Source organism: Mustela erminea, chromosome 10, assembly GCF_009829155.1.
Source record: "Mustela erminea isolate mMusErm1 chromosome 10, mMusErm1.Pri, whole genome shotgun sequence".
Taxonomy (NCBI): domain Eukaryota; kingdom Metazoa; phylum Chordata; class Mammalia; order Carnivora; family Mustelidae; genus Mustela; species Mustela erminea.
The window spans coordinates 59,806,222-60,375,709 of record NC_045623.1 but is presented as its reverse complement, the minus strand read 5'-3'; the positions used below and the strand labels follow the sequence as shown (position 1 = coordinate 60,375,709).

Here is a 569,488-nt window from a genome sequence, read left to right as displayed (position 1 = left end):
GGGCTCTCTGCTCAAAAGCAAGTCTGCTTCTCCCTCTCCCTCTCCCTCTGTAATCTCTCTGGCTCTCACTCTCTCTCAAATAAATATTATCTTTAAAAAAGAAAAAAAAAAAAGAATCAGGAATGCATAACCTGAAGGTCACAGGACAATGCAGTCAGCCCCTACCTTGGCTCAGCTTGGTTCTCTAAGCCTTCAAATGTGCTTTTGTAAAATAAGACTAAAACCACAAAAACTGAGTCTTTTACTGAATGGGAAGATGAACTTGGCAGCCCCACAGGAATGCCAGAAGTTATGCTCATAAGAAAGAAGCAGACTGAAGACCCTAAACAGTGCTTCTATTACCTACTGCTGTGCCCAGAATCCTGCCATTAAATGTCTACTCTTTGGATTCAGAAGGCAATGAATAGCGATGGGGGAGGGGGAGCTCCAAAGGCAAACCCTCCCTATTTCATAATGCTGTCAAATACTGAAGCATGTATCATTCTCTCTTTACTTTGTTCTCTCAATTCTAAGGCCTCCTTCCCAGCATCTTGTAACTTCACAACCTGGAAAATACCCATCAAGTATTATACTTGGTTTCCTAAAGTGGTAAGAACCACTGGGCCCCAAACTCTCACATTCTCCAATATGCTTTATGGTCCCTGTCTTAGACTAAATGGGCAACAGTCCAACAAACCCACGAACAGGGATGTTATTCTGCATTTTTCTTTAATGTTGGCAGGGAGCTAAGTCCAGCTGTGTGATTTCTCTGGGCCTCAGTCTTCTTATCCCCACAGTGGGATTCCTAACTCCTGCCTCACAGAGATTTTGTGAAGTTTAGACTTAAAGTCTATAGTGTTCCCAGTGTGACACCAAGCAGAGAAAGGACAGAAATGGCACGCTAGTGCCCTTGTCCTATCTGTAAGAGGAAGGTGCTGGCTGAATCATTCATTCAACAAATGGGTTGTGAACACCTTCTCTGTGGTAGTTGCTGCCCTAGCACCCACACCTTCAACATTTGACTCTTTGATAGGAAAAAGAGTAAACAATGAAAGTCTGAGGGACTCCATGAAGGGTCTACAACGGTCTGCTTGTCAGCCTACCATTATTCATACAAAGGGGAATTTCACGAAATAAGGCAGTCAGAGAAAGACGGATACCAGATGATTTCACTCGGATGTGGAATTTAAGAAACAAAACAGGAAGGTGTGCCCGGGTGGCTCAGTTGAGCCTCCGATTCTTGGTTTCGGCTCAGGTCATGATCTTGGGGTTCTTGGGTCAAGCCCCACGTCGGGCTCTGTGCTCAGCACAGAGTCTGCTTGAGATTCTCTCTCCCTCTGCCTCTGCCCCTGCTCCCTCTTGAGTGCACTCTCTAAATAAATAAATAGATAGATAGATAAATTCTTAAAAAAAAAAAAGAGGAAGGAAGGAAGGATGGACGGACGGACAGACGGAAGGAAGAAGGAAGAAGGAAACAGGTGAACGAACACAGAGGAGGGGAGAAAGGAGAGAGAAGGAAGCAAATCACAAGAGACTCATAACTATAGAGAACAAACTGAGGGTTCATGGAGGGAGGTCAGAAGGTGGGCAAGATATGGGTTAGATGGCTGATGGGTATTAAGGGGGCCACTTGTTGTGATAAACGCTGGGTGTTTTATGTAAATGATGAATCACTAAGTTCTACACCTGAAACCAATTTTACCATATGCGTTAACTAACTAGAATTTTTTTTTTAAGATTTTATTTATTTATTTGACAGAGAGAGAGAGATCACAAGTAGGCAGAGAGGCAGGCAGAGAGAGGTGAGGGGGAAGCAGGCTCCCTGCTGAGCAGAGAGCCCGATGTGGGGCTTGATCCCAGGACCCTGAGATCACCACCAGAGCCAGAGGCAGAAGCTTTAACCCACTGAGCCACCCAGGCGCCCCCATACTAGAATTTTTTAAACTTGAAACAAAAAAGTAATTAAATGGCAAATATCAAGGCCTCTCTAGGAAAGTTTATACTTCATACTTTTTTATTCCTCGCTTTCATTTATTGCTTTATTTCCATGATTCTAGCAAGTATTTTTAATCAGCTGCAATATTATGACATGACTTTATAATGCAAAGTCCACAGTAGTTCATGTGGATGGCTACTACATGGTAGACAAATACTCATTATTCTTTTAATGCCTTCCCTTTAATGCCCAGGAGGCCCCTCCCAGGACTCTCTGGGAGCTGTGGAGGTCTCAGAGCTCATTAAAGGAATACAAAGCATCCACATTATTAGTGTAACTTAACTATTTCTATAACATGGCAGGTATGCAAAATGTTCTCTGATGATATTTTTTTATAACTTTCTGGTCTGAGCATCAATTTTTTATTTACTATATTGTTAGGATCAAATCATACCATGGGGTAGACTGCTTCATCATAACAACCTGAACCAGCTACTCCAATGTCCTCCCTAGGAAGGAAAAAAAAAATTCTTTTTTACTTACTTACTTGTGTATTTGGAATCAGAAGTAATATTTTCCAAAGCACATTGCAAAAAACATCAGTTACCTAAGAGCTACTCAAAAAGAGTTTCACGGTCCAGCAAGCCCAACACAGTGAAATAGATAACTTGTCAATTCACAGTAGAATTTTAGTTTGTGGCATTTCCTAAAATCATAAAACCAATATGTTGAAGACATACATGGAGATTACATGGAGAGTAAACATGAAAGCACTTGTGGGTGTGCGATTTCCAATAATCCTTATAAATTTGTTTGGGAGGGGTCAAAGTCATTCCCCTGCACCTGGTGGAAAACTCAAACAGTTCTATGACTTTTCTGACAACTCATACAATAACTCAACTTTGAGATGCCGATATATCAACAAATACTTCAATCTTCTGGGTCAGCTACAGGAGGCGGGTAGCATGCCTCCACACAATGGGTGTCCCTGATTTTGACCCCCTCTGTCTCCTCCCTGGGGTTGCTTATTGTGACATCTGGCCCCTCTGTGGTTGGGGCACAGGGCTGGGGAATTGGGGTGGAGGGAATGTGTAGGAAAGTTCCTCCTTGATAGGAACCTTCATAAGACAGCTTTGAGATCTCCAGGCCTGTCAGGTGTTAAGAGATGACTTACTTGTCATGTGTACTTTTGTGGGGTTTCAGAGGGTCTTCCGCTAGGCTCCCAGCTACCTTTCCCTCTATCTGACCCTCAGTAGCTATAGCCACTGATGCACATCACTGATGTCCTCACTTTGAAAGCCTTCTCCATTGCAGGCTGCCCTTTGGAGTAGGAGCCTTCTTAAAGGACCCTGAAGGAAACAGATGGAAAACTCCAGTAGAGTCACTGAAGTGAGTTTAATGAAGGGACTGTTCATCATGGAAAGGGCAGGAGAGAGCAAGACTATCAAGAGACCAGGAGTGACTTGAAACTGGCAAAAGCCGAGTATGTTTCCATCGCTAATCCTAAAGGGCCATGTGAAAGGAAACCTATAGGAGATGGCCACCTTACTGTGGCCTTCCATAGCAGATCTTGCTAGCCTACCACCCATCCAGGAAGCAGTCCAGGGAATGAAAACCCCGACCTCTTTCCTCACATGCACCCATCTCCCCTGGTGCCACCTATAGGGGAAACCCAAACAGAAGTCAGAGGGCAAGGAGATATCAGCCCCCTAGGACACAGAGCATGGGACACAAGGGTGGAGAGCGGATTTAGAAGGGCAAACAGCGTATCCACACATGACCTCAAGAAGATATTCTTAACACAGTCTCCACCAGAGTCTGACCCTCCCCTGACTCTCACTTCTTTGACTGAATTCTCTCTTCATCTGCCTACTCCAGATGTTTCAGACATGTCTCCATTGCTCTAACCATTCCCTTGTTCCTTCTACCTGGAATCCTTTTTCTCCACTCTTTACATAGTGAAAGCTTTTTCACTCTTTACAATTCATTTTAAGCATCACTCAGGGAATTTGCCATAAATTTTTTTGAATTTAATTGAAAAAAAAAAACTGTACTTCTTTTACACATTACTTTGTGCATTTGAGATTCATTGATCATTTTCAATGACAGTCATTTCTCTCTTCTCCTCTGGATACAAGCTCCTTGAGGGCAGGGGCTTGGTCCAGGGAAATGGGCTACTTTTTCCTGGAGTCTCACACACAGAGGGTGCTCAGGAAGGGTCTGACAAGGGATTGGCTTCCCTTGTTGGGGCCTCAGTTTCCTTAGTTAGAAGACGAAGGACTTAATGCAGCTGAGGACATGAAAGGCCCCTTTGAGCTCTCAAATTCTCTGAAATGTAAATGCTATTCCCCCAGGTGAGACCCTCTTGACTTCTCTGTCAAGAAACTTCTCCCAAGTTTATACATTAACCAGAGAATACAGTAGGGGGAGAAGGTTAGGAAATCTCAGATTACTTATGAGGCAAAAAAAAAAAAAAAATCGCATTACAGTGGATGTATACAGTTTCACAAGGAAATGAGCAATCTCTTCTTTGATGGAATATGTGAAAGCTAAACTGGAAGGAATAATTAGATTAAATGGTGATGTAAACTGGAAAGGAAGCCTTACTTCCTGCACTGCTCCAAATGTCTTACAGGTGTCAGCAGGACCCACCGGCTCAGTAATTAGAGTGCTCTAACTGTCTCCACTTCACTATGTGCAAGTGATTGAAAACGGGAGTTTCATGGGGCCCCTGGCACCAGAACATTTTGGTGAAATGAGCTTTGTTCTCGGTTACGAGGGATAAAATAAAAAACAGGAATCGTGGTGCATGGGTGTTGTAATGGCTTCTCTTTTACCCCATGCGGCCCAGAGTTCTGCTGGTGCATGCGCAGGAGCCTTGAAACCCCAAAGAGTGCAGAGTGCATAGCCAAGGGGTGTCCAAGGGTGAAGTTGGAATGCAAAGCTCTGACTTAAGAGTCAGCAAAGTTTTATCAAGAGCTGGCTCTTCCACTGAGAAGGTGTGTAGTCTTTAGAAAGCCAAAGCCTGAATTATCTGATGCACGCAAGGGCACGGTGACATTTCTGATAGAGAAAGTTTCTGATATGCAGTGGAAGCCCCATAAAATAATGAACAGGGACACCTGGGTGGCTCAGTCGGTTAAGCATCCGACTCTTGGATTCAGCTCAATTCATGATCTCAGGGTTGTGAGATCGAGCCCCGAGTCAGGCTGCACCCTGGGTGGAGAGCCTACTTAAGATTCCCTGTCTCCCTCTTTCTCTGTCCCTCCACTCCCCTGCTCATGTGCTCTTTCTCTCTCAAAATAATAATAATAATATAATGAACAAAATTCAGCTTTGGAGCCAGGCAAACTGCATTCTAACCTAGGGATGGCCATTTGCAATGTGGGGGACCATAGGCAAGCTACTTGTCCTCTCTGAGCCTCAGCTGCCTTATATAAAAGCTTGAGTATAATAAGGCCCATATCACAAGCCTGCTTAAACAGTGACTTAGTAGGTTCTCTAAAACATGGTAGCAATAACAAAGCTCCTCCAGGAAGTGGACAGGTCAGCCCCTCTCATATCCAAGAAGCTGGGCTTTTATTTTATTCGTTCGTTTATTTATTTGGCAAATATCTACAGAGTACCTACCCTGTGCCTCGTCCAGATTATACAGTAGTTAGCAAGGCAGCCATGGTCCCTGTCTTCATGAACCTTGCAGACTAGGTGAGGTAGGAGAGCACAGACTTCAAATAAACAGACAAGTCTATGAAAGAAAATGCACAGACCTAGGAAAGCAATTAAGGCAGAGGCACCTGGGTGGCTCAGGTGGTTAAGAGTTTGACTCTTGGTTGCGGTTCTAGTCATGATCTCAGGGTTGTGAGATTGAGCCTGGAGTGGAGTCCGCTTAAGATTTTCTTTCACCTTCTTCCTCTGCCCCTGAGGGAGAGGGTGGATAGGGGCAGAGGGAGAGGGAGAGAGAGAATCTCCCTCTTTCTGAAGAAAAAAAAAAAAGAAAAGAAAGAAAGAAAAGAGAGAAAAGAAAGCAATTAATGCTAAGTATTATTTAGATGATAGAGCTCTTGGAAGATTGCTTTGACGCAGTGACATTTAAGCTGAGAATTAGAGAATAAGTTGGTATTATACAGGTAAATTGTGGGCAAAATAATTGCTCCAGACTGTGAGATCAGTGAGTGAAGCCTTGGAGGTGGGGAGGTGGGAATGAGGCCAGGATGGCTACAGTTTTGTTAACAAGGGGAAGAAAGGGCGAGCTCGGGCTGGAGAGGTGAGCAGAGACCAGCTCCAGTGGGATGATTCCTACATGCAGAAGAATACCACCCCCCATAATCCTTGTATGAGACAGAGTCTGTGCCTGGGTCGCCGGCTCCATGATGACCAAGGCCTCCAAGGAGAGCAGACCAGGCCTGGTCTGGATGAGAGAAGACCTGGGTCCTAATCTCCTGTTTGTCACCTAATCTTGGTAAAGCAGGTCATCAGCACACAGCTTCATTCCCGGAGGCCTCTGTTTTCCTCTCCTCAAATAAGATGTATTGGGGCAAAATCATCCAGCCTAAAGTACTCAGAGTCTCCATTTCTTGCTAACTTCTTTGGGTGTCATGGGGAAACAAACAAACAAAAAAAAGGGAACACACGCTCTGTGCAATCCTGCCCCCTGCCATCCCTGGAAAGTCTCAGGAGAGGTGCTTAAGAACAAAGAGGAAGCCCCAGGGCCCCACAGAGGATGTACTGTCAGTCAGGTCAAAGCCGTCAGGGCAGAGAGACTGTTCCACCAGCCTTTGGGGAGGAAAGAGAAGCATCCTGCTCCTCAGGAGTGAGCCTGCAACGTGATCCCTGAGAGGCGGAGCCACTCTGAGGACACCTGGAACAAAGGGGCCCTTAGATTTTCCGGTTGGGCCTGCTTAGGCCTGTAATCGGTTTAGCTTCCAGTCTACCAGTCCTGAGATTAGTCAGACTTCTAGTGATTTTGGCTGGGTGGGCACCGGCTAAGTCAGGTGGAAAGTTAAGACAATTACCCAGATGATCCAAATCTTGCAAAAGGAGAAAAAGTACTGAATTCAGGGCCTGGCGAGGCTTGGTTCCTGTAAGCATCAGCCTTACCAGATCACTGCTCAGCCCTTCATATCACTGGGCTAGGTGGTTGTGTTAATCCAAGGAACTTTTATGGAAAATTAGAATCTGAGAGAAATGAACACAATTCCCCCAGCAAGTCTCCGGGGAGACTTACCATGCACTCACCCTATGCTAACCCCTAGAGCAAGAGTCTTGATTAGCCTCTATTGCTGAGAATTAGAAACTTATTACTTGGGGCGCCTGGGTGGCTAAGTAGGTTAAAGCCTCTGCCTTCGGCTCAGGTCATGGTCTCAGGGTCCTGGGATCGAGTCCCACATCGGGCTCTCTGCTTGGCAGGGAGCCTACTTCCCTCTCTCTCTCTCTCTGCCTGCCTCTCTGCCTACTTGTGATCTTTGTCAAATAAATAAATAAAATCTTAAAAAAAAAAAAAAGAAACTTATAACTTAGTCAAGTGATAAGTAGGAATTAGTAAACTGTAAGATAGTCAACCTTAAGTATTGTATGATTCTAATGGTTATGGGGTTTGGAGAAAGAAGCTGCCAGTAGGGCTCAGGTCGAAGAGGACAATTTGCAGAGGTAGCCGGGTATAAAGGAGAAACCTTCCGGCACAAATGAAGGAAGAGGATAATCCCAATTGTGAGTTACATAAACAAAGCAAGGAGGTGAGAAAGAGTATTGAGAATTTGGGGTAGGGAGAGAAGCAAGGAGTTACTACTGAGAAAGTGCTGAAATTTTTAAAATACAAAGTTTAATCTGAGTTCCCAGCTGTAGTAGGATTCTGGCTAAGGCTGTGGGTTGAGTTGTATTCCCTAAAAGGGTCTGTTGAAGTCCCCACCCCCCAGTACCTGTGAATGCGACTTTATATGGACATAGGATCGTTGCAGATGTTAAATCAAGTTAAGATGAGGTCATTGGGGTGGACCCTAATTCGATATGATCGGAGTCCTTATAAGAAGAGACACACCTGTGAAGACGGAGGCTGAGATTGGAGTGGGGCTGTTGCAAGAAAGGAATGTCAACAAGACCAGAAGCTAGGAGGACTCAAAGCAGGATTCTCACCCACAGGTAGCAGAGTGACCCAACACCATGATTCCAGAAGTGTGAGACAATAAATTTTAGTGTTTTAAGCCACCTAACTTGTGGTACTTGTTACAGTGGCCCCAAGATACTTGAACATCCTCCTGGACACTGGTTTAGTCTCAGCCAAGGTGCAACCACCCATCACACAGACCACAGGAGGGGATGGGACACAGCACCTAGAAAAGTGCTCTGTGCTCCCGAGCAGGAATTCCATTGCCAGAAAAAGGGACTGTCTTCCCACAGCCTGGGAGGACATGGGCTAGAAAGGAGCTAGCAGCTGACAAGAGAAAGAATGGAGACACAGTCTGGTTTGTGGGAAAAGGTATGAGCTTTAGAATGAAGTGGGCCAAGACTCTGTCTCCTACAGTCTGTGAAACCTTGGTCAGGTTACTTCCCCCTGGGCCTCTATCTCCTCAGCTAGAAAAAGGAGATGATAATTGAACGTAGTCCATAGAGGCAAGCAATTTTTAAGGAAAAAATACATACATAGAGCCTGACCCCGCCCACTTTCCTTGGCCCAGGCCTTATCTGAGGGACCTCCCAAATGCTCACACTTCTACGCACAGTGCTGTCTTTGTCCCCTCAAAATACACGGATTTCAGCATCAATCCAAACACTTCCAGCCATCTCCCCTTACCCAAATGTCCCCCAGCCTCTGGGCCCACTCTTGTCCCCTTGACCAGTCTAGCCAAATAACACTGGCCTCCTCTGAAACCTGTAACACATAAGAGCTTTTACCACCATGAGACACTAAAAATTCACTTGCCTTTTTCCAGTATGCTCTGCCTCCCACCCAGGTCACTACCCTCACAGGAAGCCAAAGAAAGGAATTCAGCACCCTCCAATGCTCACTCGAAGCCAGACCGTTACATTCTTTATCATTTAATTTAATTTCACTTAATTCCATTCTCATGCTACCCCTCTGATGTGGCTCTAACCTCTTTGTCTCCTCGTGGGAGAACAGCACCGGCCACATAAGTAGGTGCTCAGTAAAACCCGTTCTCCTATGCTAATGCCCTCAGTTTGCTTGGGCCAGTGTGAGAGAAGAACCAAAGAAAAGAGAGAGGACCTCTTGTGTCTCCAGAAAACTGTTCAATGCTGGCTGCAGCCGGCCAAAAGGGAAGCCGGCCAAAATTTCTGGCTCGGGAGCCCAGAATTTCCACCTGAGCCTCTGCCTAGCACACCTTGATTGGACTGTACTTCCAGCACTGCTGCCACCACCAAGCTAACCATCAAGAGAATAATTTGGTTATTGGTAACCTCTTCCCAATACACCCTCATGGCAGGACAGCCTATTAGGCCGTCGGGCCTTATTAGTGCTCGTGGCAACTCGGTCGAGTGTAACTGGATCCCGAGCCTTGTGCTAAATGCTCCATCTGGAGCTACTCTCTCTGAGCCCAGATGAGGGCTGCTCCCTCCTCAGCCTTAAAGGTCTTCTGAGGAGTGGCTCAGGTTTCTGAAACCTCCTGGAAGTGAAGATAGTGCCCACAGCGCCAGGGTCCTGACTCCAGTGCAGAAGAACCAAGCAAATGAAGGCAGAGATCTGCTCTTCCCAGTCTCGTTCCTGAGATGGGCCCTTGGACAGTAAATGTATGAATGCTCTGTCTTCTGACAGATTTACTTGGCAAATATTTTATTGAACAGCAACTATATGGCAGGCATCGCTCTGGTACTGGGGTTGTATCAGTGACCAAAACAGAAAACGATTTCTGCCTTGTGAAGCTTGTGTTCTAGCAGGGAGAGATTGAGAAGAAGTTTAACTGTGGGAAAGGAAATGACAACGAATGTGTATTAGTTTGCTGGGGCTGAAGTACCACAGATCTGATGGGTTAGATGACAGAAATGTGCTGTCTCGCCTAGAGGCTGGGAGTCTGAGATCCAGGGTCAGCAGGGTTGGTTCCTTCAGAGGGCTCTGAGGGAAGGGTCTGTTCTAGGCCCCTTGGCTTGTAGATGGCGGTCTTCTCTCTGTGTGTCTTCCCACTGTCTTCCTTCTGTGTGTATTTGTGTTTACTTCTTGTATTTCCTGTTTTAGTAAGGACACCAGTCATGCTGGGCTAGGGCCTACCCTAATGGCCTCACTTGACCTAGACTACCTCTGGGGTGAGGACGTCAACATATGAATTTGGGGGAGGGAAGTAAATTCAATCCATAACAGTGCTAGAATAACGTTCTAACTTAGAATGATAACTAAGTTAGGTAACTAACATTATCACCTGGAAATACGTGCTCTGGCAAAATGAAGCAGGTAAGGAGGATAGGAGGGCCGGGGTATGAGGGAGTGTTATTAAACAGGGCAGTCACGAAAGACTATTCTGGGCAGAAGGAAAAGCCAAAGCAAAGGCCCCAGGGCGGGGTCAGGACTGGAATGTTCTAGAAAAACAGAGCGATGCCTGTGGCTGGAGAAGAGTAGGAGAGGAAGTCGGATAAGAGAGTGAGGAAGGGGAAGACCATGTACTCAAGCCACAGCTTCAGCGGGAGGGTTGGAGGAGACACGTGGCCTGGCTCTGCAGGACGGCAAAGAATTGTTCTCCTGTAAGTTCTGGCATTGGGGTAAAGAAAGAGATCTTCCCGGGAAGAGTTCCTGTCTGCAGTTTGTACACGGAATGCTTGCCTCACCTTCTGCTCCACTGACTCTGGGGCCCCGAGATCCAGGGCTCGGGTCGCCGATACAGGATTCTCATGAGGCCACGTCTTCCTTTGTCCACAAAGCCATTTCCTCAGACTTCTTAGCTCATGAACATCACAGGCCTGCTGCCACACACACCAAATTGGCCGCAGTGGACCAAAATGTTTTAACATTCCCCATCATCCCACAGTGCAAAGAGAAGCAAGCACCAGAGTAAGAACCAGAAATAATAAACACTTCAGAAATTGCCTTCCTAGAAAACGGAAGCCTATAAAAGCTTTACTGACTATACAATAAAAGGTGGAAACAGTTACACTCCCAGACATGGCCGAGTGGGGTGTCATTAGAGGGAGCCGTGCTTGCTTCCAAGAGCCGTCCCCCAAACTCACGGTGAGTCTGGGAATTGCCTCACTTCTTTCTCCTGAATGGCCCCAGGGACGTGGACCCCAAAGGGGAGCTGTTTATCTTAAGAATTGCTAATATTGACTGAGGGCCTGCCATGTGCCAGGTACCTTATAAACATCTGTTCCTTCAATCTTCACAGCTATTACTATAGGTATCACTATTCCCATTTTACAGATGCAGAAACTGAGCCTCTGAGTGGTTATTTTTGCCAAAGATCACACGAGAAAGTCAAAGAATGGTGGCGCTAGGGCTTGAAGCCGGGCTTCAGAACCTGTTTTTATTTCACCCTCCAACACATCTTGTAATGTCCAAAAACCTAATTCGGAAAACAGAAGTCTCTACTTAAAACTTTCTTTCACTTAGCATGCATGTGAAAAGTTTCTTTGTATGTTTCTCCTCTCTCTGATTTAAAAGCTTATCTCACTATGAAATACCAATTTTCAAACATTAAAATAGTATCCTACTCTTCAATGTCTATCTCCGATATTACTCCTTTATGAAGCCTTTGCCCATAGTCCGTTTCCCCCAGCAAAATCTGCATATATTATTCTCTCTGTACTTTGAAACACTAGTAAAATAAATGTGAGTATCAAATCAAATGGACCTGTGGCCATAGCTGAACTTTGTGACACTGAACAAGTTATTTATGTCCCCTGAACATCATCTCCTCACAAATACAATGGTGACTAAAATTCCTAACTCAGGGGCGCCTGGGTGGCTCAGTGGGTTAAAGCCTTTGCCTTCAGCTCAGGTCATGATCCCAGGGTCCTCGGATCAAGCCCCACATCGGGCTCTCTGCTCAGCAGGGAGCCTGCTTCCTCCTCTCTTTCTCTCTCTGCCTACTTGTGCTCTCTGTCTGCCAAATAAATAAAATCTTTAAAAAAAATTTTAATTTCTAACTCAGAAAGTTTTCATAAGGATTAAAAGAAATAATGTACAGCAAGTAGCTAGCCACTCGTAGTTGCTCAGTGAATTCAAGCACTTTCTCCTGCTCTCTTAGAACCCTCAAAACGTTCCATGTCATAGAATCACTATGTAGGGCTTGCCTTTGAAGGTACAAAGCTCCCACTGGCACTCTAGACGTGTTTATGGAATTGGTTTAATTGGCAAGTTACTAACACTTCCTGGAAGGAGAGAAGGAAGGAAGGAAGAAGGGAGGGAGGAAGGGAATCCCATGAAAGCACTAGAAGGAAGAGAAACCCACAGACGGAGACTCACCCAGCCCAGGAGGTTGAGGAGTCACAAAGGCAAACTGAGCTTGTTTTCCAGAGTTGTCAGGATCTAGCCCTATCAGGGGCTGTATCCTTTGTTATCCACATACATACCATATAGAGTGACTCTATAAGTATCAAGAAGTTCCATTTTGCTCTTGAACCAAACCTCACCAGAGAAGACCCAGGTAGACAGGTCATGGCGAACCCAAGAGGCCAGCACCAGGGACCTCTTTCTCCCGGGGTGAAGGAAAACCTAGTCTCAGGCGAGAACTGCAGAACTTTGCTCACTCTCAGTCCGATGACAGCAAGTGAAGGAGAAGAAATGGAGCCCTCTGCCCCCACTTTCTCTAAGTCAATTAGAACATGCTGATTTCCCTAACAGGATTATCTCTGTCCTTCCCCAGAGCCTTTTCCATTAATGAAGTGATCAATGATGTCTCCATCACTCACACATCCGACTCCTTCGTAACACAGAAACCATTTAGTAACCTAAACAACCAAACACAGAGTTAATAATTTTTACTTTTAAAGCCATCTTTATGGCCATTTTGCTCCCTCCAAAAAAGTATTTTAATGCTAATGAAAATACCTCTTTTTCTGTGTGGCATTATTCCAGTGTTTTATTACTAGGCTCCGGGGTGAGGCATTATGATTCATTTCTAGCAACACCAGGCAGGAAAAGAGAGGGAACTGACTTCGTGGGATGATGAAGAGTGTTCCCCAACCCCTACCCCAGCCCATCAGAAACTTGGAAACAATGGATGAAATAAACTAGATAATCCATAATTCATGGGGAAAATGTAATCATATGTAAGCAGACATGAGACATGTATCTATAAAAGTATTAGTACAGGATACTGGAAATCCCCCAAAGCCTTCGCTCCAGAGTGATCTTCCTAAACCACAAATAGGATTACTTCACTACCTGCTTAAAACTTTTCAATAGCTTCCCCTTGTTATGAGGACAAAGTCTTAATTCTGTAACAGGGCTAGGAGACCTTGCAGTTTTCCTCTCCTGCTCACTTTCCTAGCCTAACCCCTGTAGCCTCCTAATCCTGTCTCCATCATGCCCCCCACACATACCCCCAGATGCACACACACGAATACACACACAGATGTCCGACACACATGCATGCATATGCATTCACAAACACACACAAATACATGTGCACCCCTTCCCCTACTCCTACTGATCTTTCAGGCCCCAGAGCAGACATCACTTCTTCCAGGAAGCCCTCTAGAAATGTAGGTGAGATGCCTTTCTTACAACTCCCCAGTGGTGCCTCATACCTCCCTATCTTAACCCTTCTACACCATTTTGTAATTGCTTACGCACCTGTCTAGTTCCCCTAACTAGATTATGGGGTAAATATTCTGTTTACTGTCTACCACTACAGCCCTGGGATCTAGGACAGGGCCTCGCTCACTGAATACTGGCCAGATTAAGCATCATTGAAGAGACTGAATTTAATAGGACCTGGAAAACCTTGGGCAGGCCTAGCACATAGTAGGTGCACAGTAAACATCTGTCTTGCTGAGTTGAATTAAACTGTCTATGACTTGGATCTTCTCAGGAAGGCAAACAGATGAATTGCATTTCAGGAAGCTAGTAGATGGTTCATAGAGTCAAATAGTATCAGCATATGTGAGGGATGAAGGTGTTCACTCAAGGGAAGAGGTCATAGTGAAATAGGAAAAACAATTAACATGTTTAACGAGAGGAATGGGTTGTTTTCACCTGGCCCCGCTCAAAAGAAGAAGTCAGTGAACCAACCCCTGACTCCAGCTGGCCGCTAGACAGGCTGCTCGGCCGGAGCAGTGGACTCATCAGGCCTCATCAGGCCTCATCATCCCTCACGATGCTTGGCCTCCTTTTCTCAGATTCACTCTTCAGCCAACAACCCATAAACTTTACCTGCGGATTTCCCACAGGGAGGCCATGGATGGATCCCAGTATGCCTTTCCTTTTGGCAACTCCATTTCTCATTGTAAAGGACTATATTGGCCCTGATCAGGTCCTGCCCCCTTGAAAGCCAGGCTCGTGGGATTCTGTCCTGACCTCGGCTCCGTTCTGGGTCTAGGAACAAGTTGACAGAACTGCCCAGTCTGAGCGGTCAAGGGTGCCCTGCCCCACCCACTCCCCGGATGACCCTGCTGTCTCATGTCCTCTAGATACAATAAGAAGCAAACCTGGGACACGCAGAGCTCGGTGAACACGGGCTAAGGGACCTGCCAGTGCCCCGCAGCAGGCTACACTGGGGCAATCCAGCAGTAAAGGCACGACCTGAACCCTAGCAGGGGCAGGTGGACATTCAGGGGGGTCACACAGGGCTGGAGATAGTCTTCGGTGGTAGGACCCTGGCGGCTGGACGGGTGTTGCATGCAGAGCTCAGGTTGTGCGGAGGGGCACAATCAACATTAGGAGAAAGACGTGGGAGTAAGATTCCATTTGCAGGCAGATGGAGTAAGGAGCCTGGGACGATGGCAATCCCGTTCTCATCCTGGTTCCCTTTTGTTGAGCACGGTCCATGTTCTAAGAAATGTTGTTGGTGTCTTTATTTTATTTTTTTGAAGATTTTATTTATTTGACAGAGAGAGATCACAAGTAGGCAGAGAAGCAGGCAGAGAGAAAGAGAGAGGGAAGCAGGCTCCCTGCTGAGCAGAGAGCCCGATGTGGGGCTCAATCCCAGGACCCTGAGATCATAATCTGGGCTGAAGGCAGAGGCTTAACCCACTGAGCCACCCAGGCGCCCTCGTTGGTGTCTTTATAAACATTTTCTAGTGATATCTCCCAAGAACCCTGTGATCCGGGCACCAAAAACACCCCGATTTACAGTGAAGAAAGCACTCTGGATAAAATTGCCCATGTCTGACTGTTTTTTACCTACCAAAGAGCAATGGCAACTTCCTGTGGCTCAGTCCATATTGGCCGTCTCCATGAGCGCTGGCCTAGGAGTCTCCTCAGGACGAGCCTGTTGGCGGAAGGGAACAGAGAGGCTAGAAGCGAACCGGGGGAGGGGTCAGGAAGGCACAACCAGCTAGGACTCAAGGGAACGATGGCTTCAGTGTGGCTAAGGTCCAAAACTACCGTTGTCAGGCCCCCAGCAAGCAATTGCAGGGTCTCTGGCCAAGGGGTCCGTCCCACAGATAAGCCAGCTGTTGTTTACCAGTCAAGTCACAAGCGAAGTCCCAGACGAAGCTGCCCCGTCTCCCTAAATACCCAGAGGCCCAAACAGCCGTTCACGTCTCTGTCAGCCCTCACTGAGCCTCTTTCTGCGAACAGAAATCAGATCACATGTTGCCTGAAGTCAGATATGTGACCAGACTCAGTGCACTGTGCAAGATTTCACCGATGATGAAAATAACTTTCTCCTGCTGCATTTAACATCTGGTGTCACAGATTTTTGCTGAGAGCCATAAAATCACTAACTTGCAGAGAAAACCTCATTGTTGAAAAATACATTTACGGAGGGGTGGGCGGCAGCCAGAGCCTGGCTCTGCTCTGGGGCTGCCTGATTGTCCACGGTGGGCCTTTGTCTCCTCAGCGGATGATGACTCCCACAAGGCCTCAGGAGGAATCGGGGGCAATGAAGACAGACTCAGACTCTGTCACTGACTAGCTGAGGTACCTTGGACTGGTTCCTTAACCTCTCTGATCTTCCATTTCCTTGTCTACAAAAAAAAAAAAAAAAAAAAACCTAGATCCCTAGATAAAAATAACCACCTGCCAGGGTGACTCTGTAGATTCAATGAAATGACATATGTGACAGTGCCTGGCACAAGAGTAAATGCTAGCTAGCTTCTTTCTCCTTTCTCTTCCTTTTCTTTTTTTGCTCTCTGACATTTCTTTTCAGACCCAAGTCTGCTTGCACACTGTGGCATTTGTCAAAGACGTGTACATATAACAAGCTTGCCCAAGCTACAGCTCACTGGGACCCCCTGCTCTGCTCAGAGTGGAGGTACTGGTGCATTAGTCCGTCTTTCCCAGTGACATGGAAGTTCTTTGGGGAAGGGGACTGTGCCCATTTCCCCAGAAACTGACACATAGTAGATGCTCGGGCACGAACTGAATAGAAGGGTGAACTGTGTGACACCAAGAAGCAGCAGGAAGGGGGACGCTTGTGTGGCTCAGTTGGCTAAGCATCTGCCTTCAGCCCAGGTCATGATCCCAGGGTCCTGGGATCGAGTCCTGCATTGGGCTCCCTGCTCAACGGAGAGCCGGCTTGTCCCTCTGCCTGCAACTCCTCGTGCTTGTGCTCGCTCTCTCTCTTTCTCTCTCTCTCTCTCTTTCTCTCTGACAAATAAATAAATAAATAAATAAAATCTTTAAAAAAAAAAAAAAGGCAGCTGGGAGGAGGTGGTACCACTATGTGTGACAACAGCCATCACTTACCTAGGAAACAGGATGCAAGATCCTGTTCTGTCCAGGTCCGAGGTGAGGCCTGCAAATGCAGGGATTAAGTGATTAATGGGTGAGCCCCGGGAGCCCCCTCAATTTACCTAATAAGTGGGGGCTAGCATGGGAAGGCTTGCTCCTTGTAACTGGAATCCCAGACTAGGGCACCTGCCTGCTGCCAGGCCGGCCACGTTTGAGACATCCTCTCCCCTGCTTGTCATTCTGGTGACTGTCCTCAAAATTCACATTAAGTCGAATTTCCCTTGTGCCTACTTGTTGCTGTCGGTAGAGCATGCAGAGGAAGCAACAAGATGTGACTGACCCTGCCTGGCCCTTCCCCACAGCATGGCCTTGATCTTTGAAGCCACCCCAACTGGTATAAGTATTTGTTCAGAGTAGGTTCCATCTTTTCAGAGTAGGTTCCATCTTCCGTGTCTCTCTGTCTCTCTCTGTCTCTGCATGTATATGTGTTTGTGTGTGTGTGTGTGTGTGTGTGTGTGTGCCCACGCACGCGTGTCTCTGTCTCCCCACCCCTCCGACTGCCACCTCAGTGTGTGTGTTTCTGTCTCTGAGTGTGTGTGCGCTGTCTCTCATACACCCTTGTGTTTCCGTCTCTTTCCATTTCTCTGTCTGGCCATTTCCCCATGACCTGTGTCTCTGTGTGCGGGTGTCTCTCTCTCTCTCTCTCTCTCTCTCTCTCTGTCTCTCTCAGCCTGTCTCTGCCCTCCTTCCCCCTCCGCCTGCCCCTCCCTCAGCCCTCCCATCCTGCCCCTACCTGAGCCCCTCTGCCTGGTTTCGGGGGGGGGGGGTGCCACACACAACCCAGCCACTCAACGCATATTTTTAACTCTCACTTATTATCTCCACCGCCGCCATTTCTGGCTGCAGGCCACAGCAAACAGAATGTGAGAAAGCAAAAACTAATGAGCTTCTTCAAGAGAGGATAGGGAGCTTCTGTTATTTCATTTAGTCCTCAGAGTTTAACTTCTGGCACTTCCGTCACATCTCCAAATGGTAAGTGAAGGTTGTTACTTTTCAATTTGGTTGGGCTGTGTCGCACATTTCATCAATTAAAATGCACTCTCAGTGCAAAATCACAACAGGGCCGGCAGGAAGGGTGCTAGTGTGTGAGGGATTTTTTTTTTTTTTCAAAGTTACTTTTGTTCCATGTAGTTAAGATCTGTTCAAGGCACCCTTTTGCTCCAAACACCACCACCGTGCGAGCAGAGCAACATGTGTGCAGATCCGAGGCAGGGCAGCACCCTGACTGGCCAAGGACTCTGCATGCCCTGGACAGCTGGGACCCACGATGAACCCGGGGCTCTGGATTTAGCTCTGGCTCTGCTAACCAGTCTCCCAACCTATGGAGTGAGTTGGACAGGTCATTCAGACGGTGTGCACCTTGTTCCTGACTCAGCCATCCGTCACGCAGATGCCCCAGCGGGAATTCTCTAACTGGAAAACTCTTCAGAAGGGGAAACGAATGAGTGGAATCCTAGGTTTCCTCGACCTCCCTGATATTTGTTCATTCAACAGATACTTACTAGACATTTACTGCATGCCTGGGGCTATGCTGGCCTCAGTATTTGGAGATAGAAGATTCAAACACTTCATCTTTCTCTCCATCCTTCCCTGCCAAATTGGGGTTGATGAATTTGAGTCGCCAGGGAAGTGTATCCCCTCAATGCCCCATTCTTATATATAAAAATTAAATGGAGGGATAAATAGGGATGGACCTTTTAAAAATTTATTGCTGTTTCCTGATTATAAGAGTAATATCTTTATGACAACAACAAAAAATTTTTATTACAGATCAAAAGAAAGAACACAATTTAAATCAGTCCATATCCTTCCTCCCAAACTCACCACTATTTTCAAAGGAATGTAATTTTTAATGTCAAAAGAAAACAGCAAGCCCACTCAAAGAGAGCTGAACTCTGTAGAGAAAAACCTAAGTTTCATTTAACACAATGACTGAGCACCCAACTTGTGCCAGAGGCCCTTATGGGTTTACAAAATTAGCAAGGTAGGGTCTTGCCTTTCCGGGGTTTGGGAAGCACAGACTTACTGGTAATTTTTACTCACATGTTTTAAGCTCAGATCTAAAGTCTCTAAACCAAGAACATAACAGGAATGGGCTCCATAGCTGATTTTCAGTGAGGGTTTCTTACTCATTCTAAAGTTCCTTCTCCCATCTCACTTCTTCCGCTATTAGTACTTCCCCACCTCACCCCCCATAGTTCACCCATTTCACTTTGACTCTCTTCCCCATGTTTCCCTTTCAGAAATTGTAAACTCTTGGCAGCCTTCGCCCTGTGCAATGTTGAAGAGATTAGCCCTACATCTCGGGCAGGCTATGAATGATAGAACAGAGCAGGTTGTATAGTGAGCAACGTTACGCTTTTACAAGGCTCCTGCAGCTGGTGTCTTCTTAACCCCACGTTTAGAGCTCATAAATGCTCTGAACTAGGCAGGACACGAAGAGCATCCCAGGTCTGTTCCCAAAGCGTGTTGCTCAAAACTAGAGTCCCTCGCAGTGTTGGAGGAGAGGGAAGGTGGCAGTGAAATACACGTGAGAAAGGCTTCTGGCCACATCCCTGTCACAAAGCACATTAACCCATCAAAGGCTCTGAGAAATCCGCTGAACTCACTTTCACCCAGCCATCCCCAAACCTCTGACCATGGGTGTTGGAAACACTCAGAAACAACCTAAAAAGCTCACACGGGGACATAAATGGCAGTTATTGTTATTGTATAAGTTATTCATATTACGTTAATGTTACTAAAAAGGAACATTGGATCTGGTGTTATCGACAACATCCTTCTCTTACCGCTGCTAGTCACTGCTGCTCTCTTATACAAGGTCATCACTGGTCTGGCGCCTGCCCAGTTCACTAGCCTCAGCTCCCACCCATCCCACACTTCAGTCTTGCCAGGTTGCCTGAAATGTCCCCCAAATACACATGTGCTTATCATGGCTCCCTCACTGCAATGCTCAGCTAACTTACCTACCTACACAGTCGGCTCCTACCCATTTTCTAAGGCTCAAATTTCCTCCGCAGGGGAGCTGTCTCTGAACCCTCCAGGAGCAGGACACCCTTCCTTGCTTTTTCCTGGCATTCTGCATAGACTTCATCCACTGACTGGGAGGGTTTGCTTCCATTCCTGTCTTCTCTGCCAGGCTGGGAACTCCCACGGGACGAGAATAGTGGCTTATTCTTCTTTGTACTCACAGGATTTAGCGTACTGCCTGATTCATAGAAGTTTCCAAATAAAGAGACAAAAATGGACCCGCATCCAGAGGTCAGGCAAACCCCAGTGAAAGGGGGACAAAGGGAGGAGATGCATGAAATAGGAAGAAAATGTAGGCAGGGGAGCAATTGACATTTGGAAGCTTCAGCTCTAAGTGACATCCTGGTTTTAGTAGTGTCTCAACAGCATTGGCAATATCCAGACATGTGGGTGGTCTGTATGGGGGTGGGGGGTTGGAGAACAGATTCCCAGGAAACTGAACCTCAGACATAGTACCAGGAGGTCACAATGGGGTGAGCCCAAGAAAAAACAGAGGAACTGAGATGCAAATCTCGGTCATTGGGAACCAGACATAGGGCTGATTGAACTAACAGCACAGAGTTCCTTAAACTCCCCTTAAATGGGGAGAGGATTGAATCCAGATTCGGAGGCATAGCTGAGCCCACAGGTGTAGATTAAGCAGCTGCACCTGGAGGATTAGTGGGCTGCAGGGACAGGAAGCCGAGCTGATCATTAAGGCTTCCAGGTGCTTCTCTCCACATGGCCTTAATCTGGTTTGCCTCTGTCTTTATGATACAACCTCAGACCTCCCCCCACACGGCAACCATGGATTTCTACCTTCAGATCACCATTCCAGAAAAGTGACTTCAACCTACTTTCAAAATCATTAGTGCCCTAGAGTTTCCATTCCCGCCTTCAGACTCATGGAGTTGTAATCCAAAGATCTCTTCACCACAATATACCCAAAGCCAGGCTGGGAGCTTCAGTGACTTACTAATAATGTAAAAACTACATATCCAATAGTTTGGGGATAAAATGAAGATAGGCAATAAATATAATTGGGATTCTTTCAAGAAAAAAAAACTGTTTGTTTTCTTTTAATGGCTGAAGATAAAAATCTCTCAAGTCTCCATACCTATCAGAATAGTTAAGGAAAAAAAATACAAAAGATTCAGGTCAAGCTAAGAGGATTTTAAATGTAGTTTATATTATTCAATAGCTTCCCAAAAAAAAAAAGTTTTACATTTTTCATGAAAAGTCTAAAGGATGAAAGAGGGTTTTCTATTTTGTTTGGGTTTTTTTGAGGGGGCAGGGGTTTGGTTTTGGTTTTGTTTTACTTTCTCAGTCTGGGCACCTAGAAAAAAGAGAGGAACACAGATGCAAATCTCAGTCATGGGAAACAATGGGAACCAGAGAGCCACGAGAGGGAGAAAGAAATAGTGGAATGCTGGGCGAGTGGGGGCCAGACCGAAGGATGGACAAATGGATGGATGGATGGGTGAATGGACGAGTGGGTGGGTGGGTGAAAACACAACATCTTGGAAATGTAGATAAAGTGGGCAAGGTTCTAACTCGGGCGCTTGCTTGGTGTTTTCCCCCAAAGGCCACACATAGTTTCTCAAAGTCTTTGTGCTTCGTGGGATGGTCAAGACAAACGCCATACCAACTCCAGCGTGCACTAGGATCACTCTGTCCTTTGAGCGTCTATTAACATTGCTGAGACATTACCTCCATGCCATTCCTCATCAAATCTCACAGTCTTCGCAAGATTGCTGTGGATTCTAGGGTTTATATGTTCTCAATCTTGTTACGCAGATTCTCTGTTTCAGCTACATCTAGAAAGCACCGTGTCTATCCTCATCTCTCTGTTCTGACTCAGAACAAAGTTCCACATTTTCTCTTAATTTACCCCAGGCACCGCTCCTATACAGTTGCTGAGAATATAGGAGAACATGGACAGGCCATGGCACAAGAGAACCACATAGCAGGTGGTGTAGTAAGAGTCACCACAGGGCCATCAGGCCATCCGACGGACCTGCTCCTCTAATCTCACAGCCATCCCTGCAGGAGGGAGTTGCTTGCTCACTTACCTTCTCCTCAGAAGCTCTGGCCTCCTGTTACTAGTTGCTTCTACTCTCTCCCTAGATTCCTCTCATGTTGTCCGTCTCTGTCTGCTCTCAACCCTGCACACTCATGTCTCTTTCATATCCATTCAGATTTCTCTTCACTTCCTCCCAACAGCTCTCCCCGGCTGGGCCACAGAGGCTCCTTATGATCCAACACACCCATGAAGGTGTGTCCGAGACAGAGACTTGTCTCTCTGTGACAAGGATCAAGTTTGTCTCAAAGTAGCAATCTTCTCCCTCCATCCCACCACCGCACTTCTACCCCAGCAATAATCCTTAGCTACCCAGCAACCATTATTGTTAGCCCTATTCTAAGTCAGGGGTTGAAGGTCTATGGTCCTGACCTCAGTCATAACCCGACCCAGTCCAGTCCCATCTGCCACCTTCTCCTCCCGTGGCTCCCTGAAATCCACTCGGCACCTGGGATTCTTAAAAACCAATTATCTTGAAACATGAAGTGTACACGGGGCCAGGTAATGCTAAAGCCATTTGATTTATTTTGCCATATTTAATGTCACAGCAATCTTACTAGGTGGGCAGTATGCCCGTTTTACTGATAATTAGACTAAGGCTCAGAGAGGTTAAATGATTTTCCCAAAGTCACACAGTTTTCTTCCTCCCAATTCATATTCATTCCTGTAGTTGAAATGATCTTTCATATCTGTGAGCAGAGTTACTTCTCTAAAAAGGAAATGTCATCTGTAGTTAAGAATCTCTTATGGTTTGCCTCAGGAGACAAACTGAGGGTTGCTGGAACGGAGGTGGATGAGGCGGATGGTCTAACTAGGTGATGGGCATTAAGGACGGACTTGATGGGTGTTATATGCAACTGATGAATCACTAAATTCTACCCCTGAAACTAATAATACATCATAGGTTAACTAAATTGAATTTAAATAAATTTTTTTTAAAAAATAAGTAAAATAAAATAATAAAATAAAATAAAGTGAAAACGTCACTCTCTTGCTTAAACCTCTTCAGTGGCTGCCTACTGTCCTCAGGGGAAAATTTATCCTCGGTCCTATCTTCCTCCAAGCCACCCTCTCCTTGATTCTCCCTACCCCTTTGGACTCTAGGTTCTAGCCACACTGAATTATATGTTGTTCCCCAAACACGCCTCCTGTTCTTTGTACCTGTTTTGTCCATCTGTCATTATCTCTCTACTAGAATGAAAGCTTCTCGGAAGAAGGAACTTTTATTTGCTCATCACTGCTGTAACCTTGTTATCTACAAGAGTGCTTGGCACACAGTAGGTCTTCACATCAGCGGAAATAAGTCAATTGCTCACGTTGATGGAGAAAAATTGTAGAGCTTAGAGTTGAGCCCAGGTCTTTCTGACTCCAGGGTTGACTCTTCTTGCTTTGTCCCAGGCTGCTTCTCCTGAACAGGGCTCTCCATAGGGGGCCTTGAGCACAAGTAACATAAAAATAGGAATAGAGGGTGGAGGAGATGCAGGTAAAAGTGAAATGGAATTAAAGGAGGTGTCATGGCGTTATTTCCCAAATAACTTGGGGATCCTGCCCAACGTAGTACAAGATCTTCAGGCTAGGAGCCCTGGTTCTCATCTCAGCCTGGCCCATAACTAGTACTCTTCATGCAGGAAGTCACATAGTTGTCAGACTTCTGTTTCCTCCTCCAGAAAGGTAGTCTGTGGAACAAGGTGATCTAAGGTCTTGAGGACCTACAAAAAGCAACAGCAAAATATGCCTTTCATTTACCACACCATTATTGTCTGAATTCCTTCCTGGAGAGCTTAGTATTTCCAGACTGCAGGGTTCACCCAAAGAGCCCTTCTTTCGCTGTGTTATTTATCTATATGGGCCCAGGTACCAATGGGCTAAAGCCTTGATAGTTTGCTAAGGGCAAACTGTGGGAGCACACTTGTATAATGCCCTGTGGGTAGGGGAGCCTGCCTAGGTCTCAAGAAAGACATTTTCTTTCTTTCTTTTTTTTCCTCAAAGATTTTATTTATTTATTTGAGAGAGAGAGAGAGAATGAGCAGTGGGGAGGGGCTGAGCCAGAGAAAGGGGGAAGCAGACTCCCTGCTGAGCAGGAAGCCCCATGCAGGGCTTGATCCCAGGAACCTGGGATCATGACCTGACCTGAAGGCAGACACTTAACCGACTGAGCCACCCAGGTGCCCCAGAAGACATTTTGATTTAGTCAACATAAAGCTACCAAGGCCCTGCACATAGTGCCTGGTAAGTAACTATGTAAGGAAGTCACGTTCCATTCATTGAGTCTCTTGGGGAGCCTCAGGCGCTTTAGGCAGGGAAGTTATACAGTCAGATTTGTATGATGCTTGCCTCTATGTGAGTCACAGACAGCAAGACGGGAGGCAGAGACCGGTTAGAAAATCCACTGTGACAATCCAGGAAAGACTTGATGAGGCCCTGAATAAAGTCCAGGGGATGTGGACAGCCCAACACTCCTGGGAGGTGGAGAGCAATTGAGGGGAGATTCGACAGGGAGGCACCCCTGTGGCCGGCATTGCTGGGCAGGAGAGTGATTAGTACTAATCACCAGGCTCGAGGCTTGCTTGGTTCACCCATCCAGGAAGGCAAGATGCCAAGAGGCACAGGTGTTCCAAGGCGGCCTCTGCCTCTCCTGATTGCATAAACAGGCCTCCTGCCTTCCTGCCTCCTCCACATCCAGCATCCCCGGGGAGACCTGGCCTCCAGTCCAGGGTGCTCGAGGCACAGAGGCAGAAGGGGTGCAGGGGTCCAAGAGAGGGTGAGGGCTCCTTATGGGCATTGTGATTCAGACTCTACCAAGTCCTGGAGGGGCTGGTGGTCCCTCCCGTGGGCCCAGCTCCGTGTGAGCACCCGCTCGCTACCATCTGCTTCCCATCGATGCTGAGCACGAGCTCATGCGTGTGGTCACAAACACCCAGAAAAATCACTCTGCCAACAAACATGAAAATGCTCCATTTCATCCTCTCCTTCTTTTTCTCTCTTTTTGACTGACTTACTAAATGGACGTTGAAAATATTGACTCTTTATAGAGTGCCTCCCCAAACCCCAAGGAAAATATCATGGTGTCCAGTTCCCCTTGATATCCACACTTTATTGAAAGGGAGGGGGACCTCACTGCACACATACAAGGGCCAAGCCAAAATAGGAAATATGAGCAAAGTGGTTGCATCCTTTTGCAATCAGCTATTATAAAAGCTGACCATTCCCTGTTCAATAAGAATACATGGAGTTTCCACCAGGCCCAGTTTTATTTTACATAATTGTAACCATCTCGCATGTCAATTAAGATAGAATGTTACCTTTGGGATGGGATCAATTAGGGCCCTGTAGATTGAATTTAGAATCATGATTAGTCTGTTTTACATTTTGCATTCATTTTCCAAAATATACAATTGTCTGATTCAGCCCAATTTTTTAAAAACATATTGTAAACTTATTTATTTTTTTAAGCCAAAACAGACGTGGGAGGCCTGCTAGTAACAGAAACCCTAGCAAAATGGAGGATGGGGGGGCTGGGGTTGCTATTTGATTAGAGTCGATTCTTAAATTTCCACAGCAAGAAAATATTGAATGTGGTGTAATGGTTGCTGGATTTTCTTAAGAACTGAAATCATTACGCTCTGGCTACGATCCAAGTTCTTCCTTTTTTTTTTTTTTTTTTTTTTTTAGGTTACAATTTGAAACGGTGCAGAACATGCTATAGTGTTGTAGTCATTCATGTAATGTCATTGAATCGAGCTTCTGGAAATAGACAAAGGACTTTGTGTCCCAAAATGTTCTTCTGGCGGAAAATTGATAGCAGCATGAGATATGCTATTACTGGGTTTGGTTCTGCCTCCAAATTTGTGCTGACTAAAGTGATTTCATGAGAGAGAGAGAGAGAGCAAAAGAGAGAGTGAGAGAGAGAGAGAAAGAAAAAAAAAGAAAATGGGTAAATGAGCTTGCCACTGTGTGGGGGAGCTAAATGCTTAAAATAAACGCAGCACAGAGGAAAGACGCACATTTCCCAGCAGAGACACGCAAGTTTTTTCAGGGGTCACTAACATAATGTGAACCTCTTTTGCTTGCTTTTCTGAAGTTGTTGTTTCCCAAACGGAGATGATTAACAGGCAAACGCATGGCATGAGCCCCCAGGGTAATTCCCCCAAGCCCCGCCCCCCCGCCCCACCGCCCACCGCCCAGCCCTGCTCTCCAAAGTGCTGTCCCGCTCATTGTCACCCTTCATCTGGCGCTTTTGCCAGATTCATCAGGACGACAGGCGAGGCCAGTTTCACCAACCAGGGATGCGGCCTGAATGCAAATCAGGCCTCAGCCTGGACCCTCCAGCCAGGACCTATGGTGTTGGGCACAAGCCCAGGCCCGGCCCATTCTTTGCTTCCTAAATGCCTTTCCAAGATTTGCCATCTTCATTGCTGTAGCCCCTTTCAGAAGGAAAAGCTAGAAGTGTTTGTGCATGATGTGAAAGATATGTCAATGAAACCCCTTTCCACATAAATAGCACATCAAAATATTACCAAATAATGCTGGTGACTTTGCCGGCAGGCAGAGGACTCCATCTGGAGATAATATCTTCCAACTGAGAGGCGTCCAAGGTGACCTTTCCCAGGCAACGGGCAAGTTGACCATTCTGGGGCTGAAACCCACCCTTTCTATATATGCAGGCTTTCAGCGATCCCCCTCCTGCCCGTTGGTGCTCAGACCACCCACGTCTGCTCCCCACCAGAATGAACACCGTGATTCTCTCTCCTCAGGGATGGCGATGGCATGATCCTTTTCTGACCGCACTCCAGTGATACACAGGTATCCTCCACAGGTGCCCATAAATAAGCACATCCTGGATTCTAAGGGGGCACAGAGTGGGCTGGCTGCACCACTATTCCCCATTCATGTGCTTCTTTCAATCCAGTGACTACAGCAAAACTCACTATTGGGTCGGCTTTCTAAGGTGTTCGAAGTAACAGCTTCTGAACAAAGTTTCCTCACTTTCTCCTGACTCATGGGTCTCTCCCTTTGGTTAATTCCTATATAATTAGAGTCTGAGCCACCCATACTCTCCTTAGTCATTCAACAAATGTCTGCTGAAGATTTATCATATACGAAACCCAGCAAGGCAGCAGGAGTAAGCAGAATATCAGTGGGGGTCCCCCCTGTATATCGCCACACAAGTTTACCCTTGAACAAAGTGGACTTGAACTGCATAGGTCTGCATGTGCAGGTCATACACATTTTTTTTTAACATAGTACTGCAAATGATTTTTCCTTATGAACATCTTAGTAATGGTTTCTTTTCTCCAGTTTACTTTATTGTAAGAATACAGTGCATAATACACATAGCACCCAAAATATGTGCTAAGTGACAATTTCTATTATTGGTGAGATTTCCAGTTCACAGTAAGCTGTGAGTACTTAAGTCTGGGGGAAGTTGAAAGTGATGTGTAGATTTCTGACTACCAGGGGCTTGACACCAAACCATCCTGTTGTTCAAGAGTCAGCTGTTATCATTGTGGATCCCAGCGATCTGTTGAAGTCCAAAGATTTCTGAGACTCCTTTGAGAGGTTTGTATTCATGGTCACCCAGGATCCCTTTGTAAGTGTCCTCCCTACCTAGCCCCATGTCCACCAGGTCATGAAAGAAGTCATTTCTACTCATTGTGCATGTTTAGCGAGTTGGTTTTTGGGAGAAATTGCTGGGCTTGTGGAAGACCCAGGAGGGAGTGGTGCAGTGAAGCATTCTGTATAAAGGTTGGACCATCCCACCAATTATGGATTTCGACATTGGTCTTCCCTTAGCTTTTTAATAATTCACTCATTTCCCTCCCACCAGCTCAACCTCCTCCTTTATGATTCTCTACCCCTTTGTACTTTTCCTTCTCGGGAGGAAATAATAACAGTAATAATAATTTTCTAGATGCAACTGTTTGAACCATCCCCCTTTTCTTGGGGAAGGGAGGTATTGGGCTTATGACAACACTCATACCCTTTGATCTCAAATATACTCAGTGAATCATCAAGGTTATTTTCCCAAGCAAAGAGAGTTTCCTCCCTAAGAAAAATGTTCTACCAACTGTTAAGATGATGCATATTTCTCCTTATTATACAAAGGGGTGTGACACAATTCAATTCAGTGTCACTTGCCATTCTCAGAATACATTCACTGAATCCCTACCAGGACTTACTGTGTTGGAGAAACTGAGCAGTTTCATTGTCTGGGGCCACCCAGATCTGTGTGATGGTAAGAACTATTCTCTTAACTAATAAGTAAGTAGCTCTCCTTCATACAATGTAGCAAAATTAATTATTTGCAACATTCAATGAGAAGTACAAAGATAAAAAGGCATGACCCCAGCACCAAGTGACTTACAGTTTGGTGATCCATAAGAAACAGAAAGAGTGACAACTTGGAGATGGACAGACCTGGATGTAAATCCTTGCTATGTTGTGAATTTGTTGAATGACACTGAGCAAGTTACTCAATCTCTCTGAGCCTCTGAGCCATAGTGTCCTCAAATTAAAAAAAAAAACAGATATGATAGTAGTACATACCTGCTTAGGTTGTTTTGGGGACTCCGAGAGATAAGGCATGGGAAGTACTCAGTGTTGTGCTTGGTGCATGAGGAATCCCAAAAGAACGCTATCTTTCATTATTATACAGAACATATTTTATAGCTTGCTTTGTGGATTTAGCATTTTATAATGAGAATCTTCCTGCTGCTGAATACCCTTTGAAACATCATTTAGATGGTTACATACTGTCTTATCACATGGCACACCATAATTCATCTCACTCTTCCCTTGCTTCATTTGTCTATTGGGGAATAATATTGTCTCTCTTCTCAATATGTTCCACGTCTTATATACTTAGGCTGTTATGTCTCTCTTTCTGTTTGCCACAATTTTTTCCAGACATTTGTTTGCCCTTTAATTTTGTTTAAAGTATCTTTTGACACACAGTTATTAATTTTTATGTAAATTTAATCTAAATTTTCCTTTCTGATTCCTTCCATTCCTTTTAAGTTTAAAAAAATCCTCACTGTGCAGCGATGACAGGGTCATTCACTGCTATTTTTTTGTAGTGTGGGGATACATTTTTCAATGTAAAGTGATTCCTAAACCCAATAGATTCTGAAATTTAATGCTGTTGGTTTCATCGACCCATGAGCAATCTCAAAATCCCATGACTTGAAGGAACTTGTAACAGTGTTAATGATGATTTTTTTACAACATTGTTTGGGGAATTAAATAAAAATTGAATTTGAGGGGTGCCTGGGTGGCTCAGTTGGTAAAGCGTTCAGATCCTGGTTACAGCTCAGGTCATGATCTTAGTTGTGAGATCAAGACCTATGTCAAGCCCCCTAGTAGGCTCCAGGCTCCAGGCTCAGGGTAGAGTCTGCTTGAGATTCTCTCTGCCCCCCTCCCTCGCCCTCTACCCCTGTTTGCAGACAGTGTGTGTGTGTGTGTGTGTGTGTGTGTGTGTGTGTGCAAAATAAATAAATAAATCTTTTTTAAAAAGTCAGATTTGAGGGACACCTGAGTGGCTCAGTCCGTTAAGCATCTGCCTTCAGCTCAGGTCATGATCCAAGGGTCCTAGGATTAAGTCCCAAATTGGGCTCCTTGCTCATGGGGACCCTGCTTCTCCCTCTGCCTGATGTTCCACCTGTTTATGCTCTCTCTCTCAAATAAGTAAATAAAATCTTAATCAATTAACTAGTTAATTAATTAAAATCAGATTTGAGTCGCTCATCCTGAGTGAGTTACTCCACTACTCCCTTCTCAAGTAGAGTGATTACTAAGATCTAAGAAGTTACACAGATCTCCAGAAATGCTTTCATGAACATTAAAGCTCTTCTTAGCATAGCTCTGGCCTTCAAAGGGCTCTGTTTTCCCTGAAATTCTGAGTAATTTGGAAAAAAGACTTTGGAGTGAGGCTGACCCAGATTCAAAGTTCACCCTTCCTCTCAACACTTTGATTATCTGAACCTATTCTAGGTAAATCCTCTGAGCCTCTGTTTCTTCATTTACAAAACAGAAGAAAATAATAGAACTGACTTCAGAGATCTCCTGTAAACATTGAAAAAAGAAATCCATGTAAATCTCTTAGCACAACACCTGACAAATAATAAATGACCAACAACTGTCTGTTATTTTTCCATTTTCTATACCCGGGGATGCTCATTGTTGTTCTTGCAGTCTAGTTGCCCAGCACAGACCATGGACTAAGATCCCTCAGAACACTGTAGCAGGAGCCCTTCCACTCTGGGAGAAGTCTAGACTTACAGCAGACTGGGGCAGCAGTAAGCCGGAGATACTGGGTCTAAAGCATAGCATTTCCTGGGATGGCCATAACAAAGTACCACGAACTGGGTGGCTTCAAACCACAGAAATGTACTCTGTCATAGGCCAGAGGTCTAAAAATCAAGGTGTCTGCAAGACTAGGGGCTCTGAGAGAGAAAGAGCCCTGTGCCTCTCTCCTAGCTTCTGCTGGCTGCCAGCAACCCTGATCTTCCTTGGCTGGTGGACACATCTCTCCAATCTTCCATCTTCACTTCACCTTCTCCCCGGCGTCTGTCTCCTCTTCTTCCACAGACACTTGTCATTGGCCTTCCTGGGTCAACTAATCTTGAGATCCTTAACTTCATTACAACTGCAAAGACCCTTTTCCTGAATAAGATCACATACACAGGTTCTAAACACATATATATTTTGGAGGGACCACCATTCAACCTGCTCTACACAGGGTCCTCCCCGTTAAGAGAAAGAGATGGGGTGCAAGGAAGTACTATTCAGCGATAGCTCAGGCTATAACCTTGAACACCAAATGACCAGGACAGCATTTTCATCACCTCCTTTACACATCCAAATCAATAGAAAATACAGCTATTAAAATGGATTAAAACCAGAAGGGTAAAAATGGTTATTGGCTTACTAGGTCAAAAAGTATATCCTTGGAGGAATCTATGGTCACCTGCTGAAAATTGCAAACATGAGAGTCAGGAATCTCTCCCGGTTTGTTTTGAAAAGGCATTCCCAACCTGACAAGGGTTTCTTTATTCTTTCTGCTGCTGATATTCCTATTGATTAGAAAGGAAGATCCCAGGCAAGAAACTGTCAAGGTGATCGGAACAGTGCCTTAAAAACGTCAATGCTTTGCAAGTGCTAAAGATAAAACATGACAAACAGAGAGGAACAATCCTCTCTGTTACTCTCCCTAAAGCTATCTTCTGCCAAACGAAATAAATTGTTTATGTTGTGTGCGCTATGTTTATGTATCTTTACTTCCTCTTTCCTGGCCAGTGTTTTGCCAATTGATTAAGGTTGTTATAACTGTGGTTCCTCAATTTCAAGCCCCATTTTCCTTTTTCCGGGTCAACTTCAAGTGAACTTTAAGAGATTCCTCCTTATTGGAAACTTGTAATGCAAATGCAATCCCCCCCCCAAAAAAATGTGATTTAAAAAGAAATGTTAGAGGAGAAATTTAATGACTTCACATCTGTGGTGTCATTTGTGAATATAAAAGGCATTCCCAAGTCCAAAAAAATAACCAGATCTAGCTGTTGGTTTGTATAAATTGTTCTGTCTTTCCTATGTAAAGGAGGAACATTAAACATTACTTACATGTGCTTATTTAATTCTGTTTAAAAAAGTCTTTGAACCCATTCATTTTCTTTTCAGCAAATTGTGCTGAGTGCCTACACTGTGTGCTATTGCCAGTACTATTTAGGGGGTATAGTGGGAAAGTCAGACACATGCCTAGTGTTACCCAACCTAGGTGACCCAACCTCTTCTAGATCTCCCACAGTGATGGAATCTTCCCTGTCCTTCTATAGTAGCTCATGCCATTGTTGAACCTTCCTGGACTCCACAGGAAGTGGAAAACAGGTAAAAATGCAGATTCCTGGAGCTGCCCCCAAAATTCTGACTCAGCCAGTGACCTGAAATATTACTTACTATACACCCTGGATGACTTGCGCAGAAGCTTCCCAGGTGGTCCGCAGCCTGTGTGTTGAAAACTATTTACCCAGTGAAAAGGGAATATCAGCCACGCTGCCAAATCTGACTTCTGTTTAAGGCTGGCACAGGACTGAGCCTCCTCCTAGTTAGTCATAGGGATACAATGGGTCTCAGATAATCTCCCTGGAATTTCTACCCATTGTCAAACTTCCATCTTTTGGAGTTACACAGAAAAAGTCTTATCTTGGTTCATTTTCTCATCAGCTATTTACTGAATGCCAGTTATATGCCATGTATGGTTCTGAATGCAGAGGCTCCATCAAATAATAAAAAGCCCAAAACCCCACTAGGAGCTTATACTGGAGGGGAGGGATCCTCAGTTCTCCTCCTTTCATTTCGTGCACACACATACGCATCCATTTCACAAACACGGATTGGACCCGGCATGGCGGAAGTAGACCCTAGTCCCCCACCCTTCCAAGGAGACTGTAGTCCAACGTGAGAGACAGATAAGTTAAACCCTGTAAGGCAGTTTATTGTGTGCAGAGAGGGAAGAGTCTGCAGATGTTCTAAGAACTTAGAAAGGGGCAAGCAAAAAGAGGATCTCAGAAGAAACGACAGTAGACCGAAGCCTGGAAGAACAAGTAGGAGTTCACAGCAGGCACAGGCTCATCTACATGAGAGAGACTAAAAGGAACTCAATATGACTGAAGCAATGTGGGGGGGAGAGGGTGGTGTACGCAGACAGAAGGATGAAGCACAGAGAGGTAGCAGAGACCCCAACAGTGAAGACTAGATTATTTTTTTTAATATTTTATTTATTTGTTTGACAGAGAGAGAGAGAGAGAGATCACAAGTAGGCAGAGAGGCAGGCAGAGAGAGGGGGAAGCAGGCTCCCTGCTGAGCAGAGAGCCTGATGTGGGTCTCGATCCCAGGACCCTGAGATCATGACCTGGGCCAAAGGCAGAGGCTTTAACCCACTGAGCCACCTAGGTGCCCCGTGAAGACTACATTATTATCCTAAAGTCCATGGGAAGCCACTGAAATGTGTCCCCCCCAAATGGAGTAAACTACTCTGATGTATTTTAGGAAAATCTCTGTGGTTTTGGTGAAAGGAATGTAATTAGAGAGGGGAGAGCAGAATCATAAAGTGAGTTAAGAAGAATTTATTCCGACGGAACAGGCCAGAGTCCTAAGAGTCTCCAAACACAAAGGCACTATGTATGTGTTGAAAAGGGAGGCACAGGGTTGAGAGATATTTAAGAAGTAGAATCGGGAACGCTTGATGACCAATTAGGTGTCAGGAGTATGGAAGAGGAGGAGTCCCTAAAATAGTGGGATGGCAATTACACTCCCCAAATTTCTCTTCATTAGCCTTTCCCCAAGATTAATAACCCAGTTTTCAACTTTTAAATCACCCCTGTTCCTCCTATCTTTATTGCTATTGACAATAAGTGAACTGAATTAATGGGAAGCTTGACCATGGTCTCTGTGGAACAACATCCTCAAGCTGAAACCACCTACTTAAATACCCCAGCCTTGCTTAAATTATCTCCAGAGGGTCAGATCAACTAATGAAAAAGGAACTGGGGGATAATCCAAGGCAGAATATCTGAAAGAAGGGGAAATTCTCCTTGCTGAGTAACTGAATCTAAAGTTCATACAAACCAAATTACACCCTATGGCCTTTAGAAAATGATGGCAGGCTGGCGGTAATCACGAAAATCTGGAAGAGTGATTACCTGAAGGAGCAGTGGGGAGAGGGGGTGTGGTGAGGGCAGGAGGAATACAGTTAAAAAGAAAGGGTAAGCAGAGGCCTTCTGTTATGGTTATGGTGATGCTGATGGTGGGCACACGGGTGTTCAGTTCACCATTTTATACACTATTTGATGGGCCTGAAATATTTCAGACATATCTATGATCACATTCTGCGTCTGTTCAGGACCGCTGTGATCTGGGCCAAAGGTTTCAGAAGAACCTGCTTGCAAGTTTAGAGACTTTAGCCTGTGCTAACTCTCTTCACTTGGGTACTGGTAGATTTTTGTGTATCTGAGGGGATCGTATGCATAGAAAGCAATGCCCACCGCTAGTTTGTTTGTTGATTGCTTCTTGGTATATTAGTCACATGTATCTAGTAAATAAAACTTTGAAAATTAAAAGAAAAGATAATAGAGATCATGATTGTATCACATGGATCACAATGGATCTAGTAAATAAAACTTTGAAAATTAAATGAAAAAGAAAAGAGATAATAGAGATCATGACTGAAGCCAGCGGATTTTACTCAAAACCCTAGACATTCTTTGGGGAGTGGAGAAGGTTGAGGGACCCAGGCTAGGAAATTTCTCCTTCACAACCAGATTTTAGGCCTGCCTAGTTCACCATATACATATACATATATAGAAATGTACACATATTCATATACATGGCTTATACACATACATAAACACACAATAGGGTTAAAGACCAAGTGGGTCCAACAAAGAGGGGCAACACAAAATTACTGAATGAAAATCCCATTTCCCTGTTATTCATCAAAGGGAAAAATCATGTTTTTCATCTGTGCTTCTCCATGAAGTCTTTCATGATTCCTGTAGGGACACTAAGCTCTCACCAAGGACGGGTACCTGTAGGTGTTGTCTTTTTGCTTACAGTCCTCACTCTACTAAGCCCATAATTACGGCTCAGATACTCGTCAAGCGAGCAAACAAATGAGTGAATGAGAAATGAAAGAACAAAATAGAAAACAAATAGGTGAATGCTTGGACAATTTGTCTAATCAATTAACTCACAAATAAATTATGCCATGTGCTCATTAAAGCTCTATGTCATCTACAATTTGAACACAAATATTAATTTCTGCACATGTTCATTTCCCAGCCAGAATCCATGCCTAACGACATTGTCGTGTGTGAACTCTTAGAATCAAGGCAAAAGGTCTCCTTTAAACCAACATGATTACCCTTGACAGTAGCAGTATAAACAGACTCATGTCAGAAATTTGTTAATTATCTTTCTCCTGCTCACATCTACTTGGTTGATCTGCTTTACCATGAGAAGGCTTTTTTATGGGGCAGCATATGAGGGGCCTCCTATGTGGAAATCTGCTAGAATGTAAGCAAAGACTATCTAATTGCATACTTTCCCTTCACTTTTCTTTCACGGGCAAATCCAAAGGCCAACAAGTCAGCCACAGTAGTTTCTTCAATCAACAGAAAGAAATGAAGACCTAAAATTAAAATCCAATTTGGTTATTGTTGGACACCTCCCAGCAAGACTGTGATAGATGGAATGGTGAAATGCAAAGATATCATCAAGAGGTTGAGCATCTAGGAGGGCTGCAGACATTTCATTCATTTGTCTCCTTGCTTAACTATTGTTTATTTAACATGTCCTATGAGCAGGGCACGTTGGGGAAACCCTGCTGATAAACATAGCAAAGTGCCATGATCCCCACCCAGAAGGGGTTTGCAGTGCAATGGGCGAGGCAAATAGGAAGCAATGAGCTTATATGAAATGTAATGTTATACAAAATGATACAAAATGAAATGTTATATAGGAAAAGTAGGAGATTCTCTGAAAGAGTATAGTAGGTTCCACAGAAGCTAAAAATAGAGCTGTACTATAACCCAGTAATAGCACCACTGGATATGTACCCCAAAGATACAGACATAGTGAAAAGAAGGGGCACATGCACCCCAGTGTTCATAGCAGCAATGTCCACAACAGCCAAACTGTGGAAGGAGCCAAGATGTCCTTCAACAGACGAATGGATAAAGAAGATGTGGTTTGTATATGCAGTGGAATATTACTCAGCCATCAGAAAGGATGAATCTTACCATTTACATCAACAGGGACGGAATTAGAGGGTATTGTGCTAAGTGAAATAAGTCAATCAAAGAAACACAATCATCATACGGTTTCACTCACATGAGGAACATAAGGAATAGTGCAGAGGACTATAGGGGAAGGGAGGGAAAACTGAATGGGAAGAAATCAGAGAGGGAGACAAACCATGAAAGATTCTTGACTCTGGGAAACAAACTGACGATTGTGGAAAGGGATTGGATAAATTTGGATAATATACTTTAAAGGGAGAGTTCAGAGGTGACCTCTCTGATAAAGTATCACTTGTGCTGTCCCCTCTCTGTGACCCCTGCATTCCACGGTAGAGCAGATGTAGTAAGAGCTGACACAAGATGCACCAAGCTCTGTAGACATACAGGTCAAAAAGGCACTTACCTCCAATGAGGGGATGAGCCCTGGAAGAGGTGCCCCTTTTAGATCTCCTGGGAGTGTGGGCAAAGATTGGACATGTGGAGAAAACTGCATGAACAAAGAAACAGAAGAAAGAAAGCAAATTGTGTCTTCAAAACAGCAAGTAGTTGAGCATAGCTGAGGAACAGCGTTCAGGGAATGATCAAGAAAGACCAGACAGTGGAGGGCCTGGAATGCCAGGCCAAGGAATTTGAACATGATTCTATAGGCAGTAGGGAGCCATAGAACGCTTATGAGTGGGGTAGTGGGATGTTCAGACCTGTGTTTTCAGAAGATCAGAATGGCAGATGAGTGGAGAGTGGATCAGAGGGAAGGACACAGCAATGTGGGCAGAACAACCAGATCCAGATGGGCTTAGTAAAGACAAGCAAGACTTCCATGGACCGCTTGAGAATAGGGACCTAAAATGGGACAGTGAGTGCCATAATGAAGAAGGCATGACAAATGCCAAAGTCAGCAAGGTGATGTGCCTGGCTGGCCAGGGTCCAGTCCTGATTGGCCTTGGACAGTGAGAGGGTAGCATCAGTTGAGATTAAAGTGCCTTGGATCTCTGGGACCAGGGAGAGGGTGGTGTCACTAAGCAGACAGGTATCAACCAGGAGGAGCAGTTCTGAGGAAGAGATGCTTCATTTGGTTTGGGATATGCTGTTTTGGGACTGGCAAGGCCTTCTGACCAGCAGGCTCTATACATTCATATCTGTTGCACCCAAGCTGAGAAGCCCAAGCCAGAGGCTAATGGGTAGACTCAGTGCGGCAGCCAGAGTCAGGGCCTGGAGCCCCAGGGCTCTGCATCTGTTCTGTTTAGCTGGTGAGTTATCATGAAGTAGTTACTGTACTCAAGCCTCCCTGAGCACAGGGACCAGAGCACCTAACCTAATATTCTCTGGGATTATTACTGCTAATAACTCTTTATTGGGGAAATCAAATAGCTGTAACTTTTCACTGTTGTTGGAAAAGCTTGAGGGGTGAGTCATGTATTACCCACAGAACCCTGCCCACGCTAGCCACATAGTAAAATTAAGTTCAAATAAAATGGTTTGGAAGAGTGTTTCATTTCAGAAAGGCTTACATTCTTCCTCTTACTGGAAATGAGTGTTACAGGGCATTAAAAAGCTCTATGCCCTCTGTGGTGTTTAATATAAGGGCTCCATTTTTTTCCTTCAATCTACATGAGATCAATACTAAAATGCATAAGCAGTAAAAGCAGTTACAATAGGCCTCTACACTGATAGCACTGTACCCTTTATGAAACACTTGCCAATGTTACACTTCAGACCCTCAAAACAATCCAACCGGGTTACTGTTGCTGTCCCCACTTTCCTTCCAGAGAAGCTGAGGCTCATAGGGGTCATACGAGGTGCCCAAGGTCACTGAGACAAGAAGCATTAGAGCCAAGATGGACTCTAGAGTTCTGTCCTGTTTGTATCATACTGTATATTTGTACAGCATTTCATGGTGTACAACACACCATCGTGAGAGCTTAGTAGATCTTCTGGGGCCCTATAGTTGACCATTATGGACTTCCCTCTAGGGTAGAGGGACCTGAGAGGCAGAGAGACTGCATGGTGCCAGGAGTCCTGGCTTGGGCTCTCTCTATCCTCTCTCCACCCTCTGCAGAACTCCTTCCAAGACACCCAGAGAATAGAGTCCATTGATTATTGTCACTGTCAGACAACTGGGACTTCCTTCTGTCACATACTATAGGACTAAAAGAGCCCCCTGAATTCTTCCTTCTTGACAGTCGCCAACCCTACATGTACTACGAGAAAGACACTTTAAAAATGCTGCCCTTTAAAAAAAAAAAAAAAAAATGCTGCCCTTTTCTTGAAATGCTTCCAAGGCTTCAGATCTAAGAGCCCCCTGATCAAACTCTACCCATCCATACCATCACCAATTTCATCCCCCTGAAAGCCACTCAGTCTGGTATGCCAGGTGATGTCCACTCCCGTCGGTCTGCTCTGTTCATCACCTGAGCCAACATGAAGAGAATACAGAGTAACCCTGCCAGGTACAGAGCCTGGAATATAATTTGAATGTCACAGAGCTACTTTGAGCCACTTATCTTGGAGCCTCTTATCAATGGGTATCACAAACCATACTCCAAAAATACAGGTTTTTACCAACGGCTTCCTATTGGAGGTGGAATGGGAGGTTTACATTTCGTATCACAAAGTAGAACCTCCTCTAATTCATCCTTGGAAATCTCCCTGCTCCCAGAAGTGCCTTTCCCTGTAGTTGTGGCTACCCCTCCCGCTTCTGCCTGCACCTTCTCTAGACTCTTCCCTTCCTGTGGCTACTCCCGCCACACCCTATAGCTCTTCTCTTTGTAGAGCAGTTGCATCCCCATCCAGCAGCCCCATTCAGGAAACCTGGGAACATTCCTTGGGATCCACTCTCTTTAAAAATTTGGGAACTTTTGAGCAAGAAGGAGACAGAGCTGGAGAAAAATTCTAAAAACTATTGATTTAATTATTGCTCCTCCCTCCAAAGAAACACACAATATCCAACAATTTCTGCCTCAGAGTCTTTGCATACGTTCCCCCCCCCACCCCCGCCAAGTCTCAGAACAGCCCTGTAAGGCAGGTATCAATCCCCATTTTACAGATGAGTATATTGAGGCTTAGGAAAATTACGCCACTTGTCAGCTGCAGCTGCTGAACTACAGACCCAGGTCTATCGGATTCCAAAAACCATGCACCCCCTGCATATTAGACAAAAACAGAAATAGCAGGCTGCTTTCCTTTGGCAGCCACCAGCCCTCTCCTTCCCAGCTGCCCAGCTCAGGCCAACAGCAGCCCTCCCCCTTCAATCCCCTGTTTCCTCTGGCCAGAGGCAAAAGGAAGCTTATTACCTTTTCAGCTGATAGACCCACTTCCTGAGCCAGCCCTGGGTGCTAATGCACACATGGCCCAGCTCCCTCCTGCCCAGAGACCTGCTCACCAGCCTCTAGTCACATCTGGAACATATTTAAAGTCAGCTCTAACCACAATGGCAAAAACAAGGATTTTTGAGTCAGATAGCAAGAGATGAACCAAGTGGCTGAGGTTTACTCGCTCAAGTTCAGCACAGATCTGCATCCTCACTCGTTCAACTTTCACGGGTTCTGCCAGACAGCTTCGCATGGGGAGTTGGATCCAGTTGGTACAGGGGATCATAAACACTCCAGGTCTCCTCTGGGCTCAGGGACTCCCCTTGGAGAGGCAGGAGCAGTGGGAAGTGGTCTAAGATGTCAAGGCATCAGCTTTGGAACCACACTGACCCAACTGCGAGTCCCCAGTCTGCCACTCACTGTCCATGTGACTTAGGGTGAACTCCCTAAGCTTCCCAAGCCCTTGCTTCCTCAGCTGAGTAAGAGAGGGCTGTTGGGGATTAATGAGACCATGCCTGCACCTAAAACAAAGTCCTCAGTAAGCGTAATATATCCTTAGTGTTATTTCCAAGGGCTGCTTCAGTTCTCCTGCAACTTCCCAGACATTGGGGCGGTCGTTAACCCCTGGGCTCCCAGTTTCCTCACCTGCACTGGCAGGTTGGGCTCAATCACCTCTCAGTCCCGTCCTGCATTGATTAGTTATGAAGCAACCTCCATTTTGCATTTTCCCCCTGATTCATTGGATGAAAATAAAATCACTCACTCCCAAAACCTCTTGGAAAAAGAGGAACTCACTTGGCATGGGCTTTTCACTGGAAACAGCTCGCCTTTTCCAGAATTAGAATGAAAAGCATGTGTTGTTTACTGTTTGTTCAGGTTCAGAGGGAAAGAGAAATGGTAGAGTAGCTTCATGTGACAAGGAGATCTGGCCCAGGAGGCAGGAAGGGTTCACAAGCCAAATCCACAGTCCAGGGCCCCAGACGGTCTCCTACTCATCACATATTTGCCCGGAGAACACACCCGTTGTGTGATAAGAACAACGGAATTCTCAGAGATCTCTCTCATCAAGTGGACCTCTTCAATCAGAACCCAGGGAGTGATGGTCAATGTTGAGGGGTGCCACGTAGGGGAGGCAGGGAACCAATGAGATGGCAGATTAGCCCATGATAGGGGAGGGAAACGCAAGAGAAAGAGAAATTGTACAATGGTCTGGTCTCTGGGCAGCCAAGCCCCTGCTGTTGGCCAGGCAAGCAGCCCTTGTCAGCAGCTTCCTAAACTCATGTACCAGCCCCAACCAAACTCCCATCAGGAGGCATCATCACGGACAAACGACTGTCTTAACTGTACTGAGAACACATGAAAGGAAAAGGCTTCCTCCCCTCTCTTCTGCAAGAGTTTTGCCCTCCAGACAGATTTGCAGGGTCAATTTCTAACCTGTCTCTGGAAAAACGATGACTATCGGATCCCCTCCCAATTTCTTTGCTAATGGAAACAAACACTACATATCTTTATTCAAAATACAGACTGATGCCCAGTCCTAGCCCTCAGGGAGCCCTGCTACCTTGTCTCTTGTGTGTTCCCTCTGCCCTTTGGCCACTCTTGAAAAAGAAATGTCCCTCTAGTTTAGGCATGCTTGGACTAATTAATTTATTTCATCTGTTCTTTCTCTGGAACTTGGACCATGACACCAAAGGTTCCAGAACAGATCTGGTTCCTGTGCTGAGGACCAGGTCACCGACAATTGCTGGAGAGGAGAGTGTGGAGGGCTGAAGGAGAGGAGCCGTGTCTTCCCCACCCCCTCCGTATGCTATGCAATGTGCTGATCGATCCAGTATGTTAAAGGCACAGAGACATCTAAAAGTGTCTAAGAAAGAAGCTAGCCTCTGCTTTGCCAGGGGATTTCCTAAATCCCCTTTTCAAGTCACCTGTAGAAGGAATGGGGAGGAAGGTGTGCAAACAAACTCACAAGGGCTCGTGGAATGAAAGAATAAACAATACTAATTGAGCAACTAAAACGGACCAGTATCTTTACCAGGTTACATGCTCTTAATACTCAGATACGCTCGTCAAGAGCTAGAGTGACGCCCGTGTCAGAGATGGGGCATCTGTGTGTCAGAGAAGTGAGATAACCTGCCTTGGGTCAGCCAGGCTCTGACCCGAGCTCAGAGCTCAGATCTGCTCCTACCAAGTCACACTGGGAAATACACTTTTTTTTTTTTTTTTTTTTGGGGTGCATTTTCCAAAATTTCTCATGATTCAGAGTTTCCAGCAGGACCCCATCGGGTCTTCAGAGGTGGGGAAAATAAGTGAACAGGACCCGTGTGTTACGAGCTCTCCCTGACAGTTTCAGAGAAACAAATGTGGCCTTCCACACACAAGCTTCCTTCATGAAGTTAGTCGCCTTTATTTGAAGTCGAATGCCCTTGATCTGAATTGACAGCAGGTTTCTGATCAAATATTACTGAGTCTTCCTCTAGGTGCGAACCTGAGTGGGTTCTTCTGTTTCCCCTTGGCTAATGCCTTGTGACTCGGGGTGCCAGAACGGAGCAGTTTGCGTCCGTCTAACGCGATGTGACAGCTAACGTCCAAAGGAGAAAACAGCTTCTCTCGGCTCTCTCCCATGTTCCCCATGTTTACGGCGTGCGCATTTCAAACCCAGGCGGCAGTGAACTTTTTAACACACCAGGTGTTGCCACTTGGAAAGGTCACTTTTACATTTGCAATCTTTGCATCGCGTTCCCGCTAGGATTTGTGGAGCAGAGGGGGAAAGAGCCTCATGGTAATGTATATTCAGTCCCTCCCAATACCAGGAAGAGAGGGGCACCCGGGCTACAGGGACCGGGTCGGTCGGGGGAGACTGCCGGCAGCCAGGCTCAGTGCCGCAGGGTTTCCTGGTGCCTCTCCGCCAATGTCCAGGTAGTCGGCCGGAGTCAGGACAGATTTTCTCCAGGCCAAGGGCAGCACCATTCCAGCCAGATTGAGATAACCTTGACAGTACGAACAATGAACCGCACATCGTTTTACCGAGGATGCGCCGGTACACAGAGAGATCTCTGCCAAATCTCGTCCCCTTGCCAAGGCTTCCAGGTGTTTCTTTGTGTTCGTGCAGAGAACTAACATCATTTTTTCCTTCAGTTCAGAAGAGGTGGTCCAAACTGTTTAAGCGACAGTAGTTGCAACATGTCAGACTGGGAATTTATTATCTCAGCCCCAATAGGTCTTAATAAGCCTTACACAACTGTTTAGGCATTTATTCTATTAACGGCTGTTCATTCTGGTGGCTTCACCTGAATATTCATGATCTTCCTATCCCCAGAGCTTCGGCATAGCAGCTGTTTGAAACCCGCAGCAAATGTTCAAGAGAGCTCCACAAATATAAACACCCTCACAGCTGAACGTTCCAGCCCCGGCCTCACAGAGGCTAGCCATGAAACATTTATGTCGAGTGGTTTTTGGAGGGCAGCGTTTACAAAACTTAAATAATCCTTCCCGCTTTGGGGAGCCCTCCATTCTAATTGGGACATGGCCACACGGACAAAGAATCGAGGAGAGCCCACGTCCACAAAGATGACTGCCTCCCGCCTGGCTCCCTCCTCTAGGGGGAGGTTCTGAATAAATCCAACTGGAAGGGAAGCTAGGGCAACCTGGGGGCTGGGGCGCGGGTGGGACGTGTGCAATACACTTCTGGGGAGAGTGCTGACTTGCTTGTCTGAGAGTGAGGTGGCTGTGAGGGGAATATTTTTAGCATGAAAATATCAAAAGAGAAAGGATTGGTGGTGGTTTTCCAAAGGGATGTAACTAGGAATGACAGGATTAAATTAGCAAGAGGACGATCTGACATGAAAGTTAGTGAGATCTCCCCCTTGAGCATATGTTCTCTGCCTTTCAAGTCAGAATGCAAAGTAGAAAAAAGTTCAGGCCCATCTTTATGATTGAACAAATCTCCCCCTTGGGCAAGTCACTTAACCACTTTGTGCCTAAATTCGTTGCTTATAAACTGGGGGCTGGGAAGGGGAGCTATGGCGTCCGAGCAGATGATTACACGACTGCATTTTATAAACCGGCATTTTACAAAGATATTAATGTACTACAAATATATCCTATTGTTTTTAATTTACCCAAAACATAAAGCTAAAGATGAAAGAACATCCTTTTTTAGCCTTGTGGGAAACCAGGGTCACTGGGACCAGCAAGGTCTGGAGGGCGAACAAGGATGGGAAGTTGTAACACAGTTCGCTGGAGAAGACCGGATGTGGTTGTGGAGTCATAGTAACCTATATTATGGATTCAAACCCCAGCACTACCACTGAGCAAACCATGTAATTTTTTTGAGCTTCGATTCCTCCGATTATAAAATGTAAAGAATATCTAACATACACTTTCATCACTATGTTCCAGAAGGTATGCATAGCTGCTCACCAGATGCGGGTCACTTCTCCCAACTTCTGCCCCTGGAACACAGCTTGCTTGCACCCCAGCACCCCATACCCCCCACCATGGGCCCTCTGCCCTGAGCTGTGGGGATTTCAGAACCCGCAGCTGGGCAGATGGACGGAGCAGCCCTCCAGTCACTGACCTCTCCAGCCAGAATACCACCTCTGCAAGCCAAGAACCTGAAACCAAGAGCAGGGCTGGAGAGAAGATTCTCTGCTACCTTGTTTTTAAGCCTGGCAGGTTCATTCTTCCCTTGGAAATTGTGGAGTTGAAAGGGAAGTCGGGAAGTAAAGGTTCTATTGCAAGTTTCTTTCGAGAGGTGAAAGTAAATTGGAACTTCTCAAGGAAGCTGGTCTCATCCCTGGCTAGGTTCCCTCCTCTGTGCCTCCCCAGAATTCTCACCACACATATTGTCATTCTTTATTTTTATTTTTATTTTTTTACTCCATTTCCATCAGTAGACAAATACTCTACACTTTTTGTAAATGCCACCTTTGGATTCACGTGAAACTCTCAAGTCCTCTCTGGTAGGAATTTCAAAATACAAGAATTCTCATGGTTAAAATCAAATCAATGCAAGGCGCCTGGCTAGCTCAGTCGGTAGAGCATGAGACTCTTAAAATCAAATCAATGCAATTATAATATCAACATGTTTTTTTCAAGGTACACGGGCTTCCTTCCTAACACAATCCCCTATCCCAAGCTTGGAAAAAGTCATAATATAATGGAGAATGACAGAACCCAACACGGAACAAATGAATTAATATAACACATGTGAATGTTTTCATAGAAGAATAGAGCAAGTCCTTGGGAGCACAGGGGCGTCTGCCTTGAGAAGTGGGGAAGGCTGTGGAGAGGCATCAAGATTTGAGTAGGGGGTTTCTAGATGGACAAGATGGAACAGGCATTACAGGCACAAGCAACGCATGGGCAAAGGTCTAAAGGAAGCAAATGCAGGATAAGGCAAAGAAGTGGCAAAAAGTTCTTTGTGGCCAATGCGGTCTAGTAGGGAGCAGAGGCCAAGTGGATTAGGACCCCTTACAAGGTGCTGGCCGAAATCCTATAGGCTGGGGTGGGGTAGCAGCATCAGAATTTTATTGTAGAAGGAAAATGCATGCATGTTTGTGATAAAAGAAATGAGTTGGGGAGCCCATAGATTGGGGGACCCTATGCCATTTACTTAACCCTCCCGATAGCCACAAAGGGGAGCTATTATTTTTCAACAAAGACAAGAAGCTCACACCTTGCTTTTTTCCTGACAAGTGTCAGAGCTGGGACTCAAACCTGGGCCCTGTGATTCCAAATCTAGGATGCTTTTCACTACTTACTATAACACATTAGCTACTACAAACATGGAATGCAGACCCTGACTTGCTTTCAGGGGTTCTTAACCTTTTTTGTACTGTGGACCCAATAAAACAATTTGGTGAAGCTTGTGAAATTTTGTCAGAATAAATTTTTTGAATGCATAAAAGAAAACCATGGAACTACCAAAGACACTAATAATACTGACACCTAGTTAGCAGGATATTTAAAACCCGGTGCTCTGGTAATGTAAGTGCTTCTTTATTAACACATCAAGAAGGAACTTCCAGGGGCACCTGGGTAGCTCAGTTGCTTAAGCATCTGACTTCAGCTCAGATCATGATTGCTAGGTCCTGGGGATCAAGCCCGGCAATGGGATCCCCATTCATCAAGGAGTCTGTTTTTTTCTCTCCTTCTGCCCCTCCCCACCGCTTGTGTTCACGCATTTTCTCTCTCTCAAATAAATAAGTTAAATCTTTTAAAAAAAGAAAAGGAAGTTCTATCAGAGAAACTAATGACTACCAGAATTTCAAAATAATAGTATATGTGAATAATGTTTTGAGATACAGTCAGCAACTGCAATGCCGTATGAAAATCGCTGTGATTTCTATTAGGGACATAATCATGGGTCTTGCTAATATGACTATGATTTGCCTATAATCATAATTACTAAAAATAACAAATTTCAGTTATAGATTAGTGAACATAAACATGTAATTTTTCCCACTCAGATTCACAAATCCCTGAGTAATACACACAGACCCTGGCTAAACACCCCAGAAAATGTTTCAAATTTGAGATAATCTGTAAAAGTGACTTCTAAAATATTGAGAAATGGTGTCCTTTTCTTCAAATGAGCTAAGAAACAGAATTTCCTTGGTGAAATAACTCAACATAGAAGCACTCTGATTGAATCAGAGTATCGAGGACTTGGAGACCCACCCCCTGGGGGATCTCTGCAGAATCCCAGGGCTCCCCAGAAAATACTTTGCTGAGTTTTCCCAACACGTATCGGCAGGGCTCAGCTTTCTCAAGACAGAGGTCTGGAGTGTTTCCTCGTGATAATAACCCTTTCCAGAATCCACACTGCCAACCCACTCTCAGGAAACCCTGCTTTTTAAAGGAAAGTTTCTGAGCAACTGTGGATCCCCAGCAATTGTCCAGACTTAGCATTGTTCAAGCGTAGGCCGCTCCCGGTGAACAGTAACGGTTTCAGGCTAATAAGGAAATAATCCATTTTCAGCAGATGAAAGAAGGGGGATCAGAAAGGTAACTTGAGCCCAGGGTAATAGCAGTGCCAAAAACTTATAATGGAAACTATCTAAAGAATCCAAGACCCTTTGTTAGATATGAATGATTTCTTTTTTCTGGTGAAAAGTGTATGAAGAACTTGAGAAGAAAGGCCTGAGTGGGTTTTATGAAACAACCTCTGTCTAGGGAAGAAGGGCTCGAGGTTCGGTTGCAGCCCCCACTGTATCCCTAGGTTATGTAACAGGGAGGGAGTTGAAAGATGTTCAGACCAGCACAATGTGATGTGCTCTGTCTTTGAACTCTTTCCTCCAGGTTTTAACTGTAAGTCCATACCCGATTCCTTGCAATACCTCCCTGACGAGGTGTGTAAAATATAGCAGAGACAGAAACAAACTTAATTAAGGAAGAATTCTGTAAGGGACGCTACACGCACCTGGCACTCTCCACTCCGAGTGCCAGCATCTTCACTGTAATAATCAGGAAGAATTTGCCTACCCAAGATACCCATGTACGACAATGCTTCGGGGTTTTTCAAAGCAAGATTTAAATGTGTGTGTGTGTGTGTGTATAATATTATATATGTGTGTGTATGTATATGTATATATAAAAAACATTATATATATCCCGTTATATATATGTGCATGTGCATGTGCATGCATATATATATATATGCACATATATATGTGTGTGTACACACACATACACACAGTCCTCTTCTGAAATAAGAACTGGAATCTGTTGGCTCTACCACAAAAGTGGAAAAGGTCTATAAACAATATATTGTGGGTTGTGGCATCAGTTTGTAGTTTCATTCATGGTTGATGGACTAAACTAGGTGCCCAGACAAGATCTGGGCCTGCATCCCCATGGGACACTATTCTAGAGAGGAGACAGATAGTAAACCAACACTTACTCAGTTCCTCCCAGAAGACCTGATCCTCCATCTTCGGTGTGACTGAGAATCACTGAGGAAGCGGGTTAAAAATACATATTCCTGATTCAGCAAACCTGAGGCAGGGCTGAGGAATTAGCATTTTTAATGAGCAGGAGCTCTGCAGCAAGCCCAGGGCAGGTGGTTGGCAGGCTTGGAAAAGCTAGTGCAGCAAAGGAGGCTCCAGAACCGCCCCGCACCCTGGGTCCCCATGCCCTAGTCCCATGCTCTGCGTGCAGGAATGCCCATTTCTTGCTTCAGATCCCTTATGGATAAGCCTTAGTCTTGGCCACACACTTCCTCCCAGCCTAACCTTTGAATACTAGATCCCAAGGGCTAAATAATTTCTTATTAGAGAAAACTCTGAGTCTCTCCAGCACACTCTGAAAATACCTGCAGTGTTTTGCTGCAGCTCCCTGTCTCTCTAACCTGAGCCAGCTGCCCGCTGCCCCCCACCTCAACCCCCCGCCATTTCTACACAGCTGCATCGCTTCTACATTCTGTGAGCTTCCACAGTCGGGGGGCAGGTTTCACACCCCTTTGAGTACTAATAGTGACATTCTGCTGGGAAAGTGCTCGAGTGTTTCCAATGCCATGTAATACCCCATCCTGCCCGGGATTATCCAAGGGCATGCCTATTTGATCTCCTTATGCCTCATATCACCCACACACACACACACACACACACACACACCCCTGTGCAAATAAATAGGTTTGCATATAAAATCTATCTAAATAGGAGCACCTGGGGGCCTCAGTCTGTTAAACGTCTGCCTTCAGCTCAGGTCATAATCCTGGGGTGCTGGGATGGAGCCCTGCATTGGTCTCCTTGCACAGCGAGGAGTCTGCCTCTCCCTCTCCCTCTCCCTCTGCTGCTCTCTCTCTCTGCGTCAAATAAAGTCTTTAAAAAAAAAAAAAAGAAAGAAGGAAATCTATCTAAATAAAAGCTGCCATTTCCTTAATGTTATCAAGAAGTCTTAATTTCCAAACTCTCAATTATAAACTACATACAGCTAATAACCCACACAAGAATTCGGCTCAGTCAATCCTATTTCTATAAAGGCACCTCAAAATGACAAACTCTGTCTCCAAATGCAATGGCCTGTTCTCTTCCCGTTAGCGACAGTGTGAGGATTACCCTGGACACAACACCTTGCCTGGCCCGTGCTGTGACTCAGCCCAGAACTCCCACATATTAGAGCAAGACCAGCTTTCATCATTCTCTGAAGCACAAATTGTCACTGCAGAATCATCTCTGAACCAATTAACTGTATCGTCATGGATTGTAAGCATAACACTTTTTAAACTTAGTCCTTATATTTTTTATTTCTTCTTAATCCAGTAATACCTTACTAATAAAAAATTAATTGCTTAGGGTTGAGTTAAATGAGTGAAAAGTATGGATTATAAATTATGTCTTCCCCGAGCAGTTTTGTTACCATAAAATACAACTAGATTAAATAAATGTTGCCAAGTAGAAGGCATGTTGCCCTGCCCTATTTTAATGAGTAGATGAGACTAATTTGTAATTAGCATGTGAAGCCTGGTAAATTGCTTTTTAAAATGTTCTTAGCATAGGAAGCACATGCTTCCAGAGCGCACATCACAGGCGTTATCCAAAGCTGGCTCTCTGAATAATCAGTAAGGGTGTTATAGCAGATTGAAGCCCTAGATAATTTTTTGAGGTCCATTTCAGCCTAAAATACCCACAATCCTCTGATTAACTGCATTTAAAGCATTTTTTGTGTGTGAAATTCTTTTTGTTTTTAAGGGGTTTTTTTATTTATTCATTTGAGAGAGACAGAGAGACAGAGACAGAGCATGAGTGGGGAGGGACAGGGGAGAGGGAGAAGCAGGCTCCCTGCTGAGCAGGGGCCCGATGCCAGGACCCTGGGATCATGACCTGGGCCGAAGGCAGACACTCACCTAACTGAGCCACCCAGCTGTCCCTTTTTTCGTGAAATTCTTTTAAAAATTATCATAAATTCCAATTTAGTGAAGCTCAAATTGATAGATTTTGCTGAATCCAATTATTCTATCATTTCCTGATTTTCATAGGAAAGTTAGTATTTGGTGCCCCATCAAGAGATGTCATATTCGATGACATCTCAGTGGGAAAAAAGGAGGAAATTTCACTCCAGAGATGTGGAAAGTGATACAAGAACAAAATTACCAGTTGTTGACATTTGTATCATAGTAACTATTTACTTCCAAATATACAGTATCTTTTTGCCTTTACACTTATTCTGTGCAGTAACAATAGTTGTTATTAACAACACTGGGTTAAAGAAAGAGAGCTCAAGGTTCTTTGAGGTCTTTCGGGAATAGAATTCAGGTCTTCCGACTCCAGAGTCTACCTGGAATGTCATAGAAGTTAAATACGTATTGGTTTAATAAATGAGAAAATTGATCATCAGTCAATAAATAAAATTAAAGATAACCTATCTAATTAAAAGAAAGCCCTTGAAGGCCAAACAAGACAATCATTCAAGCACCAAACATCTTTCTGATACTGAGGAACGCAAGAATCCTATCAGGATATGTAGTCAGGGCTGGCTTTCCAATTTGAGGGGCCTGGTGCAAAATGAAAATGCAGGGTTCCTTGCTCACAGCTCATTAGAGATTTTAAGGCAGTGACAACAGGTTCTTAAACCAAGCACAGAGCCCTTCTAAGATCCAGGGGTCCTGTGTAAATACACAGACCCCACGCCTGACAAGCCAACTTTCACATCATGTTTCAAAGCTTAAGATACTGGTTCTCGGTGGGAATGGTACCATCCTCTAGACAGCATTCTGGATCCTGCTGGGTGTGGAGGTTCTTGGTTGGCACAAGTGGAGGCTCTGCTGGTACATAGCAGGCATGTGTCCAGGACTCCCGAGATGCTCGTGTCAGGGGCAGGTCTGCACTACAAAGAATTTTCCTGCTTTCCAGAGAACTTCTGAAAATCCCACCTGATAGTCATATGGTGAAAATCCTGTTTACAATGATCTGAGCTTATTATTTCTTTTACACATCCTGGATTCTCCTGTACATAACTACTCTGTCGGTTCCAGAAACACTGCACGGTGCTTGTTTGAATCTTTATCGTTAAAAACAGTTTCATCAACAATGGCAACACATCATTCAGGGGGTCTCATGGATGTATGTACAGGCATCGGATCCCTCAGTTTTGTCTTCTAGTGGGGTCCTAGGCATGCTGTTACCTAAAGGAATGTGTATGATATTATAAATTAATTTCCTTGTGTATTACAGTCAAAGCATTAGTTTTTCTCTAATTGTTTGGGGGTGGGTCGTATTAGGGGAGCATTGCAGGTCATGTTGGCAAAAAGGGGATTTCAAACTACTTGTACACAAAGTAGCTTTGGGTATGAAAGAGTTGAGAACCTAGGCTTAGAGGCATAAGATTACCAAATGTTTCAGCTGGAAGGAATTTGAGGGATTATCTACTTCATTGACAGATAAGGAAATTGAGGCTGAAATTGATTATAGATGTTGCCTAAGGTCACCCTGCAAATATTGGTTATGCCAGGACACGACCCTGTGCTCATTTCTAGGACTATATAATTAATTCCTTCCTTCCCTTCCTTCCTTCCTCCTTCCTTCCTTCCAACAAACACAGCTGTGCTCCTACAGCCAGGCACTTTGTGGGTCCCGACACAGAGGTGTCTAAGTCACAGGTTCTGCCCTAAAGAAGACCATAGACTGGCTGGAATGAATAGAGCAGCAACCAGATATGGGGCAACATAGCTTGGAGCAGATCTGTGTTCAACATATGGCAGGGGGTAACTGACTGAGTTTATACAGGGGATGGAAGGTTTCCCAGCAAAGGTGGGATTTGAATCTTGAGATGGAAGAAAAGCATTGCTCTGTAGGGACAGGGTAACCCTCATTCTAAGCAGTTGCACAGAGCAGACAGAGACATGGTGGCGAAGCAGGGCCATCTGTAATCAGATACTGACTGTCCACAGCCCTTAATGTCAAGGAGTATTTTCCAGAAGCTTAGAGCTGGTCATTATCCTGCCAAATACAGCCAAGCAGAGAGCAGAGCTGGCGCACAAGCCTGGGGACTCCCTGAGGTCATCGGGGAGAGAGGAAATAGAGGGGGAGGCCTCCACGTTGCTCCGTGGGCGGTGAGGGCTCTGTGGGCACTGGCCAGAGTGCAAGCTAAGAAAATGGGTCGTTGATTGCTGAGGTGATTAAGTGGATCACCTTATTGATTCTCACCTAGCTCCGAACAGACCTCAATAACCAACATCAAGTGCTTTAATAAGAGCAAAGGAAAGATTTACTGGATGCAAGTGCTTTTCATTAGAGAGGACCAAGGGGAAATAAAACCCGCTGACCCACCCGTGAGGGGCCTCAGCTCGACTTCCAGCCTGGTGACTGCCAGCCAGACAGGAAAGTGAGTAAGAGGAAGTCAAATGAGACAGCCTCTGGGCTGGTGCTTATCAGAAGTGCTAGAAAAGACTCTCCACAGATTGCCAGATTGTCTGCCTCACTTCTCCTCTTCCTCTCCACACTGCAAACCCGGTCACCAGGGAAGCCGGGAGACAGGAGACGTGGCTGCCGCTTCGAAAGCCCCAAACCAGCCACCGGCTTGGCACCATCTGTCATCATCAACCCTACAAGAGATTAATTATTTTCTCCACATTGCAATGGAGGACAGTAAATCCCCCATGAAGGGACTCAGAAGGGCCAGGGCTAGGATTAGAACCCAGGTCTCTCTGGAAGCAAGGCCTCTGTGCTTGAGATTTTTCTCTTGGAAACACAACCTGGTGGGCATCTATTTTTCCTTTCCAGGTTTTGAGTAGAATCCGCTCTACCCTGCATAAACTGACCAAATTTTAATTTCAACAGAGCGAGCAATTGCTGTATATCAGATACCAAAAAAATACGGTGCCATTTGGTCTTCGTAACCAGCTAAGGAGGTTGCTGGACTATTATTATCCCCATTTTAGAAATGAGTTAACTGAGGCTTGGAGAGAGTTACTCAGGTAGCATGTGGCAAAGTGGGACCTTGAACACAGCATTATCAGATTCCAGATCCCAGGCTCTAATCAACTGCAACCTAGATGCTTCTGGAAGAAAAGGATAAAAGAAAAGTATAGCAGGCAATCTAAGTAGACCTAGAAAGGACTTCCATTCCTTCGAATATTCGACCAATATTTGTTGAGCTCCTACTTCATCTCAAAGGATACGGTGATAATCATATGAATAACATTCTTTTGGGGGCAGCTTATTATAAATGAGGGACAAACAAGAAAAACCAGAAAAGTCCTGAGAGGCATGCGTACGATCAAGAAAATAAAACAGGGCATGGTGGGTGGATTGACTTTCCAGTGGGTGGTCAGGGCGATGTCACCTGAGAAACTTGCTTGTAAGCTGAGTCTTCGAGGACAAGAAAGTTGTAACCATGCCAGAATCTAGCTGAAAAGATTCTAGGTGGGCAAAATGGCGAGTACAGAGACATAAGGCAGGAAGGACCCTGGTGCACCCACAGAAGAGGAGTCCACTGTGATTAGAATATACTGACAAGACAAGGTGTGAAAGGAGGGGTACCAGGTCTCCTGGGCCTGGCAAGCCACTGTGAGGCATCGGACTTTAAGCAAGAGGGACAGATATGAACGTGTTTTAAGCATTTAAAATGATTTGCATTTTAAGAAACATAATTTGGGCTGCTGTTTGGATGGATCACGAGAGGAGTGGGAGGCCATTGCAGGAGTCCAGCTGGAGCCCTGCTGTTGGCTTAGATTCAGGGCAAGCTGGAGATGTAAAGAAGTAGACACATCCTAAGACTGCCTTGAGGGAGACCTGAACTCACTTGCCACCTCACTTTTATAAAACGACGGCAGGGGGGGGCGCCAGGGTGGCTCATTGGGTTAAGCGTCTGTTTTCAACTCAGGTCATGATCCCAGGGTCCTGGGATTGAACCCCACATCAGTGGGGGGAGGGGGGTCCCTGCTCAGTGGGAAGCCTATTTCTTCCTCTCTCTTTGCCCCTCCCACCCTCAATCATGCTCTCTCTCCCTCAAATAAATAAATAAAATCCTTTTTAAAAAAATAAAATAAGTTAAAGGATAAGAGCTGCTACTTTTTTGACACCCTGGGTGGTGCCTCCTACCAGTGCCTCTCATTGTGTTTTGACTGGCTTCTGCCAAATGAGACAATGAAAACTTGACCAAACTAACAGAATGTGATGCCATCATCTCCCTGCTCACTCCAGGAGAGGGTTGCATGAAGTTTCACAAAACACAATGCCTGCCGGGAAGCCAAACACCTCCCCTAACCACTGCTCACTGTGGCCCAGCCAGAAGAGAAAACCCACAGGCAGAGAATTCCTTGTTTTTCTAAACCGGGCTCAGTGACAGCTTGTCCTGTCCACTGTAGTCAATATGGCAGTTAGTTTAGAAGAAAGAGAAAATGCCGTGAACTAGGAGAGACACAAGGTCACCGTGACGTGCCACCTCATATATTTGAAAGCAACTTTGGAGGGTAGTTTTCCTCATGGTGTGAAAGTGAAAATATGAGGAGGGTCTGTCTACCCCCAACAGGTTGAAGTGCCCTTTGTAGAAATCAGGGAAAATTCACCCGAAGGCTAGTGAAGAATCTGACAGGGAAGTGTTCCTTTGTGTCATGTTCTCAGGAGGGAAACCAGCCGGTGACATGCGATTGTCCCCAGGTCTGACTCCAGGAGACAGAAGGCTGGGCACAAGGCAAACCGTCAGGAGAAAAAAGAAATTGAGGGAACCCTGGAGAAGATGAGCCTTGTACATAATTGATCTGACAGACCACTGCCCACTCCATCATGGCAGCTGAAGTATGGCCACTCTCCCATGTGGGAGCCCATTTGCGTTTAAGGGCACCAGACTCCAGCTATTAAGAAAAGTGTTTAAACAGGAAGGAGAACCTGAGTGGATGGCTCTGGAAACCCAAGCACCATGTCAGAGCCTCAGGATTAAATAAAATGTATATCTAGCCAAAATCAAAAAGAATTTTGTTTGTCAAACCCGGGAAGGGAGTAAAGGGCTAGGACAATGGCCCCTCCTGACTTTGGGTTGGTTAATTGTATTCAGAGAAAAAAAAAATGCTGTGCGCTCTGGGGAACTTCCTAAAAAATGACAATGGAATTACCCTCTCGGCACTTGGTTCTGCTTTCTTCCTAAGGGTAGGAGAAATAGATGTTCATCACTTAATCAGTCAATAAACATTTATTTAGTACCTATCACTTGTCCATCATTCTGCTAAGGATAGCATAAAGACAAAATAGGGGGGCGCCTGGGTGGCTCAGTGGGTTAAAGCCTCTGCCTTCAGCTCAGGTCATGATCTCAAGGTCCTGGGATTGAGTCCCACATCAGGCCCTCTGCTCAGCGGGGGGCCTGCTTCCTCCTCTCTCTCTGCCTGCCTCTCTGCCTACTTGTGATCTCTGTCTGTCAAATAAATAAATAAAATCTTTAAAAATACATAAATAATTTTAAAAATTTAAAAAAATAAAAACAAGATAGGCACACCATCCCTGACCTCATGGACTTTGGTTCGGTTTCTAGTCTTTTTAGATATTTTGACAGTTTGGGGACAAAAGAGTAAATTCAGGTTAATTGATCTCTTATTCTGAGTAAAGCAATATGAAGACTACTTATTCATTCGACAAACATTAATAAAAGGACATGGGTGATAAACCATGATTATATTTTGGGAGATACATAGTGGATTTAGATCTGGATAGCTGCCCCAAGGGGCCCCCAGAATGGGAGGAATGATAAGATAGGTATATAGATATAACTAAAGCCAATGCTAGAAAATGATAAACAGCATCGAAAAAGAGAAGTTCAGATGAAGAACTTTAACAGGAAGGACGAGGGGATGACTAACTCTGGGAGACGGACAACATCTATTCTCTGCCTCAGTTTCCCAATTCATTCATTCACTTACTCAACAAATAGGACTTGAATTCTTGCCACATTTCAGACATTGTTTGGGGCTAGAATGAAAATCAGACTAGAAAGGAGAGATGTGAGGTGACTGGGTGGCTCAGGGGGTTAAGCCTCTGCTTCAGCTTAGGTCATGATCCCAGGGTCCTGGAATAGAGCCCCACATCGGGCTCTCTGCTCAGCAGGGAGCCTGCTTCTTCCTCTCTCTCTGCCTGCCTCTCTGCCTACTTGCGATCTCTCTCTGTGTGTCAAATAAATAAATAAAATCTTTGAAAGAAAAAAAAAAAGAAAGGAGAGATGTGCCAATTCACTGGGATAAACACCTTAATCCAAGCAGGGGAATGCAGTGGGAAAACCAAGGCGGGAACTTCCAAGTCTGCCTGTGGTGAGAGACAATTAGCAAAAGAAGTTTTTTGCTAGTAGTCAAGCTGTCGCTGGGTGAGAAAGAAAATGAACATCTCAGGAGAAAGAAGAGAGAGGACTGGGGCTTCGGGCAGAGTCATTACAAAGACCTGCAAGTGGGAGATGCAGAGGGAGTTGAGGGTGAGTTTGGGAGGCAGGGGAGGAGGCCGAGGGAGCTGCTGGTAGTGTTCCTCATGAAGTGGGAATGGAGGTTATCAGGTGAGAAGTAGAGGTAGCATGGTCTAGGGAGACTGAATGGTAGGTTATGTTCTGTAAAGCTGCTTTGAGAATGTAAGAAGATACTATTAAAGAACAAGCCAAAGTAGAAACAGCTCTAAAGTAGAAACCACAAACGTGGCATAAATTCCACATAGTAATGCAAAATATTCTAATAGTACTTAGTAGTCTGGGTGTAAGAGTGCTGGGGACCTAGCACTGGACAGACACACCTAGTGCATGTACAACAGAACAGAGCCATTAGGAAGACCTCAAATCAACCACAGGGTCCAGCCAGATGGGCTGAAAGAAAATGGTCAAGTCATTGGAGTAGGAACAGTAGATGGCTTCCATCTCAGGTGTCAGCTCCAATTGATAGAGTCCTACGCAGAGAAGGATTCCAAAATTACCTCTCTGCTCAAGAGGAAAGAGTGCATAATCAGTCAGGAACGTTCCCCACGGGCCCAGAAAGGATGACGGCCCCCATGCCAGATGTTCGCCATCTCCAGACTGGAGGCCAGATGAGGCTGGGAGAGAAAAGGAGTCAGAAAGCTGGCAGGAGGGGACGGCAGAGAAGGAGATATGGGGACCTGAGGTTGCCAAGGTAGAATTCTCCCTGGAGCTTTCGGAGCCTAGACCTTGGCCACAGGAAGGCTTGGCTGAATAGAGGATAAGGCATGGTCTACGGAGTTCAAAGACCCGAACACAGCTGTTTTTGTCTCACTGGAAAAGAGAAGTGTCTTCAGGGGGAGAAAAGAAAATAAAAGACATTGTGCCTTAAGAGAAGGACAGATGACTGAAAGAGAAATTGGCCGTTACGGTGGAAATGGAGGAACGCGTGGAAACGCCTCATTCCTGTACAGTCAGCCTCCTCTTTGAATGAGTCAAAGAAAGCAGGGGCATGACGCCTGTGTGGGCCTCCTCTACACTCAGGGCTCACACTGACCCATCTGCACTCTGCAGGGAAATCAGCCCTACAGCAGGGCAGGGTGCTGAGCCATGAGCCAACCACCTCTCCTCCAATGACCTGAGACCATGACTTGTTTTAAATCATGGTGAGAACATTTAATATGAGATCTACTCTCTTAACAAATGTCTAAGTGTAAAATACAGTATTACTGACTGTGGGGATGATATCCTGTAGCGGATCTCTAGAACTTTTCCACCTTCGTTAACTGAAACTCAGTGCCCTCTGATTAGTGACCCTCTTCCTCCTGCCTCCCCCAGGCCCCAGCAAAGGCGCTCCTTGACTCCATAAATTTGGCTCTGTTAGATACTTCATGTAAGTGGGAGCACGCAGTGTTTGTCTTTCTGTGCCTGGCTTTTTTCACTTAGCTTCATGTCTGTCTTCAACGTTCCTCTGTGTTATCACATACTGCAGAACTGCCTTCTTTTTTAAGGCCGAATAATATCCCACAGCGTGTGTATACCATGTTTGTTTCATCCGTTCATCCGAGGACGGACACTTTGGTTGTTTTCGCATCTTGGCTCTTGTGACTCATGCTGCGGTGAGCACGGGAGTGTAAATATCTCTTTGAGATGCCGACCGATTTTTCTGGGTAAGTACCCAGAAATAGAATTGCTGAATCATACGATCTATTTTTAACTTCTGGAGGAGCCTCTGTAGCAACTACACCACTTTGCATTCCCACCACCGGGGTGCCAGGCTTCCAGTTTCCCCCTTCCTCCCCTGAATCTTTTTCTGGGCTCTGGAGTGACCGCGTCTCAGGAGGGTCACAGGGAAAGACCATCCCCTCCTCACGGACTCAGTGCCGCCGTGGAGGGCTGAGCCCACATTTCCTCCATGCTTCCTGGTCTACCATCTTGCCTCATAGGTAAATGTAGGGAAGGAATCAGGATGCATTCATGGCCGTAAAGAGCACGTCTAAAAGGGTTTGTCCAAAAAAGAGTTAATGACTGCTTCTCTGCGGGAAACCCTAAAGAAATGAGTGTTCTGGAGTGTAGAACATTCGCTTTTACGGTAGGTGGTGTTATTGTTACATGTTCATACAGACAGTGCTAATTAACAATCCTAAAGGCCACATCATTAAATTATTTCTCAGCTTAAAACCCTGCAATGTTTAGTGCACTTCAGCAATTCAGTGATATCTAAGACACCAGCCTGAATCCCAGGCATTATTCTGCGGCTGACAAAGTGCAAGTTGTTCCTAAGTGCAGGTGAGGCTTGAGAAAGAAAGAAAAGCGTCTGATGGGCTGTTTCCCTGGTCCTTGCCCTGACACACACTCCACATGGGGAAACAACAATAATCTTCAAAGAAAACTGAAAGTGGACCTAATCTTTACCAGAGAGACAAAATGTAGACTACCCATTTTTTCCATATGTGCAGATATGAAGAATCTAATCAGATTTTCCTAAAGACTTTACCTGAGAAATCAAATCGTTACCCTCACATCTGTATAAGGTCCACTGAGGATGGAAGGCGATTTTCCTCTGGGTGCTGCCACCCAACCCGTTGTCATTCCTAACCACCACAAATGGCCTTTGGGGTTTGAACCTGGGGCAATGTCATGGCTTTGGGCTGGGTTTTCCCTGGATGTATATCACAGTCAGCACAGAGCACTGAAGAGCACACAAAGCTTCTTTGTCTCCCACCCAGTGAAATATCTTAAGTACAGAGTGTGGCGAGAAAGGGCTTCAATCTAGCTTAAACACCCACATATACACAGACACACAGACAGACAGACACACACACACATACATATACACACAGCTCTTGCCCTTCCCTGCCACCACCCACCCCCCAAGCCTGATCTTCTTTGTGGTGAGACAGTTCTCTGCACAGGCACAGAGCCTGGTTCAGCCGGCCAAGTGGCCTCAGTCCTCTGGACAAGATTTGGCAGGCAATACCATGACAGAACCTCCCGCTTGGAAGATGCTGGTGCCGAGGACGCATCTGGGAGCAGCACATATGTGATTCCACTGGTTTTCACACAAAGAGGCAGACTGTGCCAGTGGCCAGCTGGGCACTCATCTGTAGCCATAGAAGCAGGCGTGAGGGAGCAAACTGGCGATTCTCTTTGCGTGGCCTCCCCACATACCCTGTCTCTGCATAAACCAATCTCCTCATTACTCTCCTTCCTAACATCGTGCCAGGAGGGTCCTTCGAGAAGCCTCCAGTAAACGCTACGAAACCGGGAGACATGTATCTCTTTAGTCCATACCTTAACCACACAGCCTTACACAGAGCATACTTTCAATAAAGGTTTGTTGAATGGAGGGAGGGAGGGAGGGAAGGATGATGGATGGATGGATGGATGGATGGATGGATGCACGGGTAGAAGAATAAAGCAAGCCAAGATGCTATTCCCCCTCTCTGAAAGAACTGAGTCCTCTCACCGACAGCCTCAGTCTGGACTCTCAATCTCCAGAGAGGCAGTACCGGCTAGGGTTGGCCGAGCCAGCAATGCCCTTGTAGTGCTACCAATCCTCATTATCTCACCTACGGAAGACATCGCCAGCAGACCACAGTATTCTTGCCAGCAGCTTTAAGATCTTTCTTCTCAATTTTCCTCACTAGTGGTCCAGGCAGGATGGAGGCAAATTTCTGTCCCAGGGTTAGAATATCGGCTTTGGGGTCTGAGACCATTGTTGGATCCTGACTCAATCGCTTTCTTACTGTGAGACTTGGAGAAAGCAATTGAAAGCAAGATATCCCAGAATGAAGCGTTTGTTTGTTTGTTTGTTTGTTTGTTTGAATCTGTATAAAGGAAGATAAAGAACCGAATTTATAAGGTTCCTGTGGACCTTAACAGGAAAATTCAGTCAGGACCTGACACAGTAGGTGTTCGATAATCATTAGTTGTTTTTAACCAAGAGACTGTTTATGGATTATCAAGTCCCTCATTCAAGGGGAAGGTTTTTTCCATCATTGTTAAGTTCATTGCTCAGTTGCATATCTCCACAGTGGATGACAGAGAAAAGGCAGTACATGAATTCAGACTCCCTTGGTGGCAGAGAGTGGGACTAGCATGGACTGAGAAATTCTACTAGCCTAGAACAATTTGGACGGGCATCATTTGGAAACACAATGTAAAATGAGCAGATCTAGAAGTAAGGAGACCTGGGTTATAGTCAAAACCCTGTGCCCCTTGGGGTGCCTGGGTGGCTCAGTGGGTTAAGCCGCTGCCTTCAGCTTAGGTCTTGATCTCAGGGTCCTGGGATCGAGTCCCATATCGGGCTCTCTGCTCAGCAGGGAGCCTGCTTCCCTCTCTCTCTCTCTCTGCCTGCCTCTCTGCCTACTTGGGATCTCTCTCTGTCAAATAAATAAATAAAAATCTTTTTAAATAAATAAATAAATAAATATAACCTGTGCCCCAACTAACTAGAATCACATGAAGAGGTCACCTCATTTTTTTCCTGAGATAAAGCCATTGGATTGCCTAACTGATAAAGTCCCTTCAACCTCCCTTTCTGTGATTCTATGCAGTAGATATCTTCTCACATCCCCAATGAAGCTGGGCATGACCATTCCCACTGAAAATAAACTCTGAGAATTTTTAACACTTGCCTATGCTAAGTGTCTGGAAATTAGTCTACATCATGGCCCTCTTGTAAGGCTGATGATAACATACACTCAAATCATACTAGCCACAGGTCCAAAATGTGTTCCAAGCCACACACATATACACACCCTGTTGAATTTTCACAACTCTCTAACTATGAGGTAGCTAAGACCACAGTCTCATTTCACAAGTGATATACTGAAGCACAGAAAATAGAAAAGTAAATTATCCAAGGTCAAACAATGCTGGGGTTAAGTATTTGAACCCAAACTGTAAGGGTCAGCTGTCAGGAGTTAGTGATGATTTTCCTTGTCAGTTGGCATCTCTCTTCTCCCCCAGGAGGCTCCCTGAGTGGAGAGGCGGGCTGGTGTAGTGACTAAGGAGAAGGTTCCTGGCCTGCCTGTGTTCCAAGCCCAGCTCTATTTAACGACTTTTGTGCTTCCATCTCCCACACTTAAAATGAGGCTAATGAGCATACTTCCTCACACAGTTATTATAAGATACTATAATTATATTATATTATAAGTAAAGGCTGTCAAGTGAAGTGCAGCCCACAGCCAGTGCTAAGGGGGTGTACGCTCTCACTGTGCGTGGGAGCCCAGTCCCAAAGTCTCCGTACTCCTGTGCCTCACACGTAGTAAGTGCTCGTGAACAGGCACCGAGGGGTCAGATCGACCCACTTCATCCCAGCTCAACCACAACTCACCTCTTTGACCTCTGGGACCTGTAGCACATCAGCACTTCTTCTGGAGTCTGTTTTCTCAGTTGGTAAAACGGGAATCATACACGCTGCCCCGTGAACGCCACAGAATAATTGAGCTACTTCAAGTCGACAAGATGTGGGTGTACACAGTGTTTGAACTGTTAGATAAAGGAAGGGAGCATAATTAGTTCAGGTTTGATGAAACCACCTCCTGAGGGCCTCCAAAGGCCTCTGCTTCAGGGTCATTTGCACCATAAGGCAAAAGCAGAAGAGACGGTTGCCTCTAAAGGAGGCCTGTTGGGGAGAAATCTTGTGAAGCCAGGTAACATTTTCATGAAAGCATGGTGCAGAGAGGCCTCTGATCTTATTAAACTGGAGGACCCACTCCTTCGTGTCCAATATGGCGCAAGTCACGAGTTTGCTGCTCTCTAGGCGTATGTTCCAGAACATTCGAGGCATTCTGCCAGCAATGACACGCAGGTGCCTATTCAGTTTGATGGAAGTTCGGCAGAGCCTGATGTTCCAGTCCAAACAAGATTATGAAGGAGGCATTTACTTTAGTTGCCCTTTCCCTTTAGAGTTGGACACATCAGAGTTTCAGCGCCCATTCCATTGCTTACAGCCTATGTGTCCTTTCTAAAGCAGCCGCCTCGTGGAGGACAGTCGTCAGGACGCGAGACCTCACACAGACTCTGGCATGGGAGAGACACCCTGTGGACTGAGCAGTCATTGTTTTTATCATTTCCCTCTTTAGAGATTCCCAGGTTAGCTCTTTCAGACTGAACCCAGGGATGCCAGAGCCCTCGAGTTCTGCCTTCCTGTTCCTTCAGCTGCTCGAGGCAACTCTCCAGGGTCTAGCCATCATCTATTTCCTGGCTTCTGCCAACAAACCCTCCCCTGCCCCCTCCCGTCAAATAGACCAGTTCCCGCAGAGAGAGGTGTCTCCTAAATGCGTCCCCCATCCAGGTAACTCTTGCTAAAAGCTCAGGGCAGTGTGTAAAGATTCCAGTTACAGTCATTTTCAATCCCATCCCTTCAGCTCCCCTATTTAGAGGACGTTCCCTGCTACTCCTAAGGTCCTAAAAACTCTTCTCAGGAATACTCAGCCCTCGGAGCCACAGCCCAAAGGGAACCCTCACACAATAGAGAAAGGCAACAGCACAATGTGGAAGGAAAAAAAGCACAGGGTTTCTCACCAGAGAGATCTCTGTTCCATAGACAGCTATGGGACAAGAGCCCTTGTGACCAGGACCCTTGTTTTCTTTTTTCGTTTGTTGTTTTGGTTTTTTTTAATTTACTTTTTAAATTTCTTTTCAGTGTTCCAGAATTCATTGTTTATGCATCACACCCACGCTCCATGCAATCCGTGCCCTCCGTAATACCCACCACCAGGCTCCCCCAACCTCCCACCCTCCTCCCCTCCAAAACCCTGTTTGTTCCTCAGAGCCCTTGTTTTTTTATCCATAACAGAGGGATGGTAACATTTATCTCACGGGCTTATTGCGATAAGTAAGGGAAATTATGTATCAGTTAGCTTTTGCTGCTTAACAAACCACCCCAAATTTGGTGATTTATAACAACCTCACACTCAGCTCACAAGTGTGTTGGTGTGTTATTTGGGCTGGGCTTAGCTGAGCAGTCCCGTTAGGCTCAGCTGGGCTCTTGAGGCTTAGAACTCGAACAGCATCCACACCACATTCAACCAGTCAAAACAAATCACAAGGCTGGTCCAGATTCAGGGAGTAGGGAAACAGACTCTGCATCCTGATGGCAGTTGCTTAAAGTTATTGTGATAACTTTTTGTTTTTTTTTATTTTTTTTAAAGATTTTATTTACTTATTTGACAGAGAACACAAGTAGACAGAGAGGCAGGCAGAGAGAGAGGAGGAAGCAGGCTCCCTGCTTAGCAGAGAGCCCGATGCGGGACTCGATCCCAGGACCCTGAGATCATGACCTGAGCCGAAGGCAGCGGCTTAACCCACTGAGCCACCCAGGCACCCCCCTGTGATAACTTTTTAATTCTGCCATAGTGATAAATATAAAACACTTGGTCCTCAAACTAAATGAATAGATTTCTCTCATATTTTTGGTTCCGAAATTCTTGTAGTGGGCTTTTTTTTTTTTAAGATTGTATTAATTTGTTTATTTGAGAAAGAGAGAAAGCACAAGTAGCCAGAGTGGGAGAGGGAGAAGCAGGCTTCCCACGGTGCCGGGAGTCCAATGCACGGCTTGATCCCAGGACACTGGGATCATGACCTAAGCCGGAGACAGATGCTTAACAGATTGAGCTACCCCAGAGACCCTGAAGTGGCCTTTCATATAAAACCTAAAGAAATATTTTTGAGTCTTTGCTCTTCAGCACTGTGCCAAATACTGGCAAGGAAGCGAGGACTTAAACTATGTTTATGGCAATGTCTCTGCCCTCAAGGTGATCATAATCTAATTGGGAGAAAAAACATGCACACTCAAAGATGAGTTATAAGGCCAGAGTAGAGGAGTTGTGACAAGTCCAGACATGATTAGTTGCTAAATATAATATAGAGGCATTAAGTTCTGAGACAGAAAGGGGGAGGGGTGTGTCCAGAGTCATCAGGGAAGGCTTATTGGAGGGAGGATTTAAGCTGGGTCTCAGAAGACGGTTAGTTGGCACAAAGCACCAAAGTGACATGACTCCCTGACATCCTCTTTCTATCCAGTCTCCCTTTCTGGAGGTCCTTCTTTCAGAACGGTCTCCCTATATTCACAGTTGGCATGATTAGGCTCTGCTTCCAATGTTATAGGGTAAAAGAAGTAAGATCCTAATACTCAGAGTCATTAGTCGAAGGAAAGCTCTATCCTGGTGATAGACAGAATTATATAGTGGAAAGATTCTGGATATATTTAGTCCCCAAAGCGGGCAATGTATATTTGCTTTTCTTCTCCAAGACTTCATTCCTTTATCTTTATCTCTCATAGGGGGGTTTGTTTTTATAACAGTACATGGAACATCACAGAGGATTTGAATGTAACATTACTGGCACATAGTAGACAATAAATAAAATTTATTATTTCTCTTTCATGCTTCTCCATTGCCTCTGCCATCCACTTATAACTTATTTATTAAATTTTCTATGGGATACTTAGTAAATATCACAGCACTAGGCCTTTGCTGTAATATTTGTACAGCAAAGCTCATTCCAGGAGATCCCAGTATAGCACTGGGACACAAGAGAAGTGCCCAATAAATATCTTTCTGCTTGCAGTTCCTGAAACTCATCATGCTAACTCATATTTCTCAGCAAGTCACCCACATAGCTCCATCTGTCGTCCCCATACTCCATCCACCAACCTAACTAACGAGCTAATCAGCATTCATCTTTGGCAACTACCCCTCCAGGAAGACTTCCCTGCCCGACCTCCCACCCTGCTGCACTCTGGTTTAGGTATCTCTCCTACTGCTCCAATAATGGTACATGGAACAACGTAGCATTTCAGAAAATGGTTATGAAAGGATGGAAAGATGGCTGGATGGATGGGATGGATGGATGGATGGATGGATGGATGGATGGATGGATGGACGGATGGATGGATATATGGATGGATGGTTAGCTGAGAGCTGTCCCAATCAGAAATCAATTTGCTCAGGTGCCTGGGTGGCTCAGTCAGTTAAGCATCCGATTCTTGATCTCAGCTCAGGTCTTGATCTCGGGATTGTGAGTTTGAACCCCATGTTGAGCTCCACACTGGGCATGGATCCTACTTAAAAAGAATACCAATCTGCCAAAAGATCCTTCTTACACCTTTGGGTCAGTATAAATTGTCTCTTCCGAGACATACAATTCTCAAATCAGAGATGGAGGCTAAACTTTCTATGAATAGGGGGAAGTACATGATTAAGTCTCAGTCTCATAGAATAAAAGAGCTGCCTTGGAAAATCCCTGCACAGCACGTTGAACATTTAATACTCACAGGAAACAGCAGGTAAGCAACATAATTAGAAGGAGACACATAAACCCGAGGAACAAATGCCATTCCCCTCTGGAAGTGTCCAGGGGCAAACTTAAGACAAGGTCCATGGAGACAAGATTCTTTACCAACTGTCAGACTCAGTAAGCACAAGACCCCAAACTTGAAATGTTTGGGAAGGAAATGTTTCTGTCCATGGAGACTGAAGTTAGTAGCTCTGAGATCCCTAGCATAAATCATTTTCATCCTGCCAAGGCTTCAGCTAGCAAGGGGACAAGGCGAGCCCAGGCTCTCAGCTTCCTAATGCCTACTTTCTTTCTCACCCTACATAAAACCTCCATCCCCCCCGCCCCACCTCATTATACAATATGTCCCATTTTGAGATCACAGAAAAATAAACATTGCTGATTTTATTTGCAACATCATGACATTAAAAAAAAACTCTTAAGAATGAAACACAATAATTGATTCAAATGTTAAAGCCATGAAGAACATGTTATCTGAATTTAATAAACGAAATGTACACCATGAGTGCATGAGGTGTTAAAGAAAAGTGTCACACAAAAGAGAACTTAACTGATTTCTTCTCCCATATTTCCTCCCTTTGTTCTCTCCTGCGTGATATCCACACAACAAACATTTATTGACTGTTGTGTGCCAGGCAGCGTGGTAGGCCCCTGGATGTAAATTGAATGTGGCACAATTGTTTCCCACAATCTAAGGGAGACAGTGACAGGTAATACAAAGTTACTGTACCATGTAAGACATGAGGGAAATAGGTCCAGAGCCCAATGGGGCCACAGAGAAGAAACATCCAAATCAGTCTGATGGGCACAGAAGTCTCCTCCAGGGAAACAACCTCTGGAGGGTGATGGTGAGCTTTAGGATAAGAAGGGGTTTGTTTGCCAGGCAAAAAGAATGCCGGTTACACACAGCAAGAATAGCAGAAAAAAGCAGAACAATGAACCAGCATACGAAGAACTATGAGTTCCACATCATGACTGCAGGAATGGAGTAGGCAAAACAAAAGAGAAACACGGGAGTCAAATTGTGAAGTATCTTTTTTTTAGATGTACTTATTTAAGAGAAAGAGAGCGGTGGGGGGAGGCAGGGTACAGAGGGAGAAGGAGAGAATTTCAAGCAGACTCCCCCTGAGCAGGGAGCCCCAGGCTTGACCCAGACACCCCCAAATTATGAAATATCTCACATGCAAAACTGATTTGTATTCAAATATCTTACATGCAAAACTGAATTGTATTTTATCTTAAGAGCCATGAGAGCTATTGGAGGGCTATAAATAAGCAATACTGTGATGTGATTTGCATTTGGAAGAACAACCCATCATAGGGTAGAGCATGGACAGTAGGGGGACAAATCTGGAGGCAGAAAGACCACCTAGAAAAGTGCTGACGTAAGCTTGGTGAGAAAGGATGAAGGCCTCGTAGACCAAACCAATGGCCATAGGGGAAAAAATGGTTGAGAGTCTTTTAATTTGGGATGGAATCGTGTATTTTTGGACAAAACTTCCCAGCAAATCATATATTGTATAATCAGCCTTACCCTGGTTTCCTTTGAAATCCTTTTATATTTGCTTTCCACCAGTATCTGTTTCGGGGAACGATGATGTGTCTTTGCCATCGCTGTGACCAGAAGCCAGTCTTATGTTCCTAGCCTATCCAGTCACTTACTAGCTTATTCCTTTGCATGAGTCACTTTTCCCTGAGACTCAGTTTCCTATTGATAAAACAAGATTGTAAAGCTTGTCTTCTAACCTTGCACAAAAAACCAAAATAATTTAATATAGTATTGTTTAAACACATATATTGCAAAAATGTCGTAAATCACCATGCAATGTACTGCGTTAGGAATATTTTGGATGCAAATGACAGAAAAGCCAACCTAAATGGGCTCAAGTGAGGAGAAGAATGTGGGCAGATCAGGCTTCAGACACTGCTTGACCAGGGATGATGACATCACCAAGGGTCTGAATCTTGGGCTCCATTCCTCTGGCAAGAGCTCCATCCTCAGATTCCCACTGTAATCTCCTTCTTGACCACTAGCAACTTCAGACACACAGCATACCTCCCAACCCTGTCTCTTCTGGTACGTTCTTCAGAAGCCTGGAACTCTCATTGGACCAAATGGAATCATGTGTCCATCCCTACAGCTAGAAAACAGAACTGATACATTGACTTATCTCTACAACACATGCTGCACCCCTGGGTCACTCAACTGTACAGGATGAGAATGTGAGGGAAGTTCTCCTAAAGCAAAAGTGAGGTCTATAGGCAAAGTAAAGGGAAGATATGTGGTGGGCAAACTCCAAGTGTCCCTTACACACACTTCGTAGTCAGGCGCCACTCAAAGCCTCTGGTTACTAAGCAGCTGCGTGGAGATTAACTGACCTCGATGTGGTTGCCACCATTCTGAGATGGAGCACTGGAGAGATGTGACCCTTCCTTCCACTTATGTCATAATCGTAAAACAGTTATTTATTGCCAAGCTTTCAAGTGGTCTTCCAAATGCTCTCATAACACCTACAAGCTATTCAGGGATCACCAGGATTCCACAGGACTCATTTAAGAGGCACTTCCAGAGGTAATGTGAGGCAGAGGGCAAGAAAGAGCTTCTAGCAACAAGAGAGGGCCTAATGGGCAGGAATCAGATAAAAGAATCTGACCATAATCAATAGTAATTGTATTTATAAAGGCATCCTCTTCCACGTTGGAAAGTACCTTCTAGCCCCTGGGGACTTACCTCATTTCTATAAGCTTTAAATCATTTCATCAATCTTTTGCATGCAGCCACTGTGTGAGTGGACCTCAAGAGTTAGTTGCCATTATGTATACCACCAGAACATGTCCAAGGGCAGGGAAGCACACAAAACGAGTAATTGCCTGGCCATCAAGAAAGGTGACCAGCAATAACTTAGAAGGTGGCTGCCATCATTCGTTGGACCACAGGAGAGCAAACAGGGGATGAAGATTATCCTGCCTTGGAGGTGGCAATGTAGACAAACAGAACGCCTCCTTGGAGGCTAAGTCTCGGACTCAGTTTCCTTTAAACTTTATTCCTGGATATGTGTGGTTCATTCTATTAGAAAGCAAGCTCCTTGAAGACAGTGGCTATATCTTTTCCATCTCTAACTCTAACACTTAACCACTATGCCTGACCCACGGAAGGTGTTTCACAAATGTGTGTTGAATCAATGAATTCACTGCGCTAAGCACTGGCAAATATAAGGATCAAAAAGTCAGCTCTGTGCCTAAAGGCCCATAACCTGGTGAGGTAGAAAATGAGAACATAACGGATTTGAAATAAGGGAAGGCATTCCATGTGTACCATGCACATGCAGGGCCCTTTCCTGTTTACAAAGCACCAAACCACATCCATTTCCTTATCTGAGTCTCCGGACACTCCAAAGATGTTGGCATAGCAGATCCATTAGCCTCATTTTACATCATGATCAGTTACTTGGGATGCAAGGGGCAGGAATGTTTAACCCAAGTCAGAGGACTTATTATTAACAGAGTTTGGACTGGCTCTGAGTCCCAGGCCTGAACTTTTCTTATGATGTCTTTGCAGACTGAACATTGGGGATGTTCAACTCTCCATAACAAAGATGGCGGAACTGACTTAACTGTTAAAGAGAAACCTTATGTTATTTAAAGTGTTTTCTTAGTTACACTATGTTTCAGTTGTCACACTCAATTTGTGTAGTGACTTTACAGATAAAAGAACAGACAGCATTTATGTGTCCTGAATCTAGGCTAAATTATAAAACTAGTCAACAATTAGGTTAAAACTAGAATCTAAGTCTCCTGAGTTACCTACCACTTCCTGTTTTGCCCTCTTTCTGTCCTTGAAAAATCCAGAATCATAGATGGTAGGAATAGAAGAAACCTTAGGTAGTTTACCTTCTTATGCCATGCAGACATCTCTTCATCCAGCTTCTCCAGTGAGAACACATCACTCGCGACATCGGAATATAGGCCATCCACTCTTGGAAATCCCTAGCATAGGTCTTTCTGTCATTAGCAAATAGAATTCTGACTCTCTGCCATGTCCACTCATTGGTTCTGCATTGGTCCAATTTCTGTTTATGTTTATTGGGTACCTGCCGTGTGTCAAGCCTCCTGTAGGATAGGTACTATTACCTTGGGCCTTGAGAGGCTAGAAAACTTACCCAAGAGGTTAGACCGGGTCTGCTGCTAAAAAAAGAGAGTGCTATCTGTGGCTTGTACTTCAGAGACACACAGATGAAATGCATGCCTGTCTCCAGATAGGGCAGATAGGACCTGTTTTGTAGACATGTCTCCCTCTATGCTGCTCTCCTGTTTTACAAGTCAGTAAATGTTCAAGAGCTCCCAATCCAATGTATGAGGTTAATTAATAATATGTAAAAGTTTATAGTTTATACAGTATAATCTCATAAACATTTATTAGTATGCTAATAGAGAGTAATGGCCATGTGAGCATAAAATGAGACAGGGGCTGGATGACAGCGTGAAAGAGCTGTCGAAAAAGCGTGGTATCATTTTTTGCCAGAAAGAGCATTTCAGGCATGATCTCCCTGCAGATTCATTTTCCCAGTTGCACATCTACATGACCCTGACACGCTTGAAAGAATGCTGACCTTAGAATCGGGAGATCTGAGGTCTGGTCCTGACTCTGCCCTTAAAGAAAGAAATGGAATTAACCAGTATTGAAACCTACTCTGTGTCCATGCTCTGCTAGGGTCTTCCCCAGTGACTTCTCCATTTGCTCAACGTGGCTGAGCTCATGCAATTGCTTGACACATAACACATATTGGATTCTATTTATTCAGGGGTGCCTGGCCGGCTCAGTCTGTAGAACATGCAACTTCTGATCTCAGAGTCATGAGTTTAAGCCACACATTGGGTTTCGAGGCTACTTAAAAGAAAAAAAATCGCTTCCCAAAAATAAAAAGATACAATTCTATTTAGTCAATGATGCTGAGTTGAAATGAAATCATTCTCCCTCCCTGGGATATCTTCTCACCCTATCTCTAGGGGTCTTTCTGTATTGCTCTCCTGATTCCAAGGAAGCTTTCCACCATCTCTTCCAAACACATTAGGCAAATGACATAAATTTTAACTTATTCCAAAGAGCGATGACATTGAAGACGGGGCACCTGGAATCTCGTCGGTCCCTGTCCTCAGTGGCCTCAGTGGCAAGGTACTTGATACAACGTACTACAGTTAGTTTCCTCATCAGAAACACAGAGATAATAAGCAGCTCATGACATGAGAACGTCATGAAAAATGTGGAAGTATCCAGAAACCCCATGCATGTGCATTTGTCTCTCTGCACCACTCTTTACTGAGCACCAACAATAAATAAGCTGTCAGGTTGGGACATCAGGAATGCAAAGATGGCTAGAATTTGATTTCCGCATGTAAGAAATTCATGGTGTACATGTAATGGAGAGTGGAGGGCAACAAGTGATCCTTAAACCAAAAAAGAAAGAAAGTTCTATGGGGAAAAAAGAATACTTAATTTCATAGATGGGATTTGCCAGAGAATGCTTCATTAAAGAGAAGGATTACATTTTTAACCCAGCCATGAAAACGAGCAATTTTGCAACTTGTCTTTTTCTTTTTTTAACCTAACATTTCATTCATTATGCACCCAGGTTTTATGTATTTTAACTCCAATCTAGTATTTGGGTTTTTTTTTTTTCTTTGAACCACAGCATATTTTTATTTGCCTACTAAGGGATAATTAAGCCCTTACTACTTGTGAACTTTTCGATTGACTATCACACTCTTTGGGCACACGTGAGATATTTCCCTATCAGGAACAACTGTGAATATAACTACTAGGTATCTCTAAATAGCTTCTTGAAGGACATGGGTAGATTAATACAATGATGCAAAATATAAAATCACATGAACAATGTGTATTATTTGTGGATGCATTTAAATATAGTAAATATAGTAAAAGCAAATTGGGAACGATTACTTCTGACTTCACCATGGAGCTCACCTCTGGGGAGGGGAAAAATAAGGACTTTAGTTAATGTCAACATCTCTTCAAGCTCAATGATAGGCATGGGTTTCTGGCAAACAATTTCTGTTCTTCTCTGGATGAAATGTGAACTAGCTCATAATCAATCCTGTTTTAAATTAGAAGACCCAAATCAGGCTCAGAAATGGGCAGAGGTTGGCCTTCCCAGTTGAGGGCAGCATGGCCAGAGCACAAAATAATGCAAGCACAGGCTGGTCTGGCGGGAGCACGTAGCATAGTTTTGTTGAGAGTGAAGGATGCCGGCAGGGAAAAGGTAAATGGGAACCAGCTGTGAAGGTATCTGGTCTACCTTCTGAAACCAGTAGGAAACTGCTGCCAGGCATGTATGTTTCCTTTTGGCCTTTCCCAATCTCTAGACACCACCAAGTGCACCGACCACCCCCACCCTTGCCGCTCTCCTCCTCACACATCTCCTGACCTCTAGCAGATGCTGCAGTCCTGATCTAGAGAGCCAGGTGTTTGGGAGGCCAGGGCCCCCTCCATGGCAGCCCTTTGAGATGAGTCAGTTCAGAGCTGCTAACGTGGAAAATGTTCATTGTCTCACGCACAGGTGTGAGAACTGGGGGAGCTCTGAGCCAGTGCCGCCCTAAGCTCGATGAGAGTTCAAACAATCCCCAGAGCCAGTGAGAAGAAAATTGTCTCATAAAACTTCTCATTGATTTTAGTTGGATCCTTATAAATTCCCATGGGGCCAGATTGCTTTTAGCATGATTAATATCCCTGCCTTCCCTAAGGCACATTCGTTTCTCTCTCCCTCTCTCTCTCTCTCTCAGTCTCTCTCTCCCCAACCTCCCAAATGTGTATGCAGCCACACCACACACTCACACCCTCTCACACACACACACTTCCTTTCACACGCACTCAGTCATGCTCCCCAGCAGGGACGTGCGCACACACAGAGACACGTGGTTTCTGTGTGAGTGTCTCTCACACTCCTTAAACATAGGGTTAAATGTTTCCCTTGTCAGGAAACTTCGAGTCTGTTTCCTTTTGCAATGTGTTTTTCACACTTATCTCAAATCTGGCTAGGCTTTGCCTTATGACCAAAACTTTCCCTTGAAAACAGCCTGAGTTCACATAACCCAGAGCACAGACCCTGCATCAATCATGGGGCCCGATGACTGGTGGGTCGGCCCCATGAACCAAAACAAGCCACTCAGCAGCTTGTTCTCAGCTCAGCCGGGGCTTCCCGGGGTTCATGAGGGGAGAAGACATCTCAGTGAGTTCTGCAGCCAGGGGAGCACAGAGCAGGGGCCAGATACATGAGGGGCTTCTGAAACTTATAAAGGAGCAAACATAGCTCTAGCCTTTGTTCAGGGAATCACCAGGAATCTGGAGAGGCTGAGTTACCTGGCCCTCTCCACAACACAGGGAAAACTCCAGATGAACTTATACTCAGAAAATGGTCCCAGAGGATACAGTTTCCAGCAGATGTCAGCCTTCAGGATTTGTTATTTTGGTGGAGAAATTAGTGTGTGTAATAAGAAGGGAAAACATCCGTAATAGTTCTTTTTCAAAGGCACACGGCTAAACAGAGACGTTAGCTCACATTTATTACCATCCGGAAAACCCACTTCTCGGTCAAGAAGTATTCCCTGCCAGGTACCACAGGCTGTCCACTCCTCAAGCCATCTCCTCCCTTGAGGTTCCCCATCCACTCTTCCAGCTCTTAGTCTCAACCAAAACCTACCAGGAGAAGGTGGATTCCAGCTGGTAGGAAAGTACTTGCAAGAAACCAAGCTGCCCAGAAATGACAGGGAGCCCTTTGAGGAGTAGAAACCAATGGCCAAGAAGAAGAATGGGCAACCGCTTAATTGAGTTATGGAGAAGGGGCTTCATACATCTCGTGGTACTTTGGGAGATTTGTGATTCCAAGTGTTAAAAAAATAAAAGTCAGCTGAGTAAACTTGAAAGATCTTCTTGGCTTTATTCAACGATTCATGAATCAGGCAGCATGAAAGACTTTTATAGGCAGAAGGCAGCAGGAACAAGGAAATATTGGCCAAAAAAAGAAAAAAGAAAAAAAAGACAGATTGGTTATGACAAGGCTACTTTCCTTTGTGGCTGGCAGGGGTCTATCAAGCAGATTACCTAACTTGTGCTAGTCAGGGGCTTCCTGATTGACTGATTTAAGATTCGATTTCTAGGAGAGTCAAAACTGTAATTAAGTTAAGTCTCTGTTTGGAGATGTGGGGCTTATCATAAGTGACTTCATTTCAGGCCTATTGTCTTATTAATAACACAAGCTCCATCTCAGGCCTTACCTACCCCCTAGATGGCAGTAACACCTCCATACAGAGCGCTGACAGCTCAGCACAGACACCTGTGTCTTTAGTCATCTTCCCATGTGCAGAGATTGTTCTCAGAGGAAGTCTATGGAATTTGAAAGCACAAACTTCATCTCATTCTTCCCTCTTTCCCATACCTCCTCACACAGAGTTGGTACATGGTGAAGAAATTATTTTAAGAATTGGAGTGCTTTGGAAAGGAGGAGTATCCAAAATATGGTCCTGAGAATGTTCTTTCTGGATGATTCCTAGAAGGCAGACTATCCAGAGTGGGATCCTTTCAGGATCCCTTCCCATGATGGTAGCTCAGATCCAAACATGGCGACCCGCGGTGGACCTTGCCTGTGCATCAGTTGTGCCCCATATGGGATCCCATTGGAATATCTGCAGGTCTTTAACGCACTATCTCTTTTGTATAGCAAAGTAGTTAAGAGCAGACACCATGGGTACGGAGCTGCTTGTGGTTCAGATTCCAGCTTTACCTCTTATTACCTGAGTGACTTTGCGATCTCATTGCTAGAATAAGGATATGAAAAGTTTGGACTTCCTAGGGCTGTTGTGAAATTAAGAGCTTGGTTGCATGTAAATCTATTTAGAATAGTGGCTAGTGTATTTACCTAACAACAAATATTTACCATGTGTCAGGCTCTGCTCTAATTGCTAAAAAACAGCAGCAGATAAAAACAACACACAAAAAATCCAAGTTCTCATGGGGCTAATAGCCAAGTGGGGACATTGCCCTAAATATATATCATTGGTCTTCATAATTAGTTTATAGTATCACCTATCATCTCCCCTCCTGACCTGTATCTCCAGGCCTGGTAAAGTTCCAGGCACACAATGGCTCTTCAGTCAACAGCCCTTGCATGGACAATGACTAGATGAATCCATAACCAAAACATTGCCATATTTGTGTCAATCTCAAAATTATGTCAACCGTCATGGATTGAGCCCTGGTCTAGGGGCTTAAATGTTCAGACTCAGTTAATACAATAAACCCACAGGGCCAGTACTATTAGTATCCCCTGATATAGATAAGGAAACAGGCAGGCAAAAGTTAGAGATCTTGCTCAGGACCAATGAGCCAGAGTTCATGCTTCTAGGGCCCATGCCATCCTCTCAAGAGAATAGAATAGGCCAGATTTTTTTAAATGCACAATGAACAATCTTCCCACAATTAGGAGGAAATCAGTCAGCACTTGGACAATTGCAGCCACCTAACTCACCTGGCTGGCCTTGGTCCACCCCTCTTGCACAAAACAGCCAAGGCCGATCACCCTAAGTGACAGATCTGATCCAGTCATCCGGTCCATTCCCTGCTGAAACACCCAGGAGTCCCTACTGTCTTTAAAATGCTCCTCAAACTTTTCTTTTTCTACTGTTCTACTATAAAAAAAAAAAAATACATTTTACATGGTAACCCAGCACTTACAAAGACATATACATAGAACTGAAACAAAAGTTTTCAGAAGGAGCAACTTCCCTTCCTGTAGGCATGAAGGGCTCAATTATCTTCCCAGTAAAAAATAGAAACAATAATGATACCACCCAGCTCATACTCATATAGGACTGAATGAGGTTGTACATATTCAATTCCTAGAGTATGCCTGACAACTAGCAACATTCCAAGAAACGTTAGCTAGCATGATGATTATTTTGAGTAGAAATAACAATGAATGTATATTAATTTTCACTAAGGTCCTTTAATGCCTGGCTCTGGTTTAATGCAAGGACCTCAGACCTAGGAAGAGTGTCCAAGGTCTTGGAGCTACAAGATTCAGATGACTATTTAAAAAAGAAAACCAACAACATATTGTGTGAGGCAAGTTTTAAAGCAAATTCAGATTATTTTTCCCTACAGATCATCCCAAACTGTATGTTAGAAGACAACTTTTCAACCAAAGGACAATTTCGTCTCTAGCTGTGCCTTACTGGGTCCAGAGTCAGAAATTTGAGCAGGTGACATTCCTAACAGACTTAACTAACACCATGTTTCAGGTTACTGGGGAGAGAGGCCCCCTGGGTCTCCCTTGTGAGATTATCCTTTTACATAAGCACAAGCAATGGTTTTTTATTCTCCAAAATTCAGGATTATTCCCCAAAGGCAAGCACCCAGGTTAACAGCCAATGCTTAAATGCAAGGTAGTCTGTTAGGGCAGAAGAAAAACCCCAGGTTATAAGTCCCTTGGAAGCCTGTTTAATTATAAAATATGTGACGCTGAGTTTTAAATGTGAAGGTTCAAATGGGCTGTTTCCTGGGACTCTTTGAAAAGTGTTAACTAGTTATCATTATATGAAATTTATGAATGTACCAAGCCCAGTGCTATATATTATTTCTGAGGCTCCTCAATAATTCCCAGTTACGAGGAGCTGGTATTTACTACTTAGACATCCCAATGCAGGCACCAAATTCAAGGCAAAATCTTAAAAGCAAATATTTGTATCAACAGTTTGATCACCAAAAACTCTTCTAACTTTGGAACATGTTGAACTTCTGTTAATAATGTTTAAATAGCCACCTTCTTACCTTCTTCCTCCTACAGCTCAATGATGTGACCCTTCCTCCTGTCTATACCACACACACGTGCGGATGCGTACATACACACACACACACACATACACATGAACCCATTTTGAAAACATAATTACTACTGATAGAAACGGCCTGGCACAAAACATATTGGTCCAGAAGATCCGACATGAGGTGTCCTCAAGAACTCCACCCTCAACTGGAACCCAACTCTTCCAGTTACAAGAATGAATGGGGTTACAGTCTTTGGTGCTATTTACCTTTTCTCCATTTGTCACACTGTGAGGTCCAGTCAAGGGGAAGGGCTGGGAAAGGTTGACAGATGTTACCAGAAACCCACTTTTTGTAAGCCACATTCAAGTTTTTATTCTGCAAATGGGCTAGGGATAGGGCACCATAGAGAAAGGGAAACTATGTTCCAAAGATGAATAGAGGTTGGTCCCTACCCTTGACCTGGCCATAGAGCAGGAAAGGACACAATGATAGCCCAGCAACGACGAACAGTGTGGTCACTGCTAGAGCAGAAACCTGAGCAACTTCAGTATGCCACGCTGGGGAGCTGGACCCAGCGGGGTGCAAGGTCAGTGCATAACAACCAGTTCTCCACGGGAAAGGAAGTCTTAATAAGTTTTTCATGCCGATTGCCACAGTGTAAATCACCCCACTATGACCAATTTGAAACTAGCAACATGACATCACAGAACAGAGAGCTAGAAAAAGGTGTACAATAATACACCATTACCTGGCACTTCTGCCTTTTAGTTATGATGGACAGAAGAATCCCTAGAATGGGTCAGAGTGAAAGTTAATAAATACCCTGGAGGCAATAAATTTTGAGTACTTATTAACTCTGTTTTAAATATCATTTATTTGATTGTGAGTTAATATCATTTAAGTTTTAGTAGTGGCTACTAACTCACAAAATTCCTGCAGCTTTTAACAATTGACCTTGACCAGTGTTTCAAGCCACTTTAGTGCACTTGTAGATGGACATCACTTGGACAGAGGGGTGACCAGGGCACCAACACCTCTTGGGGATTCAAGAGGCCAGACTGTGAGCTGAGATCTTACTTGAAGCCATCTGCATTGGCAAGAGCCAGAGGTGGGGGACCAGCCAATATTTAAGGGGAACTGGAAGCCAAACACAGATGAGACAAAGTACCAACAGCAGACCACAAGGAAGGTGCAGAGCAGAGCTGATTTTAGGCCAAGCCATGGTCAGCAAGAGAACAAACAGGTCAGGAAAGAGTGAGGAGTTTTCAGGAAGGTATCACAGATATCTGAGAGATTGCATTGCTTATGTTGATTAATAAATAATCCTGATAATCATTCACGAGCACTTGATAATTATTATAGAGCAGTTAACATAGACTGGATGTTGTTTTAGTTGCTTTACATGCTTTCTGCCACTACAGATACCCCCATTTTACAGATGGAACAGACAGCCTAACTCCAGAATCTATGGTGGTCTCTGCCATGCAACACAGGTACATGTTTGTATTAGGCTGGTTTAAAATTTAAAATCCTGTATGACGGAGTGCCTGGGTGGCTCAGTCAGTTAAACAGCTGCCTCCGCCTTAGGTCATGATCTCAGGGTCCTGGAATTGAGCCTGCACAAGATTCCCTGCTCAGCTGGAGTCTACTTCTCCCTCTGCCCCTCTCCCTGCTCATGCTCTCGAGTGCACTCTCTCTGTCTCACCATGCTCTCTCTAAAATAAATATTTTTTTAATGCTGTACGGAAAACAAACAATACAATGAAGAAACATTTTAAAATGGAATAAATACACATTTTCAAGACGGTGTTCGAACAGTTGTTCCAAAATGGTATATGTGTTTAGAGCAATAATCACACCTTGCCTATGCAGAGAGTGAGAGGAACATGAAATTAAGCAACGGTTGCTCTTATCTTTTGGTGAACCAGACATGCTGTGAGTACAATGATGGAAAATACAAAAATGGCACCGCCCTCACAATGTTCCAGTCTTCACTCTTTTACCCCCACACCCAACCGCTTGGATCTGACGCTATAAGCAGTCTATGTTTCCTGAGTCTTCTTTCTCCAAGCACAGTGACTTTGGTCTCCCTTAATCCGAGACCAGTCCCTGCAAATCAGCCCAACCTGTTCCCAGCCCCACCCTGAGCAGAGTCCTGGGTCCTTTCTTGCCTCGAGGGGAGATTCTAGCCTCTGAGTTCCTTGAGGTTGTGCAGAAACTGTTTCAGAGGACCTAGCACTGTGCCTGATTCAATAAATACTTGAACTGAACATCAGATTTGCCAGAGCAGAAGGAAGGCATTATCACAGTTTCATATTTATTAGGCCTTTTCATTTTATGATTCACTGCATGGGACGGAAGCCAACTGCCCCTCTTCCCTTAGGAAGTGGCCTTCTAACTCTGAATGACCCAGTATTGCACATTCCCGACAGAGAACCACAAATGCCTCCCAAATGCTTCAGCCTGGCTGGAAGATTCAAACTGAGGCTCAAGAAGTGTTTTCTTTGCAGTTGTGTCTTTGGATCGTTGGGGCACGTGAGGAAGGGCTGTCAGGAAGGGCCATCATTGCGCACGCCGTGCTTCGGGGAAGTGAGTGGTCAGGTCTCACCCACCGACCTGGGAAAGTTTCCATGAATTCATTTTCCTCTCACCCTTCTTGATGCTCCGTTGGCTAACTCAGGCAGGGGAAGAGGTCTGTTTTCAATTAGGGCTTCTCAAAAAAGTGTTTTTCAATAGCCTGTAAAAATAATCCAATAAAGGCCTTAGAGGTGTGAGCTGTTGTCATCATCCTGTTTGGAAAACGTCACTCAGAATGCACCCAGAAGTGAGAGGAGGAGGTTGTGACGCCTTCAGAAAATTAATTTGTGAAATGAAGCTGCGGGATTAGCTGTCCCCCTTTGTGCCAGCTTTAATGTGTCCTCCACCAGGGAAATCTGAGGCTTTGGATCATTAGCTGGGTTGGATCACGTTACCCTGTTTGACTCTGCAGAAATCACACTTTTCATTTTGCCTTTAATCCTAAAGGTCACCGGGAAGGTTAGCCCCAAACACAAATGATACTTTGTGGTCTTACTTTCAGACAATTATCAACTCATAAATCTTGGTCAGACTGTAATGAGAGTGCGAGAAATAATTGAATTCAGTCCAGACGAGCAGTGTCAGAGGGGGAGACACCTGAGGGGGCCGTGAAAGGCAAAGGGGGGGTTAGGGGTTCAGGGCCTGGGAGCCAGAAAGCATTTGTTGACTCCCATTTGTCCTTGTTGAATCACTATGCTTGGAGATTTGGATGGATATGAGTGAGGCCATTAAAGATGGTGCTGGTCTACTGGGAGTTTGGAAAATAGAGGGTAAGACCTAAATAAGAGCTCAGAGGCAACGGCAGACAGTAGAAGGGAGAAAAGAGAGAAGCCTGGGACCAAGATGCTAAGAGTCCCAGTTCTGCCGATGACCATGCTGGCTGGTCGTAGGAGAACTATTTCACCCCCGGTGCTGGGACTGAAGCCAGTACTCCTACATCACAAGATTGTCACAAGAAGCACATGAGGTAATATACCAAAACTTTGGGTTTTTTTTTTTTTTAATCCTCAAAAGAGACAGTATTCTTCAGCACATTAACTCTTTAACCCACAATAATTTGCAGAAGACCCTGTTGGTTGTATATTCCTAATACATCTATAACTTGTCTACTTCTGGGTACCATCTTTTTACCCAGGTTGTTGGAATAGTCCAATAATCATTCTCTCTAGGAATGCCCCTCTTCCCTAACCCATTTTCTACCCAGCATGTAGGCAGAATCCTTTAAATATGTCGTGTTACTCTTCCAATCAAAACCCTCCAAGGGTTCCCCATATCACATGAGTAAAAGCCTAAGTCTCAGGATTCTCCTATGACAAGACCTTGCATAATCAGATGCCCATTTCCTCCCTGACCTCCCCACTGCACCCCACCTCGCTCATGCTCCTCCAGCCTCATTAGGCTCCTTGTTGCTCCCCATGCCCCCAGGGCATGCTCCCACTCCAGTCTTGTCTGACCCCACCCTTGGTATGGATGCCCTTTGCTTGGAATATATGCATGCCATTTGCCCATCTTGTTCCTTTTACTCAAGCTGCACTGTCCCTGACTAGTTCAAACTGCATTTAACTTATTGATTATATTTGTTATCTGTCTCCCCCACTACAATGTATACTGCGTGAGGACAAGGATCTTTGTTTTCTTTATTGTACCCCAGTTTCAAGAAGAGGGCCAGACATGGAACAAGCACCCAATATTTGCCCAACTGAAGTGAAAACTTGATTTCTAATGGACTGGATAGATTTCTATCTGACTAGAGCTCTCATTTATGACACTGTGTAGTTACTGAATGACTAATACTGCTACCTGAATTTCTAAACCACTTTTCTGAAACTACTTGAACAAAGCCTGCATGAGATGCCTAATTCTGTGGGTCTCTGTGCCCACCTATGCAATCCCTCCCCCAGACCAACATGCTCTACTTTCAGTTTTGTTATTCTAGTGACTCTTCCCAGCTTGGTCAGAGCTTAGAGCAGGTTCTGCCCATCTGGTTCTGACAGGGGACATATGTGGGCCAGCTTTCCAAGAAGTCAGGGCAGGCTGAAGCGTGAGCACATCTTGGTGGGGAAGGAGAGGAATTTTGCACACTGTGCCTTCCTCAGCAGCCTGGCTTGCCCCCCATAAGCATCAGCTGCAAATGCATAGGAGACTGGCAGCACCAATAGCAGAAAGCAAAGGAATCAAATCCTGCTTGAAGTCACAAGCATTTCTGTGTCCAACGACAAGTGTTGTAAGTGAAAACATATCTTATCTAGTCGCAGCACTTTGTAGTGTTTTTCCACATACAGTTTCATTTCACCTTAGCCCCAGTAGGGTAAGCATGACTGTAGTCTTTATAGACAAGGAGGCAGATTACGGAGTGAGTCCTTGGCAGAACTGTGCCTTCTACTTTCTTGCAGTTGTAAGTGAATTTAGTTTAGCCAGCATGAACATCAACAACCAATTTTCCCTCTCTGACATCCATGCTTCACAATTCTGCTGCAGTGACGTCTGTCTTGCTTTCTCTGCCCCCTCAATTAAAGGGAAGGCTATTTGAATGCAGTGACCACATCAGATCTCCCTTGTTCTTGGCACAAGGGAGCTGTGTAGTCATAGGAGAGGCTGTGGTATGAAGGCAACAAATAACTGAGCAAATATAGGCCCTATGAAGAAAGAAACCAAAGGATGCTGAGAAAGAGAGCATCTTCAGTAAAACTGATCTACTCTGGATATGGTAGCCAGGGAGGGCACCACTCAAGAGTTCACATTTAAGCTGAGACCTGATGGATGCCAATTTGCTCCCTGGCAAAGGACCTTGGTAGGCTAGAGATAACAAACAAGCTACCTGAAAGCTTACCATGTGTAGGAGCAAAAACTGTGTCCATCCTGAGAACAGAACCTCTGGAAGAAGAAAAAATGGAAGGTGTTGCCAGGAGAAAGATTACAAAGAGCCTTGTGCCTCATCAGGAGTTCGGTTTTTATTTTGTACCATGATAAGTCATTGCCTGCTTTGGAGGAAAGGAGTAGCATGACTGTTTTAAAAATACCATCCCGGCTTCTGTGTGGTGAATGCCTTTCAGAGGGCCAGGAGGAGCTAAGAGGGGGATGATAGTGGCATGGGAGACAGACTCCAGGACAGGGTGTATAGGAAGATGGACAGGCATGGAGTTATTTTTGAAGAAAGAGGGCACAAAGTTGTCTCTGATTCAGAGTGGGTGATAAGGAAGAGAGAAGAATCGAGGACACTATTAGGTCTGGGGCCTGAACAGTGGGGTAGATGGTGATTCCATTTCCCCAGATGGAAACCAGCAGAAGTCCAGGGTCTGGAGGGCAATGTGTTACATTTGGTGGAGAGAAGGGAGATGAGTGAAACCTGCCTGCTCCCTTCCTTCCCTTCTCCAGTCAGGTAAGTCTTTCTTTAGGAAGAAGGATAAGAAATGTGGACCCCATGCATTCTCCTCTTAGAGAGATAAGGGGAAATATTATCATGGACATGTAAGAAAAAGGTTATAAAATCTCACCCTAAAATTTAGGTTTTAATTTTAGTTCAGTTCACCTGGAGAAAAGAGTAGAGAGAGGGAATAGGGAAAAGACAGAACCATGTAAATAATACATCCCAAACTATCTTAAGTGCCAGAAGGAATCTTATCTTATTTATCTCTGCATCCCAACACTATGCCTGGCACAAAAATATTTGTTGGACTGAATTGTCATGGCACAAAAATATTTGTTGGACTGAATTGTCATACAAAGTATGACTAAGGAATGAGAGATGATTCTGAATGAGGGGATCAACAAATTCTTGGAAGAAGACTTAAAGTCTTACCTTGGCATATTCTTATGTCTATTGTTTCAATTAATAGGATTAATCAAATGTACAGTAACCTTATGATCCTGGTACTATGAAGAATGTACTTCAACAAATCAACGCTCTACCCAAAGATCTTGGGATAGGAGAGTGTATCAGTCAGAATAGTTCGAGACCACGATGTTTGTACAAATTAGGACAATATGGACTTTACACTCTGAGTCTCTTCTCTACCACTTACTTGCTGTGTGTCCTTGGGCAAGTTACTCAGTCCTTCTGTACTTCAATTTCCTCATCTTCATAATGGAGATTTCAATAGTGACCATCTCATAAACTTGTTGCAAAGACTATGTTAATATACCTAAATCATGTAGGATAATGCCAGGCACATCACAGAGATATACTGCTACTACAATAGGCTGTCTAGTGGACCTAAGGGTCATGGAATTTAATCTATTCCAAGATAAAGCACATTATTGAAAATGATGTCTTAAAACAGGAAAGTACAAAAGAGAAATGTTAAAATAAATGGTAAATGGGAAGATATCACATAAGCCAATAATAAAGTATTCTTTTCCACTTAAGCTGCTTTTAAAATTCAGGGAAGCAAACATACTTTTTCCTCTTGTACCCATAAAATTTGAAGATTCTCTCTTATCTATTTAACTGAGCAATGTAATCTTTTTTCTTTTTTTTTTCTTTTTTTTTTTTTTTTTTTTTTGGGTGAGGTGGGGATGGCACAGAGAAGGACAGAGGGAGAGGGAGAGAGAGACTCTTAAGCAGGCTCCACACCCAGCGCAGAGCCGGCCACAGGACTGGGTCTCATCACCCTGAGATCATGAACTGAGCCAAAATCAAGAGTAGGACGCTTAACCAACTGACTCACCCAGGTGCCCCAAGCAGTGTGATCTTTTTAATGGTATCCAAGACAGGTAAAAGTTTTCAGAATAAAATATGGCCTTAAAAGTGAATACCTTACAGACAATACCAAGTATCGGTAAAGATGCGGAGAAATTGGAACCCTCAAACACTGCTGACAGGAATGTACAATGGCATAGCTGCTTTGGAAAACAGTTTGGCAGTTCCTCTAAAAGTTAAAATACAGTTAACCAGATAACCCAGCAATTCTACTTCAAGGTATATAATCTAAGAGAATTTAAAACATATACTCAGGGTCACCTGGGTGGCTCAGTCAGTGAAGCATCTGACTCTTGATTTGGGCTCAGGTCCTGATCTCAGGATGGTGAGATTGATCCCCCATCAGGCTCTGTGCTCAGCGGGGAGTCTGCTTCCTCCCTCTGCCCTTCCCCCCCCCCAACTCATGCTCACGTACCCTTTCTCTCTCTCTCTCTAAAATAAAGAACTAAAATCTTTAAAATAAATAAGTAAGTATGTAATAAATAAATAAAACCTATATTCAAAAACAAAAGCAGAGAAAAAAATGAAGGAAGCATCTATTCGTATAAAAATGTATGTATGAGTGTTATTGCAGTGTTATTCATAATAGCCCTAATGTGACAACAACACAAATGTCCACCAGCTGGTGAATGGATAAACAAGAGATTATTGATTCACACGGTGGAATGCTATTTAGCCATAAAAAGGAAACGAGAAGGGCACCTGGGTGGCTCAGTGGGTTAAAGCCTCTGCCTTCGGCTCAGGTCATGATCCCAGGGTCCTGGAATCGAGCCCCACATCGGGTTCTCTGCTCCGCAGGGAGCCTGCTTCCCCCCTCACTGTCTTCCTGCCTCTCTGCCTACTTGTGATCTCTATCTGTCAAATAAATAAATAAAATCTTTTTAAAAAAATTAAAAATTTTAAAAAAAGGAAATGAGATACTAATACGTTCTTGGTGAACTTCGGTGAATCTCGAAAACACTATGCTAAATCAATGAAACTAGCCACAAGGGCCACATCTTGTAAGATTCCATTTATATGAAAAATCCAGAATAGACAAACCCACAGAGACAGAGAGCAGGTGAGTCACTACCGGAGGGTAGAAAGAGGGAATGAGTGAGTGACTCCTAGTGTTTACAAGGTTTCTTTTGGGGCTGACAAAAACGTTCTGCAATCGGATAATGATCATAGCAGAACAACCTTGTGAATATACCAAGCACCACAGAAGTATATACTTTAAAAGGCTGGAATTTATAGTATGTGAATTAATTCTCAAAAAAAATGGATTAAGAGGGCACCTGGCTGGCACAGTCGGTGAAGCATCCAGCTCTTGATTTCAGCTCAGGTTATGATCTCAGAGTTGTGAGATCGAGCCCTGCATTGGGCTCCTCACTCAGCAGGAAGTCTGCTTAAGGATTCTCTCTCCCTTTCCCTCTACCTCTCCCCCTGCTCACTCGTTCTCTCTCTCTCTCTCTCTCTGGAATAAATAGATAAGTAAATCTTTTAAAAAAATAAATTAGGGTTGTTAATCATATCCCTTTTTGACATCATTGTCAAGGATATAAAGAACATGGGGTTATTTAACAAAATAATATATGTAAGCACCCTCACAACAGATGCGCAGTGATTCTATCTTTCCCGATGAGACTGGATTCACAGGTTCAAGAGTTACATGGGCCACCGGACTGAACTCTGCGGAGCAGAGAACCCAATGGGGGTCTCGATTCCAGGCCCAGGGACTCCACTCTGCAAGTGATGGGAGTCAGGATCATAGAGTGGGGAAAATGGAGAATAGGGCTTAAGAAGATGTAGTCTGATTTAGGCTTTGCCTCTTAGTCTATGCCCTTGAGCAATTTACCTCTTTGTTTTGTTTCAGTATCCCTTATGTTAAATGATAGTTAAAAAAAAAAAAAACAGGGGTGCCTGGGTGGCTCAGTGGGTTAAGCCTCTGCCTTCGGCTCAGGTCATGATCCTGGGATCCTGGGATGGAGCCCCGCATCGGGCTCTCTGCTCTGCCGGGAGCCTGCTTGCCCCTCTCTCTCTGCCTGCTTCTCTGCCTACTTGTGATCTCTATCTGTCAAATAAATAAATAAAATCCTTTTAAAAATTAAATTAAATTAAAATTTAAAAACAGCAAAAACAAAACTTTTCTCCTACCTCCCAAGTATTATGAGAATCAAGTGAAACCAAGTGTCTACATTGACTCTGCAAAGTTGATACAGGAGCTTACTCACCGCAAGCTAAACAGCCCCTTAATGGAAAGGGAACCTTGGAGAATGAGAGCTAACATTCCGCAGAGGGCCTGTCCTGTGCCCAGTATGGTTCTAAGTGCTTTTCCTGGAATTAACTGGCTTAAAACCTACAACAATCTTCTGAAGCCTGTGTTATTTTTATCTCCGTTTTTCAAGTGAAGAACTGAGTATTATAAGGAGATTAAGTAATTTCTTAATGTCACCCAACTAGTAAGAGACTCAGCCCCATAGTAAGAGACTCAGACCCATGCGCCCTAACACCAAAGCTGGCACTTGTCACCTCTAGTGATGTTCAATGTATCCCCATTTTACAGAAGAGAAAACTCATGAGACCACACATGGATGGCAGTAGAAGGCAACAAACAGGGACCGGGAGCGCACCATGTGCCAAGTTGTTTCTCATATACTGCCTTACTGCCCATGGTAATCCCATGAAGCAGGTACCATACCCATGTCACTGATGGGAAAACCCAAGGCACATAATTCATCTACCCCAAGTCACCATCTGAATAAACCATAAAACTAGGATTTGAGCCCTGGTACTAAACCCCTGCTCTTTGCACACACCAGGCCTAGGTAGAATTTACCTTGATGCCAAGAATAATTCACACACACACACACACACACACACACACAACGTAATGATGTGGTATGCTTTTGCCAATGGGTTCAAAGTCTCATCTGGATATAAGGAGGGCAGCCCATTTTATGCCTCTCTGGCCAGAGATGCTAATATACTGGCAAATACTTCTTTTAGCCACTGAACAGGAACAGGCCTAGGACATGATGAGTTACACATCCCAGAAAGACAAAACCCAAAATGACGATGCTGGCAGAGCCGGCCCTGGTAGAACTAGCAGCAGGTGGTGCTGAAATTAAACAGTAACCGGAGAGCGGGGGAAATGGTGGCATACTTCATTTGGACTGATGGGCAATTTTTGGTCCACTCCCATGAAAATCACTTGGGGATAACCTGGAAGTTATTAAATGCACCAGGCTTGTGGAAAGACCCATTCATTACTGAGTCCCCACACCCAGGTTTCTGCTTAGCAAAATGTCCACATCCCCAGGCCTGATTTAAGCCAAACACAAGAGGCCACAGTAAATCCTGCTGCTTAGCAAAAGGCAAGAGAAGACAGCACCTTCTCAGAGATATAATGGGGCTGCAGACGCAGCATGCAGGTCCAGAAATAGCTAAATATAGAGAACACACTGAATACATTATTTATATTTTCCTGAAATGAAAGTTTCTTGTAATGAACTTTCAAGCCTTAGACCCTGCAATGGAAGCCCAGGCCATGACGTCACCCCCTCCACACCCCTGTCACTCCTGGGCCTCTCCTTTGGTCTACTGGTCCCCCCTACCCTTATGTCGAGGCCTCTGAAAGACAGGCTGCACACTCAGCTGTCCCGCTCATCACTGACCACGGTTTCCCTTGCACCTGCCGTAAATGTGGGAGCCATCTTGGCTCCTCACTTTCTTCACGACCCCCTCCCAGGACAGCAGGCAATTCTGCTATCTCTGCCTCCTAAAGACACACAGGACCCAGCCATTTCCATCACTGTCACCCTCATCCAGCTGCCAGCATCTCTCATCTGAACTGGGCAGCAACTTCTTAACTTGTCTCCCTGGTTTCGTCCCTGCCACTCTACAGCCTTCTCTCGATACTGCAGCTGCCATGATCCTATTAAGACATGAGTCAGATTATGTCGTGTCTTTGCTGAAGGCCTCCCTCCCATGGTTGTCCCTCAATGAAAGCTCCAGGTCCCGTATTTGCAGCGGCCCTCGATACAGTCATGGTGGGCCCCCGTTACCTACCTTACCATGAATGCCACCTCTTCTCCCCGCCTCCCCACACTCTCTGGACCTGCCCCCTTAGTTTCTTGCTGTTCCTCAGATGACCCAGAAGTAGGGGGTCACAGGAGCAGAGCCCACCAGGGCTGTGAATGGGCAGGGTATCCACCTTCAGGAATTCTGGTCTAGTGGATGGGACACAGTGTATTTGCAGTGAATGGAGTACAGAAATATGGCGCCTCTGGAGAGAGCAGGGATGTTGAGCAAGCAAAGCCATGGACAGCTGAGCAGGCAGGACTGAGAGGTAACAGTGAGCAGGCCGATCTTCTACTGGCTCTCTACCGACAGAGATGAGCTCATCTCCATGAGTTCAGTGCCCAGCGCCCATCCTGCTCTTCCCCCTGCTTCCTGTTCAGGCCATCCTGTGCTCCTAGGTCCCCTCCCGGGTCCCCCTAAAGCCGCCCATCCCAGGTTGCTCAGAGGTCCCCAAACCAGTTCCATACTGGAGAACCATCACATTCGCTATTTCACAAAACACCGATCCCTCTCCTTCTTCATTGTTCCCTCAATATTTAAAAAATCAGCTTCTGGCAAAGCCAGACTTCCATCCATGTCCCCATGCCTCCCTCACCCCCGTCCACACACATGTTCCACCCACATGCACACACCCCCACGTGATTTAAGATCCCCCTCCTCTCTGCTCCTCTAACGCTGCGCGCTCACAACTACCCCCCTGCCTCGTCCCCTGTGCCGTCGTGACGGACTCACTTATCCCCACCAAACTGTGAGCTCTTCTTTGGCAGGGGCTGATCTTGCGCATGCCTGTGTCCCTCGCGTCTAAAAGAGTGCCTGGCACACAGTAGGTGCTCTCTCAGCTCCATACACACGCACCAAATTGAAGGAAGGAATGAAGGCAGGTATCTTGTCAACTGGGGCTGGTGTGACAGCAGCTACTGGGCAAGCCCCATCCCCAGGCTTGGAGGTCTGAGCCAAACTCTGGCATTCGGGAGGCTGGAGAAAGCAGAGCAGGGGCTGGTCCCACAAGACACGGACCATGCCCAGGTCATCAAAGTGGATGCTGGGGTACAAGGAAGAGGTCAGAAAGTCGGGTGCCCCCACTGGAGGAAGACAGATGGGCTTGGTCTCAAAAGCAGGACAGAAGACTCCCAAGATGGGGCTGATTTCTGACAGCTGATGGAGCTAGGAGAAGAGGTGGGCAATGGACAGAGAGCCAAATTGCCCCTGTTGCTGAGAACAAAGGCGCAAGGAGCCTGGCCTGTCATTACGAGGTGCCTGTGCCAGCCTTCATCCACCAAAACGCGGGTGGGTTCACTAGTGGCAGGATCAACGGGCAGCCGCTCCTCAGCAGAAACTAAAACAGGTACAGTTCTATTCCCATAGTTGCCCTCACAGTTTTCTCCCTCTTTTTATCACTTCCTTTCCAAAACGTGCAAGGCAAGAACCCCAGTCACCACATTCACATTTTGCCAACAAGACTCCTGCGTCAGATTGCTTGTATTTAAATCCCAGCAGTGCCACTTGCTACCTGTGTGATCTCTGGCAAGTTGTGTGCTCAGCTTTCTCCTCTACCAGGAAGGGGTGATCGTAACAGCACCCACCACGGAGGGCTCTGTAAGGATGCCTTGAGCTGCATAAAAAGCGTTTAGTACAATGACTGTTGTACAAGGCTCAGCTACTGGAATTGGTGCTGTGCTTTTGTTCATGGCATAATGGTTATGAACACAGCCAGACTGTCAGATTCAAATTCTGTCTTCACCTGTCACTCACCCCGAGACCTTGGACAACTCACTCGCCTCGGGTACTTATCTCAGTTTCCTTACCTGTGCGATGGAGATGATAACAGACTTACCGCAGAGGGTTGTTAGGAAGATGAGTCAGTAATTATAAGGCCCTGAGAAGAGTGCCTGGGTTATCATCGATGCTACCTAACTGTTTGTGGAATAAATACATCATTCTTTTAAGGAACCCAGGGCTGATTGTGTCCCCATTTCCTGAGATACTTGAATTTTTTTTTTTTTCCAAAACGCCCAAGGGGACAGCAGTCCTTACCCTTGCAGCCTAAACCCGTGGACATGGATGATATTAGAGGTCATATTAGAGCCTGCTGGTATCCCCCCAGATAGCACCCCAGAATCATCAGCCCTTTCTCTGTGCTCCACCTCTGGCTTCACAAGTCCCAGACCAGACCTGAGCCTGCAGGGAAACCCAGGACAAGTCCTGACAACATATAATGAAGTGGCGGGAGGGAGCGGGGCCCCCGCTCAAAAGAGCTGACCTGGTAGACTGGCTTCTGCCACTGGATCTATTTCCCAGCGTCGTGGAAGTTGCTGACTTCAGCCTTTCCAGAGTAAAGCATCGTCCATGGTCAGAGACAGCACCGAAGCGAGCACGCAACACAGCTGTAAATCTGCGAGCCGTATTATTTAAGAGACCTGACTTTCTTGTGTTGCGATATTAAAGCAAATCTGCCTCCCGCTCATAAATCAGCAGGGCTATTTCTGTCCCCAGCCACTCCACTCAGCCGATTCGAGATGCACACAGCATACATTTTACTCACTTGGGAGGTGCGGGTTGACAAAGCAAAGGAAGAGATGTATTAACCCCCTCCCAAAACTCGGTTCTCACAACCCTGCCTTCATGCTCCTTCCTTGTCCTGACATCTAGGTCCCCAGCCTCCTCCGCAGAGCCATAGTCCAAGGTGAGCCCCTGAGACTTAGGGACCCGTGGCAGCTCTCTGAGCACGGAGGGTGGGTGCCGTGAATCCCAGCTTACAGATCATGAAACTGAGTCTCAAAGGGATTAAGTGAATTTCCCAAGATCACACTGCCAGGAAACAGGGCGACCTGGGCTAGCTCGTGTCTCCTTCCTCCCGCTCCAGTGCTCTTTTTGCAGCGTTCAGTGGCTCTTAGGAATTTCTTCATATGCATAAAGCAAAGAAGTGAAGGAACTCTCCTGGGGGAGGGGGGAGAGGGGGACGGGGGAGGTACTGTCAGCTCAGAGTTTTGAAATGAATGTTGATTGAGACTCTGCCACGTGCCAGGTGTTTTCCAACACATCAGCAAGTTGTGTGGCAACACCAAACCCTTCTGCAGTTCCCATCACCCAAAATGAAACCCAGGCCCTTAGCGTCATGTACAATGATCTTGGCACTGCCTATCGCTTTGGTGTCAACTCCTCCCAGCACAGATGACAAGCCTCACTTCATCTTTCTGTCCTCTGGGAGGTCAGCTCTGACCCACCCCCCCCACACCCTGCTGGATAAGGCGCTGGCTCAGCGTTCCGGGGCACCTGTCGTTCCAAAGGGCATTCTTGCTGTTCTTTACCTGTCTCCTCTCAGCGCTTGAAGGCAGGAGTATGACACAGCTTCAGGGAAAACAAATAGATGCTCAAAAAATGTTCCTGGACTGAATCCTCACTACCATCTTATAAATTTACAAATGAAGAAATGGAGGGGATCCTGGGGGGGCTCAGTCAGCTGAGCATCTGATTCTGGAGTTCACTCAAGTCATGATCGCAGGATCAGGAGACTGAGCCCCGGGTCAGTCTCCACACTTGACATGAGGTCTGCTTGAGATTCTCTTCCTCTCCCCTCTCCCCACTTCTACTCTCCCGTTCTCTCACGCCCCCTCTCTTTCTCTCTCATTCAAATAAGTAAAATAAATCTTTTTTAAAATGAGGAAAGGGAGGCTCATATCCCCTGAGTAACTGTCACCATTGGTCCTTCAGGAGGGTCCGCAGCTTGGACTAGGACTCAGTTCCCAACTTCACACTGCAACACCCCTCCCCCCAGCATCCTCTCCCCATTGCCTCACTCAGGCTCAAATGCGCCATCTGACTCCTGCTTTTCCAATCCGAGCTACACACTGAATTTGTCCCCTCCACTCCGTGTACCCGAGGCAGAGGATAATAGGAGTGTGTCGCTGGATTCTCACTCCCTCCACTCAGCACTCCTCCACCATCTCTCTGGAAAGGATGTTTGTGGGTGACCTTGGGAGGAATGTTGCTCTGTGCACTTCCTCAGCGGGCTGACCAGGACAATGCATGAAAACCAGAGGATAGAGTATGTTCATTAATTGACAAATATTGAACGTTTACTCTGCCAAGCATTTCCCAATAACTACATCTATTAGAAAAGAAAATAGACTGGGCCATGCTGAGAAGGGGGTCCTCTAGAAGCAGGGTAAGCACCTGCTTCTAGAGGACAGAGACAGAATGCTTCTGTCTGGAGACAGAAGGCTCTGTCTTCTGTCTCGAGGCAGAAGCATTTGATGGGGTTGGTCTTAGGTATCTGCGAGGTCACTAAGTTTGGCGCTTACCCCCCATAGCTCTAGGGGTCCTCTTTTTCCTGCCTTCCCTACCTCGACCCCTCTCCCACTCTCCTGAGCATTGAAAAAAGCAAAGGCTTTGGAAATGTAACTAAACTAATCATGTGGAAGATTCTGAAATGTTCTTTAAGAATGGTTGTAAGAGATTTTGTTTCTAATACTTGCTGGCAGAAAAATATTACCTCTGCATCTCAATGCAGGGGAAATAAGCAGGCTGCACTTGGCCAAATTCATTTATTTAAGTTATTTCCTAAAATGAGTGTAATTTGGAAATCACTAGTATTATTTTCTCCCAGTGCAGGTTAATGCCTTCTACATGGCCTCTGGAAGGGACACTTCTCGCATAGAGAGTTATTAGTTTTTTATTTAGAATGTACTCTACGGGTGATTTGTGGGTGTAACAAACCTGAATAATTTAAAGGAGTCTTTATTTGCTGAGAACCGCAGTTTAAAAAAAAAAAAAGTAGATTTTAAATCTTTAAACTTTCAGAGATTAAGAGAGATCACCCGGGGATTTATTTGTAGCAGGAACTTCTTTTTCTTACGCTTGCGTCTTTCCTGGCAAACATTCTTCTTTCCTGCCTCTGTCTAGAATCATGGAATGTCAGCACAGGAAGAGCCAGTAGACAGCCATCCTTTAGAGCCGGGGTTTTTCGACTTCTTTTATAGGCAAATCCTTTATGCAAAGAAAATCCTCGTACCAGTAGCAATAAAACAGGGAAAAACCAGGGCTGCTCTTGTTGGAGCTTCTTCCTTCCTTCCTTCAGCTGTCTACCCTCGTGCCAAGCCTCACAGAACCCCCAGGGAACACACTTTGAAAACCAAGACCCCTCATTTCACGGTCCAAGAATTGAGAGCAGAGGGTAAAGAACGCCATTGCCAAGGCTGTTCATCAAATACGAGGCAGAAGCAGGGCTAGACCCGTGTCTCCTGACCCCATCTGTCTAGATCTCACTAGCTCTAGCTGCTTCTTGCCCTTGGTTTTGCCATAACAACATAGACTGTCAACCATGCTTCATGTCCCCATCTCTTGAGGGGAGTGTGAAGAGTCTGCGCCGCTCAGGAACATAGTACAGATTTGCACTCTTCTGTGTCAGTGAGGATCATCATGGCAGACGGGGCCACAGGCTCTGGGCAGGGACAGATGCAGGACAGGCAGGCCCCTCAGCAGCCATCCTCCATCTCCGGCATCGCTTGGGAAGTTTTCCATTTCTAAGCAGGGCACGTTTTTCTGCAGTCCCCTTTCCAAGGAGCAAATGGTGACAGCAGCCCAGAATGCTGAATCAGCAAAAGAGAAGCCACTTCGCCTGCACGGGCCCTGCGGGGACCCACACCCTCTGTCTGTCCTCCCCATGCCTGAAAGTCCGGGACTCTCCCCTTGCAATGGGGGGACCCCGTGCCAGCCAGCACCCACCTTTGCTTGCATCCACTACCCCACACTGGTTCTGCAGCGAACCAAGGGCAATTTTTGTTTATTTTTATGCTTTTTATTTCTGAGGAGAGTGGCACCTTGTTACAGCAAAGGTGTTTCATTCTGCTAAGGCCCTTGATGAAGTTAGGTCTGAATCTTGGGGTAAAGGCTTAAGACACTTCAACCTCATTGCCTAAGACAATGGGATGAGTGTGGCGGGTTTTGTTTGCTAGAGGTGAGGGAGTGGACAGGAGAGAGACACGGGAGGGAGGGTCGAGTGTGTGGAGGCTCTGCACCTGGCAGAAGCCTGGGGTTCACTTTGTCAAACTGACTAAAAGGATTTCAAAAAAACAAAAGTCCCTCACAGGAAACTTTTAAGTTATCTACGCTGCTACAACCAAAATCCCTCCCATTTCCCCACAAACAGGAAGGCTTTCTGTCCACCCAAAGCCTTGTCGAGAGTGGATTTCCTGGCAGAAACCAAGAGAAATTGCTGAGTTTACATCTCGGTTGGTACAACGGGGAACCAGACACACGAGCAGGGTAGCGAGAAAATCCCTCAAGGGAGGTAATGAAATGAAAGCTGGAGCTCAACGCCAGAGCCGGCCACAAGAACAATTCTCCAGCAAGTCTCCCTCTTCTTAGGTAGAGCTTACCATCCACGAAGCAGGCGTTTGAGTCTGCCTGGCTTCCATTTGAGTGCTTGGGGAGGAACCATCTGATATCTAGTTCATAGATCCTCCGGCCATAGTATATAACACCATAGAAACACAGATCTTGCTGGCCCCTGTCAACGGACCTGGCAAGTCAGGACAAAGTAACAGTGGTTCATTCAAGTTGGCCACATTTGCTGACTCTCACTGCAAACGAGATGCATTCACAGGAAGTGTCTTCCTTTCTGTGTGGTATATGTGTGCTTGCCTGGGTTTGAATACAACCAGAAATCCTTCTCCAGCCCAACCCCTCTAAGTGCTGACAAGGGCCATGTGTGACTAGTAAAATCATGATCGCGGCAAACGGATTGTTTCACTCCAAAGCAAAAAAGCATAAAACAGACTGGCAGAATATTTTGCCTTTTTCCGATTACTCATGATCAAGAACAACAATTACACACAGATTCAGGCCGCTGCTGAGTGTGAGGTCTAAGTCAGATCCGATCCAGAGGAAAAGGGAGAATTTGCACCCCCTAGCAATTTGGGGAACTAGAGGAAGGACCTTAGTGTTCCCCCCCACCATGGTTCTCAAAGTTGAGACAGAAAAGCCTTCCCTAAGAAGACATCAGGGTAGAGGTGGAAAGGGGTTAGCAGGTGGCTGGGATGAGGGTAGAGGAGCTACCTATTTTCAGGAAAGAGCAAAGGAATGAGCATATCTAACCAAGGCAGGTAGGGCCCCAGAGTGGGGCTAGTTGGAAGCAGCGCAACCTTTGTCCCTCCACTGCCCAAGGTTTCCTCCAACAGGCAACCCAATTTCATTCCCCACCATGACATCTCTCCAATCTACCACATCTCTAGATGGGCAGCTCTGGGTAAAGACCACAGAGGTAGCCTCAAATCCAGAACTTTGGATTCCAGCCTCAACTCTGGCCCTCCCTGGTTGTAGGACCATGAATAGGTTATTCAACCCCAAACCTCAGCTGGTATATTATTTAGTAATGAGGTTTCCAGTACTTTCTTTTTTAAGGAGCAGAATCCTTTCTTCAAGTAAACTCTGATTCGGAAGCTCCAATATTCAAAAGAGATCAGAGCGGAGGTGGTTGGAAGAAAGTGAAGGTGACCATGGCCTTCCCTGAGTCACCCACAGACGCACAGTGCTGCAGGGCACCATTCCCTCGAACGTCAGCTGGGAGTACCCCCTCACCCCCAGAGCTGTGCAACGGAGCAGTCCTAACTCCGAAGCTCCACGCAGCACAGCTCCAGACATTCCTCGACAACAGACTCGCCCTCCAGTTCCAGCAGACTATGGGGACACACTTACTCCAAAATAGTCGAGCCACAGGGCTAATCCCAGTTCTCTTCGCCCCAGCTTGACCTAGTTGCACCCTAGGAGACTGGAGTCTGGGCAACTGCGGCTGAAAGGAGAAAAGAGAGGGCATCTGGGTGGTTCAGGTTATGATCCCAGGGTCCTGGAATTGAGACCCAAGTTAAGTTCTCTGCTCAATGGGGAGCCCACTTCTCTCCCTCCCTCTGCCTGCTGCTCCCCCTGCTTGTGCTCACTCTGTCTCTGTCAAATAAATAAATAAAATCTTCAAAAAAAAAAAAAAAAAGCCAACCAAGGTCCATCTAAGTGATTTGTTGTGAGTACCTTGATTCAAAGGTAAAACACACTGGTGTCCCTGGGGGTGGGGGTTGCTCAGTCAGTTAAATATCTCTTTTTTTTGTTTGTCTTTTTTCTGAGAGAGAGAGAGAGAAGAGAGAGTACTGTGATGGGGGAGGGACAGAGGAAGAGAGCGATTCCCAAGCAGACTCCCCAGTAAGCACGGAGCCCGATACGGGGCTTGATGCTACGACCCCTGAGATCATGAACTAAGCAGAAACTGAGAGTCAGACACTTAACCAACTGAGTCACCCAGGTGCCCCAAGCATCTTGATTCAGCTTGATTTCAGCTCAGGTCATGATCTCAGGGTCTGAGAATTGACCCCGCATCACCCCTCATTTCTGGGCATGCAGCCTGCTTAGCATTCTCTCCCTTTCCTGTTGCCCCTTCCCCCAACCTCCTGCATTCATGTGCTCTCTCCCTCTCTAGATAAACAAACAAACAAATGTAAACACACTGAAGGAGGAGATTGCCACTATGTATGGAATGAGATCTAATTCCTAAGACCCCTCCCACCACGCACCAGAGGTGTAGCCTCTGATAACTCACCTATGAATTGGGAAAGGAATAAAGGTCTGTTGTACTTGTCTGTTTTGATGAACAGAAGAGAAGTTTGTGTTAAAATATATGTCAACCATGACAGGTATATCGTTTAGACTCTATTATTACTGCATTATTGTTATCTTTAAATTCAACATCTTCCTAGAGGAGCTGTGGATTTTAGTACCATCTTTTATGCCATTGAATCTCAAACCATAAATTAGTTAATGTTTCAGGAGTTCTGTAAACAATGAAATCACGTTTTAATTCTTTAAGAAATTCTAATATTTTTAAACTATTATTAGAGGCTATAAAAGACAACTAAAGGGGCACCTGGTGTCTCAGTCAGTACAGCATCTGCCTTTGGCTCAGGTCATGATCTCAGAGTCCAGGGATCGAGTCCCACATCAGGATCAATGCTCAGCAGGGAGCCTGCTTCCTCCTCTCCGTCCAATCCTCCTCCCTGCTTGTGCTCTTTCTCTCTCTCTGTCTCAAGTAAATAAATAAAACCTTGAAAAGAAAAAAAGAAAAAGAAAGAAAGAAAGAAAGCCTACAGGAAGGGTGCCTGGGTGGCTCAGTGGGTTAAAGTCTCTGCCTTCAGCCTGGGTCACGATCCCAGGGTCCTGGGATCAAGCCCTGCTTTGGGCCCTCTGCTTAGCAGGGAGCCTGCTTCCCCCTCTCTCTCTGCCTGCCTCTCTGCCTACTTGTGATCTCTGTCTGTCAAATTAACAAAATCTAAAAAAAAAAAAAAAAAAAAAAAAAGAATGAAAGAAAGAAAGACCTTCAGTTTAACGGCTAGCTTATCAGTGACTTCACCCAAAGAGCTGGTAACGAACTCAGAAGGCCCTGGGCATCGGACTAGAGCTTCAACCACGGAGTCACATGCCACCCCAACTTCCACAGCAGAGGGGGGATCGCTGGGCTTCAGGTCTTGTCTTTCATTTTAACTTGTTTTCATATGTCATGAAATCAAACATTCATACACCGTTTCTAAATTAGAAGAGACTTTTAAAAGCATGTCAAAAGCCTTCAACTTCCTCTCTCAAACTCCATACCTCAACCCCCCACCCCCCACCCACTGATCTCCACTCTCGACCCCAGCTCCTCCTGCAACCGGTGTCTTTTCGCCTCTCAGACAACCATAAATGTTAACGTGACTCTTCCTTAAGCCAAAACCTACATCTCCAAAACATCCATTCATGAGCCTTAATTCTATTCCTCCGAGGATATACAGATTAAGTCTACTTCCTCTTTCAAGTAAGAGTCTGTCAGAAATTTTCTCCCTCCCTTTGCTCCAGGGAAATCCTGTTTCAGTGTTAGATTGGAAACTTGGAGTTCTATGCCCAGTGAAGACGCCAGCATCCCAGGTTCATGGGCACAAAACACAGCACTTGTAGCTGGCATCTATATGTCCTTGATATGTGCTCTAGGTCTTCATATGGGGAGTTTAGTAAAATAAACTTTTGGACCTTTGTCAGCCAGGGCTAAGGTTTGAGTTCAATCTGAAGTCTCCTGTAAAATATGTTTGGTGGTTTGAACTCCGACACTTGTGAATATTAGCTCACACAGTAAAACTATCATGACTAATTCAACCCAACTGGAGGAAGTTATTGGCAGGGTGCAGGGTAGCAGGGGTGACTTAAAGCGTTGCTTTTTGAGAAAGTAGAGCTGCATGAAGATTGAATGATTTGTTAACCCCCAGAGAAGGTGTTACATATAGGTCAAATCTGAGTTCATGGGCAGGGCAGCGGTGGTGAAGGGCTCCGGCTATAAATTCACTTTATTTCAGCATTTATAACACAGGGGCTCAGAAGAACTTTGAAGAGTGTCCGCAATAATTTAATAAAGCTTATTTTTGTTATATGGGTCTGCTTGGAATAGGGCTATGATCTTTAACTTTCTTCTTTTTATGACCGACCACTAGGCAGAGAGAATTCTTGCCCTTATTGTCAAAAGTATGATTCTCCTCATTCTCTCATGCAGACAACTGTAGCAAGAGAAGAAAAGTTCCGTGACCCCTTGAAAGCCTTGGTCACCAGTGTGGCATGCCACGGCAGTAATCTGGGGGCCACCCTTTGGCCGAATGCATCCACTTGACTTTAATTCTATCCCAGATGGACGCTTTCACAGCGTAATGATTTGTTCTCCCAGGCACTCTGATGAAATAGAAACAGTCCTCTAGAACCCAGTGCAAGTAGTTTTTAATTCCTCATTTCTGTTTCTAATTAATTGTTGAGCAATTAGATGGAAACTTGATCTGCGGCAATCACTATAAAATTGCACTGTGACAAAGATTCTTAATAATGATCTTGCATGACCCCTGAAAAGTCAGATGCGCTGGAGAAAGAGGGAAACACTTGGAGGGCCAGTCTTTCTTAATTCATTCAATTACAAACGCAATATTTTGCACTGAAACAATGCCTATTATCTGAATCAATTAGATCTTTCAGCAAGGACCCTGGCGAATGGGATGGATACAGGAAGAAGCAGAGGTTAAGTGAGGAAGTGGAGACTGAAGTGGTGGGAAGCCCTGGCAGAACTCATCAGGGGACCCCTCTTGCTAACTATCATAGCCCAGAGCCAACAGTCACAATCTAAATTAAACACCCCTAACCCAAGAGAGTCACAGAGATGTCACAATCACACCAGAAAAATTACAACTGGGGCTCGCCTCAAAACTCTGAACGCACATCAAAGAGAGAGGGTACCCTGTTCTTACCCTCGATTTCCTCTGTTCGAAAAATGACGGCAGTGCCATTTCTAATTCAGTGTTACGCTGGGAAGGTTGCAAATTAATTACAATTATGCCTTCTTTGTGCCAAGTGATAATTTACTGCAATTAATTATCAAAAGATCTACTGCTGTCAATTATGATACTTGCTCTTGGGGGAGAGGGGGGAGGAGTTATCCGTGAACATCTGAAATCTGTACCAAAGTTATGTTTTGCCCTTTTTTTTCCCACTTCCAATTAAGCTAGTATAATTTGTTTTCATTATGCCAAACACAATGGAAAAACTAACAACGTTACTCTAACCTTTTTCTTAATCTAAACATTATCTAGACTGCCACTGAGTCAACACGACTATTGTTACACCTGCAAGTCGTACATAGAGGGAGGCATACTTCAGAATTAATGAGCGCAGCTGTGGTCTCTCTTACATTCAGCACTTGTAAAATAGACCTCTTTAAAGTGCCATTATCACAATATTGATAGAGTTATTTATAGCATTGCAAACGCTCCCAGTCATAACAGAGGACTTGTTATCCACAGTGAGTTCATGCTGCTGTCACCCTCTGGCCCCCATCCAGCGCCGAGGAGCAGGCACCAGGTGGACCATCTTTCAAAAATGAGCTCTAAAAGGCATCTGAAAAACTTTTTTTCAAAGTGAACGCCATCATCAGGAGTCGGTCAGGTGGCCGAGCAAATGGGCCCGAGCCTAGGTCTAGGAGACATGCCACCTACGAACTGACCCAGCAGAGTTCTGCGGGGAAACGGGAAACTGAAGGGCAAGATTTGTGCTGGTTCTTTCCAAGTAAGTCAAACAGAGGTCCCCTGCTGTGGGGCAGCATCAGTAGAAGTTGTCTGTCTCCATACCTCTGCTTAGGCTCTCCCACTCAACAGAGGGTGATCTCCACCTCTTCTCTTCCATGCCTGGAAATTCTCATTTGCATATTTTCCCCCATGAAATTGTAAGCTGTTGGTGGGTGAGGCAGACACCTTATTTTTCCTATCATCCCATGTAATAATATCACACTCTAGCTAGCACTCTCAATTTATTTCAGAATTAAGAATTCCTTGCGGGGCACCTGGGTGGCTCAGTTGGCTAAGCAACTGCCTTCGGTTCAGGTCATAATCCCAGAGACCTGGGATTGAGTCCCGCATCGGGCTCCCAGCTCCATAAGGAGTCTGCTTCTCCCTGTGACCTTCTCCCCTCTCACGCTCTCTCACTCTGTCTCTCTCTCTAATAAATAAATAAAATCTTAAAAACAAAAAAAAAGTTAATATTTGAAAAAAAAAAAAAGAATTTTTTGCCAGGTACCAACCATGTGGTAAACACTGCCCAGTTCCACAAGACAACTGTGTATATGGAAGTCTTCCTTTCTTTGCTTAAGAGTCATCATTTCTTTCCTAGTCTAGAACAAGGTCCTGTGTTCCTCTGCTAAGGGGAACTCTGAAACCTCGCTGTAGAGAAAGCAAGATGTTGCTGGAGTAGAATCCATGTCCCCAGACTCCATGGCCCAGGGCCCGTACAAAAGTGGCTGCCTCAGAAGCCATCTGTCGTGGACTCAGACACCCAACCTTTTTACGGGGCTTCGAGGATCCCCTCCAGATGTCCCTGAATCCAGGTAGTAGGGCGAAGGGAAAGATCCATTCAGCAGAGGCTTACAAGGTCTCTGCAAAGTAGGTGACAGTCTGCCTCAACCCTCCGAGAAAAGTGACAGCAGATTGGCTGACTCCCTGTCACCTTCCAGGGTGCCCATGGAGGAGGGAAATCTCTAGAGTTTTGCACCCCGTTTTAAGGACTTGCAACCTTTTAAAGCCCAGTCAGCGATGCCCCCCACCACCACCACCCATGGGTGGTGGCTGTGAATGGATCAATTGAGAGAACGGTGTGTCAGCTGAATTAAAAATTCCCTGGGCAATGGCATGCTTTGGCACTGGAGAAAATGCTGTTTATCAGCCTTCCTCCGGGAAGCCCATTCTTCCTAAACATGTTGGCCTGGCTTACATGAACAGTTAAAGCTAGCCAGTCATTCTGTATTTTGTAAATGCATATTTCGATTGGTAGATTTGATTTCTTTTTCCCATCTGGCTTCTGATCAAATTCAGCCCACCTCCCCCACCCTCAGCCGTCCTCAGGCGTGTTCCTCGAGAGTGGGAAAGACGCACACATGCAGATCCAACCTGCCAAGTGAATAGGTCAGAGCCTTTGCCAGCCCCCTCCACGCCTGGGAATAACAGAAACCCAGCTGAGAGGGAGAGATAAGCCCTAATGCATAATCTTCCCCACCCATCCACATCTGAGTCTGCGAAGAGGCATTGGAAAGTGACCCTGGTTCAGAGGGTTTTCCTAGTGCTGCGTTCCCGCCAAGCCCTACCCTGAGTCTCATTCCCGGGCTACCCTGCTATCTCTCACCTGCACGGGCACCCTAAAGGGGGACACGGTATGCACCCACCCCATCCAGAGTAGCCCGTCACTTATCTCGGGGTGCAAGGACAAGCAGATGCTTAAATTGTAGAGACCTTGACATTAAGTCTCCTCAAGCCTTCCCCTTAAACCCTCCCCAAACCCCCCCCCACCCGTGTTTATGGGTGGTATTAACAAGGATTCTTCCCTTGCAAAGGGCAGTTCGGTAAGGCAGCTTCCTACAGCCTAGGCACACTCCATTCCCAAAGTGCTTCTCTGAGAGGCAGCTCCTCGCATAGCAAGAGCCTAGTGAGGCCTGGGACCCTGGATTCTAGTCCTACCTCTGATGTATTCTGGGCACTTTTTCCTCTGAGCTTTAGCTTCCTTGTCTGCAAGAAGAAGGGGTCAGCCTCGCTGAGAGAGGGCCACCTCAGCCGCCCTCTGGGACCAGGCAGACATACAGCACAGGAGAAGCCATCAGGGAATGTTTGCCTCTACGCACAACAGAGAAAGTCAGCCCCACTACAGAGGCATTTGTATTCTAAAAGTTAAAAATGTGCTCGGACAGCAAATGTGTCTGCGGTCTAAATCCATCCTGTGACTACTAGTTGCAAACTCTGGCTATTGGTGACAGCCCCAGATCAAAAGGATACTGCTAGAATCTCAGTGCTTATTTTATTTAAGGAGCCCTTTATTTCCGAAGGATTGAGAGTGTTTTAAATAAAATTGGTGAAATTAAATAATTTCAAATGTGAAGTTTTAGCTGAGTGCCCCTTGGCTGATACTGGTTCAGCGGCTGCCTTGGACATCAGCCCCTTCTGCCCGGGGGACCAACCATGTGTGAGGGAGTCAGGGTAGGAGGGCTCTAGAAGTTCTCATAGGGTTTAGTCCCCCAGGGCGGCTTTCAGGACCATGGGCTCTGGGCAGCTCCTCCACCCTGTCCAGGAGCTCCTCCTTGCAAAAGTTTTTACTTCTCTCCCATCCCCCAGGAGGATGGCCCTGCCTGCTGGCCGCACCCTTCCTCTGCTTGCCCAGGACAAAAGGAAGGCAGAGATGCAGATTCCATTCAAAGCTGGCTCTCCTTAAGAAAATTTGTTAGTGATATAATTTGATTTAAGAAAATTTGTTAGTGATATAATTTGATTCCCCACAGTTCCCCTGCCCAGCCTTTGTGCCTTTGGGATGGGAGAGAGGAAGGAAGTGCTGCTGCTCCCCATTCTTCTGGTAGCAACTATATGCTTACCTCTATCGCTATACTTTTCATTCTGCATTATTAGTTTTATTGTTCCTGTGTTTGTTTCTCCCACTAAAGCCAGAAGCTCTGGGGCGCCTGGGTGTCTCAGTCAGTTAAGGAGCTGATTCTTGGTTTTGGCTCAGATTGTGATCTTAGGGTCATGAGATGGAGCCCCTCATTGGGTTCTGCACTCAGCATGAAGTCAGCTTAAGACTTTCTCTCCTGGGGTACCTGAAGCACTGAGTGGGTTGGGCGCTGACTTCAGCCACCGGGGTCCTGATCCCAGGGTCCTGGAATCCAGCCCCATGCTGGGCTCTCTGCTCAACAGGGAGCCTACTTCTCCCTCTGCCTGCAACTCCCCCTGCTTGTGCTCTCTCCCCCTTCCTGCCTCTCTCTCTCTGACAAATAAATGAATAAAATCTTAAAAAAAAAATTTTTTTTTTTTAAGCCAGAAGCCATTTGAAGGTACTTTTGTGTCTCCAGTACCCAGCACACTGTCTAGGTACATTTTTTATATTATTCCTTACTTCTCGCTTATTGCAAGGATGTTGCATTTATATAAATAAAATATAAAAAAACATAAGGTATTCTGAGCTTGGGTGTGGGGAGGACATAAACATAATGCATATATATATTTGTGTTTGATGTTTGTCTTTTCTACTCCAGTGAATTGCCAGCACCTAGTGCAGTCCCTGGCATATGGTGGTGCTGAATTAATGTTTTCTGAATGGATGAATGAATGAATGAGAAGAGAAAAAGCATTTTGCAGAATTTCTGCTTCTGTTGGCCTACCTAGATGAATTGTTTTGGCTTCCCTGCTTTACTTGAAATCATCTACCAGCCTCTCCCATCTTAAGTAGTGTGTTGCTACTTCTCTATACCTGTGTTGGTTGAGAGTCTGAAAATCTTGAAAGAAAACCCTATAAACAGCTTGTGTACATACATGATAAACCAGACTGACTATTAAATCAGAAAGGTCTTTTTCATAATTTAATTAAACTACCTTAAATATAGACATTAGTCAGGGACAACATTATTGATTGAGTCTAATTGCATATATTTTCTTACACGTTTACTAAAGCCTTATGTTTTAAGTCACTTGAAATACTGCTCTCATTTCTAAAAGGGAACATGCCAAAGCAAGGTTTTAATTCATTACCTTTTGGACATACTGTCATTCCCCAGCTAGCACCAATCCATTACAGAATGTGATAGTGTAATTCTTATAGGACTCCCAATCCACCTCTTCATAAGCATCAGCTTCTGGAAAATTCTGAAAATCTTTCTGCCTTTCATTCATTTAGTCAATCAGTCATTTGACAAACATTTGTTGAGTCCCTATTATGTGCTAGAAATGAAGAGATGAATATACACACCTGTTCTCTAGGAACATCCGGTCTGAAGGGAGAGGCAGATGAACAGTTGATTTAGTGTAATGTGCACAATGAGTTAAGAGATTTGTACCAGACACCATGATAACCCAGAGGAGGACAGAGCTGATTCATGGAAGGGAAGTCAGGGAAGGTTTCGCAGAATGACGTGTGAACTGAGTTTTAAAGGTGATAGGAATGTGTCAGACAAATGAGGTAGGCTAAGGGCATTCCCGGCATTATAACCGCCCAAGTAGATCCATCCACCAGGGCAGGTGAACAGCAGCTAAAGCATGGTGTGTTGGAGGTGGAGGAGGAGCCGGTCACCAGGAAGGAAAGGCCTTCTGAGTGTGATAGGTACAGCTGGTCTTACACGTCAGAACAAGGACCCCAGCAGCTGGAAGGGAAATGCCTACAGGATGGTGGGGAGACTTCATACTCCTCGCTGAAGCCAGACCATGCTAGCATCTCCTTCCCCAACCTTCTCTGGACCAGCAGTGAGAATTACCCACAGACTGGAAAGAAGTATGGAGCAACACAATGCTTACCAAAAAATTGGACAAAGACTGAGGGGAGAGTAACTGAGCCCTATCCTTAAGCCTGACTTTGACAGTTGCCCTTTACATAACACTCCATGTCAAATGCTGTCTCATGCATTGCCTCTAGTCTTCACATCCACCATGCAAAGAAAGAATTTGCTTTCCCATTTCAGAGACAAGAAAACTGAGGCACAAAGGGACACCCTATGTCGACACAGTGGGAAGGAGTAGAGTTGAAATTCATGCCCCTGGCTAATAGTGCCTTCCACTCCTACACATTGACCATCCAAGGCTGGACTGAACCATTCTGAAATCCAATGAACTATCAAATGACTTTTTGAGCTGACTTTGGGACTTTGGTAGAGAATAAGAAGCCTCTATGGTTTATTTATCTAACCTGACCAGTCCAGTTCTACTGTCCTTCCACAATGAAATGCTCTCTGCTTCTCTGTAAGTCAATTCCTTTCAGGCCAACCAAGGCCAAAACACTACTTTCTCCAGAAGCCTTAAACCGGAGTGAAGACCCCCTTTTTTAGGCTGCCCAGTGTCTCTTCTTCTTCACTTTATCATATCACTTATCACAAGACTTTGTAGTTTCTCTTTAACCATTCTCGCCATCCCTGTCCTTCTCCCAGTCCCACTAAACCATGAGTTCCTAATAGTAGGGGCTGTGTTTTACTCATTTTCAATTCTCAGGACTTCACTCAGTACCTGGCAAATATATCCTACTGGCTGAATGAATGAATGAACAGGATGGTGGTGGGTTGGTTAATTCCCATAGACATAGGCTTTTTCATAGACATATTTAGTGTGATTTGCAAGGATCCAATCTGTTTGCTAGATCTGGAAATTCTGACACAGATGATTAATAACAAATCTCAGAGCACTGATCCCTAGAAAAGTGCTGACGCTTTTAAATTAAGTTTCCTTTGTAAGCTGTTTGAAGTGGAAATCAGGAGTTGTAGATAGGAGCTCTTGCCCTAACACTGCTACCTGTGTGACCTTGGACAAGTCATTCCACCTCTCTTGAGCTGAGGAGCTTGGTTTAGACAGTTTTTATCAGTTCTGTCTGGGACAGTACAGTTCATCAGGGTCACCTTCTCATCTTCCCCAAGAGCAGGCTTTGATAGTAAGGAGGGTTGGAGGGGATGGTGGATTTCAACCTTGGGCATGACATGTAGCAGCTGAAGTATACAGAAAAGGAATACTGCTTAGAGTGGATTTGTTCCCTGCCACTGCTGTAAGAGAGTACCAAAGCTAGGGTGGATTAAAATCACATAAATTTATTGTCTTACCATTCTGAGGTTAGAAGTCCAACCTGGGTATCCCCTGGTTAAAAATCAAGGTGTTTGCAGACCTGTGACCCCTAGAAGAGAGGCTTTAGATGAGAGTCCATTCCTTGTACTTCCTGTGTCTAGAGGCTACTTCTAGCCTTCCACTCTTGGCCACCTGTCCATCTTCCAAGTCAACGACACTGCTCATCTCTGACTGTCCTCCCATCCTCAGCTCTCCTCCTCTGAGTCTTCTCAGCTCCCCACAACAACCCCCCACTTCTACTTTTAAGGACCTTCATGATTACATTGGATCTACCTGGTTAATCCAGAGTCATCTCCCTATCTTCAAGTAAGCTGATGGCCAACCTGAATCCCTGTTTGCCATGGAAGGCAACACATTTACAGGTCGCAGGGATTGTGACATGGACGTCACTGGGAGACCATTATCCTACCATCACGTGGGAGAAGGGTGCAGAGCCAGTGTTAGGCATTTTGAGGAGGAAAGCATTATAGTGTGATGCAAAGAGCTCTTCCCCTTGTGGTTTTAGAAATTAGAGATCTGGGAGCAAACAACAACTCATCCACATGATTGTCCATGAATCTGAACAAATCATTTGATGTCTCTGAGCCTCAGTATCTTCATCTGTAGCAGGGATAACAATGACAACCTCCCCGGAAAATTGAGAAGATAAAATATTCCTTTAAATTAATAAAACAGTAGCTGGCCAAGACTAGGTACTCAGTGAACGAAGAAGAGCAAAAAGTTGGTTTCATCTACACCATTGAGCTAGCAGAAGAGCTGAAAGAAATAGAGCCTGAAAGGTAAGCAGAATCCATACTGTGAAGAGCCTGGAATGCCAAATTTTATTTTATCGACATGAAGGGCTATCAAAGGCATGGACTGGAATGGCGGTGAACTTGAACATTCACCGAGCAAGCAAGAATGTCTGAAGAATTAGAATGAGTAGCTTTGGCATGACAATTCCCTAAGGACAGGAATGCTAGGCCTCCTCACATCTAGATTTCACATTTTAAGCCAATAAGTAGAAATAAATCCCCCAATTCTGCTGCTGCCAGTGGTGAACAGCATGTTGCCTTCTAAGCGTTCAGTGCATGTTCACACATAATTTTAACTCTGCTTTAACTTCAGATTCATAGATTTCCAATTTATCCAACATCTGCAACACCAGGGGCATTGGAAAAGTCATTCTGGGAACCTGCCACTGACACAATGGTGCCTCAATAAACATCTGTTGATCAGAAATCCCAAACCTGGGGAAAAAGAAGATTTGGAAGCTAAACGAGGTCTTTTGGAGTGGAACGTAATTTGAAGAGTTTAACTGTGACCCTACTGAAAATCGTATTTTGCAACTGAAAATCAGCAAAAAACACCCAGGAGAGAAACAAAGAAAATCTAAAATCTTTGAGCATGAGAAGGGAACATTTTGGACTTATTTTCATTTTTGTCACAACCACACGCACTGATGCGCGCATGCGCGCACACACACACAAAACCTGGAGTCATATATGATTATGGTCATCAAGCAATAACTTTGAACATTCAGAATAAGTCTCCTTCATTCCTATGACTGTTACAGCACAAATATTCTTAACTCGTTTTTGCTAATCAATAATAAGTTGTTTTGTAAAATTCTCCGCAACCCACCAAAGTACCTTCGGCATGGTGTTTCTAGTTAGATGGTTAGTTCTACATAAATTGATACATTTTTGACATTTAAAAAATAATCCTTTTTAAATAACTATTTCCTCCTCATTATGTGATAACACACGGACACTGCGCTTACTGCACTGATGTTCTCTGCCAGTGATGTGAATCATTTTACACTCATGGGTAGCGAGTTCCACATGTGTTGACTTTGGCTTCCTGATTTAGAACGCTTGTCAGAGCCTTCATCACAGACCACAGTGTTGTTGTTGTCTCCAGAAGGTTCCTTTTAAAATGTACAGTTGTAGGCGCCTGGCTGGCTCAGCGAGTAGAGCACGTGACTCTTGATCTCAAGTTGTCAGTTCAGGCCCCACTTCTGGTGGAGAGCTTACTTAAACAACAAACAAACAAAGAACCTAAAATGTACATTTGTTCCTGAGCAAAGGGAAAAGGAGATAGAAGTGAATTTGTGGGACTGCTTTCTGAGCTGGCCTTTCATCGACATTATCTCACTCAGTCCTCACACCAACCCCACAAGGGAACAATTATGAGCCCCATTTCATAAATGAGGGTGTGAACCTCAAAACATTTAATATCTTGCCAGTGGTCTTTCCCCCAGTAAGTGACAGAGTCAGATTTGGACCCGGTTTTCTCCGCCATCAATGGCTCTAGTTTCACTTCCATCTGCCAAGACCATTGGAAAAGGAGCAAGAAAATAAAACAAGTCATTGGTTAACCCAAACACATGTTAAAACCTACAGGATGTGGTCTGATGGTCATCCTTTTTCTCTGACTTATGTTAAAGAAAACATCACTGAACTAGGAATTACTAGCTTATCTCTAAGACGAAACCAAGGAAGATTTTGGCCAATAGATAAAACCCTGAATTGCAGTTGAAAGCAGATACGAATAACAACCATAATCATAATAATGTTTATTATTTCCCATATGCCAGGCCTTCTTCTAAGCACCTTAGAGATATTAATTCTTTTAATCTTGCAACATCCCTGAAAGGTTGGTACCATGGTCATCCCATTTCATTGATGAGGAAGTAGAGACACAATGGGTCACAAGGTAAGCGGCAGAGCTAAGAATCAACACAGGCAATCTGGTTTCATCTCCCACACTCCTATCCACTCACTCATACTGCCTCTGTAAAGGGAATCCCAGATCCTACAATATCAATGAACACAGAATCACACTGATACACAAGGGTCTTTCATTCACAGAAATAGCGATGCCTGTATGTTTCCAGAACTTTGCAGTTTGCAAAAAAGGACTTGTTCATTATTGCACATATCATCCATTCATTATTCACTATCACAGTTGATTCTCATATCATTGTATATGCATTTTTATCCATACTGTGCAGAGTTTTGTATTCATTTTAACAAAATTGTATTGTGCTACCTATCAAGGTAGAGAAGTAATCAGAAAGGATCTCATCCTTGCCTTCATGGAGCTTACAATATAGAGGACAGGACATTCCTTAGGAAATAATCACATGACTATGTAATGACAAGTGGCGCTAAGAGCTTTCGGGAATTATGGGAGCGCATAACAGAGCATGACCTAGTTACACATTCGAAATCTCACTGATTGATCTGGTCTGGAAGGCATCCCTAAAGAAGTAAGTTTGAGCTAAATTATAAGAATAATTGAAGATAAATTTAAATTTCACCATATCAGTAAGGAGTTCTCTCCCAACCTATATAAAATTGCAAGCACTTTCCATACTTTCTACTATTCCATATCAATTATCATCTTCTAACATACAATATACTCATTCATTATGTCTATTTTGGTCTGAGTAACCCTCTCTAAACTAGAATGTAAGGTCTATGGGGTTCTTTAATTAGTTTCATTAGCTCAAGTGTTTGGCACTTACGGATACTCAGTAAATACTTGTTGAATGAATGAGTGAATGAAGGAAATAGGGGAAGGGGCCCGGGGTATAGAGACCAGTGTAAAGGCGAGTAGCTCAGTAGAGAGATCCCTCTTTCTTTTTTTTTTTTTTAGATTTTATTTATTTATTTGACAGAGAGAGATATCACAAGTAGGCAGAGAGGCAGGCAGAGAGAAAGAGGAGGAAGCAGGCTCCCTGCTGAGCAGAGAGCCTGATGCGGGGCTCGATCCCAGGACCCTGGGATCATGACTTGAGCCGAAGGAAGAGGTTTCAACCCACTGAGCCACCCAGGCGTCCCGAGATCCCTCTTTCAAAGGTCCTGAGCGGGAGAATAGATTTTGAAGAAACTCAAGAAGGCTGTCTGGAACATTGAAAGCAGAATAAGGGGGGAATTGGCAGAAGAGGAGATGGAAAGGGAAGACTAGGCCCTGTCATGAGAAAATGGGAAGTCACAGTATATAATCCCCCAAACCGAAAGCATACATGCATTTCACGTTAGAGCTAGCCGACTTTGCTGTCTCTTACGCTTCTCTAAGAATTCAGAGCTCTTCTCTCCTCGTAGGAAAAATAGCCAAGCTTGCAGAGGACAGGGAGCAGCAGAATACTCAGATGAGGGGAATATTTCATATATTGTTAAAATACGGTCACTTCACACGCTCGAGGCGGAAAAGCTTGATTTATGGTTGATTTATGAGCAGGTGGATATTAATGCATGGGGATGTCAAAGTGTGTGAATTGGGTAGAGTTTCCTAATTCTGGTTTGTTAAGATGTAATATTAAAAAAGTGGTATCCTAGATCATTACTGTCTCAGCTGGAGATAATTGATATGGTGGCAGCAAGCCAGCATCGTTGGAGGAAAGAAACCGTGACACATGGCTAGCCACACCAGACATTGCAGGACCCCCTGACAGTTTCCTACCTGCCTGCCCCAGAGCATCTTGGTCTTCCGGGCAAGAGCCAAGTGTTCCGTAGGACAGGACGGTGGACGGTACGCTCTTTTATGGCCCTCCACCTGGCTCCGAAGAGAGAGGTTTGTGTCTTTTAATTAAAACAGACCTTTGTCATACTAGTGTTTTGACTTGAAGCTGATTTAATACAGACTCTCAGACTACGCCTGCCATGTGGTAAGACTCGTGAAACCCTGTGGCAGGGAATTACAGGACGTGCTTTGGGCTTGCTTCTGTCAAACAAATTAAATGCCTGCACTTCAGACACTTTACAAGGCCAAATTAAACGCTCGTCAAAGGGGAGACGGCTTTTCGTGCACGATGCCTGCGGCCTCCCCGACACCAGCTAGCTTTCTCAACAAATCCTCAACTGTCTTCACTGAATACATGAGAACGGCATTTCGTCTCCTAGGCGGTCATTTCTAAGATTTAAGTCTTCCCTAAAAGGATGCTTCTTACGCGCACGACTTCAAAATTCTAGTTAGTACAGAGAAGATCTTAGCCACCACTGATATTCCTGCAAATAAATGTTGTTACAGCCGTCAGCGATCTATTTTGCCCGGAAGGTAATTTATAGTACATTAAATGGGACCGCCATTCCAGAAACTCTTCCCAAAATGCCTGGCTAAAAGCCTTTGGAGAATGGCTATTTGTAAATTAAGCTACGAGAACTTAGTGTGAGATTCCATTTTCTCACATGATCACTGTCTAGCTCCCTGTTTAGATTAAAATCTAGACAAAACCTGGCAGAAGCATGCCTGGTTGTGGTCACACCCTGGTTGTGTTGACTTGGGAAATTCTTTTAAAGAAGTAGGACCTGGTTCTAAGTTATCACCTTATCTTCCCCAGTCCTTACATTCATTCTGAAAGTTCACATGCCAAAGGCTCAAGGAGACCTTGAGAGAACATCTGGCCAAGTAACTCTCAAATACAAGTCAGCCAAACAGTTGCATAAGAATTACCTGAGGTGCTTATTAAAAACACAATTTTCCTGGGTGCCTGGGTGGCTCAGTCAGTTAAGCATCTGCCTTTGGCTCAGGTCATGATTCCAGGGTCCAGGAACCCCGGGTCAGTGGTGAATCTGCTTCTCCTCTCTCTCTCTGCCCCTCCCCCATCTGCATGCACTCTCTCTCTCTCTCTCTCTGAAGCAAATAAAAAAATAAAATCTTTAAAAAATATACAGTTTTCCAGACCATATCCCAGACCTACTAAAATGAAAGCCTTGGTTGTAGAACCTAGGAATCCACGTTAATAATAAGTTCCTCGAGTGATTTTGATCCTTAACCATCACAGTTGGAACCACTGAATTCTGTTCCAACCCTCACCCCTCAGTCAGGATGATGCATAAGGCCCCTTGGCAGAAGAGCCCCTATATAGAGATGCGATAAATACTGCCCCCTTTTTAATTATCATTATTTAGGAACAGAGAAAAGGCTTCAAGTTATCAACATTAATGTCACATCTTCACCCTCTGATCTGAGTTAAGTCAAGCATTACATTATAAGGAAGAGTAATTCAACATTCAAGTCAGTACACAAAGGGTTCGGATCCAGTGAGTGGGTTACCGTGGCTGGAGGTTCTAGGCAAGACAATATTCAGTATCAAGCACCTGACACATCCAGCCGGAGTAGGACTCCAGCAAGTAGCTGCTCTAATTAAAAAAAAAAGTTGGCCCCTTCACCTGATGAGGGGCCAACCCAACTTGGGTGAGAGCCCAAGATAAGTAATTATAATAACAGCTAGCATGTACAGGGTTTCATATGTGCCAAGCACTGTTCCAAACACTTTCCATGTATTAAATCATTTGTAAGCCTGACAGTGGCCCTTTCACATAGCCACTATTATTAACATCATTTTACAAATGAGGAAACCAAAGCCCAGAGGGGTTAAGTAACTTGCCCAAGGTCGCACAGATAGTGAGAGGCTGACTAAGATTCAGAATCAGGTAGAGGGACTCTAAAATCCACATCTTTAATCATTAAATCACATTGCTTCCTCAGAAGGCTGATGATAAGGGTAAAGCTCCAGTGAGCTGGGAAAGTGGAGCACTCAATGAGAGAAACAGCCAGAAGTTCAGATGAATGCTTAGGTCAGCCTATGTCATTAAAAACAACAACAATAACAACAACAAACAAACAAAAAAACTACATCTTGGTGAACAAGCAGGACACTTGAAGCACAATGAGTCTAGATGCTACAACAGCAAACCAATTCCAAACCGACCTCACCCCCAGAGATGGTATCTAGGGTCTCCTGCTGTCCCTGCTCTAGAAGGTTCTGGCTCAGGAAAGAAGAGGGCTGGGTGTTGTCTTAGCTCAGGCTGTCACAACAAAATACCATAAACCAGGTGGCTTAAACAATAGAAACGTATTTTCTCACAGTTCTGGAGGTAAAAAGTCTGAAATCAGGGTGCCAATATGGCTGGGGTCTGGTCAGAGTTCCCTTTCTGGCTTGCAGATGGCCACTTTCTCTCTGCATGCTCCCATGGCCTTTCCTCCATGCCCTGAATCTGACAGAGAGACAGAGAGAGAGAGAGAGAGCACAAGCAGGCAGTGTAGTAGGCAAAGGGAGGGGAGAAGCAGACTCCCTGCTGAGCAAAGAGCCCAACACGGAGCTCCCAGGACCCTGGGATCATGAGCTGAGCCAAAGGCAGTTGCTTAACCCACTGAGCCACCCAGGCGCCTCTCCTCCTCTCCTTATAAGACCACCAGTCCTATCAAGCAAGGCCCTCACCCTTATGACCTCATTTAAACTTAACAACCTCCTAAAAGCCCTAGCTCCAAACACAGTCATCACACTGGGGGCTAAAGGGGTCAGAGCTTCAATATATGGACACAGTTCTGTCCACAGCAGGCATTTAGATATAATGGGAACAACAGTGATCCAACACCAGCAATGACAATACTAAATCCTATCCTTTAGTTAACGCCTCCTGTATGCCAAACACTGAGCTAAGCACTCCATGCCTACCATCTCATTCACCCAATGCTCTACAAGCTCAGTTTTAATAAACCCATTTTTTAAAGACTTATTTATTTATCAGGGAGAGGAGCAGAGGGAGGAGATGAGAAGCCAACTCCCCACTGAGCAAGGAGCCCAACACGTGGCTCGATCCCACAACCTTGAGACAGCAACCTGAGCCAAGATCAAAAATCAGTTGCTTAACAGACTGAGCTACCTAGATACCCCCAATAAACCCATTTTTTTCTTTTATAGAAAAAATGTCTTTGAAAGTCTAAATAAAGCTATAAATCCTCTCCCTGGAAAAATTCATACAAACACAAGCTTTTATATACAATTTTGGGGGGTCTCCCAGTCTTCTAGAGTATAAAGTACTGTGGAAGCACAGAATAAACGTGGATTTTTCTCCCTATTATTGGGATCTCAAGTAGCCATGTTGGAGAGCAAAGGCAACTTTGGCATGGATTTCCAAGCTAAAGCACCAAACACCAAACAACCTCAATGTTACACAGGTTGTGCTGGGCTAAACCCCCATGAGAATAAGCCCAGGTCCCAGCTGGGGATAATAAGGTTGCAACAGCGCCCCACTCTCTGCAAACAGATTTGATAGGGGAAGAGGAAAATGGCTTTTTTTTTCCTTAGGATTTTATTTATTTATTTGTGAGAGAGAGAAAGTGAGAGAGAGAGAGCACAAGTGGGAAGGAGAGGGAGAAGCAGGCTTCCTGCTGAGCAAGAGGCCTGATGCGGGACTCGATCCCAGGACTCTGAGTTCGTGAGCTGGGCTGAAGGCAGCCGCTTAACTGACTGAGCCACCCAGGGGCCCGAAAATGGCTTTTAAAGAGGTGCCACAAGAGCAGGCTGAAGACACAGGAGAGCTGGAGTCTAGAATTCAGACACACACAGCCTGGGTCAGCAGAGAAGGAAAGGACTGAAACAGATCTGGCTTCCCAGGAAGGGAGGGGGCAGCTGTCATCTGAGGGGACCGTCCCTCAGCAGCTCACCATCACTGTGATGTGAGGACACATCTGCACTTTTTAGCACCAAAAGAATCCAGAGCTTTATGTAAAATCTCCCCTTTTCAAACGTCTGCCTCAGAAAACAAGCAGCCTAAGAAGAATCTCATCCTTTACAAGCCTCAGTTTCTCCGTCAGCAACATGATTATAGGAAGATGAGTCTCCTAGGGTTTTTTCAGGAGAACAAAAGAAAGAGGTATATAAAAATGCTTCAGAAGCTGTAAAGCACTGGTGTTAACAGGTGTTAACAGAGAAACCCCTAAAAACAAGTTCTCTCCCGGGGTCATGATATTGTATTGAAGAGCCACATGTCACACACCTATAGACTGTGCAACAGCAGGAAGGGCCTTTTTAAAATGAAAATCAGATGATTTCCTCCCTGGCTTACACTCTCAAGTGGCTCCCCATCCTACTTAAAATAAAACGAAAGCTATGTGAGATCTGGGAATCGTCCACCTGGCAGAGTGGACTTTCCCCTCATCAGGACGCTCTGACCACCGTGAGCTTGTTTCAATCCTTCGACCACAACAGGCGCTTTCTCCTCCTGGGGCCAGGGACCTAGGCAGCCTCTGGGCTGGAACGCGCTGCCTTTGACGTTCTGCAGGCGGTCTCATCGTGCATCTCTCAGCTTAACCTCACCTTCTGGAAGAGGCGCCCCAATCCAGGAGAGCCACGGATCACTCTCGGCAATGGCACCCTATTTAGTCAATGTTGACTGGCTGGCAGGGGTCTTGATTTTGACTGGCTTGCTTATTGGGCAAATGTGTCCTCCTACTAGAGAGAGTCTCGATTAGAAGGCACCTCGAGAGTTTTACTCACTAATGTGTCCACCGGTCTCTGAAACAGGTCTAGTACATAGTTGGAATGATAAACATCCATCAAAGGAATAAACTCTTAAAATTAGATTAGAAGGTTTAGTAGAAGAAAGCACACTGGACTGTGCCAACGCAGTTTCCTGGGCCCCACCGCACATTTACCAAATCAGAATCTCTACAGATGTGGGTCAGGCAGCTAAAGTTGTAATAGACGCCACAAGTGGATACTTCTGATGCAGGTGACTTCAGAGTACACTTTTTAAAAACACTGAATAGGGGCACCTCGGTGGCTCAGTCAGTTAAGCATCTCCCTTCGGCTCAGGTCATGATCCCGGGGGTCTGGGATGGAGCCCCACATTGGGATTCCTGCTCAGCTGGGAGCCTGCTTCCCCCTCTCCCTCTGCCTGCTGCTCCCCCTGCTTGTGCTCTCTCTCCAATAAATAAATAAAATATTTTTTTTAAATACTGGATTTAGAGGCCAAAGACCAAGTTCTGGATCCCATTCATTTCCCAGGGTTTTCATGAGGACTCTAAAGCCACCATGGCTGGTCAAGTTCTTTGCTTATGCCCAAACTTACAGAAATACAGAGCGAAGAGCTGTGCTGCCCTGGCTGTCCTGTCTGGAGCTTGCAATGCGTGCATTCAGGACCCGGAAGTTCCCTGCAGCCTGCGCCAGCCTCGTCCAATGTGGAGGCCTTCCTTTCAGCCTTCACTCCCCCAAGGATTAAAGACAGCTGAGAGGCTCCCTTCAGCATGCTAGCTTTTTAACCCTTCTTAGGCCATGGCATTCATTCATTCATTCATTCATTCATTTGACAGAGAGAGACACAGCAAGAGAGAGAACACAAGCAGGGGGAGTAGGAGTGGGAGAAGCCACCCAGGGGCCCCTTAGAGGATGGATATTTTACAAATTTATGAAATATTCTGCTATGGTCTGTTCAGCATAGTTGCAGGATATGAATATTATTTAATTTTTTAAAGATTTTATTTACTTATGTATTTGAGAGACAGAGCAGGGGAGGAGGGGCAGAGAAAGAAGCAGACTCTGCTGAACAGGGAGCCCTATGCAGAGGTGGGAAGGGTGTACAGGGTGGGGGTGGTTCCCCATCCCAGGATCCCAAGATCATGATCTGAGCCAAAGGCAGACACTTAACCCACTGAGCCACCCAGGCGCCCCATGAATATTATATTGAAATAATAAAAATAACTATGACTGTAGCTCTGGGATTAACCACTCAGGAATCTGATTTTTCTTTTCTCAGCTCACCAAGATGAAGTAGATTTTTATGGAAAGAATCATCTGTAGCCACAAAAGACTGATGTAGAAACTAAAAAAGCCTGTGGGGGGGTGGAAAGCCAGTGTATTGATCTACATATAATAAAGATAATGATAATAGTGACTAACATGTATTGTCCATCCCACACTATCTCATTTAATACCCATAACTCCAGAAGTGGGGATCACAAACCTCCCCATTCTATAAAGGAGAATTGCCAAAGCATTAGTAACTTGCCCAAATCATCATAGTTGGTTCTTTGCAAACTTGGTTTTAAGCACAGGCAGCTGGCTGACTCCAGGACCTGTGTACTTACCCACTGACTACACCGAAGTGAAAGGCTCTTATCCTCTGATACCAGTCAGTCTGCACCTCGACTTCATTTCCTATGTTTCAGGCTAATTGACCAATTCCCCTCGTCACACACACCCTCTCTTTCTAGATACTCTAGATTCTTTCTAGACCATGGCACAACAAAATTCCATTGATTTTCCCAGTGTCTCCTCTCGAATATACTTTTGCATATATTTAATCCCATCCGTTAGGTGTTGATTCTGTAGCTTAAGTCTTTAGATTGTGGCAGAGGGAGGGTCTCTTGCTGATGTCTACAACTTCCTTTAAGTATCGACTAAAACTCCCGAATACTTTTTCAGTCTGCTGATAGAAAGCTAAGCTTGTAAACTTGTGCCATTGTTTGTTTGTTTGTTTTAAGATTTTATTTATTTATGATAGAGAGCGAGCGAGAGAGGGAACACAAGCACAGGGGAGCTGGAGAGGGAAAAGCAGACTGTCCACTGAGCACGGAACCTGTCATGGGCTTGATCCCAGGACCTTGGGATCATGACCTGAGCTAAAGGCAGACACTTAACCAACTAAGCCACCCAGGTGCCCCTGTTGTTTTGTTTTGCTTTGCTTTGCTTTTAATCTAAATACAAAACTTTGCATATATCCCTCTGGCATTTCATCTTGTGGTTTCCAACCAATGTTGGAGCTTATCCAGATTATGTTAAATCTTGATTCTATCATCTGCAGTATTAGCTATTCTTCCCAGCTTTCTGTCATCTGTAGGTTTTATTAAATGAAGCATCCATTTCTCATACAAAAAACTGATAGAAACGTTGAACTATACAAGCCAAGTACAAACAGCAGAGAGGAGGGATTTTTTAAGTAAACTCTACCCCACACATGGGGCTTGAACTCACAACCCCAAGATCAAGAGTCACATACTCTACCAAATGAGCCAGCCAGGTGCCCCTTAGGAGGGATTTTCGTAAAAAGAATAGAGCACTGGACTGAGCGTGAGGATGTGAATTTAGGCACTAGATTAACCCCAGATGCACATCCAAGGACAAATATGCCTTTGGAGCCCTCTGTTTAGGTTCCTGGGTTGTGAGCTGGTGTTGGTTTCATGCACAACGTCTTTATACATGCCAATGTATACTTCGGATGATATACTAAGCTCGGTTCATACCCAAACTGGTTTGATTATTCTACTTTATCTAATAAGTTAGGATACATAGACACCATATGGAGAATAGATAGGAACTTCCATGATAGGTCAGTCAGGTTGGTTGAGAATGGCTGTCTGGGCTCTGTGGAAAATGGGACACAATCTATTGGTGATGTCTATTGGTCACAGGTGAACATGTGGTCATTGGAAGACACAAGGACCATACATCCACCATCCCTGATAGATATTGTCTTTAGTGTGGGTTTCTTAAAGATTATTGGCACAGACTAAATGCTCAACGTGGTCCTTCACCTTGTAAACTGTGTGTATGGGACTCTATCCTTTAACTTTCTTTAAAATGAAACACATATCTAAAGCATATTACTAAACAAAAATATGTAAGATATACATAAACAGTTCAACAATTTGTCCAAAGTGAACGGGTGTGATACTACCACCTAGGTCAAGAAATAGAACATGATCAGTTTCTTACAGACTCCTCCCTTTTGTCACCTCCTGCCCACCAAATCCTGGGTTTTTTTTAAGATTTTATTTATTTATTTGACAGACAGAGATCACAAGTAGGCAGAGAGGCAGGCGGGGGTGGGGGGAGCAGGCTCCCTGCTGGGCAGAGAGCCCGAGGCGGGGCTCGATTCCAGGACCCTGAGATCATGACCTGAGCCTAAGGCAGCCCAGGCACCCCACTATCCTGATTTTTAAGGATATCACTTCCTTACTCTCTTTCACATCCCCCCCGCCAAATTTGTTTCCCTAACACCAGAATTTGGTTTTGCTTTGTTTCTTTCCCTTTTTGGTATTTATACGAAGTGAATCACATACTATACATTCTTTTGTATTGGCTTCTTTTGATCAATATTATGTTCGTGAGTCTGGTCGACTTTGCTGCAGGCAGCTGTAGCTCATTCATTTTTCACCATTATATTAAAAAGTGTGACTATATGACAATTTTATTTATCCAATCTACAGATGATAGACATTTAGATTGTTATCAATTTTTAACTAGTTTAAATAATGTTGCTACAAACTTTCTTATACACATTTCCTGGAGCACAATTTTCTGTTGGATCTATGCCTAGAGGGTAATTGTTCGTGAGGTCATAAGGTATTCTTATGTTCCACCTTAGTAGATAATGCCAAACTGCTTTCCATAGTGGTTGCATCCATTTCCCTGCCACCAGCAATGAATGAGAATGTCAGCTGCTCACATCCTCACCCACAGCTGGTTCTGTAGTCTGTTCATTTTCTGTAGTCTGCCCTCTAAAATCTGCACAGTATTTTCTTGCAGTTTTAATGTTTATTTCTTAATGACTAATGGGCATCTTTCATATAATTTTTTAATATCCTCTTCTGTGAAGTGCCAGTTCAGGTCCATGTGTCACGTTCGTCATTTTCTTTTTTAAATTATAGGATTTGGGGTTTTGTTGTTGTTGTTTTTTTTAAGATTTTATTTATTTATTTTAGAGAGAGAGTGATCAGGGGGAGAGGGAGAGACAGAGAGAGACAGAGAGAGATAATCCCAAGCAGACTCCCCACGGAGCACAGAGCCTTACATAGGGCTTGATTTTAGGACCCTGAGATCATGAACTGAACCAAAATCATGAGTCTGATGCTTAACCAACTCAGTCGCCCAGGCACCCCTATAAGAGTTATTTTTATCTATTCTAGACACAGTCTTTATGAGTTATAAAGACCTTCTGTTATAAACATTTTCTTCTAGTGAGGTCCTCCTTTCCACTCTCCCAGTGGTATACTCAGAGGAAAAGAAATTCTTAATTTTACGTCACCTTTTATGTCAACATTTCTCTTTAAAGGCTGTGCTTTATTTTGTCCACTCTAAGAAACATTTCCCCATCTTAAGGTTGTAAAGGTATGCTATATTATTTTCTAGAGATTTCATTGTTTTATCTCTCACTTTTAGAGCCACGGCTACCTGGAATTTATTCATTTGTTTATTTCTTTCTTTGGAGTCTGCTGTGATGCGGTAAATCATCTCATTCTTTCTGAAAGGATGGCCAACTGACCCAGTATTGAAAAGGACTCCTCTGAAGCATTGTCTTTCTCTTGAATCAGATGGCCATGTATGTACAGGTTCCTGGGATCCCTATTTTGTCTCTTTATTCAGGTGGCAATGCAGTCTTCCCATCCCGTGGAGCAAACCCTCCCACTATTCCTCTTCATCAAGGGTCTTGGCTGTTCCTGGCCGTTTCCATTAACATGTGCATTTAGAATAATCTTTTCAAGTTCCATTTAAAAAGTTCTGTTGGGAGGGCTCCTGGGTGGCTCTGTGGGTTAGGGCCTCTGTCTTCACCTCAGGTCATGGTCTCAGGGTCCTGGGATCGAGCACCGCATCAGGCTCTCTGCTCAGCAGGGAGCCTACTTCCCCCTCTCCCTCTGCCTGCTTCTCTGCCTACTTGTGAGCCCTCTCTCTCTCTGTCAAATAAATTTTAAAAAATCTTTAAAAAAAATTCTGTTGGGATTTTAAATGAGAAGACATCTACGCATTCTATAGATCATTTTGGAGAGAAACAACATATTTATAAAAGTGTATTGTCCAATTACATACATGGTATCTCCTTCCTTTTGTTGATGCAACTTTTACACAATATTTTTATTTTCTTGAGGTTTATTTCTGAATATTTGAAATTTTTAGTATTATTAAAAAGAACACATTTTTAAATTTCATTTTACAATTGAAGCTGGTATACAGAAATGCTATGTTTTTGTATATTGATTTTGTATCTTGTGATCTGCTAGGCTCATTTGTTAATTCTAATAATGCATACATATTTTGGATTTCACATACCTAATGGCATCATATACAAGTAATAGTTTATTTCTTCCCTTCTAATCCTTATACATTTTATTTCTTTTGCTGCCCTGCTACACTAGCTAGGATCAGTACAATATTGAATGGAATAGAAGACTAATGATAGTAGTCATCGCATTCTCTGCCCAATCACAAAACTTTAAATATTTTATCATTAAGTATAATGTTTGCTGTTGGGTTTTGGTAGCTACCCTTTTCCTGATTAAGGAAATTCTGTTGTATTCCTAGCTTACTAGGTTTTTTTCTTGAATCATAAATGGATGTTGAATTTTATCAGACACTTTTTCTGCATGTATTTAGATGACCACATATTTTGCCTCTTTTATTCAGTGAATGCAGTATATTTGTTGAGTTTCAAATAGCAAATCAACCTTGAATTCCTGGAATAAACCCAAATTGGTAATGATTTATTATCCTTTCATTTACTGCTGAAATTTCTTTGTTAATCTTTTTATTAGAAGTTTTATAGCTATGTTCATAAGAGATATTGGTATATGATTTTTTTTCTCTTAACCTGTCCTCAGTATTTGGTATTAAGGTAATGACTTTATAAATCAAATAGAGTAATAATCCCCTTTTTCTATTCTATGGAAGAGTCTGGAAGATCAGCAATATTCCTTCTTCAACAGATAGGTAGAATTTGCTAGGAAAGCCACATCACTCTAGATTTTCTTTGTAAAAAAAGGTTTTTAAGTATGGATTCAATTTCTCTAATAATTATTATCAAACTATTCATACTTTCTCTTTCTACGTTTATCCATTTTGGTAAGTTGCGTTTTTTAGGAATTTGTCTTTCATCCAAATTCTCAAATGTATTTTCATGAAGTTCTTCATACTCCTTTAACTCAATTTTTCAAAGTATGTATTGTCTGTTAACATGTCTCTTTCTCATTTTTGACACATATTATTTGTGTTTTCCATTTCCTTTTTTTCCTCAATCAGCTTCATGAAGGACTTATCAATTTAATTAAACTTTCCAAAATAACTTTTGGATTTGCTCATTCTTTCTACTCTATGTATGTTTCTTATTTCACTTGTTTCTGCTCTTGCCTTTATTATTTCCTACCTTCTCTTTAATTTGAGTTTACTTTTCTGCTTTATCTCTAAATTATTGCAATAGATAATCAGCTCATTGATTTTCAGTTTTTCTTCTTTTCTAATATGTGCATATGAAACCAGAGGTTTCCCTCTCAGCATTAGCTGAATCCCACAAGACTTCATACATATTTTTCATTAATATTTAGATTAAATTATATTCTAATTCCCATTGTCATTTCTTCTTTGAACTAGGAGACTACAAAACTATGTTTATTAATTTCCAGGTATTTGTAGTTTTCTACTTATCGTTTTGTTATTGATTTATAGCTTAATTGCATGGAGAAAAAATTTTTTTTAAGTTTTTGATATTTTCTTTATGGCCTAGAATTTTGCATGTGTTTGGAAAAAATTTATATTTTGCCATTATTTGTTGTCTATTATATATATATTTATATAATATATAGAATTTCCCATTAATATGAGTTAGTCTATTTCATCTTTAAGTTTTGTCAATTCTTGCTTTATATATTTTTATGCCTATTATTAGGAACATAGGCATTTCCTGTGAATCAAATCTTTTATCAAGGTGAAGTGTCTTCATGTCTAGTAATTTTTATAAGCATTATAAAATATGTAGCTATAACATTTTATGTTTGGTTAGGGCTTATGTATAATTTTTTTTCTCCTTTCAACTTTTCTGTATTTTTACGCTTAGGTACATGTTTCACACATGTGTTAAACTTAGTAATTTTAAAGTTTATGTCTTGTAATTCCTATTTCTGGAATCTCTGTGGGTCTGTTTCTGTTGCTTATTGGTTTTGTTAGTTTCCATTCCTGTCATCTTATCTCCTCACATGCCTACTTATTTTCTTTTATTACATAATAGTCATTGTAATTGAGCATTTGTTTATGGAATTAATCTGTGGCCTAGGATGACATTATCTTCCCCACAGAGGATTTACATTTATCTCTGCCTTCAAGCCGTAATCACTTCAATCCAATTTAAAGACTATTCAAAACTAGTCTTCATCCCTGCTGGGCCTCTCTATTTCTGGTTCACTTACACTTCCGATTGCCAGTCTCTCTCTGCCTGGGCCCACCTCTTAGCTCCCCTCTCTAGAATGGCAAAGTCCCCTAGTGGGAAGGTAAGCCCAAATGCTGAGCTTTCTTCTTGGGCCTCACTCTCCTGTAGATCCTACCCAGGTCATTCTTCACTACCTTGTCAGTTCTCTAGTGCCTTAAAGCAGATACTGTGCTCAGCAAGACAATCAGTTCAAATTCGCTTGTCCACCATTACTAGTTAGACATACCAGTCTGTTCTACTTGCTTTGATAAAGCTGGGAGGATATAAGCAGTCATAATTTATATCATGTCAATATACGTGGCCTCATAATGAACTACATATTTTCTTGTAATGCTTTATTATGATTGTTTTCTTATTATAAAAGTTATACATTCCCACTGGCAAAAATTTAGAAAATAAAAACATGAATGGGGTGCCTGGGTGGCTCAGTGGGTTAAAGCCTCTGCCTTCAGCTCAGGTCATGATCCCAGGGTCCTGGAATAGAGCCCCACATCCGGCTCTCTGCTCAGCAGGGAGCCTGCTTCCCTTCCTCTCTCTCTGCCTGCCTCTCTGCCTGCCTGTGATCTCTGTCTGTCAAATAAATAAATAAAATCTTTTAAAAAAGAAAAGAAAAGAAAAACATGAAAAGGAAAAAAATAAAAATCACTTATAAGTTTACCATTCTGAAATACATTTCCTTCTTATTTTCTTCCTATGCATATATACATTTTTAACAAAAATAAGATCACACTGCTTATTTCATAATAAAATTTATTCATTTAATATATCACAATATCTTGATAGAATTATGGCATTCTAATATACATATAATAATTCATTTGAACAATCCTGTATAAGTATATATCAAAATTTTTCTAATTATTCATCATTATTATAAATATATACCATAATTCATTTGAACAATTCTCTAAAAGTATATATCAAATTTTTTGCTAATTATTCATTATTATGAAACCACAACCACAAACCTTATTTTGTCACGTATTTGAACAGTTTATGATTATTTCCATAGGATAAATTCCTACGAGTGGAGTTACTGTTCAAAAGCTAGAAAGCATTACATATAATCCCAAGTTGTCCTCCAGAAGAGCATTCTCAATGTACACTTCTACCAACAGTGTTTGCAATCAATATTGTTCAATTCCGACAATTAGATTAGAACTTCTGAGAAATTATTTCCTTACCAACATAGGTGAGATCTGTCATTTTAAAGCTTTTTTTTTTAAGATTATTTATTTATTTATTTATTTGACAGAGATCACAAGTAGGCAGAGAGAGAGGAGGAAGCAGACTCCCTGCTGAGCAGACAGCCTGATGTGGGGCTCAATCCCAGGACCCTGGGATCATGACCCTAGCCAAAGGCAGAGGCTTTAACCCACTGAGCCACCCAGGCGCCCCTAAAGCATTTTTAAAAGGATTCTAAATGTTCTCCATCCTGTCTTTGCTATCATTTTGACTTCGATTTCTTCTTTGATATGTAGAATAAGCCACCTGCTTGGGGATTGGAGGGATTTAGGGGCTTAGCATTGGAAACCAACCATTTTTAGGGGGGGTGAGAGGGCTGTGCAAAAGCCGGTTTACTGAGAATCACCAGGAATGACAACTGACTACCAGCCCACCTATGGCCAAAGTAGGGCTCCTCCTTCTGGTGGGTACTCACATACTCTCCAATAAAAAGCAGACAAACTAAATGAGTAAAATCTTATTTTCGGTAACTCAGAAATTAATATAATACCTAAGCAACACTCTAAAATACAGAAACTTTTGTTTGAACCCCGCTGTACTAGCAGAGCAAAGTCCAAACTGCTTAACAAAGCTTTCTGAGGTCTGACCCGTGCACACCTCTCCTGTTTAGATGTTCTCCTCCACCTCACAGGTTAACAGATAATAGTAATGACCTCCTTTCAATTCCCAGATAGATCCCTATAGTGGATATAGTGTCCTTTGCATGGAATGCCCTTCTACTATTCACTATCAACTCATCCTTCAAAATTCAGTTCAGGAGTCAGTCACCTCCAGCAGAAAATTCCCCATGACTCCCACAGCCTGGTACAGGAGCCACTCCTATCTCCCAGTACTCTCTATAATTCATCTCTACCACTCTACATGGCACTCCTCTGCTTACTAGTCAGTGTCACCCGCTACATTAAGAACTCATGGTGTCAGGGACTCTGTCTTATTTCACCTAATAACCCTGAGCACTGCACCTGGGAAAATGCTCATTAAATTATTTTTTTCCCCCAAAGACATTCTTCCATTCATTTCATTTTCTTTATTAAAGAAAATCAGGGGCACCTGGGTGGCTCAGTGGATTAAGCATCTGACTTTGGCTCAGGTCATGATCTGAGGGTCCTGGGATCGAGCCCCATGTCCAGTTTCCCACTCAGCGTTAAGATTTCTTGTCACTCTCCCTACGCCACTACGCCCCCCGCCCCCGCTCGTGCTCTCTCTCCCTTTCTTTCTCCCTCAAAAAAAAAAAAAGAGAAAGAAAGAAAGAAAATCAACCTAAAAATCTTGTTCCGATTAAGATAATAGTGGGATGTAGTTGCAAAACATTCTAAAATGATAAAACTCAGGGGCGCCTGGGTGGCTCAGTGGGTTAAAGCCTCTGCCTTTGGCTCAGGTCATGATCCCAGGGTCCTGGGATCCAGCCCGGGGCATCGCATGGCATGGCTCTCTGCTCAGCAGGGAGCCTGCTTCCCCCTCTCTCTCTGCCTGCCTCTCTGCCTATTTGTGATTTCTGTCTGTCAAATAAATAAATAAAATCTAAAAAAGAAACCATATTCTTTTTAAAAAATAATAATAAAATGATAAAATTCAGAGGAATATAAAAAATCAAAAGCCAAGTCCTTTACTTATATAGCAAAGGAACTGAATTTCAGGGAGCTGAAATGACTTGTTCAAGGTCATACTGCAACTCCAAACTAGAATGAGAATACCAGTCTTCTGATGTCTAGATAAATATGCTTCCCACTGAATTAAGGATCTTAGGAGCAGTAGCCCAGAGGAGATAATGTTTAACCACAGAAAGGAATCTCTGTTGGTAGGATGTTCAAATGCTATGGCCTCCCATACTAGGAAAGTTGTTGGCATCTCTAATCCTATGCTGGGTATGTCTACCCAAACCAAGGAAAGGGAAACTCTGCAATATTAACATGGAGAAAAAAGATTATGATTCATTGTATATTCTGTAAATAGGATTTTGTTCATACTGTACATCCTTATTAAGGTGTGGAAACTTAATCTTAGTTTTTTTGAAGACAGAGAAGTAGAAACACTAAGCTACACATGCTTTTCAAACTAGGTGTTGATGTGATCAAATCCGTGTTTCAAAACTTGAGTTACATTTCTTGGCTTATGTACTGTTAAAGAACTGCCCTGTGGAAAAGAGCAGATAATCTTTTTCTGAAGTGTATCATGGCATAAGCTGATAAGTTCAAATCAACAAAGATATCTACCTGCCAACTCTCTCTATAATTCCAATTACGTAATTTTAGTATTTTTCTAAATATTATTAGCGTGGAGGGCAAGAAATGTTGTATTATGGGGGCACCTGGGTGGTTCAGTCGGTTAATTGCCTGCCTTCCGCTCAGGTCATGATCCTAAGGTCCTGGGCTGGAGCCCCACACTGGGTTCCCTGCTCAGCAGGGAACCTGCTGCTCCTTCTCTCTCTGCTGTTCCCCCTGCTTGTGTGCTCTCTTGCTCTCTCTCTCTCTATCTCTGTAAAAGAAAAGAAATACTGTATTACTAAGGTCCCAGCTTGGCCCAGGGAACAGTAGAGTATAGTGGTAAATAGGATGGGCTCTAGAGCCAGACTGCCTTGAGTATGGACCAGCTGCTTTCAAATAACTGAACAAAATGCTTAGCATCTCTGTACCTGGGTTTTTCATCTGGACAATGGAGACGTCGATCTATGTTTCAGTTGGCTGTGTTAAGGGTTAAATGAGATAATACTTTGTAAAGTGCTTAGAACAATGCAAGGCAGGAGCTATGGCTTGGAGTTAGTTATTGTAGTGGGGGTTCTATAAATAAATGTTAAGTTAAAAGTAATCAACGGACCCATCTGGAAATGGAAGTTAACCACTCGTGCTCCAAAATGCAAAGCTCCTGTTACTGAAACAACTGAAAAATATAATATATCCCCCCCCACTGACTCCCTATGATATTATGCCACATGAGGCCCATGAAGGAAAACTTGATGAAATACAGACATTTAAATGTTATCACGTAACTATCCATAAATTCTGGATTTCCACAAAGCAGTTCTTTCGCATCATAATTAAGGGTTTGAAAGTCAAATGATTTAAGTGCTAGTTTTAATTACCGCTTGGTGAACTTTTAGTGTGTTAGAATTGTCACAACTTTCCTTAAGGATTACTCTGAAGCCAGGCAATACAGTGGGAAATTATTAACTCCTACTTTGGTACAGCAATTATCTGCATTACAAGGTTTATGCAATTAGCTGTTTAAGATGTCATTATATTTTGCCATCTGGTACACAGGAGTTTATGCATATGAACAGGCCGTGTTGAAGTGATTTTCACTATATGACTTGTTCTCAACCCAAGTCATCTCTCTAATGAGGGGAAGTTACCGTGCACCGTACATTAGCGGCAGGTGCACACTATCAAGCTTCATTTTCATTGAAGACCTTCATTTTTCCATTTTAAAGTATTCTGCACAAGTGCTGGAAAATTAATTAGTCGTTTGCAATTGAACAACGCCTGCAGACATGTTCCTTCGCAGTTAGAGGGGGGCATGGGTTCAGTTGGGGGCCACTCCTGCTCCTCACAAGGATGGTTGCAAGGAACCCTCGTTCAGTAACAAGAGCTAGGGCGTGAGACGCTGCGGTAGCCCGCCTCTGGCCAAGAAGGAAAGGTGGCCTCGCTGCAGGGCCCTCTGCGCCATGCGGGGTCAGCACCCCCACCACCACCACACACACGCGCGCGCGCGCTCTTTCCCCACAGGGGAAGCGCGACGGGAAAGGGGGCGCCGCGGCGTGTCCCCGAGATCGCAGCTCTACCCCCGGGGAGACGGCGTCCCGGCGCGGCCTGCTACCGCGGCTCTCCGGGAGCGCGGGTCCCCGACCCAAGCGCATTAAAACGGCGCCCTCTGGTGTCCGCTAGCGGCCTCTGGGTAAAAAGGAACGCGTTTAGGGGCCGGATCAACTTTTCACCCCACTCACATGCTGAAAGTCCAACTCGAGAAAGTGTCCTGCAGTTGCGCGGACGTGCTGCGCGCAAACTCCGCAGCTGAACGTAGCTGGGGTGCGGATAGGGACCAGTCCCCTCCCGGGGCACCGGGACAGAGTCCCGGGGCGCGCGGAGAGCCCGCGGCGACCGCGTCCCCCAGGCCGGGGTGCCGGGCTCCCCCCGGCGGTACCCGCCGCTGGACTAGCACGAAGGGTGAGCGGGACCCCACTCTCCGGAGGCAGGAAAGAGAGAAACCCCACCGCAGGACGGCAGTGGATGCGGGCGTCCCGACTCTGCCCCGCACCTGCCCCTCGGCCGCGGCCGGCGGAGCTCCGGCAAGTAGAGGGCCTGCGAGAAGGGGCAGGGGCGTGAAGGCCGTTCACAGCGTCTCCCCGCCCGCTGCCTGCCGTCGAGGCTCTTCTGGCTGGTTCCGTCCAAATCGCGCAGAGGCCGAGGCCTCCCGGGAAGGCTGGCGGACGCCGCGCCGGCACTTAAGCCCAGACGGCCCGCGCTGCCGCAGAAATGCGGAACTGACGGCGAGCGAGGCCCGCTGCTGACTTTGGGGGAGTTGGGAGTCGCCAGGGGCGAGTAATGTGGCTCTCGGGGTCCCTGAGAAACGTTCTTCCCCACCCTCCCCCCCCCATTGTGCCCCCCCACACACACATTGCTACCGTCCCCTGCCCCCTACCCAACACACACCCACAGCGCGCACGGGTTTCCTCTCTCCCGGCCCGTGTACGGGTAAGAGCCTAGTTTCAGCTCCAGAGGGTGTGGAGAGAAAGGACCTTCTGACCGCCGGGAAGTGTGTGTTTGTTAGAGCTGAGCCAGGAAGTTAGCCTCCTTAAGACTTTTGTTTGGGGACTGACTGCAGAGGTAACTTTTTTCTTTTATATTGGGGCCAGAGGGTGACAGGCAGGGGACGACGGGACCGACGGACAGACAGACGGAGGGAGGAGAATTTGGCTGAACCTGCTCTTTTTGCCCTATTTCTGCACCAGCCTTTGTTGCGGGGGACGGGAGGGAGAAAGCAGTGAGGACAGTTTGGACGCCTTATAAGCAACCAACAGATATTTCCCCCATAGACAACAATTTGCAAAGCACTGAACCAGGGGCCAGCAGTTATTGAGAATGAAAATAGGAATTTTAAAGGTGATTAGAGAGAGCAAAATTCAAAAAAAGGGGGTAAATTGGTTTGACCAAATATTCAAATGGTGCAGCCAGGCTGGGTGTACAAATAAAGGGCGAGTAAAATTTGACTTGCCTAGTCTCAGAATTTCTGTACCTGGGTTTCCCGGCAAGTGAATCTTAGGTTAGAGGAGTGTGTGTGTGTGTGTGTGTGTGTGTGTGTGTGTGTAGGCTCAGGACAGGAAAGAGATACTTAATAAAGTTTGAGATGATGGTACCAAGAAAAAGAGGCAATCATTCCTGTTGGTAAAGAAAGTTGGACAAGTAAATTGAAGCCAGATTGAGAAGGCTGAAGGGCTGGAAGTTGAGTGAATAAAGTAGGAAAAATGTGCTTTCAAACCAGGCTGGACTAGGTCTAAATCTCATCTGTCCTCACCATTTCTAATTATGAGTCTCTGCTCCCTTCTGTGAAATGGGAGAATTGTGCTGCAGTGGTTTGTGAGGAGTGGGTCAAATAAGACAATGTCCTTGGCCTAAATACATTCATTGTTACTATAACCCCTTTTTCTCTTTCAAATTTTTCAGAATTGCTCCCATGATCTCTACACTTCTTCAGGGCATCTTCAAAGTTTCTTCAAATAAACATGTGGCTATGCTCCTCTTGTCTATATTCAGACCTGTTGATTCCAGACATTCAGGAGACCATGCTATACCACTGTCTTTTGTAGCATCTAAGTTCTTTGGAAATACTGCTTTTTACTCCAGGCTTCTAGTAATTGACTTTCTGAGCAAGTATCCCATCAGATTGGGCCACCTAATGCCAATAATATGTAACATCGGCTTATTAGACTCTCACCAATGGCTTTCACAGAAAACTCAGTCCCCTATGATCAGGAGCAATAGTTCAGCTTCTCAAACAAACCCCTACACCTGTCTGTTGTAAAGAGCCACTCAATTTTATTAAATACATGCTTTCCCAGAGCTAAGCCTACACAGAACAACCTCTGACCTACAACTGACTTGGGAAGATACTCATATTCAGAAGTCCTAATAATACTGGGACTGGGGAAGGTAAACACTAATGAGTTTCAAAGTGACTAATAGATTGAACCTGCCCTTTCATTACAAAAAAAAAGCCCTGGGTTGCTCACTGTTGGGAGAAGGATACCAAAAAGAAGTAGCTAACATCTCTAGATACACACCCATACACAAACTGGGGCTGACCGATATGTGTTTCTGTGACATAGCAGCATAACTCCACCTCAGAGAATAAAATGGGTGTCTCAAGTACAATGCAGTCTCTTATAAATGTGTGTAGGTGTGATTGTGCAAAATGAGTCCATAAGCCATAGTTCTCACCTTTCCTAAAGTCTTTTCTCAATTCATTCATTTATATAACTATAGCTACAGATGATGAAATGAGTAACATTAAAATTCCAGGATGGGGACACCTGGGTGTCTTAGTTGGTTAAGCGTGGATTCTTGATTTCAGCTCAGGTCATGATCTCAGGACACGAGATTAAGTCCCATGTCAGGCTCCATGCACAGCAGGGAGTCTGCTTATGATTCTCTCTCTCCTTCTCCCTCTGTTCCTCCCCACCTCACACTTCTGCCCTCTCTCTCTCTGTCAAATAAAGAAATATATATATTTTTTTAATCTGGGATGAATGTAGTAATTTCAGAAGGAAATACTTCAGCTCAACATTTGTGCTAGTGTATATGTTCTTCGAACTTTAAGCCCATTGCTTTATTATAATAGCATGGAGGCATGGCTCTAGGGAGTGGAAAAGAGAAGTTTCTACCCTAAAGCTTAAAATATAAACTTTAATATCTGTTAGCACCTAGAACACTATGGAGCATGTAAAGTACATTCCACAAATATGTATTGGTTTCAACAGGTTTTTCTTCTTACCTAATTAACAACTGGTCCCCAGAAGCTGACAATCCAAAGCCATCTGACCTTGAATTTGGTACCTTTATACTGTTAGTTACACAGTGGGGTTTTCCTGCTGAAGAATCTCTTGCCATGTCTGTTTCAAAATGAAAATATATTATATTATTAGAAACAATGTAAAGAAGCTGAAGGTGAAATGCTGTTAAATTCTGGGGTCCTGATAATGCATCAGCAAGCAGGGGCATCATGGCTGGATGCAGAAGGAAAGAGAAGAAAGTGGGATGCACATGTTTACATCCAATGCCCCAATCCAAAGCACTTTATCATTTAACTCTCAGGCCTTTAGTATGTTTAGTTATTTTGAGGTGTGAAAGGGAGTTGTTCTAGGGAGGAATGATGGTTTGATTTGGTACTTAGGTAGGTAAGAAGAAAGGGGACTAATGAGTAACTACCACACAATGGAAAAACAAAAATAATGAAAGGACTATAATTCTCCTCCCTAAACAATCCAGCCCTTTCATCATAAAATGTTGCTGCTGCATGGACACAAACCAGCAAAAATATATAATGTACAAAATACTTACTGTAAATAAATTTTATAGCCAAATCAACAAAGCACTATCTCCCAAGGCCAAATGCCAGGATTAGGCAATAACCACATTATACCTAACTTCTCAGTGTAATAGTGTTTGTTGTAATGAGATTTGGTTGATTCAGTCATATTTATTTATTTAATATTATTCACATTTATAAAAGTATGCATAAAATGTATTTATAAAAATCAGCTCATTTTTTCGCTTCTTCCATCATACCCCTGCCCCCTTTCCCCACCATCAGTGTTTCCTTAAGAAATATTATCATACTTTACCATTACTAAGGCTTAAACTCCATTTACTATACCTGCAATGCAACAAAAACACCCAGTTGTCCACTTCTCCTGCCTGATCCTCCTGAATAACTTTTTAAAGTATCCTTAAAAAGCTATTTGGGACCATTCTAAGTCGTGGTACAGCAGAAGGTATCCAGAAGTGTAGTCAGAAGATCTGGGCTCGCCATGACATTGACTCCATCACTTCTCTTTGAAGTGGATCAAGGTTTCCTATTCTGTGATGAGAGAACTTGAAGTCTTACTTCACAGAGGTGTTGTGAGAATTACATGAGACCTCACATTTAAGATTATTTAATATAATAACCAAGCACATTGGAGCTGCTTAGTAAATTCATGTTAAAGGCAGATTCTGAAATGTCTGAAACAAGATTTTTTTTTAAGTTATCTCTATGCCTATCATGGGGTTTGAACTCATGACCCAGAGATCAAGAGTCACATACTCTACAGGTGCCCATGGAATAGGAAATTTTTTTAAGTAGAAAAAATAAAATGAACCTACTCTGCTTTATATCCTCATGTCTTTATTTTCTCATCTTTAAATTGGGTATAATGGTTGTGTAAGACTAATGAATCACAAACCTGTACCCCTGAAATGAATAATACATTATATGTTAATTTTTTTAAAAGAGGGGGATATGGAGATAATGGGGAACCTGGGTGGCTCAGTCAGTTAAGCCTCAGCCTTTGGTTCAGGTCATGATCCCGGGGTCCTGGTATCAAGTCCCACAAGAGGCTCCCTGCTCAGCAGAGTCTGCTTCTCCCTCTGCACCCCCTTTTGCCCCCACCCTCATGCTTGCACACCCTCTCTCTTCCAGAAATAAAATCTTTAAAAAAGTAAACAAAATAAATGCAGATAATGTATAAATGAGGAACTAGTAAGTGGTAACAGTAAGTAATCCACAAATAGGTTATTATTTCTCTGTGAGAAGGGGATTAGCTAGAGAGTAGTTATTAAAAACTCCACTAACCCATCCTTCTCTCCTGATCAGACACTCAAGCCTCTGTGTCTCTCTTTATCTTCTTCTAAGGCCCTAATCTTGAAGGAACAGAAAGCAGCTAGCCAAAGTCTTGCATGTTAGATTTCTTAGGATAAAGACCGTTTTTTCATATTAGAAATAGATGAAAACTCCCTACAAGGCACCTATAGTTTCTCACCTACATTATGTCATTTAATTCTCACAAGGACCCCCCCCCCAGAAAGATACATCCTCCCCCACCCTGTTGAAAGTAGAGCATTTCTATGAAAGCTTTTGTAAGTGGCAATTATCACTATAGTCTATGGGAAAATGTTAGTGCTCCCAAACCAGAAAATAAGCTCTCCTAGGCTTTTCTGATACCTTACTGCACATCTTGGTATGGGATGCACCAAAAAAATCAGAAAGTGTAGATGCTCAGAGACAGTTCAAAGCGTTGAGGGCTTGAAGCTGAGATGTTGAATGTAATTCTGGGGGCAGGAGCTTGGCCGGGTTAGTCTGGCTGCTGGGAAGGGTGAGGGCTGGGCGAGGGGGGGGGGGGTACCTCAGTAATCACCAGGAGCAACACAAACATTGATTGCTATTTTTGCTTTTCCTAAAAGCAAGAGTCCTATTCCATTTCTTTCTATTTTCGAAAACAGGTACCAAGCTAGGTCTTTCATAAAAGCTAAGTGGCTGACTCAAACTTCGGAAAGCGAAAGATGCCTGTACCACTATTTCTCTTTTAAAGGAGGAGGACACTGAGGCTCAGAAAGATGAAGTAGCTTGCCCAAGGCCACAGGCTACTCTCCTCAAAGAAACACTGCGGGCCATGTGGCTAGCCTAGAGGAGGTACTTCTTTGGTACTGGGATAATCCAGTCCCTGTATTTACAACCCCAATTGCCCACTCCCCAAAAGTTCATTCTCAGCGCCCTCTGCACGCTTGCTGTTGCCTACTGACCCATAACTCTGGAGTGCAGAGAGATGGCTCTGGGTTAAACAGGCTCTGCTTGGAGGGGCCCCAGTCCTTGGCAGGCGGCTCCCTTCTCCCCTCCTGCTACCTGGAGCTTGCCTGTAGGTGGCGCCCTGATTCGCTTAGGGGAACTTGGAGAACGTGGACACGGGTCACCAGCTGCCTCCCCTAAAGGCCAATTAAAACAGTCCCTTGGCTGGAGCTCTGCAAAGGAACCTTGGCAATGTGGCCGTGCCCCCCTGCCCGGTCCCTCCTCTTCTCCCCACCTCTCCGCCCTCCCCCACTCGGGGCTGGCGCGCCGAGCGAGCAGTTAGCCTGCGCTTCCTCCGAGGTAGGGCTCAGGCGCCGGATCTCTAAGCGCTCTAGGCCGAGCCAGCCACCCCTGGTTGGTGCTTGGATCCCGGGGGCCTTGGGCCTGCCCCCTCCGCTCCCTTCCCGCACCCCCTTAGGCCGGCAGCTGGAGTGAGGGTGGAGGGATGGGGGAGAGTGTGACCCCATGAGTGCTGGGAGGGGCGGGGCAGCTTTAAAAACTTCTGAAAGGCCTCGTTCAAAGACTCAAAGAACAGAACTTGGGCCGGAAGGCGGTTTCCTCGGAGGGGCCTAAAAGGGGGCGGGGGTGCACCTGCAGGGCCAAGAGCGCCCCTGCCTGGGAAGGGGGGGTCCGGTTGCCCGCGAGCCCTGAAGCCCCCACCCCTCCCTCGCCGCCTGGCTTCGGCCTCCTCCTCTCCAAAGCTCACGCCTCCTAGGTGGGGGGAGCCTGGGGCCCCACCCGGGACCCTTCGCTTTCATCCTCCCTACGGGAAGGCAGGACGGCGGGGTCGGGGTGTGTGGGGGGGTGTTCTTTGGCCCGCATACTCCGCAGGGTCTTCCTTCCCTAGGAAACCGAGATTTCGCAGCAAAATTGAATTCCCGGATTTTAATTCCAATCCAGCCGGGTAGGAGAAGGCTGAGCAAGTGGGCAAAGCGGGGGAAAGAACGTTCCCATTTTACATCCCATCCAAACCCCCCCATAAAAATCACTGGGGAGGATGAAAAGGAAGGGAGAGCAGGAGGAGTGCCCGCATGGAGTGGGGGGCGCGTGGAGGGGGTGACAAGGGTCGCGTGACAGCGGCGGGTCAGACAGTGAGTGGCCCCGGTAGAGTCAGGAGTCGCTGCTGTCGCTTTGCGCCCTGGTTGTGCCATCTGGGGGCAGATGAGGAGGCGCCGCCGGACCGCTGCTGGCCAGGGCCTCTCCACCCACCGCAGACGAAGAGCGGACGCCCGCCCTCGCGGGGCCAAGAGAGACGGACTAAGGGGATTTTCATTAGTACCGCATTATGGGGAATATCACCCTCCAAAGTCCTTCCTATAGAGGCTCTTGAATGAATTAGGTAAATGATTTCTCCATTCGTAGCCTCTGAGGAAGACATTTTCTCAGAACTTTTGAAACTGAGCGCTTTAGGTCCTATGTCCCTCTAGGAGGGTTTCCACTACCTGCAGAATCATCTGAAGAGCACTGCCCAGTGAGTCAGTGAGGACGCGAGGGGGGAGGTAGAGATGGAATCGCATGAAGCTGCGCGATTTAGTTAAGTTAGAAGAATAGCTACCGAAAATAGAGTAGCTAAAAAATAATCTACAGCAAGTTTATTCTTTTCCTCGGAGTCGTCTTCCTTGATCTGAGAAAATAAAAACAGGAGAATTGGGTGGTGGTGGTGTTTTTCCAATTACCATTTATTACACTTTCTCAAAGAACTTGAAAGAATTAGTTTGGTGAATTTTAAGAACAATAGCGGCTGTCATTACAAGCAGCAAAGATGTAGCGAACAGAACGATAGATTCCCGAAGAGTTTACTTGCAACATTAACTCTCCAATTTAGTGTCTACGTTATTTTAATAAAAATTAGGATGAGGTTTTTATTAACTCACTTCAGGAGGTAGGGAACACTGTGAAGGAAAGAGACCGAAGGAAAAATAGAGCAATGGAAACAAAAAGAGAGGCAAGATTAACTGTAACAGTCTGGCGTTCAATGAGTCCCCAGTCGGAGCCCCAACATACTGCACATTTCTGGTAGCATAAAACTTTATCCGGAATATTGGTGGGCCTCGTCCCTAAGCACTTCTTAAGAAAGGACAGATGTAAACAAGATGTTTTCCCTTTTGTGAAGGTCTAGCACTTTGCTTCATTAAGTAGCCCTAACGGAAAAGGGGGTCCTCCCGCTCTCGCTGGGCTGCTTTAAAATCTGCAGGTGTGCACAACATCCCCAACCAACGCTCAGCATCCCCGGCGCTGGAGGCGGGACCTGCTGGTCCAGGAAAACAGAGGACCCGCATGCAGTGTGTCCTGAGTACCCTGCCCTGGCATTTCAGCGAGCAAGGACTAGCATGTCCAAACTATCCTCCTGATGTTAGCAAAGTTAAGAGATCTGGTTTCCTACAAACTTAGCCACTTTGCCCCCAACACTCTTCCTTGACAGGATGAAAGCAACATTTTTATCCCTTAAGGCTAAAATGTAGCCTTTAAAACACTCCTAGTACAAGGTTGAAAGCATGTCAAGGGCTCAAAGGCAAGCTGGTGTTGCACACAGGGCAAGTGCAACTTTATCATGGTAAACAGCAAGAAACTTTGTAAAAGTTAGAGTGGCCATTCAAAGAGATAGTTTGAGAAGGTGCCGCAAAACAGCCAGGGGACGGAGAGAGGACCGGAAATACTTGGGGGATGCATGTGTGTTCCCAAAGACATGGTAGTTGAGACTTGGTGCACTGTTTTTAGATGTTTTAAAGTTTATGGAAAGCAGTCTTTATCCTTACCCTCATGAAGCTGGAAGGCTATACTTTCCCAGCAAAAGAGTCTGTGATTCCCGCTCCCCCACCCAGAGTTTTAGGGTCCAAGACCTCTTTTACAAGCTCTAAGAAATCAGAAAACTAACATACTGCAATTTTTCTCTTGAGTTCATTATACAAAACACACACAAAAAAACCTTCAGCTTAAAATAATTAAGGTGGTGATTTCTCAGAAACTCCAGCAAAAGTTTCTGGAGATGAGAGTCGTGTTAGGCCTGTTCCTTAGCAGTGGGGTGAGGGTTCACACAGCAATTTTGGCACAAACACACAACTTCACCTGCAAGGACGCCCACACTCTCCCCGCACACCCCCCCCCCAAAGGCTGCTGGCTAAAGAATGAGACCTGATTCACTTCAAGTGTGTAAGGAGTAAGGCTTTTCCCACATGCACAAAACATGGTCCAGACACACACCAACAAAATACAAAAGGGGAGACCTAACTTTGGCTGTTAAGGGGAAAGGCCACCGGAAAAGAAAATCTGGGGACTTCCAGAAAGCAGTGAAAAGAGCCTTGGAGGTCTACAACCTGTCCGCTTCAGAGGCAGCCACTACATTCCACCAGCCTCACAGCCCCACAGTGATCAGGGCTGCGGTTCAAAAGTTGGAAACTGTGGTTTTTAATTGGGGCTGGGTCCCGCCTTTCCCCCCTTCCTCTTCAGCGGTTCCTCTCCGTAAGCGGATTTGCTTTTCCATGCATCGCTGGCAAGTCACTTTTAGGAAACCTTGCCTCTGCAAAACCTTTTAAACGTGGTGGTAATATATTGCAGTCTTATTAAGTCTCCTCCAGAAGTGTGTGAAAAGGGCTCTGTTTCCCTGAAAGATGCAGGAGCTCGACTATCTGACCAAGGGCTCAGACCGGCCCAGGGAAGGTTTGGACTGACTCCACTCCACACTCACGTGAAAGCAGAGGTTTTTGTTTTGGGTTTTGTTGTTTAGTCTGGGCTTAGTTTTTTTAACGCCTAGGAGATTTTAAAATCACACAATACTCCCCCTGAAAGGAAAAAAACAAAACAAAACAAAACACATTGAACTTGTTCCCTTCATTACAAGACACCCTAGACGGCCGTCTGAGAGAAGGAGCGGCTGAGTTGGTGGAACCACGAATTAATGTGGAGAACTAGGCCCTCAGGGCCAAGTTCCCAGAGCAAGAAGACACTGAGGGGAGGGGACAAAAGTTTCTCACAGGTCGCCACGAGGGAAGGGGACCAATGCAGAGAGCCCCTTCTAAAGTTCAGTGGTGCTGGGCATCTGATCTTCCTTCCAGGACAACTCGCCCGAGAGCCCCGCGGGTTTCGGCTCCCACCACGAAAGTAAGGGTCGCTTCTGCCGCGTCGCCCCCTCCTTCTCCTAGGGCTGTGCCAGGCAGGCTGCCGAGAAGGGGAGCGCCGCGGGGCAGCTCCCGGGCCAGAGGGCGGCGCCCGGCCGCTGCGCGCCCCAGCCTTCTCCGGCGGCCTCACGGTCATGACCTTGCCGGGCAGTTCCTCGCCTCCCGCTTGGTCTCTTTACCTGCCCTCGCCCCAATCTCTCTCCAGGCCTGGAGTGGGGGATCCCCGTCGTCCTAGTTGGTGGTGATGGAGGGTACAGTTTGATTTACTTACTCTCAATTTCCCCAGTACCTGTAGAACTGGCAAAGTCAGCGGTCTTGTGGGCACTGACTGTGATCAGTGAAGTCGTTCCCCGGACAGTCTTGGAAAGTCTGCGAGGCCAGGCGCCACGGCTTCTGGATGGTAAATTGCGGAGGGCGGGGAGGAAAGAAACTCGCCAGATTTCTCACCTTTGGCACCCGAAATTTTTGAAAGTGTAGGTACCTTGAGTTTCCTCTCGGGCACCTTACAGAGACTCTGTAGAAGAAGGGAGATGCGCTTGTGCTAACGATGGCGGGGAGGGGGGCGGCGGGAGTCTTCACCTGCCAAAGTGTCATTCCGCCCCCACAAAGAGAAGGAAGAAGGGCAAGCAGGTGGAGTAGAAGGCAGCGCGCCCTCTTTTACTGATGTATTTATTTAGGATATTGTGTTAATCAAATTGACCAAGTGTATCTCGAGCACTCATGCTAGCACTCGGAACAAATCAACTTTTCTTTCGCCGCTCTCAGTAAGACGCTTTCTGTCTCAAGTTGAATTTAACCCCCCGGTGCCTGCAGACCTCGAAACGTGATACCAGACGCCACCCCGGGCATCCCAGGCCCGTCGGCCTGGTGTCTTCGCTAGCCGGGTAGAATGGTTAGTGCACCTGGGCTTCAGGTGCCAGTGAAGGAAAGAAGTGGGACATTGCTTTCCAACAAGCAGGGAACTAAGCCTGCCAGCACCTATCTTGTTCTGGAAAAACACCTAATCTCCATTTCCTCTATAAAGCTTAACTGCAGCTCGCTTCCAATCCCAAATTGCAAACACTGAGTGGAATTGCTCCCTTAAGCATTCCAAGCCTATGACCCTTCTTAAAGCCTTGTTCAAGTCTGCACTCTGGGGGTCATTAAGAGAGGAGAGAAATTCAGGATGTTGCTTTTCCTCTTTAAACTAATAATGACACAAAGGGAACACACCAGAGATCTGGGATTGTTTTGATTTCATAATTCAATGACAGAGGCTAGGCCTAAGGTAACAAGTTGTGTACAAAAAGAGTATCACAACAGAAAGAGTCAGGAAGCCCTGGAAACTTCTCTCCAAAGGGGGAAAGATAAGGGGGGGGGGGGGACTTGGCTTCCTCCCACCGTCAGAGTCAAAACACACACCAGTAAGTATGCACTCAACATATAGAGCCAATATTATATATTTGCATTGTTCTGGTCAAGTGGAGAATTCTCCAGTTTCACAACTACTGTATGTATGGGAATGGAGTTTGGGTAGGGAATGTTCTGGCCTATTCTTAATAATAATAATAAAGACTGCTGAGCTCCTTGCTTTAAGCTGACATAAAAGCCAGATAAAATAAAGTGCTTAGAAGCCTTAGTTGAAATCCAGGAGCAGCTCAAAGATTCCTCTATTATATCTGACCTTGCTTTCCCTGTGTTTACATTGGAGTCATAATAACCTCTAACATTTATTGAGCTGTTTGTTACATGTGCCATGCTCTGTTCCAAGCACTTTAATATGATAACTCATTTAATCCTGACAACAGCCCTATGAATTAGTTGCTGGTATAATCCCCATTTTAGAAATGTGGGAAACTGAGGCACAACTAAAGCAAATAATTTGTCTAGCACCCACACTCTTCACTACTCACTACAGAGATAAAGCAGTGGGGGGGGGGGAGCTGTCAAACAGTGGCCCCAGCCTGTCCCTGCTTGGAATTGTTTTCTGAAAAAGTTGATAGGGAGTAATTAATCCTATTAATTCAGTCCATATAGACAGCCAATCGGGTACAGAAGAACTCTTATGCCCCAAAAAAGTTATGTTCTCTGAATTATCCAAATGATTAAATACATTTCATATTAGACTACAAATAAATAAGAATACTGAAAATTGTTCCAATCCAAAAACACTTTTGGCTGACCTTTCCTCTCCCCCCCCCCAAATGTAATTACAGGATTACATTGCCATTCTTGAAGAGCATTCATTATACTGCATATACTTCAGAGTTGGGACAATAGCAGCTCTTAATATAGACACAATCTTTATTGTTAAGGACTCAGGCATACTAGACTTATCACTTTCATCACCGCCAATTTCAACAGATGCCACCTGAAGAATGTGACCTCTTTTTCTCTCTTCATTACTATGTCCCCCACCCATCATCATTCTTTCCTACGTAGAATCATGGAGTGTCCATGGGGGGTAGGGACATAAAACAAAAAACACAACACTTAGAAAGCATATGATTTGCTGCCTGTGATTTTACAAGAGAGAAAAGAAGGCCATAGGAAAAGTGACTTGCCCATCCTCACACACCATTGTGTCTGGGACCCAGGACTCCTAGGTCCCAGCTCGGTCTTCTTATCTCAAACTAAATTGACTTCTAGAGCTCATAAAGGTATTTGGATCAAGAGCACACTTAAAAAAAAAAAAAAAAGTTTTAACAACCCTTTTTTGACCCAAGATATATAAAGAAGGGGCTGTCTTACGCCTTTCTTCCTTTCAGATGTGCTCCTGGAATGTCTTCACCAGATGTTTACCCAAGAAATTACAGTCGCTGAGTCTTCAACATGTGCATGCATTTTAAAAGCAGCATTTTAGATCTGAACCCAGTTAATGATTTTCTTTTCTTTCTTTTATGAAAAAGGGAATTTTAGTTTTGCCTGCAAGTGCTCCGAGTCTTTACAGAGTCTGCGTTAACGTCACTCACTTTCACTCTGGGACGTGCTAGTCTCACAGTCTAGTTTTGTTCAGACTTTATTTTGCTCCAAGCTGCGTTACAAGCCACTTGTCCACGCTGCAAAAGGTGGGGGTAGCGGGCTGGGGTGACGGGCCCTTTTGCTCTTCCCCCCTCCTCCTATACCGAAGCAATCTGGAATCGTTCCACTTGGCTCTGCGCGCGCGCATAGAGACGCGCGCGCGCACACACACACGTGTGCCATGCATGTGTGGGGCCTATGGATCTGTGTATACGCGCGTTTGTGATTTAAAGTGACAGGACCAAGAGCTGGACTGGAGCAGTGAATTATTTTGCGTGATAAATCAACTTGATTGTCTCCACACTGTACTTCCATTATTCACCCGAGTGCTCGGTGGTTACGGCGGACGTGCACTGCGGCAAAAATGTCCTCGGAGCCGCTAATTTTGTGGCCACTGCGGCGGCTGTGGCGGCGGCGCGGGGGCGCGAGCACGGATTGATTTTTCAAGATCACGTCTCCTTCAGTGCAACTCGCCAAATCGAATCGAGTTGACTGCAGAAGCCTCACTGGATGCATGTGGATTGGGTTTTGTACCGGAGATTTTTTAAATACTTATTTTTTTCTTTTGGAGGGAGGAGCCGAGCTGTAGTTGGTTCAGGAAGGGAGATATACCTATTCTGCTTTATTTTCCTTTTACGCTCTGACAGAAAGAAAGAAAGAAAGAAAGAAAGAAAGAAAGAAAGAAAGAAAGAAAGAAAGAAAGAAAGAAAGAAAGAAAGAAAGAAAGAAAATGGCTATCACCGCTTCCTCAGTACTGGGGAGGCCAAACCTTAGCAGTCAGGGAGAGGATGCTTTAAATTGTCTTTTGCCCCTCTATCCTTCCCTCCTTCGCCCACATCCTCCTCCCGTCAGCTCTGCGACAGCCAGCAAGGGAGAAAAATGGTCATAGGCTCTTGTACGGGTCATTTGTTCTCACTCTCGCTTGCTTCTTTCTTGGACAACTAGTTACCAATTTTTTTTTTCTTTTTACAACCTGATCGTTTTTATCTGGATTCAATTTTTTTAAAAAATGTATCCAGAATATATTTCATCAGTCTTCTGCTTAGACACCAAGCGATCCAGCGGCTGAACAGCAACTTGGGGTGGGAGTGTGGACAATCTCGTTACCAGATCTGTAGAGATCACCTGGGGCAGACACAACCCAGTGGTTACACTATTTTTTTTTTTTGAAGGATACAGCTAATTACCAAATTGATTACCAGATGTGTATTGCTGCCTTCGAGTTTTACAAAAGCAGATCCAGAATTTCACTTTCACCTTTTTATTATTGTATAGCTCTTCTCTATAGCCAAGCATATGGATTATACCAGACTGATAATTTACATTTAAAATAGGGGATTCCAAAGACTTAGGAGAAAACGGTCTCACTTTGTTTGCAAGATAAAACCTGAGAGTTTGTCTGAGAGGGTGGGAAAACTTTTCCCTGCCTAAAGGAGAAACTGACATATTTATCCTCAATTTTTACTTCTTCTAAAGCTGCCTTCAAAGCTGTAGTGGTATTTGCCAAATTGGAAAGATAATTGCAATGTCCATGTGTGAGTAATGACACAGTGTTGCATAATAATAATTTAAGCAACTTTGTCTATGGTGATGTAACTTTCCTGAAGTTTGGTTGTAACCTTAAAGGGTTCAAGTGCAGAGTTGATTGCAAATGAGTAGCTGCCCTGAAGAAAGTGAGTTTAATACAGCAACACCCCCCATCCCCGTCCTGGGAGTGTGTGTGGGTGGAGGTTCTGTACTTCCTATCTTTATCTGCAATCCCAACCTGTAGGTTCCAGGGGTGTGGTGGAAAAGGACCCCATTTTCCTTGGAGACACCGAGAAGAAAGAGGCCAAGCCCATGACTTGACTTTACCTGATAGTGCCTGCCTGAATTGTCCATGATATGAAAGAATATTCCTGTTCAAGGCAAATTAAAAAGGCAGATGCAGCAGTGCAGTGAAAATCCAGCTCAGTTCAATGTGAACATATAACAAAGTTGAAATACAGCTTTTTAATGAGCACGTCTGCGTAGTAAAAATGAGTGCAAATGAATTCAAAACCAACTACCCCATTTGCTCCAATGTTTAAAGCATACTAAGCTGGTCATGTGTTTGAGTTGCCGTTTCACAGCCCATGATGTGTACACAGTGTACAATTTCCACATTATAATGACTTGGGAGATAGAGGGGTATTTTAATTCAGTCATTAGAGTAGAGACAAATGAAAGTATGTTAACATCCAGCTCCATAGAACAGCGGCCTACCAACTCAGAGGAAACCCACACTTTCCCTGGCATCAACACCTCCACTGTCTGTTTTTCTTAAAGACCCAGATTCCAGGGCCTCTCAATTGGGCATAAATCTGATTTACAAGTATAAAAGTGATATACCAAAATGTATTAATTCACATGTGAACATATTAAAACTAACAAAGACTGTTGGCCCTTAGGCAGGGCTCTGAACTTGGAAATGCTCCCCTAAGATTATCTGAATTAATACTTTTTGTAATATCTTCTATATAACTATGAATTGCCACATGGAAAGACCTATTTGGGCAGGAGAGTTAGCTTTTTAAAACTTTTGTGGTATTAAAGTTTTTTTTAAGGGGAAAAATTAACAACTAAGCTTTCTTATTATGGGAAATGTTTAGTAAAACTGATCATGTGTTGTTCCTTTAGAACTAAAGTGAACAGGCATTTCATTTGATGATACTAAGAAATATCTGAATACTATAAACATTAGTTATGGTGTTTTCTTAACTGATCATGTTTTTATTTTTAAAGTACCACAACATATGATAGTAAAACACTTCAGATTTTCTCATATTGGGATTTTTCTATCAGTGAAATTTTTTTTTAATTTTCAATTGAAGATTGTGATGTTGAACTTTCATATCATAACCTGTGAAAATGGAGAGGTTTTTTTTTTTTTTCCTTTTTGGCACTTCAAAGTTAATACAATTCTTTTATCAGCAGTCTACGGAAGCCTATTATTACTGTACCTAGCATACTCTATAAGACAAACAGTACATGATGTTACACATTTTTTTAAAAAAATTAAATCAACAGACGAGCAAATTGAAACAACTGGAGTGATCAAGTAACAATATCAAAATAAGACACTTGTAAAACTATGGATTTGAGTCATTATTTATATTCAAATTTACAAAAGAAAAAAAGAAAAGGGATGAGTTTTTATAAGCTTTTCAGTAGCTTTCCAATTAGGAACATTTCACTCGGGAAATATGGACGCATGTATCATTGTTATCTACTAAGAAAAATTCTCACCTGGTCATACTCCCCAAAAAAAATTTTTTAAAGAAGCATTTTATATGACAACTGATACTGTGATGAGTCTTTCAATTTTCTGTAACATAAAATTCAGTTGTCTTCTCAAATTTTGACTTTGAGAAACAAAATTGAACACTAATGGCTATATTTTTAAAGACACTTTGAAGCAAGTTTCATATATATATTATATTTTCAAAATTAACTCAAATATTATACTGTCCCATAAGGATACAGGATTTCTTGCATCTAATGTTCAAATAGAGACTTTCCAAAGATAGTCCTACTAATATAAGGCATTGGATTTGGAAGGAGAGCAGTGAAGTAGGATGTGCCTCAATATTTGGTATAACATAATATGTTTTGTGTTTTTACTGACCTGGAGAAGGCTATTCTGCCCTGGTTTCTGGCATATAAGGTAACCCAGCCTTGCCTAGAGTCACTTGCCTCTTTGAAGACCAGATCATCACTTACTTTTCCTGCAACCCCAGAAGCTGATACAGTGCTTGGCTATGGGGACATTCAGTAAATGTTTTCCAGACTTGAATTTACTTGATCAATTTTTTTCTTAATTTTTAATAGTAAGTGTAACTTTTGGAACTGAATAGGACTAGTAGAAATCCTTTGGCAGAGGACCAGTTGGGAAAATTGTGTTTCTATCTGCTATCTCATGACAAATTAAAATATGTTTGATTTATTGTCTACTTTATAGCTCTTGGGAGGACTATGAAACTCAGAGGAATAATGTTAAAACCAGAAACACTTACCATTCTTTGGCTTCTTTCTTGAAAAAGCACTCATTTTTTCAATATACCCAAAACACATACGAAGCACTGCACAAACTTTAGTTTTTCAGCTCTCAGCCTAGACCTGCTTGTAACCAACTGGCCATTTCAAGCACCCTTGACAAATTAAACCACTCTTTATAATTGGTTCTCCTTGCTCTCGTTTTGGTTTTCTCTCCTTGGTAAAAACAAAGTAAAAACTATGCCAAAATGCCAAAAATTATTCGAGATAAATGTCATTCTTTCCAACACTATTTTACTGAACAGGGCATTAATAGTTGAATAAATCTTAATATCGGCAAACAAGGTATTATTTTTGCATATTAAAACTTTGGAGTATTTTTCCAAATAATTAATTTCTGTACTCATATGATTTAAGAAATTAATTCTTCACTTCACCCATTAAAAATAATGTCCTTGAGGGATCATTCATTGTTTTCATAGGTATATAATCTGCTGACCCAACACAACTCATTACTTTCATAGTAAAGAAAATGAGAGGTATATAAAAAAACAAAAAAGCATCACTGTGTAATTTTGATTTTATAATACTACATTATTTATCTAAAGAATATTATAAAAGCCAGAACTAGATTATTTGCATCCCAGTTAAGGAAAAACTTCACTTAATCAAATACAAATTTTTAAGTTTTCTCATATAAGATAGTATATTAATATGTGATATTTAATTTTTTACCATTGTAGATAAAGGGATAATGATCTCCTTTCAAAACTTTTTAAAATTACCTTAACTTCATGGTCTTAAAATATTAATTGGCAAACTAATAACCTGGAGGTATTAATATACCACCAACCATGGTAAGTAGTTTCCCCAGTTCAGGGAAAATGGTGACTGAAATTTTTTTATTGTAAAGAGAAGTATAGTATAGTATTATTCTCCAAGATGAAATAATGTAGATCTAACTATCTTTTCTTCTGGGTTAGCTTCTGGGACATCTTGACTAATTTTCCCCACTTTCAAAGCAAAAGGGAAAAATGAGACAATGGAGTAAAGAAAAGATAGAGAGCTTGTCTCGAACCTATATAATTCATTCTCCACACTCTTGTCAGAGTAATTTTTTTTTTAATCAAACTGATCTTGTACCACCTTCTTTAAGCCTTTCAATGGCTCCCCATTGGTGTCAGGATAAAGTCTAAAATCTGAAAGTTGGTCACCAGGCCTAGAACGTTCCCAACCCATATTTCCACCTTCAGCTTCATCTTACTCTACTGGCTTATTTCTTCTTTCAACCACCACCCCAGCCATCCTCCTCCCATTCTGACTCCTCCCCCCATTACTCTTCATTATCTTTGAGGGGGAAGAAAAACCTGCTCTGGCATTCAAACAACTTTTTCCAAATGAATGATTGAAGACATAAATGGAAGAACCTGCACACCAAAGGAAATACACAGAATTATAGACCTTTAGAATTTCAAAGACCTTGGATACCAACTACTTTCAAAGATAGCATTTTTCAGATGAGGAAACTGAGAGTGGTCCTGATAATTCAAGTGACTTCCAAAGACTACACAGTTAATAGGAGAACTGGGATTAGAACCCAAGATTCCTGATATTCTCAAAATCAACTCCACAAAGGAAACAAGCCATTAAAGAATGTGTTCAATTTTTTTCTCCAAAGATAAACTAAGATAGCTATTTTCTCCTAAAAAAGTTAAAAATAGAATTACCATATGATTAAGCAATTCCACTTCTGATGTACATACCCCAAAACACTGAAGGCAAGGATCTGAACAGATACTTATATGCCATGTTCCTAGAAGCATTCACAATAGCCAAATGGTGAAAGCAACCCAAGTATCTATCAGTGGATGAATGGAAAAACAAAATGTGGTATATATATACCATGAAATATTTCTCAATCTAAAACAGAAGAAAATTCTGGCACATGCTACGACATGCATGAACCTTGAAGACATTATGTTAAATGATATAAGCCACGCACAAAAGGGCGCACACTGAATTGTTCCACTTACATAAAGTACCTCATCAAACTCACAGAGTCAGAAAGTAAAATGATGGCTGCTTGGGGCTGGGGGAGAGAAGAGAAAGGGAAGTTATTATTTAATAGACTTTAAGTTTCAGTTTGGGATGATGAAAAGTTTCTGGAGATGGACACAGATGATGGTTGCACAACAATGTAAATATAGTGAATGGCCCTGAACTGTACATTAAAAATGATTAAAATGCAAATGTTACATACTTTTAATCACAATTTTAAAAAAAACAATAAAAGATTACCATTTCCAAAGGGATCTACCAGTATAGTTCCCTAGCTCCCTACCCTGACCCACACAGGATTTTTCTTTCATTTCTTTTTATTCTTCTTTTTCTATTTCTTTTCCTCCCCCCCCCCACCTTTTTTTTTCTTGTAATGTTTTTGGTTGACTTGTAATCTCTTTGTTTTGTTTTGTTTTACTTTGTTATCCTGTTTCTTAGCCTACCAACTAGGCTTTGAGACAAGCTACCTGCTTGATTTTGCTTATGTGTCCAACACAATAACAATCCCAATTCTATAACTTCCCTTGCTAGAGTTCCCTTTCCTGATCCCATTTTGAGTCACCTTATGAAACAGAGAGGTCAAGAGAGGCTGGAGAGCTAAAGGACATGGGCTGGAAAAGAGTCTGAACTCAGTGTCCATGCCAACTGGGTTTTCCAGTTCCCATTTCCTTCCTCTCCATGCTATGTTTTGGGGGTGGGATGTGATCTTAGAAATATTACAATGACTGTGAAAAACCCCAGTATCAGAGAAGTCAACCTCAACTGGTTCTTTCCTTTCTTTGTTGCTGGTTTTCTGGGTCTAGAGACACTGTGGTCAAACTAGGCACATATCTAATTTGCCAGGTACTAAGCACTAGTACCATTAGCCCAGGGCACTAAAGATATAGCTGAGGAGTTCCTAAAATAGTAATTTTAGCAATTGCCATCCTTCCCACTCCCTCTGTCCTTATGCTGGCTGGAATTTCATCCAGGGACTGAGTACTTGTTCAATGCCTCATAGTAAAGATTAGTCTTCTTTATGACAATTCTGGTCTGCTTGTATGTATGCAGTAGTGGTGTATGCAGTAGTGTGGCAGGAGGTTATGGGTTCAGTTTTCTCAGACCTCAGAATGTCTGTGTTGCTTTTGAACAACCCTTCTTGACTCTCAATTTTATAATCATGAATATCATATATTTTATAAATTTTTACCTTTTCTTTTTAGAATTGGTTACTAGGAAACTCAAAGCCAAATTACAAGTCAACCCTGAAAAAGTATATAGAATTTCACTGCATGCATTTTGGATACTAATCTGGGTCTTGATTTCACCTTATTTCTATCTTAACAGTATTTTTCTTTCATATATATATATATATATGTGTGTGTATATATATATATATATGACTATATATAACTATATATATTTAGTTAGTTATATTTATCCTACCTCAATTTGAAGAGGTTTTGGAGTGAAGATTTTGTGTGTGTGCTTATATATGTATGCATTATAGATATGGATGTAGAAATAGATATAGATAAACACACACACAATTTCTACTCTAAAATCTTTTAGGATGCCTTGGTCGCTCAGTAGGTTAAGCATTTGCCATGATCCCAGGGTCCGGGTATCCAGCCCAGTCAGGCTCTTTCCACTCAGCAGGGATCTTGCTTCTCCCTCTCCCTCTACCCCTCGCCCCTCTCATGATCTCTCTTGTTCTCAATCTCTCTCTCTCTCTCTCAAATAAATAAATAAAATCTTTTTTAAAATAAATAAAAAATTAAAACTTTTGGATAAATACAACTACCTATATTCTTCATTCTGTGCTGTATTAGAAACAATTGGTTGTGGCATAGGCCTCATGGGAAAGAAACCTACATTTATTAACAGTTTCACATTCATGATTTCATTGAATCCTATCAAAACCCCAAGAAGTGGAGCTGATGATATTTACATTTTACTGAGAAGGAAACTAGAGGAAGAGATGGAACTGCCCAAGACTACAGACAGCAGAGAATAGAGAAACAGTTCAGCTCACATTTCTTTACACCAAGTTACAGTTCTAGACCATTGCTCTTATCCCCAATCTCCCTCATTTCTCCTGAAAATTACTGTTTAACTGTCTGAACATGTTTGGGTCCATCTTTCAGGAACCAGTTTGGATTTTATAGCCATCCCTTTGGTTTTTTTCTCCTCTCAGCTTCACAATTTCTTTACTTGCCCAGGCCTTTTTTCAACTTTGGTACCAGAGAGAGTTATTCTCTCTTTTCCGTTCCTCCAAAACACCCTCTGTGTAATGGAATGAGACTAGTTCTGGACTAGGGATTCATTCTTTACCAGCCGTGTGGTCATGAGCTTATGACTTCACTTTGCTGGTTTCAGTTTTGTATCTGTAAAATATGGTGGTTGGAGACTTCTGAGCTCCCTTTTAGCTTTCCTTCTGTAAATTGAAAACCCATACCTTACACCCCTGGCTTCAGTCCAGATACAGGCATCCTCTCTCTGACTATCATAACAGCTCAGTTGCATGACATCATCTGTGGTCTTCAGGCACCTCTGCAGTGGATTGTGGGGTGTGTCCAAGATAAGAAGGATGGATCTGTGGGGTTGAGGAAACAGGGAGCTGTCATTCAGTGGGTATAAAGTTTCAGCGAGGCCAGATGAATAAGTTCTAGTGATATGCTCTAGGAGCAAAATGCTTATAGTAAATAATACAGTGTTGAGACAGTAGACTTAAATATTCTTACCTCCAAAATGGTGGTGGCAGGGGCAAGGAAACTCTAGGAGGTGGTGGATATATCTTTTGTCTTGATTGTGGTTATGGTACTATAACCACTATAGTTGCTTGTGTATGTCCCAACTTATCAAATTGTATATATTAAATATGTGCAGTGTTTTGTTTATCCATTGTTCCTCAATAAAGCTGTTGAAAAGAAATGGGCCCATTTGTTTACCTTTGATTATGATAAGAGCCAGCTAAACATTAAAATGGTGCCTAAAAAATTTTGAAGCCAGACATAGCCAGAGCTTTGGGGAGGAATGTGAAATGAGTTGAATTCTAGTCAACCACTCACTAAGTGAATGATGAGTAGACTCCCTATAGTTTCTGAGTCTTAGTTTCCTCATTTGTGTTGTGAGAAAGACAGTGCCTGACTCACCTATCCAGAAGAAGGGTTAACAGTGATAACATGTGTGGAAGGTCTGTAGGAAGGAAGCTCTACGTCCTACTATTTATACTTAAAGTTTCCCTTTGGTGATAATGCCATGCCTTGCATCAGCCATGCTCCTGAGTCTGTGTTAGACAAGAGTGCAAGGCAGGAAAAGGTAAGCATTTGTTCATCTCTCCATTCACCAATTAATTTACCAAACATCTATTGAGAGTTATAGAAGTTGGCTTGTAAGGACACAAGGGTGAATAAAGGCATTGCACTTTCATGGAGCTCATAGTCTAGCAGACAAACACACAAAGAAATAACTGCCCTCTATTTGAAGATAACTGTCCTAGAGATGAGTATAAGCAGTTAAAGGACACCCAGGAGGGATTGGCCAATTCGGCCTGGGGGAGTTGGGAGCATTAAACTGGTTCTTGGGGGGGAAAAAAAAGAAGAGAAAGAAAGAAAAGAAATAAAGGATGGAACAGGGAGAAAACATGAGGGGCTTTTGGGCAGAAAAAAAATCCACAAACCAAGAAAGAGAGGGATGAACATGCATGCTGTGTTCATAGAGTAGTGAAAATAGAAAAGTGACTTATGGGGCGCCTGGGTGGCTCAGTGGGTTAAAGCCTCTGCCTTCGGCTCAGGTCATGATCCCAGGGTCCTGGGATAGAGCCCCGCATGTACTCTCTGCTCAGCAGGAAGCCTGCTTCCTTGCCTCTCTGCTGACTTGTGCTCTCTGTCTGTCAAATAAATAAATAAAATCTTAAAAAAGAAAAGAAAAGAAAAGAAAAGTGGCTCATTTAGTGTGTCTGGGGTAAGGGGTAGTAAAGAGAGATTAGGCAGGAGGAAAGACTAGAAAAGGAAGCTGATAAGAAAATCAATAGGAGAAATGGGTAAACTGATTTTTTTTGTTTTTTGTTTTTTGTTTTTTTTAGTTTAAATGAATTGGATTTTTAAAAATTAAAAAAGAAAAACCCCAAACCTAGATGTATTTTCTATTAAGCTGGGGAAAAGCCATAAGCTTTCAGAGAGGAAATGATCCAAAGGTACCATAAAATTATTTTATAATCTTGATGATGATGATGGTGATGATGATGATGGTGGTGGTGATGGTGGTGATTATAGACAAGGCTGAGCTGCTGAATCACAGATCTCAAAACACAGTGGCTTAAGGATGCCTGGGTGGTTCAGTCACTTAAGTGTCAGCCTTTGGCTCAGGTCAGAATCCCAGGGTCCTGCAATCAAGTCCCATATCAAGCTCCTTGCTCAGTTGGGATCCTGCTTCTCCCTCTGTCTGTCACTCCCCCTGCTTGTGCTTTCTCTCTGACAAATAAATAAATAAAATCTTTAAAAACAAAATTAAAAACAGAACAAAACAAACAAACAACAACAACAACAACAACAAAAAAACCATAGTGGCTTAAATATGATCTAGGCTACAGAAGCAGCTCTGCTCCATCAGGTCACGCAGGAGCCCAGGTTCCTCCACCTTGCTGCTCCCTTGTCTCCCAAGTCATTGTCCCTGGTCTTTGTAATTGAAGTTCAATCTCTAACATGACCTCACTGCAGCCTTTGGAAAGGCCACAAGTTTAGGACAAATTTATTTTAAGCAAATGACATGGAACGTTGACTCAATAATTCTCTCTATTCTATTGTGATCTTAATCATGTGTCATGCCTGTATGCAAGGACACTTAGGAGCTATGGGCTCTAAACTGTTCATTTATGCATCCAAGAATAGAGAAAGACAGATTTGGGGGGACAATAGTTTGCTGAAACTTGCTGATTAGGGAGCCTCATCAATTCCTAGATTTACATTTGCTTCGAGTATTTATCATTTATATTGTCATGTCGGTCCTCTAAATGCCAGTGTTGATTACTTAGCCTAAAAAGTGCCTTGGATGATCTAGGATTTACCCAGTCAAATCAAGAAAATGTGAAATGTATCCCTGTGGTCAACATTCAATGTAGTTCACAAATTAAAAAATACATTATTAGAGAAATACTGCAATTTCGAATCATGTTGCTAAATCTGTAAGACTCTGATGTTGTAGTCTCCACATCAATGCCCTGCAAGAGGATTAAGTTTTTATTTGGGTCAACAAAGCAGAATTCCTGGAAGAGCCTACTATTTTCAAGGCATAAAGCCAGCCTACGTGGAAACATGAGGCTCTCAATGGTGTTGGCAATCCAAAGTCACCCTATTGGATGTGCAGCTGATTTTCCATGGCATGGTGGGGCTGATGTTCCTGGAATGCAAATTCACAGGGTGAGAAAAGCCAATATAAATACTCAATCCATGTGTGCTATTGTTACTGTTATGGGAATTATTTGAAAATTATTTAACATTGGTAGGTTTGAGGATATAGAAGCGAGGTAAGGAAACCTCTTTCATTAATAGTCCTTATTTCATATCTTGTGGGTAATTAGACTTGAGATAGACTGGAAAAACTGCACTCCTAAATTGTCCTGTTAACTGAAGCCTCTAAAAGCTAGTATTAATGGTGGGTCTCTCTTGCTTTTTCTCCTTTCTCCCACCCTTTGCTCTTCCCTCTCCTCTGTCTTGCTCATTCATTCCTGCTGTGCACAGTTCAGGATTTCAACTTCTTTCACCTCTAATTGGTCTCTTTGTCTCCTTTGCTGGAATGATTTTTCTAATCTGCAAAGTTTACTTTGTGTATCTTTTATTTAAATACCTTTGATGTCTCCCCAGTCCATCAAGTGAAAGTTTAAACACCTCACAAGGTTTCCCACTATCTTGCCTCAGCCTGATTTTCTTACTCCATCTCTAGTTACTGTGATACAAGCTAATACTAGCTAGAGCAACTAGCCACAGTTGAATATATCCCCATTCTCTGGCCCAGTGCATACGCTGACATCACCATGCTATCCTGGGCAAGAATGCCTTGACTCTCCTTTGTCCACCTGACAAATGCATACTTCCAGCCCAATGCAATGTCATTTTCTCCTTCTTAGCCTTCTTTGACTCTCCCTCTCTATACACACAGGCAAAATCAGTTATTCCTTCATCTCTATTTCTATTGCCCTTTATGTATATCGAACACAGCAGTTATCACATTACATTATTATCTATTTGGGGATCTTGTCTCTTCAATGGGACTGAAACCTTTTTGAAGGCAGGGACAGCATCTTCTTCTCTGTGTCTCCAGCTCTTAGCACATTCAATGTGCCTATGGGATGGTCCATATTAAACAGAAACAGTGTTTCTACTATAGGTACGATATACTGAGCACACCTAATGTACCAGGTAAATTACATGTTGTCTGAATATCTCCCATTTTCCATAGGAGGAATCTAAATCTTACAGAGGTCAAATAATTTGTCTGAAGTCACATAGTAGGACCAACATTAATACCTAAGTTGGACTCCAAAGCCTATACTATGTTGCTGTTGACTAGATGGAGATATAAAAGGTCACTTTGGAAATGGTGCTAACCTACCACATTAAACTGAGTTAATGAATGACAGACAGGGACACAAAACTCACTGTTACCACCTACAAAAGCCTGATTTGCTTAGCATTGGAGATTATTCAGTATGGCATCTACAGAGCAATGCAGCAAACCTTGGTACCTCTTGTGCATTTGAAAGGCTCTTGGCTCTTGACAAAACAATCCTCCATTCTCACAATAGGTTGATGGCCTATTTTACAGGTGTAAACCATCTCAAGGTCACACAGCCTGGCACCAGTTGAACAAGCCTAGAAGTTTTTTGAGTTCCTTAAAAACATTTTTTTTTTCTTTTTACTTAAGCTACTATATCCCATTAAGTGTAGTACTTCTAGAGTGAAAGCAGTATGCCAAGCTGAAATGGATCCTTAGGAGAGGGGGCCAGGATTAAATGCCACAGACTTTCTAGAGCAAGACAGTATCTGAATCTGTAAGAGGCAGACCAGGACAGCAAAGCTTGTCTACCACCACCGATGGCCACAGAACCATACCTTTCAGTAATGCTGCATCAGTTAGCTTGTCGTAAAGTGCAAGCCTAAAGCCAAAAAATGCGGTTCAAAACAAAATAGAAGGTTTCTCTAACCTCTAATTTAACTGTGCGAGGTCCTGTTATTAATTAATAGGTACCTTCACCAAGGACAGTTGAGAAAATCAGACAACCACCAGGTTGCTTCCTATTCCTCTTGACTTCTTATTGGATAATTTTTATCAAGTGAGCTAAGCACACATTTTCCTGTAACTCAGTTATTCAGCAAAACGTCTAAAGCTACTTAACTGACGCAAAGCAAACAAACGCAAGAGCTCTGGTGTGATGCTTTCCATTTAAAGGGACACTCCCTTCCTTTAGAGCCGTCTTCCCGCACCACCACTGCACCAAGGGATAGTCTGTTGTTTAAAACAAACACATCAAAGATTGACATTGAAATGGTCTTAAAGAGCCCGGGTTAAGGAAACAAGATGAATCTGTTAGATGAGGTGCTTAATGTTCCAATAGTTACATTAACAGCCTCCCTCCTCCCCATTTCAAACGTCTGAACACAACCCTTCTCTTGGGGCGATGGGAGGTGAAGGGGGGCGTCAAACTTTGTGAATCCTGGTTTTGTAAGGATATTGACATAGTAGATGCTTGGCAATTAAGGTAGAATTTCACTGCATCTCCTGCTTTAAAGGAACAACTTTATTCTTGACGGAGCCCACCTAACAATTTTATGGCCAGTCATCTGCAGTGAGCAGAGCCAGTCTTTTCCTTTCAGAATCTGGAGTAGAAGCTTTATTTCACTGCAAGTTCTCTGTGACATTTTGCACTCTCGTGATTTAATGCACCAAAGAGGATCTTTAACTCTTGGTCTACACCAGTGCAAATAAAGGTTAAATCTCTCACTAACCATCATGAACTAGCCTAATAACTCACGAGAGGCTGTGGAAAAAGAAACCGAGAAAGCAGGTGTGCAGACTTGATTAAAACGTGCAAAACCCGCACAACCGCAGGCAAATGTACTTTATCCTCACATATTCCCTAGTACCGGCGGCGAGGTCCGCAAGCAGGGGAACTTCTACCGCGCCAAAAAATACGATCTTGCGAGCAGGGCCTAGTAACACAGGGGCTTTTCTTCCGAACGGTGTCCCGACCGGAGCTTGCGCTGAATGCCGGGGCTCCTATTGGCCACGCACCGTGGGGGAGGAGGAGACTGGCGGGGAGAGAGACGGGAGGAGGGGAGAAGGGGGCAAGGCCTTTTCCCTGCCCCCTCCTGGCCCCCTCCGCAGGCAGCCGCCCGGCGCCTCGTGCGTGGTTACTATGCAAATTGCACCGATTGCGGAAATAAACAAGGGGGTAGGGAGAGGAGAGAGGGACTGCGAATCGATTGCAACTTCTGCAAAGTCTCGTACAATCCAAAGCACACAAGACAAAACCAGAGAGAATCTGAGAACCAGCCAGCCCGGGTTGGATTGCTATCAAAAGAGGAGAGAGACAGTGAGAGAGGCAGAGAGAGCGCATTGCTATTGCAAAAGCCTTCTGATTTGGAGTTAAAAAAAAAAAAAAAATCTCCAAGAAGCCTGCAATTGGCCAACAGCTTTAAAAAAAAATCTCTTCCGGGTTTTCAACGGTTCCAAGTTTATTTAGATTTTTTTTTTAATGCATAAAAAGGGGGACAACAAATGAAGCAATTCGTCTGAACATTTTAAAGTTTCTCACGTACTCTTTTTACATTGCAATGGTACGTGGTACATCTTAAACTTTCTATTTTGCGTTTATACGATGTGTGTTTTATAAACAACAATAATGGCAGAATGATTTTGTTTAATGGCTAAGACTTTAAAATTTCTCTGGCTTGCATATGCGTTTTAGTGATTGCTGGGTGAATGTCTATTGTGATGGTTTTGTTTTAAAGACGTAGCTTTGTGGATGGCTTTTTTCTTTCTTTCTTTTTTCTTTTTTGCTATGTGCATCAAAGACCGGGTTTCCTTTTTTTTTTTTTTTTTAACCCCGAGATTTGAAAAAATTGCTGAGCTTGACAGATTTTTTTCCTCCTAGCGCTTGCTCGATTCCAGAAGGGGGGGAAAAATCCTGTACGTGCTCTGTTCTGTAAAAAGACGTCTGGCCTCAGCAGTCAACCTAACTCGAAAAGAAATGTCTGGACCCGGAGAATAATTGACGATTCGATCCTCTAATCAATGGGACAACATGGAAGATTGACAAAAGCCTTATCCAATCATGAGGAGGCTTGGGTGTACAATGGTTCTCAGTAGCCAGAGGGGGCGGGGCAGAAAAGATCTGAAGTTCTCTGCGGCTCTGAAGGGGATGGTGTGGTTCAAGCTGTCAAAGCTACAAGCTCTTCCGGATTTAGCAAGCACAATAGGAAAGAGTTTTTGAGTTTAAGAGAAAAAAAACCGGGAATTTTTGCATAAAGTGTAATGCCTCCTTAACTGGCTTTCAGAAAAAGTTAGAAAAATTCTTCTAGAGAAAAATTAACTTTGCATTATTATTTTTAAATTCGGGGAAGCTGTTGACTGTTGTGGAAGGGGAGGGTCAACTTTTAAAAATGCGTGGCTTAAAAACTTGCCTGAGCTACAGGATGGTATTGAGCTCTGGGAAGTAACATATTGAATACGCAGCATTGCAGAACTTCCCTGGTTATCTTAGAAGCTTTGACGTTTCAAGTACTTGGAAGGAATAGGAAAGCCTCTCTTCTTGAACTCTAAACAACAGTTTTAAGAGAGAGAGAATGTTTCACAGGTGGACTGACAGCTGTTTTATACATTTGAAAGGAAGAGGGGGAGAGAGAGTGTGTGTTTTCTCCACTTTCCTTGAATTCTGCTGTTTAAATATATGGTCAGTAGCAAATAGGATATTAAAACTGGCCAAGTTCACATTTGTTCTTGTTACCACAACAACCCCTGTGGAGGGTGTGTGTGGAAGATTGCTGACTTGCTAACTCTTAGTTGGAGGCTGGCCTCTTGGACAAGTCTTTGATACCAATCCAGTGGAAACCAACTGCAGTAGCTTGTCTTGGAGACAGTAACTGGCAGCCTCTGACTAAAGTACATCCATCTCTTCCTTCCCTCTGAGCATTGTAGACACCTAATTCTGTTGGGAAGTGAATAGAAAATAGTATGTGCTCTTTCTCATCTTTGGATTAAATTCCTATCGAGCTATTTCCCAAGGCTTTCGGCCTTCTAATCAAATCTGGTTTGGAAATTTGACGTTAAAATCCACTTGGATGCTCAGTTCAGCAACATTATTCAATTTCGTATTATATGCATCTAAGAAAAATCTGCACACAAGTGACCAGCAGGTCAAAAAACTAGAGAAAAATATTGGAAAATGCTAGTGATAAAGTTAGTCCTGGTAAGAACTACAGAGTTAATGGCATTGTCACTTATGAACCCCAATTTTATCTTTACTGCTTGGGGCATTAAAATCTAAATCATATTAAGATCTTCCTATCAAGTAACCTCCAAAATGAGAAGTATTTGAGCTATACATATAAGTGAAACCTTATTGACGTAATTTATATATCTAAGAGGATTTCACTAAAGCTGGCAAGGTAACATTTCTGCAAATAAAACACAGTAAATGCAAGGCTGGGCTCTGTGCCAGGAAGAATATGGATAGCAGAGAGCATGACAGGAGGCTCCTTTGCGCAAAGACAATCCCATTTCAAGGCAGCCTCCTAGCACTTGCAAAATAAATGATTGGAGCGGTTATTTCCAATAAGGGGTTTATCCTTCCTAACAATGGGTCATTTATATGATTGCAGTAAACTAGCTTTTGTACTTCACCTGTTTCCTACAACTGTTCTCTCTACGGTCCTTTCTTCCTTCTCTCCTCCTTCCACCCCTGCTCTCGCTCAAGTGTCTTGGTATCTTTGTGAACTCTGGACAAGGATTTACTTTTGCAACTTGGGAAGAGGGGAAAGAGTTGGAAATGTTTTTTACCCCCAGACTGCCCTTTGAGGAACATCTGTTTCTTTGTGTGTGTGTTTAAATTTATGCCTGTTGGAGAGAAAGTTACCAGAAGCCTTTCTGTAACTGTAACTCTTCTACTGTATTTTTCTCAGTCTTGTTTCCAAAGGCTGTAGTTGGAACTGTGCTTTGTAGTGTTTCCCCCGCCTCCCCCCCCCACCCCGCGGGGGAGGGAGCGGGAGCTGGCGGAGATAGGAGAGAAAGCAGGAGCGGATGTGAAGGGCTTTGGTGCTGAACTTGGATCCAGCCCTTGCCTAGAGGGCGCAAACAATCGTCCCATATCCAAAAGTCTTACGAAGGGCGCCAAAAGTTACTTAAGATAATATTGCTAACCGCAGAAAGCTGGAAATCGCGGGCACATTCACTGCTGCAACAAAAGAAGTTTTTAAACTAGAAATATCAGCATTAAATTACTTTCCCCTATTTTTAAAAACCAGGGCGATGTGCCAGTCTTTTTAAAAAAATTCCTTTTCTCTTTCTTGAGATTCAGTTAAAAGTAAGAATCTTTCTTGTTTTGGAAAGAGGCAGATGTGAAGTCTATCTTTTAATACAGAAAAAAAAAAAAAAAGATTTTAATCTGCTCTGGAAGAGAGCTTCCCAAGAACACACACGGAACAATAACTTCTCACTGTGCCTCAGTTACATGTTGGGACCGTCCGCCAGAAACTTCTATCGAGGAAACTTGGAGCGAGTTGAAGTTATAGATCCCAGCAAAGGTTTTTGTGGCCAGGGAGGTTGTCTCTGTAACTCAGCTTAGCTTTTAGGACGTTTCTCTTCTACTGAAATTAAAGAGGAACCAAGGGAAAGCAGTTGTTTAGTTCGGGGAAAATGGGACTCTCTCATTAAAGATTTAAGTCATTATCTCCCCTCGTCCCTTAATAAATAATTTCAGAGACTTCCAAGGATATTTAGGAGCAGAGTATGTGAACATGGGTCTTGAGCATTCAGAAATTCTTTTAGCCATAAAGTAACTGGAGAAGAAGCATCAAATGATTTTAGACAAATGCAGAATACTTCAGAGGACTGTATTTTGCTTTGTCCAGTAACATATTTCTTGCTCCTTACTTAAAAAAGGGGAGGGCGTGCGGTGGGGGAGCATAGTCTGGATGAGAGTGACCTTAGCATGTCACCTCACACTCACCTGCAGAGTGGGCATTCCTACAGGAGTTTCCTCTCTTCAGAGGCTCCCTGGCTATGTAACCTCTCCCAAAAGGTGCAGATTCTCCTGTCTGTGTGCCAGTGCCTTTCACCCTGATCGTTCCTTTTGGAATTTTGAGGATTCTCAGATGCAGCAGGCTTGCAAACTAGAGTGAGGAAGATGAGGAGGAGGGGATGGGATGGGGATCAGAAGGAAGAAGGGGTTTTTTGGTTTGTTTGGCTTCTTTCTTTCTTTCTTTCCATCAGGGAGGAAAGCCTGGAGAAAAAAATATGAGGTTAAAAAAACTGGAAAAGCAGGCTTATTGGCAACTTGCCAAACCCTAAAAACCACCCCTTTTTTCTGCCAAAACAATACTTTACCAAACCTAAAATAATTGCAGGAAGCTCTTTTCCATTTTAAGAACGATTACCTGGGGGAGGAAAAAAGAGGGGATTCTTAAAAGGCACCCTTCCAGAGGTGTCCCAGGAACAGGGACGGTAATGATAGCCTGTGTCCAGTTTTGGGCACGCGTTTGTGGACCAGAATATCTCCCTTCCCTTAGGGGACATCCCTTTCACATTTTTTGTTTCTCCTAAAAAGAAAAAAGATGTCACAGTTAAACCACTGTTGTTTCTGAACGTGATAGAACTTTTTTCTATGGCGTCTGTGTTCAGACCCACTAGTTTCACAGTCCTGGGAGGGAGAACGCTCATTAATCTCCGCCTCCTTTTCTCCAGACAACCCCCCCCACCCCCCAAATCCGGTGACTCTTCTGTGTGAAATTATTCCCCACCACCCCCGCTTCTGAATGCCATAGGACTGAAGCTGCACAAAGTTTGCAGGATTTTGTGCATAATTACCTCTACCGACGATCTATTCCCACAGAAAGCTCCGTTGGAGAGATTACAATGCTTTGAGCCGTACCGCATTTCAGAGGGGGGAAAAAAAGTTACCTAGGAGGTCTGATTTTTTTAAAAATTTGCATACATGCAAATTTGCACCCCGGCCTTCTCCTCGGTTTTCTCCGTGCCCCACACAGTGAACCGGGAGCGCAGGGCAACCTGGCAAAGTTGCCCAAGTCCTCCACCGAGGTCCGCGAAGGTCTGCGGCGGGGCTTGGGGGATGGGGATGAGGAAAAGTAGTTTTGTTTGCTTAAGCACATCCTGTGGCAGCCTATAGCTGCCCGGGAGTACAGACTGTAACTGCTCCTCACTGCGTTACCCAGTAATGCGCTGAGCGGGGAAGCGGGGGCGGGGGGGGGCAGAGGGAGCGAGAGAGCCTGCGAGCGAGGGAGCGAGAGAGGGAGCGAGCGAGCGAGCGCGAGCGGCCGCGGAGGCTCGGGACCCGGCTGGCCGCGCGGCGCCGCAGCCGCCCCCTCCCCCACGCACCCCCCCCCCCCCCGGCGGCGGCGCGAGCGGGCGGCGGCTGTGCGGTGCGGTGCAGAGCGGAGGCGGAGGCGGGCGCGCGGGCAGCTCGCGGGCACCCGGCCGGGCGGGCGCGGGAGCGGGAAAGGGTGCGCTATGCCTTTAACGCCCGCGTACAGTAGACATGTATAGTGGAGTGTAGGGAAACTCTAGGCGGGGTTAAAGTTCAGCTCATGGAGCGGCAATCGCGCTGGCTGGCTGGCTGCAGTTGAGCCGAGTTGGAAATGTGAACGCAAGAAGCAGGCTTGATTTTTTTTCTCCCCCCTTCTCTCTCTCTCTCTTCCTCTCTCCCTCTTTCTCCTTTCTCACCCGCACTCACGCACACCTCCAAACCGCACACCCAGACGCACACGCACACCCCACCGCCCGGCAGTTATGTATTCTCCGCTCTGTCTCACCCAGGTAAGCAGCTGTTTGGATGCGGCGCGGTTGGGTGAGGGGGGGGGCCCGGGGTTGCGGGGGTAGACCTGGGGCTGGGCGCGGGGTACGGGGGACAGTCGCGCCGGCCGGGCCCGGGGCATGTGTCTTGGTGTGTGCCCGTGTCTGCGCGTGTTTCGGCGTGTGTGTGCGCGTGTGCTCGTGTGGGGGGGGAGAAATATAGCTTTAAGAAAGTAACTTTGTTTCCATGCGGGTGCATTCCTCTTGCACGGCCATTTGTGTGGGCACATGGCTAATGGCGCCCTCTTATTAATGCGTTAATTAATATCGGGGCGACTGACTGCGGAACGGCGGTGTTTTCGGACGCCCCGCACGTGTTTCGGCGGGGTTGCAGCCCATGACGCGCTGAAATCTGGACTCAGCGTTTCTGCAGCCGGCAGGCCGGTTTCTGTAGTTCCGCGGCTCCCGGGGAGGGGGCCGCCGACGGAGCCCACCGCACACCCCGCACGCTCGGGGCAGCTGAAAGCCCCGGGTGCGGGAGAAGTCATGACCCTGCGTCCACGGCCCGCGCGCGGAGCCCGCGCCGCGGCAGCCTCCCTAAACTCTTACTTTGTTTATTGTTTGTCAGCCTTTGGGGTCCGGCCGCGGGAGGGACGCGGGCCGGCGTCCCGGGCCCGGCCGGGACAGCGCCCCTCCGACGCGGGCGGGCGGCGGCGAGCCGGCCCCCGGGCTCGGCGGAGCAGGGCTGCGTGGAAGCGCGTCCCCCCGCGCCGGCCGGGTGGAGCCTGCGTCCTCGCAGCTCAACGCCCGCTCGCTTTCCCGAGTGAAAGTTTCGCTGTCGGGACGAGCCCACGCTGCGCAGGGCGGCGAGCGCCGGAGGCCGAGGGCCGCGCGGGCCGGGGAGCGCCGGGCGGAGTTGGGCTCCCGGCCGCGAGCCCGAGCAGCAACCCCAGGCCGGACGCCGCTCCCCCCGCCGCCTCCCGCCACCGCCGCCGCGGGACTTGGGCAGCTCCGCGCGCAGGACGGGGGCAACTTTTCCCCTCCGACTCTGCTCAGAGCGTGGGTCTCTCTCGCCCCCCCACCCCCGCCCCTCCTTCCCATGCCCTCCCTTTCCATCCCTCTCTTGTCTGCACCACCCCTAGGCAAAATATTGCTACTCCACGGCTCCAAATCTGGTCCCTTTTGAATATATTATTTATTTTCTTTGACTAAAAGGCATGTAGTCAAAGTGATTTTGCGCTGAAGAAAATTTTTGGAAAAAAGTGTGAGCTTTCATACTGTTTTGGTACATTGCGATCTGACCATTAATCACCTACATGAAGTTGTATGCTTCAAGTAAAATGTTTATTTACCACTCCCTTAAAAAACCTGCTACCACTTACTGCTTTCATTTAGCAGGAGATAACGGTTTAACTGGAATACTTTATGGAAGGTTAGAAAGTATCAATAATTTTTTCCTTTTCCTCTCTAGATTCTGGATTTATTTCTCACATGACAGCCTTATTGCAATATCTAACAAGAATAATACTCGTTATTTGATCTCAGAAGACTCTTAAATGCATCTTTTATGTAGAAATGGTCTGTTTGGGATTTAGGCCTAGCATTAGTAATGGATAGCAGTTGCTTTTAGTTACTGTAAAAGTTTTTTATTTTTTCCCTAACAAACTTCCAAAGTTCCTATTTTAGTAACTTGTGGAAGTATGGAATGAAACTTTTCCAACCACTTCTGGCAAGGTTCACAATTGCATATGGATAAGATGCAAAGTATAAGAGAATTTGAATGAGTTATGACTACAGTGGAAATGCTGAGATTCAAAGGCTGAAGTTCTTGCTGGCAGAAGTTTGCAACATAGAGAACTTGTAGACAATACCAGGGTGCTGCAATGGTGGGGCATGACCTTAGCAGACACAGGAGTGTCTTCTCAAGTGAGCTCTGCAGAGAAAAATTTATATTTTGTGTTGGTGCATATATGAGGATACCTGTGTATCCAAGCAGGCCCAGGACATAGTCAGGTACCTGACAAAGCCGGATTCTCTTGGTTCACAAGCTATTATCACATTAAGAAAGTTTGTTTTTTTTTTTAAACATATTTGGCAGTGTGATTGATACATTCACTAGGCCTTCTTCTGGAAACACCAGTAAAAGAAACACTTAGTGTAACAGTTGGTGAAGAAATTGTACTTTAAATAGTGAATGAGAGCCACGTATTTTGGGTTCTTCTTTTAAAAATTGATTAACAATTTTATTTAACTTGCTGGAATACTTATAAAGTTGTAGAGCCAGTTTTAGAAAGAAAACTTGGGTAGTTTATTGGTCATTGAAGAAAGTCCAGTAAGCACAGTGACAGAAATACTCTAAATGAAAGAATAAACTCCATCTACGTGTATGCAATTTTTAAAACTTGATCAAGAAAATGTCAGCCGTCTTCTTTTTGTCCATACAAGTGTATCATAACCAAATTGTTTACCTGGCCATAGAATGATAACCCGGTAGAAATTTATAGGTGAACCTTTAAAAGTAGTTCCAGCAATATCAACGTTCAGTGGTTCTTAAACTTGGCTTACTTACAAACAGATCAACATTTAAGGTGTTGATTCAAATTCATACTGCTTTTGAAACAGGTTTTCAGGTTTGTTTTCATTGATGATCTATAACTTTCTCACTGAGTGCACGTGTAGAATATTCTTTATTGTCTCCTGCATATTTTGAAATAGTACGTAGCTTATGGCAGTATGTGCAGCAACATGATTTATAGGGGCTTACTTTTTTAAAAAATTAATTTATGCTGGGCCTCGACATTTCCTGCAAGTTAATGATTTTCTTTACTTTTGATGATCTGGACTACTTCTAATTGTGAGTTGAGAAAGATGACTAGCTCTTTAATAGTACATGTGAGTAAAGTTATACAAAATGTTGTGCACTTTTATTGGCACGTTCTTGAAACCTTTGGGGAGTAATAAGTTGTAAATACTTTTGATGCACAATTGGGGACTTAGATTATTCTTAATGATTAGTTGACATGGTTGTCCTCATTTGAGGGTTTTTATGTTTTTATGATGAGATATATAGGCATTTGGTTGGCAGGTAAACAAAATGAACACGAATGAACGCGGTTCGCAGTTCTGTGAGAAGCATACTAGGAGCCTCTTCAGACACTTAAATGCCATATTAGAATGTCTTTTTTAGGCAAGGCTTATTCTTATTAATGAAGCTTTTGAATAAGATACCATTTTAACATAAATGTGAATTGTTTGGAACTTAGTTGTTCTTTGCTTTATAAAACAGGCCTGAGATTTTAAGATGAAATCTTCCTTTTGGTGAAAGCTCACTTTGTAGTTAAGGTAGACTCTAGGAGTTCTTAACATAATACCACAGAGCCTTGGTCCCTAGCATGTTCTGTGTATATAAGAAAATAAGTCAATGTGAAGGACTGTTTCAAACCTTAATTTTATGTATTTTAGAACATTTCAAGGATGAGCTCAGAATTTAGTAATGTTGAAATGCTTTGCGGTTTGGTGTATACCTTATTAGATAAACTGTGACTTGAAAACACCCCCCTCCCCACCACCATTTCTCTCTTTTAAAGTATGGCAATAAGAAAGATTCTTAAACATCAGAAATTTAAAATGTTTATGGTAAAGAATAATATAATTCTTGTATTTTTTTCTGCTCCCTCTCCACTTGAAGAATGCACACATGTTAGAAAAGCTACTTCTCTTTTGGATTTTTATTGAAAAAGAGCAGTTTTCAAAGCTAAATTTGAAATGCAGAGCCTGAAATTTGTTCAGAGAGGAAAAAGATAAATGTCAATTATTGAAGTGATTTATTATATATTACATTAATATGTACTTTAAAAAATAGTCATATGTAGTGTTCAGATGATTGATTATAATTTATAATATTTTAACAGACTTGACAAAATTTTTTTCCAATTTTAACCACTCAGTTTACATTTGAACATTTAAAAATTTAATAATTTCTTTATAGTAATAATATTTTGGACATTACAGTTACTTGTGCCTCCAAAGTATATATTTAGGCGGATAGTACAAACTGAAAAAGAATGCATTTTATAATATTTGTCTGTCCTACACCCTTTTGAAAAAAGGCATCAAATATCTTTTTGGTGTTCTTATCCTCATTTATCTGAAAGTAAATAATTTATCTTCTGGAGGTTTGTGCGGTAGAGAGAAGTTATGTAAGATTAGTGTGGGTTGGTTAATCAAAAGTTAGATGTGCTCAGAAAGCTTTGTGGAGGTTACTGTTTAATTTTTCTTTAATTTTATATTTATATTTCCTAAGCAAATATCAAGTTAAAGAATCAAACATTTTCATAAGACAGTAAGAAAAATTTAAATGTTTTAAATTGAATTTTATTTTCGGGTTACTTGAATCTTAAGAGGCAACTGTGGGGGTTTTCCTGGAGTCTCGTAAACATTAAATGTACCAGGTTCTCTATTTCCTTGTGAGAAAAAGCCTGAAATACTAATTTCAAAAATTAAGTAAAGATTCTCTTTTTTAGGGATGATTATTACCGAAGGCATTTTACAAAATTAACTGTATTTAGTTGCAACCCTGTTGTCACAATGACGCATTCTATTTACTCTCTGGCATGTATGCTTTTCTTTGTCCCCCCCCCCTTTTTTTTCTTTTTGTTTCATTCCCATAGTATCAGCAAGTATGTCTTGGAAATAGATCTTTTATTTCAGCCTGAAGAATATGAAATTCATCTTTTGCATATGCCAGATTTTTCTAAGTTTTTGACTAAAAAAATTATATGCAACTGTAATCCTTAAGAAGGAATTAAGATGTTACCAAAATGCCTAAGAAACAGATTAGCGTCTCCATGCAGTATTTTTAGAGGGAAAGTCTTTGTTTTCATTGATCGGGGAGATGATTTTTTTTGCTTCTAGACTTCCATAAACATTGACTGGCATCTAAATGTTTAGGATTTGCCAATCTGGCGGCCGAGCCCTGGGTGTACTACAAGTAGTGAGGTCAAGGCTGGAGCAAAATTAGATATGCCTTTCTTGAAATAGGGTTAAGATTATATATTGTTATAAGCATTTCAATATATTTCTCTTACTATCTAAAGGACTTGGGACCTAGGCTTGGCAGGAGACCCCGGTGCACGTTGGTGAACATACCAACAGATTTTTAAATTTTTAGCCGTTTTCTTTTTTGAGATCATGAGGCATGATACTGACAGTTTTCCTTTTCTCCCCCCTCAGACTTCCCATAGGCATCCTCTGTGTAATTTTGGTACTGTAATGCTCGAGTCAGCTTTCAAGTGAAATAAGCAGTGTTTTGTTTTGTTTTTAAAATGACCATCTGAAGAAAAGTTGTTTCCTTTTGTTTTCATTATAGTTATATTTTTGTTGTCATTCATTTCTCTAGGATGAATTTCATCCTTTCATTGAAGCACTTCTGCCCCATGTCCGAGCCTTCGCCTACACATGGTTCAACCTGCAGGCCCGAAAACGAAAATACTTCAAAAAACATGAAAAGCGTATGTCAAAAGAAGAAGAGAGAGCCGTGAAGGATGAGTTGCTAAGTGAAAAACCAGAGGTCAAGCAGAAGTGGGCATCTCGACTCCTGGCCAAGTTACGGAAAGACATCCGACCTGAGTACCGAGAGGATTTTGTTCTTACAGTTACGGGGAAAAAGCCTCCATGTTGTGTTCTTTCCAACCCAGACCAGAAAGGCAAGATGCGAAGAATTGACTGCCTTCGCCAGGCAGATAAAGTCTGGAGGTTGGACCTTGTTATGGTGATTTTATTTAAAGGTATTCCGCTCGAAAGTACTGATGGCGAGCGCCTGGTAAAGTCCCCACAGTGCTCGAACCCCGGGCTCTGTGTGCAGCCGCACCACATAGGGGTTTCTGTTAAGGAACTCGATTTATATTTGGCATACTTTGTGCATGCAGCAGGTAAGTGCGATGGTGAGATGTTGTTCCACTTTCTTGTGTGTCTCTTTTCTGATGTCCTCTATGTGCCGGGCCAGTCCCGAACTGTCTGAGTTGCAGGCCACCGTGCAGAGAGACAGTGTTGTGCTTTCAGAGGTAAACCAGAGTCAGAACTGCCAGAAGCCCCCCTCCCCTCCCCTTGTCCGAGGGCACAGCTTCATTCAGGTGGAAAAGCATAGCTTTGAGAGGACTCTCACCAAGTTAAGGTCTTTTGGCAAGTCGTGTTATCAAAGGTGTTGGTAGTTGTGTGATATGTTTAAATCCCAATTTTCAGTGATGGGTGAGAGAAGCCTCATAAAACAGTTGGAATAAAGGGGATATTATAAATGGCAATGATCTCGTTTAAAAAGCATGGAGTTTGGTTGGTGAGGCAGTATTTTTAGTCGCTTATCTTCTGGGAGTGTTTTTAACCTGCTGGGGCCTCTTGAACCCCCTGCTAATTAAGAAAAGGTGGTGAGAGTACTATCAAATTGCTGATCATTTATGAAGGAAAAAGATTCACATGCATACACAAACGTAGTAGCTTTGTATTTAGGAATTCCTGTTGTCTAGGATAGCTGAGGGGGAAACAAACCAGCTCTCTAAGTAATTGATGGCAAGGTTAATCTTAAAAGTAACCAACCTGGGTTGTACATGAACGCACCGAGAAATCAATATTGATCATTGATTTAGTGAGTTGCTTTGATTGGTGATAAGATTCGTTATTGTTTCAAGGCTGTTTTCAAGGCATGTTTTACCTGTGTATATTATAGCATTCAGGCTAAAACTATTGAGCACTGAGTAAAAGAATGCATTTCTACTTTGTTTCTTTTGCCTTGTTTTAGACAAAAGGTTCATTGTGTTATGGGAAAGCTCAGGTCTTGTGTAACTTGTTGACTTTTTATATGTACACATTGGCCTTGCTAGATTTTACCTTCATGGCGGTTCCTTGAGCCAGATGGAGGAAAGAAGATTGTTGAATCCTACCAGTAGGCTGTTTTGGGGTTCATATATTTACATATTTTTTTCACAAAGGAGAAAGGTGCTACCTGTAAAGTCAATGCTGTACTGTTTTGCAAAATGTTTTTAATTCTAAGACTGAGATTTTTTTTTTTAAAAAAAGAAGTCAGCTGATAGCCTATTCTCTATTATTTTTCTCAATATATGTTTTAGAAAGAGAACTTTTGTTATCCATCTGTCCTTACATAAGAAACTGGAGAAATTAACTTTGCAAGCATGTCACATTATCATTTGCATTCTGTTGGCAGGGGATAGATGAGTATTTTAGAGGATGTGATCTGTAAGTGTTTCAAATATTTGGGTTTTGGAGAATGTATACTTAATTGTAAGGAGTGCCTGTTGCTGTAGCCTGTTCTTCCTAGTGAAATAAAAAGGCACCACCTCTCCATTGACCTCTAGACAGGAACAAGTATCCCTTTCTTAATCCCCTTTTCACCCTATTGTTACATTGTTTTCTCTATTGAAAAAGCAGAGTTAAATTTTTAAAAAAATTATTTGCGTGTGTAAGTGGAGGTTCTGACAGAGAAAGGCAGGGTACAAAAAAAAAAAAAAAGGATGGGTGTTAATCAGTGCTTTCAGGGAGGACTGCTTAAGATCTTGTGTTTAATCTTTTCAGTATTTAGAAAAGTAAATAATTTATCAACTCTAACAAATGCTCAATTGAACCAAAAGAGAAAAATGAGGGTGCCAACAGGTGGTACACATCCTGGTGTGTGCTTTCTCCCAAGGTATCTCGAGACGGAACACGGGTTAGGATTTTGTCGGTGGGAGCAGCGCCCGTTCTGAATTTTAGGTCTAAGTGTTTTCCTTCCATTCAAAGAGCTGCAGCCTTCGGAGCTAATGTCATCCCGTGTATTCTCTTCCGTCGGTGACCGTTCGTTACTGGGCCGTGGCTCCAAATCCCTGAGCGGACGGGGCTGCTGGTGGTTTTGGTACCCGAAGGGGTTATGTTGGTGAAGTGACAGGGAGAAGGTTGCTTGGGAGAGTTAGCATCCTTCTTGCTTATGAAAGATTTATGGACAGCAACGTGGATCAGACTACCTTTCGGTTTGGTTTTCCTGAGGTATCCCAGAATCCCTCGGTAGGCCTGACTGGGAGCCAAGTGTGAGGCCATTGGCTTTCACGGAGCACCGTGACGGCTGCAGCTCGGTGCACGCAACAGGGCGCTCGCACGAGAAAATATTAAGGGCCTTTTGTCTGAAAATATTTCAAATTTGATTTAGAGACCTGTGATTTGTGGAAGGGAAGCTAGTTGCCAATACAAATATGAGGTGGATCGGTCAACTTACATACAACTGATTTGACAAGCATCTGTTATAATACTGAAGATTTGTAAACACTAAACAATGTTTTTACCTCCTTAAAAGTTTTGAGAACTTGCCAGTATTGGCAAGAGGCAGAGACTCTGAAACGTGCTTCAAGAAACATGCCAAAACCATTGTGGCCTTTTCACCTATGGTGGATTTCCACACACACACCCCCACTATAGTCTTGTATTTTTTTTTTTCTTTCAAAATGCCATTTTTTCCCCTCTAGATAGCCCCCCAAATGAGATTTTTTTTTTCCTCTTCCAAAAATGTGTACGATAGTTACTGCTTCATGCCTCGGCCTTTTCTTTGGTAGGAGGTTGAAATCTTAGGGCACACTGTAAATATTGGAAGCCAGTGCAGAATCAGTCATTTTTTAAAAGTGCAGGTGATGTAGTCTAAAACTTATTGACTTATTGAGTTGCTAAAATACAATACCTAAACTACATTCTGATTTTTTTTTTTTTCTAAATCCGGTAGCATTCAGGCAGTGTGAATTTTGTGGCAGATAAACAGTAACAAGTGTAATGAAATTGGAGTGATTCCATAATCCTGAGAATTTCATCTCGTTAAAAGTATAAAAGAGCAAAACCATTTTATGCCCTTAATTTGGTCTTTATTTGAGTTGTCCTTCCATAGGTATCATATGACAACTTGAAGATATTATGGAATTGTGGCAAATGGTTTTCTTTGTGGGCGTGTAACAGTAAAGCTAATTTATGACCAGTCTTTACCAGATGATCTGTATCAGAATCTACAATATACCCGGCACGTGGCAAGGTCACAATTTAAGTTGTTAAGGTCATAACCTTAGCCACCAGGCATTTGACCTTTTAGATAAAGTTAACCTTTGTTCATTAGTAGGCACTCAACCGAGAACTTTCTGGAGAGTTTTTTTTTTTTTTTTTTTTTTAACTGCGTCTGTATACTTCTGGTAAGGTAATCAGATTTTAGAAAGATTCTCAGTTTAGTTAAGTTTTGTAAGAGGTTAGACTTTTTTAAGGACTCACCTCTTGGATAGAGGTAAGTTGCTGTGTCTACACCCCAGAATGACAGAGTCACAATTTATTTTTGATAGTTATTACCTGCTGCGAGATGGAATGAAACAATGAGGCAACTATATGGAGACAGTTAGAAAGTACAATTAAATAAATAGCATTATATTTAAATTAACTAAGTAAAGCCTTTGCCTAACTTTCCAGTGGCATTAGGCCCAAAAGCTAAATCGCCACAAGCATCTTCACTTTTTGCAGATGAGGACTTTTCTAAGATTGGAAATTTTTTTTTTAGTGGCTTTAAAATTTGCTTTGAGAGACTAATAAATGACCAATATTTGTCAGGTAATGACTGTCATTGTTAATTCTCCAGTGACAGAGTGGTTGAATTTGTCCTAAGGATAGCACGAGGAGTGTTAGTAGTAAGGTGGAGAGTGATCATTTTTGCACAGTAATGTTTTAGTACAGTAGCTACTGGTTGCTTCCACGCTACCCGTTACTGCCTACCCTTAGTTTTGCTTGGACCAGGAATAGTAACAGTCCTGCCACTCACTGAAAGAGCTGTTTGCAGTGTTTTGGAAGTCTGGTACCTATTCCGGAAACCTGTACAGCCAGTATTACTGATTACCACATTACTCGTACCATATTGTTCTTTAATTATGCTGTTGTGAATGCTCATTTTAAATTATTTACATTCTGCTAGTTTTGCTCTGATATGCCATGTATTATTCCATTTCAACAAAGACAGAGATACTCCTATTCAGGTGCATTTTAGTTTTATTTTGGCTCCGTGATTGCCATTCCTTCATATAGTAATAGAGAAAGCCGTGATATGCAGATAGACCAGATGGTCATGTTGACAGATTGAGAATTCACTTCCTACTGCTTCAGAGCAGGTGTAAGATTGGGAGTGTCTGTGTATGAGTGTGTGTGTGCTTCGTGTGCATGTGTGTGCACATTCGGGCTGCACACACAGGGCAGTTGAGAGCAGTGCAAATGATTTCTTTTTTAAAAAAAAATACTGGTACTTTACATACCATATAACTCTGCATAAGGTTAACCGTGCATACAGAATCATTATTGTAAAAAATTTTAAATGAAAATGTTAAATTGTTACAGTTTATAATTTTATGCTGAATGAGTTATGGTGATGTTTTAATTTTGGGCTAACTTACCATGTTAGTTTGTGGCAGTATTGCATATCTAAAATACATTTTGTTAGCAGGCATACCTGTGTATGTGTGTTTAACGCTCAAGTTTAAGGTTATACATTCATTATGTAATTAAACTTTTTCAGTACCTTAATAAACTCCCTAATAGAAAGTTCTGCAGTTAGTTCCGGTGATTTATAATAGTAAGCTGTATTTAGAAAAAGAAGGTGTAAGACTAACATACAGTGATGTTCAAAATTAAGACTAAGTGCCACCCTATCTCAAATTCTTACTCCAACCTTAAACCAAACTCAAGGTGGATTTTGTGGCTGACTGATCCATTTGAAATCATTGGTGTGTGCACCATTCTAAAAAATTTCATTTATCTTTCTATTTCTCTTTTAATTCTTTTAAGAAAATAGCACTAACAATCCACAAACTTGAGAAAATATGGCTTTTGTATCCTTGACTTTTAGGCGTAACTTGAGGGTAGTAACAATATCCTTTATCTAGAATGTAGTAACAGTATCCTTTATCTAGAATGTAGTGAAAAAGATGGAAATTCAAAGGCAGACAGGGTATAGGAATAGGGGGAAGGGTTGCTCTGGAGTAAACTTATGAACGGAGGTCAGCTCATTTATGGCTAAGAGGTTTGAGTGTTGGTAAAAAATTTCCCAATGCTGCTGGCTTAGATTTGCCTTGTCTTCTTTTCCACCCCAGTGATGAATAGCATTAATTTAAACCTATTTAGGGCTGGTGTGGGAGAAACCACAGCCTTTGTTGTGGTCACTGCTGTACACAGTAGGACTGGGTGTTTGACTTGGTGAAGGCCTCAAGCTGCTTCCAGAGGGTACAGAATGGCCTGTCAGTTTTTTAAAACTTGCACAGAAGCAGCAACAATTCTAATTGCTCGCAAATGTTAATATAGATTACGGAAAGCAATTTTGAGGTTAGAAGAGAGGAAAAAACATGAAATACAGATTGAATTCACTAACTGTGCAAAACACTGGTTTGTTACCATTTCAGCAATCATTTCCCCAATTTTATTTAGATATTAGATTTTGTTTTTAAATACATTATAAACTGTAAATCCTTGGGAGGTAGGATAAGGGGAAGGAAGAAGTCAGGTGGAGGAGGAAGAGAATGAATGAACTGGCATGCTTTGTTAAGAGAAACATAAAACCGTGAATTTAATCGCAAATGGAGATGCTCTCAAAAGTGTTTTGGTTTAAGTAATGACTGTAAAAGGATCCTGAGCAGAAGATATCAAGTGAAGAATTTTATAATCCATCTCCCCACATTTTATTGCATAGTTTGAGACGAGGAGACTATTTGGGGCTTTTGGAGTTTCTAATCAAATTTTTAGAAAAGAAAAGTTTTACAAAAATTCTTTGTATCATTTAAGGGTCTGGCCAGTAAGGGATACTGTGGCATACATAAACTTGGAAAAGGGGCTATTTGAGATATTTGCTGTTATTAACATTTTGCTTTTTAAGGTGATAACTTACAGTGTCATCAAAATTTTGGCTGTTGCTTAGGCAGCTGTAAGATACAAATTATCGATCCAAACTTTAGAGTCCCTGTAAACTTACCAGAATTCTCCAGCTGCTGCTTAGGCAGAAATGACTTTTACTCTCAGTTTTCCCCAAAATATTAGAAAACAGCGCTTTCGTGTTTTGTTACGATCATTTCACAGTGTAAGAGTATATTTTCTCTAACGGAATTAGCCCTCCTGTTAAATGTTCTAGTTAAATAAACATGGCTCACGAGGCAAAAAAATAAGTCCACACATGACAAATTGCGACAACTCTGTAGAGAGGATGCTTTTGCTGTTCTGTTTGTCAAAGAAACCAAATAAGATAAAATTGAGAGAAAGAAGTTCTTTTTAGTTAGTTGTGTATTTTGGCGAGCATTGGTCTTCTTTAATGTGTAAGATACTGCTAATCCAAATGCAGACCTGATCAGGGTGGTCATAATAGCTAGAGATTGAAGTGGACTAAGTTTAGTGTTCTTTGAGACCTTTACACTTATTTTTCTTCATGGCTTTTGCATGCTTTCCTAGTGGTAAATATTTTGGACCTAGATCAATTGAAAATAGAGAAAGGGAGACGGATGGAAGACAGGAAGGGAGGAAGACAGATAACTTTTATTGAGTTGTCTCTTTTGCGGCAAGCATTATACTAAGTTTTGCCATACATTGTAGCCCTCTCTCTCTATCTCTCTTTTTTTGCTTTTTCTTTCTTTCTCTCTCTCTCATTTTTAAAAAAATGCACAGTAATATTGCAAATAAGTAATGCATTCTCCATTTGTACAGGTGAAAATAAAGTCTCAGAATATCCAAGTGACTGGTGCACAGTAAGATGAAAGCCAAGTTTCTGATTCCAAACCCAGTACTCTTCACCATGTAGTTTAGATCCATTCTGTATCTCTCTCTATGTCCTATTGTCTGGGGGTTAGATGTCATTTAAATGGTATTACACACCAGCGTGAATCAGAGGGAAGGAAAAAGCGTCAAGATCCTGACCCTTCCCTTGGAGATATTCTACTGTGATGTCCAGTTCCTAGGCATAGGCTGAGGCCATACCTGGTTAGGAGAGGGAGAAAATGTTCTTATGCTTTTGTCAGGATTGGGGTTAAAAATCTGGAGTGACTTGATTTTTCTTGTTCTAAAAATGTTGAAGTTTGGTGAATAGAAGCATTATTACACAGGTTTAAAAAATGTTTTTTTCCTGTTTGTAAGATAGATGAATTGGTTTTAGATGCGTTGGGAAACCACTGAGAATTAAAGCAAGTGTTAGTTTAAAAATCAGAATTGCACATAATATTTTACTAGGTAAATTTCTGTCCATATTTTCTTATGTGCACAGGAGGTATATTTCTAACTTCCCTTAATGATTAGATTGAAAATTTTAAAATTTGCTTTACTCCAAAAAGACCTTCGATTCTGGCCTTGTGCATAATTATTTGAAAGAAAGCAAAAATTGAGTTTTATTAGTTTAAAATTGTTTTTTTAATTTAAAAGAAAAAGCAGAAAAATTGAAAGTAAGAACAGGGTTCATCTTAATCTCCTTAAATGACTGATTTATTGATGGATTTATTTAATGCCGTTATTTTCATTTCTTTAAGCAAGATTAGTTCTTAATGACTTCAGTGCAAAAATTCAAAGCCCCATTCAGTGTGAATTTTATAATTGTAAACAGAAAAAAAAGACCAGTAATTATAATTTATACTATATTCATTATATGTATATTAAGTCTTCTAGGGTTTATTTAAAAAATAAGCTGCTGAACTGAACTTATATTGACTAAAATAGAAATGTAGCTTTCTTTTTAAGTTTCTTTTTTAGAAATGCTCATAAATCTAAAAGTTGCAGAGTATCAGTTATGCCAGCAAGGGAAAACTGAAGTATGTAAATAAAAGCGTAAGCTGGAAATAAGAGGATTGGAATAAAAAAATTAGACTCACACCCATTGTTCTATACTGCCTACCTTTTGATGTCTGTGATGAGTATTTATGGTGGTCCCAATAATTTATGAGTTTCCAGACATAAATAATTTTCAGAGCATATATATTCATAAACATGCTTTAATGGGTATTTTTGAAATGCTCTATAGGTTGAAAACATGGCATGAAAGAAAAGTAACAATAAAAAATATTTTAAAAAGTGAATACTATTTAAAAATTTCTATGTATGCCTGTTTAGCATCTGCCATTATCAGGCTGTTGTCTTTGTTGCTATGGTTTGGGGGATTTTTATTTCCCTTTGTAATTTTGCCAGCCCATGATTGGGTAGTGCAACATGTTCATGCTGTTGGAGAAGACGTGTCTGTGGTGAGTTACATGGCTGGCTCTGAGTGGTAATTTCAAGTATGGAAAGGTATTTGTCAGTGGGTAATAGGAACTGTGTTGCTACAATATTAATCATCATTTAATTTTTAAAATTAGGGACATACCACTTATTATGGGAAGCCCAGAACTACGTGCCTGCCTCTTCCCCTATTGGAAGCATTTCGAACTCTGCGTGTTTTAATCTTAAAGGGATTATTTAGTTTTAAACTCCAACATAAAGTGAATATTCTACATGCAGGATCCCATCATTGTCACTTTCAAATATTCCATTGCCTTTCAAAAGAGCTGACATTACAAGTCCTTAGGTTGACAAATTCTCATCAACTTTTGTGAAAAATTTGGCTGCAGAAGGAGTAAAGTCAAAAGAGGGCCATAGACAGATGGATTTCAGTGTTAAGATGACATCAAGCCCTTCTTCGTGGCATTTTTAAACATTCCAAATGAGTGAGGAATGGAGATGCTTAAAGAGCTCACTATAGAATGAGTAATTAAGATCGTATGTATCTGCATGTAAACCTTCATCGCATACTATTAACAGAGCTGTATCTGCTCAGACATAATGGCAGATCACCAGTGAAAATCCTAAGTATATTTGATGCCGAACACAATTCATAAATAATACTAGACACTAAAAATGTTGTCGATGGAAAACAGTGTATACCTGAGAGAACATTTGTAGCATTAAGTAATTGGAAGTTAAAGACGAGTGGCTTACAGACGTTTAAGATCAAGCCAGGATTCTGGGCAAGCATTTGGCAAAAGCTGATCAGTATCTTTGTATGACCGTAGCGAGATTTTTGCATGGATGCATATTATAGAAAAAAATCACTAGGTTACTAAAGTCGCTGATTGATTCATTTAGTCGGCTTTTCCTCCCCTTCTTTTAAATGGTAGAGGTTCTCTTTTGGAGAGTAGTTTCAAGTAACTTCTGAGAATGAAGTCTTTGTAACTTGATGCTGTTCAACAGCATAACTATTGTTGTATGTTCCTGTCAGGGAAAGATAGTCATTGCAATACTTTTATTGTATGGCCTCTTAATATGTGACAAGGACTTTTATTAAGAATTCTTTTTTCTTTTAAATGTCCTTTTGGAAGTCCCTCCTCCTCCCCACCCAGTCAGGAATTACAGTGGTTTTTAACAAGAGTCATAGGAGTTTTTATTATCTTCTTGGTCAATTCATTGTATGGACAAGTCTTATTTAAAAAAAAAAAAAAGGTTCTGGAGTTCATGTCCTTTAGATTTCCTGTAAAATAAAGTGGGAGTGGTAATTAACAGAAAAGTGCCATCTCATCAGGCCCAGGATGTATACAACTCTTTGGAGAATGAGGTATTACAGCCTGAAATGTTAGGGCTGAAGAACTAATTGTTCTAAAGATATTTGCTCCTCATCTCAGAAAAGATGGCAAACATGCAAAATGGATAAATGTAATCCTTTGTACTTTTACCACCTACATTTTTAAACTACAGTGACTCTGATTTCTCTAGAAAGGTCAGAGGTTTCAGACAGAATGCTTTGTAATTCTTCAAAGAGAGACATTTTCAATTTTCCTATATAAAGCCTGATTATGCATAGCTTTTTACCTCATTTGCAGTTGAGCCTCAGAGGTTCTGGGGTGGGGGCAGTGCTGAGTAAGGGAAGCGGTGTCATGAGACGGCAGAATGGGACAGAAACAGATAGATTGGAGAGGATCATAGATTCACGTCTAGGGATGTACATTTTTGGCCCTTTATTATCCATCACCTTGTTTGAAAGTGAAGACGGGGCAGCTGGAACAGTGCGTTTTGCTTTGTACCAAAGCATTCTGTGATAGGCGCTAAGTATTTTGGGCCCTTCAAGGAGTTTATGTATCTGGGTGCCATTTCTTAGGATTGGCTTTGTTGGTTTTCCTAAATTGTGGATATGGGTTTCTCTGGTTTTATGTGGGTTTCTTTGTTTCTATTTTGTTTTCCTTTTGGACTTCTCCAAGTTTTGGAGAATTTTTCATGTTGGGTGGTGGGGGTGAGTAGAAGACTTTTGTTGAGTCACTTTCGTGAGTTACTCCTGTTCTTTAGGAAACAGGCTCACAGAGTGTTCGGAACTCAGTCAAGGTCTTGCCAGTAGTCAGTGGCAAAGCCAGGATTAAAGCCAGATCCATCAGAACCTGGACTTTTGTGGTTAACCTCTATAATATTTAAATTGGCTTTTCATACATATCATTAGCTCTTCATATAAACCTTGAACTTAGGTAGGAGAGGTTTTATAATTGCCTTTGTGCAGGTGAAGAAGCAGAGGGTCTGAGTAATATGTCCACACTAGGATGGTTAGTTAGTGGTTAGGGCTTTTTATCTCCAAGTTGCTCCCCAAGGTATCAGGCTCTCTCAGCTCTGCCCCTGAATTTATGGACTGAGTATAAGGTGTTTGTTGGAAGTACGGAATAGTGCTGAAAGCAATGGGTTTCTCTGACGTTTAAAAAGTAGTGAGCAGCTAGAGCTTTCTCTGTTTTGCTAATAGATTTCAGAGTTTCAAACCTTGAAGGAAACGGAGAGGAAACCTTCGTTTTTACAAGGTGAGGACATTGAGCGCCTGCATCCCAGGCGCTCTGAAGATAGAACATTCTTGTATAAAGCAGAGTGCAGGTTTGGCCTCTTGTTTTCACGTGCATCAAGGTGGGTGCTCTTTGGTTGGTGTTGGCATAGAAAATCTACCTTGGTTGCCTACATTGACAGAGTGCACCATGTCATTGGCGACTTGGTTCAGCAAACATTTTGAACGCTTACTACCTGGTAGGCACCATGCTGAGTGCCAAGCATACAACACTGAAGAAAAGACTGTGAGATGAGTCGATGCCAATGCAGATAAAATTTCTTCAGAAATTACGACTTCTAAAATTTGTTTGTTTGTTTACCTTTGAGGAGAGGCGGGAAGGGGAGAGGAGAGGAGAGGACAAGGAGACGCTGTGCTAAGCGTGGAGCCTGATGTGGGGGCTCCATCCCACGACCCTGAGATCGCGACCCGAGCCGAAAACAAGAGTTGGAGGCTTAACTGATTGAGCCACCCAAGCACCCCAGAAATTAAGATTTAAAAGCTTTTGATGTTGTTGAATTAGAATCCTTAGAAAGTAATAGCCCGTAGGAAGTTTTACACCTTTGCAGAGCTGGCTCTCAGTATGGTGTAAGGTCTTACTGTACAGGTATGTGTAGAGGAATTCTGTCATTTGATGGTACTTCTAGTAAGTGGTATGTGTTTTGGTTTCTTGTGTCAAAAATATCGATGTAAATGGAAAGAAAACCCAGGCAGATACAGGGCAGGGCACAGGTGTTTTATTATTTAATAGTTCACCGTGGCATGTTTTCTTTAAAGAAATCTGGTGGTGCACCAAAAAGTTCTATTCCTTGTTTGGAGGCCATCCTTCTAGTAATGCTGAAGTATAAAACAGAGTTATAGGAAAACTAAACAGCAGGAGAATGAGGGAGTGACAAACAGAAAGGAAAGGAAGGCCTTGGAGAGCAAGCCGTGGTGAATTCATTTGGCAGTTGGTAGTAGTTCCTAAAACACAGCCAAGTCTCAGTAGCATAGCCACTTACATTCTCTGTTTTGCTCTGTCTCCGAAGAAAGTTAGCAATTTTGAGACTTTTACACTGAAGTGGATTTTAGGTTGTCCGAGGTCTCAAGCTGCTTTGCCTTTCTCTCTCCTGTGAAAAGAAAACAGATACGTATTACATTCAGACAGAACGCACGGCAGAGGTCCTATATGTGTGAGTGTGTGTTAGTGTGTTAATGGGACAGCTGTGAGGGTCTTCTGGGAAAGTGTGTACAGATGGTGATAGGAAGGAGAAGAACTATCGCATGTCTGATAAATGAAGCACGGACAACAACCCCCAGATCTGGTGGTCCCAGTGTATAGCGGAAGTTTCTCTCCCCCTCCCCCCTCTCTCTCTATCTCTCCCTCTGTCCCCCTCCTTCTATCTGTTTATTGTTTAATCTGAAAGTGAAATCTGTTTGTCCGGCCATTAATATGTGTGCTTTTCTTTGAACAGACTGAAGAACAAACGATTTGTTCCGTAATTATTTTCAAAAGGCAGAAAATCTGTGTCTAACATTGAGAATGGCATGGGATTGTCATAGAAACTCACTCTGGACACTGTAAATAAAAATGGCTGGGGATTAGTCACAGTACCATGTGGGACATCATGAAGCTGAAGACAGGTTTCTTTGTTTTACAGTCAGTACGAGAAGTGAGGCAAACTTGATAGAGTTCCTGGGATGTTAGCGGTTTAGTTCCTCCAGGGAGAACCATGTTGTCTTCAGAGGAAATAAGCCACCTGGATACAGACGTTAGAATTTACCTGATGATTTTAACAATCGCTGATGTTTCCTTTTTTCTAAGAGTGTTTTATCTCCAAATAACGAAGATTTAACAAGTTTGGAAAATCTCTCTGTTTTTGCTACTCATCTCGAGAATACCCCCTCTCGTTTCCTCCCCCACACCTTCTTTTCTTGTAATCTTGAATAGCATTTTTACAGATCGGGCCTTATCCTGTTTTCTTTACTCTCCCCCCCCCCCGTTTTTTTTGTGAAATATGAATAAAACTGAACATATTAATCATCAGCAGAGTTCATTAATGTTATATAGTTGAAATTATATATATTTAGGTTAGAATAGTGAGTCTGCAATATAACACCCTTTTCTGTTTCTAAATCCATTATTTGGAAGGAAATTGTTTCAGAGTATTCTCATTGTCTGAGGCCAACATCTGGAAAAGGGATTGTTTGTCTTTAAATTTGGACTGAATCCCCAACTGCAGATTCCCACCAGGGTGATGTTTCAATAAACTCTAATGTGTCAGTTTTGGATCCTTGAACTTGTAGAGGTAGGAGCTGACCTCTGAGCGGGGGCTTCAGGATGTCAGGAACTTAGTGTGTGGAATGACTCATGCTTCTGACGAGGCCCCTTTCACGATGCTGTGCGTTGTTGAATGTTCCTGTTTGTCATCAGGAGAGTAGCTAGCTGCAGTATTTAAATCAGGGTAAGGTGTCTTTAGACAAATGTGGGGTAAAGTGAGTACATTACTTTTCTACATTATCAGCAAATACAGCTGCCCTTGACACTGGAGAGAGCACATGCAAGGACATAAATGAGAATTTTGGTGCATGGAAAACACAGGGGCAGGCTGTCTTCCTGCCTGTTTCCCCTAAGCTTCTGGCCACGCTTTATATCATAGTATATGCATATATATCGTGGTGGTGTTGCTGTTGCTCTTCTTTGCCTTGTATTATTCCTTCTGATGAGACTGTCCTCACTCACCTTTAATTGGTGAACGTTGCTTAGGTCTTCTTTCGCCCCAGCACTGGGCTAAGGGCTCCTTCCCTGCTTTCCCATAGTGTCTTGCTAGCACTGTGGTAGTACTCACTATTAGCTCTCCGTCTATCATAATAAAATGATCTGTTTTCCAAACTGGGCTGTGATTTCTTTATGAGCAGAGGCTGGGTTGTATTTATTTTTGTGTTCCCCATAGGGGTTCGTAGGGGCCCTGCACCTAGTATGTATTCAGTACCTTTGTTGATCTGGTGACTGAATGGAAAATCTGGGTTGAACAAACTAAAACAAAAAATGTGAGACATTTGTAATATGAATTTAAAAACTAGGTAATGTATAATAATATAGCTATTATTCAACTCAGGAACACTGAATTTATGCCTGAATTATTTATTTATTTATTTTGGTTAGGATGATTTTTCTCTTCTCACTTTATCATGTTAACTGACTTTTGTTTCTTCACCCAAATCTAGAGTTTCATGTTCACCTAAAGGAGTTATTGACATGTGAATAATCATTATTCTGAAAATGAAGGTTTTAGGATGCTACTACTTATAGGAAATGTTCAGGTTGTTTGTTTTCCTCTCGAAGATCCTGATCTTGACTTTTTATCTGTCCTGTTTAGCTAGAAAAGGTGGTTTGGAGATGATCAGGTAATACATCCATCGCTCCAGCTTCTTTGTGAGGAAATCATCTTCATACCAGCAGTCACTTACCCACTGCCTACTGTGTGCTAGCTATCCTGCTAAGAGGGGAAATAAAGGATTCTCATTTCATGCTTGAATTTTTAAAGAGTGTGATCTTGATTAAAAATGGAACCTCTTCCTCAGGATGCCACACTTTTTTTCTTTTTTCCTTTTTTGGGGAGGGGGTTGAACCCCACAGGGTCTTGCTCTGTAGGGAAAGCATTTGTGAATCATACCCTTAGTTCTTTTGAGCATTTGTGGGTTTGTCAGTCTGTCCTTCCTAAATAGGATACATTTTGGCATGGTTACTACTTAACCTATGTTCAGAGAGGCCAAAGGCAGTAGGAGTAGAGAAGTGAAAGTTCAGAATTAAGGAGGTGGGCCCGATTATGTGTGGGGACTCCTAAGTTCTCCTCCTCGCCAGTGCTGTACTCTCATTAAAACTGTTAGACCAATTTCATTAGCTCCAAAATGCACCAGCATATGTAAATCTTCTTTGTTTAATTGGAGACCTATTGATTGTAGGGTAACATAAGCCTCTCTAAGGGAAACAGAACCCAACTGAAGATAAGAGTTTCTTCCCCCCAACACATACAGCATTCATGATTTTATTTCTCTAGGCATGTTCATTATCAAAACCGTTCCACTGCAGATTTTCCCATAAAGTGTTTCCGTCTGGCCCCGTTTTCATATCTAAAAGCTCCTACTGGTTTTAGCAAAGGATAATGGAAGCATTTTGACAGAATATACATTTCTTTCTTCCATTTTTTTTTTTACTAAAACATTAAAAATAATGAGAAACAAAAACTTATCATATGAAAATTAATTTGCTTGAAAAAGACTGAAAATAAATCTTCTTTTGTGCTTTCATAGAATGCTAAAAGGGACCAAAATCTGGCCATCTTCTTTAGGTGAGCAATCACCAAAAATATTCCAGTGGGGAATGAAAACTAGATTGTAATTTTTTTCACTTTCATCCTAATTGGATCTCAAAGCTGCAGAGAGGATACTGTGCCAGCCTGCACTTTGCAAAGTGGTATAAAGTATGGGATTTTCCCAGTGCACTTCCTAGGATTGGAACATCTTCTAACTGTTAAACTAATGAGAAAACTTACATTTTCATATAAATCTTCTTGCAATTCCATTCTTGTTTCTGAAGATTCAGGTCAAGGTCAATGTATAGTTAGTTGCTTAGAGTAAGAATCTTAGGAGGGACAGAGATCTGTTGCGATGTTATAGATGGCCATACGGTAATTTAGAAATTATCTTTAAATGACAAAAGCCCCTGGGGCAGCTGGGTGTCTCAGTGGGTTAAAGCCTCTGCCTTTGGCTCAGGTCATGGTCCCAGGGTCCTGGGATTGAGCCCCACATCGGGCTCTCTGCTCAGCAGGGAGCTTGCTTCCTCCCCTCTCTCTGCCTGTCTCTCTCCCTACTCGTGATCTCTGTCTGTCAAATAAATAAATAAAATCTTTAAAAAAAAAAAAAAAACCTAAATGACAAAACCCTGTTCCAGACTGTATTGAAGAAGTAAATATCTATTTTTCCTTTCTTAAAATTATACTAAAAACTAAGTTTAAATAATAAGAGCTTGAATTAGGAAGCACTCTAATTTTTCTCTCCCTTAGAGCATTACTGATTTCTAAAGGAGATATTTAATTAGTGAAATTATAGCATCTGGAAAAAATTGGTTATTTTCCAATCGCATTCTGTAGTTGATGCTATAACAATGAATTCATGGCCTTTCTTGTATTCATCTTCTTTTGTTTGGTGTCGCTGATTGAGCACCTCTCAGGTTGTGAGAAGTGTGTGCTTAGATGGCATATAGTGGAGAGATCTTGAGTGGTAGACAGTAAATTTATATCAGCTGGTATAATGCTTATCAGTGAAATTCTAACTTATTTAATTATTACTTAATTCTCTGCTTATATTTTTGTATCTGATGATCACCTTCATTCTGGCAAAGTATGGGTGGAAAGACATTGCTATTTCATTTTCTTAGTTCAGTAGGGCTGGGAAGGCCTTTTGAAGTCGAGCATCTTTTAGAGAATAGTATAATTGATGCACCTATAAGAATGGATGTGGTGAAATTCTGACCTGGCTCCTGGTGAGATAGGGAGTGCCTCATTTCAATTAAATTCATCTTTGAGTTTTGCATGCCACTCATGCTCAGTCAGGTTTTTAAATTTTTTCTCGTGGAGATAATTCATAGAAACTCAGTTCTTTAACTGAGTTATTTATAATTAAATATTACCATTGGAAGGAAGCTTTGTACTCCTCTGTCATCCCCTCTGCCAAGCCACAAAAATACCACCCTGTTGATTTCTTCTCACATATATATGATAATATGATATGTGATATATGATATATGATGTGTGTGTGTGTGTGTGTGTGTGTGTGTTTGTATTACTGCTCCGCTATCTACTGTAAACTCGGGTCATCCTTTCTTAGTCCCTTCTCAGAAATAGAGGTTTCTTTCAAACCAAGTATAATCAGGACATGAAATGCAATATTAAAAGACTGAATGATACATTTTAAGTCCAACAGAAATGTGGATTATCTGCTGTTTGGATTTGTTGATACTGGAGTTTACCTCCTTTAGCATAGCATCTACCCTGTTTGTACAGGGAGCTGAGATTGGATTTAAAATACAAATTATTCACATCAGTCAAGAACGAAAGAATGAAGATTTTCCCTGCTAATTTCATTATTCATACAGTTTTTTGGGGAGAAAGGGGGCAGCATTATTAAAATAATTCAAAATGGAAATTCAGTTGTATTTTCTTTAAACCTTTTCAGGCCTGTTGCTGAAAGGTTCTAAGATATTGTGAAAAATGCTTTTGTTTTGATAAGCATTACAGGTTTGACTTCATTATTTTCACTTTGTTTTTCAATGGAAGAGTATATGTAAGATAACACATCATAATGGAGACCTGTGTATCTATCACCCCTGCCGAGGAGAACATTACTAGTACCTTGTATTTATTTCTATATTCCCTGAAAATATCATCCATTATCCTGAGTATTGTGTACTATTCCCCTCCTATAAAAGAGATGTTTTCATCACATATATGTGTACTAAATATGTTGTTCAGTTTTTCTTGCTATTAAGTTTTATAAAAATTACATGTATATGCATACACACACACACATACATACATACATACATGATTCTGGAAATTGCATTTTCAGTCAACATTATGTTTCTGGTCTTGCCACAGGTACTGAAATTTATTCTTCTTTCTTGTATAATATGCTATTTTGTGGTGAATTGTTGGCATATTTCTAGTTTCTTGCAACTAACAAGTGTTATGAATTATAATGTGTCCTGTGGAGCATGTGTGTAAGGGTTTCTTTAAGGTATGTGCCTAAGAGTAGAATTGTTGAATCACATGTTGTGTCAGTGTTACATTTTATAGAAAGATACTGGTAATTTATTAAGTAGTTATACCTATTTACATCTCCCTAGCAGTAGCACTGTACAGAAGATTCTTTTCTCTCCAATACTTGCCACTGCCAGATTTTTACTTTTTCCCAGTGTGGTGACTATAAAATATTTTATTCCAGTATTAATTTGCATTTCTAATTTGATTAATAATGAGGCGAAACATCTTTTTGTATATCTACGAGCAACTATCTTTTCTGTGAAATTATCAGGTCTTATACTCTTTTTTTTTTTTTTTCTGTTTTTTGCTTGTCTTTTTCTTTTTAGTTTGTTAGGAGTTCTGTATAAATCCTAGATTCTACTCTTTTGTGTTAGGTGCTTGCAAATCAGTTTGTGGCTTGATTTTTCATTTTCTTTAAGATATCTTTGATGAACAAAAATTTTTAATTTTAATATAGTAAGGTTTATTCATCTTTTGTTTTACAGTTGGTGCTTTGTGTCTCATTTGAAATACCCCCCTTACTTTGCATTTAAAAATACATGGTATTTTTAAATACAGCTTTAAATGTTCATCTCATATTTACATTTGTATTCCATGTGGAATTTATTTTTTTTTTTTTTTGTATGGTGTGGGGTAGGGATCCAATTTCATTTTTTTCCTATATGAGTCACAGTTTTCATTCATCACTTATTGAATAGTTTCTCTGTTCCCCAAATGATCTTTAATGCCAGCTCTATCATTTGTTAAGTTTTTATATTTGTGTGGGTCTGTTTTTGGATTTTCTGTCCTGTTCTAATGATTAATATGTCTATGCTATACTGACAACATTCTCTGTCGGTTAGTTTTGATATCTGATAAAGCAAATCCTGCACACTCCCCCCTACCCCCCACCCCCCGGAGTGTGTTTAGTTATTCTTGATCCTTCACCAGTTCATATATATTTTATTTATTTTTCTGTTATTTTATATTCATCAAGATGGGCCACAGAGATGTACACTCAAATAGGTTTCTAGTATTGAATTTCTTTTTACCTTTAGATCCCCTTCACCCATTTCTCCTATCTCCTGCTCCCCAACTCTGGCAATCACCAGTCTGTTCTCTGTATCTGTGAGCTTGATTTATTTTATTTGTTTTAGATTCCATATATATGAGAGATCATATGGTATGTGCCTTTCTGTGTCTGACTTATCTCCTATAGCATAATGCCCTCGAGGTCTATTCATGTTGTCATAAATGACAAGATTTCTTTCTTTTTTATGGTTAAATAATATTCCATTGTGTGAAATATTCCATTTCTTTATTTATTCATCTATGGGTGGGCACTTAGGTTGTTTCTATGTCCTGCCAGTTGTAAAAAATGCTGCAGTGAACATGAGGGTGCATATATCTTTCCAAGTTAGTGTTTTAGTTTTCTTTGGATCAGTATTCCAAAGTGTAATTGCTGGATGGTACCTCTACTTTTAATTTTTTGAGAAACTTCTGTGGTGGCTATACCAGTTCATATTCACTAACACTTATTATGTCTTGTCTTCTTGGTAATAGCAATTCTAATACATGTGAGGTGATAGAATCATTTTGTCAAATTTCATGAAAAATCCTGTGTAGATTTTGTTTATAAATGTATGGAATCTACATGTGAATTTGAATTTGAGGGGAATTGACATCATATTATTATCAAATCTTACTACGTCTATGAACATGGTATGCCTCTCCATTTATTTAGTTTTTATCTTTCAAGAAGTTGAATATTTTTCACCCAGGTCTTGAACATCTTATTTGAAACTGCTTTTATAAACTGTGTTTTTAAAAGTATATTTTCTAATTATGTGTTTCTTGTATAGCAATAGAGTTAATTCTTGTATAATGATTTTTTTTTAAGATTTTTTAAAAATTTATTCATTTGACAGAGAGATACAGAGGTAGGCAGAGCAGCAGGCAGAGGGAGAGGGAGAAACAGGCTCTCTGCTGAGTAGGGAGCCCGATGCAAGGCATGATCCCAGGACTCTGGGATCATGACCCAAGCCAAAGGCAGCCACTCAACTCACTGAGCCACCCAGGTACCCCTCTTGTATAATGATCTTACATCCAGCTATATTTACTTATTTTTAACCAATAATTTGTCTGTAAATTATTTTGTGTTTACTGTGTAGCTAATCATATCAAATGCAAACAATAGCATTTTCATTTATGCTATTCCAATCTTACATTTTTATTTTCCTTACGCTTCTCACTGCATTAGCTCATACCTCCAATTTAGTATTGAACTAACCTGTGAGGGTAGGCATCCTCGACTTATTCCCTCAGTTTCCTATTTATTTTTTATTCATGAATGAGACTGAGTTAATGCCTTACTATTTAATATTACATTTGTTGATCCCATTTTAATTAGAGAAAATGCAAGACCTTACCTATTTTTGTCAACTTTTTCCCAACTTTTCTTAATAGGTTTCTTTTGTTACCAATAACTGAAATGTTAAATTCTACTGGAAAATTACTCTATGCCAAATGATATATTGTAAATTATTGAATGAGTGGTGTTTTTAAGAATGTAGTGCCCTAAAATTTTAAAATAAGGGACTCAATTATGTGTACTAATAATTTTAGATTTTTCAGCGAAGAGCAGTACTGTATTTATATTGACTTGATATTCCTTGATATGGTGGTATGTAGATCAGCCTCCTAAATTTTGATTTGAACTGTGGAATCCTTAAGTATCATTTTTCACAATTTAAAATGCCTGGTTTGAATGGTTCACTTTCTCCCCTTTTGCTCATGCATTTTTTGTTAAGACTTGAACAGATTACTCCTAATCTTGTGAGCAGACTGCAGGAAGACAACTATTAAAAGTAGAAAGCTATTAAACAGTCAGGGGTTTATTATGCTTTAGTGTTTTGTTTAAGTCTGTTCTTAATTGGTTGATTAATGTACGTGAAGTCCTTTTCCCCCGTCCATCTCTCTACAGATGGCAAATGGTAGGTCCCAACTGTCATTGTTCGAAAAAAAGGTTATGGTTCAAAGTCAAAGATTCAGAGATACCACAATAATCAATCATAGGAACTTGTCTCGGAGCGCCCAGCCAGGCAAAAGTTAGGCAGAATAGTATTTACTTCAAATCCCTTAGGAGCATTTTTTTTTTCTTTTGGTGTGTTCTTGATTTTATTTAGGAAAGATTATTTAATTAATAGAAATGTCTCTGAATTTAGTGTCAGGCTTTTCAATTAAATATGAAGAAGAATGGTAGATAAGTTTTCTGTTTATTGGTTATCACATATTGCTGGAATTTAGGTGTACAGTTTTCAAATGAGTGTGATAGAGAAAGCAGCATTCTTAATATATTGAGATTAACTGAACATTTTTAAAGGAACACCTTTTTACCATTTTCATGTGAAGGTGATTTATAATGGTTAACTTCCTTTTTTTAGGTGGAAGAATAGAATTATGTCCTTGTATTGATCCATAAAGAGGATTTGCATTTTATTCATACTATAAAAGTACCTTTAATGGATACATTGTGGTAATTGAATCTATACTGTGTATCACTATCAAAGTATCTTTTTAATTATTTTATGTTATATAATTCAGTAACTAAATTTAAGTCATAGGGAAGGAGATGACTGTATTATATCTTTTAAGTATAATGTATAGCCTTTAATATTCTTAAAGTGGACAGCAGTTAAGGACATTTTTAGTTGAATGCCAGAGAGTGAGAGAGAAAGAGAGAGAGAGAGAGAAAAAAAAAAAGAAAGGGGGAGAGGGAGAGAGGAGATTCCATTACATTCAGCACAGTATGAAACTAAGTCAAAGGAGTTTTGTTAATTAAATTCAATTGCCATCCATTAGACCAGTGGAATGAGATGACTCTGCCAGGACGCTGACACAGCACAAGTATGCAATTTGGCTAAATGGCCATTTCTAAACCATAGCACACATTTCTCTACTTGTTCACTTTTTTTTTAAGTGAGAGTTTTTACTCTTAAAAAGTCAAAGAGTAACCAGTGCTTGCTGAAGGGTAAAGGTATCATTTTTATGCAGTTTATTGAGAAACAATTAGTTTGTTGGCTTGGAAATGTGTAGGTTGCATAGAGAGTTTGGGAGAAAATGATTCTTTCAAAAAGTATGCAATATCTATAGGCAAGCATATTTACAAAATGTATACATACATGTGTCAATATAGAGACATGTATGTTTTAAAATTTAGTTGTCTTTTAATCTAAAGCTTTTTTTTTTTTAAGATTTTATTTATTTATTTGACAGAGATTACTTGTAGGCAGAGAGGCAGGCAGAGAGAGAGGAGGAAGCAGGCACCCTGCCAAGCAGAGAGCCCCATGTGGGGCTCGATTCCAGGGCCCTGGGATCATGACCTGAGCCGAAGGCAGAGGCTTTAACCCGTTGAGCCACCCAGGTGCCCTTTAATCTAAAGCTTTTTGAGTCATAATTATCCCTTGAATTTTTAAAAGCCTCCTTAAAGTTGTAACTACAATCTGGATATATATTTGGGGGAAGTTATAATAATTATGGGAATTATAAAAATGAAATTTAGGTGGTGGGTACGTGCATCTACATTTTGGCATAAATTACTACTTTTAGAGGCTTTATATGTCAGACTGATAAGTTTCTTACCATGGTGAAATGACAAGAATACCACTCAGGCATTGGCTGACACATAATTTTGACAGCCAGCAAGATTGCAGTGTTGCTGAGTGCACAGATTTCCACTTCCTGCCAAGATTAAAATTGGCAAAAACCAAAAAGGATATTAGGGATTGTCACTTTAAGAAGAAATAACATGTTAATGCTCTGCATTTGCTTAAGAAATAGAAGGTTGATCTCTTGAACTGTAGTCTGTTGAAATCTACAAGTTTGCAATCAGTAGAAGAGTTTGATGAGTGTGCACATCAAAAATTAAAATAAGTTGAGGTTCTCTGACATTTGTGATAATAAGGTTCATTATAGTTTCACTTAATAGGACATTATTATTTCTGTATGAAGAGAATTCCTCACCAAAGCTATAAAATGAGTTGCCCAATAGCCCCTGAAGAACAAAGGTCTACTTTAAGTTTGTGAATTGGAAGACAGAGGCCTTACTTCCTGATTTTTCTTATTTTTTCCTGTGCGAGCAGATGGTTTTTCTTTTTATAAGTTGCCAGATCTTTCCTATAACAATAACTGTCATTTATTGAGAAACTACTATGTGCTGGGTTCTGCATAAGGCACTCAACCCTTTGACTTTTTTTTTCTTATTTACGAGTTTTTGTTTAAATCTGGACGGAAAAATGAAGGAAAATCTAGACATAAAAATGTGAAAGAGTCAGACTCTGCATTATGCTTATACTTTGCTATTTACAGTAAGTACTTTTGAAACAGCTGTAGACATTCAAATGAAAGTAGCAATGTGGAGTGGGAAATGTGGGAGCGTTCATTTGTGAAGACTTTGCATTTCTCCAGCTTTATAGCCAACAGAAAAGGAGATTGTTGTGCATTCTATTAAATACTGCCAGTATGATTAATTTAAAGGGTTACATTTTATTGAACCCTGGTGTAGATGTTCTTTGTCAACCCACATTCACAGCTAGTTAGAGTGTGTGTAGCATTTATCAAAACTTTCTGGAGCCCCTCTCACCTCATTAGCATCTGAATCTCTATTCAGCAGTTAATGTCCGTTACTGCTAGAGTGCTCAATTCTTGTTTTCAATAAGCCAGTTGTAAAATGTCAGACTGTCACTTACAATATAAAAAACCAAAAATGATGGTATTTGTAAAAATGTTATCACCTCATAAAAACAAATTGTAAAGACATGAAAGTGATCTTGCTATACTGGGCTTTCAGAAGGGAGTTGGTACAGCTACTTTAAATACCAGTTGTGTAGATTCCCACACTTTTCTACCAATGGAGAGGTTTACACAAGCATAATTTAAGTTACAATTACACTAATTAACATCTCATTTGCATAAATTGTTGAAGTCAAAACAACAAAGAATTGTCTAAGAAGCTTAATCCTATTTGTCCAAAATAGAAAGATTTTTCTAAAAAAAAAAACAAAAAACAAAAAAACAAAAAAAACAAAAAACAAAAAACCCATGCTCTAAAAATTGGCAGCTTGGTTATGTCTCTAGTATGTTGAGCTGTGCGGTTTAAAAAAATAAATGCTTTCTATTTGCTTAAGAATGTATTCTCTATTCTTTTTAGGATATTTCATATATAGTATGCTTTTAAAATAAAAAAAAGTGTACTTTGCTTCCTAAATCATTAATAACTAGAGATTAAAACCAAGATACAGTACCATTTACATGTAGTAGTGGAGAGTAACATGACTCATTAAATGCTTCATGGAGAATGTATGTATGTACATGTGTGTGTGTATGTGTGCACGTGTGCATGCATGCCTGTAGGTAGGAGCTTGTAAAATGTCCCTGTCGTTTATCCACAGTCAGCTAACATTTTTTGGGGTAGGCCAATCTCATTCAGATCGTCCAGGTGTTCCCAATGTCTAGTATTTTCCTTTGCATCGTGGTGAATGAGAGTACGTTAAAGGTAGTTTTTACTCAGGTCTTCCACGTGTGTGATAACTCACATCTTGGGTCAGAAAGCTTCTTTTTTAATGGCCACCCAAATGCAGTTAGCTGCCTGGGGGGTGATTTAGTACAGTAAACTGTCTTCTTCGCTAAGACCCATTTAAAATTAGGGACATGTTTGCATACAGTGGACTAATGAAGTTTTCATACTAACCCACAAACTCTGCTGTGCTCTTCTCTGTAGGTCGTTCATTCACTCATTTCATATGTAGTTATTGTTACCAGTGAGTTTGCATTAATAACATTGTGCATCTATGGAAATAAAATGTCACTGGCAGAGTTTAGGATTTTTTCATTATTAATTTTTATTGTCATTTGGGTTTGAGGAATTTAAATTATCCTGCTTAGTTAGTACTTCCAATGTTTTATTAGCTCTGAAATTGTGACAAGGTTAGAAATAAGATTAGAATGAAAGTTTTACTTTAAAATTGTAGGCCTGGAAAGCGTTTTGTTTGTAATAGTGTATCTTAATTTACTTGCGATAGTCTTTCATTTGATTCTTAAATGTAAAGTTTATAAATTACTGTCTTAGAAATAGTTATTTACACATACATATTGAGTGTCACCTGCATATACACCATTATGCTAGGTTTGTTGAAGGATGTAATCTTGTACATGCACAATGTAGTCCTTGCTTGTACGAAACATACATTTTTCTTGGGTCTGTGTAAATAAATACCAAGTGAGAACATGTTTTGTAGAAATTCAGAAGAGAATTTGTGAAGAATTAGGATAGTAGAAGGCTTTTGGATAAAATGAGATTCGAGCTGTGGGTTGAAGGATGGTGTGGATTCTCAGTGAGTGAGTGAGCAGGGGTGATGCTGGAGATTAATTAGTAGACAGAAGACCTGGAGAGGAGGGGAGAGGCAGGAGGGAGCATTCAGAAACTGGAATATGCAAGATTTGTTCCAGGTGGGGTCAGCTGACAAGTTTGGTTAGGAGAGGGGCTCATTCAGGTCATGGTGTTCAGTGCCAGGTTCAAGATTTAGGCAATAGAAAGTCCTGTAGGGTTTTTGAACACGAGTATGACATGTTTCAGGAAATGTTTTGGCAAAATTAATCATGAGGTGCAAATGTAGAGAGCCTTGAAAAAGACAACAGAATGAAGTTAGGGGCCGTGAGCAGCAGCAGCTCTTGTAGTTGTCTCGGCACAAGATTATAAATCATAGTGGTTTTCATTTCCTATGCCCTGAGTAATAAAATGAGCTAAATATCTGAAATGAAAGGGTGCTTTGGAAAAAAATAATTTCTGATTCCACGTGGTGCTTAAAACTTTAAAAGATGTATTTCCATATAACAAAACAAATTTTCTTTATTTTTAATAGTGACTAATTCTATACTTTAGAAAGGTATCCAAGGAAAACAGTGAACCTTAGTTCTTTTCTCCTTTCAAAGGAAAATGATTTCCAGAGTATTTTCCCATTTATTTTTTTTAAAGTTGGTTTTTAAGAGAACTCAATTCTGTTTCTTTTGAGTATGACCTAATCATTTCATTGTCAATATTTGATCTTTATTGGAAGTTGCGGCCATGTCTGAGTTACTCAGGAGAACATTCTGAACTTCTCTTCTTATCTTTTTTTTTTTTTTTTAAAGATTTTTAAAAATTTATTTGACAGACAGAGATCACAAGTAGGCAGAGAGGCAGGCGGGCAGAGAGAGTAGGAAGCAGGCTTCCCGCTTAGCAGTGAGCCCAACGCAGGGCTCGATCCCAGGACCCCTGGGATCATGACCTGAGCCGAAGGGAGAGGCTTTAACCCATTGAGCCACCCAGGCGCCCCTTCTTCTTATCTTTTAAAGGCTTACCTTTCATAAGGTTGGACATGGTGTGTCCCTGATGACTTTTATCATTCTTCTTGTCGCTTTCCTATATTTACCTTATTCATAGTATATAATTTGAGAGTAGCTTCAAGAGGCGAGAAAACATCTGGCCTCAGAGTCACCACTTGTAATCAGGAGAAAATTGGGTGTTGTAGTCAGACAGAAAGGTAGAATGGATTGGTATAGATAGAAGTGCTCGTTTTAAGCATTCAACAAATACATATCAATTTTCTACTAGAAATACGGTAATGTGGTGTATGTTGGTAGAGAAACAGAGGAAATCAGGAAGGTTTCCTTCCCTTCCACATGTTTGTAGACTGGTAGGGGAAGAGGCAAAACATGTTCAGTGGTATGTTTCATAGTAGAATACAAAGGACCCATATGACCTAAGAGAGGACAATATTGATTCTGAGTTGTGGAGAATGAGAAAGACTTCTGTCAAGGAGATGATGTTAAAGCAGGGCTTCCTTGAAGGTTGGCAGGAGAAATGAAGGGACAGAGCATGCAGATGGGAATGAATGGCATGGGTTCTGGAAATGTCCCATGGCTGAGATGAAGCACAGGGTGTGTAGTGTATGCAGTGTCTTCACTTCTGTCCTCATTCAGTCAGCAAACATCTGTCACTTACCTTGTGCCAGCCATGGAGCTAGGCTGCACACCAGGAATTCACCAGCTTCTTCGTGGACAAAGTTGAAAGGGTTTGTCCAATTGCCCTCACCCCAAAGAGAGAGAAGGTCCATGTATGGTACCTTTGACAATGATCCCTTGGCATATTTAAAGTTTGGTTCAAGAACATATTTAAAATTTCACATTCCCCTAACTAAAGTATGAAATTTTCGAAAATATAAAGAGCAGGTGAAGATCATTGGTCCCTATGTTCCTTCTCTTTCTTCACTTAGAGCCAGCTTGTTCTGCCTTCTCTCCAAGGATGATCTGAGGAGTATCTGCCACATCTTCTGTCCTTTCCTTGGTTTGAGGAGTCTCCTTCTTTGTCCCGTAAGAGAGTTTGGGTCTGATGCTGATTTCTTCTTATTCTGGAACTGCCCAGTTATAACAGATTTCAATGGCATAAATGCAAGGCCCAAATTAGAAATCCAAGAATAATGTTGGAGAAGGAGAATTCTCTAGTTATCAGTGGAATTATCTTATGGATTTGAGGAAACCCTTGTCTAAAGGGAAGACGAGACCCTGAGTTAATTAAAATAACTTCACAGGACATATCTGTCCCTGCCAGTGCTGTTACAAATAATTGCAAAGGTAAGGATTTTTAATAACTGCAAATATGCAGAAAACATGGATATTAGAGAGTTCAGATGACCATAATGAAGTAACAAAGTTGGCTTTGGAACTTTGCCTAGCAGGAAAGAGGTTTTGTGGATATGATAAACACTGTCAGTTGTTAAGGCATCTTCTGATAGGTGAAAAGTGGTTTTTCAATGCAGTGCTGCCTGGCATGCATCTTCTCTATGGTCTATTATCTTGTGGGAATGACATTCGTTAAGTTGGTATCTGTGTGCATCCCACCCAAATAAAGAATGTTTCATCAGCAAAGTGAATTGCCATATAGTCATCAGACTCTAGAAATAAATTATCAGCCATGACTGCAGTGGGTGAGGCTGTTTGTTTATCAGATCACTTGAGAAGAGAGTAAAGTGAGTTTCATATTTTCCTGAGTCTTGAATTCTCATTTTAGACATCTGTTCAGAAGCTTTCTAAGCCATGGAGTATTCTAAATGAGCATTTTGTTAAACGGATGGAGGAAGACTTAGTTTTCCATTGTTAGGTGAAACCTAATTAAACATTAAATAATGACCTCGTGTTGTCTTGTAAATTCCTTATTCCCGGCATGTGCAAATGTATTTTGTTAGAACATTCCATTTTAAAACATGCTTTTTTTTTTTTTTAACAATGAGAAATATTTCAGAAATACTGTTTGCTTTTAGAATTACAGTGGAGAGTCGAAGGGGAGTCTGTATTTGAGAGTGGAGGGTCTTGGAAGGTGTTAGAGGCATGTAGCTTCGTGAACTGTATTTTCTGTGACTATAGCAGAATTAGCTTAATTGTTCTGTTTCACCCTCTCCAGCAAGATTGCACCCATCATGGCAGTTAACAGAGGCACTGCTATTTGTGTTATGTTAGGAATTCTTTATAAACATAATAAATGAAAGTTTTTCTCTTACAGGCCTGATTCTCTGGTAGACTTCTGGTGCATTTGCATGGCTACCTTCGATTACTGATAATGGAGGTCATAGATATAATTCCCTCCGTATGATGGAAGAATGAACCCTAGAGAAAAAAGAATATTTGTAATGACTCACTGGATTGTGATACAGGATTCACGTGGTCTCCGTAATACTTTTTTTTTTCCTTCCTAAAAGTTTAAGGTGTTATGTTTAGGAACTAGTCTCTCTTCACCCTGATCTTTTGTGGTTGATTCTGCAATAATGTTAAGAACAGGAAAACAAAATAAAACAAAACAAAAAGCAGATTCATGGGTAGGCATGGTTTTGGGGTATGCAGTGACACAGCACATATATAATTTTATGTTTTCCTTTTACTTAACAGTATTTGGTAGACATAACTTTAATGTTTTAAGAGATCACCATATTCTTCCCTAATAGTAGTTGCTTAATAATTCATTGTTCCGACAGACTGCAGCTTATCATTTAGTATTAAAGCCCTCAGCTGTACTTATTGAGTACCTACTGTGTATAAGCCTCTAAGCTTAATACATCTGACATGGTCCCTATCTCAAATTGCCTGTCATCTTATGATGCAAGTTGAACCCAGTATTTAAGGCTCTTTCTTGTGGGCTAAGAATAAGGGCAAAGAATTTGGTGGCGTGTGTGTGTGTGTGTGTGTGTGTGTGTGTGTGTGTGTGTGTTCTCTCTCCCAGGGCTGAAGAAAGGAAGGCCCTTGTGGTTAGATGGTGGTGTGGAGAGAGTGGTCTAAAAAGAGATAACTAAGTTCCTCCAGGGAGGAAACACAAGATCTTGCCACAAGATCACATAGCAAGTCAGTGGGGGTGAAGGTAGCATTTGACTCGAGACGGTGCTAGTAGACTACCATGTGACGCAAGCACTGGAGGGTGAGTGTCAAAAGAGTAGTTGAAGAAATCGTTTCTGAGTAGTGGAAGAAATAATTTCTGCAGACATCTAGATGCTTTGATCTAGAGGAGACATTGGGATTCTCTGAGAAAATTTATATAGCATATGAAAGATATTATAGGTAGTTTCTTCCTATAATATAGGCAGGAAGTTATTCAAGCTAATTTTCAGATACATTATGATCTTGAGTTGAAAGATGTGATGTACCTAAAACCCTTTTTACTGGGTAATCTTTTTCCATGAAATTTCAAATATTTATCCATGTCTTTTGGTGATGATTTTTCCTGTTTAGGTATCTTCCCTCCCTAGTGACACTTAGAAAATCATCCCTACCCAACTCCCAAAGTCCACATCTTTGCAAACTTCCCAATCTCTGTTCCTGGGCCAGGTGTTCTTATTTTGTTACCAGGTCCACATAATTAATGCTTTATCATATGAGGTAATTTACATACTCAGCAAAACAAATGATATACACTTTTAGAAATAGCGCTAGAAAGCAAATGTGAACCTTAAAGTGTTTAGTGAGAGGAAATTTCTGTTTGTCTTTAATTAAGAGAAACTGTATGGAAATATAAACTAAGGGTGCATTAATCAGAGAAGTTGGCATTGCACTGTGTTATTCATTTTTATTTGGCATAGATTACATGGGTACTCATTAAATAATTTGTATGGATGAAAAAAATTCTTGTGATAATTCTTGCTAAATTTTTGCATCTTTCAGGACTAAAAACTCTGGAAAGTTAAAAAAATTCAGTCTTTAGGTTTGAAAGTTTGACCCATTTATTATAACTGAAAATCTTTATTGTGGAAATATATATTCATTATAGTGTTTGCTTACCTCATTGTTGGGGAAGAAATGTATGAGAGTCTATAAATAGTTAATGAAAAATTATTAATCCTGTAACACATTTATATCTGGGGAGTAGATATTTGTCCTCAATGCTGTTCAATTTTAGCAGCTTTGCCTCTGCCCATCTAATCTGTGATCTTGTCAACTTTGATATTGTTTTAAAAGTAAGGGTTGGAAGGAGAATGTTTGCACATTTAGAGGCTTGGTTGTTGATTCCCTTCATGGGTATATGCACATATCAGAGGGAACCTGATCCATATAGATAGCAAACTTTGCTCATCAAGAGCAAGGAAAAGAAGTCTCCCCCACCCATTTACATTTTTTGGTTTATATAGGTTAAACTAGATTTTTCTTTGGCTTGAATAATGTAGTGTACACTTGGCTGTAGGTTTGTTTGGTCTCTGTAATATTTGTAATCATGTGAGATGACAAGACTGGATTAACTTAATTGTGGAGTTTTACATAGTGTTTGTACCAGATCCTAATAAAATAATATGAAATTCAATGAGTAATGCCAAGTGGGACAGTGCTCCACTCACATAAGCTTACTAAACTTGATATATTCTTATGGCGCTTCTCCAGAATGTAGAAGAAACACATTTATCTAGGTGATTAGTATTCTTCCTGTCTGCCAGATTTAAGGATTGTTTGGAAATATTGTTAGAATCAAAATCAATGTTTGTTGCTACACAGGGTTGGGCATTCCAGGCAAACTCCGGTCGTCTCTAATGGTCTTATTGTTATGTCCACTTACTTCACATCTGCTACGACAGTGACATTTTCAGTTACACAGATCAAGTGCAGTTGATACACAGTATCATATTAGTTTCAGAGGTAGTGATTCAAAGTAGTGACTTGACAATTATGTACATTACAAAGTGCTCACACAGGCTACTCTTCGAAGACAGTTCTAAACTTAAGGAAGAATGAAAACACTAGAAAATAATAGTTAAAGGAGACTCTGGGGCAGATGATGCCTTTAAGTTTGTGACTGCCCAGACTGGATTTAACTTGCATGCAGCAATGCTTTGCATTTTACTATGGGTACTTGGGGCCTTGTAATATATTTTGTTAACAGTGTCTCTCAGCCATAACACCAGGTCCGGATTTAAAAAGCTCAAATACGTTTACAATAAATGTATTAACAAATGGTGAGGTCTTAAATTGACCTCCTGGACATTAGGAAATCAAATTTAAAGCATTGCATTGTCTGTTACTCAATGGAGTGGACTGAGGACAGCGTGTGACTTGTGTACTGCAAATGACGCAATCAGCTAAACATTCTGGTGAGTGAAGGTTGACTAGATGATCATCTTTAACTCTGCTTTCTCCGGGGGTTTTTGAACCCTTGTGTTTTCAGGTGATATTTTGTGCTGTATTGTATTGCTCTTTTACAAAAGTGTTCTCTTTTGGGCAAGAAAACATATAGGCTTTCTTTGGATTCTGGATGGAAATTAACAACCTTATGTTCAGAATGTAAAAGTATACTGTGTTATCACAAACTGACTCTCCTCCAAAAAAAAAAAAAAAAAATTCTAGGGAGTAAAATATATAAGCATATAAGCAAGACACCAGAAATCGATTTACAGAGTTACAGATAAACACACACACACACACACACACAAAACTTTCTTACATTTTTTTGTTCTGGAATTAATTTCAGTGAAAACGAAGACATTTTTTTTTCTACTCATCTGGAATCGGTTTTTACCTCATTAGCAGGAAATAGTGAATATACATTCAGCACAAATAGAGTTCACTTTATGAGGCAAAGAATTTGCACTCCATAAGTAGATGTGCACAATAAAAGACCCTTTCTGCTGTCCTTAAAGAGCACGGTGAAGGAAATTTTAATAGTAAATACCATCCGTCAGGTAGCTTTCAATGGTGTGATTCCGGTCCCCATCTTTCCCACAATAAATCCAAAAAAAGGAGAATTTTTAACTTAAGCTGCCGGGTAGTATTGCAGGGTAGCCTTTAGTGTAGGTGAAATTCAGCATTCGTCAGCTGGGCCTTGGTGGTGGTAGTATGTGGGTATGGGGTAGACTCTCTTTTCCATTTTCTCTTGATCTTAAAGTTACATAACTGTGCATTCAGCTTAACTCGTGTTATTGCAGTAGGAAGATGTGTAGGTGGAAAGATATTCTAAAGGGAGGCTAGAGCTACCTTCCCTGACAAGAAAAAATTCAGCAGAACAAATAAATAAAAATACACTCAAAAAATCATAGAATAGTATAGCCGTAAGGGACCTTAGGTTTCATTTAACCCAAATTTTAGCTTCAAGGCTCTAGAAAAGAATGTATATCCTGCGATTATGAGTGGCATTTTTCTGTACCTAAAAGTTAAATTCAGTACTGTGTCTGCTTGTTTACCCATCGTATATTTGTGGCTATTTTTTCACATTACTAGTGGGAACACATTCTGTACTGTAGTATCTTTTTACTTGTCTGGGTGCTTGTGTACACCTGTTAGTCGAGTGATACTTTCACGTGTGCAAACACACGAGAGCAGATGGCAATCCAGGGTTAAGACGTGGAGTAAAGTTGCAGTGCAAAAAGACTGGAGGAAGTGTGCTTTTCACAGTTAAGTTGCAGTAAGGGTCATATTTTAAAGTTTTAGGCTAACTCCCCTGTATCCCAGAGTTTATGCAAGGTCATTGAGTGTCTCATTAGACATACAATCTGCCTGCTGTTCTGTCCTGACGTATAAAACGGATATCATTGAACTGGCATCTAGAAAGCACTACAGATTTTTATCACTCGTTCCAAACATAGGAATTGCAAAACACCTTTCTTTAAATATTTTCTCTTCATGGTGCAACGGGGGAGGGCCAAATTCCAGCCTTCAGTAAAGCCTCAACCTGACTAGTTGACAGCAGTGGCAGCATAATAGAACTTACGGTCAAGACGCTGGGCTGTGTCGAGGATTAGACTGTAGGTTTGGGGCTGTTCCAGATGGGCTCCTCGTTTCTGCTCAATACACACATCCTTGGAGCCATGAGGAAATGGAGAGTACTACCTTTGGTTTCTTCTTCTGGAGATCTTCTTCCCCAAGGGACTCCTACACCCTAATCAGTATTCTTTTGTTGATGATAATCTCCTTAGATGATATCCTATCATCAGAATCCCTTTATAGAATTATCTTTGCATTGTGCACCTGTTCTCCCATTCTGGCTTCTGAAGGGGTTTTATTTATTTATTTAATCATTTTTCTAATGGGGACAACATGTAAATATGGCAGGCAGAGCCCATAGTCATGGCAGGAAACCTATATACAGTAGGGCTGATTCCCATACACAGTCCACCCTACTGGCAAGCGCTTTGCAAGCAGCTTCGGATAATAATGCAGAGGGTACAAAAAGAGACCTCTGCTGTGATTTCTTTGGTTTATATATTTTGCGTTGAAATTGTAGATTTTTTTGTTGGAATTTATTGGAGACGATTAAAGACATTTTGCAGAGTATTTAAATATAGGTGAAAGAATTTCAAGTTTGCTCATTTTGGCATAATTTTAAAACAAAAGTGTTACTGTTGGATCTGGGCATGTGATGGGTGAATGAGTGTTTCAATGAAATGACATAAGTCTGTATAATTTGGAGGGTAATGATGCCTTAGAACGAGAATAAATCTGGAGCTATGGAAAGGCTCCATATTCTAGATGAATGCATGCTTCCTCTTATGAGTCTGAAAAATAAAATTAAATCTTTATTTATACGAATCCACTGGGAAAAAAAGCTACATGGACTGGGTTTGTGATATATTTCAGAACAGGAATATTAGCCTTAACCTCTTTCCTCACATTGCATATGATATTTAATCCATCATCTTTGTTTTAAACAAACAATACACAAGCTGTTGCTGGCATTGGTATAAAGCTGATGGTCCATCTGGAGAGCAGGAATATAGATCAGGAAAATAAGAGAATTGAAATTGGGTGCAAGGGCAGATTTGCATGTGTAAAACCTCTCTGTTTACTAGCTTTTTATCAAATTGTTTAATACAAGGCAAAACAGATTCCTTTTTCTTGAATCTGAGAGACTTATTGGAGGAAGAGTTGCTTCAATGCTGACAGAAGAATAATTGGATTTTGAGGACCAATAAAATAAACAGCCAGTCCTATCGTCCCCTTTAGCATGGGAGAGTCCCCATGGAAGAATGGAGAACACTGCTGGGAGTGGATTGGGTTCTTGTTTTAGCCGTGTGAGCTTTGGGCAGTCATTTTAGCCTCTTTGACCCTTCAGTGTCCTTCCTTTGAGCCAGGTTAATTGAGCAGCTACTTCTTGAGGCAACCGTGAGAATCTTCTCTGAGCCAATCATTATGCTTGGCATCTTGGATCCATAGATGAGTCCTATTCTCAAGATGCTTAAGGTCTTACAGTGGAGACAGACATTGAAACTGAATAATGTCGTGAGTGTCATATATGAGATATGACAAAGGAAGGAAAGATTAATTCTGTGTGGAATATACAGGAAGATTTGTATTACAAATCTTTCATAAGGATTTTCTATTTTGACCAGCAGAGGAGCAGACATCCCAGGTATGTGAATAGTGAGAGGTTCAGAACAAATTATCAACAAAGTTCTTTCCAGTTCCACATTTGTGGTGTTATCAATGTAAAATTCTTTGAATAGCTTTCCACTGATGAGTTATTCGCTGAAGAGTGTTTATTGTCATGGTTGAAAGAAAATAATAATGAAAGAAACACTGATTTCCTTTAGTTCTAAAACTGGGGCTGGATGGGAGGAGGCAGCCAGTGTTTTTCTTTTTAATTATTGCCCCACTTGAAAAATCACCCCCCATGTAGGGTGGCAAACACTTTGCGTAGAGGCCTTCCTTCTTCCTTCTAGGGAGCAGCCGTGGATGGAACCACTGTAACCTGGCCTCCCGCCATGAGAGGAGGGAATCCAGGTGGCCATGTTCAAATGTGTCTGTATGCAGCAAGGCTTCTGAAATGACAGGAGAGCCCGGCAGCTTCCAAAGCAGCTGTGACTCTGGATCGCGCCCACCATCTCTGCTTCCCACCACGAGAGGAGCGAATCTCTGCTGCCTTAGGAGGCATGGAGCCTGGGACTTTTCTTCCTTTTTTAATTTTTCATTTTATTTTTAAAACTCTTGAGGGGTGGCTGATGCTTTCTTGACAAAAGAGAGTCCCCCCGCCCCCGCTTTGAGGTGGTTTTAACTCAGGATCTTGTGAACGCTCATGGGTTAGGAATAAAAGGAGAATACCTTCTTTTTGTTGTTGTTTACGGACGGCCAATAATTTATTCACATGTGACATTTGAGCTGGCATTTTTTTCCTCTAAAGATGACAGTAGCTTCCGCCGTTGTTGTATCCTGAAGCAAAGTCAGAGTAGCCCTTTGCTTTTGTCCCCATCGGTAGTTGTGTTTTGCCCTCTTGCCTTTTTCATTTAGACCTTCTGGTATTTCCTCACCCTCAGACTGTTTTGAAAAGCTTTGATTAAAATATGCTGATAAAAGAATTTGATAACCAAGTTAGGAACGACAAGGCTATCTGGAGAAGAACGAATGATTTGGCAGCCTAACAAATTCTATTCAGAGCACACAAAGAGATTCTGGAACGTTTTATAGGGACTCGTGTTTGGGGAACGGTATGAACTCAGGTTACCTGCTGAATATGGTGTCATATGGAAACATTTAAGAGCTTATGGAAAATTCTTCGAAATAAAGTGGAATGAGCTAGCAAGCATATAATACCTAAGAAGAAGAACAAGAGCATTTATTCTGATTTTTGTAGGTGGCTCCTTAAGGAAGGGGGATGGATGGAAGTAAATCATTTCCACTTTGTACCCATAAGGCAAAGGAGGTAGCACCTAAGAATACTTTTGCTAACCAAACCCTACACTTGAAAGGATATTAAAGGCCATTTTGTCTGACCGCCTTCCTCTGGAGGAACTTCCTGGGTGTTATCCCCCAAAGCCTCTGCTTAAATACTTGCAGAAAAGAAGGGAGGGACTGGGGGAACGAAGGTCGGCAAGAACTTATATGGAACACCTAATATCTACAGGGTACTGGAGCAGGCACTTTCTCACCGTCTCATTTGACTTACGTGTGGGTTTTATAACCTCCAGGTTACAGGTGAGGAAACTAAGTTATATAAGAGTAGAGAAACTTGCCTCAGCTCACGTGTCTAGCCACAGGCAAAACTGAAACCAGCGCCTACTTTCCTCTTTCTGCACTACACTAAACTGCCTCTCCAGTAGAACGGGAGCTCTCTTCCTCGTGGGGCAGCCCCTCTGTTGTCTTAATGCACATTGTTTAAAAATGCTTTCTTTTACTTAGCTGAAATCTGTCTCTCATTAGCATCTCTCCTTGACCCTGATTCCACCTCAGGAACTACACAGAGTTGATGGAGTTCTCTCCTCTTCTGCAGGTATGTTAACAACCACTGCCGCCCATATGGTCTCTGCCATCTTGCACTTCGTTGATTTTTATTTTTTGACAATGAACACACATACACACCGATGTCTGCTTGTTGATTCTTGTTCATCTTCCAACATATGGAGGTCTTTTGGAATCTTGAGAGATCTAGACTCAGAAGAACATGAGTGTTAGAAGATATCTTAGTTTCATCTCGCCCTGCCTGATTCATTGGCCAGTTTTTGGTATGCCATCATTTGAGCCATTAATAAACCATTCGATAAAAGTGACAGGATAAAAAGGCTAGGTGAACTTGTGGTCTGCATGTTAATGACGAAAACGAAATGCAAAATTTAGACCACCTGTGAATTTTTCTGGCAAGAGGGTTGGTAAAGATTGCCAAGTTTTTAAAAGAACTTGTTATCTTGAAAAGTTAGGAACTGTTCCAAGTAGAGAGCTTCCTCTGTTTTTCTTTGTCTTAAATTATAAGCCCAAGTATTATTCACCAGAACCTTACCTTTCACTCTGCAGGAACCTTTCAGAATGTGTGGGACCCCAATGAATATCCCGTATCCACCTAGTACTTACCCGTTGTAGGACAGGTGTTGGCTTCCTCCATGCCCTGGGAGATGCTCAAGGTCAGGGACTTTTGCAAGTCCTTGCTCTCACGCTCTAAGCCTCTGGCAAATACTAGATCCTTAAAGTTTATGCATTGAATGGAATGGTTCAGATGAAACTGCCTGTGTTTTAGGTTTGGGCCGTTTATTTTAGTCAACCTTATTTCATGTGCCTTTATTTTGGGTGAGTGGCGTAATAATACAATTGTACTGAGCACCTAATGAATTTAATAAAAAATGAAGAGAAAGAATAATGGGCCATAATGAGATGTGAAGAGTCCAGTTAAGAAATAGGAGTTTTACTAGGTGTGAAGTAAAAAATATGTACCCTGAGTAAAAGTGTTTATTAACATATTCCTTCATGTATTGTTTAAGATGAGCACAGGCCTGCAGGAAAAGGAAATTGATGATTTTACATACATAAAAAGAGCATTTTAAGTTTTGAAACCTTAGGGAGGTTAGCTGATACAATCCCTTACACTTCCCAGATAAGCAAATTCAGATTCTGATCATGAAGTGACTTTCCAAACGTCGCTCACTCAGGACAGTAGTACTCTTCCCAACAATTTTTTTTTTTTTTCCGTTAATCCTCCTAATGTTAAAAGTGCAAGATTAAGTAAAGGTCATTTTTTGACCATATGAAGTAGACCAGGATTAGTTTATTGTATTTATATCTGTGTTGTGCAGAGTAAGAGCATAAATCCGTTCAACTTGATTTTAAGGGACAGTTGCTTTGCAAGTCAAATATATCTATGGAAAGAAAGCAGTCATGTTTTCTTACCTGAGGTTACTATTTCTTTGCTGTATATCACATTAGGGATGTTTTCCAAGGGGAGTTTAGAGATAATGAATGTGCTGAAGATCAATTTATGAAGCGAGGAATTTTGAGAGACTTTCAGAGCACACCCATGCATTCCTTCAAGCTGTCTAGTAAGGGCCCCGTTCAAGTTAGAATCCTGGCTTGATAGGCAAAAAAATTGACTCAGCGTAATGGTTCTGACATTGTTAGGATGAACCTTTCTTGCCTCTCCTTCAAGAAGCCAAAGTCAGTGTCTTCGATTGTTGCAAACATGATTGTCTTGTCTCATCAGCCTAGGCTCCGAGCTTTTCTTATACTCCTAAAATGGCTTACTCAGTTATTACTTTTACTTTTTATTAAAACAGTTTTGGTTGTTGAAGTAAGAAGAAAAGACCAGTCCGTTTCCAGTTTGCTTGGGCTATGTTGATGTTGTCTTTCAGACTGCTAGTGAAATAAGAAAGATTCCTGGTTTTTATAACATCAGAGATGCTAAATGTGTGATGAAGACAGATGTTATCTTAACTCTTTTTGAGTAATGGACACAAAGACATGCCCGTTGCCCTGTAACTTTCAGATCTTCTGTAACCTTTTTAAACAAAAATGGGAGAAGCTGCTGCTTGTACTCAAGGGAAGAGGAAGTTAATGAATAGAAAAGACAGAATTTACTTAGGAAAACAGTGGAATTAAGCTCTGGACAAAACATGCATCAGTGATGCATAACATTTTTGTTAATTGGGTCTTAACAGGTTTCTGACTCACGTGGTAATCATTGTAGAAGTGGGTCATACAAGACCATGCCAGCAGCATATCCCGCAGCTATAAGAACTCTTACCTACTTGTGCATGTATACACCTGAGTTTCTGCAGGCATACATTTCTATAGCTTAATTTAGGTTCCACATACACTTCAGTGGTTAAACCTGAGCTAGACTCAAAGAGTTTGTTTCCATTAAGAAAATGAATCTTTTATGTGGACCAAGGTCAGGTTAGTTAATTTGTTTGCTTTTATTGGAATAACTTTTCCCATTCCAATTCATCACTTAATTTTAAGTGGTTCTACTAAAACACCCATTAAAGTCCCTTACATTTCTCACAGACCAGGGCTATGACAGGTTCATGTGACTTCTTTTTCAAGGCACAAAGGTAGTTTTTCTGGTCATCAGCCATTCTTCCTTGTCTGTAATTTCCCAACAATGAGGGAATGCTTTACATTATAAGAGTATGAACCCTAATCGCAAAGAGATCAAATGAAGTTTCACAAGAGGTAAGATTAGAATATAAAAATGTACCCAGCTGTGATAAACATTTCTTCTTTTTTTTTTTTTAATAATGTGACTCTTTTTTTTTTTTTCTAAATTCTTCTTTTTCTGCCCACTTCACCCTCTTCCCCACTGATGGATTTTCTAGCAACTCAAAGTTGACTCCTGCTAGTAAAGTAACTAAATGTGATGTTATTGCTCTAATTAGTGGTGACAAAAGATCAATTAATGTTATAATTAAAAACAGTGTCTAGATCTGTTGTTTGTGGTGAACAAATGTGACAATTACTTTGTTCATTGACATAGACGTGTTGAATTTCCTCTCTAGATTTTAAGGGGATGCATTTTAGTGCTGATGTGCGCATTTAACTGTGGACAGTAGGAACAAGGCAAGCATATTAGGGAAAGAATAGGGCCCCTAATGTCTAAGCTAGAGCCATATTTTAACATACTTGACACCTTTCTTTGGTGCCTGGTGCTATATCAGCAACTTGTACTCACTGGGTCTGGAGCCTCACGCTTTTAATATTTTATCACTAAATGCTTTAAGTGTTTATGTTGCAAAAAGGAAAGGAAAAAAATCCCACTTGGACTCTCAGCCCACATGAATAGGACAGTATGTGATAACCATGTCATTGATGATTTTGGTCTAGTACAAGGCAGTGATGTTTAAGTTGATGGGGTAGAATAGTGAGTATGTGATTTTTGCAAATCTGGTTGGATTTTCTTCTGATAGAGAGCAAGCTGTTTTTCATACATTGAAGCCTGGGAAAGCTATGTTACTGTAAAAAGAGTAACCGTATCTCTTTCCTGAGCTGTTGCCAAGCAGATGTAGACTTTTGGAATGTGCCCAGAAAACTTCTCCAGCTGATACTTTGGTGACTTGTTCTACTTCTGGCTCTACCAGCACCTATTTAAATAGATGAGGAGCAGGATTTTGTGTTGGTAGGTCACAATTTTATATGTTTCCTGGCAAGCAAGTAAATCTAGGGAAACTAGTATTGTTAGAAATGAAGTAAACCCAATTGCTTTTGCAGGATAGCATTTGCTAATGCCATTTTTTGACCAATAAGGAATCAAGAAAACCCATCTAAAAAGTTCTCTGAGAGATTGGCCTTGAATGTCAAATAAGGCAATCCATGATGATTACTAAAAGAATCTCACCTTTTAACTTCATCCCATAAATGGATCATGCTCTGTGGATATTTCTGAGTAGCACGTGGTTTGAGTTTAAATTCTTAGATTATTGACTCCCACTGTCATGCCTTAGTATTCTTTCTGCGGTATTACTACTGTAAAGGACATTAGAAATGGGGAAATATCAACAATGTCAGGTTCACCAATTTACCAAGAAATGATCACTTTCTGTAACATCAGCTCAAAACAACAAACACTAGTATTATAATCTTAGGTAACCTGTAGTAATGGAAATCCTATAAACCTTGAAAGTAGTGTGCTTTTGACATGGATGGTAAAAGAAGGAAGCGAGTTACATTCATTTGCTCTGTTGCTGGCTAAAAATGACAAACAGGGAGAGGAGGGAGTAAAGAAACTAAAATCTTTTTATTATTTTTAGGAGGAGTTAGAAGATGAGGAGTAATACAGCACACTAGATATATATGTTAAAAACTTAAAACAAATCATAGATCATCCTAAAGGATTACTGAAGTTTAAAACATGGCTGAGGGTGTAGATGTCAGATTTTTCTTACACAATAGTGGGTCTTTTGTTTCAGAGTTCACTCTTGGCCAGAAACTCCCTACCACTGTGTTAATTTCCTGTGGATCTTTCATTCAGCAGCAGAACTAGAGATGGGGAGCAGACACCCCCTCCCCAACCCCAGGCTTTTTAAGACTATGCTTTGTGTAGATTAAAAAGAAGAAAGAAAAAAGAACAAACTTTTTCCAAACAAGATGTCCATGTGCATTCTTTAAGATCCTGTATGTATGCTTAAAATGATTCTTAAAAAAAGCTCTCTCCATAATTTTGAACCTCTCCTTTCTCTAAAGACTTTTATAGCCATTTTTTTTTTCTTTCTCAGCATGTGAACAAATGTGTAACTCGAATAGATGTTACTTTGCTATTTGCTTAGATTGTTTTAAAAGGCTAGCTGTGTGGAGGAATGGAGAAGGAAGGAGGCTGGAGTAGCTGGAGTTTATTTGTTCTATGTTGACCTAATGAGTGCAGTTCTTAAAAAATAATAAATATTTATATGTGATCTTAATTTTTAATGAGTCTCATAAACTGGCTGGTATAGAAAAGTGTATATGAGAAGCCATATATATTAAACTATATGTATTGTAAATACATGCATATGAACACTAGAATGTTTTAGCAGGGGAAAGGCTTTATTGATCTTGTTCACTGTTGTTTTCCTGGTATCTAGAACAGTGCCTGACGTGTAATCAGCACTCAGTAAATATTTGTTGAGGTTAAAAAAAAGAGAGAGAGAGAGAAAAAGAAAAAGAAAAGTAGGCAGCAAAGTATAGCGGGATAACATTAGATTGGAATTCAGAGGACCTGGAGTTTACTTCTGCCGCTGCCATTAACAAAGTGTGTGAAGTTGTTCCTGAAGTCGTTTGATTTCTTTGCTCCTCTGTTGCTTAAAAACTGGAAACTTTGCCTTTGTGTTGTGTGTGTGTGTGTGTTGTGTGTGTTTATAATGACTAAATGATACCAAAGGGATACAAAAGTGCTTTGGAAACTACAGGGTGCTTTAAAGAGTGTGTGTGTGTGTGTGTGTGTGTGTGTGTGTGTGTGTGTGTGTACAGAAACTCCTTTATCTCTTTGCTTCTCAATTTCTTTTCTTAGGAAAATCAGATTATTTAAATCCCATTATGCACAGCTCTCCTCTGCTCTTCCTAAGCCTCTGTATTCCATTACCTCCAGTAAATCAGAAAAAGGTGGTGAGTCAGGCTATTGTAGAAGGCAAGGTCTGCTGTTTCTCATGACCATTTTACTGTGTGGAACTCTAAACTCTCCAGTGCATGTGTCTCATGGACTTTCTTACCTGTTTTAGTCACACAGGATGTAATTTTGACATGGGGACTCCTACAGATGACCACTGCAAGATTCTTTGATGACTAGGTTAAAGTATGTATTAGTTATTACTACTATAGATTGGTAATCGTGAATTTACAGAGTCTGCCTAACATTAGTGTCATGGAATTATCTGTAAAGATATATTTTTTTAAAATACAGGGTTTGAACTCAACACCCTGAGATCAAGACCTGAGCTGAGAACAGGAGTCGGATGTCCAGCCAACTGAGCCACGCAGATGCCCCTAGCTGTAAAGCTTTTTTTAAATTTATATATATATATATATTTTAAAGATTTTATTTATTTATTTGACAGACAGAGATCACAAGTAGGCAGAGAGGCAGGCAGAGAGAGGGGAAGGGAAGCAGGCCCCCCACTGAGCAGAGAGCCCGATGTGGGGCTCGATCCCAGGACCCTGAGATCATGACCCGAGCGGAAGGCAGCGGCCCAACCCACTGAGCCACCCAGGGGCCCTGTAAAGATTTTTTTTTAAATGTGTGTGTTAATGATAATATGTCCTGAAATTGCATATCTGGAAGGGAAAAGGATAGAAAGTAAAGAGTAAGTGGAAAGATATCAACAAAGAGAAAAGAGATCTTCATCAGGACACTGGGTTTTCATTTTTGAAACTCCTCAAGGCTTTACACTCATTCATTCTCCATAGGTATTCTTTGAATTAGGATTCTTTTTTTTTTTTTAAGATTAAAAAAAAAAATTATTTGAGAGAGAGAGAAGGGTGGGGGAGGGAGAACACTGAGGGAGAATGAGAGGGAAAAGCAGACTCCCTGCAGCGAAGGAGCCCGATATGCGGCTCAATCCAAGGACCCTAGGTTCATGACTTGAGACTAAGGCAGATGCTTCAGATGCCCTAGGATTTTTTTTTTTTAAGATTATTTATTTATTTATTTGACATAGAGAAAGAGATCACAAGTAGGCAGAGAGGCGGACAGAGCGGGAGGGTGAAGCAGGTTCCCCGTTGAGCAGAGAGCCTGATTCAGGGCTTGATCCCAAGACCCTGAGATCATGACCTGAGCCGAAGGCAGAGGCTTAACCCACTGAGCCATTCAGGCACCTCTGTCCTAGGATTCTTATTAAATTTTTAAGTACCGGGTAACCAATTAGAGTGGCCTTCATATTAACATACTGCCTTAAATTAGGAAGAAAACTGGCATGAAGGTTGAAGTAGACTTTAACAGCGTCACAGAACTTAGATTTGGAAGTAGACTGTTAGAGCACCATAGGACTTTTACGATTTTAGGAGACTGTTTAGTTCATTGTTAAAACTCATTTGCATCTTAGGAGCACAGAGGCCCAGGTAGCTCAGACCAGGAATCTTTTCGAAGGTCATGTGACCAGTTACTTTAGCATCTAGACTAGAGCCCTGGGTCTTCAGATTTCCAGGTTCCAACTATTTTTTCCTGATACCCAGCTGTCAGATTTCTTAAAACGGGAACAATAGGGCGCCTGGGTGGCTCAGTGGGTTAAGCCTCTGCCTTCGGCTCAGGTCATGATCTCAGGGTCCTGGGATCTAGCCCCACATGGGGCTCTCTGCTTGGTGGGGGGCCTGCTTCCCTCTCTTTCTCTGCCAGCCTCTCTGCCTACTTGTGATCTCTGTCTGTCAAATAAATAAATAAAATCTTAAAAAAAAAAAAAAACGAGAACAATATTACACACCCCATTTAGAAGAGCTTTCCTCAATATCGTCCATGTTGAATGCCTTAGCATTGCATTTGCTAGTGATGGCCGCTCAGGTTTACTGAGCTGGAAGCCTAACTTAGTAATGAGACAGATAGTGGTATCTATGTGCCAGCATCGTCTGGACATAACCACAGATAACACATTTTAAATCTGAAGGAGTGTAAGTAATTCTCCTCTCCAACACCCCCCCCCTGCCCCCGCATGACAAGGGGCTATTGACAACCCTCCACTGTCACTTGCGTCCATGTGGTTTATAAAATCTATACTGCTTATTGAAAGAGCTGTTGAGCTCACATGCAAGGAGGTATATTACACCATGTAATATGCCTGCATGTGTTCATGCATTCTTTTTGGAAACCTGATCTTATTTATGTCTGCTTTTACCAGATAGGCTAGGTTAAGTTACGTTAAACATGTTGTACTGAGACTGGTTTCACAGTGCTGCAGCCTGGCTTTCTTCCTTGATTAGCTTTAATCAAACCCTCCGCATTCCATGACCTTAATAAAGCTATTTTTCCTGACAACTGAAAACTGTCTTAACAAGCACAGCTCATCTGTGCTGAAACTAAGGCTGAGTTAAGATGGGGTTTAGGTGCTCATTAAAGCCCAAAGAATGGAGTATAAGAGGAAATGATGAAATGGTGCTCCCTGAAACATCTCTTCTTTAAATTTAATTAGACAAATTATACAAAAACCAGTAGATGCCCTGGGAAGGCAATCAACATTAGGGCTAATAAAAAGCTTGAATAGTATGAAAGGGCTGGGGTGGGAGGTGCTGTAGAACCTTTCTAACACTTACGAGAGGTAAATTAACACCAACCGCTAAGCACAGAAACTAGATGAGTTTCAACATTGATTTAGAAATTAATTTTATGGTGCCATTCTATGTACAAAAATACAGCTTATAAAATCTTTTGAAGTCTGGCATGTAGACACATGCACAAAGTGTTTTATGAATACTTTGTATATAAATTATTCATATATACTTTATATATGAACTGTGTTATACACTGGGAGATGCAGTTACGGCCTGACATTGGGAGTTTTGACAGACCTGCATCCAAATTCTTACACGTGCCCCCATTAGCTCCGTCTGTGTGTGTGCAGGCATGTGACTTCACCTCTGTGAAACCCAATTTCATCATCTCTAAAGTGAGATACTTCTTTTCCTGAAGAAGCTTTATAAGAGCTCAATGAAATTGGATTGTGTGTCTAGGATGCTTGGCACAATACCGGATACATGATAAGTGCTCAAAAACAGATGCCCTGTATTTAAAAGAAACTTCCACTTAGTCAAGGGTGGTCTTAAGTGAACGATCCTATAAATACGGGAGCGTTAGATTTTGAATGTAAATATCCTACACTTAATCTTATGGATCAAGATCATCTCTTAAGAGAAAATGCTAGAGGACAGAAGCTTGTAGTTTTTAGAATGAATGATGACTCACACGTACTAAAGGAATTCTTTGGGGCCTAGAACTGCCAAACAGAGACATTTCAGAAGGTTGAGGCATCTGTTAAGCATGGTGTCTTAAGCACCTTATATAACTATCTGAAGACCACTCTGCAAGGTCAGTGTTATTGACCCAACTTTATAGACAAGGAAAGAGAGATTCAGAGGGACTGAGTTGTGTGTTACCATGAATTGGAACTCCACCACGAGCCCAGCTCCAGAATGCCTGTTCACTGGGGCGGTTGGATGGCAGGCTAGGGCAGATGTGTGTATCCCTTTAAGAATCCGATAAGCCATGTAAGTTACAGGATATACTGTTCTCTCTCCTTTTTCATCCTTGGATGACTGCTAAATAAACTTATTTTCTATTGTGTTTAACCCTCAGGTCCATTGCTTTTGGACTGTGGGTGTCAGCCGTGGCGGCCCTTTTAGCATGACCTGGGATGAGATCAGGCATTAACATTTTCTAGAACTCTCCTGGTGATGCCTGGTGTGCAGCCAGGGCCAGGAGCCGGCATTCAAACACATCTACCTCCGACGGACGTAGGTATTTTGGTCGTCTTAAGCCCAAACGTCAACAGTAATTGGTCAGAGTTGATTATGATCCTCCTGCTTGTTTAGAGGAGGAAATAGGGAAGCCCTGAACTCTTCTCCTGTTGTGATAGATGTTGTTGCTTATGCGTTAACTAATGTGTAAAAATGAAATGTTCCCTATTCTTACTGTTTGCTCATTTATGCTTTTACCAGTTGAAGGAGGCTAAATAAAGTAGAGCGAAGATTATGGCAAGAAAAAAAAAAAAGAAAGAAATGCGATTATGGCACCTTTGCCCCTCAGAGAGCCAAAGAGCAAGAGCGTTCTTTCATTCATTTTTAGTCACACAAAACTTAATTTCAAAATAATGACCTTACACCTGCTCCCTTAGAAAAGGAAAGAACCTTGGGTAGTCAGACTGATTTGTGGATGAACCCGAGCTCTCACTTTCTTATAAAAGAATTAATCATTTTAAACATACGGAGTCTCGGTTTCCTAATCTGTAAAATAGAAATAATTCTTAGCTCATTTAGTTACTCTGAGAATGAAAGGCAGAAAACAGTTTGTCTAGGACAGCCTAGAACCTGACCTGCGTAGCTCCTCTTGCCAGGTTCCCAAGACGAAGTATCTTTGGATAAAGGTCAGGTTGAGCGTTTTCTGCGAGGGTCTGGGGGGCTGGTTGGTTCTGCAGAGCAAGGAGGTCTGTAGTTGACTCTTAATCCTGGATGGTTCCATTCCCAGAGACCTTTTTCTTTTTCCTAAGAGATTCCTGGGGGTTATCTTTTTTTACAGACCAGAAAGTAAGGAAAGAAGTTAGGGTACCTTCCCTGAATGCTGGTCTGGCGAGGGAGTTGCTGATAAGAATCAACTTTCCCTAACTTGAGATTTCATAACACTCTCTCCGGTCTCAGTTCTGAGTCACCAGTGCCTGCCCTGGTGGCATTATTAATGAACTCAGACAGTTACTGGGAAGTGATCTTGTGTTTCCTCCTGCCTTCAGGCATAGCTACATCTAAATTACCCCCAACAGCTGTAGTCCCATTCTTCTTTAAGAGAGTATGTAATGAGCTTAACTATTAAGAAGTGCATTCTGATTTCTGACATTGATAAGCAAGCCTATTGCTCCTCTCACCCTCTTCCACAGGGGTATGAAGTTGCGTTTATCCGTCTCAGGGACATTTTGGTGTGGGTTCATCAAAGAGTAACTTGTACTGCAGCTCCATGACCTGGTGGAAATCCAGACGTTAGGTTCCACCAAACTCGAGGGGTACCCAATAAACGAGGATAGGAAAATCCAGGAAGACAGAAGCCTTGAGACCGCTCCCTTACCGAATCCTTATATGACCCTGAGACAACCAGGCGGAGGGGCTGCAGAAGGGAGATAAGTGCTGAAAATTGGCCAGGGTGTTTTTTTTCTCTCTTTCTTTTTTTTAAATGTAGCCCTCTCCTTTACACTTTTTTCTGTACCTCTGCCCTGAAGGCTGCACAGCCTGTTACACACTGATAGCTAAGTAAATGCAATCAGCATTCCTTACTACTGTCCACAAAAATGACCTAAATTGTTTATTGGCCTCCAGGATGTTGGTAAATATCTGGCTGTTCTTTTTGGGGCGGCGTGCGGGGATGGGTGGGTAGAGCACTGCACAGCATCTAAATTTATATTATGGAAATACAAATTTTGTACCCTACAATAAGAAAGAAGTAATTGACAGTAGATCTGCATGGTTCCAAGACCAGCGGAAAAAATCATCTTGTTTTCTTGTGTGTGGCGCCCACCCACCCCTCGGTGGCTTTCCATGTGTTCTATAGTGCAAAGTGTTATTTATAAAGTAGCCTGGGATATGGAGAATCCAGTGATAAGAGGGACAGAACATGTCCACTCTTTTACTCTTGGAAGGTAGCATGAGAAAGCTCATTCCTAAAGGCTATACCTCTGGGCATTCTGGCAAAACTGGGGGCGAACTGGTAGGAATGAAATGAAAATGGGATGAAAACCCCTATTTTCTGTTAAATACAGGCAGGCTAGGCATGGGGCATTCTGCCTTTAGAATAGAACTTCATTATACAAAGGCAGGGTGGAGGAAACCTAATTTGACAGCAGTTGATGGGAAAACAACCCAAGAGTGTAAGTTGACCACAAGATTAATAGAAGCCAGCAGTGTGACATTGCCGTTCAAAAGGCGAAGGCTGTGTTGGGCTGTGGTCTGACCACAGCTGGAATATTTTTGCCCAGTTTTGGTACAAATGCTAAAAAGAATGCCAACAAAATGGAGTCCTGGGTGGATGCTAATGGATCAGGAAATCATATCATAGGGAGGGATGGTTGAGGAAAGCAATGGCTAGCCTGGAGGAGGGATTCTTTAGAATGACATTAAGAACGAGCTTAAATATTTGGTGTTTGGTGGGATAGTCTCTTTTGTTCTAGAAGACCAAAGTAGGAGTTAGGTCCTTCTCTGGAGCCTCAAAACCACACCTGACATGGGAAAAAAAAAAAAAAAAAAGAGAGAGAGACAAAAACCTGAGTTAACATCTTGCACTGCCTGACCCATTTTTCTAACAATCTGCTCATCTTCCCGTGTTTCAAAATGAGTGGCTGTCACCATTCTTCACCCTGTCATCCAAACCAGAAATCGGGCATTATCTTTCACTTATCCCTCTCAGGGCAAAAAAAACCCCACGGCATTCAAAGTCAGCACCTCTGGACTGGGCTTCTGTTGGTCTCCAATCATGCAGATGCTAATAACTCTTGATGGGGAGGCAAAAGGGTTAAACTGGATAATTTCTAAAGAGTTTTGCGCTACTTAGTGCTAAGTGATGCCAAAGGAAAAGAATATGAGCGTTATTCAACAGCAGAGGGAATAATTTAATATCCTTTTTGGGGGCCAAGGTTAAGTTCTGTGTGACTCAGCACATTATCATCCTATATGACCCTAAATCCCTTCTGTTTCCTGATCTGCTTGTCCTGACCTGTTTCATTTCCACACCAAAATAGTTTCATTAATACTATGATCATGCACAGGAGATAGTTGTTAACTGATGTAATTAACTGGTGTGTCAAAGGCTATTGGTTTATTGCATATGCAACCGTCTCTCCTGGTGGGAAGATACACTTTCTGCTGACATAATAGATCTGCAGACATGCCAAATTGCCAGATAATCTGCTGGGTGATGGTGAGGTGTTTGTAGTGCTTCCACTTGCATAGGCAGAATGGGGGGAACTGTTGCTGTGTTCTTCTAAAATGCAACCGGCCAAAGGTGCAAATTGTTCAACAGTTGAAACAGAAGAAGAGAAGGCAATTTACTTTCTGGCCTTAGTGAGGTTCTTTTCCTTTTCTTTCCTTTTCTCTTTCTTTCTTTCTTTTTTTTTTTTTTTAAATCTGTGCTTTTGGCATGCTAATGAATGCGTTTAGTCTCTGCAAAAAATTTCCGTTTAAGAAAGAATTTAAAAACACGAAGTGCTCAATCCATATCTCCTAAACAACTAAAAAGACTGCAATTTCAAATGAGAAATTATGTTGCAAAGATGAAAAAAGTTGTTTATTATGGCTCAAAATTTTAATCACCCAAGGGCTGTAAAGTTAAAAATAGACAATTCTGCCTTCTGTTTATGGTAAACTTGGCTGAGTCCCGGCAAATTTCAAAGCTGAACATACTGTATGTTATTTTTGCTTAATTTTAGATTCCACATTTTTAAATTATTTCTTACAAGAAGCATATTTCAGGATATAAACTTAGCCTGAAGAACAGTATTCTTGATTTCTGCCCATATTGAAACTCCTTTGAAAATAGTAAACTATGGTTTTGGGATTTTCCTGTTCCCAAGAGTCCAAATGGGTACCTTTCTAAGTCTTTTACATTATGAATGAACACAGGAATACAAAATTGTAAAGGTTACTTTCTGCTCTCCGGTTGCCTTACTCTGTCATTTTAGTTTTCTGCCCCATGGAATTTGCCGCAGCCCTGCGTGGTGGACATGGACTGTCACTCAGGGGAGGGGCATTTTTGTGTTGCCCTTTGTGTTTCAGGTGAGGAGCCTGGAAGACGCAGACGGAGACTCTTGGGGCTTGGAGAAGCCAAGTGCCTGTGTGCCAAGAGCTTAAGAGAGAGCCTGGGATAGAACCTCCCAGCTGTTCTTACGGGACAGTGTAGCCTCCTCTGATCCGTTCACACCTGCCAGGGGAACGTCCTGCGAGGTGACTGTTTGCCCTAAGAGCAAGGAGGGTTGTTGACTCAACTTTCTTCATGCCTCCTCAGAGAGGAGGAACACCTGGCTTCACCTGTTTGCGTAACTCTTGTTGATTCTTGCCTCCACGCTCTTCCAGACAGCTCCTTTGGGCCTTTCCACCCAGGGTTTTTCGAACAACCCTTTTGGGTGGCAAGAAATCTAGGAAGGGGATCTTTTTTTTTTTTTTTCTTTTTTTTCCCTTTTTTCTTTTTTCAACCTGTTACTCAGTGTAGCTTGTGAGAATCAGACATGCCCCGCAGAGTGACTGGCCCACTTGGTAAATATTTGCTCTATATTGTTGAGTGAACGGCTGTTTACTGAAGATCAAGATTTCTGTGATGACCCTGACAGAGGTATATTTGTGATTAAGGGGATCCTAGCTACTGTGGAAGAATTCTTACTGTGTGCTAGACTGCTATTTAAAAACTTCATATTTGTTGTTTTTGATCTTCTCAAGAACCCATATTATAAAAGAGAAAACTCGGCTTTCCTAGGTGAGGAACTTGCCCAGAGAGATTCAGCTATACGGAATTAGCTGGGTAGATTCTGTGCTTGGTAATGAGAGAATTAGCACTAACTCCATGTTCCTTCCAGTACACCACATCACCACAATGGAGGAAGGTTGTGGTAACAGTCCCCATATAGCGACACCATGCCTCTCAGTGGCGGAAGGATACATCACAACATTCACGAAGTGCTCACGCCCTTATTCATGAGATAATCTCTTGGGTCCCAGTTGGAACCCATCTACGTTAAATTTGCACACAATTTTAATGAAGTTGATGATCTGTTTTTCAAGTACACAGCAGATTCATTCACACAGTGAATATTTGCGGAATGCCTAGTATGTGCTAAGTGTTTCTCTAGAGACCACAAACAAAAAAGACCGAATCCTTCCCCCTTAGATTACATGACTCATTTAGATATCGGGGGTTCTCAAACTGTGGTTCTCAGACCAGCAGCAGCAGCCACATGTGGAGACTTGTTAGAAATGCAAACCCTTGGTCCCCATTCCAGAAACTTGGGAATTGAAGCTCCCTATTCTGTTTTTGAACAAACCCTCTAGGTGATGCTGATGTATGCTACAGTTTGAAAACCACTGTTCTGGAAAGCTTAAAACAACATTTTTGTGTGCTTGGGGCAGGTAGATCCGTAGACAATTTTGTTGCCAATTTTATCCCAACTCTGTGTGTGTGTGTGTGTGTGTGTGTGTGTGTCTGTGTGTCTGTCGAGGTCTGACTTCATGATGGCATTCAGTGAGGGGCTCTTGCTGGAAGAGGCTCTGGGACATTTATACAGGAGGGTATGGACCCTAGAGTCATATGTACATGGATTCAAATTCTTACTTTGCCAATCACTAGCCACAAGAACTCCAGAATTACAAGAACTCTCTAAACTGTGGTTTTCTCATGAAAATGAGGATATTAGTAACGAGACCATACCTCATACTTAGCACCACTGCTTGGTACCAAGAATATACTCAATAACTAATTATCATTGTGTTTTTATCTCTAGGATCTAGTACTGGGCTTGGCACAGGGTAGATGTTCAGAGAACATTCTTTAGAAAATGGATGGATATTTGTTTTCCTTTGTGTTAGTCATTAGCCTAAGGCCTGCAGCCATTTAATTCCTACCCTGTGTCTGTCTTTGGTGGAAGAAACCAGAATAATGAGACCGAGCTTTGGAGCTTACCTGACACACGAAGTCCCTTTGGAAATGTGTGTTGACCTGCCCCAGTTTATTCCCTGCCGGTACTTAATCCTCGCCTGTCTAAGTCATGCTGCCTTGCCCTCTAGCCCTTAACTTTGGGATATTTCAGATGCCTATAAAATGTTATTTAATTAAGGGTCTTCCGTACCTGCTTGCAGATATTTTATTCTTGGAATACTAGGGCATTAATAGTAAATCTAAGAGAATCAAACCTCTGCCTCTTTTATGCCATTTCAGCACTAAGCCAAGGAGAACAACTCTCAAGGAAATTAATGCTTCCCTCAAGTACAGTAAGAACACGAATCTAACATATTGCCATATAACCTGGTTTCACTGACTCTCCAAATTTTTGTTTTGCCATTTTTATCACACATCGCATTGTATGGCTAAAACCAGAAGTACAATTTCGAGGAGGCTGTGTTCTCAAAATCTGCAGAGTCTGCCAATCAGATAACCTTTCTGAAGAAATATTACCCACCAGAGACTTAGTTGTTATTCACAAATAGAGTATTTTTTTTTAATTTCCAGACTTTCATTAGTTCACTAAATATTACTGAGTAACTATCATGTGCCAAGCATTGTTCTAGGTGCTGGTGAACAAATGGGACAAAAACACTTGCTGTCCAGGTGCTTTCTTTTTCACACATGGGAGGGGGTGTAGATGTCTTTGGTGTAGGGTGTTCTACACAGACGCTGAGCCTGGAGGAGGGGGGACATGGCAGAGGCCCTCAAATATTCATCACCAGACACTAGATGACTGCTCGCTTGCAGTCCTGTCAACAACCACCTGGTTTAGGTTTTATGCGTGAAGTTCAACTCCTTCAGTAATGACCACTGACATGGTTTGTTCACTGGGGCCGCATCCTGGTGTCCCAGATTTGTGAGGTCAGGTTAGTGCGGGTTTAACTTAGCTCTTCCTCTTGCTGCAAGCCCTATGTTCTAGTTTCTTATTGCTGCTGTAACAAGTTACCATAAACTTAGTGGTTTAAAATGACATGAATTTGTTTTCTACAGTTCTGAAGGTTGGAGGTCTAAAAACCAGGCTGGTGTCAGCAGGGCTGGCTCCTTCTGGAGGCTCCAAGGAAGAACCCTGTTCCTTGTCTTGTCCAGCTTCCAGACGCTGGTGTGGCCCCCCTTTGGCGCGTAGCTCTGTCACTCTAGTCTCTGCTTCATTCTCCCCCAGTCTTTGATCTTCCCGCCTTTCTCACAGGTAACCGACCTTTCGATCACATCATTGGGCCTACCTGGATGATAGGATAATCTCCCCACTTTAAGGTCCTTAACGTGAGTTTTTGCTGTATTTTTACAGATCTGGAATTAGGACATAGCTGTCTTGGGGCGGGTGGAGTCATTATTCAGCTGACTCCGCTCTGCCAGAGATTCCAGTGTCTTTGGGCTCATTGGCTGAGAGGCAGGATTTTTATTTTATTATTTTTACTTTTTAAAGTTTTTATTTATTTATTCATCACACACACACACACACACACACAGAGAGAGAGAGAGAGAAAGAGGGAAAGAGAGGGGGAGAGAGAGAGAGGCAGAGGCAGAGGGAGAAGCAGGCTCCACAAGGAGCAGGGAGCCTGATGTGGGACTTGATCCCCAGACCCCTGGATCATGACCTGAGCTGAAGGCAGACGCTTAACCATCCGAGCCACCCAGGCACCAGAGAGGCAGGATTTTTAAAGTAATTTCTTCCATTCTGTAAAACCCAACCCAACAGAGCACACTCTACAATGCAAATATTGCCAACCTAGGACAGTCAATCATACATACATAACTACTTGAAAACCTCCTTACTGATTCCTCTTCTTTAAGACTGAGCTCAAAAACCCTGCTGCCAGGAAGCCTTCCTGGGTTACCTTGGGCCTGTAAGATGTTCCCCATTTGTGATTCTGTGCCCCTCTCTGTGTAAGTGACTAAGGGACAGCACCTTTGCTTTGTAATTGTGTGGATTTACATGCTACCCTCTGCCCCCACATCCCATCCTCTTCCCCAAAACAGTGTGCTCTTTACAGGAAGGGACTGCTTCTGTGGTCTCTAGAAGATACTTGGTAAAAGTTTCTGTAGCAATGAAAGGATTCTTTTCTCTCACACATTTTTGAAAAACCGTCTTAGGTGAGTTTCACTGAATTTCACTTGGTAAGTTATTCACTAGTAGTTGAGAGTGGAGTGTGGCCAGGTGGTTGGCATTACATGACTAACACTTTTTTTTTTTGGTAAATTGTATTTCATGTGATTAGGACACCTGACTGGGTGGTGAGTTAGTGAATCTTATGGACGGTTCTTTTCAAGTGACTGAATCTATGCACTCTTCTTTCCTCAGTGTCCCTCTAAATCTACGGTAAACCAGGTAGATTCCTAGTATTGGGAAATAATGAGATAAGTCAAGGTGAGTGGCTGAATACTAACATTAATTTCCATCACCAAAGAATAGATTCTGTGGCTTAATAATTTTTAGGGTTACTCCCATGGAGTCAGGTCTCTGGTAATTGAGATATTTTATTTTATTTCTATTTTTAAAATTAGAATCTTATTATGTGGGAAAAAAATGTGAGTCCTGCATGGTTGCTAGTGGAAAATCATTTTGCCTTCTTTTATAGCGTTCAGACTGATTTTTTTTTTTTCTTTGTAAGTAGACCTTGGGCTTTCTATGTTGTTGGAAAGCATGTAATTTTCATTTGCTTTTTTTTTCACCTAGTGGTGCTTAATGATACCATGTGAATTTTTATGGTCCCAGCTGCACCGAAGTGTGTGCCCTGAAACTTCCTTTGGATTAAGAACCTACCTTGGTGTGAGGGCTGAAATTGGAGAAATGGGAGAACACAGGGGGCATCTATATATGTTGCAATTAATATTGATGAGTGGGCAAAAGTCCAATGTTATCCTAGGGGGTTGGCTAATGTTCATTGTCAACCAATGCAAGTGAGTCCTTCCCCTGCAGGTGTGAATAGTTTAATTTAGTAGGTGGATTAGAAAAAGCAAGGGGGTATTTTCTTGTGTTGCAGTTTACATTTCACGGTGAACATTAACCAGCTGTGTAAGGTACAGCTCATCATTGAGTGGTGGTAACAGGTATCCTGAGACATTGCTGACCCATCTCCATATCTCTGAGGTTGAGCGTCATGCCTGGTGCATAGTAGGTGCTTATTAGCATTTCTGAAATGAATGGAAGAATGATCACCGTTACAAAGTCTTTTAAAAAATACTGGGCCTTGCTTACCTTTCAAGCCTTCCTCTACCTGCTAGCCAGAATATATACTTTATAGCTTGTGAAATGTTCTACATCCTTCTTGCCTATAGACCTCTTCACTTTGCATTTTCTCTGCCTCCCTTTGTCTGGTGAATTCCTGTTGGTTCTTCATGATTTAGTTCTAGAAGACTTTCAGGAGGCATCCCTGCTAGTATCTGATTGAAGGCCTGGTTTGTTTTTCATATCTCTGTGAACCCTTGGATATTAGCAGGAAGCTACTGGCTAGTGGAATTGTTGAAATCTGTGTCTCTGCACCTTCTTTTTAGGAGAATGTGGATCATCGTCAGATGCTTGAGTCATTTGGATTACATCTCCCAAACTCTATTAGGACTTTCCATTTAGGAATGGCAAAATATGGCTGTATAGTAACAGGAACAGAAATAGCCAAGTGAGCGGCAGATTCTCTTGTGTTTACAGAGAGCGTCAGCACTGGGGTAAAATGGGTTGATGAAGGAGAATGATTGATGAATTACCATTACTGTGCCTAATACCAAAGGGTCCAAAGGCAAATAGAAGTTGGGAAATGGAGCCCTTTCCTTTCTAATTCAATTTAGGAAAGTTCTGTGCATAGTAGGTGCCCAACCAACATTTCCTGAGGACAAAAGAATAAATGAGTCAAGTTTTTTGTTTTTTGTGGTTTTTTTCTTTTCTTTTCTTTTCTTTGCCCCTTTCCTATGTTTTTTTTTGGGGGGGGGGGTGAAGCGGGTGGTGTGAGGCTTTATAATAAGATTTAAGAAATTTTTAGATAGTCTCTTTCACTCCACTCCTTTTTGCCCACATAGCACTGGCCTCAATCTATACTTAGTGCTTTGCTGAGACTGACTCATCTTGTTTCTGATTGCTTTAGTGATATGAGCCTCCGGTATCCATGGGAATGGTGTAAGACTGTAGTGTTTTCGTGCTTGGAAAAATGTTAACCAGAAACACCAGCTACTGGTACCGGTACCACCTAATTCCTGAGAATTATAGGGCAGTATCACCCTTAAATTCTTAAGCCATTGTGGAAAAGAACATCATCTACTGGGAAACAAATCAGCCTTTGTGACAGATAGATGTGATTTAAACCTTGTCTCTGCTCCTGACGGGCTGTGTGACTGTGGACAAGTTGTTCTACCTCTCTGAGTTCCTTCACTCACACAGGAACTCACACAGTTCCTTTGTTTGTGTTTTGTTCTATTTTTCATTTGCAAAATGGGGGAACAGTATTAACTGACCATTTTGTTTTGCCAGTGTCCTAGTGTCTATTTGATGCTCAATAAACAGGAGGTATTATTATGACCACCATTACTGCTAGGAATCAGTCTGGATAGAGGCTCTCCAGGGTTTCCACAAGGACATGGTTAGAGATAGCCACCAAGATCAGAGCAGGACAACTGAATTAGATCTAAGCAGACTCTGTGTGTTTGCAAAGGAAATGTCTCCCCCCACTCCCACCCACTTTTCTGGGGAGAATTCAGATCAGTTTAAGAAGGGAATGGATTGTCTTCCCTATGTTCTGGGTGTTTCAGAGATGGCTAAAAATTGATAGTTACTAAGGAACAACTTTAAAAAATACACATGTTAGGAGGCAGGGTGGTGTAGAGGAAAGAGTGCTGACCCATGTTCCCCGGGGTCAAGGCTCTGCTCTGCTCAGCTCCATGTTCTCTGCCAAGTCCCCTTCTATCGCTGTGCTCTACATCCCTCCCCTGGGAGCACATCGGAGCAGACGATTATCCTGGCCCTCTGGTTTGCTTCCTTCCCAGGCAAGTCCTTCTTCCTGACTGGGAGTTAGTCTGGGTGGCCCTGGCTGGGCTGGTTTTATTGTTCTGAAAAGTGTCAGCAGAGGAATGGCTGGATCTTGGAGTCTCCCTTGTGATTTGACATTTGGGGACATCCTTTTATGGTATAAATATACCTGGCCCAAAAGTCTTCCAGCTCAGAAATTCTGTGAATGGAAACTCTGAATAAATGTAAACCAAAACGGGATTTTCAGGGTAAACCGAAAAATTCTCATGTGGGCTGGCTGTAGCAACTGCTTCTCACACTGGACTTCTTTGGGGGCATTGATAAAGCTTGCATTTGAAGGGGGAATGAATTTCCCAGCTTTCTGGGAACAACAATAACAAAAATTCCCCCAACAAACCCCAGGGTGTCTGAAGCTCCTGCTTTCTTCTCAAAAGAGCCGATCGAATGCTCTTCTCTCCGTTCAAGAGCTATCAGCAGTATTGAACAATTAGACTGTGAGGAACGGTGGTGAACGGTTGCTCTGCAAAGGCTTGGAAACTAACAAAGGCCATATTAGTAGGACCAGGGAGGGAGGAGGACGGAGAGATGGGGGCTGGGAGGAACAGTTCAGAAGTGGAGAGGGTGATTTGGAGGGGTTTGTTTCCCAGATAGTTTTCAAAGGAAAGAGATTCGTGAGGTTTGCTGAGGGGCTGAGAATGAAGTGCAGGCCGAGCTGATGTTCTTTTTTTATCCAACAATTACTTTCTCTGGCACATTCCTTTTGGGCTAACAGAGTGTCTTCCTTTTCTTTTTCATGGTCCTTGATAGTAAGAGCTTAAGGACTTTTTGCTTCCCAGGGCTGAGTCGGGTGGAGACAAGGACGCATGTAAGGGGGAATTGACATTTTTCAGATTTTCTTGAATTTTGTCACAGACAAGGGAAAACCATCCAATGCCTAGGGAAGGCCCAGGTTTTCATTTTAGTCTGGGGGTGATTGATTTCTCTCTTTCAAGAGGCTGATGGAGGAGGTCAGAGTCTTAGGGAAGAAGCCAGGGAAAAGGAGAAAAGAAAGAATGAGATTTATGGCCTTCTGGATCCCTGCTTTTATGTCGCGTAACCATTCCCAATACTGGAAGTTCATGACACCCTGAGAACCAGCCTTGGAACTCAGAGCGGTGATCTGCATGCAAAGGCGAAATTAAACAGTCCAGCAACTGCTTTGATTGAGAGACACACACAGTCCTATCCTGGATTCTGAGTCCTGCTTCCCTTTAGTTTGTCCTGTAGTCACAGAATCCGGCGTTGCACGGACTGATGAGACAGACCACCCAGGGCCACTCATGTTATACGGAGGGTGATTGACGATAGTGCTTATAGAGGAATTATTTCCACAATGGCACTTTTCCATTATTCTCTCTGCAGTCAGCCCTCCATGCCCAGAACATGGAAACCTTTGCATCTGTCACCAAAGAATACTAAACCAATAGGTGCCGCTCACATAGCCCCACCCTGGTCCCATAACCCTGAGCTAATAATGGAAGATCTTAAAAAATGTATGTGTCTTCCATTTTTATTCCATATGGCCCCTTAGGTAACATGACCCAATGTGGCCATTAAATGACCCCGCTTACACTTGGATTACTCAGTACAAAGCAAATTTATGGTTGTTTATTCTCTCCTCCTATCAGCTATTAGTGCCTAATCATATGGTCTATCGATCATGAGATTAATCGCCTGCTCAAAGAGGCAGCAGGTCTAGAGGAATGCTGCACTGCGCCAGACTGAACTTCAACCTTTTATACAAACTGGAGGAGTCAAAATCATCATTCACTGCCTGAAGCCCCTGGTCCCCGGGCCTCCTGAACCCCAGGAGGTAAATCCCTGCTTTTTCACACAGTGTACTTTGCACTTCCTTTCCCTGTGCAAAACTTCACCTCATTGATTCAGGCAAGCACTTGCAAATAAAATCATTTGCAAGGCATCCTATAAATAATGATCTAAGCTGAAAATATGTGGGTTTTATTATACAAAGCCCCATAATGCTGCCATAATTAAAGGTCTGTCAGTATTTCTATTACAAATTCTCATTTTGGAAGATTTATAACTGGGCCATTGAAGTTTTCTTAGGCTAAGACTTTCTGAGAGTGTCATGGTCTGAGACCCACCCCCCTTTCTGTAGAATAGATTTCGTTAGAGATAGAAAGCCCAGAAGCATTATCACACAGGAGTGCATACCTGCAAATATTGGACACTCAGATTTTGAGGACTGCATTCCTGACATGGCTTCTGGTCCCCTCCTCTGTACTTCCATTGCACACAGGAGAACAGAGAATCCTCGTAGTGTTCATGCTGTATTGTAATGTTTGTTTCCTGGTCTGTGTCTCCTACTCTAAGGAGAGTGAGGGCAGGCATCTTAAATCATTTGTCTTTCAAGCCCTGCTTTTTCCAGAGTGGAGAGCCCCATGTGTAAGCCCTGGGTTTGTTCAGTAAATGCACCCAAGAATGAGCATCAGGAAATATCCTTCCTAGTCCCGCTGGACTTGTTTAAGGTGGGGAGTAAACTCAGGCAGTACATTTAGGCAAGTCACTTTCCTTCTCTGAAAACAAGTTACCTGATGGGTGAAATGGGTGTGTTGAGCTCAGGGTTGGTAAATTGGCGTTCCGCGAGTTGAATGCTGCCCGCACAGTGTTCTCAAACATTTGGATAGAAATGCCTTGTGATGGAGTCGAGGCTGGGCTTTCTAGTTTGCCATCTTCCTCACCGTTCTCAGTTATGTTGTATGCGCAGCCCGCCTCCGTCATTCGCCTGCATGGTCTGTAAGTGTTTATGGTTCCTGGAAGTTATACCTTTATAATGTGACTTTTTGTTTTGTCGTTATTGTAAGGATCTAAATCTGAGATTCATTTTAATTCTCTTAACTTCCAATTCTTTCTATCATCAAGAGCCTCAACCATTATTTTTGATTCCCTGTTTTGAAAAGTTGTGTCTTCGAGACAAACTGCCTTGGTTAATAATTAATTTGTTTTCCTATTTTTAAAGCAAACAGACATCTGTAACTGAGCTCAGAGACACAAACAAGCCATCAGCAGTAAGGGCATGACATAGTTTCTGTGTAATGAGTTGGTTGGTGTTTTAGCAAGCTTGTGTAGTTGTTTCACAAGTAAGTGTATAGTTTCTGTTTGAGCTTTTGATATACTAAAAATAGCTCCTAGATCTTCCTGCCTTTTCAGACATGTGAGGTTCCAAAGACTCTAGGTGAGTGCTTGGTTTATTCCTGTAGGAGCTGCTGGGCTACTCTTGTCCTCAGAGCCTCAAGCAAATTATTTGTCTACATATGCAGTCCAGGTCTCTCAAAGTGTGGCCTTACTGGTCCCCTTTGGGAAGGCAGTCCCTGTAAGAGCTGGCTGTTACATTTGATGAGGGGAACAAGTTTACCAGCAGGCCCCTCTTACCTGTCCTTCCTTTAGTCAAGGACATTTTGGAACTTGGTGAAAGAAGAGCAGGAGACAGTTGGGCCGTTGACTCCCAAGCTAAGGAGTATCTTTCCATTTCAGCTCAGGCTGTTGGTCACTCCTGTGAATTGAGGAATTAAAAGGACACATTCAAACAGAGCAAATTAAAGATGTGTGGCATAGAAATAATCTGCATGTATAATCTGCATGCCAGTCTGAGGCCTGAGCTTTGGGGCTTGAAGTAGTCAACATCACACAAAAGTGAGGGGTGTTTGAGGAGAGCAACCTGGTTCCCCCAGATTCTCACAGAGCTACAGTGTAACAAGAGGCTGTGCCTACTCTGTGGCTAGGAGCTTAGGTTCTGGGGTTCCCCTCATCTGGGTTTAGTTGTCTCTTGGTTCCTTACCAGTTCTCACCTCGAAGAGGTCGCTGAACTGACCGTATGGTCTCAGTTTTCTCATTTGTAACTTGGGAATCATTATAGCATGTTGTGAGGAGTAACAGAGTCATTCAGATGAAGGATTTGTCATGTTGGTCATAGAATAAACAATGAATATTAATGATCATTATTAGCTGGGACATAGTTGAAACATATTTTTGAGCTTTGAGGTTTTCTTTTTTTTTTTTTTTTCAAGATTTAGTTGCTAATTTTTTAGAGAGAGCATGCACACATGCAAATGAGCTCGCAGGGGTAGGGGCAGAAGGAAAGGAGAATCCCAAGCAAACTCCCCGCTGAGCACAGAGACTGACCTGGGCACAAGGCAGGGCTCAATCCCAGGACCGTGAGATCATGATCTGAGCTGAAATCTGGAGTTGGGTGTTGAGCCACCCAGACTCCCCTGAGGTTGTCTTTTTAAGAGTTTAAAGATATACTTAAAGGTTTACTATCTTACAAGTGTCCATTCGTGCTGGGTCACTTATCTGCATTTCCAGGAAATGGTATGTTTTAGCAGTCCAACTGTGCTGCTTTCAGTTTTTTCAGGAAACGAGTCATGTTTGACTTTAAAAACCCGAAGCTGAAATCTTCTTTCCTACATTCTCTTTTCCCTCCAGATCAATCCAAATTAAAGTTTCATTGCAAAAGTTTCATGGCCCCTTATTAGGATTAATTATTGTTGGTGTGCTGGTAGGAATCCTAAAGTGGGTGCATTAAGAATTAAAGCCCTTGAGAAAACTTTAAACCCTCATGGACTCATAGAGCTGGAAGGGACCTGCGAGATCATGTCCCCTAAGCCCCATTTCACGGATCAGGAAAGTGTATTTTACAAGGTAAAATAAGTTTTGAATATAATGGCTTTTTAATTTGCACTCTCCCTGGAATCTGCACTTATTTGCCATGTTGTGATTATGTGCTTATTGTGGGACTTGTAGGTATTTATTCGAGGCTATTGAGATGTAGCATTGGGCATTACTTTTGTGGCAAAGGCACGGGGGCAGTAATCATTATTAATGGATTCCATTATTTGGGAGAGCATTTTACCGACTATAGAGAATTCATTGCATTGATCTATTGTGCCACATTTGTATTATACCAGGTAGTTTAAAATGATATTCTCTAAACTGTTAGGCTGAAAAATTGTCTAATCTTGGCAGTTATCCCATCAGTAAGACCTTCCTTTTCCTATCGAAAATACATAGTTCTGCTGAAAGAAATCTTTTGACGGGTCCCCAGTGCCCTGAATGTGTTTAAATCCCTCACTACCGAAATAGGAGGATTACTACTGCTATCATTGTTCTAAAACAAACTTCCTTTTGGACCATAACCGCAGCGGTAAATCAGATGTTGAAGAAAGTACCAGCTTAACTTCAGTTGGCTTTAAAAGGGTTTCCTCTTTAATTGACAAGTGTCACGTATAATGGAGCGTGGTGACTTCCATGGAAAACCGTGTGCCGGCCATCCGGCTGGGGTGGGAGCTCCTGATGAACATACAAGTGAGTGCACGGAGGCAGAAACGTAAAGCGCCCCAACTGTGGAGTGTTCATTCTGCTCGCTCTGGCCAGCGTGGCGATGAGCACCCTCCAGGCCAGCGACCGAGAGACCTGGACGGGCCATGGGGCTGTTTCGTTGCTGTGAGCTAGTGTGACTGTGGTCTTCCTGGTGACATCTTATAAAACAGCATAGAACCCGGTGCCCTCTCCAAGGAATAAGCATAATAGAAAGATAATACATTATTTGGAGCACCTGCCACCTTTTCACAGAGCAGTAGTTTTCTTGAGCCCTGGACCGCTTGTTCACACTGGGTGGTTCCCTCACATTGCCGTTCCCCTTTTCCTTGCCCTCACTCCCCAGAAGAGAACAGAACTGATTTTTTTTTTTTTTTTTAAAGAGGGGATGTTTACAACACGTGAATAAGCACTTAGACTAATGTCAATAGAGGAGGGGGGGGAGAAAAGGGTGTATTATTATCAAATTAAGTAATGGATGGGCAGTGATATTTTATTTATTAAAGCTCATCCGAGTACCACGGGAAACAGAGTATGTTGGTTCTCAAGTGCACAGATTAGAAAGGAATGTTGAGTTTGGAAACGTGGCAGCCTGCGGCACTGTGTATGGTTTAAATTAAACCTTTTTTTGGAAAGCAGAATAGCTCTAGGCCACATTTAAGGGAAAAGCTACAGCAGGGTAAACTGGCTGTGGTTTTTCTTTTACTCTGTAACCGGCCCACTTTCCCTTGTTTTAACACAGAAAAAAAAGACTCTGGACTCCTTCAGACCAACCACATAGCTTCTCTGCTGACCACAAAAAGGAAGTTTGGCTTAGAAGCCATAGGATTAATACCCACTGTCTCTTAACCCAACAGAGTGTGAAAACTTTTATAAGAGATTTCTCTGGGCAGACTGACACTGTGGTTGGACTTTAAACATTTTAAATCAAGAACAACTTTGAACTGCATTTTGCCACAGTGCTCTGTAAATTGTTATGTGCGGTCCCACTGTTAAAAGTTATTTACACGAATCCCCGGGTTTCAGAGGGATAAACCACTAACAGCTTTGTGTGTCTTGATAAAGAAATGCAAGGAGCATTAAAGGTATGCCCATGCCAAATTATCTCAGAGAGAGTAGGTAAGATCACAGTCAATCAGATTTTATTGTTCTTAAGCAAATGGAGACAGTTGGCTCTTGGCAGAAAAGGCTTTTCCTCTTTGAAAATAATAAGATTAAGATTGTGGATTCTATTAATCACTTGATCAACTTTATTAATTCATCACATTATTTTTAAACTGGGGAAGAAGGCTTCCTTGTAATAGATTCGCATCTTTCTAAAATAATAATTTTTACAGTGCTGTGGTGTAATTTAATATGCTGACCTACTCAGCTATTATAAATGGTTGTTTGTGTGCCCTGAGCATTAATTTTAATGATTGGATTCTTACTACCCTGATTAACTAATTATGTGTTTGCACAGAGCAACTCTGAAATTACCAAAAACCAAACAAAACCCAAACCAAAACAAAGCAGAACCCTTGTGTGTTCGTATTTATAGCCACTCATTTGAATGCCTAGGATTGATATATTAAAAAAAAAAAAAGTTTTTTTTGAATTTACATTTTGCCATGCTGAAGCCAGCAGCTTTTCACAGGTGCCCTGTATCAGCATTCTGGTTTCTGTTCCTCAAAGAATCTCAATCGAAAGAATTGATTTGAAAAGTTGAAGGAAAAACCTGCATACATGTTTCCCAACTCCGGTCTTACCGTAACCACTGAGCTACTTCTCGGTGAACCTTGCATCGTGAGAGGAGTTTATTTCCTGTCATTAGAGAAATCGGTCTGGAGAACACTTCCTGTATGTGAAGAAATGCAGTTGTCTTCTTGCCTGGACCATTAAAACAGTATTCGAACACTTCCAGTTGTGAGGAGCCCTGCAGTTAGGCTGGTTATTTTCCCAGGTGTCTCAGGAGCAGCTGTTTTGTGCTTTTCTGAACTTAATAGTTGAAGGATGTGGGAAAGAAATGGTGTACTTTCTGGGGAACGCATTTTAGCCACCCCGGAGTGGATGCATTGCATCTTGATCTTTTTTTCATCTCGGTAGAATTATACTGTAACTAATTGAATCCATTGATCACTGTCTTGTTTTTTTCCCCATCTTCTTCTCAGAGGATTCATTTCATAGGGGTCTATACATCAGTCAAGAAAATGACTACAGAGGAATTACCAAGACTGGTAATCAAGGTAATTTAACCTGGTTTAGTTTATTTATTTATTTATTTGATTTTTTTTTTTTTTTTTTTAAGGGCAAAACACGGCAAGTGCCCTTTCTGTGGTAAAACTTAACTTTTTAACCTGGTAAGAGTTACCGGGTAAGAGTTGACTTCTCAATTAGGTTATGTTGGAAGACAAGTCAGACTATGATACTGAGCAGTACTTTCCGAGAGAGAGAGAGAAGAGAAAGCATCGATTTTGGAGTTAGTTGACCTGGTTTGCAGGCTTCTCTGTATCAGGCATTACACGAATGCATGTGAATCAACTGAGGATTCTGCTAAAGGGCGGATTCGGACTTAGTAGTTCTGTGGTGCAGCCTGGAATTCTACCCTGCTGACAGGCTTCCTGCGACGTCCACCCTGTAGGGCCCCACACCACACCCTGCGTAGCCGGCAGGCACTTGCCACACTTGGTGGCTTTGGATGGAGTGTTTAAGGACTCTGCATCTTAGTTCCCTAATCTCTAGAATAGGGAGGTTAATCTTTGCTCTGCCTACCTCATTAGGCTGTGGTGAGACTCCAGGGAGATAACGTAGATGAAATTTTAAAAGGCTACATACGTATAAGACACCAAGGATCTTTGTTTATAGATAAAGACATTCTTGGCATACCTTTCGTCGGATCCATGTGAGCCTGGTTCTGTGATGGGAAGTGTCCTGAGCCATGAGATAGGGAAGAGGGACAAGAGTCCTCTCTTCCCTGGTCCTCTGGGGCCTTGGCCAGATCACTCCACCCTCCTGGTCCCTTGCTGCCTCCTCTTTAAAATAAGCACCGGACTGGGATTAGAGGGTCTCCAAGTGTGGTCACAAGTCCAGCTGACCCAGCATCACTTGGCATCTTGCTAGAAGAGAGGATGCCTAGTCTCTTCCCATACCTAGTAAATCCGAAATTCTGGGGGTGGGGCCCAGCAATCTTTATGTAACCAGTCCCTCGGGTGATTCTGATACACACTACATTTTGAGAACCACTGTGAAGTGTCACCCAACTTCGAAATGGGATTTGGAAGCACCCTTTTGATAGGTTCAGTCATGGGAAGGCCTTCTTGTGCTGTCTAGAGAGTGTCCTGTCTTGTAGGCAGAGACAAATTAGGAGTCAAGTATTCTCCAGAGGTGCCCTCTGAGCATATGGAAGGAGGAATGAACATCTTGGGCTTTAAGCCTCGCCTCCCTGGAGGTCAGAACAGATTATGACCACCCTGGGCTCTACCTTCCTAAGTCAGCCCAGCTTTGGGACTGAGTTAGTGGCCAGCTGGTGGCAGGGGGTTAAGCCTGAGCGGATCGTGCAGGCTGAGGGGTGCTCTCCCATTCTCTTTACCCTCCAGTCCCCCTGATGCTTGTCAGCATGACGCAGCACCAGCTCCCATTTTCCAGACATGTTAGGCACTTTCACAAAGATGATCACAATCTGTTTGCAGAGGGTAGATTGGCACGAGATGAGGAGAACTGAGAAAATAAAATACATCTTTTTCTTAAAGTAACTTACAGTCAGGCTTCCTGTACCTATGACTTTATTTTTCTGTTTTTATATTTGGAAAAGCATCTGATAACTAGAAAAATAAAAGCACAGCCAGCCTCCAGTCATCCAGAGTAGAGTTTATCTAGTCCAAGCACTAAAGCACATGCTCTTATCCTTGGAGGAGACCATCGGTGAAGCCGGACTTCTACCCAAGTCTGATTTTTCACTCTAGAGCGGCAAATAAAGTCCTAATGGACACGTGCTCGAGTGTGGAAAGTGGAAATGAACAAGAGGTGTTAGCCGGCAGCTTGAACAATGAGCGAAGACACGGAGATGCTGTCCCAGTAGAGCAGATATGAGGCTGAGAGGGTTACTAGCTTGAGATCATCTCTACAGATACACACATAAGTATATGTATATGTATATGCAATATAAAAACAAATATTGATAGATGTATATGTGTATATACAGAAATACATAGTGCACATATGTGTGCATGCATATATACATACATATATAGGCATACATGTATGTGTATATGATTCTATGTGTATTTATTTACATACCCATATTTATTTGTTATATGTGCTTACATATACATATCCTCTACACTGATATTCCCAAGTAATTTTTTTGGGTGTTGGCAGTAATTCAGTACTTTTGTGGAACTCATGTTCTTAATGATATCTTTAGGAAAAGATCAAATTACATTTCTGTGTATAAGGAGATTAGTTACAAATTACAGATTTCTCTCCACAGTGAGTTAATGTAGAAAACAGAGTCCTTAGAGTGACAAACGTGAGTACTTTTGTGAATTTGTAAACTCACGGACAGCTGTAGTTATGAAGGACCTTGTATCTTGTTTTATCCAGTGGTTTTTTTATTTTCTTTCCTTTTTTTGAGAGAGTGAGTGTGAGTGGGGCAGGGAGGGGCAGAGGGAGAGGGAGAGAGAATTCTTAGCAGGCTCCATGCCCAGTGCCAAGCCCAGTATAGGGCTCAAGCTCATGATCTTGAGATCCTGACCTAAGTGGAAGTCAAGAGTCAGACACTTAACTGACTGAGCCACCCACGCGCCCCCAGATTTTCTTTAAATAGGGATCTTCAGAACCAAATTCATGGGAGAGCCATACATACACGCATGCACACACACACATATCTATACACACATATATATGATGAAAATGTGTGGGGGTTCTGGATCCCTATTAGCTTGGCCCATCTATCCTTTCTTCTTAAAGCAACCCCCAGTTGATCCCTAGAGCAAGGAATCACTCAGGCAACCCTTTATAAGGAGATTATGATTCTGTAGGTCTGGGATGGGGCCCATGACTCTGCATTTTTAATAAACCCCTGAGGTGTCCAACATACACTGACCCTAATTTGAGTAGCAAGGCCCTGGGGGATCTGTGCAGATCGTTTGAAAACCTTTGATGGGTCAACCTCTTCATTTTACAAATGTGAAAAGAGAGGCTTAGACTTAATAAATGATTTGCCAGAAGCCACATGCCTCGTGAAGGTCTTCCAATTTCTAGTAAGTTCTGTTCCTCTACATGGCTGTGTCCTGACCCATCCAGTTGGATGAGGTATCTCATACCAGGCTTCCACTGGCACCCCCAGTGCCCTGCCCAAACTTAGTTTATCACTGTAGATGATACTGAGAATTTGTTCCCTTACAGCCCACTCTCTGCCCCATGGAGAAACAGTACTTTGAATCAGACCCCATTTAGGGTGGAACATTCTGATTAGCCAGCAAGGGCCGTTGGGCTGATAGCTGTGGTGTCTGCTGCCACAGCAGAATGGATAAGCAGTTCTCAGCGCACCCCCCCCACCCCCAAGCATAATCCATAAAACTCTTTCAACCTTTTTTTTTTTTTTTTGCATGATGTCTAGTGTTTGCAAATGGAAAATGGCTGAGGAAAAACAGAGTGAAAGTTTGTATAAAATATTTATACCTTAAAGATCTTTTATCTTGTGTCATTCAAGAGATAGAGAAGTGAAAAATGTATTGGGAGTACATTATCAAGAGTACATTATAAATTTAAATCTCAGATTGAATAATACCAGCTGCTAATGTGTGGAGCTTTGGAAATGAGTCACTTTTGAATCTTGAGAATTTACTGTACCAGGTCAGTTACACTTAAGAAGGAAGTGCCTTGTGAAAAAAAAAAAAAATCCTATACCGGAATTAAGACTTATGCTAGTGGGTATTAAAAATCAAATCTTTGGCATAATGTTCATGTTAGAATGTAGTGACATAGGAGTGAGTTGTAGGCTCTGAAAAATCATACTGAATATTTCTCAAAGAAGTCAGATCCTTTTGAATTTCTTTGTAAAGCAATATAGCCTGTGGTTGAATAGCATGTGTCTTAAGAGTCAGAAAGACTGAGATTCAAATTTTCCTTCCACTTTGTGATTTTGGAACAGTTACTTTCTCTGAGACTCACTTTCTTTATTTTTAAAATAAAGGTACTAGTACTTGCCTAATATCTTCTTCTTAGGATTAAGTGGCATAGTATTTGCAAAGCACTTACCACACTGGCTAGTCTCTCATAAAAATCACAGTAAATAGTGGGTATTATTACCATCATCATCACTATATATTGTCTTTAGCTCATATTAACCTCCCCCCTTCCCCCGTAACATACAGCCCCCTGGTGACATGCTCTCTTTCTTCTTCTCTCTATAGTGTGCTAGGAATTCAAAGCCAGTGCCTACTGAAGAAGTTCGTAGTCAGGAAAAGAAAATAGGTAGTCTGACTATGACTATCTATGCCAGGTATCTGGATTCCAGGAAGCAAAAAAAAAAAAAATTTTTTTTGTTGATTATAATAGTACTTTGTTTTTGTAGTGCCTGGTATACATTTACGTATGCTGTGGGTAGGGTCTCATGTTCACATGGTTGAAGCAGCCAACAGCTAGTGTAAGGAGCAAAGTAGTTTCTGGACAGACAGAACTCACATCCCGTTGGAAGCCGGTGAGTCCCCTTGAAACACCCCTTAGTTCCAGGTAGTCAGTGCTGGGTGTTTTGTGAAAACCTGGGCTTCATGTCCCAATTCTTCTTCTCCTCCTTTTTTTTTTTCAAAGAACCTAGAAATCCAGATTTTTCTGTGAAATAAATAATGTTTTAAATCATGGCAGCTGGATCCTGAGAAGCTGTTGGCTGCAAGAAGCAAAAATCAGTAGTTGAAATAAAGATTGATGTTTCTTACCCAACGGTGAGTGCACAGGTAGTAGCTAGCAGTGGTTCATTGGTTCACACATACTGGTAAGAATCCAGGCACTTTCCATTTTTCTGTCCTGACATGCTTATTTGTTGACCTGGAGTTTGTAATTCTTGTCATGTTACGGTTGCCATGTATATGCTTAAGGCAAGATGATGGGGGAGCTGGGTCATGCTAACCTAATTTGTTCCATTTATCAGAGAAGGAAAAACTTTTCCAGAAACTATACAGGTGGCATCTCTTTAGGACTCAGTGGTTAAAACTGGATCCCTTGCTGCAAGAAAATTCAGGGAAATGACTACGCACCTTTCTAGTCCCTGAAGCAGACAGCGATGAGGAGGTGGTAAATGGCTTCGGTATTTGCCAGGGAACGGGCCTGCCACAGGCACGAACTCAACAGGAAACCCAGATGCGGGGCCTGGGTATCCTTTGACCTCCAATACATATAGAAATTTCCCGATTGGACTATCATAAAGGAAAAGTATCACTTGGGGCAAGACCAGTGCTTTATTTTTTAGTCAAATGCTATTACATTATATGGAATAGGTCATTGTTAACGATGAACAAACTGTTGAGGGAACATTAAATGGATTTATGTCATTCTTGGCGAAGTTTATTTAGAGTTTTAGTAGAAAAGTTAGAAAAGAACATGCCATTTAATGTTCATTTTGTATTACTGCATTACAGTAAAATATTGAAGTTAACCCATACATATTTTCCTTTTTTTAAAATTTATGGATAAACTGCATTTTAAAAAAAAGTACTTTTAGTCTACAGTAAATCTGTTTTACAAGTCATTCGCATCTGATTTTAATAACTTCTATTGGAAGGAACTCTTTTCTGTCTCTTTATCTGTATATTTAACTCTTCAAACCCTGGGAGACTCTTCCAAAAATGCTTTACAAAAAGCAGCCATTTCACACTGATTAAAGAGCCTGTTTTATATGGATGTGTATAGTTGAACTGCTACTAAGCTATGTATATATTTTAGTTAATTAAACTCAAGAATTATAGAAGTTTGAAGAACTCTTAATCATAGGAAAGCATGCACTAAAGAAAAGTGGTATCTGTTTGATTCCAGCCCATTGACTCAACCGTAAAATTTTGTGCTCATTCCTTTTTGCAGTTTATCAGTGATTAGTTGCTCTTTAATGTCCTTGACAAATTCGGGAAGCTTCCACATGTCCGTAAGTTGAGACAAAAGATTTCTGCTTTCTTGATCCTGATCATTTCCTCTCAGGATTATAAATTTGGGTTTTCATGATCTAGATGTTAATTTAAAAAAAAAAAAAAGGAAGAGGAAAACCCAAAATCCAAACAGCAGCTCTGGATAATCTGAAGGGTTACTCCTTGATATAGGTAGGTATTGTAGAGTGAATTGGCCGCCTACTGAGTAGTACCCCAGAAGCATGGAGATCTTTACAACATTCATACAATTCCAACGTGTATTCACTTTGTCAAGCCCAGCAAGTTAGTGAAATCTCTCATAATGCTGGGATAATTAAATATTTCAGTAACCATAAGCTAGAAGGTAAAAGGCAAAACTGTTTTTTATTGGGGAAACTATGCCAAGACAATCCTTATGAATTACGGAAGGAAGTAAATAGGTATGTGAACTAGTCCACTACCCCAAGTAATCTATTTAGCATTAAAAATAAAATATTGTCCAGATTCTGTATCACAGTCTACTTTAGAACGGAGTTATAAAGTGGGACCCTAATTTTAGAGACAAGGAGAAGGACAGAGGAGTTGTTGGTATGGGAATATATTGTGTTTCCACTCAGTATGGACCCATAATGTGAGCAGGGTTGTGCCAGATGCGTCTAAGTTGTTCCTTCATCCTCATAGCGATTTCATAAATTGTGTATTGTGACCCCGTTGCCCTGGTGGGGATACCAAAACTCCGAGCCCTAAAGTGACTGGCCTGAGATATGACCATACATTTTGGAGTTGACCTTTGAACCCAGCTCTGTCTGTGATCCAAATGCAGTCTCTTTCCCCTCCATCAGAGGATTCACCCACTTTGCGTGAGTGAGATGCAAAATAGCAGATGGACTTAAATGTGGGTAAATAATGCACTTAACAAAGAAACAATCCAAACTATTTGTAGGATATGAGCTCTTAGCTGCTAATTACAACTCATACACACACACCCCAAAACCAAGCAAAACAACAAAACAAAACAAAAAAACCTGAAAGTCACTGTAGAGGCCATTGCTGGACCTGACCATTGACTTTCCCCTGTAGGCAATTAACTAAAGGATATTTGTTCATCACTTCTTTGTGTGAAGATGGAAAGAAAAGGTACTTGGACTTACGTCTTTTCCCATATGACTTTTCAAGTGTTGCTATAGGGAGTAAAGTCCCCAGTAAAACCTCTTTAGGCAATACATTGTTCTGTATGTGGAAAGGAAGGGTAAGTGTATGTTCATGTGGGATGACAAACAGGTTCAGAGAGTAACGACTAGAAGTTAGAATAAGTTTGCTTTGATCTAAATGAGGCGTTTTCTTTGTAGAGTCATTATGTTATTATTTCCTTGCTATTAAAATTTGCCATCTTGAAGCTTGGTTATTTGCTGAAAGGAATGAAATATTTATTAAGGTCATATCACTCTTGTGTACAAAGGGAGCCATGGAGTGATTTTTATGCCATGCTTTTTGATAGTGATGTTTCTGCTGGGTTGCATCAACGTCTGTAGATTTTATTGATTATAATTAAGTCAGTCTGCATTGTCTCTAAGAATTTTACATGGGTTTAAAAATCAATCCTTCATGTATTCATTTGAAATAATTTGAAAAAGGATCTCAGTAGAAGGGACAAATCTGCAGTGATTAATCATTTTATTTCTGTAAGCCAGGAATGGTGTTATTTCCCATTAAAACATTTGCAGATTTTAGGTGTTACGATCCTTTTCATTTTCTTTTAAATTTATTTCCTCTACCTCCAGTCTCTTCAAAAGCATGTCATAGCTTATCTTTATCTCCAGTAGTTTTCTGGGTGTGCCCGGAAAACCCCCTAGCTCAAATCTTAAATGGTATTAAATTCCAATATTGGATGCTCTTCATATGTACAGATTTTGATGTAAAGTTAATAAGGTATGAAGATTTCATGCCGGTTGATACCTTTCATTTATGTGATGGATCAGACAAAGGACTATGGAAGAGTTAACAGGTCTGAGCTTTAATTAGAGAGACATTATCAGGGCTTTTTACTAAAAGACTCCTGTGTTACCCTATGTATACATGTTTAAGCCAAGTTTGACAAAATACATTTATGTTAAATACTGAGGCATCAACAGTCCTACAAGCTTGTGGAATGAACTCATACTGATATATGTAAGCTTGTAACCAGTTGTGCAAGTGCCAACTGCAAGACCTGTAACAAATGCTTTTGTTGAAGTTCAAGAATTGAGTTATATTTACATGATTCTTCTGTAACAACTGATTTCAGGTGCATCAGCTTCTGCCCAAGTGCTCTGTCTCTGTGTGTGCATGTAGATCACAGGTATATTTCCAGAGAGAGAGATGAAGAGATAATAGTTTTTGACACACAAAAAAATATCGAAGTAAATTGCACTTTTATTTTTATGTTGAAGAAAGATTATATAAAAATAAAAGAGCATTATTTATAGCATCAACTCAAACTAAATATACAGCTGGGTGAGCCTTTAAAAAAAGTTTTTTTTTTTAGATCCCTTTAGGGAATCTTAAGTTTTAGCTTCCCAAATGATATAATGGAGATTATGGACACTAGCATTTTCAGTGGCTGTGATTCTTGAAAATATTCAATGAAAACGTCTCCTGTTGTATTTCTTTAAAATGACATTATATTTGTGTTATCCTAGGACAGTTTCATGCCTTTGCGATAGAGGTTACATGTCTCCTTCCCATAAGCACTGGCTGTCACAGTCTTGGTGTTTTCCTATAAGCTTAGAGCTTCGATCACAAGTGTTCAAAAGCTTCATTATGAATGACGGTTAAATATTTTTTCTTCCGCCCAATTATCAGCATTTTCCTTTTTTGCAGCAAGACTTGCTTCCTCTGCTTATGGAAGGCCCCATGCTTGTTTAGAAAACAAAGTCTGTCTTATCATAATTTCAATGGAGACAAGATATGGCTACATAAAACAAAGAACAGACCTGTGAATCTTTTGCTCCTTGTATTGGGCCTCTGTTCATGGGAAGCCTGAATGGATAAAATAGCAACTTATTAAACTTAGCCCTGACTCTGTTTAATTACAAGATTGAGTTGATTCCTCCTGAAAGAAAAATAAAGTAATTTTAGTGGGTCTGGATGGCTTCTAGATAAATACTACAAGTCCCCCCCCCATCCCCCGCTGCTGCAAGCTTAAAAAGCAACATAGACGGTCTGAAGCCTCGTTTTTCCAACTGTGTAACAAGCACAGAATAGAGATTCTAAATATGTATTTCCCCATCCCTGTCCCCTAATCTGTTCTGTGTTCCATCAATTTGATTATTTGCTGTGTGTTTCCAGGACACTTTTTCCGTGGTGGTCTTTCAGTCCCTCCAGGAATACCCTTCTTCCTACCCTTACTTCTCTGTTTAAAGGAATCCCCAGCCTGCATTGTAAATGTAATTTCTTCCTGAAGTCTCTAGACTCCCCAGCTTTCCCTTTTCAAAGAGGGTCTGTGTTTTCCAGTGCAATTACCTTACCTACTCTGTGATTGGCTCTACAGTATTCTTTTTCTGCCTTGTATTTTAGGTATTTGTGTCTTTGGTAGTGTTCAATGGTCAACAGGTATTTATTAGATGTTATATTACTTACTGGAGAAAACAAAAGATTTTAAAAATACATGGCCTGGGATGTCAGAAACCTCTTGTTCTTCTCTCTTCCCAACTTGGCTCCGAATTTCCAGTGGGTAGTAACAGTTTTGTGATTCTTCGGTATTCTCCGTAAATCTTGGCTTCTTGCACATAGTAACTCCTCGATAATTGTTCATCTAGTCAAATTAGTTGACTAAACCAGCTTTTTATTTTTCCCTCTGATTGATTTCTAACAGCAAAGGTTGGCTTTCCCCTTTGGGATTGGAATAAAAGTAATGTTATTTATGCCATCTCCAATTATACTATGATCTTTCTGTGGTATATAAAGGAAGACTTTCCCACTGTCCCTGCCATGTACTCTTAGATGTTCACTGTCTTGGCTTCGTAACAGCTAGCATCGGCCAGGCAATCCAAGTTTTACTGTGTACTAGTAGGCACTATGTTGGTCTCTTCATCTGGCCCCACAGGGCGACCCTGGGGATCCTTATGCAGAGACAGCTGTCTGTCTACAGCTCCTGGATATCATCAGCTGTAGCTTTCATCAAGTTCCCAAAAGCATCCATGACACAACAGAGGGTAAGTGAATGAGTAAGTTCCAATTGTCTCCCTGAAGGACCGAAAATGTAGGTGGCATTTGGACAGGTTCATGGTCACTCTGATCCATAGCAGTATATCAGAATTTCCTTCCCTTGCACAGGGGAGGAGGAGGGCCCGTAAATGTGGGGAGATAGTAAAACTGAAGATGACCTCTGTGGAGCTGTAGGGATCTTGGGCAAATTATGGCTAAGACCTACATGGCTAAGCTAGCCCCAGAAACCCAGCTTGCTGGTAAATGGTCCGTGAAGGTAGCTTACAGACTGACTGTAGCATTTGGCACTTTCCCTGTACTCCAGCCAGTGTAGAATTTCTGCGTGTTTAGAACCGTAACCTAACCTGAACTCTTGCCTGGGAATATGCTGCACCCCCCTGCCCCGCCCTCCCCACCCCCCAACCCCTTTCTTCCATCTAAATGACAAAGATAGTATCAGTAACAATGGAACATTCCTGCAAAATGAGGTTCTTTGCTGAATCTAATGGGAAGTATTATTTCTTTACTTTGGAACTTCAGAGGAGGGTCTGAGCTGAGCAAAAATTAATGTCACTGCCTTTCTAACGGCTGGACACTTATCACCACACTGTGCCAACATTAGTGATGGTGCACCCGCAAAGGTGTTGGGTCTTGATAAGCTTCTAAAGAAGCAGACTTTGTTTGTTTGTTTGTTTTAAATAGCTACTGGACTCTGTTTCAGTTTCATTTAAAAAAAAAATGAGAGAATTATTTCCTAAATAGAAAAGGACAGAAAATAATGCCTCAGCTACTAACACAGCATTTGCCTTTGCTCTGGGGTGTGTGTATCTGTGTGTGTGTTGGGCGGGGAGTGGGATGTGCACGTGCATACGTACATGTGACTGCTTGAGTTCATACTTAGTCTAAGCTCTTGAATGGATACCAGATTGGCTGTGTAACCTTGGAAGATTTATTTACTCTCTCAATTTCTTTTATTCCTGATCTTTTATCAAATACTGTTTATTATGTTCTCTGAGATGTTAAATAAAAGGAACTGTGGAAAAATTCTAAAATGCTAAATTTATTCCAGGCTCCAAGTATTACAATAGGACGATGTTGTTTAACCTATCTATTTGAAATAAGAAGCCAAGCACATGGAAATGTGATATATTTAAGAGGACATTTTTTAGAGGAAAAAAAAATGTTTGATGTTCTTTCTAGACTGACATTATTCATTGTATTTTTATTTTAAGCATAATTTGAAAATATTTTGAAAGTAACTATAGTGACATTTCTTCTCTGGTTGAGCCAAAGGATAATAAGAGATAAATGTTATCTGTAATGCAGGCTACATTGAATCATTAAAGCCCCATCTTTGTTAAAACATTGAATATCGGATTTGGGAGGAGGAAGGGTGGCTTATTTAGGAAAGACTTTTTTGTAGGTTGCTTAAAGAAATGAAGGAAGTGTGCTGCTGATCTAATCTCGGAAGGCGTAAGAGAATCACCTCTCTGCCACCGCCATGCCACAGTCCTGTGTTTGTATGGGTATGATGTGATGTGTGCTTTTGTAGGGGAAAGAGAACACTGGAGTAGGTTCATACATCCTTAATTCTAAGCCGCTGTACCTCTTAGGAACAGTGTGCTCTACTGGAGACAGCAACATGGGATCCTCAAAAAAGGGGGGATTTCCTTTGCTCCCCTTAGAGGTTCTCAGGGGTTGATGCAAAGGATAATTTCAGAGGATTTACCTCAGGAGCTTTGTCACTGAGTGCAGAGAGAGGAATTTCTGTGATGATTCCAAACTTAGCATAAATGCTGGGGAAGAATCCATAGAGCTCCAAGGACTTCAACCTCCAGGGGAGAAAAGCAGTAATTTATGGATCTCTCTAGAAATTATGGTTAGGTTCTTTTCCCTCTGAACCCAGTCTTCCTTAGTCATGTGACCGGAATTCAATTATCAGTGCCATAAATAATCTTGTGAATGGAAGCAGTGTGTTTGGCAGTGAATTTCTGCTTCCTAAAGAGAAAGGAACCTTTAGAAGTTATTAGAAATAATGCTGTACTAGCTATGATTCTGAAGGCAAATGGTCACAGAGGCACAGGACTGCGTCCCTGAAGACAGTGCATTTTAGATGAGTCAGATATGTGCTGGTGACGGATGGCATGAAGATTGGATGTGTTTTTTTTTTTTTAAATGCATATTTAAAGCAGGCTGTATTTAGAAGTTTATTTATAATTGGTTTTAGGATAAAGCCAGCCTGTTGATGCATAACGGAGTTGATCTTTTGGTTCCATTAGCATCCTTGAAATATTTAACAAGAAGCTGAGTTTAGCATATGAGCTGTTTCAACCATTGTTGGAGATAAGGCAGTCCATGTTGGATAATTCTTATTGTAAAACCAGCAGGCAAGCCCCTTTGTTTTTCCTTCGTGCCCCGTGCCCTGTGTTCTAGACTAAGGAAGGTCAGCTTTTTATAGCCCGAGGTCTGTATGCCTTTGAAAATAGCCATCCCCCTACCTATCCTCATCTAGTAACAATTTATGTCCCGAAGATAGCAAAGAGTGCTGATTTAATTCATTTTACAACCAGTGTCCTTTCATGGGAGTGCACAGGCTGGTAAAATTGTTTCAGGAACCAGAACATTTTTCTTGGTTATTTATAACATAACTTGACCATCCAGCTACAACAGGGCTTCTTTCAATTGAGAAAGTCCATTGAATCCAAAAATAATAATCCTTTCTATTTGTACAGTATTTGCAGTTTTATAAGGAACTCTGCACATCCATTCTCTCATTTGATTTTCTTGACAACTCTATGAGGTGGAGAGGGCAGCTATTGTTACCTCCACATTGCAGATGAGGAACCTGAAACCCAACTGCCTGTGAATCCTGCCCAGGGTTTCACAACCAGTAAATGCCTGGGACTTGAGCCCCCTAGATTTTATTCTGGCTCAAAGGCCAGTGCTCTTTCCACTGTTTGTTTTGATACCCTTGGAAGGTTCATTGCTCATCTAGGAAAGAAAAATTGGCAGCTCTTGCTGAGAAACATGGAAGGCTGCTGGGAAGGACAGATCTGAGACAGTCATACCGGCTAATAAGTAAATCGAGGAAAGATCACAGGGGTCAAGGTACTTGGGTTCTCTCCGTGGGTCTGTCCCTGTGTGACCGTGTATAAGTCACTTAACTTCTCCATGGCTGAGAATTCTCTTGCAATTTCTCCAAGATGACAGTCTCTAGCCTGCCCCAGCCATCCTGCGTATCTGTGGTGAAGATGATAGAGAAGTAATTTCTAGGAGGGTTCCTTGGGAAGATGCACATCAGAATGTAAAAGGTGGTATCTGTGTGCTACGTTTGAGGGGCAAGGTGGAGAAGCCACCATTTTGCATTTACAGGGCCCTCCAATCTACCCCCAAGGGAAGGATAAAGTGATTGCTTTCTTTGCCTTTGTGATTCTCTGGTGTTTTATTTTTCTCACCGCTCTGGACAGGACTGTGACGCGTTCCTAAGTATTTCCTGTGAGAGGTGAGGGTGTGCCACAGAAGGACACCCTTTTGAGGGGTACTCTGCAGCTGTGTGACCTTGGACAAGTGACTTCACTGCCCTTAGCCTCTTACTGCTCCTTCAGGCAGAGGGACAAGGGTGATACCTGAGGGGACTAAATGAGGTAATGGATGCATGGCGACCGCCACTCAATAGGCTCTCAGTAAATATTATTCTGTGTTAGGGACAAGGGAATAAAGATTGATGACAGGGGGCAGAGCTGATGAGAAGTAGATGGAGAGAGGGATGGCTTGGGGATCTGGCTATGTTCTCCACTTTAAGCAGTGTTAGTTATATTATCTTCCAGCCTTCATTTCGTCTCTCATCTTTTCTTCCTCCCAGATGTGAGGTGTCTTTTTTTTTTTTTTTTTAAAGATCTTATTTATTTATTTGACAGAGAGAAATCACAAGTAGTCGGAGAGGCAGGCAGAGAGAGAGAGAGAGGGAAGCAGGCTCCCTGCTGAGCAGAGAGCCCGATGCGGGACTCGATCCCAGGACCCTAAGATCATGACCTGAGCCGAAGGCAGCGGCTTAACCCACTGAGCCACCCAGGCACCCCCAGATGTGAGGTGTCTTAAAGGAAAAGGCTGACTGGGCAGTGAAGGCATGGTGCAGATTCGGGAGTCCAGGGCTCAGGGCACTTCCAGAAGCTCTGCCCTGGGTCTCTTCCCAGCCCTCCTTTATTGGGAAACACGTGCACTCCCTGCTGGGCCAGGGAATCTGGGGGAGTTTGCTGAGCTATTGGGGAGGCTTTCCCCAGGCAGTGTTACCTGCTCCAGAAGTGACGTGTGTGTGCCTCCGGAAGTGATGTGCATGCCGCTGTGTGTGTGTGTGTGTGTGCGCCTCCGGAAGTGATGTGCGTGCCTCTGTGCACTGCAGGAGGCGGAGGGTTTCTTTTCTTTCCCACGCAGTCTAAGAAGGAAATGGGCTTTTCATGGAGCGAGTTGGGGAATGCCACACTCAATTATGACTCCGGTGCAGGGTGGGGAGATGAGAAAAGGGAGGCGAGTGGACGAATGCCCCCGTCTGGTGCAGCACTAGCTGAAAGCCAGGTGGCTGCCATTTGCACAGGAAACTGAGAGGGAAGGGGGCTGTGTTTCTGGCCCCACGGGATCCCACACGATCGAGTGGGAGGGCAGGTTCTGTCTGATGACCTTTGTGTGCCTCTGATGGAGTAGGCACGGATAGGTGCCTCAGGTTTAAGAAGGGAAGACACAGATCTTGTCTTCGAGAAGATGCGTTTGAGCCACATCTGATGAGGCCGAAGTTATGCCTTGAATTGTAAAAGTTAGGATTTGGGTACGAACTTTTGATAGGGCAGCGATAAGAGAGGATTTGTTCTTTTGAGGGGTACCCTGGCCCATGGTGAAGAGCGCCCTCTGTGGCTAGAACAGGCTTGAAATACTGGTATTGTTGAAAATGTGGCTTCCTCCTGGATGATGGTGTAAAGGGTTTAAAAGAAAAAAATACACGACAAGGCTTGACCTTTATTGGGGATTCACAGACGGGTTGCCAAAACATCATTCATTCTTCGACTTTGAAACTAACCCTTTCTGTGTTGTTCGTTTATTTCAGGATGGTGGGAAATGTCCTGTAACCGCAGGGTTGTTGTCCCACCTTCTGTGTGGCATGTGCTGTGTTAGGCACACTCCTGTCATAGAGGAGCTCATACGCAGTCCCTTTTCTAAGGGACTCCTAAAGCATGGCCTGTGACAGACTTCCATGCAGTGTTCAGGGCTCTCTCTGTAAGAGGTTTCCCCTGGCTTAGTTGGAGAGGCTGAGTGGGAGCTGCGAGGCATAAAGGGCTGTTGTGAGGAGGGAGGGAGGGTAGCACACAGAAGATCAGAGGGTATGTTCCAGCCCTTTTGGCGGTTCAGCATGGGGCCCAAGGGGAAAGCAAGAGTCTGCTTGTGAAAGCCCATGTCCCCTTCTAAGGCCTTTGGTTAACTGCTGTGTCACCAAGAGCGGAAAGCTACCTAGAGGCTGGTAAAGGCCACCACATGGGCCAGACTTCCACTTTGTCAGATACTAAATTTTTCCCCTTTTTAAAGATTGCTGCTGTTTTTGTTATAAATGTCATTGTTTAAAGGTGGATCATAAACTTTGCAGGGTGAGGAGGGCAGGCATGAATTAGTGAATGGTAATGGTCTTGAAATCTCCTTATTAAAGGAGTCCTACCAAGTTGCTTCTTTCATCTCAATGGCTATTCTATAGGATAGAAATGAAAGAGTGAATTTTTCTCCCCCCTAATTATTTACTTCTACTTAAAGTTTTTTTCATGTAAAATGTGTTGATATTAAAAAACTTACTTCATTTTCTTTCAACTTATTTCTTAAACAGGTAATATTTCTAGTATAGAAAACCATAGGTGAATATTAAAATTAATTCTGCGCCTATTTTTTCCCTTCTTTCCTTCTATGCATTTTTAAATAAAAGAGGGATCATACTCTAATAAATTAATATTAAAAATCCATTTATTCAAGAGATATTTGTATTATTATGTTTCTGTGACAAAACAAGCCTTCTAAATCATTTACAGGAAACTCACAATCATTGGGAATATCAGAATGAGAAAAGTAGAATTATCTGTATTTCCCTCCTTATTAGCTTTCTGTATTTATGAGAAAATTCACAAGAAGCTGATTGAGAGTTAATTAAAAAAAAAATTCAAATGTATGTCACAGGGCTAAGTGATTCCAGTTTCCCATACCTTCTTTATATATGTTAAATAGTATTTAGTGAATTCATGATGATAGTCATAATAATAACCCTGAATTTAAAAATATTTATATAACATAATTTACCTAGTGATGTTATGTACATTATTTCATTTAATTGTTAACAATTCATTGTTGTTATCACTATCCTAAACACAAGGAAATTTTGAAGTGTTGAGAAATTAATCCTCTCTTGTAAAACTCAGGTATGTTCTGAATCATTAAAGGAGGTTATATTATATTTTGGTATAGTGCTTATGGTAAAAATGTTTTCTATCCCCTGTGGGTATCTTTTGGAAGACCATGCTTTATATACAAGTCCCCCTTGATTTTGAGCTAGTCAGACTCCCCATTCCATAATCCTCCTCCTCAAATTTAAGGTATCCTGAACAAAGAGGAGCTTTAATAAACCACCTCTGTTATTGGTTCTGTAAGACCTTGACGTTTGCAAACTTTATTTTATTTTTTATTTTTTTTTTTGTCTTTTGTCCCACACAGTAGCCACTCTTGCAAATCAACCTTGGGAAGTTAGCATTCTTAATGAAGATCTATAGGAGACTTTCTCCTTAGACAGTAAATCAGCTCTTTCAAGGCACCATTCATCTCTTCCTTCGAGCGCATGAATTGGTATGTGGCACCTTACAAGAGCTCATTTATCTTACGTGGGTCCCTAGTTATTCCCTCTGCCCACTTCCCCTAGATCGCCAGAGATCAAGGCTGAAGTACACTAGAGTATGGCTTTGTGCTTTGAAAGTTGCCAAGGTCAGCCGAGGTACCTCTAGCATTGACTTACAGAGAGTGGTGCCGAGTATCACCCATAACTTTTAGGGTGATACCACCCACACCAGCAGAGGAGTTAGTTTGCTAAAGCATTTAAATTACTCCTGGCTAATTAAAGGTGGTTTAGATGATAGACAAAACAGTAGGGGGGAAAGTTTGTTACCTTGTATCTTATCATTAGAGAATGTTTTCTTCTTTAACATTTCTCCACATCACATGGCTTCTAGTAGTTCTGTAACAATGATAACCATGAACTTTTATGAACCTAGATTGTATGCTAAGAGTTGTTACAACTGCCCTATTTTTTTTCTTACAATGCTGTGGTGATGTAGGAATCACTGCTCACATGAGGAGCTGATCATCACCGAGTGTCAATAACATGCTGAAGAACACACAAACACAAGGGCAGAGTCAGGAGTCAGAACCAAGTGCCTGCAATGTTTGCCTGTAGGACCATCTCTTTGGCAAGGCTGTGGTTTTATCAGAGTCACCCACCATCTGAAGGATGCTGCAAACTGTACATAACATTTTGGCAACAAATTAATCAAGGCAGAATATTAGTATTAGGTTACAGTTAGCCATGGACCCCAAAGCCAAGCTCACGTTGCTAATAGTGCTAAATGTTTGTTTTTACAGTTTGTGTTTTCTTGCTAGCAAACCCTGAGACAAAGGTTTGAGTGCAAATAGTTTATTTGGGAGGTGATCCCAAGGAGTATGGGAAGGAGGTAAGTCCAGTAAAAGACATTGTAATGAGCAGATTATTGCCGTGAGCAACTGAGGCTCAATCCTTCTGCCCACCCCTACTCCCCCTTAGAGACTATAGAACATACCCCACACTTGTTTCACCGAAGGCCAGATCGTGTCCTTCACTAGTTCAGGGTTGCTCTTAGGTACATTAATTTTCTCAGTCTTCTAGCCTGTCCTGCTCTGCCCTGTGGACAGAGAAAGCCCCAAGGCAGAGAGATTGAGGTGTTTGTGTTTGAGACTGGAAAGCGTGTCCAGCCGAGCTGCAAATGACCTCTAGGGTGGGGGGCAGCATGTGGCAAGGGCGCCAGTAGTTTCTGCTACATTTGTTTTTGAAGCCAACACTAGGGCTGATCCAGATGCATCTAGACTGGTGACCCCCACGGGGGGGGGGGTTGACAGCCTTATATAAACAAAGCAAGGTAGCAAGGGGGGCAGTGAAGATAAGATCAGACTTACAGAAGGAACAGAGGAATTGGAATAGTAGGACAATCTTGCACTTCGGTCCCAGTTCTGCCACTTACTAGCTCTGTGCTGGGTGTATCACTTAATTTCTCTGAACCTCAGTCTTCTCATCTATAAAAGTGGACTTAGCTGCCCTATAGCGTTCATAAAAGCCTTCGTAAACTATTTAACTTTTGCATATTGTTCCCACTGGAGCTCCTGATTGAGGCCTCCAGTGGAGTATTGGGTGCTTGTAGAATTTTGAGGGCCACTGTTTGCTTTACGTGAAACTCTTGGAAGAGTACCATCTCAACACCTCAGGAAGCCTGTCCTCTGATATTCTGACACTTCAGAAGTCATGGGGGAGTTCGCACTCTGGTTTCTGGCCAGCTGAGAATTGGTAGCCCCAATTCTGCATCCTAGTGAGATTGTGTTTACAATAGCTCCCTATGGAGTGCAGATGTGTGTGTGTGTGTGTGTGTGTGTGTTTCTTCTTCTCATGGTGATTGATTTGGATTTGCAACCCCAGGGGTAAAGCACTGGTTCTTCTAAAGTTCTACTGGGCTTTAGAAGATGTCATTGAAGCTCTCACCTCCCATTCTCAGTTTGGTTTCTGACCAAAGGCCAACTCCTGCATAGGTGGCTGATGTCAAGTGAATCAGGACTCTCTCCCCACGTAGCCCAGAGCTGCATGGATAGCTGGGAGCACATTTGGGCACCCACCCTTCAGTACTCCTGGCTCCTCAGGAGTCACACTCCGAGGAGAAGGGCAGCAGGCCCTGCATGTACAGCCTCACAGCCAGTGCCATGCCCGGGACTGCCATTCCTTCACCCCGCGCACCCAGTCAGATCCTGGCTTGAACTCCCATCACTCAAGAGGGAACATTAAAAAACCCACACCTCTGACTCATGCTTTGATTTTGTGGCCTAAAGAGGCAAAGATGCCGTGAGGAGCTTTTAGGGGCCATCACTATGGAGCCTCTTGACTGCCTAGCAAGAGCCTTAAATGATAATGGGAAACCTCACTATTGATTGGCTGACTCTTAATTCTTCCTCTTTGGGTTTTGAAGTAGAAGTGATGGTCCAGAATATTTATATTACTCATTGGATATATTAAATTAAACATATAAAAGTCCTGAAGCCATTTAAAATGAGGTTGCAGCACTGGTGAATAGGACTTTATTACCAAAAGAGGGAATAGTAGCTTTTAGTTGTGGCTTAGCTGGAAAGTATATTGATGATAAGAATGGCTCAGCAGAGGTCTTAGGGCTCTCCGAAGGGGCTCTGAGTGTGCTTTCTTTTAAGAAAGTTCTTCAGGCCCATCGTCTCTAAACACCCAGGTCTGTGGTGGGATGGAGGATGTGGGAACAAAAATGGAACTTCTGTCCTGCCTGAAGATAAGCCCCATTGATGTCATGGCAGAGGCCGTTTTGGGGCTATTAGGTGCTTGAATTCTGGAGGTGCAGGTCTCATAAGAAAACATCTGCTCACTTGAACTCCAACTTCACTGTAGTATAGGATTTAGATTCTTAATTTCTCTCTCTCATCTTAAACCCACTGGAAATCAGAATGCGCGATAGGGCTGGTCAATTCTGAGAAATGACCAAGCAGGCATGTAAGGGCTACAATTTTTGTTTTAAAAGATTTTGACCCCTAGAATAAATACAGGGCCCAAGGCAGTGAAATGGTTAATATGACTGCCTCCCTTACAGGTTTCCCCAGATATGCTTACTCGCTGTACAATGGATAATTGTTAGCTCTTGTTGTGCAGATGCTGTTGCAGATGGAGTCCTGTACCTGCATGCATAGCAAATGAATTAGACTGGCAATCCCCTTTATAAAGCATAAATATGTAATTTGTTCAGCTGTTGTAATTAAATATGTATGTGTGAAACAGCCACCATTCAGGTCATTAATGATGCGCCATGCCAAATTAGAGCTTACAGACAGTAATGTACATTGTTGTGCAATGAGGGAATTGCAAATAACATAACTAAGCCTTTCCTAGTAAAGTGATGCATTCAGCAGCTTTAAAAGGAATATTTACATTTGCAACATTTTTATTTAGAAGGTACACTTTTGTTCAGTGCTCAAGTCTGTAAGATAGAATTACTTTTATCACCAGTTTCGTTTTATTAATGTTTTAACATTTTATCGTACAAATGCCGCAGACTTTATTAAACATGCTGTTTGGTGATAAGTCTTAAGTATCTACTTCTATATAAAACAGCAGTTGCCCCTGGTTTTCTACATGGTTATGATAGAACTGATGTATCATAGCCTCTTGGAATGTCTTGATTATTTCATGGCATTAAAAAAAAAACAACCTCATAGTATTTCAACTCTATTCCCCACTGATAGATAAAGAAATTCCTCTGACAGTAAACAGAATTTTTATTTCCATAGAAATTGAGCTGAGAAAAATGCAGTTATCAAAATATAAACAAATAAAAGTGGTAAATTTCCCTCTTGTGCTTTAATTCCCAATGAATTGCTTGTGAATCCAAGGAATTTCCTAAGAAAAATGTCATCCATGGGTCAGAATGGTTGTTTTTAAAATTTTAAGGCTCAAAGTTTTGTGAAGTTAATACGCTTGGGAAAATTATTGTTCGGTCCTTTTTCTCCTTGGCTTCATGTTACAGTCTTTAAAATACTTGAAGCTGAAATTTAAATATATTAAAACTATTTTTATTTAAAAATTTTTCTGCTTTTATATGTTAGTTGCCTACAGACAATCTATTTTTAACATGCATGTTGTTTTGACGGTTGGTACCGAGACTGTAAGAGCTAACCATCTTGACCTTTCTGTCCATGAGGGCAGCAGGAGGAAGCGTCTCAGAGTTAATTCTGTCTTGTTCACAGCTGGGAACAGAACATTCCTCTGTGATTCTCTTGCCCATGATTCGTTGGGATCTCTTGGAAGCCAAACTTGATACTATAAGTCCTGGGCTTCTGAGGTCAAACACAGATCAACCTTAGTGACACATTTGGTTAAGAATTAGATTACACAAGACCGATGTAGTTGTTAAAGTTTTACAGACAATTAAAAATGGAATTATTGGGCATGTTATTTTAGTTTTGTGACAAATTCAGATGCAGAAATTTAAGCAAGATCAATCAATTTTCAGGACCTGGAATTTTCAAAGTTAGAACTCTGAATTGTGTACGGTTGTAACATCATCTTTATGTTCAACAAACAGCAAATGTTTCAATTAAGCGAATGTGTATTTTATTTGAAACAGATGAAATCATAACAGCTTGGCTTGCTTTACCTAAATTATTGTTCCCTTACATCAAAAATTTTACTTAAAAGGAGCTCTTACCTTCATATTCCTTGGTTTTTCTGTCTTGTGTTCTGCATAACTTTTCAGTTCAACTGAACAGAAGCATTTCATTTGCAACATTAAGGAAAAATTTGATTCATTCATCATTGTTTATGAAGATAGAAATGTTATGTAGATGACAATGATTTAAAAATTTTGTGACTTATCTTGATTGCATTCAAACTGCCCTGAATACTGAAAACCATGAAAGACTTTGCCCTGCTGGCTCCATGCTTAGCATAAACTATGAATTCATAACTTCCCTGAAAAGATTTTCTTCAAGATCCTTTTCTCATTCAGCTCCTTTATCCCTATTAAAGATCTTAATCTTTGATGGGCAGCTTCTCTTATTTCTCCCTATTTCAGAACTATAGAACCGGTAAAAGAGCATGGTGTACGTTTTGGTTTCTGGAGAGAGAATTTGAAATATTTAAATTTAGAATTATTTAAAATAGCCTGTGGTACCTATCTATCAGAGGTCTCCTAATTTATTTTCTTGCAGGAATTTCAAGGCTGTTTAAATTCATCAAATGATGATGATTTGGGGAATTTAATTACAGAATATATAGGGAGGAGAACTGGAGGTGTGCTGGCGGTGTCGGTTCTGAGAAATGCCAGTGGCTTTGTGAGGCAGGAGTGTGTGAAAAGGCCACGGGCCCTACCTAGGTAATTTCAAGGAGCAAATCCTTGTTTTGCAGTAGTGGTAGCAGGTATAGGGGTGGTTTGGCTCATTCAGGCCCCTCGCTGTGGAGAAACACATGTAAAACCATCGGCATGCCTCTTGGTCTTGTGTTAACTGTGGCAAGACTGTGCATTAAAGAACCCAACCATTACTGAAAGGGTGGGAACACCCCAGTGGCCAGTGGCCAGTGGCCAGTGGCCAGGTGCTTTATGATAACACCACACGCAGGCCCAGCCAATCAGATGCGATCTTTTGCTGGCAGTTGCTCCTTTGGCCACCACTGCAGTAAACACTTTCCCTTGGATGTTGGTTTTCTGTTGTGTCTGGCAGCCACACTGGGCTGCTTGAACTTTAGCCAGAGGCAAATATTTATACATCGGAGTGTGCAGTGTTCAACTGGTCAGGCCTGAGAGGGAGAGGGAGAGACCTCCGTGCCTTTTCGCCAAAGAGGATGTATCCTTTTTTTTTTTTTTTTCCTTCCCCTTTCCACTGTGTGACATGGTGAAGTGGGACCATCCTGGAAGGTCATTTGAGCTCGGGCTGCATGTGCTCCTTTGCAAAACGTATACAGGCAGCAAACTTGGGATATGCTTTCAAAAGGGAGGGCTTCCTGACATTTCTGCCTGCTCCTTTAATTCCTCTTGGAAAGTTTACAGTTAATATTTTCCCTGGAACATTGTCAAGCTTTTGACAGAGCCTGAGTGTATGCCGAACTGTGAAATTGAGCCGGAGAAGCAAGTTGTGAGAAATCTGTTTCTACTCAAATCCTTAAGGTTTATTTAAAAACAAAAACAAAAACAAAAACCTTCAGGGGGGAAATTGAGAGTGGGACTCAGCTTGCTTCTCCTGGTGCGGACTCAGGCCGCCATTTTAAGAAGCCAGCGAAGGGCGACGTTCCGCTCCTTACATGGCGGCTGTATTTACTCGGCCGCAGCCAATCACGCCGGCCGTGCCAAGCCACGTGACGTGCCACGAGGGCACGCACAGCCATTTCCTTGTTTCTAAAAAACTTGCTACCTCCACAGAGCACTTTACCTTGTTTTGCATGCCAAATGTTCCTGCAGAATGTGTCTAGCAGACTGGCATTTGTCCATAAAGTTATTTTAGTAGGTAAAAAGTCTCTGAGCACTTGAGCTTTGTGCATTCTTTATGTAAAATGGATTTCCCTTCTTGGCCAGAGGCCAAGGGTACAGCACACTCGCTGGGTGAGAAGAGAGCTTCTCTGCTGAGAAACTGGTGGACCGACACACTCTAATTTTTTGGCTTCTGACCAAACAAGCTAGATGGATGCCAAAATTCAACAAAATAACACATTATTGTGTGATAGGAGCCGTGCTCGAAGAGAGCAGGAACTCAGAGGAACTTCATACGGCCCCCCCCCTTTTTTTTTAAAAAGCATTGTCACATTGGGGAGCTTTCTTGGGGGAAATGAGAGGAAAATGGCAAAATGCAACCTAGAGAGTAAGGTATAATTTACACATAAACACGAAGGAAGGAACTGAAAGAAAACAGAGGCGTTTAAAATTACTTTTATGAACTTCTCCCAGACAGAACCCACAATTCTCTGACGTGACTCTACTTACATTCTTTTAACCCTGTAGGTACCATGTATGTGTCTGAGCCGAATGCTGGACTACTTAATATCCAAATGAGAATTAATTTGAGATTTAAACACTGTAAAAAGGCTTTGACATGTAAGGGTAGCTGCAGATTTCAAATACAGAATCTTGGCGGGCTTTTTAGGGACAACAGAAAAGTTTGTAAACTTATAGGTTTTATTATGCCTTTGCCCCCTGACATCTGACTTTGAGCGACGTCTGCTGTAAATCACTTACATGGCCTTATCCGTTGGGGTAACCTCTCTGTACCTCCGTTTCCACAAACATACAATGAAGACAATAGAGAAGAAATTTAAGATCTCTTTGAACTCTGAAGACACTAGAAGTTGAATGTAGATAGATAACTAGAATACGTATAGAACACGTGTCTCATTTTTGTATGAAAGTTTGTCAATCCAAAGGGGAAAAAAAGAGGACCCCTCTAGTCCTCGCCACCATCATCCTTGCTGAGACTACTTCAGTAATCCTGAGTATTGCTTCTTATTCTGTTCTTACTCCTTTACACAGTAGCCAGACTGGTCTTTAAAGAATTAAATTAGTTTTTAATCATTCCTCTGCCTAAAAACCTTTCATGGTTTCCCATGGACTTAGAATAAAATCCAGCTTGTTGCCATGGCCTACAGATACCACATGGTCTCCCTCTCCAACCTCACTGTATACCACTCACTCCTTGGATGCCTTACTGGTCTCCTTTTGATTTTTGGAACCTGCCAACCTCTTTACTACTTGTTGATTGCTTAGAATGCACTTTCCCCTGCTCTTTCTGTGGCTGGCTTTATTTTCACCCTTCAGGTCTCCGTTCCCATGATGTATGTGTGGAAGAATATTCTATCTAAAATTGGCCTTCGTATTTATGTTTTTTCATGGCACTTTTAGCAATCTGAAATGGTCTTGTTGATTTATGTGATCACTCATTTTATACCTGCTTTCAGTCCCGCAATGACAGGAATCCTATATACCACTCCGTTTTCTGCTTTTTTGGACTGTACCTAAGCACAGTGGGAATGAAATGTTGGGGCAAGTTAGGGCACTCCAAAATATATACTTCATTTACCTTAATTTCACTGAATAATCCTGTATTTTGTTACCTATACTCAGAAAACTTCCATAATAAAATGCCTCGTGAGACTAATGCTTTCAGTTCCCCACTGAGAGAGTCAGTAGATCACGTGGTTTCAGAGAGGACAAAGCTTGTGGATCTTCAGAGGGCCTGAGCTTGAGTGTTGGCCCTGCCACTGACTGGCTGCGTGACCTAAAGCGGGTGATTCAGACTCTACACCGCAGTTTCCTCAGCTCTAAAGTAGTATTCCAAACGATGCCTACATTATAGGATTATTGTAAAGATGAAACGTGATCTCACACGTAGAACTCTTGTCACGAAAATGTTAACTTTTGCTCCCGTTGTTACTGCTGCTGTTAATTAGTAACAGTGTGGTGGGCTCGGTCCTGGCAGGCACAGTGCAACTGTAGTAAGAAACAGTCCTCTGCGGTAAATAGTTCAGTCAGCGGAGGAGACATAGGTGTAAATTACCTACTGTAGGTGAAACACTTACAGTGTGCCAGCAGCTCTAACAATATGTGAACAGAGCATTCAACACGGAAGGGGGAGCAGCGTCCTTTCAGTAGACAGCGAAGGTGCTTTTTGGGAAGGAGCACATGAGCCAGATTAAGTAGCCCTTTAGGTAAAATATATTCCGGAGTGACAATAAGAAAATAATAATAGCCTACACCCATGTCATTCTTTTACTAATACTGATGAGTATTGAGTGTTTTACATCTATTATCTCATGGAGTCCTCTCAGCAACCCGGTGAAGCAGCACTATTATCATCAACCCCATTTTACAGAGAAGGAAACTGAGCCAAAGAGAGGGCAAGTGGCATGGCCAAGGTCACACAGCTATTAAATGTCTATCCTGGAATCACGTACATTTTTGTTGTCAGAACGCTGGCACCATGCCTACTTGGGCACTTTGGCATTCCAGGAGTGCTCTCCAGTGTTTCATGTTGTATGGAAGCACCAAAAGGATTCCTTAAAGAGCCGGTTTCACTCCGTCAGCCTTTTTGCCCTATTGGTAAAAGGTCCACCTGCCTTGTAGGGTGATCATGAGCTTACATGATATAATTCAGGTGAATTGCTTAGCATATTGCTTGGCATATGGCAGACATTGAACAAATGTTCCCCGTAAGTATTATTGTTATTATTATTTAGCCATATCGAAAGGAGATCCGTGATCCCCTGCGGCCAGCCTGTCTCCCCGTGTTAGCCTCCGTACTGGGATATCCGCCTCCAAAGAGAGCAAGCTCCCCGCAGCTGAAATGGCATGCTACCCAGGTTGCTAGCATCGTCCCTCAGCTGCCTCTCCAACTGCCATAGCTGCCTTAGTATTTAAAAATTACTCTTCCCGTTTTATATTTCAACTCTGAAATCGATGCATCTGTGAGGCAGTTTGTTTTCCTGGGGAAGTGTAAGGAGCTGCGGTGGTGGGATGGAGACGCGCTCGGTTTAGACTCAATATTGCCACCCACTCCCTCAGCAGTGTCAGAGAACAGTCTCGGAAAGATCTGTTCCTTCGCCTCCCAGACTTGGTACCACAGACTGGCCTATCCTCCATGACTTTGCGCATCTACAGCACTGGGGAAGTACTGGTTGCCCACCACTTGCCTCTGTTTCTTCTTTCTCTGGTGCACTTTTTTCAAAAGGCATCGAATGTTTCTCTCACTTCAAGACTTTTCAAACTGCCCATGTCCTGTGCCTGCTAAAAACGAGGGCAAGGCTAATCATAGCCCAATTTCTGGTTTCTTTTTGTCAAAGTGGGTTTCTGGGAGAAGGGGGTGTGCCCCCTCTCTGTGATGAGGACTAGGCAGTTCTGCCGGAGGAGGCTGAGCAGACCTCCCTCTTCCTTTGCTTTCCTGGTGGAGGTGGGGTCTGTGTTCCCAGAAGGGTGGGCCTGGCATGGCTAGTTGTTTAACTGAAAACAGAGTTAGCTTATCCTGGAAGTTTTCTTACACACCCATCTTTAGATTTCAGAGAAGGAAGAACACAGTCCCCCAAAGCACTGAGAGTTACAACACATAAATAGCCCAGCTGAGCCGAACAAAAGTGACCATTGTGTGGTGTACCACATAGCAAGATATGAACTGGGAACTAAGAACAAAATACTGGTGATTTCTTTTTTTGCTTTTAGCTGTAAAAATTTGTTTTCTCCGTATGTATAGTGTGTTTACTCTTGGGTCTGAAACAGGGTAATTTAATAATGTGGGTTCAAATCCTGGGCCGTTTACTGGGCAGCTATTTGATATTAGACGAACTAGGTAATTCTGTGCTGCTGTTATTGTTCCTGCTATTTGGGTGCATTTTTAAGCTTCTGGGGGCATTTACGATGGATAGAAATCTCTTCTAAGTGGCCAATCATTCACCGTACCTAAAAATTTCCTTCTTTAACAGCGTGGGCCAGTTTTAGTCATCATTTTACTATTAATTGTTGCTACCAGGCCATACCTAGTCGGTGTTTTTTCCAAGTTATATAAATCCATTGAAGTCATAGTAATTGGTGCCTGAGCTTGTGTTCAAAGCCCTGTAGGTCTGATTCTGTCTAGGGGTAGGTCGTTTAAGTACAATAAATGTTTCCTTGTCTATAAAATAAGGATAGTAATACATAACAGGCTCATAATAGGCTCATTGTGAAGATGACACATAATATAGGTTAAAAAAAAAAAAAGCTGATTTGGTGCTTTTCCAAAATTTGGGGGCATCGTGGCGGGTTAGACAGTCAAGCTAGTCAGGAGCCAAACAGATCATCTGTGATCACTTTAAAGTCCTAGAGTCAGGTAGTGTAGGCAGGATTAGGTGGTAGAAAATGTGAGTAGTCTTCTGTGGTCAGGAGAAAGCCAGGCAAGGGTGCACAAATGGAGAAAAAGCAGATTTGGAAACCAAGGCAGACAAGGTCAGGAGTCCTGAACATTAGAGTCGTGGGGCCTGATCTCCCAGCAGCAGCTCTTGGGCTTCTGCCTTTCTTTCTGCTCTCTGCATAGGGTAACACAGGACTTCGGAGCTAGAGGACAAATATAGAGAGAAGATTCTAAAATGTAGTTCAAAGATGTGCCATAGGTCGCTTCCCCAGTTTTCCAAGAAGTATCATATATCTAAATCAGGAAGCTCACTACCAATGTTTTCTTAGAATGGTTTGCTTATATTAAAGAAGACTTCCTTTTCTTCATACCTTTAAGGAGAGCTGGCTAACAGGAGTGCTAGGATGTTTACTCACAAGCGGGCATTAACCATTTGCTGATGGAGTGATTGGGTTTGGATCACATACATCTGGGATTGAGGGAAGCCTTGTTCATATTTAGTCTTGGGATAACAGAAAATGCCACATATTGCTATTTCTGATTATAATGCTACTGAATTTTAATAATATTAATAGCATTTATTGAATGCTGCTGTGTGGCAAGCAGGCAGTGTTTTATTTTATTATTTTTTAAAAAGATATTATTTATTTATTTTTTGACAGAGATCACAAGTAGGCAGAGAGGCAGGCAGAGACAGAGGAGGAAGCAGGCTCCCCACTGAGCAGAGAGCCTGATGTGGGGCTCGATCTCAGGACCCTGAGATCATGACCTGAGCTGAAGGCAGAGGCTTTAACCCACTGAGCCACCCAGGCGCCCTGCAGGCAGTGTTTTAAATCTCTGTGTCCATTATCTTATTTAATCCTCACTGTACTGAATGAGGTACTGTCATTCCTCCCGTTTCAGTGACCAGGACCTTGGCACCAGTTAGGGGACTCCAGAGGCCCTAAATCACCCTATGACACTGTTTCCACTCAGAATCATTCCATCTTCGTGGCATTTTGGACTAATTAATTCTCACTCCAGCACCATGTGGTTGGTGAATTCTTTCATCTGCCAGATATTTATTATTTCTGTGCTACCATTATTGGACTGGGCATGGAGTAGAATGTGGATTCACTCCGGGAGGCTAGATCATTCTCCTGGGCAGGATTGCTGTCAGAACTGCAATTTAAAGGTCCAAGTTCATGACTTCCGGTCTTATGCTTGTATAACCTACATACATACCTTATCCCATTTGTATGGTTGTAGTCCAAGAACGAATTGCATTTAATCAGACACAAGCAGGGCAGAGTGGTATTTAATTGTCTCAGGATTTGGTGCAAATTTTATCATTTAAATATCCTGTGATGTAACAGATTTGGTCAGACCTAGGGCATTCACCAAAACAAGCAAATAAAACACCTTCTGACCTTTAGAGAGTTACAAAGTTTGGGATTAGAATATGTGCAAAACCAGGACCTAGGAATATGAATTGGATAGTATATTAAAACATAAGACTATATTTGGTTGCTCCAGCACCAAGGATTTTAGTTATATGACTTAGACTTGGATTTCTTGCAAGAGTAGCTCCTTTTCTTTCCTTTCCCATCTGCAGGCTTTATATCATTTTTGGTACTGAGCACCAAACTCTTCTGGCACTTTTTTAATTGAGGTTTTGTAGTTTTAATGGTCTGGTACTATAAAAGCCAACTTTGTGCCAAAATTCTTCCAAGACCAGACATGGGTTTTGACACCACAATAAATTAAAGATAAATAAATAAAGAAACATGGCAGTGAAAATGCGGGAAGTGGGATTTTTTTTTTTTTTTCCCCAAACTAGCAAGTGGGGCCTACTTGTAAATTTCAGGCATGTTTTCTTAGTTCTCAATGTTACAGTGCTTAGCTACATTAATCTGTTACTGGGTAACTCTAGAATGAATGTTAGACGGAACCATTAGGAGATCAGTGGATCCCCCGCCCATTCCCGCCCCCCCACCCCTCCGCCCCCCCCCCCCCCCCCCCCGCTTTGAGCATTATTGAAATTTGACAACATTCTCATAGCCTCTGCTTTCATTTAAGGATTTGGCTATCAAAAATACCGGCAAAAGGAAAGGAACCAAGAGAAAGCAATGAACAAATGAATAGTAGTATTTAAAGGCTGCAGGTTGCTATGCTACAGACCTGGACGGATAAGGGCTCAACAAGATTTGCTTTCTGGAGAATGTGGGTGCCTGTTCCACCAATCCTGTTTGTGTCCAGCCCGCCTTGTTGGCCTCCTCCTTTTCCTGGCACCATTTATTTCGGTTCTGAGAAACAGCTTCCTCCCATTACATGTACCAATTCAATTAGGCAGGACATAGTGCTGAAGGTTTTTGATTCCATCAGCTTCTGGTGTGTAGGCAAGTAGCTGTTTGGGAAAACTTCATGAGCTGCATCTTTCTGGATTCTGATCGCTACTTGACCTGATGACTTTCAAATCAGTCACTCAGTTTTTCTCCCTTCTTTTCCCTCTCGTGCCATCCCTTCTCCATCTGTCCCTCCCTCCCCATCTCCCTCTCTCTCTTCCTCCCCCCCACCCCGCCATCACAAAAAATGGAGGTCGAACCCAAGATCTGTCTTGGTTCACAAATATTGGTAAATCATCAGGAAGCCATTAATTTTCTTCTAGCTCCTAAGTAGCAGTAACACCCTTTTGAGCATGTGAGGTTGGAATTGAGTTTGTCCCTGCAGGGACCTGTTTCCTCTTTCTAAAGTGTGTCTTAAAATTTACCAAAAAAAGGGCTGAACAAGCTTTGAAGCATATTAAAAATAACCCAACAAAAAACTTCCTTCTCTTTCTTTATTCTACTAAACTTTGTCTAATTTTAAGCCAGCATGTGGAACCGAGCCTTTATTGAGGTTTGAAATGTCAAAATAAGGAGGGATTTGTGTATATTTTCACTTTTGACTTCATTTACTGGAAGTGCTAAAGCACCAAGTGGGAGGTGGTTTTGGAAGTATTTCTGATCTAAAGAGGAAATTCCATAAATCATCCATGGTGATGTGTCTCATTTGGTATTCCAGGGAGGCGTTGGCCATTTTCATCATGGGTCCTGGCTTTTGACCACATACCTGGCTTTTAAAATATGAACATTTGTGTTTCTCACTCCTGAAAACTTTTATATTCGGATTCTTAAAATCTTCTTTTAAGTATTTTCCAGATTAGCCTAGAGTAGAGTTCAAAACTGGCAGGCGCTGTCAGAATCCTCTGATATGGGGGAAAAAAAAAAACATGGCTATTATCATTGAATATGCTTGTAAAACCTACCAAAGTTGGCAGGTGACCATGTGTTTGGTTTGGACCAATTTATAAAATGTTCATGTGTTTATGAAAATTTTAATCTCTGCACTTCAGAATAGTTCAGTATAAAATTGGGCAGACAAGCTTAAGAAAAGAAGCTTTCTGTGACTTCCAGTATTTCTCTTTTGATCACTGAGTGCTATCTGCAGTCTTTTTCATTTCCAACTGTTGCTAAGTCTCTTAGAGTTACATCGAGTGATAACTGAACTTATTCTGTGTGGTGTTCTTCTCTCTTCCATGATCCCCTCTCCCCCACCCCCATCCAGAGAAAGAGCAGTTTCTGAATTAGATGTGGCATATCAGTGGCTTCTAATATATAGTCAAAATTAATTCTTTCTCTATTGAAAAAAAATGTGCAGTCGGGGCTTTCCAGTGTTATTCTGTAAATGTTTTCTCTCTTCATGTGGGGCAAAAGACATGATGAAGGATCATCATCCAAAGTCATTGTGTTTTGCTTCTACCAACGATGATACACAAATGTGACGCATTTACTGGACAAGCTATAAATCTGCTGTATCCCAGAAATAAGTTGTGATGGCTGATGTTATTTATTTCATCATCTGCCAGCCTTTCTTTTTAAAAATCCCCCCCCCTTTAATGTCTTTATTGCCTTTAATGGAAATACCAAAAGGCAAGCATCCTGCTATTATAAGACTTATGATTCTAGTACAGATCCTTAAGAGTATGTCCCCTTATGCTTACATTTTTATTCAGGACATTGTCTATATACATACGAAGTCAGCTTAACTTTTGACCCAATTAACTGATTGGCCTGATGAATTTAATTAAAATAGGAAAGTGCTTGTGCAGAGAGGAATGGCATTAGTATAATGTGGTAGTTAGATCAGCAAGATTGATTTGATTTGATAATTAATTCATTTGATAATTTGATTAACAAGATAATTTAGTGTCAGTCAGAGAGAGACCTGGGTTCAAATCCATATTAGCTAGATGACTTTGCCTTAAACATTTTAAGTGTCATTTCCCCTCATCTACTAAAATGGTGAAATAACACCCCATGAGAATGGCATGAGGACTGGTGAAATCAGTCATGTAAAGTGCTTAGCACACTTGGCCCAAAGTTACTGGTGGACCATGGTACCTTTCATCATATTCTAGGATTTTAAAATGTGTGTCCTAAAGACACCACATTTCAGATTGCTTTCAGGACTTCTCTGAATGACAGAGTCCCTTCTTTTTTTGAAGACATCAGTAGCCCAAACATCATGTCGTCTCTGAATTGTGTCCACCTTTTGGCAGCTGAAGCACTCCTCCCTCCCTTACTCATGTCAACTTCAGGTCATAATAATCGTTCCTATATTTTAAAAAATAACATTTAATAATTTCTACACAAGCTTGCTTTATTCTTACAGAAACCCAGTAAGGGAGTCAAGGTAGAGATTAGGTCATAGAGATACAGAGTTTTGGAGCTGGAAGGCTTCAGCTCCACCATTTTTCAGTAAGGGACACAGAACTGTGTTCAAGTTCTGTGTAGTTAGTGGCAGAGCTGGTGAAGCAGATCTGAATTCAGTGCCCTTTCTTCTACACCTGCTGATCACTCCTCTTTTTAATTAAAAATGCCCTATTCCTGGCCTCTTATCGATGAGTTGCTCATAGCTCTTAATTTCTAGGGTTCTCAAAACTGTTGAGTGAGTGTATCTGGATTAAATCCAGGTACTCTGACCATATAGAGCTCCTTTCAGTTTCAAAGGTACCTCAGCAAGTACAGCATGGAAACCATAAAAAGTTCCTATCAATTTCCTCTTTTAAAAATCTTGGCTCTTTTTCTGTAGCCCTCTGAGAAATCAATTCTGTACACCTCTGTTTCCTTCTATCACCACTGCTCGTCACATATGCTCCTCTGACTGTAGCTGCCACGTTTAAGATAATGCTAGCTAGGAATCTAGACTAAAATATTTGCCATTAATTCTTACTTAGCCTGCTCTCTGGACATTACTGGGCTTCTAGGCATGCTTTCACAGATTTTCCTTTTCTGTTCTATTTTATCGGTTGTTAATTTTGTTCTACTGAAGTTCCTTTGTTAAAACTGCTCTGATCACAGGGTCTTATGCAATCACAAATACCTTCCCTTGTTAGCTAATATCATCTTAACCACGTAAGAAAATGACAAATACATGCAATTTGTATGTGAAATGCAACCCAAAGAGCTTTCACCTAAACTTCAATTTTCTTGACTCCTTTGTATTTTAAGGGCTAATCCATAGTTTACCCCTATAAACAATATTGTTCTTGTGATCTTCCTTGCATACTTGCCTCTGTAGGTTTATCTTTTTCTTATTTTGAGTTGTATTTTCTCACTAAAAGTTTAAGAAATTAAAAAAAGTTTATGGCCTTATCCATATTATCTGTATTTAAATTGTTTCAAGCAGTAAACATTTTGCTTTTGCATCAGATTTATGAATTTTTATCCTGATACTTTTTGCCTATTGAAAGGTGATACTTTCTGTAAATGTTCTGTAGTTTGCCATTCTGTGAGATTTGGTGAAAACTTTCATGTAATTAACACTAGATATTATTTAGAACCACAAGAAGTGTCTGTTTTAAATGTTACTTTATAAAAGTTCAGAGACTAGAAATTCAGTTTCACTTTTTATTAATCTAATTGTAGTGTTAGAAAAAAATTAATGTATAAATAAAGCTGCATGACATACTGTATTTGACAGTTTTTAATGAACCTGATTTTTCTTATAGAGTAAATGAATTTTTCTTTAACAGAAACTTGATCTTTTTGGATAGATTTTGCTTTGTTTGTCTGCATGTAGGTTCTGATTCTACTAATATTGATTGGAAAGTGTATTTTAAACTCACTAGTTCACACTTCTATAAGTTTTTAATTTTATAAAGAAAATTAAAACTAAGTTTGCTTTGTGGGTGTGTTCTTCTTTTGTGCGTAGGTGCTGAGGTGGGTTTTAAATGAAATTTAGTGGTATCTTTTGAGAGAATTATAGCTGTTGTGTGCTCTTGAAAACTTAGGGCTGAGAATCAGTACTCAGTTGATCTGGACAAGAAATTTGTATTTATTTGATAGAGGATTTTAGCAGGACAGAAAATTTGTGTCCCCAAGCCAGTATCCAGCACTATTTAGTAAGCTCCAAGGTCATAGCAGTGGAACCCTTCCTCAAGTTAAAGGAATCTTCACTTGAACTAGTTAAAGCTAGTTTAAGATAGATTTGGAAGGGATCTAGGATTGAGAATATATATTTGCCTTTGGTTTTCTCTTAATGGTACACTTGAGTGCATTTTTCTTTTTTTTTTTTCTTCCTTCCTTTCTTTTTTTTTTTTTTTTTTGGTGTAGAACAAATTTTATAAGCACTATGACTGAGCAGTAGTATTTTATTGCACAGAGCTCATGCTAATATACAGGAGGCTACAGTATTTTTTGTTTGTTTGTTTTATCAGCAAGCTCTATTTTTTTAAGGGTAGCTGTATGCAGAATGCATATTTGCTGTCCAAACTAGTTAATGGGCTTACGACTAGAGGGTGTAAATTCTAGTATCTGTATTTTCCAGCTTGCCGCAGTGTTGTCTGAAGCCTGAAACGGCTGATGTTAATCTTCTGCTTGTTTTGTTGCTTTCCAAAAATTAAGTTGAAGTAGAAATAAAATGTGATTAAAATGTGATGTAAATCAGTTGCCCTGCCTAATAGTAACAATAGCAGTAGTAAAAAATAAAGTGAAATCTATATGTCAACACTGTTTAAAAAACTTGAAAGCAGTATGCGTGTGTTTGTGTTTAATTGAATAGGAGGAAACAGTAAATTGCTGGCTTTTAATCAAATTGATGAATTTTGAATTTCCACTTCAATGATAGTTCTACCTTAAATTCATTTGGCTGATTTGATAGCAGTATTTGGAATGCAAGGAAGAGATAAGGATTTGGCCCTCGTATTTGTAATATCCCAGAAGAATTTCGTTGCTTATTGGCTAGAAACTCATACTTCCCACAGAGTTGTAGATGGTGCAATTTGGCACGTACATTTACTTACTCTGGTTCTTTATAGTCAAAAGATTTATAGCTTAGAAAGAGTTGGTAGGTAAAGAAGGATCTAAAGAATGATTCTCTTAATATTACATGGATTGGCAGGGAAACCATCTTGTAACTCTCTTTCTTGTGGGTCCTAGACTTGCTTAGAAACAGCCAACTTGGACTATTCCCATGTCAGATAGACTACATAGGCACAGTGGGATAAGGAAAAGCAGAAGCAGCAGCCACAAGGCAATTCATTAACCCATTTTAAGACATTTTCAGATGACTTGTTCAGCTTCAAAGGTCAAACTGACCAGCATTTAATTCATCATGGAAAAAAATTCCGGTAGCAGAAAAAAGTTAGCCAACTTGACCTTTAATGCTTAACAAGTTGTCTTAGAATGTTTTTATTCCATTTTGATACTTCGCTAACATGATTCATCTTCTAATCTATGTAAATGTGACTTTTAAATCATATTTGGTTTTATATAAGGGCTTAATGCTATGGACTTTGGAGCAGGTAACACGCTTCTTAATTGCCCTGCCCTGATGTGTCCTATCCCAGAAACACAACCCCTCCTGCTAAAGGGTGATTTAGTGTGAAGATCCCAGGGTCTCTGAAACTTAGAACTCACACGCACAAGAGCGCGCGCGCGCGCGCGCGCGCACACACACACACACACACACACACACACACACACAGACACACAGACAAAACCAATGGCTGTGCTGTTTGGGATATTTTCTGGCTTGAAACTGCAAATGGGGTGTGGGGTTTTTAATCTTTTCCTTTCTTTCTATTTGCTCTTCACTCTCTGAATTGCAGCAGCGGCCCCTGGCAGGCAGCGTCTACAAGCGGCGGAAGGCAGTGCTGCACAGGGGGTGATGTTGGCAGAGCACTTTCCAGGCATGCTAGCACCTAGCGCACAAGCGGAGAACTTTGCTTCTGCCAACTGTGACTTCAGAACCCAGGTCTGTTCCTGAACCTGGACGCCCAGCTGTCAGTGTGTCGCCATATGTCACCAGCACATGGCACCCTAATTAAAATTTCAAATTGTATGCATTTGTGTTTGCTGGCTGGCTTGCTTAAAAGGCAGAGACCTCACCACCCCAGCCTGCCCCCCTCCTTCATCACTCGGGGGTATTATGTTTGCCATCCCGAGGCATGGGTTGGGGAATGGCCTGTCCCCACGAAAAACCCATCATTCTGTCATTCGCTCACCTCCCATTTTTGAAGTGAGGAGAGTCCCTATTTTAAGAGACAAGGAGGGGTGTGAAAAAACGGGGCTGGTGGCCTCTATGAGAATTCTAAAGACCAGAAATGTGGTCTCTGTTTTACCAGGGGCTTTTGTGCAGATTACGCTTCAGTCTATGCCTTTCTTTTCTCAATTGAAAAAAAAAAGTGAATATTACTATCCCTTAAACATAGTATAAAAATTGTTAAGTGAAGCTTGTTTCTTGTGTTAAATATTTATCCCTTTGAACTGGACAGTGTGAGGTGGTGGTAGTGAATGCATGTATTTCTTTTGTGCTGTCCTCCCTCTGTGGCTACATGTGGCTCTTTGTTTACGTTGGAAATTTTAAGAAAGGATTAGATTAAATTCAACTGAAAAACAATAACAGCAAAATTCTATGGAAGTAGGTCCCTCTCATGAGAACAGAAAAACATACTACTGGTTGGAGACATCATTTATGAATAGCTACTATTTATTGATCATTTACAACATGCTAAGGGACATGCAAATCAGCATGCCTGTGTCACCTCATTTAATTATCACACCGTCCCTCCTGTATCACAACCACTAGCACCCTCATTGCAGTAACGGATTACTGTGGCTTGCTTAGGAAGCTTTTCCAAGTTAACACACTTAGTATGCTGCAGCAATGAAATTTGAACCCAGATCTGTGGGACTTCAGGAATTGAACCATGCAGATTATACTGCCTCCTCCCTGGGAAGAAGGAAATTTTTCTCTGGCTTTTTCGAATCCAGCTTTCCTCTGTGTGAGGTGTACCTCCAAGTGTAAGCATTTGTGTGTAGTCTTGGTAAATTCTGCTGATACGCTGGAGAATTGGAGCTGGAAGTATGTGATTCGTTTCACATCGAATTGTAGCCACCATTTGCAATGACGATGTGCCCGGGGTATTTTCACCTATAGCTGGGTTGGGATCATGCTGTCTCATGGGAAATGCACCTGTGGTATATTTGAAATTTCTGATGAACTTTAACATTAAGCTCTAGGAGGACACTATTACCAAAGGTTTGACTGTTCAAGTGTATGTAGCTGATCAAATACATGTCATAGAATTTATTTATTTACTTTCTAACTGGTGGCTAATGGTGAGAGCATTCACCTATAGAAATAAGCATTAAGAGGTCTTCTTTCTACCACCTATAAGGATGGTGACTACCTAAGGAGGGAGCGTGGTCATTAGTATGGATTCTGGAGCCTGATTGCTGGTTCAGATCCCAGCTTCCCTTTTTTTAAAATTTAATTTTATTTTTTTCAGTGTTCCAAGATTCATTGTTTATGCACCATACCCAGTGCTCCATACAATACGTGCCCTTCTTAATACCCACCACCAGGCTCACCCAAACTCCCACACCCCTCCCCTTCAAAACCCTCAGTTTGTTTCTCAGAGTCCACAGTCTCTCATGATTTGTTTCCCCCTCCGATTTCCCCCAACTCACTTTTCCTCTTCATCTCCCAAAGTCCTCCATGTTATTCCTTATGCTCCACAAGTAAGTGAAACCATATGATACTCAACTCTCTCTGCTTGACTTATTTCACTCAGCATAATCTCTTCCAGTTCTGTCCATGCTGATACAAAAGTTGGGTATTCATCCTTTCTGATGGAGGCACAATACTCCACTGTGTATATGGACCACATCTTCCTTATCCATTCGTCCGTGGAAGGGCATCCTGGTTCTTCCCACAGTTTGACGACTATGGACGTTTCACCTTACCATTTTAATAACATTACAATCTTGTGCAAGCCACTTGACCTCTCTGTGCCTCGATTTCTTCATCTGTGCAAGAGGGATAACAGGAGGAGTTAATCCACGTCAGACACTTTAGAATGTTGCTCCTGGAACACAAATGTTGGCTACAACTCATTGTCACATTTAACACCTGACGCAGAAAGAGAAGTTATTTTTCAGGAAGATTAATCAATCTAGTCTATCAAAAATTCTAATATTAAGACATAAAGTTTTTGAAAGCATCTGACTAAATAAAAACAAGTTACCCTCTTAATTCCATCTGTCAGTCGGCACATGTAGATGGCGCTTCTGTTGTGAAATAGTATATGGAATTTCCAAAATAAAAAATACTGTCGCAAACCTTGAAAAGCTACCAGTCATGTTGGGTAGACAAGACCTCTCCACTTACTTATGTTTTAACAAGTGCTGTAGAGTACTCACATATTCTCTACACTGAACACAACCATGTAATTAAATGTATACTCATTTCCCAGTCATAACAAAAACGGATATGAAGGAAAGCTGAACGCATAAACCAAAAAAAAAAAAAAAAAAAAAAAAAAGCCGGGAAATGCTGAGGAAATGCTGATACTCTACATAATGCTAATAATGATATTTCTAACAATGATAGTAGCAGTAGAAAGTGGCAGGACACATTTAAGTAGTTTTTCCTATGGCTCTCGGCAAGTTATTTACATACTTAGCAAAGTTATGAAATCCTATCATCTATAATCTTTTCAACCACAAACTATTCATTTCTTGTAAAACTCCCATGTATTCCACAGGGTTGCTGAAACACAGCAGAGTGTGAAGGGGAAAACAACTACTCCCTCTATGTTTTATTTAAAAATAGAAAGTTCTGATGACAGTCTGCAATATAAGCCAAGATATACTATTCAGATTTCACATACGGTCTCAGATTTGGCTCTTTTTTTTTTTAACCCCAAGTATCATATGGAGGGAAGTACATCCTGATAGCTGAAGGAATCAATATCCTTTACTACATCTATGGAAAAGACAGTGATTGCTGATCATTTTTGTAAGGTTCATAATTCTCATTTTCATCCACGCATCGTCCCACCTATAGCATCACTGCCTTCAGATAAAACTGGCTAATGACCCATTAACTGACCTGTTTTCTTTCTTTCATTGAGCTTTAAAATGTAATGCTCTCTCTCTGGTGTTCAAAGAGATATATTTGTATGAGCCTTTGTGTGTATTATGTATCATTAAGTAAATTATAAAGAATTTGATGAAAGCTCAAGGCAAACTCTTAAAACAGAATTTATCATGTCAAATTCCTGTCTCCTTTGAGGTAAAAAAAATTTTTTTTAAAAGAAAAAAGAGAGTACAGAAAGAGAGTGAGAGCCATTATGAGGATAGCAGGTAGTAAAAGCCTGTTTAATGTAACATCAATTGTGGAGAAAATATTAGGTACAATTACATAAGGATTGCATGAGAGGGAGCACCTTGAGAAGCGTAATTTAATTAGAATGAATTTATGAGAGAGGTCCTGTGCCATTAGACAAAGGGAAGGCGGTAGTGTTGCACTCTCCTTTCACAAGAGCATTTTAATGAGTTTCCACACAAAGTATTTCAGGTAAAAGATTTGTAGCAGGTGAGAATAGAAATGTAGCGCAAAGCAGAAACTGTCAAGTGGCTCCAGTGGCAATTTCTGAATTAAGAGTATTCAGTAAAATACTTGGATATTAGTGTTCCTTAATGGTGATTTTAGTCAACAACTATCACAGCAAGATAATCCAATCATCTTTTTTTTTTTTTTTTAAATCAGATGCCAGCATGTTCTTGAGTTTGTCCGTGAACATCAAACGGTAGCCCTTGCTTGACTCCCATGTTGGACATGTAATAGGTCACACCTGACGTAGCATTGGAAACTCATTGTCTGTCCTGAAATTCCAGGAGGATAGGTGTCAGTGAGGACTTTAGATCGAGAATTGGCCTTCCATGCCATACCTTCGGTTTCTGGTAAGAGGGACGTGTTTATCTCCCTCTAGTAACGGTGGTCATAAACTTGATCAAGATTCTCTTAAATAAGATTCACGTAGGTGAAAAGGAAGGAGAGCACTCTGGTGAAATTGAGGGAAGGAGGAAGATGCAATAAAGACATGACCTTAGCCTTGGTCAAAGTATGTTCAGTAAGACTCTGTAATAGCGTGTGTATTTAATATTCATAGGGAGAAGGCCTTTTTTAAAAAATTGACAATAGAATAGGATTTGTTTGTCTATTCCTCAGAAAGTATGTTTTAGGGATTTAGTGCAAGTAACTCTGCTCATCTTTTCTAGGTATTTGGGCATGCCAGGTGGTTAAAGATGGATGATACATAACAGGTCTATGGAAATGCCATAAATTATTACATAATAATATAAGTATTTGTGATATCCATGACTAACTTTTAGAATGGCCAAGTTGCAAGTATCTAGAAAGTCTATGTGCAGTTGTTACTGCTTATTTTGGCATTAATGCGTTAAAGAACATTTGTTTTGTTTTCCACCCTTAAATTTTATTTATAAAACAAAAATTTTATATTTGCACAGGAGAATTAGCAGGGTGTGAATTAAAGACCAAAAAAAAAAAAAAAAACCCTAATAGGGGAGAATATTTTAAATGTCTTGCAGGGAATGGAAGAAAAAGTTTTGCTTAAAAATTCCACCATATGCTAACTATATACAGCACTTCAAGTTTATTTATTGTTAAAGCCTCATGTAAATCACGTCATTCTGAAAGTCATGGAAACTGCACATTTGTGCATTAAACTATGTAAACAACAAAAACTGGTCATCCATCCAATTGTTGCTTCACTTATTTTGAATTATAGTGCAATTTTGTGGAGAGTGAAATGGGGATTGCACAATATAGCGATTTCCTGTAACACCTACATTTTTGCTGATCTAGCAAGGTCTGTTGGTATGAGAGCTTAACCTTTATTTTATTTCAAAATGTGTTTTTTATTCTGAGAACCATTGGAGCCTATGGTTTCACTTTTCTACATGAGCCACATTTTAAAGCCTGCCCCATCTAAAATGAAGGAGTCAAGGGGTAGAAAAGATGTTGGAGGCAGGGGAATTATATTGGAATGAGTTCAGGAATACTTTGAACCTATCAGTAATATTATTAATGGAGATAGAGTATAAATGCTAACATTTCCAATGCTCAAGAGGACACGTCAGAATTAAAGCATGGAGTTACAAGAGACCGCTCCCCATGGTCCCTTATTTACAAAAGAGATAGATCTTTTGGACCTGACTTGGCCACCTCCCCTTTTTCTATGCCTGTTCTGTGACTGAGGTGCTCAGTTCTTCCTGCTCAGGCTTCAAGCTGCTGCCAGTCTCTTGTGAAATAAGGAATACATGTTTCTTCTTCTGCCCCACCTGCCATGACTGGCCTTCTTCCTTTTCCTTTGACCCATTGCACAGGGCTTCTGTTGCCTTATGGCAGCGGAGTCTGCTTTGCATTTGCTGTTAAACGTATGAGAGTCAGTCTTCCACGCTGGACCTGTTTTCTTAGTGCATGTGACAGCTCTTGGTAATGGCGGATGCCCAATAACTATTGTGCGGACTGAAAGGGGGTAAAAAAGAGAGTAATCTATCTCAGGAGGAGCCAGGCCGAAAAGCGGTGAGGAAACATTTAGAGAAATCTGTACGTCTCCAGGATCATGGCTAGTTGCCAGGATCCAATGGTGCTGTTTGACCCCATGTCTCAGAGTAGAGTTTAAGGTGTGTGTATTTGCTGTGGCCTGTGACTACTCACTCATTTTTGACCAAAGAAGAAGTTGTTTCTTTACAGATGTTCCTGTGACTATCCCTTCTGTAAATTCTAAAGGACCCCCCCCCCCCCCCCCCCCCCGCCACCACAACCCCACTGGCTACTCAGCAATTTAAGAAATGTTGAACTGGAACAGGGACCTTTCTTCAAACTGTTCTCATCAAAGTGATCTCCACTTTTCCTATGGTCCTCTCAAAGTGGACCTAGTTTAGAAGAACCTCTAATGGTTTTTTTTATCTATTTTAACTATTTCTCTGTTCCTTAATTTATCTATTTACATTTTTATCTTCTTAGGCATAGGCTCAAAGGATCAGGATGAAATTTAAGTTGTGATTAGTGAACTGAAGCTGGTTAGCTGATGGACTGCAAGTTATTCAGGCTTGAGCTGATTCGTACTGAGATCTTCAGAGGTTGTCCTGGGCCACAGAACTTTCCATGGTCGGTCTGACCCGTGCATCAATTTGGATTTGGAGCATGTGTAGAAAGGACCCTAAAGGATCATACCTGATATAAGACGTAGCAGGAGGACCATCTTTTTAAAAAAGTGCCCTCACAGTGTAATCCTAGGTGATGTGTTAAGTGACTTTCCTTTTATTTGTATCTATCTTCATTTCTTATAAAGACAAAGAAGCAAAAAAGCACTAATATTTTATTTAATTTCTAGTTGTGGATATTTGACTGTACTGTGTCTGCCTTAGTCCACCTCAGGGCCCCCTTGGGTTGATGCAGTTACTGAAGATAGTGAAGCTATGTGGAGAATGGATGTTGACCGTCCCTTTAGTAGAACAAACTTAGCTGCTGTTCTTACCTACCAGGAGTGGTGAGTTGTGGACAGCTGCAGCCTGTGATTCTGTGATTGGCGTTCCTCTGGTGTATACTGGATGATACTGAAAACATTTGTGTAGAGCTGTTTTTTCTCAGAGTCTGCTCATTCATTCACTCAGCAGCTGTTTACTCTATATCCACTATCCTAGGCACTGAGGTGGTATTTACTAGCTCAAACACATTTTGCTTAGTGCTGGGACACATTGATTGGTTTCAAGCCTATTGCCAAGCAATCATAAATTAATTTTGCTGTCGGTTGAGTTATGTCCTTAGTGGCTACCCCATGAAATCACACCATTATTATCCCTGTTCAACGGTTGAGGAAACTGGAACACAAGAGCTGAACCCATTTACTCCGGGTCATGCTGCCAGTACAGAAGTCAGAGAACTGGATTGGAACCTAGCTAGTCTTCAACTCCGAGTCTATACTCTTCTTTTTATTTTTTTTTTTTGTACTCTTACTGTTATGCCAAGTTGTCTAAGGCTTTTCAGAAGACTTGCCCTAAATGTAATGCAGCATTTCAGTTTCTCTGAAAGTTCATTTAACAGATTTTCTGAAAAGCTAGCTCTCGGAAACGAGGCTTTCTCATAGGTATGGCGGTGATGATATCAAAATATAGAAAATTTAGAATCACGCAAATGTACAGCCCCAGAAGATCTGTCCACTGGATTCTTTATTCTAAAAATGTGGAAGTTGAAGGTCAGGAAGTTGTGAGACAGGCGCAGCTCAAACCCTCGGTTATTAGAAAAGGTGGGACCAAGAGGTTTGGCATATGAACTGAGAAGTTCAGTGATCCAGTGTTTGTTTCACTGGTGACATGGGTCTCAATATTTTATATCAATTCACAGTTTTACAATATTCAGTGAACATCCTACAACAAGTTGTTACTCTTTATTTTTTAGGATTTTTTTAGGCTCCAAGTTCATAATATATGTAAGACTTTCATGGGAGAAAGTTTTTTATTTTTCACTATTTTGTATTCATTTGAAAGCAGTCTTTTTGTCAACACATGGAATCTTATCCTAGTAGATGCACAGTTTCTTGCTGAGACTTTCAAAGTTCAGCATCAGCCATTATTAGGAAGAAAAGCTGCGGATACTACCTTGGCAGCTAGCAAGACTTGAGATCAGCCCAATTTCACTCTGTTGACAGGAGAGAAAGCTGGTTGGGCTTCTGTGGGCTTTAAACTGAAGCCAGTGACTGGCATGTTATCTCTTCCAGTCCTAAGTGTGATTAGAAGCCAGTCTGAAGATTTTCTTTCCTCCGTTTTGATCATTCTTGTCAGGGTGACCTCAGAGACACATATTTCCTCCTTTTCTTAGTGCTCTGACCTCTCTCCTCCTTTGGATGTTACTAGAAAGGTGTTTCTAGATAAATACAAGTTAACTAGATACTAACTTTTGCAAAGAATGAAGGCAATCACAGAGCGGTTCTTTTCCTCTTTGTCTTTCAGAACTATTATTTTCTGTCCATTATGATATTCCCAAACCAAACCTATGGCAAAACACATGCACGCGCGTGCACACACACACACACACACACACACACACACAGTATTGTTGCTCTTGCAAATCTTTGTGTTGAGACCAGAATCCCGGTTGTTTTGAGGCGCTGTCCTATAAAAGAATAAGCGAATTCTTGTTTGCTGCAGGTATATATTTAGTATTAATGCCTGGGAGTTAGGGGCAGACAGAAGTCAAGTCAGTGTGAAGAAGCTCGTTGTAATAACCAAAGAAATCCAACAGTGGACTAGACTTGTGGATAAGCCGGGGACCATATATCTGGTAAAGTGGTTTAGAGATTTTGTAGCTGAAATGGACTGCAGAGTTGGTTAAGACGACCTTCAAAATTTTGTGCAATTTTTAATGTGTTCTTTTTCCATGATTTTTTTTTAAGATTTTAATTTATTTGTTAGAGAGAGAGAGAGAGAGGGAGGGAGAACACAAGCAGGCAGACCAGCAGAGGTGGAGAGAGAAGCAGGCTCCCTGCCGAGCAAGGAGCTGGATACAGGACTCGATCCCAGGACCCTGGGATCATAGCCTGAGCTGAAGGCAGCAGCTCAACCAACTGAGCTACCCAGGCATCCCCATTTCCCATGAAAATTTAAAAACAGGACCACAACTTAAAACTGTTGAGCTGTGATGTCTTTCCTTTCCAGCATCATGAGTTTGTCCTGGAAAACGTACTCATTCCATTTACCTGTGACTCCCCTCCCAACCTGACAACCGTCCCTGAAAAGCAGTCTGGGTGCTCCTATGCCCTGGAAAGCTCGGTTGATTGCCTTGAAGTACGGAGGGAGCCCAGGAAATGATGTAGCCGTGAGCGCTCATGTTTGGCCACAGAGACGCTAGGCTGTTAAGATGTGCCCAGATGGAATTCCTGTGACTCTCTCTTCTGTGAAGTGGGACTTTTGTGGCACCGACAGCAAAGTGATTCATGAATGAAAAGCATTCTCTGGTGTCCCCACTGCATTCTCTGTCCTGCGGTCCTTTGCTTTTGCTAGGCATAGGCCTTTTATTGATTCACACACGAGTTTTTCAGAGATTAGAGTATACTTCCATGGTAATCCTATTCCTTGAGTTGCCATTTTTGGGCAAAAGGTGCACATTTCATCTTGGTGCTTGTGTGGGGTTTTGCTGAGGAAAACAGAATTGAGCAAAGTTTCACTCAGTATATTGGGTAGGTGGTATGCCTTGTAAATTACTAAAACCTTTTTTTTTTTTTTGGACTCTTCTTTAAAGATTTATTTGAGAGAGCATGTGAGAGAGAGAGAGCGAGAGCGAGCGAGCACGCACAAGCAGTGGGGGAGGGGCAGAGGGAGAGAGAGAAGCAAGCTCCCCACAGAGCAGGAAGCCCAATGCGGGACTCGATCCCAGGTCCCCGTGATCATAACCTGAGCCAAAAGCAGACATTTAACTGACTGAGCCACCAAGGTGCCTTTGACTCAACTTTTCACAAAAGGATAAGGTAAGGCACCATCTCCAGTATGTGAAGTTCTTTCTAAAACATGAGCGTTCTCATAGGACCATGGTATGGCAGGAGCAGGTCAAATGCTTCTTTTCTCTAATAGTTAGCCAAGGGAGACCACTTAGCTATTCTGAAGGTTTCCTTACAACTGATAATCCCTTTCTCTTCTTTTATTCACCACATTTTGATCAAACTCCTGTTCTCATACATCAGTAAGATCTTGCATCTGAAGACCCTGTGACCTGTACATTCTGACCATCTTGTTCTTTCTGCCATGCTCTGCTAGCGTGCAGCTTGCTCCAATGCCAGACTAAGAATGAGCTCAGCAGAAGAAGGAGAAATAGGTAGTGGTTTAAAAGCATGAAAAGGAAAAGAGTATTCTGGTGGCTTTTCTGTCTTCATGTTTGCTTTATGTTTTAGTTTTAAGAAGATCCAAACTCCAACTCTTTTTTTTTTTTAATGTTATATAAGTCACCATACAATACATCATTAGTTGGTTGTTTTTTGTTTGTTTGTTTGTTTTTACAGATTATTTATTTATTTATTTGACAGAGAAAGACAGCGAGAGATGGAACCCAAGCAGGGGGAGCAGAAGAGGGAGAAGCAGGCTTCCCACAGAGCAGGGAGCCCGACGTGGGGCTTGATCCCAGGATCCTGGGATGATGACCTGAGCCGTAGGCAGACGCTTAACGACTGAGTCACCCAGGCGCCCCACATCGTTAGTTTTTGATGTAGTGTTCCACGATTCATTGTTTGCTCCATGCAATTCGTGCCCTCCTTAATACCCATCACGGGGCTAACCCCTCCTGCCACCCGCCTCCCCTCTAAAACCCTCAGTTTGTTTCCTGGAGTCCATAGTCTCTCATGGTTCGTCTCCCCCTGGGATTTATCCCCCTTCATTTTTCCCTTCTTTCTCCTAATGTACTCCGTGCTATTCCTTATGTGCCACAAAATAAGTGAAACCATATGACAATTGACTCCCACTCTTTTATTCAGAGGGAAGCAGTTTGACATATGAGAAGCATGGTCTTTGGAGTCAAGAAGATCTGAGTGGGAGCTGTGCTTTGTGACCCTAGACAAGTTGGCTGTCTGTAAATTAATAGAAGTCTATCATAGGGTTGGTAGGAGGATTAAATAAGACATTGCATGGAAGGTCTATCGCATGTGATAGGTGGCTTGCTATTATTTTGTATTAACAAAGCTGCCCTACTTTTTCTTCCCATTATTCATTTTCATAAAATACATAGTAAGTTTATGATTGAATATGATGTAAAAATTTTAATAAACATGTCTAAAGCCAAAGATTTAAGACTTTTAAAAGGGTTCCGATATGATTGGTTTCTTGGTGATTAGTTGTGGACAGTGGAAGGCTGCTTATTTTATGAGATGTTTACGAGAAACTACTGAATGAGATTCGTAATGATAACAGCCCCTTAATTAGATGGCCAGATAGAAAGGTCATTCCCAGTGCTGTCCAGGAACGGGGTGAATTTCCTGCTGCATTTGGAGTAGCCCTGGGTAAAGGACCCCAGAATATTCCTGAGTTAAGAGAGCTTGGAAACTAAAAACACAAGTATTTCTTTTCTTTTCAGAAATTGACATATTGCATTCTAAAGATATTAAGTAGAAGTTGTTTTTCCAGAGGAAAATAGCTCTCTCTTGAGAGAGTTGCATTGTCTGTCAAATTTACATATCTGATTTGGTGAAACTGAAACCTGTTTATTCTATACAAGTAGATATTTGTGTCCAGATTTCCTCTTCTGGAATCCATCATTACTCATTTAGGATTAAATAGTTTTCTCTCACCTCAGAGGTCTTTGTATATTAGTGATTTTTTTAAAAATTCATTTTTCCATAGAATCTCTTCGAGAGCAAGAATCTAGGAGCCTTCAAAGTACAGGGATAGTACATACCTAGGCTCAAAATTAATGTCTTTATTTTTAAGTACTTTCATTATGAAAAGTAATATGAGTTTATTATAGATCATTTGGAAAACATAGAAAAATAGAAGTAAGAGAAATCATACACAGTTACGTCAGCTAAAAACAGTTACCATTAATACCTTGAGGTATTTCCTTCCAGATCTTTTGTATTTGTACAGAACACTATGGTAGATATTCCCAATTATAAATATATATATAGGATCCTCAAAGCCCTTCTCATGCTGATGCCAGTTGTTGTTGGACAGAAACTGATGGTAGCCAGGCAAAGCATATAGACGTGATAATAAGGATGACAGAATCACAAGGAAGGTTGGAATACCTCTGGTTTCCTCAGCCGAGGGCCTCCTCCTTTCTGCAGTGGGAGATGTGGTTTCTCCTGTGGAATAAGATTATAGAAGGAAGGTAGGCAAACTGAAAAGAAATCTCCCAATTGCCATAACAGTCAGGTAACAAGGACAAGAAAACAACCCAGTCGTGCTGTATTGTGATGTTCCTGTATTCAGAAAAAAGATTAGTTTGCACAAGCCTAAGTTCTGCATGTAAGTTTTCCTCCTGAGCATTTCTCATTAGGGCTTAAGTTATTATCATTAACTTTAAATGTGAAGAGAGGCACATAAACATGAGAAAATTGCAAATTAGTAGCATATACAAATTTTTGCAGCATCTATCACAGTCCTGAATCATGAAAAACCATTTTTTTATTGAGTTCTGTCTTTATTTATAGTTGCTTTCTGGTGTGGTCCATGCATCTCTGGCTTTTCTGCTGCTGAATCATACCTTATTCTGTTACGTGTGTGTGTGTGTGTGTGTGTGTATATATATATATATATATATATATATATATATATATATATATATATATCCCTTATTGTACAAAGACTGGAAGAATGGATATGACATTGGAAAATGTGCAAGGTTTCCAAAGATTGTAGTAAGAGATGATTTTATTGTAATCCTTCCTGTTATAACAAGCCTGTTATTCTTGTCTGCAACGTGAATGTTTTTATTCCTTTTCCCTGGGCTCCCTTTCTCCATCTGCATGCATTACTCAGGTGGACTTCTTTACCGAAGGGAAGAACATAATATTCTTCTAGTTTGCCTAGCTCTTTGGCATTTAAACAAGCTAGAGAGATGCATAAATTTAGTAAAGGATTGGGGCCAAAGTGATGGCTGAACTGGCATCATTTCACATTTTTCATGCTCTGTATTTATAGCAATAAATTGCAAGCAAGGAAATAGATTGCAAGGAGTATGCTGTATTAGGAAGGAAGTTTGTATACTTTTGTGGCTTATTGGTGTCTTGGTATAACCTTCTTCCCACTTCCCTGGCTGAGTGAACTGAAACGGTTAAGTTCAGAGACTTTTTGGTTCTTCGCATGTCCGGCTGGTTAAGGGATAGACTTTTTTTTCCCCCCTTCACTAAACTGGGGTCCCAGAATTATTGTGCTTGGTTATTTGTGACTTCTTGTAAGCAACTTACTCCATAACACACACACACACACTCTCTCTCTCTCTCTCTCTCTCTCTCTCACACACACATGCACACACTCACCATCACAACCCTTCTCACTCCTCTCATTCTAGAGCCTGAAGATCTCCTTTCCTGAATGCTGCCTCCACGCTTAGAACATGGAGGTTCTAAGGTTTTGCAGTAAACTGCATATGTTAACTGAAAAAACCAAACAGTACCCATTTATTGATGAGAAGCTTACAGTGGTGTAATAAAATTGTGTTTCCCAGTCATTGAGAAGCTTTAATAATATTGAGAAAATTTTGGTCCATGTTTGTCTCACTCTTTGAGTCAACGGTTAGTTACAGTTTAGAATAAATTGCCAAGGGGCATCCAGCTGGCTCAGTTGATAGAGCATGTGACTCTTGATCTCGGGTTTGTGAGTTCAAGCCCCATGGTGGGTGTAGAGATTACTTAAAAATAAAATCTTTTTTTTTTTTTAAAGAAGAAATTGCTAAATTACTATTTAACAGCAATAATATTTAAATGATGATAAATAGTAACAGCTTATTTTTTAAAAAGACAGATACCAAGCTAAATGCTTTCATGATGAATGAGCTCATGTAATTTGCTCAACAACCTTTGAAGTCTTATTATCATTATTCCCATTGTATAAACGAAGAAACCCAATTTTTTTTTTTTTCTTCAAGAGAGGGAGAGAGACTGTGCAAGCAGGGGGTAGAGTGAGGAGCAGAGGAAGAGGAGAGAGACTCCTAAGCAGGCTCGACACCCAGCATGGACCCCAACATGGGTTTCGATCTCCCAACCCTGAGATCATGACCTGAGCCAAAATCAAGAGTTGGGTGGTTAACCTAGGTGCCCAAAATCCAATTTTTTGAGAGCCTAAATTAACTTCTTTTAGAATGTAGGTTATGAATATCTAGAGTAAGTGAGTGACACCAGGAAATATTCCCCCCACTAAGCATGTTTTCTCCTACTTACTCCATAAGGTGGAGATTTTTTGGAAAAGGGACCTGTTTTTAAAAAAAGAAAACCCCAGTGGGGATTTTAGTCTTTGTTAATCGTACACACTTCAGGTGTGAATTTGAAAGAGCAAATTGGGCTGTTGGATATGTTGTAGGAGAATGGGGGTTGGTTGTGAGAGATTTAAAGGAGGGGTGATCGTTTTAACATAGAAGTCGGTTTTCAAAAGAGGGACACGCAAGCAAACTGGCTTTCTGCATTCAAGGGCACAGGTGAGGTAGAACGTCAAACACAGACTCCACTACTGCTAAAATGTCACCTTTTACCCCAATGAAAAAAATTTTTTTAAATGTCACCTTTGAGACACACACAGTAAAACTTCTTGTCCTATAGAGCTACCAGATAAATTATATTTCCTTCAAGGACAGTGAAATATTGGTTGAAAAGCATGTTTTAGATTTAGGAAACATGATTTTTGAATTCTCAGTGTTTCATCCCCAGTGTGGACTGTGAGCCATGAGGAGGTACTGAATTGTCTTCATCTCTATGTCTTGAGTGCCTGAGACTGTGTCTAACATATAACATGTAAGGATCTAATACAACTTTTTGAGTACATGAATGAGTGAAGGAATGAATGAACAAAATTTAGTTTTCTTCTTTCATCTACTAAGCATCTTCCTGTCATTTTACAGAACTTAATTTTATTTAACATTTGAGAGAAGGTATGTAACATAGCTTTTATTAACACTATCCATTCATAGATACTGCGATTTGTCCCTATTGTTAAAAGAGAACTTTGTGGCTTGGTTCATGAAAGAAAATTCACAATTCCGTAGAGTTGGGACCACACCTTCAGACACAGACACTCCATTCAGACTTGCAGACCCCCACCCTGCTCAGTGTCTGGGTCGTAGCCCAGACTGAGGTTGGGCAGTGGGAAGAAGGAAGCCGTGTGGTTAAACCACTTGGGATAATTGAAAGTCGACCATACTTATTTTCAATTTGGCAGCTGCATTAGCTTTTTCCTCAAGTGTGCAGTGTTCCCTGGCTGTCCTCACACTGTGGCCTGCTCACCATTTGTAACCTGGCAGAGGCATCTGGGGAGGCTCGCCACGGTTCTTCCCCAATGGTTTCCTCCTTTCCAGCGTTTTCCCTGACTTTGCTGTGCTCTCTGGTATAGGGGAGTTTGATCAGTTTCAGTGAGTGCAAAAGAAGGTAAAGAAAGAAAGAAAGAAAAAAAAAAACTCAGGAAAGCATAATCTCAAGAGCAACAGTAATGAAAATTTAAATTTAACATGGTGTGAGCATGGCTGTATGCAGATGTTTACCGCAGGTGAAAATGCTTCTGGTTCCTCCAGGCGTTTCACGTACTTTATTACAGACCCTTAGAAATTTTAGGTGGGCAGTTGATATTTGAGTCCACTGAGGTGTCGGTCCTGATGCTCCAGACTCAGAGACCAGTTTGTTTAGAGACCCAGCCTGCCTGCCGCAGATGACGTGTGAATGTTTCAATGTCATCAGGAGAGGAAGGTTGTGAAGATAGGTGTTCCCGTGGGATGGACTGCAAATCCAGATCTCCAAGGACGAGTTAGTGCACATAACCTTGTTCCTGATGGGCCTCTGGTTTTATTTATTTATTTATGTGTCCTTTTTTCGATTTTCATCTCAAGTTGATGATATGTCATTTAAATCTTCACTGTCATCTGGGTATTTGTTTCTACCCAAGTCGATCCTGAGTTCGAAGGACCTCAGCTCCGTGGTGATCTTCTTTTATTGTTTTCCTTGGGTAAAATGCCCTTGAAACCAAATAACTGTATGCTGAATATTTATTATTGCTTGAGTATAGTTTCTTGGAAAGGACATCAGGGGTTTCATAAAGGGGCCGTAAAGTCCACTTTTCCCTTTAGCATTTACCAAGAGCTTCGCAATTCGGGTGGCTTGAAACACGGTCAGAGTGCACATTACTCAATTTCTCCCAGCTGCCCCTGCTCTTTCACACTGCCCACAGATGATGCCCCCTGCCCCCTGCCAGTCAAACAGCCTAAGGCCATCTGATGTGTCAGGCGTGGGTAGGGCTCGATTATATGTTTCATAACTTGAGTGGGGAAGGATATAGGCCGGAAAAGTAAGAATCAAACTACTGATTAGAAAATGGCACCCCTGCATTTCATTGGAAGTATGGGAGGGAGTTTGGAGGTCAAACCTCAGCCTGCAGGTGGTCAACCATGATTGGGCTTTTCTCTTCAGGTGTACAGAGGGCATCATTTCCTGACTCCACCTGGGCCTGAGTGGACAGGTGATTAAAAGAGACAAATTTGTGGATGGCATCAGAGAAAGAATTCTACCTTGTGGTCAGAAGTGGGGCCCACTCCTGTATTCTACTAGAGCTGATCAGAACATTTCTTGCTGGAAGTTGTTTTTCTGTTTGGATTGAACCACTTGAGTTAATCGGAGCCCCACCCTTAGCTTTGCAAGTGAAAAAAAAAAAAAATCATGTAAAGTAAGAGTTATGCTAATATCTTGTGTAGGATCTCAGTGATGGGAATTGGGACCAGGAGCCAGGGAGTGGTGTGTGGCTGATAGAAGTTAGAAGTTGGGCTAATAGCAAGTTACATTTGTATATCAGTTAACAGCTTGTAAACTGGCTTACATATCTTATCTGAGTGTTATAATTGCACACGGAGGAAAATAAGCTGTTATTAGTACTTTTATCATGATCACCGGCATCATAGTCCATTTTACAGATGATAAAATTGAGGCTCTGAGAATTCAAGAGATTTTCCCCAGATTTCTAAACTGTCACTTCTGAATCTGGACATACAACGTGATCTCTGTCCCCAGACCCTGTGTTGTCATCTGTGAAGTATACTTTTGCTAAGCCTAGCTTTCTGAGGACTTCCCTGTCTTTTATTATCTCGTATTTGGCATTCTAGCAGAGCTTAAGATGTTTTGTTAATGCATATTTTATTTAATTCTTTTGTAGCCACTATAGGAAATGACACCCAAGTTATATAGTTTGCTTGCTAAAATCAGCACACCTGTGAAATCGACCTAAACTCCATTTAACTTTCTTAGCTCCTTAAGGCTTAACTTCTATATTATAAAGTTTGCAAAGCATTGCAAATACCAAGAGACATACTTTTCATCTTTCCTAACACCAGATAGTACTATGACATGTCTGGAGTCTTCAGCAAAAGACTTGGCCTGCAGTAATGTATTTATTAAAATTCAGTGTTTTTCAGTGAGTAAATTTCTTTTAAAATTGAAAAAAAATGTTATCTAGACAGAATATATAGCATTGCTTTAAAACGTGTTTTTAATGCATAGAATTACAAATTACATTTGATAGGTTCTTCCACAATGCCAAACTTCTACAAATGATTATACCATTATTTGAGGTATAAAATCTTTCCTATCACATACAAATGTTTCCATTATTTGTAACACAGCTGGGAAATTCTAATGGGACCATGTCCCTGCAACTACTGATTGTGTAATGCTATAAATTTTTGATAAGCATGTTCCAAATTTTCCTGTGTTAAAAGCATGAAAATCACCCACTGAAAAGACTATAACTTTTCTTTAGGAGATATTATTAGATACATTTAGAATGAGTAACACATCAAAACTAGATCAGAAATCAGAAGATAACCCCACTGATAAAAATTCAGTTACTCTAGCTGGTCAATAGGAGGTGCTTTCCAATAATGACTACTGAACATAGCAGGCTTTTAAAGTACATCTCACCATCAGTGTAGAAGTGTAACTTTCTCAAGTAGGTGAGATGAACCCTTCTATCAAGCCGTAAGCAAATGAGGATGATAACATCTGACTTATATATGACCTTTTTTTTATTCCTTGTGCAAATCAGGTCACTACATACAAAAACAGCTATTTATTACCTTATTTCAGTAATGTGATGGTCTGTAGTGTTTCCCGAGTTGTCCGTCCCTTTTCCATGTGACTCAGAATCAGATTTCTGCCCTGTGCTTGGCCAGGCTCATTCCCACCCTAAACGGATAGAATAAACAGGAGGACATGTGGGCTTAGGCGCATGTGAGCATCACGTATGTTCCTTGCTTTGGTTAAAGGGACCTTTTGCTATACTTGATTGCTTATTTACTGAGAACCTGATAATCCCCCCCCCTCCAGAGTGCTGGTGTTGCCAAGGGCAAGGAGAAATATTGATGGTTTGCACAGTGCTGCTGCACTCTGATAGTGCTATTTGGCACCATTAAACCTTCATGGTTCATTGTCCCTTCATTCCATCAGCCTTTAGGCCTTTAGTGAGCATCACTGTATGCAGTTCTTGGTGATACATAGCCTTCATTTCTAGTAGGGCTCCGAGGTTTGAGTAGTAATCTTGTGCTGTCGTCGTATAATCTTTTCTGGGAAAAAGATACATCTACATAGCCTTGATAACTTTTAACTTCTTGGGATGCCAAATTCAGTACTGTGGGTTCCAGGTTTTTTTTTTTTTTTTTTTTTCCCTACCACCCCCACAACCTCCAAGTTAAAAAAAAAATTAAGATGAGGATAGGACCTTCAAAGAAAGACGTTTACTTCTTATTCTGGTGACCAGGAGTAGATAGAATGTCATGGCGGAACATGGAAGTTATTCCAGTTGGCTCTTGAAACTTGAAAAAGTTTCACGGTTTCAGCTGAGTTGGATACTCGGTTTAGTTTTTAAAAAATTGATCAATTCAACAAGACATGATTGATTGCTCAGGCAAATTAATTGCTTCAGAGATAAATGTTTGGAATAATTATTCAGGTACTATCACTGGTATCAGTGTGTAGCAATAATCTTCACTGTGCTATTTTGTTTAATTGTCTGTGTATATATTCTCTTAAAGGAGGTTGATTAAACTATGAAGTAGCTTGTATCTATTGTATGAACTCTATTAATATGCATAATTATGCCTGGAAGAGAATTATAAGTAATTATAAAACTTATGGTCAGAACAGGTGATGTATACATTTTTTTTTTCTCTTTGGCTTTCTTTTAGCCGTGTTTTAAGAGCTGTTCTGGAGGACAAGCTTTGGTTAATAATCCATGACAGAGCTGAAGTCAGGAAGGAATGGTCCCATAGGACCTGAGCTAGATCTTGCTGGGAAAAACTCAAGATTGGGAAATAGAACTTTGGAGACACAGGTCAAAGGGGGATATGAAATATTTGCCCCACAACCCCATACATGACTAACCTTTATTTTGGAGAGGAAAGGTTTCTCAGGCTTACTGAAATAGCGTTAGATCAGAACAAACCTGACTTCAGTGGTTTATAAACTCATAAATGTAACAGAATAAAGGCTTAAGATCAAACATTGCTTTCAATCCAAGCTCTACCACTTAAGAACTTTGGGACTTCAGGCATGCTTCTTATTTTCTGTTAACCTCAATTTCTTCAAACTCTGCAAAAGGTAATGATAATATCTATATCATGGCATTGTTACCAAGAAGAAATGAGGTAATGTCTGAAAGTGTTTAACACAGTCACTGGCACATAGAAGATATTAATAAAGGTTGGTTTCTTTCTTGTTCAGCAGAGAAAGGAGAAAGCTGGTGGGGATGTTTATGGATTTCATTATTTCAGTAGCATTTGCCAAACATATTTACCTCACTGTTGCTTACGTAATTAAAACAGAAAAACACATATCTAACTCTACAAATACATATTCTGTAATTAAGGGACCACTCATTTCTGGTAGCACATTTGGAGTCTTAACATTACCTCTGCCCCTCTGAATATTTTACAATTTTAGGATATGTTTATAACCTTATCTGGCAGCCTTCTGATTGAAATGGGGCTTCTTTACCTCCATTTGTGTACCGCGTTCAGAACATCCAAGAACTCAGGGCACCTGGGTGGCTCAGTTGATTAAGCCTCTGCCTTGGGCTCAGGTCATGATCCAGGGTTCTGGCATCGAGCCCCATGTCAGGCTCCCTGTTCAGCAGAGATCCTGCTTCTTCCTCTCTCTCTCTGCCTGCCATTCTGCCTACTTGTGCTATCTCTCTGTCAGGTGAATAAATAAAAATCTTAAAAAAAAAAAAAAAAGAATAGCTGAGAACTCTGTTTGCGAGTGTACATGTTTTCGTGGGAAGAGGGGCCATGACTTTGACTTTCATCATTTCCAAAAGAGATACGAGAAGTTTAATATTGATTTTAATGATAACCTTCTGTTTGCATTTTTTGGTCTAAGAGTATACATATTGCTATTGGTATCTGTTGGAAGATTTATTGTTATATATTTTATGCTAATGGAAACTGGGCCTTTATGAACCACAAGCAAACAGAGACTCCTTAGCACATTCAGGAATGGGAAGCCAAGGCACGCTTTGCCATGACACTATGAAAGACCCAAACCAGGGAGGGACACCTAATTCCACTGTTCGCATTACATATAATTTTTAAAATATGTGACTATAATGATATAATAGCAATGTTATGTTTTCATACCAAGTGTAAAAGATATTAGAGGTTTTTTAAAAGCATTAAAAGGGTGTGATGTCAAAATGATCATTTCATGAATTGTGGTGTGTGGAATATACCTTAAAGCATGAACCTCTGTTTATTTGGAATTGATTAATTAACTAATTAATTAATCAATCTATATACCTAGGCATGAGGAATGCCATTGCCTAAAAGATTAGCTCCACTTGTCCTTCATTCCCTCTATGGGAGAGGAGAGGGGGGATAACCTATGGGAGATTCACATGGGTTAGAAAACCCACAGCAAGGAGTCTTTTGCTGTGAAGTGTCCCAGTTAAAGCTGGGAAAATTGGGAATAACACATACTGCCAAATATTTGGACACTGGCCAGTTTGAGAAAATCTTAAATATAGAGATTTAGCAAATTCTTAGTCTGTCGTTGAACTGATCCATCACATACATAGCTTGAAATTATCAAGGCTTGTGAGTTGGACATAAGATTGTGTTTGCCTTTATTAGACTTGTCAGCCTTACTGGACCTCTAGTGCAATAGCTCTTTTGTATCGGGAGTTTATCTCTATTGTATTTTAAACATTGTTTAAAAATACAGTCAGTCCTAGTACTGCTGCACAGTTAGTTTGAGTGGTTACCTGGTTGCTTTTGTATTGAGCTCAATTCAGACGTCTGGTGGAATTCTTTTCATCTCTTGTGCATTTCTTATGGTTTCTGTAAACTTGCCCTCAAACTTCATTCCTTCCCTTTATTTATCCAGTGTGTAAGTGTTGAACAGCTAGTCTGTCTAAGATACTGTTCTGTGTTCCAAGTATTAGTTCATTGCTTTTAAGAGTACACATCTGGACATTGTTTTAGAATGATTAGCTATGTTTTGTCCAGAGGAAGAGGTGAGAGAGAACAAGGAAATTCAGTAATTTTGTTAGTGTTCAAGCATCAAAAATGATGAATATCAAATAGAAATACAGGTCTGGGTATTCTGTTTCCTGACCGCATGATCCCCCACAGTTTTATATCTAATCTGCATTATGAAGTATGTGTAGTAGAATTGTTTTTCTAAAGCCATCTTTAGAAGATTATCTCAAAGGATTTTGAATTTTTAGGAGATAGAGAAAAATTTTACTTCATTTTGGCTGGAAATTTGGTGTCTCCACTGAAACCTGGAAACCAAACCAGACAGCTTTGGGTTCTCATTCATCATTTAGAATGTCAAAGAATGTAAAAGTGAAAAAGCCAATTTTGTTTTAATTCTGCATATCCATTATATTTTATTTTCAATTTTTACTGAATAAGACTGATTTCGCTTGCTTCTTATGAACTGAGTCCACTTATTGTATACTTTTCAACTAGCAGTTGAAAACCCGAGCCCAAAAATCATATACTTTTCAACTAGGTGTTCTATCTAAATTATGTATCCTTGAACGAAGTAACATAAGCGCTATGGCTCTCAGTCTACTTCTTGGCAGTTTTTAAATTCTGAGAGTCATTTTTTACTTAATTTTTCTATAAGAGAATTTCATGGTACTAATCTAATAATAGTCTGCATTTACTTTGTCTCTGAACTTTTCTTCCTTGTTTCTTTTAGAAATGTAGCACAATTTAGTAAGTAGTGATTAGCACTAACACACACCAAAAAACTTATGAACATTTCCTAAATGTGCCTACTATTAGGATTGAATTTGTCAGGAGTGATTTAAATGCCTAAGGCACAAATGCCTTGTATCATGGTATCTTTTTAAATAACAAGAAAAACTTACTTCTGTTTATTATTACAAGATTTATCTGCCATTGTCATAATTTGCATCATACATCCAGTAAAGAGAAGAAAATGGAATCACCTAGGGGAAAATAATATAAAGATCACCTAGGGAAAACCATTATTAAAATTTTGCTATTTTGGGGTTTAGGCTTCCAGATATACCTGTGTGTCTTTAAAAATCCTTCTTAAAAATGTAATACTATACCACAAACACCTTTTCCTGTCAGCATACATTTCCCAACAACATTGTGTTTAATGGTTGCATTATGTTTCATAATATAGATACACCTTTATTTTTGAAATCAGTTTTGCATTGGAGGCTGAGTTTGTTTGCTGGGTTTTGCTGTTATAACTAACATGGCAATTAATATCAACAGAGCACAATCCCAATTTTGTATTTATAGATCATCTTTATAAAAAAGCAATAGTTACTTGTGATTGAAGGTTTTTTTTCTTTTAGACAAAACTGAGGTGTATGGAATCGGTCAGTTCTCCCCTTTTATACTTTCTTATCGTTTATACACTTTGTAAAAACTATTTTACAAACTACTAGCCTCAGTTATTTTAATTAAAGCAATTTAAAAACATTTATTAGCTATATAGTTTTGATGTGTTGCGTGAGTAATCTAGTTTTTAAGCTTATGGTTATCTTATATTTAAAGAAATACCAATGATTTCACATTATTTTCACTAATAGAACAAAGTATAATAGTGTCTGTTTTGGGACGGCAGGTAAACTAGGGATATCCCATTGGCATTTCCATCAGTATATGGGAGCATGTTTATGCCACTGTTTCCCTGGAGAGAAGTGTGAATTTCTGGGTCTTAGGGAAGAAGAGGGACCACAAAATTCACAATAATTGTGTTTATATTTTTAAAATCACCTTTTACTTGCTGTTTGTTTTTAAAACCTATGAGGCTTTAACTGTATGTGTGTGTTTTTCCCGGCTCCTGTGCCTCTCTATCCCTCATAGGGTATCTTAAATGCCATTGGAATACTTTACCCTGTCCCCTCCAATTTGTGGGTTTGTGGGCTAGTCCAGCAGCAGGCTTTGGAGAAGTTACTTGCTACCTTATTATAACATACTTAAACTCAATAGCAATTCAGGCCTTACTGGGTATTTACCTAATTTATTGTGGCAATGCGGTCTTTAGACCACTGATTAAGTGAAGTCTGTCAGTATAGTTAAAAGAAATTAGAGACACTATCATTGCTAAATCACTTAACAATTCAAAGAAGAATTGTAAACATATGAATCCATTTAATTATAATAGTGCCAATTATAAGAGAAATTGTAATGCTGAGAACAGTGGCTTTTATGTAATCATAATAATGGCATGTATTTATCTTGGTTTGGCAAGTTAGGCCTTTCTTTAATACTTGGCTTTGCCTAAATAGAATGTGGTTTGCTGAAACCCACAATAACCCCCACACCCTCCAATTTGTTATTGCAGAAAATACTGAACAATAATCATGCAGTATGAATGATTAATGTATGCATGGGTTAGTAAGTATCTTTGAGGTTTAAAAAGTGTTTTTATTTACATTCTTCTGCTGGATGAAGGTATAAAACAAATAAATACAAATCCACATGTGTTAAATACCCCCATCCCTTTTCATAGAAGTATTTGCAATGTGAGTACAATCATAGCTTTTTCCTTATTTTTTGTGCTTTCTGTTTTTGTTTACCCGCTGTATATCCCTTAATTATATTGTAACTGTAATATTTGATATGTAATCTGTTTTTAAATTCACAAAGTGCTTGGAATATAGCTTCCCCCAAATATAAAAATAATCAATTTAGGGACGCCTGGGTGGCTCAGCGGGTTAAAGCCTCTGCCTTCGGCCCAGGTCATGATCCCAGGGTCCTGGGATCGAGCCCTGCATCGGGCCCTCTGCTCAGTGCAGAGCCTGCTTCTCTCTCTCTCTCTCTCTCTCTCTCTGCCTGCCTCTCTGCCTACTTGTGTTTCTGTCAAATAAATAAATAAAATCTTTAAAAAAATAATCAATTTAATAATATTTGAGGATTGGCCAATTCAATTTATAATGTTGTGTTCTCAAAGAATACCTATTGGAATCACACTTATTTGAAGAGCATATGTAAAAAGATTACTCACGTTCTCTGTTTAATAAGATTACAGTTATTATTGAGGATGAAGTGCTATCTAGTGGTATAAGCAAAATTACTTTGGGATTGGAACATTTCTATGTTTTAATCCTGAGGCTTTTATTTCTTTCTCTTTCCTGCTTTCAGAAAGACAATTTGCAGTAGTTTCACACTGCACATTTCTGGAAGTGGAAGGAAAGCCTACTTTCCTAGGCAAAGAAGAGAGGAATTTAAGTTTGAAGAGGGCTCTGCTAAAAACTTACTTTAAAAAAAAATTCAGACAGGTCTTTAAGAATAGCCCTTCCATGGACATTTAGAATTCGTTGTGAAAGCTGTATATTATAGAGAACATCAGAAATCCAAACTTGATTTTTTTATTTTGTATATGAGAGCCTAAAAAGTGAAGAGAAACAGGAGATTTTGAAAAAATTAGTGCCAAGAAAGGGTTAATATTTTTATTACTTGAAATTTGATATAAAATTGTGGGCGACCCATGACATGGTTTGGAGTACTTGATTATTCTTTTCTCGATAAATAAGAGTGGCATACAGTTAATTTCAGCACTGTGATTGAGCAATGCATTCTGGGAAGTCGAAAAGCACTGTAAGATGAGGAAATGTTTTAGGGCCTAATCATGAGAAGAAAGGAGCCTTTCATAGCCCGTATGATGCTGTTGTCAGAGCTAAAGGCAGATAATGATTCAGTAATAATGGCACATTGTGAATATTTAAGCTGAAAAGATTTGGGCAAAATGAACAGACATTGTTGGTTTGTTAAAACTGAACAGTTGGTCTTTGGGCTTCAAAAGCACTCTGAACTCAGTACAACATTTTTATTCAAAATTTTTCCTAAAACAAGATACTTTTTTGAAAGTTATATCGAACACCATCACTGTAAGAAGTTTTTAAAATGATCTGCTTGTTTAATTTTCACTCCAGAAATCGATAGCTTGGGCTCTTTTTCGTTACAGAGACGTTTAAAACTTTCACGTGTTTCTTCTTTACACATCTTTTCAATTTTGTTGGCAGACGCAACACCTTCAAAGAACACTCCCGTACAGAGCAATGACGTAAAATATTAAATATAAAACCAAGAGTGTCAGATTGCGAAGAAAGTGAAGTAATTTGCATTTTGTTCCTAAGGTTTCCTGTACACCCTCAAGAGCCTTGCAGCTGGGTTTCTATGTACCTTGGCTTTTCTCCTCATTAGTATATTTTCAACCTGCTTGTTTTTGTTCTTGAAACATCTGTGAATTGCAGATTTATACAGCTCTAGTTTCCCATTTTGGGGTGAACATTACCAGAAGCTTAAGATTTGAGTCCTCATAGCCTTCCTTTAACTTGAATAGAAGATAACTGATCCCCAGTCCAAGAGCAGTGTATTTTAAAACTAACTTTCTGGGTAGGTTCTTAGAGTCGGTCGCACATCTGGTAAAAAGCTAGATTCCGTTTTGCCAAAGTAGAGGTAATACAGTGTTATTACATTGAAATAATGCTTTTTGAGACTAAAATCTGATTCAATTAGAAAACTTTTAGAGTAAGTTTTGGGACAGAATTCAACCTTTATGTATGTAAGATATGTCGATTTCCAGTGAGCCCTCATTTATTGTATACGTGCTACAATGACATAAATAATTCGCAGTCTGGTATTTCTTTTATAAATATACTTCCCATGTGCAGTTTTACACAAAGACTGAAATGAAACAGATTTCTGGAGCTATACAAATGTTTTTTCTTGAGTAAAAAAAGATTACTTATTAAAAATGGCTTCATAATTTAAACCAAAGTAACTTTTTTGGGGGGGGCGGGTGTTTCTTCTCTGAGATTTTTTGAAAGAAAAAAATGTTGCCGTATGTTTATACTAACATTCATTTTTACCCATATGCTTTAAATCTGTGTATTTGTTTAACCAAATATTGTTTATTTTTAGAACTGTTTGGTTTTCTTCTTAACTGGAATTTTTAAACTACAGTTCTTTTAAAATTAAGTTAAATAAAATAACACCATTTAAAGGACATTTTCATCAGGAGTTTGAACCAAGAAATAAATCCCGTTACCATTAGGTGAGACTTTGGGCAGGAACTAGGCAGAGTCCAGAAGCAAAAATAAAGCAGAAACAAATGTTTACCAAGAAAGTGTGATGTGATCCAGGCAGATTCTTGTATCTCTTTTTAAAAGTAGCTTTTCTGCAAGGAGCCCAATACAGCCATAAGCAGAAGAGCCTCTACTTCTGTAATGAAACACAATTTGAATTTTGACCTGTTACAAACTTATGCTTTTTTAAGTTTGTGGGAATTAAGAACATAAAATGAGATGTTTGGTTGGAAGCTCCATAAAATTTAACTTATTTTTAAATGTATGATCAACATTTCAAATTGTATTTTTAAAAAGTCTCTATCATCACTCTTTGTTTTTTTTTTTTTTTGAGATTCCACATAACGCCAGAATTGTTTGTTGTAATTTTTTTTTGTCTGTGTGTCTGAAAGTGTGGATTTCTTATTTGATAGTAAGCTGTAATTTTATTTAGAAAGATGGTTATTATCCCCTACACCTTCCTCTGTATTTCCATTTATTCAAATTTACATTTTTTATCAGACAACCCTATGGTCAAAATCAAGGGAATCAGGGATGCTAAACTCTATTAAACATTTACTCTGAGGTTTTCTGAGGTTATCAACTAAATCTTTATCAGAGGAACCTTCCAGTCACATTAACCTTAAATTTTGTTATAAATAATTTAAAGCCTATATTCAGAAACCAGCCTGTTTGAAAACTGGCCTCTCCACTTACAAATTACCAGATGGTTCTTGCCTAATATGAGGAGGAAGGCTTGAGTTGGAGCATTAGTGGGGAGGTGGAGGGATTTTTACTGCTGCTAGAGTGGCATTTTATTAATTGAGGTGTAAAACAGTAAGATTAGTTAGAGAATGTACTTAAAATATGGAAATTATTAAAGATTTTCAATTAGTTTAAGATATGTTTAAATTATTTTATTATCTTGAATTCAGCTTTTCAATTTAATCTTAAACAACTTCACTTAATAAATGTAAGTAAAATTAAATAGGTTTAAGTAAAAGAAAATATACTTACTCCAATTAAAAGCCTCAAATTTATACTAACCAAAATCCATTTTTCAATATCTGCATCTTATGACATGCTCTGTGGAAAAAAAGATTGTGTGTGTGTGTGTGTGTGTGTGTGTGTGTGAGAGAGAGAAATACTTTTAAAATATAAATGTATACTGTTGTCCCTCTTGAAAAGTCATAGTGTGTATTAATATATTAAAAGATCTGAGAACTTAGTTTAACCTAGCAGTTCCCAAATTTATCTGTCAGGAGAGCCCTTTTAGCTTGTAACCCTTGTTAACCCCCCAAAACACACTTTGCGCAATTAAGCCTTTCACCTTTCCTCTGCGTTTAAGTGAAGAAACCCAGGATTTCAGTCCCTTTTGGTATAAAAATTATCTTCCTGCTGACCCTTCTGTTCCGCAAGAGCCCTTAAAAATGAATATGTTCCAGCCTCCATTTGGGTACCAAAGTGCCCCCTGGAGGGGGACTTCATCTCAGAAACAAGGCTACAGAATTCAGTTGTCCCACCTCTGCTACTCATCTAGTCCATTACAATTTACTTTAAGTACTTCAAACTGTGTCCTTGGAAGACAGATTTGCCTGGAGCTGTTCCCAGTTGGCAATGGGATGTTCTAATAAAGCTCTAAGTGGTACTACTTGCTGATCAAGAGGAGAGGGTAAGGGTGGTGACAGTCTGATGGCACAGAGGTCATTTCATAGGACTCTAAAGTCCATTTTGAAAGGTCTCCTTTCCTCTCACCCCATAATTTTGAGTATTGCAAAGATTTGTTAATGAAGCTCTCTTATTGTTACGCCTACCAAGAAAGAGACTTTTAAAAAACATTATTTTCAGGATTCATGACATAGGAATCCATTAAACACTTGTGCTTTAATTTGCCCCATTCCTCAAAAAATGTTTTTACCGCCTTAATTTTGGGGAGGGGGGCAAAAGTCTCTGAGAAGGAAATTGATTTGAAGATTTTAACATAAAACTCAGTAAATGTTTAATGTAAAGCCCAGATATGAAATTTTAGCTACTTAGTGTCTTTTTATGTGGGAAAGATAAGGAGCAACTATACTTGGAAATTCTGGGTTGTTGTTTTTTTTTTTAACACCAGAAAGAAGTTTGCTGTCCTCATCTTTAGTTTGCTGAATAAGCACCAGTGATTTTTTTTTTATATCATAATGTGTATGTTTGCATCTATCTGAAGGATCTTAGATTTGTTAACATCCGAGGCCTCACCAGTATGAGAGATGAGTTTTTGTCAGTGTTTGAGCTGTTACCAAGCTAAACAATCTTTAAGACACACACGCACCCACACACTGGTACGCACACTTACATGCACAAAAGCAACCACACATATACAACACCAACTCTGTAATCTTCTTACCAAGTAGACTATACTAATTCCAGAGGATTTAACACCGTTTATTAGATAAATACTTGTAATTATAAGAGACGGTTAGCATACATTCAAGAATTCTTACAAGTGAAACAAGACCTTGATAATAAGTCATATAATCTAATTAGCAAATGTACCAGTTGCTAAGACTTTTAAGATATCCAGTAAACTGAAATGAAATGTTGGATACCGGCAAACACGTGTGACAGAAGAGAATCCAACTCCAGCAGGAAAAGAGTATTTGTGGCATGTTTCATGTGGTGCTCTAGTAGTATTACAGGAAGATTAGTGACCAGCTGGAGTTATTAAACCTCAAGGTTGCCTCATGCTATTGACAGTAGGCTGCCACTTGGTAAAGCCTGGAAAGTAACATGTACCTCAACAGTTAGCACTTAGAGACGGTTTTAACAAGTTTCCAGATATGTATTTACATGATAGACCATACTAACACCTTTTAGTGTTATCTGTCAATCAAGATTTAATAACACTCCTTGATAAAATGTATCTGGTGTTCATTTCCATTGAGTTACCCTCCTTAGTTGGTATTTTTATGTATTCGTTAAGAATCCACGGTCACCTTGACCTCTTGGCGGCCTTCCAAACACCCGACGTGAACCCTGCTCCCCAGGGACGGCAGGGGTCATTTTCACCCTTGTGACACTGAAAGTTCCAAATAATGGAGTCCAAAAGACTGTTGGGAAGGGATCTGCAAAGTCTTCCCCCCAAAAAAGAAAGTCTCAATTTATGCATTTGGCAACTGCCTCCCCTCCCAACTTTTTATTTTTATTTTTGGTAAAAGGATTTTTACATCAGGCAGATATTATTAAAAGATTTTATTTAACACTCACATGCATTTTGTTCTAAAACGAATGCTTGCTCAAGAGTCTAAGAAGGCTTCATGGGAAGAGCGAAGCAATCTGAGCCATATGCATTGGGCAGGTTGCCAGTTGTTTGCCAATATGCCCAAGCCACCTGGCTGTGCACTCAGCCGAGTATGCCATTCCGACCGGCCAGCTTTAACCTCCCGGCTGCTTTTCAGCGCTTAGGAAACTCCAAAGGCCTGGGAGCTGCACTTCATTTCTCCCATGCCAATAGTTTTCGCTCAGACAAACTGCACAGCCACACTGACCAGGAACTCACAAACGCCCATTTTGAATGAGCTCTCCTTTTGTTTAAAGCACCATTCACTGGTGTTGAACTGGTGCCATAAGATGAGTCTGGAGATAGCAGACTGAAACCTTTACCCATATGCCATAGACAGACACTTTGAGTGACAAGCAGTATTTTTTCCCAAGCCTGCAGTGACAGGGTTTTGTGATTCTGCTTTGCTGAGATTTAGGTTGACTTTATTTGCCACTGGTTTCGATTTTTATTTTGGGTGGCTTCTAACTTTTAAGTGTTTGGAAACATTTGTTCATTTGGTTTTCCCTTTTTGTTTAGTTTAGAAATGGGTTGTGCTGTCTCATAATTTATTTATCAAGGCTGATTTCATAATCTTTGGCAATCTAGGCCAGGAATTGTGCAGCCTTAAAATTGTCGATGGAATCTTGAAGACTGATTGGTTCTTTTCAAAAGGCACAATAGAGAACGTTTTATTCCTAGAAGTTGGTATTCTTCCTTATAGCAGACCGTAAGGAACATATAATATGTTGTCCCTTTTTGCCTTGGCTTGCAAGAAACTCCGCAATAAATTTCATGAGTAACCTCAGTAAATACATCAGCCTAGGTTTTTGCCTTTGGTGACTTCTCTTCTTTAACCCCTGTTGTTTTTTGTTCCTATGTTTTTCTTTTACGGCCTGAAATTTACCTGTGTTTGTGTATGTATGTGTGCATTGAATATATGTTTGTGAACCATCTCAGATCATTTTTGTAAGGTGGGTGTGAAAACTGAGAAGCAAATATCAATTTAGTACAGAAACTTTAGTCTATTCCTGATTAAAATCTTTACATGGACTTTTCTGGTGTATTAAGCAGCTGCCTCAGGTTAATTATCCCATGTCTTAAATAAGGAGGGTTGTGATGATTTAAGCCTAGAACCTTCATCATTATAAATTTCCATGCTAGCTTTTGGACTGGCCAATTTATTATTTTCCATCAGTGTCGTGGTCTGTATATTCTCACTTGGTGCCGTTTCCCTCTTCCTGGCTCAATGACCACTATCTCTCAGATCTTGAAGATCTGTTTTGGCCTGGCTCCAATTTAATCAGCCTGAATGGATCCTATTGAGAAACTTGACTCATTCACCCTGCTGAAGAGAGTCTGAATACACTATTTCTGAGGGTTTAAAAAAAACTATTATAATGTTCTTTTTGATTAGAATTGTCAGTCATTTCAGGAGACACATGTGATATGTGTGTGTGTGTGTGTGTGTGTGTGTGTGTGTGTGTTTGGGGAGCCCATTTTTCATTCCATTAATAAGACCCTTTAGGATGGTACATTTTGGCCAAAGTCCTGTGACATACTCAACAAAGGCCTGAGCAAGGTGGAGTTACACCAGCTCACAAGATGGATAGACAGAGCTGGGGGACGTGTCCCAGCGGGTTTTTGCAGTCTGTCAGAGGACTGCAGCTGTAACCACCCATCTGTGCATCCTTGGCTTAGACTGGGCTTCAGCATTGAACACTTAGCCTGTAGAAAGATGTTCAAAAAGAACGGATGGTATGGTTCAGATATTAATGACCAAAATGGGACAAGGGTAACATTTAAAGAGGAAAACTATTATGTTCCGCACACTGTATGATTCAGCCCTTTGGCATCTCTAAAATTTTGAAATTTCTGCAATAGTTATTCCTTTGGTTATTTTCCTGGATCCCACCAAAAAGAAATAGTGGGCTTTCGGTTTATTTTTTCACATGTACATGAAGATTTCCAGTATTATGTTCAATCCAAAAGAATCCCAATGGCCATATTCATACTGACTTCCCTGATTCGTGTTTTTAGCTTATGAGTTAAGCTTTCTGTATTAGGTAGTCATCATACAGATCTTCGCTCCTGAGCATTTATTATTTCTTCATTCATTTTGAAATACCCATTTTTCTTTTCAAAGCCCTTGTATACAACACAGTGAGCTCCGTGATTCTGGACAAAGAAAATGTCGTTGATTATTTGTATATTTTAAGGTTCTTTATAAAAACCTTAAAAGAACCTCATAAGAATGCATTAATAACCAAGAGTGCAATATTCCTTCCAAATATTAAATTCCCTCCTCTTTTTTGTATAGGCAAATGATATCTATCATTTATATTATATTTATGTTTGATGTAGACAGGTATGGATAGTTTCATCTGAAATTGTCTAAAATAAGCTATTAAAACGGTCAGAGTCAAATAAAAAGCAAACCTGGCAAGATTCTATCTCTTATTGGATAAAAAATTTGTTAATCCCAATATACAAATTAGACTGAATTCAAGAGCATATCACTTGAAAGTATTCTTGGAAATATAAATTACAGTTGATCCTTGAACAACACAGGTTTTGACTTTACTGATCCACTCATATGTGGATTTTTTTTGTAATAAATCGAGTACTATAAATATATTTTTCTCTTCCTTTTGATCTTTCTTGTCGCTTACTTTATTATAGGAAAAAAGTATATAAAACATAAAATATATAAGGTGTAACATATTGCGTGGGTTATCAGTAAGGCTTCCCAAAAGGAGGCTATTTTAGTAAAATTTGGGGGAGTCAGGTTATACATGCATTTTTGACTGCACTTGGGGGTTGGCACCTCTAAGCCCCATGTTGTTCAGGGGTCAACTGTACTATGCTCTTCCCCGAGTACAAATTCCCAAACCAGTTACACAGCCATATATTCTTTTATGTTTATGCTTAAAAATTTTGTTATGTATTTACAGTACAGTGAAATTTAGACCCCATATATTAAATATTTTCCCATACTCAGTGGCCCCCAAAACACCATTGCTGTCCTAGGCAAGATCTATGGGCAGCATTTTTTTAAAAATTTCCTTTATTTGATTTCCCTGAAGTACATGAGCTTATCCAGCAGAAATGGAATTTAAACCAACCTCATCTCAATGAGGAAACATTTATGGATTTATTTATTGAGTGCTACTATGTTAGGTGTGATAAACCCCACCCTTGTTCTGTGGAGTGTATGACTGAGTTGAGAGCCACATGTCTTTCCCTACCCCCCAACATTGATTTATTAGCCTTTCAATCTAATTTCCTTAAAAAATTCTTCAATGCTGAATTTTCTATTGAAATCTAGGATACAGGTGCAAAAACCTTATTAAAAATAATTTTGGACAGGGGCACCTCAGTGGCACAGTCCGTTAAGCATCAGACCCTTGATTTTGGCTCAGGTCATGATCTCAGGGTTGTGGGATTGAGCCTCACGTAGGGCTCTGAGCTCAGCGTGGAGTCTGCTTGAGATTCTCTCTCTCTCTCTCTCTCTCTCTCCACCCCCATCCCTCCCCCAAAAATAAGTAAATAAATCTTTAAAAAATAAGTGATAGTTTTAGACAAAAAGGATTTGATAAAATTCAACAGTGATTCCAAACCTTTAGAAACTCTTTGCTAACCAGCAACAAAAAACAGTATCCTTAACATGATAAAATTATCTATCATATCAACAGAGGGAATCCTACTGAATTATGAAACATTGGAGTCTATCCCTGCTAAAAGCAGGAACAAACCAAAGATGACCACTATCAAGATTACTATTTAATGTTCTTCTAGAAGTTGAGGCAAATATAATAAGATACGAATGTTAGAGAAGACAAACTTATCACTATTTGCAAATGATAGAATTATCTACTTAGACCAACAAAATGGTTCAACCAAAACCATGTGGAATTAATAAGAAAATTTAGAATATCTGGTTAAAACATAAATATAAATTTAGTAGAATATCTGGTTAAAACATAAATACCTCTGGTTAAAACATAAAGCCATGGGGGTGCCTGGGTGGCTCAGTGGTTAAGCCTCTGCCTTCGGCTCAGGTCATGATCTCAGTGTCCTGGGATCGAGCCCCGCATTGGGCTCTCTGCTCGGTGGGGAGCCTGCTTCCCCCCTTCTCTCTGCCTGCCTCTCTGCCTATTTGTGATCTCTGTCTGTCAAATAAATAAAATCTTTAAAAAAAACATAAAGCCATGTATTTTCATCATTCAGCTGCCTCCACTAAGAAGTTAGGGTGGGAAAAAGATCTTGTTCAGGAGAGGAATAAAGAGTACAAAATATCGAGGATTTGTCTTAAAATAATTTGGTGGTGATTTAATGAAAAAGCCAGCTATGTGAAGTTAGTGTTCTGAATTATGAAGATTAAAGGAATGGGAAGGAGTGACATCTGATGGTGTTACCTCTTATGGATCTCTCCCATATTGCAACCTAGAAATTATCTCTTACTCCTCTTTCATCATGCCTCATGTCTAATCAGCCACAAAGTTCTGCCAAGGCAGTCTTATTAGCATGCAAATCGGTTCTCATCTTGCCCTGCGATCCCTTTAGTTTTAGACCCGTATTATGTCTAACCCACACTATTCTCTGTAGCTTCCTCTCTTTGCTCCTATTCTTTCTTTATCAACCATCCCTCCCACCCATTCATGATGCCACTGCCAGAATGATTTAAAAAAAAAAAAAAATTTACCCCTTCTTTACCAAAGTCCCTCCAATGGCTTCCATCACCTGCTGTATAAATTTGGTGATTCTCAGCATTCTGTACGAGGTGCTTTATGGTCTGGCTTCTCCTCACCCTTCCGGTGTCATGACTGCCACCCCACCTTTCACACCTGGGTTCACTATCCAACTCTCCGATCCACCTGTGTTGAAATGGCTGTGGTTTTCTAAGGCTCTGTGTTCATCGGTGCCTCAGTGTAGCAGTAGTGGTATGGTGCCATTGAATATTCTAGTTCCTCTGCTGAGAATTCTTTCCATCTGATGGTTCTACAGCCTGCAAAACTCCAGGTCCTCTTGCAACACTCGTTGTAAGCATTGTATCATTTGGAAAACCATGGCAGATATCGTCTTACAAAGTTAGAGACTGACTTTCTCTGTTCCGTAGTGTCTTTACATGCTTCTGTCATCGCACTTACCACACTATACAGTAGCCATGAGTAGCTAGGAACCCCCGTTAGTGTACTAGAGTACGAAGCTCTTTGCGTCTCTTAACAGATATCTGACACAGTGGCTGAAACATGGGCACTCCCGTATTATTTGCTGAAATGAAAAAAAATCCCTTACCTTTGAAATTCACGAAGTTCTAGGTTTCTGACATAATTTTATAGTTACATAATTGTTTTCTGGGACAATTGCTTTAAGATTTCTTAGTTTTTTAACATCTGGGAACTAAACAATAACTGGACATAAAATACAAGTACACACATTTTATGTCACAGCTAAAGTTGACAGATATTTAATGTTTTTTCAGGAATAAATAATAAAGTTTTATACGTTAGGCTGCAATTTGTCTTTATATTGTCAGTGCTAATCATTTCTTTATTAGATGCCTAGATTGAGGTCATTAGCTCATTTGCTGATGTTTGTAATCATATAATAATGTTTTATTTAAGCTAATAAATGACACAAAATCATAGATATGTAAAATTTGGATCCATTTAAAATACTCCAATTCTTTTTTGCACTTTGGACTGAATTTGGTGCTGTTACATTTCAGAATGGTATGAAACAGCTCCATCGTTAAGAAGGTTGTACAGAAGTAAGACTTGCTTACATGCCAGCTAAACCAAGACAAAACCAAAAGGGTATTGCCGCCTGAGAAGCCAAAAATCGTCATCCCCATTTTACTGATAAGGAAACTGAGTTTCAGGGAAGTTTGGTGATTTTACTAGCATTATACCCAGCTGTTAATGATGGGCTTGAGGCTGGGACCTAGGTTCTCAATCTCCTGATGAAGGACTCAAAACAGTTTAAAGTGCTAAAAATTAATTTAGTGAACTAGGAACATGTAAAGCAAGTCCACAGAGATCAAGGAACAGAATAGCAGTTCATGGTTTTTCTAATTGTTCTCCCCTATTTTATTTATGCATTTACAGGAGTGAATATTGAGTAGGTTATATCTGAATCATGCAGCACAGCATTTGGGTGGCTCTTCATTTTGTAGGCATTCCAGAAACACTAATTAATCTCAGTTCAAAAATATTCCTCTGAATGATTGGGCTAGACCCATTTTAACTAAGAGGGAAATTAGTCCATATATATTATATATGTACATATTTATGTAAAGAATAGTAGAGCACTATTACATCAACGTTTTATGGCCGGGAGTTTGGATGACATGCTGTAAGTGGGAAAGCCACAAGTGAGTTATGCAGGTCATCTCAACTAAATGCCAATAAAATGTTTTTACTGTACCACATCATCTGGTATTCTGCCTATGCTACAAATTTAAAGGGAACCAATTTTAGAAATTTCCAGAGTTGTAAAAGTTTTTATTGGCACTATATTTCAAACTGCTGGCCTGTAAATATTAGTTCCATTAATTGTGGCAAAAATTAACGCACAGATTTTTAAAAAACATTCACGATAGGGGTCTTTTTTTTTTTTTTTTTTTTAATGTCTTAGTCCAGTTCTTCTGGGTTTAGGTATAAATGCTTTCTTCTCTCTTCCCTTTTTATGTAAATCCTTTCCTCTTTTCAAAAAGCACCTGAAGCCCTGTGTCCGACGAGCTCTCTGTAGCTAGTGTTACCCCTGAGTCTGATTGCTTAATCTCATTTTTCTGAACGCTTGCTTTCACTTATTGTTGGTAAATTCCTTTGGCAAAAAATTTTAATTGCTTTTTAACCACTTTTAGTTGTAGTTTATTGTTAAATGATTAATTTACAACTTATCATTATTACAGTGTTGAATGCCTACTATCTTCCTAAATAAATTCTCAGCTCTTATAATATTCTATGCTTTTATGTTGTCCCTGGGCTCTAAGGCAGTTGTTTTATTTGTTAATTTTTACTTTCTCTTTTCATTTTCTCCCTTCCTTCCACACGTGTCAGTTGGGTGCCTACCATTCTCATATCTAAGCTATATATATGCTGGATACAGGAGATGAAAGACCATCGAGGAAAGAGAATATAGACATGATTCTCAAACTATTGTGTGCATAACAGTCCCTTGGAGGGAATTATTAAGCAGATATATTTTCAATCCTCATACCCAGAGGTTTTGGCCAGGGAAGCGAAGATCTGTACTTCTCAAGAACAGGCAGACCACAGACTTGGAGAAACCCCAGTGTACAGGTGATGGGAGAAAGTTCCGTAAACAGACCCTCATAGTGCTCTACTCTTTAAAAAGTCCTGTGATAGCAGCGTGGCCCAGCTCTTGAAGGAGCCCAGTGGAGGGACTTGGAGAAGTTAGAGGAGTAATGTCATAATACTTGCTCTGTAAGTAAATGAAGGAACACTGGAATTTAGAATTCGACAGAAGTGGTTGAAATCGTGGGGCTTGACTTTCCTAAGCCCAAGTGACGGTAGGTTGGTGTATCCCCAGTGCCATTTCCGTTAAATTGGTTTCCGTAGTTGCTTGGCATAATGGATTATCTTCTTCTGAGAAGCCATAGGTAGATGCACAGGGAGCTGTGAAGCAGTCTTTGAGCTCCAAACTTTTTCTCATTTTAAGCAATGTGGGCAGAAGGGGAAGAAGAGTCTGCCCTTGTTCCTAGTGTTTTGAAGGGCTAATAGAAACCTAGCAGAAAAAGGGGTTTTGTTTCTCAGATTCGAGTACTCGTTCTGCTGTTTTGAGGGCTTGATGCTGATCCATTCTGTGGGGACATGTGTGCGCCCTCTGTTCCCTGTTCTCTTCTGTGAGCTAGAATGTCTGTTCCCTTCTTCTGTCTCTACACATCTATCATGGTGCTTTGCCCTTCATTATCCCTTCAAAATACTGGCAGATAAACAAAATGCATCCCTCAGAGAGACCTCTGATCGCTGGCTGCTGTCCCCGCCATAGAAGCAGTATCTAATCACAAAACCAAAAAATGAAAAACAAAACAAAACAAAAAAAACCACAGTGTTTGTGCTTTTCATTTTACCAGAGAGCTGTCACTGTTCCTGTGTTTTTAACTGTGCTGCTTTAATGGTGAGTGAGCTAGGGGTGCTTGGGTGGCTCAGATTGGTTAAGCGACTGCCTCCAGCTCAGGTCATGATCCTGGAGTCCCAGATCAGGCTCCCTGCTCAGCGGGGAGTCTGTTTCTCCCTCTGACCTCTCCCTTCTCATTCTTTCTCAAATAAGTGTATAAAAATAAAATCTTTTAAAAAATAGTCAGAGAGCTGGTGAATTACCAGTTATTCAAGAAGACTGACTATGTATTTTGACTGCCGGTACTTCCAGAATGAGATTTTCACTAAAAGACAAGAAGAAACACATTTCTGTTAAAATATTTGTACTTTCTGTGTCTTTAAAGATGACCACAACACGGTTGTTTCCTGGACATAGAGCCCTAACAGGGACAGCCACACTAGGTTCCTGCAAACCTGTGAAGGCTAAGACATCTGTCTCTGGCTTCCCTGGCTTAGGATTTAAGTCCCTCCCTCCCCCTGGTGGGTCCACTCTTAAACAGAGTCAAGCCTTTATACCCTTTATAAGACTCTACTCACAAGAAAGAAGCTATTCCTACTAACGGAAGTTAGAACTCGTGCTGGCGATATGGTAGACAGGAGGACCAGTGTCTGTTGAGTGAATAAAGGGATAGAACAACTCCATGACCAGTGATTTAAAAAGGGTGAAAAAAGTCCATTTATTAGCTTGGAATTTCATTTGTAAGAACAGAATGGGACTGGATACCCCCACTCAATTGAAGATTGCTTCACAGTTATGTAGAATCATTGTCTTTTTTAGGATTGGTTTCTGATGATGTAAATTATAGATCAGTGGGGAAGGATGTTCTCTTACACAGACGGCTGCTGAACTTTCCTTCCCTCTCTTGAGCTGCTCCCTGCCTTGGGACAGAACCCTGGGGCTGCTCTTATATTCTAATGCTGATTCAGAAAACATTAAAAACATCCTGAAATGGCCAGTTCATCTGCCTCCAGTGCAGGGTATACTTACCATTTCAGAAAAGATCCACCTTTAAGAAAAAGGTGGCAAAAGGGGGAAGAGAAGTAATTGTCTTTAGGTCAATGTCAACATGATAAAAGCTCTTCTGCTTAGAACTGACAGACTCGATCATCATGTGAGAGAGTTCTTTGGTTAAACAGGAGTGAAGTAGAAGGTGTATCTTGAGTGTGCCTCCAGGTAGGGTCCCCAGACATGTGGCACAAGAGATCCTGGAACAAAGTAACAGTGTGTGCTGCTTTTTTTTTTTTTTTTTTAAGATTTTATTTATTTATTTGACAGAGAGATCACAAGTAGGCAGAGAGGCAGGCAGAGCAAGAGAGAGGAGGAAGCAGACTCCCTGCCGAGCAGAGAGCCCGATGCGGAACTCGATCCCAGGACCCTGAGATCATGACCTGAGCCGAAGGCAGCGGCTTAACCCACTGAGCCACCCAGGCGCCCAGTGTGTGCTGCTTTTAAGGCAGCTGTTATATATAATATCTATGTTCGTCCTTTGATGTGAGTTATCGTAAAGTTGTGATATATTCTTTCTTTGATGAGTTATCACATCTAAGCCATGAGCTGTGATCCTTACCTACAAGAATGTCATCTAGACAAAGGCATAGAAAAGCCAGAAGTTGAAGGGCTCACAAACACCTTTATGCCATCCCTTGGTCTACTAGTCAAACTTGGATGCCTTTTAACTGTTCCCAGAAAGGAATTTCCCTAGAAAGGACCTATATCTTGTTTCTCATCATTCAGTTTCATTATTTTTGTAACTCCTTTCTTTTCCCTGTTGTTGGTTAGTTGACAGTGACTCTGTGGATTCATTTACTATGTTGATGTGTGAAGGGCACAGCCCAAGACTCTGCTTTTTAGTCTACAGGTAGCTAGTGTCTATCTCTCTCATGGGGTCCAGCTCAGTGAGCAATGTCAGTCACTCCTTCTTTTTCACAGGGGAGAAAACCTAAAGAACCTTCAGTCTTAAAAAAAGAAAACAAAAATCCACATCTTTGAAGCCATAGCCAGCGACTTTTTCATGTTTGTATCCCAGTGTCCAAGATGTTTACTAATTATCATATAGATAATACATATCTAAAGTCTTCATTTTCAGCTCCAGTCTAAATTAAGATCACATAGGGCAAAGAGTTTTTTCTGGTTCACCACTAGTCCCATAGCACCCAGAATGCAGCATGGTGCGTGGTGCGGTAAATGCCCCTTTCCTCACCATCCCCAGTGTGAATGAATGAATGAATGAATGAGTTAAAAGCATTCCTTCACCCTCAAAACAATCAATGATGTGGTCATTTCTAATCCACATTATTGAGAACCTCAGACTCACATAGCCACATTTCAAGTAAAAACATTTACATAATTCTACAAAATATGTATACTTACTTTTATAATTTCTGTCATTTTATTAAACCATAGCTAATAAAAGAAACTTATCTTTGTTGGATTTTACTAGTGATAGCATCAATTATTTTGACAATCAGCTAATAAATTCCTAAGTCTCTATAATGAGCAAAATAATGTGCTTAAATATATTAGAAATGGAGTTCAGAAAATTCAGAAATGTCTTATAGGCAGAACGGGTAAAAGCTACCAAATAAATAAGATTCATTGTTTGATCTTTTTTTTTTTTTTTAAGCAACAAAATCAACAGGAAGTAAGCCAGATCACTCTTTTGTTAGTTATACAAGTTTTTATTTTCTTTCCTACCACTGTTGTCCAATATAAATTCAAAGGGTGGAATATTCTGTAAGTTTCCCACATTCTTCTTTTCATTCTTGTGTTTGCCGTAGGATCTTGGTTTACCATTATCACTTTGTTATGCCTCAGCTTTCCCAGGTGTAAAACTGGCCTGACAGTGCTCATCTACTAGCAAGGGGCGTATGAGACTTAATTAGCAAACAGCTGGAAAACCCCTTGAGATAGCTCTGGGAGTCAGAATGGAAGTGCATTGTGATTAATCATTATTATTATTGTTATTATTTTTAAATGGCTCAGAGCCATCTCTAAATTTAATAGTAAAATGAATGCATCTAATAATTCTTTCCATGTACATGATCTGTGGTCATGCATTTCACAAATTAAATGGCAGAATACTTGTAGGATCTGATTATAATGATCCAAGTAAATGATCCTCAACCAATTCAAAATTATGTGATTAAGACCCCAAGGAGCTAAAGCATGCACTTTGCTTTGTTACCTTTTAGCTTCTCGAATAATCCATTTTGTGTTAATTTATGTGAAAGGGAAAAATTAGCTTTTTGAAATTATTAACTTGGAGCTTTTCTGTGTAATTAGTTGGGAATTTGGGAGTGGGTGGGTCAGATAAGTCTATCTGTCACACCTGGTCTATAATGTACATATAAGTTGTTTCAAATATGATTGGCTTCACTTCTTATCAGTTGTTGAGTTGAATATAATTTGTGAACTCTTGAAGTCAGAGATCTTCAAATAACACCTGAAAAAGATCATCATGGTCTTATTTTTCTGGCAGTTCCCTGTCTCCTTCTGTACCCTTCTGTCAAGAAACCCATTTGGGTTTGAGTTAGGTTATGTTGCGGGTCAATGGAGAATTGGCCTCTACTGCAGAATGTACGCCTTTACCTTGAATTCTCGCAGGCAGACATCCTGGCTAGCTGCAGTGCAAAACTCAGAGGGCTGATGCCCAGGAAGACCTAAGGTTGGCAGCCCACTAAGTTAGGGAGGAGAAAGGAAAAGGGAAATTCTATCTTTTCTGGTGCTTTTCCCCTCCTGGTTTCCCCACTAAAAATCAATAGCGTGGTCGATAGTTGGTTTTGAGTTGTTCACTACATGATGGAGTTTTTCTGATGTAAACCTTTGGTGTCTGGGCTTCAGACATTATAATGTATCAGGGAAGGCTTGATAGCTGCCACAGCCCTCCTGGGTTACATTTTATTCCCTGTGACAGCCTTTGTAATGTGAAAGGGGAAGTACGGATCAATTTTTACACCACTTAGTTGTTGGGGGAAATTTTTTCTTCCATGAATTGATTATTCTTTTCCAAATTCACCATATTTATGTATTTTTCTTCTAAACAGCAGAAGCTACTAAAAATGCCTTTTCATTAAAGAATATTTTAAAATACATATAGCAATTCAAACCTTTAGTGAAATTGTTAAGGCCCAGTTGTGTCCTGCTCAGAATTTCTCAGATCTCTTTTCATGACTTGGAATGACACTTTTAATTTTAAATGTATCCATTTGGGAAAACCTGATGTCCTTTTCTTAGCAATACTCTGGAATGGTGATATCAGGAAGAAATGTCACAGTGTCAACTATAACACTTGTGTGGTTCTAATGCAGGTTTGGGTTTCTTTGAAAAAATATGGTAGCCTTTGTGGATACTGAATAATTATGGATGATGAAGAATTGTTATAAATGATGTCTGCCACAAAGTTTCAATTTTCATTAGAGTCCTTTCTGTTAAAAGTCTTGTTCTCTGGGTTAGCAAATCCTTAAATTTCTCTTCTGAAAATAATATTTTAAATTGGTCACCTATTTTCTCTCACCTTCCAATATTTATTCTTCTTCAACACTGTAACTCTTATCAAAATTGTTCTTGAAAAGCTTTAAGGTAACCTTTAATCTATTATTCAGTGAATACAAGATAATCAAGTTGCATCTGTAAAATGTTTTCAAGTTTTGAAAGATCAATGCCTAAATGGAATGAAAATGTTTCTGTAAAATTGTGTTGAAACAGCATTTCAGACGTGCAAATGCTAGGTCTTTATAATACTAAATTCATTTATTTGAAATATTGTCAAATATTTGAACAAAAATATTTAAGCAAGAATACTAGAATCAGGCCTCTTCCTCTCAGACCATGTTAGATGTCCATCATGCTGTATTAATTGAAAGGATTTGGTATAATCTCATAAAGAAGCAGGCAAACTCTGGGCTTTCCTCTCTAGTAAGAATATATCATTCATGTCTTCCATTACTGTGCTATAATTATGGTAAGTGAAGCAGAACGGAATCAATAGAGCAATTTATCAATGCATTCTAAAGTGTGCTAGCATCGTTTACGTCACCTACTGCAGATACTGTCATTCAATAAAGAGACATCTAATAGTATCAAGACTGATCCATTTTAGCATAATGTTTTCCCATGTCATGTTCTAGTTTTGATCATGGATTAGTGAATTGTTTCAGTTGTATGATATTATGTGAAGGGAAATATTTGCGGATTTAAATTTCAGTAGAAATTTAGAAATTCAGTCTTCAAATTAAAAAAACACTGCAACATTATAAACATTGGAAATAGTGCATGGATTTAGCGTTTTTAGGTGTTATTATGAATTATGTCATAGTTGGAATAGATTACAAGCTGGGTATCCCTCTTGCCCCAAGATGCATTAAAATTTAAATGACATATGTTTGGCTAGGGATATTATTTAATGGCTTCAAATTTTTGTCTTTTATCATCACAATATTCAAAATTATTTAGGCTTTATCTTCATATTTATGATTTAATTATAATAGTGGATTCACAGAAAGGTTAGTTCATTTAGATTTCTTTTCATAAAGCCATAAACAATATGGCCTTTGACCATAAACCATTCCCCCATACTAATATATTAAATATTCATGATGCTGAAGGGAAGGTACTAAATTGTATATTAAAATGCTATTTATTTCAGTATGGAAAAGGTATTTCCCATTATTAGATTATCATTTTCTTTTTCCATTCGGTGGGGAGATCATCATCCAATATCATTTTAGTTAATTTGACCTTCTACAAAACTATATAATCTGGTGATGATGCCAAAGTTATACCAATGCAAAATTATCATTTGTATTTCACATTTGTAGTCATCAAAAAATGTTTTCAGGAACAGAACTTATTTTTGATCAAATTACAACCATTGAAACTGAGGTGAGGTGAAATATAACAGCATTATTAGAAGACATTTATAACTCCTGATTTTGGAAAAGTATCATTATGTACAAATTTTTCTTTTTGTTTTCTTTTACACAAGTTCTTAAGGGTCCTTTTTTTAAAAAAAAAAAAAAAAAGTCATTTCCTTGTCAAATGGAGATTCCTGTACTACAGGACTCCTTAAGATAGTTTCCATGAACTCATAAAACATTAACTGGGACATAGTCTGAAGTTGTGGGATCACTTTCTAGAATTATACTCCATGCAGCGGGATGACAGCACTTCTCCCTTCTGTTTTCTATCTTGAATTTGAATGGATTTGTGAATGTTTTGATGTCAGCTATGACTATGTGTTTGGCCACTTCTTTCATTCTTGATAGTTTCCACTTTCCTATTCACTGGTGCCCCTCTTGTATTGATTTTTAAGAAACTGTCTGCTAAAGGGTTAAAGAGTCAGCTTTTAAGCTGCTTTAGCGCGAGGTATTTAAGAAAATTTGAATGTCATTTACCTTGGTGAAGATGTTATAAATTGTTTTGTTGGCAAGTTTTATTGAGGGTTATTCTACCTGATATCACATTGTATTGTTTAACGTGGACTATTTTTAACTAGCATTCTATTTAAACAGTGTCAGCGAATTCTGAGAGCTTGCCAAGCAAATTCTCAAAATGGTTGCCAAGCTGTAAGATGGCTGCCAAGGTCTAAGCACACTGAACAGGTTCAAAATGGTGACCAACTTCTTAGGGTTTGTTGGTCACATTCCCCTACTGTCCCCCTTCTCCCCCCACCCAAATACCACCCAAAAAGGAAGGGGGAAAATAAACCCCGAAGATGCAGGACTTGGCACCAACTCCTTGGCACGAGTGGTTATAGTGTCATCCAGAGATTCAAGTAGTCACCGTGTACTACTTGTTTCACATGCTTGGCAGAAGACTATTCAGGGGAATACGTGAGGTGAAAACACCACCATCAAATAGCATGGCCATTTTCTCTACCTGATCTAATATGCACCAAATCCTTACTTAGACAGGGGTCTGGGGGAAGACTAGACAACGCAATACTTTCAAAGAGCTTTCTAAATGAGATTGGAGAGAGCGTTTACCAAGACTTCAGGCTGTGCCTTTTTGTACTGCTTGCCTAAAGTGGCACAAACTTTATATACAACAGGTTTAAGATTTATTTTAGTTTTGCATTTGTTTACTTAAGTTTATAGCAATTGCTTTCTGGCAGTTGTGCTACTTAGCAGATTGAAATAAAATCATAAGGGTGAATTAAAACATACTGCTGTTAGTGCTGATTAGAATTTTAGCTTAGTGTAAATACCGGATGCAGGGTCCAACTTTTCAGACACTTGGCATGAGCTCAATAGGGATCTCCAGGCTACACAGGAGACAGTGTGTGTGTACTTGGATGCTTTTAAAATTCTTGGATAGGTGGAGCATACTACTTCTGCTGGCGTGTTAGTTCATTGTGCTGGCTGCATAATGTGCTTGGGTTCTGAGGTAGAGAGAGAAGCTGGGGAAATGATAATAAAGGAAAGTAGTTTGCACTTAAAAAACAAAGCCTGAAGAAAGGGATTTTAATTAAACCTCATGCAGTTTTTACGGTGTGTTTTGGTTATTAGGCGCGAACAACTAATGCCAAACTTAGTTGAAGAACTGTAGAGTTTGTGGTAATTTGAAGAATGCTCTAGAAGAGAATATATTTCTGCAACTCGTTAAAATTTTTCTCCATGTGACACTTTAAAAAATATACTGGTGAGGTAACTTTTCCAGGCAAGTGGTTTTCTCAGTGAATGCCTGGCATAGGTCTTCTGTTTCATATGAGCTGTGGACTAGGTCTTCCATTCTGACCGAAACCTGAATTCCTAATGAGGGTTTTGAACTGGAAGAGTATTTTATTTAATTCTTAAGTAGTCCTTCAGAAAAGCTGGTTGTCAGGAAGGTGGCGATTTTATGTCCCTTCGGAGAACCAGCTAGTGAGACTATTGTAGAACATAGTGTCTATAGTTGGAGCTCTTGGAAATCTGTAGTTTTAGGATGGGTTCAGTCATGGAGCCCTCAGGCGATGAGACGTACCTTGGCGTATAATCTACAGTAAGAGGTAGCCAAGAAATGTCACTTTTCAGTCCCCCCCACTTTTTTTTTTTTTAACCAATTTTCCCTTACCGTTTAGTCAGCAGTGTTTGCAGCTAAGACTCTTGTAAGTTCATTTCTAGTCCTTTCTCTCGTGGTAGACAGTTATCAACCAAGACTTGCTCATTCAGTAGGTGAAAACACGTTACTGGCCATGCTGAAATCTGAACTCTGCATCCTTCAGTGTAAAAGATCAATGCCATTAAGATGCTTTCACTCTGGAAATTTCAACATAGAGCTACATAGGCATTTAGAGGTGAGCTGGGCAAACGTGTGTGATGGAAGTTGTGTGGCAAATCTTTCAGTGCATATTTATAGAGTGCATTCATAATGCTGTGTGATATTACAAATGTCAGGTAATTTGATTAAGAGTCTTGATGATTCTTCTACCTCTTACTGTGAATTGGTGACAAGGAATGTGAATATTTCTTTTTCTACTTATTTATTTATTTATTTATTTATTTTTAAATAAAGAGGGAACACAAGCTGTTGGGGGGTGGGAGAGGGAGAAGCAGGCTTCCCACCAAGCAGGGCATCGATCTCAGGGCTCGATCCCAGGACCCTGGGATCATGACCTGAGCCTAAGGCAGATGCTTAACAACAGAGCCACCCAGGGGCCCCTCGAATATTTCTTTTTAAATTAAAAATCAGGAGACCATGCCTCTTTATAATAGTAAATTAAAGTACCTTTTTAATCTTCAAGTTAGGAACATGTAAGTAGTAGTGATTATAACCTGTCCTTTTTTTCCTATCCTATTACATGTTATTCGTTGGCAGTTTATTTAGGTGAGTAACGTTATTGTAGCAAAGGTAAAAATTAAATCATTTTATTTTTTTTAACCTTGTTCTTGATGAATTATATCTATGAATATATAAGCAAGTGGAATTGCTTCAAAGTGCTGGAAACATGAGATAATTCTAAATTTTATAGTATAAAATGCCAATCAGGCAATGTCTAGGGAGGTAGAGAAAGGGATATTTTTGGAATTTCTCAAAGAATTCATCAGCATTCTTGCTTACATGAAAGGCCAAGGACTTTTTCAGTATTTTCAGAAAAACTTCTATTTATTTTGCCATTGTTCGATGTAGTCCATATTTTAAATTGGTGAATTATAAAATCTTCTCTTCAGGAAGTTTATCTATTTGTCCTTCCAAAGTGAGTATTTTAATTCAAAAGAGCTGTTTGTGTTTTAAATTTATGCCGCGGCATGTTTGGCGGTGTACCCTTTCGTACATAGTATATGTGTATAATTAGTACATGGGGTGTATGTGTGTGCTCGTGTCTACCCGAGTATGTATAGAGATATAAATTTTACTTTCTATATAGTAGCTTTCTGCATAGGGCAACCCAAACAGCTGTTATTCCTTTTTATAGCTTCTTTAATCTATGTGCCAACAAGTCAGTTTACAAAATCTGTTTTGTTGATGGCTGCTGTGATAATAATTGTGGTGTTTTGTGGCTTGGCAAAAGGCTGGGGTCTCCTCTGAGGACTCTTGCCAAAGGCTTTGAAGGGGTTGAGGTGGATTCACTGCCAAAATGAGTCACCACTCTCTATTTTATTTAGTGTCCTTCTGCCAAGGCCTTAGACACTTTCTGTTTTCATTCTTTTGTAGGCTTTCCTCCCCACATTGTGGTTTTCTTCACAGCCAGAGGCCTGGGTCTGCCAGGATAGGTGAGAGAAGTTGGCCACCCTTCATTACACGCCAGTGTGCAGTGAGGCTGAAGGGCTAGGGGTTTGGCTGTGGTGCACCTTGAATCAATGTGAGTTTAATTATACAGTTATGAATTATAAATAAAATGACAGACTCGGGTAATCTAGTATACCGTAGTCACCTGGGTTTGGATCAGAAATTCTCAGAAGAGTAGTTATTACTTACTTTTAAGTAGCACTCGGATAATGTGACAGTGTTTTAGGGCTTTTTGTAATTGATTGTTTAGAAACCTTAGATAATTCATGAGTTCTGGCTATAGGCCCAAATCTTGAATTTTTCCTCAAACAAAAGAGTACCCTTCCCCTCCTTTAAAATGTCCTGGTATTTTGCCTCACATAAACTGTTTTCTACGTACCCCTAATGGTTTTCAAGGACTAGTCCTAAAAGATTTTATTTTCTACCTGTCTTGATGTAAATTGTCACTGAAGTAGACTCAGACATATGAATTGCTAGTCTATTATTTAAGATAGAGTAGAAATTTGAATACATTTGCATCATAAAAAACTTTCCATAGATTGAAATAATTTGTATTAAAAGTCTTCTTGTGCCAGGTTCTTCTAACTCAAGTATACATTATATACATATATATAATATATAATAAACTGGGATCTTCAAAATGTAAGCAAAGATAGCATTTCATACGTTCCTGTGAGGAGTACTTAGACTGCTGATGATTTCAGCTTCATAAATTCAGATGGCCTTTTCTTGACTGAAGTTATGACACCGTCCTAAAATCTAACAAACAGTGTGTGCAGAATTAATTTAAGGGTTGAGGCTTTTGTTTTCTTAAGTACCCATTCATTGTGTTAGATCTTTAACCGTGGTATACATAGTACAGCTTCATTATAACATCCCCTGAAAACATTTCCGTAAATATAAAGTATATTTTTCAAAGTTCAAAGAGTCCTGACTGTGGGGCACCAAAATATTTTCCATATATTATGGTCCAAGCTTTTGTTCCTCAGGGAGGAAAAATGCTATAAACTGACTTAATTTAACACTTTGTTTACAAAATAAATGTTATTAATAATTGATTATTATTCCTTATAAATATTTCAGTTAGAGAATTATAATTACATAGGTGAAGAGTCTGAGAGAATATTAGGGGTAAAGTTGATCCAGTCACGTCCTACAAAGGTCAGTGCTTAGCGTTCAGAGAAATTAATACATGTGGAAGCCCTTTGTAAAGTGTAAAATACTGTATACGTTTTAAGACATTACATTTTTATTTCTTTTTTGTTTTCTTAAACTTCGAATTATCAGACACTTCTCTCCTTATCTATCAGATGCTTATCTGCCTTACAGTTTTCATTTTAGAAGAGCAAAAATAAGAAAACAGAAACAGATACTAAAAATGTACAGTCATTTTGTGATGTAAACTCATTTGGAATTTAAATACTTAGAGTTCACGGCAAGACTCCAGGATAGAAATTCTTTTGGATGATCTATAAACCACTCAGTCCCTGGTTAATGCTCAAACCATGTGAGAAGTTCCAGGTGAAGTTGACTTTGAGCCTGTCTGAACCCCATAAATGGAATGAAGTCCCATAAACCCTGTGTGAACCCCAAAGAATGAAAATCACTAAACCTAGTACATCCAATTAAAACCCACTGTTTTCTAGTGGCTGCTTTATGTGTTTGAAATTTGAAGACAAAATTTGAATTTGGAAGTGAGCTGTTTTATTTTGGAAGATATGAATCACAAGCGACCAAGTATTTAGCCACAGCTATATTGTTGTGAAGCTCAGATCAGAATGCTGTTTCAGAGAAAGAATGGGAACCTCCTTACAAGGATTAATATTCCCAGCATCTCTTACAAAATCAGCAAGGCTTAAATAGAGTAGTAGTAGTGGTGGTGTTAGCAATAGGATTAACAGTAGAGATCTTCACTGATATTATTTTGTGTGTTTTTTTTTTTTTTAAATTCATACTGGACCTTTGTGCCAGATACTTCTTAAAATAAAATTCTTGATATATCATTTATTATGATAGTAGGAGTTGATAGGCACTAGGTATTTTTTTTAACCTGTAGACAGAAAGAGAAACAGAAGCACTGATCAGTTAAGTCACTTGGCTTCCACCTGGTTACATGACTTCTGCTATAGATACATGGATTGGCAGGGGTTGGGGGTGGTAGTAGAGTGGTTTCCTCTTCTGAAAAATGAGGAGATTGCATTATATGTTCATAAAAATAATTTTTTAAAAATGGGGAGATTGGACTAAAATGACTTCTTAGATTCCTTTCAACTCTTAAAAAAGATCTGGAAATACTGTTGCTGTTGGTTACAAAAGCCAACCATCTTTGTGTCATTGTTCCTTATATCCCTTTTGAAGACGAGGTGACTGATTCATGGAGGACTCATTATAAATCACTAGCCTTCACTTACTAATCACCATAATCAGAAGTATAATCATAGCTACCACATACCGAGCTTCCTCTGTCTTAGACCTTGTGTGCTGGGCTCTTTCCATGAATGAGCTTACTGGTCCTGTGGTTATTCATTAGTAGCTTTAGTTTCATGGTGTATCAGTGATTTTACTGACTGGACTAAGCATTTTGTATGACTCTTTTGGGGGGTAGAAGGAGAGGGAGAGCGAGAATCTCAGCTAGACTCCCTGCTGAGCGTGGAGCCCGAAGCAGGACTGGCTCTCATGACCTGAGCCACAATCAAAGATGAGAGGGTCTGTAAGCTGAGCGATCCATGCACCTCGTGTCTGACTATTGTTATAGCCCAGTGTCCTCGAGGATTCTGGTAACCTGAAATCATTTCCTTTGTCTATAAATGTTAATACTTTACTAAAATGAATTATCTCTTTCTTTCTTTTTTTTTCTTTTAAGATTTTATTTATTTTGAGACAGAGAGAGAGAAAGAGGCAGAGCGTGAGTGCAAGCAGGGAGAGAGGCAGAGGGAGAGAGAGAGTCTCAAGCAGACTCCACACTGAGCACGGAGCCTGATGTAGGGCCCTGTCCTACAACCCAGAGATCATGCATGACTTGAGCCAAATTCAAGGGTCGCACATTCAACCAACTGAGCCCAATCCCCGCCCCCGCCCCCGGCACCCCTGAGGACTGTCTTTCAATCTCATACCCATTTCACTTTTTTGACTGTTTGTCCCCTATCAGTTTTGGGAGGATTCAGTACCTTTCCTACATTGATCTGCTTAGCCATCCGCTTGAGTTCACGCAGCCTTGTGCTCCCTGGAGAAAGCGAAATGAGAGAGAAATGCTGTCTGTCTTTGAGAGCTTCCAATTCCCAAAGTTATAGGTTCACCACACAAAGAGCGTCATGTCACACCTAAAGTTCATCACCTCCATGCATAAATTCATCACCTAAATGGCACTGATAAATGTTTTTGGGTGGCAAAACGTGGAGCTGGCATGGAGCAAAGTGTGTGCTTCGCAGATTTTCACGTTCCATAGCCAGATAAGAGGTGGCGCTGGGAAGCACTGGGCTTTGAGAATGCTTGTGTTGAGCCCAATCCTCGGTGCTGGAGAGAGTGCCTAGCTGCTGAAATGGTCCTCTCTGTCAAGCAGCGAGCAGTATACACACGACCACATGGGGCTCTGTCTGGTGGAGGGTCAGCTCATTAGAGCTACTTTCCGGGTCTTTGTTAATGTCATGCAGACCTTGTGACAGGTGTTATGGCTGCCAGCCTGGCACAGCCCATTGGGGGTATGCTGTAATTGCTCTTGATGCCACCCTTAATGGGTGGGGGAAGAAGGCAGCATCATGGGTGAAGGGAGGCAGAAGGATGCCCTCAGGCCATTACTGACATCTGGTCACCACTGCTGTTTCACTGCGGTGTCTGTGCGGTGCCTACAAATATTGGACCTCTGAGTTGAGTTTGCTGCCACCACTGGATTCCTGGCAGCCATCTTTTTTCACAGTTGGGCAATGATTTTAGCATGGAAAAGGGGCATTTATCTTATGGCCAGAAACAATCTACTGCCAACAGGACCCTGAGAACTTTCTTAACGTTTATTAAATGAGAGATTCATATCCTCAGGACCTACTTTATTAAGTGTTTCCTGGTTTTGAACTTTTGGGTTGTTGGCGAGAGTGTTATCTTAAGTCATGATTATCAAAACTGTAAAGGACTAGATTTCCTCTCGAAGAGTTCCAAATAGTTCTTGTATGTATGTAGGGTGATAAGCAAACCTGGATCCGAGGAAGTTCTGAAAAATCTTACTCAGCCAGCACTTGCTAAGTTGTTTTCTATCAGCCACTGAACTAGGTGCAGGGAAATTAAAGGCCAGACCTCAACCAGCTCTCAGTCCCTCTGGAGAGACAGACCTGTGTGTGATGAACTGTAACATTAGGCAGACTGTGATTCAATTAAAAATAAAATGTGTAACAGTGTGAGGACAATTAGTCTTTGTGCACAGCAGGGCAACACAGTGCTTGTAACTTTGTAAAAGCTTTGGTGTGATGGATTTTAGAAAACTTCATGAAAACTTTCCATGCACAAGCGAGACAATGCCCCAATATTCATACACTCTTCAGAGGGAGTTTTTGCCACTGTCTGGAATCCCTAGATTGGAGTTTGCCCACAAAAGTAAATTGAAAGTGAGTACCTCTCCTTGGGATCTTTTGTTTCTCCAAAAAAGTACCATCTTCCTGGCGTCTGTGTTCTTTTATTTAGAGCGGAGCTGAAAGTTGTTAAATTGCATAGGAAAGCTCTGAGACAGTGAATGAAGAGGATTTGGATGTTTATTTAAAACCCACCATGAAGTTCTTCGCTACAGAAGATGCCCACAGTGCCGTCCTAACTTAAATCCAACTTAAACAAGAAACTCGACTCTAGGTGTGCTCAATAAATATTCAGTGACCATTTCTAGGGTATTATAAGGCACTTTTAAAACACTTAATTATAAAGATATTAGTAACTAAAAAATTACCAGTTAAAACCCCGCCCTTCCTGCCAGTCTCTCTCTGCATACGCACTCTCAGTGCTCATGGAGAAATAACATTAAGGCTCTAATCTAACTGTAGTGATTTCACAAATGTAAAGGTAGCATTTCGTAGTCCCTGAAGTGATATATTATTGGAAGAGCATTCATACAATTTTGTTTTAATTGATTCTGACTCTTAAGTATGCAACCAATCTGTGTATATCTCCTTTTAATTATTTATTGGAGCTATGAAAGAGAAGTAGGCAATCATTTGGTGATCCGTTCAAATTATCTTGAAAGGAAGGCATCCATCGTTTATGTGACAGACATACTGAAAGATATAAAACACATTTTTATTTAAAAACTTCACTAATATTTTTTATAGTGCAACCCATTTAAAAGTACAACTTATATAAGATTCTCAATAACTATTTTTTTGATTGAAAGAAAATGGCCATAAGAATTAACTTTATGAAATTAAGTGAGGGAAAAAGAACATAAGACCATGATAAATAAATGAGTAAATTCTTTTTAGAAGGTAAACAAATATTATTGTTAGGACAAGCCATGAAATAACCCCACTGTAAGAAAATGAATTCAGTCAACACACTTATTAAGTGTCTTCTGTATGCTTGATATGGGAAGTATGACTGGAGGATGTGGAGGAAATGTTTCAAAACTGAAAAACATTCATTACCATGTTCCTATTGACATGTTTGAACACACAACATATGCTTGTGAAATTGTGAATTCAAGGAAGCAAGCATAATATAGGTTAGAATCACCATGGATGGATACTTACTAGAAGAGACAGAAAAAAAAAAAATGGAATTCCTTTTCTAGGAAAATATTCGTAAATTATGCTTGGTTCGTGCAAGCACACAGGAAAGCATATGGAAGTTTTCAATCTATTTTCCACAGAGTTTGTAAGATGCTGGGTATGGTGTATGGGTCCTTGTCCTAACCCTTTATGCTGAAAATGAGCATTTTAATTGGATTGCTTCTTTGGAAACAAGACAAAGAGTACATTGCTAAAAGCTTTTGGAGGCCATTTTCAATATTTGCAATAATTTAAGTGCTAGAAATGTTCTTCCACCTATATGTAAAGGCAAAAGTGCCTTCCATAAGCATAGAGTCTCTGTAAGACTTTTATTTTAGTGTTTATTTAAATGCAAGCAAACAAAAATTATTTTTAACTTTAGATTAGAGGACCAAGTTCATCTTTCTCCTTTGCAATGTTTCGGCCACTCTTTCTATTTCTACCCTCAAAAGCAATTTAAAAGTCACTGTTTATTTTGCCAAAAAGGGAATATTTGTTTCTACAAGTACCTTGTCAGTTACTTTGCTCTGGATGGTGTGTGTCATAAAAACAATGTATGTATGATTGGTCAAATTTTTCACCTTTATATTGCGATGTCTTCTCTAGGCTAATACTTGGGAATGTTTGCATTACTTTTAAGAGTGCCTCTGATAATACAGATTTAACAGTTCAATTATAAAGTTCCATCATCTGTTTATAGGTGTATACATGAAATAGGTTTAGAAATTAAACAGCCTATACCACATAATATATTTCTTTTCAAGATTTTAATTTAAACTTTTATGATGCTATATATACATACCAGACAAAATTTGAAATTTTAAGAAAATGATTCAGTGTGCTATTGAAATGTACCCTGGGATATTGGAATGGAGAGGAGAAAATGTAAAGTGAAAAGTCTCTCTATCTCTTTTCTAAAGCCAAGTCAAAGATTTTGTTTTCATAACATACCATTGCAAAAGATACTATAAAAATATTTTATAAAATCTTACCTCGGAACTTTTCTCTTACAAGTAAGAATTGTGTTTAAAATTATGGATTTTGCTAGAGGATAATGTAATTGTGTTTAACATAGGAAAAAATCATTGAAAATATGTCGATTTGGTTCATCTGAATTGTAAGTTGGTTGAACTTATTTTACTTTTGGATATTCCATAAATTCCAGATGTCTTTTCCTGTCTTTCCCATGTATGAGAAATCCATACACAACAGAAAAAAAGACGGAAAAGATGGAGAGCTTTCATTTCCCTTATTTTCACTTTTGTTCCATCCCTCTGTGCTTGTTCTTTGTTTAAATAAACTTTTGTGGCATGTCTTTCACACATCATCGCTCCTTGCTTCAAAGGCTTCTTTTAATAACTTAGCCCTGGCTCACTTTTCTTTTGCATATGAAATTGATTTACTAAAGTGTATGTGTGTGTGTGTGTGTGTGTGTGTACATGCCAACATGCACACACACATCTGTGCAAATAAAAATTTCACTGGAAAGGAAAGTCTGTGATCTCTGGTTTACTTTAAACACACACACACACACACACACACACACAACTTGTTGAAGTGAGAAGCCCAAGCTTGGAGTCGATCCAGTTTTGAGATCCTGATTTTTTCCTTAGGGCTGTCTCAGTTTCCTCAACCTGAAATAAGAATAACAATATTTGCCTTGCAAAAGTTGCTGGGAAAGTTACATGTATGTAAGTCACTTAGCTCACGGTGCTGGCCATTTTTATTATTTTTAAGCAGTTAATAAATACTTGCTGTTGCGATCACTGTCATCATCATCATGTATGGACACAAGTGATCCATTTATTTTAAAGCTGTTAATAAACTGATAATAACAAGTTAACTAATAATAAGCAGAAAATTGAGATTAGGCTTTTTGCTGGTAAAAAATTTATCTGAGTACAATCACATGAAAAGTAACGTAATAGTTATGACAGTATTGTCTTTGTGACTATTTTTAGGTGTCAAACCAAATGATGTTAAAGTGGGAATTAAAGGTTTCCGTTATCACATCTATAATTTTTTAAAAAAATGTCCTACCAATCACAATTTTAAGTCAAAAACAGAAGTAATGATATCTGTTATTTGTATAAAATAAAAAAAATACAAATATAATCTACAATTCAAAAATACTGTATTAGGAGCTAAGCTGTCCAAGTAAGTTTGTTGCTGTTTTTAAATACATTCAGATCAATTTACATACTGTCTTCTGTAACAAGTAATAATTTTGTTACCATTTTAAATACAGTAACTCTGAGATGTTCTTCTAGTTATCGCTTATGCTGCTAGAAATTAGGGGTATGTGAGAATGCTAGGAAAGATGTCTTTTTCAGCAATGTGTCCCGCCATCAGGCGTCATGGATACAGCATTAGTGCCTGGTCCTGTTATCTACTCTATGACTGCTTGAATTTTATTCTCTTTAGGTAGACCCTCATAGGAGAAGCTTTGTATTAATCAGCTTTCAAGGGTCACCTGGGTGGCACAGTCTGTTAAGCGTCCAACTCTTGGTTTCAGCTCAGATCATGATCTCAGGGTCTTGGGATGGAGCCCCACATCAGGCTCTGTGCTCAGTGTGGAGTCTCTTTCTCCTTCCCTCTTTACCCCTCCCACTCATGCTCTCTCTCTCTCTCAAAATAAATAAAATGTTTTTAAAAAGAGCAACTTGCAAGATTAACTAAATCTTTGTACTTTCTTTATCAGATACTGATGCCTATAGCATGTTATTACTCATGGCCAATAGTTACCTACCAGCACATCCTAGAACATTGTTTTTACTGGTTGTGTGCTTAACAAAAGTCAGTTACCACCAGACCTGTTTATACTACTATATTGGTATTGTTATTATGTAATTCAATTAAATGTATTATGAACTGGTGACATGCAATTTCAAAAATGAAAAAGGAAGTTTTATTTCTATGGAATGAAGTCAGTGCTTTGGAAGTGACTCATTAAAGATGAGTTACAAAAATTTCTGTCAGATTATGTGTGGTTGAAAAGTCTCAACTGTAAAGGGAAATAAGGAAAATATAAATGGATTTTATTTATTTTTTTAAAAGATTTTATTCATTTATTTGACAGAGATCACAAGTAGGCAGAGAGGCAGGCAGAGAGAAGGAGGGGAGGAAGCAGGCTCCCTGCCGAGCAGAGAGCCCGATGCGGGGCTCGATCCCAAGACGCTGAGATCATGACCTGAGCCAAAGGCAGAGGCCTCAACCCACTGAGTCACCCAGGTGCCCCTATAAAAGGATTTTTATACTCAGATTATTTTAGAAGTGTTTTTAGATTGTCTTGGTACTTTAAAAATAAAACTAGAAATCAGATATGATGCATTATGGATGTGTTTTATTTAAGAAAGTTGCTGCAGGAATGCCTGGGTGGCTCAGTCGGTTAAGCATCTGCCCTCAGCTCGGGTAATGATTTCAGAGTCCTAGGATTAAGACCCACATGGGGCTCCTTGCTCAGCAGGGAGCCTGCTTCTCTCTCTTCATATTCCTCCTCCTGCTTGTGCTCTCTCTCTCTGACAAATAAATAAAAATCTTTAAAAAAAAAAAAGATGCTGCAATTAATAGACATTAAAGTTAAGGCCTCTCTGCATAAAAAGATCAGCTAAGGAATATGTCTATGTGTATGTTCAAAGTTAAAATGCCTATAGTGTGTATGTCTCATAAAAAATTGTCTTTATCCCGTTTTTTAAGCTAACCAAATACTAGTCCCACCAATATTGGATAAGAATGCTTCTACTTTTTTGTTTATATTTTTTTCAGAGTTTTAGAGATGTTCTGTTTCCTTCCTACTAAGGAAAAGTAGAGGGAATTGACAGAGGGAGTTTGTCCCTTGGCATATTAGATTTGTAAAGGACCAAGACTTGAAATTATTAGTGGGAATTGATATTCTGAAGTTGGTCTAGTTTTGGGGTTCAGTGCAGCCAAAAGAGATTCCAGATGGTCGGATTGTAGAAATGGATTGCTAGTTTAGTGGAGCAGCAGACAACATGGAGGTCTGGCTGGCGGACAGCGAGCGTCCCAAACGTTGGGCAGACCCAAGAAATAGAACACATGGGCAGGTGACACTAATCCAGGCAGGAAGCTAGCATCAAAGAAGTCTGTCAGCAGGTGGTGGGGGTTCCAGGGCTTGCCTGGGTTTTAGTGTCAGAATCTTGTCCTTGGGAAGGAGATAAGGAAAACCAGATCAGTGTCTCCAGTTCCAGATGAGACAGGGAACTTGACCAAACACAGGTACAGGAAGGAGTTGTCCCTTAAAATGGAGCTTACTGGTTGGAGAGCATGGCTCAAATTTACTGGAATCAAAATTGGAGTCTGAGTTCAGAGGCTAGGGGTGGCTGAGTGCTAGGGAAATTAAGTTTCTCATAGCCCCTCCTGTCTGCAGAGAATGGATGTGCTTAAAGTTTGGCACTCTTGGGGTGCCTGGGTGGCTCAGCTAGCGAAGCATCTGCTTTGGGCTCGGGTCATGATCCTAGAGTCCTGGGATCGAGCCCTGTATTGGCCTCCCTGCTCAGCAGGGAGTCTGCTTCTTCCTCTCCCGCTCCCCCTGCTCATGCTCTTTCTCAAGTAAATAAATAAAATCTTAAAAAAAAAAAAAAGATTGGGACTTTTCTGCAGCTAGATATCAAATGGTTTAACTGGGGAGAGCCAGTTGACTAAAGTGTTCCAATAGGGAAGAAGACAAAATTGCCTTATGAAGAAAAAATTCAATAGCTGAATGACTGAAAGCTTTCTCAAAGAAACTAGTAGTTTTGAATGGACAGCAGAAGATGTATCTGCTTCCTGTATTAGACTAACCACGTCTAAATGGGATAAACTCTTTGTCTTTTATTGTTGCTGCTGTTGATTTTTGTCCTGGTAGCTACCATTGCCTCACACACACACACACACACACACACACACACACACACACACACACAAAATCAATGAATAGTTATTGGCTAATTTGACATTTTCTTGATGGCATTTGTAATTCAAATATAATCCTTCCCTAAAATAAGTATAGGCAATTTTTAAAAAAAATTCATTTACTATTTCTGTAAATTTGGGTTTCTATTTTGTTTGTTCTATTTTATTCTATTCTTGCTGTTGCTGAAGCTGCTGGTGTTTTACAATGGGGCATACCTGAGGCTCAGCTAAGATGTTTGAGTCAGATTGCATAATCAATGTACTTTGCATGAGTTTATTCCGTGTCCTTCTTTTTACATCATTTGTGGCACTGCAAGTGAGATTGTAATTCCCAGAGGGTTGGGACAGTTCATTCAAAGGCCAGCCCACCTATGTTTATAGTAGTTTTCTGTAATATAATTGTAACTAATTTCCACTGTTGTTTTTGGAGAAAACAGTAGACTATAATTATGTGCTAGCACTTTTTAAACAGCTCCCTGCATTGTCATATTATTTCAAACAGGCTCTGTTTTAAAATAACCTTTCATGTTTTGATTGCAAGACTATAGCTTACACGGGTCTGTAGTTAACAAAATACAAGGATCTAGTAAATGATAGAGCATCCGCACAACTCCGAGAGCATTTGTTTAACGTCTCTAGGTTTGAGGGGAAGAGAGGGGGATGGTAGAAATCCCTTGTTCTTTAACAATTGGTCGGTTCTGTTGGACAGGCAAGATATTACATAGAACAGGGGCTCCTGGGTGGTTCAGTTGGTTAAGCGTCTGCCTTTGGCTCAGATCATGGTCCCAGGATCATGGGATCGTCCCCTTCATCATATGGGCCAGCACTCAGTGGAGAGTCTGCTTTCTGTCTTTCCCTCTGTCCCTCCCGCGTTTATGCACTTATACACTCTCATATAAATAAATAAAATCTTAAAATAAAATCTTAAAAAAAAAAGATCACATGGAATAGCTAAGCCCCCACATACTAGTTATACAAATGTCAGAATGCTACATATGAAGCGTATTGCATTGCATTTTTGTGGTTCGTGCCTAAGAAATCTCAGAGCAGAGTTAGGGTAAAGCCCCATCTTCCAGGATTAAGAACAGCAGCACCATTTTGTCTTTTTGGTAAACATTGCCGGTATCTTCTTCAAATGGCACATATCTGCATAGAGTTAGTCATCTGGACACACCCTTCCCCTGCTACATTTCATTGCCATATTAGTAATAGAATTTTAGTGTTGATTTCAAAGACAGTCTGCCTTAAAGCAGATTGCATAGTTTGCACACTGTGAATTGTAATTAAAGTGTAAGGGGTGCTTATTATGTCAACAACTGGCATGAGAACTCCCGAGCAGCAGGTGACCCCGGGCATGTGACGTTGGTGACAGCTAGGATCCCCTTTTCACTGGCTTAGCAATCTGAAAGTCCAAATTGAAAGAAGCCCAGAGGCTGTATATTTCATTAGATCCCAGGGGAAGTACAGGATAGAGCTTCCTTCTGTTTTCCTGGGAGGTCGCCAGAAAGTTTGTAGAGCTCTGTTTCTGTCAGAGGCTCAAAAGAGAAAAGAAAAAGCACACACAAAACAAAACAAAACACCATACACACCACAAAACCATCCACCAATCACCCCCAGGACCATAAATTTGACATTTCCCACAGTCTTTCTGAGACCACAGTGTTGCTGTGTCAGCAATATGCCCCTTGCTTTGAATCGTATGAAAGGAAGGCTCAGTGTTCTAGCATTTAGAAAGTGTCTCATCTTCCACAGGCAGTGATTCTTTTGGTATCAAACCATGAAAAATTATCAAGTACAGCTATCATATGATTTTCTTTACTTTCACATTATGGAATACATTCTCCTCATCTTCTAGAATGGGATAGAAATCCAAATTTAAACGGACCAAGGAGACATGCCATATGTATTTCAAGTCTTACTGGGCTGGGTAAACCATCTGAAATGTGGTCCTATTAAAGGTATGTTACTGTAGGGGCCCAGAACCTTTTCAGACTAGCTCTTTGTTGTATCCCTCAGTGAGTACAGACCCTTCCTTAAGGTTTTCATTTTGGTGGAAGGTTTTGGTCTTTAGTCACCTTGGAACCTGACTGGAAGTAGCTGGAATGAAGAGAAAAGGGGGATCTTTTTTTCTTGGCACCTCACATGGGATCATAGGCTTCTTACCATCACAGAAGTGGAAACTATGGGACTCTGCCGCTGAACTGTGGTAATGCAGATCCTTTGGTTTTGAATTTGAGACTCAAGTTCCCCACATGAATTTGACGTGGTTTCTGCTAGTCTGCCTTTAGGAAGACCAGAATTTAAGCCCCACAGCAAGTATTTCTAGCCCTATGTATCTATCTACCATACCTTTTACTCCCTAAGTGTTGTTAAATTTAAAGCAAAAAATAAGAATTCTCTGAACACAGACTCTGGTTTTTGTGTGCTTTATTTATTTATTTATTTATTTATTTATTTATTTGGTCAAGAAGAGGAATAGTCACCATTTACATGCTTGTGTGTGAGTGCATGCGTATGCTCATGCTAGCCTGGGAAGGGAATTGCAAGGCTTGAGAGAAAAGGATGCACCATTTTTATAAATGTGTAAATAAGTGAAAACTGTCCAACTTCAGTGCAGCATTCAAGTATTGTTATTAAGGGCCTACCAGTTGTTGCTTACTGTCCACCCCTTTTTGGCAAATTGCAAAATAATTATTTTCTTTATATTTTTCAAGGTCATTCCTTTATTCAGCCAGAGGGAAACCTTAGCAGAATTTTATCCTTAGCAGAATTTTACCTCAGTTACCCAGAGAGATAAGAGAAGAACAGGTCAGAGGGATGTGACAGAAATTGGTCTGTCTGTGCTGCCTAAGGTTAGCTAGCTAATCATCAATTTCTGTAGCAATATAAGCATGCAGATAATTGTCCCAGGTCATGAATTTTCCATTTTTTACTTAGCCTCTTATGTGAAGCTTTCTTTCCCTCTCATTGTATTATTTAAGTACTTAATCTTAATTCTCAGTTCAGCATCCTTCATTATATGCTCTTACCTCCCTTGAAAGTATGCAATATATTGTTTGATCATGTGTACAAAATCACATCACTTCATGGATATTCTAAATATAGTCTGGTAGTATATAGCACCTAATAAAAGCTCAACACATACACACACGTGTGTGTGTATATAATAGGCCGTTTTCACAACTTTTGGCTGATTTTAGATATAGCATTCTCAACCTCAGGCCAGGTTTTTGGGAAAAAAAAAAAAAAAAGAAGACTTTTAAGAGTATCTGAGATTCTGTCTACATCAAGTCAAAGGTAAAAGCTGTTCTGTTGAGTGGAAATAGGGCACGGCAAACAGGCTACACACTGGAATTGGTCTCTTGTCTCACAACTTGTTCAACATGGTTTCGATATCCATCTCCTAAAATGCATACTACAATGAAAACTAAAAAGAAATTTCTCATATCTTATTTTTAATGATCTAAATGTAACCTAAGATGTCCTTTTGATGCTGTTGCTATTTTCATTGGCAGCAGCTTTACTAATACACCAGTCCAAACATAGCTATGTTACTCCTTCATATACTTAGGAAAGTGTTACTGCCTTCAGTATTTATCAAAGAGTCATCAGTAATTATGAAACCAGAAATGCAGAAGCCCATCATTGTATACTATAGAAATTTTCTATAGGATTGATCTTAAAGGATTTACATTAAATAACATTTTAAACTTAACTTTATTCCTTCTACTACAGATAAGAGGAAATGTTTTAAAAGACTGGTCCCAAAATATTTGCAAAGAATTGTCAGAAGTGTCTCATGATTTGAGTAATCTACTTCCCTTTTAGAGTCCTATTTTTGTTGGTTTGTGTTTCAAATATTGCATTGATAGGATTATTGTGAGCACGAGGGGAGACATTTGGCCATTGCTGGTAGAGATGGGGAAGTTGCTATCTCATATGTAACCGTTCCATAAATTATAGCCTTAATTGAAAAAAAAAAAAAAGCAACAACAACCTAGTATGTTTTCTAACTGGATTTTGTTTTTGCTATAGAAAGGTCTATAAGCCATCTCTGGGATAGTCCTGGCTTAAAAGTCTTACCTAGTCTGGCCCCTCCCCTTTATTCCTCTGTTTAAGGTCACTTACTGAGCATTTACTATGTGCACACTTTCTTTAGGCAAGTAGCAGCCTTGTGCCCTCAAGGGTTTACAGCTTGTTGGGAAGGCAGATGGGGGATTATACACACAGAGAAATGAAATAGGAGCCGAGCCCTGTTCTTAGTAACCAGGCTGTAGGGAGCCAGAGGAAGGGAGTGATTAGTTCTGCCAAGAGGAAGGGAGAGGATTCCGTCTTCATCCTCTTCTGTACTGAATTACCTTCTAAATTCAGGACAGGGATCTCCACTGTACAAATGTGACTAACAGGGCTCGGGAAAGAATGTGGCTGCTTTCTGTGCCTAAGTAGGGTGTTGGCCAAAACAGGGTAAAAGCAAAGTCAGAACTGTACAAACTGACTGAAATATTTTCAAAGATTTGATAGAAGGCCTTGGGTTAAGTGCTACAGTTTTAATTAATGTATTTTAATGGCAACTGAAGTTTAATGAACCCGGTGGACATTGTCCTAGTTATCAACGTGTTGTGGCCATACAGTTGAAAATAGCAGTATGGGCTTGTTTGTGCGATATGGGTGGGCTCATTAAACTTTGCAAGGCTGTCACTCATTCCTGAGGCAGAAGAACTTTCGAGTTTGCAATAGATCATCTGGTGTTGCAGTTTTGGTTTTAAATTTAGATAAAATGGAGCCTACTGAAAAAATTGTATAAAAAATGGGAGGAGTGTGGGGCGCCTAGGTGGCTCAGACTGATAAGTGAGGGAGACTCTTCATTTCTGCTCAGGTTGTGATCTCAGGGGTGATGGGACGGAGCCCCGCACTGGGCTCCTCTCACTTCGTAAGGAGTCTGTTTGAGGTTCTCTCTCCCTCTCTCTCTCTCTCTCTCTCTGCCCCTCCCCCCACTTATGCTCTCCAAATAAATAAATAGATCAATAAATAAACAAATAAAATCTTTTAAAAAATGGAATTGTTCCATCAGGGCGGAGGTCCAGTTTGAACAATTTAAGCCAGAGACATCGTTCACAGGAAAGGCCGTGTCTACACTTTCATGGTCATCGCCCCAGTGTTCTGCTTTGCTTTTCCTCATTCTAAAGGCATGCAGCCTATTTTCCCATATGATTTTTCAGCAAAGATTTGTGCCCATTTATTTTATTTTCTCAAGAAACTTTTTAAAAGGTTTTTCAGTGTTGTGCGCCCCAGGGGCCATGTTTCTTTCTGCACTGGTGCTGTCCAGTTTTGAGCGGCATGGTGATTTGCTGTTGAATTCTGCAGCGGATGCATGTTCCTAACTTTGTAGATTGTAGGGTTGGCGTAACGCGGAGATGAGGTGCACAGGCCTTTGTGAGCCTTCTACTCACTCTTCTGTCGCCAGGGTTCCGAAGAGTGTTTAGCACACAGCAAGTGCTCAATACATACTTGGTTTTATTCATGGAATGATAAGCTGACAGAATGCTTAGACTGTATCATTGAGGAATTTTAGTTGATCTTTCATTTCGTTAGTTGCTGCCTTGGTAGTATTTTAATCCCGTGGATGACATTTCATAAATTAGATCAGACTTATCAGTGACATCTGAAGCCCTATCTATTCTTCTGCAATCAGTAGTTTCTGGGGACACCCAGTTCTGAGGAAAACATGATGTAGACTTAAAGAATTAAGAAATTTTAGGGAAAAACTAGGTCTCCTTGTCTTTAATAGCCTTAAAGATAAGGTCAGTGGGATTCAGGTTGACCATGCTTTTCACAATTGATTCTGCATCCCAGATTTCCTGATCTTGAACGTGGTGTTCTTTTATTTTTTTATTATTATTTTTTTAATATTAAGTCAAATACCTGAAAGCTTTTCCCCTCTGTTGCTCTCACTTTTGATCTCTCATTTGTGAATACTTTCTTTAGACCAAACAGGGACTAATAAAGTACTCCAGTAGAGGAGAACTCAGAGGTGAACGGCACGTGGAAATGTTACAGGCCAGGCCGTACTGGAAGGGGCAGCCAATGACAAAAAAAAAAAAAAAAAAAAGGGGAAAAAAAAACACCCCACCAGGCTGATGATCTGCCTTCCATGCAAAGGTTATTTCTCTTATTACAACAAAACTAATTAGTGGATTTTCTAATGTAAGAAAATGTTGCTGTTAGTAAAAGTTTCCTCAGTGTGCCAGAAAGCAGATGGTGGCAGTGAACAGTGTTTTCCTTTGCCAGGTTTTGTATATGCTTTCTAAACCTGCAAGAGATTTTGCTTTTTCCAGATTCAGACTTCTGATCTTTTTTATTTTTCCACAGATATAGAAACTTATATTTAAACGTACTTGCATCATGTGGCCTGTGTGACATATCATGGTTACTTGAAAATGTTGAGTAACGTTGGATGTTCCGTATGAATTTCTTCTCTGGGCGTCTTGTTCTTCTGTACTCTCTCCCCTCCTGGAAATCAAGAGTGTGCACCTGGAGAGTGCCACAGAATGAGTTTTGATGGGGTTATGAAAAGCAATGTATAAGATTTTCTTTATGTGGAAATCTTTTTTATTTTGTTGTGTTTTGCTTCCAATTACTGTGTAAATACCAGCTTTTCTCGGGAAGGTTCCTGAGAGCCTGCCTCTATTCATTATGACATCAGTGTTTGTATCGTTTTGAATAATTCATTTCCCTATCTACTACTGGTGCGATGTTACTCTCCATTAATGTAGAATTTTCTTTTGGCCTGTTTTTCAAATGCAATTCCTTCCAAATATGTTTGTGTAAAGTCTTCCCCTGTGAAGTCAAGGCATGTCCGTACAATACCACAATAGCAGGTATTAAAACAAAATGCTCTCTGATTTTTTCAGGCCAGTTGGGAGAATACGCGGCTGCAGCGGGGTGGGTAGACACGAAGCAGTTTTGTATGGTAAAGACTCACAGCTTTGTGGACTAAGACTCCAAACATTTTTTCCCTTTCTACAGGATTTCCATTTAGAGGGGAAAAGGAAATCATTACATCATTAGGTTAGTTGTTAAAGTAGAAAATAAAAGTGGAAAATGGAAACGAACCCAGTGATATTGTTGAAATCATTTGGGTGAGATGTTAACAAGAAAGAATTGTCCCCAAGTTACTAAATGGAAAAGTCTTACGAAATGATGTGCTGTTTGTGGAAATGATAGCCAGCATCCAAGGAAAAGAAAGAAAAACATCATCCCTATGTTAAGGGGATGCCGAGACTGTTCCATCCGTTCCCCAGGACTAACCTGACAATTCAGAGATGCTCTGCGGGGACTTATTTTACCTTTCACCGCTAAATAAACTGATTTTTACTTGTAACTTTCCCTCTGTCTGTTCCAACTAAAATTTCCTATCCCACTGGAAGCACTGCTATTTCTGACCCCGGTTCAAATGATATCACTTTTGTTACTGCTTTTTTTTAATCTTTCTGTCTTTTTTTTTTTTTTTAATTCTCTATTGTTTCTTCTTTTTCTTTGTTTTCCCCACTCATTGTGTTTTCTATTTTGGTAACCAAAAAATACAACAGGACAGAGTTTGGAAAGGACAGTCATAGGTTCCAACCAAAAATGGTCTAGCCACTATTTATTCTTTGCTTTTTATAAGATTGTACATCTGAAAAATGGCGGCAATATTGAAGTCACTGAGAACCATAGGTTAGGGCCTTGGCTGTGGGAATGCTGCAGGGGTTGAAATGGTGCCCCGTGAAGCCCAGCCGAGGTAGGGAGGAGAGGTGAGGGTGTGTGAAAGTGGGGGCATGATTGGCAGGGAGAACTGCTGTTTTTTGTTGTGTTCACTGGTCCCTGCACCTCCCTATAGGCTTTCCACCATGAACAAAAAATTGGAAAAATCATGCATCCCAAGGATTTGTCATTTTTGTTGACTAGAAAACAAACAGATAAGCCCTTTCTTATTTATAGAAACATTCACCTCCTCACATCCTCCCCTGATAAACTTTGGAAGGGGTTCTAACTCTGTTCTACCACCCGTGGAGATGGGGAAAGTAGCTACTTTTAAAAAACAAGCAATGTACACTTTTCTAAATGAGTGGAATTCTTAGTCAACATTGTGAGTTACCTTGGGACTGAGTAAAAAACTCACAGTGCTTTTGCACACAGTAGGTGATCGATAAAAGTTTGATGGACTGAAATAAGCAAGCTTCTTCTTCCTAAGAATGACTAATTATGAGTCATTGCATAGAGTACCAATGATTTTTTTTTTTTTTATAAAGGAGCCTTAAAAAGGATCAGAGAATTTTTGACGAGGAGTAGCTGTTGAAATAGCACTTTATATTAGACTTCTCAGAACACATGATTTTTTAAATCAAAATAAATCCAGGTGACAAGAAACTCTTATTTTAAAAGCACATCCTGGAGACACCGGTGTGGCACAGTCAGTTAAGCATTTGCCTTTGGCTCAGTTTGTGATCCCAGGGACCTGGGATCGAGCCCCATGTTGTCATCTTCTTGGGGCTCTCAGGCGGGAGTCTGCTGCTCTGTCTCTTTCTGTCTGCCCCCCCAACCCCTGACCCCTGCTCGCTAGCCTATCTCAAATGAATAACTAAAATCTTTAAAAATAAATAAGCAAATAAAAACACATCCTGAAGAGAATTCGTTTGGCTACTCGGACCCAAACTACCACTAGGCTTTGTATGGAAGACAGTTGAATTGTAGGATCATTACTAAGCAAATTATCTGTCCATACTAAGTTTCTAAAGTGGGAAATACGTATCCCCTACACCAGTGTCACCACAGAAAAGAATGTAGACTATGTCCTAAAATGAAAACCAAAATGCAGACAAATGAACTTTAAATGAATACGTGAGCCCAGCTTGTCCCTAATTGTGTTCAAGTAGCAGGACCCCACACTCAAGTGGATTTCTGAAAGCTTTTCTGGTTTTCAAAGCAATATGAGTCAATTCATGCGTTTTAATTATCTAGGTTTGTTTTTTTTCTTGTTATGTAGAATGTTTGGAGTTTTCTCATTTGTATCAACTCACACATTTTTGAAATTTTATAATTCAGTATAGTTTTGGTTATAGATTAAAGTTCACTGACTAATCTTTTTAGCATGTTCGACTACTCCATGAGAGATACACAGAACCTGATGGCTTCCAAGTGTGGTTCAAACATCCAAAGCACTTGAGATTAGCACCATGTGAAGAAATTTTAAAATATTGTACTGCAATTAATTTTAAATAACTTAGCACTGCATATGTCAAGGAGAAAGCCATGATAGGATCCAAATGGAAAACTCCTGAAAGTGAAATGATTCAGTACATTTAAATCATTTTATCTATCATAAAGACATAGAAGCAAAATATACATGATTATTTTTACTTGCAAAAGGCTTGGGTGAATTGGTAGAGAATCAGATATCACTTGAGCTTTGTGATGATCCCTTGGGAAGTCTGAGAATCATTTTTCGGTTGGGCAAATGGTAACTTCCCATATTCATGCATGTTTGTTATAGGTTCAAAACCAAGTTATTACGGAATAGTTATTGTCAGTGTGTAAGGATTATAAAGGGCACCTAGGTGGCTCAGTCAGTTAAGTATCTGCCTTCAACTGAGGTCAGATCTGAGGATCCTGGGTTGGAGTCCCCTGTCCCTCAGGGAGCCTACTTCTGGCTCTCCCTCTGCCCCTCGCCCTGGCTCATGTGCTTGTGCTTTCTTTCTCTCCTCTCTCCTCTCTCAAATAAATAAATAAATAGAATCTTTTTAAAATGTAAGGGTAGAAGCTTTTTTTAAAAAAAGACTCTACATATGTATATATAAATCCTATATATATAAAATATATATTATATAGCTATCATGTATCTATAATATATATGTGTGTGCATGCATATATATATATATATATATATATATGAAGTATATCTGAAATATTTTTTAACAAGTATTGTTTTAAATCCTAGGACTTTGGACCTAGACTAAATTCTTTAAGGATACATGTGGATCAAGGTCTAAAGAGACAACATTGCTTGTAGCCTTCAGTGGTCAGGGTTGGCCAAGTCACCGAAGAGAAACATTTGTGACTCTTAGTGGGCTATTTGCGGTCATTTATAAAGTAAAGAAGAGACAGTCTTTGACTTATAATGATTATTGCACTCATGTTTTACTAATTGCACTTATAATTGGCAGTAAATAAAATATCAACCAGTTCCTTTGGATGGGATAGGGTCCTGGGCTTGAATGCAGCCAAAAGACCAACCACTGAATTGCCCATAATCTATTTCAAATTAGACTTCTAGGGCTACGAAGAATCTTTACAAGCTACCTAACATGCCCCTCATTCTGGTCCAGAAAAACAGGCCTTCTGACCTCTGTAGGGTCTTCCCTTACCATGTGGAGTAGACCACTATCCTGTCTTCCAGTGTCCCCAAAGCCAGAGAATCCACCCAAAATATCTGTTAACCTTTCCCAAGGTGGGCCCTGTTGTATTTCGTGACCCTAAGAGAGGTATTTTTTCACTCTTTGATTTCCATTCCATTTCAACAAACATCTATTAGTACCTATATGTTCCAGATACTGTGCTATCTGGCAATAAAAATAATGAGGCAGGAAATAAAAGGAGGTAGTCAGTGCAATTCTTTCCCCAGTTTATATACTTCCGAAAACCTGCTTCTGTGCAGTGGGCTGTTAGAGAATTATTGCTCTTATAATTTACAAGGCGTTTAAAATCACGCCACTCAGTCCTCATAATCTTGAAACTCAGGCGTTTAGAAGATGAGAAGAAGCAACGGGCCTTGCCCAGTGGCCAAGTGAGGCCTCAGACCCAGGCTTGCTAATAATACCTTTGCCTCCTTGGCTTGTACCTCAGCTGCTTCTGTTAGAACTGTCCTTTCTGTTCACAGGGAGGACACCAGGCCTGACCAGCAATACCGTTCGGCACTATATGTGAAATTGTTTCTGTGGGGAAAATCTGATTCCAAAAAGCTATTTTGGTAGTTTTCCCCCATGCCCAACAATGCCAGTTATACAATAACAGTGCCCCATTTCTCTTAAAAGGACTCTGTCTCAGCTTCCTATAGCTCCCTAGAAAAGTGGCTCCCCGCCATTACCGCCAGCAGTTAGCATCCCAGCTCCTGTAAATTTTGTTACGAGGCTACATTTAGTGGCAGTGATTCCTGCTAACAGAGAGTAAAAGCAATTAGGTGTGTGTGTACAATAATGCGCTGCTGTACTTTGATTTTACCAGGAGATAGGACTCAATCAAGAGGAGATGCCCCAGAATCTTGATCATGTTCTTATAAGCCGCATAGATGGAGAGCTCCCTGAGAACAGAGACCTTACCTTTTAAACTTTTGTGTTTCTAGGTACACAGTGCCAGAGGCACACAGTAGGCGCATTAATGAATGCAGTGACTTCATGAATGGAATGAGTAGGCCCAAGGTCAAGGAATTAAAAAGAAAGCAGTTAACTGTTTCGGCAAAATGTTCCGCTGTCATTTTCCCCTTCGGTTAGGAGTAGTGGTGTGAACACTATTAACACTGCAGAAACCCAGACTTGTCCAAAATATCTAGTTCTAGTCCTCACCAGGGGTGTAATTCATAATACACTGACGGATGGTCCTGTTTTCTCAAATGCTTCAGGATAAAGACCAAAAAGAAACAAACAAACAACCCCCCTCCCCCAATATCCTAATTTACCCAGCCACAGAATCTTTAACCTTCTCATTTCTTAGGCAAATTGTTACTAGGCCATTCTCACTCCTGTTCTTTCACAGAATTGTTTTCTGGTTATGGATGTGACACGGGTCCAGTTGTTTGAGTTTTGAGAGTTCGGTTGTGTAGTCAGTGGATTCGAATCTCCTCCACTTGTGTTTCCTCCGTGCCCCTCGTCCCTGGCCTCCCCTATGAGTCCCCTTTCCTCCCTTTTGCCTCTTCAAGTGGGAAACAGTCACGGCACACCCCAAATTCCGTGGGAGCCCGAGCTCCGGGGGTCTTCTTGAGGCCTTAACCTTACTTTTAGACAGTTGTCATTATCTTTGTCTAAAGGTCATAGCTAAATTGAATAAAAGGAAAGCTGTGTTTTCCTGTCGATGCACAAAGGCAGTATTGACTTCCCTAATCCAGTTTGCTGAGGGGTGAGAGAATTAAATTAGATATCTAAGCACAGAAATTGAGAGCCTTTGAAAACAAAGATAAGGAGACAAGACTGTATTTTCCCTTTTCCTGGGAGCTCTGGACTCAAGATTTTACAGGTGTGTCACCTGATCCATGGCCTGCATCGATCAAAACTGTGCCAGTGCATATTTAATTAGCAAGGGGACCCTGGATGCATTATAGCCATCATCCCTATATTGAATGGACTGTCAGACTTTCTGCACACTTCTCCACCCACACCCTCCTCTCCAGCCCGACCCCCCTCCCTTGCCTCCTTGTTTGGGAAGCTTCTGCATTTTGTCTGAGCAGCTAAAAAGTTTCTTTGTTTTTAGCTGCTGATGCATACAGCACCGCTGAGGAGAATACAAACAAGTAGAGTCCTCAAGTGTTTATTTTGTCTAGGAAGACAAGCTTAAACCAATTCGATTCCTCTGGTAAGATTCTTCAAACCCTGTAGAAAACTAACAAGAAAAAAATGGAAAGAAAAGAAATACACTGTTGCATTCTTCCTGTACAGAATTTTTTTTGAAGAGTTGGTTATAGTAGGATTAAAAAAAAAAAAAAAAAAAGATCCCAGGATAAGGATAAATAATAGTAAGATTAAAGACTACTTTTTTATTATGATAGAAAAGTATTTTCTTTAAAAAAAAATACCTGTTTTTTGATGGTTAGGTAGGGCATATTTAGCAGTTTTTTAAATTTATCAGTCCAATTTGCATGATAAAATGATAAAATTCGCCATTCTGCCTTGAGTCTGTCATGCCCTTAGGAGAACCAATGAATGTAGAAAAGTTATTTAAGAGAGAAGGTGGGCAAAAAGTTAGAGCTCTATGAATTTTTTTTTCCCCCTAAAGTTACAAAGGTTTCACGGGAACTCTGTTGGTGGGGATTCTTAAAGCGACAGGAGGTTTGGAGTTTTGCCTCAGACAGGTTATTTCATGGGATTATGGTCACCGTTCATTTTCACACAGGTTACAAAGCCTGAATACCCAGACAGAGTGTTGTCTGATAAACAGATGTAATGCACCAAGTCTGCTTAGAATAAAGAGCAACAGACTGTGAGCACATGTTTAGGACTCATTTAAACTAATCAGCATAGTCTAGCTCATAGTTCTGTCTCTAGTCTACTTTTGAGGTAGCTTCTTGCTGGTAAAGTAACAAGGAATTTTTTTTTTTCCCCTGCTACAATTTGCTGCAGAGACTCATGGGAAATTCATTTGCATACATCTTGTTACAAAGACTGACTACTTCCTGGCTTAGACAAAGTGTTGCCTGATAAACAGACTTAACACACAAATGTCTGTCTGGAATAAACAACGGCAAGCTGAGATTTACATTTCCATTATCAGAGATAATCTCTTGCCCAGTATATGGGAATTAAGAACATTCGTTTTTAAATCAGGGCTATGATACTAATGTTTTATACCAGAATCACATCATATGTGGGTTGGGTCTGATTTTTAAAAAGAAACAAAAAACTGCATTTGGATGAAAAGATTTATATTGCTGTGGTAAGTGTACATTTCTTTTTTGGGGGGGGCCTTATAGTTTTAAAACCAGGTTTTCTTGTATTATTTTAGTTGATCTCTACAACAGTCCTGTTAAGTTAGGTAACATGATGATTACTGTCCCCATTTTACAGATGAGGAAACTGAGCTCCAGAGCAGTTACATAGTTGAGATTTTTTAACACCTTTTTTTTTTTTTTTGGTCATTTCATACTCCTTTCAGTAGTAAAATATGAATGCAAGAGAAGCTAATATTTAGTGTATATCCTGAGCTTACATGTCCCCTATAACAGGGGTCACTTTGTTATTGTAATAAATTTATAGATATTCAGATACAAGAAAATAATGCATATAGACTACAACTCAACTGTGCATCATTTTCAATTGACACATTTGTTTTTATAACATGAAAGTATACAGAGAAGTTTTCTATTTTAAGTTGTGTAGATGATTTTTTTTTAAGTTGTGTAGATGATTATTTGAGTAATCGTCAAGTATACTTCTGTTTAAGAACTCTAACAACTTACTGTTCTAATTAAATTTTTTTTGTGAAAAAAGTGACTAAAAAGGGGGATGTGATCACTTCTAAAGCACCTCTTTGTTTATACACGAGTGGGTAGGTGACCAGGTTGACTCAGTAACTTTGGAGTTCTGAATTGATCAACAGGTTACCATCATATTTCCTGTTGTGGGAAAAACAAAACTCAAAATGATTACCTGAATACTATAGTTTATTTTAGTCACAGACCCTTGTCAAAGAAGATGTAAGAAATTATAAATTTAGCATCGTGCTTGCAGATCTTTTATACTCTCCACCTTCTTGCCCTTGACTTCATGTAGAACTTCACTAAAAAACCTGATCATTACTTGAAGTCAGCCTCGTTCAAAGATAGAAGGCTTAAGATTGAGTCATTTCGTGGTTACTTTCAGAGTGACTGAATTTGTCATTTTTAAAGCTTAGAAATGATTCCCCCTCACTGTCATAACACAATAGTTACGCCATTTTATTTTTTTTTCTCTATGTGTTAAGACTATATCATTCCACAACCTCCTTGTGCACACAGAAAAATAACACATTTATGAGTAGGTGATAAGACAGTTGACTCACTCTTCAACCTAAACGGTCTCATCATCGTACACAGTCCCAACTAAACAGATGGGCTCTGAATACCAGCACTAATGCCAAAAACTCTAATTCCTGCAAATTTAATATTTCACAAATTCTTCTTCAGGAAGACATTTAAAAAAAATTTTTTTTTTCAAGAAAAAAAAATGGTAGTAACCTAGATTATGTAACACTCTTTTAAGTATTCTCTGAAAATACTATCCAGGGGAATGGCTAATAGGTAGATCTCCCGAGCAGCTGGCAGCCCCCGGGGTGGTCTGGTGGAGTCCTTCCAAGTCCCTGCTGCATGAACACAGCCTTCCTCCTCTGTCCGAGTCCGGATTAGTGGGGAGGAAGACCCACATGTGCACGCTAGCCTCATTCTTTTGGAACAAGGGCTTTTCCTCTGCTACATCTCCCCATCTCCCTTCTGGTGAAGAACTTCGTGACTGCGGTTATCTCAAGCACACACTTATCCATACAAACACTCCCTTCTAGCTTACTGGGAAAGTTACGGAGATCAAAGTTTGTATTTTATAGCCAATCAAGAGAAGACTTCCATTTAAAGACCTGTGGAGTGTTTCCATTTTGGAAGCTAAAAAAACTTGGTTGGTGGGAGTCACCTCATGATTTATCTGTGTTAAAAATTAGGTTATTGTATGTTAATTTTTTATTAAGTGGGTCACAACTGTGCACATTAATTGACATTAAATATTGGTTTGGTTATTCACTGAGCTTAAAGGATTTTATCTATTCTCTGAAAAGCTAATAATAATTGAATACATTTAGTGGCCCCAGATTGAATGATGATATTATAAATCTGTTTGCTCTTCACCAGACCATGATGGATAATGTTAGGGTTAGCTGATGGTATTATATTCATCAGTGTACACATGTAAGCTACAAACTGTATACATATGTGCACCTAGACACTGACATTCTGCCTTCTCAGGCAAAGGTATTTCAGATAATTTCCTCACACCTCAGTCTTTAAGGTCATGGTGATACTGGGGAAAAATAGATAATAGCCTTAAACATTTAAAGTTGTAGAATATTTCTTTTGTAACTAAGCTCTAATGACTAATAAACAAATGTGACTATCATAACCGTTTGCCCTTCCAGATTTCCTTACTATCATAACATGTTGTGATACTGAAGGGTCCCAGCAGAGTAATTCTAAACCTTATACTAGCAATCACAGGGAGAACTGTTTTTCCGTCATAACTTCATGGATGTTTTAAAAATGAATCTTGGTGTGTTTTGGCCTCTTTTGCAAAGAACTCTGTCTTCCTGAACCATGAGAAACAAAACTTACCTGAATTTTGAGTATCCTTAAGGGCTACAATTGTGGAGTGTGACTGTTTATTATACTCAGAGTATAATTACCCCTAGTCCTTATTTTCTTTTCTTCCAGAAGTGCTCCTAACTCTTCATTTATTTGCACCAGAGTATTCATTCCTGTCTTTGCCTTTTCTTTTCACACCACAAACAACTGGAAACTCTTTTTTGGTGGAATTTTCACTTTTTTTTCTCTCAGCTGACTAACTCATATATGTTCCTGGATGCCTTTGGCTTCTTCATTATCTCCCTTTCCATTGGGGAGACTTAGAACTGGACATGGAAGTTTAACAGAGGCTTTTGAATCTTCATTTTTTAGCCAAATCATAATGCAGGGAGGAAGGTTGAAACTTAGGTGGAATTATTTTTCTGGTGGAACCAGAATTTGTCCCTTTATGGTCCACAGACTTTTGTTGGTATCATGATAATCAAATAGGAATTACACTGATTCGTGTCAGGGTGAGAAGAGTTCTTCACCACGTCATGTCTGTTCTTCCTTTATCAGTTTTTCACCACAGCAGCTGTTGGGATTTTGAGGCACTCCTCAGGTGTCAGAATATGGCAGATTTCTCTCAGCTTTGTATTTTTTGAATGTGTGGAAAGGCCCTCCGCCATCCATCATTGAAGACTGCACACATTTCTGGGGGGCCTCCTCTGGGTCAGACACGGTCCTCAGCTCTTGTTCCTCCAAGGAGCCCCTTGTGGTGTGTGCTGGCCAGGGCATCATGGAAGGTGGTTGTCTGCAACTGCTAACCACGGAGCAAGATTTCCCAGCCAACGAACCTGTCTCTGCCTTGCCAGGCCCCACGAAGGGGAACATTAAGCAGAAATAAAGGCCTTTTATTTGCCCTCCTTCCTCGGTTTGTGAGTCTCAGTTCCCTTTAGGTATGACTTTAGTATGTTTTCCAGTCGCTGGCAGTGGCCCAGTGTTAGAAAGCTGAAACGACAAGTTACTCGTATTGAAAATTCATGTCTTGAATTCAGCACTTAGTGAATCCTTGGCCAGGCCAGGCACCCTTGGAAAGTACTGGGGACAAGAAAAGAGTGAGAAAGGAACTCTTTTCTTATGGAATTCAGATTCTCATAGGACATCATTTAAGATCCCCTTAGTATAACATAGTATAAATTACACCGTAAGAGATGGATGTACAATGAAGAGACCAGAGAGGAGAAAGTTGAGCACGACAAAGATTTAGCAGCGTTCCATCTTTGCTTCATATCTAAAGAACATAAACTTCGTGAAGGTGATCTCTGTGTTTTTTGCCTGCTATTTGCCCTGTTGACATGTTTTTGTCATTTTTCCCTTCCCAAAGGGAGTGTTCTCCGAAAGTCCATGCTTGGGGGGGAGCAGAACTGAGGTTGGGGCAACTGAATGTGTGCATAAGTAGCAAATCTAGCACAAGGCTTCTGTTCCTGCATTGCACAAGCTTATGGAAGCAGAGACTGAGATGTAGGCATTAGGATTTATTTTATTCCTTTCCCCCAGTGATTGTATTGATAGTGAAATATCTTTGTCTGAGTACTCCAGCAATATATCTGTGGGCGCCATAAAAATGCATAGATAGATGGCTGCCAGTTCAATTAAGAGGTCTCAACCCAGCCTCCTATATGCAAACCCTGTCTATTTTAGGTTTAAATTTCTGCTCATAAATTTTTTAGAAGCCAAAAGAAACATTGCTTTTCAAGGTTACATTGAAGTCTGAGATTTCTTAAACAAAAAGCAAGTCCCTAGATGGGAAAAAAAATTGATGACCCTAATGTACTTCCTCACAATAGCATTTCCAACTCCATAATTTAAACACATTTTAAATAATATTCTCTTCATTGTAATATACAGATCTTCTGGCTTTCAACCAGGGAACCAGAGGAAGTCATGCCAGATATTAGATAGAAGCTATGAGATACAGCATCTGATTCCATGCCGTTGGGTCTGCATCTAATTCTTGCAGGTGGTGACAATCAACTGACCATTTGATAATTGTCAAAAAAAAAGTAAGCGGGGTGCCTGGGTGGCTCAGTGGATTAAAGCCTCTGCCTTCAGCTTGGGTCATGGTCCCCGGGTCCTGGGATCGAGCCCCACATCGGGCTCTGCTCAGCGGCGAGACTGCTTCTCCTCTCTCGCTCTGCCTGCCTCTCTGCCTACTTGTGATCTCTGTCAAATAAGTAAATAAAATCTAAAAAAAAAAAAAAAAAAAAAAGTAGCTATGAGGTTAACCTAGGTTTCTATACCAAGTATCAAAGAGAAAAGTAAATTAGTTGGTAACCTTTATGATAGTGTTTCAATGTACATGCTTAAGAAAGCAATCATTCCCTTACGTCAATTATGTATGGGTAGAAATTAATTTGCAATTCTGGTCATCTGGTTGGCTCCATACTTAACAGCATGGGTGACCGTTTGCATTGCCAGGGAAAGTGTCCATGAATCTTCAGCAGAGAACATAGGCCCGGGATGGGGTAGTTCTGCTCCTTGTTGGTTCAAAAACGAAACGGCATTCAACAGCCCAAGTTTGAAAGTAACTACGGAAATTTTTAGATCATTTAAATTTTCTTATAGGTCTTTGGCTCTGCCTACCCCTAACCAGGATAGTGTGTTTTAGTATGCTGTCCTCAGTGGTTAACAGTGTCTCCAGCTTTTGAATAAAACTGGAGAAATTAAATTCCGTTTTCAATTTGGCCGGAAGTATCTGAGCTTTCAGAAGAGCTCTGTGGCCCCTTTCTCGCCAACTCTGAGTCTTTTCTTGCCTCTCAGTCATTTACTGTTTACTTGTTTCTCTTTCTGTGGCTTGGAATTTTAAATTTCTTTGACACACCTACGGCCATCTTCTGTTGCTGTTCATGCTTCCATGAAGGTAAGGTGGTGAAGCAAGTGTAAAAGAAAAGTCAAGAAAAGGAAGAAGTCCACTTTTACATTATTAAAAACATTGTTTTGATATCATTATCCTTCTTGCCTTACTGTTAGTGGATAAATATCAGAAGCGCAATGGTTTTTGTATATTTAGATTAATTGAGATGAAAAATGTTTTTCTGTTTGTTCATGAGGTGATTAATCCTGAAGATATTATACCTAGAGGAAGAACATCAGCTAAGCTCTCTTATTTCCACCAGTTAGGTTTGCTGGTATTACTGCAACATAAATGTTCTGTTTGGCAGAATTTTATGTATCCTTTTTGGGATGTGATCAGAAAGAATTTTAACTTCCCCTAAAACAAAATTAAGTATTTTAAAAATTTTAGTTATAAATATCCATGGTTTAAAATTTTCCAGGACAAAAATAATAAAAGTATGCCGTTCTCATAAAACATATTGAAATGCTTCTCAGACTATTTAATTTATAATTTTTAAAGGCAAAATTAGAGGATCTTTTTGTAGAAAAAGAGAAGGTAGTCATGCCGTATTTTTTTAATTGCTTGCTATAAAAGTAATGTTAATTTATGGAGTTAAAATTTCAAATATGGACCAATATGAATTTGCATTTCCAGTTTTCAGTGCTGGCTCCGTATTTGATTTCAGGGATCATTCTGAAGGATTTCTCTCAAGTTATTTTTGAGTTATCATGCTTTTGTTTGTGTTTTCACTATGGTGACTGTTACAAAACGATAAAAGCTATCGCTTTTGCCAGACTTAAATAAAAATTCACTTTTCACATCTTTTGTTATTTGCTCTTTGGGATCAGCGTAGAATGTTTGCTATAGTCACCAGGTTAAGATCATCTGAAAACTTAGAGATAGACATTTTCCTTGTAATACTTCCCTATAATTAAAATCCTCATTTGCTTAAAAGCAGAGAGCCTTTCTAAAGTAATAAATTAGCATTTCTCGACCCAGGGTCACTAGGAGTGCTACTTCTTTTTGCAATATCTCCAAGAAAGAAAATAATAATGCTATAACTCTGTTGAAATAGAAGTAATATTTTCAGTTTAATCACAGTTAAGTGTCATGACCTTTTGATCTTGCTCTGAACTTCTTGCTGAAATGTGGTCAAGTTTTAGACAGCCAATTCTAACCCTGTGAAGCCAAGGTAAAGTTACTAGCCAGACTTTACACAGATATAGAGGTTATTTTAAAAAAAAAAAATTTGTTTGTGTTTAGATAGCGTTCTATACCGTTTAGAGTCTCAGAATATGCTTCACAGCCCAAAAATTTACCTTTGAAATATTTTGTCCGATTTTTGTCTCCTCCCGCCAAAAAATGTCTAAGTACGTTTACTTCTAATTCTGTAAGATTCTTTTGCTCTCACTTAATTTGAGCTCATTTTTAAAATTAAATGTTATTTTGCCAAAAATGGTCCCATTTAGCTTTTTTTTTTTTTTTTTTAGTTTGGAAATGCTTATATTTTTTTAAGTAAAAAATTAATGGAATTTAACAAAGGTGTGCAAGAATCTGTTTTTGCAAACGAGTCCTCTTAGGAGCTCCCAAAGGCATCAGCACCAGAGGAAAATCATACTTGTAAAGTGGAGGCAACACGTCTCTTTCGGAAAGATGCCTTTGAGTGATCCTGTGATTTCAAGTGAACGTGATAGAGTATTAGGACTCTCGTATTTCGTGGCGTTAGTCTGCTTAGTGTGTTGCTGTAGTACAGAGCTAAATATCAACAGAACTTGTTACTGTTGTTTGGGTTGCTTTTATATACCAGCTTCAAAATATGTTTTGACACTTTATTATGTTCTGAATCAAGCTTCAGATGTGTGTAATGAAGGATGAAGTCTTTATCAGACTCTAGTGTATAAATAATGAAGAAGAGCAGTTTTGGAAATGGTTTCTCTGTAAGAGAATGGTTTCTGAAGTGTTTCAAGTTATGATCTGGTGCAAGCCAGACGCCGTGGAGGGGTACCCAGAACGGAGCCTCCTCTCCAAAGAAACAGGGCTGCTGCCGCCGCTACTTTTCTCCCCCTTTCTTCTCTTTCCCCCTCCCCCACTTGTTTCCCCCTCATTCATCTTGTCATTCCCATAGCGTTCTCATTCCTAGTTTACATGCTGAACCTTTTGAGAAAGTCTGGCACCTCTGATCCACTTTCCCTCACAGACCCTGTAATTTTTGGCTGTATTTTTATGTTTTTCAGATTCAAGTCAATCTGAAAGTCCCAGCCAGCCAAGTGACGCTGACATTAAGGACCAGCCAGAAAATGGTAAGTTTAGTTGGGGACTCGAGCTGCTGCTTTCAGAGTCCAGCGGTAGCCAGGAGCCAACCAAGTACGAGGATTTTGGGGTCTGCCCTATGGGCAGCTCATAGTTAGGAATAACTTTGATGACTCAAGGCGGTCTCTGGATCCTTCTAGCAGCCCCGAGCCCTCCTCCATTCCTCTCAAAACACCATCAGGGTACTCATGAGAACCTTAGTTTCCAGGAACATTGATGGCTGTGAGAGGTAGGGTTGATTTACCAAATCCGAATCTTCTACAGCACAAGTGAGGAGCCGCCGCCTCTCTGATTTCTAGTTCCTTCTAAGGTGGCAAATGCCCCACCACCTTCTTCACCGGTGATTTAAGGTCATCAACTGACAAATACTTTCGTAGCCTTTCAGAGCTCAGCCCTTTCCTAATTGCTTTCAGAAAATGATCTCCACCTTTGAAGGATTTTCCACTTTAAATTGTCTGAAATAAAATCATAAGGATACATGACAGTATTAAATTTCTAAATTGTATAATTATATAAATTTTCAGTTGCAGAAACTTGATTAACATAGAAAGCGCATTTTATATACAAATTTGTATATACTCTTGTGAGTATCCAGTGAAGTACTGGATCTGTGGTATGTGCTCCAAGTACAGAACAGATTATTATAGGTTGGAATTTAAGATGGAGTAAAACTATCAGTTTCAGTAAAAACTGAAAAGTGAACTGGCAGTCCCTATCATATACTGAACATTGTACTATGTACTTTCCCGGATACCATCTCATAAAATTCCAAAGTGCTCTTCCTCAGTGATAGAACTAAAGACTCTAATGGGGAGGCTTGACCTTCAGGGGCATGTGAAGGACGCATGGCATCGTAGTTAAAAGCTCAGGCTGTGGCATCAGGCCTGCGTTCAAATTCTGCCTCTGCTATTTCTTACCTTTGTAACATTGATCAGGTTATTTAACCTCTCATCTTTAAAGTTTTAAGTTATTCTTTAAACTTCAAACTCTTTAAAGTTTAAAGTTATTTTTCATCTTTAAAATAATATAGTAATAATATATAATAAGAGCCTACCTGTTGAAGAGCTAAATAAGATGCACATATTCATGTAGCTTATAAAGAATGGTTAGCTCTTCAATATTACTTATTATTTTTCTTGTCCGTATCATCCGTTCCCATATTGGTTTTTCATCTACTTAGAATGATCTCATTCCTCTGGTCGCTCCTTTGTTGTGCTATATATTTTTCCATTTTGATCTCCATCTGATCTTTTGAAAAAGATAAGGTAAACCGAATTATGTCGGTGCTCTGGGATGGAGGATATTTACCACACTAGATATCCTCTCACTACAGACTTTGTTTCATTTCCCAAGCCTGGGAAATTCTTGATTTCATTGCTGGATTCTGACATTAAATATGGACTCTCTGGCTATCCCTCTTCTTATTCTAGTGTTTTAATGGTAATTTCCTCATCAAAGGTGTCTCTTCAAAGCCAGCATGAGAAAAGAGAGACCCCCCCCCGAAGTCTTGTCTTTAGTGTCATAAATAGCTCCATCTTATTATTTGTTGAAATTTTAAAGGGATATATTTATACATTGGTTTCATCCTTCATTTCCACCTTATAGGTGATACCTTAAATGTTTCATTTATCGATCATACGTCTATATAATCTGCCTGAAGTTGTGTCTAGAGATACTCATTTTACTCTCATTTCATTTTTAAACTTAATGGTTGTACGGGTATGTGGTTGGTGTATTTAGGGCTGGCCGTCCCTCTAGCAGGCCTGCGATTCATCTGTCTTCATAAAATGGCCGACAAGCTGTTCACATGCAAATATAAATCGAGAGCATGAGAGAGGCCTGGCATGCCTTTCTGGAGCTGCCTGTAATACCGATATTGTGCATTTCCCATTCCAAAAAGCAACCAGGATGGAGCCTGGATTTCTTGGCCAAAGGCAGAGCTATTAGCCAAGTTCACTTTTAACCCCAGATTACTTGGTGCTACTTCAAGGTTTCACGATACTATTTGGGGGTGAAGAGGGGGTGGGTAAGATTGTGTAAGTTCAAAAAAAGTATTAATATCTGGGAGAGAAAGTAATAGGTTTCTATGTTTCAAACTTATCTTTATTTCAAAGAAAAAGAAGTAGAGACTGCTTAGTCTTGGATGACTCTGATTGAAGCTTAGCCTAGAGGAACGGCAGCCCACTCAGTTTCCTCTACCTGCCTTTTGTCGATCTCAGATGAAGTGACTGGAGGAAACATGATTTTTACCTCTTTTCTAAAGACACATAATCCCTAAAGGAAGAGAAATGAAGAGTTCAGGACCAGGTATTTACGTGCATTAGAGAACTTTCTAGTGCATTAGAGGAGAACTTTCCAAAGCCATAAACTAGAACTTTCTACAACTTCCAAGAGTGATTTTTCTTTCTCATTACCCAGGTTATGGATGATGAGTTCCTAAAAGGTTTTTGTTTGTTTGTTTTGTTATTGTTTTTAAAAAGGCAGCTCTCATAAATTTAGCAACCAACATCTAAGAAAGAACTTTGGGAATCTTGGTGGGTGAAGAAGTGACAGACTCTGGTCTTCAATTAAAGTGGGAATGTATTACATCTTCTTTATGTATATATGCTAGGGGAAATCATATTCTTTTTATCCTGACTCTTGAGGAGAAAGGTAATGGGAAACGAATGGTATTTTCCTAGTAAACCATGGAAAATGAATAGACAAATGGCAACATGCTGTTTCATCCAAAGCCATAAACTAGGCCATGTAACTTTACCTAAAGTGGATGCAGCTGTTTTTTCCCGGTCCAGCTAGTCTGTTTCTTTCTGTGGAATTTTTGCTTTCTTTTCTTGTACTCCCTCAAGATTCAACTGTAAAAGGAAACAAATCTTTGTCCAATTAGAGTATTAGATGGGAATTTTGAAGGAATTATTTGAAGCCCAGAGATAAAATATCAGAATCTCTGAAACTCAAAATGGGTATAATATAATGATTAAAAACTCTGCCTCTAGAGTCGGACAGACCTGAGTTCAGATGAAATAATGGCTGGGTGATTTGGAATCAATTGCTGCTCCAAACTCAGTTTTCTTATCAATAAAATAGGAATACTAAAAGAACATACTTCGTATTAAAAGGGAGAATACATACATGAAACAGCATCATGTCTGGTTCCTAGTAAGGACTCAAAGAAAAGTAGCCATTGTTACTCTTAAAGCTCATATCTGTAAAGAGCATGCATATTGGAGAGGCCAAAAGCTGGGAGGTTTGGAACAGAAGGGGAATAGTGTCAGAAAGAAACCAAGACTTTTATTAGAGAGGTACCTTCTGTAGGTACCTACTATGTTCTGAAGTGTCAGATATGAGTCTCCTTTATCTGTCTACAGTCCCCACAGTGCCATATCTATTTTATTGTGTGGACTGTTCTTCACGGTCTGTTCATCTCCTGGTTGACTACCACAGAAGTCACAGAATTGCCAGAACCTTCAGAATGAGCGCTACCAGAGAAGGTGATTCTGGAAAGAAGGGGCCCCACCTAGATGGCTTTAATTTTAGCTGAGTCTTTCCTTGGCACCAACCACGTAGAATCTGGCTTATTAAAAACTATAAGCTGATTAAGGGTTGGGTTCATGACTAGTTCCTTTTAAAACAATCTTGCAGAGCATATAGCTCTGTGCCTTGACCTCAGCAGGTACCTGGTATTTATTTGCTTAATGAATAGAATTAATAAGTAGATGAATATGTTCTCATTATCCCCAAATATTTTGTGAGTGTCTGCTCACTGTTGATTGACCAAAAGGTTCTTAAAGAAACAAATATCAAAAATTAAAAAAAAAAAGAAAGAAAGAAAGAAAGAAAGAAAAGAAAAACGGAGATGCAAAAAATCTAACTTGGCTGTGGGGGAGAATCGCACACGGACATGTGGACACACATGTGCAGATATGACCGATGGTGCTAGGAAACCAAAGCCAGAGGCTTTGCTGATGTCCACAGTAGATCAGGTGGTACCTCTGCCCCTCCGCGTGAGCAGGTGTGAACGAAGCTATGAAGTACTATACTGTTCGCTTATGCTTGCTTACCATAGGGGATGAAATTCTGACAGAGTTCTCAGCTCTGACGGGAATTATACATTTAGTTCTTCTGCTTCTTGTGGAAACTCCCTCTCTGGCTTTGCAAGAGACTCTGAAGGCGGCGAGCCTTATTGGTTGGGCTTCAACTTAGAACATTGACTCAAGCCACCTTCACGAATTCCCAACAGGTACTTTGGCTGCTATTAACAGTTTTTATACGGACAGAACATTTGAAAAGACAGTATTTACGGGACCTGTGAACAGTTCCCTAAAGCTTGTGTTCTGTGGTTCTTCAGGTCAGTCATTAAGGAGGGAAAAATCTCATGTGATAACCCTCCTAAATTCAAGTCATGCATCTCTAGGGCCACACCGAGTCCCTGTCTGAGGGAATGGTGTTGTCCCGCATTGGCACTCAAAGCACACTCCCTGCTGGGACTCGCTTTGAAAACACCCTCCACTGAAAAAAAGAAGAAAATATGGGATTCCCTTGCCAGAAAAAGGAAAGCTGTGTTCACATGTCCATGACACCCCCCCCCAATCTACTTTGTCTCATCACCTGCACCAACTACTATTAATAACCTCATCTTCGTGGTTTTTAAAATGTGATATTTATAACAGGAAAGCGGGGTTGGTATTTGGATTATTTCCTTCAGGCTTAATCATGTTTGTTCTTCCTCATTTGTCTGGTGGTCGCCCATATGTTGGTGGTGTAAACCCTCAGATGGGCCTTTGCAATCAGTGGAAAGCCATTAATCATGATGCATGCCCCAGATTTTGAAAATGTCCAGCTCTACCTGCCAATTTGAAAATCATCCTAGAGAATTGGTTGAGTGTGGCTCTCCTGGTCACCAACGTCATTTGTGTCATTTCCATCTTGTATTGCCATGCTAGATACTGTTGCTAAACGTTGCTAGATGAACAAGGAATGTACTCCAACCACAATCACATCTCCCTAGTTATCCATTAACCCATTTCTGTGAGTATTTTGAATATTTCAGTACTTCTGAAATAACTGTCAAAACTACTAACTTGCTGGCTTTAGATTTTATGTGTGGGATCCACTTTTTAATTTGGGGGTGAGAGAAGAGAACTGTAAATTTCTACTTCTCTTACGGAATAACACTGTTTTGTCTGATAATATGCTCTTAACACCTTGGAGGCCCTGTCCTTACACGTTTTATCACTACCTCCTCAAAAGGGGGTATCTTGCCATGTTACAATATTAATATGTAGCAGAAAGGCAAAATAAGAGTCATAATTCCAAACCCTAAGCATTTTCTCTTACTTACTACTGGTTGGATTGCCCATTTTAGGAACCGTTTTGATTAATGGGATCGTTTTAGGAATTTTGGAGGCAATACAGCCTTATAATTCGCACTTTCCTGGGAAAGCAGGAGCACTGTAGCATCATTGACTTATAAATATAATTTATCAGTATTTCATCATTTGCATGAATTTCTTTGACAATTACCTAGCAACAGTTATTCTCCACAGTGTTTGTTCCAAAAACACTGCAGGGACAGACTCACTGGAGTGACCCCCAGAATAGCAGCAGATGAGTAATGATCAATATTCTAAACCAAGTAAAGGTCCCAACTTAGGGAGACATTCCAACCTAAATGCCTCTGGTTTCCAGATCTGAATAATTAAATTCAGACTGATGAATTTTCAGCAATGCAATGGACCCGGTCTCTCTCCTTTAAGAGACTGGAGAACCAGAATTTGGTTTGATCTAAAATGTCATTCTGAGTCCAGGTGAATCGTGCTTTCTTAAATATTGGTAGCAGATGTGACCCATCATTATTTGCACAGGCTCTTTAGAAATGCCTCCAAACAAAGGAAATTCTTGGATCTTGCCTTTTGAAAGATGAGGTACCCAGTGAGGTTTGCAGGCTTCACCCCACCCCCACCCCCACGTGCATCCCACAGTGTAGACCAGGTTAAACTTTACCACCGGACCCACTGTCAATAAGGAGCTCTTTCAACTGAAAAATAAAGAGGAAATTTGTAGTCGTTCTTAAAAAGTAGTTTACCTCACACATTATGGGTATTTTATTGTCTACATATAGAGGATAACTAGCTGAACAGACTTTAAGTGGTTGGCTAGTGGCCAAAATAGGGAGTGTTTTAGACCACGTTCCCTGATGTCTAAATTCTCAAATGGACTGGATGGGTGGTCTAGTTTAGACATCTTCTCTCTGCCACCTGCCCTCCCCACCCTGTTCTTCACACACAGATAGTTACAGAAGAAAGAAGAAATAAAGGGATTTCTTTCTGGTCCTCAAAATCATTTGTGCCTGTAACTCTTATCCCAGGAGACACAACCGTTTGAGTGCCTATTGGATGTCACATTCTAAGTAGAAAGGCATTTTTAAGTGTTTATTTATAATTTATATGGGATTCTGTAAATCTGTCCATAGATCTTGAGTCCAAAAATGGGAAGCAATAGAACTCACGTAGTATTTGAATTGGGCTCAGAAAAGAAAGCAAATGAGGAGCCGTCATCAAGTCACAGTGTGGTAGAAGGTACACCTGGTGTTTATCTGCGGTCCCATCTGCTGTTGCTCGGTTTTCCCTGTGATCTGAGCCCCAACAACTCGGAGAGGACCCTTTGACAGAGAAAGACCTTAGAAGGACCTGCAGGGTACTTTTAATGGTCACTTTAGCATACCTCTCCATCAATTAAAAATCAGCACAGTGAGCTATCAGGGAGGCTCGTTCGGGTCAGGAATAGTGTATGAGCTTTCCTTGCCACAAATAATAGGGTCTGATTTGACACTGGAGTGTGAATTTGTTGATTTAAAGCTTGTACATTATTTTTTTTTGGAAGGAATTATCCATTTGTGGATAATATTAGAAAACTGAATGTAATATAAATAATTTATTTGGGGATTTGGAGTCACTAATCCAGATTGATTAGTTGTCTGCTAGAAAAATGCATGTGGCCACAAGGATTTTTGGCACCTTTTCTTCCCTACAGCTTCCCCACTCTTTTTCTCTTCTTCAGGTTTTACTCAGCTCCAGGCAACTCTGTTCCCTTGGCATTAGCTTGTCGTTAAGGAAACCTACTGGGATAGCTCAAATAGAGGCGGGGGGAGGGGTAATATTTACTGCAGAGTACTCGGCCCCATCTCAGTTGTGCACTGCTATCCATGGTTGATTTTCACCCAAAGGGAGCAGGGGAGCCTCATACGCCTTGTCTGCAGGCATCATATGGTACATAGCAAAAGAGAGGGGTGGAAAGGATGTTGTGGCAAGGCCTAACCAAGTAGCAGTAGGCTTCCCACAGTCTCTCCATGAAGGATAGTCAGTGTTTTCTTAGATCTCTGTAGATCTTTTGCAACCAGAGAGCTTCTCAGCAAGCAGCATTTATAAACTCAAGAGATGAGCAAGGAGAAGCCAAATCACGGCTTCTGAATAGGTCTGATTAGCAAAGGAGAGTTGCCACGACAAGCCTGACATGGAGCATCTGTTAGGAGAAAATCAGTTGTCCAAGTCACTTAAAGACTTTGTACTTCAATTTTCTCATAAGTAATTCAACAGATAGTTACTAAGAATCTGCTAGGTGCATTTGGACAATGTACTGGATGCTTGGAGGGAATATAGCAATGGATGAGACATCCTGTTCTTGAGGACTCGATAGTCTAGTGAGGGGGAAAAGGCTTAATTCATCCTTCCATTCAACAAATATTTATCTAGTGCATCTTAAGAACTGGTCACTGCATTGAACAAAAACAGAGAAAACCTTACCCTCTGGTGGGAGGAGACAGACGATGAACTAACTAATACATACGCAATGTGCCCAGTGATAGTAAATATTACAACGAAAAACAGGGGCAGATAAGGAGATGAACAGTGGAGGACATGGGAGCTATTTTACATAGTGTGGTCAGGGAAGGCCTTTAACTGTCGACGTTTGAGTTCAGACCTGAAGAAGGTGAAGAAGAGAATGATGCAGTCATTATGGACTTTGCCTAGAAAGAGAGGTTAGTAAATGTATAGGCTTGGAGGGAGGCTGGGGGAACAGTGAGAGGGTCAGTGTGGCTTAAGGGGCATGAAGGAAGGAAAGAGCCATTGGAGATGGGGGAAGCAGGAAACGAAATGGTACCGGGCGTTCGAGGCCAAAGAAAGGACTTGGCAGACTCCTTGGTAAGCTGTGATATGCTCTACAGCGGAATGCACGTCCCAGATCCATTCATTACTTGATACAATAAATATATCCCCAGCCCCTACGATCTGTGAGATACTTAATGTACTTAATGTTCAGAGCAGAGCGTCTAGTGTGGAGTTGTAGACAAAGGCCTGATTTGTAACGTTGCCAAAGAGAGACTCTCTCATCTACCATGGCAACATCCTTTAGTATCCCCAAAGGTTTTTTCCTTATGCATGTAATACTAAAAGCTGAGTTACTTACATGGGATACTTGACTTCACATACCCACTCATGCAAACGATTCCTTTTTCATTTAATGGAAATCTAAATCTGCGGGCTTCCAGCTTATCCCTTATCTCATGACACCATTTAGATCATAAGCCCCCAGGTCTCGAGTACATTTACCATGAAGCTTTCTTTCTCTCCCTAATAGTTACCAGATTGAGCAATAAAAATAGAAGACACCAGCTTAAATCTGAATTTCATATAAATCAACAGTGACTAATTTTGTAGTATTAAAAAGGTATACTTAACATTTTTAAAAGTATTTGTTTATCTAAATTCACTCCTATATTTTATCTGGCCACCGGTCCTGATTCCCCACACAGCCTGGTGTGCGGTCGTAACAGCAGCACGTGGAAAGGTCTGAGTAGTCGGTGGTAATGTCACTGATCATGAAGGGTCAAATCACTGGAATTTCAGCCCCTGAAAATGAACCCCGGGGGAAGAGGACCACGAAGTTCTAACGAGCTGACTACTTAAATTCCATTCTTTCTGCATCTGCTGGTACCTGGTCCTGTAGTTAGTTATCTTGGAACAATAAACCTCTTGTAAGGCACAGTCACTACATAGAGAATGGTAGTTGAGAGCCATTCAACCGAAGCAAGTAAATTTGTTAAGTTTAATTAGTGGGATAGCAATAGAGTAAGCCATTGGACAGTCTGTGAGTCACTTCTTCAGAACAAATGCGGAGGAAGTATACTTTGTTACAAGATTTCGTTATCAGCAGATTCTTTGCTTCATGAAAGATGATGAAAGTAGAAAATCAGTCAAATAATAAAGTACCGGGAAATTCCACATTCAAAGGTGAAATAGACAAAAGGCATTTCAGACAGACTTGAAAATAGAAGGTCCCATATTTTTCATGGCCTCTACAGGAAATGAAATATATATGTTTTCATTTGTAATTGAGGACTGTTTTGCTAGGTGTGACAAAACACTGTCAGTATGTTACAAAAACATAGTGCCATCTTTGAACCTTCCCATTCAAAATACAGAATAATGCTCACAGGTTCAAGGAAAACAGTTTCCAAAGTTAGGATTAAACTCTACTGGGCTTTCGAGGGAGATGATGATAAAAATAATGGTTTTGGTGGTAATAATCATGATTATAGCTTACATTCATTGTGGACTTGCTGTGTGCTCTCTTGTTACTTTACTTTGGATCTTCCAAGAAGAATATCCCCTGACAGAATTACTCGTGCTCGGATTTATTTGGGGGTAAAGCCTATTAAATATAAAGAGAGGGAACAAGAGTCAGCTGGGAGAGCTTTCACACCACAGTATTGACATGATACCTGTGGAAGGAGATGGGAAAGGAAGGAGGATTTTGTAAGAAGAATCTCACATAGCACTAAACTTCCAAGAAAGTTTTGTACAGGCCAGTGGAGAGTCTTTGAACCAAAGGCACCTATTTTAAGGGTTCCGTGTCCCATGCAGGGCTTGGGTACCTCAGTCAGTTGAGTGTCTGACTCTCAGTTTGGGCTCAGGTCACAATCTCAGGGTCATGGGATTGAGCCCTGCACAATGCTCTCAGCACTGAACGTGGAACCTGCTTAAGATTCTCTCTCTCAGGGCGCCTGGGTGGCTCAGTGGGTTAAGCCGCTGCCTTTGGCTCAGGTCATGATCTCAGGGTCCTGGGATCGAGGCCCGCATCGGGCTCTCTGCTCAGCCGGGAGCCTGCTTCCCTCTCTCTCTCTCTGCCTGCCTCTCCATCTACTTGTGATTTCTCTCTGTCAAATAAATAAATAAAATCTTTAAAAAAAAAAAAAGATTCTCTCTCTCCTTCTCCCTCTGCTCCTCCCCCTCCCCCTTCACACACATGTGCTCGCTCTCTCTCTCTCTCTCAAAAAAAGTTCTGTGTCCCATTGGAATGGGTCTGCATTAGTATTCTCCCCCCTAGTCATTGGCTAAGATATCCTGGAGGAAGGGTGGCCTTCGAACAGAGGGATGGCAGCTGGGGTCATCAGGCAATCATGCTCCTTGTAGCACGCGATCTGATGGGTCATTTTCATGGACACCACAGCAAGGCATTGCGCTGGAAGTTCTCTCTTCCATATTTAATCCTACCACAAGCCTGCGGAAAAAGGTACTGTTGGCGTGCCCATTTTACATGGGAGGAAACAGAGACACAAAGAGTTTAAATAGTGTGTCCACCGTCCAGACGGTGGAAAGTGTATCCAAACTTACTCCAACTGCGGAGTCTCATCACTTATCCATTACATTGTACCATAGAAAGAACGGTATTCAACCGCTGTTTCCATAACTTATTGATTATGTCAGTTTTGGCGAGTAATCTGAAGTCTCGGACTTGTGTTTCCTCCTTTGTAAGGTGGGATGTCATCACCTTCCCAGGAAATGTGTTTTCGCCCGCTGTTTTGTTTTGAGCTTACACAATGTTGGTTCCTTTTCCTTCCTCCTGTTTTTCTTTCATCTGGGATTGTCATCTCTTCCTTTATTCCTTATCTCATCCTCCCAGGTATCTTCCTCAGCCTTGCCCAGACTCCCATAGGTTCAATTATGTCCTCAGAACTAGCAGGACTGTTCCTGTGGAGATTTTATGTATGCATCTATGCAGGGATGTGAAGTACCCAGGACTCGTAGCAATCCGTAGTAGAATCAAGTGTAGCCCGTCTTCTCTTTCATCTACCTCATTGCCTCATAGACGTGAGCCATATGCCAGGGGGCAATCCAGAACACACTTTTTTTTTTTTCTTGCTTCAGATATTTGGGGGACAAAATGACCTTCTTATTTTTCTTATGAAGATTCTTTATTCTTTTGCCTTACCATCTCAAGTCTTACAAGTCCTTGATTCTGTAAGGCAGAGTTCTCAGCAGTAGGCTAAATTTTCACTTGGTTTTTCTGCTGGAGATGGAGAGTATAAAATGAGATGAGTTGTAAGGTATTAATACCAGATACCATCATGTTTGTCGAATGCATAAAACCATTATGGTTGCCAATAAATTTGAAGGTATTTCAGTGGCAATAGATGTAGGAATCTATTTATTGAAACATAAAATGTTTATTTCTGTTCCCTGTTTTTTATGCAGTACAATCGAAACTTGTACCTCATCCCTTTGATTTTAGATTTCTGAATTATTTAAAGGAATCGGTTAATTCTCCATTTCGAGTGAGTAAGACCAAGTTCATTAGGATATCTGATTCCTAGTATGTCCCGTATCCACAGATCATGTTAACTCCATAGAGAGGTTTATCTTCTCTTAAAATTGCAAATGCTGCCCAAAGTGAAAGCTTTTCCATTAAATGCATTCTTGCAGCTTTGGACTGTAAGATCCTTAATGACAGAGAAGGGGACAATGAAGTACCTTGTTGTCAAAGCACCAGCCAGTTCTAAGAGTAGCAGTGTTCAGAACATGCATGTCCTTTGAGTTCTAGTGGATTTGCAAATTGATATCATGAAATCCATATAAGTAAAACTCAGCACACACCAACATACTCTTGACCAGTGGTTGCCAATTGGTGGTCCCTGAAGGGGGCAAAAAGAAAAATCTTAAAAGAAACTATGCCCCCCCCCCCGAAAAAGCTAGGCAGGCTGAAGGTTGTTGCTTTTGACACCGTTTGTGAACCTACTGGTTATCTTACACATACAGAGATTCATAGTTTAGATTCATTAGATAAAAGGTGGGGGAGAGATGAATTATCCATTATTTAATAAAGATAGCAAGTTAAATACTTTGAGAAATAAACTCCATGATGGGAAAATATTATGTATAAGATGTCCCTAGTGGAGAAAAGATACAGAAGCCTCAGTTATAGACCAGTGGTTGAATAATAGCCCTTAACCTTTGTCTTATGGAAGGAGAGAGAAGAAGAGAAAAGCAGATGCCAGTAAGAGTCAGTCTAGATGGGCTGCCCATCATCCCTTATAATGTATTCCTCTGTTCATTTTTTTTTTCAATAAATACTGTCGAATTCAGTTCTACCTGAGCAGAATTGATCGTGAGGGTCAAGGGTGAAAGCAGTTCAAAGCAGGAGACTGAGACGGCACTTCTCTACATAAAGTGGTCAGGAAAGCACACTTTTGGAACACAGGAGCTAGAGAAAGTTTGGGTAGCCACATCATCCATAATTGTGCAGAACATTTGAGTTCCAGCCTCAGATCTCTCCATATGGATTGTTCCTATGCCTCGATAGGAGAGGCAGGAGAACCGACCATCATTGCATAATATTATGTACTAGAAACTTTAAATCATTTGGATATCTTAATTTGGCATAATAGTTCTGAGAGGACAAGGAAAATAAGGTTCAGGGATATTGAGGCACAAGTCCATGGTCAACAGCAAGTAAGGGTAAAGAAAGTGCTACTCCATCTTCCCAGGGAGGGTCTGAGATGAAACAGAGATAATGAGTGGATAGTGAGGTGCCCTGAAATGTTTTAGAGCAATCATCAGAATCTCCAATCGCTTGCATCATAAGGTTTTCAGTGTGTTTTCTATCTGTTCTCTCCACTCTTCCCAGGGAAATAACAAACCTGAGGTTAGGGAGTGACAACAGTGATGACATACCTATGGTGGTTAGTGATGGTGGTTAATTAGTTAAAATGAGATGACCTGTCAGTCCCTCCCACCATATCTTGGCCCCTGAAAACAGTAATATGTCAGAGTGTGCCGAAAGTGAAACCAGTGAGAGTGGGTGTGCAGAATTTTCCTGCACCTTGAGTGCTATAGATGATGCGTCACCATCTGACCTAGGTACCAAGTGACAGAGGTGGCATTATTAATCACCAGTTCATGAGTGTTTCTTAGAGGATGCAAAATAAATCTGAATAGAAGCCCCAGGGTTTTCTTTAGGTACCCCTAACGTGTTTCAAGGAGATCACGATTTTAACTGGATGCTCTGTGAGCGCAGAAACTCAGATTTGTGTTGTATTCCAAACATATGCCTGGCACTCGAGAAGTATTTTTAGAGTGAGTGAATAAGTGAGTAAATGAGTGAATGAATAGATCTTGTCCTTGGGAGTTCAGAGTCTTTTTTTAAAATTGAGATATATTTGACATACAACATTGTGTAAATTTTACTGTATACAACACAGTGATTACTTGCAGGCCTCTACACTCCCATGTCACATTTCTTAAGGCTATGAGATAGCCTTAGCTAACATCTCTACCTCGTGGCATAATTGCCATGTCTTCTAGTGTTGGGAACAATTAAAATTAGTCCCTAATAATGTTCATAATTCAGTTTTGTTATCTATAATCACCATATTGTGTGCTAGGTCTCCAGAACTTCCTTACCTACTAATTGCAAAGATGCACACTCAAATAGCATCTCTCCTACCCAGCCCCCATCCTGGTAACCACCAACTTCGGATTTGAATGTCTTTTAAAGGAAAAAGAATACATAATTATAGGTAATTTCTCTTCCTTCCAGGTCATCCTTGCCCAATCATACTTGTGTTTGTTAATAGGTGTGCTAATCCTTGTGTCAGGTGATGGGGATATGAAGATAAATGAGATGCAGACGCAGTCCTCACTGGGTACACGTTCTAGCAAGGAAGACAGATATTTAAACAGATATCTGCCCTCAAAAGTGACTGTGTTTTCCTGAAGGTGTTTGGACAGTGTGTGGAGCCCATGATAAAGGCAGGTACGAGTGATTGGAGGCTCTGCAAGAGACAGCAGTAGTTAAGTCTTCGGTGTTCGTGGAAGTGATTTATTAGATATTTAATCTAAATATTGAAGTGTATGAAGATTCCCAGATGGTACCTACGGTCTCCTGGCCCCTTAGAATGAGCTCAAAACCCCCATCCCAGACTCAGAAGAAATATATCTACAGTCTATGGCAGGATTTTTGCATATTTCCGAGAGGGCTTTCAGGCTAAAGTTCCCTTGTAGCACTAGGTTCCTGCATTTGCTGAGTTAGTTTAAGTGATAGATCTTCTCCACAGCTGCTCTCTTCCAGGTCCCATGCCCCCAGTGCTGGGCTCAGTCCCTCTCTTACAGGCTTGTACTGTATCTACAGAGAAATTATGTGGGTAGTTGATTTTGGTGAAGTTGTAGGGTAACAGGGTTGGGGAGGGAGCACCTAGCTTATGTGTCAGAACACGAACCACTCGACATTGATTTTAAACAATCATGTTCTTAAAAACCACTTGGGCCACTGTGCCATGTTACCTCAGCTGTCCGTTCTCTCTCCTACCCTCTCCTTTCTGAGTGTCTTCTTCTTGTTGTTAAGTTGCAAATGCAGGAGTTTCACCATCTTTTATTTCCTTTGATTTTGCGCATTTATCTTCTTGGGAGTTTGCTTTGTCAGTAAAAAAATGTACCATCAATGTACTTTCCTAATCAGTGAGTTCTAGTACTCTCTCTTTTTTTTTTAAAGATTTTATTTATTTATTTATTTGACAGAGATCACCAGTAGGCAGAGAGAGAGGAAGGGAAGCAGGGTCCCTGCTGAACAGAGAGCCTGATGTGGGGCTCGATCATGGCCTGAGCCGAAGGCAGAGGCTTTAATCCACTGAGCCACCCAGGCATCCCAAGTTCTAGTACTATTGATTAATAAATGGGATTCACAGGTTCTCTATGGGTGCAAGGGGAAAACACAAGGTCCTTGTTAAGCAAAAAGAGCATTGGACCCATTGCGTACAGCTCCGTTTGGGTGAGGCATGGCGTTTCTGAAGAGCCTCCAACACACCAGTTGTATCCTGTTTCATTCTTGAATGGCCGGTCATCCAGCAAGCATTCCTTGGAATGAAGCTTGCTGACTGACTGGCTGGCAGATAGAAAACATCCAGAAGGGAGAGATGGAGACGAAATTAAAATGTGACTTCTTTGGCATCCACCTTTCGAACCCAGGCCTTCCCTACTTTACTCTAATTCAATTTAGGAGATGTTGGAGGGAAACTAATACAGTTAAAAAGAACTTCATGTAATCTCACTAACATTCTTAGAACATGATGCTCAAGGTTTTCTGGTCAAGGATATTTGCATTTGCATTTAGAGCATAGTTAGAGCCAGAACTCTGTGAATGTGAAAAGTCCTTGCTCTAAGGATGACATTTCCAAGCTGTCAAAATCTGATGTGCTCAAGGCTAAAACCGAAATTGCCTTTTATTCTGTAAATATTGAAAAGAAGGCTTAGCATGGCACTGGTGAATTTGCTAGCCAAGGTACTAGCCTGCTGGGTTGGAATCAGAGAAAATCCATTTGTTGAGTTTAAATTGTTACAGAATTCAAGCCTGAGGGACGCAGTGAGAAGCACACTGGGCAGACACAGTCCCACATTTTCCTGTTGGCACACAGCCACCCTGACCCTATTTACTAGTACAGTTTCATTTGGGGCATAAGCACATTACATGAATTTCTGTGACTTGACTGTTCTTATCTCTAATTTCTTCATGTTTACTGTGAACTACAGAAATATTCACACTGAATCTTCACACATTATATTCACTCACTCAAACAATATATCCTCCACCCCAAATAACCTGAAATGGGAAAGTTACTTGAAAGGCTACCGAAATCCTTCCCTCAGTTTGCCAACAAGTTGTGAAGTTGATTGGAAAGTCACTTATTTAGAATCTTGAATAGAAAAATTGCCATTTTAATATGACATCTTCCTGTGTGTGATTCTCCGAATAGTGTCTGCAAAGGCCAAGGTTATCATAAAGTAGAAAGTAAACTCTGTGAAGTTAAGGGCTGTTCTTTCTTATTTGCTATTTTTTTTCTGTAGCCCTCTGCCCATCATGTAGTCTGGGTCAACGATCTTCTGTTGTCCATGCAGAATGAAATGCATCTCTTGTGCCTTATGGGATCTCTCTTGATCTGGGGTAGTGTGTATGCAGAATGAGCTTTCCATAAAGCCCTGCTGTAGGGGAGATCATAAATGATGTCGTCCACATTGAGTGGGCCTCTGCTAGGAGCTGAATTTCCCGGCCCATCTTTTCCTATATTCAGCGCCTAGATGGCCAGTCCAGCCACTTGTAGTCTTCCTTACTGGATCGTGGGGTGCCTGTGCTAACTGGAGGTCAGCAGGCAGCCCAGCAAGGAGGTTTTTGGGGCCAGGCATAAGAAGTTTGCTGCCAATCAGGGAGGAAAGGTTTTCCTTAGGTCTTGGCTGGGACTGGCAGGAATTTAAGCTGCATATTTGATAGCCTTTTGTTTTTGCCACCACCTCTGTCCTCATCTGCCCATGATCACCGGCTTTCCCAAGTACAACGCTCTGCCAGAAGATGGTGTGTGGGGCAGAGCCAGGTATAACTCGTCCAAGTGTGAGAAAACGCATGCTCTGTGGCAGAGCTGACTTGGACGTGAAAAGATCTTTGCACGGTAAGAGGCTGAGCAGTAGAAAGGAACACAAGAATAAATAGAAGTGGACTCTGTGCAAGCATTTAAGCAAATACACGTGTGAAAAGAAAGGCCAACCCATGTTATTTTAACAAGGAACTCAACCTATACTTTATGGGAAAGCATAAATATAAGACATGGTATCTTTCTTGCTCACTCTTTGTTTTCATGATCTTGTAGGGTCCAGAAAGTGGGTGAAATTTGAAGTGATGAATTTGATAACTTTTCTTACTGGAGGAACTGTTTCTTGAAAGGAAGAGTGGATAGTCCTCTAATTTGAACTTTGAGAGGGTGCCCAGGTGGCTCAGTCAGTTAAGTGTCTGCCTTCAGCTCAGGTCATTACCCCAGGGTCCTGGGATCAAGCCCTGTGTCAGGTCTACTTCTGGCTCTCCCTCTCTATACTCATTTGTGTGCGCTCTCTCTCTCTCTCTCAAATAAATAAATAAATAAATAAAAGTATTTAATCTTCGACTGGTACACAGGTAGAAGAGGAATGGGAAACCCAGGCCAGAACTGTGACTTTGTCACTTGCCTGGCTGTGAAATGCTTTTAAAACATTCAGAGCCAGTAACTATAACTGGCCTTGGAGAAGGTACTTCCCCTCCCTGTGCCGTAGCTTCTTCGTCTATGAAGTGGGACTGCTGATTCTTGCCATTCTTCCTCCCAAGAATTTAGTTAAGATACAAGGAGATATCTGAAAGCACCTTTGAAGAACTAGAGTGATCTATTGCAATAATTTCAGGATGTCAGGAATTCCTTCATTTCCAGCCCTGGTCTCCTGACAAATGCTAGGAGGCAAAATGAGGATTTGCTGTATCTCTCTTTCTCTCTCCCTTTTACATTCAACCTATTAGTACTCATTTTCAGGTGGATAGGATTACAAAGCTGTTTCATGGGAAATGAATGCGGCTCTCTTTTGGGCAGCATCTTTTACCATTTGGCCCACAACATCACCCGCCTGCCCACAGAGCCCCTAGGATACTGAAAGGTATTCTTTCCATATTTATCACTTTTGCCCTTTATTCCAAACTGACCTAGAATTCTAAAATTTTCCAAGATAATTTTTTTAAAATGTAAGCACCTAGAATGACCTCAAATGAATGAAACCCACAGTTTCTAATAATGATATTCCAGTTGATTCAGGATATATGTAAGGAATCTTTAGAAGACGTTAGCATATTAGTGTATGACTTGATTCTTAAACTCCCTTGAATCCACAGCCTTTTTTCTTGTTTGTACCGAATATACGCCAGTGACATTTAGATCCGCTTTTAGTTGACTTTTTTCTTAAGCTTTTCTTTTTCTGGGACAATCAGCTTAGAGACAAAATAGGCTCGAACCCAGCACGTTTATTGTTTTGGCAAGAAGATATATTTCACTAGATGGTGAGGGTTGTAGGAATACAGTTTCCAGTAATTCTTATATGTATTTAGTGGTTTTAAATGGAAATATTAGTGTCTTCTTTTTTATGCCACTGGTTTGAAAGAACTGTGAAGCAGAGAATTTGAATCTTTGGGAAATCATATCTACAGTTTTAGAAATTTTGAGCACCATTTGGTTCCAGCTCTTATTTCTGCTTTTGAGCCTCCAATTCTACCCATTAGAGTCTCTGCCCACCAGGGGCGCCTGGGTGGTTCAGTCAAAGTGTTTGCCTGCGGCTCAGGTCATAATTCTGGAGTTCGAGGATGGAGTCCCTGCTTCTGGCTCCAGGCTTCCTGCTCAGCAGGGAGTCTGCTTCTCCCTCTGCCCCTCACCCTGCGCATGTGCAGTGCACTCTCTGTCTCTCCCAAATAAATACATAAATAAAATCTTAAAAAAGGGGGGGGGCATCTCTGTCCACCAAACACTTGTGTATTCAAGCATCAAAGCTCATTTTGAAAAAGAAAAAGATAGTAAGTTTCAAAGAAAATGTCGAATATATATATCGGGAGGACTATGGCACAATTGCCTTTTTTTTTTTTTTCCCCACAGTTGCCTTTTTATGCATTCTTCTGGTTGAACCAAATTCTTTCACCTCCCCTTCACAGAAACGTCTTTGACTATGTCCACCTCTGGGTACAGCAGACAAGCAAGATTCAGTCATTCCCCAGACCTTGTTTCTGCTTTGTGGTGCCTGCCGAGAAGGCTATGTATAATCTGATATATATGACAGAAATTGGTGGAGAACAGCCTTCTTCGTTAAATGGTTCATTCATTTCACTGGCCTGATGAAAGTTACATGAGCCACAATGAATCACAACAATTACTCGTTTAATTCTTTTTTTACCCTGTATTCATTTAAAAGGTTTGCTCTGTAAATATAAGACCTGTAGATAAAAGGTTTCTCTAAAAATCACTCTCTTTTCAAGATGTTTTCATTAGTTGGGATTCATTTAAGTGGGTTCTACGCTGCATACCATTAAAGGTGTGTGTAAATGTTTTTATTGGTTTCTTCCCTATCTTCCACTTTTAAATTTCCCCTATCAGAGGCAATGCCATTAACCTTAGCAATGCTGAGTATGATTGTCTTTCGATCAGCCCCATCATTGCAAACCACTGATCCATAGCTTACATTACTTAAACCACTGGTTCCTAAACAGAAAAATAGCCCCATTACCTTCCTTAGAATGGCAATAGCCTGTCTGAAAAATCCTTTCAGAAAGAAGAGTGAGCAAAAATACTTCCTACTTCCTTTGGGAATAGTCCTTTCTTCGATATAAATGTTGCAGTAGTAGACCCCGAGTTTCCTCTTTTAACTACACATGAAACATTTATCGAGACCCTGCTACATTCAGGATGCTGAGTGAGGTCCGTGGCTGGTACCAAAATGGTTTGGGGGCAGTCCTTTAAGAGACATACTTTTTCCTGCAGGTGATGGGCAGCTGTGGTCCTAATAATAAGGCAGGGTGAATGTGCTAAGTGCTTACTCCAAGAGTGAAACAGACAGAGCTCCCTGAGAAGGGAGAAGAGAGAACGCTTTAATTCAGACTTCAGGGACAGGGAAGGGAGAGTTAGATTTCAGCCCAGCTGAGAGGAATGAGGACGGTGGAGGAGGACGCACATCCCAAATCAGTAGAAATAGCCCCCAAAGGCTCTGTGCGATCTGAAAGTTCATGGTGTGCTTAGAAAATAGCCAAGTGAGCTGGTATGACTTGTGCAAGGGGACATTGGGGGAATAACAGGAAAGCATAATGTCCACAAGGATGGCCTTCATGTTTTAGCCTTCCCTGTTAGGTTCTCCTTGCAACATAAATCAAAGATGCTGTCAGTTCACACACGTGGTAAAGTCACTGTCTTCAGAGTTCAAGTACTGAGCCCACCCCATCATTCAACCAGAGTGTAGGAAAAGCACCGGATTAGGAACCCAGAAAACTGGGTTTCACTGCTGGCTCAGCTGTGAAGTAGCTGTGATCTCAGGAAAGTGACCGTTCTCTGATGAGCCTTTATTTCCTTTTCTTTAAATCAGAGTAGTGATAGTGCCTATCATGGCCGTTAAGAGCTTAAATGAGATCATGCATAAAAGGCATTTAGCACTCAGCTGTATGCTGAGCATATAGCCGGTGCCCCCCAAAATGGAAACTACTAGTTTTAAATAATATTTTGACACCTCATCTTCCATCTTAAATGGACTGTACTTTATTTTCGCTATTGATAACTTATAACACACTGTTGGGGTGGGGGAATCCCTCTGTTCAGAGTGGTTGCATTAATGTGGAAATAAGATCCTATTTATTTCTTTTTTCTATAAAAAGCACCCTAGAAGGGTATATTTGTAGAACAAGCATTTTGCATATTTTGAGATCTGAGACTTTGGAAATTGGGCTTTTGTGCATATTCAAGATAATCGTATAATAGAGCTCTTTCTCATTGCCTGACACTTGCTCCAGAGTGTTCCGGTGAGTGTACGAAAGCTACGAGAAGATAGTCTGCTCTAGTTCCATACTAAGTGCTGAAGTTTTTTTTTGTTTTGTTTTGTTTTTAAGATTTTGTTTATTTATTTGATAGAGATCACAAGTAGGCAGAGAGGAGGAAGCAGGCTCTCTGCTGAGCAGAGAGCCCGATGTGAGGCTCCATCCCAGCACCCTGGGATCATGACCCGAGCGGAAGGCAGAGGCTTTAACCCACTGAGCCACCCAGGCACCCCGTGCTGAAGTTTTCCTCCTCGTGCTTATTCCCATCCTGTGTCGAAGGGCTCTAAAGACCCCTCACATCGCTATTAGGGTTCACTGCCTCTCCTGCAGCAGTGTTGCATCTGGATCTTTTCATTGATTCATGTTTTGTCTTCCTTTGAGACCTTTTGAATTCTTTTCTGAACTTTGAAAAGACGCGAGAGTATGAAAGCTTGACCTGATCTCTCTTAGGCCACGGGGAAGAGTATCAACGTAGGTCCTAAAACTGGGGTACCACCTCTATAATTTCTCTTTTAAATTTAATCTCTGTGTCTGTGAAACTGAAGTTTTGTTTTGTTTTGTTTTACTTAAAGTACAACCTTTAAGAAAAGCATTTCTGTTAAAGGGAAATCTTGACGGGGAGAAGGAGAGAGAACGAATTGGAAGAAAATGTCTGGCAGTACAGAGTTCGGCTAGTTTGAGGCTCTTGGTGAAATTTCAAACAGTCCAAATGGAAAATTACCGAGTCTGTTTCCTCAAGATAGACTTGTTTGTTCAGCTACTCAAAGTTTAAATGGCAGAACAGTAGGTACACACGCTGTACTTATAAGCTGTGTTTGTATTACAATGCTGTGTTTTTAACCTCCTTTTAGTTTGGAACACAAGCTGGTTAATGTCTTAGTTCTGTGCTTCCTGGATTATTAGGGAATAGCTCCTTTGTGTTTAATAACCAGAAAGAAAAGAAAAAAATAATAAACAGGCAAATAACTCCACTGAAAATATCTCTCATCTCTTAGGCTTTTACTTCTGTTTTATAGGAAAAATATTTTAAAGTTAGATATTGAGTCCTAGTCTCATGAGACCAAAGAGTGTTCAGATATCTGAGGATTCTTGAGTTTATCCCTGCTTTGTGGAGATCCGTTAAAGGAACTCACAGGAAAATTTGAATTCATGAGCAGATCCAGTGCATCTCTGATAATCATGTTTTGTATTACAGGCAGTGGAAATAATAGCTAACATTTGTATTATACCGTGGAGTTTTACAAAACACTTCCCTATGCATTATCTTCGTGCCTATCTTCTTCTAAGTGTAATTATATGATATTCAAATAGATCTCTCCCCACTTCACTGGAGCATGAGGAATAAACATAGTGAATTGTAAACAATCAATACGTCTGAAATTTTGAGAACAAGTCCATTAAAAATTAGATTCCATGAAGTCTAAATCTTCATTTGAATTAGGTAAAATAATATTACAGAAAATGCTACTGAAGTGTGATACAGCTATTTCTATATATAGGTAGATAGCCCACAGGGATTTATGGAACTTGTTAAAATAATTCTCTACAAGGAATAATCCAGTACAACCAATTTTATTTCTGTTTCATAGTAGTTCTTTCCCATGAAAAGAAATATACTATTAAGTTGTGATCTTTCTGGGGTGCCTGGGTGCCTCAGTCCGTTAAATATCTGGCTCTTGATTTCGGCTTGGGTCATGGTCTTAGGGTTGTGAGATGGAGCCCTGTGTCGAGCCCCATAAAGGGCTCCGTACTCAGGGTGGAGTCTGCTTGAGATTCTCTCCCTCTGCCTTTCCCCTGCTTATGCATTCTCTCTCAAATAAATACATGACAACTCTTTAAACAAAATTAAAAATAAATGGTAACCCTTCTGATTACCAAGTTTACTTAAAGGTGTGTGTTATGTGTAGTTCACATGTATATGATCTGTTCGTGCATGTATAATATAATAGCTCCATTTCATAAAGATCAGATGGCTTATAAAGAATAAGGAGAGGGGCACCTGGGTGGCTCAGTGGGTTAAAGCCTCTGCCTTCAGCTCAGGTCATGATCCCAGGGTCCTGGGATCGAGCCCCAAATTGGGCTCTCTGCTCGGCAGGGAGCCTTTTTACCCCCCTCTCTCTCTCCCTGTCTCTCTGCCTACTTGTGATCTCTGTCTATCAAATAAATAAATAAAATCTTAAAAAAAAAAAAAAGAAGAAGGAGAGCAGAATGGAAAATGCAAACACATTTTAAAAAATGAGGGTTGGGAAATATATAAATTAACATAGAAATGTAAAATCAGAGGAAAAACTTGAACAAAGATTCTACCATATGGATCTACCTGATTAATAACATTGAGGCATGTTTGGTTCTGAATTTCCCAGCAGCCAAAGGAAAAAGAGAAATCTACATGACTATTTATGTGATTCTTATTACCATAAGGTGATACAGAGCAATTCCTCCAGGAAAGAAAATGTTTTCTGGCACGCAGTTCTGATATTTTCATATAGAACTTCAATAGGAGAACACCGAGGGGTCTGGTGGCGTTCAAAGCTGTTGAGGCTAATGCAGTAAAGGATTTGGTAAGATAGGTCTTTTTAGGGCTACTCACAAGAAGCTGAGAACCTGATGCAAATGTGTAGCTCAATGAAAATAATCTTGAGTGACCCATGAAGGTGATTTGCTCCTAATCCATCAAGAAATTTGTAAGAGCTAGAGAAATTTTCATCGTGAATCTTTACAAAGTCTATACAAGTAGTAGATCTCATAGTCTTCAAATGATTTTAAATATTTCTCACAGCTAGACTTTTGATTAAAGCTGAGCCATAAACAATTCCCATTGATTTTTTTTTTTTTTAAATAACCAGTACTTGCTTAGAGACTGGATCCATATACTTTAGAATGTAGACAAGCAGAGTTGGCCTCACAAGGTGGAAACTGTGTGGCTTTTTAGAAAGGGTCTTGCTGGAGCATGGGGAGAACAGGTGTTTGCCCTTGTGATTATTTTCAAAAATTCCATCTCTGAAGCATCTTCCCAATTGCTTGAAGATCTCCTTTGCAGTGACTAAAGTCTATTGTTGGCTAAAGAGAAACATGATTCAGAATGCAGAGCCTTTTGAGAGAGAGTGAGAACATGCTGATTTAATTCTTCTCCAAATAGAAATGATTGATAGCAGATTGTTGTCTGAAAGCACTTTCCCCAAGTGGAAAGAACTTCGGGTTCTTCAAGGCGGGTGAAAAGGTAGGTTCTGTCCAAGCCAGTTCACCTACAAAAGCAAACACCAGTGCTGCTTCCAAAGGTGCTTGCTGCCAGCTCTCAGGCTCTCCTGGCCTGGTGACCTTTTTTTTGAGTTCCATCTGTAATGTTCCTCCAAAAAAGAACTTTCCCGTTTATAGCATTACGTGAATGTGCTACTGTTGCTAAGGACACCAAGGGTCATTTACACATGGGAAAGTGTGGTAGGTGTGAAGGCATGTGATTCAACAACTGCCATGTCTCCACGCAGTGATCAGCTTCTCTTTTGACCTCGTCCATCCATTGCAGGGAGGAATGCTGGTCCCCGGACCCTCACGTAGTCCTGGATCCCTAGGGATGGGAAGCTACAAAAGTCTTTGTTCATAGTAAAAACCATAGGGAATGCAGCAGTGTTAAATTGTTGAGCTGTATAACGTGATATTGTATTGGTAAGCATAGCAGAACAAAAAGAGGGTTTTTGTTCTCCAAATATCTAACTCCTCACTATGGTTATTTTTTAATATGCAAGCTCAGACTGATGTCACTGGAGAGCAGCTGGGAGGTCCCAGGACAGTGACTAAGTGGGAATATGCAGCAATGATGAACGAAAACTTAGTTTCTAAGAATTTTGTTTTTGTGGAAATCCCCCTTAGACTAATGATAGAAGAGAAAACATGTGGTGTGTCTTGGGTAGATCATTCCCCAACAGGATGTTTTATTTTTTGTGTTTAGTCTTCATCCATAGTAACAATTAGAATGGATGCATCAAAAATAAAGTATGTGGACCTTGTGACCTATCTTGTAATCAGCACAAATTAGTTTTGGGGCAGGAAAATCTGGCTGCATATTAGTTTTATTAGATGTTCCCAAACACTTTATTGCAATATTTTGGAAAAAACTTCTACAAACAAAGCTAAGTTTTCAATGTGTTTCCTATTCAATACATATTTCGTTTTTGAAGGATTAATTAAGTGTATGCTTATAATTCTTTAGTTCTTAATTCATCAAAATGCTGCCTTTTGGGAAAACCATGTCAGCATAGGAAGATTATCCTTTGCCCCAACAGTGTGCTCCTAGAAAGGGGGGTATATCTTTGCCACCCTTGCTACCTACCCCCAAATGTTCTCCCAACTTTAAAACACTTTTAGAAGTTCGAACCATTACTCTTCATTTGGTTCTAGTGATATTGAGATAAGTTTCTTCCATGGTGCCTGGATGGTACAATTGGTTAAGTGTACAACTCTTGATTTCTGCTCAGGTTGTGATCTCAGGGTCATGAGATAGAGTCCTGTGTCAGACTCCACACTAGTGGGGAGTCTGCTTGAGATTCTCTCTGTCCTCTCCCTCTGCACCTCCCCCACCGATGCACTCTCACTCCTTCTCTAAAATAAATAAATAAATCTTTAAAGGAAAGAAATGGTTTTTTCTATTACGATGATCACAACTGCTACGGTTAATTGAGTGACTAAAATGAGCTGAGCACAGGGTATGCTTTTCATCTTCCTTAATCCTCTTTTCATCAATGAGGAGATTGAGGCTCAGAGATATCCAATATCTTACATAAATCAATGGTTACTAAGCAGCAGAACAGAAACACTCCTTCCTTCAACATGCAACAAATATTTATTGAGCACCTACTTTGTGCCAGAGACCTTCTAGTTACAGGCTACATCAGCGAATAAAGTACCTAACCTCCCTGCCCACCAAAGAGCTTACAGTCTAGTTGAGGAAGACGGAGAATCAAAATACAAGGTAGTGTGCCAGATGGTGAGAAGTGCTGTGGAGAAAAATGAACAAAAAGAAGAGAAAAAAGGAGTTAAGGATCATTTGTGTTCTGAAAAAGATGGCCGCAGATAGGTTAACTGGGAAGTTGACATTTGAACAAAGCCCTGAAGGAGGTGAGGGAGTGAGACATGCAGACTTGTGGGGGAGGAGTAGATGGGGTGCAGTGAGTAAGGAGGGGCCTAGAAGGGCTGTGGGGAAGACGCAGTCATGCAAGACAGTGGTTCTCAGACTTTAACAGCACCAGAATCACTTAAAAGTCCTGTTAAGGATTTTATTTATTTAATTAGTTAGTTACTTGCTTGCTTATTTATTTATTGAAAGAGAGCTGGAGAGCACGCCGAGGGTGAGGGGCAGAGAGAGAGAATCTCAAGCAGACTCTGCGCTGATCATGGAACCCAACAAGGGGCTTGATCTCATGTCCCCAAGATGGTGACCTGAGCCAAAATCCAGAGTGGGAAGCTCAGCCAACTGAGCTACCCTGGCGGCCCTTGGAAATCTTATTAAAGCACACATTGCTGAGCACTCCTCCTGGAGTTTCTGATTGAGAAGTTTGCATTTCTCCCAAGGCTCCAGGTGATGCCCATGCTGCTAGTCCAGGGCTCACACTCTGAAATCCACCGGGGCTGTTGTAAGAGTCTGGCTTTTCCTGTCAGTTGCATGAATGTCGTTAGCAGGTTGTGAGAACAAGAGAGACAGGTCTGTGTGCTACTGAGGGTACAGTGTAGGAGACAAGGGTGAAAGAAGGGAAACCGATTACAGCAGCGGCCATAGATATCCAGGTGAGAGGTCAGCATTATGTTATCTCCATTCTGAGTCTATTGAAGGTCAGACATTCTTTTTTTTTTTTCCAAGATTTTATTTATTTGACAGAGACCACAAGTAGGCAGAGAAACAGGCAGAGAGGGGAAAGCAGGCTCCCCGCTGAGCAGAGAACCCGATGTAGGGCTTAATCCCAGGACTCTGGGATCACGACCCCAGCCAAAGGCAGAGGCTTTAACCCACTGAGCCACCCAGGCGCCCCTGAAGGTCAGACATTCTAAGCATTAGTTGTGTTCAACCTAGAATTCCTTTGGTTACATCTTTAGCTTGAATAAGAATATGAATTCCTCTTCACAAAACTGCTGGTCTACATGTTTATGAAAAGGACAGAAAAGGTGGGAGGCTCAGAGTTGAGATACTTTTCCAATAGAGCTGACAAGGCTCTGCCTGAGATCATGGATTTTTCTAAAGAGATCCTGATGGGGGCGATAGAAATATCCATGAGGATGGTGGGTTGGAGAGAACACAAAGTTGGCCTTTAGCTTCTTGCCACTCTGTCTGTGAGCTGATCCTTGGTAGCACGGGGAAAGGTGGACATTCTCAGCATCTTAAGAAATGTTGTTTGTGGTGCGGGCACAGGCTCCCTGAGACACCCAAATCTGTGAGGGTCAAATAAGGAAAGAGAGAACTGAAATGTGACCCCGTCTTTGCTTTCTTCCTGATATGCAAAATGAGGGAAGCAGTGAGGGGAAAGAAGGTTGAACTTGGAGCCACCAGCCTCCAACTCATGATTGTGCAACTTGCGCCAGGTCCCTTAATCTTATCTGTAAATAGGAATAACAGTAGGACTTGTCTTGCTGCAGGGCTTGCAAAGATGATGAGCAAAGATACTCATCAAATGTTAGCTGCTGCTATCCTTATCACCATGAAATTTAAGGAGATTTCCATTGGCTTTTCATATCCGACACTTCATTTTCATGGTTCCTTACCAAGATTCACACTATACACAAAAATGGCACAGAGTAACATAAAACTAGGGACAGAGGGGAAAACAGTGGAAATGCCATAGATATTAAAATGCGTGGTGTTCCCAGGAGAGGGAGGAACTGTAATCCCCATGAAGGAGAAGGGAGGAGGAAAAAACAGGTGGAAAGTGGAGATACGGTGGAGAATGGGAGGAAGCGGCGGTAAGGTAGAGAACCAGAAGAGGCAACATCCAAAAAGAGGGGAATGAGAAAGAATGGCAAGGTGGGAAGCATCAGAAGGTCATGAAACTGCTTAGCAGGGCAGGGCATAACCCTGAGGCAAGTCAGTACCGTGCCCCACCTGGCGTCAAGGCAGATGTCCCTTCCGGAGCCTCCATGACTCACAGGATGGCCATCGGCTGGTGCTGTGGAAGTCTGTGCAGTATGGAGGGGCAGCGGAAAACAGCAAGACAAGGATCAGAAAGTCAGGTTAGACTTCGGAGAGACTCCTTAGGTGTGGTGTCTGTGACGTATAGACTCATGACATCTGGTATCTATGCAGACCTCTTAGGCAGATTAGCTGAGAACCCAGCACTTTTTACCAGTCTCCATGTGAGCGTATGAGGACCAGGGCTCCTTCTTCTGCACATCCTAGGGCTGAGCCTCCCGTGGATGGAAATGACAGAGACAACAACCACCATCCCTTCGGGGCCCACCTTATTTAATGCTCAGATGGGCAGTGTTAGTTGCAGTAGGTTGGTTTGTAGAGGGCTGTGGGAGTTCAAACCTGGAGCCTGGCTGTTAAGGACTATCTTTCTCTTAGCAAGAAATGGTCTTCTGATGGTTTTCAGGAACTCATTACTCAGCCTTTTAGCTTCTCTCCGTTCTCTGGCTCTCTGCCTGCCTGCCTTTTGGCTCGTTCACTCTTACACCCTGGAATTGTTCTTGAATAGAAACTGTAGGATTTGGTGCAGAGTTTCTTTTTTCCCCTCACCTGTTGTTTCTTGAGCACTTTCTCCCCATTACCCACCTCTCCTCCACCACTTCCCATTATTGATTACTTAGGTTACCCACACACTGACCTTGGCCCCTGAATCTCTGGGTTTGTGCAGGTTCTTCCCTGGCCCCATGCAGCCTCACACACACGGAATGCCCACGTTCTGGCCTGGGAGTCCCGGAGGAGTTGTCCCGTAGGATGGGCAAGGCCAGGCACAGCCCAGCGTTGTCTGTCGTGTCACATCAAGCTTTGCAGAACTCCTAGGTTGTGAGAAAAGTCCTCTGATGCCAATGTCCAGGAAGCACTCCACCCCTCATGTGTCTTTCTGGGTATCATCCTTTTCCAGCTCATCTTGTCTTCATCATACACACAGAAGTTCAGAAAAGTATTAGGGTGTTTCCAGAGAGTGGATTACCCACTGTAGACGAAAGCAGCGCTTTAGGAAAAACCTCTGGTGTGGCCCACCCCCAGAGGTTTTGTGCATTCCACAATAACCGTGCCGCAATCGAACACCAGAAAATGTGATTTTTTTTTTTTTTCAAACCATGATGAAAATCAGTCACCTGGAGAAGTGTGTTGGGTGATCAAGTGAATCGGCCATGACTCTGTAAAGAATCATTTCCGGTATCCGGGGGTGATCGCGGTTCCTTTTTGTGTTCCTATGAAGCTGCTCTGGAGTGACACCAATGGGAGCATTTCCCCAGCACAACGAACTTGGCAGTTGAGTCACCTGCTTGCGATCGCCAAGCCTTTATGAACCCCTTCGCAGATCCATTCGCAGGCATCTTTTAAAGACTCCAGATTTTCCTGAGCCTTTTGTGGTAATAGCTGATGCGTCGGAAGCAGAACTGGGAGCTATTCTTTGTCAAGAGTTAGAAAATATAGGCAGTCTTGTCTTCCCTATAAATGTAAGTTGTTGTTGTTGTTGTTGTTCTTATGTCAGCGGTGAAGGGCTCCCTGGAGAACTGAGATACAGCATCGCAGACCGAGTGCGCCTTGTAGTGGAAATGGGCAGTAGCAGTAGGATGATATTATCTGGGGGTAATGAATTTACCTTTATGACAGATCATTATCCCCTTCTGGAGCTGAGCCGGATGAAGGACAAGTCTAGCAGAATAACCTAGCAGTACTTGGAATTTATTGGCTTTAAATGTTTAAGCTGGGAAAATGCAGTAGCGGCCAGGTTATCTCTGTATGAATGTTGCAGAGGGAGACAGAGAGGAAGGCAGTCACATTTTCTGGCCGGTAATGGTAGAAAGCAGGTGGTAGTCACACTCTTTAACAAAACAATGAATGCAGTTTCTCATATGCTTTGCCATTTTAGGGCTCGAGTCAAAGGATTAAATGAGTGGGGAAAAAACGTAGGACATCATCATCATCATTGGGAATAAAAATTACTGGCAGTCTCACTGAGTGTTACACTATAGGAAAAGAGCAGAGATTTCTTTTTAAAATGAGTGAGATGAGGTTCGCGTCCCAGGTGTGTATAATTTGAGGTCATGCTCTAAAGGCAGTATGTAACACAGGGCCGTCGTGTATCGGTGAGCTGTTGGGGTTTGTAAGCTGTAGTTTTGCATAGAGGCAAGTTGTGGTATAATGAGACAGGCGTCCCGATGGGACAAAGATAGGCTTAAAATCATTTCGGTCTACATCCTGACTTTGCCCTTTCCTTAGGGTTTGACCTCAAGTAAATCACTTCAACTTTCTATCTTAGTTTTCCCAGTTAGGAAGCAAAGAGGGCGACACCTGACTCACATTTTTCTGTATGCTTTAGCACCAGGTACCTAATGAGTCTTCAGTAAATGGTTCTTGTTGGCATTCCTGCCATTGTTGTTGATGCCATGACCCTCTGGATTCAGGAACCCTGGCAGTGATACTCTATGCTAGATTCCAAGTAGGACCCAAACCTAATTATTTTGAATGATTGAAAATCAATATTGATGTAAAGCTCCTCCAACCCAGCATTGCTACGCGAGCCGCCAAGAATCCATCCCACTGCTTTAGCAGTCCCCACAGCAGGGCCGAACTCTCAGACCGTTTGCCATTGGCCCGGTCATCAGAAGAGACAGAGACCAATGCTCTGTGGAATTCCTCCTCTTCCTCTTCTTTCCTGTAATTTTCACCTGAGCTCTAGTACTCTGTACATCATGTTAACTCTTTGGAGCCCAGCACCAAACATTCCACATAGAGGGGCTTTGCCAGAGTTGAAAGCAAAGAGGCCGCTGAGTCATGTTCCCTACACTTTCTCCGGTGAATCTTGCAATCTTGATCTCTTCCTTCAGTATCAATATCCATTATCTTTCATTTTTGGAAAAATGTGAGCACTTCCTCCCTATCACCTCACCAGGAAAAGATCCCTGACCCGCAAGTCTATATACGATTCTTCCGTACTTAAGTTTTCTCATGTGTCTGGGCAAGCTTCTCTCTTTCTTTTCTCACAGTTTTGTTTTGTTTTTTTGTTTTGTTTTTTTAATCTCGCTTTCAACAAAGGGAGAAAAACAGGGTAATTCACATGAGCACTCCTGTATGTAAAGACTTGGTTAGAAGGTCCCTCTCGGTTCAAGAAGTAAAGGAGTTTCATTCTCCTTCTATTTTTCTGTTTGGTAGGGTGATGGCACAAAATAGAAGCAATTGCTTCCCCTTTACTTTCTAATAAAGTGGAAACCTATTTTGCAATCTGTTTGCTGGGAATACGGAAAAATACCTGGAGAGTTTTACTGTAGCCGAGATCTTTTACAGAGTAAGACCGAGTTGGAATTGCTCCTTCGAGATGTGTTTCGGGTGAAATGTTAATCAGCCGAGTGCATTTTTGTGTTTCGGCAACCTCTTTTGTGTGCTGGGCTGGAGGCCGCAGTCCCGGGTAGTGCAGATGTGGTATTAGACTTCAACAGGTCTGTCTTGGCAAGTGTAAGATCATGGTGCAACAATAGGAAAAGACCACTGGAAATGGAGTGGCTCAGCCTGCTTCCAGTTAGGATTGTCATTTTCACCTTCTGTCCGGCCCCATTACTGCAAGCCTGCTACCCTTCAGGCGCCCCGCAATGCTCCAGCCAAGTTCAGGGGTAGTGTTGCTGCTTTGGGGTATTGGAAGTCAGTAGAGGCTCCCCTCCTTGTCAACATGCCCAATGAGGACGTGTCTTACTACCCTTTAGTGTATGGGGGACAAAGGAAGGGTGAGTTAGGGATGCTAGATATCTTGTGATGCTCTGGATAGTCCTGCTTGATAGAGATTGATTTTGCCCAAAATGCCAGGAGAGTCCCCACCAAGGAGGGCGCCACCAGACTCCGCAGTCACATCAGTGCTCCCAGCTCGTCGCTCCAGCCCTCCCCAGCACTGGCTGACCTTTTTTCTTCTTCTTGCCTCTTTCCCCTCCCCTCCCCTGCTTGCCTCTTCTCCTCCCTGCTGTCCTCTCTTTTTTCCTTCCTTCCCCTGAATCTCATATACCTCTTTTGGGAGAGACAGGTGTCTCCCCATCTCTTTGTGAGGCCTTCCAGACACCCCCGCCTATTCTTAGGGGCTACTTCCTCTGTGCTTTGCATTGCCCTTTATGAAACAGGCCTCCAGTAGTTGGAGGGCTCTGCTTGCTGTGTCATGTGTCCACTGTTCTGGGCCTGTGGGCAGGTGCCCAGCCTTCCCCTCTGCGTCCCCAGTCCTAACACGGTCCTGGCCAGGCTCTCGGTAAGCTTCCATGGAAGGAAGGAAGGAAGGAATCGGAGATGTTCAGTTAGTATTGCATTACACTTTCTGAAAATAATTAAAATTATGCATACTGTGCTGGAGTGGAGTAAGAATTTGGTCACTGCTTCTCAGCGTCAGCACTATGTATACTTGGGGCAAGATACTCGGTTCATCTGGGCCACTGTCTTGTATATCGGGAGATATTGAGCAGCACCGTGGCCTCTGCCACTAGATGCCAGGAGCCCCCCTTCCTGGTTGTGACAACCAGAAATATACCCAAACATTGCCAAGTATCAACCTTAAGGCAGAATCACTCCCAACTGAGAACCACTGAATTAAGGTAAAGGAAGAACTAATGTGCATTATATTCCATTTAATAAGCAAAGTGTCTATATCTCCCGGCATCAGTAGTTCATTAATCCATTTAGTAAACACATAGGGAGCTCTCTCCAAATTATTGGGGTGTGTGGTCTTAACGGTTAATGCTCTAGTATTCTATGAACATCCACTACTGGCAGAATTTGAGTATGATAATATCACAGAGCAATTTCTCTGATGCTTGTATCCCCTCTGTACGTGGCAAAGAGCCCTTTGGAGTCATCACGAACGTCTTGGGGACCTAAACACAGCACCAGAAATGTTAGGAAATGGTGCCCACTACATTGGTCTTCCATATCCACAGCCTTTGCCAGATACTGTGCTTGGGTTTGTGCGTGATTTTATTGAATTCTCCACTCCAGCAATAGAATAAGAAATTGAGGACCAAAGTGGTTACATCGTTTGCCCAAGGTCCTCAGCCATTAAGGAGCAAGAATTGGGATCTGAGTGAATATCTGCCTGGCCACAAGACCTGGGCTCTTTCATGCTGCCCACATCGTAGATAACTTGTTTTTTACCCAGTGGGGAATAGAAGTCACCCACTTCTGTCTAGAGATTGGCTGCCATTAAGGTGCGGAGAGACATTTGTTAACTCTTCTGTGCAGCAATATCTGTACTCCTTATATCGCTGGTGAGCTAATAAATATCCTATAATTAGCCCAGTTATGTGGATTTGTGAGTTTACCGATGCAGCCCAACTGTGGACACACAACTGGCTTAGACTTTGGGTGTTGGGAAGTAGAGTTCATGGAGGTAGGGCCAACATTTTGCTTTGAAAAAAGAAAATTCAAATTGGGATTTCTTTATAATAAGATTAATTCTACACAGAATTTCACTTGATGAACAAAAAATAAAACCTTTTTAGTAATTCTGTTCCCCAAGTTTCAGTCACAGCTTCCACTATTTAGTTGGTACAGCTTTAAGTTTTCACATACGAAAAAAATATTGCAGATTAAGTAGAAGGCAGGGATGGATCGAAACCATATGTATGAGGAAGAGGTGGAAGAGAAGTGGTGTTGAAGGGTACAGATTGTTTTTGATACATTGTAGTTTTAGTGGCATTGATATGGAAGAAATAACCTTCCCCAGGGTGTTCGGTGAGGATACTTCCCTTTGAGTTATAAAACTGAATTTCAGTTTGGGTAGAATCCACTGGGTTCATCATCTGGTGGGGGAAAATAGTGTACTGTAGTTAGATCTGCAAATCAGGGATTTGTATATATATAATGAGGTCAATACTGGTTCTCATGATCTTATCATCATCTCCCGAGCCCTTCCTCTGTGCCCGGGCCGCTGGAATAGATATTCTTTACCGTGCCATTAGAGATATTGCCACAGTTAAGAGCATGGCTTCTTCAGTTAGATTGTTTGATTTGAAATCCCGTCTCTACCAATGACTCATTGTATGATCCTCTTTTTTTTTTTTTTTAAGATTTTATGTATTTATTTGACAGAGAGAGAGAGAGAGAGCAGGATAGAACAAGCACACGTCGGGGAGAGGGGGAGCAGCAGGCAGGGGAGAAGCAGGCTCCCCGCTGAACAGGGAGCCTGACATGGGACTTGATCCCAGGACCCTGGGATCATGACCTGAGCCGAGGGCAGATGCTTCACCGACTGAGCCACCAAGCACCCCTCATTGTATGATCTTGACTTAGTTGCTCAGACTGTTTGTGCTTTGGTTGCTTCATGTGTCAGAAGAGGAGATCATAGTACCAACATCATAGCACTTCAAAGGTTAGAGGAACATAAAACATGAAAAGGCTGAGAAGAGTGGCTGGCATACAGTAAGGACTCAGCAAATATTAGCTGTTGTCACTTTGTTGTTACTCTTATACCCACAAAGAAACCACCACTTTCCTCCACTTCTCAGTGCTAATCCTTCTGGTCACTGGGGACTAGACCTGCCATCACTGCTCTTCCAGGAAGCCTTCCCTAACCCTCCTAGACTTTGTGCCCTAGGAGCCTGCTTCCACTACAGAGCATGTTGGATAATAATTGTCCCTATACTTGACCTTCTTCCCCAACTAGACTATAAGTACCTGGAGGTCAAAGAGGTACACCTTGATGCCTCCCATTGCGCCTGGAACAGAATAGGTGTTCAACAGCTATTTTTTGGATAAATTAGTGAAAAAGTTTAAGTTAACTTACTCAAGATCGTAAAATTGAACGAGAGCCATGACTAACTTACAAAAATAAATAATAAGCTATAGAAAGTACTCCCCTAATAATAACAGATTAAATTATGACTCAGGACTGACTGTTTCTTACCAAGTATTGTCCAAATTTATTGAATCCAGTTTGGCGCCGTCATCCATTATTGCTATCATCTAGCACAAGTACTTGCTCTCTCCCCTCCCCCAACACAGGCACTTGGCTTCCCGGAGATAGGATTATCCTTGTTGATCCCGGTAAGTGCGTCTCTCACTTTCATCTTCTCTCAGGCAGTCATCAATATTTATTGAGCCTACAGCCTAGAGGTCTGTGATGCTCTGAGGATATGGAAATGAAATCAAAAGGTGGTGACATTTGAATTGGCTCTTGCAGGGGTGAAGCAAGTCTTCTCACTAGTTCCTTAAAGGATGTTTTTGCTAGACTGTGAGCCCTTGAGGACAGGGGATATGTCACAGTTTGTTCCAAGCTTGTCATCTATACCTACTTAGCTCATAGACTGGCATCAACAGATGTTTGTTGAATGAATAAATCAGGCTGGAGAGCAAAACTTGAACTTTATAGTTAGAGCACCTTAAAAAAACACATTTAGCTTCTCCCTCACCTTCTTGATGGTGGTTGGAGCCACAGAATTGGCCATTGAGCTTACTGACATTTTCAGACGATTTACTGTAGAATAGAGCAGAATGCTATTGGCTTTGCCAGCTGTGTCCAGAAGGGCTCCGTGTCCAAATTAGCTACAAATCATGCCCCTCGTGGTATTGTTGTTAATGGCAACACCAAAGGCCAGAAATGCCTATGTACATGAAAAATATTTTATTTCAAGTGCCCCTGACTGTTCACATCTGACGAAATAGTGCTTTCCTCTGTCTCAGTCTTTGAGCAAGTAAACGAAATTAACATACGTACACGTATGTGTACACACGGGGTTCTCACCTGGTCTGGGCCCATTCTACAACCTCGGAAGATCTCCTAGTGGGAAGGATAGAAACTGAGCAATTGGTGATCACAAAGCAGAAGGACTTTGGTGCAACAGGGAGCAGCCCTTGTCTCTTACTTTTGGAAAAATGACAGGTATTCAATAAAGCATCAGGGTGATTAGAGGGGAAAAAAAAATGCGAACGAGCTGGAGGAGCCGCCCTCCTTCTGAACAAGCAGTTGAGACAAAGGCGTTCATTTGAATTCCTGGTTGGTTGACAGTGTGCTGCCTCTTGTTCCTTAGTTTTGTTTCCTGTTTATTTTTGGAGTGTTGTTGGTCTGGTTTTGGCAATAAGGACCTGGGTCGTGTGGGCCCTGAGTCTTTTCTTATTTCACCTCTGTCCTTTCAATGAGAGCAGAGAGCAGAATGGATATTTCCTTTCAAGCTTTCCATGTTATTTTCTACTTCTGCCTAGACTGTGGACCTTTAGATCCACGATAATGTTGTGAAAAAACAAAATACTATTTACGCGAGTCCCAAGAGTTTATTGACAGTGAACATATCTTCTCAGCAACAAGAGGCCAATATGTTCACGTACGTGTACAGACTGATGGGCCAATACTGGAAACCAAGACTCTTTCAGAAAGTCCAAAATGTGTATTTTGTTTTATGGACCATAGACATATATTCACGAGCCCTGCTCCTCGCTCCTTCAAACAAAACCAAACAGAGAGTAGTTCAGATAGAATTAACTTTTAAACATCAACATCTAGCTGTAATATCTGAACTTGATACTTGGGTAAGAGTGAAGGACAGAGGGCATGACTGGGGCCAAGTAGGAATTTGGAAAGAATTGTTATAATCCAGCTTGTAAGAGTTTGCATTCGAATTATAGAGACAATAAGCCAGTTCAGTTGTGGGCAGAATTGCGTGGTATTAAATACCTAAGGAGATCCATAAGACAGTGTTCTACTCTAACATGTTTTTCACCAAGGGACCCCTTCTGGAGGGGTGTTCAGAATGTGTGAGGACGCTCTTAGACAAGGAGGGGATCTTGCTGGCAGTCAGTGGTTGGAGACCAGGGATGCTGAGTGTCCTACAGCGTACAAGGGAGGTCTGAGCACAGGAAGGAGTCCCCCCTCAAAATGCTGATGACTCTGTTGAGAAACACAGAAGAAATTCCAAGAACTCCAGTGCTCTGAGTTAGCTAAAGCTGAGTGTAAGATGTACTTGGCCCATTCTGTGAGTCAAACAAAGATTCTGTTCCCTAAACTGAAAGAAATGGCCTGCACCATAAAGGGCTTCAGTGATCAAAGTCAGTAAAGTGAAACATGTCGATCATTCTTCTGCCTAAAAGGGCAAATTCTTTTAGCATTGATTTAAAGCAATGAGGAATCAAGACCCTTTCTTTCATGATGTTTGCTGATGGCTCTCTGTTTATATCGAAGCAAGGAGCTAAAATGGGGAGGCTCTGGACTCGAGAGTAGTTCATTTCAAGGAGGTGTTTCTATATTTAATGTTAATATTGCTTTTGTTGTATGTGTTTTTTATACCACCCCAAATATTTTCACATTTAAAAAAATTTAAATAGTTTTCATTTGAAAAATACTGAAAAACAAAATCAGACCTCTAAATATCTATTTTCTAGAACAGGCAGCATGCATTTAGATTTTTTAGCCCACGAAATTCTTTGACTAATAAATGCCCAAAACTAACAAACAAAAAAACCCACAAACAAAAAAACGCTGCCATTTTAAAATTTCCCCTTTCTCTAAATATGCCTGTACATTGTTTGAGAAATGAGGTAAAACTTGATCTGCTGAAAAACAGATTGAACTAGGTTGAGTATCTATAGTTATTACCGCAAAAATATAAGGCCAAAATTTGTGTCTCCATCTGTAGGCTGATGCTTGGCCAGGTAGATGTAGAGTTAAAAAATAGACATATATTTAAAATTATGTTATGAATTATAAATAATTGTGTTTTTATAAACGTATTTGTAAATAAATATAGAACTTGATTTCTAAAATTTAACTCTATTAAAATAATGGATCTTAAGTACTGTTACAGCTCACTTTAGAAAAATCTAAGAAATGCCAGAGGACTTGTTTTTAATTTGTGTTACTTGCTTTAGAAAATACTTTTATTTTTACTCAAAAGTCTGCTCAAAATTATGTTATCAACTTTTGTTATTTATCTACACAACTTCTCTGTGAACAGTTACATTATTGGCTACTCCATGACAGAAGAACGTAGTTATTTCTACCTCTTATTTCTTCTTAAGGTTTCCTGCAGAATTCAAGGTCTAAGATATGAAGAATATATTTATTATTTGTAAGAGTAGCTACATTTTTTTTAACACATTCTGTGTCTTGGGTTCTTTGCTAAGCATTCTAAGTGCATCATCCCATTATTCCTAACAAACTTGGGGTACATGCAATCATCAGTGCCATTTTACAGATGAGAAAACTGAGACTTAAGATATCTAGGTTTCTAATTTCCTTACTACTGTCCCTCCTGCTATATTGTATGTAAATAATATCTTGCAAATATAATTTTTGAAGGACAAGATAAATGAACATGTAGAGATACCAATTCCTTTGTAAGAGAAAAGAAATACATTGCTGGTTTGCCTCAATTTGTACTAAGCCTAGAGTGTTTGTTTTTTCTGATCACAAATGACTAAAAACTATGAAACTGAATGTGTTTGATAATTTCTTATTTTAAAATTAGATATGTAACTTATTTAAGTTCAGTATGAGTCTGGAGAAGCTTGCTCAGTGAGGCAGAAGTAGCTTCATTTTGAGCAAACTTTCATAAGCAATGGTAATAACTCGCTGAAAAGAATGGACACTGGCAGGCTGAATCCTTGGTTGCAAGCTGACACTTTGAGGGAATGTTCTTAGCAAAACACTCACTTCAACGGAAATTAGGTCAGCCTTCTGGAACATTTATCATGTATACCTGTCACCAGCAAGACCCAGTCCTTAAAGTGAACTGAGATCACAAGCCATGGTCCCTTCTGCTCAGAGTTGCAAAGTACACCCTAAACCAATAGTTCTACAAATATCTCAGCTTGGCAGAAACTCCCGTAAAGCCAAAGCCAGCGCTCATATAGTTGCTGTGGGAATTGAATTCCTTAATACTCTGTTTATAGAATTTTGAAACGGCAAATGGATTTGGTCTGTTCTGAAAAACAATCTGTCCCATGGCTTGTTTGGAATAACATCTAAAGTTGCTATAGAAGGATGTGAGGAGACAACCCATGTCTGATTTGGAAGCCAGTTTTCACCAGCCTCTGTTTGTCCCACACCACGCAGCCAGGTTGGTTTTCTGCCTGACTCAAGGTGTTATTTGCATTTAAAAGAAAGGCCACCTCCTACTGAAGCTAAGGAGTTGCTAAATTGATACAGAAACTAGAGTAGTTAGCAAAATCCAGAGCTAGAGGAGTTAGCAAAATCTGGAGCAATAGAAGTTCAGACAGCGTGTATGGTAAAACCAAAACAACGCCTATGAGTCATAACCCAGTGTCCTTTCAGTAATCATGTGGCATCATCCTGGTGGTTTCAAGAGCAATGTCAGCAAGTAATGAGTATTGTACGTAGGAATTGGAGATTGTATCTGTGTCCGTGTAGGTGCATGTCAGCTCAATGAATGTCATTCATTGAGAGTCTTTTGGATTGAAATGGCCACGTTCAGCAAGCAGTCAAATCTCTCTAGCCACTGGGTTGAGTTACCTTATCTGCGAAAGGAAATAATTAACTTACCTTCCTCATAGGCTCTTGTTGGGGAAACACACCTGTCGTCTTCCCTAAAAAAATTGCTAATGAATATATGAGACTGGATGATGGAAAAGCTGAAATTATTGAATTTGCGTGTAAGAGTCTCCCTGTGCCTTTCGAAAGGAACAAAAAGAACGAGTGGATAAGAATCAGTATTTCATCTCTATGTCTATTTGTCCTACATGGGGTGTGGACCCACCATGTGGTATGCACCCTACAAATGGTGGAATTAAAAAGATGAGAGAGACAGTTCCCACTCTTACCGAGCTTTCATTTAAGCTGTGTGTCTGTGTGCATGTGTGTGTCTGTGTATGACACGTCCTTAAGCAAAAAAATAATCATACCGGGTGTGAAATGCCACCAAAGTGATTTTGCAACTCAGGAGAGGAACTCAAGAGCTTGAAGTTTTGCCTGTGAAGAGTAGGTTGTAAAACAAAGTTTGGTTTTTAAGGATGGATCTGTTAACATATGGAAGCCCAGAAGATTGGAGGGGCTGAAAGGGATAGTGGCTATGGAAGAAATCTACCTATGATTTCTTGCTGAAAGAATTAAAAGAAAAAAAAAAAAAAAAACCGAACTTTCATTATCACACCCTATTAAGCCAGGACCAGGAAACAATTTCTAATCAGCACTCCGATCTGGGCAGAGATTGTGCAGTCTTTTGTATCAGGCCTCAGATCTGTGTTCTCTATTCACACATGCTCACTTCCAGCTGTTGTCATTGAAATCCCACATAATCTTTCAAGGTCAAAGGGCAGTCACCCATGGCTGCTGCAGTTAAAAGGTTATGCTGATTTCTGTTGTCAAATATTGGCCCTTTTCTTTTCCAATCACTCCCATTCTACTTTTTTTAACAAGAAAAATCCAGCCTAGAATTGTATTACATGACTTTAAAGTCTTAAAAGTGTTTCCCCATTGTGCTAACATGACATGGCCTGAACAGTGTAATTCATTCTGTTATATTCACAAAGAATTTTCTGGTACTTCTAAAATACTTTGTGTTTGTGCTAAGCCAGCAAACTTCAAAGTATAGTGGCCCACATGATTTGTGGCATGCTGTAGTATCTGCAGAAATGTATAATATAGAGTCTATAATTTAAAAAACGCTGCAAATTATGGCATTGGTAATTAAGTAATTGTCGGATAAGAGAACAAGAATTGCATTGAAGCAAATGGCTTTTTAAAAGATGAAAGCTCTTTGTATTTTGTGGTTCTAAACATTAACTAGTTTTATTATGTATTTGGAAAATGACATCTACCTGTTTGTAGTTTTCTTTCGCTTTTTATCGTCTTGGGCAAGGAATGCAAGGATTCTTTTAGAACACATTGCTTCAACTCCTTGGTGATTTCCTTTCCACGCTTGGCGAACCAACATCAGTGTCTTAAAATTAGCACATGGCCCCTGGTCATCTTCTTTCCTTGTCATTGCATGTGTCCTCAGGTGGTTTAGCAAGCAGGACTCTCCATAATGTTTCAGAGCCAGGTGAATTAAACCTAAAAATGAAGAACAGGACAGTGCACATTAAGGTTTTTTTGCTGTTTTACATCCATAATCCAGGGTGGCCTTCGGGTGATCCAGTTTCATGTCTGTTTCAGTTAAGGTAATCGGTTTCCGATGTATTCGGAGAATAAATTTCCTTATTTTTTTTCTCCAACGTGTGTAAGTTCATAAATAGAGACTGACGCTGTTACAAGTAGTGTGATTTATTTGTAGATGACCAGTTATTACTGTCCGAGTTTAGAGAAAACTTTGATTGAGAACATAAAAACAATCAAGGTGCTTAAAAACCCTGTTAGTTAAAAATCAGATTAATTTTAAAAATTCCTTAAAAAAGCATTCCTAAGTCCATTAAAAAAACAACAAAATTAATCTTAAAATATTTATAAAATACTAATTTTATTATGCTAGTGATACTGGAATTTACTTTCGCTAATATGAAGCAAAATTTTCTTTCTTTTTTTTGAAGTTTTTTTTTATAGTGCTTCAAAAAAAAACATTCTGTGAAGCAAGTATTTCTGTGTTCTTGGACACAAAACTAATTTGTAATTGGGTCCACTTGCACAGTGTCTATTTCTGCTTATGTGAGCCCTTATAAATGTATGATTCTATATGTTTAGAGACAGTAGGAAAATTACTTCCTTGACAGGACAGAACTATGAAAGAAAGGATATTTAGCCTAGAGGAGAAAAAATTAGGGGCTGAGGGACTATCTTAGAATACTTGAAGTGTAGCAAAGAGAGATTAGATTTATTCTGACCTGTTCCAGAGGGTAAAATTGAGGTAAAGAAGAGAAGTTACAGGAAGGCAAGCATATTAAAGGAATTGTTATTTTTTTTTAAAGATTTTATTTATTAATTTGACAGAGAGAAATCACAAGTAGACGGAGAGGCAGCCAGAGAGAGAGAGAGAGGGAAGCAGGCTCTCTGCTGAGCAGAGAGCCGGATGCAGGACTCGATCCCAGGACTCTGAGATCATGACCTGAGCTGAAGGCAGCGGCTTAACCCACTGAGCCACCCAGGCGCCCCGAATTGTTATTTTTTAAATCAAGCTTCATTACTTTATTAAAATCCATTGTTACAACACAATGATGATTAGTGTGTTACTAGATGATCTTTAAGATCTCTTAGCTTCCAGTTCATTCCATATTGTGCATTCAGTGTTTCTAAACATGCAAATAAGTAAAAATAGTTTTTCACTTTCTATTTAGATGTTTTGCTGTCTTCTAGGCATCACCCTTTAATTAAGTGCTTAATCCTTGTAACTCAAATTCATAAACCCTCTTTATGTAAAGTCATTGAGCAATCAAATTTAATTTAATGAAATACTATTCCCTTATTAAGTGCAGGACTTGGTGAAAAGATGCGATAGAGTCTTTGGGTTAGACTGAATAAATCAAGTCTCTGTTATTATATATGATGGATAAACATGCAATAACATTTATAAAGAGAACTAAACGAACCTATGTTCTAATCCTAAATTCTGCCACTAGCTGTGTGACCTTCAGCAAGTCACTTCACCTCTCTGAGTGTAAGCTTACTTATCTACAAAATCAGACTATTGCCAACCACAGAGTTACAGCAGGAATTAGAGCTAGTATGTCTAAAGTGCATAACATAGTGCCAAACACATAAATGCTGGATGAATGAAAGCTACACTTTTGATGAAAATTAATACTAGAGAGGTTCTGGGGACACATTTTTCAGATAGGTAGCCTGCCTTTGTAACACCTGTTACTGGCTTGATCCATTTTCCTAATGTACATGTGTTAGAATAATCGCAAGTAAAGATGTGGAGTGCCCTTGGGCCTTGCATGAAAGTGTGAATTACCTTGAAGGGTTCAGAGTCTACTTTCCCCTCAGCACATTCTCGTGTAAACCAAATAGGGAAAATAGGAAAAGGAGCAGAATAGTCTATTTGAAGAAGGATATGTGCCAAAAACAGATGGCATCATTGTCGAATTATTTGGGAAATCGTGAGTTAAATAATAGTAAGAAACTTTGGGGTGCCTGGTGGTTCAGTTGGTTAAGCATCTGTCTTCAGCTCAGGTAGTGGGATGGAGCCCTGCGTTGGATTCCCTGCTCAGCAGAGAGCCTGCTTCTCCCTTTACCCCCTCCCTTGCTTGTGCACTCATGCTCTCTCTCTCTCTTGCTCTCTCTCATGCTCCCTCTCATGCCTTCTCTCAAATAGATATTTAAAAAATTTAAAAAAATATTAAGAAACTCTGTTTGTTGCAGGAACTCTCAGAGGCTTTAACGTGTAAATATTTCTTGTTATTCTCCAAGAGTGGATGTGATGGTGTTTTCTAATTTATTTTACATGTATTTTTATCTTTGTTTTTATTGGTTTGTTGCGGGGCATTTGGGGGGACTATTTACATAACACATTTTGGGAAGCACTGATACGAATTCTAATGTGGAGGAGAGAGCATATCAAAATTTGGAGAAGAGCAATTGGGACCTCTTGGCTGCCACATGTAATGTATATATTTAGGTAGTATTGGAAATATACCTTGAACGCTGGAAAGGTGTACTAGAGGACAGACTTCGAAGGGCTGTAAATACCTAGCAAAGAAGTCTAAACTTAATTCTCAGAGAAATCATGAAATACTCTTGGCTTTTTTTTTAATCAGACAAAAGACACCGACCATCCATCCATTTTCTCCCTACTATGCTGGTAGATTAACGTGGAGAGAAGATGCCTAGCAGGCATCACAGATTTATGTGCCTACCGGGGTCTTACAGATCATTCCATAAATGAAATATAATAAAGAGTACTAGGGAGTGTGGCACATTTTTTAGCTCATGTCCAGTTTAAAAACATCCGTATGTTTAAAAAAAAAATTAGTTCCTTGCCAGCCAAGCAAAATATGTTGGCAGACTACAGTTGGTCTGTGGACTACTAACTTGTGACATTTTAGATTCTAAGGAGAAAGGTTGGCTCTTATGTTGGTTAAGGTAAGTAGTGGGCTGCTATAACAAAGAGACAAAAAACACAGTGGTTTAAGTACACTAAGATCTCTTTCTTTTTGATAACTCTTACAGATGAGCAGGCTAAGTTGGCTGGGTGGTTCTTCTTTCCACTGCCATTCAGGGCCCCACGCTCCCTCTGTCCTCCTGCTCTGCCATCCCGTGGCCACTGTCTTTGTCTTCATGGTGGAAACTGCTCTAGTCCATAAAAAGAGGAAGAAGGATGCCTAAGGCAGGAATTTCTTTTCAGGCAGGTCGGGTGGAAGTTGATCACAGCACTTCCATTCACTCCTGAAAGAGGCTGGGAATTCTGGTCTGTAGCGGCCAATCATGAATACATATGGACAACCAGCAGAGTTGGCACAGGACATTGCTGTAGTCTCCACTGTAGTTTTTCCTAGAAAGGTCTTATAAAAAGACCCAATTTTAGATAAATTCATTACCAGAAATCTTGGTGTAAACATCTTTCTTAACTGAGAATGCCTTGCCCCCCTTCCCCTGCAGCAGTAAAGACTTTGCGCTGTTTTTTGCCAAATCCCCAGGGCCTAGGACTGTGCTTGCCACATCAGAGGCATCCAGTAAGCATTTGATGAATGAAAGCAGTAAACCAAACGTTGAGTTAATGGCTATGGCAGGACAAACAAACTACAAATTAGGTGCCTGTATTCCATAATAAATACCTGAGCTAGGCAGGGAAATTAGGGGCAACAAAAAGAAGAAATCAAGAGGTCATAAGTCCCATGACACATACTTCTAAAAGCTCTTCTTGACTTATCCTCCTTTTCAGCTAAGACTACATTATTCCCATACTAGACACCATTCCTTGATGTGTTGTGAGAACCCAGGATGACATTCATAACCGTAGTCGAAACGCATTTGTAACAACCCTTTTCATCTGAGAATCTCAAAACACCTCTTTCATATTATTGCTTGACAAATATCATTTCTTAGTTTGACAGATTCTCAGACTCAACTTTCTAGATACAGAAGTATTACAGCCTCATTCACTGCCAGTCCAGCAACGTATGTCAGTCTTTTAATGTTTACTGTAAGCAGACTACCAAATGAAACTCCACTATGGTAAAGATTAATCACACGGATGGAACATCTATGTTATTTTCATTGCTACTGCATTCTTTTTAGTAGCGGCTGGAATTTGGGGCATTTGCTGTAATAGTAGGAATTATTCTAAAAACACATGCTATCTCATTGTCAATGAGTGACAGAGTAAATAGTCAATGTATAGTCATGAAAAAATGGGACCAAAATTTTAAAATGTGGGCTTAATGGGCCACCCCATCTTTTTTTTTTTTTTTTTAAGTTTTGATTTATTTATTTGAAAGAGAGAGAGATCACAAGTAGGCAGAGAGGCAGGCAGAGAGAGGGGGGAAGCAGGCTCCCTGCTGAGCAGAGAGCCCGATGTGGGGCTTGATCCCAGGACCCTGAGATCATGACCTGAGCCAAAGGCAGAGGCTTTACCCCACTGAGCCACCCAGGCGCCCCACCCCATCTTTTAAAAGCCTGTTTTCCAAGATATTCCAAATTAAGATGACGGAAGTAAGGCATTCCTGGAGGTAAGCTAATAATCGTTCCCATCGCGCTGTAGAAGTCTACGAAATCCCGGGATCTCAAGTCACTCATCTAGATCACTAAATAAATATTTATTACACACATAGACCAAGTGATTGTGCTGGGCTCTGGACAATGTAAGATCTTGAGATACAACCGTGCCCTTGCCGGGTGTGTTGTAGGGGGGCAGAGCTAAGACAGATAAACAAAGAACTCCCCCATCAGGTAGATAGAGGTAGACGGAGAAGTTCTGCTTAGCAGTATTGACTGAGCACACCTACCGTGTTGACTGTGGGCAAAGGGAAAGGCGAAGGAGCCACATTCCCTTTCCTCGGGGCCACATCCACCAGTGGGGAGTTTTCGCGGGGAGAAATTAAAGTTCCAGGGAGGAGAGGTACGGTTAGGGTAGACTTTTCTTTAGAAGGATGAGCATGTAAATTCTGGGAGAGCAGCATCCACAGGACTTAGCATGCGGCCTGCACATACGGCAGGTTCCAGGGCTTATGGAATATAAGTACACGAGAACAAGGGGCCCCTTTTCCTTTTGAGTCGCCCAGATGCACCAGCATGGAAAGGCCTGGTCATTAGCTTGGCTTGTCCTGGTAATGGAACCATGTTTGCCAAGGAGAGAATAGGATAGAGATGCATTCTTTTTGACGAAATGACCTGTGTGTTGCAGTTTGTTACATGAACCAGATGAGATTTAATCATTTAGAGCTGAGACCCCTTGGCTATCCCAAAAAGACAAACAAAAATACCATCCAGTGTGTCAGTGTGCCTCCTCTTCTATGTTCTCTGCTCCATGGACACTCCGGCTTCCTCTCAAGGCCAACCCTCTGGATGGTTTATCCCAAGCTATTACTTCCCCTCGACCTCTGAACACCTCTGCAAGGTTACCTGTCTCTCTGGAAATCAAACTTTTTTTTTCTTCTCTGCTTGTTAAGAGGTAGATAGATGTTCAGTCCCTTCGTGAGATGAGATTGGGTTCCCATATAATGGCATTTTCCATAATAACTGCTGATATCATTGAGGTAAAGAGAACTGCTTTTCCTAACCACCCGTAAAAGAATTTGGCTTTTTATATTTCTGCCTCTCTTAGAAAGCCTCATCTCCCCACTGTGAGTACGACGGACTCGCGGGTATTGAAATCTGTACTCTAATTGGCAATTCATTGAACGCAATTTCAATGAAGGAACTTTTCTAGCCATTTTCTATAAAACAAGAAAGGATCTGCTCCTCCTTTTGAGCTATGATGCAGTTGCTCCTGAAGTAGTTCAGAACTGAAGAGAGAGAGAGAGATATCTCTATGAAATCTGGGTTTTCAGCTAAGGCCTACTTAACAAGAAAGTCTGTTTTGCACTCATTTCTGAGAGGCTGTATTCAAAATGTAAATCTTGGGACCTTTCAGAGACCTTTAATCAGCTTTCCAACTGTGGATCTTTTAATGTGAACATCGAAGTTCAGAATTACTGAAATTGACCTTTCTATTTTCTTTTCCATTTTTCTCTCATCTTGCAATAAAGTAGAACACCCAGATTAGTGTTATTTCCCTGAAAGTCATTTTTATGATTTGGTTTGTGTTAGCGAGAATGAAATATTAATCTGCTCGAGTTTGCTTAGTAATTACATTAGATGTGTCACTTTTTCCATCATTTCTCAAGTTTCATTTCTCATTGCTTTCTTCCTCTAGAGTTCACCACTGGGTTTCCAAATAATTGTTGAAGGAACAAAACCAGTTTCATAGTCCCTTAAAGTTACATGGAATGTTTACATGTACCTTTCCCTGGGGACATATTACAGCTGAGATGGCCACATCAGGACTTGTGAAACCATTCTACTTTTTATTTTAATTTTTCTGATTATTGTACAGTCACATATAGTTTGCCTTCTAAATTACACACATTCTATTAAAATCAGCCTGAGGGAGCAGGTTGCCCAGAGGACAAGGAGGATCCAATCATGATTTTTTACAGAGACTTTCTCGGGATCACAGAAGGTCCTAGTTTAAGCTTGGGACTGGACTCTTTGGGGTTTTTTTGGCCCCTTTTGCCCATTAAATTATGCTGCCCTTTAATTCTGTTTTAACTCAGTCCCCCAACATTTGAACCACAGTCACAACAATAGGACAACCCCTCAGGCATTTCTCATCAGAGAACATGATGTCACCTTCTTTTTTTTTTTCTTTTAAGATTTTATTTATTTATTTGAGAGACAGAGATCACAAGTAGGCAGAGAGGCAGGCAGGTGGTGGCGGGGGGAGCAGACTCCCTGCTGAGCAGAGAGCCCGGCCAACGTGGGGCTCAATCCCAGGACCCTGAGATCACAACCCGAACTGAAGGCAGAGGCTCAACCCACTGAGCCACCCAGGCACCCCTGATGTCACCTTCTTGATTGGAAGCTGCATTCTAAACGGATTGTCTCTTCGGTCCTTGTCCTGTTTAGTCTGGAGGAACTATTGGGATTGTTCACTTTAATAGTTTTCAGATGTACATTGGCTCCATTTTAGTTCAAACTATATTGCTAGAGATGAGAGAGAGAGGGAGAGACAAAAATAAAGTTCTGTCAACATTTCTATAAAAAGAAAAATAAACATCCTTGAGCCCAAATTGGGTTGTGTTCCCTTACAGACACCCCTGGAGTGCTTACTGCAGACCAGGCACTGTGTTAAGACCTGGAGGCACAGAAGATGTTCTTTCTTAAAGGGCTCACAGTCTAATGTGAGAAAAAGACAGAATTACGGTACTGGGTCCTAGAGTAGAAGTATACTCTGTATACCTGGTCAGTGTTGAAAAAAGAGAAAAGGAGTCTTTGCAAGCAGTGCAGGCAACCAGAGAAGACTTTTGATTGAATGACAGCAAAGCTGAGTCCTAAAGGACAAGTAGGAGGTTGGCCAAGCAAAGAGCCAGGAAGACAGAGACATTCCAGGAAGGGGGAACAGTGTGGAGAGAGGAGAGAACCAGGACCATGGTGAAGCGAGTATTCCCTTAGTCCCATGGGGTAGGGCCAGAGAGAAAGAGAGAGGGAAGAGATTTAAAAAAAAAAAAAAATATATATATATATATATATAATATATATATAATATATATATATGGAGAGAGGGAAGAGATTTAAAATATATATATATATATATAAATATATGAGCAGGAATGCCTGGGTGGCTCAGTCAGCTTGGGTCTGACCTCAGGGTCCTAGGATCGAGTCCTGCACTGGGCTTCTTGCCTAGTGGGGAGCCTGTTTCTCCCTCTGCCTGCCTCTCCCCCTGTTTGTGCTCTCTCTCTTTCTCTGACAAATAAATAAACTCTTAAAAAAAAAAATGAGATAGGAAAATAGAGGCTACATCAAGGTGGTATGTCATGTGATGGAATTTGTACTATTCCCCAAGCTGTCTGTGGGGCTCTTGCAAGATTTCTGACAGGGCAGTGAACTCTGAACACATTGGATTTATTGCAGATTCTCCAGCATCTCATTCTTTCCTACCCCCAGTGCCTTTGCATATGCTAATCCCACTACATGAAGAGTTATTTCCCCTTCTTCTCCTAGCTCTCTCCTTAGTATCTTTCGGATGTCAGTTCTTAAGAGACACCTTCACTAACCACCCTTTCTAAAGTGTTTCCTAATTATTTTCTTCATTTCATTTATACCATTTATAATTTTTAAGATAATTCATTTGTTTTATGTTGTCAGCTATCTCTAATCCTAGACTGTAAATTTCCTGAATATAGAGACTGTATCTTTTTTTTAAAGATTTATTTATTTATTTGACAGAGAGAAATCACAAGTAGGCAGAGAGGCAGGCAGAGAGAGAGAGAGGAGGAAGCAGGCTCCCTGCTGAGCAGAGAGCCTGATGCAGGGCTCGATCCCAGGACCCTGAGATCATGACCTGAGCCGAAGGCAGCGGCTTAACCCACTGAGCCACCCAGGCGCCCCTAGAGACTGTATCTTGAACCCCTAGCAAAATGCCTGGCTCATGGTAGGTGCTCAGTAAATATTTGTTGAATAAATGAATGAGCCCTCAGATTTGCCTGTTAGGGAGACGGCTCTGGCCATAGAGTAGACGGTGGACTAAGGATAAGCCAGGACTGACAATCGAGAACATGGTTAGAAGGCTGCCCCACCAGACTGGCGAGAATTAGGAAGAGCCTGAGCCACAGACTTGAGGAGAGAAGGCAGGAAGGGGGAATGGAGATACACTTGGAGTCAAGATGGGTTGGATGTGGGTTTTTGTAAGAATCAGGAGTTAAGGATGGCACCAAAACATAGAAAACAAGCTGGTCGTGGATGGTTCACTGAAATAGGGAATTCCATAGCATCAAAACAGGTTTGGGAGGAGAAGAAAATGAGCTTGGCATTGGACACGTTGGGTGTGAGGATTCCCATGGCTAACTGGGTAGAAATATCCAAGAAATATTTTGAGAGCACTCTTGGCAAAAGACAAAGATTTGAGAGTCATTGGCCTATAGCATCATCCATCCACTCATTCAACAAATACTCTCTTACTAACTGCTTAGTCCCAGACATTAAATACAATGGTGAATGAAACAAACATTATTGTAGTTTTCACAGATGTCAGAGTCAAGACTGGTAACTGATCATAGAGCAGAAGAAGTAAGTAGGAAATCTGTGCTCTTGAGCACAAACCCTGGAGACGCCAGTAGAAGGTGGACACACAAGAAGGGGCAATCCAGAGGAGATATTGGAGTGAATGTGTGCAGTGTTTCCCCCTCCTGAGTCTTTGTGCCATACTAAACTTAGTTTTCAAAATACATACAGTGCTTGCTTTTTGGTGGCGAGATTAAAGTACATGTGTTCCCGTTCACTTTGTATAGAAATTCCTGTGAAGTTGTCCTTAAAGTAAAGAATGTCAAAGGTTGGAACTGAAGCAAGTGTCAGCCCGCAAGCAAGACTGCAGACAGCAATGAATAAGAGTTGGAAATCAGCCCCGAGTTTCCCATTCAATGTGCATTTCCTTGCTCTCACTAGATGTGTTTTAAGTCAAACTTAATGTATGTTGTGGTTGGATTTCCTTTGTTATATTCTGTGGGATTGATGTGATGTCAATGTCACAATAGAAAGAGATGTTCTAGTCAGTTTTGCCAATACCACTTTAGAGAATTTTTATTTATTTGCTTATTTTTATTTCTCAGGTCTCTTTATCCAAGAGACAACACCTTAGGCACTTACCAAATTAGAGTCAACCAGAGACCCGGGTGGGGGTTGTTTTAACAGGTGAAATTTCTTAAGCACATCTTCAAATGAAAGTTTGCCATTTTACTTTAAAAAGCAATTTTTAGGGATGCCTGGGTGTCTCCGTTGGTTAAGGATCTGCCATTGGTTCAGGTCATGATCCCAGGGTCCTGGGATCGAGTCCCATATCCAGCTCCCTGCTCAGCGGGGAGCCTGTTGCTCCCCCTGCTTGTGCTCGCTTGCGCTCGCACGCGCTCTCTCTCTCTCTGACAAATAAATAAAATGCCTTTTTAAAAAAAGCAATTTATAGTTACTGCATGTTCTAAAAATTAGAGCTGTTTTATCTAGACCATTATAGATTGTGTTGGGTATAAAAATTAACTGGGGAAAAAAAAAAAAAAAACCTTTCTTAATTCTAATGCTACCAGAAAAGGAATGATTTGTAGGTACTTTTGTAAGTCTCCAAAACATAGTGATTTGTTGCATGTGTTTATGTGCATGACATTTAATGAATCTATTGGTGGGTAGACTATACCATAGGTAAACTTGCCTCCCCTTTGTACTGGGCAAAATCTATTTTTGTCAATAACATAAATCTTATATGTAGGCTGTTTGTTATAGATTCAGATGGACCTGTTTTCTGATTTTGCATTTCTTAAAAGTATGTTTCTTGTTTCAAAGGAGAGTTTATATTTAAAAAATCCCTTTGGCCAGCCTCTCCTTTGGCCCTACTTTTAAAGGAGGCGATTGTGCTAACCCTGTAGATGCGTCTCAACTAGATTTTATCTATCTGAGATTCAGAATCAGAAAACTTGAGAAGCTGAGAAGGAAACAGCATATCATAAACTATGTATTCCTTGCTATTTATAAGTTTTATGTTCCTAAATGTACCATAAAAATAAAAAAGCAAATGATAAGAGAGATAGTAGCAGGTATATTAAAGGAATTAATTATATCCAGCAAAAGTAAAGCAGATGCAAAATTCAGAGAGAGTCATGTAGAAGCATTGGTTTATTATCTTCTCTCAGAAAAAAAAAAAAAAAAAAGAGTCAATCTACCCACTCACACACAAAAAACCCTCTTGTTCTCAAAACAAATCTAAATTTTTATTTGTGCTCGAAAGTATTTGTTTTCATGTTTCAAGGTATGGGGCTTGGCTTTTCTGGTTTGGCTTTTTCAAGATTTTATCCTGTGGTGCCTCTGAAAATGAAGAGAACACCTTTAAATCTTGTTTGATTTGAATGGATGGAGAGCTAATACTGATCAGATGTTTCTTTAGAGAATAATGGTGAAAAACTGTTAGGGAATTTGGGTACCCTGGCTGATTCCTAGGTAGGCTGTTTTCAGCTCAGCTGTTAAGGTCTCAGAGGTCAGCCAAGGTAACCATTTATTTTAAATCTTCTTTTGTTTCAGATTTCCTGTTGAGTTGTTTGGGTTTTTTGTTTTTTTGTTTTTTTTGTTTTTTAAGCCATATCAGAAATCACCCAGTTGTGTCAGAGCTTTCCGTAGCCCCCAGATGCAAACCAGAAAACCAGCTATGTAACCAGATGACTGTCCCCACCCACGTCAACTCTTAATAGAGCAGAGTAGGAAATTAGACATTGCTCTTTTTAATCACAATGAAACTAATATTTAGAATTCTGTTGTCAGATGTCTTCTGTTCATGACGCTGTTTTCTTTTGTTTTTGTTTCCCCAGGACATTTGGGCTTCCAAGACAGTTTTGTCACATCAGGTGTTTTTAGTGTGACTGAGCTTGTAAGAGTGTCACAGAGTAAGTATAATTTTGCTTTGATTTGGTACAGATTTGCCTTAGGTTTGTGCTGACTGTCTGCCTAGGCCTCCGAGAGACATAAATAGCTTTCAGAATCCCTTCTCCATTCACCCATTGGAAGAATTTCGCCACGCAGTTTGTTTGACAGCCAAGAATTTAAATCAGGAAAAATTAAATATCATTTTAATGTGAGACACAGGGAAAGAACTGAAATCCTGACTGTCTCACATATTCCCTACTTTGTAGTGTGAACCTGGTTGAAAACATTTCTGAGGCTTCCCTGGTTCCTGAGAAATTCTGCATTTTAAAAGAATTTGTTTTTGACCTTTAAAGAATGCTAATGCCCTCAGCCTGAGTGACATAGTACAGCCTGATCATTACCAGCTTGTCAATAATCACCAGCAACAATGAATTAAAAGTACCTGTCACCACCCTGTTGCATTGATCAAAGGAGTCATTGATTGTATTTTTGCTATGACATAGTCCAGACAGTCCAAGGAGAAGGTATACGATTCTCCCCTCCTCTCTCCCTCAGTCTCTCTCTCTCTCTCTCTCTCTCTCTCACACACACACACACACACACACACTTGCCTTCCCTCAAAAACATCTCTCTCTCTCTTTTTAAATTTAAATGCGTACCTACAATGACTATGGTGTTACGGGTGCCAGTAACAAGAAGGAAATATAAATAGCAGATATTAAATTTTACTGCTTACTCTCCTCCCACTTCAAAAGACTACTTGTAGATAAACTTAATATGGTTAACATTGGTTTCAAGCTGCATCAAGTCCTTTGTGGAATGAGGTGGAGTAAAAATAAATATTTTCATTTCAAGTTCATACCCCCCCATTCACTGCATTACAGTCCTGCAAGATGGACTGAGTACACCCGTCCATCTCTGACAAGGTGTCCGGTCAAGCAAGCCAAGCCATCCCAATCTCACAGGCTCAGCTTCTGGTTGGTCTTATTTCTTAAAGCCGGAAGACTATTAAGAATCCAGAAAGTGGAATATAAGGTAGAGGCCGAGGATCTGGAGTCTGAGGGATAGACAAAAAAATCTAATGCCTGTTGAGCATTTACTATCTGCCAGACACTGTGCTATGTTTTCATGTATGTTGCATGAATTAGTCTTTGCAGTAAACTTGTCAGATAAGTAATTAGTCTCATTTTTTACCAATGAGTTAAATTTAAACTGTGGATCTATTTAAGTCATCCACCCAAAGTCAAACAGTGGGTAGATTGTAGAGCTAAGCCTGTGTAGTGCTAGCAAGTGTACTCTTACACGGGCTGCAGGGGACTCGACGAAATGTACAATGTGGGATGAGGCAGGGAAACTAGGGGAAAGTAACTATGAGTGCGGGAATTCCGGGATCAGGGATCCTTGGTTGATGCCAGGATGTTCTGGTGTTAGGGAGGCAGAACCATAAGGGTTGAGGCATTAGGAGCTGGAGGGTATGGGTTGGAATGGAGAAGTTGCTGGCATGTTAACAAGTGGGCTTAAAGTTCCAACCAGTGAAGAAGAGATGAGATGACCTTGTTCCCTTGGAGGATATATGCCACCTGCCACTGCACAGCTAGCTAGCCAGTCATTTGCCACACAGGGACAAATAATGCATTTATAGATTTAAATTTTTTTTTTCACTTTGTAAGACTTTTTAAAAGAATTGCTATCCCACATTTTTCTTGTCATTTTAATAAAAGTAATATGATATCGATTTTATATATACCCGTTTGTCATAATGGCGTTACAGGGAAATACACTCATTGAGCCCTTACTAAACATAGATAGCCTTAAAGAGTAAAAAGAAAATCCTTTTAGCTCTAAGGTGGGAGCACCAGACCTTTTTTATTCTGCCCTCCCCGCTGTAATGCTTATATTTTGTCTTCATTACCATCGCTGTCCCTAGGCATGGGTGTGTAGAGAAGGCCCACGCTGCTCTCAGGACCATCCCCAGAATCATGTCCCTCTTCCACTTTCCGTATGTCCCTTTAAGGTCTTCTACCCCAAGGCCTATCAGTTCCAAGCTAGATTAGACCTTCATTCAGTCTACATAGCACAGTTGCCAAGCGAATTCTAAACCTGCCTTCAAGACTGCCAGAGGGTACAGGCAGACCACAGATTGAATTTGCAGAGGGACCTGGTTTTGTTTCCTGTCCCCGTTTAGGGGCTTATGTTGCTGATGCCTGGCATCATGAGCGTCCTTCGGCTCTTGAATGCTTTTCAACTCTGCACACTGCTGCGTAATCGCTGTAGGACTCACTCACACATGGCCTCGTGCTGACTAAAACTGTTTGGCACGAGTGGGACTGGGCTGTGTCAGCTAAATCATGGCTTCAAGCCAAACTGCTGTCCAGAGCAGCCCCCCCCTTGCTGACCTTTAATCCAGGTTTATTGGGGTCCATGTCACAGGACCGCCTTGGCTGCTGGGGATTAAGAGTCCATCTCCCAGCTCAGGTCTCCTCACTTGCACACCTCTCCAAAAGGCTAACCGTTCAAGCCACGGGAGGAGTCAAAATCCTTAACCATTTCTTATAGCCCTGCCCCATTCCCCTAATTGGAAGAGCTAAGTGTTCATGTTAGAGGTGCAGTGGGCACTTTTTACAAATGAGTGGGGCCAGGGGGTGCATTCAGCAACTTTAAAGTAGCAGTAAGCTAACTGGCACATAATTTGATTAAATGCATAAAGTTAGCCCTGTTAGGAGCACAACACTCATATGAAAAATTATACTAGCTAGCCTTTATCAAGCATATACTATGTATCAGGCACTGTACTAGGCACTTGGTAACCATAATCTCATTCAGTCCTCCCACGGTTGCTGTTATCTTCACTTTTTATAGAAGAAGGAGACTGTGGAGGCTCAAAAAGGTTAAGAAACTTGCTCTTTTTGCTTGGCTGTGCTCAGCTAGCTGACTGCAGACATTTTTGTCATGACCTCTCCTATAACTGCATTACAGAGCTAAAAGAATCCAAAGATTCCGTGCTTTAATTAAAAATCATTTCTTGTTAGAGCTGATAAACTTTTAGATTATTAATCTGTGCGTTAAAATAAAAAAAGGCTAAAACTATTTTTGTACAAATCAAAACAACCAAAGTACTTAATTAAATGTTTTCCCCCTGGATTTGTCTTCAGTTACGATTTTTTTTAAATGAATAGGCTTTATGATTTAGAGCAGTTCTATGTTCTCAGCATTAGGTTAACAAAAGGTACGGAATTTTAACATTTTCCCCAATACAGTTTCGTCTACTTATTAAACTCTTCTGTTACTGTGGTACGGTTGTTACAAGGAAGGAATGGACACTGACTCATTATGGTTACCCCAAGTCCACAGTTTACTTTGGGTTCATCCTTTGTGTTGTAGCTTCTGTGTGTGGACAAATGTATCCAGATTGCTGTGCCTCGCAGAACAGGCTCCCTTCCTGAAAAATCAACCTGCACAGCCGCCGGTCGTCTGCCCACTCCCCCAAATTATTACTCGTGCTCTGAAGGGTTTAGCCTTCATCAGGTTGTTTTTAATGGCCCCAGCGTCTTTGAATTTCTCCCACTCTGTTGCACATTTCTTCTTAACCCCCCCTCATTTATCTCAGCCCCACCCAGTTCCCCCAGTCACACTTACGACCACATATCTGGCCTGGAAATGTCAAATGCTTGGTGGCCGTAGTCTGAACATTTTCCCTCTTCCTGCATCTTTAGTATGCGATTTGAAAATTTGCTAATATAAATATTTACTTTCCTCGGGTTTCCAGTTAGTTTCTGTTTTTCGTTTTCCTCCTTTTAAATTTAATAGAGGAGGGAGGTGCGATTTCAGCATTTCCTCATGAGGATTCACTGAAATAACTCCGTGCTAAGTTTGTTGTTTATAATCGTGTTACTACAGGGTGGCAATGGCAGAGAAACTCAAGAGAAAGCTGCTGGCTTAGCTTCACACGTTCGGAGGTCAGGGTCAGGCGGCAAGGTTGCTTGTCATTAAATTATACTGATCAGATGCATGGAGCTGTTAGAAACAAGGGCTTCTGCTGCCGTCTCACTAATTCCCCTCTCACCCTGGTCCCCTGCCTACCTACCTTTTCTTTTTTTTTCATTATCTAGAGTCCATGAAAGGTCTGTCTGTCCTCACTGCAAAGAAAGTCCCATAGCCTAAGAGTCGATATCTGTTCTGGCTCCTCCTACCTCCCCCCCTCACCCCCAGTGTGACAGGGCCATCTGAAAGTCGTTCTTGTTATTTATTACTTTGTTCCAGGAGAGGGTCGGGAAGGGGGAATACAAACCACTAGACACTGTGCCAGAGGGAAAGCGAGGTCTTCTCTGCTCTGGGGGAGGGGGTTTCCAAGTGCTAACAATGCGGTTCAGAATCCCTGAAGTTGTGTTCGCATAATACTGTGAGGCAAAAGACAGGAACCATCTGCTGGAAGGGTTCTTACATGATGCTGCATTTTCAAACAAAGCCTTCAAGAAGCATTTTCAGATGGGGCTCTTTCCCATGAAGCCGCCGCAAAGAGAGAGCCCCCACGACCGGCTGCTCCATGACCCTCTTCGATGGTCATCGCCGTCAGCACCCACTCCCTGTTTATCTGGCTCCAGTGTTTTCCTCAAAGTGTGTGCTCTGAGGCTCGATATCCTTCCTGGGATGAACCCAGAAAAATCCTCCCGAAAAATGCACTCCTTGTGTCCATTTCCTTCTAAAGTGCTGACTGTTTTACTTGAAGTTGGTGGGGTGACTCTGAAACCTTAAATACTTCGCTGGGAGAGAGGAAAACCGCAGATACACACGGGCCATTGTGACTCTGGCCTGGCGGGTTCTAATTTTCGAGCAGTGGCTTGTACACCCGAGCAGGCTGCAAGGGTTAAGTAAACTTTGTGGCTTGGGATGACTTCATGGCCCTGGAATTTTGAAAAGCCAAGGTTCCCAGTTCGCTCAGCGTCTTTGGGTGTAAAAACCACTCTCAGTTACCCAGACTGAATTTTTGGTTCCCGTCACCCTGCTGCAGAAGCTATTAAATCCAGCAGCTGAACTGTCCTGGCTGTACCACAGAGCCGGGCTGCTGGGTGGCTCCAGGATTCCCGAGTTGTTTGTCAATGGAGAAGGGGGTGGGGGGTGGGGGGGGACAGTGAATGGAGCCAGGCGTCTGCCTCAGCCTGGCATGAGGTGGCACCCTAGTGGCTGTTCTCTGCCTTCGACATGCGCACGCTTTCTGTATTTTCACACAGGAGTCACCATTAGGATCCAAAGCACGGTTCGTTTTTCGACCTCTTTTTGAAGTCTCTAGGCCCCTTTGTGGGACTTCGAGTACCCACAGCCATGCACTGAACTTTCTGGGCCCTCGAGACAGTCTGAAGAACTGGCCGATAGTCTCTCCTGACATGTGGGAGCAAGGACAACAGAGTTAACTCGGCTCCCGGGTATAAAACAAGGAGATGAAGCTCTTTGATCGGAACAAGCCCAAACTTGGAAATGACAAGAGGGTCTCGCAAAGACGGACTCACGAGGAAATTGGTATAGGGTGAGGGAGGCCTTGGGGTGCCGTTGAGACTGGTTGCAGGATGTGTAGATCTTGGTTTTTGGTTACGGGACAGGAGGTCTAAAACTTTCTCTTCTGAGCAAGTGGCCTGTTCCTGCTTCTCGGCAAAGGAACGTGAGAGCTGTCTGTGATCATGGCGTGGACATTAACTGTAAAATTAATATTCTTAAGCAAGCCCTTCTTTCGAAAGAAACCGTTTGGGCTTGAGCATTAAAGGAAGAAACAAAAAGATTATAATAAAAAATAGACTGCAGCCCTCGCAGGAACAGTGGCTGTGACCTTGCCTTTTGTTTGCCATTACACAATTCAATGGCAGTCCACTCAAACTATGCTCTCGATCAATATCCTATTAAGGCAGCACAAAAAGTCTCCATAAACTTAGTGGTTAGCTATGTTTATAAATGGAACTCAGCATAATTAGATGGTCAATAGCAGGCCCTACTAGTAATTTTAAAATGAACATCACACATTTTCTGTCTGTAGAAGTCAATGGCACCTCTTCCAGACGGAGGGTACGGTGTGCCGCAGACAAAAGAGCGGGAGACCCTTTTAAAAAAAAAATCATAATGCCTGTCCTTAAAATGCAGTTTTTAAAGGAAATCTGTTAAGTTATAGACTAGCAAATACTGATCGGCTAGCTAGTTATAGACTAGCAAATACTGTAATCTTTTTCTGTTTTTCCTGCCTCAGCCACCTTATTCTGAATATATGATGACATCGCACATGTTTCCTAGTTTTAATCAGCTCCTCGTACAGAGATAAAATAATAAATATTGCCATACTCTTAGGAAGAAAAATATCAGTCTGGTTGGCTTAATTGAGTGGGTTTCCTCTACTATAATTCGATAAATTTTCAAAATAAATCTTGAAATTGAATTAGTTCAGAAGGATGTTTTGTTGCCTAGTGGTTTTTTTCTTTTAATTTTCTGGACATATGTGGGGGTCACGATTTGGACACTAAAGCCAGCGGCAAATGGGATGGGCTGGCGGTAAGAGAAATTTTCACCAAACGTACTCTTTCTCCTGAATCCCAGCTCACAGTATGGGTGGCCACGCATGAGTTTCCCCATTCTGTTCTCCTCACCCGGTAGAGAAGGAGCCACATAAAGGGAAAGGTGTCCCCATTCTTACTTAAAATTGAATGGACCGTATATCCCATGTTCAGCATGGGCCCTGGCAGTGGCCTTATGACCACCGTGCCAACTGAAATTAAAACTCTGGTGACAAGAGGTTTATTATATCAGCAGATGCAACAGTCAGCTTGATGCTTGAAAGTCCTGTTTCTTCTTTTACACTCATCTTCTACAACCTTCCTGGTTGGAGTCAGTGGAAAGAGTTCTTGTGGCAGCTTCTGGGGCAGTGGGATGGGGCTTTTGACTCAGGGAGAAGCAAAACAACTCCTTGATGTCCATACTTATTTGTTGTCATGATCTCTATTCACATCTTCATCTATTTGTCGTCTTTTCTAGCTAATTCGTGGGTTATGTTTCCTAAGGGTAAAACATTCTATAAAACCCGTATTTAAGATGGCGGCATGGTAGCAGAGTCCAGGATATAGAATTGGGGATCCGGCTCTGCCACTTTCCAACTGAAGGGCTTTGGGCAATACTGAACCCCTCCAGCCATGTTTTTCTCATAGGTAACCATCATTTGTTCAATGAACTAATATTTATTAAATACCATCTGTGTGCTGGGCCTGCATCAGAGTGCTGGAAATAGTAATAGCTCTCAGGAGTGCTTTGAGGATTCAGTGAGAGAATGGCACATGTCTAGCGTATAGTAAATGCTCAGCAATGGTAACTACTATGCTCATCATTGAACAAAGCCTCCATCCCTGGTCTTTCACTCTGTGTTCAGAGCTGATCCTTGAGGTGGCCACACAAATTTATTAGAATGTGTGTGTATGTGTCTGTATGTACTCTGTGTGCATACAAATTAAGAAGGACTGATTTGAGATTCAAGTTCTTTTCTAGAAGTCAATTTAGTAGGAGGACCATTTTCGTGACCCCTTCAAAGTTAATAATTCTTTTTTTTTTTTAATTTATTTATTTATCAGAGAGAGAGAGGGGGAGAGAGCGAGCACAGGCAGACAGAATGGCAGGCAGAGGCAGAGGGAGAAGCAGGCTCCCCGCTGAGCAAGGAGCCCGATGTGGGACTCAATCCCAGGACGCTGGGATCATGACCTGAGCCGAAGGCAGCTGCTTAACCAACTGAGCCACCCAGGCGTCCCAAAGTTAATAATTCTGATAGAATAAGAGCATGCCAATACTAGAGCTAATTCATCTGCTTTAAGAAACCAGAAAATTCTTATTCCTCAAGTTTGCAGCCAAAGCCTATATGTCTGCATTATTCTAGAAGTTTCTCTTCAGGATATCTAATGGATAGTGAGACATTTAAAAAATTCTCAGTCTAACACTGACACATTAAAAGCCACACCTTGATTATTTTTTAATCAGACTGCTTTATATTAGCACTTAGTTTTATACTATTTGATCCTTTCTTTTATATTATGGGCATAAAAATTCCTCGGAAGAGCAGGTACATGCTAGAGGTCATTACCAGCAATGTGATTTTAGTAAACTTTTATTTATACACTCATAAGCCTCAGTTTTGTTTGTTTTTTCCCTAAGAGGAGATATTCCTATCTGATGGGTAAGATTAGAAAACTAAAAGGTATTTTTGGGATTTCCAGAAGCCTGACAGAAATTCAATATTACTCCCACAATAAGACCACAAATATTATTGAGATCTTGGCTGGTATATCTCATCCTAGCTAACTCCTGCTGATTAGAAAGACTGCTGTCGGTGACACAGTAGACAGGTCCAGGATGAAATCAGTGGAGTCCACACTCAGCCACACGTCGAGCCCAATACGGAAACTGAGTCAGTGCAGTATGTAATTGATATGAGTACATCATTAACATCCAGGATCTTTCAGAGAATGAAGAAGGGGAAAAAAAATAATAAACAGTTCTTAGTGAAACTATGGAGACTTACTAGGACGGATCCACACAGCTGGACTTGTAGGTGGTTGCGATGAGACTCTGCTCATACAGTTTGGTCTCCTAACAGCTAATGGTCCAGTCCCAGTGCACTGTTGGTGAAGGGGCTTCTGTTTAGAAGCCCTTCACTGGTTTATAGATCACTGTGGTAAAAAGATGCCTCAGGCCATCAACTCCGTCCTCTGTCAGGGAAGACTTAATCCCCGGGCTGACGCTGTATCAGGTCCTAAACGGGTGCCACATTTGACCTCAACCAAAAGCTAAGATGAGATGATACTCTAAAATGCAGAAAATCAATTTCGGTCCCCAAGGCAGAAGCCACTAATGTAGGAGACCAGTCCGCACTGCCGACCCCACTGTGGATGGCTGTGCTCCACCGAGTATCAGGTCCTCTGTCCAGGGAAACACGGACTCACACTCCAACCCCAAAGACCTGAGAACACAAAGGGAGAAGGAAGCGGACAGAAGTTTTCCCACGTCATGGATGGGTGACAGTTATTTTTCTGTATAAATCTTGTTGAATCCGTCCCTGTAATAACTGACGATGAAGGAAGGACCGGGAGTCTGGAAATGTGCGTTTCACCTCTGTTTCCTTGGGCTGGTACCCGGAGATACTCGGGTTCAAATCCTTGCTCTGTCACTTCCCCGGCCGTGTGATCTTGAACATGTGACTTAACTTTGCAGCTCAGTTTCCCATTCGTAGATGAGAATAAACAAATGCATGTTCTGTGGGGATACTGCAAGGATGACATGAGATAATTTGGGTAAAACACATAGCGTCTCAGCCTGACATATAATAAATATCACTAAATATTAGTTCTTTGCTATTTTTCACTAACAAACTCGTAGAATTTTAGTTCAACTCAGTAAACATGTATTGCACGTGTACTAGACGAAGCATCTCACACTGCGTGTTGAGAATGCAGAGATAAGTGGAAAGGGTTCCTTCCTTTATAGAGTAGATAATCAAAGTTTCTTGATATCCAAAACTGAGTTCTCTTCGTGGCAGGAAAATGCCTGAATAGACTCACCGCACAAACTGCATTCACAATTATGATCAAAGGTAAACCATCTTCAAGATTCAGAGTGGGGAGGCGGAGGGTATCAGTGAACGGTTCTTGTTTTAATAAAAGAAAACATTTCTTCAGAAATCACAGTTTCTGTATTCACGTCCTCCTCCCCCTTCTGGCACCACAAACCCACGTATTTCTTCACTCGTGTCCACAAACGTGGATGTGCGAAAACGGTGCCGTGTCTGCATTAGCAGATGCCGTTGATGGGGTTAAAACACTGTGCTGGGCTTTTGGCACCTAATACTACGTTTCATAAAAAGGATTGCTTAAAGCTCATAATAGCGGGGAAGTTCGTTTCCACATAGAGGGAAATCCTCGTCTTGGTCCAGCGCCTTTCTTTTATGTTCCATTTTGGAAAACCAGACTCCTCGCCTGCACTAGGTCAGACCTTTTAGAAAGGAAGGGTAGAGAAAGGAGATCAGCACGCGGTTTACAGACCAGAAATCTGCTTGGCAAAGGAGTTGCTGAAGACTGTGGTGTGGGAGCTGCGGAGAAAGTACCTTTATGATTGATTTCCATTCAAGTCAGACTGACTGCAGTGTGGTCATTTTTCTAACCCATAACTGCTCATACTGCAGCAGGCTGCTATCTGCAGGGTGTCTGAATTATAGCAGTGTACGTCCGCGTTACCTCTTACACAAATTACTTACACTGGTTTCTTTTTCCATGCAAATTCATCAGTTTACAGCCCCTCGTAGCCACAGTCAGGAAACTCTGGCCAACAGCACAAATTGATAAAATGAGTTCATTTTACTATACTTATTTTTTTTTTTCTTCCTAAAAGCCCTCTCTCGTAGGCAGTGTTCAGGAAGCATGTTACAGTAAAAGGAAGATAACAAAGGAGTTGAATTTTCTTGCCATAAATTACTTTCCAAGTTAATTCCCTTTAACGATGATTCCAGATTTGCTTGAGTTTTCATAGCATTGTGCATTTTACAACTGTGCCTTTGATAGAAAGAAGACCAAGTATTTTCCCATGTTCACTCCTTTTGTGCCAGTGACATGGACTTTCTTATGAGATCTTTGCCACCAGAATGCAAAACAACACTAAATTGTGCTGGGCCCCTAGAACTGTGTGCTTGTTGTTGGATTTTTTTTTTTTTTTTTTTTGCCCAAGCCTGAAAGTACAAGTTCCCAAAGTCTCAGTGAGTGCATTAGATTACATAATTGGAGAGAAATATTCTTCTCTTATTTTTTCATAGTTACTTTATAAACTGAAAACAAAGTAGTAAATCCCAGTCGTCTTTTTTGAGGGATACCCGTTGGCCATGTGGCCATATTCCTCAGCTGCCGTGGAAATTTGAGGAAGGTTTCCCTCCTCAGAAACCATCATGGAGCCCACAGATCCCTACTCTCTCAAATGGGAGCCCCACGAGAGCACGGGGCCTCATCTGTCTTGTCCATTGATGGATCTCCGGCACCTGGCTCATGAAAAGTGCTCCGTGAATATTTGCCGGATTCCACTGGATGTAGGCTCTCAGAGAATATGTGCCGTTGGCGGAAGGCTGGCCACACTAGTCATTGAGTTAACACTCCCTGCTGATTCCTGTTGGACAAGTTGTAAACTCGGTATACTGTCATCTCCCAGGCAGAGTAGCTTGAAATTTTGGACAGAATTTTTTTTTTTTTTCCATCACCCTCTCTTTCCAACAACACAGGCCTGAGCAGATTGTCTCTGGTGGATGGCAGAAGTTCAATAACCACAACCTTATCCAACTACTAATGTGTACAGAAGAGCAGGTCATTAAGAGGGTTGGCTACTGCAGTAACCCCTTTCTTCCAATAGCCCACATTACAATAATGATGCCTTAATAGCAAACCATTTATTAAGAAATGACACAAAGACTGCATTCTACTCATGACAGGAAAGAAGGGAGTGGGAGGACAAATGGCTTAGAAATCATATCCACCAAGACCATTCCCCAAAGTTCATCCTTTGAGGAAAAACTCCTCCGCGAAACAAGAATCACAAAAACGTCAGGTGTGCCTCCCTGTAACACTGCTTAAGAAAGGTGAGGCACCAGTCCTCACTGCTCATGCAGAGTTGTTGATTCCTGAGTGTCATTTTGCATTGTGTGAAGTTGGGGGGCCGAGGGCAAACGGAGAAGGCGATTACAGATTCTCCTTCATTCAGAGCATATTTATGGATCATCAGCTGTTGTGTCGTACTGATCATCATACAAAACCGCCCAGCTGTTTAGGAACACACAAAAGGCTGTCGGATCTGGAGGACTAAAGGTCATCTGGTATGACCCTCTGACTTTGTGGCCTAAGGGCGTTACTCTGCCTCTTGGTGCCTCAATTCCTCCCTGGTAGCGTGGTGAGGATTACATGAGATTATGTGTTTAGGGGACTCAGGCCGGCATCTGGCCCATAAATGGTGCTTAATAAATGTTGGTTCTTGTTACTGTGGTGGTGATGGCCCTGGCATTGGTGGTGAGTTTGCGTTTCTATGACAACTATTATGGGAATTTTGAGGCCCAAAGAGTTTAAAAGACTTCAGCTACACAGGGGGTTATTGGCAAGGCTGAAACCCTAGATGGTCATGCCCAGGCCCATACCAGCATGTTTTCGGTGTCCTGGGATGTCTTGTCTGTCTTTACAGTCCTCAAAACACACTCAATCTGGTGGGGGAGAATATGTCATGGATGAGATAATTTAAGAACGATAGAGCCTAGAGTCAAGTACAAGTGGAACAAAATCAGATTTTGCAGTATATGGAATAGACAGGAAGCATGGTTGGTCCAGTCCTTCCTTAACATCACCACCTTGGGCAGTGGCTACGCAATCTCTGGAACACACAGGCAGGCTGTTAGTCTGGCTTCAGAAGCCCAGCATGATGTCCTGGGCAGATGTTGTTAAATCATTTAACCCTTGACAACGTTTAGTTCCCTCGTTTGCAAAAAGGAATTCCTACCATTATTAGCTAAGAAGCGCCTTGGGTTCTATACATCGGCTTATGTATCCTATGGGTATTTCATATTTGTTGGGATGGTATGAAATATTTGCTTGTGTATGCCCTTTCCTTGGGACAACCGGACATAGATCTTTGGGACCTGTTTCCGAAGATGACAGATACCCACCATGAAAATGCCTTTTTCTTTCCAGACACCATGGTGGAGGCCTCCCTTTTCTCTAAACTCCACCATCAACCTACCAACTGATTTCCCCACCTTTGTTCCCTTTAGTGCGGTCTGTAGGCTATTGTCATACTAATGTTCTCCGGTTCAGCAATGATCACTTCCCTCCTCAGAAACCGTCTTGGAGCCCCCAGATCCCTAATTGTACTTCCTGCCTCCAAACTTATGCACATACTCTGTCATTTGCCTAGAAACCCTCCTCCTCTTCCCCGCCTCTTTAAATCCTCCCGTCCTGGAAGCCATCGCGTCGCTGCCCAACCCCTCCTGGAATCAGACATTTTTCTGATCCCACAAGCCAATAGGATTTCTCATTCCTTTGAACTTTTCTAGTACACCCTTTGCATTCTGCCTATGAGAGTGAACACATTCAGCATCGAATTAGAATTTCAGGTATTATTTTATCCTTCCACTCTGTAGTAAACCCTGTGAGACAGAGACACTGTCTACCTTTTTATCATCTGACGTTTAAGGCAAATATATTGAATACAAGAGGCAGGTTAGTAGGATAAGAAAAGCAACAGGTTTTGGGGTGAGACAGACACCCTTGACTTTTAATGCTGACCCTCCCTCTTTTTGCCTCTCTGCAGTCCATGGCAAGCCAGTTAACCTCATCTGGGGACTGATTAGTTTTTCTCATTTAGGAGAGGTACTTTTGAGGTTGTTTTGAGGATGAAGTTAGATATAAGAAATTAAATGCTCCTTGGTGCTCAGGAAAACCTGCTGAAAGCCCATATTTCTCAGATATCTCCCTCAGGCTCTTCCTGTTCTCCAGATGAGAGAGCCTGAGAATACCCTCCCCACAGGCATGGGGCTTTCTCTGTAACTGTCACAGAATCACTGACTCCGATTCCATTGCAATCGGCTGACCTTCATACGATGCATACACACGGACAGTACCAGGGAGTGCTTCCTGACAAGACCATTTGGAAGAATGCAGAGTTTGGGTCACTGGTTTATTAGGATTTTTTAACCCAGGTTGTGAGACCCCTTCTCATCTCAGAAATTTAACAATGTCCTAAAATCGGAGACGCACATAAGCAGTTTGTGAAGCCCTGAAGTTACTCAGTATAACTTCAACGGACACTTGGAGAAGAAAGCAGAACAATGCCGCCGGCCCACCCGATAAGCATTTTGCTAGATTACAAGCCCAGGGTGCTCAACTTCATAGGAAGTAAACATAGGGGCAAGCAAAGGAACATTTCTGTGGGTTGGGTTTTGTTTTGTTTTGTTTTTCATCTTTATTTTTTTTATTTTTTATTTTTTTATAAACATATAATATATTTTTATCCCCAGGGGTGCAGGTCTGTGAATTGCCAGGTTTATACACTTCACAGCACTCACCATAGCACATACCCTCCCCAATGTCCATAACCCCACCCCTCTCCCCCTCCCCACCTCCCCCCCAGCAACCCTCAGTTTGTTTTGTGAGATTAAGAATCACTTACAGTTTGTCTCCCTCCCCATCCCATCTTGTTTCATTTATTCTTCTCCTACCCCCCAAACCCCCCACGTTACATCTCCACGTCCTCATATCAGGGAGATCATATGATAGTTGTCTTTCTCCGATTGACTTATTTCACTAAGCATGATACCCTCTATTTCTATCCACGTCGTCGCAAATGGCAAGATTTCATTTCTTTTGATGGCTGCATAGTATTCCATTGTGTGTGTGTGTGTGTGTGTATATATATATATATATATATATATATATATATATATATATATATACCACATCTTCTTTATCCATTCATCCGTTGATGGACATCTAGGTTCTTTGCATAGTTTAGCTATTGTGGACATTACTGCTATAAGCATTCGGGTGCACGTGCCCCTTCGGATCACTACGTTTTTCAATCTCTCTGAGAGATGTGCACACTGCATTTACTCTGTATTTTCCTTTCTTCACTGGTTCTGGCCCCTTCAACATTTTAATAAGATAATTAAGGCAGAAGGCATTTTTCCGTGGTACAACGTGGTCAAGAGAATGTGAGGTGTGAGTGCAGCTGGGCACAGGGCCCTAGACTTCTCCTCTCAGTCCAGCCAGGTCGTGCACTCATACCTGCCTTTATCTTTTCTTCCAAGGGGGTGAGGAAGGCCTGTGCACTTCTGCCGGTGCTCGGGAATGAAGCCGCTGTGCCATTCCGCTGAGGCCCGAAACTCATCCTAGAACTTAGAAAGAACATCTAAATCCAGACCCTCAACTCCTATCAGCCTCATCCTTCTTCCTGAGTTAACGAGAGGTGTGACTCTGTACACTCCATGAAGGCACAGACATCAGTCTGTATCATTAATACGTGCCTGCTCTACGCTGACTGCGGAGAGGGATGCGGGCTGATGTGTGGAAGTAATCTCCTTCCCACCTACCCCAGCCTATTGCATCCATAAAACACTATGAAATAAAAGGGGAAACTATGCAAATAAACTTCATAGAAAAAGTAAATTAGGGAAGGACTAGCAAAATCATTCACTGGAACTCTGTTTACACTTGTCAAGCTCAACCATTTGTTTTGGACCTAAAGGCCCTTCCTCCATTACAGCCTGTCATTAAGAGATAGGTTTGAATTTCAGAAAGTGTATGTGAATTTCAGAGCTTTCCATTTCTTAGCAGTGACTGTTTTTATACAGTGACAGCTATGATTAAGGTTTAGCTGTTGCTAGTAATCAAACAACTAAGTGTTTATTCTTAGGTATTACGTATCCCTTCCTACCCTTCCTCAGTTCCAGACTCTTCTTATGGTACCACAATTCACCCACTTGCCCAAGCAGTAATCCTGGGAATCATCCCATATGCGCCCTTTTCTGTTATTACTACACTCAAGAAGTCAACACATTTCCCTGAGTTTATCTCCTAAGTTGCTTACACTAGGCTCTCCCTTTTCAACCCTTGAGTTCAGACCCATCCCCCACTTACCTTTTTTAAAATGACTCCACTGGCCTCTATGGTTTTACTGATTATATTCTTCAACGGCCACTCCTTTGTCCCCCATGCCTATCTTCATGAGAGGATGATGTTTCTAGGTTATGAAGGCAAGTTTGGTAATACGTTCTTATATTTTGCTGCTTCTCCTTCAACTACCAATCATTCCATGTGACCAGTACTTACTGCCTGCCTCTTGGTGTCAGGGGTTATAGTAGATGCTAGCAGTATAACCCCGATGGTCTGCAGTTAGTACAGTGTGACAAGCACTTCAGTAGCTCACAAACTTGGGAATCTGCTGGACTTAAAGTCAGGTTCCTTAAAGAAATTCATGTTCCTAAAGACCCTTTGTAACCTGACCTGAGCCCTCCCATCTTTTCTCCATGTACTGTATATTTCAGCACACCGAGTTATCAGAAATCCAGTTTTCATTTTATATTCTCTCTCCTTTATAAATGCTGTCCCCCCTACCTAGCATGCCTCTGTTCCTCTCCATTGGGTGATTCCAACTTGTCCCTTTAACATCTTCCCAGGCATCATGTTTTCTGAGGTCCTCTTACTCCCAGAACCTCTCACTCCCCAGCTGGGTTAGATACCCACTTCTATGTGGCCATATCAACTTAAGAATAACTCCAGCAAAGGACTTATGACACTGTATTGAAAATAACCTGCCAACCTTCCCTCCAGAGCTGTCCAGGGCAGGGACCATGTCTTCCATCTAAGCGTCTTCCACACCCAGCACAGTTCTTGGCAATAGCAGTGATCATTTGTTGAAAGAATGAAAATCCCTGGTTCGTGAGATTCCTAATTATCCTTTCTTCTTATGGATATTAGCCTCTACTTAATTTATTTATATATCCACTTATATGGGCTTAACTCAGAAACCAGTGCCTTAATACAATAATATATGAATCTATTGCTCCTGCTTTTGCATAACCTTTCAAAGAACGAGGTTATTTCCACTCCTACAGCTGTACCACTAACTTTGCACAGCATTGTTTTATCAGAGTGGTAGGTGTTATTTATTCATTCAAAAATATCTGTGAAGCTGCTACTGTCAACAAGGTCTCTGGAGGGTCCAGGCCTTAAAAAAATAATACAGGGAATGACATCTCATACAATAGTCAGCTCTGAAAATCACATATAATCAATTATCTTTAATAGTCTCTTAAGCCAGACATTGGAAAATTCCTGTGTATAAGTATGTTCTTGGTGAGCCTTACAGTGTCTGTGTGGCCACGAGTCTCTGCCTTGACAGTGTGGAAGCAGAGACCATCTGTAAATAAGTGGGCATGGCCGTGTTACAGTAAAACTTTACTTAGAAGAAGTGTGGCTCAGGAACCCTGGTTTGAGGACCCTGCCTCCCAAATAAAGTGGAGGTGTGTGTAGGCACCAAGGCGGTTCAGAGTGAGGAGAGATCACACATTTCTCATCGCAGGAGATTGGGAATGGGTAGCCCGGAAAGATGAATTTGCAGTTCAGTATGAATTCCAAAATACCAATGAGCAAAAGCAGTCAGGATCAGGCAAAGTTAGGAAAGCCCAGAGAATGATCTGGCTGGTCGTTCAAGAAAAGTTTCAGAGCAAAACTCGGAGGTCTTTTCGTTAAAACCCTCTGGGAGTGTTGCAACCTTGGTGACAGTTTGCCATTACAAAAAGAGAAAAGACGAAAGGTGCATTATAAAACAGAGTCTTTCTGGCATAGACAGTTTTTGTTCTCAACATTCTTTGGAGGTCAGAGTTCATTACTGATTATTTTGGATAAGCTTCCTGTATAAATTCAGAAATAAAATGTGTTATATGCAACACTAATGTATGTTGTCATTGATCTTTTATTCACAGAACATAATTTTTTTTTTTTTCTCTAGCACCAATAGCTGCAGGAACTGGCCCAAATTTTTCTCTCTCAGATTTGGAAAGTTCTTCCTACTACAGCATGAGTCCGGGAGCAATGAGGAGGTCTTTACCCAGCACATCCTCTACCAGGTAATTTGATGGGTGGCTCTTGTAGTTCCACACCTTCATTTTGTCTCTGAGCCTGAAGGCACTTGCAATGTGAGTGTACTGGTAGCAGATACTAGAGAAGCGTGTTCAATCCCAGCAGACTTTTAGTCTTATTGGGAAGAGAAAGCAAATGCACCTGCTGCAGAAATATACGTGTGTGTCTGTGTGTGTGTGTGTGTGTGTGTGTGTGTGTGTGTGTGTGTACGGTAGAAAACAATGGGCTAAATTGTATGGCATAGGCCACACATAGTTAAGGAAGGCTTTATCCAAAAAGATTGACTTGCATACAGCTGTAAAGGTTGGTTTCAAGTTGGCAAGGTGGGAAGGAAAAGGAATAGTGTCTGCGTGGGGTGAAGCCCGGAGCAAAGCCTAGAGAAAGGATGCATGATAAACACAGCCTGTTCTCAGCACATTAAGGACAAGTTTGACTGGGGAGGAGGAGGCATGTGTTTTGGCTTGTGTGGCAAAACGTCGACACTGGCAACACCGGTTCCGGTCCCGGTGCCTCCAGCAGACGTTACAGCGCAGTCCCAGGGCGTTTGCCCTCGCAGATCTCAAAATCCAGGCTATTGGAGCTGTCCTGCGACTCAAAACCTACTTGATATCTAGGTGTGTGGTCACAAAAGTGAATGCAGTCCTGCGGCAGGGCGGGGCTGGCTCATAAAGTCTGTTGCCCCAGGAGACCTTTAAAAAAAGTAAAGCTGGAAAAGCACAACCAGATAAGGATTCCGGGGTTCTGGATCCCCTTGAGGTCACAAAGCCCAAATCAAAATGAAGCATTTTGCAAGATCCTGTTGCCTCTAGATAACCGGTACCAGAAGGAAAGGGATTAGGCATTAAACCCACAGTATTCTTTTACAAATTGGCTTTAGCACTGGACTGTGACAACAAAGAAAAGAATGGTGCAGAACGATCTTTAATGTTTGTGTACTTTGCAGAAAAACGTTTCACAAAGGTATATTCTCCTTTCAAGCAAGCCCTGGAGTTTTATGATTTAAAACAATGACCAGATTATAGAAATTTTCCTTGGTGGCGACTCCATCTTACCTTGACTTTATATATTTTAACCAGCATTACGGAAAGAGAGAATCCACTTCGTCATGACGAATACCTTGAAAACAGTTAAATACCAGTTATTCCCTAAATATAACCGCCAGATCGTACGCTCGTCTTTCACGTTGTTTAAGGGTTCCCCTTAGTTCCTTATAGTATCAGATCCTCAGGAAAAAAAAAGTCTGAAATCCAAAGTACATTTATAATGAAAGAATGAGATTCTTCATTCAGGTGTTAATACATTTTGAGGATTTTTAATGTTTGCTGATGGAGGGGACATTGTGCGTAACTGCACTCAGTCAACATGAAAAAGCTTTGCAAATACTTGTGGGCAGTGATTAATTTAAAAGTTGATGGGCTGTTTGTTTTTCATATGTGTGCTGCGCATGTACCATGGACATCCCAAACAGTCCATGTCTCCCCTCCTCTCCTGACCCCCCATCCCCATCCTTTTGACTTCTCCAGCTGTTTTGTTGCCTTGTGTTGTGATTCTGTGAGTGGAAACCTGGTTTTTAATGTCATTTAAAAGGCTACTGTCATTCTCATATTCTGCAAATAACTAATCTTGATAAGGAGCTAATTATAAACAGCAGCAGTAGTTAATAACTTGGTAATATGTTTGTTTTACTCTCATTAGGCTCTCCTAGGATGGGTTTTATTTTTTTTTAATTATTCTCTAAATATATAGACTCAGCAGAATTATCTGTGTACAGGTTAGAAAATGTGCCCAGAAGAATACTGCAGATTTACATATAGAAAAGTTCATCAACCAATCAATATTTGTTCATGCCGGGCCAATATTAATCGGTCACGTGGTCTGTAGCAGACACTGTATTAGCTGCTTTATATCCCGGATATGATTTAATCTTCATAATACTTTTACCATGTAGACAGTGTTGCCAGTTAACAGTGGATCAACCCAGGGGCCAGAGAAGTTGAGTGACTTGCCCAAGGTCACAGAGCTAGTAAATGGCACAGTCTACAGTCAAATTCAAGTGTGCTGGAGCTTTAAAAACATGATATTTTCGCATTCAATCCTCTTAGGAATGGGGCTTACTCTTTCAGTAAGAAACGATAGAACATGAATCCCCCTAAAAGGAATATCTATTATCCCTATGTTTCCTCGATTCTTAGGGTGTGCTACCTTGAATTACTGTTACCATCTTTAAGATTTGTACACGTCCTGCCTCCCCATCTGGACGGTAATTCCCATAGAGGACAGTGTGTAAATGCTCCAATTTGGCAACAGACATTTCTTTTTTTTTTTTTTTCCATTGTATTTTATTTTATGTTATTTCTTTTCAGTGTTCCAAAATTCATTGCTTATGCATGACACCAGTGCTCCATGCAATACGCACCCTCCATAATACCCACCACCAGGCTCACCCAACCCCCCACCCCCCTCCCCTCCTGCAACAGACATTTCTTAACAGGGACATTGTCCTAGGCACTGTGAGTATAACATCAGGTAAGATGAGCCTTACAGTCTAATGGTAGAGACTGATATGTAAATGGAAGTTTTCAGTTCAGGGTACTACGAACACTCAGGAAAGAGTCATTTTGCAGATTTGTGGGTGCAAGGTAAGGCTTCCATGCCTTGCATATCATCAGAATTAAACAAGTATTTAGAATGGAGGTGATAGTTTACCTTAATTTCTAGGACAATTGCTAGGAATACAACCAATTCCACATGCAGGAAGAGATGGTGTGTTTCTCCCCAAAAGAGTACTTAGCTTTCTCTTAGGTAGAGATCTTACTAGTACTTTCTTATTTTCCTCCAGGGTTTCTGGGAGAATGGAATCAGTGTGTTAGAAAGTCAAGAGCGAGAAACCATAATCAATGACTGATTCATGTCTAAGTTAAAAGAAAAAAAAAATAAAGGAGATGGATAGTCATTAACTTCAGTGCTGTTCCCCTTGGTGGTAAACATCTCTAAAATCACAGAGGGGGTTGTGTAAAAATTGGGATAAAGTTAGACTTTTTTATCCCAAAGAATTTCATCAAGATAAATCACCGGTCAGGTTTGTGAGGTCAGTAAACTTTGTCTTGGAAGCCTTCACATGTCCATCCTGGCACCTCTAACTTCCTTCACTCCTGGATCTTTTTCTCTCCTCCACGCTGTCCCTCCACCCTCCAGACATTTATCCTGTATCAACCTCGGAAAAGTCCTTGCTTTCAAATAAAGATGGGAGCTAATATCTACAGACTCTCACCTTGAGGATTAGCAAGTTCATGGAATATTTGCGTTTTCTTAGAGGACACCAAGGAAATCAAAAACTTTAGAAACTCAAAAAAAATTAATAACAGAAGAATTATAGGCCACGGAGTTGGCCTTTTGTGTTAGATCTCAGTGAATCGTGACACTTGGGCTGATGCCTGTCGCAAGTACTCATATGGCTGTTTCTAAGTCAATAGCCCAGTTCAGCAGTTTTTGAGTATCTGCTATTTGCCAAACATTGTGGTAGGCACTACAGATTTTTAAAAAAGAAGGAGAAGAAGGTGATTTCCCTACAGAGCACACAGTCCCATCAGAACATAGAGGTCTTGCCTTTTATTTGCCAGGAAACATAAAGGAAATATTCATATTTGTTTTAGCATGTATTCTACCAACTTCCAAAATGGTTTCAAGTGGCTTTCAAGTTTTAAATACATCAGGTGCTATATTAAATATAGATAGAGAAGCCAGAAACCATATGGGAAAATGGGAGAGATTATTTTATCAGGAGCCTGACCCAAGAGTTGTACCTTACATTTAATCCTGAGATTCCTGGTTGCCTAGGCAAGAAGGGGAAGCATGAGGTTATAGAAGCAGCATTTTCTGATAAAAGGAAAGAATGGAACTTCATGCAAAGAGATCGTATTTTTTTCTGATTTTATGTATTGGAAGGAATTTTTGTGAACATCCTGCTGTTAAAAAAAAATTCTAGGGAGTGCCTGTGGCTCAGTGGGTTAAAGCCTCTGCCTTCGGCTCTGGGCATGATCCCAGGGTTCTGGGAACAAGCCCCACATCGGGCTCTCTGCTCAGCAGGGAGCCTTCTTCCTCTCTCTCTCTCTGCCTGCCTCTCTGCCTACTTGTGATCTCTGTCAAATAAATAAATAAAATCTTAAAAAAAAATTCTATTCGAAGTAGTTTCATAAATTATAGAAAAGTTCTCCAAGTGGCTATTTTTCATTGAACTTCAAGGAACGCCAAGCAAAGAACATAAAATACGCTATTAAAGGTTTTCCTTTGGGTACTAAGCTAGCATGCTACAGATATGTTGCTTTCCTGTGGTCTGGATTTAATGAGACCAGAACTTAAAGGCAAAGCATACTGGAATACCAACTTTAATAATAGAATTTCTTGCATTAGATTGGGCCCTCCACATTTGCTTATTCGAATTGCAGCCATCGCCTCTTCACTGTCTCGCTGCTCCTAGGATCCATCTCCTCCTTTTTGCTTTGCTTTTCCAAAGCCACCATCTGCATGCCTACAAGAGTGGACTTCCTGAAATCAGCTCTGATGTCACTCCCTGTTGACACTTTCTCAGGGAGTCTTCATGGCCGACAGGATAAAATCCGGATTTGTATCATCTTCTATCACCTCCACCCCCTTCTTTCACTCTGACACAGCTGGCAATTCTCTGCATGTTTCGTACCTTCCTCATGATGTTGCTTCTGCCTGATACACCCCTCCCTCCTGGGAGCCATGTTCAGAGTATCCGATAACCTGCGTTACACGAGCATTCCGATTAGAACGGGTGCTGCTCTGCCGAGTCCTGGAACGCCCCAGATGCACACAACGTTAGTCCTTTAGTTTGTGCATCGTGAGGGCGTCCTGGGGCACAGCTGATGTGGCAAGGGCGGGGAAACTTGAGTTGGTGACACTTTGCCAATTAATAAAGAAGGATTTTAGAATCTTGAAATAAAAATGGCTGCCTGAGTGGTGCCTCAACCAAAAGCCAGCCTCTCCGTGCCCTCTTCTTCCTTATGCCTGTCTTCTTGACACTTACCCATACAGACAGCTCAGGAACTCTGTCCATCAGGAAGCTTTTCCCAACCTTCCAGGCATATCATTGTTTTCTTCTTTCATCATGAAATCTACTGTGTCCTGTATGTGCTTTCATCATAATACCTACATTTCTCTTTTGCACAATTTTATTTGCCTCTGCATCTCTATCTGCTGGACCGTGAACTCCATGTAGATAGGAACCATGTCGGATGCATCTCGATATCCCAGCATTTAGCACAGCACCTAACACATAGAAGAGACACAGCACGGTGTTTAATAAATGAAAACATATTAAAAAGTCTGTACCCTGACACACGAGGAAGAGATTTCCCAGTGGGCATTCCCACTAGGTATGAAATCTATTCATTCTGGTAGCATGTTAGTGACATAATCAATTAAGACAATTAGAACATATTAGCAACATGGCATTTCACTGTCTTTTCACTCCTGAAGCCTCAGCTTGGGAGGAAAACTCAGCCCTTCAACTAGAGGAAACGCTGGAATTTCCCAGCCATACCTCTCCAAAAAAAAAAAAAAATACCCAGAACTTCATTTTCGTGACCTCTGTGTAGCCATCAAAAGAGGAAGGGCCTAAAAAGGATTGGGCCATTCTTCCTCAGAGCGAAATGTACTCCTTCCCCCTATTTTTATCTCTTTGGATCATTGTATTTGTCTCTAGCATCTCCATCAGAATCTGGACTAGGGCAGCTACGCAGCAAATATTTTTTGAATGAACAGATCCAAGTGGAAGATGAGAAAACTTAGGGAAAAAAAGAGAGAGAGAGAGAAGCAATCCAAGCTCTTCTGGAGGGCTGTGAACCCAGATCTCTATTCTTCCTGGGGTGCCAGAGGGATTGAGTGATGTGTAGGGAAATTGCTGCTGGCTAGGTCCCCACTGCTGCCTGAGGAGACACGAAATGCAGTCTTCCTGCAGACATTTCCAGGTGGAGACAGGAGCAGGAGCCAGGCCCCCAGTTCCTCAAAGGAGAAAGGAACAGGATGTGGCAGCAGCAACTTGAGGGACAATAAAAATCAAAATCCCAGACACTTGGAACAACACAGACCCAAGACTTTGTTCCACATCCAGTGACTCACTCAACTGAACAGGAGCCTAAAAAGAGTCCTAGAGCTACACCCAAGTTGCCCAATTGCTTCCTCCTTTGGCTTTCTTTCCACCAGAGATGCGCTATCCAAGAGAGGTGGTTTGGATGGCTTTAAAACATGTCCCCATTTGTTATTTCAGCTCCACAAAGCGCCTCAAGTCTGTGGAGGATGAAATGGACAGTCCTGGTGAAGAGCCATTTTACACAGGCCAAGGGCGCTCCCCGGGCAGCGGCAGTCAGTCCAGCGGATGGCACGAAGTGGAGCCAGGTGAGCGGGGCGGGCGCACGGGCGTGTGGCCAGCGTGCCCACGTCTAAAACACGCGTGGGGGCCGTGTGTGCCTCGACGGAAGGAAGCCGGCTCACGGTGGCCGAGCCTTCCACACGAACACCTTTTCCTCTCTGACGGCTGCTTCCACCAAAGGAGGGCCTGGAGCACATACAGCTGAACTGAGAGGCTGTCAGAATGGGCTGAGGCGCTTGACTCTTAACATATCCTCACCTACGCTTCAGTCCCAGATGCATGTGCCTTTGCTTTTGCATTTCCCCTAAGTGCCTTTGGGGATTGGCTTTTGGGATTATCTTTTCATAATCTCGGAGAAAAATCTGTCCACTCTTTCAGCCGGATGGCTAATCTTAGAAAGGAGAGGAGGGTCCCCGTGTTACAGTGTCGACTTGGACTTTTAGAAAATGAGGAGGTGCTTAAATGTGTTTTCGGGTTACTGGGTATCACCATGAGCACTTTTCTGTTGAAACGGAGCAACCGTCTTTCTGTCCATCTCTAGTGAACTAAGCAAATGTTGACGGCTAGCCTGACCTCCCGGGATAGTCTAGTCTTGGCTCTGAGTCTTGAGAGGAATGTGAGCAATTCAGCTAGCAGAAGTTTTTTGAAACCTTTCTCCGTGTCTAATCTCTGCATGGACAAGGGAGCATCTTCTCATGCGCCTTCTTCAACCTGCAAAGTCACATGGGTAGAGAGGATGGGGTGTGGGTTTGGAACAGAGAGTCAGAATGTAATCCTGGCTCTTGCTGCTGCTGCTGGCTGTGGGGTTATAGGCAAATGACCCAACTTCTCTGAGCCTAAGTGTCTCCGTGTTCATAATCTGTCGATACTAATAACTGTTTCAGTGCTCTTGAGAATGAAGTAAGGTAACATACACAACCCATCTAAGAGTTATACCTACCTAGCTCCGAGGAACTTTGAAACAAAATGCTTTCTGATCCTTCTGCCCCCACCTAGGCCTCAGAGGGATTCCTTGCAAGAACAGACAAACACCAAAGAGATTTTGGAACTAACCCTTTTGTCTTCAGATCTTAATACTTCTCTCTCCTCCCTGACATATCAAAACACAATCCTCACAGGGACTGGCATGAGAGAGATTTTCGGGGTGATGGAACTGTTGTGTATCCTGATTGTGGCGGTGGGTACAAGAATCTATACATGTGTTAACATTCACAGAAGTGGATACCTTCCATCCCCCAGCAGTTTTATTGCATGATAATTAAAAACAAAGGAACCTCAGGCCCCACAGGCCGAGTCCTTTATCTTGCTCCTTCTACTAAAATGCACAAGTTTCATTTGGTCTTGCTTGTACTTAATTTTCTCACTCACTCATTCAGCCATCCTCACTGGGAACTTTCTGCCTGGTCCCAGGATCCGAAGGGTGAATGGGAAGCCTCTGGCTTTGGCTTTCAAGGAATTCACAGTTGGGGGTGGGACACAGATGTATCAGGAGAACATTACATGGTGATAGTTGCAAAAGTACAGAGATGAGGACCTTGGCCTCCATCTTCTCATTATTTCTAATGATTACCAACACAGCAGTCAAGGTGTGGTGGATCTTCTAGAAAGGTCATACACATCTGCTTCGCAACACTCTTAGCTCACGCCGGTTCACTGAGAGTGCCTAAGAAATAAAGCCAGGCCTAAATGCAGATGAAAATGCTGACTCCCCATTGCCGCCAACGGCATCATCAGCAAGATCTCAGGATAGTGCCAATGAAAAGTTTATGTGCTATTAAAAAATTAAACTTCTTTGAACCCTTTTTAAAAGGCTAATTAGAGTTCTAGCCAGTTTACCTGCTTCAGTGAAACTCGGAATCGAGATATATAGGTTTGGGACGTGGTGCTTGAGTATTGTGTTAATGAGGTTTTATACACAGCGAAGCTGCTTTACCATGTTGATGTACATGAAGCCCCACCCCCACCCCCCAGACTCTTCTCCAGGCCCTTAAGTAGGTATTTTGGTGGGGGTGGGGGGCATATTGGAGGCAGAGGGAGGCAGGTTGAATATAGGGTACTTTGACCTAGTGACTCTTTTTTTTCAGAGTAATTCTTTTCCAGTTTGCACCCTATGAGTCAAATGATCATAAATTTTAACATCTGAATGCCTAGATCCTTTGCAGTCGTTAAATAATGAAAGTTTAACGGCCGAATTCTTTTTGGGTAATGATACTATATATGCGGCATAATAGAGAAATCCCCCACAATTATGCTGTATTCTTGGATTGTCCATCCGCTCTCTCTATTGCGTCACAGAAAAATGCAGTTTCATGGTGTACGTGTTTGGGGTTGGAGGAGGACAGTGGATACATTTACACTTGGCCATATTCAGCGTAGAAAGTCATAATTGAAACAGGGCCTGAGGGGACATTAAAACTCAACCGAAGGATGTTGTACATGTGCCTGGTGACTTTGGTGTCATTAACTCACACCAGCCATTTTAAATGGATAATTTATGCTGCCAGATGGTCCTTTTTGGGGATTTTCCATCTAGCCCAATCCCCTTTTTGGCACAGAGAACACCCTTATGTTGTTCCCACACTGATCCGGGCCTGCGTAGCTTTTCCCTGGGGGTACAGTTCATTGAGTAGGAGGCTTTTAGTGGTTCCCTCATGTAAATTACCTTCAGAACATGTTGGGAGTTACTTATACTGAATGCACCAGCAGCCTCTTGGTTGCCGACAGAGGGGATAATTCTCTCAAACAAATGCGAAAGGATACTTTGTCCATGCCTCCGATGTGACACAGGAAGCATGGCCTGTCCTGACTCCTCACTCAGAGAGCTTTGCATCTGTTTACCTGCCCTCAAATGCTTTTTCAGGACTCCCTGCCAAAAGAGGGCCGAAGGTGGCCAGAGGAGACAAATTTCCTTGAGCAACAGGAAGGCTTTGGAAAGTAAAACAAACCAGACATGCAGTAAATTACATGGGCTCTTTCAAATGTCTTTTGTAGTATCCTGTTCCCCATTAGTTTATCTCAGCAGTCTCAGTGCAGAGCTCTTATTATCTGGGAAGAAGGGCATAGGAGATGAAAGATGATGTTAGTTTAAGAACATCAGACAACCTCCAGCTGACTTCTGCTTCTCTTACAATGCCGCATTTGTTCCCTCCACTTAGTTTCATTTCCCAGTTATCTCAAAACTGGGTTAGATTCGAAGCTTTGAAGCTAATCACGCACTGATGAAATGAGTTCTGTGAAATTCTATCAAGGAAAAACTCACATACCATCAACTCTTGTTTATCTGTACAAATGAATAATTACAGAGAAACTCATAATGCAAGTAAATAGGAAGCCAAGAGGCGCCTCCGTGGGCTCAGACGCTGCGCACGGTGCTTCCATAAACACGGTAAAAACTGCAGTTACGATTGTTGGAGTACCTTCTGTATACCAGGATTTTGTGTTTTGTTTTGTTTTGGTTTTTAACTACCCTGAATTGTGCAAGACAGAATGGAAGGATCTTGCCTCAGCAGAGAAGAAAACAGAATTGTAAAAGGTTAGGTGACTTGTCTCAGGCCACACAGATAGTAAACCTGTGGATCCAGGGTCCAAACTTGAACCTGAGTCTGAGTTCAGAGGTTAAGTTTTGTCTTCTATGCTCAGTAACTTCTTTACCATAATGCTTATGCTTATAATTGAAGATCTCATGTCCTGGATTTGTATTGAAATTAAAAACACAATAATAAAAACGAAAAAATAACTCAACAGAAAGACCTGAAAAATCCCCCAACTTTTCTTTATCCCAAAGCCTTGTCGTATAATCGAAAGCCAGAGAAGGAGTGTGGGTTATTAAACACACATAGGACACAATATATGAGCAAATAGTGTTAACTTTTAACTGAGTAAAATGTTAATTTTTTTCCCCATAAATCCAAATCATCTTCAGCATTCCGATCTTTGTTCAAATAAGATGTCAATCAGAGAGGCTCCCAGTGATCTAAAGACTTGGTGTTTTTCTTCCATCATTCAATAATTCGTAACCTTGCTTTTCTTTCTTCATATGCCTGTCTACTGCTCTCGTCTGTGTTCTCTCTGGAGAATGTACACTCCGTGGGCAGTGGGACTTAGTCTGTCTTTTTCACCCCTTATCCCCAGCATCCATATCAGCATCTGGTACATAATATGTACTCAAGAAATATTGATGGATTGCGTGGAGCCTACAAAGCAGGGAATTGGGGGTGTTTTCAATAAACCTAAACAAAATTTGCCAGCAGTAATCCTCCCAGAATTGATGTTTGCTGTATTTTCAATCTGTAGACTCTTACTTAGTCAAATCTAATTATTAACAAGTAGTAAGCCAACGACAGCTCAGGCTCAACCATGGGCCCCATTGACAAGTAATGGTGTACCAAACTTTATTACAAGTATTGTTCGCCTTAAAGGGTACGCCTTTAAGTTAATCAACCCTTTTTTGAGATAATACTTATTTTTAATTTTTTAAATTAATTAATATATTTTTAAAAGATTTTATTTATTTATTTTATTTATTTATTTCCCCCAACTTTAAATAGGAATGCCTTTAATGTTTTTCTAGAGAGATAAAACCCTAACCTATTTTTTTTTACTTTTTATTCATTTTTTATAAACATATATTATTAGCCCCACAGGTACAGGTCTGTGAATCATCAGGTTTATACACTTCACAGCACTCACCATAGCACATACCTTCCCCAATGTCCATAACCCCACCATCGTCTCCCTACCCCCCTCCCCCTGGCCACCCTCAGTTTGTTTTGTGACATTAAGAGTCTCTTATGGTTTGCCTCCCTCCTGATCCCATCTTGTTTCATTTATTCTTTTCCTACCTCCCAAACCCCCCACGCTGCATCCACTTCCTCATATCAGGGAGATCATATGATAGTTGTCTTTCTCCAATTGACTTATTTCGCTAAGCATAATACCCTCTAGTTCTATCCACATTGTCGCAAATGGCAAGATTTCATTTCTTTTGATGGCTGCATAGTATTCCATTGTGTATATACACCACATCTTCTTTATCCATTCATCTGTTGGTGGACATCTAGGTTCTTTCCATAGTTTGGCTATTGTGGACATTGCTGCTATAAACATTCGGGTGCACGTGCCCCTTTGGATCACTACATTTGTATCTTTAGAAACCCTAACCTATTTTAAAACAGAGCAGAGGAGGTAGCACACTCACTCATTGACTTGTGCAGTGTTGAGTTTCACTGCATGAAAGAATGCTTGTTCTCCATCTCTCTCTCTCATCTTCCTCCATTCTAAGTGCTGATCGGTATACCTCAAGTATACTGATCAGTATACCTCAAGTATGACTGATCAGTATACCTCAAGTCAGACCAACTCACTGAATCTTTATTAAGCACTGACTGAGTGCACTATGAGATATGTACAAAGATGACTCTATTAGGTCCCTATGTTCCAAGGGCAAATCACATTTCCTCAGTTGTCAGCTACTCTCTGTAAGATGGGAACTGTTGTTTCCAGTCCGTCTCTGTCACAGAGTTGTCACAATTAAATGAGGTAATGAATTTAAACTTCCATTCCAAGTGCCAAAGTCCTTTTCTAAAGTGAATGTTCTCTAATCGTGTGAGGTAGCGTTAAGATTATATTCAGCTAATGGTGGTTGAAAGGAGACAGGTTTAAATCCCTTAGAAGTAAAAGAGGAGAGTTGTTCTAACTGGAGAATTCAGGACACTTTCCTCCAAAGGCAGCCATGAAATGAGGTGTCAGCTGGAACCCAGAGGAGAAACAGTCACCGACTTGAAAATGAGACTTGATATTCCTTAGTCTTTTAATTATTAGTGTATATAAATTCAAGTGTTCTTCCTGTATCTTTCTTCCTGAGTTGCAAGGCAGCTTTGTGGTTGCCCTGTGAACCTTCTCATGCTTTGTTTCCCAAAAGCGACTCTGTTAAGGATCCATCCCGCTTCACACATTACCGAGTGGCACCACTTACTACATTTGAGACCACAGCTGCACCAAGCAAGTATGTTTCTGTGAAGTTCCACAAGAGGTTCAGATCATTTTTTTTAATTGTAAAAAAGCATGAAATTGGGGCACCTGGGTGGCTCAGTCATTAAGCGTCTGCCTTTGGCTCGGGTCATGAACCCAGGGTCCTGGGATAGAGCCCCGCACCCAGCTCCCTGCTCAGTGGGGAACCTGCTTCTCTCTCTCCCACTCCCCCTGCTTGTGTTCCCTCTCTCACTGTCTCTGTCAAATAAATGAACAAAATCTTAAAAAAGAAAAAAAAAGAAAGAAAGAAAAGAAAAAGCATGAAATTATAGGACTTTTGGTGAAATTCAGTACTCTCCTTGAAAACAGGAGGCAAAGACTCCTGAAATTTTCTTCTGAAGAAAAAAAATATTCAGAAATAGCATGCCTTCCTTCACACCACGATTGTCAGACCTTCTGAACAGGCACCATTACATCAGCCAAGACGTCAGGAGTTCTAAACAGTTCAATGAAGAGCTTTTAAAGTCAGATTTGATAAATAGTAAGTTTAGTTATAGTTCTCTCTTTTAAAAACTTTCAGTGATAAACTTCTTTCGTAGATAAACTTCTTCCCAAAGACTAAGTGCTCTTCATTTTTGAAGGTCAAGATTAAGCAGTGCAGTAACATGTGGTCTGTTCTTCTCATGATTATTAAGTAAAGAAAGACATTTTTAAAAGGCATTTGTAAAAGAATATCTTTGTAAACATCTGGTCAACCACTGGCCTGGGACCTGTAGACACAGAGTTCAATGCCACCACTCCTGAGAGCACAGTTGGATTTTGCAGGCTTCTGTTCATTCATTGTCATTTTAAATACCACATATTAGGTTCACTTGGATTCCCAACTCTGCTGGTCCTAATTTGACCTGCCAACCGTCATTCATCAATTGTAAGAGTGGGGGAAGTTTACCAACTTAAACTTGTAGCTGCGACTCAAAGGAGGAGGCCCATTATCAATGCCAATAAAAAGGCAGCAGACTGGTAACAATAGTACATTGATCACAGACACTCTGCTGCACTAGCATATATTAGGGACAATGATTAAATCTCCCACAGTCTCCCGCTGTAATAGGAATAGTCGCTGTTACAGAACACTGCCGTAGGATCAATGTCTTGGCTTTTCTTCTGCATTTATGGAGCAGTGGGAAAGCATCATTCCGCAACCACATTCTCTTCCATTACCCCTTTAGTATTGGCACCAGCTCATTAGAGACTGGTCCACCAGGGAACACTGGTACAGTAGCAGGCAGTGGGAAGGGAAGGGGTGCTATGGTTTAGGGACCCTCCTTCCTCGGAGACATTTCATCCCAACAAGGGTTTATGGCAGGAAAGCCGTGTCACACAGCGAGCCCTCTAACCACCCTTCCCAAATGTCCTTACTTTCTTTATCAAAGCTGTTTTCATCATGCCAAATAAAGGGCCTAAAATAACCAATTGTAATTGAGAGTCCAAAAGGTTCCCTATTAAAAAAAAAAAAAGAAATACTCCTCTCACCTATATATACATATATTATATACAAGAAAGCATCGTCCAGAAAATGACTGTTATATTCCTGCAGCCTAGTCTAGTACCTGGCACAGGCTCTTCGTTCAATCAATATTTGTTGAATAAATAAATAAATAATAAGCTGGAGACCACACATGTCTGCGCTCACCCCGTGAGGGGGGCGAAGTGTTCAGGAAGCGGAGCGCTGCGTACATTTGCTGTGTGAATGAGTGCAGCCCTCTTGCATCAGAACCCAGATGCACAGTCTCGTGAATACAGAAGCGCCCCGGAAAACAGATGCTGCATTTCAGCTGGGCTCGTCTGAGTGCAGAAATTATCCACATCTCCAAATTGTTAATTTCATGTTTGAAATTGAGGCTGTGTAAATATTCCAGAAAGGAGAAAGAAAGAGATGGAGCTTATACCTTGGATGGAGACGGGGAATCTGCCCTCCCCTGTCCGCATCTCCGTCTTCAGCCCAGCCCCAGCAGCCTCGGTTAGCGAAGTGCTGGCTCATCGCGTGGCCGAGTGTAGCATGTCGTGGGAAGGAACCCTACGGCAAGGTTTATTCCGGCCACACCAATCTTACGGGCTCGCTTAAGAAGGGAGAAAATAGGAGTGAAATAGAACATATCATAAAGAGGGAAAAGTACAAATTAAGAATCACAGCTCTATAATTCTTATATTCTGCCATGAACCCCAGCCTGCCTGGGGACTTGAGCAGACTACTTCTCTGAATTTTTATCTCCTCATACGTAAAGGCTGGGGACAGTAAAACAGCCCAGGCTGTGTATGGTATAGCTCTGACATGATCAAATAGAGGTATATAAAAGTAGGAACTACTATTTCTTAAGTACCAGCTGTGTGCAAGGTACTGTGCATAGCCCCAAACATAGGGTATTTTAAAAATAGGTAAAGTAGGGTTGCCTGGGTGGCTCAGTGGGTTAAAGCCTCTGCCTTCTGCCCAGGTCATGAACTCAGGGTCCTGGGATCAAGCCCCACATCAGGCTCTCTGCTCAGTGCTTCCCCCGACCCCTCTCTGCCTGCCTCTCTGCCTACTTGTGATCTCTGCCTGTCAAATAAATAAAATCTTTTTTTTTTTAAAAGGTAAAGTATACTTCGTAAACCATAAAGCGTTATACAAGTACTATGTATCTTTATGTTTTGGTAAATATTTGAAAACTCTGAAGTGCTATATGAGTTTAAGATATAAGCATACCTCATTTTATGGTGCTTTGATTTCTTCCCCTTCCCAGATACTGTGTTCTTAATGAAGGTTTGTTGCAACCCTGCATCAAGCAAGTGTCTTGGCATCATTTTTCCAACAGCATTTGCTCACTTCCTGTCTTGTGTCATATTTTGGTAATTCTTGCAACACTGTAAGCTTTTTCATCATTATTATATTTGATGTGGTGTTCTGTGATCAGTGGTTATAAGTTGCAAGAAGTTCAGATGATGGTTAGCATAGTAATAAAGTATTTTTAAATTAAGGTACATACTTTTTTTTTTTTTTTAGACATAATGGCATTGTACACTGAGTAGACTATTGCGTAACTTTGATGTGTACTGGGAAACCAAAAAATTCACTTGTCTTGCCTTTTTTGCAATATTCGCTTTGTTGTGGTGGTCTGGAACTGAACCTGCCTTATCTCCGAGGTACGCCTGTACATGAAGTTAAATGGAAAACATAGTTACGAATCTGTGTCTATTACATGCTAAGCACTGTGCAAGGTGAAAGAGGGAAAAATAAGTAAATAAGCCAAGACAGACTCTGCCCTCAAAGTGTTTGCAGGCAGCAAAGGAAGGAGGGCTAACTGCTCAAACAAGCACCTAGTGGCCACAAAAAAGACAGGACTACTAGGATTCATCCAGGTCAGGAGTTTATTCATTGGCTTATACCACTGCCCTCCACCGTATCTGCTTGAAAAAAACTGGTGCATCAAACATTCCATTATTAAAGGAACATTAGTAAAGGCTAGTCCCTATTTCCTTCCCTTCATAATACCAGCCTTCTCTTTCTTTATCTCTAAAAAGCCTGTAGAAAACCAGTCAGTATGCTAGAAAACTCTCAGGAAGTGTGCAAAGCACTGTCATCTGACTCCGGCCAAAGATCTTTCTGCACCCATGGATTCAAATCCCCCTTCCCGAAACAGAGTGTTCTGATCTGTGGGTAATGAATGAAATTGGGCAGAATCTAAGCAAATGTTTACTTAGAGGAAATACAATTACTCTGAATTGACATTAAATTCACCAAAGGGAAAAATAACCAAAAGTTATAGTTGGAAGAGAAGAAACAAAAGAGACAGGTAGATGGGCAGGCAGATCAGACTTACCTAAGAGTTGGCTATGCTGGTTTTCCTGTATCTAATAAATTTTATTTATCTAGCATTATTAGATATTTGTAGAACTCAAACAGAAGGCAATTTTAACCTCATACAAGGAAAAAAAAATTCTTTAGCGTTCTGACTTTCTCTCTTCTGTAAACAAAATGTAGATATTTCATAGACTCAAATAATAACCGCAATTTGACTAACAATGAAAGACAATTTAACCTATATTTTGTCATTGGAATGCTGCTGAAATTTTAAACATGTAAGTGTTTAAAACTGATAGCTAATATTTATTAAGCACTTACTATGGGCCAGACAGTTCTAAGAGAGAGTTGGGGGGGAGAGATTTAATTTGTAAAAAATGATACAGGTCAACAATAAATCTTTTTTCAGACTTACTTCCCTCTCTCATAGGTTTTTATATTTTTCCCACATACTGATTGTTCTATTTAAATGTGAAACAACAAAATACAACACCATCAGCTATATAGGAATAAAGTTTGGAATAAAGTTTTCTCTTTTTTTGTCCATCAGTGTCTTCAATAAAGTAGCTTTTTAATACTCCAGAATAGGGGCTTTATGTGAGGAATGGGGAAAGAAGAAGACAGAAACCTCCCTGCCTGTGCAGAACTCAAGGGTCAGTAGCTTTTCTGCCTGTGCTATGTGTCCATTTCTGTTGCGATTGTGAACATCCCACTCGCTTTCCTCCTCAGCAGAGGATTACAATAATGCCTATTTATCCTACTGTATCCATCCAAGGCTTTCAAATACATCATAAACTCATCATTAATCAAAGACATGGCACCCATTTCGAGATGATGGGTGAATTACATCCTACAAGATTACGAGAAATGCTCACATTGGCATAGTAAATCAGGGACTGTTTCCTGATAGATTCCTGAACAGCACAAGTCCTAAAATGGAGAGGGTTCTCTCCAGCACTGAATCACAAAGTGTGTCTCTTAAATAGGAGAAGACGTCAGGAATAAAAAATTTTGTCACTTTATGTCACAGCATCACTTAACCTTGATGAAAAATTAAACCATGATGGAGAAACTCAATCTGTCGAAATACAGTGAACGGGGGCTTGCCTCCTCAGAGTCAAGAATTACCGACCTCCCTTTCTTGACAGTTTAAAACCCCTCTGAAATTGCCAGATTATTCCAGTTCACTCTGGTTCCTGGTTTTGTGGTCTCTTTGGAGTGAGGAACTGGGTTGTGATCAGTGCCTTCAGCCCTCTGTGGAGAACAGGCTTTCCAGACAGCTGTGAATGCTCGGTGTTCTTCCAGAGGCTACTCCAGCCCTCCCAGGTTTTCACGTGGTCCACACATCTCACCGCCCTCATTCTGAAGCAATGTGCCAATCTTTTGTGATCGTATGTAATGAGAGGTAAAGTTTTCGTGTGCGTTGTTGGAAATGCACTCAAGGCATTAGAAATTCAAGGAACGACAGCCCAGTAGACATTTCTAATTGGAAATGTCCTCTGGAATAGCAGATTACTCTGCCTTGTTAGGTTATCCCAACCCAGAAGTCACTCCACCGTGATTAGCTTCCAAGATGAATGAATTCTAGGATATCAAGATTACTTACGACTCAATGCCATTCCGAATTTGCCATCTGCCTTTCAGCCATTTCGTGAACCCAACGGAAGAGAGGCTTTATCAAAATGGCCGTGCAACATCTCTTCTGTTCTAACACTCTGTAGGGACTGATACAAGCAGCTCTTCATGTTCTTATGTCAAGATACATATGTAAGGATTAAAAGTAGTATGGGTTGCATAAGAGTGCTTTTCAGGGCCAGTAATTCTTTGATATTTATCACTTCATAGTGGTGACACCTGCTTCTAATTTTAAAAGTTCTCTTTTTCAGTGGGTGGTTTTTTTTTCCCTTTTCAGAAAAGAAATTTTATCCTCAAAAGACTTAACTGGCAATTTTTCTCCTTTTGATGTGCTTGATATATTTATGAGTTTGTCCATCAACATTGAAGCCTTAACATGGCTTTAGCTTTAAAAAAAAAAATCTGTATAACACATAATCATTATATCGGGTTACCTAAATTTATGTCCTCACCACACATTTGGAGACTTTTTGAGAGATATAGTTTGTTATAAATGTCATTATTTGCCACTTGGACTACTTGGCAGTTGTCTGAAGTTGACTAAAACCATAGACATAAACTCTGCCTTGTGGGAGGAGTGTAGCCGCTTACATTTAGTATACGTCTTTGGTTGTTCTTTACATTCAGGGACCCAGTTGGTGACAACTGTCATTTGAGATTGGTGAGTGGAAGGGAAAAAAAAGGAGAGGACCCTAGTTGTGTCTGTTTAGACACATAAGGAAATAGTCATTCGGTTTGAGGGTAGCCAGCCCACTTGTAGAGCCCAACATGGTTTGCTTTTCAGTTTTTATCTTGTGTAAAGACCTTTTCCTAATAGATGCTGGATAAAGTTAATTATACGAGTAGAAAAAGCTGCAAAAGATGGTATATTGCTAGCAACCCATCCTGATTGGCCTGTGGGGAGTTGTCGGTATAAAATTGGATCCTTGTGTTGGGTTCCAAAAAAAAAGGTGTGAATATGAAGGAGAAGTGCTAAATCATGACTCCAGAGAAAATGTCGGCCACGAGCAGTTTTTAGTCTAAGTGAAAACCAAACTTTAGGATTTGGACAAATAAGACAAGGAGAAAAAAGCGTGAATCATTAACGCCAATATAAAAGCAAACGCTTTTATATTGGATTGGTGATCCAGTGTCACCAAACCTAAGGGAAGACACTCAACCAAGACTGTGACTGAATGGAACCAACTTGCTGACTTAATTGATATGAAGAACTTTTGCCAAGTATTTACCCTTCATGTCAGATAAGTAATTTTTAATAAAATATTTCCAGGATATGAAGACAGTTAAGAAAACAGCACGGTTTTTAATCATGGCACTCGTAAGTAAACGGATCTATCATTACGTTGTCACAGAGAATGACAGTGAGCAGAAACATGGTGCTAATCCCTCTCAGATAACTATACAGTGTAATTAGACAGGCACTGTCTCTAGTGCTGAGTGTAGCGTTAATCAGGCGAAGTGCAACTTTACACAGAAATTTCTTCTTTTCTGGTATGTCATTGTTAAAAAAAGAAACTGTTTTGTCAGATACTGCTTCAGAACATGATCTATGTAGCTATGCACAGCTACTGCCCTTTTAAATTTTTATTTTGTGTTTTAGCAGCGTTGAAGAACAGTGTGGTCCTTTTGCATCCACGAGGCTGCCTTGGAAGTCCGTGGTCCATTTTGTTCTGCAGAATGAACATAACTTGAAGTGTTCTCAGGCTTTGAAAGGAGGACCTATTGGCTCATCTACCGAAAATGAAGGCGGAACTCTCGTAGAGAGAGGTTTCCCTTATAAAGAAAGGGCCAGGAGTTTTTTTGCATTCGATAAGAGCTCAAGAGAGATTCTCTTTCTGTGAAAAATTTCATGTTAAAGTGATGAAACGTGTTGCCCCCTTCCAGCCTTTAAAAAAAAAAAAATTTTTTTTCCCTTTGGCTGTGTAGCGTCCGGCTTGAACTACGAACTACTGCATAGTTATAAAGTCGTATCAGTTTAGCTCCTTGCACAGCTCTATCTTCCCACTTTCTCAGCGACTCAAAGGCCTTTGATGACAAAGAATAGGGTTATTGAAGGTTGGTGGGCAGATTTCACTAAGTAACAGGTGGAGGTCAAAGTAGTTTATTTGTGGGGATGAACACAGTACAGAGATGAAAAATCAAATGCTTTCCCATAATAAGGTTTAGCAAGAAAATGCTGACTACGCTAAGCTCAGATTCTCGCTGACAGAACCTTTTCTAGTGTTCATTACTTGATTTCACAGTTCAAGCAATTTGAAGAGGCCTAAAATTATATTTCTTTTTTTCCCCTATGAAATGTTCCAGTCAGTTTCAGATTTTACCTTAAGTAAAGTGATGGCCCTTCTGCTTGTATCCAAGGAACCCCGGGATGAATAGATCCCCAGTGCAGGCATATCCCAGCCATGGAACATCACAGACGACATCTCTAAAATTAAATTTTACCAATAAGACCTGTAAACGCCAAGCTTTCGATCACGTTCTGACAGAAGCGAGCATATTTTAATAAACACTTAACTTCGCCTCACTGAAACTGGTATTCTAGATAGAGAAACGTATCTAAGGAAGATGTTTACCAGGTTTGAGCACTGGATTATCCCTAGCCTGTTGGAGATGGGGAGGAGAGTGTTATTGTCCCCTCTGCTCCCCCAGGCTATATATAATTTTTAATTTGTATAGTGTGTATGCTTTGCTTCGTAACTTACAAAAGAGCTATACGTGCTGAAAAAATGAAGTGCGGTTTACCTGCTGTATAATAGTAGGACCAAAAGCATGAAAAATTACTTGGTGGTGTATAGACGAGAGCTGTCTCATAGAACTTTCTGCAGTGAGGCAAATGTTCTATATTTTCACTGTCCAGCATTGTAACAACTAGCCAAATATGGCTATTGAGCACTTGAAATATGGCTTTGCTGGAGCAACTGAATTTTTAAATTCATTTAATTTTAATTAATTTAAATGTAAGTAGCCACATGTGGCTAGTAGCTACCATATTGGATAGGGCAGATAGGAACCAAACATATGTATGATTGAGTTTTTTACTTTTCAGCTGGGTATCTAGGCAGGATGAATAAAACATTATGCTGTACTATACTGAATTTATTTTTCATGCAAAGGAAATTATTTGGTTTTCTCAGTAATTTTTTGTTTATTCTCAGTCCTCTGTGAATGTTGTGTGATTGCTATGTCGAGCCAAAATCAATCCTTCTCTAAACACAAGGGAGGATGGGAGGATCGGAATGGGTAGGAGTCTCCAGCTTATAAGTAGGAGGAGGATGAAATACAGCATTTTAAACTTCAGTTCTGACACTGGGGTGTCTGTATTTGCCCTAAAAGGAGAGGAAATCCCCCTTAAAACTCAGGAAACTTTATTGTTGGCCCAGGAACCAGATCTTTATATGACATTTTTCTTGTGTCTATTCTTTATTCTCCCGGGTTGTAAATTTTCACTCACAAACGAACATTTGGAATACATTAGAGAACTCATCATTTCTTTTCTCCTGAATAATCCATATAATTTTCACTCCATTCTCCCATTTTTAAAAATTAAAGAAATCACTTGTATGCAAGCCTTTTAAATTACCTGAACGTCTTTATGATGTGCTAATTCTTTGGGGGGTCCTTTCAGCTCATCTTAAATGGTTGCCTATAGAGTAAGAAGGATAAACCTCAGAAGCTATATTAACTTCCATTTTATTCTCCCCATCATAAAAATGATTTTAAAACATTTCTATTCACCGAAAAAGGTTAAAAGTCAAAATAGTCTGAATGTTTTACCTTTTTTTTTTTTTATTGTTGAGTGCGTTAATCATCATAAATCACATTGGAATGAACCATAATGGATTTTATCGTTAGGACACAAATCTTAAAGATGAGTGCAGGATCTTGAAATACCTCCTCCTATCACACAGTGTGTGTTTCTACCCAGAGGAACAGAATGGCGCTTTAACTGTGGGATTAATCTATGCAATCACAGCCTTTATTTAGCATCACGGTTAGTGATTCTCTCATCACAAGGTGCAGAGGAGAAAGTCCTAGGAAGGTCCCATTCTTGCCTGTTCAGCAGCTGCCAGGGAGTACTGGGTTCTCTCCGTTGGGAAGAGTTGAGTCTGAGCATAAATTTGTTGGTGAGGGGCACCTGGGTGGCTCAGTAGGTTAAGCCTCTGCCTTGGGCTCAGGTCATGATCTCAGGGTCCACATCAAGCCCCGCATCGGGCTCTCTGCTCGGCAGGGAGCCTGCTTCCCTCTCTCTCTCTGCCTGCCTCTCTGCCTACTTGTGATCTCTGTCTGTCAAATGAATAAATAAAATCTTAAAAAAAAAAAAAAAGAGTTCCAATTTCTCTATATCCTCAAAAAAATTTTTTTTTTTTTTTTTGCTGGTGGTAGATGAGTTGCAAAATATGGTACGGGGACTTACCCAACTTTCATCCTGAGCCTGAAAAACGGTGCAGAAATGGATGCTGACTCCATTCGTCAGAGAGATGTGGCTGGGGCACCCTCTGCCTGCACCTAGATCTCGGGGTTTAGGGGAATCGGAATGCCGGGATGGAAAGAGAAGAACCACAGTGGCAGTCAGCGCGCCACTTAGGCTGTAGAAAACTATGGCGGTATCATGAGTGAGCTCGATTTTAAACCAGCTCGTGATCCGTAGTGTTAGTAGGATAGAGAAGTAATCGGAACTTTTTTCAGGAAGAAGCATGTCGGCGGGCGTAACCGTGGAAAAGGGAAGAGCCCCGGCCTGCTGGGTTCCAGCCCCGACCCTCCAAGCGGTGCTTGGGCCTCTCGCCTTCTTCGGGACTTTCCTGTGATCCCCTCCCTGAGTCTTTGCTTCCTGGCCACCTCGCGGGCAAGCGTGCTTTACTGCCTCCCATCTTCCAGAAGCTCTGCCTTGCTTCACCCCAGCGCGCAAAGCTTACCACCCTACCGTCTGCTTCCCTCTGCAGACTCATTTCGGGAGGAGCTGACTATGCCCGTTTTCCCTTCTTCCTTCCTGATTTTGTAAACCGTTCTCACCTGTCTTCCCTGTGCCTTGCCCTCCTGGAGCTCATTTATTCTCATTATATGTGACCCCTCAATAGCATTCGACTCACACCATTCACAGCCTCCTCCTTGAAATACTTGGAGAGTCGGTAAAACGATGCTTTCCTATGAGTTCCGTGACTCAGCTAAGTTGCTTGTTTTGACACGGACTTTAGCAGCTCAGAGGCCTCTCTTGATGTCAAGACTTACTGAATTCTAGATCATTGTGTGTGTTAGACTTTACCTCTGCGTGAGGTATGACTGCGTTATGACATAGACAAGACTTGGGAGATATCAGTGGGTTTAAAAAAAAAGACTTTTGATCCTGCTTATGTTTGCCTGAGGCTTTATAGAGGAAGTAACTTGTTGAACAGGCAAGAGACCTCTCGTGAATATTAAATGTACATATTTGCTGTTAAACAATTTAACATCTTTGGGTCATTATGTTCTTCTAAGTCTAGGTGATACTTATTCCTTGGAGGTTCCGTCTTAAAACTACTGATAATAAATGCGGTATGTTTAATAAAATCCTAACTAATCTCTCCAAGTGCCAAGAAAAACCTTTGCTATATAAGATGAGAGGCTTCTGAGTATACTGTGGAGTTGTTTTTATTTTTTGCATGTTCTTTTGCAGCTGATTTAACCTTTCTTTGAATTTTTTCTTTGGATAACCAAATTAGAAACTTGAACTACAAATATACTTTATTGACTTAAGTAGGACACAGTTTGTATAATATACAAGGGAAACTATATGAGGCAGTGTGATGTGTTACAGAAACTACAAGCTTTAGGACCAGAGACCAGGGTCTGAAATACTGCTTCATAGCTGTGTGGTCTTAAGCAAGTTGCTTGACATCTCTTGGTGTCACGTTTCTGAAATGTTTAGCTATAAGTTATATTAAGTTATATATATGTAAGTTAAATATAAGTTATATTTAGTTATAAGGATATTAATGCCTATCTATTGGAGAATGAAAATATAAGCATTTGAGATATTTGTAAGTACTTGGCACATAGTAGGTATTCCATAATTTATACATTTTATTCTTCTCAGTCTGTGTTTGGGAATGATCAATATATAAAGGTTTGATGACCATCTCTTTAGCGGCCTCCGAGCTCTCTTGAGGCCACTGGATGGATGAAGCCTTCCAGCAGCCTTCAGGTTTGGTATAATAGTTGTTCTGCTAAAGCAGTAGTAACGATAGGTCACTGGGAATTAGATGAGGGCAATGGTCTGGAGAATACGTAAAGTCAAACTGGCAGCATTTTGTAGTCCTCTCTAACCTGCTTATATACTGGATTTTAAAACAAAAGTGCAGAGTTTGCTTGTTTCCAGAATTTTTCCCAAACAGATTGCAACTCTAAATGCGCATTATTGAAAACTTCCTGTTCTTGACTTTGCTACTTTGAAGAAAGAAATATATACCAGTTAAATTTTTTCCAACAATTTGGAGAACAACCACCCAAACTCTACGACAGACAAGATAAGGTCCTGCTGTGAACAGGACAGTGGATTTTTGAGGAAGCACTCTCACTGACTTGTTACAGTTTTGCCTTTTTAAAAATCCAGCATGTTATGCCATTGTTTCTGGAATAATTACAGTTTATTGTGATCTCTCCCTCCCCCCCCCACCTTCCCATTAATATTATACCTCCTTGACTCCTAAAAATCCCCTTTAAGAAGATTCCTTAAGCAAAGTATAGCATTGTACTTTCTTCTCATTCCTGTAGGACTTGATTTATAACTGTCCCTATAAAGTTCTTAGTCAAAGTAGTTGGTTAAGTCTCAAAATTTAGGAGACAGATGGAGTTGAAATTAATTATGCGTTTTCCCCCTGTATCTTCTTTTTCACTTTCTGTAATATCAGGTTGTAGAAAAACTTACCAAACACACCTTGATTTATTATAGGAGACCCCAAGAATTACTTTTGAGGTTTTTCATGTCATTTGATCTGATTTTGTTATTGGTATTTCTTAAAAGAATCAGGGGGAAATAGAAGGTTTCCAAATTTATTTGGAAATAAAATTTACGCCATTAAAAATAACCACTTGTTCACCTCTTTTCCAAAAAGATGTCTTACTGTTTTCTCTGAGTGAGTGTAGGCTAGAGGCAAACTTCGCTATCTAGCATGTATTTGCTAAAAATGATAGAAGCTTCTGGAATTCTAGAGAATAATTAGTTCCCAGTAAACATCTTTAATAATACATTTCTAGCATGGACAGTAGTCTCATATTTGAGTAACACCTTAGTTTGCTATTGCTGTATAACGAATTACCACAAACATAGCTTAAAATGAAACACATTTATTACCTTATTACCTTATCACCAGTTTCCATGGGTCAAGAGTCTGGGCACAACTTAGGTAGTCCCTCATCTCAGGGTCTCAGAAGGCTATAATCAGCATTTCGTCCAGGCTGCATTTTGTAGTCCTGGACTGCAGCTCTGAGTCTTCTGGAGCTCTGAGTCTTCTTGCAAACTCTCGTGATTATTGGCAGAATTGAGTTCCTTATAGCTTTAAGACTGAGGTTCTGGCTTTCTTAAGGCTAGCTGTCAGCCAGGGGCCCTGCTTAGCTCCTACAAGTCCCTGCATTTCCTTGCCATATGGCCCTCTCATAGACCCCTTTACATCATGGCAGCTTACTTCTTCAAAGGCAGCAGGAGAATCTCTCTGACTTCTAGTCTCTCTTTTAAAAGGTTTGCCTGATTAGGTCAGGCCCGCCCAGGATAATAACCTTGTAATTAATTCAGAATCATCTGATTAGGGACCTAAATTACATCTGCAAAAGCCCCTTCACCTTTGCAATACAACAACCTAATCACGAGAAGAACATCCATCATATTCACAGATACTGCCCACATTCAACTGGAGGAGATTTTGTAAAGTAGGTACTCCAGGGACCAGGAGTCCTGGGGTCATCTTAGAATTCTGACTACCACAAATATTAATGATGACTATAATGGAATATTTGTGAGTACTGTTTCTGGCCTGTGCTTTCAGGGTTTTCCTATTGGGCCTCTCACTTATAACTGCCTTCAAGGAACAGATTCATTGAATGACTAGAATTTCATGTTTGCCTGTGTCCCCTGGACACTATTTCAAACAACTCAGGTAGCTTAGGAAAATGGCAAAGTGGAGAGAAATTCAGAAAGTCTGATGGTTAGAAAACCAATGACAAGCCAAAATGCTTTTTGAAATCTGTCTTCTAGGGGGCCCTGGGTTGGCTCAGTGGGTTAAACATTGAACTCTTTATTTCAGCTCAGGTCAAGGTCTCAGGGTTGTGAGATCAAGTCCTGCATTTGAGGAACTGCTTAATATTCTCTCTCTCCCTCTGCGCCCCCCCCCCACTCATACGTGCTCGTTCTCTCTCATTCTCTCTGAAAAAAAGGTTGAAAAAGAAAAAAAAAAGAACAAGAAATCCATCTTCTATTTTCTTTACCACCATTGGGGTTTTTTTAGAGCAACCAATAGGAGAAAATGTCCCATTGAAACACAGCATCCTGCTAAATTTCTGCTTCTTGTTCTATAAAATTCTTTATTTTTACATAGGGAAAAGAACTTTGGAGTAATAATTTGTTTGTTCTGGAAAAAAAGGCAACATTACTTTATAATCTTTTTAAAAAAAATCTGATGCTTCTGAAAAATACATTGAAATCAAAGTTTTGCTTTATTAAAAAGCCAATCATTCATTAATCTGTACAACCATGGTATAACAGTTGTACATGGATAATTGGTAAGAGAAATTCTAACAAGAAGCTTACTTTTAATCTAACAGGCAGAATCCAAATTTGATTTCAAAAATAAAAGTCAAGATTAATGTTCTCTCACTTTTAACATAAAGTAGTTTACTACCATTTTGAAATTTTATCCTGTCAATTAAGTATATGAAGCAAATTAACCAAAACATACATTATGCATATGGAGAAAATATTAAAGTATATAATAAGGAAATGTGCTCAGTGTAAGTCTTTAAAAATTGAAAACACAAAGTAATTTTGAGATTCATGACAGCCTTAGGGTTCATCTTACTTGACTGTGATAAATTTAGAAGATTATACATAGTTCGGCTTGTTGTTCTTGAATGCAGACAGTATTTCTTTTCTCTTTAACCCCTTCAAAGAGGATTTGAATTTTGCTGTTTTTGAATCTGTTTACCAACTTCATCATTCTTCATGTTCATGATTACCTGAATCTTACCTCTCCATTCTCTCTCTTGAAAGGGTAAATGTAAATGGTGGATTTAAGTCATGTCACTGTCTCTGCCGTATTTAGAATGGCATGGATTGGAACTCGTGAACTTTTCAAAGAAATGCTTCCTTTTCTGTGAAGGCAACCATTTGCTTTCTTTAATAAGGTTAGTTCAGATGCTGCGTTTCCTCAGTGATTCCATTGTCTGAAAAAAATTCTGCCATCTTAAAAGTTTTGACATTTTCATCTTCTGTTCTATTTCTGTTTCATGACACATAATTCAGGCATTTGACTGAGCTTAAATCAGTGGACTGGTTGGCAGCCTAAAAATGTGTTTTGCGCAGGAGAGGTTTGAATGAATTGAGAGGTTTGTTTACATTTTGGTTAACGTTTATTTCTTCCCTTTAATTTTTAAATTGGAAATCCTCTCTCTAATGTAGTTCTGTGATTATACCTTAGGCTAAGTTACTTGCAACGAATGTTGGTCCAAGACCCCAATCTATCCTACTGGTGTTAGGATATTGGTATGGTGTGACTTTGGTTACTGATTCAAAGAGCAAGGAAACATAGCTAAGTTGCTGAGTGACGTGCTTTTTCATTCAAATCGTGTAGATATTGATCTGGAATGGCTGGAATCTAGATCTGTCCAGTTGGTGTGAAATCACACAGCACTTCCTAATGTCTTTACATGGTACCCTGCAGATATGCCTACCAGCTTGCAATTTGTTTCTTTCGTGGGGTCAAACTCTCAAGTTTTACTATGTCGGTTAGTAAAGCCACAGATAAGGTTGAGACTGTGACACCTAGTTTAAATATCTTTTCAGGCCACTGACTGCATTCTAGACCCTTTGTTGGATTTCTGAAAATAGAAACACAAAACACACTCTATCCATATAGAACCTGAAGTCGCACTCAAAACTTGTGTTGTAGAACCTATGAAGGAAATCTGTGGACATAAATAACAAGGACGTATTTAGATACAAGCCAAACTAAGTTTTGGGACAGATCTATACCTATAAAGTGCTTGGCACAGTGCTTGCGAGTTAGTAACTACTCAATAACAGGTACCTGCTAATATCATTATTGTTTTTATTACTTAGTTTTCCAGCTCACCCCAATAATTCTCTGGTCATAGAATACAACATATGTAGACCTATATGAGTAAAAGAGAGCTGATTCTTTTGACGTGCACTCAGACCAGTTTTGTGCTGCAAATTTAAGAGAGCCCAAATTTGTCCTGTGATGTGGAGAACAAGGAGTCATTTCCGTTATTTCTATATCCAAGTTTTCATTGTTTTAATTGGCACCCTACCAAACTGATCGATGCCTCCAGTTGTGTGTGTCAGCGTGGCTGCCGAGAACATTACTAACTCAGTAATTACAAGAGACCATTTTCCCATTATTTTCCTCCCAAAGCCTTTTCTATGCTGGAAATGTTATGAAAACCTCAGAAACTATGATAAAAATACTATTTTTAAAAACAAGTTTTTATTGTATTTTCTTAACATAAAAGTAATATATGTTCATCACAGGAGAAACAAGCAAGCAAAAAGAGTCAATGAAAACCACCCAAATCCATCACACAGAGAGAACCCCCATTAGAGTTTATATGCGTTTCCTTCCAGTTCTTTCTCTGCACAGAGACCTATATTTTTAAGTGGCCTCCCAGCACAACATCCTATTTTATAATCACTTTCCATGTCTTTATTCCATGTCATTAAATGGAATGTCCTTATTCTCTAACGGTATGATTTGGATGGGTTCAGTCATATTTATTTAACCGGTTTCAATTGTTGAGCATTTAAGGATTTTTTTTTTTACTTTGACCTTTTATTTCTTTTTTCTATTATAAATAATTCATTGGATGAGCAACTGAGTTGTCCTTGTTGAGGGTTTTTTTTTTTTTTAATGTGAAAATAGCTAAATTATTTAAAATGTGGAGAAGGTGCTTTCGTGCTTCAGCAAGGTACCTGGCAAGATGAAATGGTTGCAGATGGGGTCTTCATGTGCCTTCGAGAGCCTCCTTTCTGAAGGCTCCCATGGGCCACAGGCACACACAACTTGCAGGAAACTCTGGGCAGGGGCCCTCCATAATTAGACAAGCTCAATCATGCCAAAAGGAACTGTGACTGAGTAGAGTAAGTTGAAGTCAATTCTAGGTGGACTTACCAAGGGGCCATTTTGTCCCCTGTTGGTTCCTGTGACAAATTCAAAGTCATTCCAAACAAATTCTGCGCTCCCAGGTGGATTTCTTTTTTTAATTCTTCCAGTTTTATCTTTAATACAAGCTGCCGTGCCCTGAATTAAAATGTGCTTATCACTCCATCCTTCTTGCCAGGAATGCCATCTCCAACCACACTGAAGAAGTCGGAGAAGTCTGGTTTCAGCAGCCCCTCCCCTTCGCAGACCTCCTCCCTGGGAACCGCATTCACACAGCACCACCGACCTGTCATCACAGGACCCAGAGGTGAGCCACTCCCCAGCACCCTGGCTTGGGCTTAGATCATGGCCTTGGGAGCAGCGTAGCAGAAGGAGAGACAAGGAGGCCCCTCCTAGAATGCTCCTAAAGGCAGTAAGTGCTCCAGTTTCTCCTCCCTGGGGACAGCTTTGGCATCAAACCCTGAATCCCTACCTCAGGCCAGAAGAGGGACCAAACCCCTCATTCCTTGTGGGATGTTGCCAAGAGGTAGGAGGTAATTTGAACTGACCCAAATCAAGTCTGTCCTACAAGTTGGGCAAAAGGAGTGTGTGTGTGTGTGTGTGTGTGTGTGTGTGTGTGTGTGTGTTAGGTGAGTATATTTTCCTGTAGCTAGTTACCTGTTTTCAAGTAAGAGCTATTTTTCATTCTCTCATCCCTGATGATTCCCTTTCCTTGAAACCTGATTTCAATATGTGGCGTTTTGCACTGAGGCTGTTTGCATCCCGGTGTTGACGAGCAGTTTTCACTCACTCTTTTTGAAGTGGTAGATAGTTTGTCTGGTTTTCATTGCAATGTTTTCATTATTTTTGTCTCGTGTGCTTTTAAGTTTATTATTAAAATGTGTCCACAAGAAATATGATTTGTATTTCACATTAAAGACAAGCTTTAAACCTCAAGAGAATGTCAGCAAATCACTTAACTTGATCTTACTGCAAGATGAAAATATTTATTAGTTTGTTTATGAAACTCCCACAGTAGGAGTATGAATAATTGTAACCATGTTTACTTTCTTCCATCAGATTGTCACTTAGGTAGGTCTGTGATCTACCAGCTGGTATTATAAAACATCCTAGAAAGTTATGGTCTCTTGTCTACTTTGACATATGCCTGGGGAAACTGATATTTCTTGCATTCATCTGAATGTGAGACCCACAAATCTGAATCCCTTTGTGAATGCTCGTGAGCATCTCAGGGGAAAATGGCTGTTGAAGGAGCGTCCAATGCACACACGCAGAAATCAGACTGATGAAAATAAGTATTTGGACTATTTTTTGAAGCAATTACTATATCCACATTTATGAAGACTTACTTCCTCCATCTTTAAACATCTTGTGATCACTGACAGAATTTTCTCAAGGTTTCTTATTATTTCACTTCTGTGGTGTGTACGTGTGTGTGTGTGTGTGTGTGTATGTGTGTGTGTGTGTTATAATCAGAAAGGCAACTTATATATTTTTTTCTAACTTGAAACCTTGCGTCTGAATTGGATTATGAATGAGTCTCTTTCAGTGGGGAGGTATTCTGATATTATCCTCAGGGTCAGCATTCATTAAGCATCTTAAACTGTAGTGGAAAATAAAAGACATGAAGTCCTTTTAGTCAGAAGATTTTCGTCTCAGGTAGATAAGGCAGGTAGTGTTTCTCATCTTTCTATGGTCAGGTTAACATTTTAAATGCTAAATGAGCATTAAAAATAGAAATTTCTACGGGAACTCAGAGGAGGGAACCATAAGTTTCATTTGTTCATTAAATGACAATTTCCTGAGTGCCTGTCACTGGGAATTCAGTGGTTCCTGTCCTCATCAAGCATACAGTCTAGGGCAGAAGAGAGATGCAAGAAAATAAGCATTCAGAAGATGATGTGGAATGTGCTGTTACTACTTTTTATCATATAGACTTCAAAGTTTAGACAGCATTGACATGAAATCTTAAGAAGTCACTTACATGAATCGAGGGCATTCCAAGCAGAAGAAAGGTTCACAGGGTAGCGAGGTGATAAGGATTGGGAAGGACAGGATGTTAGCAATCAGGACAGCTGGGTGAGCTGCCTCTTTGCCTTCCCATTTATCTTGTGGATTTTTTTAATATCCTCACCAGTAAAACGGGACAGTACTGTTGCTGAATGAACTTTTCCTCCCAACCTCCTATTCTTACATAGAGACACGATAAAACAATATTTGTAGAGACTCTTTGAGGAGCATAAAGCAATGTGCATATATTATCATTTAATTCAATAAATATTGAGTGCCTTCTAGGCGTCTTGCCTTAAAACCACAGTTCTACACATTATTATAGCAATTCTAGCATTTACCTGTGAGGGCCAAGATTGGGAGCTTCCTTATGCTGGACACTTAAACATATTTGCCAAAATGACCCGTGCTGGGTTGAACCAGAGTGGACCTCCTTAGCCTTCAGATCAATGAGCTTTGATCTCCTATTCATACCATTAAAAAAAAAAAAAAAAAGTTTGTGAGGAAAAGAGAAAGGTGCCTAGTTTAAGAATTATGGAATACCAAAGATTCTTTGTTTTCACCAGAATTCAAGATGGTTCCCAGCATCCTCGGTTCTTCTTTCTGGAAAATCTACTCAGGTACCCATTCTTACTGCACCCTGCCCCCCGTTAGTGGTCCAGTAAAGGGAGTTGGAGTAATTTAGATGAAACTCTTCATTGGTGTCTTTGTGGCAAGAATCACAGAGTGGAGATGGGCTAACACGAGACATCTTGGGGCTAAGATACTTTTTAAGGTTGGTACTGAGCCTCTCTAAGAAATATTTGCTGCAGACGCCATATTGCTCTTTATTCTTCTCTGAACTAGATGGAAAGCTAATGCTTGGAATGAGATCACAGGATTAAGCTGATGTTTTAGGAAGATGATCCAAACTGAAGGAGAGCGAGTCTGACTGAATGAGCCAGTGTGGAATAAATGTGATGTGTACATAAAGGAGAATTCAACCTCGATGCTCCTTTTATTGTAAAGAGTTACTATAACCCAAATCAGTAAATCATTAGAGAATCCATATAGACGTCGAACTTCAAAGGGCCTGGAAGAAGAGAAAGTTGTGTCCTTTATCAGGGTCCTGGGGCACAGGGACAGGGGAAGCTGTTTACTACACCGTTGCTCAGAATCACATATGTTCACCTCTGCATAGTATCCAGATTAGAAGACTTCTGCTGCCTCCTTTAAAAACTTCTTAAAATTTCTCTTGGGAATACCTTGACCAGACAAACACCAGTTTGTAGGCAGTAACTGTGTAATAGATCTCAAAACCCAGGCCAGAGGTGATATTTTAACAGACCTACAGCAAAACAAGTTCACCTCGCTAAAAAAAAAAAAAAAAAAAAAGTGGCTCTCTTTTTTACTATAAACATAAGGCATATTTGGACATTTGGTGGACAACTTGTTACAAAAGAAACCTCTCTTTGAAATTGCGAAGCAAATGCAAAAAAAAAAAAAAAGAAAAAGGGCCTTTTAGGGAGGCAGCATTACACCATGGGTAAGGATAGAAGCTCAGTGGTCAAATGGACCAGTGTTGGAACTCCACCACTGTTACCGGCTGTGTGAACCTTGTACATTGCTTTACTTCTCTAAGTCATAAGTTCCTCATCTATAAATTGGAGATCATAATCTCTACCTCAAGAGATTGATTTTATCTAAGCAAATGAAATCATGTATTTGCAGTTGTTTGCACAGTGCCTGGAAATAGAATATGTACTCAAATCATGCAAACAAGTGAATCATCCATTTTCACCCAGGATTTGAAAATATCCTGCTGTCCCTACAACATTTTGTCCATCCCAAGACCAGCTCAAGTATGATTTTCTACACAAAGACCCCTTAGCTCCATGCAGCCTGCCATCACCTCACACTCCTCGAAGTCCCAAAGTCCTTCACACAAGACCAAGCGTCTTGCTTTGCAAGTTAATATATGTGTCTTGTCGCTGTCCTAGAATGGAACCTTTGAAAGGGAGGATCTATAACTTACACTTTTTGTTATCTTCATTGTGTATCAGGCAATGAATTTTATGCTCAAATATTGGTTGAATAAATAAAATGTATCCACATTGCACATCAATGTACACAGAAAGCATTCATCCCTTCCCTAACATTGACAAGATTGTATTGCTTCAGAAAAACTAAAGAGTGATAAATGTATAATAGGTAAGGCAGGACTTCTTTATAAAGAATGTCCAAGATGGGGAAGAACAATGGCCTTCCAGCCAAAGAAAGCTTTTGTTAAGATTATATAAGTAAAACCTTCATATAAAAGTTACGCTTTTTCTTAGTTTCTGCTATTCTAATCACTTCTCTATGTACGTTGTGAAGGTAGTTGCTTTCTTAAAACAAATCCCCTCTTGGATACTGGCTTTCTTTGAGGCTTTGATAAGTCACTTAACCCTGTGGCCTCAGTTTGGCCATCTGTATCATGGGGATAATCCTTGGCCATCTATATAGTTAAAATTAGGTAAAGGGGTGAAAGCATTTTGGAATATCCTAGGGAGTGGGGGAGACATAATGTTTCCATAAAAGCATGTATTTCATTATACGTTATTAAAATTACTGTGTACTCTAAGCTGAAATATTAGGCTTTCGAAGACTTTCTTTTATCAGCACTTAAAATGTCAACCATAATAAAGTATTTAATCACAACAGTTTGCTTTATTCATGATAATTGAAAGAAATCTTTGTTCTTCCCTTTGCTTTTTTAAGTGACAAGGTTGTTGGATGATTTGAAGGTCTAATTCCTTTTACTGGAATTATTTGGAGCAATCGTAGTATTTTAGGGTCTCTTGGAATTTCGTCTTCTTGAAACTTAGGTGTCTGCCTGAAATCTTTGCTATTTTCAAAAACAAGATAATGAATGATACTTAATTTAAGCATTTCATTTAATATAATGCTCTACACTAAGGAAAGCAACTCTGCTTTAGGAATTTAGAAGTGGGGAAGCGCCTACAGTGGTACACATTGCAAGGCAGAGGTTGAAAATAATTATCAAGTAAGCACTCACTGAGCCTCATCTAGAACCACAGAATTTGAGAATAGTGCTCAAATTTGAGAATTTGAGAATAGCAACTTAGACTATCTGGTCTAATCCATTTCCTGTATCAGCTAAGCATGCGTTTGACTGCAAGTAACAGAAGATCGACTAAACAGGTTGTATTTTTCTCAAATAAAAACAAGTATGTGATTCAGGACTGTGATAGTCCAAGGGCTGAGATTTTATCTCTTAGCCTTGCTTTAGTGCGTTGTGCTCATCCTCCTGCTCTGACCTCCTGATCACAATGTGGCCACTGTACACCTGCCTCACTTCTGCATTCCAAGCAGATAGCAAGGCCTGCTCATTCTGACACCTTTTGTAGAATGTTGTGCAGCATGGTCTGAACTACACCACATGATCCCCTCTAGCTGCAAGAGAGGCGAGGAAGTCTGCATTATTTTTTTAGCTGAACACACAGCTACTCTGTATAAAATTAGGGCTTTATAAGCAGGCAAGTGGAAGGGGAATATGCGGGTTAATAGTCAGCAATGTATTCCGCATTACTCCTGCAGATGAGTGAGCTCAGCCGAGACCAGAAGCCAAGTCTCCAATTCAGTGCCTCTTCCGTTATATCACGAGGTTCTACCTTTTTCTCCCCCACTGGGAGAAATAAACTGTATTTATTTAAACAATTAATTGGTTTTCACATTTTTTATTAGTCGAAGACACAACATAGCTATTTAGATCTTTTGATAAGCATGACATAACCCATGTTATCCAACTGAGTTTTTTAATAACAGCCATAAACAAATCACTTGACCTCTTTTTATTAGCCTGTGAATCCTTGCTACTAGTAATGCAGGCTTTCTGTTATATGCAAGTCACTTCAATGCATAATTTTTGAGGTCAGTGTGACTTACTTGATATTAAAATTGATTTGCACACTCCCCTGTCTCTCTAGGGATCCGTTCTTTTTTTCTACCAGTATTTATGGAGCACTACAGCAGTACAATGTGCTCTATTAGTTGCCCAATAGAATGACCAAGAGAAGCTGGGATTTGGCCTCAGAGTGCTTACCTCCTGGTGGATGCTGGAGCAAGAAAGCCAGCAGGTGTATTACTGTGATAGGGGAAGCTTAGGGTGCTTTTGGGGACAAGGGCATCCTGATATAGAACCCCCGTAGCATTTGGCATTTGGCATCGCGGAGAGTCCAAATAAGCATAAGACTTAACGCCTTGGGCTCCTGGGTGGCTCAGTCTGTTAAGCGTCTGCCTTCAGCTCAGGTCATGATCCCAAGGTCCTGGGATCAAGTCCCACGTCAGGCTCCCTGCTCTGCAGGGAGTCTGCTTCTCCCTCTGCCCCACTCCCAACTCGTTCTCTCAGTCTCTGTCTCTTTCTCCCTCTCTCTCAAATAAATAATTCAAATCTTAAAATAATAATAATAATAAGGACTCAACCCCTCTTCTCCCACAGAGTGTCTTCTCATTGTAAGCCTGGAAAATAAAGCAACAGCAACAAATTGTACTTTTTGATAACTAGGTACTGTAAGCACGAAGCTAAACCACCCATTTCTTTATAACTCAAAAAACATATACCCTTGAAGGGAGTTTAGAAGTAAAATTGCCCCAGTACCAAAAATATACATAAGATAAGCCAAAACAATAGCCACATAAACCAAAGATTTATTGTGTGGCTTTCCAAGAGTCATGCCCCTTTCTGTTTGGAGAGGTAGTCAGAAGTTTATATGCTCTATAAACCTCTCTAAGTCCAAGATCCTTGTGATTCAGGCGGGGATCCTGCTCTTAGTGATGAAACATCTAAGGGTCTGCGGTTAACAATATCGCCAAGTTTGGCCAAGAAAAACATACTTTAGAGAATTATGAGAATTAAGATCACCTTCCAGGAAATGGAGGTCACGAGGGAAGGTTGGAGGAGTGTGGATTCATAGACAATAATAGAGGAGGAAGGAGAGGAGAGGCAAAATATGAAGGCAGCAGTTATCACTAGATGGCAGGGCCCCCTGGAGCAGGAACCATGGTTTTTTTCTTCCTACCTGCGTCCCTCAGCATTGTGCCTGCCATAAGGAAAGCACTCGCCAAACATTTGTTGAATACATGAGTGACTTCATGGATTGGATTGAAGATACACAGAAAGTCTGGGAATAACAGGGAGTTGTTTCCATCCTCCGTGTGGAATGATAATATAATATCCAAGTGCATGTCTTCGGTGGGATTTAGGGAGATGCACCGTCTCGTGAATAAATGCTCAGTACATACTCACTTTGCCTTAAGGAAGAGCTTCTACCTTGCCAGGCATTAGGGGAAATACCAAGCTTGAGGAGATGTGATCCCCTTTTTGTAGAATATTTGCTGTAGCGTTACAAAGTTGGTTGTCAACATTAAGGACCCGCAAGAAGACGTCCTCCCTCTATCGCCACCATCACCACGTCACCCCTCCCTTGGCATGGGTCCCCCTAAGTGATAGGTGTGTGCAGCTTTCTCGCATGGTGTCTGCAAACTTCTTTGCCTCTTAGGAAAGCTTTTAACATAGTTGTAGAACCCGCCGGCACTCCTTTCCAAGGAGCTGAATCTAATTTGTCTCTCCTGGTTTAGTGCAATTGAATCATCTCAGGGAAATGAGAAGCAATTAAGTACCTGTTGCTAACAAGGTGCGGAAAGAATCTGCCAGCAGACACAAGGTGTTTATTTATTATTGGAGTATGTCATTTGAGACAACATTACGTTGTCACTCTACAATAAGAAATGCCAGAATTGATTCCCAAGTGAGGGCATCGTAGACTGAACAAGTACCACCTTTGAGAGGCATTGAAAGACAAGCCAGTAGGGCTTGTGAACGTTGGTCAGGGTCAGCCCGGGTGCTGGTGTCCAGCCCAGTGGGAAACGCTGTCGATGGGGATTTGAAGGAGCTGGATGGCAAAGAGGAAAGGCAGCTTTTGAGCAAAGATCCTTTAAGTCCCAGTTCAGGAAATTATTAAATTCATTAGCCAGATACTTACAACCAGCTATTACTGCCCAGCCAAAGGAAAAAACAGTGCCAGCAAATGTTTTAAAACTACAACTAAACAAAAGTCAGGAAGCGTGTAATTAAAACTGTACCTTTATTGTATTGTAAAGAGTTTCACTATGACATGGAAAATATTTAAAGGAGAAGGCTGTTGAGCTAATTTGTCTGCAAGTGAACTGCTTAGTGGAAAACTATCCTAAATTAACTGTAAGGCCACCCACTGAGCGAACCTCATAAAGGCCGTGGCTGCTCAGCTTGGTTTTGTGTAACCGTTCAATAATTACTAGATAAATGCATAACTAAAAGCTCTATTACACTAATAATTTGTACCAAGATAGATGTGTGGGACACCCTGCTGGGTTAATTTGTCATCCCTGCAGCAAACTTCTAAAGAGAGCTCTTCTGCAGGAGAATCGTGCTAATATGTGGTCCCAAGGAGGACAGGTTAGAGCAACAAGACCAGTTGGCTCCTTAATCTCTTAAAGACGCGAAATGTCCCCAGGGTGAGTGCCAGAGAGAGAGATAGGGTGATTCACCACTTGGGCGGGGGGCTGAGATTTAAACTCATCTTGACAAAAGAAGCTGCTCTCCCTTGGAACTCCTGGCCTCTTTCCCTCCGTCTGTCTGTCTGTCCCTCCCTCTCTTCCTCTCCTCCTTCCCCAGCTCCCCCACCAGAGACCCAACACAGGCACACATGATGAAGACAGGGTTCCCAGCAAGTCTTCTTTAAAATTGTCTCATTGATGAGACTTCCCGGTATGGCTTGTCCTATAAATCACATAATCAGATAAATCCCTAGCCGTTCTTTCTTCCTGGTCTAACTTACTATCATGTGGATTCCATGTTTGGACTCATTCTTTCTTTTCCTTTTTTCGGAGTGGAGTAAAAAAAGTCAGTATTGGACTTGTTATCTCCTCTTTATGTGGAATATTTTCTTCCGTCACAAACACACACACACACACACACACACACACACACACACACTCAACAATTGCTGTTTTAAATATGAGGCTCACATTGAAGCTTCAGGGCAGGGTTTTCAACCTCCCCTATTGACAGAACCATAAATCATGTTCAAGTTAAGTGAATTACTGTAGCATAGAACTGTGGCTTTAACAATGTTTATGTAGTATCAGCTTATCATCTGTGTAGGTGGGGGGGTACGGGGAGGGTGAGCATAGACACTTGAAATGGGAATGGACAGCCCTATTAATGTGGTCGCAGTATCCCAGAGAGTCACCCATTTCATGCCGCCTCCTTTGTATTGTTGAAATTAGTGTACTTAATCACACATAGAGAAGGTTGTTTAAAATGTATATTTCCAGGGTACATTTCCAGTTGTCAAGTGCCACTTCTTCATAAGAAATGGCGGTTGCTTTCTCTCCCTACGGCCCCCCCACCCCCGGCCCCAGTCAAACACTTCCTTTTTCTGATGTGCAAAACACAGCGTGGACAACCTCAGAGTTGCCAGGTTCTGAAAAAATAGTAAGGGACCTGTGAACAAAAACTTCAGAGGGGAAATATACCATTTGACCTCCGAGAAAGAATTCAGAGGGGAGCCACGGAGCACCGTGCACAGTGCGCGGGCTGTGGGGTCAGCCAGCAGAGAATTTGGGTTCTGGTTGGCCACTTGGGCTCTGCATATGCTTGTGCGACTCACTTATCTTCTACCTGCCTTTGTTTTCCCACCTGTATAAAACATTAAAACATGAGGAGGCAGAGGAAGTGAAATGGCTGGAAAGGGCTGGGAACTGTCATAAGTACAATGACTAAATGTTCCCTACCTCTGCAGTGACTTCTTTTATCCTCATACCTGCATGTGCTTTCTTTGCATGTGAATCTCGGGAGAGAGTTCTCCTTTCCTTCATTCCTCTATCCTCATCCCCAGCCTACTTTTCCCACCTGCTCCTGTGGGTCGGGAAGGAATGCGGGAAGGAATGCGTGTTTCTCCTCTCTGGGAGGAGCCACAGATGCCCAGAGCAGGACATGTGGTCTCAGGGAAGTGAGGCAGCCTGGTTACCCCATCTCACTGCTCTTGCCTGGTTGGAGAACAGGGGCATCTGCTCAGTGAGGCAAGTAAATAGCTCCCTCCCCTGATAGGTAGCCATTCAGCCATGGTAGAGACTTCTCTTGGCTTTGTCTACATTCAGGTATGGTCTTGCTAAAATTAAGATAAGCACCTCTTTGGTTAACAAGAGTCTGTTGTTTATAAAAATTGATTCAGCAGGTAATTATTGAGCATTTACCATCTGCCAAGCATGGTGCTAGGCCCTAATGAACAAACCAGATGAGTCTTGCCCCTGCAGTCTAGCCAAACAGGTAGATAGGAAACAAATCATTATCACTATGATGAGATTAATGAACAGTGAAGTCAAGAAAGGGATAATCCAGCACAAGTATTTGAAGTATTTGTGGGGGGTTGGATTTATGTGTGTCAGTTTGTGTCGGTCCTTTCCACTGACATGTGATATAAACTTAGAAAATCTTGGCATCTCTGAGGGATATCTCCAGATCTTCCCAAATCTCCCAGTTCCTGAACACTACAATAAAAGTTGCAAACTTGTTGCATAGCTGGTCATGAATGCTTTGAAGATATGTTCATATAGACTCTTTCAAGTGAAATATTCTTACGAGTAAAAGAAACCCAACCAAATTCCTTCACCATCCCTCTGTTCCTCCAAAAGAAAATCATGGACTGGTGCTTATAACTAGAAAGTTTGAGGGTGGATGGCTTCAGTTAGAGCTGGATCCAGGTGATACCCTCAGAAATCTGTATGTCTTGTTCTCTCCCTCAGCTCTGCTCTCTTCTCTGTGAACTTCATTCTTAGGCTGAATCCCCTCAGACTGTGGCATTAATGATATGGGCAGCTCCAGGCTTCATTTCCACCAATGTAACAACCCCAAGGGTGAAAGAGAAGAGCTTTGTCACAGTACATCTGGGTAGGGCTCTACTACTGGATGCTTATGGCTCTTATTGTCCTGGTCTGGGTCCTTTGCTTGGGTCTCTAAATCCTTATGTTTAAAAGATAAAGGGGTTTCTCACTCATGTGGCCTGGGTTACATACCTACCTGCCGAGCCAGGGATAGGGTTGAGGCCACTCTAACTACCTAGGCTGGGGCTGAGGGAAGGATAGGTGTCCCCCAAAACCATGAGAGCTCTGTTTCCAGAGGGAATGGTGAAGAACTGCTGGACAGACAGAACTACTAGCTGTCCGCTGCAGGAGATAAAAACAAAGCTGTCCTGAACTTGGGGCAATGGGCTCAGCTTTCTCCCTCTCTGCAGTGACTGATTCCTGCAGTTAGGACTTGCAGAGCACAGGTAAATCAGGTACTAGAAAGTGACTGTTAGCCCATGCATAGGCTTCCAGGTCCATGAAAACAGTCAACTTTTGACTCCTGGTTACCTCATGCTGCCACATTACATTATATGATCCTGATTATTTTTCACATACCTTAATTTGTCCTAAAAAAAAAAAAAAAAAACCAGTCTAGGAATAGTAAATAACCCACAGTCTAATATAATGTCTAGCACATAGCTGATTCTCAACACATACTTTTTAAAAGAACGAGCACTGCCATGGAAGTAGAATTAATTCTGATCCTGAGAAAAATCTTTATTTCTTTTTCTGGGCTATTTTATCCAATTTATAGATAAGGAGATGTGGACTCAGAAATATTAAGTGACTTTGCATGGATTAGGATAGGGAGTGATGATTTCAAGCACAGAAGAGTTGAGCTCTAAAACCCAAACATGACATATGATTTCCATTTTGCAGTAGAGGAAGCCAGGAGGCTGACACACAGAGCTATCTGATACCCAACCTGGCTTCAGACACTGGACTAATTCTTCTCTTTCTTCCCCGCCTTGTGTGAAATCTACCACAGTAGGAATAAATGCTCCAATCCTACGGGGTGTATTCAGGAAGATAACTTGGAGTTCAGAAGGATGCTTTGAAAATAACCTCTGCCTCAGTAATCCTGTCTCTCAGAAATAGGGGCTTACACTGCACCATAAACCTCACGATTTGGTGGGGGAACGGCTGCCAATCAGCCCGTGCTTTTATGTTTATCATGGGTTTTGTGGTTGTTTATTTGCTTGGTTTTTTGCCTTTTTTTTTTTTTTTTTTTTTGTCCATGTCGGCAAACGTTCACAAACTACCAGTAATTCTCCGACAGGCTGGAGCATCTCCACGGACTTGACTTTGGAAATTCTCTTTTGCAGGACTGCGTTTGTAATTCCAATACACTTCCAGCAAGCAGGCTGTGAGAGGACTCCCTGCCTATTTCTGTTCCCCTCTGTGATCACCCAGTCTGTGGGGTTTTTTTCCTCAAGCATTTTGCCAGGTTTCTTATTCTTCATCTCTTATTTCTTAGTATTGCCTGCCCCGTAACATAGAGGCTTGGGTTTTCTTCATGGAATGGGGTGCTTGTCCACTTTGCTTCTTAAACAGTCCCTCTTTGTATTTCCAATCATCACTGCTGCCGTGTGGTATTTGAACATAATTCACACTAGCCATCATGGCGGCCTAGGCAAGTGGTGTGCAAGTGTGGCATATTCAGAGAGGCGGTCCTGTCAGGATGCGAAGATGGGAGCTGTGGCATGGAACCTTGAACAGGCTCACTCGAGGATTTTAAAACTCTAAAAATTAGAGCCTTCCCAAAGCCAGGATGTCTTAAAGACTGTGTCCAGAAATAATAACTTCATATCTCAGAAACATTTCAAAGTAATTTCTTTTAAGGGGTACATGCCCCCTTGTTTCAGGTATTTTAGATTTCAGTGTTACTACTATGGATCAATTTTACTGAGTATTTGTTATTGTAATCCCAGAGACAGAGTTCCACGGGAATGCAAAGCTAGGTGAGCATCAACATTTGAGTACAAACTATGTTTTGTAGAGGAGAAAACTAGAAGAGAAAGAAATTGCCCGTATTTATAAGCCAAGTAGTGGCAGAAACAAAACTAAGGTCCTTTAATCTAGTTAGAAATTTTCCCCCCCAAAATTAATAATAATTAGAAATTTTTTTTCTTAAAAGTACTCCAGATCATCCTTAAAAACTTTTTTTTTTTTTAGCATTAATGAGTACGAGATCTCCGATAAAGAATTCCCAAAAACAGATAGAATGATAGAAATTTCCATTGTATCTGGGTTTGAGGGGGCTAGAAGAAGACATGCTTAGATTCTGGGTTAGGATGGATGTGTGCCTGAGTAGCAGGGGTCCACATGGTTAAGGGGGAGGCCAGTATGGACACTCAAAAACTGTAGATCTATGTGAAAAATAGAGTCTAGAGGGAGATAGTCCCATAGTTCTAAGTTTCTGGATTGTCAGAGTTTGAGATTTAAGCAAAGATATGGGGTCAAAGTATACTTGGTCAAAAACAGACTTTATAGGTCATTGTATCTATGACCATTAGATCAAAGTTGTTGCTACTGTTGCTTTGTTTTACATTTGGTTGTTAAGGGATTTTTTTTCAAGACCCTTATGTCATATCCGTACTGATAGTATCTATTCTTTCAACAATATTTAGTATCCATTTGTCCAAGTGACAGATAAGCAGTAGGCCCCTCTTACTCTTACTTAATATGCCTTTTCCCTTGTGTATTATATAATCCAAACAGGTCTTAGCAAATAGGAACAAATTTCAATTTATTTCATCCCCATCCTCACTTATGATAGTTTTACCAATAAAAGAAGCTATTTATGGATTACTAACCCATATGGTCAGGAACTATACCGTGTGTCTTACATACTTTGTCTCACTGGATCCTAAAAAAAAATCTTGAGGTATTATTAGCCCCACTGTACAGATAGCAAAACTGAGTCATAGAGAAGCTCAGAAACTTAAAGCATAGCTGGTAAGTAAGAAATACCTAGAATTTAAATCTGTACCTATAGGACTCTAAAGCCCACAGTCCTCATATTATATCTCTACTTTTTTTGGACTTATATGTTTAACTTAAAATTATACACACACAGGTGTGAGAAACCAGCCCAGACTGAAGCAGATTAAATAATGGTGAAGAGGGATAATCAAAGGGCTATAGTGGGGGATGGGACCAGGAGTGGGTGAAGGTAGTCCAAAGGTACAAACTCCCATCAAAGAGAAAAAAAGAGTGACAATGGATAGTTGGTGGAAATACAGAAGGCAAGCAGATTGCCTTGAAAGCTTCAAAAAGGTGCGTCTTCAGCAGAAAACAGACCGGGACAAGGATGGGGTTTGGTAGGGAAGAAGTGGAAAGAGCAGGGATCACCAGAGGCTCAAGAGCACAGCATGGTGTCTGGAGGGTGAACAGGAGTTATGTGCGTCTATGCCAGGGGCCCACGAACTATGGCGCACAAGTCAAATCCAGTCCTCTGCCTATTTTTGAAAATAAAATTTTATTGGGATATGGCGACACTTGTTTATTTGTCTGATATCTGTGGCTACTTCTGTCCCATAGCAGTGAAGTCAAATAATCACAGCAGAGACTGCATGGCCTGCAAAGCTGAAAACTCTTTGCTCTCTGGCCCTTTCAAAAGATGTATGCCAACCCTGGGTCTAGATTCTAAGACAGGACCCCAGCACAGGAAGGGTCTTTCAATAGATAAAATTGATCTAAATAAAAACTTTAAAAGACCTTGCCCTCCCACTCCTCCACCTTTTTGTCTGTTTCTCCAGGAGACATTGGAATTTGATCTCCAACCTGAGGATCCCCTTAATTCAAATGGAATAGAATATACCAACTGTCTTGGAAATGCAGTGAAGCATAAAGTTACTTCGGTTAACAGTAATAAAAATACGAAGTGCTTTACCAGGTGTCATGCAATGTCAGATATGGTTCTCTCATATGACATCTAGGTCTTTGATGTGCATCTCAGCAATGTTGAAGATATGTGCTATATGTTTTGAAAACCTTGGCTTGCCTCAAGTCAAAGTCTGGTTATTTAGAGAAGGCTCCACCTCCTCAAGGTTGAAAAACCTTTGCCAATTCCCCTTTCCTTGTGTCTCTGTTAAAATAAAATCCCATAACTCCAGACTCCTGGACTTTGGTAAGTGGCATGTCTGACTTACGTATGATTTATAAATTATAGCTATGGACCATTAAGATACATTTCTCAGCTTTAAGTAAGCTACAGTGGTGTCATATACGGTGGTTTTAAATTTCTGAGGAAGCCAAGTACATAGTAGTTGACGACCCAAATAATTCAAATTCCATTTGCTTTTGTGGAAGGCTTTTTTCCCTTAGCACAGGTTTTCTTTCTTTCTTTCTTTCTTTTTTTTCTTCCCCACTTACTTCTCCTCTTAGAGTTCTGCCTTATTAAAATCTTTACTTCTAAATATGAGTAGTCAGGAGTTCTTAATGCCACCCATTGCTCTACAGAAATGGTTATTTTTGTCTAAAGAACATCTTATCGCTGAAGGGACGAGTGGCTTTTTCTGGTAACAGCACTAACACAGAAACAGTTTGGACTCTCACTTGTTGCCCCTGACTTAGGGTCGATGAATGGTAAGACTGTGAAGTTTTACAAATGCCAAGGCTTGGGAGTGATGGTTCCCCCCGTGAGGGAAGAAAGCTGTGTGTCACGCTGTCTTAAGAGCACACTGCACCTGAAGGGGATTAGGTTTTATTTGCGCTGCTCTCTTGACGGCTTTTCTTTGGAGCTTCCCAGACAAGAGACTCTAGGATTGCCAGAAAGCCACGTGAAATGGACCCAAGTCTCTGTCCAATCTGGGAGAATCTGTGATGGTTTGTGGACAAGGAATAAAGCAATTAAAGCAATACGCAGGTTAAATACTAGAACGTATTTCGACCCATGAATTCTGGTTTGAGGAAATATGCGGGAAGGTTATTAGAATTCTTGGAGGTTGAGTTTGGGCAAAACTGCTAAAAATGATAAGGCGGGATTACTCTCCTCTCTTTTTCTTTCCCAAGATTTAGAAAAGAATGAAGTATGAGCTTCCGAACCTATGTGGCTATGCCTCCCTGATACTATCTTTTTTGAGCTAGAATATTTGTCTGTAAGTCCTCCTCCCTATGGAGGACTCAGACCAAGAGTCACTTGGATCAAATAAGTCTCCCCAAATACACAATAATACAGTAATGACCTTGACCTTCTCCTTCCCCAGTCCTCATTCTGCTGTAAGGGAGAAAGCATTTTTAAGTTAAAAATAAAAACACATATTGTGTTGAATTTTTAGCTTTTTCTCTTTCAAACTGAAACCAAGAAAATCTTTTTAAAGAAGCGGGGCGAGGGACAGGAGCAGAGTACAAACAAGTAAACCAACCTGCCTGACCTGCTTTCTTCTTTTTAAGCATCCAGTAATATGATCATTTTGTAATAAATAACTGAGCTCCTACCCCCTTTGGGAAATTCTGGCTCCCTGTTTCTTGAATTGTGGCTACTTTGTTCAGAAGGTGTAGGCGGTGCCATTCTAGCCAGAGAAACCAGATCCAATTTCCTTCCTTCTCATTTGCATTGTTTGTGAAAAAGCCCAGCGGCTGTTTTAAATAAGTCTGGCCTCTGGTTAAAGTCTAAGCTGGTAGTGAGATCCACCCAGAGCAGAGTGTTTCTGACACTCTCCGCTGCTCCTGGCCTAGGGTACTCAGAGTATTAGACCCCAGAAGCAGCCAATTTTGTAGTGCCTTTTAATACACAAAATTGTATTAACATCAACATGGATACAGATGGATGCACCGCAATAAACTAACCACTTGAGAAAAGCCTTTATTGACTCTCAAGTAAATAATGCACATTTTAAAGGAGCTAAATATGCATTGACATAATGTGCTATAATTTTTTATTGTGTCAACTACTCACAGCACACACATCCATAAGAGATGTTTTTCTCTGTCAAAAATTTGGACGGAGACCCTTCTTTGTGGATTGCATTAGCACCACGCCAGATTCGCAATGGTAGAATTCTCCCACGTGGTAGTGTCTCTTCTGTGGAACCCTGATCTGAAGATCTCAATGTACGTTTAGTGAATTTTACAGATTGAGTGATGGACTGATTTGACCCCAATGGAACTTTCTAAAATGATTGGAGACGACTTCGGCAAAAACTTAGGCACGATGAAAACATCTAAGTCAAGCTAAAAGAGAGAAAAGAAAGAACTAGGAAAGAAGAAAATCCAAATTTATATGTTGCTGAAGGCTGAGCTTTAGAGAACGTACGAACATGGGTCTCGTCCAGTAAAAGAGTGATACTAGCAGTTTATCTAGAGAAATAGCATGTATTTAATAATTTTTAAGAGGTCTGTGTAATGTCTATAACACAACTATTTTCTGTTTGAAGAAATTAAAGCTCAAGATCTTGAATGATTGATATACCCAGTTCCACAATGAGCTAATGGCTGAACACCAGAAAGTCCAAGACATGAGAAAGTGAGGGTTGTGAGGGATAACCCTTGGAAATGCAGACTCAGCGGTTACCTAATTTGAAACTACAGGCTAAATGATTTCCTGGTACTAATTAAGAATTAATTGGTCCTTATAAGTCAGTCATTGCAGGATTAATTTCATATAGTACCGTGTGTTCTTAGGTTTGTGTTAAATTCTGTGCCACAAGGAAAAGGTGAATTGTTTTAGTAAAATATAATAAAGAAACGAAGGTCTAAAGTTAAGTTGCTAATGATATCCTTTTAGTAACAAAGAGTGCTAGACTGTTTATTAGCAGTCAAAGGGAAAGATTCCAAGATCCGTTGAATTCTTCCCTCTATCAACTTTAACTTTTATCCACCTGATCTTTACTCAAGTGAATATTTTCCCTTGCATTCTCTATTGGCCACCACAATTTTTCATAATCAAACAATCATTTATCACCTTCCATTGAGCACCTGAAGCACTGTCACTTTATCATTAAGGTCTGCTTGCTGGGGACTCTTGACAGTAGAGTTCCCACCTTTGTGTTTGACATACTGCCCAAGTGGAGTGTATCATTTTGTTATGCTTAAGTACATTCCCAGCCTTGTTTGGGAAATGCCACATTCCATCCCTGACTAGAAACTATTTGGTCAAATGCAGGGTGCGGGGTCAAATGTTCTTGCTATCAGCAAAGAACCATACCATATTAGATGAACAAAACAACTTTGGTTTCTTAAAGCACCATTTACAAAGTAAGAAATGACCAGAGCCATTTAACTTCTTCGCTTGTGGGTTGTTTAACTCCGTGAAAATAACAGATCCCTAAACTCTCTGGCTTTTTGCCAGGTGGAAAAAAAAAACAATAACAAAGTTTTAAGTTGATTTGTACAGTTCTTGATTTCTGTACCACTCTGGCATTCAATCAATGATTGAACATTCAACTAATATTTGTTGAGTACCAAACAGTGTTCTGGGGATATGACAGTGAACAATTATAGAGCTGGAAAAGCTATTTTCTAAGACAGGAAAGATTGGAAGAGAGCAGGTATAAAGGATGGAAGAGGACGAGAATTCTGGTTTCAATAGGCTGTGTTCAAGAGGCCCTCAATTGTATGACTGAAGATAAAAATTGAGTCTGTGTTGGCCCACCGTGGTATCCCCTGACCAGAGTAGAAGCCCATCAGTGTTTATTGGATAGATTAAACGTTTTATGAATGAAAGGGTCCCGTCAGATCATCTGCAAGACATGGACTAGGCTATTGCTTCTACTCCAAACCCCTGTTTTCACTCTTTAAAAACTAGATGCTATTCTGAACCTGAAAGTCCTAGCCATGTCAATAGTCAGAAAGTGCCCCAGAACTAAAGCCATCCCAGTAGGGAACAAAGAACCCATGCCCAGTGGTCAGTGGGGCTGGATTATTTGTATAGTCCTCAGCCACGCTTATGGTGTGTGATAGGGAGTGTGGCTTCTCTTGCTTAGTCTGCTCTACAAGACCCTTTTGGTATTAGGAAAGTCTTCCTCTCTGAAAACTGGGCCATTCCTTTGTTTGGTCTTTGCAGGGATTCCCTGAGTTCGAAAACTTAACTGCAAAGAGTAAGGCAAGATAAATATTCTCATCTGCTTTTATTTGAGAGCTGTTTCCCCGGCCCTCAGTGAGAAGTGAGAGCTGCTACCTTGGTGTTTCTCGGTTTGAGTATCCCCAACCCTTCCCCTAGGCTGCTCTCCTTCTCCAGCAGATTTCATCAATCACCCTTCCAGTTCAAGGGCAAAAGTTCTCTCAGAGACATTATCAAGTGGCTCACATAAGTTTTTTAATCTAATGTAATCTTCTTGTACAAATAAAATTTAGCAGGGCTCAAATAAAAAGGAGTCATCGTTGTCTGAGTTTCTTTATCAATTTTTATGGGCAGTAGGCTCACAGTTGAGCAAGGGTCACTGCCTACGCAGCCTGTGGGTTCCCCTGCTCTAATATTTATGCATTTCTGAGTTTGGCTTTGAAATGACAAAAAAAAAATACGGGAGGGGGGGTTGCATAAACCTTCCATGTAAAGCGAGGCATCCAAATTGCACAGGTTCATTAGGTGATCATTTACTACATACTTCAAAAAAATTTCATCCTGTATGAGTCCCTAGAAATTTCCTTGAAAGGGGTATAAGAGCTTTAACAATGAATTATTGTCTATGGGTTAGCTCAGCATGAAAGAGGAACCATACGTGCAAACTAGAATTTGTCATATGTAATGTCAGTTAAATCAGGTCTAATCTACCAAATACATTTTTTATTGCTTGCTTCATTAAAAAGGCTCTTAAGGTAATGAATAATCTTCAGCTTCACCAAGGATTATTAATGCCTGTATAACTCATGTCCACTGAAAATGGAAAGACAGCCTGAAACCCTATGCTAATCTAACCTCCATGTTTGTCTTAGAGCCTTAAGGAAGAAAATCTATCAGACCTAAGCAATGTTAAATTCAGCCAGGTGAGCAGTGCTGTGAGTTGGGTCAGGAAGGAAAGGAAGGAGGAGGTTGGATCGGGCGTGGCCGCTGTCGCAAGGCGGGACTCCCTCTTCATGACTCTGACGTTTTCTTTTCCTACAGCAAGCCCGCACGCAACACCGTCGACTCTTCATTTCCCGACATCGCCCATTATCCAGCAGCCCGGGCCTTACTTCTCTCACCCAGCCATCCGCTATCACCCTCAGGAGACGCTGAAAGAGTTTGTCCAACTTGTCTGCCCTGATGCTGGTCAGCAGGCTGGACAGGTGGGGTTCCTCAATGTAAGGAGACCTCTTTTTTTTTTCCGATTTCTTTAGAAATAGTACCCGAATGTAAAAATAGCAAGGGGAGACCTTCTGACCATGTGACAGGGCGCTCTAATGTTGTGCTGACGGACTGTAGACAAATGTCATATTTATTCCAGATTGTGGGAAAGTTAACTTGCTCTAAGAGTGATTGGCCAGGGTTTAAAAAGTGTTTGTGTTAAGTTCGCAACTGTCAAGTTTATGGGTATAAATCATCTCAAGGGTGAACCATATAACCTTCTAAGGTCTGTGGGCTGATAATTCCACCTCATGTACACTAACCCTCGGGCTCACGTAGTGAACCAAATAGAAAGACCAAATAATTTTAAGTAATGGTTTGGGGTGGTAGGGAGAGGCAGGGGGACGAGAGGGGCACAGATGTTTCAGATCAACTAAGTTGATATTTTTAAAAAATACAGTCTTCTAACACTTTAGATCAAGTTGACCAGTACTTGAACTCAAGATGCTGGAAGCACAGTTTATTATGGTTTGTTATCTCTGCAAGTAGTTATCTCTCCCACTTATCTTTGTATAAAGCTAAACAGCATTCAACAGCGTCAAATCAATGTTTTCATCTTTTCTCTAGTAAACCAAATAATCACAACTTGAGACGATATTCCAAATGCAAAAGTGATTTTTAAAAATGGCAAATTTTATTTCAAAGCTGAACTAAGTGTTTACAGTTGGATAGTGGTGTCCCAAGGCCACTAATAATAATAAAGGCTAGAAAATAATGACCAGCATAAAGCCAAATGTGATCTTCCTTTTCTCCTAAGGGCTACGCTTGAAGCCGCAGATCAGCTGTCATTATTACTGCCTAATTGAGAATATTATATCACACGGCCCTGTCACTGATTTTTCTTCCCTTGCAGAAATACCTGATTCTGCATATCTGAGACAGAACCGGCAGCTTTGACTAATGTCTGGTGATGTGTTAGCAGATACATTTCTGTCTAGACAACAAATCAATATGGGGCCTTTTTTCTTTTTGCTTGTGTATTCATTTGCTTGGCTTATTGTAAAGCATTCACTTATGGACTTTTAGCCTACTCAGAATAACACGCGAGCAGGTTTGCTGGCAAAAAAGAGTAGCATTCTGACTGTCAGACGAGATAGTCTTTGAAGAACAATACTAAATATATATATATTTATGTATACACACATACACACACACACACATACACTTGAGAACGTGAGTGAGGGGCTGGCTGAGGCCGCCTCTGCAGAGTTATTAGGCTTACACTTAAAAGCCTGGGACAACTGGTTCTCCTTCACCTGAATTTTGATTTGGGATGACAGCCCAAATACCAGCTGTGATTATTGGTCGTGTACAGTGTCACTAAAGTCCAGAGTCAGAAAGGCCACATGGGAGACCATGAAAGATCTGAAGTGATCACCAGCATCAGGCATCTGACTTTTAAGTTTCTAACTTTTTTTAAAATAGTCCTGACATTACCCTATATAAGTGTCAAACTCCCGGTTTTGCGTTTTGATCAAAATTTTATAGGGTTTAAGCCAGGTCTCTCTTCGTGGGACTATTTTGAAAAACTTGAAAATAAAATGGATTTTATTGCTTTCTTCAGAGGGGAACTTTCTTTTGTCAAAGAGCTGTGATTTGGTTGTTCTAACATCAGGCAGCCAAATAAATATGACTGTTATGGCATATGCTTCTATAATTTAAATCAAAATTAGAAGTGATATTTTTCCCTAGCAGAATTTTGACAGCTCAATTCTAAAGTTTCTGTGCCTGATGTTATACAATATGTGAAAGAAATTTTTTATGTTCACTTAACATATTTATTAAATGTTATATAATATCAACTTTGAGGAGTGAAAATAAAATATTATTTTTAATTTCAAATGCGTATTTGGGCAACATCATTATATCTGTGTAAGTAGACAGTATGGAATAATTCCACAACCTACAAAACACTTGTGTATTAAATAAATACTAATCGTGAGAATGATGATGAAGGTAGCAGTTAATACAGAAGTGAAGCATTCCAGGCAAATGCTAGCAGGTCGTATTAGGGAAACAGGGTGTATAGAAGGTCAAAGTAACTGAGAGATAAGAGATCTCTTATCAAAGTAATTCAGAGATAAGTTTGGGATACATTGAGCATGTGTGCCCGACGCTATGCTTTTGTGAAATGCCTCAAGAACAACCCAACGGTTTTTTTAATCTCTGTACTCTGAAGGAAGAATTCAAGCAGCTAGAATACTTGGTAATTTTACGTAAGAGGTAACTAATGCATTGTCTTTCGTTTTCAGAAGCAGCTAACTGTTGATATCTGTTTCTTTTCCCTCTGCGTGTTTTCTTTTGCTCCTGCCTTCACAGCCCAATGGGAGTAGCCAAGGCAAAGTGCACAACCCGTTCCTTCCCACCCCAATGTTGCCACCACCGCCGCCACCACCGATGGCCAGGCCTGTGCCTCTGCCGGTGCCAGACACAAAGCCTCCAACCACGTCAACAGAAGGAGGTGCAGCCTCCCCAACCTCACCAAGTAAGTATGGATGAGCCGAGGCGCCGGTCGCTTTTCAAGCTCTGTTTACTGGAATCCTCTTTTAAGTCTGCTCCCTAACTGCATAGGCTCTAGCGATAGACCCAGATCCCCGGGGATGGTGACAGCCTGAGTCTGCAGAGCCAAGACCAGATCACAGTGGACCCCACTAGTGGGTAGTATCAGTGACAACACATGTGGAAATGACCGGGTGTTTGGGGCTACATGCCCAAGACTGAGCTCAAGATGTGACTTATTAAATTTTGCACCTTATTTGAGTGGCTTTGAATGCTCTCCTCCTGATAATCACACAGCGTCCACTTGCATGAATTCCCAGTAGCTAAAAGTTCCTTTTGTGTAGCCCTGCCATAACTTACAATCCAAGAAAAACGTACTTGATGAGCTATAAAGGCTGTTCACTTTATACATCAAATAGGTTAAAAAAAAAAAAAAAGTTTAAATCAAAGTAACAATTCAAAGGTGCGTACCTTGAACACCCACTGAGAGTAAGAGCCTGGCAGAAGATCAGAGCTGGTAGCCATGGAATTTGCTTGGCCAGGTGTGGTAGGGGGGAGGGGGCCTGGGGGTGGGGACGAGGTAGAAAGTATAATTGGATGGAAACAGAAAAGAATTCTTGGCTCTTCTCTGAATAGTATGGGAACATGTGATCAGACAATATGAGATTTCCAAGCTTTTTTAGATGATAGGAATGATGACTTGCTGAATTAGAGGGATAGTTCCCAATATTTCAGAGATGACAAAGGAATAGAAATAGCTCAAACACACAAATTTGACTTTTATTAGTACCTGGAACGATGTCAAAAAGAGTGATGGCCAGAGGCAGAGTTTTGAAGTGATGGATGGATGACCTAACCTTGACAGAGGGTGTGATAAGCACCTCCCTAAAGCTTTACTGAGGGATCAAAGTGTAGGAAAGGATAGGAAATGTGACAGTAATCCTAACGAGAGCAGACCTCCAAGGAGTTCTTCAAAAGTGAGACTGGAGGCAAGGAATGTACTGAAGAAAAGATTGGAGTAGACCAGGGAGGAAGTGTTAAGAACTTGAAGAGCAATTACAGAAGTTGAATGGACAAGAGCACAAGGAGGGTTGCTTTGCAGACATAAGCTCTGAGATTGGACAGTCATTTCATTGACTATAATGAAGGATGATTCTAGGCCTCTTAGGTTCCTTACTTTCAGTTTAGGGGACATGATGGTTTGGGGTGTAGGAGGTAGAGAGCCAAAGAGGAAAAATAAGCTTCTGTTGACACTGTGTTCATTGGATTTAATTCTGGAGACACTAAACTCCAAAATGGAGCTCCTCGGGGACATGTCTTTGAGGGTGAGCTTTGGGTTATCTAGTATTTACTCATTTGGATAACACATATGGAAGTGAGTGGCATTGTGCTTGGATTCTGGTATCACAATAAAAAGATTGAGGGTCCAGGGGCAGTTTTATGGGAATCCACTTCTCTTGATAAGAGGTGGTTCAACCCTTTCCAACAAAGGAGAAAACCTGAACATCTAGTGACTTAGGAAACAAAGAAGGCCTGGTCTGTGGATCTTGGAAGCTCAGCTTGAAAAAGAAGCTTCTGAGAAACAGAGGCTCATAGGTGCATCCTGCTTATTGTGCATTAATGTAATATCTTCCAGCAAGTTAGAGAAATCACCGTCCCCAAACTCTATTTAAATCTGGTCACTGGGCAATACCGGCCTACAGTTTGGTAGCCACCTAATTACCTCCACGTACCACTCTTCTGTTCATCTTCTGCCTATCTGTGCAGGACAAGGACACAGTTCTTTCAAAGCCTTGTGGTAATACTTTAGCTATCCCGTTTACACATTGCCCTCCACTACCGCTGTCTCCTGCATCTGGAGTGCATTTTCCAGTAAGGGATGGGGCCCCTCGGGCACCATTTAAGACTAGGGATACCGTGTGCAGTTATGGAAGACTGAAATATAAGGACCCAGATCCCCACCTTTCCCATCACTAGCTGTGCTTCTCTTCGGATCAGCATCCTCATCTGTAGAATGTGAGTGATGGTCCCTGCCTGGCAGGGTTGTATGAAATCAGCCGTGATAAGCACCACCACCAAATAAATTGGAACATCTTATTATCTGCCAAAACTCTGGCCTAGTAGGGTCCCCAGGCTTGGGTAACGATGAAATAGGTCTGTAGGACACATAGAGCGACTCAGCCTCTAAATAATATTGTTGGCTTTGGGTCCCTACATCTGGATTCCATGCCTTAGATTGAATCAAGTGCCTTGTATGAGAAGGTGTCTGTCGTCCTGTTATGACCAGACTCAAGCATTCCTTCAGCATTATGGGAAGAAGTCTGGAGGGGGTCCTGGTAGATCCAGTTGATGCGGTTGCATGTCCATTAGAACAGGTTCGAAGATTTTGGGGAGAAGGAGAATATCAGGAGAGAGAGGCCCAAAGGTTTGATACGGGTAATTTGATACTTACCTTTTTTTTTTTTTTTTAAGATTTTATTTATTTATTTGAGAGAGCAAGGAGCACATGTGAGCTAGCACAAGCAGGTGGGGAGCAGAGGGAGAAGCAGACTCCCTGATGAGCCGGGAGCAGGGGCACAGGGCTGGAAACAGGACTCGGGGATTATGACCTGAGCGGATGGCAGATGCTTAAGCGACTGAGCCACCCAGACACCCCTGATACTTACTTTTGAACCATATGATTCTAGGAATGTAGGGCAAAACAAAATGTTCTGCTGTGGCATAGAAATACTTTTATCATCATAAAGTCTAACCCTTGTTTCTGGGCTTTTTGGAGTTTGCTGAAATCACAATAATGTGTCATTTCACAGCAATATCTTGCCTTATTGTCTTTTCCTTTATTAATAAGAGTGGTAGGCTGGGGGACCCATAAGTTATAGCGTAGGAAAAGCCTTTCAAATTAAAAATCTCAAAGCCCACTGGTCCACACTGGGAAGAGATTTAAAAACCCCCCTTCCATGCCTCCCCCCCACACAAAATCCTCTTCCATGCTCTGATTTCTGAACCAGTTGATAAATAAAATAAAAGCAAAACTCAAGGTTGGAAGACCAGATGATCACTTCTGTTATCAGAGAATTTAGTTTATAACTATAGACAAATTTGCTTCCTAATGCTGAATCCCCAAATTACACAGTCACATCTCCAGTCCCATAGCATGAAGGTCCAGATGGCTGTATGGCAAGAGTAGGACAAGTCACCACTGGTTTCTACTTCCAAACTCTGCAGTCTAGAGAATAGAAAGTGAGCACGGGAAAGGGACAAGAGGATGTGGAAGGGTACAAATATCAGAGTGAAATCGCCTCCCCCTCTCTTCCCATTCATCTTGATGACTACCTTCTTCCGTTCACTTATTCAGCTCTCATATAGTGAGCACCCGTGATATGCCAAGGACTGTGTTAGCTGCTTGGGATACAAAGGTGATTAATCCCTGCTCATCAGAAATGTGGGATCTGTGGGGGGAGATAGCTGGGAAATGAGTAGCTCACAGGAGGCAACACTGGGACACAGGCATGGGTTCTACAAAAGCACTTGGAAGGGAGTTTGGTCCAGGCCCGGAGACTCAGCTAAAGATGCTTTTGGAGATGGTGACTTCTATGCTGTTTAGTAGGGATAATATTCTGGCATTTTAAATCTGAGAAAGAAGGTAGAACTTTTTTCCAGAAACCAGCCTGGTGGGGGGAGGGGATGTCTAAAATTAGATTACCGCTGAATAAAAATTTAGGGCAAAAAATACAGTTTCATAATTTATGTGCTTTCTTAGAAATTAAAACCACAGGGGGGTTGGGTCCTGTTTATCTTTGACAGTTTATTAGAGCTCAACTTTAGCAAGAAGAATCAGGTATTAAGTACCAATGTACAGCATCCCAATGGTAAGGTGGAAATTGAGGCCTTTTTTTTTTTTTTTTCCCCAAAAACACGATTTGTGGAACCTAGGACAACCTTTTCTATTTGGGATTTGAGATGACTGGCAGTAGAATAAGATTTAAAAAAATAAAAGTAGGAAATCCTGCCAAGGGTCTTCTCTATGACCGACATTTCTGGGCCTCAAATTCCCTTATCTGTTAACGGGACCAGCACTGACTGCTATACCCACTCTCTCAGGCAGATTGTCAGGACAAACTGGGGTGACAGATGCACTATGCTGTAGTAAGAGTCCAAGGCGTAATTTTTAATACCATCTTATAATGAAATACAAATGGTTGCCAGCCTACAGCAGAGGATGTATTTTTAACCTAATCAGTTGCCTTTGGCACCAAATATCCCACTTTGCAGCTGTGGCCAGAAAAACATGGGTAAGGCAGATTTGGGAAAGAATTTGCCTGTGAAATAAATACATTTTAATGGGAAAAATCCTTACTAGTGCCATAAAACAACAACAACAAGAGGGGGTGGGTGGAGTTAGCAGTTCTCTCTCTGTTAAGTACTTTTATACTGTGATTTGTTTGGAGAGAGATTGATACACTACTATGCCAGGTCTGTTTAGGATATGGTGATAAATAGAGATAACCTGTAAGAGTAATTCACAATGGATGTATCCTGTTCCCACTGACTAATGCCTTTGTAAGTTTAGATACCCACTGAGAGATTATCACTTCTTTCATTCATTCAGTAAATACTAATTGACCATGAACTATATGCCAAGTCGTGTTCTGGGTGCTAGGATGCAGCAAGAAATGAAAGAGGTTTCAATAATTCCCTGATCTCATGGAGCTCATGTTGTAGAGAGGGAAGAAAGTCAACCCACAAAACAGTGAGTGTAAAAGACAGAGAGGATGTAAGATGGTGACATGTAAGCAGATCCTGGAGGTGGGGTGTGACTGGCCCTAGGGTGGCCAGAGAAGTCCTGTCTGAGAAGAGGAAATTTGAACAAAGACCTGATGGAAGTGGGAAGGTGAGTCTCTTCCTGAGACTGTAAGGGAAGGGCTTTCCAAGCAGAAGGAACAGCCAGCATGCCTGGCCAGGGTGGTGAGAACAGAATGTGTGGGCAAAAGGAGGAGATGAGCCTGGAGGTAAGGTGGGCAGAATCTGGGAGCTGAGAGTGAGGAGTAGGGTAGATAACGTAGGCTTTCAACAGGCCACTGCAAGGACTTGGGCATTTGCTCTGAGTGACACCGGCTAGCAGAGAAGTGATAACTCCCTAATTTTGAACAGAAACACTTTGAAGGCTTTGCTGAAAACAGATTGCTAGGGGCAAGAATTAAAGCAGAGAGACCAGTTAAGAGGCTGGGGTTTTTTTCCCCTTAAAATCAATAATATAATGAGTGTCTTCTACCTGCCAGCTGCTATTTCAGGCAGAAGAGATGCAAAAGGGCACAGTCCCCTTGCCTGTGAACAAATAGTCATCCAAGTTGAAGTAAATTAGTAAGTTAGGGACCAGGAGGTCCAACGGAGAAGGCTAGAGCAGGGAGGGAGGTGACACGCTGTTGGAGGGATCCAGACACCAACATGGGGCAGTGTGGGTGGTGAGAATTATTTGAAAGGGAGAGCTGATGGGATTTGCTGATGCATTAGATATGGGTTGAGAAAAGAGAGTGAGACATCAACGACTCCCAGGTTTTTGACCTGCCCAACTGGGAGAATGGAGCTCCCATGAACTGAGATGGGAAGATTCCAGAAAGAGCCATTCTGGGCAAGGGGCAGGGCCCAAAGTTTGGTTTGACCAAATTATGTTTGACATGCCCATTAGGTATCTTACTAGTGATACTAATTATGACAGCATCCTACCTATGAAAGCTCTTTGCAACTTGCTGAGTTTTTCCATGTGCATCATGCATTAATTGGGGAGGGACTCCTTTTCAAACATGTAATACACTGAGTGGTTATTCCTCGGTGTCCTAAGAACAACAGCTAAAGAATAGGAGAAATAATCTCATTATGTTTGGGCCTATTTGTGGTGTGAGGATTCAAAATGCACTATTCTTTTTCTTAATTGTACTGTAACATCCAATTTTTATAACAGGTTAGTACCAAGATCACAGTATAAATATGGACTTTTCCAGAAAAGAAATTACAGATTGGCATCCTAGCCTAGAATTATAATGGAGAGAAAGAATGCTTTGGGATTATGATGGAAGATAAAACAAGTGTATTTTCTTTTTTTAATTAATTAAGAACATAAAAACTTAATTTAAGAATGCATAAAAGGCTTGTAAACATTTTTCTCCATGCCTTCTTAGCCATGAACTTTTGATTTTTTAAAACTAGAACTGTATTAAAGTAGAAGCACGCAATAACAAGTTTCCTTTATTATTTATTTTTACATCTCCCATGAATCTTACATACATTCATTGTATGAATGAATATGAAACTGTTAACCAAGAAAATAACAATAACCTATGACCAGGATGGAAATTTTGTAGTATAATAATTAACGTATGTTCAGTGCTTTTCAGTTAGCAAAACTCTTTACATGAATACATTATCTTGTTCTGTCTTCCTAGGAGTCCTGTGTGGTCAGGATTTTATAGACAAGGAAGATGACATTAGAAAGTGCAGATGATTTTCCCAAGATAATACTGCCATAGAAGCCTGGTAGGGACTCAAATGCAGGCCTTCCCATGCTCTTTCTACTACCCCATACCTACCTCATACAAATTACAGAGCAATGGGACACGATTTCTGGTTGCTGGGAAGCCACAACTGTCTGCTTATCTGAAATTAATAACAGCACAACAAAGCACTGAGCTTTTATTTATGTACCAGGCACTTGAGAAGTATTTTTCTATATATTATCTTGTTTTAATTTTCCCAGTAATCCTATGAAGTCAGTACCTTTGTCACCCAATTAAGTTAAGTTCCAAGGCTTCTCAGCCACATGTAATGGCACCATGATTCACACCCAGCCACCTTGAACCTGTAGTTCATACACTTGGCCATCGCGTCCTATGGCTAGCTTTGCATTAGCCCAAAGGTTCCGTGTTTTTGCCGTGAAAACCCTATGCGAGAAATACAGAAGAAGATGTTAGTTAGTGGGTCATCTGTACCTTAGTATGAATTGGTTTCTGTTGCTGAGAGTAACTCTGGTTGTCAGGGAAAGGAAGAGAACAGAAGATTTGGAGGGAGATTAAACAAAAACAGCAAAAAAGACAAAAAATAGGAAATGTTGATAAAGGCAGATTTCCTTTATTCGCCAAGACTCCTGAGAACTTGGACTGTTGATGAATGCTTCAAAGAATTATTTTCCGAGTTATCATCCTAATAATGACATGTCTCCCTTTCACCAACACTTTTCCTTAAAATGTATAACACGTTGTTGAATCAGTAATTGGATTTAGAGCAAGACAGTGAATGATAGGTCACTTTTCACAATTTTTAGATGACGTAAGGACTAGGTTTCCTCTTTCAGAGAAGAAGCAGTGGATAACTACAAGAGAGAATGGGAAAAGAAAGAAGTTAGTGGCTTCCTTTCACAAAACACTTTTTCATTACTGATGTCCAAACTATTGCAGTATTCTTTTTCTTTACATTTTTAAAATTACATTAAAATTACAATAAAATCATTCTTTGCTGTACACTTCTTTGAGTTTTTATAACATCATAGATTTTTAAATTTTTTTATTTAAATTCAATTTAGTTAACATACAGTGTAGTATTAGTTTCAGGGGTAGAATTTAGTGATTCATCAGCTGGATATAACACCCAGCGCTCATTCCATCAAGTACCCTCCTTAATGTCCATCAGCCTGGTACCCCCGCCTCCCCTCCAGCAACCCTCTGTTTGTCCCCTATAGTTAAGAGTCTTGTATGGTTTGTCTCCCTTGCAACCAATTCCACAGGTAGGATGGAAAACAATTCCAAAGAACTCCCTTCTTGTTCTTTCTCAGTCTTAAGTTAGTGTCTGATGTCACTTAGTGCCTGAGAACTCATTTTATGCTGATCTGTTTCCACACTGCTGTCATTTTTTGTTGTTCTTGTTTTTGTTTTTTCCACATTGGTTTTAATTTCTCTACCACCTCTGCTGCTGTCTCCATTCTATTTCAGTGTTTTATACTCTTCTGAATTAGAAAGAGACCTATATATATGCAATATTTTAATACGTGATAAGAGTGGCATTTCGTATTAGAGGAGTGGAAGGGATTATTCAGTGAAGTCTATTGGAACAACTGTGTAACTGTCCAGAAAAAAAGAAGACTCCTTACACCAAAATAAATTCCAGCTGGAGGGGGGAAAAAAGCATACAAAGGTGAAGCTTTAAATACCACATAAAAATATAGGATAACTTTTTAAAATAATATTGGACTGAGGAAGATTTTTCTAAATAACACACACACACAAACTCAGAAACCATGAAAGGAAAGACTGACCAATTCTACTCTAAGAGTATCAAAAATCTATGCATGAAAAAAAAAACCATCATAAAGTAAAAAAAAAAAAAAAAGAAAGTGGGAAAAATATTTGTCACACATGTAACATGGGGTTAAATTATCTAATATATAAAGACGAATAAAAAGACAGAAAAAGGTCATAAACAAAGAGAAATAGAGAACATTTGAAAGATGTCTTGTTTATGTAGCATAAAAACAATACAGATTAAGACTAGCATGGTAGGGACGCCTGGGTGGCTCAGTTGGTTAAGCAGCTGCCTTCGGCTCAGGTCATGATCCCAGCGTCCTGGGATCGAGTCCCACATCGGGCTCTTTGCTCAGCAGGGAGCCTGCTTCTCCCTCTGCCTCTGCCTGCCATTCTGTCTGCCTGTGCTCTCTCTCTTCCCCTCTCTCTCTCTGATAAATAAATAAAATTTAAAAAAAAAAAGACTAGCATGGTATTTTTACATATCAGATCAGCAAAAATCAGAGAATACTTTGCATACTCTTGGCAAGTGTGTGGAAGACATACTCTTCTGCACTGTTAGAGGTCTGTGAATTGGTCCAACGTCTTAGAAGATAGTTTAATTTTTCAAGTATATAAAAATATATATGAATATTATATATCTTTATGTATATAAATTTTAGATGTAAGTAATAAATATAGTTGGAAGTGTAAACACAGATGCTTATCAAGTATTCAATTATAATAAAAGATTAGTAATAACCTAAATATGTAACAAGAGTATATACATTAGGTACCCCTTAAAAATAGAGACAAGTCTATATGAGTTATGTTAAGTCAGCAAAGGAGAGTCCTAGGAATGTGTATGGAACACTATCAATCATAGAGGCGCCTAGGTGGCTCCGTGGGTTAAGCCTCTGCCTTCAGCTCAGGTCATGATCTTAGGGTCCTGAGATCGAGCCCCTCATCAGGCTCTCTGCTCGGCAGGGAGACTGCTTCCCCCTTTCTCTCTGCTTGCCTCTCTGCCTACTTGTGATCTATCTGTCAAATAAATAAAATCTTTAAAAAAAAAACAAGCAAACCACTACCATAGAGTTGGGGGATGTACATACACATTTGCTTGTGTGTTGAAAGATAGAAACTGGTCTGTCATAGAATCTCCCTTTGGTACCTTATCCACTGATAATGAAAGATAATACAGAGTTTTAAGTCTCCTTTTATAACAAATGTAATTATTTTCAAAAATATGTGTGTAATTATCTAAAAATTCTTCTTTATATAACCTCAATCACTACAGTGACCAAAATTCATTTGTGGTTGGAGGGGGTCCCCATAAAATTCTTGGCAGTTTTTATGCATCTAGATTTTGGCTATACTTACCCAAATTTTGGATATCATAGCAGAAAATGTGTGATCTTTCTGGTAAGGAATAATATTCTTTTTCCCTCACAGACAGCATGGAGCTTAGTGTAAGGTTAGCATTTTCATTCTCCACAGCCAATATTTGGTCCCAATTTCTGCTTTAGGAACCCACTGAATACATATGTCTTGAATCATAATTTTTAGTGAATAAATATCTCCTACACTTTTTGCAGAGTATTACTACTCTGCATATAATCCAATTTTGTTATGTTTACATTTGCAAGGGAAAAAGGAAAAGGATTATTGAAACTCAGTCACTTTGATAGGTACGTTCATATGCATTACCTTAATTTCATCTGATTATGATTATACATCTACAAAATTAGAATTGTCAGCCCTCTTTTAAAAAATAGAACACTGAAACTGAGTCAGGCTTCAAACTCAGATCTGTTCGACTCCTGTGCTTTATACTCTACCAGGACGCATCCCGCGTTTAGAGATCGGATTTTGTGCATACACCTATCCTCTGAAAATCCCAAGACACTCCATAAAGAACTTTTACATTGTTCCAAGAATAACATATGTTTGTATACCTTGCATTGGATGAAAAGCAGAGGAACAAGAGCACAGTAAGAGATGGACATTATAAAGGAGGGACAGAAAAGAACAGACAATAGATGATTCCACTCATTTAGGTTTCCTAACCCATTTGAGTCTTGTTTTTGCCTCTGTTTGTTACTTTTTCAAGATGACAGAAATAACCAGTGAGTTTTAAGATTTTCTTAATAGAAGTAATATATGACAGTGTAGGAAACTTGGAAAATATAGAGTATAAAAAATGAAATTATGTGCTTCTATAATTAATTACTATTAACATTTTGGCCTATTTTTCCCTTAATACATGTTGATGTGTATATTCATGTGTATATGTACACAGACACATAAAAGATGATTGTGACCATGCGAAAATAATATTTTGCATGCCATTTCTTAATTAGTATTTTACACCTTTTCCCATTTCATAAAAAATGGGAAATGTGATTTTAAACAATTTGTACCTATTCCTCTATTGGATATTAACTTTGCCCCAATCTGTGAAATATACTCCAGCATATTTTGAAAATACATTTTGTCCCCAGCTTAAATAATTTCATTAGGCTGGATTCCTAGAATCGGAATTACTAGTACCAACCAAAATATTCATTCTGATACACATTACCAAACTGCTTTTCAGAAAGGTTGCACCAATTTACACATTACTCATATGAGTCTGATCACAACATTAATGCTGGAGAGGTTTAAGTTTTTATATTGCAATCAATAGTCCCTGATTGAATGATTTTGGCATTTTTCTTCAATTGTTTAAATATAACATATAATGGAATTTGGGGGAATTTCCCATCTTGTTGGCTAAGCCTCTCTTAGGGATTACTTTCTGGACTGCTCTGGTAGAGAGGGTAATCATAGACATTCACTGAGGGATGAAGCCTTAAAGGGCTATGCATATCCAACTACATAATATTTATTATGGTGGACTTTTTATATATAGAAGCTCAGAGATGTTAGTTGGCTTGCCAAGATCACATTTCAAGTAAGATTACAATCAAATGGATTCAATCCAGGGTTTCCTGGTTATAAAATTCATTTTCTACTGATTACCTTGGAGTGCTGTAAAAACAAAAATATGACTTGGGGGTTTTCAGGTTCTGTTTATGTTTTTTTAAGATTAAAAATTACTGGAAGGTATTTAAAAATCATTCATAATGCCATTCTTCAGAGGTAGTCATTTTATGTGCCTATTTTCCAGTCATTTTCTATGCATATTTTAAACAAAATTGATCATGATGTGTGCATATGTATCTATGTGTATATATACAGTTTTATAAATTGATCTTATTAATTTTATCTCACACTAGCAGCATGTCTGTGATGTCATTATTATTTGAAAATGTGCCTAAAAAAAAAATGTGCCTAATGATTGCAAAATATTTCAACATACAAATAAGCATTAGCTTATAAGATGGCTCGGGTTTGTTCCTCTTTATAAGTAATGCTGTAATGAACATCTTGGAGCATAAATCTTTATCTGTACCTTTAAGTATTGGTTGAGGATAAATTCCCAGGAGTAGGTTTCCAGAGTTACAGTGCCTTTTGAGAGGCCGCAGAAGCCTTTCAAAAGGGAGCAATCCAATATATTGATCTAAGTTTTTTTTAGTAAACCCCAGCTGAATCCGTGGGTTTATTCCCTGTGGCTATCAGATATAGCTTTCACCTGTGCCTACCCATATACATTGTTGCTTCTGATCAATATATATGTTCTACCAATCATACAACACACAGCATTTACATAAAAACAAATGACAGTTACAGAATTTGGAATAAATTTAAATGAACTGAAATAAGCCTCTATTCTTATCCTTCACAGCAATGTTATAGTCAGTTTAAATAGCCTGTCTACAGGAAACAGTCCAAAGTGCCTGCTTATGGCACAGATCTGGGTAACATAAGGCCAAAGTGTCTCCAGTTTATAAGTTGTTCTGATCCCCTTCTTTCTGTGTGCACCATGAATGGTCTTATACTTTCCTTTCTGCATATTTTACCCCAAATCATGATGTAGCTAGAGCCCCTACCTCCCTGTGAGCATCCTTAATACAAACAGAAATACCAGCAGAGCAAAACCATCTGGCTAAATTGCCTCTTCTCAAGATTTTTGTGAACTACTGGCACATTAGCCATGTCATGCAAATTGCTACCATACATGTTAAGTAATGCTAATATATTAAAGTTATAATTCATTAGCTTTTCAGGGAGAAAGCTTATGGGTATGTTGTTCTGTAATAATTTACTAGCAATAAGTAGGTTTTAATTTCATGCCCTGAGGGCTGTCTTTTTTTGTTGGTAACTTGTTTGTAGAGACAAAAGATTTACAGAGATAACAGAATGAGGTAACTGACTGAACAGATGTGATCAAAATAATGGAAATTCAGTGTGGTTATCTTAGAGATTCCAAACATCTGGATGACAACAACAATATCCGTTCAGTCATGTGGGAATTTCTAAATCTCTGAATACTGGATCATGTGTAAAGAAAGGCTGTCTGTTTCCTTGGCTATATAATGATCTTAATAACACTAACCCAGGCCCCATAACTTGTCGATACTGATAGATTTCGCTAAAGGAAAAACACTCCACAATATTCTCCAGCATTTTCTTTGTGACCTTGCAAGAAAATAATGCTGTTCAAGTTCCTAAATGAGTTCAACAACTATAATGGGTTTCCTTTAGAAATTAGCCAATCTATTTCCTGAAAGTTTCTGCCTTTTTAAAATTTTTTTATTTTTTGAAATTAAAGTTTTCTCGGGGCTTTTTGGTTTTTTGTTTTTTTTTAATAACGTGATAGTGCAGTTAAGAAAAGATTCTAGAAACTATTTCAGTTAGGTATTTAATCATCTCGCTATTCCAGGTTTGCAACTGAATGCTTTTTTATGCACTTTTCCTTCACTGTCAGGTGTCACTGATAAACATTTAATAAAGTTGCAACTTGAACACACAGAGATCTGTTCAAGTCTGCATTCCTGAACTTGCTTAGATTACGTCTGTCCAATAACTAGCACATTCCTGGGCAGGTGGTAGAATCACAATAAGTCTATTTGGAATGAAACTGAATTTTCGACTAGATATTTTTTAGAAGGGAAATCCCCACATGTGAGTACGCCTGAGTTTCTGAAAACGAGGGGGGAACCTATAGTGTTCATGTTAATATTTAAGATATGAAGGGAGCGGTTTAGAACGTGAGTGAGGAAGTCTTAGTTGTCTTAGAGGTGTTGGGAATGGAAATTCGATATCTTTATTTTATAAATTACTTCTTAAAAGAAAAATAATTTCAATAGACATTTTCCCCTTCGTTTTCAAACATTCAGGTCTCTGACTCAACATTTTGCCTTCCCGTGCTGTATGACAAAACATAATTAGCGGTGTTTTGTCTTTTCTCCCTGCGCTCTCTGATTGATGCCTCCACTTCCGGCCTCCGCGCCTTTGCTCCTGCTGCTTCCTTTGTGACACCCCCCACCCCCACCCCGCAACCCCGTTCCCTCCGAACCTGCAGGCCCGCGCATCTTTTACAGCACTGTCGCAAAAGCCACCCTGTCCTCGTTTCCTCTGTGCACTTTTCCTGCTCTCCTGCCAGATGTCCCTTTTCTGTCCGTTAACATCTCGTGGATTCTTATTTATGTCACCTTTAAGCACCCATATTTTCATTTTTCTACACCCATCTCCCATCATTAGATGCTAGCATTTCTAGGATGGCAATGTGTCTTGCCTCACCTTTGAATCTCCCGTCGTGCTCAGCCCGGAGCCTGGCACAGAGCAAGCGTTCCTGAGAGACGGAGACAGACAGAAGGAGTGAGAGAATGAATATGAATCTGTTAAATAATGGAAATACCTCTCTTTGATGCACTCCAGAGGTTAGACTCGATAGAGTTCAAGGGAATGAAGAAAGGGATGTTCACTCTTCATGCATCTGGAGTCTGACACAACAGAGCACAGATCTCTCTTCAGACTTCCTGTCAGCGTGTAGGTCAGGCTGCCCGGGTTCAGGGGACTTCAAGGCTTCCTGTGTGTGGAAGTAAATGCAGAACCTCAAAGGTCATCAGGTCTCTCACATTTTCTTTTCTGCCAAGGTGCCTCACCGTGTCACTGACCCCTAGCCAGGGTAGAGGATGGCCATCGCTCTCCTCAGGCAGTGGAGCTACTGGGAACCAGCCCCTCAGCCTCCCTGAGGGCACTGTGAGTCCCAGAGGGGCGTTATCCAAAAGGCAGCTCTCCCTTCATACTCACTCCCCACACAAACATCTGTCTGAATGTTCTCCCATTCCTCCCCTTTGGTGATTACATATATTTTAGTGGTTACTACATTTGAACTAGATCTTGAATCTGTCTGCCTACTTTTAATTTTCTAGTTTGTCAGATGTGGGTGATTTTAATGATACGGTTTTCAGCTTAAAGAAACATCAACTGACAATGGTACACATATTTTAATATCTTAGTATCTTTTTTCTTCAGTTCCATCTTTTTCCTAAAACAAGGAATGCTCCAAGCATTCTGCTCAAAACCGTGTGACCACCTTGTTAATACCATGGTCAGATTTGATTTTATAGGTGAGGGCTATTACAGACTCAAAATGGATTATAGGAAAATAACACGATTCCTTTATCCAGACACATCCCTTATTCCTTCCTTTCAAGAAAAAGAAACAAAACAAAACGTGACACCTTGGGGACAACAAAAGTGGAAATTCTGTTTGGCTTGTAGGAGGTTAGTTACATGTATTTCTGGAAACCAAACAAACAAACAAAAAAAATCTAGGTTCTCCCAGGGGACACGTACCTGCATAGTGGTGAAGAGCAGACTTAATGGGTGATCTCTGCCACTGTCCCTGATGACTCCCTCATGCTCCTCCGAGAGTCCCTGCTAGAGATAGATTCTAGCATTGTCAGAGGCCCTTTAAAAGTCTTGCTTATAAAGCAAGAACTGTTCTTGAGCCATCTCCCAACTGATCATACTGGGGCAGGACTTACACAGTCTAAGTAAAGGATTTTATGATTAGCCATGCATATGGTAAGTGGGTAACACAAAAGAATGGGATTTTCTGGATATGGGATCAAATTCTGATCTGGGATTTTCATAGTTATCACTGTAGCTAAGGCCATACTAAGACTATGGGATAATGGCGAGACATACAAGTAGAAAGAGGAAAAAATACCAGATTAGTACAAATAAAATGGTGGAAGCTTCTAATAGTTCTAATAGTTCATCCATAACATTAGGAAAATAGTCAAGAGTGGTATTCCTCATGTAAGTAAGATGCCTGGTAAAAAAAAAAAAAAGAAAAAGAAAAGAAAAAGTTTCCACTTCAGAGGCAGTCAAATAATCAATAATTTGATTTCTAATAGTCGTGTTTGCCATGAGGACTTTTGCAGTGAGATTATATAAGCAAAATGATTTCCCTGTTGACTTTATCAGAAAAATCATTATATGCCCCTGAATCTTCCCCCTCCAGAATCCTCAAAAAAAATGCCTATAATAATCTTCCCAGAAAATTATTTTCTGGATTTCATGATTTCCTAATTTTTCCTGAGGCATTTGATTATTGCTGCTGTAAATAACGCCAGAATTATAATTAAGAAAGATATGAATATGATATAATAGCATAGTAAATACAGTTGTATATAATTAATTACCACATTGCCCCCTTTACTTGATTTTATATTCATGTTGAAAGCTCTTAACTGTGCATGTATAATTGATTTGCTATGGTATATGTGGTTGTTTTAATAAAAAGTTGCAGTTGAGGTTTTTGTTCAACAGTATAACTCCCTTATTCCACTTTTTCTTTGGGAAAATAAAATTTAACTAATGTCACATCATTTCTGGAACTACATCCTGTTATAGGTGAACACTGTGCCTATTGTAACTACCATAATGGAAGATGAGTCAGACTTTCTTTCTTCCTTCCCTTGTTTTCCCTGTGTCCTTGAATTTTCCCAGAAGCTACATTTCTATTGAATAAATTTCCCCAGGTACCATTTCTTCCATTTGATGACTTGGGTATTCAAGAGACTCCCAGGTTTTTGTACTTTTAGTATCCCTTTTTTCTTTTATCTTTCTCTTTCTCTCTTTTTTAAATGCTAACATACTGTTCCCCTTGTTTTAAAAACCAGACTGAACTTTGAAGCAGTTTCAAGAGCCTATGAAAGCATGAAAGGCCTCCTGGGATATTTTGAAATCAAGATGGCAAAGTTTGTCTTGTGCCCAAGAAAGGCAAAATATCCTGATGTTAGCCTCATAGCAGTTTTGGGTGACTACATGATTTGTACGCTACACCTTTAAAATGGCAAAATTTAGGTCTGCTAAACAATAGAGAACAGAACATATTACATACAGATCTTCTCAGTCTTAGTAAACTTGCTATGGTCAATGGAGAACGATCTTCACACAGAAAGAAAACAAACAAACAAACAAAAATGCCGTGATCCCTAGGCTCACTCAGCATGCATGTTTCTGATATCCCCAGTATGGTAAAAACATCATAAGAAATCCTGCTATGTGTCTGTGATGACTAGTGTAGCCCAAAGCGCACAGTTCCACCAGGACCCACATTTCAGCATGTCATTCATCACTTAGTCTTAGTACCTTAGCATACTCTTCATGCCTTTTTCTGTTCCTTCCGACATACCTACCTATTCCCATGTGAAAGAACACTCTTCCCACCTAACCACTGAGAGGTTTGACAGGTTATTTCATCTACTAGCTTCCTCCTTATCTCTCCCACATCCTCTTTGTGCCCTAGGAGCGGGTAAATTCACTACTGGGTAATTATAGTCCATCATTTTCAATACCTAACTTTCTATGGAGTCTTCTTAAACCATATTAAACTAAAGCAATAGACTGACTAGAGCAATTAACAGAGTATTTTACGGAATTTTAAAAAATTTATGTTTCTCCCATACCAGTGAGTGAGAGGCACGCACAGAATGAGTTTGTACAGAGGTATTTCTGAAATCTGTTCAACTTAGCCTAACATAGAATGGGGTGGGGAGGAAATCGGTAGATTCACGTAGCTAGACCATATGTTACATCATGCATTTTTATATAGACATTTATATATACATTGTTTTATATAAAACTATTCCCAGACAGATCCTTCTAAAATAAACACTACGACAACACTTTCTTATTAATAGATGTCAGAGGATCCTCACGTTCATCCTCTGTTCCATGCTGGTTTAACATAGCCACACCACATGACCATCACAGATCTGCGTGGATGACTTAGCTCTTACCAAAGATGACCAACAGGACTTGGGCTAGATTGGTTGAAATTTTACCTCTAGATGTGCTCAACAAGGGAAGCAAGAAGTCTGAGCAGTTTTCTGTAAGATAGAAAATCAAAGACAAGCAGATGATGCCAAAAAGGAAAACAAAGAAATCTGGCAAAGGAATTTGGTATTATTCCCTTAGTTATCTGTGCTTTTAAAAATTGCAGATCCTGGGGTGCCTGGGTGGCTCAGTGGGTTAAGCCGCTGCCTTCGGCTCAGGTCATGATCTCAGGGTCCTGGGATCGAGTCCCGCATCGGGCTCTCTGCTCAGCAGGGAGCCTGCTTCCCTCTCTCTCTCTCTGCCTGCCTCTCCGACTACTTGTGATTTCTCTCTGTCAAATAAATAAATAAAATCTTTTAAAAAAAAATTGCAGATCCTTTTCATCTTTTAGATGGCTTGTATCTAAGGTTAATCCAGAAAAATTGGGCCTTTTGCAAGTGTGTTGTTTAATTGGAAATTAAGCAAGAGTCTATCTGAAAGTTCTGGTACAAAGAAGGAATATGAATAAATATTGGGAGTTTGTGGTAAAGAGGTGAATTGCAGGTCACCAAAAGACCAAATACACATTTGGATGTATAAGCCAATGAAACAGCAAAGCCACCGAGTTTTTTTCTCACTGGAGTGAAGCTCTCAAATATAAATATAAAAACTGAAACTATAAAAACCAACAACCAAACTTTCATGAACTGTGAAAGGATGGTAAACTGAACTGTGATTTTAGTGTGGTATCTTGGTTTTCATGGGTTCTTGATAGTTTGTGCCTTAACAGTAATATTTTAAGCACATCTGCTGCTTTATAGAGATTCTAGATACTTTCCCGAAGCCTATAAAGACAGCTGGTTCTCAATGGTTTTCCACCTCCTTTCTGGAGAAGCCATTATTTCCTTCTCTAAAGACTCCTCTTTGATATTTAGCTATAGAGGTGCAGGAATATCTCGTGATTTTTGGAAGTGCCATAGTGTGAAAAGCAAGGTTATAAAATGAACTGCTTTCCTCCCCTTCCTACCTCATTTCTTTCTCCCTTGTGCTCTAAGGACTAAGATATCTGTTTCTGGCCCCAGAGCTCATGTTTTACTCCAAAAGTATATTTTGCAAATGTCCTGCATGTTCTAATTTGTATGCTGGAAGGAGAAAAGAACTCATCTGAGACCCAATTTGACATTGTTTTATTCCAACAGTCTTTAGAACCCAACACCCCTTCCCTTTTATGACTGTCTAAAATGCCCCCGCTAGCCGGATCCCTTTGCTAGCTCCAGTGTTTGCACATTTCCTTGTTAATCAGCTGCGTAGGCTCAGAGACTGTGTGTTTTGGTGTTGTTTGTGTGTGCAATCTCGTGCTGCTTCCTGAACGCATGTGTCCCTTCCCTTCACAGCCTACTCGACACCCAGCACCTCCCCCGCAAACCGATTCGTCAGTGTTGGACCACGGGATCCAAGCTTTGTAAATATCCCTCAACAGACACAGGTGGGCCGCTCTCATCTTTTCTGTATGTGGTGCAGCTTGTTTTATTCGCCAGGTGCATTGTAACTTGTCTTTTGGCACAACAGGCTGCATTTCCCAGCCCCTGTTCGGTCCCTTTTCCTCCCAACCCCAACCTTCCCGGCCCTTCAGCCACATTTCCCTGTGTCCTCAGAAATCGTGGAAAAATGCTGTCTGCGATTTTTGTGTTACCTACTGAGGGGGTAGAGGAGGAAGGCTTCTGTGCCAGAACTGCTTTTGCTGTGGCAAGAAAGGTTTCCCAGGGCTAGATAGTGTGTTTCCTCCTCTGGGAATTCATGTCTCTCCACTTGCAACCAGACAGAAGTCCACCCCTGCCTGGAAAAGTCAGCTTGGGCTGCCCATGAAATCAGAGTGCATCCTGGGAATGGGGAACCAGCCCCTCTTCTGTTTTCGTTATCGGGTCCTCAGGAACCGGAAAGAAAGGGTTCGTGAGTCCTATTAAGTTGCTGGTGTTGGCACAGAAGTAGGTGGTATTTGTCACTGGGTACACTGGCCACGAGGGAGCAAGTGCAGTGGGGGGAGGGGGGTATATGAATATAATGTCATACGTTGAGGTAGGCGATTGAGAAAAGGGGATTCTCCTGCTCCTCTAGAGCTTGTTTCTCGGTAGACAGTTGTGTTTTGTGCTAGTGTCGGTCAAAGAGAAAAAAATCTCTTTCCAAGGTTTTGAAATGGCTGCTGTTAGACACAGTAAGAGACTTTTGGAGTTCAAAGGTAGTGGGTGTGGTGATGTTTAGAAGTTTGCGAAATGGAATTAGATTCAAGTTTTGAGAGGAACGACTCACTGATTTCCTAATTAGACGGTAACCATATACCATCATAATCAATATAAAGAGAGTATTTTCTTTGTGAGGTTCTCAGCATGTGGTTTGAAAATAAATTCTCTGAGATATTTTGTGCATATGCCCGGGTGTGTATTCTCCAGATGCCGAATTGGTAACTACTCGTCTTTGTTTATAAGAGTAGGACCAGATGCTTATCAACGGGATAGATTTGCCTTCCTGGGTCCACTGGCTCTCTCTCAGTAAAGGATTTTAGTTTATTGCTGTGTCGACAGCGCAGGTGAAACTGCGCTGCTTCTGAAACCTTCCTTACCGGGAAGCAGGGTCACGGAAAGTACAGCCTGGGAGGAGGCAGCTGGGAGGAGAAGGGGATAAAGAAGGGTGGGGGGGGGCGCAGAAGGTTAACTCTTGAGTTTCCCACTTCTGCTGTTTCTCCTGAAACTGGCATGTCCGTGGCTTCTGGGATGAACATCTATTCAGGACCTCCTGTAAAGTTGTTCCAGCGTATTGCTTATGTTCCCATACCTCCAAATGCTTAACTGGTGAGTTTGAAGTTGAATAATTACCTCAAAGTCACGGTCATTCCATTTTTTACTTTCGGCGCATGTGTTCAAGTTCAGTGGGAAGGGAGAACTGGGGACGGTCCCTCTATGTTGAATGATTGCTTTTCTCAAAGCCCCAGTGTGGTCGGGTTACTTCATGAAGAACCTCAAAAATGCAGCTTGGAAATGTCCTGTTTGTTTTTTACATTATATTTTTTTTATGTAATCTGTGATTCACAGCACTGAAATGGTACCCCGTGTTCCTTTCAATTTGTTTCTCTATAATGAAAACGTGTTCTATTCCAAAATGGCTTTGTTTCACAAATGCCTTATTTAACCCAGAAACTGAGTCTTCATGATGTTGACCACAAAAATTCAATTCTTGAAAATCCAGATTTTCCACGCATCTGGATGAATGATGTCATTTAGACCCAATTTTGTCATCTGGAACTGAAATTTTTTGGTTTCTGTTAAATATTTGGCATCATAGGGACAACAGCTTAAATGTTTCTTATCACAGTGACACCTGCCACATTTGTCTTGAACAAAGCCATCCACAATTGTCTTGGGAGAAACTGTGCTAATGGAATTGTCATTTAAAAAAAAAACAACACCACATATATCCTGAGATAAAAATTATGTGCTCAAAATATCTTAGTTTTAAGGTGTATATATTAACTTATTTTTAAAAAAAAAAAAGAACTACTTTCTGGAACCATTTAGAGTGTTAGACATATATAGATATAGATAAAAAATGGTCATATACTTAAAAAATAATCTTCTTTTTGAGAAGACCTTAGTTCAGAAGAGGTTTTCTCCCCCACAGGAATTGTCTAAGACTTAATTTAAGCATGGCCTGCAGATTAGTAATTTTCTAAGCAAGCTTGCATTTATTCTATATTGATACTTTTGTTACTAAAGCATGAAATTTGTATTAATTGGGAGGACAACATTTGCTTCCTACCTTTAGAAAAATAAAAATTAAAGAGTCACCCAAGCAGGTACTTGAGCTATACAAATGCAGAAGAAGTAACCTGCACATAAATCCATAAACAAATGCAAAGTAAAATGGTGTCCCTTTCTCCAAAGGGCCAGTTCCCAGTGGAAGTTCAAATGCCTAAATATCAACCTCTGGGAGACAGATTAGACATGGTCTCTATTTTTTTCTAGAAGATAGAATTTGAACTACTGCATAAACTTTTTAATATCACAAGACCTTACTTTCTACAAAGTATTCTTTAATGATATATAGCTTCTATTCATTGAGCACAATTCTGTGTACCGAGTACCTAAAGTGCATTACCCAACTAATCTTTTCAGGCACCCAATAGGGTAGATCTAATTATCCCCACTTTGTAGATGTAGAAACTGAGACCTAAAGAGATTGTTCATTTTCCCATGACCATAAGCAGTGAGACGTGGAGCAAGAATTTGTACCAGTTTGCCTGACTCCGAGGCGTGCGTTCTCTAACCACTGTGCTGCACAGCCCCATGAGCTGGTGAACACCTTTCCCTGCAGGTATTCAAACCCTGACTGGTGATGCTCAGCTCTCAGCAGTACTACTGGGCTACTCCCTGCTTTTAAATCAGAGAATGCAGGGGTGCCTGGGTGGCTCAGTGGGTTAAAGCCTCTGCCTTTGGCTCCGGTCATGATCCCAGAGTCCTGGGATCGAGCCCCACATCGGGCTCTCTGCTCGGTGGGGAGCCTGCTTCCTCCTATGTCTCTCTATGCCTGCCTCTCTGCCTGCTTATGATCTCTATCTGTCTAATAAATAAATAAATAAATCTTAAAAAAAAAAAAAAAGCTGGAGACTGCATTAAAATCTAATCCTTGTTATACCCGGGAGAATTGAAAGCAAGGTCTTGAAGAGGTATTGGTACATCCGTATTCTTTTTTTTTTTTTTTTTTTTATTTTCAGAAAAACAGTATTCATTATTTTTTCACCACACCCAGTGCTCCATGCAATCTGTGCCCTCTATAATACCCACCACCTGGTACCCCAACCTGCCACCCCCCCGCCACTTCAAACCCCTCAGATGGTTTTTCAGAGTCCGAATTCTTAGCAGCACTATTCACAACAAACCAGAAGGTGGAAGTAACCCAGGTCTCCATTAACAGGCAAATGGCATAAACCAAATGTGGCCTACACATGTGACTGCAATATATAGCACATATTATTTGGCCTTAAAAATGAGGGAAATTCCGCAGTATGCTATGTGGGTGAAACTTGAAGATCTGGTGCTAAGTCAAACCAGTCACAAAAGGACACCTACTGTATGAGTCCACTTCATGAGGTCCCTGGAGATTTATAGAGAGGAAAAGGAGAATGGTGGTTGCCTGGCGGCAGGGAGGGGGCAGAAGGTGAGGGGTATGGAAGGTGGGGATGGCAGAATGGAGACTCATTGTTTCATGGCTATGGAGTTCCAGTTTTGCAAGATGGAAAGAGTTCTGGAGATGCTTGGTGTAGTGGTAGTTGCAAAACAGTGTGGCTCTTCCAAAGTCACTTAAAAATGGTTAAGATGGTACATTTTATGCTATGTGAATTTCACCACAACTTTTAAAATGTAATCATTAGATAAACTCTAATGGCCCTTTCCCCTCTTAAGAGCATAAAATTCTATAAAACAGACAGGACAAGTAGACAGTTTATCAACAAAATCCACTGTGAGTGTGTGCTGACTTCTCCGAAGATACTGTTTCTCATGCCCTCCCCATAGAAGGTAGTCAGACTATATTGCTTGAAGCTAAATGATTCATAAGGAAGTTTAAAAATAATGACTTTTTCTTATTACAGTCATGATACATGTTAATTGGGGAAAATACAGATGGGAGAAATAATAAAAATCACTTGTAGTCCTACTGTTAACATTTCCATATAAATCCATCCAGACTGTTGCTACACATACAAGTGTACTGCAAAAATGAGATCATATTATATACACTGTTGGATAACCTGCTGTTTCTTCCCTTTAACAATATATTACGGCCTTCTTTCCATGTAAATTGGAAAAATTGAATATTGGCTTTTATTGCACCAATTCATCATCGGTAATGATTGGTAGGGAAAGATAACGTGGATAATTGAAAGCCATTTTTTTCTCCTCCTTCCTTCCAGTCTGGTTTTTTTTTCTCCAGAGAGTTCCTCCCTTCACTGAGACAGAATTGCCTTCTTTTTAGCCTTGCCCTGAGCTAGCTTTCTTTCCAAGCTAGCCTTGCGATTGCAATGTATATTTCACCCCAGCTTTGACTGTGCTTGAACATTCCTGCCCAGTTATTTTTCCTGTTTTTCTGCTCTCTCTGCTACTCTCATCATTTGCCTCCTATCTCTCTGCATCCTCTACTTGGTAACTCACCATTGAAATGGGGGGTGACCACCTCCCTATAGCTTACAGAACACCTGTGTGTTTTGAGAAACCATGATCCCCTGGCCCAATCCCAAATCTCTTCTTTTTCAAATTTGTCCCAGGATGGTTGATATTAACATATAGAGAAGTCTCTGGGGCATAGAGTGTGTACTTCACTTTGGACACTATTAATGTCCCCTGCACACCCACTGAATGATATAATATAATAGAGGACATGCTATCATCTCAAATAGCAGAAAGCCAATGGCCATTTCAATTGCGTCCCATAATTTAATCTGATCCCAGAAAACAAGAGCCATTAAGAGGAGGCATTTATTTAGAGAAAAAAAGTTAATATTTCATCACCAGGTAATAAATAGAAATACCAGTTCACACACAGAAGGACTGAGCAAAGAACTCATTTTGATTCAGGTTCTAGTTTAATCAGAATGTTCAAATAAAATGCTTAACCTGCAGAACTCCAATGAGAACTAATTCTTTAAAATGAAAAATGAGTGCAAACAATATTAAAAATAGGCATTTCTTCCCTGCCACCCAAATCTATCACTGTTCTGCATCAACTGAATCGTGGTATCTGAAATGCTATTTAAAACCAAATTACCATTTAGGTTATTAGAAGAATCGCTTGGCATGGCATGGGCCTGATTTGTTGACAAAAAAGGCACAGGTGCTGTAACCTTTGCTTAATAAATCATTTAGCTGCCCAACTTGTGAGCAATGTGACTGCCTTTGCTTCATGAAATTCACACATGTAGGCACAAGCCACACACTTCTCGCAATGCCGAAAATCGGCTGATCTGGAGAGGTCCCTGCATGGCTAAATTAGAGACATATACCCCATTGTCTGCCTTTGTTGGGGATGCATGGGAATGTGGGGAGGTGGCAGATATGGGAGGCATTTCAGTCTGTTGTCATTCTGTGTCATATTCCTGAAGCTCAGCTTCAGCTGCATAGGCAATCTATGAAACTCTTCATAAGTTGCTTTCTTCGCTTTCTCATCATTTCTTACAGTATTGTCAATACCTACAGAATGAGGAGTAACAATTCCCAAGTTGTTCAGAGATTAGTAGAGGACACTGATGTAAAAAATCATAATAATAGTAATGACAACAACAACATTAATAATGTGGGGTGATACCAGTTACAATAAGGGATTTGCCTAAGAGGCTTTGAGACCACAGAGTTGGGTTAAAGAACTTTCCAAAGAATGGAAGGGGCAGAAAGGCTAAACCATTTTCTGTCCAAGTCTAACTCTGGTCTGATGATGTGGTTCTGATTCTCATGTCATTTACCTTTTTTCTTCCTAGCTTTAATTTCCTCCCATTTATCCATGAGCTGGTAAATAAGGTTTTATTGAGCCCAGCCTAAGAAGAGTGACATTTTTGTTGGGTTCTATCTTCTCTGGACCGAGCAGATAAAATTAGAATCCTTTCCTGCTGCAGTCATGTCAGCTGGTAGCTCCCTCACCCCTCATTTCCAAGAATCTCCCCCTCCTTGTGTAACATCCTCACCCTCAGTACCAAGCTCACCTGCGATCACATTCCAATGAGCAGAAGCCATCCCCCGCCTCTTCCCCACCCTGCCCTGTGCTGCCTGCCTGGAGGAAGTTAGATACCCACAGAAGTTCAGGGAACCAGCTAGAGAATTGCAAAGGCAACAAACTGAGATTTCCTTAAATGAAAAAAGAAAAAGGAAAAAAAAAAAAAAAAAAGATTAACCTCCCCCTCTAGTTAGAGTTGGATTTGAGCATTTCAGTTACAAGCCCACACAATGACAGGTAAATTTTCATCTCCTCCTGACTTTGGAAATAGTAGCAAATCTTATTGGTCAAATTGATACTCTGCCTGCTTTGCTTACAGTACTCAGAGTCCTCTGAGGCTGGTGCTATTATCCCCATTTTACAGGTGAGGAAACAGAACTTTCAGAAGAATACATCACCCCGAGCAAAAGAGGTAGCCGGGATTTGAACCAGTTTGTCTCTCAAATTTCTTTTTCCCAAATGGCAACTGCATGCTTAGTTAGTGTTAGTGAAATGTTAATGACCATTTTCTCTTTAAGATGGTCTAGGGTTGACTCATGCTCTTACATCAAGGAATCAGAAGCCTAGAAATTGGGTCCCGTGGGATAGGACTGATGTTGTGTTTGGTCCTTCTGAAGACCTGCCCCAGTTTCCGATTAGTTCATGCGTCTGTAAAATAAGACTGAGCTCATTCTCTCATCCTGCCTGGGAAAAAGGACCTTTACTAATGATGTTAGTCGGCATCTGTGAGAACAGCTAGCCTCTGCCCAGAGACCAGATAGCAGAGCAGCTGGGATTGTGGGCTTCCTTTTCAGATCTTGGGTGGAGCTTTATTCCATCAGTTAGAAACATGTATGTATTCCTTTCCTTTCCTTTCCTTTTCTGTTTTCTTGGTGTTTCAATTTTCTGGTTTGGCTTATTAACTGTAGAATAGTCATATCATCTCTGATGGTTGTTTTAAGTCTTAAATTCTACTGGTATAAAGAAAATAAATGCTTGGCTCCAACTAAACATTCAACAAATGATAGCTTTTATTGTTCAGTTGATAATTAAACTCATATTTAAATAGTAGTTTCTGGATTACAAAGTATTTTCTCACTTGATCTTAAGAGCAACCCACTGAAGTAAGCAGAACCATTATTATTGTTATCCCATTATACAGATTTAAAAACTGAGGCTGAAGAGAAGACACGACTTCCCTGGAACCACCTAGCCAGGGATCAGTAGAGCCAGAACACAAACCCACTTCTGATTCCCAAGCCCTGGCTCCCTCAATGTACCCCGTTAGGCAAGGTCTTAGGTGAACCTTTGAGCACATCCTCTTGTGCTGCTATGTGGTTATGGCCAGAACCTACCTGCCAAACTCTGGATCTCAAACAACCATCTAGCAAATTAGGACAACCCCTCCCCTAAAGATTATAACCCCATAGATCCTTCCGTTGAGCGTCTGGCTGAAAGGTACCCTCAAAGCCTGATTGATTGGGCACATCTATTCCTCTGCACACCATTTCTCCTATTCAGCTCAATTGTGCCCCAAGGAAGCAGAGACTCCCCAAGAGGAAACCGTCTCTGAGTGTCATAAGGACTGGCAGCAGATGCATACACCTCCCTGGCTAGACCCTGAAGGGACAGGCAGTGCCTGGTCATTTTTTCATTTGCTCTCAACTTCAGTCCTGGGTGTTGCATAGTCAGCAACACCTCACCAGGATGAGTTCCTCATGCAGTGTGCTTCCCCTCCCTCTGTACTAATGTGAGCTAGAGTGAATCCCCCCCAGCCTCCCATCTCCCATACCAACCTGTACATTCTTTTCTGGTACACTTGATAGCTGCCTCACTGATAGGTTATGAGACACTATTAAGATATACTTTTCAATAATCAGAACCCTCATCTTTCAGTTTTTAATTCAGTAGCACATTTTAGATATCTTCAGCTACAAACGTCACTTCTGGGCAAAGTGAGAGCATCAGTTCTAGGGACTGGTCTCTTTTACCACCCTCAGTTTTTTGGGGGGTTTTTCTGTTTTTGTTTTTGTTTTTAAAGTGGGATTTTATTTATTTATCTATTTGAGAGAGCAAGAGGAGAGTTGCAGAGGGAGATGGAGAAGCAGACTCCCAGCTGATAATGGAGCCTGCCACGAGGCTTGATCCCAGGACCCTGAGATCAGGACCTGAGCTGAAGGCAGATGCTTAACCGACTGAGCCACCCAGATGCCTTCTCCCTCTGTTCTGATACTTCTGTAACCCTATTACCTTTAAGTCACATGTTTTAGTTTGGTTTTAGCCATTTTGTTTGTTTGGTTTTTGCCTTGCTTTAAAAAGATTTGGGGAGGTTTCTTAGTTAAAGCAAATGGTGCTTTAGTGATTAGCACTAAATTAGCACTTAGTGATTTAGTGATTAGTGAAAGAATGAGGTGCCTACTTGGGATTTGACACACAGTAGGTGCTCCATAATCCTGTCTCCTTCCTCACTTGCCACTTCTCAGTATTAAAATGAGATCAGTGGCCAGGGACAAGGGGAAGATAAGAGGGAGCTTGCACCTGAAATTTTAGATCTTACGGAAGAAGGTTAAAAAAAAAATCTGGTATCCATTTAATTAGCCTTTGGGACTGTGGGAAAAAGGAGGCTGAAAATGAAGTGGGAGGAAAGCTTGGAAACAGAAGGTGAGAATTTGTGTAGAGAACTAAGAGGAGTGAGGTCAGAGTTTGATGACAGCCGTGCAATGAAGCCAGAAAACCCCAGCATTAATTGCAGAATTGCTGTCAAAATTTCCAGTCCTAGGATGGATCTTGATAATGATGCTTCTGATCAGGGAATGTTCCAGGATACTAAGGAAAATATATTTGGTACTCACAGCCTGATTTCTTTGGGGGAAACAAGAGAAAAGTCATGAATTAAAGAGTAAGACCTATTTTCACATCGTAGCTATGCCTTTCATCAGAGTGATCTTGGATGTTACCCTTTAAAATTCAGTCCCTTCATCTATGAAATGAAGGCCACAATATCATCCACCTGATAGAAGAGAACCAATTAAGTGTGACTTAAGCCAATCAGGGTTCTTTTCCTCCCATGAAATCTGTGTGGTTGTTGGCCTTCTCTCATCTGCTGTTGATGCCGACAGGAACCCATGCTCTTGAAGACGATTCGCTCTACCACCCTCAGCATGCTGTCTGTTCGTCCTCATGCTTGGTGCCTCTGGTTGCAAAATGGCTGTTGCAGCTCCAGACATCATGCCCATATTCTACTCCATTATTCCTCTTACATCGGGGAAACAAAAGCCCTGCCATACTACTCCCCTGCTTCCTGCTGGCAAATTCCTCTTTAGTCTCACTGACTAAAACTAGATTACATTGAATATTTAGCTGCAAAAAATGCTGGGAAAGCTAGCACAGAACTATCTTGATGGGCTAAAATTGTGATCTATTACCCTGGGGTGGTTTTGTTGTCCTCCCTAAACAAAACTGCCCCAAGAAAGTAGGGGCCATAGATCGTGGGTAAACTGATGGCAGTATTTGCCATGTTCCTCCTTCGCACTCTCTGATAGGTGTCATGTGCTTTTAACTCCCTTTGCTGCACTTGACTCCCTTCATCCCTGGATGCCTGCTTTCTTACAGTGCCTTTCCTCTACACTCAGTGCTCCCTGTGTGTCTAAGAAACATGAATACCATACGTGCACATGCACGTGTGAGTGTGAGTGCATGCGTGTGTAGCGATCACACACTAGGTATGATCATTTCAGCCCTCCATCCAAGTCCAGGATCCAGGCAGACATATGGGGGTTTTGTGCTGACCAGCTCCCACAAGCTGGGTCAACTTTCTCCTGGTAAACTGGAACTCTGAAAAACCTGAGTTGGAGGACATGTCCCTTTGTAATTTCAAGGGAACCCAGTGAAACAGTGCCCTCCGCATGCCCTCCCGGGTGCTTATCAAACAGTCAGCAATGGGTTCTGGGTTTCTCTTTTATGACTTGGAACCAGATGCTTCCTTTGCAAAAGAAAAGAGCCTGGTTTTGCTGAGCTTGAGTCAACAGAGTTCAGAGAACAGGAAAATGAGTTGATTGGCCCTGCTCCGTGAACTGTGAGGAGAGAGGCAGTACAGGTGGCCAACTGTCCCCCTTTCCACAAAGCCCCTGCCTGGGAAACTCCCCTGCCTGAGGAATTCACTTTCCAGAATGTTCCTGCGCTCTAAAAAATAACCATTCGCATTAGGAGGGGGTTCCTTTGGGGCACAGGCTTTCCCAGGCTTTCTCATGAGCCTAAGACCTTGAAGGTCCCACGGTCAGAGTTTCAAGGCCAGGACCTATTGTCTAAAGTGAGATTTTCAAAGCTCTCACGTGAGTTCTCAGTGACTCTTCCTGCCCACTTTTCTCACACCCACTTGTTTACCTTCCTGTTTGTTTATTGAGGATGGAGGCACATTCTTTTATCAGGGGCCTCTCTTTTTGAGATATAGCCACTCAATGGAGCCTATTCATTGAGTTACATTCCGTAGCACACGCCTCCCCAAAATATTTGCATGAGAATTTTTCCTTAGGCTTCACATTGCTTCTTTTACAGCAGAGATGAAATAACTTAGCACTTCTAATTAGCTTTCCACTTTCCAAATGCTTTACACATTAACTAATGAATCACAGGAGCTTGTGATAAGCTGGATCCGTGTGTTGGGGCTGGGACACTGGGTTAGGACAGGCTGTCCTGGCCTGTGTTCCTGGCCCTCCCGCCTCCCTCCCACACTCTGAATGTGTTGGGATAATGGAGCTGCAGCCCAGACTTGAACTTGAAGGGCAACCTCAGACCCCCTCTGTGCTGCCTTAATAATGTGGAAAGTGTTCAATGCTCCCTTCCAAAAGGCAGGATATGCTGAGTGTCTCCCGTTGCCCTGAGTAGTTGGGGGAAACTGAAGGCCAGTTCTCATGGCACACAGCCTCTGCCCCTCTCAAGTACGATCCCCCTTCCACAAATCCCTGGCCATTTTGTGTGCATATGGGGAAGGCATTGCATAGTCAGGGGGGATGGAAGGACAATATGATAGAAAATTCTAGTAAGGGAACTGAGCGTAGTAGGGATCTGTGCATCTTGGTAGGCTATAAGCAGCACTAGACTAGGAGTCAAAATATTTGAATACCTAGCTTATCTACCCCACTCATCAGCAATGTGATTGATCGTGGAGACAGGATTTTAAAAAAAAAAAAAACAGAATTTACTGAGCACCTACTATATTCTTGGAACCACACTGGGCTGGAAGAGGGGAGTGTGTGTGTGTGTGTGTGTGTGTGTGTGTGTGTGTATCCAATCCCTGCTATACCTTGCTCACAGACTTCTGGGAAAAATGTAAATAAAGTGTAGCAAGATGTGATAAATGAAACAATTGAAGTATGCCTAATCTATAAGGAGTACAGAGAGTAGGTCATTAAGTCTGGAGAGAAGCAGGGGACTCATGGAAGACATCCTAGAGTAGAATGACACATGAGCTGGTTGCAAAGGAGACAGACCTACCTGGTGGGTTCAACATTCCACTCCAGGCAAGAGGAAGAGCACACCCAGAAGAGTAGCAGTGTGTGTTTGAAGAACTTTACTCTGTTTGGTATATCTGTTAATGTAAATGGAGGAGGATGCTGAATAATGAGGCTTGGAAGTTAGGGTCTAGTCATGAATAAATACATGACTTTAGACAATGGTAAGGCAGTTGGACTTTATTCTGCAGAAGGTGGGAAGCAGATTAAGGACGCAGTGGGACCTCTCTAAGTGAAGAAACTTCAAACATGTTTGCATTAACACTCCGTAGGTACAGGATTTTACAGACAGTAGTGGTTTGGAGACCCATGATCATGAAGTACCCTCCTCTTCTGAGCAGTGTAATAGAGTAGAGAAGACATCAGCCTTGGAGCCAGACAGACTTGATTTTGATTTATCTCTGTATGTGACTGATGTCAACGGAATCGTGTTGTTCCCCCTTTCCTCCCACCGCCACCCCCGTCCTGTCAAAGTTCATACTCAGAAACCCTGGCTCCCACTGCAATGGTATTTCAAGATGGGGACTTTGGGAGATAGGATTAGGTGAGGGCAGCACCTCACAGTGGGATTAGTGCCTGCATCAGAAGACACACCAGAGAGTTCAGTCTTGCCATGTGAGGATTCAGTGAGAAGGCAGCCATCTGCAAGCCAGGAAGAGCACTCTCAGGTACAAATCAGGTACAGATCTGCTGGGACCTTGATATTGGACTTCCCAGCCTCCAGGACTGTGAGAAAATAAGTATTCTAGAATATTTATCTGTTGTTTAAGGCAGCTAGTTTAGGATGTTTTGTTATGACAGTTGGAGACAAGTACAGTGATCTTAGGGGTAGTTTTTAGCCTTTCTGAACCTCAGATGTCATATTTATAAAATTATAAGTCAATTCATGGATTCCACTTAGAGCTTTAGGAAGATTCAGTACAGCCAAATTAGAAAGCCCTGGGCCCCCTTCCCTGGTGCATGGAGATCTGGTATGTGCTGCTGCTTTGTTCACCCCTTAGAATTGAACTTCTATAAAGCACCAGAGGTCAGACGGGAAGCATCTCATTCATCTTTCGGAGCAGGGACCTGTGATTGCCAGCAGAAACCCAGAAATGTTAATATGGCGAAAACCCCAGAGGTAATCTGGTCATTTTCCCCCTAAGCTGAGTCCCTTCCCCCTCACCCCCACCGTTCCTCCCACGTCCGTTTTCCATAAGTTGTGCCATTAATTCTCTCATTAGCTAGTGGAATGATATTTATTTATTAAGAACATACTTAGCATACTCCCAAGGAGCAAGTTAAAACTCCGCTAACAGCTGCAGTTTCTGGTTGGGAAGCAAAATACGCTGAGGAATGCATACAGAGAGTTTGTATGGATGTTATAATTTCATATTAAAAAACTATTAAACTTTATGCTGGATGAGGGAAAGAAGAAAAAAAAAATCCCAGTGCAAAAACAAGTTATGAACCTAGGAGCACAGTTTCTGAATGTTTATTTTGTCAGATACACAGCTGACATGATTAGTTCTAATGGGGTGGTGATCCTCATTGAATTGCAGATCGGTTTGAGTGACTGAAATACCGCAGGGACCTCAATAAGTGGTGCATACGGTATTACTTAGGCTGCATCCTTTAGCCAAGTTGAAGGTGTCTTTTTCTCTGTCCCTTCTCAACACACACACATGCACGCACGTGTGCACATGCTCAGGCACACTAGCACACCAGGGATGCGATCATCTCTTCCAGAAACTCCACGTAGAGCATTAATTACCTATCCAAAGCAATGCTGGCTTGCCCTTGCTGATTTCTCCCCGTTGCCCTCGGCCACCCAAGTGCACCCCGACCCCCGTTCCCCCCTCCCCCGCTCCACTGCATATAATGGCATATCAGATCAGTCTGCTTTGCTGCTGCATCAAGACCCAGATCAATTTATTGACTCTGTCAGAGAGGCTGGTACAGTAATTGTTACAAGAGAAGAATGGAAAGTGAGAATGCATCCACATGAAAAATAAAAATGGTGTTTTGTTCCTTCCTTTCCCCTTTTCCTTTTTCCTTTTTTATTTTATATTTATGTATTTATTTACGTATTGCCTCATAGATCTTTATGTGTTTACACAGCAGAGAGCACTTTACTTAAGTTAATCAGCCCCTTCTACATTATTAATTGTGACAGTTAGGGTGCTACATGACAGGAAGAGTGTTATGGGAAGCATTGATCTTCCTCAGATGGTGTGGACCTGAGCAGGTTTGGTATTCCATACCTTCGCTCACTGCTTTGGGGTCCCATCAACTCACATTTCCCTGATTGACAACACAGAACGCCTCCCATCAATACAATTGATTTTGTGAAAAAGGACAGGGAACGTTTTTCAGCTGGAGATAGATGAATTATGGTGATGGCAAGAGAGAACCCTTCAGAAATCTTTCCGTTTAGAAATCTAAATTGTGAACGAAGGTCCTATTATCATCCTAAACACACGCCTAATTTTTACCCTCAGAAAAATAACAGTATTAGAGAAAACTTACTGCAAGTGAAAAATAGACTTAGTTGAGGCCAGCCATGAACCTAAGGATATAATAGCTATTTTTAAAAAGCTATCTGCTCATTTTTTTTGTGGGAAATTTTTGGTTAAGTGCATATCTTTGAAAGACATTTCATTAAAGTTCAACTTTCATGGCTTATACCTGTAGACCCTAACATAAATCCTATGTGAATGGACAAAAGTGAGTGGGTGTCATTTGTGACCTGGAAATAAAAGGTCAACCATTGGATTTATAGCTTTTTTAGTGAAAAGAACATAAAGATTCCTGCCAACTGGAGTCAATCCATATTTTAATGTTTCCTAGTTAAGATTATAAAATCAAGGGATTAGGATCATGCTGTTCAGTGAAGGTCAAAAATTAAATGTGGTGGGCTAAGTGTCATTCCCATGGGGCAGAAGTTAATATTTCAAAAACCGTTTCTACCACTGGCAGTCAAGAAATGAATTGTCTATGGTCATTAACCAAGGTAAGGGGAATCCCACTATCATTACTACCATTTAATGATGATTATTACACTAATCAACTATATTGTTAAATTACTCTGCTGTTCTCCTGTAATGTCCCCGAACAGTGATAGTGGATTGAATGCTATCAAATAATTCTCATATGCAATTGGGAAGATGGAAGATCATGTATGAAGGGTTCCTTGTGGGAAAAGAAGTTGTGGCTATCTTATGAATATAAGAGCAGTAACATAGAATCTTAGGTCACATATAACATTCTTCTAAGACCAAGACTCTGTGACACTACAGACCTGTTCTTAGATATGATTCACCAGTACAAAAGTGTTTAAATACATAAAATGAAATGCATTTCTTTTCATCATGTTTTTTTCCTATTTCACTTTTTTTTTTTTTTTTTTTTTTTTTTTTTTTTTTTTTTTTGGTACCTGCCGCCACCCCCTCAGCCTTTTTTTTCCGTTTAGGAAAAAAATTCATTTGCCACATCTTTTCCTGCCTCAGATTTTTGGAACTCTGGATCCCATCTCCTTTGGATTTTTATTAAGGGAGAAGAAAGCTTATTTGAATGTCTTTACAGGATGATTCAGGCACATATCCCTCATACCATTTTCAAAAATCCATTTTAAGATGGTAGAATTTTTTGAAGTTATAGAAATACAGAATATTGAAGCTGGTAATTTCCTTAAAGATTATCTACTCTAGATGCCATCATTTTCCAGATACACCTTTAAGTGCATTCTGAAATAAAGTGTGCATGGTTCTGATAAAACAGCACCTCCAAATGAGAGACCCAAAGCCCAGGGAAGGTGGAATGACTTCCAAGGGCGCATGGGTAAACAGAGGCAAAGCTTAACTGAAACACGAGGTATCTGACACCAGAAAAACAAGGGACCAGTGGTTTCCTAGGTACCTTAGAAAATGGATGCATGGTTTCTATTTTACAAAGGTGTTTTATAAAATATCCATTAGACTGGCCCTAGAGCATTGGAATCCTCAGGAACAAAAGCACGTAATTCAAAAGTCTACCTCAGGGAATTTCTCTTCAGAGAGTGCCGTATGTGTGTGCGTGTGTGCGTGTGTGCGTGCTTGCGTGTGTGTGTGTGTGTGTGTGTGTGTGTGTGGTGTGGATGTGGGTGTGGGCCAGTGAGTGTTCTGGGGAGCTTTTGCTTGCACCATTTTCTAACTTTTGTCCTTCACACTATAGACAAAGGTTAAAATTCCCATCCACTTTCACAGGCAAACCCTTTAAAGTGCTTCTACGGGAGGCAGAGAGCAGGGAGGACCTTTGATTTAAAGTTCAACATTTACATTTGTAATTTTGACTAATTTCTGTGCTCGCATTAATTAAATTGAAATTGTTTAATTAGAATAAAACTAAAATTGATCATTAGGATTAATTTAACCTGATAGGCTTTGTGTGCCTTTCTAGACAAATATTATGAAATATAGTGATAATGAAGCAGTGAGAGGTATAATTTCACATCTTATAATGATTGTAGTATCTGCCAGTTGTTCTCCCTGGTATCTGGATAGCTCTGAATGTTGCTATTTGTTACATCATTACCATCCAGCTAGGGCCATGCTGTATCTCACAGTTGGCCTTTTCCCAAATATTTTTTCCTGTCAAGGTCTAAAGATGGACCAAGTTCTGTTCACCCCCACCCTCCTAACCATTCTTCCCCTTTCCCCCACCCCCACCATCTTCCAGGAAGGCTGCTTGCTCACTTGGCTCTTCCCCTGGGCCTTGCATCACAATGACCTTTGTAAACTAAGAACTGCTGCTTGATACTCCTTATGGAATTCGCTAATGCTCCTCAGCCGTGGGGTCAGTGCTGTCAAATCTGGACTACCCCTTTGCACTCCTTCCTGGCTGCTCGCTTGGAATAAGAACCAGGCACAAATTAAGCTGCATGGTAAAGTGAGGGATTGACGCCCTGAGTAACGAACTGGAAGGGAATAGAAGAGAGAAGGCAGTTTCTCCAAGTGTCCAATCAGCTTCTAGGAAATCGCTTGTCCTGTTCAGCCCCTGCCTTCCATGGAGCCTTGTCAAGCAAGCGTGTGTCCACATTTGGTGCTCTCTGCCTCTTAAAGAAAATCATAGAAGAATAAGGCTACTGTTTTACCAAAGGATTCAGCCTCAGATTAGAAACATGAGGCCTGCCTCTCTCTCCCAACACACTTACCAATGTACAGCCTTTGTACTATAAGGTCGACTGTGAAATTATTTCATCTTCAAAACAATTAAGGTACACATTGGTACATTAAATCCCCAGGAAACTCTGCAGACTGTCTTGAGTTTCACATTCCTCCCAGCCACAATTTTGCCAGAGGAACTTACCAAAAAAAACTATTTTTTTAAATTTGTTTCCTATAAGAACCTTGAACAGCAGAATCCAAAGGGCAGTGGAGAATGAGTCAAAATTAGGTGAAAATGAAAAAATAAAAAATAAAAAAAACCTAGGCATCCGAACATGCTTCTCAGTAATCTGCGGTTGACTGACCAGTGAGATAAGCAGAGACTCTCTCATATGCAGATTCTCATCTTTTTGCCACATTGGCCAATCATTCCTGGCCAAAGGCTGAGGAACTCTTAGGGTTCCCTAAGAGCCCAGGTTCTCCTCGATCACCATAAGAAAACCACCACTCAAAAAGAGACTCCTTTTACCATTCCTTTCTTCAGAATATCATCTAAAGATTCCACTTTTTATTCATGTTCTTATGCAGTAGAAGAAACTTCTTATTTTCACAGGGAAGAGTTTTAGTTGGAAGCGTATTCACATTTAATTTGTTTCTAGAAAATCCTTGATGTTTCTCAGCATTTGAGCTAACCTAAGTTCAGGGGATTGAGGAAAAAAGTATATGGCGAGCATACACACGCTGTTACTGTATTGATTCAAGAGACAGGACTGCCCCTCATTGTACTAGGCCAAGAAGAGGAGTAACCTGGCCTAGAAAGATGTGGTTTCGTGTCTTCCCCATGTCAGAAAAGAATACCATGAAACAAGCCTCAGTTCTGCATAGTCTCGTTAAGACAGAAAACACTTCCATATATTATTTCATTTTATCCTCACAACCACCATGCTAAGAAGGTGGTCTTCATCCCTTCTTAACTGAGACACAGATTCATCGTGGACTCTGTCCATCCACCCTGGGCCAGGCAGAGTCTTGTCTAACCCAATAGCGGTGCTTACTGTCTCTGGGACTACTTGCCTCAACACTTGCCTCTGCAGGGAGGCAGCCACCGAAGTGGGTGGGGAATGCCACAGCCTGAGGTGATGCTGGATGTGCTCGCCTATCAGGAGAGAAGCATCCCAGGGTGAAGAGATGCCGGAAAGTAGCTCTCAGGCCCGGCATCACTGGTGTATTACTCCTCTACCTACTTTCTTGCTTGATAAACTCAAATTTCAGAGAGAAGCTGAGGGGCAGAGTCCACGATACTGTTTCTCTGGTTTTCTTGCCGTTTCTGTCCATGAAGATCATAGCCGCTTTCTCTGGCTTAGTCTTGGTCTTTCTCTTGCTTATCCTTAACCTTAGTGAGTCACGGGAGAGAGTCAGCTCTCTCCAGATTGGTTCCCTATAATAGCATTTAGAATCCCTACTTTAACTCTTCCTGGTTCCCAACCCAAAATAGCTATTTCTTCCTCTCCAGTGTACCTTGATTGTCCGGAAAATCCCTGAGTTCTTTCTGACCTAAAAAAATCCCTTAGGTTTTTTCATAAATGCAATATGGGATCCCTTTTTTTTGGTGGGAGCAAGACATTTATTTTCATAATACTCTTCATCTACGTTTTCAAGGCAGGAAAAGCATCTTGGGAAGCCATAGTTTTTATATCTGAAGAGATTAAATACGTACCAACCATTTTCACAAAATGCTGAAAACGATTGCAGAGAAATTCAGAGTCATGGCTGTGAAATTCTAGAACATACTTCTAGAATCTGTTACTCACTTTTCAACTGGAATGTTAACTTGAAAGCCCGATAGGGAAAATTAAGAAGATACAGTTGGCCCCTGCCTTGTCTTTCTTTGTCTTTCTTTGACTTTATAGCAGATCTGAGGAAACTTTGAATACTAACTGAAGCTTGTGAGCCCAGCCTCGGAGTCTGAAATGCCTGAGAAAGTGGTGCAGATTCCAACTGTAAAACATTCCTTCACCAGGCCTTGGAAACTCACACACTGAGGCAGGCAGAGAGCTCAGAGGGAACACATGTAAATGAGGCTCTGTTATAAACTCCTGAGGAGTGTTTTATTTAGTTTAAACCTGAACTTGAACTTGTAAACGTGTTCTTGAAGAACAACGCAGAAAGGCTGATGGAATACAACAGGAAGCAATATTTTAGCTCAGAAAATTCACTCCTCGAAGAGAAAGAAAAATCTTCAGGATTTTTTTTTTTTTTTAACTCAACACCTTTAAGATAGCACAAGGTGGTAGAGCAGCAAGAGTTCTGTGATTGCAGACTCCAGTGAAAGTTAACAGGTGTCATTTGAACGTAGCACCATTCTTACAAAATGAACGCTAGGATCTCCCATCCCTATGGTGATTTAGCAAGAGAAAAGGATATTTAAAGAGTCAATGAACGTATAACAGTCCAATGTGTAATTGGTTTCATTAAAATATAATAAAGCGATAGCGGGATGTGTTAACTGTTCCAGATCGGCACTGTGTGTGTGTGTGAGTTCTGAGTTTGTTCCGAAATGTCAGTTACTAGGGAAGCCGTACCTGGTAGGATTTATCGGACAACAAAGTAGGTGATTTTGTTATCGTGCTTGATTTTATAAAACACATTCTTAAATCCGTCTTCAGTAATCTTTGCTTGGGAGATCTCTACCATCTCTAAAGGCATGACTGGAAAGGTAAAAATGAATTAATTAAATTTTCTGTGTTAGAATGATACTGCCTCTCTCTAAAAAGCACAGATTCCTGACAGGGAAACCAAACAGCTCTGCTGGTCCTATGTATGATGTGTATGGCCAAACCGTTGGTAAGACCCTTCCTACAGAGTGCTAATATTATGGGATCATTGCCTTTGTTCAGCTCTCCACCCCGACCCCACAAAGAAGCTTCCCACTCACCTCCCCTAGAAATATTCAGGAAGAATCGAATCGTTTGTAGTAATGAATATTGCTTAGTTGTAAATTTAATCTACAAATTTAGAAGGAAATAAATCTGAACATAAAAAGCATTTGCTGTTTCAGCATTAAAAAAAAAGTACTGTCATTTGAAACTGCCAACTCCCCCATGTGGGTTTGTTTTGCAAGTCACGTCTTAACAAAGACAAGTTGTGTTGCCATAAAACCCTAAATCCTACCACATTTTCAGAAGGAGGAGGAAAGCATTGTTCACTGATTCCTGGTTTGTGCTTTTAAGGATGTCACATGGAGCTTGGCCTGGGTTTGGGGAAATCATTCCATTTCTATCCAGGGTAGGGAGACCTTGACCCCACCCCAAGCCATCAAGATGACAGCAATGCCTTGCCCCTCATGACCATAATGCTTACCCTCCTGGCTGGTATTTCGAAGTCATTTAGGCCAGTATTTGAAAGTTTTGTGTTTTGTGTTTGTTATCTCCTCCCGCCAATGCCATGATGACTGGTATACCCAGTCCTGTCTTGCAGATAAGTCAGGTCAGACCCACGAAGACACAGAAAGTAGAATATGAACAGTCTTACCCCAGTAGCCCATCCACGCTGTGAACAAGGAAAAGATGACTCCCGGAACTAGTGAAATGGAAAAGCAGGTGTTGCCAGAAAGTAAAGAAGTTTAGGAATGGGATCTTTGTAAGCAGAATCAGAGTGGCCTCCTGGGATGCCACTCCCAGGGCAGCCAGTGACTGAACTGGGACTCCCAGTTCATAGTCCCATGCTGAGGTGCACCTCACTATTGTCTCTTTTCTCATGGGTTTCGAGAAACTGAGATGCTACAGCCTCCTCCACCTTCTGCCCCAATTCTGCCTCTAAGCCTCATTTCTTTGGCTCTTCAGCTTACTAAGAAGCCCTCCATTCCAACTGCTGGGGGTGGAGGGTGCTTGTGGCTGTGGCTGAGTGTGGTCTGTGCTTCCTTTCTTAATCTGGTGAATGGAGGAGGAAGGGCTGTTGGTTTCTGTGGCCTTTGGGAGAGGAGGGGTCTGCTCTAAATCCTGGGGAGGGGGGGCTCAAACCCAGGTGGAGAGGGAGAGAAAGAGACTGGCTGGGGGGTGGTGGGGGGGGGCTGGCAGGAAACAGGGCTTGAAAAGGACAGGAGGAAGGAACCCGGACTGTGACCAGAGGGTGAATAAAGGGGACAGAAGCAAAGACCTGTGCTCTGGGCCGTGCCAGTCGGCGCCAGCTGTGGTGGAAAGGTCCAAAGGTGGCAGATGCCATCCGGTGCCTAAAGGGCTCTTTGGCTAAAAAGGTTAGTTTGGGAATTGATTTCTGGCAAACTACCAGATCCTCCGTCATTCTATTGCAGAACGTCTCTGGGAGACTTTCTGTAATAACTGGACTTTTCGCTCTAATGTTCTTTTTTTTCCCCTTTCCAGACTTTCTCTACCTGTACAATCCAAACACTACATCTACATGATAGATGTGCTGTGAACCTGAGTGGTGTTTGGGAAGGGCTTCTTAGCTTGGGGGGAAGAGTAAGAGCCGGAGAGAAGCACTGGGTGGAATGATTATTACAATGTGGCCACGCTCTGCTGAGCTTTGACCTCCACTCCCACGCCTCTCTTTTTAAACAAGAAAGGTTACCTCCCTGGACCACCATTGGGCCAGCCCCAAGTGTGACTGTCTGCACTTGTTAGACAACAGGCATTTAATTATGGTTGGAATCTGATGTGCAGAAAACATACTTTTTTTTTTCATTTCATAGCTCCCTAGGAAATCATTCTCCTCCGTCCCTACTGTACTCAACTCTCCCCACCACCAAAAAAAAAAAAAAGGAAAGAAAGAAAGAAAAAAGAAAGACCCAAGGAAAGATTATCTTAATACTGAAATCAAAAATTACAAAAGGGTAGCCTGCCTTCTTTAGTTTTGCCCCTGGGGCAGACATTAGCCAATAATAAAGACGGTATTGTATCTTCAGACCCGAGCCAGCTTTTTAATGGCTAACTTCCCACGTGCAAAAAGGGTCTGTCCCATTTTGGGGCATTAAAAATAACAGCATTTAATGAATCTGTAACTCAAATCTTTCATCTTTTTTCCCTGCGCCATAAAAGGGGTGGCCTGATGCCTTCCGATATTTGGTTTGGACTTTGTGAAATCAAAAAGAATAAAAAGGAACAAATAATAAACAGCAGGCCCCCCGGCTGAAAATCAAGCTCGAAGCACCATTGTCACCGCATTTCCGCTAGAGCAGAGCCGTCCAGTGCACGGTCGAGGCTCCACCCGGAAAATCCGGCAGTGCCATCCTAGCCAAACAGATAGGAACTCTGGACAATTTCATTGGGGCTGTTGTCCCCTTAATCTCCACGCTGCACCTCAGATCTCAAGCAGCTTCCGTGGCGCGGGCTCACTTTAATGGATAGAATCTATTTTTCATGAAAAAGCAGGAAATAAGCTGTCTCTTTCATAAAAAGATTTACAAAATGTAATCATTGTTGAAATATTCCCTTTGAACTGCCGTGTCCACGGGGGTCTCCGGCTCCCAGAGTCGTGCTTCATTAGAACCCCGTCACAAGCGGCTCCAGAAGGGCAGGTACGCTGGTGGTGCCCGGCTTTGATGTCTTGAATGAATGAAAGAAAAGCACAATAAAAAAGAGCTGTTGATCAAGCATAAAATACTCTTTAAGCTGACAGAATAGCAGCGTTAACACACCCTAAGCTGCTTTTAGTTTTTCCCTTTTTTCCTCACATTTTCCTGTGCTTTGTGTACAGTGGGGGTTTGTATTTTATAAGAAGTCTCTGATCTATGTAGTATGCCGTTCGCTAACAAAAACCAAAATAGGATTGTTTCTGTCCCACTTGGTTGCCTGACGACTCCCCCCCTCACTCCCTGCCTCTCCTCTCCCCCCTTCCCCCCCTCACCCCCAACTTCCAAGGCGTGCAGTTTAGCCTTGCAAGGCAAGGACCCAAATGCCTTTCATAAACTTGAGCCAATTCCTTTTGTGTGGTTGGTTTCGCTGCTCTGATTTTAATACCGCAATTAAAGACAGATTTTTATTTTCTCAAGAACTTTCTCTTGCAACTGGGGGAATGGAAATGACGCAGCTGCTACTTTTAACTAAGAAATTATATCATTAAGTAAGAGAGAGCCGCCTTGTTGAGGGATGACTTTCCAAGGGAACCGGTCCTCCTCGGGTCTCACGTGGACCGTAGGACCCGTACACATGTTAGAGTTAGAGAGTCCCTTTACCTGGGCCTTCTGGTTTTCTGTGCTTGCCTCTACCTCAGCATTAGCTCATCTAAGCCCCATAAAAACTGATCAAGTTTTTATCTCCATTTCATGGAGCCTCATACTAAGGCTCGGGAGTGCTAATTAACTTGCCTAAGATCACTTAACTAGTACAGAATGCTGTGTACTGGTTAACCGATGGGATTCTGCTAACTCGGCCTCTGGGACCCGAGCTCCACCAGGATGCACATAGCCCTCTTGGAAATCCGCAGAGCGAACTTGAGCGGGCCAGAGTTTCGTGAGGTAAAAGGTTACTCAGATGAAAATGTAAAGGGGGATAAAAAAAGAAAAACGTATTTGACGGGGAGGCAGACACTAGGGCAAGTCAGAAGACGGTGAAAGATTCAGACTTTGGAACTACAGTAGGAATAATTGGATTGTGTGTGTACGCTCAAGGTTTGGAGGTGCTGGATGGCTTATTGGGTAAAAAGATTAGTGTTTTCCCGTCTTGAGGTTTGAACCAAACGGAGGTCTTGGCCAGGAGCAGCCCAGTCACTCTCCAGGGAGCGGTGGTTTGGACAAATCCTCTGTGCTTGTAGTAAATAGGCAGCCGTCCATGTTACAAAACTATTGCACGTGCTACTGACGCAGTTGGCCACAGTTGGCCCCACTGCAGCAGCTCTTCCATCAGAACTGCCTGGGGCAGCTCGTAGAGACCTGTGTGTGTCTCTCAAGAGAGTGTCTGTCATGGCGGGGGTTGGGGGGGTTGGCCACATGGCATGAACGAGGATGTGGCACAGCTATGCTAGAAGTCATCCATCTAAATACCCTATTGGGGTAACTGACACCAGGCTTCAAGAAACTTAGAGACAACCCCTCCCTCTCTCCCTCCCTCCCTCCCTTCAACTGTATTTAGTAGGTGCCTACTCTGCCCCAGCCACTGGGGATGCCACATTCAACAAGATACCCATTTTCTTGGGGAAAACAGAGGTTAATTACAGTTCAGAGACTGTGACAGAGGTAAACCCCAGGACAAAAGGCCTGGAGAAAGACCCCTTGGGAGAAGGGATGCTAACCTGAGAACACAAGAACTAGCAAGTGTTAGCAAAGCCAAAGAGAATGGGATCACCCGTGCCAAGGCCCAGCAGGGGGAAAGCATTTGGCTTTGGGGGATCTGGAAGAAGTTTAACACAGCACAAGTGTTGAGTACAAGCAGTGAAAAGATAAGGCCACAAAGGTAAGTGGGGCCAATCATGGCCCATTAATGTTTTAATAGTTTCCTGTACAATAAACAAGTCTTGGTTTAGCATTATTGAAAACAGGCTTTCTTTAATTAACAAAATCAGACAAGAAAAATGATGGCAGAGATCAAAGCCCGTGGCTGGCAATACCAGTAACTGATACCTGTGGATAGCGGCCCACCTTTCTCAGAAGAAACCAGTGTATGAGAACCTGTTCTCCTCTCCTGTCATGCAGAGCAGTCCTCATGGCAGTCCTCTAGGGCCCCGAGGACAAAGACCTGCTTACTTCAAGTCACACAACTAGTTAAGGGAAAAAGCAGGACTCAGTCCTGGGTCCGTTGGACATTAGATGCTCAGCCTCATCAGTCAGCATTAGGTTGATCCTACTGTGAGGACAACAGGCTACCTGGCATCTTGAAAGCTATAGAAGGCTGCAGTTCATTGCCATCTTTCTGCCCAATGGCTCCTTAAGGGCAGGACATGTCTGTCGTGCCCATTCTATCCCCAGGGCTTAGCATACATAGCACTGAGCACACATTAGGCCCCTGGTGCTTGTAGAATGAGTGAAGAAATGCTCCAGAATGGTGCCTACTGCTGTGAGAAACCTGGAAGGCCTGTCCATTTCTGTTGTATTGAAAGGGTGCAGGGGAGCTACCAAGCTTTGGGCTGATTTGCCAAAGGGCAACTCATTTGGGCTCAACAGTGGGCTTTAGCTCATCCAGACAAGAGCGGGAATCCAAAAACAATGAACTGGACGAGTGCGACCCAGTAGAGACAGCGTCTCCTCAAGAGAAGAGTCAAAATGGCGGCCACAGCTCATGCAGTCCTGGTGTGTAGCGTCCTCTTCCGGGCTGATGAGGAGTTGGGCCTGCTGGGGCAGTGGGGACAGAGGCCTCCCAGTATGTGCACGTCTCTGTTTCATCTGTGCAAATGTCCTTAAATAACCCACCTTGCCTGGAGAAGAAAGCGAAGCGTCACACCCAGTTCTGGATTCCACATTAACAGCCTCCTTCCGCAGTGTTCAACTTTGCCCTTGAGGCCTTTTGTTTAACTTTTTAATCTGAAAAACAGATACTGCTGCGCCTCAGTCTGTACCACCCTCCCCATCCCCACCCCCTGCACCCTCTTTTTTTTTTTTTTTTTTTTTTTTTTTTTTGGTTAAAGTAAAATATAGCTATCTCAAACAGACTTGCATTTCCTTTGGTTGTTCAAATATACATCCTGCCTTCTTAGTGAGAAGAGTATATAAAAGACCCTTAAAAAAAAGTTGTTATTCACAGTAGAACATTTGTTGTTGACGGAGTCCCGTCCTCGTCGTCGACCGTGTCTTGGGCCCACCTCATGACCAAATTTTGGAAAAAAGTTTCCTAATTGCTTTCTGTAGGGCATAAGAAAGGAAAGAGCCTGGCACTGTCAGAGGCGCCTGCTGCCATCCCAGCCTTCCTGTTTAGGATGCAGCCGGATGGATATTGTTTATGGTTCGTCAAACCTGACTACTGTGAGGATTCCAGAATCCCAGCAGAAGGGGATTCGAACTTTCATGGAGCTGTAAATTAAGGGGCGGGAAGTGTGATAAAACTCCTTAGAGAACGGTGAAAAAAAAAAAATTTCGCGCTGCAATGGTTAAATGAAATTTTATAAGCACATTCAGTGTGGAGCTGTTTTGCATTACATGAGTTGAATACCTTAGAGACGCCACATCTGCAGGCACTTTATTAAATCCTTAGTCAGCACTTTCCAACCTGATGAGATTACTTCTTCATTTGACTGGAGAAAAGGAAAGCTGAGCTCTGGTCCTGGACTGCAGGTTTCTTTTGATGTTTCACCTTGAACACTGAGAGAGGACAATTACCACCTCCCCCCACTGCTCCCCCCAGCACATCCCAAACTGTAGAAACCGTGAATGTAACAGAGTAATTTTACTGAACTGGAGCCTCTGTGGGAGTGTGGATTTATGGATCTCCGAAACAACGATAGCTGGAAGTCTCTGAGGGAAAAAATAGATCAAAGCTCTATGTTTACTTCCTTAATGTAAATGTATCAAGATAACATCGTCCTATATTGTATTGTAATATTGGAACTCTCTGCAGATAAGGGACAGAGATTCCTTTGTAGTCCATCTGGATACAGTAGGTTAGATTAAGGGGTTTATAAAATACGAAGGCAGAAACCATATGAAATGTAAGCTTGTGTCAGTAAATGTCTGAAGACAATTTTTTGACTCTCCATAAATGAATTTTGTTTAATATGGCATCATTTTCCCAGTGATTTGCTACTCAACCCCAGTAATTTAACAACTTCAGGAGTATTTTTATATTTCTCTTGTATGACCCAAGGGAAAAAAAATGCTCAGAGTCATTCTTCAAGTGACGTTTTGAAACTAGCACTGCTTGCTTAATAGATTTTCTAAGAAAACATCACAAGAGAAAACTGGGCTTTTCCAAACACTGTCTTGTCCATTTGATGTTACTAGTAGTTCATGGAAGTTTCTAGAAATCCAGTGGCATTTTACATGTGTAACTCTCACATTCATCATAAAGAAATTAGGAGCATCTTCAGCTACACACTGATTGTGAGAAGATATTGCAGTGAAGTGGATGAGTTTTTGGATTATTATTATTCTGTTTATCTGCCATCTCAGCAAATAAATGATTTCATCAAAGAGACCACATTTCCCCCCCCCCTCCCAAAAAACCGCAAAAAAACAAAAAACAAATTCCCTGTGTGGTTTCCCCTAACCGATTGATTTCCCATTCTAGGGAAAGCCTTGGTCAAGTAGCTGGGTTAATTGTCATGAAGATTAGTGTGATGTTGAAATAAGTACTAATGGTCAAATTACAGGAGTGAAAAAGTTTAAGAATAGGTTTTGGTTTGGGCCTGAAAGGGTTAATTAAGTTTTTTTCACGGGTTATTAAAGACCCCCAACCCATGCCTTCAGGAGTCATATTGACACCACACCACAGGGCAACTCGCTTCTCTATTGACATGTTGCTGGTCAGAGCACAATAGCCTTCTGTGTCTGAAAATCATTGCTAAAATCATCTCAAGGAAAAAAAAAGTTTGAAAGCTCTAACGGTAGACAAAAGCCCAAGAGCTGCAGTGCACAGCTCAAAAACCCGGAGTCAGCAACTTCTATTGATTAAAAACTAACCTTTAAAGTAACTCTGAGAGTGTGTGGTTAGCATTTAAATTTAAACATGTCATGAGTTGATTTGTGTTACTGAATACCAACTCAGAAGGAGTAACATTCACATTGCATTTTTTTTCTAATTCCCTTAAGCAGCTAAAGTATTTCATGAAATGTCAATAGGGCAAAAAGAAAAAGTGGGGGGGGGGCAATGCTAGGCCTTGTAGTTTTCTTTCCCATGCAAATACTCACCCCCCCCCCAAGAAAAGTGTGGAGAGTGAAACACAATAATTAGTCCTTTGTCTAACTTTCCCAAGTGCCAGAGAAAGACAGATTAATTAAATATACAACAGTGTTGGTTTTTGGAGTGGGGGTCTTGCTTGCTGTGTAGGTCATAAATTAGGCAGAATAAATACTTCAATGTGTTTGCAGTGGGCCTGCTACGTCAGAGCCACTGGAAGGTTGGTGGGAGGAGAGCGGAGGGTTTCTTGCTAATGATAGTCACGTCTGGGTCTGTCTGGTTGCTCTTAGCAACCAGACATGATGTAACACCAGGATGAACTTGAACTTGGGGGACTTGAAAAGAGAACAATAGACCAGAGCAATCAATAAAGCCTATTTCAGTGAAGGATTACAGAGCTGCTCTGGGGTAACCTTGTCGGCAAGGCACACACTGAATAGTAAGATGTGTGAAGAAACTTTTTTTTTTTTGCTTTGCGTTTTAAGAGAAGTGCAGAGCCACTGCAGATTTTTGTAGTGCACGGAGGTTGTGTCCAGAAACTGTGGTATGGAAAACTGCTCCCCCTGCCGTCTCCCTGGGTCCCCGGTGTTTGCTTCGAGAGCTACTATGCAGCGTCAGATTGAAGAAGGCTGGAATTTCACAACTGATTTAGAAAGTGTGAGAACAGAAATCCTGTAAGCATTATTCTATGCACCCAAACTTGGAGACTGTTTTGTGAGTGAGAGATCCAGGCTGAGGCGCGCCTGGATCCCTTAGCTGTGAGGAGACGCCTCCTGGAAATACAGTTCGGGCCTTGCCTCCCCTCTCCTCTCTTCCCCGTCTTCTTCCTTTTGTCCAGTTAGATTTAGGCCACGTGTCTTTGCCAGGATGATTTCCTTTCCGGACACAAGAGGCTTTATTGTGTTCCCTAGAGCATGTGGTCAAAGAAGAACATCTAAAAGTCCACAGGATGAGTAGTTTTTCAGGTTAGGCTTGGGTTTTTCAAGTCCTCTGGAAATCAAAGGTAGCTTGTGTGACCAGGAAATTTCATACCTGGTAGGTATCCACGTAGCTATCATTTCGCCATTCACCCCTGGGATCAGAGGCCGTCCTTTACCTAATTGAATTTCTTGGGCACCGATGAGCCTTCATCTGACTGAATCCACTGGAAGGTGCCCCTTTCTGACACTGCCAACTCAGAGATTTCAGAGATATTCACTTTTGCTGGAAGTTGACGATTTTTCTGTGAATGATGATGAATGTGGTGAATTTGACAGGGTCTCTCTAGGGAAAAGTTGGTGGAAGCCAAACACTTCCCCATTTCACTTGAGAAACCAACTCTGAGATTAGACCATAAGTGGTCACTTTGTTTAGCTAACAGAGAAAGCAGTGCTGGCCCATAAAATGATGTATCACCAGACTGTTGTCCAAAGCCAGTCCCTAAGGATTTTTGAAAGGAAAAGGTGACTCGTAACTGGGCCCAGCAGGCATATGGAATGCTCTCAGTAAGCACTAAATGAACAAAAGCAAGAATAAGGACTATGCAATGGCCTCATTTTTGTCCTTTGGACATCATGGCAGCCCAATAGGGTGAAATCTTAATCCCACTGGGTTCTTCTATGTCATTTGTGAAAAATTATCGTACAAATATTGAACCGAAAGGAGCATTTTACCTCATGAAATCCACTTCAGGCACACATCAAGGAAACTGGGTATAAAAGAGGTACTGGGACTTGCCCAAGTCACCCAGGACTCTGCGTGCAGCACTTTTTCATACTTCACCTCCACTTATTTTAATACCAATGTTGATCATCTGCGCACATTCAAAGAATGTCATGACACTGTCTTCAGTGCCTCCATCTCATGGAAAAGGAGATGTGAAAATCCTCCAAGTAGACATTGATCAGCACAAGAAGCCTCTTCCCTCACCCTTTGTCCATTCATTCAATACTTCTTTGTGGAGAACCTTCTGCTCCAGGCACTGTGCTGGACACTGAGGATTCAGTGACAGGATGATCAAGCTTCTCACCCTCCTGTAGCTGCCCCGCCCGACTGCGAAACCCATATGCGTATTTCAAGTGGACATAAATACTTCATTTCTGAGATACACTCTGAATGTTGGCAAATCCCAATGAAGACACTGAGGTTCAACTTCGGAGGATTAAGATCAGCTTCAGTGACTCAGGATTTACTACTGTCTATCACTCCTCTCTTCCAGTCCCAGAAAACCCTCTCCCCTCCCCCACTTCATTCCTAATATATATCCCAATTTCACAGTCGGGAGAGGAACTTCTAAAATATGTCACTTTCCAAATTGTACCCCTAATCGCTCTTTTCCTTTTGTCTTCCAGTCCTGGTACCTGGGATAAAAGTTGCAGCGTCCCACCATCCACCAGACAGACCACCTGACCCCTTCTCAACACTGTAACATGGACGCGTCCTCAACCCAGCGCGGTTACAACTTCACTGTCAGTGGAAGGGGAGAATCAAATCAACTTGTACATGGAAACAGCGAGCATTATGGTCAAACAGCAAAGGCCATAACCTTTTGGGATTTTTTTTTTTAAATACTTTAGGGACTGTTGTAATTTTCTCATATGGTGCTGGAAATGGTTGGGCTTTGTAACATTTGGAGTGTTTTCTGTGGTAGCGTGAGCATTAGGTGACGTGGCTAGTGGAGGTCTACCCTTGCTCACTGACTTCCCATTGTAACACACTTTCCTTACGGAGCCTGGCTGTTTCACAGTATTTCATGAATTTACCCACACAGGTGTGAGCCTCCTTGAGTCATCAGGAGGCACATGGAGAACTAAATCTTTTGTAGTAGCTGAGATCTGCAATATATAACTTATGGGACAGTCAAAGGGCAATGTTTTTCTGTAACATATTGGAAAAAGAAAATGCAGTTATGTTCCTTTTTTATTTTTTCTTTTAGTTTGGTTTGGTTCAGCAGTCAGCAGTTAAATATATAACATGGCCCACAAGGACAGTGAATCCACTCACATTGCAGAACAATTCCGAAATGACAAACTACTACTACTACTATTCAGTTTTTTAAAAGTTGTGAAATGCTGCACTTACATTAAAAAAAAAAAAAAAACATTTTTTTCAACAATTTCAACAATGACACACAAATTCACATGGAAATGGGGAAGATGGTCTGTTTTGACAGAAACTGACAGGAATCAATCAAAACAATCGAATTTTGAAATGAGTAAAGTGCAATTTCATTGGATAGCTAAATATCTTTGTAAGATAGAGATTGTTGAAAATTCTATTTTTGTTTTTCAAGTCCTTCCACCCCGGGACTCTAAATTATCGGGGTAAAAAACAGCCTTGCAAGAAAAAAGGGGAGCTATTTTTGCTTTTTATGTTTTTTATTGTTAAACTTGTATCCCTTTAAAAACTGAAGGAAAATTTAAAAAAAAAAAACAAAAAAACAAATCTAATGGTGCTTTTACCACGATATGTTAACTACATTAAATGCTAATTAATTATTTTCTGTTATCAAAGCACATAACTAAAATGAAATCATGGTATCTGTTAATTTTATAAGCTAGAAGTCACTATAATGGATTATGCCAATTCTGAAAATTTTTACATGTATCCAGCAACATAGGATTTATCAGTTATCAGACACTTCATTGTACCAGAGATTGTCCAGAACTTTTCAAGACCTTTGCGCCCCTGAACTGGGCTATGGGGAAAAAAAAAATAACAATAATAATAATAAACCAATACTGACACAAATGCTGGTGGGTGCCCATTCAGATCAAGGGTACCTGTTAGGGAAAAAAAAAAAAAAAAAGTTTGCACCCCCAAATGTCCTGTAGCTTATGTAAAAAAAAAAAAAAAAAAAAAAAAACACACACACACAAACGAAAAAACAAAAAAAAAAAAAAAAAAAAAAAGTGCAAGTGATTTTTCTACCAGACAGCGAAGCACCCCTTTGCTTCCCATGCAACTTCAAGAAGGTTTCCTATACTATACATATATATACGTTCTGGTTGGCAAGCCCTGCTGATCAGAGAAAGTCTCTGCATGTTCTAGTGTTAGTAACTAATTTTTATATAGTTAATGTAGGATAAAGTAGAGTGCATTAAGACACAATATTGTAATCCCTACTCTAGGCACTTGCCTTTAAACTATGTTTTTCAGCCCTTCAGAAGGGTTCTACTACTGTCCTATACAATCAAGTAACTGAAATTCTTGGGAAGACACTTTGCTCCTCATCTTTCCCCCCCGAAACAATGTTGTTTTGTTTTGTTTTTTTTCCTTAATTTGCACGAAAACAAAAATTCCATATCAATGTGCCTTGCCCTGGATAGCGATTATTTGTGGAATTGTTGCACATGCTCCTCTATTGAAAGGGGTTTTTCCCTAGTCAAGCATTTGGAGACACTTTTTGTAAATGTGACTTTTATGTCAGCCATCGTCAGTTTCAACATCTAGAACTAAATAGAGAGTTAGTTGTTCCGCAGATAGGAGTAGTCTTTATTGTCCTCTGTGGTCAGTGGCAGTGCTATTCTGAGATCTGTAGATGGCTTAGAATATCAGTATTTTGGATGTTGCTGCATTTTACAATTTATTTGGAGTCTTCCTTTATTCCCCCCCCCCAGATATATGAAAATATGCAATACCTGCTTATATCGTGTAGAAAAGCTTAGCGATTATTAATTTTTCTTTTATTTTTTTTATTTGACCAAAGTCGGTGCTGCACTTGACGCAGTGTGTTTTAGGTGTTTGTCTTTGTACTTTTTTTGTGATTTTTGAATGCACGTGCGCAGGAAGGGCTCCTCTTAGAGAAGCAGTCAAACTGTGAAGCACTAAGCTGACCCTGCTTCAAGCAATTTTGTTTTTACAACTGTTCCTTTCACAAGCAAGCCTTAAAAAAAAAAAAAGACAACTTCCTTTTTCTTCAGCTCCCACACCCCATTTTTCTTAGCAGACTGCAGTCAATCCACATTCAATAAAAAGTATATAATGCCCATTTTTATATGCACGTTTTTAAACTTCCAAGTTCTGAAAATTGTTTACTGGTTATCTCTATTTAAGGAAAAAAAAATAAAATAAAACATTTTGGATTTTCATATGTGTCTGATAAGTGGTTGAATAGTCGTTTGGCGCTGTTGTATGGTGTGATTGTCAGTATATGGTGTCACTTCCTATAGCCAGCCAGCATACTTTGCCTTCCCCTATAGCACTTAGCTGGGCATTACTTTATTATGACATATGTGCACTAAAAAAAAGAAAAAGTAAAAAAAACAAAAACAAAAAAAAACTCAAAAAAAATAGCAGCTTTCAGTGCTTCACAGTGAAGGGAAAAAAGCCTAGACAAACATTTTGTCAGAACCTTGCGATAAGCCAAGGTATTACCAGTAAATTGGTTGTATATACAATAAAATTGCACCCTTTTTTTAAAACAAAACAAACTAAGCAATAGTTTGGGCAGTTTTAGTTGTTTTTAGTGAGCATGTTGTAGTCATGACTGCAAAGAGAGAGAATAAACTGCCCACTCAGAAGATATGTAATTTGTATTGTTGTATAGTTTTATTGATTACACTGATTTATTCTACCCTATTTTATAATGCAGGACTTTTGTAATGTTGTTTAAATGAGGAAAAATTTCTGTCAAATTAGCCTAGTGAAATTTCTGATTGTCCATTATAAAGGCAGCGTTCATAGAATTGCTTTTCTTTCTTTCCCGCCCCTCCCCCTTTTGGGAACTGGATTTAAGTTTAAAACTTTCCTGTTTCCTTTTTTTTGTAAGTATTTAAATACAGTTATTTTTTTTTTCTCTCAATGGTATAGCATATTCCTATGCTTGAGAAGTATAGGTCTACTGAAAAACCATTGTAAATGGACGTTACAGGTATGCTGTATTTTTGAAGGTATTTTGTTGTATTAAGTTTGATGAAGCTAAAATTAGGGAACTCTGAACAGATTTGCAGGAAAAAAAAATGTTTTAAAGGCTTTAAAACATTAAGGAAGCAGTCTAGGGTGATAACGAACAGGGGTCAAGTATTAAATACACTAAGTTACATTTTTGTTCATGTTTCATTGTCCAGAAAGCAGCAGGAAACTGTAGTTCAGTTGTGATCAAGCAGGAAAAAAGAAACACCAACAATCCGAGTGTTTACCTTTTTAGATGAAAGCCAAGCGAAGATGTTTGAGGAAGACTTTGCTACCTGGGGTGTGTAGACTGACAGGCTGAGGGCTGGCCAATTAAAGGCCCTGCCCTTGATTCTGAGACACATTGGAATTTTTTCTCTCCCATCAAATGGCATTAACAATATTGACAAAGAGAAGTCCCTCAACTCACTCTCTGTGGTTTTTCTTTGGGAACTGAAGTCAGAGGCACAAACACTAAATCTGATCATTTTTCTATATGCTTTTTTTTTTTTTCTGACCCATCCCCCTGCCACTAAAATGCTCCTTTTCTGATCATTCATGGGCGGAGGCCCATCTCTCTCCATCCCAGAGCCTGTTACTTTCCTCTGAGGTTCGAGCGAACTTTTTCTAGAAGTTTCTTCACACCCTGGCATGGCAGTTATTGGTGTCAGCCCCTCCCCAGCCCCACCCCACAGTCAGGTGTGGGCGCCCCTCCCCCGCAAGCCGACAGGTACACCTCCCCACGCTTGCGGTCTTCATTCTCTGACAGTCGAAGTGTAAGGGAACCCAAATTTTCCAGAGTCACGGTGTTCAGTCAGCCCACAGGAATATGCAAAACCCATCTCAAAGAAGTTTGCCTTTTACTTTTTCAACCCCTTATCCCCGTATATGTTGAATTCTGTCAAAAAGTATTTACGAAATCCCGATTAAGAAAAACAGTTTTTTCCTTGAGATTTTTTTTGGGGGGGAGGGGAGGGATTTCTAGGAATGTCATTTAATGTACTTTGCGTCATGTTGCGTCTGGATATATCTTTTTGTCCATAGTGGCGGTTGTCTCTCTCTCTGTCTCTCTGTCTCCCCATCCTTCTTTCTTTCTTTCCTTTCTTTCAGTGTTTTTCCCCCCCGGTAGCAGGCCTCCATAGAACAAATTTCAAACACAACTGGCATGGTAATGTAAGGAGAGCTTCAGTGGCACCTCACCACCCGCCCTCCGAGATCTGTCCTAGGACGGTCTCAGAAAGCTGCACTGCCCACCGGCAGAGCTTTCATTCGAATCGGCTTCCAAGGCCAAGTTCGTCCTGAAGTCAATGCATGTATTTACTGTTTGACAGTAAACCCGCTCTGCCTTCTCCACGTCCAAGGCTGTGCATTTGCCTAATTAGTGTCGTGTATGTTTTCCTTTTATTTTTTCCAATAAAAAAAGCAGTGGGATGAAAATTGCTTTGATAGATAGCAGGTAACATTGAAGCTATTCCATAGCACTTAACTGTAGTGAATACTGTGTCACCAATTCTGAAATCAATTTAATGTTTAATGCAAATCCATTACATGGTGCTATTACAGGCTGACAAAATGATTTACACCAATGTGACAACTTGGGCTCAATTCACTCTGCTTTCCAACAGTGTAAATGCATAGCAGTGTTTATCTGCATGAGAACTATGCACTAATCTATCTGAAGAAAAAAAAAACCTATATCAACTTTGGTATCTACTTTCCGTTTACTTCAATCCTTGCCTTTTTGGTCATTGTTATAATGCCAGCTTTAGGACAGAAAGAATTATAAGAAAACCAGCATAATACCTGATATATTAAAATGTAGTGCCTGTGAAATCTGTATTATATTGCTCTTCTGAAGTAAGATTTTTCTACACCGGTAGCCTTCGCTGTCTGTCAGTCAGGACCTTCTGGTATAGGCGATGTAAAATAACCCTACAATATTAATGCATGCTATTCCATAATGCTTAGTGAACTGTATGAATATTACTCAAAGTTATGTTAGTCTTTTTTTCTGACTTGGTTCTTGTCAGCTAGGTTTAAAGGTATTTCACTGAGAACGCAAATTCTGTCTTTCTTGATTTCGGCTGTTTTCAGTATTTTGGAGGTATACATTTACTTAAATTCAGTATTACTTGTGTTTTTGTTTTCGTTTTGTTTTTTTGTTTTGTTTTCTTTTCTTTTTCCTAGGGGACAAGCATGGGTGGTTGATTTCAGAAATCAGTCCCTGGCAAGACTTTTGTCTCAAAACGACCATTTGGGTTTCAAGAACTATGCTACGAGGACACTCTGAGGACATTTCCAAGCGAGGGACATTTTCCTTAACCCTCGACTGAAGCTATGCTGACCCTGAAGCGTTTTCTTAATGGACAATGTTCCGCCAGGTACCCATGCTTGATCCGTCTTCACACCAGACTTCCTCATATTAAAAGAAAAAAATAATGAAAAAAAATCTTTAAGAAATCACATGGCTATTTAGTTTCATGCACAGTTGCAATATTTTCTTCAAAAATAAAACTCTGTACAAACTTTGGGCCCGATTCATAAGAAAAAGGAGTTTGCTATTAACACGGGATTTTTTAAATCTACTTTTTCGGTCTAAATTTGAAACAACTTGCTTCCCAAATTAAATCAGCTTCGTCTCACTTTTTTTTTCTCCCCTAAACCAGCACTCATCTGCCTTTTATGCCCCCAGAAGATTACATAACCAGATGAGGGGAACGGGGAGATGGGGAGTAGGTATCGGAAATGCTCAGAAAGATAGGGGACCACCGGCCATTGAGCGCACCAGAGCGGGGAGGCAGCTGTGTGTGGGGGCAGGACCTCGCCTGTGTGCCAGGCATCCCGAGTTTCACATGTGGGCTCCTTATGCAATTTAATTAAAAAAAAAAAAAAAACCTAATTTCCAAAATGTGTCTGGACCACAGGAATATATATTTCTATATATATTTCTATACATGGTGGAAGTGCCACCTTGAGTCCAACCAGAACACCTTTATGGTAGAAAACACTCACCAGGTCATGCAATGTGAACTTTTTTATCTCCACAGTGCTTTTAAGGACAAGTAGTGTCCCATGAATTGGGCTCTTTTTCCTGCTGTTCTGCTCCACTTCTCAAAATGACAGAAGCTCTTCCCGCCTTTGATTCTATCTGTGTTATTCTTATTTTCCATTATATTTTATTTTTTGAGTAACAGTCTATATAAATCAGCATTTTTTTTTTTTTAACATCTCACCCGAAGGTCACGAGGCCCCACGCAGTGTGGGGAGGGAGTATTGAGAGAGCTGCCAGCTTCATATTTTTTTTTTCTTCCTGGTCTCAGATCAGCCTGTCTGCACTGTGAAGGCATTAGGTGGTGTCACCCCGAGATACTAGACCTAGAGCTGGAGCTTTATCGGGTTCTCGGAGGTCCTCAAGAAAGAATTTTCAAGGCAAATACACAATTCCCTTTCCCTACACCCCTGACCTCTTAGGCAGAACAAAGTTAGTTCCCTGGGGACCTTTCCCCACCACCCTTGGCAGTCTGTCCGCTCAAGATACCTCGGGTTTTTCATTTCAAATTGCAGGGGGAGGGGACTGAACACTTCCCGAGATGAAAAGAGATCTGTTGTGAAACTAAATACCCCCCCGTGTTAATAACTTGGTTTGACATTGGTTTCTATGAGCCGGGCCCCCTGTGCCTCTCGTATACTTGTATTGACTCTCATAGCTACCCTTTTAGTTTTACTGTGTTCTGTGAAAATTTGTAATTGGTTGAGAATCACTGTGGGCGTCCATTCTTATTCAACGAAATCTCCACAGGTTTTTTGAGCTGGTGTGGATTAGTTTAACTCTGTATTCAACCATTAGTGCTACCACCTTCTCACATTACGATACAATTACTGGAAGCAAGTACTGCATTTCCTATGCAACAAAAAAAGGAAAAATAAAAAATTGCTAATGCTCTGGAAGTCGTGTCATCATTTGCTTCAAATCACACCCGGGTGGTTGTATTTGAGTGACAGTGAAGGGGATGGATCGGCCTTTCTGCCCCATGGAGTTTGCATCATTTATCCTTGCCAAGCCCCTTGGCGCCCTTCAAGGGGTTCTGGTGGGCGCTGCTGGTTTTCTCAGCGACTTCAACACATGCGGATCCTAACAGTCCCCTGTGCTTCCTGTGTGCCTGATACTGTCCGAAGAGCTTTAGATGTTGTACCGGGACCCAGTCAAGTCAGGAAGAGGGTCCGATAGGTTTGCTAAGAGCGGGCTCTGCTGTGGCCTCGTGATGAGGACCTGTAGGATTATAGCCACCGGCGCTGGAGCTGGGGACACAGAAGGGAAAGGTTGGGCTACCAGAACCTCGGGGCTTCCGGGAGGAACTCCACACAGCTGAGACCTGGATGTGTATGGAGAGGAGTCACCAGGAAGGGCGGGGAGGGGGCCCCACATGGGTGGTCACAGACCTCTGAGGACGGGGTGGGGCAGTGAGGGGGGGTGGCAGGTGCTGGCAATGCAGAGGGGAACCCAGCCAGCTGTATCAGTTTTGGGGTTTTGTTTGTTTGTTTGTTTGAGAGTAAAAGCGGGTTTATTGGCTCCGGGAAAAGGAGCAATAGTACCCAGCTCTCACCTAACCCCACACTCTATATACAGGCTGCATCCAGTCCAAGATCCACTGGCTCCTTCAACTTGAGGGTCCATCCAGTGCCTCCCTGGGGCACTGAAAGGAGCCAGAGGCCGTTGGCGCATCCATCCTCTGTGCTGTCCCATGTGGACGGGAGCAGAAACCGGAAAGAAGCCCCCTCTTTCCCTGCCCTCCTATTCTGAGACTCCCACCGGTATCTTTCACTGGCTTGATCAAAGCGTAGGCATCTGGGTAGGGAGTATGGAAAACACAGCGAGAGAACTGCCAGCCCCACAGGGTATAGAAAGGTGAGCCCGGAGACCAGACCCGGGAGTAAACATACGGCACATGCATATTCATCCGCGTATTCCTCACAGCCATCTCTGTAGGAACTATTTTTACCTCCATTTACCGATGAGGAAACTGAGGTAGAAAGAGACTCAGTAAGGTACCCAAGGTCATACAAAAACCAAGTGGCAGGGTGGGTTTCAAATCCAAGAAGTCTCTTCTAACTTCCATCCTATAATCACTATAATACATCAACTCAATTTTTTTTTTAATTTTATTTATTTGAGAGAGAGAGAGCATACTAGTGGGAGAGGGACAGAGGAGACATGCAGACTCCCTGCTGAGCACAGAGCCCAACATGGGACTCGATCCCAGGACACTGAAATCATGATCCAAGCTGAAGTCAGATGTTCAACCAATTGAGCCACCCAAGCTCCCCTCAACTCAATCACTTATTCAATAAAAACTGAGTACCCATTATGTGCCAGAGACTATACCAGGGGCTAGGGATAGAAAATAAGTAAAAACTGAGCAACGGTTCTTACGAAGTATACAGTCCAGTGGGCAGAATAAGCACTATCCAAGTAAACAGCAGCCAAGGTAAGCGTGTAGTTGTGATGAGGATTATAAAGGGTATATTACTGCTGTGAAAGCCCATTGAGACTAGTAGGATAGATAGAAGTTCACTAGGCAACGGGAGCAGGCGGGAAGGAGAAGGTTCTAGGCAGAGGGACAGCAGGTACATACCAAGAGCCAGTAGCAGGCTGGAGGAGAGAGCCTTTGAGGGAGGGGAGTAAGGCCTTTTTAGATGAAGGCGTGAAGCGGAGAGGAAATTCAGTTCAAGATGAAGCTTGACACTGAGGTCGGTCAAGACCGTGCAAGGTCTTGCAGGCATATTAGAGATCTTTGTCCTGTCCTCTAAGAGCATCATAAAATATGTCTCAGTCAGACGAGGCTAGATCTATGCTGTGATCCGCACAAGTCCAAACCCTCATGGCCTCCAACAATAAAGGCTTACATCTTACTTTGCACGTCTGTCAAAGCGTTGTATGGGATTTCAGTGAAACTGTCCCCATTCTAGGACCCAGGGTGCAAAGCAGCAACCATCTCAACCATTGCTGGATGTGTGGATGGGGGAGAAGGAGCACGGCAAGGCCGGCCTGGCTTTCAACAGTTCCATCTAGAATGACCCACACCACTTCCACTCATGGTTCATCGGCCAGAGCATGTCCCAAGGCTGTGCCTCGGTCCGACAGACCAGGAAGGAAACTCCTCCCGCAAGGAAGCCTAGAGAACGCTTTTTTTTTTTTTTTAATTCCAGTAAAGTTAACATACAGTGTTATACTAGTTTCAAGAGTACGACACAGTGATTCAACCATTCCGTTCCTCACCCGGTGCTCATCGTGACGGGTGAACTCTTGGTTCCCTTCACCTCTTTCGCCATCCCCCAGCCCGTCACCCCTCTGGGAACCACTGGCTTGTTGGCCAGGAATTTTATAGATTAACTTGAGGAGAGGAGGGAAGGGTGCCGAGTGGAGAAGGTCAGCAAGAGACAGGACAGAACGGTGGCGAACGGTGGCTGGGGCTGTGGGGCCTGTGAAAGAGCGGCCGGGTCAGAGATAGTAATAAGGCTGTTAATAGCTACTGGGTATTGAGCTCTTTAATGGGATTTATCCCATTAAGTTTCGTATTTTGTCTCTTATTACTGCAGCTCAAAAAGGTAGAGTCGGTCCTCAAAACACATTCCCAACCAAAGTGAATAGAGCAATTTCACACACACATGGCTTGGGGTTTAAGTTTGATGGAATCAATCATTTTACCTTTCGGTGAGGACTCCGGCCAATAGTATGCACTTTGGTCTTCATTATTCAGAGTTAAGCAAATGGAATTTAAGTCATTCGATGACTCTTATCGACAGGCCGTATGTAGCATATAGATAATAGGGCTTGGGGTGAAGACAGTGGAGAGGTCAAAGGCACAGACTCAGGTACAGGACTGCCTGGGCTGAATCTTGGCTGTGCATCGTATTACCTCTGTGATGTTGGCAAGTGCCTCAGTTTCCCTATTGGTAAGGTGGGAATAATAAAAACAGCCCCTACCTTCCTCCTAGGACTGTGCTGGATATTTGTTGCATTGCTGTTCATAAAAGGGTCAGTGGTGTGTCCCGGTACATCATAAATGCTGTGTGAGTGCTGTAACTGAGCAGTAGATAAGTGGTTCCAAAATATCGTTCCAAAATATGGCATTCTTTTGGTGCCTTGATGGCATAAGCCTTCTTCTTGTGATTTCCAGACCTCTATTTGAATAAACTCTGAAAAAACTGTCATTCCACATCTGCCTCAATGAAGCAGGAAGAAGGAGCTTAAAAATTATAGTTGTCGGTTTGAGGACAGGCACACTGGGTTTACATCTTGACATCTGGGGCCTCAGTTTTTCTGTTTGTAAAACAGGAATAAGGAGAGTACCTACCTTACGAGATCTTGAAGAAGGCCAAATGAGTTAATGTATGTAGAACACCTAACACAGTATCAACCAGATGACAGCTATTATCATTTGCAACCGTGGGCTGGTGCATCCTTAAGAAGAATGCTGACACCTGGGAGGATAAAACATGGTGGAAAGAAGCTCGGGTTTGAAACCAGAGGACTCGTGTGTGAATCCACCATTTATTGGCTGTATGGTATTAGTAAGTTATTACACCTCTCTCTGAGTCACTTGAGAGAAAGGCCCAAATGGCTCAGTGAATACAGATGAGGTTGTGCTGGCAAGCACAATTCCAAGCATTGGGCAATAGGCTCGATTGACTAGAACCCAGCTAGAGGGTCCCACCTGGCTCTGGTTCTTATTTCCCTCAACAGTGCTACTGCCAGGGAAATCCACTCTCTTCAGACAGAGAAGGTTGGCCAAAGGAAGCGGTACTAGTCATCATTTTAACCTCTCCAGTTCTGGCTCTTTGGTAGAAGAACATGGCTACATTAGAGCAGTCTTGTTGACATTTAGGGAGATACAGGGCCTCCCTTGACCTCAGAGGAATGAACTAGTTTCTATTCCTCTCTGAAACACCTAAGCCTATATTCTACGTTTGCTTTCCATCGATCACACTCAGTTTGGATTTCAAGTTCATTACAGGGAGCCCTACCTAGTAAAACAAATAAAAAGTACATTTATTTATACTGTCATGTATAAAATTTTTTTATTATGGAAAAATACCATGTATGTACAGAATAGAATTGATTAATGAACTCCCATTACACCTCCTACTCATCACTTAAAATTAACCCCTATGCCCACTGTACCCCATCCACTTCCTGGCCATCTCCAGATTGTTTTGAAGCAAATCTCAGGCATCCTATACTTTATCCATGACTTTTCAGAATACATCTCTAAAAGACAAAGACTTTTATTAAACATATTCAAAGTACTATTTCATACCCCAAAATATTAACAATAATTCCTGAATATCATCAAATAATCAAATAACTTGGTGTTCAAGTATTCCCAACCATCATATGATTTTTTTTAATAGCTTTCCACCTAAGAATCCAAATAAAGTTCATATACTAACTGATCTTTATGTATCTTAAGCCTTTAAATCTATAGGGTCCCCTTCCTTCTCTTTTATTTTCGTTGCAATTATTTGCGAAGAAACTGGGCTCTATGTCCTAAAGAGTTATTCAGGCTCAGTTTTGTGAATTGCATCCCTGTGGCCTAAGTCCTGTTCTGCCATTAAACTGGAACCATATTCCTGACCTTGGGAGTTGACCCATGGCATGTAATCCCAAAACTGCGCTCACACACTATCATGGGAAGGACCAAGGAATTCACCTTGTGTTTGTGCCCTGACTCTGGAAGCTGGAAGCAAAATAACAGAACCAAAGTGGAAGAGGTTTTGGGAGCTGTTCACCAACTCCACCCCTAGCTGGCTTTTTTCGCTTCCAGGAACCATGGGGTCAAGGGAGTGTCTACTCAAATGACGAAGAGTACTATCTCCTTTACTACCTACTGCAGACAACAGCAGCAGCAGCAACAACAACAACAACAAATCCCCCCCACCCACACACACACACAAAAGGAAAGCCAGCTTCCACTTTAAAGGAGAGCAAGATGAATAATTCTGGTCAGTAAAAAGTCTTCTGATCAGATAAAACTCTTTCTGCTCTTGCCTCCTTATTCAATAGACATCCTCTTCCCTTATGAATACATGGCTTTGGGAGGCAAAAGAAAGTCCAGGGCAGGAAAAAAGAGCTTCCCCATCAAGCTCTATGGAGCAACTGTGGGGGCCATAAGATCACTTCATCTAGCTCATCTGCTACTTCCACATCCACTTTCATGGACCCTAAACACTGCCCTGAGCCACATTCCTTCCACAGAAATATAAAATCTCATTCAAAACAAACCATACCAACATTATTGAGTACCTCCCATATGCCAGAACTTGGGGCTGGCAAAGGAGATGGATCTGAGATCATTCCAGAATAGTATAGCATCTAGCAGGGAAAACAGACATGCAAACCAAATCATTGCCCCATGGCTTTGTAAAAATCAGGAAGACATCATGGGCCAGATAATTTGGGGACCAACTATGCCCAAGGGAGAGAGAGCCACAGGGAGGAGATGCACCATCTAGGACTTCAAGGATGAGGAAGAGTTCTAGAGACTGGCGAGAAGACACAAATATCAATAGTCATGATAGTAATAATAACAGCTAGTAGGTACCGAGTGAGCCCTTCACAACACACATTATTCTAAGCGCTTTATAGGCATGAGCACATATAATCCAACCCCAAAGAGAAGTAGTTGTTATTTCCATTTCGCAGATGAGGATATTGAGGCACAGGGAGTTTCAGTAATTTTCCTTATTACTCATATTAATAACTACCTGTGTGGGGCCCTAACAGTCAGGGGCGTAAGGGGTAGATACATTTCTAAATCACAATTTGTCTGAATATAAGTCTGATTCACTGTCCTCTTCCCAGTGCCTGGAATAGTGCTAGGCACCTGAAAGTCACTTCGTACTGTCAGAGGATGAGCCACGGTTGTGTCAGCTTTAATTTGCCCTTCCAGATCTACTCTCTCCCACCTTCTCGAAGATGTTCTGTGCTCAGGAGGCTGACCTGTGTGGACCATGTCAACGGGCTTCCTTGGCCTGGGGTTATCAGCTGGGATCAGCCCATCAGAAGCCGTGGCAGTAGATTATCGGGAAGAAGTGATGGCAGAGTATTTACTTCCCTGGCTCCCTCCCCAGGTCCTCTCTGACTGGTGATGTACCTCAACAGGAGGTCACAGTCCCTCTCAACATGGCTCTTTAATTTCTCCTTCTGTGTTCTGATTAAGAGCTCCCTCCCTTAACCCCTTTAGGCACAAGGATAGTAAGAGCTTTGGGTTACTGCTCTGTCCTTTGTCATTTCTCTACATCTTACCCACGCCTTTGTAAATGGCCTCTTTACTAAACCCCTCTCAAATAATCTCAAGTTGAATGTACCATCTGTTTCCCACTGGACCCCTGACTGATAGAGTGGTCATGCCAGCACAGGCTTCTGGAATCTTCTTTTTCCTCAAATTCCAGCAGAGCCTCAGATTTATTCACCTGATGGATGTCAAAGCCATAAATTTTCCCATCTTAGTTTATCCCAGATTCAGATGGCTAGACTCAACCTTCAAAGGTCGCTGAAGTCCATTTCCCTGCCTCCAGCTAGGAATCCCACCTCCCCACCACCACCCCCGACTGCTCCTGTCAGAGGGAAGTATATCTTACTTTGAAGATCTCCAGGTAAGGAGATACCATAACTCATTTTATTGTCTTCATACTCCCAGCCTGATAAATCTCTCTCCTGTCTAACACGAACCCCTCCTGTTACAGGTGAAGCCTATTTCCTTTGTCTGCTCCCCGGCAAGAACTGAACAAAAGATCCTTCATTCTTTGAAAATAGGCATTAAATCGTCTTTACCCTCCTTGAGTTCCAAAGTGCAGATCAATGAAAGCAGATCATCTGCCCATGCAAGTCTCGGGTCATCAGCCTAGATGTTCTAGGAAAACACTTCACTATAAGCAACTTTTACAAAGATAAGTTCTAAAAGTTTTGTCAAGGGAGGGGAGGGAAGATGGAGTCCCAGCGTCTGCTGAAAGACCACTGACAGGGTTCCTGACAGAAGTGACAGGGAATTCTTCGTCTTCTTTGATATGCTTATCCACTTGGCCATTTTTCCCTGCCTGTTATCCTGACCCTGAATTCTGGAGGGTGCTGAGTTGCTGGTAGTTCTGGGCTCTGACGGAGCAGCTGCTTTGTAAACAGAAATCCGCTGTTAGCCGTCAGGCCTCTACTGCTTCCCTCCGTCAGTCTCCACCCAGCTGGGCTTTCCCTGCACTTGAACTGGGCCAGCTGGGAACCCGGATCAGCAACACACCCCAAAATCTGATAAACCTCAAAGCCCAAAGACCATGGTTTTTTGTTTTTTTTTTAAGATTTTATTTATTTATTTATTTATTTTTTATTTACTTGAGAGAGAGAGAGTGAGAAGGTGAGAGGGGAGAAGGTCAGAGGGAGAAGCAGACTCCCCATGGAGCTGGGAGCCCGATGCGGGACTCGATCCCGGGACTCCAGGATCATGACCTGAGCCGAAGGCAGTCGTCCAACCAACTGAGCCACCCAGGCGTCCCGAGACCATGGTTTTAAAATAAATTTTACTAACTGAACTGAACCCACAAAGACATAAATGATGGATATATTGGTCCTTACTTATTCCTACTTCAATTAGATGCCCAGCCGTGAAACCGTAACGTCAACGTGGAAGTGGATGCTTGACTTTTGTCATCCCATGTCATCGTTCCATCCTCCCAGTGACCCGGCAAGATAGGTGTGATTAGTCCCATTTAGTAAGTGATGAAATGATAAGCCCCAGAAAGATTAACATCACCCAGTTAGTGAACATGAACCACAGCATTCATCTCTGAGCCCTGAAACCGGAGTCAAATCAATTTAGACAAAGACAAGTGCCAGCAACAAATACTGTGGAATGGTTACACCCCAACAGTGCTCTTACTTGGGACTTGTGGGTGACTCACAGCCCTTAACTTTTTTTCAAAATAGTCAAAGAGAGCTCTGAATGATTTTAGCCCCCCTTTGAGTATGCTAAATTCTTCTTTAACAAGTCTTGTTCTTCAGAGTGGGCAGTTAATACAGGAACCATGAAGGAAGCCATTGGTTTCCCTGAGCACCATTTCCGGGTAGCTGGGGTCTGCAGCGGGCGGAGTGGGGAGCTGGTCTCCTGAGGACATGCAGCACCACTACAAGGCTGAATGGAGTCCTAATCCTCACGAGCTGTAGAAGTTAAGTCAGGGTGAAACCTCAGTCAAATGGCACAGAAAGCTGGGTGTTTGCCAATGTACAGCAAGAGGGAGTCAGAGAGTCACATTCTGTGGCCCACTGTCCCTTGAACGACCCAGCCTTGTGTTCTCCTGGGATGGAAAACACACAGGATCTGGATCCAGTTCAGAGACAAGGGGGAGTGCATCACTACCAGGCTCAGCAGCTCTGGGGTTGAGTCTCTCCTCTGATTGCCTCAGATGCGGACTCATCTTCACCATCCCACCTTTGAACCTCAGCACCCCTCATTTGTGAAGTAGGGGTTTCGCACAAGTGAGAAAAGTTTTTGATAAACAAAGGAAGACCATAAAGTGTTGACCACTGGATTTTAATGGCTATGAGAAATGGAGCATAAAGTGGTGTCACTGAGTCAGGCTCTGTTTGGGGGAAGGACACCGTTAGGGTCCTCTTTCCCTCTCCCTCCCATCTAATGACATAGCTCAGTCCAAAAAAACCAAGAACAAGTGCCCTGTTCTTTGTTATATCTGGCTCACTTCTACTGAGATAGTAACTGGCCAAGCCCAGTTAATATCCATTAAGTCCCTTCAGAAAGCGGGCATCTCCATTGCTTTCAGACCAACCTGGTCCTGGGGCTCCTGGCTTAGACTTCAGAGCTGGGATGCACAGAGTCCAGGCCCCTCTGCACCACAGGTAGAACTTCGTCCATCTTACAGTTCTGTGCAAAACACCCAAGTGTAATAGAACAAAAGGTTACCTTGGCCCTTCCACCTCCTCACCTTCCTGCCTTACTGCATCTTACTGAAAGTGGATTCCCAGTAATTAGAATGGAGGGCTTTTTCCTGGATCCCTACCAAGTTGTTACTTGGCCTCAAAGCACAAAAGATAGTAATGACTCTCTGAGGGAAAGGAGCTCAGATCATGGAGGCTCTGCTAGCTTCTTGGAATGAGTGAATCTAAACTCCCTTATTTCCAGATCTGATGTAATAATGAGAGAAAACTTCAAATTATTATTTCTATAAATTAGCCTGCATTCGTGAAGACCAAAAGGCCAAGCACTGTGCTATGGGCTTAATTTGCAACTATTATCTCATTGGAATTGAAGATAATAAAATAAAGAGATCCCACGTGGGGTGCCTGGGTGGCTCAGTGGGTTAAGCCTCTGCCTTCGGCTCAGGTCATGATCTCAGTTCCTGGGATCGAGCCCCGCATTAGGCTTTCTGCACAGTGAGGAGCCTGCTTCTCCCCTCTCTCTGACCGACTTTCTGCCTACTTGTGATCTCTGTCTGTTGAATAAATAAATAAAAACCTTTTTTTTTTAAGATTTTATTTATTTGTCAGAGAGAGAGAGGGAGAGAGAGCGAGCACAGGCAGACAGAATGGCAGGCAGAGGCAGAGGGCGAAGCAGGCTCCCTGCCGAGCAAGGAGCCTGATGTGGGACTCAATTCCAGGACGCTGGGATCATGACCTGAGCCGAAGGCAGTTGCTTAACCAACTGAGCCACCCAGGCGTCCCAATAAATAAAAATCTTAAAAAAACAAAAAACAAAAAACAAAGAGATCCCACAGAAGTATCAATGACAAGCTCCCATCTTGTCCCTTGGGGCCATCATTTCTTGTCACTTCCCCTAGCCCCCAAAGAAACATCCATGGTTTATGCTGGAAGTGAACTGTTTGCTCTGAACAGGGCCCATTATCAAAGCCAAGACTTCAAAGCTCAAAGAGCACCATCCCTATTGTCTGACTTAACTAATTTGTATAGACTTTTGAAGAGACTGAACTATCTCCCTCCCTTGTCCCAGGAAGAAATAGTCAATGGGCTCTGGGAAGGGAGAGGCAGAAACAATGTTAGAAGAGAGAGTAGTGGTGATGAGAGTTTGTCCCCCTTGTCCTGTTGGGGAGGGGGAGAAGGAAAATAAACACAAGAAAGTCCTAAGGGAAGGGGGAGATAAATTTGAATGTGGCACCCCCAGGCTTCCCTGCAGGAGACACAGACACAGGGACAGTAGTCTCCCTGTGCCATCTACAAGAAACCGCCTTCTGGGCCAAAAAGGAGGCACAAGAGATGCCCATGAATGGGTCATGGGCGTGAGGGAGGAAAAGGTGTCCTCCGTGGGAATCACTCATGCAGGGGCTTCCCAGGAACCAGAGGTGCCCCTGAACAGAGCAATCCCTAGTCAGCATCTATGATGGGAGGTGAGACCATGGGGACAGCTGCATCTCTGGCAATGTAAGAACAAGACACAGGAGAGACCGGAACTTGTCCCCCTTTACCCATTTTGCCCCACTGTAGTGGCCCCAGGGCCCCCTGGCATTGGCACAGACTCCAGAGCAGGGGAGAGAAGAAACAAGAAATGGTTTAGTTTGGTGGTTTGGTTTTTTTTTTTTAATATTTCATTATTTATTTATTTGAGAGAGGGCACGAGCGGAGAGGGAGAAGCAGACTCCCCACTGAGCAGAGAGTCTGATAGTCTGAGGCAGGGCTTGATCCTGGGTCTCCAGGATCATGACCTGAGCCAAAAACAGATGCTTAACTGACTGAGCCACCCAGGTACCCCCAGAAATGGTTTTAAACTGGACATGAATCTAATAATTGTAAATATGAGACAAATCACTGGCTGGCCTGGATTTACCCAAAGGTGCTCAAATTGAGTTGCCTGATAAAAGAGAGCTTGGAAGTTAAGAATCCGAAATAAGTTACCATTTTGTACACACCTGAATGAGGTCTGGGACATCGCAGAACCTTCCAGCTACTAGGAAGCATGAGTCTAGGGAGCTCCAACCCTGAACACGGAGGCTGACTAACTTGGCAGGATGGGAGAAGAGAAAACCCCCAAACTTCTCCTTGTTTCAGCTTTCCTGTAGCAGCAAGGACAAACCACGGATTGTATCTGAGTGAACTGTCCTGTAAAAATAACAAAGATAATAGCAACAATTATTATCAAAATTGAGAACGATGTGCCAGTCACTTACCAGTGTTATTTTATTGACCTGATACAAACACTGCCCACATTGCACGGGAGGTGGTGGTCTGTATGGCTCAGGTGGGAGCAGGAGTTCTGCCATGCACTTGTTCTTTCCTGGTAGAGCCTCGTTGCTCGTGGTCCCCGTCAGCTAAAGAGAGGAGAAAAGGTCACGGCCGGACACCAGTGTGTGTGGGTAAAAGATTCCTAATGTGAGTACGGCCCCATCTCCTTACTCTGCCCGTCTGACAAACAGAACCCTGAACTCTGGCTCCCCGTTGAAACAGAGCACACCAAGGGCCGGGGGCAGGCACAGCAAGCTAGGGTACTTACTAAGGTACAAAACTGAAGAGGCCAAAACATTCAGTCATGAAGATAAGTAATACTTCAGTGCAAATACATTTTAAATAAAAATGAATACAAAAATAGTCACAATGAACAAAATATCAATTTTTTTAATGAAGACAGAGTCAGTATTCCTGATTTTTCTTTTTGCTGCAGGCTTCAGTATGGCTCAGCATATCATTGTTACTGATGTTAAAAAGAAGAAAGAAAACTATATTCACAGGCTGCATGATTGTCTATGAGGTAAATCCAGAGAATCCACCAAAAAATGGCCTACAACAAATTTGTTATAAATATAAATATAAATCTGCTAAAACAAAATGCCATAGGCTAGGTGGCTGAATAACAGAAATTTATTTCTCACAGTTCTAGAGGCTAAGAAGTCCATAATCAAGGTACCAGCAAGGTCAGTTTCATTCTGAGGACTCTCATCTTGGCTTGTAGGCAGCCACCTTCTCTCTATGTGCACACATGACTTCTTTGTGCAGCCTTGAGAGAGAAGAAGATCTCTGGTGTCTTTTATTGTTATCATAACACCAGTCCCATCATGATAGCCCCAATCTCATGACCTCATTTAACCCTAATCACTGCCCAAACGCCCCATCTCCAAACACCATCACATCGGGAATTAGGGCTTCAACATATGAACTGGAGTGGGGGTTGGGGGGAGAGACAAACATTCGGTCCATAAGAGCAAGGTCACAGGATATATGATCAATATATAAAAATCAATTATATTTCTATGGAATAGTAATGAACAATTAGAATTCAGTTTTTAAAGTACCATTTACAATAGTAATTCCCCAAAATAACTTAGATATAAATTTAATCAAATATGTTCAGAATCTATATGCTAAAAACTAAAAAACACTGGTGAAGAGATTAGATAAAATCTAAATGCAAAGAGCATGCGGTTGGGCGGAAAGACTCAATGTTGTTGAAATATTAAATCTCTTCATATTGATCTATAGAATCAATTCGATCTCAACAAAAATCCCAGCACAATGTTTTGTAGATAGCAACAAACTGATTTCAGATTTTTTCATGGAAAGGCAATCTGGCTAGAAAAGGTAAAACAGTTTTGAAAGGGAGACAAATAGAAGGTTTCACACTATGTGATTTCAAGGCTATGAAGCTACAGTAAAAAAGACAGCACAGTATTGGCAAAAGAATAGATACATAGATCAATGGAACAGAATACAGTCTAGAAATAGATTCATACAAGTACAGTGAGCTGATTTTTGACAACAGTGTAGAAGCAACTCAGTGAAGAAAGTATAGTCTTTCCACACATGATGCTAGAAGACTGAACATCCACATGCAAAAAATGAGAAGAGGGAGAACAACCTCAATATCTACTTCACACTTTGTACAAAATTTAAGTCAAAAGGAAGTAAAACTAAATGTACAACCTAAATTTATAAAAATTCAAAATAAGATATACTAGGAACTCTTTGCAACCTTGAATTTTGTGGGCAGTGGGCAGTGGGCAGTGGGGGAGAGGGAGATGGAGAGAATCTCAAGCAGACTCGCTGCTGAGTGTGGAGCCCGTCCATGATCGTGACCTGAGCCGAAATCAAGAGTCAGATGCTCAACTGACTGAGCCACCCAGAAGGCCCAGTGTGGGGGAAGGGTGGAGGGAGGTGGGGAACATATTTTTAAAGCATATATCTGACAAGGAACTTATGACCAAAATATATAAACAACTTTCAAAAATCAACAATAATAAAGCAAACGACACAATTAAAAATAGGCAAAAGATTTGAACAGGCATTTCATCAACAAAGACCAGTTAATTTTACTCTACGTAAATTTAAAATAAATTTTTAAAAAACTTAAGGAATTTAGCTAGCCCATATTCACATAACATATGTGAGCTTTGAATATGTATGTTAGCAAATAAAAAAGGACGAAATCAGTGGACTAAGGATCCAACTCAATAACTAGTTTTAAACCGCTAACTTATGCCCAAAGAAAGTAGAAAGAAGGGAAAGGTAAACAGAAAGAAAAATCATGAAAGACAAAGCAAACGTGCAATAGATGTCAACACAACTGTAAATTGGCACTTTGAAATGAACATTAAAATTGAATACTGTGAAGAGAATGACTCATAAAAGGGGAACTTAGATATACATCTAAGCAATGTCAGGGATGAAAAAGGGGTATGACTATAAAATAATCATTAAAAAATAATATAATAAGAGGGGGTGCCTGGGTGGCTCAGTTGGTTAAGCAACTGCCTTCGGCTCAGGTCATGATCCTGGAGTCCCGGTATCAAGTCCCTCCTCGGGCTCCCAGCTCCATGGGGAGTCTACTGCTCCCTCTGACCTTCTCCCCTCTCATGCTATGTCTCATTGTCTCTCTCTCAAATAAATAAAACCTTAAAAAAATAATAAGAGAAATACATTGAATAGTTTTATCCCAATGACTAAAATATATTAGCCAAATGGATGTTGGACCAATTCCTTAAAAATCCTATCAGAGTCAATTATCATATGGTTTCACTTATTTGTGGAGCATAACAAATAGCATGGAGGACATGGGGACTTAGAGTGGAGAAGGGAGTTGGGGGAAATTGGAAGGGGAGGTGAACCATGAGAGACTATGGACTCTGAAAAACAATCTGAGGGTTTTGAAGGGACGGGGGGTGAGAGGTTGGGGTACCAGGTGGTGGGTATTATAGAGGGCACGGATTGCATGGAGCACGGGGTGTGGTGCAAAAATAATGAATACTGTTATGCTGGAAATAAAAAAATAAAATAAAATAAAATAAAATCCTATCATTAGAAGAAATTGAAATCTGAACCGTCCTATCAAAATGAAAGATATCAAAAACCTTCCCAAGAAAACTCTTGGCCCTAATGTCTCCAACAGTGACTTCTGTTAAACATGTAAGGAAGAAAGGATGCTAATAGTTCATAACTCTTTTAGAAAATAGAAAAAGAGAAATCCATCTAACTATTTCACTTTGATAACAAACCTGACAAGGATATTATGGAAGAAAAAAAGTTACAGGTGATTTTCACACATGAACAAAGATGCAAAAACTTTAAACAAAACCTTAACATAGAATCCAGCCTGAAAGTAAAAAGATATACAGTACAACTGGTCTGGTTTTATTCCCATAAGGCAAGGTTAACTTAGCATCTCAAAATCAAAGTAATTTACCTTATCAACAGAATAAAGGAGGTTTGGTTGGGATAAATCATTGAGCTACAGATTTTTATTTTGTTCACTTATCTGTATTTGTGTTATATTTCATAAGTTAAAAAAATATTATAATGAAGACCTTCAAGACAGAGGATGCTACCTTAAAATTCATACATCTTTTACAACTAGAGATATTGGTCAATATGAAATTTTTAAAAGGTAATTGCGGGGCTAAGCTTGCAAGGAAGAAAGAGAAATCCTCCTGTTCTAGAAACAGCAGAAACTGAGAACACAGTAGTAGCATCTAACGAATCTCAGGGAGCCCGGCAGGTGGAGATGGGGGACCTTCATGCCCATACAATTTCAAGGGCTTGGGTGTTACTGCTCATGCTAGTTTAGGGTTTGCAGGAGATCAGGAACTCAATTTTAAGCTACAGATGCGTGTAAGACACTGAAGTCTAGGAGGCAGTTTGTTGTGAAATGTGGGAAACGCGGGGGAAACAAAGTAACCTAGAGACAGAAACTGGGGAATCTGGTTTGTTGATTGGGTTTTAAAGACTGTCTTCAGAGGCTTGAACCCCTCAGCACACTGTGCCTCCCTCCACTGTAGCACTCTCCCCATTAATAATGCATTTTCAGCATCTAGATCATCTTTCCGTCTAAACTCAGGGCAGGAAATATTTCTGTATCCTCAAAAAAAAATTTCCACAAAAAAGCTATCAAACAATTGGTGACAGTGGCAAAGGGCGGGAAGCCAGGGGAGGCACCGGGCTCTAGGACTGGTGGAAAAGCAGGTGAACCTAGGAAAGCCGGCAGGATATGCTAAGGGAGAGACGGGCCCTTCCAAGAGCCAACTGGGGAGCCTCTGAGGAAGGAGGAATACAAGGAACTTGGAGGCAGCTTCAGAGAAGAGGAGGTTGGTATCACCAGGGTCCACGACAGGCCTCTTGCTTCCAGGGTCTGGTTCCCAGGAGGTACAGCTGGAGCAGTGGATGATTAGGACAGTCCCTCCACCTCCTACCACCCCAGCCTCCAGCACTCTGGCCCTCTGTGCCCATGGAGGGTGTGAGATCAACAATCTGAGCGAGCCCTAAGGGAGGACCCAAAATCCTGCCTCTTTTCTCATCGGAGCTGCTGCATCTTCTCTCCTGGAGCAAATCAGGGAGTCTCTGCACCATGAGTCCGTAAATCTGGGCTTTCAAATGCTTCGGGCCACCTCTCTTCCAGTCTATGAAAGAGGGCTTAACAGCTCTCTTTCCAGAAGCACACAACCGCCGGCTGATGAAAGAAACATCACAGCAAGCAGAGCCCTTCCCCGTGCCAGGTGCTTGCTACAAGAGCTCTTGCCTGGCTTACCCTCCCTTCTGAATGGCATTTGGTATCATTGCCAAGTCATCCTGAGGAGCACTTAGACGCACACCTGGACATCTGGGAGGAGGCAGAATGGGGGGGGGGGGCGGGGGCGGGGAGTGGTGGAGTGGGGAGGGAGGGGCACACACCAGGCTCACCTTCCAAAGGCTGCTTCTTGATTATCTACTTACTTTTCATTTGCATGGAGGCCAAACCACCATCAGAAAATCTTCCAAGCCTGACTCTTAGAAACTGAAAGGAGAATCAGAAAGATCAGTGAGCTAGGTACATGCGCCTTTTCAATAACTCAAATAGAGTTGGAGGCAGACAACTTCTGCATAGAAAAACAAACAAGTAAGCGAAAACAACCCTGGAGGAAACTGACCCAGAGCGCACTGTATCTTCCAAATTCTAGAATGTGTATGCCTGCTCTATTTTCCAAAGAAGTCTATGACCCTATGCCTCTTCTACCCATATTTTTAAAATTACCAGTGCATATTTCTTTTGATGTAGAGTATTTAATGCCATAAGAAATATTCACAATGGAGTATTAAATGAAAACATCAGTCCTTCTAATATGTGTATGTGTATAGATTCATTTTGTAATGGAACAGTCCGAAATTAATGGGGTTCAAAAAGAAAATGGCAAAATAAAAAAATAAAAAAATTAATTTAAAAAAGAAAATGGCTTACTTTTGGCCAACGACTCACTTCAGACATATTCTGTTGAAACTCCCTTCCCTGTCCCCGCGATATTTTGGAAACATGCCTTAGCTTTTCTGTTATGAACATGTTCTCCATACTTACAGATCCTTTTCAGGTGTTAAAAGGTCCTTTCTCTGATCCTTTTCCGGCTGTTTCTGGTTCCTTTAGGGCTGGGCAGGGGGGGGATGGCCAATGCACATTCTGTAAAGAAATAATATGGACATATTTATTATCCCATACTCTAATTTGGCAGACTGAGTTGGCACCTCTTACTCAAACTGTTACAGAACCTGAACTGGGTGCTGATGGAAGAACCAAGCGGCACGTGGAGACTTTGGAGGATCAGAGGTTTATGTAACGCCAGTGGGCTCAGAGGAAACCATTCTCCAAAGGTCTGAGCCTGAGCACGAGCAGGGAGGGTAATTTATATCCTTCTACTTCCTCATCCTTGGTACTTCTGGCACGCGCGGGAAACAGGGTAGGAAAGAAGAACCCAGAAGGGCTTTGAGACAGGGACTGGAATTCGCTTATGGTTTGGTCAGCCATCTTAGAGCAGACTTTTCCCCTTATCAAGACCATTATAACAGCAACTCCTACGAGGGGAATTCAGTGTCTATATGTGCCAGGCGCGGTGTTCATTGGGTCAATAATGTGGAGGTTGTTTATAACTTTGGTAGGAGCAGAATTGGGGCCAGAATCCAGATGGTAGTGGGCTGCACTGTGAGAAGGGACAAGAGAATAAAGGGTAAGAGCAAATTTGCTCAGGAATTTGCTTTTATAAGGGCAGCTGTAGGAAAGGTTTTCTATACTGAGGTTGCACTGGTTTGCTGGGGTAACAGAACACCACAGGCTATGGGGCTTAAATAACAGAAATTCGTTTTCTCATAGTTCTATAGGCTAGAAGTCTGAGATCCAGGGTCAGCAGTTTTGGTGTTTTTGGAGGCCTCTTCTTTGGACTTGCAGAGAGCTACCTTCTCACCGTGTCCTCACACAGTCTTTCCTAAGTGCCCACACACCTCATTGTGTGTCCAAAGTTCCTCTTCTTCTAGAAGGACACCGGACAGAGTGGGTCGTGGTCTACCTTAAATGCTTCATGACAATTAAATCACTTCTTTAAAGCTCTTATCTCCAAATACAGACACATTCTGAGGTACTGGGGGTTAGGGCTTCAACATAGGAATTTGAGTGGGGGGCACACAATTCAACCCATACCAGAGGTCAAGCACATTTTTTCTTTTAAAGAAAAAAAAAAGGACAGTATTTTTTTTTAAGAGTTTATTTATTTATTTGACAGAGAGAGGTGAGGGGGAGAGACCACGAGTGGGGCAGTGACAGAGGGAGAAGTAGGGAGTCAGATGCAAGACTCAATCCCAAGACCCCATGATCATGACCCGAGCTGACTGCAGATGCTTAACCGACTGAGCCACCCAGGCACCCAAGAAACAGTATTTTTTAATATATATATTTTATTTATTTATTTGACAGACAGAGATCACAAGTAGGCAGAGAGGCCGGCAGAGAGAGAAGAAGGGAAGGAAGCAGGCTCCCTGCTGAGCAGAGAGCCCTATGCAGGGCTCGATCCCAGGACCCTGGGATCATGACCTAAGCCGAAGGCAGAGGCTTTAACTCACTGAGCCACCCAGGTGCCCCAAGAAACAGTATTTTTAAGTGTTGTGGAAAGAGCTCATAGGCAAAGAGAGTCCAACTCCCAGAAGTAAAGCCCTGAGGCCGAGGGAAGGACAGGTGAGTTGCAGAGCCCCCCTGTCACATACAGTGGCAGGGTTCGGGGGGGGCGGGGGTGCTGTTGGCAGGAGAAGGGAGACTCCTGCCAGTCTAAATGGAAGGAGAGATTAGGGAGGAGCAGGCACAGTCTGTTTCTCTATAATTTGATTGTGAGAAGCTGGGAAGTCGTCACCTGGCAGAGGACAAGCTTATCTGGGAACATAAACTGGAAACATTTTGAGGGCAGTCTGGCCACGTAAAGCAAAGGGTTTAAAAATGTGCCTACAAATTGACCTAGAAATTCAGTGAGTGTATCCCAAGGAAATAATTAGAGGTGTGCACCAAGATCTAGTAATAAAGACTAGACAAGTTGTTTATGTTTATGTGTTGTTTATGACTTAAAAAGTGCAGAAAACCACCTCAACATTCAGACAGGGAGGAACATTTAAACATGCTAGTATACATTCTTCTTTTTTTTTTTTTTTGATATAATACACAGGATAGTAGGACCCAGAGAGTGTCGGCAGCCATTAACTATACAAATATGCCTATTAAGATGGAATGATGGGACAGTATAGCCTTCTATAGAAGGAGATGAGGGGCAGGAAATTACACAAAGAATAATTATGCTTTTAAAAAGGCAGTAGATATACAAAAAGAAGAAAGAGAGCTCACGTGTGTGGGAAGCAAAGGTTAGCTGTGGTTATCTCTGTACGGTAGGATTTAGGGAGCTAATTATTTTCTTTCCGCTCACCTCTAGTTTCTAATTTTTCCACAGTGAACACATTATTTAAGCAACATGGGGTCGGGGGCAATAAAAAAAATTTTTTTTAAGGCAACACCCAGATTTCTTTTCCAGGGCTATTTCTACAAAGACACCAATTTTTTATTACTGAAGAGTTGTTGTATAAATGATGCTGGCTCATGGCAAATAATAAAGAAGATGGGAACGTGCGTCCTGCAGACCGAGATGCCCATGCAGCATCCCTGGGGCCTAGGGCAGCATTTTGCAGACAGTAGGCCCACAAATATATGCTAAAAAAGAATGATTGAATACGGTGCTAGGGGCAGAAAATCACCGTCAGGCCAGCCCTCCAAGTGAGGGGTAAACTCATGCCTTAGTAAATAACAAATGACCACATGCCATCCATCCCTGATGTGGCTCCAGAGTTGTCAACATCTAGAATATTCTGTCTGTCAAGGCTGTGAGCCTGTGAGAATGTGGATTCCAATTCTCGCCCACTGCTCAGACTGCTGATCAAACTGGATTCCAGCCCCCATCCAAGGCGAGGCATTTGCTTTCCAGAAAGCCTCTGAGGCCAAAAGGCTTTGGTATTGATGATGTAGCTTCCTCAGAAATGTACCATCTTCTTTTCAGGCACGTTGTCATTACCACTCTATCCTGAAGGCATTACTGAGATGTCATGAAAAAACAGCCTTTTAAATTCATGTTATGGGCTGGTCTGGCGATTTAATCTCGCTCTTCAATGTAAATGTTTCGGATGCTATGGAGAGGAAGAGAATGGAAGAATATTATTGAAATAGGGGATGAGTCTAATGTCTTTTATCTGCCAGAGACAAGCCAAGACTGGAGATATTTATTGGTTCAGTACTTCAGCAACATGGTATTAATTGTCTCTGAGTGTTTTGATAGGTAGTTAGCGTGAGGGTATTAATGAAAACAGCCCCACTTCATTTTAAAATTAACTGCTTGGCCATTGAGCAATAGGAGCTGATAAATGATGGCAATAAATTTGTGATGGAGATTTATGTGCTCGTAACTCAGAGCCGGGCTGTGGGCATGCTCAGATGGGGTGGGGAGATAAGAAATACCAAAAAGTAGCTTTGTGCAAAAGAGCATTTCCCCCAAATCCCTGCTGAACCAGCCTTGTCTTTCTGGGATGCCCCAGGTCGGTGCAGACCTGGCCTCCCCGGTGCTGGGCGCAGGGGGGTTTGGGCCGGTCCTGCCTCCTTACCTGTGAGGGGGCGTGAGCATCTGGGCGTCCATCGGGATGACTCCGCCCACTTTGTTTGGTTAGCTGGAGAAGAGCCTTCCTTCACGCACCTGGCCTTCTGGAAAGCAGCTCCTCCCAAGCCTTCTTGGCTGACACTGGTACTTCCTCGGAGCTGCTCCCTTGCTAAGACAATGGAAAAAGTCCACCCAGATGGACACAGCAAGGAAGGGAGGAGATGGTTCTTGGTTGGCTGTTGTCAGGCTCTGGGCAGGGTGCCTAATTTACATAATTCCTGTTAATCTCTACAACCATCTTGAGAGGTAGTTCTAATTAACCTGTTACGAACTCGGTTTTGGAAAGGAGAAAGCTGAAACTCATAAACCTAAATGGCTTGCCCTGGGGCCCATGCATCAGGCTTCTGGGGAGACCACATGACAGGGAGAATGTGGGTGTTAGAATCACAGAGCGAGAGTTCGAATCCCAGGTAGGCCACTCACTAGCTGGGTAATTTAAAAAAAAAAAAAATTAACTTTTCTACATCCACCATTTCTTTGTCTTTGATTTTGTCTTTTGTCTGTCACCAAAGATGAAAGCACAGGGATGCTGGGGTTCTCAAGCACGTGAAATTACATAATAAAAGCCAACTGGGCTGGTTCCTCAGATTCTGGAGCTCCCATAACTGACCCATAGGAACTTGGGATCCTGGAGAGACACAGAGGCCAAGGCAGGGTCCCAATCCAGAGGCTTTAAGGGGGTAAACAGGGAACTGAGGGTAGGGCCCACTCAGGAGCCCTGTGGGGACTCGGATTCGTCCAGGAGCGAAGCCAGAGCAACTGTTGCTGCTGCAGAAAAGTGACAGCAAGGTCAGCCACCAGGCGTCCTTGAAGGTGGACTAGTATGCCCCTGCCATATGGGAATGTTAGAAAAGCCCCCCTCCCAACACACACACACAAATTAAGAATCAGGCGAGTAAGGATGGTTCCTGGGATTAAACTACATACAACAACAGCCCTAACTTAAACCTGAGCGAGTTCAAAGGTCTGACAAATACACATCTGAAACCTAATACTCTCAGAGAGGAAGAGCCTGTGGAAGGAAGATAAAGGGTGATAGAAAGGCAAAGTGGGTGACCATGGGATATCCCAAATTGAGTTTCCTGGGGGTGAGCAGGCCACTGTCAGCCACATGAGGCTGCCGTAGGACATCATGAGCAGAAGTCACTCTCGCTGGACATTTTCTAAAGCAGAAGTCATCCTGTCTCAGGAAGATGGGTGGGGACCATGACAAAGTTCTAGGAGAGGAAGTTCCTTTCCAGGCAGTAGAATGGACAGGGCTCTAAGTGGTGCGGAAGCTCCTGGCAGTAGAGAGGGAGCACCGGCGACCATTTGGAGACCTGATGTGATTTAGCAGTTAGAGAATGTGGGCTGGCTGGAGGTCACTGATGCAGCACCCACTTGACCAACTAGTTAGGATTCAGCATAGCCAATGTGGAATTGGAAGATGGGGGTACCGAGGGGGGGGGAATAAAGATTCCTGCCCTCAATAAGTCCCATGGGGAAGATAGTGAATAGGCCTTTGCGACACAACATAATTAGTTTCTGTTCCCAGAACAACCTTGAGGAGAACCTCCTGATTCGCGAGGAAAAGCTTCAGGGAGAAAAGGTCCCTGGGAAAGGTTCCACAGAGAAGCTTGCCTGAGCAATAAGTCTGTCCTGCTTAAAATCTTGTTCCATTTAGCCGTGTGGCATTTACAATGAACCACCTTCACGATTTACCTCCTACCCCCAAATCCCCAGGCTCGTTCCTCGTCACTCCCTGCCTCACGCCTTTGGCTACAGCAACATTAGCTGCTATGTCGCCTACACACTCGTGCTACTTGCCAGCTTTGGCTTTAGACTCTACACCTCTCTCTGCCTGAAATCCCCCATCATCCCTTAGGGGGTGGCCAAGCCTTCAGGAGTCTTTTAACAATTCTGCTTCCCCATCTGGTCTTAGATGTCCCTAATGAACACCCCTGTGTGTATTGCCATCACTGTGCTTATGGTCTTGTATTAGATTTAACTATGTGTCTTGTCCTCACTAGACAGTGCGCTAGCTGATGTCAGGAACTATGTATTCTTTCTTATAGTCAAAACACCCAGCACTTAGCTACTACTTGGTAAATACTTGTATTGTGTTGTATTGCACTTTAATTCCAGTATGGTTAGCATACAGTGTTCTATTAGTTTCAGGTGTACAATAAAGAGACTCAACACTTCCATACATCACCTGGTGCCCATCAAAACAAGTGCCCTCCTAAATCCCCATCCCCTCTTTAACCCATCCCCTACCCCCTCCCCTCTGACAACCTTGAGTTAAAAATGAGTCTATTTCTTGGTTTGTCTCTCTCTCTCTTTTTCTTCCTTTGCTAATTTGTTTTGTTACTAATTCTGCATATGAATGAAATCATATGGTATTTTCCTTTCTCCGTCTGGCTTATTTCACTTAGCATTATACTCTCTAGCTCCACTCATGTCATTGCAAATGGCAAGATTTCATTCTTTTTTATGTTTGAGTAGTATTCCCTGTGTGTGGGGGGGTACCACATCTTCTTATCCACACACTTGGGTTGCTTCTATAATTTGGTTATTGTAATAAATACTTTTGGTATTGATTAGTTACTGAAGGTAGACTGACACATTTAAATTAAATACTTCTTTTCTCCTTACAGTTCTCAGATCGACATAGGACTCCTAGTTAAATTGGAATTTGAATTTAATTTTGAGTCTCAGTTAAGCAACAAAAATTTTTTATAAGTATATCCCAATGTTACATGCTACGTACTTATACTAACTAACATGTGTCCTAATATTTCATGGGACATACACAAAAAACTTATTCATTATTTATCTGAAATTCAAATTTAACTGAGTGCCCTATATTTTTATTTGCTAAATCAGGTAGCCCTATTTCTTCTGTTAAACTTATAAATACTTAAAAGCACAAAGGATGTGAGCAAGAGCCTGTTCATGATGCTGATGGAAAAAAATGTTCAATCTGGTAAGCAATTTAGCAAATATTTTCAAATATAATTGGATAATTGTATGAAGATAATAGGAATTAATTCTGGCATTTGCAATGACTTAAAGTTAGAAACAATTTAAATGTACATCATTAAGGGGATTGGTTAAATGAAATAGAATTTTTTATATTATTATTTTTTTAAGTAGGCTGTATGCCCAACTATGGGGCTCAGACTCATGACCCCAAGATCAAGAGTCAAATGCTCTATCAACTGAGCCAGTCAGGCACCCTATGAAACAGGATTTTATATGCAATACAACATTGAGATTAAGAGCATAAGATCTAGAGTCAGAATGCCTGGATTCAAATCCTGACTGCATAGAATACTGGTTCTAAAATGCTAAGAAAGACTGCTTAATTTTTCCATGCCTCAGTGTATACATTTGTAAATAGGAATAATACAAATGTCTACCTCATCAGTTTGGAAAGCTAAATGATTAATATATGTTCTGCCCTTGCAATAAGGCCTGATAGACCACAATGTTCAGATAAAGATAGCCATTACTATTATGATCATCATCATTCCTGTTGTAGAACACTATGGTACCTTTAAAAAAGACTTTATAGGTTTTATTTATTGACATGAGGCATTCCCATTTTGCAAGTGAGGAAATGCAATCAAGACAGCATATGTAAAGCATCCATTTAGCAAATAATTTTTGAGCACCATCCCTGTTGGACCCACCATTGGAAGTTAGCAGCAGCAGACACAGCAAAGAACAAAGCAGAAATGTATAAAACCAAAGGTTTGTGAACAGATATTACAGGAAATGTATATAAATTTAAAGAAAATTAACATTCGGATGAGAGCAAGAGAGGAAAATATACAACAGCATGTAATAGGAAAGACCTAATAAGAAAGGGCTATTTTACCTGAAATCGGAAGGATGAGTGAAGTTGGCCAGGACAGGGCTGGAAGAAGAATATTTTAAGCAAAAGAAACGGTGTGTGCGAAAGCTGTGAGGTAAGGAAAATCAGACAAGTTTAAGGAACTGGAACAAGTCCAGTGTGGTTGGAGCCCAGTGGGACAATGGAGCAGAATGAAAATGGAGAAGAAGTAGGAGCTGGTTCCTGTTGAGCTTTGTAAAATATCAACAGTCAAATTAGGTAGGGTTGAGTCGTTGGGTCTATATCCTTAGGTCCTCCAATACAATCTCATCATCCAGACTGTTGCTTTTCTTGCTCAAGGTCCTGAGTCTTGAAAAAGAACAAGGTTGGAAGATTGATGCTACCCGAATTCAAGACGCAACTATAAAGCCACAGTGACCAAGGCAGTGCGGTATTGGCACAAGAGTAGGCAGAAAGATAAATGAAACAGAACAGAGAGCCCAGAAATAAACTCATGTAAATATAGGCAACTGATCTTTGACAAAGGAACAAAGGCAAAACAAGGGAGCAAAAATAGCCTTCTCAACAAATATTGCTGGAAAACCGGATGTCTACACACACAAAAAAGATGAATCTCTACACAGACCTTCACAAAAATTAACTCAAAGTGAATCATAAACTTAAATGTAAAATGCAAAACTATAAAATTCCTAGAAGAAAACATAGGAGAAAATCCAGATGACCTTGGCAGTGATGATGACTTTTTAAATACAGCACCAAAGGCAGGATCCATGAAAGAAATAATTGATAAGCTGGGCTTCATTAAAATTAAAAACTTCTGCTCTGCAAAAGACAATGTCAAAAGAATGAGAAGGTGAACCATGAACTGGGAGAAAATATTTGCAAAAGAAACACCTGATAAAAGATTCAGAGCTCTGGATTGGAAAATCTCACTGGCTGAATTAAAGCCATGTGTCCCCAGGGAGAGAACAGGAAGGATTCCCCCTTCAGCTCTCATCTCTACCATTTGAAAGGTACCATGTGTCCTTGACTGACCCGGGTTCCTCCCATCCCTACTGAATCCAGGAACCCCATGTCAACTGAAGCTCCCTTCATAATCTCCAACCTCCAGATAACAGTGGCCATGGTGAAGACATTGGTGTTTCCCTCCTCAAGGTATTTCTCAAGACTTTGGCAAGGAGGATGTCCTCTGTACTCTCCTGGGAGACAGAGTCGGGGAGTGAGAGGCAAGTTGCACGTGATAAATTCACTCCAGCATTCCTATCTCTCAGAGTCTTTGGATTCTTTCCTTTACTTGATATCAAGGAATTTATGACATCTCAGCTCTGTTTAATGTTGGCCACCACTGAGTCCAGATTTCTGTCAACCAACTGAACAAACAATGGTGTCTACTCCCAGCTGCTCGAACTTGCAACAGAATCTGGGGTCTCTGCTAAGTGCATCCATATCAATGACTTTAACTTGGTCTAAAATGATATTCGTCTTGTCTTTGGTCTAGAGCCCACGGAATTCATTCCCACACATACTCCCTAGATCTTTGAAGGTGTAAATTAGCAAGGTTTTGCAAATTACTTGTTACCTATGCCTTCTGCTCCCAGGTTTGACTTTTTACTATCCACCTCCCCCATGGGTCTTCTAGGTCTGAAGACAAAGGGAGGGTTGCTGCAATGCAGATCATAAAAATAGACTTTTATTTCAGTGTAACTCTTCAGGGTAAGAAAGTTATAGTACCTTTAGGCAAAAAGTAAAAAGAGGGAACAGTCAAGGGAGTTAACCTGTTTTGGATGGCATGGGTGGGGGGGGGTCAGTGAGTTCTCTGGGTCATCACGCATACCCTCATCTCAAGTCTTGTCTCTGCCATGCCTTAATTATCTTCTAAGAGGCGTGACAAGGTTGAAAACTTAACTGATGTAATTCTACAAACCTCAGAATCCAACTTAAATTTGTTTACCAGTCTCTCAGCTGTGTGGCTTTTGGAGGATGGAAATCCATTCAGTGCATCCCCATAGTAAGTTCCTGGGTATTAATATATGCCTTAAATTGAGAATTCTGGGGTTTAAATCTATCACTCTCTTTTAACAAGCTAACCAGAGCCAGTAGGAGCAGCCACTCCATCCCACATCCCTTGAACTCCTTCTGTCTTTCACACTGTCCCAGGACAGTGGTTAAAGGCTCTTGAAACCCTGCTTTTCATGAGCCCTTCAAACAAATGACTGCAGATGATAGTTAAGTTGCTCTGTTGCTGTGAACCATGGCTTCCAGGTTCCTATCTCTGAATCCTAAAAAAAAAACAATCATGGTCATCAACTCCTCACTGAGGTATTATAATCAATCCCAGATTTCTCCCCTAAGGCCTTCTGACTTGAAGAGACTGTGGCACACTTCCTGGTACAAATTCCTGTATCAGGAAACTGCAGGGAACAGAAAGAGATTCTAACTACCTTTCACAAAAGAGGAATTCACGGGAAGGCATTGGGTAACTCACCAGTCTGGAAATTTGTCAGGAACCAAGCGAGACTAGGCAGCAAGAAAAATTGGCCAGGATGTGGTCACAACCAGTTACAACAGCCATCCTGTGGTTGGTCCCATCTTCCTTCTGCCTTTGCTTCACTCACTCAAGAATCAGATATCTGGGCAGAAGCATATAATTAGTGACCACAGGTCAAATACCCTCTCTCTTAGTGGGAGAGAAGGTAGTAGAGAGAGGGAACACTTCTTCCTAAAGCTTCTACCAAAATCCCAGAAAGGGGTTTGGTTTCAAAGCCAAAAAATGACAAAGGGTCAGTATTGTGGGATGGTGTTACATGGCATAATGTTGGGGGCATGCAGGGGACACTTGACTCTTGGTCATTATTCGTCTTCATTGGCTCACTGAGATGGTGCCACCTGTATGTGACTTTATGTTATAAGCCCATGCAGGCACCATGGAATCCACATCCTCCTACAGACAAGAGCTCTGTGCCCCTTCTACTCTCTGTGTTTGGGAAACATCCTTCCTCCCACTATCATGCTGTGCTATGGGAAAGTCTGTGGGGACATGACAGATCTATTTTCCCACACAATACAACTATCTGTTTCTACTCTGGTATATTTCCCCTTTTCACAGATTCTCCTCAGAAAAGGAAAGAGGACTCTTGACTTCCTCAAACCTGTCTGGAATATCTTCTGTCTCTTCTCACCAGGGCTTGATCAAAGGTGTGATGCAGGGTACGTTTCTCAACACCCCACTATGTCCAAACTCTCCATGTTTCTCCTGTGACTGTCCGAATGTCTCCATCCTGAGAGTCTCTTGTTGTTGTTGTTGTTGTTGTTTTGATCTAAAGACTGGATATTCTGGCTTTACATCTATATTCCTGACTCTCTTACTTATGTGCTACTTATGTCTTACTTATGGCCTTCCCTCTTCCAAGGCAGAAACCATAGAACATTCAAGCTGCTTGCCAAACCAGGGGAAAGTTTATAGAATAACAGGAAATACTGAGAGGCAAAAAAAGAAAAAGAAAGTGAAAACATAATAAATACAAGTTAAAATAATAGTACAAAATATTCTGCAACATTACTCTTTGGGCTTATCTATATTTTTAATTTTTTCATTAATTAGACTAGATTACAGTATAATTTAAAAACAAAATTGTCTACCTTATGAGATAGTAAGATCTCCATCAATGGAGGTATTCAAACAGAGGCAGGATGGCCATCTGTTAGGGGTGTAGTAAAAGGAAGTTCTCCACTGGTGGGAGGTAGGATAAAATAATGTCTAAGGTCAATTCTAAAGTTAATATTTTATGCTTTAATTTATTTTTTATTACATTTCTTATTTGCTCCACAAATTTTGGCATCTTAATAGGACTATTTTGAGGTTCCTACTAATTATAAAAATTTTAAATGGTCTCCCTGGTTTCTAATAAATCAGTCAACATTTTTAATAGAGCTTGTTCTGAATGCCCAAGATTGGCTATTTCCAATTCTCTTGGGTCTATTGGCTTTGGTACAACTTTTTCTGTTACAATGGCTTTATTGTTCTTTTCAATTTCTCTGGCCTTTTCTCCATAAATCTTCTATGGAGTGGGTGTTTGCTTATTTTTCCTGGTTAAAGAGAAGAAAGTATTGCTCTGACCCAAGTGTGGGGAAAGCATCCTTGAAAACACTGAAGAAGCCTCAGACTTGAAGTGAAGGGACATGTATTTCCACCCTAGACACAGCTCTCATGCTGTGGGAGCCTGAGAAGTACTTCAGCTTATCTGAGCCTCAGTTTCTCAGATACAAAGTTGAGAAAGACAATCTCTACTGCAACACCTCAATCAAAATTAAGTAAAAATGTGATGTCCAGGTGTGATATGATCCAGAGGTCATAATATCATGGTTTCATCTCTATTTCTCTGCCATTCTCTTCACCCACCTTCCTCTAGGGCTCAATTTTCCTCCTCCTAACCCCCTCCCCTCGCTGCTTTCATCCTACAGTAGCAAAAAATGACAGTGCTATTTTCAGTCCCCTCCTGCATATGCTCTATGCTCCAGAGGAAGAAGGTTGGTCTCTTGCAGTAGTTACCGTGGATGAAAAAGGAAACTTCTTTCCTGGAAGTCCCCATAGCTATTTTCTCTCATCTCAGCAGCCAAACTGGGTCCCATACCCACCCTGACAAATCCTTGTGGCCTAGAGTGGGCTGAGCCAAAGAACCCAAGTCAATCCAAGCCCCCATGAGATGAGGTAGATACCATCCTCTCCAGATTAGGAAGCTAAGTCTAGGAAGGAACTTCCCCTCCAAATGAAAATTTGGATGCATTTTCTGGGAGAAAGAGATGGAAAAATGAGGACTTGAGGAGCATCCACCAAATGATTCTTATTCCTACACAACTCTGTAGGTTAATTTAAAAGTCATATCAGAGGCACCTTGGTGGCTCAGTTGGTTGAGCATCCAACTCTTGGTCTCGGCCCAGGCTGTGATCTCAAGGTCATGCAGTCAAGCCCCATGTCAGGCTCCATCAGCATGGAGTCTGCTTGAGATTCTATGTCTCCCTTTCCCTCTGACCCTCCCCCTGCTCTCTTTCTCTAAATAAATAAATAAAATCTTTGAAAATAAATACAAGTCATATGAAATTGTGAAAGAGGCCATATCTTATACCTGTAAAAAACTCCACATTCCAACAAGCAAAGTGCCCTCAGGGGGATGATTTGATTTTTGGCCCAACTTACCACTTTGGACAATTTATACAACTTTTTGAGACTTGGTTTCCCCATCTGTAGAATGGGGGGGTGCCACCAAATAATGAGACATGTTCACAAATATTCATGTATTATAAATTGTTGTTAATTGAATCCATGCTAGAATTGAGTCAGCTGTTGTAAAATGAGTTCGGGCTGGTACATTTGGAGGTCCTGCTTTACAACCTTGAGAAAACCAACGCTAGGCACATCAATAAGTTTCAAGTAACCATGGGACTGAGACTTCAGATGGAAGGAATGCTTTGTGAACCAAATTTTTAGTAACATATAGAAAATCATATTCATGTGTGCATAAGTCATCATGCCCTGAATCCTTAATCTCCATATCTCTGAAGCAGAAAGATTAATCTTAGAAGGAATAACTGACAACCCATGGCTTCAGGCTGCAGAGAAGATGAAAATGTCCCTTACAAATGTGATTCGTATTACAATGCTTATGCACATTCTATGCTATGCGGTCTTGTTCGAACGAAAGAAACTTAGCCCACTCTCCTGTTGGAAGACACACACTTTTTTTCTTTTTTCCTTTGTATCACTCTTGGAATTGTTAGAAGCTAAAATGGAGCCTGTTTCTTGCTAACACAATCTTATCTATGAGTCAGCCATTGCTGGGGAGGCCGAATGGCTCAGTGGGATTTTGTCAGATTGTCCTGTTACCAAATTCTGACTCAACTGTTTTCTTAACCTCTGCAATTCTCAGTGTTCTCATTGGAGAAGTTGGGGTGATAATATCACCCACTTCATTGTAAGAAATAAGTGAGATAATGCCTGTTAAATGCATAAAAGAGAGCCTAGCAGATTTAATACATGTTAGCCATCACTGTTTTTGAATTTCTGAAAAAGAAGGGATGTGTTTATTGTATTGGAAAAGCACCAGGATAGGTTGATATTTACTCTGATTTTAGAAATTCTTCCATCATGGCTGGTCTGTCTAAATATTTGAGGGTTCTGGAACAAGAGTCCATCTAGGGGACCCTGATTCATGGCTAGCCCCTTTCTTTTCCTATCCTCAACTCAACCTTGCACTGAGGAGTCTTGTGCACATGTTTTAGAATCCCAGCCTGAATACCCAAGCTCTGTCTATACTCCCATCCAAAGAGAAGTTCTCATCTATGCTCTCAAAATTAGGAGTACACATACCCGTGATGAAGTCTACCAGTGTCACTGGGAGATGGACAGATGAATAGTCTATACAGGCCATAAGAGCAGACTGGGCCTTTTGAGCAGGAATTCCAGGGTGCCTAGAACGAATAGCATGGGTTATAAGGGGTACTGAGAGACTGGTGAGCAGGTCCCTTTAACCCTATGGAACACTCAGTCTATGGGGAGGGTGTAGCTATAGGAAGGCCAAAGAAAGAGACCTCTAATGCATGGCGCCCAGGAGAAGAGCTTGGGTCTGAGAGTAGTACCAAGCTTATCTTTTGGAAATTTATTCTCTAGAAATGAGTGCCTAGGGATCTATGCCTTTTTAAAAAAAGTAACAGCTTTATTGAGATATAATTTATATATGTGCAATTCACCCATTTAAAGCATATAATTCAATGGATTTTGGTATATTCAGAGTTAGGCAACCATCACCACACTCGGTTGACTTCCATTGCAGCAGTGGGGGGTGGGGAACTGCACTCATTGTACTCAACACGTCTAACCCAGTGGGAGTGTGAGAGGGGGCCTGGAGTTGGCTTGTTCTCAAAGACCTGTCTTCTCCACAGCCTCTTGCAGAATTTGTAGCTGCACTGAGTTTGATTCTAATGTTTAGAGATGGGAATTTCTGGTACCACATGGCCACAAAGTGCAACTCAGTATTTCACGGGGGTTCCATTAAGAAATACTGATTTCCCCCCTGCCTCCAAACTGAAGCAAATCCTGACCACATCGGACTTACTAATAGACGGTACCTCAACCTCCAAAAACAGTATTTTCCTAGCTATTTTCAAGGGCAATTTTGACTACGTGAAACTTTCACCTTACACTCTGATATCAAAACCTAGTCCTCTAGAAAGATACAGCTTCACTCTACACAGAGGCACAAAAGGAACATTTTGTTTGGTCTGGGATTATCAAAGATGACCTCAGGGTTTTGCAAAGACCTGTCGGCCTGTGACTTAAAGTCAGACTTAGCGACAGGGTCACCGGCAATGGGTTCTCCTAACTTCTTTTCATAGTGAATCTCAGTCAAAAAACAACCCGACACCTGTATGATTAGACACAACAGTCCTTCACTATCCAAATATTGATTCTTGAGTTGGGATAGTATATTTGAATAGCAAGGGATACAAGCTTATCCAAACCTATTTGGCCCCCAGTTTCCAACAGCAAGTAGTCTGAGTTTGGATAGAGGAAAAAAAAAAAAGCATCCTAAAATTTAGCTTAATTGATTCAACTCTTGTGTTCAGAATGCAAGAGTTTGGGTAGTATAGATAGCTATATATTTATTTTAAATTATATTCATTACTTCTCCACTAATACATTATAGACATTATAAAAATCACACAAAAACAGTCCTTTTTAATAGAAGAAATAAAAATAAATGCAAATAGAAGTTCTAATCATCGTGTGGGCCTCTCCTTTGGAGATCACTCCAACAGGTCAAGAACCAGGAGTGTCCTCTGGTCATCGTGATGCATTCCCATAAAACAGCCAGATCTCCTCACTGATTTTCAGAATAATTCTCTGCTCTCGTATATAGTCACAGCTATTAGCATGCCTCCTGCTCGGGATGACTGCCTTTTCTTCATGTAGCCTCTTTTTATCACTTTATAAGTTTTGATGGTATTAGCAAATTTGTAATAGCTTCTCCCTTCTCCCTTTCACAGAAGATCAAACATTAGCGTTAAATGGCCAGTTTCTGATTTCTCCTTAAAAATAGAATCCTAATTGTGTTTAAAACTACCTTCTCCCTGGGTGGTTTCTCAATCATAATTGCCAAAATGCTGAAAGATTTTTGTCCTTCGAGAAGTAGCAATCTAAATCTGGCCCTTTTGTGCCTCTTATTGAATTCCAGGTGAGTGTCTGGCTGGTCTTTGCTGACCCCGAGAGAGAGGGAGGCAGACCTTCACTCAAGAACCACATTTGTGGGGCGCCTGAGTGGCTCAGTCATTAAGCATCTGCCTTTGGCTCAGGTCATGGTCCCAGGGTCCTGGGATGGAGTCCCGTATCGGGATCCCTGCTCAGCGGGAAGCCTGCTTCTCCCTCTCCCCCTCCCCCTGCTTGTGTTCCCTCTCTTGTTGTCTCTCTCTCCATCAAATAAATAAATAAAATCTTAAAAAAGAAAAAAAAAAAACCCACCTTTGCCAATGTATTCGAGACTTCCAATTAAGCTTAATCAATATTTCTGAAACCTTACCATGCACAGAATTTGGTAGTCTGAGCCAAATGTTTCAATTTATGTTAGTATTGAGTTAGTGAAAGGCATTATTTATGTGGAAAATGGCTAATATATAAGAACCAGGTATTCAGATAAAGTTCCGATTTTTCATGTCTTCATATCCAGTGGCCAACGAAAGGAAAAGGAGGTGGTCTGTTGTTATGGTCTTCAGAGCCTTTCAATAGCACAGGATCTTTTGTCAAAGACTGCACGTGAAACACCATGTGTAAAAGAGGAAAATGTTCTAATTAATATAGAGGCAGGAGCCCTGGGTCCCCCCTACTTAGCCTTCTTTCCCCCCAGGTCCTAATTGTCTCCTCTGCAGAACACAAGAGGCAGGGGCAGGGAGGAGTAGAGATGGAAACACAGAGACTAAGATCTCTACTCTGCAGGAAATGATAGGAACGTGTGTGACTTTGAGAAGGGGACTCAGCCCCTCTCTGCCTCTGTTGCTTCTTTTAGAGATAGAACCAATAATATTTACTTCCTGGAACGATCATGAGCCTCACAGGAGAAGTTTGGCTCTGTGTCGTGCTTCAAACACTCCGCTCCAAGCAGACTCAGGTTTCCTGGGCAAGAGTAAAAAGGCAGCCATTACAACTGCTCTCACTCTAAGCCAAGGTACACAGGTGAGAAGGAATTTCTGCCTGGGGCTCCTTCTAGGCAGCAGCATGGACAGATAGAAAAACAGACTGAAATCTTGGACACGAAGCCATAAGATTTATGATCCATACTGACTTCTTCCTGTCAGTGAGAGAAACCACAGGTCCGCAGATGTTCTCCATAAGGTCTTACTGACTAGTCCCACTTTCTCCTAAAAGTATTAATAGCGTACTTTGCTTCTAATCAGTAAATTTTATCTTTCCCTCCTCCTATAACAGAGACTTTCTCCAGATTCTTTTTCCGATCAGTACCGCCCCCGCCCAAGAAGAACAATTGGGAACAGGCTTCAAAATTGTCACAAGCTGTTCGCATGTTAGTTACTATTATTGTTCTTTTATACGAGTCTCCAGAAATTCTACATCCCATACCTTCGGACATGACAAGCCAATGGCATTCATCACTGTCTTCAATCAGCTTGGCTTCTCCTTAGTCTTCTTTCAAACATCACTGACCTATACCTCACCCACTCCTCTACAGGCCTTGAAACCTAAATCCAAGACAGACCCATAACTGGTGCCTCTGCAAGGAGAATTTGGCTTTCGTTGCTCTGTCCTTTTCTCCCCCCTATTACCAGCTAGTTTTGTTTTCCCCAGGGTGGAGCCAGGATTCCACACCGGAAATGCTGCTGCCTGGGATTCATTTCACTAACGGGCCATCCGACGCTAGGAATCATCAATGACTAGTGGCACAGAGAAGCCACCATCCTTCCCCAGTGAGGAGGGTGGTGAGCGTACCAGGCCTGGATTCATTTCCCTCCCTCCTCTCCACCCCCACGGGTGGGTGTCAGAATCTGCAGTGTATTGAGAAGGGGCTCAGGGTAAAGGTCTTGGCTGCAATGATTTCTAGGGGCAGCCAAGGGAAGGTAGGACCTGTGAACAGAGGAGTATAATAAGCAGTTGGGGCTTCAAACCTTTCTTTGACCTGGGCGACCTAGGGCTAGACGCAAGTGGGATGTGTGGGTAAAGAGAGGCAAATGTGGCAGGCAGCTCACGGCTCAGGCCTGACACTTCAACCCTGACGATGTCAGAGGCCTTTGCCAATCGCCCCACCCTTCTTTGGAAAGGATGAGTTATTGACTGTGAAGAAATAAGATGGGAATAATGGAGGCTGTTTCCATGCAGAGACACCATGAGACAGGGTACTCTTTGAGGTAGGAAGTCTTACCAACAATGGCTTCCCTAAGTGCCTCCAAAGTGTCTATCCATTAGGGCCAAAGGAGGCGCTTTGATTCTCCCTTGGAGGGGAGAGCAGTTTAATAAATCAGCAAGTGGAGGGAGCATCCAAATTCAATAATTGTGACGTGCCAATAAATCACAGCTGTCAATGCTGACTTAGGCTTTATTCATTCAAAAGAGTTAAACCCCAACAGCAATACTCCTATCCAGGCTGCAGACACACGCAGCTCACAGCCCCCCACCCACTGGGCTAAAATGTCTTCCCAGAGTCGGGTCTCATTCCTGGCCATCTGTGGGCAAGTGGGAAAGGAGGAAGGAGGTTGAATTACAGCCTGAGAGATGACCCATTCTAGTGACAGAGAGATCATGGAAGTTCAAAGTGAATAATTCATGGTTCTGTCGGCTGTGCGTTAGGTTTCATCCCAAGAGCTGCTGAAGGAAAGGAAATCAGCCTCTGGCATCTCACTCGAGCTGCACAACTGGGCCTTCCAACACATTATTTGTGGTTGATTTGCTCACCAGCAACACAAGGGTGTAAACAATGGTACGGGATTGTAGCCGGACAGTTTGTAGATTTGAGCCGAGCCAAGACTGGAGGATATTTCCGTCTCCTCCCCCAGATTCTTTCCCATAAAGTCAGGGGAGGTTTCCACCCCCTCCATTCAACTCTCAGTAAGTTTCATGTAAAATGCAAGAAAGTGTAGCCCTTATATTTATAAACATGCCAACTTGCAAATGGTTGGATAGGTATTTGAATTATTGATTGTTAAATATTTAAGCTAAATTCCTCATTCATCAGTTCTCGTGAGAAGCCACGGGACAGATTTACGATGCTGGAGTTTTTCTGGTTAGTTGGCAGTTGGCATCTCTATTAATTATGGCCCCCACGGTGGGGCTCTGTTGGGCTCACTGCAGCACTGAAGTCAGTGTCTCTAATACTCCTTTAAAGAAAGTTTGTGCTGGGAGAGCTGCTGAAATGAAAAAGGAAAGGACCAGTCACGACCGGTCATCGCTGCCCCTGTTGGAGGTGTCGTCGGGTCTGACCACACGACTTCAGCAGAGCTGGGAGAGCATCTTCTGGGAAGCAGACGGACCTGGACCTCAGTTCTCACTCTCCTGCTTTCTGATTCTGTGAATCTGAATAATTTATTTTGTTCCTCTAAATCTCAATTTCTTGATCTAAATAAAAGGGAAGAGTAAGAAACAGAGGAGATAAATGTCAGTCTATCCTTATATAGACACGTAATATGTATGTGTAGATAGAGGATGAGGTCAAGCTGGGGTATAATACCTATCAAAGAATAACAAAAAGCCACAATTCTTGAACAATAAAACATAAACTCCATGAAGGGAGAGCTTTTAGTCCTGTTTACACACCAGTGATCACCCTGCCTACAATAGTGCCTGATATAGAGAAGAAAATAAATATTTGTTGAATTAATAAATGAGCACATTCCATGTTCTAGATACTGTGCCCTTTGCCATTGAATCTTGTGACAACCCTATAAGGCAGGTTTTACCATTTTTTTAGATCAGGCCATGGGAATGAGGTTGAGTCATTTTCCCGGTGTTGCTACAGTGAGTGCTCAGATCTCTTTGAAGGTTTCTGAGCCTCGTGGCTAAGTGATCAGATGTAGAAAGGCAAGCCCTGTCTTCAAGGAGGCCCTCACTTATCCCCAGAGAAGTCTGAGGTTTCTTTCCCCTTACAGTTTCACAGCCAAAGGCTCAAAAGTTCAGCAAGCTCCCCCAAACCAGCAGGAAAGAAGGTAAGTGCCAGTTTGTCATGCTCATGAAGACTCCAAGGATGGGACAAAATTGGGGGCCCAGGAAGGAAAGGGCCTTGAAGTCCTCAGGGAAAGAAAGCCTTCCTTCCTTCCTTCTCTAGGCTGTGTGTGGTCAAAACATCAACATTGTTCTCTCTTTCCTGAAGAGAAACGCTCAGCTGGCAGAGAGGGATGAGGAGCTGCTTTGGGATGAGGCCGTTTGTCAACGGGGTCCAGGAGGAGGAACTAAGCAAGAGCTATTATGTTTTCTGATAAAGGTGGGGATGGTGTGTGTGTGTGTGATGATGTTTGGTGTGGAAACCACGAAGACCAGAACTCTTCTTTATTCACCATTGTATCCCTGTGCTTGAACGCAGTGTCTAGCACATAGCAGAACCTCAACAATTCTTTACTGGATACATGGATTCTGGGTCTGCCCCCAACCAGCACAGTTACTATGAAGTTAGGGCTATGAGCCAGGCACGGTGCCCGTCTACCTCTGTGAGATTCCCAGCCCTGTCACACGCATGAGGAAACTGAGGCTCCAGAACTGTAAGCAATACTCCAATGTGGTGAGTATGTGGTGAGTAGTATGGCCCAGAGTTCAAATCTTGACTCTCAGACTCTAGCTTGTGCTCTTTGCAGCAACTATACATCTACCTCCTGGTGCTCTAGCTACTTCTAATCCAGGATTTCTCAACCTTAGCACCGCTGACATTTTGGGCCAGATAATTCTTTACAGCGGAAAACTGTTCTGTGCGTCGTAGATGAGTGGCATTCCTGACCGCTAGCGTCGCTGGACCCTCCCCACACAAAATGCTTCCAGACATTGTGAAGTGTCCCCTGGTGGTAGAGGGAGGCACTATTTCCTCACCTGAGAACCACTGTAACCTGTCTGACTCTTCCCCACCTCACCCACAACAAGGTATGAAGAAGTCAATCCATTGGGATATCAAGTCTTATATATCCAGTTGTTTTCTGGATCTTCCCATTGAATGTTCCCTAAAATTGAGCTCATCATCTTCTCCTGACTGATATGATGGACCAGCCTCCTGGCTAGTGTAAAATTGGAAGGCAGAGTTCTATTCTGCAAATAGCATGCTTTATGGGGGTAGAGAAGAGAAATCAGAAGAGATCAGACACATTCAGGGTAATGTGGCCATAGGCAAGAACAGAAATCAAAAGGAAAAATTAACCGAAGATTGGGGTGGTGAAGGTGCTTATCCTTTCTGTTCTTCCGTGGATGGAAAAGTTTTCTGGGACCTTCTTGAATTACATCCTTCAATTTGTTATTTGTTATAAAAAACGAAGTGGTGTAGTTTCTATTTATTAAAAAAAAATAACAATACCCTCTCAAACTTCCTCTCATCTTCTCATGCACCCTCAACATCACCCCCAAGTCCTGCCTATTTTATCTCTTAAATGTGTCCATCTCTCTCCAACTCCACTGGCACCCATCATCACTTCTTGCCCAGCCTCCTCCTAATGGGCCTCCTGAGTCCAGAGTTCGCAGATCTCTCTGTAACTCTTAATCTATTCTCCATAGCACAGCCAAAATGTGTTCTTCTAAAATGTAGATCTAACCATGACCTTGTGCAGTTAGCACTGTCCTGTGGCACCTGGTCTCACCTGAGGTGAGAGTGAGCTTCCTGCCCTTGATGATCTTCGCCTCCAAGTCCATCTGTTCCCCTTTTCCCCTTTGGTCTTCTGTCCTCCATGCTCTGGTCACACGGAGCTCTTCCCAATATGCCAGGCTTCCTACTGCCTAAAGGAGCAGAAGATAGGGCAGGATCTGCTCTTTTCTTTTCTATCCCTACCTCCTTTCTTGGAACCTAGCCCATGTTCACCTCTTTCTTCATGCCTGGATCTTATCAAAGGTAGGACAAGGGAAAGCAGCAATTCAAGTGAAGATGAAGAAAGGACAGACTCTTTCAGCATAACAAGGCACAGGATATATTTAGCATGAGGGGCTCAGGTGCACAGTAAGGAGAGGTGAGGGGGTCAGGAGAGATAAAGGAAGGGGGTCCAGGTTGCAGTAATAAACAAAGTGGCCAGGGTAGGTCTCACAGAGAAGGTCCAATCTGAGCAAGAGTTGCAGAAGGTGAGAGAGGGCACCACGCAAATATCTGGGAAAAGTCTTCCAGAGAGAAAAAAGGACCTGAGCAAAGATCCCCCTGTGTGATTGCACCGGGCTGTTGGAGGCATAACAGAGGCTAACAGAGCGGGTAAGGGGGTAAAATGGAAGATGAGAGGTAGGGAGGTACTTTATCTGCTATGCCCGGCACATAGCAATTCTTCAATAAATATCTGTCACGTGAACCTACCGCCCTACCCATTACAGCTTTAGACACACATCTTCCAGCAAACTTTCTCTCCCAGTGAGTGAACTGGTGTACGTTAACTGTGATTCAGGGCAAGCCCCTTCTCTCTGAACTTTGATTTTCTCATCTGTGAAATAAGAAAATGAGGCCATTTGTCTCTTCCTGCTCCAAAATGCTATCGCACTGGAAAAAGAGAAATAATAACCTCCATTGTGCCTGTAACACAGGATCACTTGAGATACTCATGGCGAAAGCATTCTTTGAGAGTTGGAAGTATGTGAGAGCTGAGGTATGTTAAAAAAAAAAAAAAAAAACTTGAGTCTTGGGGTGCCTGGGTGGCTCAGTTGGTTAAGCCACTGCCTTTGGCTCAGGTCATGATCCCAGGGCCCTGGGATCGAGTCCCACATCAGGCTCTTTGCTCGGCAGGGAGCCTGCTTCTCTCTCCGCCTCTGCCTGTCACTCTGACTTCTTGTGCTCTCTCTCTCTCTCTTTCTCTCTCTGACAAATAAATAAAAAAATAAAATCTTTAAAAAAAAACTTGAATTTCTCTACCAATGAACTCATCCTTTCTGTGCCTCAATTTGTCCATCTGTGGAATGGGAGACACAACTGCCATCTTACTTTACTTCAGACTTGGTGTGAGGCTCTAGGGAAGCAAGGTACATGTCATACTTTGAAGGCCTATGAATCATTGAACATTGCATAGGGTTATTATTATCCCCCAGTCTGCTTATACTCTGTTTGATCTCTGTGGCCTTGCTTGGTATACCAAAGATGGATGAGCACTTTGTCAGGCAATGCAAGAGGCCTGTTGCTTCTGGATTATGCTGCTTGAAAGCCAAGATGAACCCCAGATGTGAATCTTCTAGTTCAGCAATTATTTCTTTATTGCCCAGCAATTAAGAATGAAGGCTTTTAGTGTCAGAGAGAGCTGGGGGAGTCTTGGGCAAGTCACTTCTCTGAGTTGCTTGATGACACCCTTTCTCTGGAAATATCCAGAGATATGCTCCCCATCACATAGAAGGAATCATATTTCTGTCATCTGGCTAAGCCTCAGCCATAGTTGATTAGACTACAGTAGTAGAGGGGCACTTGGGTGGCTCAGTGGGTTAAGACTCTACCTTTGGCTCAGGTCATGATCTCAGGATCCTGGGATCGAGCAACACATCGGGCTCTCTGCTCATCAGGGAGCCTGTTTCTCCCCCGCTCTCTCTCTCTCTGCCTACTTGTGATCTCTTCCTGTCAATAAATAAATAAAATCTTTTAGACTACAGTTGGAGACTGACCTAAGCTAGCCCTGCAAAATTCTCTTTATAAAAAATATATCTGAAAGACAGATCGTGGAATTGGGCTGAGAATTACCATCGGAAGAACTCTGGAACATAAGGCATCCAACTCCTGCTGTTACATTCCTGAAGTTACCACTATTCTTTCCCTGCCTGAGGCATAGGTGTTCAACTGTTTTTGGACTCCACAAGAAACCAATGAATCCTTCCAAAAATTTCCTTGTTTATCTGAAAGTGGGCTCTGTGTTATTTGAAAGTTTCAGTGGGCTCTGTTTCTTGCAGTCTTAAGAGTCTCAACTATCTCCTAGTAGCCATTTTCTTCCTTGGGATTTTTTGTGACTATATTGAGAACTACAGTGTAAAGAACCTTCCTGAGTCCTTGAAACCTGCTTTAAAATTTAGGGCAGTATTTTCCAAACTGTGTTCCCATAGAACACAAGTTCCATGAAATGAATAGTACTACAAAGACAAAGGATTCCAAAATTGGTTTAAGGACAGTAAGTTAAATAAATTATGATAAAGGGCAACATTTATGGAGGGCTTGCTTTGTGCCAAACACTAATATAAGTGCTTAGCTAGCTATATAAGATTTTAATTCTTGTAACGACACTTTGAGGTATGTATAATTTACTAGGCCCATTTTATAGAACAAAAACTAAGGCACCAAGAATTTAAAGAACTTGTCCAAGTTCATGCAGGTACTAAGTGGTGGAGTTGGATTTTGAAGTCCTGCATCTGGGTCCAATAGAACTTTCTGCAGTGAAGGAAACACGCTCTATCTGTGTGATCCAAATGGTAGACACTAGCCACATGTGGCCATTGAATGCTGGAAATGTGGCTAGTGGGACTGGGAAACTGAATTTTTTATTTTATGTACATTTTATTATTTAAATTGAAATACCCACATGTGGCTAGTGGCAAATGTATTGGACTGCCCAGGTCCAGGCTCTGTGCTACTAACCACTACACCACCAGAGGAATGTTGACTAGGTTTCTTTCCTGCAAAACTTCACAGAGCCTTTATGCATTAATGAATATTGTGAGGCAAAGAAGAAATAGAACATGCCTGAGGGGATATCACCACAGAAAACTTTCTCATAGAACATGTTGAGGGAACAGAGTTCCACAGAATACAGTCACTAACGGGGTGTGACAGTCAGTGTCTGCTCTCTAGAGATGACAGATGACCTCTGTCCCATCAGGGGAATGTCTGGGGGTCTGACATTCCACAGTCAGAGCAGATGCTTGCCCATGAAGCGTCACAGAGGCTGCCGGGTGCCCAGATGTTTTCCTAAAACTTCCATCATGGGAATTGCCCCTCTGGCAAAGAAATAAAAGCATTTCCTCCCCAAAGCACAGAGGTCGTAAGAGATAAACCTTATCCCGTGAACACAACATTATTTTTACACAGAATGGATGAATTAATTTAAATTAATTAAGACATAGACTTTACAAATTGCAAAGCACTTCGGCTTCTAGCCATGCCACTCAAAGTGTGGTCCCCACCACCAGCAGCAGTTGGACCTGGAAACTAGTCCCAAGTGTGAATTCATCAGCCCACGCCAGACCTACTTAATCAAACCCTGTGGGTGGGGCCCAGGACTCTGTGTTTTAACAAGTCCTCCAGTTGATTCCCATGCATGTTCAAGTTTGAAGTCACTTACATGTATTTCTCTAACTTAATCTTTAGAACTGAAGAAATAGAAGTCCAGGGAATTGAAATAATATGCTCAAAGTTACACAGCTGGAAAATTACCGAGCTGGAACATGAACCCAGCTCTCAACCAGCACAGCGGAATCTGCCTGGAGGCCTTCCAGATTTGCTTGGGAAAGTCCAACTGCAGGCTGGCCCTCTTCTTCCTCTGAGCTGGCCCAGGATTCAGAGTGGGGTGGCAGAAAGGCCCCGGCCATGCTCCCCTGCACACTTAGTTCTCCCACCTCAACCCTCCCTACCTCACCTCCGTCCCTCTCTGGTCCACCAAATACAAAGTCAGCAGCGTGTTCCATCTTCCCTTCCCCCTCCATGCCCCATCATTCGTCCTTCTCCAGGCTTTTATACATCCCTGGTCTCCCCTGTGAGAAAGTGGAAATTCAATGAGAATAATGGAGGAGGGGCAGTTGGGGTTCCATGGTTAGGAAATGTTGGATTAAACAAGGTAGATCACTCCGTAAAAGGTCTTTTAAGTGCCTTTGCTATGTAAATATGTGAAGCTGTCGAATGAGGGTATGGCTCCCAACATTCACCAACTCCCAGGACCACAGAATCTTTTTATTCAGAAGATTAGGGTTCTGCTGGGGATGGGTCCTATCCCCATGGAAAGCAGACCATGAGAGCTAAACGGGAAAGACATGAGACAGGTAGATTTTGAGAGTCATGCAAAAAGACGGAAAAAGTTTCACAGCACAGAACTCCAAGTGCACCCATCTTTGCCACCCACGGCCCATCCTCCCGTCTAGCCCCATCAGAGCCCTTTCAAAAGTGCCAAGTTGTATTAAGCAGAGAAAAGTAATGTTAGAGAAATGTTAGCACTCGGGCTTGAGGGCCAACAGAGAGTGTCCCCCAGCAGAGGGGAGCCAGCTACCAGAGGCCCTACTGGGCCCGTTGTTGTTCAACTTTGAGTTGCTAGATCACGGGGGTGGGGGTGTAGGGTCCCAGATGAGGGTGTAGGATTGCTGAGTTAGGGAAGGGGTATGTGAGTATTCCGAAGGCTCAGGGCAAGAGCATTTGGCAAACTCTGGAATTATTGCCACCTTTGACAGCCAATATACCTATTCTGGTACCTGCCACCTAAACATTAGCCCCGAATTCTTTTGAAATCATCAACAGGCTTCAGGAGATCTGTGTCCCTTTGAGATTGAGTCATTCAGGTATAAGCATGTAGGTAGCTTTTGGGACCTGATAAAACACAAAGCTTTATTTTCCACATGAAATCAACTATGTATATTATTAAACACAAGCTATGGCTCCATTTTGTAATAATGTCAATATCTCAGATATCGGTGATAAGCTCTCTTTCCCTTTAGGTATCCGTTGCTTCTACTTGGTGGACTCAAAACTCCCATATTTCTATAGGAGTGACCTCACAGTCCAGGCAGAAGTCTCTGGTTTGGTTGGTTGCTCACAACAGGACAAAGAATACTTAAATGGGACTTCAAAACCTCGGTGCTGGTTTCACCTCTGCCACTTACTTGCTCCGTGGCCTTGGAAAAGTTACACACTTCCTCTGAGCCTCCTTTTCCTCATTTGGAAAACGGGGATAATCTTAAGGTAACGTGCATGAAAGCAGCTGATATAATGCATGGTGCATAATGTGCTTCCAATAAATGTTGCAAGAACTAAAAAATTATTACTAAGACTTGGAAAACTGAAAAAGTCAACTAATTAGCTAACTAAAAAACCACATGCACGCACACATACCAGCTCATTCTGGGCCACAGACCTCATTTGAAAAATAACGGCTGGTTTGGATTTGGATGTGGCGAGGAATCTGAGATTAACTGCCTCCCCAACTCTGCACCCTTGCCTTCAGTTAAGGAAAAGCAGATGTACAGGAAAGGAGGTCCCGATTCGAATGACAAAACCCAGGCTGCAAGAAAGCATTCATAATCCGCATCCCCAGGGAATGGAATGGTACAGAAGGTTATCGTAACCATGGGAAGAGGGCATAGTTCTGTGTCCTTGCCTTCTGTGGACTATTCTGCGGTCTTTAGCCTGTTTCACTGATCATCTAAAAGAGCCCCATCAGCACCACCATCACTTTCCCAACCTCACCTGACGGTAGTTCAGTAACTCAGGACCTAAAAAGATTTTAGCTCTCTAAGGGTATTTCAGAGGTCATCCGTCTGTTATGAGATGAATGAACAACAACGGACGACATTAACAAAATAGATTCATAAATATAAAGAACAAGCCAGTGGTTGCCAGAGAGGAGGTGGTTGGAAGATGGGTGAAATAAGTGAAGTGGATTAGGAAGTATAAACATCCAGTTGTAAAGTAAATAGTCATGGAGATAAAAGGTACAGCACAGAGAATATAGTCAATAACATTGTAATAATTTTGTATGGTGACAGACAGCAGCTACACTTATGATGGTAAGCATCACGTAACCTATAGAATTGTCAAATCCTATGTGGTACACTTGAAACTAGTATAATATTATATGTTGACTATACTTCCATTAAAAAACTGTTATAAAAATAAATAAAAAGGGGGCACCTGGGTGGCTAGTGGGTTAAGCCTCTGCCTTCAGCTCACATCATGATCTCAAGGTCCTGGGATGGAGCCCCGCATCGGGCTCTCTGGTCAGCAGGGAGTCTGCTTCCTCCCCTCTCTCTGCCTCTCTGCCTACTTGTGATCTCTGTTTGTCAAATAAAAATTTTTTTAATCTAAAATAAATAATTAATTAATTAGTTAGAATGGTTATGATATATTTTAGTTCAGGATTCTTTCCACTATACTATTTTGTAATTATTTTCTCACATAACTGCTATTTGACTCCTCAAGATAACCCTCCCATATCGCCATTTTACAATGGAGGTAACTTTAACTCAAAAACCTTTAATGAACTGTCCAAGGTGAATAGCAGATAAACAGAGGAGTTAAGAAAATTGACATTGGAGCCAAGCTGCCCAGGTCTGATTCCCTCCTTTATCGTTACTTAATCTCTCTATGCCTCAATTTCCTCCTCTGTAACAGGAGGACAATCACCATATCTATCTCACAGAATTGCTGTGAGAATAACCTAAGGTAACATACATAAAATCTTTAGAACAGTGACTGACAAATAGTAACTTTACAGAAGTGTTTGCTGGTTGATGTTAGCATTAGTAGTAGAAATGGTATTTTTAAAATTATTTATTTATTTGAGACAGAGAGAGAAGCAGCAGAGGCAGAGGGAGATTGATTGAATCTCAAACAGGCTCCATGCTGAGTGTGGAGCCTGATGTAGGGCTCCATCCTGTAACACTGAGATCAAGACCTGAGCTGAAATTGAGTCAGAGGCTCAACTTACTGAGCCACCCAGGTGCCCCATAAGTAGTAATGGTATTAATACGGATTCCGTACTAATTCCAAAGCCTATGCCTGCATGTCGACTATCTTCTCCACATGAGAACCCACTTTCTGACGTTTCTCCAGCCCACCTTGCTCTCAGAATGCTGGAACTGGAACAGAGAGCCACATATCTCTAGTGAAAGGGAACCA

The 569,488-nt window shown here is 41.6% G+C and overlaps 2 protein-coding genes and 2 long non-coding RNA genes across 15 annotated transcripts; 2 read left to right on the top strand and 2 right to left on the bottom strand.

The window, feature by feature from the left end:
- The first annotated feature begins 137,129 nt into the window (after nt 1–137,129).
- On the top strand, nt 137,130–140,718 carry LOC116567953. The gene is made up of 2 exons (XR_004276449.1): nt 137,130–137,549; nt 139,824–140,718. It is a non-coding gene; the product is annotated as an uncharacterized LOC116567953 (long non-coding RNA).
- Nucleotides 140,719–154,889: 14,171 nt separating this feature from the next.
- Nucleotides 154,890–519,566, top strand: NFIA (nuclear factor I A). 6 transcript variants are annotated; one of them, XM_032303341.1, is made up of 11 exons: nt 154,890–154,964; nt 165,551–166,082; nt 345,734–345,799; nt 398,050–398,124; nt 415,643–415,760; nt 422,066–422,193; nt 445,152–445,280; nt 464,958–465,136; nt 467,499–467,664; nt 486,559–486,650; nt 516,637–519,566. In XM_032303341.1, exons 1-11 carry the CDS (start codon nt 154,962–154,964, stop codon nt 516,652–516,654), a joined length of 1,506 nt encoding a protein of 501 aa, XP_032159232.1. In that variant the 5' UTR covers nt 154,890–154,961; the 3' UTR covers nt 516,655–519,566. The 6 variants fall into 6 exon arrangements, with proteins under 6 accessions (XP_032159232.1, XP_032159235.1, XP_032159234.1 ...); XM_032303340.1 differs by lacking the exon at nt 154,890–154,964 and adding an exon at nt 159,776–160,176 and having other exon boundaries at nt 464,958–465,121; XM_032303339.1 differs by lacking the exon at nt 154,890–154,964 and adding an exon at nt 159,777–160,176.
- LOC116567950 lies at nt 155,213–159,739 on the bottom strand. 2 transcript variants are annotated; one of them, XR_004276443.1, is made up of 4 exons: nt 159,211–159,739; nt 158,781–158,942; nt 158,354–158,626; nt 155,213–157,991 (listed from the first exon to the last, which is right to left on the bottom strand). It is a non-coding gene; the product is annotated as an uncharacterized LOC116567950 (long non-coding RNA). The 2 variants fall into 2 exon arrangements; XR_004276444.1 differs by having other exon boundaries at nt 155,213–157,988.
- Nucleotides 519,567–526,153: 6,587 nt separating the features above from the next.
- Nucleotides 526,154–548,935, bottom strand: LOC116567926. 6 transcript variants are annotated; one of them, XM_032303310.1, is made up of 7 exons: nt 548,511–548,935; nt 541,000–541,098; nt 540,384–540,444; nt 536,057–536,181; nt 535,376–535,498; nt 535,100–535,289; nt 526,154–527,659 (listed from the first exon to the last, which is right to left on the bottom strand). In XM_032303310.1, exons 3-7 carry the CDS (start codon nt 540,394–540,396, stop codon nt 527,613–527,615), a joined length of 498 nt encoding a protein of 165 aa, XP_032159201.1. In that variant the 5' UTR covers nt 540,397–540,444; nt 541,000–541,098; nt 548,511–548,935; the 3' UTR covers nt 526,154–527,612. The 6 variants fall into 6 exon arrangements, 2 of the variants coding, with proteins under 2 accessions (XP_032159201.1, XP_032159200.1); XM_032303309.1 differs by lacking the exon at nt 526,154–527,659 and adding an exon at nt 532,419–532,762; XR_004276436.1 differs by lacking the exon at nt 526,154–527,659 and having other exon boundaries at nt 534,903–535,243; nt 535,358–535,498; nt 536,092–536,181.
- Between the last annotated feature and the right edge of the window lie 20,553 nt (nt 548,936–569,488).

Bases quoted from the DNA above. Each gene is read 5' to 3' on its own strand.
- NFIA (XM_032303339.1), top strand. From the start codon at position 160,150: ATGTATTCTCCGCTCTGTCTCACCCAG. The intron at 415,761-422,065 runs GTAATTTGATGG...TTGTTATTTCAG, and splicing joins CCCAGCACATCCTCTACCAG to CTCCACAAAGCGCCTCAAGT. The intron at 467,665-486,558 runs GTAAGTATGGAT...TTCCCTTCACAG, and splicing joins AGCCTCCCCAACCTCACCAA to CCTACTCGACACCCAGCACC.
- LOC116567926 (XM_032303309.1), bottom strand. The intron at 535,499-536,056 runs GTGAGAAATAAA...TCCTCTCTTTAG, and splicing joins ACTTCTTAGCCTCTAGAACT to CTGACGGGGACCACGAGCAA. The intron at 535,290-535,375 runs GTCAATAAAATA...TTATTTTTACAG, and splicing joins GTGGGCAGTGTTTGTATCAG to GACAGTTCACTCAGATACAA.